This window comes from Rhinolophus ferrumequinum, chromosome 7 (genome assembly GCF_004115265.2).
Source record: "Rhinolophus ferrumequinum isolate MPI-CBG mRhiFer1 chromosome 7, mRhiFer1_v1.p, whole genome shotgun sequence".
In the NCBI taxonomy this organism is placed as follows: Eukaryota; Metazoa; Chordata; class Mammalia; order Chiroptera; family Rhinolophidae; genus Rhinolophus; species Rhinolophus ferrumequinum.
Genome location: NC_046290.1, coordinates 12821940 through 13355000, shown reverse-complemented (window position 1 = coordinate 13355000; position 533061 = coordinate 12821940). Strand labels below are relative to the sequence as shown.

Genomic DNA, 533061 nt, shown 5'->3' with positions numbered 1-533061 from the left:
ATGTTTCAACAGGATCTCTTCTCTTGATGTCTTAAAATTTATGCATGTCAATACTCCTGACTTTCTGTCCAGTTCTGTTCTCTTTATCCTGCTTGCTTTTAGTAATTTGCAAGCTATAGCTTTCCTATTACAATGTTCATGTTGATAACATTTCTATTTTGTCCTGAATAAAGTTGAATGTATGGTTTATAAAGGTATAGTTAAAATCCACTGAGATCTGTTAGTATGACTATAAAATGTTCACATGGAGAAAAAAGTAGACATGTGTTGCTCAAAGGAGATTCTTCTTAGGTCAACATGGAATGCATTGCTATTTTTTCAACTTTATTGCTTATTCTAAAATTTGCTGTATTTTAGCATTTCTTGATTTTGTGTGTGTGTGTGTTTGAATCATTTATTTTTTATTTTTTGTAAGGCTTTTTGGTGGTTCTTAGTATTTCTTATTACCATATTATCTTGTTAAGACTCTAGGGCAACTTGAAAGAGCATTAGTCTATAATGCCCTTATTTTCAGCATGCGCTTCAGGACAAAACTCTGTGGTATTTTGTGACTGCCTTTTAGCTACCTCTTTCATTTTATTTCATCTTTTTCCCCCTTATACTATAGCTGTCACTTAGTATTTATATGCAGTTAATAATGATCAGCTCATAGTACAGGTACAATGAAATAATAAATACAGTTTTCAAACAAATACTTTTTGTCGCAAATAAACTGTTTGAATTATGTTTTCTTTAAAACAATATCAATGCATTGAAAAAGGTAGAAATTGCAGGCAATATTTTATTTTGAAATCAATTATGCTTTGAAATTTTGTTCTAGTGGTATCCATGTTGTATTTAAAAAGTATCTAGTGAAAAAGAAAATGAAATATATACAACTGTAATAAAGAACTTGCAAGAGCATAAACATGCCACCATTTATGTAGAGGGAGTTGGTCAGTATTTTAAGGTAATAAATCAGAAAATTTATTTAACTTCCATAGACTGAGCAATAGCAAGGTTGGATATTGTGATTCTGGATATTCCTTATGAACTCATCACCTGAAAGTAACCAACGGAATTTTTGTAAAAAAAAGAGCCAATTGAAGTTCAGATCCTATCTCAGTCTTTTAATTATCCCCTGGAAGTTCTTGCCAAGTCAGTTTAAAAACTATCTGAGACTTAGATCACACTTCTGCAAAATGGGTGTAATGATATCTATATTTTTAGCGCGTATTGAAATCTAAATGTGGTAAGACTTGTAAATGGTCTATCTAATAAAAGGGTTGGTACATACTAGTAGGAACTCAACATTTATACTGAATATTGTTGTTACATACAGAGCATAGTTTCTATTTTCTATTATCACACCAAACATTTTTTTCAAATCCTAGGCATTTTAGGAGGCAGCATTCCTCAGACTGGTTTTATAATATACTAAATCATATGCAACAGCTTTGAGTCCATCAAGAAAGTATTAATTCATTTGACTTGTCTGTTCTTCAACAACTTATATGATAAAAATAAAGCACAGTTCCAAATGCTGAAAGAAATATAGATTTATACCTTCTTGTTCATTTTTATCACACCCAATTACATCAACCTACTTTTTAAAAAATAAGTAAAAATTTAATAAAACTTCATATTACAATTTCTTGATAATGACTGAAAAACATTAAAATTATGCGGAATTCCTTTTAATAGTAAAAATAATTCACATATAAGCTTTGACTGTCTATAGTGCTGAAAATTGTTTCATAAATTATGCACGGAAATCACTTAATATTGAAAAGGACTCTCAAACAAAGTCTTCCTAAAATTCTTAGTTAGTTTTACATAATTAGTGCCCTAAACTGCATATAATGACTTTTTAAAGCTAAAATAAATGATATGGTGCTGCTGTATAAAGAGAATCAAAGATTTAATAGAATACTTAGGAAGTCGTTTAAATTCAATTAGAACTATATGTGGAAATGGGACTTTTCACATCTGTAAGGTTGACAGTAAATATTTATTTTCTGAGTGATACTTGCTAATACTCTGCTTCCTAATTGTTTTTTCTGTATTGCAGAGCAGACTCAAATCAGTTTGAAAAGATTGCACTTTACAAACTTTAACAATAGATGCTCGAAAAGCAAACATTTGCTCACTTGAGTGTTACAGTTCTAAGTTACTTTAAATTTGCGTTAATAAGACTGCAAACCTTTGTTTCCAGTGTTTTCCAGTTAACTGCAATTTAAAAGCGTACTATTTCTCTTGCCTCTTTCAAGGATTCCCAACTCTCTCTCAACTATAGTATTTTCTATTTAATAATGAAAATAGTGGTAAGGTGGTTTAAAGTTCAAATAATAATTTTACATGTAGTATCCATTAGCTATTTATCATTTGCTATGGAAAACACATATTTTTCCTCAATTGCTTTTCTTAAAGGATTATAGACATTCCTCAGATAATTTTTACCACAAAATCTACCAGCATATATGCAGTCATATATATGCCCTTTGCCATTTTTTTTGTTTGATTGTTTCATTGGTAGAACACAGTCCTATCTAATTCCAAGCTCTTCCTACATTGGTTCTCCTTGCATTTTTTTCACTTTGCCTGTCTAATAGATTATTCTCATCAAATTTAAACATGCTGACATATCTGGCATATCTACCATTTTGAAACTCTTTCATTCTTCCATATCCTGCTACCCACTGCTCCATTTTCCTCCTACTCTTTCTTATAGCAAAATTCATTGAAAGAGTCATTCCTCATTGTCATCTATTTTTATTTTCTCCAATTCATTCTTGAAAAAACAACACTCAGTTTTCTTTCCCAGAAATATTCCAAAATGGCTCTTGAACAGCACAGTGAAATCCAACATTCAGGTCTGCATCATTGCAGTCTTTGATCTATTAACAGCATTTGGCATACGTGTTGCTTCCGCATCCTTGATATTTTTTGTTTGACCTCTGGCACATTCTCCTCTCACCTTACTGGCTAATTCTGTCAGTCCTTATATACCTTCTTTGAGATCCATCTTTATAGTTGTTTGGTTTGTATGGTGATGTGTATCTCTGACCCAAATATCTCTTCTAACTACGGAGTTGTATGCACCAATGATCTTAGAGATCTCCACAGGGAGGTCAAAATTAATACATCCAAAACTTAATTCTTTTTTGCATCCATGCCTGAAAGCCTTCTCCCATAGTGTTCCTCACTCCAGCGAATGCAGTAGATTTATAACAATATGTTTTTAGAAATACATTGTTAGAAGTATGATGTTAAGAATATTTACAGTAGTAGCTGGGGTAATTCTAATAGGGAAAAAATCTATTCTTCCAGTTACTAAAGCCAAACTGTAGCGTTATCATGAACTTCTGCATTTCTTTTAACCCTCATGTTAATCTATCAACAAATCCCATGGGCTCTATCTTCAAAAGATTTTCAGATTCTGACTACTTCTTATTATCACCACAGCTATTTCCTACGTTTAAGTCACTACAATTTCTACCCTGGACTTTTATGAAAATGAAATCCTCATGTTTCTACCTTATCTACTCTCTCTCTTAAATCGTCTGTGATCCATATAGTAGCTAGAGTGACCCTTTTAAAATTTAAATAAATGTGTGTCCCTTCCTGTTCAGGACCGTCAAAATCCTTCCCATTTTACACATCAAATTCAACGTCCTTAAATGGGCTTTAAGGGCCTACAACCTTCCCTCTGTCTTGTACTCTCACTGCTCAGCATATACCGACTCCATTCTCATGGCTTCCTTGATTTTCCATGAAGATATTAAGGATGTCTCCACCTCAGAACCTTACATTCTCTGATAAGTCTGACTAAATCGTTCTTTCCCTCATGACTTGTTCCTTCACTTTTTATAGGTCTGTGTTTGTATATCCTCTCTTCAGGTTAGATATTCTGGACAATACTATCTAAAAATCACCATCGTCTGCTAGATAACTCACTCTGTTTCCTTATCCTGCCTTTACTTTTTTCATATTATGTCTACAGTATAATATCTTTCTTCATAGCATAGGGATACACACACACACACACACACACACACACACACAGTGCCAAAAAATGTATACATGTTTTAAGAAAGGAAAAAAAAACAGTATTAAAATTGTAATACTCAATATATACCAATAACAAAAAATGGATATAAGTCATGTGTATAGATTTTTTTGGCACCCCCGGGGTGTGTGTGTGTGTGTGTGTGTGTGTGTGTGTGTGTGTGTGTGTATTCATGTCTTGTTCCTCTCGCCATACTAGAAAATGAGCTATGTATTACTGAGACTATCTCAGTAATTATCTGTTTACAAAAAACAACTTCTCCAACAACAGCGGGGGATTGTACCCTGAACTGTGGGCAGACACACTGTGACTCCTTTGAGTTTCAGCAGAGTGTTTTATGAAAGTCCTTCTTAGATCACTTGTAAAATCTTATCACCTTAACACAAATTAACCTGCTGCTTAATAAGACAATGACAGAACAGAGAAAAAGGATTATATTGATGAATGATGTTAAGAAAGTTTATAGCAGGGGTTTGGGGGGTAATTCTGCCCTAGTGGGCAGCCCCCACTAGGTTCTTGGGTAACCACTGAACTCTTGGGTAGATTAATAAGAAGGAAGGATATTTGCAATAAGAGAGTGAGCAAATATTAAAACTTATGTCGTTGTATTAAGTCAGTTCATAGCTAGAGCATATTATAAAAGTAGAGGAGGGAATATCTAGAGTATATTAATCTGTCAGTATCTACTCATGACCTTGGGAGGGCAGGATTATGAGTCAAAGGAAGGAAGAGAAGTATGCCTGGAATGTAGCAAGATAAGATGGAATGTAGAGTCAGATACCATGACATGAATTCTGACTACGTGTGAACTGCTTACACGAATCTAGCTAAGTGATTTACCTTTTTCTAAAACACAGTTTCTTCTTCTGTTAAACAGGGATCATAATATTTTCCATACCTGAGTGATTGCTTTGTGGGTAAATGATATAAAACATTAATGATACAAAAAACACCACCGGTGCTGGCTCATACAGAGAAAGGCAATTCAGAAAGATTCAGTGAATTTAAAATGTTCTCTTTGTCATCATCATTTGGCAGCTTTCTCAAAACCTTTCTATTCGCTTTATCTATAAGATGGGGCTTATATTATACGTGTTGAAGGATTTCAAGGTGCTGGAACTCACTTGGCTGAGACAAAAGTTCCACAATTAATATCTATTATTAATAAATATTTAGGCTTTATGAATCTATTGCACTCATAGGTGTTTTCTCAATATTTTCAAACCAGTCATTTGGGTCCCTAAGAAAAGGCATATACATAGACATGCACTGAGATCCTTTTCCATGACCTGTGTACTTCCCCAACTTGAGGGAAAGGTTTAGAGTCCTATGGCAAAGAAAATGTCTAGAATTTGAATTTTTTCTTCACCAGATTCCTGCTTTTTTATCACTAGCCTAGTCAAACTGCCTGTATTACTTATAATGCCACATAACTTGAAATAACCAAGAAACTCCCCTTTTAAGCAGAATCTTTCTCTCAAGCAAAATGGTGCAGCGGGAATCAGTCCAGGGCTGATACCAGGCTCCCAAGTGTCATTGAGCTGGTTCACATTCTCAGCACACAGCTTTCCCCCGGCCGAGGAATTTAGAAGTTACAGGCCAGCAGGAGTTGAGTATGTTCCAGCCCTCTCTTCTAGCCAGGCTGAAAGAGAAGTGTTTAAGGGGAGATACTACACTGTCTCCCCTAGGACAGCTGCTACATGTTGAACATACTATGTACATTGAAAAATCACTTTCCAGGAATGTTCACATGGCTACACCCAGGTTTAGGACTATGGAGAATATAATCGGTATTCCTTGGAGCCATCTATTAGTTAATGAACAAAACAAGAAAAGAAAAACAAAGTGAACACTGGCCAGAAGGAGACAACAGGCAGTCTGGCAATGTCTACACCCTAACTTTTTATTTAAAAAAAAAACCTGTCTAGGCAATTTTTTTAAATTTCTTTTATCTGTAATAGTATAGAAAGTGCCTTGATTTGATGAGTTTGCCAATATCTGAACATTTCAGATAAAAGGAAATTTGCTGCTATCATACTTAATTTCCGCAAAAATTATAGAAGGGAGAAGAAGACATGTTCAATTGTCTTACAGGGATAGAGACATAACTCCAATCAGAGGTTTTCTTCTGATTCAATCATGAGCGTTTTCAAGGCAAAGGAAACAGAGCATCTCCATCACAACATAACTTCAAGAAGACTTTTTGTATTTTTAGAAAGGTTTAACAAGTGATTGTGATGCTTAAATGCTTTATTTCTCTTTGGTTAAATTAATTTTCTCACTTCTGTTTTGGCATAATGAGCATACAAGAATGAAAGACATGGGTGAACAGTGAGTAATTAGGACAGTCACACTTACAGTGTTTATAGCAGGTGAAAAAGATGTCCATACTATTCATGTCTACTATAATTATTCACAGGGCATATCTTAATAAAGGAACTTCTCCAACTAGCCTTATTTTATTACTATAATTATTTCTATAAATCCCACTCTGCATTTCAAAAACTCCTACAAGTGGAAATCACGTCTTGACCTCCTGTGTGGTCACCATCACACCTGATATATTAACTTGCATCTAAGTAGGCACTTAATGTGTTACTCTGTTTTGTTTTTTTTTTTGCTTTTTTTTTTTTTTAAAAGACAGTGAGACAGAATCTTAGGTTACAAAAATCATCTCTAAAATACAAATGATTGTGAAAGTATACAATTAATACATTTGGATGAATTAATATATTTATTAAGTAACACTAATTATATGAAGGAATAAGAATCTATGTGTCACTCCCTCTATTGGCTAACTGACATTTCTGCAAATATGGTGTCAGAGAATATATGCTTTCACATGTGGAGAATAAGCATGAGGTAACTTCAGGTAACTTCTGTAAATATAAGTTTTAGGGCATTAAAAATGGATATATATATCCATATATATGCAGTGGAGATATATATATATAGATAGATAGATAGATAGATAGATAGATAGATAGATAGATAGAGATAGATAGAGATATAGATATAGGTATATATCTATATATATATGACATTTTGACTTAAAATATTTTTTATCTAACTGGATCAGAGGAAAGAAAATCAGCTGTCTTTCTGTTTCATCTCTACATTTGAAACTGTGCAGCATGGATTCCTGCTACCAGATCTCAAAATTCAAGAGATTACCATTCAGAACCATTCAGAGATTACAATTGATTTATGGGAAAATTGACATTTGAAGACTGTCTTGGGAACACAGCCACACACTATTATGTTGTCACTATGGGTACATTAATTTCTGATTTCTACACAATCTATTTACAAATGGCCTGTTATTATAAACAGAGATGGAGGGAAGTTTGCACAGTCAGTGCACCGCATGGGCTGTGCCTTGTCCAGTTGGTGAACAATGGTGGAAATCCAGTTTCCCTTCCCTCCCCAATAGCTCTGTGTGCTTGTGTGGGGCCACCATAGCAGGAAGAAGAGGAGCTACTGTGTACAGATAGCGCATTTTTTTTCTGTAATTGCCCTAAAGATAACTAAATGAGAGTTCAATTGTAAAGGAGGCAAAAGAAATAAGGAGGAAGCTCAATGGGAAAAAGACAAAAGGAAAAGCTCAGCTCTCATGAGGAAATGCAGGTACAGACTTTGGTGGCCTTAAATCAGTGGTTCTCAGCCACAGAGGATTTCACCCTCACAGGACATTTGGCAATGTCTGCAGACGTTATGAGTGTCATGACAGAAGGGCTGCTACTGGCATCTTCTGAGTAAAGGCCAGGAGTGCCGCTGAATATCTGCGAACGCACAAGGCAACTTCTCACATTAAAGAATTAACAAAGCCACAATGGCAATAGTGCTAAGGGCAAAATCCATACTCTAAACGAACACATCCGGTATTTAAAAAGAGTAAAATGTTAGGAAGGAATGAAGGTTTGCTAAAAGGATGTTGGATCATCAATTTTGGCCTGGTATACTATTTTTCCTGAAAATTAAATATGTTTTATTAATGCAGCCAGTTTCATGCTATACAATTAGCTGTCATGTAATGTTATTTTGGTGTTTTTGTGTGTGTGTGTCTGTATTTCTTTTTTTTTTTTTCTGGGGGGTCACAGGGGTGGGGGAGAATGCATGTCTCCTGGTTCCAAACCTTCCCTTTCTTAAAAAGTAACAGATTTTATCTGACCTGAAGTATGCTACTTTCTAAGATGTCTGTGTGAATCATAAATCTAAATCTCAGGAGAACTTTCCCCTTGATATCTTGATCCATTCATTTTTTATATAGAATTGTTACAGAAAACTCTTGACTGAATTTCTGAAGTTCAAAATATGGAATCTGAGTTTGGTGTCTAGATGTATTCAGTCTACTATATAAACACAATAAAGGTTAAGATAAAAATCATGTGGGAAATAAGTTTAATTATTTCAATTTGATTCCAAACTGAGTCAAAGTTACTATTTATTCCTAGTAAGAGGATAGACCTCATTCTGCATCACTAAGCAAACAAGGAAATCTTGGCCAGAGGAAGCATCATTTTGTTTTAGAACAGGGAACTATGGGAAGTGCTCCTGTGCCTTGAACTCTGGCTGGCACTGCTCACAACTGTAAATGCAGATGATCCATCCATAAATGTGCACTCCAGGTAGTTCTTAGCATCTGTACTGTATCTCCATAAAGTGTATTATGTATCTTGCTGTTTAAATAACAATGATCCATGGTATCACAGATTTATAATCCTCAATTCTAAGTAATACAAATGATCCGTTACCAATGATTATGCCGCTTACTTGGTTGTGTTCAACGGAATTATTATACTGCCTCTTTTCACCTGCAGAATGCTATTTAATGTCCTGGCACTGAACTGCTAACGCATCAGAAAGGATATGATAGCATTATGCCAGCAGTTAACAAAGATTTGCCATTTAAAACAAAATAATTAGTTCCTTCAAATTTTTGAAATGCATTTGAACAGTACAAAAGTGCCAAGATCATCACTGGGACTAACTAGCCATCACTCTCACCCTCTCACTTACGCTTTTCGTGGGAACATTGTCTAGAGTGTCTCATCACAGAAGCTAAGAAACTTGAATGTATTTTTTCTCAGAAAGGGGAAAGAAAACCACCTCCTGTCGTGTTTAGCCATTTCAAACAGCAAATTTTACATCGCTGAGTCATTTAATTAGAGGAGAGAAACGGAGTGTGACATGTCAGCAGTCTGTGAGACACAACTGATACCATTTAAAAGAAAGTGTCCTCGGCACTAGGTCTGATTTGTAAATGAAGTTTTCATACTTAGGTTTCTTAAAGATGAAAAGAACCACATTAAAATAACAAGAACTAAGAGACACTGAATCAAAAGCATGCAGTATGTCCTGATGACATATCACAATGATGACTCAATAATAAAACATAGTATCATTGCATTCTGATACTACGGGAAATGAAGGCAGCATGAGAAACACTACAAAGTTTATATAGTCTTTGCAGTTTACAAGGAACAGAATTGGAAAACCCCCATTCTTAGACTCTCAGTGTTATACAGCCTCCATTTAGTAGCTTGTGGTTGTATGGACACTATTTCACTTCTCTATACCTCACTTTCTTCATGTTTTTTAAAAGGATAGTAGTCCCTTTCCCATAAGTTAGATGAGGTGATGACTAGATAACACCAGCTTGCAGTGCCGTATTCAGAGTAAATGCTGAATAAATACTGGAAGAATCTGTGAGGAATGTTGAACAGAGATATGACGTTATTTCATAGTCTGAAGGTTCCTTAAAGATCATCTGGCCAGTCTCGCTGTGGATAATGATCTCTCTTTTGGGTCTCACAAGAGGACATAACAGCATGTGCCGAACCTGCATTTGACAAGGATTTACCACTCCAGGAAGCAACATATTTCATGATCACTATTTCCTTGGATTCCATTTAGATAACTCTAACATTTAAGAAATGTTTCCTTTGTTCAATAAACACTACTCTTTAAACGGTTTCTTTACAGAAGCTAAAAACAGAGCCTTTTCTTCAGGATCCCTTTCATATACCGAAAGATGACATTCACGCCCATCCTGAAGCTTGTCTTCATTTTGAAATGAAATGCCTCTGATCCCTTTTTCATGACAAATTCCAAAAGGCTTTGCACCTGCTTGCTTTCTGATTCAAAGCCCACTTCAACTGCAACATGCTTTAGTAGGTGGTATTTTGGTTGTTCTGTGAGAATCCCAACGTAAGCGCCTTTTGTTTTCCTGCCTCTGGGACTGTTTATTGCTTTCAGCCTGCATCCATTTAATTCTTGTTTTCATTTGGTTTGGTTATATTTTTTTTATGTTTATTTGTTATCTGAGCCACGTACTCCTTTTGATCCCTGTTAAGCTGAATACCTAGAGGAATGTGTATGTGTGTTTTTTTGTTTGTTTGTTTGTTTTTTATTGCATATGTGCACATTTGTGAATTGTGTAAAAATAATGTGCCACACTTTAAGGGTTCTGTCTAGTCACTTGAACGCTTTGAATAAGGCAATTGTAAAGATAGACCTTCCTCCTTCTCTTCCACCTTTTTTACTCTTCTCCCTTCTTCTTTCTAAGTTATTATTTTAAAAATTATTGAAGATATATTACCTGCCAGGTAGAATAATTTAACTACATTATCTTATTTAATCCTTACAACCAGTAGACAGGGAAGTTACAGTTTTTCATTGTGCAAACAGGTTGTCACTTGTCTCAGTCCCGGCTGTTTTCCGCTAAGCTCATGCACTTCACCAGGTAGAAATTGTGGACCAGCAACTTTGGGACATTCCTTTGTGAACAATTGTGCATTTAATTTATTGCACTTTTTGTAGTCTACATTCCTTCGCTATATTCATAACAATTTTGTGAATGACTTTGTCAAATGCCTTAATGATTTCCAATATTCTGTCTTGAAGGTCAAGTGACTGAATACTCTCTCTCACAAACCTCAACAAAAAATAACTGCAGCCACAACAATAAACAGAACAGAGGAAACACATTCCACCACAAAACTCTTTTATAAAGTGAAACCAGGAGCAAGAGAAAAAACAGCAAATGATAGTTATTAGGGAAAATCAGAAAGGGCATTCAATAAACCTGAGTGTAGTGTCCAGCTTTGTCACCTTCAATAAGTTAATTAGTATTTCTGACACCCATTTGCTTAACACAAAATGCAAACAAACAAACAAAAAAAACTATTGTGTTCTAGCATCTGCAAAGCTCTTAAAAATACAGTGCATGGCTCATCATGATTAAAGTAAACATTAATAAAATGCAGCACATAAGAGATTGTGCAGGCATGGTAGGAATGTAGCAGTCAGCATGGGCTAGTCTATACACTGGTAAAAAAATATCCCCTATTCAGGGGCTAACGCTATGCAAGTGTATGTCTCTGACTTGCCCTGTGTGTCCAGTGTTTGCTGGCAGGGGAATTTTAGTCACTGTAATCAGTGAAGAACTCAGGATCACAGAGGCTCACCCTATATCCCTGCCCATTTGCTAAGACAGAAAAAAGAAAAGAGCAATGGCCAATCATGCGATGGATTTTAAAATTTCTATATGCACTTATGGGTGATTCCAATCAATCTGGTATGCCTTACATCAATTACTACAGAGTCCCTAGAAGGAGGAGGGAGCACAGAAATACTCGTTCAACTCTTAGTCAATGTTCTCCAGGGAAACAGAACCAGTAGGATGTGAGGATGTGTGTGTGTGTGTGTGTGTGTGTGTGTGTGTGTGTGTGTGTATCCCTCCCTATGTGTAGGTAAACAGTTCATTATAAGAAATTGGATTATGTGATTATGGATGCAGAGAAATCCAGACCCAAGATAGCTGATGATACAGGTCCAGTCCAAGTCCAAGTCTAAAGCTGGGAAAACACCGATATCCCAGCTCAGAGACAATCAGGCAGAGAGAAAGAAAGCATTCTTTCTTCTTTCTTACTCAGTCTTATATTCTATTTAGACCTTCAGTGGTTTGGATGAGGCCCACCCACATTGGGGAGGGAAATCTGCTTTACCCAGTTGACCAGTTCAAATGTTCACCTCATCTAGAAACATCCTCATGGACACATCCAGAAATAATGTTTAAGCCATTATCGGGGTGCCCTATGGCCCCGTCAAGTTTAATACATAAAATTAACCATCACAGACTGTGACTCCAAAATACTATAAATTTGGAATATATGTGGGAATTTGGGGAACAATAATCCAGAAAATAACATGATTTTAAATAAACAGGAAAAGGAAAGATATTACAATGGATTTTTTTTTTTTAATCGTTTAAAAAAGAGAAATCTTCCTCCTTTGAATTGTAGTTAGGAAAGTACTGGAAGATAAATACATCTGTGGCTCTTATGTTTAATCTCATGGTAGAAAAGCCAGAATTCCATCAATTTCTTATTTTCTTGTACAGTCAAAATTCTTTCCCCCTACACACTCCATATTCACATCCACATATGTGTCTAACTCACTTCAGAAATGATACCACACAGCTGCTTTTGTAGCCATCTGTTTTATTGTAAGTCCTTCTTTTCAATTTTATGTAATTCTGAGAATTGTGTCATTCTTGTATGAAGTTCCTCTTTCATCGTGCCACTCTAGGATCAGAGGATTTTAAATAAATATACATAAAATTTTATGCTGCATTTATGTTTATATTTTCACTAGAATAACATCTAATTACCATGAAGCGCTTAGAATTCCATAGCCAATAATTGACGTTTATTCGTAGAAAACCATGTTTATAAACCATGGACAACCTATACAACTACATTTCAATTGTCGGAGCATGATTAACATTAGTGGAATAGATTTGTCTTTATGTGAACTAAAACACTCATGTAGATGGTTTGCAAATGGCATGGCAGAATATAAAGAACCCAGTTGTCGGTGGAAATAGATATGTTGCAAAAAAAGTTTTTTGTTTTTTTTTTTTCTTTCTGACTTGATATTTGGCTCCACCATTCCAAAATGAGGGATTTCACTTTTCAAATCAGGAGAAAGAAGCACTGTAGCCCATTAGGCGTAATCTAGAACCCAAGTGTTGAAGTCATTTTATTCCAAAGGGTGAAACACTGAGATTATGGATTTCAGACAGTCTGTTTTTTTCCTGATAAGCTGTTCATTCCGTCTCATTTGATCACCCCAAATCTGTTTTGTGGTGCTCTAGATATTTTGGTACAGCTAAAGTAGTGTATATGCCTCTATGTATATATAATCACAGATATACCTGTCTTTCAGATGTTTCCATGTTCTCTGATAGGTGTGGCCCAAACTACAAAGACATTTTAGGTGACAAAAAAAAGTTTTAGAAATTACCTAGCTTAACCTTATCATTTTGTAAAAGAGGAAACACTTTTATAAAACAGACAGATGCAGCTTCTGTCACTAGCAGAAGTATCATTAATTGCTTCCTCTTTCTGAACTTCTTACTGAGCATTTCCTTGCATGTAAAATGAAGGCTGCGTTAGAGCTGTGGAAAGGTGACAGGTTTGTTCAGCAAGGTCTTATGCAAGAAAAATATCAAGGGAAAATGTCATCGTGTTCCCTTTCTCTCCTAACCTCTCAACCTTGGCACTTTCCAGAGATCTAACTTTATTTGGTAGATGTCAACACACTGATACCACAAAATTAAGAGAACACCAAAGGATGATTCAGGAACACTGGTTGTTTTACAGAGTTGCTACTAACGTGTTATTTGACCCGGGACACATTAATCTAGCTATTTTCTATTCATATGATACAGTAAAATGTGTTGTAGCAGATTTTAAAGTAATTTTTGAAACACAGACGTCTTTTAAGATTCTGGTGAAATGAGAAAGAACACTTTTACAGAGAAAGGAACATCGCTCAAGTTTTGTATATCAAATTTAAAAGTGTAATTCCCTCAAAGGGAACACTCAGCCTCTGACAACAAATGAATCGTATGTTGCTGGAAATTGTATAACTCTAAACACCCAGATCATTGAAATAGCTAATGCATTCAGTTAAAAGCAGTAAGGCAACAAAATGTTAAGATTGGAGACACACACCTAGGTGTAAATATTTACTTAGAACCCTAAGATCATTAACTATCCCAATCTTGATTCTGTATCTACTATTTCCACCTGGCTGGGCTGGTGTGGCGGTAAGCAATTACATCTGTAAGCAAATGATAACAGCAATGTGCTGTCAACATAAACATTCAATTTTTTAACTGGGAAATTAGGATATGGACGTTTTGGGGAGGTGTTTATTCTATTTACCACACTAACCGTTTTTTTGATGTTTGCTTGTTGAACTTCCCTATACTCTCTAAGGCTAGTTTTATCACCACCTTCTCTGTAAAATCAATCTTATGCATTCCTACTGAAAAATGCCTTGCTTTTTTGAGATCTTCATAGGACTTATCATTTGGGTCCTTCATTGATGACTTCTGAGATTTTATTTGTTACTATATTCACATTTCTTTTCCCTAAGGATGCAGAAGGGACAGTTTTCAAAATTAATTAATTAATAATAAATCTCCAAAAGGGGAATGGGTTTATATTCCCAGGCTAGCACTTAGGAAAATGGTTTCCATTGTGTGGATTGATAGGTTGGTTTTGCCCCTGTCTTTCTTTCTGGCTCTCAATATCAACTGCTAACACTCCCCAGATGTTATCTTTCCTTATTACAGATACTGGGCCCTCTATTTGCTTTGAAATGAATGAATGCTCTTGTCTAGTTTATTAGTGAAAAGTGAATTTACTCCACCTCTCTTAACATATGCTTCCATATGTTTTCAAGTGTCAATTGCTTCTATGCAATGATGTTTGTGGATTTTGCCATATGAACTATCTATTTTCTGCCTTAAATAATTATCCTAATCTTATTTCAGCACAAACATCAAGAAAAGGTTAAAGATTCTCAAGAATCAGTGCTCTGGGTTTTTATTGTTTCATTTTGTTATTAAAACAAAACAAAACAAACAAACAAAAAAACAGAGATGTATGAGCATCTTGGATTTCCTCCACATCCAGTGTCACTGCCTGACTTTGCAATTAAAGAAAATAGAAACAGGAGCAGAGAAATCAGCGGGGGTGAAACAGAGGTCTCTCTTTATGAGGTGTAAGTGAGGTAGTTAGCCAACTTCCTAGTGCTCTCAGAAATTGCATGAGGTCACTGGGGAATTCTTACCTCTTTTGTTATCTGCCACTTTAGATTTGCCAATCTGCTCTGCCTGGTACCATACACAGACATCTGCGATGACATGAGTCCCTTCTAAAGCGTGTTAATACACAAACATTTTAAACCATTCATTTTCCATGTCCTTTTCTTCCCACTATAGGTTAAGGAATCCTAGGTCTTTATGATCACTGCCATCATTGTAATTCAACTATAGCAACATTTCTTTTACAGATAAAATTAAGTCCAACACATAAACCAGAATGAGTTAAGATCAGAGCAGCTTACAGATTTGCAGAACTATTTCATCTATAAATCTCCTTTGAACAAACTCCAGCAGTTCATGCACAGGTAGCAGTAATGACATAGTTGAGGTTTCTTCATGACTCTCTTGGGCTTCTGTGATTTTTAAAGAAATTAAGTGAAATGTACAGACACTTATGTGCTCTGCATTAAGGAGATGGATGACCCGAGTGTCAGTTTTGAAATTTTCCATTTTAATATTTCTTCCCACTGCCAGCAAAATACCTTCTGACAGAGAAAACATGATTGTAATAGGTCAGCCCCATCATTTCACAGCATTGTCATAGCCTCACAACTCTACTTTTCCATGTGTTTATGCAGATATAGCTGGTACATAAAAGCCACATTTGTTTAGCTTGTTTAGGATAGTTTCGTAGGGTTCATTTCCTAATTCCTAATACTAGGCAACTTTCACTAGGATGTGAATAATTACCTATATCTTTTTTTATTGAGCAATCACATCTCAGTATGTCCAAATTACTTACCTCCTTAACCGGTATCCGTTACGTACATGTTTGCACAACGTAACTCAACTTTTTTTTTTTTTTTTGATCCTGTATTGCTTCTCATTTTCTTCACAATATAACATGGCCCATCATTGCAGTGTGTCTTCCATAAACTACAATGATGATTTTTGGTTCATTCTGAAGTAAATAATTACTGGTACACACTAGAAAAACTACAGAAATCAGCTATATGTATCTTTTGATCATATCACTGTCCTGACAGACATAACGTTTTTATCCATTTTCTTCTATAAAGATCGACTTAGGGTGAACACTGGACATGGAAGTTAGATTCTTTGTTCTACGTGTACGACACAGACTGAGATGTCCTCTCAGAACTCTTTTCAGAGAGTGGGGTTAGCTAAAGCCTCCAGCTATTAACAATAAAAGACTCCATTTCATCTTTTGAGCTGAAGTCAGACCCTCTTGGATGGCCTTCAGCCAATGACAGAGCAAGGTAGTGATACAAGGGCCTACCCATTTCTTACCAACTCTGGACTTCTTTAATGACCAATCTTTGTCTGCAGCTCCTTGAAGAGCTGAAACTGACTAAAAAACTGACTGAAAGTTTCATCATAGCCTCTGTTAAAGTAAGGGCTTACTAAGTCAGGGAATAAGCAGAGTTCTTAAAGAAAAACAAACACATAAATACGATTGTTTAAAGAAACAAATATCCTTATGTCTTTGTTCCTAGAATCATACCTATTCTTAGAGGGGAAAAATTACCAGAGTGGAAACAATAGACACAGTTGTTTTTTTGTCTGTTTGTTTTATTTTCATTCAAATATTCAGTTACAAGACAAAATATTTTGTTTTTGTTATCATTTTAAATTATCTGCTTCTTTTTCATGGTGATTCAAAATTCACATAAAGGTATAAGTGGAACAAAAACATGTTATCTCCATTTGAAATTTTCAGAATTCCAAAACCGATGCATTTTGTGAATGATTCATACTATTTTTATCTTTAAAAAGACATCATTATGAACCTCATTGTTGAGAATCTGTAGAATTTGAAGGCTCCAGAAGCTCTATGACTCACTCTCTGAGGTAGGATTCTGAGATGCCCGCTAAGATTTCTATCCCTTTGTGGTACTGGTGCGATGTATTACCTGGGACTGTAGAAATGATGGATTGTATTCCCGTGATTAGGTTACTTTTGAAGGCACAGTTGATCTTAATATAGGGAAGTTATCCAGGTGGGCCTGACCTAATTACATGAGCTTTTTAAAAGTAAAGAGCTTTCTTTAGCTGGGGACAGAAGAGGAAGTCACAGATTTGAATCAAGCGAATGATTCAACGCACCATTGTTGGCTTGAAGATGGAGAAGGCCATACGGCAAAAAAAATGGAGGCAGCTTCTAGGAGCTAGGAGTGGCCCGCAGCTGACGTCAATCCTGTAACTACATGGAAATAACTTCTGACAATGACCAGAATGATCTTGGGACCATATTTTCCCCACAGCATGCAGATGAAAAGTTAGACCAACAGATACTTTGATTTCAGCCTTGTGATACTTTGAGCAGAGATATCAGCCATGTGATGAATTTGCTTCTTATCTACAGAACTATGTTGTTTTATAGCCCTCAGTTTGTGCTGACCTATTACATAGTGATAGAAACTAATACAGTTATATTCTTTCATGTTTTGGAAATAGTACAATTAGAAAAAAATGCCCCTCTTAAACGCTCCAAATAATAAACTTTAAAATTCATTCTGCTATTTCATAGAAAAGTAGATTTGAAAATTTGTCATTAATCATTTGCCAGGAAATAATTAGCACTAATAATCTCATTACCACATGGAAATATTCTTGTTTAAAGCGTTGATAGAATAAATTCAATAATTATGTCATAAACTTTGAAATTTTAACGTGAGTGAAAAATAAGACGTGTATAGACAGGAATTTTTCTGAAAGGATAGCTAAGCATTTTATATGTTCTAATCAGAGTGTTACAGAGAAAGGTTTATTTATGGAATTTTAATAATGCCCAGTTATCCAATTCTTAAGACGTAGTTTGACATTCCTGACCCTTTAAAGGTAGGCTTTTCTTTAAGTATAGACTCCTGGTAGGCATCTAGCTGCTTCTGACCATGAAGATTCTCTTTTCAACAATCACTTCCTATAAACAGTAGTAATATACACTGATACACACATATTGTTTATACCACAATGTTATTTTTTCCCTTTGGACAACCTACTCTATTAGTAATAATTGAGGAGTTCAAAAAGTTATTGATGAGAGTTTTGGAAATTCAATATATATTCTACAAACTAGAATTTAGGGTAAACAAATGACTATTATTTTTGGTTCAACAAATATTTTTTTGAAAAGGAATGGTGTACAAAAGTACATTTAGTTTGTGTAAAAGTATGCAATAGAAAAACCAGCAATATTTTAGAATAATTTATTCTTTAACCACCTATTCTGAGAGAAATGATTCAAAACTAAGCTTTGTTTTAGACTTGGCAGTTGATAGATATTTAATACAATATATTTTTAGCAGAAGTTATTACTTCCATAATAATCAAAGGAATATGTAAAAAGTTATGACATAAAAAAAATTGCTGGGTGGCTACCTTAGAAAACAGACTTGAACATTATAATTCTGAATTGGTATTGACAACAGGGAATGTCTAAACTGAATAAAGGAAAATCAAGCCTAGAGCAACAAAACTGATTAAGAGGAAATTTTAGTAGTTAATGACAATGAGGGCTTTCAACAGACATTACTCTATTGAAAGGAAAAGAGAATCATATTTGGGAAACACAAACTAGTCATGTTTGGCTAAAGATTAACCTTTAGACAATGATTAATTATGAGATTTTGGCAGAAGAATAGTAGTTGAATGATGAAATTATTAGTAGTTTATTATAAATATAATTTGTTTACAATATGTGATGGATGTTGTGAATTCATTTGTTGAGCACTTACTCTTACTAGTACCCCTCCTTATACTTCCTTGGTTGGAAAATTCAAAACTGCATTTCCCAGACTGCATTGCAACAAGAGTTCCAGGTGGGATTGATGTTTCTCTAATCAATGCATTAACAGGGAGATTGTACAGAATTGTGTGGGTGAGGGAGTGCGGCACAGTATTTTGTTTTAGATCACAGGCAATATGATTCTCCAGGGCTTTCCTGTCATGGTCATGGGTCAAATTTCTCATTTGGTGGCCCCATTTCTGTGGTGGAGTTTTGGGAATTTTTCTTGGAAGCTTGGCCTGCTATTGTTTTCGTCTCATTAAAGATTCTGTGAGTTATCTATATAACTTAAAAAAACCTCTTTCTTTAGGTAGAACGGATCACTTTTTCTATTACTAAGGACACTGGCCAATGAACAGTATGAACAATTTAATGAGAGTAGCGGAGAAAGGGGACAGCAGGTACAGTTACCACGCAGTTTAGACTTGATGAGTGCCTTGCAAAGAGAAAGCTGAGGCCTGTGGGTATTAGATGGTGGGGTTTGATTTAAGAGGCATTTCTAAAGTAGAGATACCCTAAGACTTACAAATTAATTGAATGTGGAAGGAGGATGTAAGAGATAGATGTAATATCAGAATGTCACTGATATAGAAAGGAATTCAGAGAAAGCAGGTATGTGGAGAAAATGTATTCTATTAGTTTGGGCATATTTTAAAGATAAAAAATCAAGAAGAAATGAGTTGCAGATATTAAGGATAGATTCTGTTGAAGAGAAGTTGAATATTCCTACAAAGGTTGAAATACACCTTTCACCTGTCTGATGTAAAGTTATAACTACAAATATCACTACAGTGCAAGCTCTATGAAACATGCTAAAAGATAGTGATTTTATACACCTGAGTAGAAATACAGACAATTGAAAAATCAAGTCAATTATACTTATATGAATTTTTTTCATTTATAATTTCAAAATAAACATGTACAGAGTTACCTTAAATTAACAAACTATATAAAACATATGCAACATAAATTATCTCTGATATAAAGCTTTGGGGTTATTTGATTTTTATTCTTAAATTTCTTTTTTCAACATTTTTCTTTCAGGATTTTCTTAAATTATTATAACTCTGAAGTGAAAATGTACTTTTAAGAAATAAAATCATTTTAAGGAAAATATTTGGAAGGGGTCAGCTAGCTAATCGACCCTTTATAATACAGACATTAATCTTGTTAAAATACACATATGTAGTATAAATATCTTTTTGTGTTTGTCCTATGCCTATAGTCGAGTCTTATATATGTAAACACCTTGATTAAACACTTAAAAAAAAAAGAATCCTAGAGTCCCCTCAAGAGCAGGTGGTGATACTATTTATCTAAACATTGGAGTAGAAACGGAATCATTTCTTTTTTAGATTTTATAGATCAATGTATTGTATAATTCGTACACTAGCAAACTGGCTGCCAAGTCTTACCCATGATTTAATTGTTATTATATTCATTGAATCATTTCATTAAAACCACCACATGAAAACCATATAGCATCCGAGAAACAAGAGGTCCTTGCTAAATATGATATCAGTGAAGTATTCGGTATTCAGCGTGTTTCACGATTAAGTCATGAAACAGTAATGTTTTCAGGGGAACACACACTACTAGTGAGTAGTGGAGAAAGATGTGAATAATAAAAATAGAATAACATTTGCCTTGGCATTACTCCTTTGCAAAACAGAATCTTCTTTCATGTAATCTGTTGAAAACTCAGTTGCTTTGTGATACCCATAAAGTGGTTATTTTCTGGGAATAAAATCCCCTTAGCTACACTATTTTTATTAAGCAATTATTTATCAACTGCTGCTTTCATGGTTTCTGCTTATTGAAAAAAAATGTGTATTTGTTCCCAAATACCTGTGAATAGTAGTTGTTAGTCTCCAATATTTTTAATCAATTAAAATTCTTACAGAGTATGGACTATTGTATAATGACTCTGTATTACTATTATGTATTGCTAGTTTTAAAAAAAATATGTAAACTTCATTAATTTAGTAGTCATTTTTGTGTCACTTTTAAGCCAACATTTCTTACCTTTAACTTCTCTACTTTCTACTTCAAATGGAATAATCATTCTTATTTTATTTTCTAGATATAAACAGTAAAATAATCACTCCTTGTTTAGTGACATTTTCTTGGAGCGTAATACCATGAAATACCTCCTCAAGTTCATTAACAATGCCTATCCTGAGATGACTCAGTTAATGATCTTGTATCTAATGTGCCAAAACTTTGTTTTTGCCTCATCTGAATGTTCTAGTTACTCATTTTCATTCCATGGACGAAAACTCTCAGTTCTTCTTACTTTTTGTGCCTTATTAATTGTATCCAGAACCTCAGTATTTCTTCAGGAAACCTATAAAAAATTTAATGTATCATAAATAATTCATCACTTTTATTTTCTTAAAATCCCTCACACCTAAATATTCAACACCGTTTATGATATAAAATGTTTTACTTTATGTACATAAATTATATCATACCTATTTATAAACAAAGCTCAATAAGCAAAAATTCTCCAAGTTGTAATGCTTTGCATGTTTATTCTATTCTGGATTACAGAATCTGGTTTCACAAAGGCATGTCTTACAGCTTAAAAGCTCCTGATTTCTATTGTATAATGGGGCCAACTTCACTTACAATTGTCCTTGTATCCCTAGATCTACTTAAAACTATCTCTACCTATATCATTTTAACGCGTTCCCAGCAGAAGAGTGTTTAAATAAGTAAGTTCTGGATAGAGAATGCTTGAACTGGCCACTTGTGCCCACATCTCTGTGACATTGGCAAGTTACTTAACCTCCCAGTGCCTCAATTCTAACCGTGAAAAATAAGGAAAATCATAGTAACCTTGTTGTTATTAAAACCAAATGCTAAATACTCTAAAGTGTTTAGGAGTATTCTGACACATACTGAGTACATATACATATATATGTATGATATGTATATATACTGTGTGTGTACATATATATATATATATATATATATATATATATTTGTGTGTTGTCTGTTAAATCTCTCTTCTTCCCACTGTCCCCCAATTTTTCTCCTTCTCTTTTGCTGTAGAATAAATTCTGTCAAGATATTGTTACTAATGTAGAATGCATACAGTGTGTAGAGACCTATACATTTATTGACTGTATATACTCTTATATAACTGACCCTAAAGGACAAGGCATGGAGCCCAGTTTTATTCACTATGAGGAGTAATAATTGAAATCCTAACAGTGTGGCTAAGAAAAAGTTTCAATCCACTAAGTATTCTATTCTGCTCTATTTTTTCTCTTACTTGCATCATAAGTCCTGTCAAGAGATGCCTGTTTTTTGCTTCAAGACTGAAGAATGTTAAGCTTTGATTGTTTTTGCTTCTTTCCCCAAACTACATTTCTGAAGTATGGTATCTTCACCAATCTGTTTCTATAGAAAGAATTAGTGACTCTAATATGCTGTACCAATTGCTGGTCACGGATGTGATACTACAATTCTCTCTCTACAGCTGTCAGATGATTTTAAAATAATTCAGCCACTCAAAAATGTGATATGGGGAAGTTCAATTATATACGTGTGTGTGTGTGTATGTGTGTGTGTGTATGTGTGTGTGTGTATAACTTTTTAATTCTAAAGAACATTTTATTGCTTATACTATGAGAGTTTACCAATGTTCATTTTTAAAATAATTTTTATTACATCAATTGAGGTGATATTGGTTAGGAAAATTATATAGGTTTCAAGTGTACAATTCTATAATACATCACCTGTATTTTGCATTGTATGTTCACCACCCAGAGGCGGTTCTCCTTCCATTGCCATATATTCGAGCCCCTTTTCCCCCTTCTACCACAACCCCCCACCCCTTACCCTACGGTAATCACTAAATTGTCATCTGTATCTATGAGTTTTTGTTTTTTTGTTTGTCTTGTTCATTTGTTGCTTTCAGTTTTATATGCTACATATTAGTGAAGTCATATGGTTCTTGACTTTTTCAGTCTGATTTATTTCTGTTAGAACAATAATCTCAAGATCCAGTGTTTGTTTTTTCTTTCTACCGATGAAATTTACCTTTTAATGATTTTGCTAATAGTTTGTTGAAACATCAGTCCAATATTATATATGAAAATAACATTTATTTTCCCAATGGCAAAAGGAAGGGAATCAGGATATCTAACCGAAGAAATTTGACATTCATTTTTCTGGATGAGAAAATGTCCTTATAAATAGAATTTGGAGAGGACTTTTATTTTCCTCCCTGACTGGCAATATAAAGACCCAAATTTAAGAAGAAGATGCCTCTTAATTAGTCAAAGCCAATTTTCTAAGGAAAAGACTTCTTTAAATATTTGAGAGCTTTCCAGTACATATGTACGCCTTCAGAAGTAAACATAGTGAGAATACTAGTTGAAAAATGACTTCTTATTTTAAATGAGACTTTTATTTAAAAAAAAAAATCTTCATGTACTTTCACCAAGGAATTTTGACAGTGCATTTTTAAAATGTTTGACAATGGTGAAAATTTTCTTTTGATAATGCCATTTATGTAGAGGAAAAGAAAAAAAGACAATGAGATATATATATAAAAAGATAATCAAATGGAAGGCGTTAATATTAAGAATGTTACATTTATAATACCCATGAAGTATTATTTGTTTTCTCTTTACCAGTGGGCAAGTCTAAGTTGATGTGAAAACTACAAATGACTGGCCCTTAGGCCAAGGTCTTCAGAGGAGGACCTGCAATTTATATATATGAGTAGAGCTCATGAATTAAAGTAGAAGCCTGCAGCCTATGCCTAAAGATTTATTAAAAAGTCAGAGATTAAAAATAATTTAATACATTTCTACTGGCACAAAGGCTCAATACTATTCTGTTAACTTAAATTTGGAAGGAAATCTCTGTCTCTACATTTCTTTTCATGTCTCTGTCACACCGCACTCTGACTGACTGCAACTATGTAATATTGAGCTTCTGATGATGCAAAGAATTTCCAGTTCTGGAAAATCACAATTGACTGGGTAGAGTTCACTATCTTCTCTTTATACATCTACCACTGTTGGCCTTTCCTCATTTCCATCTTCCCCAAACGCTCAGTCCCTTGATGTAATCATTTCTCCTCTATCAGTACTCTGTCCCCATGGAGTGAAAACCTCTTTCATTTATAATTTTATCAATGCCAGCTTCTTTGTTCTCTATCTTTTTAGCACACCAAATGGGCAAAACACTACATGTTGATTAGTCAAACTGTTTACCATTCGGCTGGTGGAATACAAACTCATTGTCTCCAGGGCATACTGGTCACACTCAATAATCCCTAGCAACCTTTCATGATTTCTCTATTCAGTTGTTTCATTATCCATTCAGCTCTCTATCCTGTTCTCTATAACAGAATGGTAGCTGATATGCGAATGTTCTTAGATATAATTCAGTAAGTATGCAAAAATAAGCATTCACATATTAGATACCACTCTGAAGTGGTAACTTAATTTAACTCTAAATTTTCATTTTTTGCCACATGAGTAAACATAACATGAATCTTTTTACCTTAGCCTACATCATGCACCCTTATAGTTTACCAGGTTCTGCTTTGACTCTCATACATGACTACCGCTCTGAGATGTAGCTGGTACACTATTGATCCTTAGTATGTACTGTTAGGTGCACATCTTTCTGATAGGCGGTTTATGCCTAATCACTCCAACATCTGGGAGACATGCCAGCTCGTTTTCTCTCTTAATTGTCTAGTTCAGGGCACAGAGTAAATATTGAATAATGCTTTATATCAGTCTGGGACCTATGGGAAACTTGACCCAGGAAAGCCATTCCATTGTTTTACAGCTTAATATGTGCTATCTCCATTTCTGAGCCAGAGTTTGTAATCAATATGAAGTGAAAATCTATTATTCACAAAGATTCTTAGAAATTGCATCAAAAACCTTGGTTCACCCTACTACTGTTCCCACTTTACAAGATGCTATACGTATTTCTGTAGATTCTTTTGATCCCTGATTTATGTATTCTTCCCTTTCATCTCATCTACAACTTTAGAAAAGTCCAGAATTCCTTCTTCCATGTTAGAGGAATACATGTATCCTGGGTTGTTAAAGGATAATCTCTACGTGAAAAGGGGACATCAGAGATCAAATTTCTCTCCTGACCAAATGATTAACAGTTTAATAGTTTACTGTCACCAAATACGTCTCCATTTGGCAAGAAAAAAGATGATATGATACTTACATGTACGCCTCCCCATAGCTCATTGGCACTCTTTCTGAATGGTGCTTACTCAGACTGAGACTCCAACTTTCTGAATTCACTCCTACTCCTACTCCACTTCCCTCTCCATAACATTTTTAATCTTGTCTAATGTTAGAGAAAAATGACTCTGTAAGATGACTCAGTCTTATATACTTATGCTTAGCCTTTATCTTTGCAGCTACATATACAAGGATTTGTATCTTTTGCTTTCTTATTATACAGCTAAAAACTTAAATGTAGTTGATTGCCTTGGAAGGTTCTGGCTATCTCATGCACTTATCATGTGATTATTTCTTATCCACCCTTCAGGTATCAGCATAGTACATCTTCTCTGGGAATGTTTTTCTATTGCTCACAGACTAGTTTAGATGCCATTTTTGGAAAAGTTCTTATCCCTATATAGCAATTTTATCCCTATATAGCAATACTTTTCACACAGCTAGCATTAAACCTCTACTGTTTTCCCTCTCTCTTCTCCAAAACACTAGAGATGGCTTACAAGCAGGAACTATGGATTTTTCTTCCTTGCATCCTATAATTAGAGGCAGGACTTAGCACAGAGCCTTCCCTTGTAAACATTTTGAAATACATATTGAACATTCACTATTGGACTTGACTAATCTCATCGACTCAGGAAGTATGGTAGCTCTACGCCTATCTGGCATATGTGGACAACCTCTACTCTTACCATCTCTAAGTGTCAGAGATATGTTGTGAATGTTCTGTTATTAGCGTTTTTGTATAACCACAGTGGTATGCATTCTCTAAAATGGAACATTAAACAGCAGTGTATCTACTGACTTAAATAAGTAATCTAAAAATATTTTGGATCTCACCACAAACAACTTTCCTTACTGTTAACAGCATTTGGGGAAAGCACATCACAAATACACTTGGCTGTGTAAAACCAAGTGACAGTCTAATTTTAAGTCTCAGGATGCAGTTATAATAATGTACTTACAAAGAAATGTTTCGTTCCCTTAAGGATTTGTATGTAAAAATAATTTGATAGGTGTGAATTTAAATATCCATGTTGTACCCTAAGGCTTATTTGTAATATCTATGTTGAAAATGTGTAAATCTAAATTGAGGAAATGATGAAATAGAAGACTTAATTATTTTTGATGTGGATGGTATCTATAAATAAAATTACAACCAAGATATTAGCCAATCAATATAAATATATAAATAAACAGAATTAGATACTAAAAGGCATTGAAAATAGTCTTTCCCTTCCCTAATGTCCTAGACAAAAAAAAAAAATGTTCAAAGACATTCTAAATTAGTTTGACATCAATCAAAAATGCTAAGTCTTATTTGTGATCTGCAATGCAGAACTTACCAGGGTCATAACTCAGTGTATTAATATTAAGCTGTCCTTGGCACTACAGAGAAAGCCCAGTAAGACAGAGACTCAGTGAGAGAGGAGCCCAGTGAAATGTGGGCCCAGTAACAGCATTTTCCACGGTGAAGCAGGCACCCTAATGACATTATTCTTCTGCATTTGAACTGTCAGTGTGTGTCACACACACACACCCTATGTAGATTATCTTTGCGATAAGAGCAGTATTATACTTCACAAATTACAAGTTCATGTACGTATAACAGATAAACACTTATAAGTAAGGATGAACATGTGAAAGTTGACAAATTATTAAAGTTTTCCATTTTTAGATGAATTTATTTAAAAAAAAGATGATGACTTGCTATAAGAAGCAAATATTAATAAAGTTCTAGCATTATTCCAAAATGTTGAGATCATACTTTTTTCTTTTTCCAAAGCCTATTTGGCATCCGTAATGCTATCGTTCAGATAAAAGATATTTAAAAAATCCATGAATACTATGGAAGTAGTTCCAAATGATTATCATTTACTAGTTATGGAAAACATATTCAGTTCATGAAAAAAATCTTTATGGGGAAAAACATAAATAGCATTGACAATAAATGGTCATTTTGAGAATGAGTTGACTAATTTCACATATTCATTCATTGAGATAATGAGGGTGATCTAAGGTGATTCCTCAGTATTATTTAATACCTCCAAATAATACATATCAACTCCTTATTAAGCACTTATAAATAACTAACGAAACACACATGCACACACATTGGAGAAGTATGTCTTTCATGAGGGTGTCAAGGATTAGTAGTTTTTAAATAACGTTGGTTCCAGTGAATTTATTTTAAATTTTTATTATCTCCAGACTTTTACGTAATTCAGAATCAGTTTCAATTGTCCTTGTACCTTTTTAGGGAAGTCGAGCCTTAACTTCTAAAAATAAAGAGCAGAATGTGAATAATACTAAAAATCTTTTTCAAATCAGTTTTTTCTCCAAGTATGAATGGTGTCTGAAATGTTGAAATTTCAGTAAGTGTCTTAAATACACATTCAATTTTTATGAGAATCACAATTTGTTTTTTATCTCTTGAGATATCACTTCACTTACATAAGCAAGAAATACAGAATGTACTTAATGCAGCACACATATTTTTAGACTGTAGGATATTTCTTACAACCATCAGAGATAAAATATTTAGTTATCATTTTGACATTGTCTTAGTCAAGTATTTACTCAAGTATTTTTATCTAATAAGTAACATAACAGTTATTATAGATATTCCTACATGAGAATATACAAATTGAAAGTTCAGAATTGATTTTAGTCTCCCTCGGAATCTTTTTGATTTGCCCTCAAAAGAAGAGAATGAAGTAAAGGTTTTTTATTTTGCCCACTTTACTGGAATCTAAATCAATGACTACAGAGGAGTTTTGTTATATTGCTACAAAGCAGAAAAAAAAATGCTTTAGGGAGAGTGCTTTGGTGACAAGCATGAAAATAGTAGATAAGAACCCTAGAGATGTGACTTTTCAGGTATCATGCCCAGGTTGGATCCCTCTTAGTCCAAACAAAACATTTTACAATGCTAACTGTACTTTTGTTCATGCCCCCCTTTCGACTAAAATGTCCTCTCTAACTTCTTTTCATAACAAAATTCTTATCCTTCCTATGCCAACTTTTCTATGAGTCATTTTAGATTCCATTTTTTATAACTAAATACCCCATCATTGTAGCTACAACATATCATGTATTCAGGTGGCATGTTATTAAGACAGATTTTTATGTTTGTTGAACAATTATAAATAATTATTCAACTCTTATTGTTCTGGACACATTTCAGAGTCTTAACAAGCAATAACTAAATGATGAGACTTGGCCTTGAATGGCAAAGTAAGGACTTCCCTCTTTATTCTAAAAACAGTTGAATCAATCAGGATGTTAATGAGGTGATAAAGAAGCATCAGGCTTATATTTAAAAACAACTCTGATAGTGAGTAGAATGGTTTGGATAGACATAATGGTTAATGTGCAGAAACAAACTAAGAAGGTATTTCTATAATTTAGATGATGCTAAATTGGACATGAAACATGCCTGTTGGAAGAGAAGGCAGTAAATGGAATTAAAATGCTACTTGTGAAGTAAAATGCTAGTGTATGATGGTACATGAGATGTTTGTGGGGGTGGAGATGAGGTAGAAATAAAAGGTGATTCCTAGTTTCTAGAAATATCTGACTAGATCAATTATTATGTCATTCATTGAAGTAACAAATTACAGGGGAAGGCCAGATTTGGTTTTAAAATCATTATTTTAGTTCTGGAATGCTAGGGTTTTGGTGCCTTAGAGATATCCAAGGAGAAATTCAAGTAGACAGTTGGATGTAAAAGTCAGAACAGAGGCATTGGGAGACATAACACATGTGAGAGTCATTGAAATAAGGCAATTTTGTGAAGACCTGGTCTCTGACAAGATTGCATAGCTTTGAGTACTGGGTGAGAAACAAAGGAGAGAGACATGAAAAATTGCAACATTTAAGCATAGAAAAAAATAAGTCTTCAAAGGAGTTTGAGAAGAAGCAACTGGAGAGATGGGAGTAAACATAGAAATAAATGCACTTTGTCTCAAAACTTAAGGAAAATTATTTTTGTTTTGCTAAAGAAGAGGTATTTTTGTTTGTTTTTGGCATGGTCAGTGTTACTGAAAATTCAAATAAGATAAGAGTTAAATACGTTGATTGGAATGAATGATAAACAAATTTTTGTAAGGGATTCATTTTAGAGGACTGAGGGTAGCAAAAGCCTAATAAGAAAAATCTAAAGAAATGTTAGAAAGATTTTTTTTAAAAAAAGTGTACAGAACTTTCCAAAACATGTGGTTAAATGGAGGATATAGACCTTTCCATTATTTATTTATGTAAGTGCATGGAGGTTCTGTTGACATATCCCGAAGGAAGAAGATAGAATAACTCTCAGTCCAGCAAAATATAACTTTAACCATACTACATTTATTAAATTTTAAAAATAAAGATTGTATCTTTTAGAATGGTGTATTTACCAGGCACAGAAACAAAGAATAAAAAGCAAATATTACCATTATCTCTCCATGAAAGATTCACCCTGGCCAGAGGTTACCGTACTTTGAAGAAACCTGAATTAGGTCATCTTAGTTTGATGCCATTAAATTTTCGAATATTAACTTCCCTCTCTCTCCTGTTCTGGCAAAGCTATCTTTACATCATGTTTGATTTCTTCCTTTCTTGAGAGAGAGGGAATACATTCCTGTAAGAACTCAATATTTTAGTTTCCTTCACTGTTACAGTTCTCTTCATAGACCAACTCATCACCATTTTGATTTCATACATCACTCTTGTGAGCTTCGTTAATGACAGTTTGGTCTTGAGCAATGAACTTGTTCATAGTTCATAGCTGAATTAGATTTCTGCGTATGCAGACCTAAGGACAGATTCTGAAATCCAGTTAATATACTGAGGTATGCCTCCCACCACCTCACCTCACTAAGGTGTATTGATGAGTGAAAACCGTTCTATGACATACACTGCTCTACATTAACATCTCTCATTAGATATAAGGTTTTCTCATTAGATATAAGGTTTTCTGAAAATTCAAATAAAATAAGAGTTAAATACATTGATTGGAATGAATGATAAACAAATCTTTGTAAGGGATTCATTTAGAGGACTGAGGGTAGCAAGATATAAGGTTTTCCTTATTTCCATTTTCACATATACAGGTTTGTAGCTCATCTACCTTTATAAGTATTTTGTGGGCAGATATCATTTATTTTCCATAGCACGTAGCAAATTGCTCTAGACATATAGACTACTGAAAATAAAATAAAAATTTTAAGTATTTGTATAATTTTATAGATATGAATTTGACCATAGGAGAGTATTATTTGCTTGGCAGCAAACTCTGTATTTCATATACACTATCTATTTACTTACTGAATTCTCTTGTTCTCGAAATTAAAACCCTAAGGGGCAGGGTATTATTGTGAATATGATATACTTTCAAAATCTGGGGCTTTAACTGATAGATAATAGCTAAAGAGGAAAAAGTTATGCACTGTAGTTGGACATTTTCGCAGAATTAACATTCTTCTGAGGCATGATAGCTATGTACCCTCAAAAAACAGATTGCCCATAACATGCTCTATTTGTGATGGAATATTAAAAACCAGCTCTTATAATTTTTCACTCCACACCACATTTATAGATTTGTTTCTGCTGACAGAATACTGGAAATGTAATTAAATGTTTAATTAAAATGGAAAATAAAGCCTTGTTCTCTGAAATTCAGTATGGCCCAAAATATAGCAAATGTGAGTGATTATGTATCTCAAAAGCATGTACACTGATTTTCTACATGTATATATTTTTCTAATACTCAACTATAGTTACACTTGTATATTGCAAAATCCCCAAAGCAAACTGCGCATGGTCATCACAAAAAAAGATGACACATCCAGAGTTCATATAAAGTTTAGACTAATATTTATATATGAAAAGTGGTGAAGATTTAGCTATTGATGGGATGTGATATTGATCGAAATGCCCACAAAAGATATGCCTACACAAGGCTTCAGTCCATTTTTTATTTTTCATAAAGGACCAAATAGTAAATATTTTCAGCCTAAAGAGCCATGTGATCTTTGTCAAACTGCCCTATTCTATTGTTGTATCATGAAAACAGCCATCAATTATTATCAAATGGGGGTGAATGTGTTCAAATACATCTTTATTTATAAACAGTGAAGTTTGAATTTCATATCCAATTTTGCTAGTTTTCTTACTTGAATTTTTCTTTACCATTTAAAAAAATCATTTGAAAAAAAAATTCTTAGCTCACATGCCCTACTAAACAGGTGACAGGCCTAATATGCCCAGACAGCCTTAGTTCTCGGATCAATGGTCTCTATACACAATCACCCACATGCATGCACAGGCACTTGCGAACACCACAAACACACCATTATTCCACTTAGGTTACACTTCAATCTAGTCAATAAACTTCTTTGATCTTAGCTCCTGCTATTCTCTGCCTTGCTCGTTCTTATCTATTTACACTTGTTCATTCTGGTGTTTTGTTTTGTTTTATTCCTCTTCCATGAACACTCTGTTGTATCTGTATTTTGAATCATGCTTAAAAATCCCTTCCACATTCAAAGATGTCATAGACATTTAACTAATTTTTTCTCAGAATTTTTAGGTGTTCTTTTTTATTATTATTATTATTCAATAAATTTGTCATGGATAAATCAACTCAGTGCTGTGTTTTTATGAAAAGATGTCTAATCACCCTAATCTTTTAAGCATTTGCTCCTGGAATGTGTTGTCATATGTGTCAGATCAGAATCAAGATTTATTTTTTGTTGCAAATGGTTAGTCAGTTGACTATCTGCTGTTAATTGAATAATCCATTCTTCCCTTTTCTAATTTTCAGAGTCACTTTGTGACATATTAAATATTGCTGTCTTCTTATATCTGTTTCTACATTGGTTTCCATTGCATTGAATCATTTCTTTACTTATATATAAATTATAGTTTACAATTTATATTCAAAATCTATTTGAAGTTTATAGATCAATCCAGTATGACTTCCCTGTTTCAAAATTGTCTTTGTACCTCCAGGGAATCAATCTTGAAATAAAATTGACATCATCTGCCAACTTTAAAACATTCTATTCAAATTTTGGTTGTAGTTTTATAAAGTTCTTAACTTATTTACCTGAGAATTGACATATTTAATGTATCATCAAAAGAAGAAAACATATCTTTCTTTTCGTTTCTTTCAAAAAATTTCTAATGCTTTCTTATGAATAGAACACATTTCTTTTTAAATTACAAAATATATTTGTTGAGATTTTGAAGAGGAACTGTTTGATACATTATATTATTTTTGTATTAGTAGCATATCATATTGATGATTTTTTATTTATGCAACAATTTTATCATGTATAGAGTAACTAAGTATTGTGTTTCATGGAGTATATGTAAACCAAAACTATATCTTAAAACCATCGTAATAACTAACCAAGCATTATATAGATTTATTTTTTTATAAATGAACAAACAAAATAGAAACAAAGTCATAGATACCAATAACAAACTGATAGTTGCCAGACAGGAGGAGGGTTAGGGGGCTGGGTGAAAAAGGGGAAGGGATTAAGAAGTACCAACAGGTAGTTACAAAAGAGTCACCAGTATAGGGAATACAGTCAACAATATTGTAAGAACTATGTAAGGTACCAGGTGTGTATTAGAGTTATCAGGGATGCACTTCGTACATTACATAAATGTCTAACCACTATGCTGTACACTGGAAACTAATATAAAATAATATTGAATCCCAGTGGCGATTGAAAAGAATTTTTTAAAGTTAATTTTTTAATTATAAAATACTATTTGTCGATTGAGGAGTACATAAAAACAGTGAAGTCGAAAGAGAATAAATTCATATTTTAGCAATCTGAGTATTATACTTAATGTCTTCCAATGTTAATTTTAATGGATATTTCAGTTGTTTTATTATGGAAAATATAGATATTTTCATGGTTAAACATTTTCAACAACTCACAATGTTTAAATAAGAAGAAAAGTTTTTCCTCTGAATCCTCTTCCCGAAGGAATTCCTATTTTTAATTATTCTGGTTGATAATATCATTGTAAATATATTTCTGTTCTCACAACTTACGAGTATATTTTTAACTATCAACTGTCCCCCATTAAAATATAAGGAATTTAATACACTTAAACCATTGATTTCCTCCTGGCCCCTTCCACTCATCACCTTTGGTTCTTTTCGCCAATGCCTTCATGGCTTAAATGAATTAAATATATATTTATATTTTGATTTCCCAAATCTATTTGCTACCTGTTGATGACTTGCCCTTTATGAAGATAAAGATCTATATATTTATCCACCTTCTATCTTGCCTCTCCAATTCTGTTAGTTATATTATTATTTTGTGTTATAAATTATTTGGTATTACACTAACTTAGTATCTAATTATTTTCCTATGCTTTGTAAATTTATTGAAAAAGAAAAATCACTAAATAGTTTCAGTCCATTTGTGGAACACTGTATTGTTGGAATTGTTGCTCAAAAACAATCTTCCAAGTGTCAGTTCAAACTTGTTTAGTCATAAGAATAAATTAAATGAAGGTTTTTAAATATCCATATTTCTAGGCACCTACACTGCAGAATCTGATTTAACTGGTCTAGGGAGACCCAAAAGTAGTCTTACAATGAGGAAAGATCAACTTAATGATTTCTTTGTCTGGATCGACTCTGTGGCCAATATTTCTTAATTTCTTGTGTCAGTTTCTTCCTTTTGTTTATTCATCGATTTTTCATTCTTTCTCATTTCGTTATAGTATGATCTCAAACTACTTTAATGAATATGTAATTTTACGTTTTGAATATATTTATATAAACATATATGTTAATATACACATAAAACACAGGCATATACAAAATTTCTGCAGTTTTTCTCATGTTTAAATATATTTAACTTGCCATTATCTTCGATTGATAATATGGCGCCATACATAATGCTAGATTCAAGCATCTGTTCATATTAAGCTTTATGTCTTCTAGTATTTACTGCTGGTGAGAAGAAATCTAATGTCACTCCTGTTTTCATTCCTTAATAGATACTCTCCTTCTTTTCTATTTGGAAGTACTTAAATATTCTATTTAGTTCTGGCATTTTAAAATCTCACCAGAAAAAGAAATATATATATATATATGTATATATATATTTGCACTTAACATTTAGTGGGCTATTTCAACTTAAAGATTTATATTTTTCCTGAATCACGGGGTAATTTCATTTATTTTATTCACCTTTCAAATTTATTTTTAATTTCTATGTTTTTTTGGCATTTCTAGTTAGATAACAGAATTTTATATCTTTCTATTCATATGGTCTGTCTCTTTATAGTCACTTCTTTAATGTAATAAAGTTTCAGGCTGTTTCTTCTAGATGAACAATATGGGTTTTGGTTTTTGGTTTTTATTTGTTTGTTGGTTTGGTATGGCTAGTCTATTATCTTGCCCATCTATTGGATTTATGTGTGTGTGTGTGTGTGTGTGTGTGTGTGTGTGTGTGTGTATAAATGCATTCTATCTCAGAGTGAAAGAAGGTGTAATTTTTTTAGATCTTCCTTTAGTTTCCGTGTACAGGCATATTTACATGACTTCTGTGGTCTTGGCAGCACCTTCTCCACTTTCTTTTCATGTACAGAAACCAAGAAGATGGGTCAGGGACTTGTTCAATTGTCAAAATACAAGTTTTATATTCAGATGCAATAGGCACTACACTTTTATTATTATTATTATTATTATTTTTTGTGTGTGAGAAACAAACGACACCTTTGGAGGCTGTTGCTGGAGTCTGATGAGAGAGGATGTTGGCTTGGACCAGTGAAGATAGTGAAAAGCAGGTCAGTCCGATTCAGAACACATTGTGGACTTGCTGATGCATTAGAAGATTAAAAGTGAGGAATCAAGGACAATAAATAGCATATTGGATCAAGAGCAAGAGAGAAATGTTTGGCTTTAGATACAGTAGACCTATCATTGTAATATGAAGAAAGATTGAGAATATGAGTATAACATATTAGATGCAAGTAATTTGATAAAGTTTCTGAGAAGACAGAAATAGTTATTTTGTGGTTTTTTCTGTTTTGGTTCTGGAATTGTATAAGGTCACTCATTGACAGTAAGAAGAGAAAACAATGCTGTAGGATAGAATAGAGACAAGCATTAGAGAAACAGTTATCTTGGAAAATTTAGTTGGGAAATACGGTACAATTATTAGGAAAAGCCATTTGTCTGTTTGCGATGTCTGTTTTAAACACAGAACAATTTCTAAAGTAGTGTGATATTTCTCTAGGAACCTAAAACTGTAATTGAAATAGTTTATTTTCATCTTCCATGTGGAACCCTCTAATACAAACACACAGTGATATTTGTGTTGTAATTTTCATAAAAGTTTACATGACTTCTGTGGTCTTTGCTGCAGCACTTTCTCAACTTTTTTTTAATTTTTAATTAAAGTTTATTAGGGTGACAATTGTTAGTAAAGTTACTTAGGTGTACAATTCTATAATACATCCTCTATATAGTATATCACATTGAGTGTTCACCACCCAGAATCAGTTATCTTTCCATCACCATATATTTGATCAACTTTCTGAAAATGGGGAAATATTGTTTGATTCCTTTAAAATGGTGTTCATGCATATTCATCTTTCTTTCTACATCCTAACATACAGGTGCTCTGATTTCATATAAAATCAGTCAAAATTTGGTAGAAGCAACACTGAAAATGTCCTAAAATGATCAAGTTCACAAAAATGAATTTAAATGTAAAAAAGTGACAATGTTGCAGGAAAAACACCGAACAGATGAATGGCTTATTTTTGCTTGGGTATCCTTTCTGACTTTTTCTCTGTTTCACATACTCACTGTTGTGCTTGACAGGTTCTGTGATTGGCAAACCAATCCCCTTTATCTCTGGGCTCTGATTTTTGTTCTCTGGTACTCTGAGATAGAGAAAATTTATATCTTCTCTGAACAGATTGTGGATGGAAGCAGATCCCTTCGTTAGTCCTGTCTTTCACTTCAAAGAAGTAGGTAATCGCAATGGCACAAGGTGTCAACAAATGAACCATATTGTTATCTCCCCAAATCTAACCCTGCTTTTGTTTTGCAATATGTTCTCTTCTTTAGTGCACTAACATTTACTTTAGTAACATTTAGGAAGAGGCCATTTATATGCATATATTTTGGTAAAATCATAATAGGAAGTGAGAAGTTGTGTCAATTTTTATCACTGCTATTTACTGAGTGTATATAGTGCACCAGATACCGTAATGGGTGAATTACATCTTCTTCAATATATATAATCACCACAACTTCAACACCAGAAATGTGCAATTATATCACCAAAGATGAGCAAACTGAGAGTCAGTGCTTATCAACGTCAACACACCAAATAAGTGGCAAAGCCCAAACTGGACCCAAATTGGTCTCTAGTCAAAGTCTATGTATTTTTCGATTTCTCTGGGGGTCGGGTGATAGCATAAGCTTTTACAGTAAAGATCTCTGTTGTACAATACATTCAATGAAGTTCTAAGGGAAATTCAGAAATCAGTAACTAAACAGGTTCACCTTTTTTTTAATACAAAAGTTATATCATTGTATTCCTGTTTTGTGAGGAGTGAAATTTAAAATGTAATAGAAATGCACTACAAAGATTGATGGGACCTTAAAAAGAAAAGATTCTGGCTTAAAGAATGTAATGAGAAAATCATCAATGTCAGTAATGACTAGTTAGTAATGATGGGCAGAACATATGGTTCAGGACAATATGTATAAAAGTGCCAAGTATGATATGTGAATATTGGATGCTTGAGGAATTTTTAAATAGGCAAACCAGGGTGACAACAGTTCTTTTCTGACAATGCTTGAGGCCTAAATATATGTTTCAGTAGGACTGAGTATTCTGAGTATAACCTAACCCTCCATATAGTGTAATGTTGCCACTCTGAGGGCCAAATGCTGAGCAGGGCAATGAATTTAAAGCCTGAAATTTCACTGTTCTCCTGAGCCCGTCATGAAATTCTTACACTCTGTGGTGACTAAAAGGACTGGACTTAATACAATGCAACAGCCCTGCAGAAAAATTATTTCAGCCCACCATACACAATTGACTTACAGTAAGAAAAAAAAGGAAAAGAAAAGTAACACAAAACATCTTAAGATATAGGTAAATGAAATCCCTTTTGATCTAACCAATCTTCCTAGAATCCCAAATTAATACTGGCACTATGAAATTTATTTTGAGCACACCTTTTAGATAATACATGAGACACTGTTCTCTTTTTAGCTTGTCCTGTTCTTGATGGGGTTCACGGCCCCTATAATTTTTTCTTTGAGTTAAACATAATCAGGCTTGATGTGATGATCCAAGTTTTCTTTCAGGTTAGCAGTAAAAATAACGTTTAATATATAACAGCTCCCTTTACTATTGTGCATTCAAACACATATACACCCACATTCAGTGTATGAGAAAGCGATAGAGTTTACATTTCAATTTCTTTCTCTCAATACAGTCTTTAATTTCCTTCATGAATAATTATACATCCGAGAAATTTAGAAATCCTTTTATAAAGCAACTCTGAGTAAGCCAGGAAATAGTAGAGTATAGCTAATCACACATTCTTGAATGAAAATAAAGCTTCTCAGACATTAAAATTAAAAAAAATAAGTATAAGTTTTCACTCGTAAATTTGCATGCTATAGAATATGCAAATTTCTAGTATAATAATACTTAATTTGACCTGCTTTAGGTTTTTTTTTCCCATTGTGACAAAAGTTATTGAGTTTCCATAATTTTATATTGCCAACTTGTGCAACTATGAGAAAAGTTCTATTTACTAATCAGTAATACAAAGTTCGGATTACTAAAATGACCTTTTAAAATCATATAAAATTAAGATTTACTAGTGTTTCCATTCATCTCTTCTGATTTATTTTAAGTATCATCTCTCCCCTTTCACGTCCCATCTGTTCCTGTCTCTCTCTTTCACTCTCTAGTCCCCTAGTATGTCTTTATCATTCATCCTATAGAAATGGTTTTCTCTTGCGCTTTACAGGCAGTAATGGCTTCTATAATTAGTATTACTGTCTGTGGATGACTCATGAAATTATGTCTCCCACCCAAAACTATTTCCCAAACTGCAGTCTCATCTTGCTCGGTGACTCCTGTATAATTTGTCGTGATCTCTAGCTAACACCACAGTATCAGCATATTCCAATCCGAATCTACTAGGTTTCCTAACCAGATATTACTCGTTCATTTCCTCCTTCTACTAATGACAATGACATTTCCCCCACAAGGACCACACTTAGAAACTGATTCATTCTAAGCTCCATTATATTATGGTTCATTATTTCTCTAAGTATCTACAATAAGGGTACCTTTCCTTTTTCCATTCTTATATCAAGTTAAACGCATTTGTTATGTATTTCTTGATTTTAACTATAACATTGCCACTGCTTTTTCATCCTGTAATTCATCTTGCAGCGTGATCACCATGATGTTGTCAATATATTTTGGTTATCTATTAAGTCTTATAAAGTGTGGACTGTGCCCCAACCAGACCAGCTTCTTCCTTATAGTGGGCTTGTGTTGTGATTTCTCTGTTCCTTTTCCATGAAGCACAAAAACTTTTAAAATGTCCCCTACCACCTCTCACCTTCTCACAATATAGTTTAGTAGCATCACAATAACATGAAGTTTTAGCATGTTTAAACTTAAACATGAAGTTTAAGTTTAATATGTTACTTGCCAGTCATCCTACCTGCCTAATTAGCAAAAACTCAGACAAGCAAATGATGGTGGAATGTTGTAGCCTATAAGAAGGTGGAAGAATTTGAGATAGAGCTTAATGGATGATTCGAGGATTACCAATAAAGAAAGCTGAGTTGACTCTGATTTATTGGACTGATAGTACTGGTGAGTAGGCCTGCTTCATGAGGATGCAGCCTGCATTCTCTCACAAGGTGCCACATTCAGAAAGGACCCATTCTGCTTTAAAGTTTGCTGTGATAATCTCGAAATTTTTAATAATTTTTGAACATGAGTCCCCGTGTTTTCATTGTTCACCCTTCATTTAGTTGTACAGGGGCCCTAGTGGCGAGGACAAGAAAAACATCAAGGCTAATGCCAGGATATTTTTTGAACAATTGTGTGTATGTGCACGTATGCATGTTTTATCAACTCCATTCTCCACCTCATCTCAAACAAGGTGCTATTAAAAGTAATTTATCAAATATTTAATATATTAAAACGTTGTCCATATATAGTTTATAAAGTTCGTGGTGTTTCATTGCATTTTAGTGATTTGTTTCTAGTTTTTATTTTAGCTTAAAGCCAGAGGATCTGCCTTACTGTTCTTTACATCCCTCAATAGAACCTATTTCTTTGCTTTCTATATGATCTCTGTATTTTCAGCAAACATATATAGTGTATATTTGCATTCATCTATATATACATATAGACATGTGCACGTGTTAATGTATATACATATATAAGGGGTTTGTATGTAAACATGGATATATAAATTATACACATACAAAGCTATAAGCATATGTATAAACACAACATTTTTAGCTAAATATCAGAAAGAAAGAAATATTGAAATTTGACGAACTCAATTTTCTAAATGTTTTCCAACTGAGCATTAAAACAATTTAAGTCCATTATATTTCTCAATTAGCAATAAAATACTAGGGGGATGGATACAGACAGAAAATTATGGGAGAAAAACAAGGACAGTCAATAATCATTTAGTAATCACATGAATAGAAAGTAAAACAATGAGATGATAATTTTCAGCTATTGAATAAATTGAAAAAGAAATGTTCTTGCTCAGGAAGAGTTAGGAACCAACTAAGCTTTTACTCCTCTCTAATGGTGTTGAGGAGCATTAAGGTTATCATGTGTTCTGAAAAATGTTCATATGTTTTACCTAGTAGTTCTGCTTCCAGGAGTCTACCCAAGTGCAATAGTCAGACATCCAAGAAGAGACTTATAAACAAAGATGTCCATAGAAGCATTATTTATAATATCAAACACTTAGAAACAACATTAATATTCAGTGATAAAAAGATTAAATAAATTATGTATATGTGTATATATATTTATATATGTGTGTGTGTATATACACACACATATATGATTTATATATATGTGTGTGTATATATATATGTGTGTGTGTGTATATATATATATACACACACACACATATATATATACACACACATATATATATATACATATATATATATACACACACACACACACACATATATGTATATATATGCTGTACAATATAATGCAGGTATTTTGTGGAAATGTTGGAGAAGCACATTTAATTGCGTAGAAATATCTGATATATTAAAATTTAAAAGACAAGATATATTCATCAGTTTTCAACATGTCTCATAAGTTGTTCTTAGGGGAAACATTAATATTAGTAAGTTTAAGAATGACTGTATACTACTGACCTCTCTAGGATGACATTCGCAAATTAAATATGGTTCTGAAAATAGGTCAACCAGAAGTTCGTATTAATTGAACATTAATGAAATAACCCTTGTTTTATAAACTGAGGTTATAAAAAGTGATTTTAAGCATCTGTCTCTTTTCTGGTATTATAAATATTAGATATTGTGAGCAATATAATATTCAATGATGGTTAAGAATCCTTACAATACTTTAGGGTTTTCAAAATGTCTATATTCATTTTATAGCACCAAAGAGGTAAATGCAGATAAATATGGGAGGCTGAACTGAGTGAGTGCTGTACTCAGGACATTCAATGGAAGCTATATTTTTTCTTTTAATATGAAGATCCCAAGTAAGAGTTTATTTGTGATTTTCCTTTTTCTGCTACAAAATGGAACACAGAAGCAAATATGATTTATTTAATGAAACTTACTAAGCACTTACAATTAGGATTCAACTAACCTTTATTCAAAGCTTTTTATATACAAAGGACTGTGCAAGACCCTTTTACATGTAAATGTCAAGGATTGTGACAGCTCTGTAAAGCATGGTTTCCCATATTAAAAGTCAGGTAGCATGTTCAGAGAGGAAAACAACCTGGTGAAGCAAATCTGTATGTGATATGAGTGGTAGACATGAGACTTGATCCTGTGTCTTCCAATTCCAAAGTATAGTTATCTACACTACACCAAGCTGCATTTAGACAAACCATGTACCAGGTGCTCATTAGTAGCTGCCATTTAATTAGAGATGTAAACATATAATATGCAAAAATATATATATATATATATATATATATATATATATATATATAAATGTGTGTATAATGATAAAGGAAGCAAATTTATATACAAGGTACTATATACCTAGTAGTTTTCTTAGCATGTTATATATTTTAACATATTCAGCCCTCCTAGAGAGCCTAAGAGGTCTATCATATTGCTATGAAAATTTTCCCGGAAAAGCAACTAAGCACATATAATTAAGCACATATAACTTCCAAAGTTTGTGTGCTTCTGGATTCTGGGTTCTAGCTACTATGCCATATTGCTTCTAACTACAACACAATTTATTAAAATTAGATGATGGCAGACGTTTAAAAGTATTTTGTGGCCTCAAAAAATATAGGGACTAGAGAAACCTGTTGCAGCAAGTGTCTTTCTCAGAAGAGATGACCTTTTTTCTTACCTCTGAAGGATGGATAAGGCTAAGGGACAATAGGGAAAGAAGGGAACGGTAGTCATCCCATGGCTGAGGGAGAAAGGAGCTAGAGATGATATTAACTTTGTCAACTAAATGAATCACGATGTGGCTAACAAAAATGTAAATTCATTTAAAAGAATGAGAATTAACTATAGTCTTCAGAAAAATGCCACATTCCAGGTCAATTTTCAATAGTTTAGAGTTGAGTAAGATCCTCACCACCTGCATTTTGATGCTTGGCTTTTATTAATAATAATAATATTTATCATTATTATTACATTTTTGATGACTGTCACGGAATTGATTTACACTGAAATTATTGTTGGTATAAACCTCCAAGTCTTAGACTTCCCCCCACTGCCATATATTTAATACGTTCATGTGTCAGGACTCAGCTGTAGTATTTCTTCTTTGTTAGATCTGATAAAACCCTCAAGTTTTCCAAGACCCTTAAAAATTTTCACATTCTCCATTCAAATATACAGTCCTTCTTGTAATGTACGAAATTTTTATGGATAACTTCCTTGTTCAAAGTTTTGATAAAAGCAATGATCAGAGGAGGTGTGCAGCCTGAGTTCTGAAGCTTCCTGCTAGAAACTTTCCCCCAGATAAACACGGTGAGGTTTCTAAACATGTGTGTATGGTGCTTTAACCAGTTGTTACACCAAATAGTTTTACTAAAATTTCTACATATGGGCTATAATGAAATCATGAGAGATATAATGATGACATACAGAAAGATCATGTCGTATAGACTTCCCATATTTCTTGTCTAGTATGTCTGTCATTGAAGCTATGGGGTTGTTCTAAATTACTTTTATGTGAACATCTGATACAGACTCAGATGACCCCACTATTTTCTTCTCTTACTGGTCTGCTCATTCCTTTAATAAATCACCTTGTCATGTTGCCAGGTTTCACATTTCTATTATTTTTTATTTATGCACGCCATGTTCAATCAAGTTTGAAAGTTGTGAACATGTTTGCTTGTCTTTAGTCTCACTGCACTATTTTATTCTCACCATATCGTCAAAGTTTACTGACAGTATTTCAAGTATATTTTTCAAATTCTAGTATGTACTTTGTGTAAACTTTGTCCAGAAATTAATTATTTAAAAATAGGGTCCATCTATTAGTAATTTTTCACTTATCTTAATACCCAGTATCCTCATTCTATCACTTATAGTACAATAAGTACCGATGTTACAGATGTAAAATGTATATACAATAGAAGTTGAAGGGCTTAACTTTTTCTTTTGTCTGTTATCAATACTGCCTATTAGATCCAAACAAGTATGTTGGTTCTTTGATATCTTATAAGCACTGAGGAAAACTTAAAAAAAACAAAGGAAAATTTCATTTATTAATCTAATTATTATTACTAGTGAGGAAATAAGTACTTTTAAAAAGTTAATTGCACATATGGTTAACTCAAATATTTTTGAACTCTCTTCTTTATTGCCCTGCACCAATATTTTCCAGTACTCTGCAATTCTTAATCCGAAGTGTGATAGCAGAGTGAGTAAAGGTGAAATTTATTAGGTCATCTTTAATCATACAGTTAGAGATAATAGTTTTATGAATGTAAGTGTTCACTTTTGATACACACACAAACACACACAGAGGGTGACAAAAAATGAATACACATTTTAAGAAATGAAAACTGTATTAAAATTATACTGATGGTAACCACTCTGAGCACCTCTTGTAACTGCAGAAGTCGAATGTCACTTGTATTCATCCTTTGTTATCAGTATATATTGCGTAATACAATTTTTTCCTTTTTTAAAATGTATATACATTTTTGTCACCCTTTGGGGATATAGATAAAGATTTAAATATAGAAATATCTGGTAGTACTTATTACCTAAGCACATAAAATAAATAGCTATAAAGGAAATTATATAGTGCTTCATGTTTTCACCAGTTATTTCTCTTTACATAAAAAAAAAATCAGATCATTTTTAATGTTAGTATTATAATTTCAATAATCATTTCAGTTAAAAATCCACCAAGGTATCACATTTGTGTGGTTGACCATCCTAAATGCTGAATTATTACCAAGGCTATCCCTACATTTCCTTTACATCTCTTCTTTATTTAGTTTTGAAAACGTTGCATATCCTCCTGAATTTCCAGGGTAAAATTGAGCCTGAAATGTCGTCTGAAGAGACAATTTCCTGAGTCAGTCTGTTAGGGAACAATCACAGTTTAGCGTTACAATTTTATCTTTCTAGGTCCTGTAGTCTGACCAGCATCAATCGTATGCTGGATGCTTCTCTGTCACCAACGAAAATGATTCTTATAACTCTTCCAAGGTAACATAAGTGGGTACTCAGGATCAGAAATGTCCATACTTTAAGTTTCAAATATTATCTCTGTAATAAATTCTGCTGACTGATACATTGTCCAGTGTTTTGAAGTAATCTGACATAAGGAGAAAATAAAAACCTGTCTACCACCTGGCATTTCCCAAGCAGCACGTTCCACATTGGTTCACTTTCTTCTTTTTACGCTGAAAATACTAGAGATGTACTAAGTGGCTGACAGTGTCATCTTTCTATATCTAGGGGAAATTGGTGTGGTTTCAGAATAGCAAACTTCAGAAGCCAGTTAAATCCAGTGCGCATTGCATCATCGGGTTTGCGGAGAATCTAGAGCCTTTAGTCTGAGTACAGTCTCATAGATACAAATACCCCTTGGTGAATGACTTCTTTTTCTAGAAATGGGTTGTATTTCTTGGTGATTCTGACAGATCCCTCTGCATGATCATTCCACTCAGGAGCAAGTGCCTGTTGACTTCCATTATGACTATCCACTGGATAAACTTATTATGGTCTTATCCAGGGAAAACCACCAAGAAAGGCTAGCAGACACACATTTTGTTTTCAAGGGTGTCCCCAGGATGCTCGTTACTGTTGTGACAGCAAAAGCTTTAGTAGCAAGCTGGAAAACATTTTATACATTTTATTTCATTCAACTAGAAGAAGCCAAAAATGGTTAGGCTTCTCTAGAAAAATGTCATGACGTCAAAAATTTAAAATTAAATTACATGGTCTCATACAGACCAAAAGTGCTGTATATCCCCTTTACTTTTTCATAACTGTTCTTTCCTTTGTGCTCCCAGGACTTCATCAACACAGGCATATTCAAAATGGATTATTTTCAATGATCAAAAATGAATATGACTTATATCTGGAACTATGCAAGAAAAATCTCATATAAATCAGAAGCTGCATGAGAAAGGATATACAAAACATAAGACAGCATTGGCTTCTTATCCTGATGCTGTTGTTTCTGTTCCACTTTTTCCCTGAGAGTTTCGATTCTGGATGTTTCCAAATTCTAACTGACTTCTAACATCTTCCTTAGGAGTAACTACACATTTAACTGCACAATTCTTTCACAATGAGAAACAATCCAATTGGAGTGCTTCTTTCATTGTTTCTGTTGTTTAGTTTAATCATACCAAAACCCCCCAAAAATTAAATCCCTACACATTTCACATCGCTCAAGCTAAATAAAGACAGTCAAACATAACTCTACTATACTCAGAACATTTCCTCCCGGGTCCTTTACATTTCTTTCAAGTACCACATACCTGATCTTTTCAGTCTCTTTGACTATTCTTCAGGCAAGAGAAAAGAGAGAGATGATTAGAAATTAACAAACCTTTATTAAAAGTTTAGCACAGTTGTACAGATTTTCATTAACCCTCACAGAGACTTCCTGTGTGAGAATTACCTTCTAGATTTTAGACACAAGCCTCCTGAGGGGTCAGAGAAGGGACACGGGTGTTATACAGGTTCAGGTATGGAGGAAAGTTCTAGGCAGGATTTGAGTCCTTGTCTTCTTACAGAAAGAGTACCTGTTCCCTCCAGCATACTATCCCTAAGCTTACGTCGTTTTGTTCCTTTGAATCTGAATCTGGGCATTTATGGTATCAACTAACCAGAGCAAGGAAAGCTGCTCTCTTAGTGGTTGCAGTAATTGAGGGTCTTATATAATTCTAAGTATATCTGCCAGGTGATCCTTGGAAGAGCCATTCAATTTAGATAAACACCTACACTTGTTTACCACTACTGTAAATGGGGATGCCCGATGTTAATGAGTGAGTGTGGCATAACTTTGTGTGTCGGGAGAAAGTGCTAAAGTTATTCCAGCTGTTCACATCGATTATGAATACAGTCAATCAGCCCCGCAATCCCTGCTATCAAAAGCTCTGTACATTACAAATCATTTTAATTTATTCTAGATTAATAAGAGGGAGAAGTGTGTGTGTGTGTGTGTGTGTGTTTGCGTTTTCCTGGCACAAGCAAAGAGGGGTAGGAAAGGCATTGCAGTTCCTATTCATCTTCACAAATGCAATGCTGACCTCCAAGGGAAAGCTCTAGCTCATATAAACCCTCCATGTCTCGAACACTTTGGGGCAAAGCCATAAAGGGCATCACTCAGGCTAAATCTCATGGCTACCACCGGACTAGGGATCACTGATGAATGAGGCAGCCGTTGAATGTTTAGCAGGCTGTGACGACTTTGCACAGAAACAGGGAGATTTATTACCAGCCTGCCACATCAGTGCCTGCCCTGCCTGCTTTCCCTCTCCTTCCCTCCCGGTGTCTTCGCCCACTCCATCTGACAGTCAAACCCCGTCTAGCTCCCCAGTGTTCCCTCCCCAGCAGAGAAGGACAGTGTAAACTGTCACGGAGTCCTGATCATCACATTTAAAGAGCGGGGGTACTAAAATGATGCCTTTGGTCCAGCGTTTATCTTTTTATTATTATTTTGTTATTGTTATTAATGGCATTGGTTTCCACATGACCTTGCTCAGGGAGTCAAAGGATGTTCGTTCTGCGTGCTGTAGAATTTGTGCATCCCCCGAAAGTACGCGCGATGGAGAGAAAAAAAAGAAGGCGGCAGTGGGAAAGGCAGCGGACGGGAGAGCCAGGGAGGAGAGGAAGGAGGAGAGACAGGGAGAGAAGAGGATCAGGCGGGCAGGCTCTGCCAGCCAATCAGAGGCGCGCTCAGGAGCTGCAGAAGACGGAGCCGGGAGCCCGGGGCTCGCAGGAGCGCGGAGGCGACTCTGGGGCTCTCCGAGGACGGGAGCAGCGTGCCCTGAGCTCTGGCAAAGTCCCCTCTTTGCTTCTCATACATTAAGTTCCTTTCCACCAGTTAGGGCAAGTCAGCCAAGGTAAGGCTTCAATAAATGGCACTTTACTCTGTAGTGACATTAATAATTTTTGTACAACGGGGCTGCTGATCCAGTTCTGAGTCGAAACAATATTTGGTGAAATTTTCCTCTCGGATGGATTTCACAGTATCTGGTGCAGATGGGAAAGTTGGAGCTAATGCTTCGTAAGCCTTATTGCTAGAAATCGTTTTTTTGTTTGTTTTTTTTTGGTTGTTTGTTTGTTGTTTTTTTTTTTTTTAATTTCTTATCCAGGAATGTTGCTATAGCCTATGGAATGCGAGTCTAATAATCCGGCTGGTCTCTGTTTATGTTTATCTGTGGATGTGCTGTTATCTGCCCTGCCCCTGAGAAGTTGGAAAGATACTCTGCAAGGTACATCGAATAATGATGGCATCGAAATAAGCTGTCATGTCTGTCTGTCTGTAAAAGTGAGGGGAAGCACTGTCAGAATAGAAACATGGATGTTGAAATTCAAATTTTGATAGTGCTTTTTAATTATTGCCTTTCCAGTATCCTCTAAAATTACATGCTCTTTGAGCACTGAGGCTGCAGCAAAGCAAGGCTCATTTTCTCTTTTCTTCTTTCATTCTTTCTTTTTCCCCCCATGAGTCACTCCCATAAATGCTTATTAAAGCTAAAGATGAAACTTTTACTTTTAAAGGGCACTATAAATGATGCATGAAAAAGAATTAGGTAGGCTCCTGTGATCAGCAACATACTTTATTTAGTATATGCCCTGTAATGTCTGTTAACTCTGATTCATTCCCCGTTCTTAACTTCCTAAACATGATTTGTTTGAGTGTGGAAATAATTATTTGGTCAGCATTTTCATGTCTTACAACAAAGTAAAATTATGTTGTGTGCATGTTGATATGCCTCTGTGTGTGTGTATGTGTGTGTGTGTGTGTGTGTGTGTGTTGTGTGTATAGACATGAGACTAGGAAAACCTGTCATATGTAACAGGTGAAAAAATAGAATTTTATTAGCTAGTTATTAAAGCATTTCCTGTATCAGTCCCTTTGTATTTCATTAAATATTAGATAAATCAATAGTAAATGCCCTTGCTGCTTCCCTGCTGGAAATGAAGAAAACTAAAAGAAAAACCTTAGCTAAAATTATTATGGTCTTCCATTTGCTCAGGTGATGGCATCAGTGTTTTGAGCTGAGAGAGATAAATCAGAAAAAGATTGTATCATGCAACCAAAAAAAAAAAAGCCAAAACAACAACAACAAAAAACAACAACAACAGCAAAAACAACAAAAACAACTATAGGCTCTGTTTTGGAACCTTTATTTTCCACTCCAGGATCACACATAGATTTTTCAAAATGTGGTCTTTTCTTCTCCAGTGTTTGTTCTCTTTTTAGTGGATCTGTCTTTTCAGAGAAAATATTTAACTTGAAATCAAGAGTTAGCGGTCCAGACTACATATCATATGCACCTTGTTGGATGTGGGAGGAGGAAAGAGGATGGATGTGATACTAGTACAGAATTTGTTCTGTAGTCTTAACAGTCTGGTCCAAGCACAAATTACCATTTCAGTCTCTTTCAAGCTTCCTGTTATGTATGTAAGTTCAGATTTCCTGATAATAAATTAACCTAGTGTAGGTCAAGCCATTTATTTACTTAATAAGACATTCATTTAGTGGGCCTTGGTGATAAGTATTTTATAAGCCATACTGTTGATGCTTTTTCACAGGAGTAGCTAACTTAAGAGGAGAGGGAAACATAAATTTATACTAATGGTCAAGTTTGATCCCCTATCCTGATCACAGTGGGAGGTAGAAAATGAGGATTTGCTATTTTAAATGCAACAGAAATGTCCAAAATGAAAATAACCCTATAGCAAAGGAGAACATAACAGTAAAATGAAGGTAAATGAAAAGAAACTCTAGCTGTAACTCTCTATCCAGTGAATATTGAATATAATTAGGTATAGCAGTTGCAAGCATGACCAATAGCAACTAGTGCTTGAATAAAGTCTATACATTGAGCAAATATTCCTCCTGATAACTGTATCAAATGGATATAGTGAAATCCCGAGAATAAATACTGACTTAGTCCAGGTTTACAAATTCTTATTATGAAGGATGCTATATATAGTGAATATAAAGTAATGTTTCCATTTGGCTTATATAAATACTATTCTTATGATTTTTGTTGATTTTTTGTGGACTGTTGAATATAAGTGTCATGTTTACAAGTTTCTCATGTATTTCGATTGCTGATGATTAGAAGACTACAGTATCCCTTATATATTCACACCCTGATATAATTGCCCCTTAGAATCTAAACATGCATGTGCACTTCAACAGCTACAGGATAAAAATCTGTTGAATGATGGACCTGGAAAAATGTTCTATTCTTGAATGAATACGTAAGCTGCCCTGGAGTTGAGTGAAAAGTGAGAAAGAGATTGAGAGATTAAAGATAGAAAGTGTGCAAGGTATTCTTTTGCCAATTTTATTTTATTTTATTTTATTTTATTTTATTTTATTTTATTTTTTGTAAGTAAAGGACTTCAAACTCTTTAATTTACTCTTGATTTTATTTTCCTGTAGTTGCATTATACATGTCTATAGAACTGTATTTTACGTTAGAGCCTCTTAACCTTGCTGCCATTGATATTTGGGTCTGTATAAGTCTCATGATGGGGGTGAGGATGTTTCGTGCTTTGTAGGATACCTAGCAGCATCCATGTTTTCTACCCACTAGATGACAGTAGTAGCACCTCCATATTGTGACAACCAAAAATATCTCAAGACATTGTGAACTCTTCCTTGTGGAGGGATGCAAAATTGTGCCCCTGTTCTATTGAAAACCAGTACTCTAGGAAAACCCAAACGATGTGTACAGAAAATAGTCATGCAACACATGTCATGTTTGAGTAGGCAACTGCCAGTAACACTGTTGCTTGGGTACTCTATGATAATTCGCCTTCTCTTGATTAAATGGATTTCATTAGGTTCCTGACACAGAACTTTGGAAGAGCTAATCAGTACTTGTTTGTTTGTTTTTTCCTGTAACCTGAGAGACTGAGTTGTATATTATCACATACCATATCTGATTATAGAGTATATGTAGTATACTATGTATGACCATATAATATATAGTATATGATCATATACTAACATGTATGAGAATAAGATGAAATAAAAACTGAGAAAAGGAAAATGCAGATGTTGAAGCTGAAGACAAATTTCAGGTCCACTTTTTCTTTTTTAGGTGAGCCTTTATTATAAATAATACATCAAAGATACTGATTCTCTTTACAATCGCTTTCTCTAATTTTTGGAGTATGTCCAAGGGGATGTTGATGCTATTAGTTCCGTATGCTTGGAGTAGTTATGATGTTCAAAGGCTCCAGAAGTAAAAGGAAAACATTTGGTTTAAAAAGCATAGTTCTGAACTGGTGGTGATGGAAAAAAGGACAAAAAAACAAAACAAAACAAAACGACAACAACAACAAAAACAAGCTAAATGATTTGAAAAAATGGTAGAACTTGGATCCCGCCATGGATTACTCGTGTCACGTCACTTGTATCATAGTCAATTTTTCTTCATCTGCAAAGGATATAAGGATAGGCATTAGGACCAACTACTACAAGGTGTTGAAATGTGTTGCACTTTATAAAGATCTACACCAATGTTGGTAAATTATCACAGATTCAATGTTTTTGATGATTTATTTGATGAGAAGTGACTCAACATGGTAAATCTTCCAGCTGTTCTAGCTAGGGTGGTTGAAAATCATCTGCCACTTCTTAGTGGCAGTATTAACTCAAAATGTTGTTTCACTCATGAACTAGTACATCTTCATTTTGAAATATGTGATTTAAATTATGAATAAATCCCAATTTCCTCTCTTATTTCAATCCTTCCCCATAATACACACTTTTACAACTGGTTTAAAAATACAGAAATGTAAAACATAGAATGTACTTTGTATTTCACTCGTCAAAAATAACAATTACTACCAATTTGGTCTGCATCTTAAGTGATTAAGAAAAAAAAGTTTAATATGGTATCTACATCCTTATAAAATGAATATAGTTTTAAAGTTAAAGATAGTTATATAGAGATGCATACATTCACATAACATATGTATACCAACATATTTAGTTAAACACATTTTGATATGATAGCCAACGAATCTTATAGCATGTTCACTCTTCTGTGTTATTATATAGAGAATTCATGAATATTTAACAAAAATCCAGTATGCTGTTACACACAAAACTGATATTTAACTCTTGTTCAATGTGAAGGACACACATTTGTTTACAGCTCTTCTCATTAGGTCAGGGTAATCTCAGAATGATTGATGCCCTTGCCATATTGAATGTGATGCATTTTGACTATTGCATATTTTTGTATAGATATACTATCCTTCATTTAAGTAATCGCCTGTGTTTTTTTTAAATGAAGTGTGGAAAGAAGGCAAACAAATTAAATAATTTATTATCTGTTATTGCTGATAGTGTTTTGACATGTAAGTGCAGTACAGTTTCCAGAAAAAGATTTCCAGGAAAATAAATGGACAGTGGGGAATTGTAGAAGCTGGTATAAGAGGAACACTTGTTCTAGTGTATATTGACATACCTAATGTTATGTAGATACCAGAAATGTTCTGTAATGTTCTGTAGATACCAGAAAATCCTGATATGGAAACTTCTGCATTACCGAGCTACGTCAATTTAGAAACTTCTAGGTAATCTGAGAATAACATGAACAAAGTTTGGTCCCTAAAAGTATTTGAGCAACATATTTAATAAAGCAAATATTTAACTTACCTGAGCTTGGGAGGACTATGTCTTATTTAATATTTTATACGCACTGCATGGGATACGGAAGATAAATGTCCAATAAAATAAATTTGGGTTTTGCAGATGCCTCCACTGAAAAAAGGAATTGAACTCTCATTTCCATTTCAGTTTATGGTCAGATGACTATAAGGATCTTCAAGTAGATATTTATTGTCGTTATATTTGGGCCTTTCAGGTCAATGTATGATTTATACATAACTATGCATAATCCGATGTGACTGGCAATTTTACTTAATCCCATTATTTTCTGTTAGTCTAACTGATACCAACAGTTTTTGTTTGTTTCTTTTTTTTTAAATAAAATATCTCTCTGGGTTAAACTCACAGTTATCAATGAGACTTAAATGAAGACAGGCTGCCATTGAATCTCTTCAATGGAAAACCTATTGAGTTATTATATTACAAAGAATTTTTGGAACCATATTGGTATTGGCAAAAATGTGATAAAACTCTTCTTGATAGTTATTCCTGGTGGAAGAGAAAATTAGTATACCAGTTTTGCAATCCATTGCCAGAGACAGGAAAAGGCAGATTCTCTTATGTGCAACTTCTGGTAATAAATCACTAGGAAATAATCCAAAGTCTGAAAAATGAAGAACTCAGTCAAGAAATTAAAATTAATTTAAGAATTTTAATCAATCTAAATAATGATAATTTTATGGAAGTTGAATCTAATATATTAAACTTGATACAAAAATTTATATGTACTGTGATTTTAAAAAAAAGATTTCAAAGAATTCCATTTAGTTGGATAATGTTTTGAGACAAGAATGTTTGTCCTCACTGACTTTTCTGTATTGTTTATATTATCTATATTTTTAAATATGTGGAAAAAATACCTTCTAGCTTCAATGTGTGATATGATTTAAATGAGGCACAAAAATATAAACAGAAAATATTTATCTATGCAGTTTTGTGGCTTTTATGGAGAACTTGCTTATTGGCCGATTGTTTCAATCTATCTTAGCAATAGATGAGGAAGCCCTGTATTGTTGATTGAAAAGTAAACCTGTTCCACAGATCTATGTGTTTCCCTGAAAATAAGAGCTAACTGGAAAATAAGCCCGAGTATGATTTTTCTGGATGATATCCCCTGAACATAAGCCCTAATGCGTCTTTTGGAGCAAACATTAATATAAGACCCGGTCTTGTTTTCCAGGAAACATGGTATTCAGTAAGATTTTCAATTTTGGTGATTTAAATTCAGTTGGGAGGGGTGAGAATTCCCCCTTTTGCCCTTCTTTAGCTGTTATGGCTGGACTAATGAAATTGATACAAGACTATATTAACGGGGGGAGGGGGTGAAGAGGGGATAATTTAACACTTGCACCAGGAGAGAATCACGATATGATATTCAGATCATAAAATGAGGCTCAAATAGTGATTAAATTAGGCACCTTTTTATGCTGTTTAGACAAAGAAACAACAAATTTGTGAGAAATTGACAAGACAAAGAAAATTAGTAAGCTGATTAGAGAGGAGTCTAAGCAAGGTTTGGGCTTGGGTAATAAATTAGGGAGGCATTTGGAGGTTTGTTTATACAGATTTTGTTCCACTCTGGCTTTCATAACTCTTGTGATAAGGTTGTCTTTCAGCTTTCAGAAGCAGGAAGGGCACCTATCACTTGGGATATTTATCTCTGGCTTTTAGGGGGTAAAGGAGAGAGTCCTCCTCCCACTCCTGCTGCTTCTCAGGTGATTTTAATAAGAAATAACTCATATGACATTGTGGGATGTCTTGGGGAAGCCTGCCTTGGGCCCTCGCACTATTTTTAGAAGATACATTTTTAAAACAAAAATAAAATCAAATTAATTATTTGGTTTTATTTTGCTACATTAAATATTAAATTCACTTGTGAAGATGGTATTGTATTTGGGAAGAGAGATGGTAAATAAGGGAAATAATGTATATTACATGTAAAAAAATGAAAATAGTTAAGGGTCTAAGTTAAAGATGGGATGTGGACAAACGTTTTGAAGACATGGGTGTGGTTTGCTATTTTAGCTATTATGGTCCAGAGACCCTCACTGAGAAGGTTACTTTGAATAAAGCCATGGCGGAAGTATACATTATGAACATTGTTAATGTCTGAGAAACCATATTCCAGGGAGAGTGAAAAGCAAGAGTGAGAGTCCTTGGGAGGCACATGCCTGGCCTATTAGAAGAACTGAAACAAGATCATTGTTAGAGTGAAGTAACAGAAATGGAGCATCAGAGAAGATACTGTTAAGAGACAGTGGGAGCCAGATCAGATCTTACAGATTAGTGTAAGGACTTTTTGGATTTTTCCTTGGAGAATTGAGGTGGCACTGGATATTTCTGAGCAGAAAAGTGACATTATGATCTGATTTATATTTCAACAAGAAATTATGGACACTGTGTTGCAGTTACCCTAAAGAGAGGCCAATTACAGAGCTATTCAATAATTCTGAGAGGAGACGGCAACTTGCAGCAGAGTGAAGGCGATAGAAATAGAGAGAGAAATGATTGGATTCTATATTTATTTTGAAAATACTGCTGACAAGACTTGATGTTGTATAGGACATAGGAGTGGTGGGGGAAAGTGAGGGTAAAGGATGCATTTTGTTTGCTGTATCCTAGAAGGATAGAGTTGCTACCCCCTGAGAAGGAAAAGAATTGGGAATAAGCAAGTTTGGTACATAGGAGGAGGACAGACAGTAGATAGGAAGACGTGAGTTTCCTATATTTTTAAATTGAGATATCCTAGGAGGAATGACATGGAATCAGTTAAATATATAAGTGTAGAGTTCAGCGGAGAGCTATTTACTGGAGGTAGAACATCAAAAGTCAACTGCATAAACTGCAGTTTAAGCAAAGAGATTTGTGAATGAAATAATGAAAATCAAAAGGGTCAGGACCGTGAGCAACTATAGGTTGGAAAAATGAAGGAAAAAATAAACACAATCAGGTGAGAAGCAGTAGCTGTTGAGGGAGGAAGAAACCCCACTAGTGAAGTATCTTGAAAGCCAGGGAAAGATGGATTTCAAGGAAGACATTGTTTCAAAAAACATTTAAATTATTGAAATGGATACTCCCAAACACATATTCAACATATACATTCTGGACATCTTTATTTTAGGTAGAAAAAATTAATTTATATAATTAAAAAAGTTCATCTTTATAGTACCTTATATATTATATAGTTGCTTACTTTTTTCAGACTTACCTATTTATGGCAATCATTTTCTAGTCAATATACACCAGAGAACAGAAACAACTGGAAAGTTTCTTGATGTAAGAAAAGCAAATATTGACACAAAATTATTGGCTTAATCATCTGTGGATTTTATTTATTAATAGTGTTTTGTCTTCTAATGATTTTTATTAGCTTTACCTAAAGTTTGATGTTACAGTTATTGCTTTTCACATCAGACAAGTTAGCAACATAAAATATATCTCATTTACTAATAACTGAACGTTTTCCTTCTTGCCAGCACAAAAATTATTCTGTAAATCATATTCTGTAAAAAATTTACCAATTAAGGGATGGTATGCTTTACTTCACCATCCTACAAGTAATTTATGTCCAGCCTTTGAAGTGCAGGAGAAATACATCAAGAATCAAAATATAATTTTATCTGCAGTATGAGGTTACTATAAAGTTGTTAAACTGATCTGTAAGCAAATATGCAAGGTTACTACACTGCGGATTATTTCAGTGATGCTCACACCAATTAGAGAGTTTTTTCATACAACTATTTCAGAACACACACACACACACACACACACACACACACACACACACAAAATCTATGACTGTAATTACGTTCTCTTTCTTAATGTAAGTGGACAATGACGAGCTAGACTGAATAGTGCTTTATCAATCAACATGTACTTAAAATATTTATAATCTCAGATAAACTAAGTGATGTTACTACTGAAATTCAGTTTTATGAGAGAAGTCACAACAATACCTTGAACAATTTAAATAATATATAAGTGCTGTATGTAGTGACATTGAAGGTTAATGTGGTAGGCAAAATAATGGCCCTTAAAGATGCCAAAATCCTAAGTCCTGTACCTCTAAACTGTGAATATATTATGTTCCATGGCAAAGGAAGATTAAGAATGGAGAAGGAATTAAGATTGCTAATCAGCTAACCTAAATAGGGGGGTGGAAGTGGGAGACAGAAAAGAAAAAATGTGGATCAAATTTCAAAAGTATAGAAAAATAAAAGAATGGAGTAAGGCAAATCTCTAATGATGTTTGGCTAATTACAATTCTAATTCAGTCTTTAAAATGTCCTGTGGATATTGTTTGCTCATACCTGACTACTGAAACTCTAGTTAACACATGTTCCTAGGAATGGCAGTATGACTTGCCCACCTGCTCAGGAGCCAATCTAGGTTGGGAAGCAGAACCTGAATGAGTAATACAGACCAGTCTTCGCTACTTGGGCATATTGGTATCATTGGAGGCCCTGGAACAAATTGTCCATCGGAGTTTTATATTCTTGATTAGAATGCCATGATCTAATTCCGCAGGCCCCGGCTGGGCACCCAGAGGCAGGTCTGATGCTGAGTCACATGTCCACTCTTCATATATGGTTAAGTGCTTTTTTATTTTCTTCTCGTGTGTTTGGCTTTTCTGATTTATTGTATCCATTCTATTAATTCCGTAAATGGTAGGTGTGCAGTGTAACAAGCCAAATGACAAGAAAGATTAATACCCGCCATTTCCCATTCTTCAATCCTTACTCAGCTGAAATCTCCAAAAAATATAATTTTTATCCAACTATATCTTTCTCTATACACCTATAAAACATGTATATGTAAACATATCTATATCTATATATATATATATATATATACACATACACACACATACATATAGATAGAAGTATATGTCCATATAAATTTTTTCAACTTTTTAAGATAAATGTGTTATTTTATTCACATTACAACACATTTTTACATCTTATTAGATCCTTAAAATCTCTACAGATCAATATATCCATCTGATTTTTCTGTGTCTTTATTTTTTGTCTAAGTTGTTTTTAGCCTTGTTTCTGTCTTTATGTCCTGCCACACTGCATCTCTTTTGTCAGTCTTCCATCTTATCTTTCCTAATTTGCATGTGTTCCTGTATTAGTCAGCTCAGGCAGGCATAAAAAATATTGGACTGGGTCCCTTACACAACAGGAATTTATTTCGCACAGTCCTAGAGTCAGGAAAATCTAAGATTAAGGTGCGGGCCAATTTTGTTCTCTGGTGAAAGCTCTTTACCTGACTCACAGATATCTACCCTCTCCCTGTGTCTCACATAGCAGAGAGCCAGCTCCTTGGTATCTGTTCTTATAAGGGCACTAACCCCACCACGAGGGTCCTGCCCTCATGACATTATCTCAACCAAGTTATCTTACTAAGGCCCATTTGCAAACACTATCGCAGTGGGGGTTAGGGTCTCAACCTAAGCATTTGGGGGAGGCACAATCTATCCATAGCCATTCCTATTTCTTTTTTCCTATATTCTAATTATTATTATTATTGTTATATTTATAAACATCGTATTTTTTTCCTACTGCCATTTGTGATTCTAATTAGCATTCTAATCTCTTCATTCCCCTCCAGTCTTTATTCATGTCTTTCTCCAAAGGCATTTCATGTGAGTCCTAAGAACATACCTGAATAGTATAGTCATCTGTTCTTCTGAAACACTTCAATAATAAATACTGAATCCACACTCCTTCTCTGGAATGTTTCAGGTAGCAATCATCAATTAGACCCTTCTTCGAGTTAATTTAAAGGTCATGAATATGGCTTGACTACTTTGCTCACTCTATAGTTTAAAGCATTGTCTATTCACTCCTCTTTCCTATACTTATATACATTGCCAAAATCCGTGACATTTTGTATTTTCTATGATATTTAAAGATCTTTTTTTTTTTCTTCTGGGCTTAGTGGATGTAGTATGTCAAGTAAATTTTAAAATTGTCTAGGAGATTTTAAACAGCATTTCTGGAAGTTTCACTAAGAAAAATTTACTTTGAGCCGTTTGGCACTCACTTGAGTGATAAAAGGAAAAATGTATGAAATGACCAGGATCAATAGTATATGACTATCCCGGGTTCGAGATTGCCAAGGCATGAATCATCCTTTCAGATGAGTTGCTCACAGGGACTTCAAAGGCAGCTCTTGTATGACTCAGAAGATGTAACAGTTAGGAAGAGCTTGTTTCTGTGATAAAGCCTCCCACTCCATTTCCAGTCCAATGCTAAGGAGGATTTCATGTGTATGCAAAAAGGTATTTTTAACGCAAATTTGCTATTGGCATGCTGGAAGTGCTGACTCCTCCAGAGTGTAAAATTGTGGCTTTCAGAAAGAAGTAAACTAGGACACTCTGTCAGCATCCTGGAAAGGATACTTATTCTTTTACTAAGGAAATGCCAAACATTTAAAATGAAAAAGTAACACATTAACTCAATGAAAAGGCTAGATTGCTCTAATCGATAAACTCCACAAGCATAGTTTATTCTTGGCTAATACATGTTTATGTCTCCAATTTATTAACTACCAAAAAAAGCATTCTTTGTAAAACTTTGATTTTCTAAGAGACATACATATTTAAAATAACAATTGCTTCAAATCAGATTGTGTTTAATTGTTATTGATCTTTCTTCTCTAAATGCTCAACGTAGAAAATGTCCTTCCAGTTGTTCATCAAAGTATACATTTCCCCTACAAATACCAGTTTACTTTTATGCATACTAAGTTTCCATGGAATGCCAGTACATTTTCTCCAATGTGTTGCTGTACACTCTAAAATACTACAGAAGGATATAACAATTTTATGAAAACAAAGGTAGCACATTTTGGCAAAATGCATTTCAGTGGACAAAGAAAAGATTTCAGTATAATTTTTATAGATTATGGAGACTTGGCATATAGAAAAATTTCAGGGAAATTATCTGATGCATACTTTGAACTCAGATTCTGATTAACTTATTGATTTATTTCAATTATAGTTATATATTTTATTAATTGTATATGTATAGTTAGGCTTGTTAACTAGAAGCCCTTTCTGGAACCTCTGAGGTTGGGCAGGTGTTACTAACTCCATTTTGTATAATAATAAGCTGAAGTCATAGACGTTCATAGACTTGCCCAGAGGAGCCTACATCAAAGAGGCTGACTCAAAATGGAGCTTCCCTGTCCTCTTCCGTCTCTCATGCCTCTCCACAACCCAGATCCCACAGCCCTTTGATGCTGGATCTCATCTAATGGCCATCTAATGGTATAATTGTCTCACATTACAATTATACAATTTCTAAAATCAGTGGAACAATTACTGTCTCGTATCACCAGCACCAGATCTGTACATGAAATGGTACCCATTCTCCAATCCCTTGTCTCTTCTCAGATTATAGTAAAGGAAGATCCCTGCTATTGTTCATTGTGTTCTCAGGGTACCCTCCTAAGATCCTCCCTAAATCCTCCCCTTAATTAGCTGCATCATCAAGTCATCTTTCCCTAATGAATCATTCCCTTAAGTATGCTCTAGGAACTCCCATCTTTAAAAAAAAAAAAAAGTCTTAGGACCCCACTACTTATTTAACATAGTTCAGTCTTTTCTGAAAATTACACCACCATTTTCACAAACCACAAAACTAAGAGGTATCCTTTATGCCTTCCTCACCCTTGTTCCTCACTTAAGTATCAAGTCCTATATTTTCTACCCCTAAATATATATTTAAACTATGTTCACTACTTCCATCTCTGCAGCCACCACACTAGTTCAAGTCATCATGATCTGTTCTATGATGGTTTATTTTAGTCTACTTGGATCAGCAAATACCCTCCTCAAAGCATTTACCGTATGAGATGTGATCAAACCATATGGTATATGTTTAAATTAAAAAAACATATATATTATATAATATATTATATAATATATATTATTTATATTATATATAATATATATTATATATAATATATATAATATATATTACTGTAATAATATATATATATATATATATATATTACAGTAAAAGACACATTACCATTAATCCCCCTCAAAATACTAACTCCTCAATTTGAACACACTTACCCCATCATTCTTGCCACTTTCTGAAGCAGTTCTGGAAGTCCTCTTTTGTGAGTGTCTTTAGTTGTGCTGTCATGGCTGCCTGGATGTCCTGAATCATTTTGACTTTGGGGAAGAGCCAGAAGCCACATGGTGCCAGAGCCAGTGAATAAGGTGGATGTGGACACAGAGTGATGTTTTATTTGACAGGATTGCTGTACTAGAAGTTATGTGTGACAGAGCATTGTCATGACAGAGTGTGAAACCATTTGCCCATTTTGTGTCAATGTATTGTTCATGATCCATGATTTAAGGCACACTTTGACACGCACTTATCTCAACCATAGCGCACACGCAACTGACTGCACCAACAAGTTGAAACTTGCCACACGCTGTTACTAAAGTTTGATTTGCAGCTTCCCATATGGAAGATCCCTGGCAGCAGGATTCACCGATTTTTTTTATCACACCTCATATACCAACCAGCAGAAACTTCTTAAGATATAAGTCAGTAGATGTTGTTCTTCTCTTTCAAAACCCTTCAATGAATCCCAATTTTATGTGTGATATACTTGTATAATAAAAGACTAAGTTCTTGTCATAGCCTCTAAAATCCTATATAACCTCACCCAGCCTCCTTCTCCAACTTGATACCCACATATACCTACCAAGCTACTTTTTTAATGTTTTATCTTCAAATATCCCAAGCTTTCCTGGGGCATTTGAACTAATTTGCTCTTCCTTTTGTCTGAAATGCTCTTTCCTCATATTTTTCTATGGTTAGCTCTTTTACCTTCAGCTCTTTTAATCTCATCCTATTAAAATAATGCCATCTTCCCTAAGGTAGCTCTCTATCATACCGGCTTATTTTTTCATGCTCTTCATTGATACTCTTTAGTTGTTAGTTCACTCATTTACTTTTTTTCTCACCTCCAAGGAGAAAGTAACCCTACTTGAGCCAGGATCGTGGATGTTTATTTATCTTTGGATCCCCAGTGTTAAAAATATTGCCTGAAATACAGCCTGGGATATAATTCAGGAAATGTAAGAAAAATATATTCATAGACTAAAATGGAAACAATACAGTCTTTCTATAAATAAACTTTTATTATTCAATTTATTGGGGTGACATTGGTTAATAAAATTATATAGGTTTCAAGTGTGTATTTCTATAATACATCACCATATATATTTGATCCCCATTTTCTCTCTTCTACCACTCCTGCCCCTTTACCCCTGGTAACTACTAAAGTGTTGTCTGTGTCTATGAGTCTTTGTTTCTTTGTTTGTCTTGTTCCTTTGTTGCTTTCAGTTTTATATTCTATATATGAGTGAAGTCATGTGGTTTTTCACTTTCTCTTATTTTGCTTAGCATAATAATCTCAAGATCCTTTCCATGTTGTCGGAAATGGCAGTCTTTCATCTTTTCCTATGGTCAAGTAGTATTCCATTGTGTATATGTACCACTTCTTTTTTATCTAATCATCTATTATTGAAGGACACTGGTTGTTTCCATGTCTTGGCCACTGTGAATAATGTTGCAATGAACATTGGGGTACATATATCTTTAGGATAAATGTTCAGATATTTTGGGTAGATATCCAGAAGAAGGATTGGTGGGTCATAATGTAATTCTATTCGTAATTTTTTGAGGAACCTCCATACAGTTTTCCATAGAGGCTATACCAATTTACATTCTCACCAACAGTGTATAAGGGTTCCTTTTTCTCCACAACCTCTCTAACATTTGTTATTATTTGTTTTGTTGATAGTCATCTAACAGGTGTGAGGTGATATCTCATTGTGGTTTTGATTTGCGTTTCCTTAATTGCTAGTGAAGTTGAGCATTTTTTCATATATCTGTTGGCCATTTATTTGTATGTCTTCTTGGGAGAAGTGTCTGTTCAGGTCCCATGCTCATTTTTTAATCGCATTATTTTTTGTTTTTGAGTTGTATGAGTTCTTTATGTATTTTGGATATTAGCTACTTATTGGATGTGTTGTTTGCAAATATCTTCTCCCATTCAGTTGGTTGCCTTTTTTTTTTTTTTTGCTGTGCACAAGCTTAAAATCAAAAAGCAAACTTAAAAAAAAAAAAGGAGAATACCACATATATAAATAGTGCACAAATCCTTAGTGTAAAGATGAATAACTACAACAGATTGAACATACCCAGGTAGCCACCACTGCATAAAATAGAAGATTCCCTGCATTCCAAAAGCCTTCCGTATTGTCTTCACAGTCCTTTCCCCTTCCTTAGCTATAACCTTTTTCCTGACTTCTTACAATGTAGATTATTTGTGTGTTGTATTTTATATAAATAGACTCATACAATATTATTCCATTGTCTTTGGCTTCTCATCATTACTTTTGTAAAATTCATCCAATTTGTTGAGTGAATAAATTGTTTATTTATTTTATTGCTGTTGATTATTCCATTGTATGAATGTACTACAAGTTATCCATTCTGTAATACTATTGAAGGACATCTGGGCTGTTTCAGTCACTAATTATTATAGATAATAAAACTATGAACATTCTTGTGTTTGAATTCTGGAGAGCATATGTGCCTTTTGATTGTGTATATACTGGGTAGAATGTTGTGTGTAGGGTATGCATATGTTCAGCATTAACAGATATAGCCAAATAGTTTTCTAAAATGGCTGTACTAATCTACACGCCCACATCATTGTATTAGAGTTACTCTTGTTATTGTCAGTCTTGTTAATTTCAGTCATCCTGGCAGGTATATAGGAATATCTCATTGCATTCTTCCCTGATAATATTTTCAATCTTCAAAGCAGAGTAAAATTAAAAGAATAATGCAGTTACCATTTGTGCCCTACAACTGGATTCATCAATTGTTTTTATTTGCCACATTTACCATACTAATAACTAGCCATCTTTATTTTTCTGAATATGTGCAAACAATTTTTAGACATTAAATTCAGACTTTCAATTATTGGAAATTGAAAACTTTCTGAATTTATAGATTTGGCAATTTTGACAGTCACTGAAAATTTTTCTTGATTTAGTTTAACAGTTGTCCAAGTAGAAAGGCACGATGCAATATTAATACATGTTCTAAGTATATTTATTTCAAGTGCTAGAGAAACAAATTATTTTTTACAACTTAAAAGGATAACATATAGATGAGAAAAACAAAGGCCATGCTATAAATAAACAAGCTCATTCATTTTGTTCATCCATTTAAAACATGAATCAGGCTTGAAACACCATTTGGCGATTATGCCACTATAAGGACAACAAAAGAATCGTCTTTTCTTTGTATTATCACTTTCTAATTAGTACAAAGATAGTTTTTGACCACCAAACTATGGTAGTTTGGACTCCAGGAAGCAAATGTTTGCGTTTTTTAAAAACGTACAACTTTCTCTTTTATGTAACGCTTTTGGCATAATGGGGATAACCAAATTGTTGTACCACGCTATCTTATGAAGGAAACTCTGATAACATAGTTAAACTCCGCATCCAACAACCTTTTCTAGGTGCATTCGATTTTTTTGCTTCCCCTGTTTATGTTTATCATAATGTATATAATTTATTCTTTTACACCAGCTCTAGAATGAATGAGAAACTACAAACCATTTTTGTGAAATACTGGTTTAGCTATTGTTGCATTAGGAAAAATTTGTTTTTAAGATATATACTTATAAATAAACATTTTCTATGTTGGCTGTATTATATATACAACCAACATACAAAAATTTTACTTTATTTTTGTCTCATAGATTTGCATTTACTAATAAGCATGCTTTGTTTTAATTTGACATGTTATCTTAAAATCTTCCTGTTAAAAGGTATTTATTTAAGGTATTTATAAAATCCTAAACTAAGAAAGACGTATGCTTTAAGAGTTAGAGATGAGATGACAGCATTGCACAAACTTTAATAAACTATTTTGTCTTCCTGTAAATAAATCACACCATTTTCAATATGCGTAATTTTGTATTATAAAAATTTATCTACATTACTTGTGTATATCAACACATTCACTAGAAATTCTAATTAGATTGTTTTCACTACTATTTAAAATACTCAAATTGGTCTTATATGGAGACACAAGTTATCTTTTTAATATGCTAGTAGTCACTTCAAGATTAAACATGATTTTTAAAGGGTAAAGAAATGTATTAAAATTATTTTCCCAGCTAAGAATCTTTAAAAAATATTTTTATGAACTATATCTCATGAGTCTAGTGAGCTTAGTATTTCAATTTTTATTCAGTTAGATGTTTTACAGTTGGCATAATTTTACTTACAAAACTACTTAGACTTTTAAAAGAGAAAGGAATATGATATTACTTTCAAACACGAGATAATGAGTTTGAGGGTTCCCTATACTATTTACCAATTTACCTAATTATTTGTATTTAACATTTTTATTTTATTTTCATATGTGATATAAAAAATAAAAAAAAAATAAAAACATGGTTATGTAAAAGTATAAAATGCTTAATGTATATCTGGGAAGCAAAGGTTATGCTACCATATTGATAAATCTAATTTCAAATATCCAAAGGTGTAATATTTATTATTAATTTATTCTAAATAGAAAGACTACTACGCCATAGCAGTATCAATACTTTTTAGGAAAAACAATCTTTCGTTTTTGTTTTCTTGCTATGTATTTATAATATATACTGTAATTTATTATTTGTTTATCCATTGATTTGCTTCTTCCTGTATGTCTCATTCTTGAGTCCCTTTTATTCTTGCCACCTTGGATCTATAAGTGTTCCCCAAGGCTCTTTTACTGACAATTTCCTTCTCTCTCTCTCTCTCTATATATATATATATATTCTCACTCTCTTGTTCAGCTCATCGACTTTCATGGTTATCAGTCATGTGATTCATGACTCTATGTATCTAACACTGTCCTTTAACCTCTGCTGTGTTCTTTTATTTCCAGTAATGAGCAGACCTTCTCCAGTGGGGTTATCCCACTTTTCTCTTAAATTTATTAGGTATAAAACACTCTTAGAATTTAAATACTTAAAATTCTCCAATTCTCTCTCTCTCTCACTCTCTCTCTTGTGTAGTTTATTAAATATTTAAAACACCTCTTTTGTGATCTAAAAATATTGATTTGTTTTTATAGTTTAAATGTGGTTTGACTTACAAATTTTTGACTTTACAGTGGTGCAAAGTGATAACACATTCAGCAGAAACCATACTTCATACTTTCATTTCTGGTATTTTCTCTGGCCAGTGATATGCCATGTGATACTCGTATGATGCTGGGCAGAGGCACTGAGTTACAGCTGTCCATCAGCCATGTGATTAAACAAAGGATACTCTGCAGTGTATCCATTGTGTTGGGTGATTTTGCCCAACTGTAGGCTAATGCAGGCGTTCTCAGCACCTTAGGTTTAGCTAAGTTATCATGTCTCATAGGTTAGGTGCATTAAATGCATTTTCAACCCAATGATATTTTCAACTGATGATGGGTTTATTGGGACACAATCCCATTGTAAGTACAGGAGTGTTTGTAAGTAAAACATGCTCTAACTTCCTTGATTTCTCTGAGACCAACAGGATGTACTATAAAGAATATGAACTTTAGAATTAGTCAGAAAAACTTTTTGAAGCTTGATCGTATTAATATGGTCATCACCGCAGGCACATTATTTAATTCTGTATTTATAAAATATACACAAGCCTAACTGAAATATTAAATGTTATTTTTCTAGTACACAGCACAGTGTCGAGCATAGAGACGATATTCAGTAAAACATGGTCCTCATGATTTCTAGTTCAGCATTTTAATTAATCTTCTGATTTTTGTTTATAACCTTAGCAGCACTGTGATTCCATTAATGTCAAGCTTCTAAAATAATAGTTGAATATTCATTCTCCGATCTGTTCCTTATTCTGTCACTTTTGTTGTTAATGAATCTATTAGATCACCAAATTTTCTGTATTTCAATGGCTATCACTGGTCATTATTCTTTTTTGGTTCACAATAGCTATTATTGCATTTCTTCTATTTTTCTTTTAATATTATTGTTTTTTCTTACATATGTTTATTTTGTGTTTTTTTTTTTTTCTTTTGCAACATAAGTGTTCTACAAGGCAAGAACAATTTGCCTTGTTCTTCAGGGCAAATATCACATCATTAATTTATCTTGTCTGTTGTATTGGCCTGGTAGTGACTATGTTATGTGGATAACACAAATTTTAATTGGTTGGTTTGGAATTAGTATACCTAATTCCATTTTGAAATTTAGGTTTGATGCATACTGGATATATTACGTTCTTTATTACCCAACCATTTTTTATGATTTTTAATTGACTTTAAAATTGCTCACCAGCACCATGGTGACTTTAAATTGCTCACCAGAACCGTGGATTAAATACATTTCCTTCATTATTTATTATGTGAATAAGTATGTGTATAACTCTTGAGAATGATAATATGCAGTTTTCTAATGGAAAAGGAAGTTTATACAAAAAAGCCAGTCATTGTTTGAGTTCATGTCAATGAATAAAATGTTCAATAGTTTGAATCTCTTTATTTAAAAAAGAAGAGGAATTGTTTTTCCTTTTGAATGATGTAGCAATTTTGCTACTTATTTTCAGATCTTTTGTTTAATATAGATTTGCTAAATATATCATGTTCCATTCTTCAGGTATAATATAGAGACAGATGATAAATCTATAATATCTGATTGGAATATAAAGTTATGTGTATAACTAATGTAATACTAAAACATGATAAACTTTTCCCTTTTTTAATCTAGATTTATGAGCTCTTAATCTTTTCTTGGGCTTCCATATTTTTTTAGATATTACAGATTAGAAGTCCAATTAATATCCATAAAATTATGACATTTTTTGCTTTCTGAGCAAGAGCATTATTGAATATGTTCTGTATGTGTCATCATAATTGAATTAAATGATATGAACAGAACAGCTGCCCATAAATAAGAATACAGTATGTTTTCATGATCAGTAAGCTCCACTTATGTACCATGTATTAAGTGTTCTTTCTGTTGTCTTCCATTTTATATATAAATCAAATTAGAATGTGTAGCAGTTAGTTAAAACTTACAATATGAATTTTTTTTCCTGAAAACACATCACTTTTTTATGATAGCCGCATACCATCTATTCAGTATTTACTATAGGTTGTTGTCATTGTATAAAAAGAAAACAAAATCCTGTGCTCCATTGTACTGCATACACACTTCTATCATGTAAGTGTAGCTGAGATAGATTTAGCTGTTTATTGACATGGTGGGACAATACATCAGGAAACTCTGTTCTGCCTACTAACACTCTCTCCCCCACAACGACCCTCTCTTTCTAGTGTTTTTCCCTCCCTCTCTCTTTAAACCTAACCACATTGGAAAATACAACCACATGGTGATATCCTGTACAGTTTTTGACTACCCCCACTAATCAGTAGAATAAAAAATATACAAAGAAGTCAATCCCTTAATTCTACTTCACCCATTCAACATCGGTAAGTATTTTGCTAATATATAACGCTATTTGTTTCATCGTCTTATTAACATTATTTTGATTGTGTTCATCTTTATCAGGAGTTTGCTACAAAATTTTTAAATTATACTAAAATCAGACACATTTCATCCAAAAGCATCAAACCATTTAAACAAATTGTGTATCCACATGGTTCAGATTTAGAGTTTCTGAAATGTTTGGTAGAATTCTCCAGTGAAGCCTTTTGGTCCAGTTTTCTGTTTGGAAGCTTTTGTTTACCAATTCATTATTTTTACTTGTTAATGGTCATTTCAGATTTCTGTTTCTTCCTGATTCAGTCTTAGAAAACTGTCTCTGGAAATCTTTTCATTTCTTCTAGTATGTGCAATTATTTGTTGGCATATAATTTTTCATATTAGTTTCTTATAATCCCATGTATTTCTGCACGATCAGCTGTAATGTCTTTCATTTCTAATTATTTTTATTTTAGTCTTTGTTCTTTTCTTCTTAGTCTTGATAAAATTTTCTCAATTGTGTCTTTAAAAAAACAACAGTTTATCAAATATATGGTGATGGAAAGGGAACTGACTCTGGGTGGTGAAAACACAATGTGACATATAGATAATGTATTACAGAATTATACACCTGAAATCTATGTCACTTTACTAACAATTGTCACCCCAATAAACTTTAATAAACAACAACAACAACAACAGCAACAACAGTTTAGTTTTATTGATCCTTTCTATTGTTTTTAGTTTTTTCCTGGTCTTTATTTTATTTATTTTTTCTCTGATCTTTATTATTTCCTTTCTTCTTTAAAAGTTGTGCTCAGTTTGCTCTTCTCCGTCTAGTTCCTTGAGTTGTAAAGTTATGTTGTTTATTTGAGATATTTCTAATTTCTTAATGAGTTACTCATGCTTGTCAGAATTGTGGAGAAAATCTGTTATGTTGCACTCCTCTACTTACAGTCTCACATAGAGAGATATTGTTATACTTATTCACTTATATTCAAATAGGACTTATTATTCATTGTAAATTTCTAGAGAATTGAAGTTTTGATTTTTATAAAATGGCTTATAGCATTGTTACAGCATTTCTTTAATTTTATAGAACTCTATGTAAAGCAATACAGATTTATTTTTTAAATGTGGTGTTGAATATTCATAAAGTATAAAATAAAGACCCCTATACCCCCCCCACTCAAAGATAATCTCTGCAAACACTGTGAATATTCTCCAAAGCACATGTAAGTAGGATCAGTTTATTCTTTTGAACACATATTGCTCAGATAATGTGTTTTAAATATTTTCTACCAAGTAATACACAATTGAATGTCCCAATAGCCTTGGATATTTCAATATAATTTAATTTAATGTCTTTATCTATTGAATGTATATATCAAATGCATTTATCCAAACCATTATGTTTGCCTCTTTAGTTTATTTCTTTTGCTACTGCCAACATTTCTATAGTCATTTTTGTTCATACATTTATGCATTTCTAGTTATTTTTCATAATGGGATTCCCTAAAACACATGAATATTCTTTCAGGTTCTAAATATATAGTTCCGTGTTATACTTCAAAACACTTGAAAATTCTTAGCACTACTTTTTGTCTTTGTCTTTCACACTAGGATCATCACTGTCTAACAGCATCTTTTATACCCGTAAGTTAAAATTTAGATTGGAATGAAAACCACTTAATTTCATTCTTTAAGAAGTTTGGGAAAATGCATAAAATAATCTGTGGAAATATACTGTGATACTTCAAGAAGCAAACTAGGTTTTTAAAAAGTCTTTATGAACGGAAATAGTGTAAAGTCACGATTTTATGAAAGGAACAGTGTGATCTAAATCAATGAACGTATTGACTTGTCCATGTGAGATATGCTTATTAAGGCTTGTTGCTGATGTTTCTGGTTTTGTTTTACATTCAGATCTCTTAAAAGCAATAATCTGGGTCAATTTTAAATTTGATAGCAAAACATAAAATTTAAAAATCTAGCATCTAAGGAAAGGCTACGTCTTCCTTTGTCGTTATATAGTGTCAGTGAGTCATAGAAGAGAGATAATAATAAGCTCAATAATATATTTCCTGCCTTGGTGAGTTAGATAAAAAGTGGTATAATTTTAAATGGATTATATATAATGAATGCTTTAAATAATATTCTCTGAGACTTAAGCATTACACAGAATCTCTTTTAAATTTTCCTGGGAAATATAGGATAATATGATCTGACATGGAGTTTGATACCAGACTTAAATATGTCAAATAATCTAAAAGGAAATTAATTTTCTGATTCTTCTAGCTTATGGATTTATCACTTTGTAAATTTATTAGTTATGGATAATTAATTTATCCATTAAATATGATTTTATTACTGGATCCATATTATATCATCTTTTCAATTTATAAGTGTTTGTAAATAATAAATCTGACTTGCAAATATATTTTTCATCATTTAAAACTAGAACCTGACACTGAAGTAAGTAGTATGAGACACAAATCAAGGTAACAGAATATTCCATAAATAAATAATTTTACACATAAGCATTTAAAATACAATTACGGAGACATTACACTCAATGTTAAAGAAGAGACCATACAATGAATTATGACAATATTGGAGAAATCAGTTAAAATCTTACATCCTTAAACAAAGTAATAACATACAGTGAATCAATTATAAGAAGTAAAATTAAAGAACAGAAAAAAAGAAGTAACCATAATAGAATACTTATAATACCTGTGATAGGGCAGAATAATATAAACTTGAAAATTTTAGAAAAACATTGCAGAGGAAAAAATGGTTATGTTTAAAAATTATAAATTTAAAACTCTAAGGAATAAAACAAGAAAACTAAATGAGGCTAATAATATATTTAGTACAATCTTGATAAAGCAATACATTTTTTATGTTCTGTAATTATGATCTGTGACTATGATTATAAAATAACATTATCATATAAATAATGCATAGAAACATTAAAATAATCAAAGAAAATAGGCTACAGGTAAAACAAGAGAATGTAATTACAAATCATGTAACCACTATAAATCCCAGCTTTACATGTAATTAATATTATTAAAATTATTCCAAGATATCACTTTTCCAAGATTAAATTTGAAAGAAATAGAAAGTACAGTACTAGTGTTAAAAAGGCCACACTCCCACATTGCCAAAGATATTCTTAAGTTTGCTTTAACCATTTGGAAGGCAATTTAACAACTGATATTGAAAGCAATACAATGCATAAATACTTTTGCTCACCCTTTCCACTTTCAGAAATCCGTCTCCAAGAAACAGCCCTAAATATGAAAAACATATGTTTAAGACATGTGTACTTATAGTCATGAAACAGAGGAAATAATCTAAGTGCTTAACAAAGTTTAACATCGTTTAAATCAATGTTAGATAAAATGTTATAATCACTTGGAAAAGGCTTAACAAGTAGGAAGTAATTAAATACAAGTTTTAAATACAGCATAATTATGACTATATAAAATGTATAGGAAAAATACCTATTTAATGTCAGTATCCTATTTTACTTGCATTTTTAAAATTTTTCATTAGTATAATAAATAAATGATATCAATATAACTCTTAAGAATGAATGTTTAATAAAATCTTAGAAAAAAAGAAAAATATTTTAAGTAAAGACAATATTTTCAAAAATTATATTACACACACTCACACTTACGCTTTCACACACACACACATTCTGTAGAGAAGGTGTGTGAACATCAGTCTTGAAAAAATGATTTCCTACTTTTGGCCTCTCTTTCTTCCCTTCTTTACTCCACATTTTTATTCTTTGCTGTGTTCCTTCATTCACTTTTCTCTCCCTCCTTCCTGTTTTGCCTTCCCTATTTCACTCTGTCTCATCCATACCTTTCTCTTTTTCTCCTGCATAACCACTGTGTTGAATAAATATCAGTAGTAGCTTCACAACAGCAAAAATAATAGATGCAGACATTATTGAGTTAATCAATCAAAGGTAAATTATTTCGTGGTCCAGGAGAAGGTCATGGCAGTCAGGACACATAGCAGAATGGTCAGCAACATTCTTCAAGGGCACCCTTGACAATGACCTGACAAAGTGATGCCATGTCACAGAGCTATTGAAGTTTAAACATTCTCCATAAAATGTAACAACAGAATATGGTTCAATACAGCTCATCACACGAGTCATGTCTCATTTGTTACTCCCAACCTTCCAAAACTTACACAAAGTGGCTCAAATAAACTCCATTTAAGTTGAAAGGATGAGTGTCTTTTACCTGAGGAAACCTAGGTCATCCCAACAGTCTCTTAGTATGTTACAGGAATTATTTTACATTTCCTTTTCCTTTTTAACATTTTTGTCTTGTTATGTATTTGTTCAGCCAGTACTGCTTGGTATCTGTCATGTTCCTGGCATGTGCTAGGAACAAGGGTCATAGCAGTAAGATTTAAAACCTAACCCCTGGCCTCAGTTAGCTTAGAGTCTGTCTTAGAAGCCTACCAGTGGTAGGTCATAAGTCTTAGGTGTAGCTATCGGCAGTCTTTATTGAACAGCCGACATGGTTCCAGGTCACTGGTTGAGGGTGTTTGTTCTACTCCACTCATTAGGGATTGAGAGTACCTGAAGCTCTGCCACAGTCAATATATAGCTTCATTTGTCTTGGATGTCATTATGTAGTCAGCTGAAGGGGAAATAGCATTAAAGATCCCAAGAGAAAAACTTAATGGGCAGGCCAGTCATCATATGGCCATTCCAAAATGCAAGGAGAATGACAAACATATTGTAGTTGTGAGCTCACAGAGAAGAGAAAAGAACTTATTTCAAAAAGAGGTTTTTTTTAAAAGAGACTTATGTAATCTGTGCTTTGTCTTAAAATGGACTCATCAGGGAGATGTTTAAGCAACATCATTATTGATAGTTTTTCCCCACTTTCATTTATCTATAGATTACAAAAATGTCCTTGATAAAATAAATATTTTATTTTCTCAGACAAGTCCTTTAACTCTGAAAACAAATAGTCCTCTCTTTATATCAGCTCACAATTATAATATATGATGGAAGAAAAAGAAAATGTGTGCAGTCCTTCAGTAATTAATGCCTATATCGCCTCTTAAATAACTTACAGAAAACGTTTGTAATGTAAAAATAAAATACTCTATTGGAGATTTGTTGACAATTTCTTTCTGTATTTAGCCTTTTATACCTAAGACATAAATGATAACTAAAACAAGTCCACATATCTAAAGAGAAACACTTACATTATAGCTGGCTGCAATGCACATCTTAATTTAAAACTTACAAAAGGGTAATCAAAGATTGTGTAGATATTTTTAAATAAGCCCTTACATGTAAATCACATATATATGTAAATCCTGTAGGCAATAGATGAACTGTTCTATACTTGTTAAAATATTTTCATATATGTTTCATATAGAGAGGATACCAAAAATATATACACATTTTAAGAAAGGAAAATAAATTATTAGAATTGTAATAATATATACCGATAGCAAAAGATGAATACAAGTCATGTGTATACATTTTTTGATACCCCTGTGTGTGTGTGTATACACAGAGGGTGCCAGAAAAAGTGTATACACATTTTAAGAAAGGAAAAAACTGCATTAAAATTATGCTGATAGTAACCATTTTGAGCACCTCTTGTAATTGCAGAAGTCAAACGTGACTTGTATTCATCTTTTGTTATCAGTATGTATTGAGTATTATAAATTTAATACACATTTTTATTTTCTTAAAATGTATATACTTTTTTGGCACCCTCTGTGTGTGTGTATATATACATATATACATATATATATAAATGTTAATTATAAATAAATCAGATATATATATATATGTGTATATATATATATACACATATATATATACACCATTACTAGTTGAGATCTTACAAAAATATTCTTAGTTCACAGTTTTGTGCTCTTGAGATTCTTCTATGAATTATTTATGACAACTGAAAACAAGAAGAGTTGAAGTGTAAAAATCTCTGAGAAGGATTAACACCCACAAATAGTGTAAGGATAAAGCTGCATTCAATTCTCTACTCTACATCAATATTTATATTTTTTAAGGTTATGAAACTTTATGATATTTAATGACAAATGAGCTTCATTTCAAAATATAGTAGGTATATGGGAAAGTGTCCTGATATCTTGTCAGTGCTGGTCTCTGTTGCATTGGAAATGAAATATAAGGGACCAACATCAGGAAGTTTCAAACAGAGACTCATCTACCTGTGGCCAGAGGTTAGGTCTCAAATCTTACTCTTGTCCCCTTAATGATTACTTCATGCCAGGAACTTGATAGGCATCAAACAATAGTGGCCGAATGAATACATGAAAGACAAAAATGTAAAAAAGAAAAAGGACATAATAGAGTCCCTGTGACTAAGTGCCTGTTTGTATGACATTACTGATCCCCAGGTAAAAGACATTCATCCTTTCAACTTTCAATGGGGTTTTCTTGAGCCAGTTTGCATAACTTTGGGGAGACAGGGGGTCACAAATAAGATGTGAACTCATGGATGATGTTCTGTTTGCATAGTATTCTGTTATATTTTGTGGAGAATGTTTAAACTTTGAAAACACTGTGACATGGCATTACTTTGTCACGTCACTGGCAACAGTGCCCTTGAAGAATGCTGCTGACCATTCTGCTATGACCTTCTCCTGGACCATGAACTACTTGACCTTTTTTGATTAACTCAATAATGCCTGCATCTGATTTTTCTGTTATTCTGAAGCTCTATTGACAATTTTTCAATACCTTGGTTATGCAAAAGAAATATGTAAATGTATATACATTTTATTCTATCTTGACATCATAAATATCCCACTATAAGAAATTAAAATATACCATATGCTAAACACTAAACGTTAGAGAGTAATTCTTCCTATTGCAAAAACGATTGTTAGAGATATTGTTAACTATTTGATACAGAGTTCAAATGGAGAATAATTTAATACCAAGTGATATCTTAGTAGTTATAATTTTAAAGCCAACTTTGAATATAAACTATCATTAAATACTGCAAGATATTTTTACTGGCAGTCTGGTGCAGAGATTTACAGGGAGGGTCACTATAGTATTAAACAATAAGTTTACTACTATCAAACATATTTAACACTAATTGCTGATAATTAAAAATTATCATGACCTGCTTTTCTAGCCAAGGGAATATAATCGAAGTTTACTGTTAGGAATCACTAGATAAATTACTATTTAAACTACAAAAATGAAAGTGAGCATATGTTCGTTTCATTATACAAATGCATTTTATTGCAAGAGAGGATAGAGAGTATGGTAAGAGTTAACTAAGGTTCATTTGTTTTACAACTAAATTACATGTAGGATTGGCTTTCAATTAAAGAAAGAAAACTTACATCTCTAATGACATCTTTTGATGTTTCCCTTAAGTTAAATAAAACTTAGTTCATAAAAGTTTCTTTTTCATGGCAAGTATTCCAGAGTCATGAAAATAAAGACATTATATAACTAGTTTTTAACTAATTATGATGGAATTAGCATACTGCTCTGAGGTGAGCTATTTTTTAAATTATAAAAATGTTCTTTAGTATGTTTAGAATTGGGAATTTTGAGAAAAATCATAAAGCAGTATATCTATGCTTAGATATTTGAAACTTTATATTTAAATTTGCTTCTTGTGATGAAATGTTTCCTAAATATACCTTGTTTCCCTGAAAATAAGATCTAACCAGAAAATAAACCCTAGTATGATTTTTCAGGATGACATCCCCTGAACATAAGCCCTAATGCATCTTTTGGAGCAAAAATTAGTATAAGAGCTGATCTTATTTTCAGGAAAACACTATATATATAATGTATTTACAGTTGTCATATTTTCTGGGACAGAGTCTCATCCTGGTCAGCAAGTTCATTTACTAGGTCCGTAAGCCTGTGTGTAAACCGTTATGCTGCTCACTGGGGACTTGGAGACCTTTGTAACTTATTATTTTTCCTGTTCATTCTTAAATTTTCTCTCACTCCACCCTAATTTTCTCAGCTTTCATTCTGCTACCTGTATATTGCATTACATTCTTGAGCAACTGGTAGCAATCATTATAGTCTATAAAATTTGTTTAACTGCTTCCCTTCTCTTCAAGCTTTCCTGGACACTCCGTCATATTTAAAATTAAGGGGAGGACACTCTCTTTACCCATCCCCTTAGGATATTTTTAATAGTATAAAATCAATGCCAGCACAGGTTACAATAAATTTCAGTTCAGAGGAGGATAAAATTTAAATCAATTATCTTACCACCTTCGCCCAATGATGAAATTGTTAAAATTGATTTAAAAATGTTAAAATAGATACCTTTTGCATTTTTGTTCTTTGTTGCTTATTTCCATAATGCTGCAATCAATTTGATTGCCATCTTGACACTGTCATGAAATGATGAGCACCTGAGCTCACTGTCCCCCTGCGGTTTAGTTCTCTGCATTTTACAGTAGGATCTTTAATTCCTAAGAACTCCTTTTTCTGAGATTACTATTTTTTAAATAATAGATTCTTCTTGTTTTGGTTGATGTAGTTTTCAAGTGTCTGTGTTTGAAAACGAAAGATTTGAAAAAAATATACATATTTAGAATATATATGTATATTCTATTAGCTTTATAGAAATCTGTTCAGATCGATGATCTTAGTCTCTTCTTTCTGCTCTGTGTTTTCTCTAAATGTGTCGTGATTTTTGTTGTTCAAACATATTTATGAATTACGTACATGCTTGCTACAGTCTCTGCAGGGTTTTATCAGTAGTTGGGCTGGGCTGCTTCCCAAATACGACAGCCAATCTGCATAATTTTTCATTGTATTAAATGAGAACTTTGTAATCTTGCAGCTATGGATTATATGTCTAGCTTTTCTCTCAATTTTCATATTGCATATACTTTTATAGGACTTAAATATTCTTTATTAAATTCATTGGGGTGACATTGGTTAGTAAAGTTTAAAGGTTTCAAGTGTGAGGACTTAAATCTTAATTGTTGCTTCTTGTAACAGCTTTAATGTACTCATCTCTAAAACTAAACTAAATAATCAATTTAATATGGTTTTCAGCGTTTTTCACCTTTGATTTTCTTCAAGTTAAATTGATTATATTAACAAATATCAATATGCAGTTAATAAGTAATATCTTTTTGAAAAGCAATATATATTCATACACAACAATTCAGAATTATAAATGATCCAAAAGCTAGATTTAGGTGGTATTTTTAGAATGTTTTTTAAGTGCAGATAATATGAGAGTGCCTGAAATGAGTGCAAAGTCATGGCAGAATCAACTTCAGTGAATTTATTAATTATGGTTTCCTAAAAATAGGTACTTTAAAGTGATAGCTTTGATTTTAATTCTTTTGAACATCTTCAACTCCTTTGTTTAAAAGATTTCCCTTTTCCTAGAAACAATTAGAACTCCATAACAAAATTGGTTGAATTATTTCCATGTAGCTCCCCACCCACATTTACCTAAATACTCCTAACACACAAATATCAAAACAATCAAAAGTTCCCATATTTTGAGTAGGTTCTAATGCTCCAATTCTGCTTTGGTAGCAAGACAGAAAGCTATGCCGGGATGATATAAAGCGACATACTGATTTTCCGTGCTGTTTTGTAGTCTGCAAAATAATCTATACCATTAAATCTCCTTCAGGAAACACACTATATATCACCATGTCAAAGCTAAAGATGAACAGCAAAGGGGATTCATTTTACTGGCAGTGAAGAATATGTGTGATGTTCATTATTAATAGTGTCATCTGTAATATTTTGAAAGCTCTAATCATTTGATTTTTTATTTAGATGGAACTGTGTGCCTATCAACAAGGCCTATCAATGAACTATAATAAAAAATCACAACTATAATTGACAAACTGGAGAAATGTAAGGATTACTTATCGTGTTTATCCATTGCATTGAACCAAAATAATGCAAACCAATAGCAAAACTATAAACTGTATGCCGACTAATTCATTAATTTTTTTCTTGTTGTGGGTGTTAAACTCCTGTATTCTTTTATCTTAGCATACTTAATATTGATTATATGCACAGACTGCATGTATTTTTATTTTTAACCATGCTCTCTAAATAATGTATAGGATATTCATAAACATGTTTTCAATCATAGATATTCTAAGAGTTTAGATTTCACCTCCTTTCAAAGTAATCTATGAGTATTGTACATACCTTTCTGCTTTGGAAAAATAGATATTTGTGACTCAATTCAAATGGTAAAATTTTTATAGATTTATTTTCTGTTTTAGAGCTTCTAGTTTCAAGCAATTGAACAACCTTAAAATTAAATTTCATGGTTGGAATGGATCTTCATTTTTCTGTGTCAGAATTCCACCCCACACACGCATTACTCCCATGTAGGTAAACATATTAATGGCGTTTGCACATATATTGAATATTTGAAGCTATGGGAATGATAACATTGCTATATAGTGGCCAGTGTATTGCAAAAATGCTGACATGAAATACTCTAAAACCAGTGAAATACAATTCACAAGTTACACTAAAATACTTTTTATTTTGAAGTATATTAATGTTTGCCTATTCTGTGAAATAAACCAAAGAGATAAGATGTGCTAGTAATGAATGAGGAATGTTATGGAGAGAGTCACATAATATACTGGCTGAATTTGTGTTTGTGCATTTAATATATATTTTGGCTTCATATTCTCAGAGTGCAGTGGAGACAGAGAAACAGATCAGTAAATCAGGAGAAGTCTTGGAACACTAACCCTGCAGGTAGAGTTATTAGGTTACAGTTTAGCCTCTGTTGCAGTTTGAAATTGGCATATAATAATGAGAATGATCATACAGGAAAATAACTAAGAATCTTTCAGATTAATATGTATATTTTTCACATATTTTTTCATATTTTGTATATGTTTGTGTATCTATATCTATGTATATACATACATACAAAAATGTATATATAATTTAAGAAAGGAAAAAACATATTAAAATTGTAATACTCGATGTATACCAATGACAAAATATGAATTCAAGACATGTTCATACATTTTTTGGCACCACTGTGTGTGTGTGTGTGTTTGTGTGTGTGTGTGTGTGTCTGTGTGTGTGTGTGTGTGTGTGTGTATGATAGATAGATAGATGGATAGATAGATAAATAGATAGATGATAGATACATAAATAATAGAGATTCTGTGGTTCTTGGTTTTCAAATAAGTGAGTTGAGAATTAGTGAGTTACTTTGTACTTATAATCAACAGATTCCATGCCTCCGAAATACCTCAGATTCCTAAATATTTATAACCATCTGGATACCTCTCAATGGCTAGAAGTCAAAAACAAAGTAGGAAAATGATAACAAACAGCTGGAAGCTTTCCTCAGACTCCCCCACCCCACTACTTAATTGAAAAACAGTGAGTATCTTAAGATGCAAATGTGTATTCTTTTGCAAACTGTCAAAATGTCATCACAATGTAATAATTTTAGCACATAAAAAGACATATATGTATTGATCCAGAGCTCTATGCTCTATAAAATAAAGTGCCATAATTAAATCCGTTTTATATCAGATCCCCAGTGAACTCTGTTTAGGTTTCTCAAGGCACAACATACGCAAGCTCCAAATTAGACTGCTTCCCAACACTTTCTAAACGCTTTTTTTTTTTTAATTAAAGTTTATTGGGTGACAATTGTTAGCAAAGTGACATAGATTTCAGGTGTACAATTCTGTAATACATCATATATATATGTGTATGTGTATATATATAGTATATATGTGTGTGTGTGTGTGTGTGTGTGTGTATATATATATATATATATATATATATATATATATATATATATATCACATTGTGTGTTCACCACCCAGGGTCAGTTCTCCTTCCATGACCATATATTTGATCCTCCTTACCCTCATCTACCACCCCCTCCCCCCTTACCCTCTGGTAACCACTAACCTATTGTCTGTGTCTGAATTTTTGTTTCTTCATTTGTTTGTCTTGTTCTTTTGTTTTTACTTTTATATACCACATATCAGTGAAATCATATATTTCGTTTAGCATAATAATCTCAAGATCCATCCGTGTCGTCGTAAATGCTACTATTTCATCTTTTCTTATGGCAGAATAGTATTCCATTGTGTATATATACCACAACTTCTTTATCCGTTCATCTATCGAAGGACACTTTGGTTGTTTCCATGTCTTGGCCATCTAAAGTCTTGAGGGTAATACTTAACGGAAAGTAGCTCGTTTCAAATAAGTGTTGTCAATTAGTAATATATTTTAAAAGAAAAAATGAATAACTAGTAGAAAAAGTGAAAAGACTGAAGCTTGTGAAGTGACAGTCCTTTAAACTATGCACTTGTATCCAGTTTTATGGTTTCTCCTTTTAAGTACAATGAAGTTTACCTTGTCTCACATTACAAACTTTCATCCTCATTTATATTTATGGCATTTGAATGTCTCACCCAAAGAGAAAAAAATAGCTAGGATGCCATGACACACTGGGTCTCACATGTGAAAGACACCTCTCACCTCCGGCACTGAACCTAGAATCTCTTCTCAAAATGACGCTCAAGGCTGCCACAGCTAATGGAATAGAGCAGACACCTATTCACCTCAGATCTAATAAAAAATACTTGGTGCATTAGCAAGAGTTAAACGGACTCATCTTTAAGATAGCCAATCACTGTCACTGAACCAAAGCAATAAATAACCTGATCCTAGTTAAGGAAAAGCATCCTGCTCATTTTACTTAGTATATCTAATAAGATTTTAATAGAGAACTGTTGGTTTAAAAATATTTGTAGGCTGACACACTCAATACTTTTAAACTTTATAGTAAAAGTAAGATTTACTTTCCATTTACTAATATTTGTATGCAATATAAAATAATGCATTCAGTATCAAATATTTTCGGTAGCTATTTGCAGTAGGGTTCTTAATTGAATGATTAAAAGCACTGAATTGTTTCCTGATATCAATGTCTGGTTTATTTCATAACTTAAATTCCAGACAATAATTAACAGAGATTATTGGTTGGTAAGGACAGAAATTTTGGTCACAAAATATTTTCACAGTTGTAGTTAATATTTTCCACATGTCATGACACTGAATTATCTTGGTGGTAAGTTTTTGAAAAATATTATAAACATAGATTTTTTTTTTCTGCCTTTTCTCTAATTGGATAATTTTGTTTGTTTACTGTTGACACTTGGGCATCCTTTCTGTGTTATAGACATCAGCTCTTTGGGAGATGTGTGGTTTGAAAATCTTTTCTCACAGTCTGTGATTTTTCCTTCCAGTCTGCTAAAAGGAATTACTGAAAAGCAGTAGTTTTTTATTTTAATGAGTTCAAATGTATCAGTTTTTCCTGTTATAAATCATGCTTTTGTGGTTAAGTCTAAGAACTCTTTAGATATCCGCAATGTGTTTTTTTTCCTACAAGTGTGTAGATTTATATTCAAACTTAAGCCTTCATTAATTGTGAGTAGTTTTATGTAAGGTATAAAGTAGGCCATTTCCAGTATGTATATCTTTAATTTCTTTTCTTGCCTTATTGCCCTGGGTAGAACATCCAGTACTATGTCGAATAAGAGTGATGAGAACAAACATCCTTGTCCTTTTCCTGATCTTATCTTAAGGTGAAATCATTTCGCCTTACACCATTAAGTATAATGTGCGCTGTATTTTTTTTTTTTTTAACGTGCTTTATCTAGCAGAGAAAGTGTCCTCTAATTCTAGATTCCTAAGTGTTTTAAAATGGATGAGTTTTGGATATTGTCGAATGCTTTTTCTGTAACAGTTGATATGATCATAATGACTTTTTTCTAAATTCTGTTAATATGATGGTTACACTGTTTGAATTTTTACTGTTGAACCAGCCTTGTGTATCTTGAATAAATCCCAGAATAAATTATTTTGTATCATTTGTTTTAAACATTCCCGGATACAATGTCGTAATATTTTGTTGAAGATTTTTACGTCTAAGTTCATGAGAGATATTGGCCTATAATTATCTTGTTTTGTTCTGTCTTGTTTTTTGGTATCAGAACAGTATTGGTCTTAAAAGATATCTCTGGAAGTGTTACCTCCCCTTTAATTTTCTGAAACATCTTGTGTAAAACGGCTGTTAATTCTTCTGTAAATATTTAGTAAATTCCCTAGTGAAGCCATCTTGGCTTGAAGATATATTTTATGGCAGCAAGTGAGTTAGTAATTCATTTTCTTTACTGGGTATAGGACTATTCAGCTTTTTTATTTCATCTTGGTCAAGTTTAGCTTTTTACCCTCCCATTTTGAAAATATAGCTGTCTGAAATATTTCATTTGCATACATTTAACAGTATCAATACATTAACAGTAACACCACATCAGATGGGGTTATTATTTTGATTCAGCAAAGAAATATAGTTTTAAAAATTTATGAGGAAGATATATATTGCATATGCCTGTGTTCACCCAGTCTATTATTTTGCTGTTTTTTTTTTTCCATTAACATTTTCTTTTTGTTCAGAGAACTTTCTTTCACCATGAATTATGGGTGGTTCACTGACAACAAAGTGTCTCTTAGTTTACTTCTCTGAAAATACGTTTATTCCCGCTTTATTCTGGAAAGATAGTTCCTCTGAATTTTGAATTCTCACTTAACTTTTTCTTTTATTTTAGCCTTTGAAAAATAGTTTTCTATTTTTTTCACCCCTGTGTGGTTTCAGGTGAGATATCTGCTATTATTAAAATTTGTGTTCTCTATAGGGAATTAGTCATTTTTCTCTGGTGACTTTTAAGATATTTATCCTTGTCTTTGCATTTTAGTTGTTTAATTTTGATGTCTTGTTATGGATTTTTTTGGGGTTATCTTATGTGGGCTTAAATGAGTTTCTTCAGTCTGTAGGTTTACTTATTACATCTTTGGTGAGTTTTCAGCATTATCTATTCAAGTAATTTTTGAGTTACATGCTCTTTCTCCTGTCTTTTGCAACTGCAATGCCATTAATAGGAGATGTCTTCTTATCCCACAGATCCTGGAGGCATGTTGTTGTCATTGTTCCTATTTAGTCTGTTTTCTCTGTGTTGATCATTGACTAAATTATTTTGACCTTAAAGTTCAGTGATTCTACCTTCTGTCATTTCCACCCTACTACTGAGACCATCTAACATGTTCTTTTGTTGCTGTTATTGTGGTTTTGAGTTCTATAATTTTTGCTTGGTATTTTTTAATAACTGTTATTTATTTGCTGAGATTTTGTATCTTTTCATTTCTTTCAAGAGAATACATTATTGATTCTAGAAACATTTTTTTATGATGGCTGCTTTAAAATCGTGTCATGTAATTCCAAGCTCTGATTCATGTCAGTATTGGTGTTGGTTGATTGGGTTTTTTCTTGTTCTTCTTATCATCAAATTGCAAATATCTTCATTCTTGGTATGATGAGAGATTTTGGATTTTATCCTGGATATTTTGAATATTATTTTAGGAGACTTGATCCTATTTAAATCTACTTTTACAGCCATTGTTCTTTTAGGTTTATGTGTATGTTCTGGCCTTTTTTGTGGTCATGGTTCCAATTTAATATTCAGATCTCTTGCCATATTTTCTTATCTGCTTCCTTTTTTCTGGTGCTGCTGGGTCTCTGGCTTGATCGCTGATGGTGTTGCCTGAAGTCATATAGTATTTTCCTGTTATACATTGTGCGGGTGCGGAAGAGTATGTGGGGAGAAACCACCAATCTTGGTTTGTATTCTTTCACTGGTGGGGAGCTGGCAGATGCTGGGCTTGAGTCTCCTCATACCTCTAGGTGGAATCCTGGCGACTGCCAGGCTTTGCTGCCACTGTGAAAAATAAGCCCCATCACCAGCCTGGATGTTGAATGGAGGTGCATTCCCCTCACTTAGTGACTGTTAGGCTTCTCCTTTTTTTGGTCATTTGGTCAGAGGCAAGCTCTTCTAGTTTTGTTGTTGATGGTTCCAGGCCATAGGCCTTTCTGGGGCCCAAGACAAGATCAATGGTAAATAAAAGAAACTCAGGGAATTCACTATGATGCTATTCCTTAAGTGCTGAAGTCCCTAGCCAGTCACCCTTTGTCTTTATAGTTTTCGGAGTCTGTTTATTATTCTCTTTTGGAGTATGTCTAAGATATTTCATTGTATTTAGATGGCAAGAATAGGGCATTTTATCTGGGTAGGTATAATACATATTGAGGAAATAGATATAGCTTGCATGTATCCAGATCAGTAAACATACCAGCTTAACATACGGCTGTTAATTAGGCAGTCAGTTCATTTTCAACACAGATATTGAGTGAAATAGTAAAGGACAGAAAGATGACCTCTACAAACAAAAGCTACCATCATAAAGCACCATGTATTTTCCAGGTGTGCACAAGATTAAAAGAGCTTGAGTATTCATATATTTGTATCTTTTAAACTAGTCTTACTAATCAGTCATCACCAAAAGTAGAATCTTAGTATTATAAATGATGAATCTATCACCTTTATTAAATTACATACAGACTTTAGGGACTCAGCTTTTTCTGAAATTTATACGTTCTCTATTGAGCACAGAGTTTTGCTTTGCTTTATGTTTTGTTGTTTCCAATCCTAAAGTTGAATAGGTGGACGTTAGCCTTTTTCTATTTCTAGTCAAATACTGTTCTATGAAATGACATAGGACAGTTAAACTTGTAGGTGAAAACAAAACGAAAGTTCGATAACAAATATGTTATTGGAAATTCCATTACTCATTAAGAGATTTACAGCATTACCAGAAAAATCATCTGGAGATCATAAGAAATACATTAAAGTAGAAAAGGGGAAGAAAAAAAAAAAGATGTCAAGAGGTACTTTCATTCCCACTTGTTCCTCTCACATAGCTCTATAAATTTAAAGTGAGTATCATTTTGCTTAATTTTTTTTGGTTGAAATAGTTAACCAGATTTTTATGATAGTGGTAGAGGAATTTGCAATTTTTGAAGTTAGAATTAATACAAATAACGACTGCTTTTGTTAATAGTATACAATAACTGTTGAAAAAAGAAAACCCTCTCATTTCTTGTAGTTTGACTATAAATCAACAAATATTAAGATTGCCATAAATAGAACATTGAATATTTGTCATTAAGGGAAATGGTTAAATACCTGTTTTGCTAGTTTTTTCATGTTAATATTTAATTACAAATAGAATATTGCCATGCTCTAAGTGGTCAGGCATCTGGAAATAAAAATGTTTTTAAAACTATTCACTGGAAAATTTACTTCCTGATTCTCACAGGTTCATAGAACATTATGTGATTTTTGTATGTTAGCATGAAAAAAGGGTTAACTTGTTTGTTTTCATTTTTTTCTAAAATTAGATCTTAATATTTATGACAGATGATAGATCAGAGGACTGTTATTCAAATATGACATTTAAATTACATCTCAGTTTAGAGCTTGGAATAGCTTTCATGTCTTGACAAGATTGGTTATTTACAACCTGTGCTCTATCTCAGGACTCGTATGATTGGATTCATTCTATATCTCCTTGAAATATTACAGTTAGCCTTCATGTTTCCTTTCAATTCACTTTAAGAACTGAATTACTTAGACTGATATGATGTAGTGGAATGAAAATGGCAGTTGGATTCAAGAGACCACCTTTAAATTCAAACTTCACCACATTGCAAATGTATATATGCTTGCCAAAGCTTTTAACCTCTCTGAGTCTTACATTCCTTACTGAATAAATGAGGATTGCAATAATTTCTGCCCTGTAGACTTTATGGTCTTATTGTGAGGCTCAAGATGAAATGACATGATGTAAGCACGCTGTATAAATGATTGTATTATTATCATTGTTTGTAAAATTGTCACTTTTCAATGAACTCATGGTTATCTAAAACTAAGCTTAAAGAGGCAGTGTCCATCCTTTAGGCATGAGGGCCAGCCAGCACAGAGTATGTCAAAAGACAGTCTTACCATCTGTGACATGGGCCACTCATTCCCGTCTCCAAATCCTGAATTTGGTGTGTGCCAGTGATCAACCTATCAGTGGCAAGAATGCCAGTCAAACTGCTGCCCTGACTGCTTCTCTCTGTGGGTCAGGGCAATCGTTGACATGGGCTACGCAAGCTTCTGCTTTGACCTCCATATTTTGAATCACCTTTGTCCTGGCTTTTGTCCTGATATCAAATCAAAGCCTCATGCCTTAATCTGTCTCCAGCAAGCATCCAAGGGGGCAGGTCAAAAAGAGGCAAAAAGGGTGACATCTATCAGCCTAGTGGATTCCACTTGGAAAAGGACTCAGCCTGTGGTTGACTTGTTTCAGGAAAATATTCGTAAAATGGCAGATTGAAACCAGAAATCAAGGATCAAATTACCCTTCTGGAGTTTTTCAGAATGAACATATTTCCCTAATGCAAATTTCAATACTTTATGGAAATATAGCCCCCCTGAAAAAATAAAGATAGATTTCATATTTGTATATGAATCAAGGACCAGAGAATCACTTTTCAATGGCAGCATTCTTTATTCAGCTGTCAGTATTCAGTGGCTGAAGTAAAACGCACTTGTTTTCAAGGGCCAGGGCTTTAAACAGTTTGAGCCTGATTTAGCTTACTCTAGGTAAGGATGAGAATCTGTTGAAGGGAAATCGTGTCTGACTCACTTCAGGAGAAATGGTCTAACTGAAGTCTGCAAATCCTTCTTCCGAAAGGGGATCTATATCCTCCTGGAATTTCAGTCTCTTTGGGCATGAGAGCTCTGGCAGTGTCCCAGATCTTGAAAGTCTTGATCCCTGGCTTAATATTACATCTTGATGCTGAACTATTATTTAACTGTATTCTATGTCTGGTTACCCATCTAAAATCCACTTTTCCTTATCATGTCTTCATACCGTTATCCTAACCTCAGCTGCCATCTCTGAGCTCACATGAAACTGCAGGAGTTCAGAGTGAAAGGAAACAGTAGAGTGTAATGAAATGAGCATGATTGGGAAGACAACATATTCATATCAGTCAGTTTCTCAACAACCTTTATAGACGTTCTTAGGCAAATAAGTCAGTGATGAATCCTCTTTCCTCACTTATAAAACAAAAAAGTTAGACAGGATGGTTGAGGAAGTTCTTAAATATAATTAGAGGACAGTCCCAAGCAGGTATTCAGATCAATGATATTGACGTCAAACCACCTGTGTTCACTCTTGTCTCAACTATACAAAATTCTTAGTGTATGACTTTGTCAAGTTGTTGACGCTCTCTAAACCTTTTTTTTATACCCACTTTTTATTATGTGGATGACAGAGGAGAATATATGGAATCCTTCAATAGGCATTTGGAATAGAAAAGTAAACAAGAAAAGTATAGCCCCTGCATTCTGGAACTTGCATTCTACTTGGGGAAAGTAAGCAAGCAAACGACATAAAGTAATTGGATAATAGTTTTGTTGGTGTCGTTAGTAAATGCTATGGAGGGAATATACAGGAGCTTTGAGAAAATGTGCTGTGGGAGTGGCCTTATTTTAAGCAGGGTTGGAGAACTCTTCTATGAGGCAACACTTTTGAAGGGCACCATGAAAGCTGAGAAGGAAATAGGGAAAGAATTCTCTAGAACAGTAAGTAAGGCCAGTAAGCGCAGATTTCATTGTGGATCTTGATCAGTTGGAACAAATGAAAAAAAAAAGTTCATGAACAAGCTGAAAAATTAAGAAACAAAGTTGTTATACAGGAGTTGGGTTATGCAGAGCTATGAAAGCCTAATAATGAATTTGATTTTTTTTTCTAAATTCAGGCCCATGCCAAGAGTGTGATGCCATCAGATACACACTTTTAAAATAGTGATCTGGTTGGTGTACAGTGTGGTGACAATGTCAGAAGACTGAAGTTCTTTAGTTAGGACAATAGTGCAATGAATTAGGACAGAGATCATTCCAGTTTAGACTAGGAAGGTGGCAGAGGAGATGGGGACATGTGTGAGCTGTATGTTCACAGTACTTAGCACCTATATGACTTAATGAAAAATACATTTTTGTATTATTGCTACAAACATTATGATTCATGAAGTAAACATCTCTATCATTTATGAAATTCAATTAAAATATGTAACTTTCTTAAAATTGCAAACAACCTATAAAGCCAGTGTAGCATATAATTACCTTCTAAGTATTTGATTTGTACAAATATATCTATTTTCTTAGATTATAACCTAGATTCATTTAGCTGCAAACCTGACTACCCCTGATTGATGAAAAATGTCTTTTTAAAATTAGCACTAAGTATACTGAAAGCGGAGACTTAATTTTTGGTACAGTTTTCACCCTAATTATATATATAATCATGTATGCATTAATAATGAATTAAAACATAATGCTATTAAAAAAAATGCTGAAACTGTCTTATTTTTCAAGGCCATGATATTTCAAATAAATAGTTTAATTCTTCCCGCCTCCCCTTTAAAAAAACAAAATACAGTAGAATAGAATGGGTAAGAAATGCTCATGGCCCAGTGGGGACAGGTATTGTTTGGTTATACTTTCTTGAAGTTTTATGTGTGTATTTCTGGGTGTGTGTATGTAAGTCTGTGTGCCTGTATGCATTTGTACGTTTATGCATGTTGGTTTGCTATATCAAACACACTTGCAAACAAAAATGGAAAAACAATATTCCAATGTGTATTTATCTTCTACCTATTTTCTTCAGGTTCTCTAGTTCCTTTATTGGCATTCAGTTAACCCTGTTCAGCCTGTATGACTCTCACACAGAGGTCCTTTGGTAAATCGCATATTCACTACCCCCCTTAATACCTTTATGCATAGTGAATATGCGATTTGTTAAGAATGCCAGTTCCTATTGCATGGCCATTGAGCAAAAGAAATTATCACACAGAATGAAATACTAATGAAAGCCCAAGCGAATGAATAGGTGATAAATATCCAGAATTGGCCCTTTCTTGTAACTATGATTTTATTGTAACAGTAGGACCTTTCTAACTTCAATTTTTCAAATTTATCCCTCTCAAACAACTAACAATAGACATTTAGAACCTTGATACTGATATTTTTTTAAACTTCTATGATGGTTTAAACTTATCATGTAGTTAATCTAAAATTTATTATTTTAATATTTTTCAAAGAATCATTGATCCATTTATAGTAATATTACATCAGTATATGTAATTGCTTGAAAATAACATACATAGTCATATTGATACTTAGTGATATCATTACCCTACAAAGTATATTTGAAGCTAAATCACAATAATCACAATCTCTGTATACAATTATTACCACATCTCTATTTATGAATGAGGTACTTTAACTGACATATTGGACAGCTTTTATGTTTTTAAATCTTTTATCATAAAGGAATTTTATATTCACATGCTAAGTAAAGTCAAAATGTATTTGTGGAGATTTCAGCAGGAGAGTGTCTTAAATATTGCTTTAGTGCTATCTTACTTAAAATTTCAAGAAATGCCTTAAGAATCTACAATTTTACCAAAAATGCCAACATTTCCATTATTTTAGATCCTCAATTTTTGTTTATTCTTTAAAAATAAAACATATCCAAGAAGGAAAATTGTGGCATATTAATATTAATTTCATTATACTGAAAGCATTAGAGAAGCTGTTTGACCATAATTTTTACAGAAGTGCAAAGCACATTACTTTTAATCATTTTTGTATTGCTTTCAAACTTTAAAATACAGGGTATGTAATGTTTACAGACAAAATTCAGAGAAGTTCGGCTTAAAGAACTTCTTGTATGAACATTCCCGTTGTTTTTTTCTGCATTTTGTACAAATTTTAAGCCAGAGAAACAAACCTCATTCATAATTCATTTGTTTAAAAATAAATGTCCTTTAATTTTCACTTGGGCATTATTTCTTGTTGAAAAACAAAGCTAAAACAAAGAGATTTATTGCTCTTTTGATAGCTAAGGGGAAATGTTTAACACTAGCAGGCAACATATGACAGATGTAGATATAGATAGATATATATCAACATATATCAATATATATCTATAATTTTGAAGTAACTGCCTGACATGAAGAATAAAGGCAACATTTTGTTTTACGTAGAGTAACAGAATTAGAATTGAAAGTGTCATGGTTTACACGTAGATACACTATGTGGTATCACATTGAATACCTATGGATGGTCTAGACATGAGTTTCTGTCACTATGGTTATGTAGTATATCTTATATGCTATCTACAGAAACTGGAAAATAATACCCATTCCAATTCTACCATTTAAAACAACAGTTCTAACAGATCAAATAAGACCAATCAGGAGGAAAAAAAATTATCACTAGAAACAAGCATTGATTGGGAAGACATCCAGAAAAAGAGAGAGAGAGAGAGAGAGAAACAGAGATCCTGAGTGTCCTTAAAATGTAACTCAGTGTTTATGAATGATAGATACATTAAAATTCTCCCTTTTCCTTAGTAGAAAATTCTTTCAATAATTCAAGTAGCCTAGCCTACTTAATAATTCCCATAAAAAAAGACAGCAAAGTATACTAACAACAGGCAAGCCACTGCCTACTAATAGTCATCTTCCAGGCTGCGATAAGTAAATGTGATGTTGCCCTTGAGATGCAATAAGCTGGTTGTTACAAGTGTTGTTGTCCAATGAACTGTGACAGCCCTCAACGTTTCTAGGAAGGCCTCCCTACCTTCTGAAGGTGCATGACAAAATGCAAACAATAAATGGACACTCCCTGGACTAACAACTTAATTTCTGCTTCCCCATTTCTGAATTAGAGAGGATGTTTGAAGATAAGGGCGTAGTCATAGGGCAAGAAAACAACTCAAACTGTGTCTCTGACCTGTCTGTTGTTGTTGTTGTTACTATGTTTCAGGTTTCACTGTTAGCATGAATTCTTTAGGGAACCACTTGTTTACAAGTGGCCTTCGCTTACCTGTTAGAAAGTGAAGCTGGTACATGAAATATCAAAACACTTAGAAAAGGTGGAACAGGAACCCATTGGATTGTCTTCAACCCTAACAGAGGAATGTTTAGTTCTTGGAATCTGTAGTGCATAACTGTGATATATATAGAAACTCAGGCTTACCTATTCCACCATCATAAAGGATGCAAAAATAGACCAAGACATCAGACTCTTTACAAATCTAACGTCCCTGAAATCATTCATTCATTCACTCATTCATTTTTTTTTTCATTTATCACATTAATTAAAAACCTATTTGTACCAGTTGTTATGAGATAGGATATAACAGAGGCGGAAATAGTCCAAGCTCTCACTGAATTTATATCTATTGGAATTAGATGTTTAAAACTTATTACTTAGAGGAAGAATTCAAGAGAAGCAGTCTTGAGAGGTAGGTTGAGGAATATCAAAATATAAGATGCTATTAGATATGCAAGTGGAGATGATACGTTAGAAATTGAACATTTTCGAATAGTTCAGGGGATAGATCCACACTAGAGATACAAATTGATGGGGCAATAATATATGTTTGTTATTTAAAACCATGAGAATACACATGATTCCTTTCCTAGATGATTAAAAAAAAATAATACAGAGATCCCAAAACTGGCCCTTTTCAAAATTTTGAGGATCAGGACAGGTGTCAGAAAAGGTGACTAAGAAGAGGTTTCAGTAAGGTAGGAGTAGCTCTAGGGACTCTAATGTCATATAAGCACAAAGGAGAAATTTGAAGTGAGAAAGAGACATCAACTCTTTAAATACTTCTGTTGTGTCATGGAATAATACACTGACTATTGAATGTAGAGAGATGGGCAATAGCTGGAAAGGGAACTCAGCTCAATATCGGATGTATTTATATACTGGTAGAAATAGCTAAAGAAAAGGGATACGTAATGATGGAAGAGCAAGAAGGAAAGACCGATGGGATGCTTCCCTTGAGAATGTTAGAGAAATTAAATCTGATGCACAGGTAGATTACTTGCAACTTGATGGGAGCACAGATGTTTATTGATAATAAAAAATTAAAAAAAAGAAGGCAGGTAATGTGGTAATAGATGTAAGTAGGTGGGGAAGTGTGATGGAAACTTATCAAACACATCTTGTAGTTATTTCGTATCTTTGCTGAGTAAGAAGTATGATAATCATTTGTGTGTAAGGATGGGGAAGCAGTGATGGAGGTTTAAGATAGAAGAAAGTGTGAAAGTGCCAGCTAGTAGAGAAGGATATTGAATGAAGCAGATTGTAAAGTTTCCACAGTATTGGCAGCCCATTTTAAGACAAGGATCAAAGTTCATGAGAAACCAGTATGGATGACTATGTGCGATTTTTTTTTTCCAGTCATTTTCAGTTGCATGGACACAGTCATGTTGCTGACAAAGAGTTAAATTTTACCAGTGTTACAATTTAGTCAGATGATTCATTTAACTATTTGAAGAAGAAACAATTAAGCAACTGATTTGAGCATGCATGTAAGGCAATACTCTTAATAACTGTACATGGATTATAGAGAAAAGTGCATGTATGATGGCTTTGAGGTATTATGAAAAGATGATAGGATTATAGGACTATAGTTTCAGGCACGAACAAAGAATTTTTAAATTGGGATAATAAAGTGAATGAGCTGCAAAGCTTGAAGATGATAGAGAAGGAGTGATGCCTGCAAATTGAAATAGTTGAGATTATTATTAAGACAAGGTCTCCTGGATGATCATTGTAAAGAGGGGTTGAAGTAGGGTGCAATTCAATACCTTTGGAGAAGAGGAAGTCAAGAAATTGAGAAGCCCATGGTATTGAAAGGGCCATCTATATAGATTTATGATAGAATTGTTGCAGAGAATGAGTGAGCCAGGATTTTCTTAAAGGAGGAGGTAGGTAATATACATTCTTTTATAAATAGAGATTTTATGCTAAAAATGTCTGCAAATGGGTCTGACACAGAGCTTTTCCTATGTCAATATTCATTTGACTGTGAAGAGCTTGATGTATTCCCAGCAGTCAAGGCTTATGTGCTTAGTGCTTTCTCATCCTTACAGGTTGTCAGAGAATCAACAGTCCCAAATATGGGAAGTGCGGTGCGTCCTTATTGGTTTGCAAAGTGATACACTCTAGTCCTTTTAGTTCATAAATTTGAATCCATAAATTCAATTCCCAACAACAACAAAAAAATGAACTTTGATATTGTGAAAGACAGACTGGGTAGAGAATAAAATGAGGAATTTGGAGTTATCTATGTTTCAAAAGGACGAGGTATGGCATTGGATAGAGGGTAGATTGAGAGAAAAGGAAGGAAATAAAAGTGAGACAAGACAGTATAGAAGTGAGTTGAGAAATAAGCATTCAAAAAGCCAGTCTGAGAGGTACACAGGCCAAGAAAAAGATGGATATAAGAGTTAATACAAAAAAAGTGAGGCATATAAAAGACTTGGAGACAGAGATAAAGAGATTTTGAACAAAATCTTCTTATTTTATTCTGTGTTAAGCAATAAATATTAGTCATGTGGCATTTTCACATTTCTAGTCCTGAAAAGCGTACCAAGTCTCAGGCACTTGCCCCATAAACAAATACTAAAAATATGACTTTTGTGTCTGATCTGGAGTCAAATACCACTGACAAATTTTAGATTTTCGACTTTAGAGCACTGTGTCTCTGCAAAGTTATGGAACCCAGTGCCAGTATTCAAAGCCAAAAATCGTCATTAGGGAGTAGCATCAATAACCCTAATAACTAGGTCTCTATTTTACTCATATCTGTAGGGAAATATTCATCACAATTTTTAAAGCGCATGTTAATTTCAGAGGAAAATGAAGTTTTGTTTTCAGAGTCAGAAATATACATGTATTTTATACAGAATATGTATTTTATACAGAATGAATATACAGAAATATTCATTTAAGACCTGTAAAACTGAGAGAGGAAAATATTAGCTGTAGACATGTGTTAGCATTTTAACTAAGTTGAAGTTATTTTGACAGAAGGAATCAGAACTGAGATTAGATTGGGAAAACAGATTAGTCATTAAAGAATTATGTATCAGAACTAACAGGAATTATTTTATTAATCAAATATTTGAAGGATTATGATGTTCTTAGATACAAGGTTTGGCAATTGAGAACTGTTGCAATGATGTTGCTAACCTTTTTTGATATAGAGAGCTTATTCATTATGAATTTGTACCAACTGGAGAAACAGTTAACCAAGTTTACTATTTGGATATGCTGAAAAGGATGCATGAAAAAGTTAGACAACCCAAACTTTCACCAACAATTCATGGCTCTTGCATCACTACAGTGCACCAGCTCACAGGGCACTGTGTGTGAGGGAGTCTTTAGCTAGTAAACAACCGTATTGGGACACCATCCCTACTCACCTGATCTGGCCCCCAATGACTTCTTTCTTTACCTGAAGATAAAGGAAATATTGAAAGGAAGACATTTTGATGACATTCAGGACATGAAGGGTAATATGACAACAGCTCTGATGGGTATTCCAGAAAAAGAGTTCCAAAATTGCTTTGAAGTGTGGACTAGGCATTGGCGTCGGTGCATGGTTTTCCAAGGGGAGTACTTCAAAGGTGACCGTAGTGATATTCAGCAATGAGGTGTGTAGCACTTTTTCTAGTATGAGTTCGTGAATGTAACTGTCAGACCTCGTATGACAAAATTAGCAGAGCAATTTAGATAAATGCTATACCTCATGTGAGTTTATTGACATTGTATGCATGGTACCATTTGTCAACTTCAATCTTTCAATATTTGAGTACCTAATGAAGCAATCTGTGACTACAGATATATTTAAATTATATCTCTCAAGATATGACACATGATAAAGCCTTGATCACTTTTGCATTCTCAGATTTATTTTCTGTTCTTGGATTTATTTTCTTTCTCAGATTTTTATTTTTCCCATTTATGTTTTTTCTCTATTAAGTTTCAGAAACATCTTAGGGTATGGATATTTTTATTTACTTTAATTTTGAATTTTTTTAGGTTGCAAACAATAATGGAAATGATCTTCTTTAACTGTGTGATGGATCTTATATAAAACAAGCAAGGCCTGTTGTATAAGCTTAGCTGTGGAGTCATGGTTGGCTTCATTCAGCTTGTTCACTTAGCAGCACACTAGGCTTCTTGTTATCGAACCACTAGGAACTCTTTGCACTGAATACCTTACATTTTTTATTTATCTTTTCATACACCAGTGTCCCTTGGGGCTTTAATGAGCTCCTGATAACCACCTGGTAACCACCTGATCAATATTTCCTCCTTGATTGATAAAATTATAGAACACAGCATGCTACAGTGGAAAAGGTAGGAGAGCCTTCCCTATCAGTTTTCACTTTTCTTATATGGGAGGATTTTTTACGTTTAATACAGGTTAGCCCCCAAAAATGTATTTTCCTCCTCTTTTCACCTTTCCTTTACATGTTGTAACTCTGCATCTTCAGTGTATATGTATGTGTGTTCCTCCTTTCTTGCTCTACATTTAGCTTTTTTCTTAAGAGAAAATAACCAAATTTCATGACATACATATGCGTGGGAACCTCACATACGGGGAAAGGGGGGAATCAGAGACCCCACATACATGAGAGGTTCTGAGACAGAAAGAGAAAATGAGCATCAATGTAAGAATGTTCAAACCTGTAGAGAAGTTTTATAAAATTTATTTCAACAGAAAAGAGATACACCTCGCAGCAAGATCTCAATAAACGAGATAAATGCTCTTTACATTTAGCTTTCTAACACATCTCGTAGGTGATAGTTGACAGTAATGAAGAATGCCCACTTCAGCACTAGGTTCCCTAAGTTGGAATCCCAGCATTACTTATTATCAGGGGGGTGCTTAGGTGATTTTATAAGTCACTTAGCCTCTCTGTGTTCCATTTTTAGTATTCATATGCCGGGCATAATACCATTAGGATGTAACCCTTAAGTCTCTTTTAAGACTAAATGAACTAATGTTTACAAAGCTCTTTGAATGTTGTCTGGCATACACTATGAACCTCTTCTAGCTGGGTGTGTTACTCGCCGTTCTTGCCTTCTACTCTGCCCCTGCCATTATGCTTCTGAAATTATTTCTCCCATTTAACTTTCTACTTCAGGCACTACTCACAGTGAAAAAGGAGCATAACCAGCATTATTCCTGCCACAGAAAGCCATCTTTGCTTTCATTTGCAGTCAATCACTGGAAATATGGGAATCCTGAGATAAACATTAATGGCGATAATATGAAAATGCAACCTACGTAAATAAGTTGAGATGATTCCAAACTTAAACAGTGCAAATAAGAGGTAGGTTGTCTGCTACAAAATTAGGCTTACAGTAGTCACAGGAGGACACCAATGTGTCTGTCTCTGATACCTTAGGTTCTTTCTTGATTTCAATGCCCTTGTAAATTACACAGTAAATACCATGCTGAGGATTCCCTGTTTCTGGGTTTCAGAATCCGAGGACAACGATGCTGAGAACTAATCAAGACATTGGTTTATTAATTCATTCATCTATTTATTCAGTCAGTAAGTAACCAGTGCATACCTACTCTAAGGGATTTAGAAAATCAGATAACTCAGAAGCGTATGCATACTTATAGAGACTTAACATATATGCACCAAACTTAAAAATTGATTGGCAAAGCAAATTATAAGTACATGAAAATGCTTAAATAATATCCATAATGTCTCCTGGCTACTCTAGGCGTGCCACCTGAGTATTCACCTTTACTCCAAATACCTCTTGTGTACTGGTTCCCCTAGGATCCCTTTTATACCAATATTTCTTCCTTCTTAATGGCTTAATCTCATTTCGCACAGAAAATGTTTGAGCCAATCTTGTGTTAGTCTCTTTCCTGATGCATGTCGCATCTAAGTGTATGGTAGCATTCTTCCATTGCTATGTAGCTTGGAGCATTTAGGTGACATCAATAGCTATGTCTGATACCAAACTAAACCTAACTAATTAAAGACTTTGATTCAAAGGTCTATATTTTGAGTTGTCTGGTACTGATGAGAAGGAAGAATCGGTGACTCATCGCTATAAGAGTTTTTGTCACAAAGAGAGTCAAGGCCTTTTTCTTACCCATTGGTCATAGAAAATATAAACAGATGTGTACTTTCCTGGCTTGGAGAATCCCACTGATTATAAAAAGTAAGAAAACATATTTTGTAGGATTGAATAACATTCCAAGGAATTTTATGGATGATTAGTTCCACCATGCAATTAAGGATGGAAACCACCTGCATAGAAAAAAATGTCATCGGTCTCTTTGAACCCCGTTTCTGGAATTGCCTCTGAATACATTTCTTCAGATGTAAAATGGGCTAATAGTCCCCAGGTACAAGGCTGTGGTGAGGATGAAACAGGGAACATAGGAAAAGAGCTTAGACCATGACACTCAGTGAGCAGCCAGCAAGTTTAGTAACAGATCCTGAGATTCAAGGTTTGCTTTCAGCAGACAGATCATTCATTGCAGTACTAGCTTTAGGCTCTTCTCTTCCCAGTACCACTCACGCCTCTCTTCCTAGCGCTTTGCCCTCTTCTTCTATTCTTAGTCATTATTTATTGATTTTATTAAAAGTGTTCTATTGCTTTCATATAAGTATTGTGTACCTGGGCATACTAAATTCTGTGTTCTATAGAACATTTAGGAAAAAACATAGTTCATTTTTCCCATGTGAAATTCATACAATGCTTGGCGATGTCTAAGCCAAAAACAAAAGTAAAGAGTCTTGACCGTGTCTAGAGTTCCCATCGTTTATTTTGTTTAACAAACTTGTATATAGGTTTTACATAAAGCTTTCCATGCCAGGCCCTGTTCTGTGTGCTTAGAAACATTAATTCATTTATATCAATAATTTCTGGTACCAAAAAAAATAAAAATAATTATACATTGGTGAGCAGCATATTTAGTAGAATCCTGTTTCAAAACACTCTCTCTCTCTTTTTTTTTTCTTTAATATTTGGATGCAATTTAATTTGGTTTAAGTATCTTTGGACTGCAGCCACTGAAAGTCATGGGGGTTCTTTGCAGGTAATCTGGGGAAGCTTTTGTCCTCCACACAGTGTAGCTGGAGCTTCTCCATGGCGATAAATCATGCAGCTTACAGCCTGGTGTGCAGTGTTTTTAGGAGCTCTACATGATCAAAGAGCAAGTTGTGTAAATAAATAGATTTATCTCAAATAACCACAATAAAATAGAATAAATTTAATAGAAATGAAATCTCTTGTAGGCTCAGTGGCCAAATTCTCTGTTGAAAGGCTCAGAATTACAATCAAGCAGAATTTACAAAAGCCATGCTATCTCCTGGGTCAGAGACTGAGCACAGACTTGCAATTTATTTGCAAGCTCAATAAATGCATGTGTACCTTATATAACTTGTGTACTAGTCCACGGATAAATTGAGACTCATTTTCCTACACATTTCCTTATCACTGTCAAATCTGTAATTTCCCCCCTCAAATATATATATTTCTTTTTAATGCATAGTTTTGACAATATTTCATTCCTTCATTAGAAAGCAGCTAAACTGCAGTGGCAGTCATCAAAATGTGATTTTCCTAAGAAAATATGTATCACAATAATTTTTCTCATCTATATTTTCATATTTTGTTTTCTAATCATGTATCTTGAATATTAAAGGAAGTATTATATGTTATTATTGCTCAGGTAGCTTCTACATTTATACGTTTAAAGAGTCAATATAGTATAATGATTTAGAGTTTAGTATTTAAAGTAAGAAACTTCCTGGGTTCAACTTTGGACTTTAGCAAGCTATTTATCCTCTTCTGTAAAGTTAGTACAAACTTCAAAACTACTTCATTGAGTCTTGTGAGGATGAACTGAGATATTGCATGTAAACCATTCAGTATGCTACGTGGAAGATGTTTGGGGAGAGAATTCTCTAGGAGTCACTCGTGTCGGTGCACATCTTCTGAGCGAGAGGCATTGATATCCTTATATAAACCATAGGTCAGATACAGAGTAGAGATAGATAGAACCATAGATCATAGAGATCGAATCTTCCTTCAGAGAAGAGAGATTTATTTCCTGACCAGTATAATAAAGATAATGTCTCTATCTTTTGAAAGATTGAGCTTATCTGCTTGGAGCTAGCTTTATAAGACCCGAGTTTTCTAAACATGCGTTTCCTTAGCATGCATATACATGTGCAGCATACACATGAGCTCTTTCGCATGTTCCCAGTGACACTTGTGAGGCAATGAGAACTAATGTGAACATGAAACTCGCGCTGCCTGCTGTGTCCTAAGTAACGGTATCTTTTGTCTCTGAGTCACGAATCGCATGTTATACGCCACCATTTAGAAAACCTTGTAAGCAGGTGAACTTAGCTTACAAGCAGGATAAAATCTTAAAACCTTCAGTTATTGATTACATGATTAGCAATCAATAAACATTCACTATGATAATAATAATATTATTATTAGTTATATAACCTAAGAAGTCACAACACAAGAAGTAGTCAATGTAACATTCCCAACACTATCAAGACCAGGAGTTTACCAGTTGACTAAAACAGTCCTGCAGCAATCTATTTAATTTTGGTTTGCTTTTTTTTTTTTTTTTTTTATAAATGACACAATGTTTAGGTGAATCAGACTATGGCCTATCTATTTGGCTTCTTCATTTAAATAAGGCGTTGTGCAGGTATTTTCAGTATTGAAAATGAAAGTTATATTATTTTTTAAAGATTAATTCATTTGATATCTATCCATGAAATTCTGAGATCTCTAGGCGTACCATCTCCTAAAGAAAAAAAAAAACAAAACAGAAATAAATAATTAATTAAATTTGGAAATTGGATCACTGGTTTTCATTTTGGTAGCAAAAGAAAACTTCATGCTATACCAAATCTTCTGTAAACTCTTTATATAGATAATAAATAAAAGCAGTAAAATCATACTTAATAATTAATTTTACAACCTACAATTCGTATGCAGTAATTTAATTAAAAATGACACTTGCAATTGACATAAAAGTTGAAAACTGGGGCTTATGAATAAAAATGTTAGTTTTATATTAACTTCAGTTTCAAAAGTATTTTTTTTTTTACTTTTTTCATTCTTTCTATTATCAGAATGAGAAAAATCTTGGTTACTAAAAATAAATAATTACATGTAGTCAGTGTTTTAAGATCACACTTAGCAAACTCAGGATACTCTTCAATTAAATAGGGATCCTTGAAGAAGCTTCATTCTGAGGTCAGTACAAAAGTGAGTTAATTGAAATTAACTTATAGTCAACTAATGGTTGCCCATGTGTTCAAACATGCATAACATTTTATTTTTATTATAGGTTTAAAAATTATGTTTAAAATATTTTTAAAATCATTTTAAAATTATTGTAAATAATAAAATTACCTTACATATGAAATTAGAAGCAAAGATTTATTGGGTCTCTAAAGCTTCTCCAAATTTCAGCAGAATATATTTTAAAAGTCACTGTGCTTTGCAAATAGACCGAGTATGTGTAGTATTCAAGTTGTATTTACTTGAGAAGTTGTTGGCTATACATGCGTTTCGATTGTCCATGAGCTCCCATTCTATTGAGACTCCTCTCTGTACTCTTAGGCTCACTCAGCTGTCTTCATCTAATTACTTCTTTGTTTCCATATACTTAGCTGAATTTTAACCTGGTATTGGGTGATTCCAGATATCCTATCAAAATTTGAAGTGCTATAATTTTAAGATTTTGAAAAAAAGAAAAGAAAAATAGAAAATAATGCAACAAGATATTTTTAAAATAGAGAGTAAACCTGAGTAGTGGAGGAAAGAAGAAAATATATACGGGAATTCTGGTTTAGGGAAAATAATCCAGTGTCTAAAGAGTATACCTCTGGAAGCTTACCTCTCATATATATATATATATATATATATATATATATATATACACACACACACACACACACATATATATATTTGATATATAATATATATAACATATGTGTAATATGTAATATATGTAATATATTATATATGTATAACATATAACATATATAAGATATATGATATATATGTATGCATATGTATATATATTCAACTAAAGATAATATGTATATATTATTGTTAATAAGTGTCTGTTAAAAGTTAATTATTAAAAAAAACACTGTATCTATAGCTTTTCTCAGTGTAGGAAGTTATATTGAATAGGATAAAATATAAACCATCCATGGCAATGCCCCTAAGAAAATAATGATGTGTTAGTTTCACTATAAAACACACTCTTCTTGCCTGTTCGGCACATAACAGAACTCAGAACGATTGTCTCACTGGGGGCTGGTGTGCCACTTGATCTGCAGCCATTTTTTCACAAGAGGTGAACAGAGCTTTAGGCAGTTGTGAGAATTTCTGCCGTCTGAACATGAATCTTTCTGAAGCTATTCTTTTGAGAAACGTGTGGTATGATATAAAAGGAAATCCTTTAAGTACAGTTTCAGAATTTCAAAGGGTTTTGAGCATTATATTAACTGCATTGTCAGTTTATATACTTTCCAGTTCAGTCCCTTGGCCTAAATTAGAGAAATAGGGATAAGAAGTGTAGGGATCTGAGACTATCTAGCTTGTTCATAACTACTCTTTGAGAATATATTCTTATATTTTCATTACAGTCCAGAGCCTAGAATTATAGGCTCTGCATTTTTCTGCTACTGTGTGAGGTTGGAGGTGCAGTAACAAAGGGCAAACAAAGTGAATCCATACATAGTGACCACAATATTTAAGAGAAATAATATCTTCCTAATATCTACTGATGTGTAACAAAACAACTTACTGCTATACTACATACTTACTGCTAGAGAGTAGCAAGCTTTGTTTTTGTGCTCACAGTTTCTATGGATGGGGGAATCAGTGAATGCAGGGTATGACTTGTCTCTTCTGTGCATATTTCTGGAGGCTCATAAGGGAAGACTTGAAAGGCTTTGGGTCACCTAACTAATTGGCTGCTGAGATCATCTAAAGGCTTCTGCACTCACAGATCTGGGGTTGAGGTTGAGACAACTTCAAGGCTGGGCTCCTCTAGACCTGTCAATCAGAGCCCAATACATGACCTCTCCATGTGACTTGGACTTCCTTCCAACATGGCAGTCTGAGGATTTCCATGGTGGCTCAGGGCTCAAAGAGCAGAAACGAAGTTGCAGAGCCTTCTAAGACTGAGCTTTGCCAATCATAGAGTGTCACTTCTGCTGTACCCTATTACTTAGAGCAACCACAAGTCTACATAGATCCAAGTGAGAGCACACAGATGCCACTTTACTATTGGAGAACTGTTACAGAGTTCATATTAAAACTGCCATCAAATCTAAACAACAACAACAACAACAACAACAACAAAAAACAACCAACCAAACAAACAAACAAAAACAAAAAGGGATATCTTACCAGTCAGTTTAAAATATTGCAATCTATTATTAATTTGGAGGTGAGTCAATTTTTGCCTCTTTCTCTGAAATTACTCACAATGCAAGAACATTTTTAATGTTACCAGGAAGGTGTATAATGCTTTTTCGGTCCAATTTTTGGATTCTTTAATATTTGTTCATGGATTCTTCAGGAGAATAGTGGGGAAATAAACATTTCAAAGGCTAGTATAATTAAACACAGAATGTTTAAATGGATTTCCAAAGAAGGAAGAACAATCCAGGGGTAGAGAAGTAAGATTAAAAGTAAATTCACTAAAGTACATGATTTCACATTTTTCTGTCACAAGTGGACAAGGATCTTGTTAACAGAGGGAGGAGGTTTGGGTTGATTTTTATGTCAAAACATGGATTTGACAGGACCAAAGATATAATATTAAGCTGCATTATATCATTTGAGGCTTATATGACAGGATTGATCTCCTGTAATATCTACAAAATACTTTAACTGAAGAAAGTTTGATGTTTCTATATTTAGCATTTGTGAACATTTCAATCCTTTTTTAAAAGCACCATTTTGTAGTAATTTCAAGCTCATTTAACCATAGGACAACCTGATGAAGGGAAGTATTAATACTGCTTCAGTTGACCAATCTAAAGCAGACTGCATGTGAAACATGAATAGAATAAAAAATGTTTTCTGTGGTTTTTTTTTTTTACATGCCTCTATTAAACTATTTCCGTGGCACTTTATTTTATATCAGCAGGATGGTATTAATTACTCTGAATAGTGGAAAAAACAAAAACAAAACAAAAAAAACCTCTCTCCTTGCAAACCGCGATTACTAGTTGTGACAATTCACTGAGACAAAAAGAGTTTATCTGTGAAACTGTTAATTCAGGGATGCTCTCCAACTTCTAACCCTACTGCCTCACCATCCTAAAAATGATCTCACATTGGTATTACCTGTCTCCTTAACAAAAAACGAAGATGACTTTGATAGATATTTATTATACCCAGTGGTTTTCAAATATTCTGGTTTCAGAACCGTTTTAGACTTTTAAAAATTATTGACGACTCTAAAATCCCATTCTTATATGGTCTTTATTGATACTTATTTTATTAAAAATTAAAACTGAGGCATTTTATTGGGAATTTCTCTCTTCATACTTGAACACCAACACAGTTTTTAGAAATTTGTGCCAGTCAGTAAGTGAAAAATATCATGCAATTTTAATTTCAAATTTTTATACTTATGACTGAGGTTGTATGTTTCTTCATAAGATTTTACTTTTTCTGTGATAAAAATCTACATATTGTACAATTTTATATTGAATTTTGAATTTTTTCTTTTTTTTCAAGAATTTGTATGTTTCAAAATAATAATTTGTCCATGAGACAATTATGAATGTTTCTCCAGTTGGTTTTTGACTTTGACTTTATGCAATTGCTTTTTATGGGTATTTATTTATTTTTTTATTTATATACTTGGATTTATCAGTATTTTCATTTATGTTTTCTAGTTTATAATTACAGTATTCTTCTGACTTCACATCACAAAAGTTTCTATTGGTTTTTTAAGTGCGTTTTTTGTTTATATCTAAATTCTTTATGTCTCCAGAATTTATTTTTGAATCATCTTTGTGGTAGTGATATAATTTTATTTTTTTCTAGATGACTAACCTATTGTTACAATATCATTTTGAAATAATTTTCCCTGTTGCTTTGAAATGATATTTTTATCATGCACTAACCCCCTGTGTTTTTTGTGTCTATGTGTGTGTGTTTACCTGGTTCTCTGCCCCTTAATTTCAGAGTTGTAAAAAGTAAGTTTATATATCTTATATATATTATTTGATAAAGAGCCATTTGTGAATATACTCTGGACAGAAGATGGTATAAGAGGAGGCGATGGTAGTGACAACAATGGTATTAGCTGGACAGCTGTGACCAAAACCACTGCCTCTTCATATCTGATCTAAAGCCATACTTGTGTAGTACATCACACTCAATGAATCGTCATCTATTTTATTGTTGCTAGTTCAAAATACTTAAATGATTATTTTGCTTAAAATTTCTTGATATCTTATCTAATGAAAATCAAAGGCAAAATAGGATTGTCTATAGGATATCATAAATTGTAACTTTCAAGTTTCAAAAATAACAAGATTTTAACCAGAGTTTTACTATGATACTGAAAGTATTATGTTACAGAAAATAGTATTTTCTAATGTTTGTCTGCAGTTATTTTAAAATGGCCTTTGAGAGATAAAATAGAACCATAAAGTAATCTACTTTGCAGAATTTTCCATTTATTTAGGCCTCATTTTCCTCTTATAGTATAGAAATGGCTGTTCTCTGAATGCAATGGAAAAGGGAAAATAATTAACGTAAATAGAGACACTTTAATATGCTTAGTTTTTATAGGCTTATTCTTCTTTCCCTTTTTTGTTTCTTTCCATTTGTGTATAGGAAAACATAACCCAGAAAACCTGTTGTAAGTCCATACTTTGTAATATCTTCTCATCTCATCATTCATATTTTTTTTTTTTTGCTCATATTAGTTTGGAACTTAAATCATATACTCAAAGTAGAAACAACTATCCTTTCTTTCATCAAACTGTTTGACATCTGTAAAAATTTAAATAGGTTAACTGATCGACCACCATAGTCAAAACTGTAATTTTAACTTTATTTACATGGTGACTTTGAGATCTTCTTGTGTTTTTTCCAAGGAATGCTCTAATTTTGATAAAGTAATCATAAAAACCTCTCACTTCATTTACTATTAAATAATAAATATTAAAATCTCTCACCTCATTTATTTAATCATGCAATTTGTTTATTCATTATCTACTCTATTTTTTATACTTGATTTTTGTTGGAGGACATATATAGTGCAGCTACTAAAGCACTACTGAACAAAGAAATGTGATGTTTGTGTAAATCTCCATTGATGAGTCTTGGTACATTAGGGCAAGACCTAAGCACATGTCATGATGGATTATGTTTACTGACTCACAGGGAAACAATCATGGCATATTGTATTTTGCCTGAATTTTCACCAAGATTTTACATAAAACCGTTTTAAAGCCTTATTTTCTCATACATGAAAATTCTGATGACAGAGTGCTATAAAATCAAATCAGTAAATCCTAAATCATTTTTAGAGGTAAATGTGAGTCCGCATTACCTTGGAGTGCATCAAATTTCTACAAATTGTCATATTGGAAGTTATTTATTTTCTGAAATCATCCCATTTAAAATCAGAGATTCAGGCTGACACTGACCTATTTTGACAGAGTATATTTGTACCCTAGTACATGTACAAGTTCTCATCAGTACATAAGGTTCTCCTTATTTAAAATATGATACTAGAACACTGAGGTGTCGCCAGAGGCTCATGGGGATGTCCAAGAGAGGATTCAACCCTGAGCAGCAGTAACCAGGTTCTAGAATTCAAGAGTGATTTATTAAACGTCAAAGTACACACTTGAGAGGAAAATGTGGAGGAACTCACATTTGAGTTCACGTGGAGGAAATCCTGATCCGAGTTCTTTATCTCTCCTGGGGTGGGAATTGATGATGCCCCACTGAAATGGTTCGTTCATCTCCTGCCCCTGGACAGGACCCTGTATTTCCAGCGTTTTCCCCCACTTGGTTCCTCCTGAACTGTCATGTCAGATGTATGATGAGAGTTGTAGTAACCACGATGCAACTGACATTACAGTGACATTAAAATTAGCTAAAGTTCAGGTCCCCATCAGAGGAATAGGCTTTGCTGGATGAAACTGGTTCTTGTTTTTCTCCAGCTGCAGGTGCTGGATAGTCACCTGTTATTTGTGTATCCAGTGAGGCACCGCATGTTATATGCTTGGAGGGGGTTGTCAATTTCCTAAGCTGTTTCCTTCCTCAAAGGCACATATCATTTTAGAGAATCACAATACTGCTCACTTTCCTATAGAATGATGAGCTCCGAAAGACAGGATTTCCTTTACTAGTCTCTTTCTTCCACATCTCCTTTCTCTCTTTCACTACCAGGAGGCCTAATACCTATTATTACTTGCCCCTCATAGAGGCTTTACTCAATTTTTTTGAGTTGCACCAAAGAGCTAAATAATAAAAATAGATTTTTGACCATATTATGTAATGTACTATAGTTCAGTGCTTATTTTAGAATATCAACCTATACACTCTTCTAGGTATTAAGGAAATGTAACAACAAATAATGTGCTGCCCTTCATTCAAAGAGTTTGCAATAAGTTCTTGCCTTAATATGATACGTATTAATGTGTGTCTGCTTCCATTAGTTCTTGTTGACTCATGAGCGGTAAACTGAATGAGTATCACTTACTGCTTTCATGTAGAAGACGTTGCACCTCAGAGACATTTTCTAAATCTCAGGAGCATAATTGCGACACAAGAATGCAAAACCAGGCTTTTGAAATCTTTACCTAAAGTCTTTTCTATTGTTCTAGACTAGCTCACAGCTGGGAAGCTGAGCCTTTCAGTTGCTTAAAGTAGTTTAAATCTTCAGGACCATGATTTTAAAAGAACATGCAAATATGATTTTTTCAATCCTCATTGCCTGAAAAAAAATGTGTTATTTTTTAAATACGGAAGAATGAAAAAAAAAGCCCAGAATATATTTGACACAAAAGATTCCCCATTTTTTAAAGCATATAAAAAAATAGATTCTAATCACTGTATATCAATAGTTTTTTTGTGTTTTTTTAATCCATAATTAACGTGAATTCTTTAAAAAAGGCAATGATAATTTTTGATGTCACCATTATTCAATTGTATCAAACTGAAATAAAATTTTTATCTTGGACATATAAATTGAAGTTAAAATGTGAACATGATATATGTTGATATATGTCATGTAGCTGACAAATTTTCTCAAGATAGGTTGGGAGCATTTTAGGAAATGAACATTGCACTGATTTTCAATGTATACTATTTTAATAGAATAGTCATTAAAAATTGCTTATCGTAATAGTGCCATTTTGATTAGCATGTGTATTATGTGCAGCTCAATACTTGGCCTTACTTATGAGAAACAGAATATTTAGCAGCAAATTCTGTTGAACCCATGTATATAAAATATCCAAGTTGACCAAATGTTTATCGTACATGTTGGATGACAAGAAAAAAAAAAAAAGAAAAAAATTAAATGCCCCTCACAGATTTTCAATGAGTGTAAAACCTTAAAAATAAAATCATATGAGAGTAACTGTACAATCCTGATTCAAAAACAAACAAACAAACACACGAGTGTGTCTACTAAGCTTCTGGTACTATATCATGGACTTGAATTACATCAGTGACTTATAGGGATAACTCCTCCTGCATTCATGAATCCTGGCTCTGACAGTCTAGCGGGGAGACAGGAAATAAAGCAAATCACACAGTATGTTGATGGTGATAGACATGTGCATGGGGAAAATGTAGAGAAGAGGACGGCAGGCAGCGATTAGTCCAAGGGTGACTGGAGCTACAGGCTGTAGTAATAAGTAGCAGTGTCAAGAGTTGTCTTACTGAGTAAGAACTTGGATAAGAAGTGGGAATGATTCATGCGGATATCGGAAAGAACAGTTTTCCAGCAGGGGAATACCAAGAGTGGTGCCTACGAACAGTACCTGCTGAGTCCCAGGATGTGCAAGGAGGAGAAGGCATGTATTATGGGTATGGAGTATATGAGGGGGGTTGTAGTAAAATAGGAGATCCAAGAGGTAACCAGAGGTCACATCCGATGGCACCCTGTGAGCCAACATAAAGGACTTAGCTTTTGATGATTTTCTGCTGAGAAGTGGTATGAACTGATTTCTAATTTAAAAGGATCTCTGTGGCCACTGTATTAAGATGAGACAGTAGAAAGGGACATGGTGGAAGCAGGAAAATTAGGAAGCTACTGCTGGATGTGAGAGATTGGAGTCAGGGCTCCGTCCCATAATAATGGCCTGAGCAACTTGAAGTATTGAACATGACTAATCCACAAATCATTCCGAAATGTAAAATAAGGGAAAGAGTCATTTCTGGAGAAAAATCAAGCAATTTTACTACTTGCAAGCTTAATAGAGAAAGTGAAAACCAAAATATTTATTAATAGAAGAAATAACGAATAGATGTTTAGTGTGCTCTAACTGCAAACCAGCCATTGGACCACATACTTAATAAATATGATATCCTGTGGTAAAAATATATCCAATGAGAAAATTCAAAGAAAAGAGCCAAAAAATTAAATTAAAAGAACTTAAATATGTGTGTGTGTGTGTGTGTGTGTATACTGGGGATGCCAAAAAATGTATACACATGACTTGTATTCATTTTTTGTTATTGGTATATATTGAGTATTATAATTTTAATGTTTTTTTCCTTTCTTAAAATGTGTATACATTTTTTGGCAGCGTGTGTGTGTGTGTGTGTGTGTGTGTGTGTATTAGATAATTAACTGTTACATATAGACATGCTATCTTAAAACAATTGAAATACTACCATTTCAATTAAAAAAATAATTTCTCTCAACTGGTGGGATTTATAAAAAATGGATCTGCAATATATATAAATAGTGCTGTCCCAATGGGAAAGGCCCAGGCTGCTTTAGGAAATAGTGAAAATTTGAAGTGCCCCATCAAATATTAAAGCCACTCTCAAGGATGTTATAAGAGAATAATTCACCTGAGAGGGAGTTTGTTCTGTGTGTCTATGGTGTCTTCCATCACCAGTGTTCAATTATTTGTATATTTTGTAACAATAAGAATTTAGAAAATAATGTGACAACTCATGGCCAAGTTTTTTCAAATGACCAGTGAATTCTGTGCAGCACACAGATAAACATCAGTCCCCTGTCTGCCATTGGCACAAGTTAGCCAGCTTCTGCCTAAGGTCAAAGGCTGAGATCCTCCCATGTCCCACTATGAAATTCACTTTACCATTGACGACCACCAGCTGAAATGTGAAACGTTCTCTTTGTGAGTTTCCCAAGGAAACAACCTATGGATAAGAAAGACCAAAAGTTCCAACTCCAGTTCTAACAAATTGTGTCTCATTTTTAAAAGATTGCAGTATATGCTATTTGAGAGTTCTAGAAACCAAGATTGGGGAACAAAAAGAGCAGGGAATAAGGATAATGTTTTGGGCAATTTGAGCTTCAGAAAAGATGAAGTTTAATTGATAAAAAGAAAAGAGGACAACTGAAGTAGATCATGTGTGCAGAAAATAAAGTGAAGCCGTCTGAGGTCTCAAACTCTACAAGAGGAAGACATAATTTAAAATGCTAATAAGGGAGAGACAAAAGAGACAGGTGAAAAATAAACTGGGAAAGACCAGTGAAAGAAACATTATTTTTGCAAATGAAACTTAATAAAGGAGTCTCTAAAGGGAGTAGGAACTCAAAGGCAGACTTGGGTTAAAAAAATGCCGATTTCAATTTTTTTCCTTAAAAAAAAGCAATATGCTTTAGTGCAACATCACAGCTCCCCCATACCACTGATTGTCTAAGAGGGTGTTTACGTCCTTCTACTAAGCAGAAATGCCTCTTTCCTTATGTGACTGCATTACATAGGTTATATAAGGGATTTTTATTAGTTCCTTCAAAGGAAAAAAATCAACTAAGACTACAGTAGGGACAAAACAAATTTCAACAGTATCACCATGAAAAAAAATTTAAGTGTTCAAAGCTGGTCACTTCTACTACCATATTATTTATTTTTGGCCCAAAATGTAGTTGTGATTGTGTACATGAATATTTCTTTCCAGAGGTGTCGATGTCAGCAATTATGAAATATTAACCTGGTATTGTGTTTTCTTTCTTGTGGCAAAAATGATTCCAGAACCCTGAAGTATCCAGTATTGCTAAACGTTCAAATAGGTGTAACATCCTAATTGTTTTTATTATTTCTGACATCCTCTACTATGTTACTAGCTATCCATTCACATGTTTAACTACTTTTTCCAACAACAATCACACACAAAAACGCTACACTATTTAGTAGTGTGTGTAGATATATTTCGATAGATGGATGTATCTAAATATGAAAATAAGCAGACCCATTGATTACCTGACTTATCAATGCCTGTTTATTGCATTTTCTAACAGGGAACCTGGGAGTCACATGACTGGGCAGAGTGTGTAACTTTGTATGGGGCCCAGACATTTTACATTACTGGAAAACTGATTTAATGGGATGATTTTCTTTCTTTTTTTTTTTTCCCCAAAGTAAAAGATCCTGAAGGTTATGGTATTTTTGCCCTGCAGGGCATTATCAGATTTTGTTTCTAACATAACAAATGTATCATAGCATTCCTTTCTTCTTTTTTGACAGACATATTTAATCTATGTATAAATACCTCTGGAGACTCAGTTTTTAATCTTACACGTTCCTACTCATCCTCATATCTTCCGAACAGCCTCATATCTTCTTGCACTGTCATTGATACATACCAATCCTCTAATTTCAGATCCAGGTTGCAACCGTGATAGAAAACAACTTGTGTCTGTTTGTTTTATGACGAAATGTCTAGGCAAAGTCAAGGTCATTGAAAATTCAGAACCAAGTATTCAGCATTTTCAGTGTAAGTCTATTTCTAATTATTTCCTGGTACAAGTATAAAATCTCTTCCTACCGCCCTCTCTCCCTCTCTTGCTCTTGATTCCTTCTCAGAAACTATTATTTCAATAGATGCATTTCTATCTTTTCTCTTTCTAGAATCAGAAATTTCATAAGAAAAGGAATGACAAGCATTACTACGTCCTTTAATTTATCTCACTTAAATTATTCATATTTCTGATACCCTTGTACTAGTGACTAATATAATGAGATCCTGATTCATTTCTAGTAACAAATATAAAAGTATCTTGTGCATACACTCCATACATCAATTTCTGCTTTCAAAAAATCAGCACCTCTTTCCTCTCATTTTTCTTGATTCCTTCTTTCTTTTCACAGTAGTGGGCAAAGGGATTGATTTTCTTCAAAAGACTTATATTTTTTCTGCCACTTTCCTGACCAAATGTTTCAAAGGCTCCTCACTATCTCTAAGAAATGTTGAAAACCCTTGGCTGGCTTTGAAGCTACTTGAGAATCACCCAGACCCAGCTTCTCCCTTAGGCTCTGTGTCCAGCCTTCCCTTGGAGATGCCCTCCTGGCCCATTGACATCTCACTGTTGGAAACCTCTACTCTCCTATCATTGTGACTCATGACCCTGAGCACTTTCAGTCTTGCCTCTTACCCACTGCATTACACACGGTGCCATTCATTATTCAGATGAAGCTCAAACCAATCTCTGTGTTTATGCAGTGTTTCATCATTTTTTCATGAATACATTATCCTTTCCATAGCATGTGCCGCTGATGAATTCCTAACACAGAATAGGTTACTAGAAAATAATTCAACTCTTCTTTCCTCACTTGCCAGCAGAATAACCTTTTCAGAATGAAGGAAGGGAAGGAAGCATTGGCATAGAGGAACTAGAAGATAATCTCTAAAATTAGCTTCAGTCAGAACATTGCTTGATTTGATTCTCTAAATGTGATACTATTCCCAGCCCACTGCAGTCTAGTATCTGGCCTCATTCTGCACTGCAGTGATTCTGTGCCAGGTGACCACGTTCTCCAGGTAACTGAGTCCACGGGCACTCTTCAGTTTTCATCGTCCTTAATCTCTCAGGGGCCCAGACATTGATTTATTTGTCTGCCTTCTTTAAAAAAACTTCACGTGAAGTCAATGAACGCACATCCTCCTTTGCCGCTTCCTCTGTGGCTGCTCTGTTTCAATGGGCTTTGCTTTTACCATGCTTTTAAAGTTGTAAGTTGTTAATCGACAAACTGCGATCTCTTTTTTCTCACTTTATGCTCTCTTCCTAAGCACTCTCCCACATGCCTCTAATTATTTTCTAGAATTGATGACTCCCAAAGAGTATCCCCAACCCACACGCCTTCTTTGATTCCCAGAACTGCTAGCTGACACCTTTGCAATCTTAAAACTGCAAAGACAGCTCCGGTTCCAGGACATCTGAATGTGTGGTTACAGACCCAAAGCCGCCGACCTAAATACATATAGGCTGTTCCATAGGTCCTTTTCTCTATGGTATCTATTGCTCAAGTAAGTTATCTAAAAATAACCCTTGGCAACCCACTCTTTACTTCTATATTCAGTTCTTGTCTTCTGTGGCATTGTTTTCATCAGCTCAGATCACTACAACAAAATGCTGTAGACTAGGTGGCTTACAGAGCACACATTTATTTCTCACAGTCCTGGAGGCTGTGAATTCCACAGTCAAAGTGCCAGCGAATGATGTTCTGGTGAGTGTCCTCTTCCTGTCTTCATTGTGTCTTCTCATGGTAAGAAAGAGAGAGAGAGAGAGAGACAGCGTGGTCTAATATTTCTTCCTCTTATAGCTAATCTCATTGTGGGGTCCCCATCCATATGACCTCATGTAAGGTCCCAAAGGTCCCATTTCCAAATACTGTCATTGGAGGTTAGTGCCTCAGTGTACGAATTAGGGGTCACACGAACATTTAGTGCATAAGAGATCTTATTTCCTAGTAATCTCTGAGATCTGTCCCTTTCTCTGTATCTTCACCATCAGCACTTTCTTTCATATCACCATCCTGTTTTTATCTAGACTAAAAACCTCTCTATTCCTTCCTACACTAGAAAAAAAAGAGACATTTTTAATAAGAATGTGAATCAAATCGTGACACTGAACTACAAAATACCCATGGCTTCCCACTGTTTGGGGGATAAGAACATAATCTGAAAGATAACCTGGACCTGGCACCAACTTAGATCTCCAGCTTCTAGCCCCAATCAACTCCCCTCTCCCCAAGCCCTTGCTCTTTCAAGAGGCAGCCACAGTAGCCTTTTTTCAGTTCATTAATACTTGCAGGTATTTGACGATGCTCTACTTTCTACCTGTAGTTTTCTCCCTGCTTCCAATCTGTCACTTCTGCTTCTGGGTGGCTGCTTTCCCCAGGCAAGAGTAAATCCCCCTTCATATGTTTTTATTATACATTTCTTTCCCACAATTCGGAATATTTTAAGATGATAATTGTTTACATGGTTATTGGTTAATATCTATCTCCACACCACCACCCAGTCTGTAACATCCTAAAGAACAGGGTCTTTCTCTAGTTGGCGCACCTTTCACCCCCAATTCCTAGAACACAGAGTGGGCCTTACTTGAATACCTTTGAATAGATACTTATATCTTGTATTGCTTTCCAACATCCATATTTTTATTTGAATTTTGTGATACAGTACAATCTTAGAATACTTATTTTGTCCCCCAGTTTCCTTCCCGCCACGCCTATAAAGTTTATTAATTATTAATGCAAGTAAAGAAGTGGTGATTGATTGCCTAGAAAGATCTTCGACCATATCCATTTGTGAATCCACACGAAGTAAACTTACATGCAAGAATACAACAGCGATAGTCAAATTCGGAAGCCAGGGAAAAGCAAATAAATCCCCACAACGTCAGTTTGTAATACCGAGCTTAATGGAGCCCAGGCCACCGCTGCTGTGTGTCCTTAAGGAAAATGTGCTTGCTTACACTCTGGGGTAATCAAAACCTGTATAGAGTTGTTTTTATTTAGGTGCCTGAGACACTTTAAAAGAATGATCATGGTGTTGCTGACTAATTTGGGCTCCAGTTCACTAGGATATGTTTCATAGTATATTGTGTTTCCTCAGTAAATGTAAATAATACCAATTTGCCAGCAGCACTTTTTACATTTCCTTCTTATTACATCCCATTTTGGCCACAGTTATTGAGCAACATTGGGACAGATTTATTTCCTGAGAAGAACATAAACTATCCACGTTTTGGAGGTTAACTGATGCATTAGCAGAAGAGAAAATCTATTTAGTGGACCCCTAGAGGATGTTTGCCACAGCAAGACTGAACCTGCAGACTGAAACGAAGTCAGTCAGTGTTCCTGTGTAAAAGAGAAGAGGGACATGGCATACAAGTCAGCTCACATCTTTGGAGTTTCAAAGTGTAGCAATTATTCCTGAAAGAAAAACAAAAGAGGGTACCAGGTATCCTCACCCCGTACTTACATGCATTACTGAATCCATTATATATTTACCGTCATATAATATGAGGGGAAGCATGTGTATCTGTCTGCTAGAGGTTGTAGACTAATGATAGAGGGAGATGATGTTCCTCTTCTGTTACAATGATCTTTGAAGCGAAGGCAAATTCAAAACATACACCAAATAGGTTAACATGTTTTTATTAATATAATTTGCTGTAAACTTGAAGTAAACGATAATGCAAGACAAGAATAACTACCACAGGCAGATATCAACATGTGAACTGTTCTTCCATTTCACCTACTGGATATCTTTGACATCAGATTTCTAATGAAAAAATAATTAGTAAAATAATAATAACATTCACTAACCAGTTCCAATTAAACAGAAATGTAGGAAACCACTTCACTTGCATTGTTTTGTTTCATTTATCTTCACAACTAATAGAGTTTTTATTTAGGTGGCTGAGACACTTTGAAAAAAAGATTGTGGTGTTGCTGACTAATTCGGGTTCCAGTTCACTAGGATAGATGTCATCACATGTTGTATTTTCTCAATAAATGAAGGAAACGCCGATTTCTCTTCTCTGCACTATTATGATTCTCATTTTGTAGTTAATAATGCTGATCTTTCTGAGGTGAGGAGACGTGCCCAAAATAACAACGTGGAGCTAATACGTGGCTGAGTCAGGCTATGGAACTCAGTCTGTGGAACTAAGGCGATGGAACTAAGTCTCACCAAGGGACACCAGAGACTCTGCTCTTACCCACTGCGCAGAACTGCCGCTCAGCATAAATATTCAACCTAATCACCAGACATTAATATTTCGGTTCCATTTTGGAGTTAGGGAAACCAGCTCTCTAGCAAGCAGATTTCAATATTAGATTTTGTATTAGCATTCAGACCTGATAAAATATAATTAAATTTACCACTGTAAATCAGTGTTCTTATACCACTGCTTTCTTGGAAGAAATGGAAATCTCAGCTCATATGAAAATTGGTCACACGATTCACCACTGGTAACCAATGTCTTTGTGATGCATGGACAGCACGCTCTATCAGGAAGAGATGTCAGCAGCCTGGGCAGATGTGAATAAATTCTAGATTTTTATTTTTTAATTTTTTTACATTGCACTATCCTGGAACTGCCAGAAAGGAAAATTTCTAAAATCAGACAAGTTCTTTTTAGAAGAATAAAATTTTACTGTAGCCAATATTAATTACTTTAGATTCAACTTTTACTACATTATATATTTATAATATATATAATATATATAATGTAGTGAAAGTTGAATCAAAAGTATATATATATATATATACATATACACACACACACATATATATGTATATGTGTGTGTGTGTGTATATATATATACACATACACACACATACTGGGGATGCCAAAAAATGTGTACAAGTAGACACTTTGGTCAACGTTGCTCAAGCAGTAGTTTGCTGTAATCAGAAGTGTCTGGACGCTGATGGTAACCACTTTGAGCACCTCTCATAATTGCAGAAGTCAAACATAACTTGTATTCATCTTTTGATATCGGTATGTATTGAGTACTACAATTTTAATACATTTTTCCTTTCTTAAAATGTGTATACATTTTTTGGCACCCCCTGTGTGTGTGTGTGTGTGTGTGTGTGTGTGTGTGTGTGTGTGTGGGTGGGTGTGGGTGTGGGTGTGGGTGTGTGTATGTAAAATATATCTTTTTCTCAATGAACATATGTACATTTAGGTTAAGATTATGGAAGATGTTCATACCATAAAAAAATTAAAGTAAAATAAATGAAATTAAGGTTTTCCACTGTATGTCTAAATAAGAAACATTGTCATTACCAGTATTAGGACTCATTAAATTAATCTTGCTTTTAAATGTATGAGTACTTGAATTTCCCTTTATATTGAACATTTAATCATATTAGTTCTGTTGGCTTTTTTCCCCATCAAAAAAAGTTAAGTGAGCGATCAGGTATTTCTGACAATTTTCATAATGATAGTAAATAAGCCTTCTGAGACAGGACTTTTATTTCCTTATCAAGAGCAGAATGCAAAGACTAGTCTTTCATCGTTGCTAGGATTCATTATTGAGAAATAGTAGAGGAAAATTATACATTAGCCAGATATTTCTGATTAATTCTTCCATATCTATATTCAGACTTTAAAGCACACGTTATAGGTTCCTAATTATAAGACGTTATTTCATTTTGAGTCAAAAATTCTAAATATCGCTTCTAAATATTGATTCAGTAGTTCGCTGGAAAAATATGTTATTTTTAAAGTTCAAGAAAGTAATCCAGGCTTTGAGCTTGGTAAATTCACTATATACATTAACTAAGGCTAAGTACAATGATATAATTTTATACCAATTCATTTTGTAAATATGCTTTTCCTATTTTTTTTAGATCATGTGTGTGTGGTTAAGAAACAAAGAAAATTATCAGAATTGTAGGAGAGAAAAAATCTGTAAAAATACATTTATCCTGATAATTTTTTTAGCTTTATAAACTACATAACTTTTTATGATACTATATTTCTAACCAAATACAGAGTTTATTGTTTGTTAATCTACAGAAGTGGCTTTAGTAGGCAGCATTACTCAGACACACATAACCATAGTTGTTTTTAGTTTTGTTTCCTTTTTTAATGGAGATGTTTTGTCTTGCTGTACTGGTATTTGTGGTATTTTAAGAGTCTATTGAGGGAAAGTCACCACAAAACCAAACATAAAATAAGAATATTTATTTTGAATTAGTGGACAATTTTAAGTAATCATCATGTTCTCTTTAAATTTTAGGCATGTGATAGCAGGCAATCCACTGTTATTTTTATCATTAATCACTAAACATTGGAAATCCCCTTTCTCACTGATATTTATCAATAAAGTGATCTGTCACTAAGTCCACTCTGACATTTGCTGTATATGATAGCTTGGAGAGAAAGAGAGATGGACAGACTTAGGCAGACATTTATTTTATTTTGATTAGTTGTTGGTTTAATTCATTTGCCATTCCCTTGGTCCCATTGTGGATAGATTTATATTCTCAAACAATCAGTCTTTAATAATTAATTGATCTTAGAATGATGCGGTGCTGACCTTATTTTCTGTTTACACTGTACCAATACTATTTTGAATAGGTACATGGGCTGGGACGCTTTTTTTGAGTATGTTTCTCAGAACTACACAAGTTTAAATAGCACTTCAGAACTATCTTGCCCAAAGTCTTGGAATCCTGGATACTGTGGGTGATTCATTTCGATACTAAACTTTGCAATAAAAAGAAGGCTAGAATAAAGGTTGGAATGAATATGTTGTCAAGATATAGAACTTCTCACTGGTAATATTGTTCTGTTTAAACAATTGCTAATGAAAAATATTTTTAACATGGTAAACTATTCTATATATTTTCTCTATGCAGGTATAGATGTAGATATAAATATATTCAGTTTAATCAATTGTACATTTTTATTAGGTATGCTGCATGAAGCTTTATACTGTTAACATATATCACACATTTAAACTTAATGGGAAGTATCAAAGGTAGACAATATTTATTTGAAAGGTTTTTTTTTTTAATTATGAGAACAATATCATCAATGCCTATGGATTACATTTTTTTCGTCCTATGGAATACCTAATGTCATATAATTTGTACCAACTTTCATTATTTTGTTTTTTACGTCTCTCACTAGATGTGAGAACTGTTGACACCTGGTTTTCATTTTTCAGATCATTGGCTTTCATTAATTAATGAATTGTTTTTCTACTATATTTAGGGACTATTAAATTGAGGTTTATTTTCTGAAAATATACATTGCTGAAGAGTATGTTAATGGCTAGAGGAAGAAAATATAGTTTGTTAATTTTTATAAAGTGTACTAGCTTCAGAAAGTAATTGTTTAAGAAAGCACAAGAGGTATTATTATCGATGACTAGTTTCAGTGCTTATATCTAGAAGTTTTCCCCAACTGGGTAATTTTTAAAAAATAATACCAATTGCAGTAAACAATATATAAATCTAACTGCTACTTGTCAGGTTTTTTTTTCTGAATTCTCTGCCAGTCTTCATTTTTAATACTTCACAAGTCCTGTTTTTTAAATACAGTTGTTCAATGGCCTGAGCCCTAACCGGTCTATGTTAAGTTAGCCCAACTGGCAGTTTCCATCACCTACTAAATTTTTTAAAACATTAAAAACAAGTATATGCTATAGTTCTAAAAGTAATGTGACTAATTCTTTGTTCCATTTCCAATATTTTAAATAAGCTATTAATAAAAATAAAGAATTGCTAGTTATTCCCAAATTGCAAGCAGGTTGTGCTCTGTAAGTTCATTTGTAAGCCACTGTTGGAATTTGGAATATATTTCCTCATAAAACCTGCGTGATGAATGTGGTTAGGATGCAAAGCCAACCCAAAAGATTCTACCTAAATCAAAATGTAATTAAAATGTAGTGCTGGTGTTATTATAGAATCTGGTCATTATTTATCTTGCTGCTTCTTTGGGAAACAGTTTCCAATTTCTAACTTCGAAATTGGAACACTTGAATTTCATCTTTCTTCTTCACATCTCCAATTATTGCAAAATTCTCCCTCCTTTTCTCCAGCCCCACCTTTCAGGTGCTCCCACTTCAGTAATATAAATTGAGGTACTTTATCAGAATGGAGAAACATCTCTCAGCAAGAAACCGTTTGCTGTTACAGGCTCTTCATAAATCCTATGGTTATCTCTCAGACTTGCTTCTAAGACTGTATTCTGTTTTGTGGTCATTTTTATATGTCTGTGTTGTTTTAAGAAAGCAGGTCCACAATTGCTATCATATCTCAAAAGAATTCAAAACTTCTTTCCCCACAATACAAAGATTTTTTAATATAAATTTAGAAAAGTAGTACATAACATAGCTATTGTGTTTCCCCAAAAATAAGACCTAGCTGGACCATCAGCTCTAATACATCTTTTGGAGCAAAAATTAATATAAGACCTGGTTTTATATTATACAAGACTGGGTCTTATAGTAAAATAACACCTGTATTATATCACATCATATTATTATATTATATTGTATTGTATTGTATTATATTATATTGTATTATATTATATTATATTATATTATATTATATTATATTATATTATATTATATTATAATCCAGGTATTGTATTATATTATATTCCCAGTCTTATATTAAAATAAGACCAGGTCTTTTTTTTTTTTTTGGTCCAAAACGCTTCAGAGCTGATGGTTCAGCAATGTGTTATTTTCAGGGAAACGCGGTAGATCACAATCAAATTACTCTATATCAACATATGATATAATTGATCATAAGAAGATGCTTCAAGATCATAAATCCAGCACTTGTTTTTTCAGATGAGAAAAGCAAAAGCCAAAAGTGTACTCATTTAACCAAGCTTATGTCTCTATATAATTTAAACAGCTAAGTTTCAACACAGAGCAGTGATGTTGTATGATATTACCAGAAATGTATACAGAGCTCTGTGGGATTTGTTCTCTGATGATATTCTGTTAAGGTAGATGTATATAAGGTTGACCCTCTAATAACGCAGGGGTTAGGGGCACCAACTCCCCATTCCCCACAGTTGAAATTCCACATATAACTTTTGATTCCTCCAAAATTTAATTTGTCCCTCAGTATCTGTAAGGGATTGGTTCGGGGTTCTCATGGATACCAGAATCTGTGGGTGCTACTCTATATAAAATGGCACAGATCAATATATGCAGGCAGCCCTCCCAACCTTGGATGGAAAACAGTACAGGTATTTGTTGAAAAAAAAAATTGCATGTAAGTGGAGCTGCCCAGTTTAAATCCATATGTTGTTCAAGGGTCAGCTGTACATTTATATTTTATCCCCTCAAGTGCTTCTCCAGATTCTCAATCCTAACAAGTTTTGACAACTTGTGGTCACATATAAATTCACTTCTTTCTTAGATTGTATTTTTATGGGATATTCCTCTTATAAACTGGAACCATTAAATTATCTAGCCCAAAAGAATCTGAGTATCATGCATTTCAATTGTCTCGTTCAGCAAATGACAAAAAGGTTTTTAGGAAGATTGTGACATTTGTCCAGAGCACAGCGCATTCTGTCACCATTCACTTTGGAGGGAACGCACTCTCTCCTCTGAAGTAGTAGGAGGGATGGGACGTTCTTTGTTTCTCCCTTACAGAAAAGCAGAATCTTCTTCAGATGCTTGACTGAGTTCAGTCTTCATAATGCAAACTTCTGTTCAGATGATTTCAATGCACAGTCCTTCAGAAAAACAAAACAAAACAAAATCAACTTGCATTACTGAAGAAAAAAAAAAAAACTAGAATGAGAGCTGAAGTTCATGATTGCATCTTTAAAAATTTTCCTGAGGTGTCATTATTTTGAGTAGTAACTACCAAAATCGTATTATATGTTGCTGTGTTCACAGGACATGTGACCATTCCTCCCCCACGTCCCCAATCTCTCAGAAGCTAGGAGATAACAAAGCACACTCTCTTCTCTGCATTATTGGGAAGGGAGACGAGAGAGAGAGTGGGATTCCAAGCGGTAAGGTGAATTACTTACAAAATAAAAATCTAACCCGCTGCTGTTAGAAACTCTGAAGCTAGAAATGGTATAACAACATTTCCCTTTTACTTTTCAACTTGAAAATATCTAATACTTTATTGTGATGTGGAGATGTATTACATTCTATAACTGGCTTGTCAAAATTTTGTACAGGATTGGACGATATATGAAAATTGTCCAAGCCACCCCCTGGTGGAGAAAGTTATTGTCTCGAGGTTTAAGGAGTTATTTCAATCACATTCTTTATTTCTCCTGTTTTGAATGGTTTAACATAAAAGGAAAATATTTGAAAAAATAATAGTCAATAACAAAAATACTAAAATCATATACCATTTATTGATGACGTTTCATATGCCCATTTGCTTGATAAAATACTGGATGCTTGATGAGAGTTAAACATCAGGATTACTCTGCAAGATACTGATAAAAGAGAATGAGAAACAAAGTTCTAAGAGATGAAGTAGTATCTAAACCATGGCACCTGTGCATCTGAACAAAGTTATGTCAACAAATTATGTATTTTTCCTACCTGCAGTAGTTTCCCCCAAACATAGCAGCTTAAAACAAAATTTATTATCTCACACGATTTCTGAGGGTTTGGAATCTGGGAGTGGCTTAAGCTGTATAGTTCTTGCTGTTGGTTTCTCACAAGAGTGCAGTTGCCTGCACTCATCTCAAGGCTTCCTTAGGACCAGAGAATCCACTTCCACGCTCTTGTGTAGTTGCTTGCAGGTTCAGTTCCTTGATGGTTGTTTGACTGAGGTTCCCAGCACTTTGTCCCTTGGGCTTCTCTGTAAGGCAGCAGCTGACGTCTCCACAAATGAGTGATCCAAGAATGAGAGAAGGAGAAAGGGAGAGAGATATCCAAGATGAAAGCTGTAGTCTTCTTGTGACAATGTCAGAAGTGATACATGATTATTTCTGCCACATCTGTTATAGAAATCAGCCACTAAGTCCAGCACATAATCAGGAGTGGAGAATGAATCTCTCCTACATTGATGGGGAAAGGACTAGGAAATCAGTGCTTTTATTTTTAAGACCACATGCTGCTCTCTCTTATAGAGTGCTTCCATATCTATGTTTTGTCATGTGTAATGTACCATATTTTTTCATTTAGGATTATGAACATGTTCAACCTGCAATCAGGATTGCCCTAATATTTTCATACGGACTAGAAATGAATTAACACTGCAATAGCTTACTGTTTATGTTTTTATTGAATGAAGAAAAGTAGGGCTACAATGAGTAAGGCAATGATACTTGTGGTAAATATTTATTTAGAGTATCATGATGTTCTTCTGAGACAGAGACTAATCATTTCTTTATAATAAAATAATTCACGTTACTTATTTGGCTTTTGATTGAATTATTGGGATCGATACCTCAATCGTTGTATGCGTTAAACATCATACATGAAAAAATATTTATTCAGTGATTGAGTGATACTGGCCAGTTGCTATTTGTGTCACACAATGCCATGATATTAGCAACAGAAAATGTCAATATCAACTTTCTTTTTGAGCTAACATGTTATTAATAAGGTATCCACATCTAATATTTCAAATTCTACCAGGCAATGCCCTGAGTTTACGTTTCATGGATATGTTAATCCTTTTAAGGGGAATATTTATTTTCTAAATAATATTAAATATACTTAAACACATACCACATCATACCTGCATATTTATTTGTTTGAAATTCAGTGAGAAATCCAGACCTTCTTAAACTTGGAATTATCCATAGCAGATTTAAGACTTATTCTTCAAAGCTCATTTTACTTCCAATGCAATTAATGTAAGGGATTCAAATGTAAGTAGGTAAATTGAAGGATAGTTTGGCTCATTTTAAGATGAAGAAAGATTTCTTGGAAACAGTCAATAAAAAAGATAATAAACATGAAAATGCATAATTACATATTTTCTTCCCTATAACTATTACATTTTTAAAATTATTGAATGTTTCTTTCTTAAGTGAGAAAAGGAATTCAAAAGTATTATGTAAAACTGAAGTAAAATATCTACTTAGAAATCATATCTATTAGAAATTATATCTATTAGAATTATATCTATTAGAATATCTATTAGAAATACAATATGTTGATTTGTAATTAGAGAAAGTGCTCATAATGTATCAAAGCATGATTCCCAAAGGGTAATATCATAAAATACTTTCAAATATTTAAAATTTATCCAAATGACACGATAATAAACCAATCAAATCTCATTTGAATATTTTCCAAATTTTGTAGAGGAGGGTATAAAGTCTCACAGAAACTAAATAAATTTCCCAAGGCACTAGGTCATAAGCACCAAGCCAAGATTTTAACCTTATCTGCTTGATTCTAGAGTCTAGTTTCAATTCTGTCACTTGCTTAGATGATATATTGAGAAGACCCATCTTAAACAAAAGCTTTATTAATATTTTTAAAAACACATGTATTATTCTCAAAGAGGAAGATATGGCAGATTTGTGCTTAAAATGTAACAGCTTGCAGAATCTTGGTACCAAAGTAAAGTTTACTTTTGAAAGTCAGGAGAATGGATAATCGAAAAGAATAAAACCAAAGTATCACAACCACAAAACTCATATATTACCATTGCCATTTATTAGTATTTATCCATTCAGGATTTTTTTAAGTTTATTGGGGTGACAATTGTTAATAAAGTTGCATAGGTTTCAAGTGTACAATTCTGTAATACATCATCTATATATCATGTTGTGTGTTCATCACACAGAGTCACTTCTCCTTCCATCACCATATATTTGATCCCTTTTACTCTCATCCACCATCACCTTCCCCCCTTACCCTCTGGTAACCTCTAAACTATTGTCTGTGTCTATCATTTTTGTTTTCTCATTTGTTTGTCTTTGCTTGTTCTTTGTTGTTTTCAGTTTTATATACCACATCAGTGAAATCATATAGTTCTCAACTTTTTCTGTCTGACTTATTTCGCTTAGCATAATAATCTCAAGATCCATCCATGTTGTCACAGATGGCACTTTTCATCGTTCCTTATGGCAGAATAGTATTCCATTGTGTATATATGCCACATCTTCTTTGTCCAATCTTCTATGAAAGGATTCTTTGGTTGTTTCCATGTCTTGGCCACTGTAAATGAAGCTGCAATGAACATCAGAGCACGTATATCTTTATGGATAAATGTTTTCAGAAGTTTTGGATAGATACCCAGGAGAGGGATTGCTGGGTCATATGGTAATTCTATTCGTAATTTTTTTGAGGAACCTCCACACTGCCTTCCGTAGCGGCTGCACCAATCTGCATTCCCACCACCAGTGTATGAGGGTTCCTTTTTCTCCACAGCCTCTCCAATGCTTGTTACTATTTGTCTTGTTGATGGTAGTCATTTTAACTTGTGTGAGATGATATCTCATTGTACTTTTTATTTGCATTTCTCTGATGATTAGGGATGTTGAGCATTTTTTCATATGTTCATTGGCCATCTGTATATCCTCTTTGGAGATATGTCTCTTCAGGACCTCTGCCCATTTTTTAATTGGATTGTTTGGTTTTTGTTGTTGTTGTTTTTGTTGTTGAGTTGTATGACTTCCTTATATATTTTGGATATTAGCCCCTTATCAGAGGCATTGTTTGCAACAATCTTCTCCCATTTGGTTGTTTGCCTTTTTATTTTGTCAATGGTTTCTTTTGCTGTGCAGAAACTTTTTAGTTTGATATAGTCCCGTTCATTTATTTCAGCTTTTACTTCCCTTGCCTTTAAAGTCAAATTCATAAAATCCTCTTTGAACCCAAGGTTCATAAGTTTAGTACCAATGTTTTCTTCTGCACAGTTTATTGTTTCTGGTCTTATGTTTAGATCTTTGATCCATTTTGAGTTAATTTTGCTACACAGTGACAGACAGCAGTTGAGTTTCATTCTTTTGCAGGTGGCTTTCCAATTATCCCAGCACCATTTATTGAAGAGGCTGTCTTTCTCCATTGTATGTTTTTGACTTCTTTGTCAAAAATTATCTGTCCATATTTATGTGGGTTTGTTTTTTTCAATTATGTATATTTAAGTGGACTCAATTGATACATTTGTTATGTTTCACTTAGCAATATTTATCTTCATTTGCCACATAATTAAGTGTTCATATACCACATCATTTTTATTGACTCATTATTCTTTTACTTGGTTATATCCATATTATTGGAGCAACATTTTATTAGTAATAGTTTTTCCGAAATTTTCAATACACACCACTGGGATGAATTTCCATAAAGCTCTGTATTTAAACACATCCTCAATTACTTTTATGGAAAGCATTTGGAAATTTGTGATATATTTTCTCCATGTCTTTATTCACCAGTTAGAAAATACAATAAATTGAAGGGTTTCTTTTACAATAGCAATGGTGATTGATATACAAGTGAAATAAAGAAAATCATGGGACCAAAAATTTGCATGACCTATATAAAAAAGGAAAAGAGAGCCTAGAAAACTTTTCTGAAGGTAATAAACACCGAACAAGTGCAAAGATATAGCGTGTTCTTAGACATTATAATACAAAATAACAAGGACAAAAATAATTCCCAACTCTGTAGATTAAATGCAATCCTTTCTGTATATTTTCTGGAACTAGCGTTCATCTTGAAGATTAAGTACAGAAAAATCACATGTTCTTTTTTAATTGAAATGTGAAATATATACCACGGGTGCCAAAATAAAAAGGTATACAAGTGGAAACTGTGGTCCACGTTGCTCAAGCATTAGTGTGTCGTAATCAGAAGTGTCTGGATAGTGATGGTAACCACTCTGAGCACCTCTTGTAATTGCAGAAGTCAAACGTGACTTGTATTCATCTTTTGTTTTCAGTATATATTATTACAATTTCAATACAGTTTACCTTTCTTAAAATGTGTATACATTTTTTGAGCACCCTTTGTGTGTGTGTGTGTGTGTGTGTGTGTGTGTTTGTGTGTGTGTGTACAAATGATAAGTGCACAGCTCATTGAATTTTCCTGGGTTAAACTCACCCATATTCCCTTCACCCAGATTAAAAAAAAACAAAACCACCAGAATTGCATCAATCTATCAAAATAATGCACTCCTTGCTAATCACTGCCTACCCCCTGCACGGTAACCAGTTCTTAATTACTAGTCCTGTAGCTTAATTTACTCTATTTTGAACTTCATATAAATAGACATATTTACTATGTACTATAGTCTGTGTGCTCCTCACCTGTTTCTTTAACCTTATTTTTGAATGATTCATCTACATTGACATATATATTTGTAACTATTTCATCATTATTGCTCTATAATATCATTGTATATGAGTACGAGAATGTTTAATAATTCAAACATAGAACATTTGGGTATGTTTCCAATTTGGTATTGTTGTAAATGTAAGCATATGTTGATGTGTCTTTTGGAAAATATATGTATTCATTTCTGTTGGATATGTATGTATGAGTGGACTTACTATATCATACAGTATGTGTATATTCAACTTTATTAGATACAGCAAAACGATTTTGTAAAAAATGGAGTTATGTATTTAAACTCATGAACGATGTAAGAAAACTTTAATTTGTCCACAACTTGACTAGTACGTGGTATTTTCTTCTTTTTAATGGTAACCATTTTGTTGCAAATACAGTGGTTACACAGTGTTTTCTTTTAATTATTAATTACATTTCCTTGATGATTAATTAATTGAATCATTTTATTTGGTTGTTGATGATTTGGATTTGCTCTCTTGTGAAGACATTTTGTTTAAATTTTTTGCCTGTTTCTTTTTTCATAGTTGTTTTGTAGGAAGTCTTTATATATGAATAATTCATCACACACTTAAATGGAAAATATTCTCCCACACTGTGGATTCCTTTTAATTCTCTTAATGGTGGTGTTTTTTTTTTTGTTTTTTTTTGTTTTTGGAATTACATTTCTTAATTTTAACATATTTTAATTTACTATATTTCCTTATGATTAACATGTTTTTGTGTTGTATTTGAGATATCTTTGCATACCCTATTGTCATGAAAATAGATTCCTGTTTCTTTTCTAATCGTTCTTAGTGAAATAACTCTATCACTTTTTGAATTAATTTTAATTTTAAGATATGTGTAGATTCACATACAAGAGGGAGATAATACAAATTTCATGTACCCTGTAACCAGTTTTCCTCAAGGGTAACAACTTGTAAAATGATACTACAGTATCAATAGCAGAAAATTGATAAAGCTATAACCTACCAATCTTAATCAGATTGCCACAAAATTACATATAGTCATTTATTTTCTCATAGGTGTAGTATGTTAGTTTCCTATGGCTGTTGTAACAAATTACCACTAATTCAGTGGCTTAAAACAAGAGACATTTAGTTCTCACAGTTCGGGAGACCAGAAGTCAAAATTAGTGTTATTGGGCCAAAGTCAAGGTGTCTGCAAGGCTGTGATCCTCTGGACTCCCTAGGAGAGAAACTTTTTTGGCTCTTCCTGTTTCCAGAGGCTGGCATCATTCCTGGATCTGTGGTAGTATTACTCCAATCTCTGCCTCCTTGGTCATATTGCCTTCTCTTCTTCTCTGTGTGTAATCTCACCCTACTTCTCCTTTATATGGATACTTGTGATGGTATGTATTTAGGGTCCACTCGAATAATCCAGGATAATTACTTCATTTTAATGTCTTTAATCTGATGACATCTTAATTTAAAGAGGCTTTGTTGCAAATGAGGCAACATTTACAGGTTCCAGGGTTGGGGCATAGATATCTTTTGGAGTCCATTTGTCAGTCGACAGCATGTGGGATTGTGTACTCACCATCACAGACAGGGTACTGAACAATTTCTTATGATGTGGGTTCCTCTGTTGCCTTTTCATAGCAATACTCACCTCCATTGCTTGCCTCTCCCTAACTTAAACGGCAACCACTCTTCTGCTCTCCACCTCTATATTTTTGTCATTTTGGTAATCTATATGTGGAATCATATATAACCTTTAGGGATTGTCATTTTTTATTCAGGTTCCCTGGAGATTTATCCAGGTGTTGTGTTTATCAATGCTCCATCTTTCTTATTGCTAAGTAATTTTCCATGGTATGGATGTACCACAATTTGTGTAGCTCTTCACCTGTTGATGGCTATCCGTTGTTTCTAGTTCTAGGCTATAACACATAATTCAGCTATTAACATTTGTTTACAAGTATTTGTGTGAACATAAGTTTTCATTTTTCTGGAATCCATGCCTAGGAGCAAAATTACTGGGTTATTTGGAACCACTGGAGGGTCAGAATTCTGTCTTTTTTTTTTTAATCTTGGGCATCTTTTTCTTTAACACAGAGTTTTGGAGCAGAATGAAATTCAAGTACGTCTAAGTATGTGCTTTCTTCAAATAAACTACTCATATTTAAATGATAGTTTTAATGAGATCAAGCTCAGCAACTGTGGCTTTTTCTTCAAGATGGCTCCTTAGGCTCCCTGCAAACAGACATTTATTGGGGTACATATCAGTTTGCAAGATAGTTGATGGAAAAATCTTCCCATTGTAACTAAAAAAAATCTGCCCATTGTAACTAAAATAGAATTGGGAGAATCTCAGTTCTATTGTCCCATTAGGAACAAAGATCCCTAAGTACATCTTTAGCAAAGACTGAATTATCTGTGTACATCAAAGATAAAAATTCACCTTCAGGGATTTTTCAGGGCTTAAAAACTAACATCATTCTTCTTGAGCCCCTTAGAAATTCTTCAGGCAAGTGTGACATAATGATAAATTACTTTTCATGTTCACTACTATTGGACAAGTCTGAGAAAAAATAGAAATGTTTAAAGGTCAAATGTTACTGACTTTCTAGCCCCCAAATATTGTACGAACAGTTGTGAAGATAAATGGGAATCCATTTGGAAAAATTGGACAACAGTCCCTCAAAATTTTCCAATTTTTCTACAGCTGACAATGCATATATGATTTTTTCATCTTATAATGGAACATAGCTCCATAGAAAACATAAGGAATAACATACCATACTGGGAATTTAAACATGTGTGTTTTAATAATTAAAAAGCTCAAGTTACAAATTTTGAAATCTTCTTTCCTCTGTTTTTTGCTTTTTTGTTTTTTCGTATGTGGCGGGCCATTTAATTAATACTAGAAACCTAATTATTTGTCTTTTTCTAAATATGTCACTTATTTAACCTATATTTCTCATGTTAAATAGATAAGTAGAACACTAAATAGACATAAAACATGTCTACATTGTATTTGAAACTTATTAAAGTGCCCTGAATTATACAGGAAAACCTATATTCATATAAAAATATCAGTTTAACATTCGCATCAAAATATTTAAGTAGTCGCTGATTTATATTTTTATATGCATAAAAAAAGTAAATGAAATAGGTCCGATTTGAAAATATCAGTGGATTTTCTTCCAGTGATTCCTGATTCTTGTGTTTTAGAATGATTAGAAATTAGAGAAGGCTTGCATCTCTCCTTTTATTAAAAAAAAAAAAGTGAAGATAAAATATCAGTCTAGAAATCATTCCCTACCAAATTGCAAAATGAATAACTCCGTATACATGAATTAGCCAAGCAAAAGAAACCACCAACTTGTGCAGAAGGGTCACCATAACTTCAACAAAACTTCCTTAAGTTGTCTCTTCCATTTTCTAAATATATTAAGCAAGACTGAAGTTTCTTTACAGTTGTCTCCTTACTCATTTTTTCCTTGAACCTACTATAATGTAAAGCTTAAATAATTCTGTGTGTGTGTGTGTGTGTGTGTGTGTGTGTGCACGGGCGTGTGCACCACCTCTGCTTATAAATTAGGAATACTTTGTAAAGTCATTATTAAATTGTGTCACTTTGTGTGTCTCTGAATGTAAATTTGACCCTTTCTTTTTAAAGTCCCCTTGTGAGTTTCAGGAATTTACTCTGTCTAGGAATAGTGTGACTACTTGCAAAGACAATTTGGGAAGAATTTTCTCACTATGGTACTGATTCAGTGAGCTGATTAACAATTTGCATAATTATTTGACTATTTACACAAATACAGTTTATATTGTATCAGTGACCTGTCACTGCATATCCACTCCAAAACTCAACAGCTTTAACAGCAATCAATACTCAATATCGCACATAATTTTTGTGTGCAAGAAATCAGGAGCACCTAAATTGGGTGGTTTAGACTCAGGTTGTCTTACAGAGTCACCTGCAAGAAGTGTTGGCAGGGCCTTCCATATTCTGAAATCTTGATTGGGTCTGAAAGACACACTTACCTACCTTCTGCTGGTGGTTGTCAGGAGGCCTCTCTTCCTTCCTATCTGAGTGTCCACATGATGTGGTTGCTGGCTGCCCCCAAAGTGAACAATGCAAGAGAACTCAGGGTAGAAACCTTCTTGCAAGTTGCGCATCATAACGTCTACAGTATCCTTATTGACTATGCAGATTGATCCTAATTGATGTCAGAGGAGACTAGAGTGGTACACAAATGCCAGGAGGCAAGACTCATGAGGGTCACATATCCTCGGTAACTTTATCTTCGCTGAAATGCCTGTTTCTAGTGTTAAGAATATTAGACAATATAATTGACGATTAGAGGGGTAATAACATCACAGAGACTGTGCCCTACATGAATGCTTGCTTCCAACTCCTTCTTCATCCTGAAAGAGTAAAATTAAATTTTGTTATTATTTTAATATGTCTGAAAGTAATGGGAAGTATATATCACAACATTAATTTTTCCTACTAAAGATAAAGTAATATTAACTACAGACCTTAAAGATAACCTTGTGCTTTGTATACTAAGCAAGTAGCATTCTAGCTCTATGGTTATTTTAGCTAAGTCAGGCAGTGTCTTCTAATTTTTTTTGTTTTGATTAGGGTTAATTCCTTATTCCTAATACCAATTATTGTTTCAAATGTGCAAATTAAATCTAGTTTTTATTTTTTTTCTTATCCTCTCTGATATCTACCCAATTGTGCATTTACTACTCGTCTTCATATCCATATCCCACAGAGTGCTAGCATTAAGAGAACAGAGAAGTTAGTGGAAAACACAGCCAATTAAAATGTTGGCAAGACAATGCCCTTGAAGGCATTTCATCTGCGGTAGCTCTTCATTTTATCTTTCTTTCCTTTTGTGAACAGTCCCTCTCTACTACTTTGATCCTGGGAAACACTTTTTAGAATGAAATATGTAATTACACTCCATTCTCTTGGTGAATGTGTGAGTCAGATAGAAAGCAAATTTATATATAACAGGGAGATCAGATCTACCCAGGCTAGAGTTTGTATCTTTTCCAAAACTGATGCTTCTATTCTGAAAACAGAGCATCTCAGCTTTGGGAGAAATTCAAAGATTAGAGGGACCTCACATAAATCTGATGCTGAAATCTTCTCTGTTATCCTTCTGCCAAATATAATTAAGTTAATGTTCGAGGCCATTTAATCACAGGGAACTCAATTATCTCCTGAGGGGAGCTTGGTCAATTTGGGGCTAGTATAAGTTGTTTTGTGAGTTCTTCTTTATACTGAGCCAAAAATTTATAATGTTTCCAGTGTGACCATTTTTCATTTATGTGCATAACATATCTGTAAATCAATGCCCATCCATTTAATGTCTCTGGTTACCACAGTTGTTTTTCATAAGCAGTCAGGATCATGCTCAAGGTCATGAACCTTTGACTTAAGATCAATTCCTGCTTGCAGTTCAGCCCCCCCCCCAACCCCCAGCTAAGAATTTTTAAATAAATGAAATATTGCCATTAGAAAGTACAATTATAACATCAGCACATTTCATAGTAGAGATGTTTGGTGATTTTCATGAGATAGAAGTGCTCTCATGCTAGTAGGTATAAGTGTATTGGGTACGATCCTTTAGAAGAGGGACTGGTAAAATAGAATGATACAGAGAGCAGGCCCCAAAGCAAGTTTACTAGTGCTCATGTTAGAAATTCACAAAGAACCTTCAATAATAAACTATGAATACGCTGGTCCTTTTTAGGGATATTATCCATTGTTGATGACAGTGGGTGTATCCCTGTACGGTTTTCCATTTATAGTAAAGCATTCTATTATGTAACTAAATATTTTTTCTCCTTCCATACTCAGAAACTCTGCTGCATTTTTTAAAGTTTATTTTTATTCAATTAATTGGGGTGACATTGGTTAATAAAATTGTATAGGTTTCAAGTGTACAGTTCTATAATACATCATCTGTATATTGCATTTTGTGTTCACTTCCCAGAGTTAAACCTTCAATCACCATATATTGGACCCCCTTTACGCTTTGGTATGCTGTGTAGGTCCATCTATGAGAAATGACGGTAGTACTTTTTCTGGAAAAAAAGTATTGCAATTTATTTGATATTTTAAGTATATAAATTGGTATGTACTCCTCATATCTGATACCACACATAATTATTTTCTGAAACAAACCCAGCATGCTAGACATAGTCTGACATCTCACATTTCTTTTTTATTAGCTTCTATGTTTTACGTGTGCATTTTGAAATCACACCTGTTTTCTTGGTGGCCACATGATTTGTTAAAGCATTGTAAAAATCACCCTAAATTGCTATATCTCCATATACTTAGGGATCCTTTGACTTTAAAAGTCTGATACCATTAAAATCTTTCCCTAAAGAAACCCTAGGCCTATTGATGTCAACTGTGCATTCTTCTACATATATAAATTTGAAATAACAGCATTGTAAGGTAAGTTTTCATTAGAAAATAGGAAAATAAGAAAGGTTTAATTGAGACCAACTAATGATACTACAACAAAAGAAAAACATGAGCCAGTTTCTCCTATAAACATAAATGCAAAAATCCTGAAAATAGTAGCTCAATTAATCAAGCAACATATCAAAATAGCAAAGTTGAGTTTGTTTCAGAAATGCATGGTTGATTTAAGTTTGAAACACAATACATTTCAAAATTTTGATAGAATAGGAGAAAATGTTCATGTTTTTCTCAATAGATAAGAAAAACTATTCAATAAAATTTAACACTAAATCATAATAAAATTCTTAGCAAACTCCACTGATAAGAGCATTTCCTTTAACAGATTGAGTACTTGAACTAAACAACATATTTATTAGTAAAGTAATAAAAACATCCCTGTATAAGTCAGAGTTCTCCAGAAAAACATGTTATCTCCATTCCTGCATAATTTTGGTGCTTGTGCGTGATCTGTGGGTTTGGTTCACCATGTCAACAATGCTATATCATACACTAGGTGAATTTTCCTTTTAAGTACTTGCGGTCATCTAATGTACTTGGTCAATCAGAATCTAAATTTTAGGTTCCCAGGGCAGAATGTGATTAGCCAGCTTGATTCAGAGGCCTATCTTGATGAAGACTGAATAGTGTAATAATTAGAAATACCTTAACCCATTGTGTGGGTTGAGCAGTTTTGGTGTTCTTTTTTTGTTTGTTTGTTTTTGTTTTTCTTTTAAGAAGAAACATATGGTTGGGAAGAACTAATTAAAATATCAGTTTCACTTGCTATCTGTATGGGTGATTGAAATAAAATGGCATAGTACAGTGGTTCTGAAATCTTTTGTTCTCACACACTCTTAAAATTATAGAGATTTTGCTTATGTGGATTAAATGTATCAGTATTTTCCATACAAGAAGTTAAAAGTAAGAAATTATAAAAATTATTTATTTTAATTCTATAAAATAATTTGTTGTACATTATCATAAGTCACCTGTTTTATGAAAAATAACTACATTTTCCAAAACAAAAGTATAGTAACGAGTGACATTGTTGTACATTTTAGCAAATCTCTTTAATGTCTGACTTGATAGATGGTAACTCATGATATATCTTTCTGTGCTTTTAATCTGTTCCAATACCCCATGTCTCATGGTCTCCAGAAGACTCTACTGTACACTCAAGAGGGAATGAACATGAAAAAGTAATACAACATCTCAGTAGAGTTATGAAAATAGTTTGATCTCCCATACCCCTTAAATGCTTTTCTAGCCTCCCATGATTCCCTGAAAAACCCTGAGATATGGTGATGTAATGTGGGGCCAAATATACTTGAGTTATAATTCCAGTTGAATCAGTTATGGTTTGTTTCTCAGAACCATATTTCCATCATCTGCTAAGTGATTCTGCTAATACCTCACAAAATTATTGACAAATGATTGTGAAGATGACATGAGAAAGCATATGAAATTATTAGGTTAGTGCAAAAGTAATTATGGTTTTGCATTTATTTTTAACCTTTTAAATCACAATTACTTTTGCATCAACCTAATATGTACCACTACTACTAATAACACTAACACTAATAATAGAGTTTCTTTTTCATTGAACCTTCACTGCACTTCCAGCTTTGTTTTATTTGCTTTTCATTAATTAACTCATAACAGGTCTAGGAGTTAAGCTATATCTTGAGTTCCATTTTGTAGATAGAGACACTGAGCAAAAACATTACTTGCTTAAGATAACACAGCTAGTCAGGAAAGAATAGGATATGAATTTGGATATTCTAATGTAGAGTTCTTGTTCTTAGCTGTGATATGCTATCTTTGCTTGGCAGTTAAGATGTAAACAATGAAGTAGCACATTTTCTTAACTGACATGTTTTACTCATATAAAAACTAAAAGTTATTCTTGTTTAATCTAGTTAAGGTCAATAATGATTCCAGTTTTACGTTGTTCTTGGACTCATATGAAAGCACATTGCTACAGATTTACTGGTCCTCATGCCATATGCAGTTCTGATTAGCTTGTTAATAACTAATACTCGAATAGTGCTTAAAATGACTGGGGTGCCATTCTAACGTAATGCTTTCAACAACCTTCCAAAGTACATGCTATTTTATATACATTTTACCAGTGAGAAAAAGGAATTGGACACTAAGCTCCTTGTCCTCCCCCAGAGAGGTAGTTAAGGAGAGAGCTAGAATTTAAGGTCAGTTATTCTAGCTCTGGAGTTCATTCGGTTAACCAATGAGTTATAACCTCCAAATCTCCATTTACCTATAATATTGTAGAGAGCACGTAGGAAAAAGAGGCAGAAATGTGATATAAATCTGTAGCTCTTTAGGGATACTTTATTATTTTATTCAAACCACTATCACAAACATCAAAATTACACACAGAAATACATAATGTCTTGATACTGTGGAGTATCAATTGCAAATTATCCCTTTGCCCAGTTTGCTTTCAGTGGTCAGTTGTCTATAAATGATGTTATTCAGTGAAGTTGTTGTATTGTGGTACGTTTGGTTATATTGAGCTGCTTTAGTGGTTAAAAAAAAATATCATAGAGAGGGAAGAAAGAGAGAGAGAAGAAAGGTTGATTCTTAGAAGAAAAAAAGTTTGAAATTTCTTACTGAAAGTTGTTAGGAATAATTCTTGGCTTTCAGTTGGCAATAAGTTGATACAAGAACACAGAAGGTCTGTGTTGGAGGGCCCATAACTGATGTAATAAATTAAGAACATGCAGATTGTGACGTGCTGAGTGAGGAAGCACAAGCCACACACGGGGTCTACAGGTAGCTCCCTCAGCATTTGAACTCCCACTTTGGAGGCGTGAAAGCCCCAGGATCATTTTAATGGAAGACAGAAGAAAGGGCAGTTCTCCATCCCAGGTCAAGATAGAGAGCAGGGTAGCAAGCACTTATTACTGTGTTTCCTCAAAAATAAGACCTAGCCGGACAATCAACTCTAAAGTGTCTTTTGGAGCAAAAATGAATATAAGACCCAGTCTAATATAATATGATATGATATGATATGATATGATATGATATGATATGATATGATATAATATGATATAATACCAAGTCTTATATTTATTTTTGCTCCGAAAGACGCATTAGAGCTGATTGTCCAGCTAGGTCTTATTTTTGGGGAAACACGGTATTTAGGTGGTTGGGGCTTAGGTCATGAATTCTGGGAGAGCTCAACTCTAAGTAGTTATTTTAAAAGGTACCCAGGAAAAACAAAGTGACAACTTGTGAGAATCTTAAACTCAGGTCCTTATCTAAATGTCTAGACTCTGGGGTGAGTAGGGGTGCCGCACTGTAAAAAAACCTAGGTGGCAACTTAAATATGTGTTTTCTCATCACAAGGTCGCCCACATGGATACTATTTTATTAAACACAAAGTTGTCATAGGTGTTTTTAAAATTGTGGGACTAATTTAGAGTATGTATAGTATTTATTTCACATATTTCGTTTTTGATCATATGCGTCATTATTGTCCATATACTGAGTACTGATGTGCAATATATTCACGCCTCTTTGGATGATTTATTTCTATTTTTATGATTTTAATATTTTATATAGGAATTCCTATTAGTGAAAAACAAAAGATAGATTTCAAGTTAAAATAGGAACTAGCCTCAAGACGGAAAAGATGTGTTAGGGAGTATGTAATATCTTTTCCACATTTCTGACGTAGGACTGTTTAGTTCTCCTTTCATTGTTCTCACTTTGTTCCATCAATAGGTCTTAACTTTACCTCAGTGGCTAAACTGACAAAAATCATCAAGCGTTCACTGAAAACAATTTTGTTAACAGTCTTTTGAAACAAGGGATAATCTGAAGCAGGCAACCTTTATTTTCAGACTTTTAAGTAGAACGTAGGCTCCAACTACAGCTGTAATTTTAACTTCCCATTGACTGTTTGTTGAAAATAGAAAAAAAAAAAGTGCTATTTGTAGAATTCTTCATTAAAGGTTTAAAGATTATACATTTCAACATATTCAACTGGCAACTCCTGCTTTACTGCATATAAAAATAATCACACATTGAAAAGATATAAACAATTTATGAACTGTAAAACACAAAATAAATTGTATACCTTAAGTCATGTTTCAGAAAGTCAAATGAAATTTAAACAGATAGCATAATCACTTAATATTGTATATTATAATGACATAGTATAATAGTAAGCAATAGAATTATTTAACATGTTAAAGAGTAAGCATATTTCCTTAGTAAACTCATCGATCTATTCTTATATATTTACAAATTGAGACGTATTTTTGAATTTAGAAGTAAAATTTCAACTACAATCCACATTTGGCCTTAAAAACTAAATGAACATTAAAACCCTTTATTTTTCAGATTCCAGTTTATGATATTTTGAAATTCTGGTTAATGTTCAAAATGTAATATTTTTATATATAAGATATGACATTGAATATATAAAAGGTAATTACTTTTTTAGAACTATGTGTGGAATTGTGAAACACACAAAAATTAATGATCTCCAAACAATAATTTAAATAAAATGGTAACCTAGATGTTAGTAATGGTAACCTCAGTATGTATAAACTATGCCTTTTGTTAGTAAATATAAATTCCCATAATTCTAAAAGAAGAAACAGATAATTTTGAAAATATAATACTGGAAAAAACAGTTATGATTCTTTCTCTAAATCATTAGAAATGTAAGTGCAAAATTCATGCTTACAAAAATCACAAATACCTATAAAGGAAAAAATCCAGGGCGTCGTTGATGTAGTAAGTGATTAGTGGGTAGTCTTTGTGTGGGTACAAAATGCTCATGACTTAGTTTCAGAGTACAAACTGCCTGTTACTGTTTTTAGAGTTCCTTGAATACTTCAATGATGTTGCAGAGCCTTCCACAATTTGATCGCAACCCTAGTTTCAAGTAATTGTTTATTCCATTCCTCAAGAAAAACAACTCCAAACAGTCATCTCCAAACATTCGTAAGAACCCTCCCTCAAAATAACTTGTTTAAAATGCTGTTTGTAGCCAATTCCCAAAGATTATGACTCTGGAAGTCAAGGTTGAAGGTCCAAAATTTGCATTTGGGGCCATCTGAAGCATGTGGTAAGCAGAGTACGTTTACAAGTTATTATTTGTAAGGGTTAAACTACATTGAAAAGCCAAAACACACATTTTCTTTTATAGAATTAAATGTATTCAGTAGCATGTGAGCATTCTAGGCATATAAATACAATTACAGTTTTATAAAGATAAAATGCATCTACTGACATCTTTATAACTGACAAAATACAATTAATTTTCACATGTCTCCTTTTTTTCCCTTTATTAGGGAAGGCTTATATATAGTTAAATATACTCCAGAATGATGCATATGCATCTTCTGTTCTGGTTGTCCTAGGACATTATTTATAAGATAGAAGAGATCACATATTAATGAAAATTTTGTTGTTGTTTCTTTCCAAGTTTTGGTATCTTCACTCATATCACAATGAGTATATATTTATGCCATACTCTCACAGTGTTAGTACTTCAGAGAGTTTAGATACAAACTATTTTTTTTAGACTAAAGTGAAACAGTGCTATGAATCTTTGTGTTTTGTATTTTTAATTTCTACTTCCACCATTTATAGCAATAATCTAACCGATTATTCTAGTTCACAAAGTACACAAAATATTTACAATTTTAAAAAATATGTATGATTTCTTTTTATATATATAATTAATTTTATTTCATTATCTTGAAAAAAATTTAAATTTTTGATGTAACTTTAAAAATAAAAGAAATCTGCCAGAGTATTTCGTTTATAGTTTATGCACATATTTTGTAATAAACATGCATTTATTACTAAATTACATCTATCCCAATGTTATATACTGTTAAATGACAAAAATTCAACTAATTTTTTAAGTTTTTTTTTTAACTTTCAATTACAGTTGGCATACAATGTCATATTAGTTTCAGATGTTACAACATAGTGATTAGACATTCATATAACTTATGAAGTGATGACTCCAATAAATCTAGTACCTACACCTGACACCATATATATTACCATATTATTGACTGTATTGTCTATGTTATACTTTACATCTCTGTGACTATTTTGTAACTGCCAATTTGTATTAATATTTCTTAATCCTTTCTTGTTTTTCACCCACTACCCAAACATTCTCCCAGCTGGCAATTATCAAAATATTCTCTGTATCTATAAGTCTGTTTCTGTTTTGTTTGTACATTTATTTTGTTTTTTAGATTCCACATATAAGTGAAATCTTATGGCATTTGTATTTCTTGGTCTGACTCACTCCACTCAGCACAGTACTCTCTGGGTCCATCCATGTTGTTTTAGATGGCACGATTGCATTCTTTTTAGCTGAGTCATATTCCATTGTATTCCATCCATTCATCCATTGATGGACACCCAGGTGGCCTCCATATCTTGGCTGTTGTAAATAATGCTGCAGTGTCCCTTTGAAGTAGTGTTTTTTTGTTTGTTTATATATAAATACCTAGAAGAGAAATTTGTGGGTCTGTCTTTGTCTCTTCTTATATGTTCATTTGTTTGTGTTTAGTTTGTTTTTCTTTTTGTTTTGTTTACTTTCAGGTGTACAAAACAATGTAATAGACATTTCACCCCTCACAAAGTGATAAAACCCCTCCCCCAATCCGTTGTCCTCTGACATCCTATAGATCTATTATAATCCATTGACTCTATTCCCTATGCTGTACTCCATATCCCATGACTATATATATATATTAAATTATAGTTCAATATTATTCAGCTTCAGCTTCGAGTGTACAGTGCAGTGGTCAAGCATCTACACAGTCCATGAAGTGGTCTCTCTAATAAGACACGTACCCATCTTATATACCTAATATGAAATCTATCATGTCTGTATAAGTATTGCTACGCTAGCTTTTATTTTTTTCATTTCCATTTCAATGAAATATCTTTTTCCATCCCTCTAATTTCAGTCTGTGTGTGTCGTTTGATTTGAAGTGAGTCTCTTGTATGCAGCATATGGAGGGTCTTGCTGTTTTATCAATTCAGCCACCTTATGTCTTTTGACTGCAGCATTTAATCCATTTACAAATTGTTGATAGGTATGTAATTAATTCCAATTTATTATATTTTTGATATTTTCTTTTTTCTTCTTCTTAAAAAAGTCCCTTTAACATTTCTTGTAATACTGATTTGGTGATGAATTCCTCTAGCTTTTTCTTATCTGGGAAGCTGTTTATCTGTCCCTAGATTCTAAATGATAGCTTCACTGATAGAGTAATCTTGTTTATAGGTCCTTACTTTTCATCACTTTCAATATTTTGTAGCAGTCCCTTCTGGTCTGCAGAGTTTCTGTTGAGAAATCAACTGATAGTCTTACAGGTGCTCCCTTGTAAGTAGCTAACTGCTTTTCTCTTGCTGCTTTTAAGATTCCCTGTCTTTAACCTTTGCCATTTTAATTATGTTGTCTCTTGGTGTGGACCTCTTTGAGTTCATCTTGTTTGAGACTCTGTGCATCCTGGGTTTGTATGTCTATTTCTTTTATAGGTTAGGGGATTTTTCCATCATCGTTTCTTCAAATAGGTTTTCAATACCTTGTTTTCTCTCTTCCTCTCTGGATATCCCTGTAATGTGAATATTGGTATGTTTGATGTTGTCCTAGAGGCTCCTTAACATACCCTTATATTTTTTTAATTATTTTTTTCTACGTGATGTTCTGACTGGATTATTTTCTGCTACCTTATTTTCCAAATCACTTGTTCGAGCATGTACTTCATCTAATCTTCTGTTGATTCCCTCTAATGTATTCTTTATTTCAGTGATAGTATGCTTTATTTCTTATTGGTTCTTTTTTATGTTTTCTATCTCCATTTTTATGTTTTCTATCTCTTTGCTGATATTCTCCCTGAAATCATTGAACATCCTTTTAACCAGTGTTTTGAATCTGTCAGGTAGGTTGCTTGTCTCCATTTTGTGCAGTTCTTTTTCTGGAGTTTTGTTCTCTTGTTTCAGTTGGGACATTATTTCTTTATCTCCCCATTTTGGCTGCCGCCCTATTTATTTCTATGTAGTAGGTAGGGCTGTAATGTCTCCTGGTATTGGTAGAGTGGGCTTATGTAGTACGTGTCTCGTGGGCCCAGTAGCACAGTCTCCCTTGTCATCTGACCTGGATGCTCCAAGTGTGTTCCTTGAGTGTGTTCTGTGTGCCCTCCTGTTGTAGGTGAGCCTTTGTTGATGTTTGCATGTCAGTGGGAGGGATTGACCCTCATGCTAATTGGTTGCAAGGTCTGGCTAGGATTACAATGGAGGAGCTCTTGTGCAGATGCTTACCCTATGGAGAAAGATTCACTTTAGCAGGACTCTGGTGACTGCTCAGTCTGCTCTTTGGGTGTGTTATTTGTGGAGGTGGTTGGGTTGTGATCTAGTATGTTCTGAAGCTCGCCACTGGGTGTATTGGTTTGGGGGCCTCTTGGGAAGGATTCTGTTGCAGACCATATTCAGTCACTGCCTGTGCCCTCTGTGGGGCCACTTGGTATAAGCTACAAAGTGATCTGCAGATGGTTGCCACTTGTGCTGGGCTTAGAGTTGCCTGGGAGAGGATAAACTGTGAACCAAGGCCAGCTGCCACCAATGTCGGGCTTAGAGCTGTTTAGTAAGTTGTACAGGGAATGCCCAGGACAGATGCTGCTTTTGGGGGGTTCATGAACCTTTGAGAGATTTTAGAAAAGTCTGCAGCATGAACCAAGATAAGTCATTTGTATGGAAATTCAGAGGAAGAGACTTGGGTGTGCCAGCAATTTGGGTTGGGTGGGGTCTCAGGGAATCACCTGGGCAGGACAGATGAATGGTGTTAGCCAGCTTGATGGTGATTCAGCTATGATGCCTGCCTAAGTCTGCATGCTGGGAGTGGACAAGGGCTCAACAAAGGAACAGTGGCCTCTATCAGCACTTCTGTCTGGGTGAAAGCTATCCCTCCTCTCACCCTGAGGCCAGACACTTCAGTTCCTTCCCCTATGTCCCTGGCACCTTTGAAGCTGCTGCCCCAGCACTGGAGCTCAGAATGAGTTAGCCCATCAGTGAGTAAGTCCATTTTTGGGCACTTTAAGAGGAACTCCTGGGACTGCAGCTACCCTCCATCTCACTCAGCCTCAATCTCCATAGTTGTCACAGTCAGAAGTTGTGGGGACTTCTCTTTCTGGCACTGGGTCTCTGGGTTAGGGAGCCTAGTGTGGGGCTGGGACCCCTCTCTCCTCAGGAGGGATCTCCACAGCCAAGATATCCCTCAATTTTTAACTTCAACATGTGGGTGTGGGACCAGCCCGTTCTGTGTCTTCACTCCTTCTATCAATCCCAACATGGCTTCTTCTGTATGTGCTTTATTATAGGACTTCTCTTCAACTAGACTTTAGGTGATTTGTGATGATGGTTGTTCTGTTAGTTGTAATTTTTGTGTGGTCACAATAGGAGGAGAGCACAGAGTTTACCTACTCTGCCATCTTGATTGAAAGCCTCAACTGAGTAAAGATCAATTTGCTGTATTCAACAATTTATGAATAAGATAGTATCCCATCTAGCAAATAGAAAGGAGCTCTGTCGATCTACAGAAAAGGAAACTTTTATAAAGGCAGAAAGGGGATAGGAAAAAGAAACTATAAATGAAAAATGTGTTGTTTCAGGCAAGGTTGCCCTCCTAAAGGGAACAGAAGAGGCCTATGGAATGGATTATCTTTCTAGTGCTGACCAGGTAATTCCAGATTGACTGGTTAAAGGTTACATTCCTGGGAAGCTGAAACTGCAATAGGTTAAGTATTAAATCTTGGTTTGCTGGGATGGGGCTTGGTACAAGTGACTCCATTTTGTGCCTGTTTCTCTCTCTCTCACTCTCTCTCTCTCTCTCTCTCTCCAATCTCCCCACTTTTGATCAGACTCCCAGCTTAACTGAGAGTTGTGATAAAAATTTAAGGCATTAGCAGCACTTTCAGCTAACACTCTGTAATTCTCGCAGCTTTACAAATTTTGTTGATTCTTTCTCTGGTATTCATAGCCTGTGATGTTTTGTTGCTATTGTGGTTGTTTTTTTAATCCCTGTGTCTTTGTTGGTCATGGCTTCAATTTTTCATTTCTTAAGTTGGTCATTCCCTTTATTCTTTTTCTGACATACCAGTCTTAGGGAGATCATTTGCTTGGTGGTTAGAGGCTGTGGACATGCATTTAAAGATTTTGAGAGGATACAACACATTTCACACTGTGATAATTATAAACAGGATTATTCCCAAAGTATGGAGTGTACTTTGGAAGCATAGTTCCCAAGACCCAAACCAATCATAGGCCAACAAATGAAAGAAAGACCCCCTCTGAAGGAGTCAGCTTTTTAAGCTAAATGGTTTGCCAGTGATCTTATGTAACCAAGTTTCAACTTCTCCAGAAGTGTTAATCCAGGTACAGCAGGTGCCACAGCACAGACACCTCTTTGTTCAGCTAAAAGATAATCTAGGGCTCCCCTATTATGAAGAACATCTTTGGCCAGAGAGTCTAAGGATCTTTGTTGGGCAGCTAGTGTCCTAGCAATATTGTCAAGAGTTAAGGAGAGGTTTCTGATCATGGATGCATTTATATTTTCTCCTAAACACAAAAATGTGGCCCTGCTAGAGGAAGCAAATTCTAAATCACGATTGCCTCCTGTTAGGTCCTTTCTAAGGTGATGCTGTAAGTCCATGGGAGTGGACTAATGAGCTACCTTACTTCATTTGTGGAAAGTTAGAGGTAAGATAGATAACCTAAAAGGCATGGCATGACTGTGCCCTAGTTATCTAAGCATTCATAGGAGCAAGAAGAACGATAACTACCACAGATAAAGACAAACGCTCTCAGGGCACAAACTATTCCTGTTAAGTAAGTGTTGTTAATGGGTTCATTTGCAGGAATTACTGTGTTTACTCTTCTAGCTAGAGGTCAGTCAGGTTTTTAGCACATAGAGAAAGAAAAGTTGCTAGCCTGAAATGAAGGAATTGTTGTAAATACCTTGCAAACATGGGTGCTACTGGTGAGATTTCTTGGTGAATGGGGAGAGATCTGAGCAGGTGATCATGAGAATGTCGCGGTGCACGTGTTCTCAGGCTTGCCTAAGTATTTGTGTTTAATTGGGCACGTACTGTTATAATCAGAGAAAGGTGAAAACGATGCACAGAATGTTCTGGTGGTAAAAGGTGAATTCTGTAAGAGCTTGTAAGGGGGGTGAATCATAATTTGCAGTGACCTTGGTCACAAGGGGGATCAAGGGGTCTCTCATATCATGGATGGATCAGAATGTCTGAAGGGTTAGCAATGCTCTGAGAGATACGGATGCGGGTGCAATCTTTCCAGTCCAATGGCAGAGTAAAAGAGAGAAAGAGAAGAAGAAAGGGTTTCATGTTTAGTTAAAGTATAAAATCTTGATCCAGTGTCTTGATTGAAAGTAGACTACCTTGATGTCAGTGGTGTTTCTTCCTCCTCAATTTGATTTTGATATGTCCAACGCTGTATCAGACCAGATGTCAGGTGGAACCTTCTTTAGTTATGAGATATGTATCCGAGGTGCAATGCCTTCTATTTTTGCAGCAGTGTCAGTGTCCAGAAGCACTTATAAGTTTTCTTCCAACAGGGCTCGAGAGCTGTTTTCCCCTGATGACATTTCCAGAATACCCTGTTACCAGGGTCTAGACTATGGCCAACAGGATCCTTTGAATCTGGATCCAGGAAAGCTTCCTTAACTTCTTAACACTAGGCTTTAGCTTACGACATTAAAGACTCAGAGCAGGTGGTTATACTAGCATGACACAACAAAGGATCAGCAGATAGTTTTATATCAGTGTACATCAGTCTACTAGTGACTATTTCATGCGGAGTGAGTTTATGTTTCCCAAAGAGGATACGGTGAGAGTCAGTAAGACCTGAGGCAAAGGCTTAGGCCAAGGGAATCCAGTAGTTTCAGAAGTTTAGAGATTTTAAGATTGTGAATCCCAGTAGTTCTCTCAATCTTACCTGATGATTGAGGGTGATAGTGATGGTGATAATCCCAAGAGCTTTGCAAAGCCTTCATTAAGTCTTGAATGATTTGCCCAGTGAGTTGGGTGCCTTGATCACTGGAGGTTATATCCCATGTGGGTGTCAGCTTTGCGGCAGGGGAAGGCTTCAACCAATTCGGAAAGCATACATACCTCCACTAGTGTGAACACACTGATAACCCTATTACATGGCAGTTGAATGAAGTCCAGCTGGAGGTGCTCACAAGAACCAACGAAAGGAGGCGTGAGGCCTCTGGGAACAAAAGTCATTTTTCAGGATTATGGACTTGACGGGTCAGACATTGATGATGAACAGTTTTCACAGTTTTTTACAATTCTCCCCACCAGGGTCATTTCATAAGTTAAATCATTTTAAATGTACCATGGTGGGTACCAAGGAATGAAAAAAAAACACAAAAAACCGAAAAATGGAGTTTGCCATGGAGATTGGGAGAAGCAACTGGCTGTCCAAGGTTTTCCATAGCCCTGATTATTTAATTTACAAACACTGTTTGCCCGTCTTAATTTCTCTGATTCAGGAGCAGACTGTTGACATGTTACAAGGACATCATGATGGCAAAAGTCTTGTAAGAAGAGGGTCGTTATTTTTGTAGAAGCAGACTGAACTTCCTGGGTATATGTCAAAACCAGCACAGATTATTTTGGCTGCTGCCTTTGCGTAAGAGTCAGCCAGGGCATTTCCCTGAGACTCAGCTTCAGTCTTTTTAATGTGGGCCTCAATATGGATGGCAGCAATTTCAGAAGATGACAGAATAGCAATAAGACAGTAGTTTAGTCGTCCATTTTTGGTTGGGGTCTCAGTGGACGTAAGAAAACCTCTTTGTTTACATATCATCCCCAAATCATGGATGACCCCAGAGATTTATGGGCTATTGATGTAAATCTCAACGATCTGCCCTTTTGATAATTAGCACGCTCTAGTAATGACATAGAGCTCTGCTCGTTGGGCTGATTTATCTTGCGGGACATTTCCCCTCGCAGGTACTTTATGTTTGGTTTTAACAGTGAAATCAGGTTAAAAATTTTGTGTCTCATCTCTACAACATGACCCATCAACAAACAAAATTAGAACAGGATTATTCTAAGGGGTATCTCTTCAGGTAGGACAGAGTGTCATGAAATGGGCCATTATTACCTCTCAGTGAAAGCTCTTACCTTTCTCAGGCCAAGGTAGTAACTAGTAGTGATAAGAATGTTGTAACAATGTTTAAAATCCAGATTACGTGATGGGTCTAGAAAGATCTCATACGAGGTTAGTTTACTTGCAGAGAAATGTTGCATCGTTTCACAATGTACACGATGTAAGGCAGAGCATGGCCTTCGTAAATACATGTCATTGTGTACTGTTAAATCTGCTGAGGCTTCTACTAACTTTGCAGCTGCAACGGTGGCCTTAATACGTTTAGTATAGGCTTGGGCGATCAAATCCAGCTGTACGCTGCAATAGGCAATAGGCCTATGTTCACTGCCATGGTCTTGCATGAGCACCTAGAACTTGGTTATCTCTTTCATGTCCAAATAAGGGCAGACGTTGTGAACAGTTAGGTGGCACGAGGGCAGGCAGTGCTTGCACTGTTTGTTTTAGTCTTAAAGGCCTGCTCATGTTTATCTTCCCAAGGATGGGACTCAGGGATTGAAATTTGAGTAGTTCATAGAGTGAGAAAGCCAATAGAGAAAAACTAGGAACACATAGTCTGCAATAGACATCTTGGTCTAGCGACCCGCAAAGCTGCCTTTTAGTTGTGGGCCTAGGAAATTCTTGGATTAGCTTAATTATTTTTGGAGCTAGCTGGATTCCTTCAGTGCTTAGATTATGACCTACGTAATAAACCGTAACTAGAAATAATTATAATTTCTCCTTAGAGAATTTATGTCCATTTTTTAATTTAATTGTTGCAATAAATCCATGGAATTCTTTAAGCACACCTCTTTGGCAACTGAGTATAGCAAGAGATGACCTACAGATTGCAAAAGGGTTGATTTCCTGGGGACCTGGAATGTGTATACTTCAGTCCTGATGGAGCACTTGGGAGAAATGGGAAGGGGTCTCAGTAAACCCTCAGGGCATAATTGTTTCAGTATATATTTGATTATTACAAGTAAAGGCACAATAGATATTGACTATTGGGTCTACAGGGATGCCAAAAAGGCTGGACAAAGGGCTATGACCAAGTGGGAAATGGGAATAACTGTCTTGTTCATAGCTCTCAAGTCCTGGACAAATTACCATATGTGCCCATTACATTTCTGGACAGGCAAAATCCCGTGTTAAAAGGGCTGCTACAGAGACTGATTAACCCCACTGCAAGAAAGTCTTCTGTTATTGGCGTGAGGCCTTGTATAGCCTCAGGCTTGAATTTTTATACACTGCACTTTTGATTCTCCCAAGGTCAGTATTAGATGTAGCATGGTCTTTTAGGCATCTCTGTTAAATTAGAGGACCTTTGTTGGAATTCTTTCTTTTCTATATCAAAGGCATATTGAAAAGAACATAAAAGATCAAGTTTGGGTTAATCAGGAAATTCTAAGGTGAGGTCTCCATTGGAGGCAAAACATATTAGCTCTTTTAATTTAGAAAGACAATCTCTACCTAATAGATTACCTGGGGCTGTATCACATAGCATAAAAGAATATTTTTCAGTAAAAAGTCCCAAAGTGGGATGCATGGTCCCAGTGTCTACCTAAATTCTGCAAGGTTTTCCATTAATTTTAGTTTCCCTTTGGCTGTTTAAGTTTATTCCTAGTTGTAGTTTATGAGAAGATCCCTACGAATCCCAAGAGTATGGTGAGGAATTCATATGGGGGCTTCCCTTGGGTGAATTGAGGAATTTGCATAGGACCTTTGAGGACAATTTTTTCTCCTGTGCCCCTATTGATTATGAATGAGACATTGGCCCAAGGCCAGCCTTTTGATGATAAGCCCTTAGAGGGGTGTGATGTGGGAGGCCCAGTTATTATCTGCGGTCTCTGGCCTTTGGAGCTGCTGTAGCTGTAAAGCTAATGGTGTGTCACACCGGTGTTTATGATCTTTTCCCAAACTCCTTTCAAAGTGCTTGGTCACCAGTTCAGTCAGACTAGTGGCCTTCCATTCTATCTACTTTCTGCTTTTTTATTAATCTGCTAATCTCAGGAGATAATCCATTTAGAGGTAGTGCAGCTAGAACAAGTTGGGAATACAGAATACCATAAGAAGAGTGCTTCCAAATGGGCTTTCAAGTCTGCCATGGGTTCATCTTCCTTTTGTTTCCATGTTTGAATAATAGACCACCCAGTGCATTGCAGGGATAACTCTAAGTAAGGCTTTTAAGGGATCCATTCCTGTGCTGTGAGCTTTTCCTGGTCCATAGAAGACCATGTTGGAGATCAGAGGTCTGGAGTATCATCATAGGGATTACTTTCTTCTGCTTCGTACATCCACTTTTGGGCTTCACTAGATCCTACAAACATATGCATGAGCTGAAAGATCTGGCAGCCTGGGGTCACAGGCCCTGATGAGGATTCCAAGCTCTTCAACAACATCAGTAACTACAATTTGCGGTGATCCTACTTGGGTTTAGAAATATCTTTCACTGTGTCCTTTAATTTCATCTTTGATCAAGGAGTGAATGATATTTGAGGAGGATCTCCTCAACTTCAGGTGGTTTTATTTCAAAACATAACTGCTTAATAGTTTCTTCACAGTAGAAAGTCAGTTCAGACAGAAAATGAGTAGAACGCGAGTCCCCACTTAAAGAAGGACAGAGAGAAACAGTAGGAGTCACGTCAGGCTTATTGTCCTCTGTTTCACCTCTGATGTCATTATTTTTTCATTAGCCTTCTGTAATGAATCTTTTAATGAAGCTACTTTGGAATCTTTGAAGCCTTTTGGAAGCTTCTGCCTACTAATTAAAATAGACATTTTATTTGTTAAATTCTGGAGCTCTTAATTTCAAGTGTATGTCTTCAATGAATGATTTTTTCTAATTGGAATGTCCCTACGATGGCTATTATAAATCTAGGTTGTTTTTGGCAAGATTGTGCCATTTTTGTGGATATTTATAGCTTCTGGAACCATTGCTTTTATAGATAAAGTAAGCAGGTATGCTGGAAGTTGGTGCACTTCCCTCGTTAAAATTTAAGGGTATATTAGCTGAATCTTTGGGTTTCTTAGCATCAAACTAATCACCTGAAAGGGATGAGCCATTGGCTTGGGGATTGTGCAATGTTTCGGTGTCTCTCACTTCACAGAAATTTTTTTGAGTTTGGCAGTTTAACTATTGTCTATCTAACCCTCTCTGTGATCATCGTATTCTATCACAGGAGTCTTGAGGTGGCACATGTTTCTAACAGCCTTTAAATGCTCACTTTGTGCCCAGCAACCTGTAGGGTGTTTTGGCCTCCCAGATCCCGATTTTCAATAGCCTTTATCTCCACACAACAAAAGACAAGCAAACTTGTGTACTTTGTCATACCATCAGTAACCAAAACAGGTTATTTCTGACTGGCTGTGAGGAGGCCATGCATACGACCAGCTATGCCCAGTATTGACTAGACCAGCAGGTGTTAGTAAGTGGGACTGCATACGGAAGCTGAGGGAAGGGGTTCCAAAGAACTGGGGAACTGCGGGTTGAAGCCAGGGTTTGGGACTTGGGTTCTGACTGTAACCATCTGCCAACTCAAGTTGTCCCATTAAGCTTTAGGCTGGAAAGCCAATTAGATCAGAAGCTCAACACAGACAGTGGAGTTCAGAACGAACTTACTCACAGCCCTCAGAAATGGTAGGGAAGACAGTGAACTCAAAGAGTTTGTGGGTACCACGCCTATGTTTCTTCTTGTCCTAGAAGCTGTAAGACGACATCTTCGGGTCTGAGGCTGCCACCAAATCTGTTAAATAACAGAAATCAACTGACTAAATTTAAAAGATCAAATTGGCTTTCATCAATGATTCATGAATCTTATCTAGCAAATAAAAAGAAGCTTCACTGAGCTATAGAAAAGGGAAGGTTTTTAAAGGCAGAAAGGGGGAGGGAAAAGGAAATTATTAAAAATGGATATGCTGTTTTGTGCAAGGTTGCCATCCTAAGCGGAACACAAGGGGCTTATGGGGAGGATTACCTCTCTAGTGCTGACCAGGTAATTGCATGTTGACTGGTTAAAGGTTAAATTCCTGGGAAGCTGAAACTGCAATTAGGTTAAGTATTCAATTTGGGTTTGCTGACCTGGGCTTGGGATATTTTGGCCTGTTGTCTCTTTTTTAACAATACAATGGAGAATGGAAAATAATGGGCTATTCTTATAATATTTTCAAGATGAAATAATGAGACTTAGATTCTAAAGAACAGAAAAATAAATAGTAAGTATTGCTTTCGAGTGTGCAGTTATCTTCTCAAAGGCACACATATGCCTTTTGAACATATGCACTAATGGAAGTAGATCAAACATGGGTAATCACCATGAGGATGTTATTAATAATTTTATATTCATGTTAGAATACAGTATCACCTAAATTCAGATAGTCAACATGTATTACAAATAGTAAAGGTACATCATGAAGTTTAGGTTAAAAAATACAAAAAAATTAGTCACTTGCACCTACTCTCCAGTGTACAGTACACCATGAGTATCATATAGTACATAATGAGCGTCTATAAAATTTGTTTAAACTCATCAGTAAAGGATACAACAGAATATTAAAGGTGATTCAAAGAGCACTTGAAGATTTTGGTATTTATCAGCATTTAAAAATTAAATGTTGGACTAAAATAAGGTTGCTTGGTTAAATATGAAACTGACTGATATGAAAACATAACCTTTGATGTTATCTTTTCTAATAGAACCATTTGCATTAGACCTGACAAAAAGTCTACAAGTACTCAAGTAACTTTACAGAGTATTGACCTTTAATGAATAGAGATAGCGCATTAAGACAAAGAGATATTCTTCTAGATATTTAGATAATCTTTGAGCACTATTAAAATAAGACTTTGAAAAGACGTTATCTTCCCATTGTCTTATTTCCAATTCTAGATTTTTTTGCCTTAACAACATTTCTTCTGACCTCTCCTTTTAAACACATCCCTTCTATAATATTATTGTCTAGTTTATGACAGTATTTTATAAACTCTTTCCCGTTTCCTTTTGCCAGAATAACACTTCCCCAGAGAGAAGGAAGTAATTAAGTGTGTGAATTCCAAGGGGCTTCCTGCAGGGCTATAGGCATCCTGCTAAGTAGGAGTAAATAAAAATTGTTTGAGATGTCAACAATTGGAGCACACATAGTCAATAAGAATTGAGAGGTAAAGTTAGAAATAGATAAGCCACTAAATAGGAATTATTCCTTTTGAGAGTTAATGGAATTTTTATTTGGAAAGTTCTAAGATGCTTCGTGTTTCTCTATGAGCATCCAAATGTTTCACACAGATCTTTCATTCTAATTTTAGATATTTTGGATGTTGCATTAAAATTTCTTCATGTTTTGAACAGATATAATTAAATGCTATTTAATGTGCCTTTCAAAATGAGACACTTCAATAATTTACTGTACTTCATTCCATGGTACTTAAGTCCAGAGGAATGATTACACCAAATTGATCTCTTGACATTTTCACAGCACTTCATTTTCAAAGTAGTTGGTCTTGTATACATGCATATCAACCAAGAATATTGCAATTCAGAGGAGCTCTTCAACAAACTGTCAAACAAATCTATTCTTCAATGTTTAATTCACTTGAAAGCTAAATCCTATGGATTTGATGGTTACCTTAAATGAGTGTAATTACTCCTCATTTCAGGGTTTCGGAAAATGTGTCTTCTTGTTTAGAATTACTCAATTTGCATTCACCTCAGTATGTGTGGGTGGTATTTGTTGTTTGGAAGCCTAATTTAAATAAAAGCTAATTTATTGCATTTAAATGCTTAATAGCTAAAGCTCTGCTTGGGATAGCATGGTCTTTTTTGTTTTGTTTTGTTCCCATAATTTTTTAATTATTTCGTCTGTTTCCACCCAATGGAGATTAAGTGTCTGGTTCATGGGGCATTAGAGAGTAGACATGAAAGATAGATAGAAATATACATAGAGATTAATGTGAATAGGACAACCAGTTTGTTCCTTTTCTGAAAACGGGATCTTTGCTCATGCTACATCATGGGAAAATATTTCTGCTATATCAAGTATATGAATCCATTTAATGCTCCAAAAAAACAATGTGTTAGGATTTGGCTTTGTGTACATTTTCTTTAACTCACCTGGAAGAACATAATGAGGTTCCAAGGGAAGGGTTTATTTTTACCTTTAAAAGGTGTAAGTCTTTGTTTAAGTAGTTAAAATGTAAATAGGCAGGAAGTCAAAGGAAATGTGAAGAGACCAACACAGAATATTTCAAACAAGTTAGACCCAAACTAGGACACACAAAGAACTATGTTTTTGTAAGAAACAAGTCAACAAATCAAATGTATGACTTAAATATCTGTGATCTTTCTGATGCCTACTTTATAAAAAGTTTAATATTTTGGTATTTCTAAACACTTCAACTAACATTTACCGTGTTACAAAGAATATTTGATATCTGCTGTATTAGTTATATTCACAATGATCCTAATTGTTACACTCACAGTATTTTGGATTTATATTTATATCACACCTGAAGAAATAATAAAGCGGGCATTTCGGGAAATTTACCCAACGTCACACAAGTAATAAATGGCAGAACTGAGTTTTGAACCATAACCTGGAAATTTTAGGTCCCGATTTTTTTCTATTACATCATTTCCTTTACATAAACAGGAATTGTTTTAAGGTCAGTGATTGTTGTACCTTTTCTTACCCCTTTACACTAGGGGTAAGAAAAATAAGCAGTTACTTTGCACAAATGCTTAAAGAGTTACAAGTTTTCTTATTCACTTGAACAATTAACACAATTTTTTAATTCACTTAGGGCATTCTTACCACCCTATAAAAATCTCTTTATCAACATTACTCTGACTTTTTTTTTTTTTTTTTTTTTTTGTTAAGTTAACTCTGCTTACATTAAAGCACTAAATGTACCGGGACGGTTAAGCTTATTTTGGTTAAAAGAAGACTAGGTTAGAATATCATTCACTGGGCCTGAAAACAGTTGTAATATTATTGTCAAGTTTGTATTTCTTTTGTTTATCAAAATGGGAATACATATAATGGTGGAGATATGAATGCATGAACAAATGAAGAATTAATAGTAATAAGCTGGAGATGCAAATTATTCTTTTTAGCTGATCTTTTTGGATAGTACTGATTGTTTAAAATTTTAGAAAATTTGAAAATTGATTCTAAGTGACAATTATTAATAGCTTTTTTTTAATAAAAATTGAAATTCTTACTCTGTGCCACAAAAAAAAGCTTTTCATAAAATTTATTTTAGGTATGTGGCAACATTTATCATAGACCCTTAAACAAAATAAGCTCTTATTGTGTTTTATTATACTCACTATGCCACTTATAAGGGATATAAAGCTAGGTAAGTTTCTTAAAGTTTCTGAGCCTTGATTTTTTTCCCATGAATAAAATGAATATCTGTTATACCTTCCTCTTTGAATACTTGCAAAGCTATATGAGAAAATAGATATAAATTGTCTAATACAGTGCCTGGCACCTGATATTAACTCAGTCTATGTTGGTCTGTTAACTCTTTGATTCCCATCAGCTATAGAAATAATTTGAGAGATGTGACAATATCCATAAGCTCTTTCCTCTACAGATAGAACCATTGTACAAGCCAGCATGAAAAGTCATGTTGCCTGAGGTCTTAGTAATATTTTTATATGCCCTATTTTTATGTGGTAACATTTTAACAAAGCATAATGAGTTCATAATATCAGTACCTCTAATTAGTATATTTTAGAATTATGGTTGAAGCACTGCCATTTCATGTGTTTTAAGCATATGAGATGTATAAAAGTTAGTAATCTAATAGCAATGTTGCAATATTTAGTTATTTTTCCTCTCACTCAATAATGTTGGCAATTATCAAAACTTAAAACAATTAAAATGATAAAGAATAAGTTGGAATACCCCCAAATCCCCATGCCCAAAGGGGAAAATATCTTGGAAAATTTCCCTTTATGCATCTTATCCACCTGTTTTTACAAAGGAAAATGTACTGTTCATGCAGCTCTATAGCTGCCTTTACACCTACCAAATTAGTGTATAGTCCTTTCCACATCAATAATGACAGAGATCATTAATCCTCATAATAACGGTAACAGCCTTTCTGAACTTCTAATCTATGCCAGGTACCATGTGAAACACTTCACAGATATTACGCTATATAACATTCAAAACAATTTTGAGACTAGCGGTTACTTCCCAGTCAAGCACCTTGTCTCAGATTTCAGGTGAAGTAGGTAGCAGAGCTTTTTTTCAAACTCTTGCCTCTTAGGACCACAGAACAGGCTCCTTATTTCCTACATTGGAGACTTCATATGTCAGGTACGTTTCCTGATGTGATAATGAACATAATTCTATTGATTTGATCTAGGTCTTGCTTCCAAGCTAAAGTGTTCCAAAAGGAAAGACACAACATCTATTTTTTTCAGTCAATGTTACTACAAACATGTGTCCTCACACGTAGACAGCTTTGGACAACTCAATACCAAAAACAAACAAACACACAAACCATATGGTTTTAGTAGCTTCATTTTATTCATTTATGTGTACATGCCGTATAGTATTTAGCTAACCCCCTTCGATTTACACTTTTGGGCCCTAATAATTTTTTATTATTAATATCCTTGTGTTTACAATTGTATTGCCCAATTGTTTAAATTTGTCTTCTTCAGAAAAATTCCCATAGTTGCAATTACTCAATCACAGCACACACCCATTTTAAATTCAGAGGCATACTGTATAGTACTCTTACCTAGAAAGACTTTTCCAGTATTGTTTCCACAGTAGTGAATAAGAGTGTCTATTTCCCCCCGTTAACCACATGCAATGCTATGGGGTTTTTGCACTCAAAAGTTATTAGCCAAAATTAAATCCTACCAAAAATTATAGAACACTTGCTTTGTAGTAGTAAACTTCAAATCTCAGTGGCTTAACACAAGTGATTTTATTTCTTATTCACCTGTAATCTTTGAGAGCAGTGAAGGCCTCTGCTCCCATAGTCATTCAGGGATTAGTTCCACCCCTCTTGTGGAACTAAGCCTTCCACTAAGGCCTCAATGGTTTCTCTGGGTTGAGCAAATGGAGTGTTGATTATGAGGGAGGATTTTATGGGCCATGCCTAGAAGTGAGTTATTCATTTCCTTCTGGACTCCATTCTCTAGAACTGAGTCATGAGGCCACCTTTAACTCCAAAAGAGGCTGGGAAGTTATTGTAACTGTATGCCCAGGAAAACTGGAGCATACACTTAGTAAGCACTGAGTCAGTCCCTACCAGTTATCGCTTCTCATCACCAAATATCTGTTTCAGTCTTCATCTTTCACATAAAACGTATTCATCCCATCCCAAAGAAAACAATCTTGCATTCTATCTATAAAATGCCCAAGATCCATCGGTGATAGTCTTCTCCAAAAATCAAGGTCTAAAAGATAATCCCAACCACCCACCCCCTATACACACTCAAAGTCAAGCGCAGAGCCAAGACTGGATAATCTCAATAAAAAATTCCCTCCTGGGGAAAGAAAAAAAAAAAGAAAGGGAGACAAGCAGAAGTTTCCTCCACGTTAACTTTGAAATACTCCTGGGGATGAGACTCAGATTCTGCCAAATGAGAGGATTCACTGGTCCATTATTCTATATATTGCCTCTAAGCTTTACTTTTTACAATGTATTTTCTTCTCTTTTTCATTCCATTGCTAAATCTAAGCTAGGCACTGGTGAATGTTTCTCAGAACCTGAGGCATGCCTCTCACAACCTGCTACGTGTATGTGCAAGCCTCAGGATCTAAAGTCTGATTTGAGTCTCAATGTGACAGCACTTTTTTTAGTCTATGTTCCTTCATAGTTTATCAATAAATAAGCTTTGCCCAAAAATCTGGTAGGCTTCTGCTTGAAATATTGCTCAATTTGTAAACACAAAGTTATTATCTAGACCATGTTTAAGAGTTTCTTTATTTCCTTACATCTCACCTCTATGTCCCTTCCTCTCTCAAATTAATACTGGCTATGTTGAGGTGATCTGAAACAAAAGAGTTGATTATGGAGGTAAAATTCTTAAACTAAACACATAAAACCTTATCATTCCGTCCAATTGACATGTCTTAACAAGGCATTTTTTTTGTTGTTGTTCAAAGATATTTTCAAACCTACCTTTTGGTTATTGGGTCCATAGTACAGTCAGTTTTTACAAACTTCTAAGGTTCTAGACTCTCTCTATTTCTATTGACCTCTACTTAAATAGTATAAAGAATTACTCACCAAACTTGTGTTTTCATAATACTTTGTGCAGGCAGCCATTAATAGTCATCACAGTCTTACTGACTCTTGGCAGTAAATTCCTGTTGATGCAGAATGTTGGTCAGCATGTTTTTTGCCTTCTAAACACTCTGCAAGTGATAATCTTTCCCAAATTTACTACTTTTTAACATGGTGGCAGGGCTACCCTACGGGGTACTAGCAGCTTTGTCAGACAAACCACACAATCTTAGTAGTTTAACACAATAGAACTTTATTTCCAGCTCAAATAAAGAGTAAGGGCTAATTGGAACTATGAGTAATTATGCTTCATGTTGTTATTCAGAAACCAGGCTTCTTTGATCTCAAGTGTGTACCTTATTCCAAGGGTGCAGGCTCCTGTGGCAGTCTTTCATTGGCCAAGCCTGGATATAGATTTTACCACTTCCAGACATATTCCTTTGGCAAGAACTTAGTCAAACTAACCACATCTGCAAGAAAGGGGAGAAAGTGTAACACAACTGGATGTCCAATAGAAGAGACTCTATTTTGGTAAACATGGGCGAGTTGTTGCAATAACTGTTGGGGGAAAAAAAAATAACTCCACTTTAAATTATAACTTTTGGTTAATTTTATCTGCCTGTTGAAGTTAGGATATAGTCGGTATATAAAGAAAGATAAAGGTACAATTTTGTTCTTTTTTAAAAATTCCTTTTACCAAGGATTAAAATGAAAAATGAATAGAAAAAATATTTCTCCATGAATTCTTTTTGTCAATGAAAATGATTAAACTATCAATTGACTATAAAATTGCAAAAACACAAGAAGTTCAAATATGTTTACATATAGTATACCAATAGATATTATGGAAAAGTTAAACATATTCTTCCTCTTAATTTAACAATTTGGTGGATCCAATTCTATTTTGGTTACTGGCATTTAAAAAGAGAGACAAATATGATTATGTACACAGATTCCATGAAAGAAAAAGCAAAATGTATTCTCAAGTACAAAACTGGGATTTCCCAATCATGGAAGAGAAAGGGAGGAACGACAGGTGAAATCAAGCACTTTATTTTAAGTAGTGGAAGCTCCTGTTCACTGGGACCTCATCAAATCCTATTAGCTAAATATTATTATGTCACATGTCAAACCCTTAATTCTTGTGACAGTTATGTATTAAGTATCTCCCATATGTGAGAAACACTGTAATCTAATGGGAATTCAAGAATAAATAAGACGCACGTTTACCCGTAGGATTATGGGTGGGTGCGGTGGTAATAGATGGCATTTCTGACATGAGAATCAGCATCATCTGTGAATTCATTAGATAAGCAAAGTGTCAGACTCCATCAGCAATCTGTTTTTAACAAGCCTTCTGGGTAATTCTGATGCAAGCTAAAGGTTGACTATTGCTAGTCTACTGAGATTCTTTAGAGGCAGTTATGATGTGTGAAAGAATATACTTAACCCACCACCTCATCCTGAGCATTTTTCTAAATTACAGGTGTATACAGTAGAATGTGTAAGAACTGAGCTTCATTACTCTTTTGTTTCATTTACCTGCATTATGTCCTATACACATGATAAAAAAATATATATATATATATGCCTATAAATAAGTTACTGCAGATAAGGTCTTGTGGGTATTTATTACAGAGATACAGAAAAATATTATAATAACATTCATTTTAGCAAGCATGTTTTTACTTCCTGTTATTTATATTAAATCTGGATTATTTTTTTCCAAAACGGATTAAAGGCATGTTCTACCAAAAGTTTGTCAATATATAGTTAATAAGGAACAGATTGAAAATACAGATCAAGACAGTCAAAGGAAGAACATATGTCTATGGTGAATATAGATTATGGGATTGAGAATTAGATTTCATCCTTATCTTTTTTTGAGCTAAGATTAAAAGGAAAGCATGATTAGTTACATTAGGATTGTTACTATAGAAACATATAATGGGCTGTATTTTCTTAAAGATGTTGTGAAAGATATAATTAAAGATATTACACTGGAAGCAGGCACTGCTTTACTGAGTTTCTGCTCAGGGCCTCACAAGGCTAAAATCAAGTTCCCAGACTGACTGCATTCTTATTCTGAAGCTTGAGTGGGGAAGAATTTGCTTTCAAGCTGATTCCATTTTTTTTTTTTTTTTTTCTGGTTATAGAGCTCATGGTGGCTTCTCCGTCAAAGCCAATGGGAGAGTTTGTCAGTTCTCATTGAGGGCTCAGGTCCCTCCTTTTACTTGAGTTAAGACAAACCCACACAGGGTAACCTCCCTTTTGACAACCTTGATTCAACTAATTTGGGACCTCATATAAATTTGCAAAATCTTTTCTGTCATTTTTACCATGTAATTGAACTTTTGCCATAATGGACTGACGGGAAGCAAGTCACAGATTCTGTTTGCAGTTAAGGAGGAAGGTTATACATGATTCATTGAAATCACCTTAGTGTGTGTGTGCCACAGGCTGCTCCCGTACTCTCCCTGAATAAGCTTTAGTACAGGTGATGACTGTCTTCACCTGTCAAAGAACGTTAGTAGCAGCCTGTTAAGCAGCAATGACGTATCGTTTTATGGATGTTTGAACAAGACACTTGAACACATTATGGTAAAGTATTGGAATTAAATAAGTAGTGAACGACTCAATTACAAATTCTAAGAAAACAGGAATGAAACAGTTTCCATTGAATGGGAGGACTTGGCTCAGCAGTTTCCCATGGGAGCAAGATTTCTCTAACACACACCTTATCGCATTTTACTTTTACAAAACCAGTAAAGTAGCTTCTCATATTAGTAAAAGTAAAACGTTACAAAACAAGCACATGTTTAGGAATGTGATGTGTCCTAGAAAGGAGTTTGGAATTCAAGTTTACCTTTTCTGGAGTCTACTCTCAACCATTAAGCTCTGTTTCATTTCCTTGCACTCAATTGTCTTTGCAGTGAAGAAACTGAAGAGGTCGTGAATAGAGGCTTATAGACATTAAAAATAATGTGATAACTTTATAAACAGATAGAAATAGACTTTAGAGTATTATACAAATTGAACTACAGAATTGTTAAGCTACTATACGCACAGGACAAGCTCTTGATTTCTTATTTTGATATTTACAGAGTGCTGTTCAGTGCCAGGCAGCGCTTTAGGCTCTAAGAATACAAAGATGATAGATACCCTTCTTACCATTGTTCAGTGTTTAAAAAAGCAGCATAGGAGCTCGGATTTTGAATTTTGGGGCCACATGCTCCTAGGCTAGAACGACAGTTCTTCTACTTACACATGTCAGAGCTTCGGCATGTTACTTTCACCTTTCCACGTCTCTGCATAAAATATCAGTACTCATCTCATTGGATTATTAAAACAATAAATAATATAGGGCATGCATTTGGTGTCCTGCATATCATATTGTGATTAATAAATGTCAGCTAAAGATGGCGATGTTGATTTTAATAATAATAATAATAAACTCAAAATCTGAAATTTAGTGTTGTGTGATAGAAGCATGCAAAGGAAAGCTGACTAAAAAGTGTAATGTTTACAAATTGGTGGGGCATAGGGGTAAATCTGGCCCACAGATGTATACTGTTGCACTAATAAAATTCCCACATTTATGCAGAGTAACAATGGGCTGAACCCTTGGACTATACATCCAGCTTTCCACAGTGCACATTCACATTGCTTAGTTTTACTATATCTGCCTGGACTTTTAAGCATTCTGTGTTATTACCTTTGAAGTAGAAGTGATTCATGTATTTTACTAGTGGCTAGATTTCTAGCACAATCAAAATATAAACTTGCCCAGGGGAAGGTATGGCTCTAATTGAAGAAATGTTATTCAATGCAAGCATTGGAAGAAATTTCAGAATACTCACATTGGAACACTTCATAACTGAGCTAACAGAATAACATAATAAAATCAAGATTTATCCTGGCTAAAAATCTTATACTATTAAAAGAAGATATTGAAGGCACTCATAAAAATGTATTATGGAGCAAATAAATGAGTCAACCTCTCATTTTAGAATATCTAGGAAAACTCTCTTTTCTCTCCAAATTTTACTGGGATAGCACAAAGTAGACCAAGTTTAGAGCAACAAAGTATACCCACAGCCATCTACAACTCATAACATCTACTTAGGTGGTGGAAAATCTTCTGGCTGGCTTTTTTAACAGGAGCTCTATGACATCTAAGGGACTAAAATGATGTTGACATTATTCAGAGTTATGAAAGCAACTCACAGTTAAGGCATGGTGTGTATGGATTGTCAAAAAGAGCTATGAATTAACTCATCCCTCCTTCCTACTTATGATTTCACATGCTTATACAGATGAGACACATTTTTTGTGTTATCAGTATAAGTATGTTAATTTGCTTTATCAAATGGCTTATAGGAACCTATACATTAAGAATGCCGCAGTTCAATGTTAAAATATTTTATGTGCTGCTTAAAATGTCAAGAATGACTTTCTTGCATGAAAAATTCTAAGTAAATAGCGTTAACGATTGTTATAACTGAAATTACAATGTTAATACATTCCTTCTTCTAGCAATGCATTCCTTTCTCACAGGAACCATGTCAATGGCTATGAAAAGTGGCCAGAAATTTGCCCTTTAAAACTTGAGGAGATGGTGTAACAGGATTATCTATAAATGTGCATATAAACGGAACAGCCCCAAAACAAACCCAGATAACTTAGTCAAGATAATGTAAACGTAGTATTGTCTAATAACAGAATGAGTAAAATTACAACTGCTGTATATTTGTATGTAAACTTCCTGTGTAGTTTATGGAATGGATGATTTCATTTATTCCTGATAGCCCGCTATACAGACAAGTCATAAAGTGATATTGAAAGATTTATTGGGGAAATTCTGGATAGAGTTATTATCATTAAAATGAGAACAAATATATATCTTACAAAGGAAAATGGTTAGTTTTTTGTTGTTGTTGTTTTCATTTTGTAAAGAAAACTATTCATTGTGCATTGTATTTATAATCAAAAGATGCCCATAATACTCATTTGGTGGATAATCCCAGCAGGTGAAATTGTAAGACGTTCATGAGTAGCCGTTGTTAATTTTATGTAGAGTAAAATTAACACTAAGTTGTCTGGGGTGGTGCCTGCTACAATTTTATTGGGTAAAGTATTAACGAAAGAGAAAGGGACCCAAGACACATCTTGTTATTTTAACTCAGGTTATTTTTTGAAAACTAACATTATGATTCATGTGCTTACTCCTTATAAATAGGGAGACAATAATTTTAATGCATGTGCTTAATTAATTTCCTATTTTCAAAAAAGTACTTAGGATGCCTACTTATATGTATATGGCATGTTACATTAAAATGAACAAAATGATTTTGTTTTATTTTCTCTATACATTGACTTCACAATTGCTGTGTTCTAACTTTCTTGTCCCTTAAATAATATTTTGGTCATATATCATAAATTTCCTGGCCACTTTCAGTTATAAAATCTTTTTTTTAAGTCGAATATAAAAAGAAAATTAAACTAAAAATCGAATTGAATCTATTTCTGTCTTTACCCCAGCCTCGGTTCTCCTATTTCTTCTCTTTCCCTGCCCACATTCTCCACACCTGCTGTGTAGTCATGAACTGGGACCCTCATTCCTTAACTGAATGGTCTTTTATCCCCTTTTCTGGATGCTGTGACATCCAGTATTGCATAATGGGGACGGAGGGTGGTGACCATGGAGCTACGGTTCATTTATGTTGAAACTTATGTCATGGGCATATATTTATGTTGGAGAATATCCCTAAATTTGTTGTGTTCATCTGATGACTCTAAGGATGTGGTGGTCCCTATTCATATGACATGCATGAAATTCATGAGATAATGAATTTCCACATGATATTACACACTGATGTGTTTTTAAATCAATTGTACTATGGGTAAGTGCTGTAACCCCAGGACATAATACAAGAAAATCTGTTTAAATAGTATGTGTACATGTCTGATGCAGGATGCATGTGTCAGAGGGTCTGGATTGTACCAGAATTTTATAATATATCTCTGGATGGCAATTCTCCTCTCTTTAAAATATTAATGCTGGCTTTTCGGGTTCTCACCACTTGGGTCACTGCCCAGGTCATCATAAATAAAGTCCAAGTGCTGGATATCTATAGCGATAAGAGTTGGTGGTGAATCAAGGGAAAGGGATGGAGGAAAAAATATTCATAATCATTCATTATTAATTTTTGTCCCAGTGATTCATACTAATATTATTACATTTCACTTAAAACTTAATATTTTTATCTATATCGATAAAATAATTAAAACGACATGCTACAGCTCTACATATATATTTAGATTATTTGCAATCAGTAAGTATGTGTAGAATATGTCATTTATATGTATATCGCATTTAATGTTTGATATTCTAAGACTCCTTCTAATTAAGTTACGTGGATAGAGCAATATGCCAGTCATAAAATAAACAAGTAACCATCATAGAATAGCCTGTATTCCAGGCTTTTGCTTGACACAAACCTTTGAGGTACATTGGAAGTGCCACATATTCTATAAAGCTTCCAAAATATTTTAAAAAGTGATGGGTAAATAAATATTAATGTACATATTAAATCTTTTCCTCTCACTTCATGTGCATTCCTTTACTTTCTAATTATATCTGTATATTTAATTCCATTCAATTCAACAAAATTTAGCCTCAGATACAGCCCTGGCATGGTCAGATTATGAAAGCAAGATTATTTAGTCCCTCCTAACTAGTCCCACATATTATAAAAAAACAAACAAACAAAAAAAAAACAAACGACAAAATAACTGTCAGTAAGTGACACAAAGTAAAATAATTATCTGATTATTTCCATGATATCAATTTTAATAGTCTTTTGATATTATTAAATATCAAACTATATCATGAAAATATTTTCTTTGAGATGATGAATGGGTGTTGGTTGAGAGTGCATGTTTTACATGCTAAGTACATGCCTGGATTGCCTATTGAGTAGAATGACTCTAATTAATTGTCCAAATCCAGACACTTTTAAGTGTGAAAAGAGATTTTATTGATCACCATGTCAGGGCTACAGGGATAAAATGAGACTGTCCCCAGCAGATTGGGATATGGGTACTGTACAGAGAAATCCTGTACCAAAAATAGGATGTTCTTTCCTGTACCTTTCCCTGGCACCGTAAATGCTGCCCTGCTTATTTGATACCAGGTAGGTTCTCCACACATCTGTGCTTTACTCGTCTTTGCACCTGGTATGCTCTCCTCCTTGCCTTCACTATTGGACGAAACTTACTTGAGTGCCCTCTTTCTTTCCCCATGAGGCCCTTTCCCTCCCGGTGCCCTCTGGCAGAAGACTGCCTTTCTTCTGCATCCAAGCTGAGTTGGACAGCCACTAAATGCCTCCTGGGTTTTCCTAGATGCTGGGTTCTATAAGGACACATTTCCTTCTTGACAGGGTAATAATTTGATTATACTGATTATGTGTGTTTCATGCACAAGCCCCATTCCAGGCTGATTGCTCTCAGATTTTATTATAGAAACGCCTCAAGGCATAGTTTCGTAAACAGAAAATGCCTTATGCATTTTAAGAAACTTGGTTTTTGTTTTCAAGGGTAATACTGGAGAAATCTAATCCACAAGTTTATGCCTCAAACAGTGAGGTTTTTTGTCTTTGATTTTGTTTTCTCTACACACCAGGATTTGAAAATGATACCTCTGGCGATGGAGGGGACCCCAAAGAGAAAAAAAGGAAGCATACAGTTAGAAACTGGTGGGGTATCTGAAAAACTGGCATGATGCCTGTTATCCCTGAACACGGTCTCAGAAAAAAGAGGGGGGCACATCAGTGATTCAAAGGCAGAGGGCACTTAATCTGTTTCCTAGTTGGATCCTGGGGAAATAAATTCTGCCCATTAAATACCAACATTCGATGGTGGCAGTAGAATATAAATGGCAGTATTGCATAAACAGCAAAGAAGGTGGAAGTCAAATCCGCTGTCCCCCGAGTCAACTGCTGCCCAGAGAGCTGTGAGCGATAAGCCAAATTCCCCATACCCCGGAAAGGAAGGAGGCATTAGCCCACAGACAGTGGTGAGCGTTGAGAGATATTGAGGACGTGGGAACAGACAGGTCCAGAGCCTGAGGCGATCGGATTCTCCTGAGGAACAAACCGGGATGGTTGCCTCTGCCTGGGGAAGAGATGACACTCTGAGTGCCTCACACTAGGTACTCCGTTGTCTCCATCTGTCACCTTGAGAAGGATAAAACCCAGAAAAGACTATTTTAACTTAATGGACAGAATTTACCAGGGTTTGGTTAAATTAAATGTTGAAACAGAAACAAAGTTGTAGTTTGCTTGTTTTTTGTTTTTAACGTATCAAAAGCTACCTATTCTGTACATCTGTCTGTAGATTCCACATCAAGCAGCTTTTCAGGTTGAGAGAGAAGGGATCAAAACTCAAAGGCGCTACAGAACTGTCATTTGCCAGGTCCTGTGTTTGGTATTTTACATATGTTATCTCATTTATCTTTCAAAATAACTTATGCATTTAGAGTCTTATTCAGAATCCCCTCTCCCAAACCCCGACCAAAAAAATAAATAAATAAAAAATGCAAAAAAAGAAAAAGGAATATGGCTTTTTTCAAAAGGCTTGCGTACAGATCGTTTATTTTGTGAAGCTGTTCTACTGAGCATGCGCAGGTGATGGGTCGCATGATTCAGGGTGGGAAAGAAAGCCATTCCGAGGGTACTTATGGGCTGGTCACTGGACAGCCGCAGCTTCATCCTGCAGGGGCGCTGAGAGATTGTGAAGAGAGTACCTCAGACCTGTCTGCCCAGGGTCCCGAAAAAAGGACTATTTATTTGTTCGTCAGCTGACATTTCCTCATTGGTTCTGCACTCCTTTGCTATTCTAAGTGTGTGCATGTGAAAGAATGGGTGAGTTATTTTGGTCATTTGGGATCCTATGTATGTATTAACAGAAGACCCCTCTTTGACTTAACCTGCACCAGAGATTTCGGGGGACTAAATTTAAAGGAACCGGAAACATTCATCCAGTTTCCCTGTTTTATGGGCATAAATGGCACATTTATGGTAATCACATACTAGAAAAGACTTTCGAGATATTTGACAAAAGCTTTTTCTCAGTACCTACAAAAGTATCTATTTTAAGCATTTGATTATTTTGAATGATTCTATCTTGTCTTTGTTTCATTTTAAATTCACAGTAATAATTGACTCTCAAATAGTCAGACTGATAACAGCATTTTAGACAGTGACTGCCCCCTCCTCCATGGGGCGTGCTCTTTGCTGGGTCTCTAGGCTGCCTTATTCTACACATTTTTTTACCTCACTGCTAGCATGTCCTCCTCAAGCTTCTTTGATGGCACTGCCCCATTCCCCGTTCATTTACATTTTGAAGGATCCGAGGGCTTGGTCTTTGACCCACTTTTCCACTGATGATTTTTATCCTGCTTCAAAGAGTCGAATATTGTCTTCATTGTGATAACTCACAAATTTATATTTCCAGCCCAGAACTCTTTCTGAAATCTTGGCTTGAATATCTTTCTCCTCACTCATCATTTTCAATAGCTGATCAAATACTAGTACAGTTTTAACATGTACAAAACTGAACGCTTAATACTTCCTTTCACACACCATAAAAACCCTGCCTCCTTAGAAACTTTTCAGTAAATGGGAACATTTAGCAAATGGGAACACACTTTTCCCAGTTTCTTAGCTCAAAAGAATTGGATTCATCTTAGAGTTATTCTCCCCCGACCCTCCCCCCTTTTTTTTCACTCTCCATATTGAACAACAAATTTTATCTGCTTGACCTTCAAAATATATCCAAAATCTGACCCCATTTTCACTCTCTCAAGTCCAAGGTAGCTTTATCTCCTCCCTTACCACTGATCACCATACTTCTGCCTTGGCCCCTCTTCTGTCTGGTCTCAATAGAGCCCCTGAAGATTCCTTGAGGAGGAACAAATCATATCACTAGCGGCTTGAACTTACCTCCTTCAGATTCAAAGCCAAGTTTTTACTGGGATCCTTAAGTTACCTGCCCCTCTCTTACCTCCCCGACTTTATCACGTTTACTGATCTTTTTCTGGTTTTCCCACCCAAGCCACTTCGGTGCTCCTGGAAACGTGTCTCAGAGCCAGGAGTCAAGGCTAGTCCTTACTTTGATTCTCTTCCCTCAGCTATCCCTACAATATGGATTCTCATCTTCTGCGGCCCCTAGGTTGATGTCAAAAGGGAACCTTAAGCTCAGTCTCTCTACAGTCTCTCTCTCCAAAGGGAGATAATTTTGACTGCTTGCAAGCTGATAAATAAGTGTATGAGGCACTGAGACTCTCAGTTGCTAAGAATCTAGGTTCTCTCTGTGGAAAGATTTAATGACATTCTGTAGAATAGTATATTTTTCTTTCTTTTGAAAATAATGAAATAATGATGTTCCTTATTATTTTAGTTATTTATACCCATGCATTGATGAAATATAAAGTCTTAGTCCTCATCCTCATTTCAGTTTGAATAAGATTTTGATTTTCATCCAGAGTTACTAGCCAACCTGAGAGGTGCTTAAAAAGAAAATTATGAGCTATGAATAGAGAAGCAAATACTTTATGAAATATTTTTTTTTCATTCGTATTATACTCAGGTTATTAAGAGATGTTTAGAAGGGTATTCTGTATTATGTGTACTTAGGCTCACTTTTTCTTAGTATCTATGTCCACATGGACCATGTTCAATGGCAATCATTTTTATAAGTAAGCTAATTTCTTCCTAAAGTACAATGGGCTTTTTTTGGTAACTTCGGCTCATATGATACTATTACTCATAAGTTTTTGCAAATATTTCCTGCTCAGAAACTGAGGAACAGAGCCTTAAGCATAAAGTACACCACATACCTTAAAATATCCTATACAGTTGGAAAAACAGTCAAACCAACATAAATATGATATATTTATTGAAAAGCAAATGATATGAACTAGAATAAAATTATCAGCAAATATGTAGAAAATACCCCAAAATGCTAAAAAAGTTTAAAAGAAAAAGAGGTCAATGAGAAATAATTGGGGAATGCAATTTGAGGTAATAGGACTTGGCATAATTCTTTGAAGGAGTTGAATATGTAGAATGAACAGATGAGGACAACACATGCGTAATTATGTGACAGTGGAGGTGATCGAAGCTCACCTTACCAGTATTGAATGTAAAGGACCAAGCAGAGCAAAGGATCTGGTTGAGAAATATTAGAAAATAAAGGCATTCTTTGGTGTGTCATATTGTGGAGATTCCTGAATCCAGGCAGGAAATTTTAAATTGCTAATGTTTGGAGACATTTAAATTATTGAACAGATAGTAACCAACATTATTATAAAGTTTCATTAAAAAGTAAAATATGAGAAACTCCTAATCTAGCAAATTTATCCTAGAGAACATCTAACAAATAATGAGATATTTCTCATTCTGTGCTATTGCAAGAATCTTTTGCTTTAGTCCAGGGATTGTCAAAACTGCCGCCCACGGGCCAACTTCGGTCCGCAATCCATTGTTAATTGGCCCGCAGCAAATTCCAAAAATATATTTAGTTTACTTAAATAAACCAGGTAAGACAATATGTACTTCACCTCGAGTGAGTGGCCCGGCTGTTTGTGTATGTTACCGCATATGGCCCTTGGCGAAAACCATTGAAAAAAGTTTGGACACTCCTGCTTTAGTCAGTGTAGATGTTGTAGTTTGGTTTGAGGTGAAATTTCTAAATGTGACACGTTCTAAAAACAGATTTCTAATTTTTGTACAATTTATTGCATATGACGTTTAAGTTGTTTTAATGTTTGCATTATTTCTCCTTTGTAATTTCATTTGTGAGTCAAGCAAAATGAGAGGTCTGTTTCTAGGCTTAGTTAGGCAACAATAATGGTTTGATTTAATGTAATTAAAAACAGGACCAATTAATTCTGAAAAGTTCATCAAACTCCACTTCCTCACAGCATAGACTACATCATTTATGTAAATCTGCTTGTTTCTGACAACCTGATGTTTCTAATACAACTATGAGAAAAAAATAAAAAGAATAGTCTATACGTGTTATATGATCTCATCTGCATTGATATTGAACATCTACCCAGCATTACTACTTAATTATTCAGAAAGGTCCCTAGTAAAGTGTATGACAAACTTAAATGTCCTACCTGTTCCAGTGAGTACTTTACATTTCAGTGAACATTATTAGGCACTGGAAATGGAAAATCATGGAGAATTATGCAAAGAACTGTTAATTTGCTGCAGGTTTTGAAATGTCACCAGCAACAAATCCTGTGATACTATTGTACTAAGACAAATATTGTACCACTTAATATTAGATAGATTTTTAAATGTATATATTTCTACTCTCCAACTGAATTATTCAAAATTAAAAAAAAATAATTTCAGACTGGAAAGTATATCCCTTAAACTGAGAAAATGAAAGTTTTTCTCATATAGAATTTTTATTTCCTTAAATTAAGATATAAAATGTATCATTCCTTAAGGAGTCTGAATCTCTTGAGGTTGCTTTAGAGACATGGGCAGGTATTTTAAAACTTGCCTTACTAGCAAAGATTCTAATCTATTCAGATGAGTTAGTTCAGCTGACCAGATATTTCATTTATGCCTGATGTTTACCATGAAGAAAACCATGATTGACAATGAAATGTTATTTAAAAATCTAAATGCTGGGTGTTCCTTCCCTAGTACCTTGACTTACATTTGTCATAATGGTTGAACAGGCAAACATAGGTATGAGCGTTTTTGAGCATGCCTGTGTCCCAGACATTATGCCACGTGCTTTAAAACAATTATATTCTTGATGTTGACAACATTATGTCAGTTACGCATCATCATATTACAATGAAGAAACTACTAAGACTCCAATAAATTAATTGGTTAGCCTAAATTCCCATCAGTCATAAGTGGTAGGTTGGTGTCACAAATAATAATCTACCACTTACGACTGATGGGAATTTAAAATTTAAACCAGGTGGTTTAAATTTTATTTCTGCTTTCAGTTGTGAACAGTGACAGAATTAACTACCTGAACTTCCTAATCTTGGACTACTTTCAGGAGGAAAAGTTTAAGTTGATGGTTATATTGGTTTTGTAGGGATGCCGTATCAGAATACCTGGACTAGATAACTTAAACAGCATACATTTATTTTCTCATATTTCTAGAAGCTGAAAGTCCAAGTCAAGGTTCTGACAGGGGTTTCTTTCTCCTGAGGCCTCTCTCCTTTTGTTGAAGATGGCTACCCTCTTGCTAACTCTTCACAAGTAAAACAAATTTCCTCTTTTAGAAAGGATATCAGTCGTTTGGATTAGGGCCCACTCTAAGAACCCCATTTTAACCAATCATCTCTTGAAAGATCTTATCTACAAAGAAAGTTACATTCTGAGGTACTGGGGGTTGTGAATTCAGCATGTAAATTTGGGGAGGACAAAAATTCAGCCCATGACATTGTTTTTTTAATAAACTTTGTGTCCATCACTCTAACTTTGGACCAAAATGATTCAGAAGTATCTGGTATTGGGAAGACGTACAATCAGTCATAATCATTAGAAATAGTGGTTCAATTTACACGTGTCCAGTTTTGTTATATTTTCTTTTTTTTTAAATTAAAGTTTATTAGGGTGACAATGGTTAGTAAAGTAATATAGATTTCACGTGTACAATGCTGTAATACATCATCTGTATATCACATTGTGTGTTCACCACCCAGAGTCAGTTCTCCTTCCAACACCATATATTTGATCCCGTTTACCCTCATCTACCACCTCCCTCCCCCCTTACCCTCTGGTAACCACTAAACTATTGTCTGTGTCTATGAGTTTTTGTTTCTTCATTTGTTTGTTTTGTTCTTTTGTTGTTTTCAGTTTTATATACCACATATCAGTGAAATCATATGGTTCTTGACTTTGTTCTGTCTGACTTATATCACTTAGCGTAATAATCTCAAGATCCATCCATGTTGTCACAAATGGCACTATTTCATCTTTTCTTATGGCAGAATAGTATTCCATTGTGTATATATACCACATCTTCTATATCCAATCATCTATTGAAAGATGCTTTGGTTGGACATCTGAGCACATATATCTTTACGGATAAATGTTTTCAGATTTTTTGGGGTAGATACCCAAGAGAGGGATTCCTGGGTCATATGGTATTTCTGTTGTTAATTTTATGAGGAACCTCCACACTGCCTTCCATAGCAGCTGCACCAATCTTCATTCCCACCAACAGTGGATGAGGCTTCCTTTTTCTCCACACCCTCTCCCACACTTGTTATTATTTGTCTTGTTAATGATTTCCTCATAGGAAGATTGATAATTATTTTCCAACATCAGTAGATAGAATACACTGTCATTTCAGGTGTAAAATATTTGGGGGCAGTTCTTCTTAAATAATAGTGAATATCAGAATCACTTGCTGAAACACAGACTCCAGGCTCCATCTCCAGAGATTTATGCGATCTGGAGTGGGACCTGGGAATTTGCATTTCTAATCAGCTCCTAATTTAAGCTAGTGCTGCTTTTAAGTAGCACAATTCTAAGACATGCACGCTAACACAAGTTATTTTTCCTTACTTTTTCTTGGGCCTTTCATAAATTCGTTTAGCATGTTTATTGAAACAAAGTGAAACCTTCAGACAATTATTAGGAAAAGTCTTTTGCTGCAATATTCCTTTGGCTTTAACTAAGCAAATGAAAGTCTTCTCAATAAAGAAAATAACATCTTTGCTTTCCCAACCATTACCTCTAAATCCTGCTCTTTGTCTAAAACCACCTTGTGCATTTCTTAAATAGGTTATCAGTTTGAAAGAGACTTTTTTTCCTTTTCTTTTTACAATCTGGCTTCCTAAATATAGTAACTTCTTAATCTATACGGTAGTCGATATACTCTTATTTGTTTAGTGGCATTAAATCAGCGTATGATTTTATCTATTGTAGTTAAAAAAAGGATGGTAGTTATTACAACATTACTCCTGGAAAACATACTGTGTTTTGAGGATCTAGCACGGCTGGTATCTGTGCACTACCTCAGCACCAGATGCTCCAGCTGCTGTCACAAGTTTATAATTATTTACACACATGGATGGGTGAGCACACGGGTGGGGAGGCACCAAGCATTCTTTTTGTCTCAAAATCTGTTAAATTTTTGTAGGTAATACATTTACATGGCTTAAAATAATAGATAATGGAAAAATAAAACATATACAGGAAAATATCTTCTTTTATTCAATACGCTTCACTCGGTTTCCACTCTTTTCGAAACAGGTGATACAGTTCATTTATTATATATTCTTTTGAAGATGTTTTTGCATAAAGAAGCATATATTGTCCCACTTTTTAAAACCACTTAGAGGCACACTAAATACAGTATTCTGAAACGTATCTTCTTTTAACAATATATCTTGAAGATCTTTCCTTATCCGTACATAAATTTCTATCTAGTGTTATAATGCCTTCAACCAGTCATCTGTAGATAAACAGTAACAGTTAAACAGTAACAGGTAAACTCTGCTGTAACGGGACAACTCCATTTAACATGGTGTTAAACACTGCATAAATTTCCCACAGATACTTTCTTATGTATGTGATTAAATCTTAAACAACATGTTCCTTGTATGACATGAGAAAACTAAGTTGCCTACATTTTATTTTTTTTTGTTTTCAATTTTGAATGATATAGTTTAAAAATCTATAAGGACAATTTCTAGAGTAGAATTTACTCGTCAAGAAATATACGGTTTATAATTTTGGCAGAAATTGTCAAATTATCCTCAAAGGGATTGGCCAATTTTGCGTAGCAATAAGCAGTGTGTAAGAGTGTACACCTCTCTCCACAGCCTTGCTAAATGAGTTAGCAAACCTTTGGATTTTTAACAACCTATTGAGTGAGAGGTTGGATGCCAGTGTAATTTTAATTCCCATGTCTCTTATTATGAGTGAGGTTGATGGTTTCCTTAATATGTTTAAAAGCCTTTTTAAATGTTTTCTTCCCTGTGAATTGTCCATTAAGTACGTCACCCGATTTAGGGGCGTGGGGTTGTGGAGCAATTTGCCTGCCCTGCTTATCGTGTTCGTGCAGACATTTTCAGTTTTTATAAACTGTTTTTTTATCAGTCTGTTCTTTTATGATTTCATGAGTTTCACAAAGAAAGATAAAGGTCTCCCACATTTAAGCTGGACACATTTGTGGGGCTGGCACTATAGTTATCCAGGTTACTTATGTGAGACCCTTTATTTCCTGCTGGAGACAGATTACTTGCAGGAAATTTGCCCTTTGTGTGATTCTGGGTGCAGTCTTGCCTCCTCTGTTTTGCTGAACCATATTGGGTCCAAGAGGGTCTTCTGTCTACCTGACACCTTTCTCCCACCATAGGTCCCTTTTCAGATATGGTTTTACTCCGGGTGCTCACCATAACCCTCAGAAAGTTTATTTTTGCTGAGATTCACTCGCATTGACTACATTAGCTTCTGAGATCTCTTTCAGTGGTTCCTTACCTCCATTCCCTTCTATGTAGCACCTGAAAAGTACTTTGGTTCATTCCTGTAGTTTTTGAAAGACCTTTAATATAATCTAGTTTCTAGAAATTGCGTGTTGTCAGGGACTGAGAGTTAGCATCCCCCCCAAATGCTTGTGTTGAAGACCTAATCTCCTAGTGTGGCTGCATTTGGAGATGCAGCCTCTAAGGAAATAATTAAGATTAAATGATGTCATAAGGGTAGTGATCCTATGAGATCACTGTCCTTACAAAACGAGACCCCAGAGAGTTGTTCCTCTCCTTTTCTCCCTCTCTCCTTATTTGCATGAAAACAAGGAACACACACAGAATGGTTGAATCCTAAGAGAGATAATGGGAAATAGCGAATATATGAGTTTCAGTATTACTGTTAGAGCACATGTGAAACAAAAGAGCTTTGGGATTGTCTGACCCTCCTTTTTGGATGTATGTTCTCACATGTACATTCACATTGTCCAGCACTGCAGGCAGCTGTTTCACAACGCTTTGGTGGCTCTCTTCAAAGGAAAACAATAGAATGGTCATTGTTTTACTGGTGATAATGAGAATAATATCACTAATTACACTTGAGAACTTTATATAGTCCAGGTTCTTGGAGATAGCGTCTCATGTAATAATTTTATCATTCATACTGAACACTCATTATACTTAGGCATGTGAACTCAGAGTCTAGCAGAAGTTCGGCTTGCCTAGATAACACAATTTACTGATGATGAGTGGTGAAGCTAGGACCCAAACTCAGATCAGTCTGACTTCGAAGCTCTTGTTTTTCAGGTCTGTCACGTGGCTAAGCCAGATAGTTTCTCTAAGGACAGATTATATAATGAAGAATTCACTCTATGTTTTGATAATTTACAAAGGTAACATGATGTGGGTGAAATAGCGTGTGAACAATCCCTTTTTCCTATTTAACCGCATCTTAAATGAGTTTATTTATCTACATGTACAAAGCCATGCTAATAAAGACACATTGCGTGCACAGATTGCTTTTTCCCCCTTATCGTGTAACAGATATTCTATCAGCTAATAAAATTCTGGTTTTCATTTGTGTTTAAACTTACAGATTTTAAATTAATCTTTTGAAACAAAAGAGGACTGCTGTCTATTGATGTGAAAGAGTATGTGCTTTTCAAGGATACAGAGTTTATTTGTTCATGCATGAGATATTGATTATTTAAGTTACTGTACATTCGTACAATTGTGTGATATGCGGTAGTTAAAAATAACGTTAGATCTGTGGTAAACACACAATGTATTTACTATTATGGCAAAAATCAATTACAAAATGCTAATATAACATGACTCTTGGTGTAAAAAGGTATCAATTAAGTTTACTTTCTTTGTTTATTCTCTGATACAGTTAATAATTAATGACAATTAATTATTAATATTCAGAACTACATATGCATGTTTTTATATATACTTGTATATATGAAAAGTAGAACTTAGAGGCAAGGGAAGAAAGGGAGAGGGGTTTTTGTTTTGTTTTTTGCTTTTCCCTTTATACCTAATTGTATTTTTGTTTTGTTTTGTTTTATATCTTACCATGAGCAGGTAACACTTTCATAATAAGAGTAAATAATAAAACCATCATAATCATGTCTTTAAGATAAAATATAGACCTAGAGAATATACGTTTAATTATTTGGAAAGTGAATACAAACATCTCCTAAATATTCCCAGTAAAGACATACCAGATGAAAAGTCTTTATTTTTATAGCCCCACAAGTTAGCCATTATATTAACAACGTGGCTAATCCCCCATGTAAACCTATCAGCGTGTAATCTAATAATGCCCTGGAGGGCATAGCTCAGTTTTGTTGCTTTGTTTTCACCATGATTCAACAAAGTTATAGGTGGGCAGCCAATAAGAATGAACTGGAACATCCACAGGGACTTGATTACAACCAGGAGAGCCTTCCTTATATTCAGTCTTTTGAATGATTATATTAGGTGAACATATTACCTACTTTAGTCTCTAATTGCTAAAAGCTATAAAATAGCAGAAACAGGATAATGCAATAACTGGAAATATGAACATCAAATTGCAAATAAAAACAATGAGTTTTCAGGTAGTAAAAGTAAAACCCTTTATTTTCTAAGCTGCCTCAAAAAGTTAGATATTTTATGAGTCTCATTCTATTAATATGCCAAAATTTAGTAACACCTTGAAAAGGTTAAGGGTGAATTTTCTTTTATGGGTTTCAAAACTGATAACAAAATAGTTTCTCCTCTTCAATTTCCCTATGTCCTTTGTATTTACATAAATCAACATCTCAAAAGAAAAATCCCCTGCTATTTAAATAACCCACCTTGTAGAGGTGATTCCTAGAGCTTATCCTACTTTGCAAGACTAGATAATTTGACTCATTTAAACCATAAGCTCCTTATCTTATTGATGCTATTAGAATACATTTACATATGTATGACTCATTTTTCTGAACTGGCAGAAACGTAGGTAATGATAACATGGAAGAAAAAAATTATATTTATCTTAAATATTTGTATAGGTTATCATAGTGCACAATCTTATTATCATAGTGCACAATCTTACTTTTTAATTTTAGGATAGTACACTAGAAATAATAAAAAAAATCCTCATCTTTATCTTTAATTTTGTGGACAGAAAAAAGTAACATAAAAATAAATATGAATCAATTGCTGAAATGGAATATCTATATACCAACACTTAATATTACTTATTAACACATTGCAAGGGTTTATTATGAGTATGAATTAAAAAGAGGTTCTCAAATATTTTTGTTTTTGGCTCATATAATACTAAACTGCAATTCATGGGGTGGGTTACTACTATCATACTCATTCAATATCCAGGAAACAGAAACTTTAAGATGTCAAATAACTTATACATCTCAAGGACCAATGACAAGGAGACATAAGCATAATTGAAACCTATATCTATTCAAATCCAATGTGAGAGAAAGATATTGAACTCAAATAGAACTGGCTTTAAATCTCATCTCTAAGGACAGCTATTTCAGTGCTGTGAAACTTAGTCTTTTCAGGTAGAAAATGATCATGAAATAGTTTAAATAAGATAATGGCTTTAAGCATATAGTCCATTATATGGCATGTAGTATATATGTTTGAAGTGCTAATTTCTGTTACCTCACTCTATAAACAAATATTAACATGAATTCAGTGTAAAAGATGGTTGGTAGTTTCTGGGTCTTGCCTGAATAAAGACACTGACTTAACTAGCAGTGCGATATTTTTTTTTTTCTCTCATAAAATACTTTGTTCTCTAGGCTTGTATGATACCCACCTTCCCCCACCCCCACCCTGCCCCTCCACCACACTGCGTATTTCTTCTATGTCTCCTGATCCTCTGCTTTTTAACTCTAAATATTGAATGCCCAGTACTGAGCCCTATCCCCTACCCCCCTTCTCTACTTCAGTCTCTTCCAACATGATTCTATTCCTCCATGGCTTTTCCTTACCTCAGCATCCTGCTGTTTCTCTGGTGACACCAGTGCATACATCTGTTGGACTGTCTTCATCATGCACATAGCATATAATGGGATAGCCTTAGGGTTCAAGTGTTGCCAAGTAGATATAACAGGCTTACAATGTGATATTAGAGTCAACTCTACTGGAAAGAGTTAGACTGGAATGGTGGAAGGTAAATTGGAACCTGAATAGAAATATAAAGTCCTATCAATCATCAGATAATTTGTACATAATATTTTACGTATATGCATAAGAATACTATACATACTTTGTTTTCTGTTTGGAACATTTTGTCAAATTTTCTCATTCATTAAATTTCAGAAGTACAATATCTCAGAGTTAAACTATGGCTCCTGTAGATTTATATTTTCTATTGAAAACTAATAATTTTATATTCTAAGTTGGTTTGACTCCATATGTTACCTGAAACCTTGGCATATATATGACATGCTAAAAATTTAACACTTAATTTTCTTACAAATAATAATCAAGATGCTATATATTTTAACTAAGGCAACAAACTTCTATATAAATTAAAGAAACTAAAATACCCCCTAAAAAGGGAGAATCGTATTCCTAGTGTTTATAGAAGATAAGCCGGTTAACTGTAGAAATGGTTGAAGAAAACACACTAGAGAAAAGCGAATGTCTTTTTTTTTTTTCAATTCCTTTGTAGGTTTATTATACCCACCACTATCTTTTTGTATCCTATCTTTATGTATCCATTTGAGGTATTTATGTAGTTGCTTTCTAAAAATGGGTGTTTTCAAAACATATGGGAAACATTTATTTAACTAGACATAAACCGTACATTATAGGGATAGAAAACCAGAGCTCTAAGAAAAGGCACACAAGTCTTAAATATTCATTATGAAGACATTATGCAAATACTCTCTTAACATTTAGCTTTAATTTCTTTTCAGGAAATCTAAAATTTAAATTATAGTTAAGTCGTTTTCTTATATGCAGGTCATGGGAAGTAATTCATTAGAATTGTACATGATGCATACATAATTCATACATGCACACGATGCATATAACATAATACTTCATGTAAAGAGAGTGCTGTTCTTACTTTTAAGAGACATAGATTGATTTTTATTTTCCCAGCAATCATGGTAGATTTTGACTGAGTCATCCAGGTACGACTGACTTTGTCCATAATGTTTATTCATTCTCCTAGAGATGTCATCAGGTTATTAGACCTTTTACATATGAGAAAATGTGGCTAAGGTCACATGACTAATAAATGGGACCCTCAAAACTGACACAAACTTGGTTTTGTTTGTTCACTCAAGTGAGTCTTGACTGTGAGCACAAGGTTATGTTAATCATTAAGAATATGGAGATTAAAGTGAAATTCTGGCAGGAGGTTACAGGTTAGTTTGGAAAACAGACACAGAAATGTATAAATCATGAGATAAATGTGACTATAGGGGAGGAGGAATTTTTTGTTTTTTTCTTTTCTGAGTTCTTTACTGGGGTTCCTGTAATATGACAGCAAGAGAGAAGCGTACACATTTATTGAACATCGGTTTTATGTGACATAGCAGTTCTCATAAGGAAATGAAAACCCAAAGAAGCAGTTTAAGTCAAACACTTATACACTGAGTTATAACTTATACACTGAGTTATACACTGAGTTGGAGAAAGAGTAGTAAATTCTCCAAAAGTACTAGGCAAAGGGGCTTGGGCTAGGTAGTTAATGGGTAGAGAAGTAACTAGAAGGAGAAGAGTTTATCAATGTTTCTTCGTAGAGATTTCTCTTATCTCCAACTTCCCACCCTTGGTAATAAACATGTATCTTTCCTTCTAATATAAGGAAGGCGTTTTTTTATATGGAATTTGTATCTACTTTTAGGAAGGCCAGCATGCCCCTTTCTTATCTGGTGTTTTTCAGATGCCTTTAGCTAAAAATATATTAAATGCCAAAGTGGCACATTTTGAGGTGGAATATTCTGAACTTCTTCCTTCATGAGGAAATAGGGGACCTACGTGACAGTGGATGGGCCGCAAGCACTGGCTTAGGGGAGTGGTGATTCACTGATCATTAAAACAGAGAAAAGCGTTTTTCATTTAGAAGAAACGGCTTATACAGAGGCATAAAGGTTAGAAAGAGCAGAGCACAGTCAGGAGTGAGTGAGCATGGTAAAATATGGGTGGGTCGTGGTGTTTCCTGGGTAGACACTAAAGGTGACAAAGAAAGAGGAAAAGTGCCAAATATTGAAATGCTATGAATTTCATGTGAAAGTTTTTTGAGTCTGTCTTGGGAGTGGTGTAAAGACATAAAAAATTTTCAAGAAGAGGGGTTAGGAGATTATACATAGCTAGAGGACATATTTCAAAGGGAAAGGCATTAAGGGAGCTCTTTGGACAAGTATCACTCCTTCCTTTGAATTTCATAGTGCTGTGTTACGCAGATGATACAGACAGAAGATATGTCTTCTGACTTCAGAGAAAAGCAAGATCTGCACATTTTGGTATTTGTGATAAAAGTTGCATAGAAGACTATCCCGGAAAATAAGTTCTCTGGAACTTAGAATGGAGGGTTTTCCATCATCTCTCTGTGTTTTTTTCATTCCAATTTTCCTTTCCTTTCTTTCTTTCCTCTGTATGTACTTTGTTTCACTCACCTACCCAAAATCCAAAGCTGTGGAGACTATACTATTTCAGCTCCATGGTTGTTAAATTAGGGTTAAGGTCAGCTCTGAGTAACAGAAACACAAAATAACTGTGGCTTTAAAAAAACTGAAATAGTCTCTCTCTTAACTGAGCTCAGAGGAAAGCACCCCAGGTCTCACGTGCAGCTCCTCTCTGTGGTGAAAGGTGCTTGGTTCTCCGCTGCCAGGCTGTGCTACTCATTCTCATGGTCCAAAAGGGAGCTCTAGCCACACATTCAGCATCCATGTGGCAAAAATAGAGGAAGGAGAAAGAATAGATAAGATACATGTCAACAGTCTTCTAGGGAAATTTCCTGGAAAGTTGTCAGACAATACTTCTGCTTATATGTCATTGACTACAATTTACCATAGTAGTTATTAATACTCAGCTGCACCTGAGGCTAGGAAATGTAGTTTTTATTCTGGGGAAGTGAAGTATAGGGACTTATGCTTGGCAAAACATATGGATGTTCAGTCATGGAAACCAGACAGTGAGGCCATTAGCAGTCTCTGCACCAGTAGGATCCCTTTAATTTTATATATATATATATATATATATATATATATATATATATATATATATATATATATATATATATTTAAATCAAATCAAATAACCACTTTAAAATTTATTTCATAAAATTCTATATGTGAAATGAATATATGTGTGCATATTTTTTCAGTGAGAATGTAATAAAGCATAACATAGTGTGACACATGGAAATATTTTTGAAAGATTTGAAGAAATTCAAAATATTTTTCACTCTGACAGATACGAGATGTGATAAAAAAATACGGTAAGTGTTTCAATAAAACAGTTTATTACAGTACAAGACACATTGCCATTAATCCCTCTCAAAATACCCTCCCTCACTTTGAACACACTTAACTGATCATTCTTGCCACTTTCTGAAGCAGTTCTGGAAGTCGTCTTTTGTGAGTGTCTTTACTTCATCCTCCTCTATGTCACACATCACTTCTGGTATATGGAAATTTCTGTCAAGTAAAAACATGATGGTGTGTCCTCATCCATTTTATTCACCGGATCTGCCACCATGTGACTTCTGGCTCTTTCCAAAGTCAAAATGACCATGAAAGGTAACCGTTTTGAATCAATTCAGGACATTGAGGCAGCCATGACAGCACAACTAAAGACACTCACAGAAGAGGACTTCCAGAACTGCTTCAGAAAGTGGCAAGAATGATGAGAGAAGTGTGTTCAAAGTGAGGAGGAGTATTTTGAGTGGGATTAATGGTAATGTGTCTTTTACTGTAATACTTTTTTTTTTTTTTTAATTTAAACATTTACCATGTCTTTTGATCACACCTCGTACAGATAAATAAGGAAACATTGCATTTGGCACCATAATTTTCTTTTTCTATTTTTTCTTCTAATTTTTGAATGATGTCTACTAGACATTTAAAGATTGAAATCAGCAACATGAAAATTGGAAGTAATTCTACGATATTAGCTATTCAAGTCAAATTGATCAATATTGAAAATATCATCTTATATTTGCCTGTGCTTTCAAGACATTGTTTTTCCTACTTAGCTGTATAATTTCAGGAATACATAAAACATTAAAATAATACTCAGCTCTATATAAATCTGTTTGCATTAATCTAACGATAATGAAGTGTATCTTGAGACAGAAGAGTAGTGACCATATGTATGGTTGAATTTATTGTCAAAATGTTGTATATTTTTTAATCAACATAGGAATGTTCATACACATATGTTCCACTGTATATAGTGAATAAGATATTAATCATAAAGGCATAAAAATTATGCCATTGTAAAGTTTACTAATGCACATTTGAATCATTATTTAAATGGCTTCCTTAATTTCCTCTGTGTTACAAGGACCTTAGTTTTCTGTTTGTTTGTTTCTTTATCTGTTACACAGACAACAGTTTAGTGGTTACCAGAGGTTAAGGGGGAGGATGGTAGAAGAGGGTAAAAAGGGTCTACTATATGGTGATGCAAGGAGAACTGACTCTGGGTGGTGAGCACACAATGTGATATATAGATGATGCATGATAGAATTGTATGCTTGAAACCTGTGTAATTTTTCTAACTATTGTCACCCCAATATACTTAATTAAAAAAGAAATAAACACATATGCTATGAAATAATTGTAAAAAAGAAAAATTCCCTTATCCTTGAATTGAATTTATAAAAGTTAATTAAAATATCACTATACACATTAAAAAAGAAAGGAAGGAGGGAAGGAAGGAAGGAAGGAAGGAAGGAAGGAAGGAAGGAAGGAAGGAAGGAAGGAAGAAAGGATTTTAGTGAGAAAGTAGGATTTTATTGATAAAATTTGACTTTGTTGTCCAGTACTTATGTTTCTTTGATTGTAGCAGGCTTTTAAGTGAAAAACAAAGTATAAAGAAACTAAATCAAAGAATACTTTAAAAAAGTTTTTCTGTAACATGATCTTACATTTAAATATTCCAAATCGAAACTTCTTATTTTAACACCACTCTTGTTTCAGCAACCCTGAATAATTGGTTTATTTCCCATTTAGTTATTCCTTCATTCAACAAATGTTTAGTTTGTGACTCCAATATGAAAGGTACTTCAATTGCCAATACAGGAGATGGAAAATACATAGATATAGTGCGAGAACTTTAAGAAAATATGACACAAAGAAAACATTAAATAACCCCACATAAATAATTAGAAAGCTGGTCTGCAATGTTTAGAAGGGATAACATAAATGCTGTGGTAGTTTAGAGGAGCAAGCATTTCCATTAAACTATGATACAGAATCTTGCAAGTGAAGGATTTGCGATTTTGCCCTACTTTCAAGCTAATAAGTTAGGCTACCCACAGTTTTACAGATGCTGGCAGAGCATATGAGATTTTAGATCAGAGACAAAGAGTTTTTACCCAAAGCATGTTAGGCAGCCTAAGTTCCTCTTGCTCTTCCCATCCCATGGCATGTCATAGAACAACCACACACAGAATATATGGATCACAGCTAAGGAACACTGGATTTTGGAATTCCCAGTCTTATATGGGGTCTGCTGACACACTTCCACAGTCTTTTTCCTAGAAGAAGACAGTATCCAGTCAGAAAACAAATCTGCCCTCTGCCCTCAAGAGAGGTTCTGTCTTTCTTCCAAGGTTGTTTTCTATACAAATATCCTTGAAATTATAACATGAAACAAAGCTGTCAATCCCTCTTTCTTAGATATGAAGAAACACAAAAGACCCAAAAAGAATTGTCTCCCAAAACAGAAATCTTTGTGGAGAAATACCCTTTAGTCAGAGTATCAGAGAATAGGTTTTATTAAATGAAGTTTGGAGAGTAAATCTTTTATGGTAAAGGGAACTGAATGAGCCATGTCAGGGAGTCATACCTGTAAGTATGTATGTAGTGTTTTCATCACTGTCTCCATGAAAGTGTAGTGAATAATTCCAACAGAAAACATGCATATGCAAAAGTCAATGATTCCTAAATTATTTATGTTTTCATTTAGATATTTCATTATATTTTAGAGAGAGCTACATTTGTGTGTGTGTGTGTGTGTAAGTGTGTATAATTTAAGCAAAAGCAATTTATCACATCCAAAGCTTAGGACTATGGTAATATCCTGAAATGGTCAGATTGAAAGTGGAAATACTGATTGGGAATAATATTGCAACAAATTTAGATGAAGCTCTCTACAACTCCATATGGTTCATCAGTATTTGGATTTTGACTGTAAGCAAGAGCTATTTAATTCAATTGACACCAATGGAGAAGAATATAATTAATTATTAAACAGATACATTATCAGTTAAGAGAAAAGAAAACACCAAAGTTGTGGAGAAAAGAGTAAAAGTGTATGGTAAAGGACAGGAAGGTTGAACAAAAATTCAGAAGTCAGTATAATTGGAAATTGAACAAGAACTAGACTTAGAACAAGAAAATGATACTGATATTGTTATTGGATCTGAAAATGGTGGAAACCATAGATCCAGACATACACCTGAGAATGCATCTTGCATTTAATGAACATCCCAAAGGATAATTTTAACATTTTAGAACACGACATCCTCACGATAAGTAAATACATATATATGTACATGCATACATAGCATATACATACATACGCTCATAGTGCTAGATCATAAATAATTATTTATTAAACTGAAAAATTGGTTATTATCCTGAATTTGTATCTTTCACCTCATATAAGTACCCTAGAATTCAAACACAATATAAGTTTCCTTACATTTAAATCTGCCTGACAGGATGATGGGTTTTAATAATTTATTGTGGAAAATGTAAATTTCATTATTGTCAAGAGGAGTCAGCCTCTCCTGAAGCACAGCCTTCTCATCTGATGGATTTACAGGTTTGACAGGTGTGCATTGAGCAGCAAGAAGCTCCCAGTGACATGCACTTCCTCAACAAGATGCCCTTTTATGTCTCACAATGAAAGTAATTACAAAAAAATATGGACTTTCCATCACACTTTGTCCTTGTTTGACATTTACTATTTAAACTAAGCTTGCTCTATGCAAAGTGCGATGAATTCCTACCAATAATATGTAATGTTAGAGTTGAAAAGTTGATGGTAATCATAACTCTAGGCTTTTTGAATATATAAAATACATTACTTCACCCCACACATATGAAGGATGGAATGATACATTCATGAAATAAAAGTATTTTTAACAAAGACATTTTGAAAAAAAGATGAGCAAAGGAAACTCCCTTCCCCTCGTCCCCAAACATTAAGCATTCTCTAAACCTCTTTGAAGTCTCAGGTGTTTAAATTAAGAATGAATTGGTAAGAAAATCCAGTCAAAGGCCCCTGTTACAAGCAATAGCATTTGGGGATAAATGTGAAAATCCTTTTCTTGAGAGTGGTGTTTCTTCAAAGTTCTCTGAGGGAATGAGTGTTCTGAACAGTTATAAATGGCTAATGTTTAATCTTGTGTGATGTGATTAACTCAGTGTAAGAAAAGTCATTTGTAAATGATGCAGTTATTAAATCATACATTCAAACAATTAGCTGAACATGCTTAAAGATACTTCAAAAAAATCTTTATTCATAAATGGGAAATGTGAAGCTCAGAGAATAAAATCCTCATAAAAATGTGCTAGTTTTCTACAAAATGAACATTGGAGGTCATGTCTCTTAACTAAATAGAGTGTTACTAATTCTACTACTGAAGAGGGAATAATTACAACAGCAAGAGGACTAGTCTCTGAAGCAAATTTGGATCACTTAGATTAAGTACTGAGCAGAGGAGAGAGGTCTCTATTACGCATTATAGCATGCAATGCTTTATTTGGAAACTACTTCTTTGGAGTATTGTTTCAGTAATGCTTTGTATCAGAGAAGGTTCTTGTTTTCAAACCACAATAGTCAACCTGACCATAGAAAGCAGCAGATACATTTATTGAAATAATATTGTGTAGCCATCAAAAATTAATGAGAGGCCTTAAGAATCTGGTTTGGCAAGAAGTAGGAACCAATATAAGTTAGGCAGTTAGAAACAATGTCAAGTATTTGATACTGAAACTGTGTAGCTAGAATGTCACTTAATTCGTGCAGCTCCCATTGGACTCTGTCTGTCATAGCTTCTGGACCTTGAGAACCTTAACAGTGCTGTGAAATATTTCTCAACTTTCTCGACATCCATTCATTCTTTGTTCCAGGGTGTTGGATCACATAATTAACAAGTGTATGTCACTAGTGCAAATTAGAAGAAGAAAGACAAATTATCTTCTTCTAACTTGCACTGGTTCATAGATGTTCAGAGGTGAAAGGGCTCTGGACATCAGAATTCATATTGGAGTGTTCATGAAAGCAGGGGTGGTGTTTAAATGCTGCTTCGTCAAAAAATGACAAATGTCTACAGTGTATTTCTATTGTGTTAATCTCAATCAGTGTATTATTTTATTGCTGTTTGTATTTTAATCCTTTCTACCCTGTGAATGGGTGGATTTCCTAGAGTAGAACAGAAAATGTTCATATTTGGAGTCTGGATATAATAAATGAAATTACTTTCAAAAGTACAGCAGTAATGTTTACATTTGTTCTTTCATTCCACAGAGTCTCATTTATCACTCTTCGTAACTGTCATAATAGAGATTCATAAACATATAATGAATATGTGGAGTAAAATACATTTGTATATTTTTAGAAAGCCACACAAGATGACTGTAAAGAAAACACTCATTCTACATATCTGTAATACATTACAAAAACCACTTTCCTCACCTTCTACTCATGAATTATGCTTTGTTAAACAACTTTGCATAAAGGGCAAAGATGTTAATTTCATTAAAAAAAATCACACCAATGGTGTGAAAGTATTACAGTAACACCTTTTATATATTCATCAACTTGACTTCTAAGAAGAAAGATTAAAGTGTCTTATTTTGAAATTTGTGACTTAAAAGTTAAGAATATTTTGATGGTTAAGAAATGAAATTATAATGTAAAACAATCCAAATAATTTATTAAATAGACTGGAAAGAATATTAGAAGTACAGTAGTGATGTTTACATTTATTCTTTCATTCCTACTTACATTCCAAACATAACTACTGTATTTTTAATACTTAAGCCACAAATTTTAGTAAATGAGAAAATTGAGACTTGAAGAAATTAGATGATTCACATAAGTATGTATGGTAAGCAAATTCTCAAAAAAACAAAACAAAACAAAACAAAGCTGTGCTTTCTTTTCAGTGCTCTTACTATGTTGGAACTAGAAAGGCATGTCTCTCTTTTTTTTACATGTTAGGAGTTATTGAGTGATTTTAATTTAAATAACTGAAAATATATCTTTGCTTTCAAAAACTATTACAAACTTTAATTTATATTTGCCAGATGATTAAAATGAAATCCCAGTTCTCATCCAATACAATACTTACACAGCTGGTTCAGTAAACATTATTATTAACCCAAATTTATGGGGAAAGATACTGATGGAGAAAAGAACTTTGCTCTTGTTCTCATGTTATTATCTTTTCATTTGCTGCTCAGTGTAAACTTTTTAATCAGTTGTATAAAATAATTATGCTATACTGATTATTTATATTCAGTTTTTTAAAAAAATAATTTATATTGTCACGTCTGCCATCTTGTGAATCATTTAGATCCCCATTTCAATTTTTACCAATTTACAGGGCGTGAATTTTATGAAATGAGAAAATGATTTGTCTAATATTTTTTACTTTATGGCATAGCTATAATCTTGAATCAATATAATTTTTCTAAACAAACATTGAAACACACATATATAAAAATACAGCAAAACTTGCTACGCAGTTTTATGTTCTCAATAAGTTAATAATTTCAGAGTCAACCTTTTCTCTCCCAAATCCTGTTTTTTGTTTTCCAAAAATCTTGCTCAAGTTTTATTTTGTTGTCTAATTTTGCTAAAACCTAAGTCCAAGTCTGCAACATTTCTTGTTTGAAAATCAGAGCATTTTCCCTTCTGTTCTTTTTGCCACCATTTCTTTCAAATTTACTCCTTTCTTTACATAGATATTAGAATTATGTGTAGAGTTATTTAAAGCTTGAATAGCTATCTTTCCTATATGCGAAGAGTATCCTAGAGTATTATCTGCTTACCAATCAAAATCCATGCAAGCTATTATTGAGCCATTTGATATTCTCACTCATATTTGATTGTGCCAATGTGATCCCAAGTGTGAAATAACTTTCAATTTCATACATTTTTTTCTGCCATCTTTCCTGGGTGTTTTTTTTTTTTTTTTTCTGTGTGTGTGTGTGTGTGTGTGTGTGTGTGTGTGTTTCATACTAAGCAACTTAAGTACCTATTCGATTGCTGGGATGGTCTGTGACAACTTTTCAACCTTAGGAAGTATTTTGTTGAAGTTCAGTGAGTCACATGTAATAGGTAATCTATTTGTAGCATGTGTAGTAAATTTTTATCACATCTAACAAAAAACAAACAAATAAAATGAAAACAAGAAATCTGCACTTAGTATGGAGTCCCTTAAGAGATCACATATTGTAAGCATTCATACTGCACTCAGGCACGTGCAGATACTCATGGTCAGTTTTTGAGCATTTCAGTACTCATTAGGGCTGCATTTTGTTGATATATATATATATATATATCTGTATATATATTCAGGGTATGTGTATATTGAGGATATATAAACATATGTATGTATATGTATATATACATATACCTGTATATGTATATATACGTATATATACACATATACATATATGTATACATATATACGTATATATATGTGTGTGTGTATACATACACATATATATGTACATATACGTATATATGTGTATATATATCTTCAATATACATATACCCTGAATATACAGAATTGAAAATTAGCAGTGCAGAGAGGGAGATCCATGTAAAAATGCATGCAATGTGCAGGCTCATGCATGACTGTGTGTGTGTACTTCTGTATGTATTTTCAAAAGGATTTGTACACATTCTTTGCCTATCAGTATCACATTGCAAAATAGTATAATTTGCATTCAGAGCAAATACTTCACTAGCCTATTTTGTAATGTATATAATTTTCTTTTTCCATTAGATAGAAAATGATTTCCTGTGTGCACCTACTGTGAAGACTTACAATCAGACAACTACAGCTTTGATTCTCCAGGTGTTCCAGGATGTAAATGCAGTCTGATCTTTCCCTGACGGACTGTTAAACCATGGACACGCCAAACAATTTACTTTGGACTGCCCTTCTGAAAGATGCTTCAGCTTCTCTCTTGAATGCTCACTAAGCGTTTGTAGCTGACAAGGACAAGGAGGAAAACTGTGAACCGGAAAGTTATCTTACAATGAAAATTACGAGCACATCTTGCATCTGTCCAGTCCTAGTGTGTCTCTGTTTTGTGCAGAGGTGTTATGGAACTGCTCACCACAGCTCCATCAAGGTGACCAGAAACCAAACCAAACACATTGAAGGTGAAACCGAAGTCCACCATCGTCCCAAAAGGGGATGGGTTTGGAATCAGTTCTTTGTTTTAGAAGAACACATGGGACCAGATCCACAATATGTTGGAAAGGTAAGTTTTTGTTTCTTGGTTTGTTTTTTCCTTTTGAGAAATTGTGGGGTGAGATGAGGCTGAAGATAGATTTGAATTTGAAGAGACATAGAACATTAAGTGTATTATGTGATAGAATGCTATTACTTATACTAAACAATTCAAAATAACGATTGTAAAATGTGAACTTTGTTAATCATGTCACATGTCCCTAAACATTGGTCCTTACAAACTAGACCAAATGTTCTTTACCAAGATATTGTTCTTCCTGTTCTCTCGTGTAAAATGAAAACACTTAATGAAACACACAATCAAGTGACTGTGTCTTTATTACCAAAGGTATGTTGGAATTCACAATGTTGTTTATTGGTACATTAATATTTACATTTTTAATCTATTGCTAATGTACATGAAGCTAAAAAGAAGATACTATATCATGACATTTAATATATTTCTAGTAATTGTTACCGAGATTGTATTTGAATTTGTTAGCCTTCAAAAGCTTATTTCACTTAGCATAATGTTCTTATATGTATATTTCTGCTTTCCTTATGTACCAACTTCTTTTAACCTTGATTTTTTTCTATAATCACTTTTGAGAAAGAACTCATGTGGTCTTTTCCTGTTTGTTTTAATTAGTTAATGATACTTCACATTTCTGGCTGTCGTTTTTAATGTACAGATGAATTGGGTTTTAAAAATATATTTTTCTGTATATATATATATATATATATATACACACACATATATATACATACATACACATATATATTTTATATATATATGTGTGTGTGTGTGTGTGTATATATATATATATATATATATATATATATATATATATATATATACATATATATATGGCCTATGGGTATTTTTCTAATCCCCCAAATTAATTTCCATGAAAATGTTGATATATTTTAAATATAGAGTAAATATACCTTGGATATACAGGTTGTGTTAAAATTCCAAAACAGTGAGGTAGATAAAATGATCAGTAACTTCAGACCTACTTTATTTTCTCTCAAAACCAAAGACAAGACAGCCTAATGGCTTATCAAACCCTTTAGGAAATTGCGTGCTCAGTAAAAAGGGACAGTTTAAGTATGTGTCGTCTAGGCTTTAGAGTAAAGAATAGAGTGGGAAGTGGAGAGGCCTTCTTCTGATGAATTACTGATCGATTCTTGGAAGCAGCCATACTTAGGCTTATTCAGCACCTATGAGAGAAATAGAAAGCACAGTGGTAGAGTATCTGAGACTGCCGACTAAGTGAATTCCATGTCCTGCTTGACTGTTTATTTTCACTTTAGCAGTGCTAGTACTAAAAAAACACAAAAAACAAAAAAAGCAACAACAACAAAAAAACAGTACTCCAAGCCATGGTGCTTCCCTAATGTGTAGGCAGTACAGGATCACCAGCCATCTGTTCCATCCCTCATCCAACGGGGACTGGGTTACAGCTGTATTTTCCATACAAGGCAGGAGCTGTGGAGTCAGAATATGGACAACACAAAAAAAAATATGAAACAATTCTATCGTTTTTATATGTATATTAAAACGAGACCAAAAAAAAAAAATCCAGAAAAACAAAAACTCGTCTTTATTCTACACTTTTTTCCTCTATAAATTACTCCATGAGGTAAATGGAAGCATGTATAAAATACGAAAAGGATATATTGAATTATTAGAAAGTTATTTTTGTTATAAACTTCAAGGTCTTTTTTTTTCTATAATCCTTTCAATCCTTGAAAAGGAGAAAAAAAGAACGGAAAATGTTATTTTCCTTTAGGAGTACACCAAAAGGGACAATATTTTATGGAAAATATTTTGTTATGCATATTTCTTACCATTCTAATTTAACTACGAAACAAAATTTGCTAGAAAGGGAAAGGGAAAGATCAGACAACTTCTCATTTCCTCTTGAGTCACGTAGTTTTAGTAAAGGATGAAGCGTCAGTCGGTAGGTCAATCGAAACCATCTTTCTGGGCTTGGGTGCCAGTGAACATACGGTGAGAGCTTGTTACCCATCAGGAAGCAGTGGAGGTCTGTGAAACCATTCACATTTCGAGGATGAGTAGAAATTGGTATCTGTTCCATTGCTTGTAGTACTGACAGATACAAACAGTCGCAAGGGTGGGATCTGCATATTTCCTGTCCATCCTGGGTCCCCTCACTCATTGTCTTTCTATTCTATTTTAACTGAATTGTACAGATGCTTTCCCTTCACCTGTCACCCTCCAACATACATACATATGTGCATACATATGTACAACTGAGACAATTCAAAACACCCCACAAAGCTCAACAATCCATATGTGCTTAAAATAATGTCTTCCTGTCCCATTATTTTTATTTAATAAGTTAATTTATATCTCATAAATACATTTATAATGAGTCAACCATATGTTTGTAAAATGCTCTTAAATAAAAGATGATATTATTAAAATTACTATCAGCATGAGAAAAGACACCTTCAGAGAACTAAAATCTGCCTCCTTTACCCTTTACACAGAAATGCCAGCAGAAATTTTGTCAACAGAAACAAAAAATAATAATCATATAATGCAGTTCTGGTATTAAAATAATATTTTTTTCTGGATGCATTATATGTTTATTTCAAATTATCCTTGAGTTCTTGATTATAATTCTGTATATGTATAGTTATACTTCACATTATAAAACATTTACTGGACTTTTGATAAGAATTCAAGCCTGTTTTCATACATACCAAGTTACCTTATATTTCTTATGATAATTTTCTTAGACTTTTCTTGGTCAATGATTGTATTTATTATGAGGGAATTTATTCTGTTGACATTGGTCAATATATATTATTCATTACTAAGACATTTATATGTGCCTAAGGCCACGATCATAAGGCTGTTTCTAATTGTAAAGAATATAACTACATATATGTGTATAATATATGAACAAATTATACATGTATAATTATATATATATGAATGTATAATTGATAATCTGTATTTTCCCATAATATAATGGCCATGAGAGTTCAAATGCCAAAACTAGAATATGAATATATCTCATGGATTTTGTCTCATGGACTTGTTAAATATATCTTTAAATAATTGAAGGGTTAGCTTAAGGAAAACATAATAGCACATGTATTAGAAAATAAGCCCTTTCCTCCTGAAACAAATTGTATGGTAATGTTATTATAATTTTAAAATGAAAGTGTGCCCTCTTTTGCAAAAACCATGGAAGAACAACATAGACCTTGCATTTTTTATTTTTCGAAAGTTGAACGGTGCTGAATAACTCCCGTCATAAATAAGAATATAATTTATTGTGAGATGTCATACACATCATAAAATGCATGCCATACCTCACCTATCACTGGAGTAGACACATTGATTTCATGAGAATAATGATTAGTGAGTAAAGAGCGGGGTTTGAGTTGTAGCTTCTCTGCTTATTATCACAACTGGCAAGTCTGTTTATTTTCCCGCATATCTTTTTCCTTACATGTAAAACTGAGAAATATTGTTTGACATTTTTATGACTTATTCAAGTATATAATAAAGTTTGGTATATGGTTCAGATCATAGGTCATTTAAACTACAGCTTGTAAACCAAATTCAGCCAGTTGCATGTTTTGATATTACCTGCATACTAAAGAAGTTTTTTTTTTTCATTTGTAAAACGTGGAAATCATTTTTAAAAGCAATAGTTTGTGACACTCAGAAATTATATGAAACCCAATTTCAGTTTGCATAAGTAATGTTTTATTGGAATACAGCCACTCTTGTGCATTCTTGCATTGTATATGGCTGTTTTCAAGCTGGTAGCATTGAGTAGTGGCAAGCGAGAGTAAGGCACCCAAAGTCTAAAATATTTACCAATGGCCATTTATTTACAGGAAATGGTTAGGAGCCTCTGGTTACACTGGGAATGCTTTTGAAGCAGGTTCTGGGACTCTTTCAGCTTTATTCACACAGCATCTGTCTCCGTGCTGATTGTAGTGATCAAATGTGATAATTCACTGGGAAGTACTCCATCAATTATAACCATTTGTAGTGATGTTAATGGTTGTTATAATTATTTGAAATTATTGGGACAAAAACCTCTTTCATTAATCATTGCTTTTATGGAGGAGGTACTTTTTGAAGGTCTTTACATCACCAGTTTCACTGTAGGACCTTCCGCCAACCTCCATAGTCATTTTAATGAACATTAACTCTGGTGTTTTTGTTGTTGCTGTTTTGTTGCATTACCTGCATTAGTGTAACAAATGTCCTAGTATACACATCAGTTAGCACACCTATAGGTATATCTGTGGGAGAGATATACAAGTGGGATTATGATTCAAAGATAAATAAACCTTTAATTTTGGTACATGTTACTAGATGCTCTTCCATAGTGGTGCAGTGCTTTGCACCTCTCTCAGTTGTACAAAACTGATTATTTCTCTACAGCAATGCCAACGGATGGGATTGTAAAACTTGGAATTTCGCAAATATAATTAGTGAAAAATTGCATCTCTGTGTACTTTTCATTTACATTTCTGTTATTATGAGTGAAATTTATTATCTTTTCATACGTTGGGAGATATGAGTGTTTCTTTTTTTTGGTAACTGACTCTTCATGGCCTTTGATTTTATATTATTTTGTTAGTCTCTTTAACTTATCAATACTAATGATTCATTAGATATATAGGTAGATATAGATATATATTAGATGTAATAATTCTTTGCCGATAATGTAAGTCACCAAACTTTTTTTCACAGTTTTATTTGTGTTTTGACTTTATGATTTTTGCTGTAGAGAAATTTAATAGTAATCTTTAGCATTCTTTTGTCTGAAACTATTAATATATTTTTATTTGGTTTGGAGTCTTCTGAAATCTGAGGATATTGGTTCAGAATTAGGGGCAGTGGATAAAAATGCATTCCTGGGACCTGAATATCTACAGTTCATCACATATATTAGAAAATATTCTTGAATAAAAAGAATGGTATAAACATGGAGTTGCTTGTGTTAGAGACCACATATTATAATCTGGACTTATTTTTAGCCACTAGCTATTGGCCGTACTGCATATATGTCTCATATTTACCAATAGAATATATCTTCCATGTGCAGGTTGTAGCTGCAAAGTGTAGAATCTTCCGAGTATATATTAGGAAGATTTAGTCTTATGTAACAGGTAGTATCTAACAAAGTATATACATTGCAAACAATGTCTGTTAACACACAACTGCTAGAAATAAGCTTCATATATTTTAAGTGGTAAATGTGATTGGAAAAATGTTGTGTGCCATAAATACATATTATTTTTATTTTAAAAAACATTATAGGTGACTTTAACTGGTGAAGCATTCTTGCATAAGAAGTAATGGAAACTCTTTGTTTATTGCAAGATATCTGTAAGTGGATATTATCCATAAAGCATTATTTGATAATTAAAGACAATGGAATAAATAATAATAAACAAGAGATAAGAGATCAAGAAGTGTGTTTTATGTCAAGATACCTAACCTAGTAACAATATTATGTTAGGTTTTGGTCTGCATTGACATTAACTATATTTGATGATAAAAGTTAATAAGAACTTTAAAATTTTCAGAATGAACAAAATGAATTACATTCTCCATCTTCACTTTTCTGCATTTATAGTGTATCTGCTTGTAACTGTTACATGTACATCTGTTAAGAATTCAGTTTACTAAAATTCTACCCCGCTTACTCCTCTCTCCAACCACATCCGATATGTATGAGTAGATAAGTGAAGACTCTAGAAAGTTATTTACAACTTGCTTTATTAAAAAAACACCAACAACCAAGCATGTAGAGAGTAAGCAAGGCATGGTATAATAGCAGTATAAAGGAACTAAGAAATCATCTTGCCGAATCTTTCTAGTAATAAAAAGCAACGATGTTCCAAGGAGTTAAATGACGTCTTTATGGGAAAAGGGATTAGTTATGACACTACCGAAGAATAAATTGTAAGATATCAGATTCTTTAATGAACATTAGTTTCTAGTAGGTAGTGCATGAAATCCCCCTTTCATCATCACTGTTATTGCCATTATTCTATATTCTTTCTTTCAAAGAGAACTTTCACATCTCTATATGAAGTACTATTGTTTCAAATTAAATATGTGATGTTGAGGTTAAAGAGAGAATACATTATGTAAAAAGGAATGGGAATGTTCAGGCTTTTCAGGAAAAAAAAATATGTGATAGCTTTAATGCCATCATGAACTCTGAATTGAAAATTAATTGCATAATAAGGAAAGGTCCCGATTGTCATTTAATATTCTCAAGATGATAATTTTATAAACTTTTTTTTATCATAACTTCCTTGAAATGGAAAACTTCCTATATCGAAACATGACATCTGAATTTTATAAAATGACAATGTGATGACATGATGTCAGGTGAAATTAATTATGGCCGTCAGTTTGATATGGACATAATTTTCTTCTCAGTAGTCATTATAAAAATGTAACTGTTTACATCCAGGTCTACAAGAAATTGAATGCATGAAAGAGAAATTTGATTTGGCATATATTTCATTTAATTTGTAGTGATTTAGAATTGTTTTTTAAGAAATCATATTTCATTAAGTTTAATTCTATTTTTAGAGAATAAGTGACATTTTATTTGAATAAGTTTAAAAGTATTTAATGAACAGCTTTGGCATTCACTCATATAGAGCATTTCTTAATGCTAACTGACACATTTTAAAAAGGTCATTAATGAAAAAAATACATATGCTATGGAACATTATATATATTTATTCATATTTCTTACTATACAAATGTGCCCACCTGTGTTTGTGTGTGTGTGTGTATCAACAGTGAGAAACCAGAGGTGACTTTTACCCCCGGGATATTTGGCCATGTCTGGACACATTTTTGACCCCAGCTAAATTGTCTATTAATTACAGTTGGTATTATCACTAGTGTCAAAGATGCTTAAAGGGTCCAGGAAAATGTTAATGCATTTTCAAATGAGAATAAAATACTGGCATCCTTCCTTATGTTTCTCTTGGTCAAAATGTGTTTGAATATTTTGTCCATACTGTATATCACTATAATGATATTTTACATGTGTCTTTTATAATAAACATACAGATAAGTTTTAACTTTTAGTTTGTTTATACATTCTGACAATTTATTTTTGTAAGTGATGATTTTATTCCATTGTTTATTGTGATTTCTAATATACATGGACTTATTACTTCCAATTTATTTTGTATTTATGTGTACTATGTTTTTCTTTGTTGTTTTGTTGTTTTTGTCTGTTTGTTCTACCAAATGACTTCTATTGGGATTTCCTCTACTAATTTGGAGGTTTATGTTGTATTTATGTGTACACACACACACACATATATACACACATATATATATATGTGTGTGTGTGTGTATATATGTATATATATATTTATGTGTATATGAATATATATGTGTATTTATTTGTATATATATATAAAATTAAGCGCAAGCACAAATTTTGTGCTTGCGCTTAATTTTTTTTATGCATTCTTGACATTACCAGTCAAAATTTCGTATATCTATCTACCTGCTGTACAACAAGTACATACAATGGTCAAAATTTTACTACATTATTGTGTTTTCTACCTTTTACATGCCTATTATGCCAAATTGTTTTAAGCTACATAATCACACATTATTCCTGTTACTGTTATTATTGTTATTATAATAGCATCAATGTATAAAGTGTATACTTATTTATAGGTCTAGTATACATAACGACTTTTTACTCCCCTTCACTTCTATGTCAAACTTTTTGGGTTCAGTTTACTTAATGAAATGTGACTGTGCCCTATTTCTTTTCAATAGATACTTTATGGAGCTTAAAATTGATAACTCTATAGTTATTCTAAATGATAGATCGCTTAGGATGTTTAAACACTAATCACTTTCTCCTTTTGCATGTTATATTTGTCTAGCATCTTGTTTCCTTATTTAAAAAAAAAAAGTATTTTCCAGATATTTGTTACTATTAAAGTTATTTCAACATTCTGTCTTTCATAGATTTACCCACACTTGCCAATATCTTTTTTTCATTGCTTCTATCCCTGTTCTTTCTCTTGGTTTGATTTTCTTATTGCCTGTATGCAGCCTTTGTTTATTTATTTTTTAATTCACCCTGGGAACAGTAAAAGCTCTCTTTCTTTTCTAATTGAATCATTATTTTTTGTGTATAGGATTCTAGGATGAGTTTTTCCATTATTGTTTTTATTAAAGACATATTGTGTTCTGGACTCTAATTTTGAAAATGAGAAGTCTACCGAAATTCCGTTTTAAATTTCCTCTGTTTCTTTTTGATTGGTATCATGATTATCATTGTGTCCTTTGTGGTTTGTGGAATCACTGATGTGTCTAGGCTATGGAGTTTTCCTGTTTTTTTTTTTTTTTTTTTTTTTTTTTTTGGGCTTTCAATTTGTGTTGGTCTAGGTATTAATTAGCTAGAGCTACCATAACAAAGTGTTATAAACTTACTGACTAAAACAAGGTAAATTCATTGTCTGACAGTTCTAGAGGCTAGAAATCTGAAATCAAGAAGTAGTCAGTATTGGTTGCTTCAGCGGTTTCTGGGGGATGAAGTTTTTTCCAAGCCTCTCTTCTTGGTTTATGAATGGCTCTCTTCATGTTAACACAGTGTTCTTGCTACATGAGCATCTGTGTCCAAATTTCCCCCTTACTTAAGGACATCAGTCATTTTGGATTAGAAGTCACCTTAATGATCTCATTTTAACTTGATGACCTCTATCATTTGAACTTTTGAACTTGATGATCCTATCTCCAAATAGGATACTGTGGCTGAGAACTTGAACATATGAATTTTATTCATACAAAATTCAACCCAACAATTGAAATCAGTTTTTTTTTTTTTTTGGACAATTATCAGGATTTGTATACTTTATACAAATATAGCATCCATCTTTTTTTTCTTCTTTCTCATTTACTGTTATATAGCTTTCATGTAATTTCTGTTAGATTTATTTCTAGCATTCTAATGCTCTCTTCAACTAAGTTGAACAATTAAGTATGCTCTTTGACTTAAATATGAGTACAGTGACTATATTTTTAATTTTTTAGTTATTTTAGTTCATTTCCTCATTTTTATATAGTAATACATCCTTTCATTTTGACCTCCCTTTTCTTATGATTTTAATTATTGCAACCATCTGTTTAACAATCTTGTTCAACTTTTCTAATTTTGTTTCCTGTGCTTGATGCGTGTTTCTTTTGTCTATTCACCATCGGTCATGCAGATTTGATTCTGCTGATATAGGGATCGGGTCCCCCAAATGATAAGGATTCTGGTGTCTGGTGCCCGGAGATCTTGGTCTCATGTACCCAAAGAATGAGAATGCAGACTTGGAAGGAGAGGTAGAGGAGCAAAGATTTTTATTAAAGCGAAAATACAACTCTCTTGCAAGAGGGGGTAACCAAAATTGGGATGCCCACTGGCTAAGGCAAAAGGCTCTTACTTTTATACTTTCTCTTGCATGTTTGGGGAAGGGAGTTGGTGCCTTCTGATTTTTGTCTATCAGATTCACTGTTTGTCCAGCTTGAAGGTATTTACGAAATAACCCATTCATCCCCAGAGCACAATTACATTGTTGCCCTGAAGCAAATGAGTCATTTCAGAACCTGGAGTTCCAAAACATGGCTGCCTTTGTTTATTATATCAGGGACTTCCCTGTTTATCTAACAACATGCTAGCTAACCTGTCTCAGTTGTGTGTCTTTTACTATGTCATTTTTACTTATTTTCAATAGTGTGTGTTGAGTGACAATGGGGATTTTGGTGAGAGTCCTCCAAAACAAAGCTTGAGAAATAGCCACAGAGAGCCACTTAACTTTTTTTTTCAGTGGGCAACCAACTGGTTTCAGAAATCTGTATAAATATTAACTTTTAATTTTAACTATTCATTCCCATCCATACATTTTACGTAAACAGCAACAACAAGAACAACAACAATGCTAAAAAATAAAACTTATATACCTTTCATCTAGGCTGCAAGGTTGGGTTTTAATTTATTGCAGGAAACTTTTTCTCTACCAAGAACTGCTAACAGACTGCAAGCTTTCTTGCTACTTTTTTAAGCTAGTAAGTAGTCTACTTTTCATGTCATAGAGTTGTTTTCAAGTCGTCTTATTTTCTTCAGATATATCCATTTTTAGTTTTAAGCCTAGAGTAGTCATGATTTCTAATCTTCAGGGTAAAAACCAAATTTTTGGTATCCAGGCCTGTATCCAGTTTAAATTCCCCAAAGATATCAGTCTGGAAAGGGCCTCACGGGTACTAAGCCCTTTCTTCCTTTCTTGTCCACAGTGAATGATATTTCACTGTTTCTAACTCAGTTGTATTGACTTTAAATTTTAATTTTATTCACCATTTTAATTGTTTATAGCAAGAAACATGTCTTTATTACCTTTGTCTGCCATTTTTGTGGTCACATCTTGCTTCAGGTTTTTCTTTGCACAAAAATAATATGTGGCTTAGATAATCTTAATATCTTTTCTAAATATTAATAATACTACATTTTACTATGGTTCACACAGAATTAAAGATGAAAATCCAAATGTTACCAATATATGCAAGAGTAGAAATATGCATTTCAAAAATTCTTTTGCACTTTATAACTAATTATAGAGTGATTTATTTCAATATGTATTTGCCCTGAGGAAATGAATAATTTTCAACATAGGTATTAGATTATTCACAGGAAATCTGTTTCATTATTTTATTGATTTTTTTCAATGAGTATTTGAACATTTAATTGCACTGGACCTCACATAACAAAGGCATTTAATTGAAAATTGAGCCTAAAGGGTCTTCAAATACATCCGTTTTTTTTTTAAGTTTCACAAAGAAAATACCAGGCATTCATTATAAGAATTACAGAGTAAAATGTAATAGATTCTTTTCTTCTAGGATTATTTATGTTTCCTATATATGATTTGTCACCATATTTATTGACATTAGAACAATATACTCGTTTGGTGTGAAATTATTTTCTACACTAAAAAATAAAATAATAATATAACAAATAAAATACTAATGTACAATATAAAAAATAAAAATACACTAACAATCATACTCTTTGGTTTACATTATTTTGCACTATAGTTTGATTACAGTTCAGTTTATTTTGACAAAAGTTGAATACTATTTAGATTACGTTCTTCCATTCAAAATGTATTAAGCCCCTCCTCAGTTCTGGTCACTAGCAGAAAGATAAAAATAGGTCTGCATAAAGAGTTTGAAAATGTAATTCTACAGAGGAAGTAGAAACAGTAGAACAGAAGTACCATCACAGTAGATAAGGAAGGAGAACAATCTCGAGGAGGAGAAAATTGACAATAAAGCTTGAATGAGAATAAAACACTACTGTATTATATAATTTCTAAGAAGACAGAACTTATGTTAAGTGTTCTTATCACTAATAGTAATAATAATAATAATAATAATAGGGCAGAAAGACATTTTTGGAGGTGATAGATTGGACATTTATGGCATGGATTGTGGTGATGGTTTCATGGGTTTTATACTCTCATCAAACTCATCAAGCTGCATACATTAAATATGTATAGCATTTTGCATGTTAATCATATGTCAGTAAAACAAAATCAAAGATAACAATGAAGCCTTTAAGAATTAGGGATTGTATCTTTCACAGTTAGTTTTCTACCTTGGAAGTTATTTTCTCCTGAACAGCCTTACTATGTCCAGGGGGCTGACTGACATTCAAGAGGATTAGTAGTAATAGAGAAAAGCTATAAATTTATGTGAATCCATGGATTATTTGTAATAAACCTATTCATCTTCAGCTCTCTCAATTGTTGTCCTCTAGCCATTAATAATCCAGAGCATGTAAAAACGTGCTACTTCATCATGCTACTTATCTGAACTCTTCTTATCTGCTTTAATGATAGACTCAATGTTTGTATTGGTTAGTAATATCCTGCTGCATTTTGAAGAAAACTATCTCAAACTAGTTTAATAATGGGAAGCGATTTACTAACTTGCATACCCGAAGAGCAAAACAGGCTCCAGGTGCAGGTAGAATAAAAGATACGAATGATTCTATTGGGATTTTAAGTGTTTTCCTAAAGCTGCAAAGTCACAAGTTTTATGTGAGGTCCCTATCCCAAGATTTGCAGGCAACAGTTCAGTCAGTTCCTGTGCTCTGTTACAAAGAAAACAAAAAGATTTCCTTACTGCCCGCTAGGTATAGAGGGATTGTCAATGCCCAAATATTTGTCAATTCCACATGTTAGGGTCTGTCTTGTAAAACCTTCCATTTCTAGGTACTAGTTTCTCTCTCATTCGAGTCCATAGATTGGAAACAGTCTCCATTGATTAACAAGGAAAAGGTCAAGATAAAATATAAAAACATAAAACAATATAAATTAATTTTGCGGACTAGGCATGCATCCTTGCTTGAGCCTTCTTGGTCGACTGTTCAAGCACCATTATGGACTAATGACAGTCAACCTGTGACAAATAACTTCAGTCCAGAATTTCTGATTTGAACTTTGGGAAGGTCGCATTACAATAATGTGCTCAGACCAGTGCTGTCCAACAGAACTTCTGCAATTATGGCCCCAATTTATATCTGCACTGTCCCTTATGGTAGCTACCGGCCTCATGTGATTATTGAACAATTGAAATATGGCTAGAAAACTAAGGGACTGAATTTTACATTTTATTAATTTAAATTCAAATAGCTACCTGTAGTATTGGATAGTGCCAGCTTAAACTGCTCAGGAAGGAAACCTAACCTCATATGCAAAATATGAGTCTATGAGTTCAAAAGTGTGAGTCTATGAAGGTCACATAAAACCACTGGTATACACAACATGATTAAACACTATGGATCTAAAAGCCTAATGTTAATATGTAAAAATGTTATAAATACTGGGAGGCTCAAGCCTGACTCTCTATTCCTTGGTTTCAAATTATTGTTTCAGTTATTGTCCAATGTATTTACATGTGTGGGGGTGTATGGACTTGTATACAAACTATGATGTCATAGATCATCTTGACAGCAACAGAATCTGACTCTGAGTAATTAAGCATGCAAGTAACTTTCCAAATGGATATTGGATAGCTCAAGAATTAGCATGAAAGGCAGTGAATCACTGTTGAAATAAAGCAGGAACCAAGGGAAACTGAGTGGCTGTACATGCAGCCAAGGTGATTCCAAGGAACAACTGAATCAGAACAAAAGCTTTTCCACTGACACGTCTGCCTATGAACTTGCGCTGCTCCTGTCACTGTCTTTTTCATAACAGACATGAATAATATCTGCTCTGCCCCTTAATCTTTGTGTCCCTTGGTCCAGATTCAGAGTTCCAGACAAAACTATGTGTTGGCCCAGCCTAAGTCATGTGTGTGGTCTGGCTGCTCCAAGAAGGGTAGGTGCAGAGTCTCGCTCCTGTCAGTTCCATAATTGAGACAGAACTCTCTCTTCTACCAAAAGTCTCACAATAGGGTGCTGATTTTTCCAAAATCAGATGGCGAAGTTTATAAAAGACACACTTATACACACTGACACACACGCACATACATACATACACACATGCACACGCACAGCATGCAGTTTAAAATACTTTCCCAATTGCATGGGAACGTTTAATATATTTGACTTTTATTTCAGTTCATTATTTAATTTTATTGATCGTATCTCTATGATATAGTCAATATCATTCATCTTATTTTGAAATAAATAGGAACTCAGAATAATTAGACGCCAGTTTCTTTCTTTTTGAACTCACTTCAATGCCCACCAACTTTTTTTGAAGAAAGGGATTATTCCTATATGTGTATCCGTGCATACTTACACAATGATTGATAAACTTGTTCTGGAACATCTCATCTGCTCGATAATTGCTTGCTCACTTCATTAGCTACTTGCATGCCTGGCTTCTCTCTGTTATTATATCAAAATTATGAGAAATATTAAACATGTCTATAGTATTCAAGGCAATATAAACTACTTTTAATATAAACTACTGTTAATTAAAATAAGAGGCCACTACACAGAAAGGAAATGCTATAAGACAGATCATATATATATATATATATATATACACACACACACATATATACATATATATATACATATATATAATTATGTGTGTGTATATATATATAAAGTTATATAGATATATAAAATTTGGAATCATATTCCCTTTTTATATATGACTTAAGAGTTTATGCTGCTTTTTCTTCTTCTAGCATTGCCATCATTGTTACTCTTGTTCTTTGGACCCTGTCATGATTGTTTCATTGAATTAAGTTGACTATGAGGAGTTTTGAGTTTTGTTACTGTTTTCGTAAACATTTAGATGCAGAATCAAATTATTGGCACAAACAGCATTAAGTAAATATTTATGTTTCTAGAGGGAGGAGCGTAGTATGCAGTGCAGCTGTGCAAGACTAAAGGCACCTTCTGGAGAGCTGTTAATTTGCATATAAGTAGTTCCTATTATACGCTTTGCAGCTGTGCTTTTCCTGGTGTCTATAAGAAAAGTTGAAAATAACAAGGAGATAAGTATATGCTACATTAGGTTAATGTGTTAACAACACATTATCTGGTATCTAGTACTGTGGGACAAATATTGATGAGGTATATAAATAGCTGTACTTTCCATCCCTGTTTAGATATTAGAACCAGGTGAGCAGTTGTAAAAATCCTCAAGTTCAGACTGCACATCAGCTCAATTAAGTCAGGAAATCTGAAAATAGGACCTGATATCAGTATTTTTAAAACTACCTAAATTATCCTGAATTAGTATCTTTCAGAACCACAGGTTTTTAGGCTCAGTTTACTAGTAATATATAAGGATACCTTGAGTAAAATGAAAAGAATCTTTAGTAGTGCTGGAAATCACTACTTTTTTTTAATAACTATAAAAAATAGTGATCATTTAATGGAACATATATATGCTTAATCTTTTTACATTGTCTTGCATTATGCTGACACTTCTAAATGAAAGTATCTTCCTCTTTTTTTAAAAATGCATTGTTAAACGAGACTGAGTATTTGTCCTCTACATACCTGTCTTCATGTTACCTCTATTACTTTATTATGTTTATTTTCATTTTTATTTATGTAATACATGTACGTAGGGGAAAAAGACAAATTAGTATAAAAGCAGCTATAAGAAAGTTGATATGCCTCTTCTTTTCTACCATTCCCATTTCGTAGCCCTTCTTTACAGTTAAAAAATTCTGAAATATTTTAGTTCTTTTATTTTAGCATGAGTAGACTTTATCTTCCTGCTATGTCAAATAAAGGTCTACTGGTTGGTTTCCTAATCCTATCTCTTTTTCCCTTTTTCCCATATTATTTTATAATTAATTTTATAGTTCTTTCCTTGGTTGTCATTTTAACATATGTACAATCCTGACATGTTTATTCCTGCTCCTTTAACTATAGATAGGGTACAATTGCTTTCTCCTTTTTTGGGATAAGAATGTAGAAAATCTTATCTTGGCTTCAGAAAGCATTGAGATTGGTAATGGGAATTTGGGATACCTTTATCACTAGCACCCACAGTTACTTCTCCCTGACATTTTTTGTTACATTTATTTGAATGCTGTTGATTCATAAAATTATATATAAAACATCATGGCATTGTGTATCTACCACCCAAAGTCAAATCTTCCATCACCATATATTTGACCCCTTTTACACTTTCCTACCTCCCCACCCCCTCTTTACCTCTGGTAACCACTATACTGTTGTCTGTGGCTATGAGGTTTTGTTTCTCTCTTTGTCTCATTCATTTGTTGCTTTCAGTTTTATATCCCACAAATGAGTGAAATGTCCTTCAATAGATGATTGGATAAAAAAGTTGTGGTACATATATACAATGGAATATTACTCAATAAGAAAAGATGAAATAGTGCCATTTGTGACAACATGGATGGATCTTGGGAATATCATGTTAAGTGAAATAAGTCAGAATGAAAAATCAAGAACCATTTGATTTATCTCCCAGATATATTAATTCAAATTTTTCTTTAAAAAATGTACACGCAATTTTTCTAAGAATATGCACTGTTGTTGATAGAGGTTTGTGACTAGCTGCTGAGTGTCTGCTTAGATATATCAAGTACTTTTTCCTATAATTTTTCTATTATGTTTTAGAACTACATCTCACCCCACCCTCCATTATATTTGGCATTTTTTACTCCTAACATTTTCAGGAAATATATTTACAGGCCTAAGTCCTATACACCAGAGCCTTTCTAGACATTTTTGAGGCAATGTACTTCTATTAATATATCAACTATTGTTATTTCATTTGCAATTTGTCTTTGAGGAACTTATTAAAATGTCTTTTGTGTTGAGAACAAACCTTACAAACTTTACTTTGTAAAGTTTTTAAATCTTTTAAATACCTCTTATAGTTTAATGAGGCTTCAAGGAGAAAAAGCAATAAAAAGTTTGTGCGCAGTCACCCATCTTGAGCTGAAACACTTCAGGGAAACTCACATAAAGGAAAATGTGTGCTGTTTATGTTATAATGTTTCTTGAAATGATAGGTGGTTCGCCAACTTTACATGTGTAAAATGATCCTTTGGTTCTCTTTGTATAGGTTTTCATGAAGTAATTTTTTTTTTTTTTTAATTTCAATAAGGCCTAGTTCATTAAGTTTTCCTTTTATGCATCATTATTTTGGTGCCGAGTATAAGAACTCTCCTCCTTGTGCTAGTTACCAAGACTTTCTCCTCCTTTTATTCTCCACACATTGTATAGTTTTAAATTTTATGTTTATGCCTACAATGCAGTTTGAAATCACTTTTGTGTACAGTGTAAGGTTAGGGCAAGGCTGATTTTTCTTTCTTTCTTTTTTTTTTTTGCTTATGGATATCAAGTTGATACAGCATAATTTATTGACAAGGCTATCTTTCCTCTGAATTGGTTTTGTACCTTTGTGAAAATTCAGTGGAGCGTATTTGTGTGAGTCTATTTCTGAGTCATCTATTCTGTTGCATTGATCTATACGTCTCTTCTCTCTCAACTAATACCACGCCTTCTTGGTTACAGTGGCTCTAATACTCTCATTAATATCCAATATGACAATTTTTCTTCTTTGTCAAAATTGTTTTAACTAATGCAGGGCCTGTGGCTTCCCATAGAAATTCTAGAATAAGCTTGTATATGAAATATATTTCTGAAATATTGATAGGCATTGAACCCATGGATCAGTTTGGGAAGTGCTGACATTTTCCTGGGTTGAGCGAGCCTTTCAGTTCATGAACATGCTGTCTTCACTTATTTAGTCTTTGAATTCTTTCATCAGCATTTTGCAATTTTCAGTGTACGGTGCATAAAATATCTTGTGCACATTTTATTACTGTGCCATTTGTTAAGTGTGTATGATTTCCTTTAGAGTAACTGTAAATGGTGTTGTGTTTTAATTTTAATTTCTGCATGTTCCTCATTACTGTTGATTTCTGTTTGTTCATCTTCTATCCTGCAAATTTGCTGAACTCACTTATTCTGGGAATTTTTGTTTTACGGTTCATTTTGTAGATTTTCTACATATTTAATGATGTCCTCTGCAAACAGGGAGAATTTTAATTCAACTGTTTGATCAGTATACATTTTTATATTCTTTCCTTGCTTTATTATTGCTCTGGCTAGAACACACAGTCCTGTGGTAACCATGAGAGGTGACAGATTAGATTTCCTCCATGTTCCTAATTGTAGGGGCAAAACATTCAGTTCTTCACTGTTAGGTATGATGTTACTTGTAGATTTATTTCGGATATTCTTTATCAAGTTAAGTTAATTCCTCTCACTTCTACCTTACTGAGAGTCTTTCTCATGAATGGATATTGGGGTTTGTCAAATGGTTTTCTGCATCAATCGATAGGACCATACATTTTTTTTCTTCCTTATCTTATGGTTATAGTGGATTACACTGATTGTGTTTCAAAAGTTGAACCAAGCTTTGCGTACCTGGACTAAACCACATTCCATCATCTTATACACTGATGATTCAGTTTGTTAATATTTGTTAAGGATTACTGCATTCAATTTCATGAGAGATATTAAATAGGTATGGTTTTTTGTTTGTTTTTTATTGTCTTTCATTTCGATCTCAAGGTAATATTGGCTCATTAAATTACTTAGGAACTGTTTCTTCTTATATTTTCTTGAAGACATTTTGTAAAATTGATATTAATCGTGTTTTAAATCTTTGGAGGCATTGTCCAGTGAAACTGTCCAATGTACAATTACCATCTGGAGTTTTTCAATTATGAATACAGTTTTTTGTGTGTGTTTTTGTTTGTTTTGTTTTGTGTTTGATGGTTACCGGTGAGTCAGATCATCGGTTTTATTGTTATTGTTTGTGATTTTCAAGGAATTGATTAATTTTCTCTGAAGTTTTCAAATACATGAACATAAAGGTTTTCATATTATCCCTTTATTATCTTTTTAAAGGTTGCAGTATCCATAGCATTATTCCATATTTTTTTCTGAATTAGTGATTTTTATCTAACCCTTTTAATTTTTTTTTTAGTCTTCCTAGAGGTTTATCAATTTAATTGATTTTTTGAAGAATCACATTCTATTTTATTGATTTTCTATCATGTTTTCTTGTTTTGAATTTTATTGACTTCTACTCTTTATTGTCTCCTGTCTTCTACTTACTTCAGTTTATATTTCATTCTTTTTTTAGTTCTTGAAGTAAAAACTCAAGTTATTGATATGGGACATCTGATTTCTAATGTAAGCATTTACATTATAAATGTAAGCATTTATCTATAAATTTCCTTCTCAGCACTGCTTTGGGTGCATTCCAGATATTTTGATATGTATGTTTTGTTTTCATTTAGTTATAAATATTTTTATTTCCTTTGGGACTTTCTTTTTGACCTATGAATAATTTGTAAATGTCTTTTTAAATTTCCATGTATTTAGAGGCGTTTTTTGTTTTTTTTTTCTGTTATCTTACTGTGGTATTTAGAGGTGTTTTTTTTTTTGTCTTAATATGGTTCATTTCTAATTTGATTACATTAAAGTCAGATAACACACTCGGTAAAATTTCAGTATTTAAATTTTTTTTGAGTTTTGTTGTATATCTTGGTGAATGTTTCATGGGTACTTAAAAAAATATATATCATATATACACATACACATATATACACATATATACACATACATACACATACTATGGGTGCCAAAAAGATGTATACAAGTGGAAACTTTAGTCAACATTATTCAAGCAGTAGTTCCCCATAATCAGAAGTGTCTGGATGCTGATGGGACCACTTTGAGCACCTCTTGTAATTGCAGAAGTCAAATGTGACTTGTATTCATATTTTGTTATCAGTATATATTGAGCATTATAATTTTAATGCAGTTTTTTCCTTTCGTAAAATGTGTATACATTTTGTTGGCACCCTCTGTAGTTGTTGTAGAAATTGTAATCGTTTATTGATTGTCAAGAGCCAGACTCTAGAATGGTCGGATGGTTTTCTTGTTCTGAATTCCATGTAGTAACGGCTATTAAACTAGCAGTGAAATAAATTGCAAGTATCGTATTTGCAATCTGATATATGCACAAGTGTGTCTTTGCATAGATGTTTAAATGACTTGCTCTTCTGTTAAAGTAGAAGTACAGTTTCTACTACAGTTATTCCATCCCTTTGGAAGAAGACAAAACATATTTGTTCACATTAAGGTATATATTTTTGTATGTTACATTTAAATCTATAGTCTAATAAGTCTGTTGTCATACTTTTTGTAGGTATTTAATAAAATTATACTTCGTCACGCAATTTTGACCCAGCTTGGCTTGGTTCAGTGACAATATTTCTTTAAAAACCTGTGACAGAAAACTATCTTTAGATTTAATCAATTAAAATTCAGGCACCAAATAATCCTTGACATATAACTTTACCTATCAAATGTGATTTAAAAGAAATATACACATTTTAAGTTCTTTAGTATTCCTCCAAAACTAGTCTGTTGTGGAACACTAGAAAATAAAGTGAATATAGAACAATAGCTGTGGAAAAATGAGAAACGTCTGGCTGAATTTTTCAGAGTATGGACTCTGCTTCAGCTAGTATAAATGAGTGAGTAAGTAAATCTATTTCTTTTCCTCCTGTTCCTGTCATACTTCTTGTGAAAATCTTATTCACATTCAGAGTTTGAAATGGAAAATAAAACTAGAGCTCTGTTTGGTGTCTGCTGTGTCAGATAATTACTTTCAAAATTCTGTAAGTGAAAGCCAATTGGGATTGGAACTGAGTTTTTGTTTCTGTGAAACAGAAATTCTGTCATGTGCCACTACAGGATTTGACTGATACTGATAGAAGTTACCTTTCTATTTAGAAAGCATGAGTAACTAGCGTATCCAGTTATAAATGATGAGAAAGCTGTTCAGGGAAAGACAATTCTAGAAAGGTAACGTGTTTTCACATAGTATAAATATTCTATATGTGATACATTTCTCATTTTGAATCTAAAGAACAAAGCATACACCTTTTATTAAACAAATATTTCCTTTCTGCTCCTACTAATATACGTTAACAGTATATGTGTGTGGGGGAGCAGACTGGAATGTCATTAGGTTCACACATCTAATGTCTGTGCCCACTGTAATATGTCTGGCATTTTATACATACTCATGTTTACTATCACACTGAGTGCCACCCTCATTTTCAAATGAGGAAACAAACTTGTATACATGGTCTGTCTTATGATGTTTTAGAGACTTCTATTTCTAACCCAAACCTCTCTTCAGACTCCCATAGGTAATATAAATTTCATGTATATGCTTCGAGGCTTTGTTGCCATCTCAAAATTAACCTGTTCAAAACTGAACTCTTAAGTCTTTCTCCTCACTTCAGCTCATGCCTGGTTTCCTTGAAGAATCCTCTTTTCAGAAATTACACCTCCATCCACTCAAGTGTTCGAGCAACATACTTGAGAATCACTCTTGACACCTTTTTCACACTCACCTCTCAGGTGAACCCAGTCTGTCGGTGAGTGCTGTCAGCTCTTCATCTCAAATGGATCTCATAGCTGTCTAGTTCTCTTCATTTCAACCCTCTCCACTCTGTTCTGCTGGTATCTCTCACCTTAAAGACTGTGACAGCATTCTAATTGATATTCCACTTCTCTTGCACCATTTACACTCTTCCTTGTCTGGGAGCCAAATGGATCCTTATAAATGGAAACCTAGCTCCATCATTTCAGGATTTAAAATTCTTCTGTGCTTCCAACTGCATTTGGATTAAATTCCAAATCCGTCACACAGCCTAAACGGCACCGCCCAGTCTCTGGATGAATTCCCAGCCTCGTCTGTTGTGGTTCCTTCTTTAAGTTCTCTCAGCTCCACCTGCTTTTTATCTCCTCTCATAGCAACTTCTATTGTTCGTTTATAGAACCTACCAAATTAGAATGTTTCCATTATCTGTAGATGTTAGCAGCTGGATTCCTCTCCAGATTCTAAACTTCTTCAGGGCAGATATGATATATCCTTTGTTGACCATGTGCTTCTGGATAGTCAGCTGATAGCCAAGGACTGGCACACAATAGACAGTCCATAATCGTTGGGGAAAAGAAGGAAGGAGGGAGGGGGAGGAAAGATGGAAAGATAATTTCAGAATTTACACACATTGGCAAAGGATGAACCAGAATTGAAACACAGACCACCAGGTTTCCACTTTTTCTGGTTTTATCCCTTTTGGTATACTGATTAGAAACGTTTAAGATTAGGTTTTTGAAAAATTAGTGGTGTTTAGGGAGAAGTAAAAAAGACTCAAGGGCTAGCAGAGGTATTCTGTTTGTAAATTCAGCCCATGAGAAAGCATGGGATAGAGTTGAAATAAAAATCAATTGCAGTGTGCCTGGTTATATTGACATTATAGTATGTGTGTAATAAACAAATAGAAGAGTAAGAATAATATTGCAATTATGTACATATATATATATACATATATATATATACATATATATATATATAGTTGTATGAATTATTTTCATCTATTGAGATGATTGTGTGATTTTTATCCTTCATCCTGTAATGTACTGTATCACATTGATTGATTTGCGTATGTCGAACCATCTTTTCATCCAAAACTCTTTTTATGAGGCTAGCATCAACCTGATACCAATACTAACAAAGACACCACAAAAAAAGAAAGTTACAAACCAATATCCCTGATGAACATAGATGCAAAAGTCCTCAACATAATATTAGCCAACAGAATTCAATGGTATATTAAAAGGACATATACCATGAGTAACATCTTTTTTATTACGGTAAAAAATAGAGCAACAGTTAAGAATCTGAATATGTGTTTTGCATAGAAGATATAGCAAAGTTGTTTTGAATTTTTTTATTCCCCTTGGAATTTGCTTTCTAATTGACTACTGAGTTGAGTACTCTCTAACCTCCTAACTGACTACTGACATAAACTAAAATTATAAATGTATTATTATTAATAATCACTACAATTATGATGCCAATATTTATTAAGCAATTATTAATGCTAGGCATTGTTCTAAATACTTTATATGTATCAACTCATATCCACCTCATTGCAACACTTTGAAAAAGTTAGTAATGTTATTTTCACTTTACAGATAAAATAACTGAAACCCAATGAGGTTTAGTAAAAGGCCCAAGATCATATAATCAGCAAATGGAACAGTTAGCATTTCCAGGTATACTCTGGCTTCAGAATCCTGAGACATTAATATTTGTAAAGGAATAGCCTTATGAGAATTAGGGGAAAGGAACTATCGTTTTAATTTGGGAGCAGTACAGGCTGCTTCCTTAGATGCTTGAACTCACTCAGAACACAGGGAGTTGGAGAAGATGACAGATGTGGCTCAGATGTGGGCGGGCCTTCCCCCAAATGCAAGTCGTTTACCCTTGATTCAAATTTATTGACACTCTCACAAGTACATAGTCCCTATCATTAGCCCAGCCAGCAAAAATCAGCTAACACCCCAGGTGGGGGAGACAAGAGGGAAAGACCTTGGTGAATGATGATGATGATGTAAAGATTATATATATAATTAATTAAAGTTTATTGGGGTGACAATTGTTAGTAAAGTTACATAGATTTCAGGTGTACAATTCTGTAATACATCATCTATATATCACATTGTGTGTTCACCACCCAGAGTCAGTTCTCCTTCCATCACCATATATTTCATCCCTTTTACCCTCATCTATCACCCACACAGACAATAGTTTGTGGTTACCAGAGGGTATAAATATATTTTTTAAATCAGTCTCAAAGAGTTCAAACGTCTCCATTAATAGCAAATCACTATTTCAAATTGTGACTAAAGTAGTATATTGAAAGTTAGAGTCATTACTACAAATGGAGTACATGATCCTTTATTCCATTAAATAGTTTTGATAACTTTATTATACAAAATTGTATGTCTTATGTCACTTTAGTACTGGACATTGACCTTGTCAATGAGAAAGCACATATATATATATATATATATATATATATATATATATATATATATATATATATATATGATATCTGGTAAGAAGCTGTTTTACTAAAGCCAATGCAGCAAGGTGAGATGGCTCCCATAAGTGGAGATGGGAAGTATAAGTTTGAATGGATACAAATTATCGTAAGTTAGCAACATCCGTTTCACAGTCAAGTGTAAAAACTATCCCCAGAACATATTCTTAGATTAAAATGTTTTAAGAATAACACATTCAACCAGTTATATGTATTTAAGTTCCTTCCCCCTTAAACACTAGAAATTAAGATTTTTATTTTTATTATAATCTGATGATAGAAATGAATTAAGTAACACAAATTTCAACAATATTTTTCAAGAATGAATTCTCCCTTTCTATCTCAAGTCATCTCAGTTATGACTTTTTGGCAAAGTCTATCTGTGTGTCTCCAAAGTAAACAAATTCCAGGCTCAGCAGCAGTTGCTTGGTTACCAGTTCTTGGCACCCAGAACATAGAATATGTTGAAGATCTGAAAATAACAGAGGTTCAATTAATCCACTACTTACTCCATACCTTATTATAAGCAAAATGGTATGCACAATCTGACAGATTTTTTCCATTGGTATCAGTTAGTGGTCGGCAATGAGTGGTAGAAATTCAGTAAGTATGAGAAAGTAAGAAAGAGAGATTAAGAGATCCCACAAAATGGTAAATATTAATAGGTGCTTTATCCAATAAAAATAAGTATTACTCATCTGACATAACTTTTGAAATAATTATTTTATATTTGTTTTGATTTTTTTTTCTTAATGGAGGTTACTGCTCTTCATTGGGCAATTGTTAAAAGTGCCTTTAAATTGATTTAATTTCTGTTGCTCTACGTTGAACTTTTATCTGATTTTGCCAGTTTCGCTTGTTCTAGTGTTCTGTCTGTCTGTCTGTCTGTCTGTCTCTCTCTTTCTCTGTCTCTCTTGGTCTCATGAGAGAATTGTTTCTTTTCTGTTTGGTTGTGTGGTATTAGATCCTAGCTTAGGTCACACTTTGCTTTGTCTCTGGTCTCTTAACTTTCTTTCACTCTTGGAGACATTGTCATTCTGCAGTGGTGGCATCATTCTGTCATTCGTGAAAAGCTGCTGTAAATAATAACCACAAGAAGAGCAGAAAGTTTACTGATGGAATAGAGATTAACGCTAATGTACAGTGTCACAGAATGGATATATTTTTACTTTTAAATGTTAACAATATGTATGAAAGTTATCGATACCGATGTTTTTGTATGTATTACATTTTCATTTTTAACTGTAATAAAATGATGGATGATGATATTCTAGAGACCTAAGATATTTTTTAAATGTGCCGTTATTTCTTCATATCTATAATTTTAATGTTTGAAAATATTAGATTTATTGCATCAATGAGTGTGAAATCATAGTTCAGAAAATATAGTGTATTTCAATTCTCTGACAACATATGTATTGGAATTTTTATCTAATATAATATCTGATGTGCAACGTATGGCTGTGTGGCATGCTGAGTGTTTGTGTAGTTTGCAGTGAGGACCTGGAAAGTGAGAGTTTAAATATGTGATATCAGGAGCATGGAGGGGTTATTTCAGGACTGGCAGAAGCCTATAATATGCTATCCTCTTGCCCTCACTTTTGTTTCATTGTAGGTTATTTTATTTTTCATTTTTTTAGGGTTAGAATCAGTATATTCAAGGAGACTGGCGAAAATAGGTCACAACAGAAATTATTACTTTCATTTTAATAAAGCTGCATTTAAAACTGTAGGTGAAGCAGTTATTCTATTTCTGTAAAATCAAACACAAAGTAAACTAATGCATTATAGAACTATGGGGGACTGAAAAATTACTACGTGCATACTAAGAAGTCTGCCATGTTGACATTTTCATATCAGAGACCACAGAGCGAGGCCACCTTAATTTAGAAAGACTTGAAGGCCTTTTAACTTATGTTTAGCATATTTTATTGACTTCTTTTTTGTTTGTTTTTCTTAATTGATTATTCCAATCTAATACAGACTTAAAAGTGTACCATAAAGAGAAAACTGGAGCCTAAAGATTTTTTTCTTATTTTTCTTGTTTTCTTCTTACTTAAAAACAAACAACCATCCAAAAAAAAACAAAAAAAAAAAAACCCTGAATTGAATGTTCATTATTGCTCCGTTCCTGAACTTTAATGAAAAAGATAACAGTACATATGTAAGGACTACGGAATTATGTTAGTTGTGGCATGTTATGATATAATTATTATAAATACACATTATTCATTTTTATTTTGCAAGTAATGAATGTGTTCAGTGTAAGAACATTGAAAAGTGCACAGAAAAGTAATGAAAAAATTTTAACTCACTATTTGTACTACATTTCAAAATATTTCCCATTAACTTTTTGCTATGTCACTGTAGAGCTTTTTCTGTGTTTACATACATATTTATGTTGAAAAATCGGACAATTTCTGACCGAATTATTTCTATTTTTTTTACATTTGAAAATGTATATAATGATATTTTCATTAATAAATATATTGATACAATTGCATTTTCAGTTGTCAGATAACATTCCATGTTCAAATATACCTAATTTCTCTAAGTAGTTATTTGTTGCTTAACATTTTGTTTGTTTTCAATGGTTCATTGCTATATAGAATATTGCAATACATCTCATCATACCTCCAATATTGTATCCCAACTTTGGCTTAATTATTATTATTTTTTCTTCGTTTGACACTTCTAATATGACAGGATTGTATTATGACTTGGGACAAGTGTTGTTGATTATCAGAGTGCCGATTCAGGAGTCATGTCTCCTACACATGAACTATTTACTAGTAGCTGTATGACCTCTGACAAGTTATTTAACATTTTGTCTCTGTTAATTTATCTCTGTAATGTGTAGCGATACCTTTTTTTTTTTTTTTAGGAGTGTTGAAAAGATTACATGGTTTAGTGCAGATCAAGTACTTCAAAGTCTTTGGCTTTAGATTTTGTAGTTAGTGTAGAAAGTGTAGTTAATGCTTTTTCAAAATTAATGAAGTAAAAGAAAGAGTAATAAGAATGAATATGGTAGTACAGTGCCTCCAGGAAGTGGAAAATGTTGAAAAGAGACAAGGTAGAAACTGGAGACACAAACCACACAATAGACAGGATTGCAGTTAAGTCAGGGACAGATTTTAAGGTCCAAAGTCAATGAGGCAGGTAGAAATATATATGGTTATTTTCAAAATGACAAAAAAGACAAGGATGTGGTCTCCTAGAGTGGAGGCAAGCATGTTTTTGTGCAACAATTCTTGAAATGATTTTGTGAAAGTAAAATTCCTGACTTAAGAGCTGTGCATGGATTGATGGTTGTTTTCTACCTGTTGTCAAGTATATAAACCTTGAAGATGGACTTACTCATGTACACCCTGACCAAATACAAAATTGTATATGTCTTTCCTTTTTTCTTTATGACCTGGCCATTTAATCTTTTTTTTTTAATTAAAGTTTATTGGGGTGACAATTGTTAGTAAAGTTACCTGGCTTTCAGGTGTACAATCCTATAATACATCATCTATATATCACATTGTGTATTTACCACCCAGAGTCAGTTCTCTTTCCATCACAATATGTTTTATCCCTTTTACCCTCATCAAGACAAACAAATGAAGAAACAAAAACTCATAGACACAGACAATAGTTTAGTCATTTAATCTTTCTTATTTTGGTATAATTGACATATAATATTAGTTTCAGGTATTCAGTTTAGTGATTCAGTATTTATATATATTGTGAAATGATCACCACAATAAGTCTATTTAATATAAGTCACCAAACATAGTTACAAGTTATTTTTATGTATAATGAAAAGTGTTAAGCTCTAACCACTTAGCAACTTTCAAATATGCAATACAGTATTAACTACAGTCACCATGCTATAGTATTACATCACCATGATTTATTTTTGATTATTATTATTTGTAATTTTTTGTATTGATTCTTCGTGAATTTTCTACCACTTTTTTTTTATAGGTTTATATATCTTTTTTTTCTTTTAAAATTCTTAAATCTATGTATAAGTCCACCATTAAGTGGTAAAATATTTTGCTTTTTGCTCAGTTTATTATGTTTTCACTCTTTGAGTAATAATTTGGAATCAATATTAATCTTTCCTTTGTTGTTTTCTTTAGAGACACAAATTGTTTTTACGACCAATTCCAAACCAATAATATTTCTTCTAGGTCTTTAATATTTATTTTATATTTAAAGTTTTAATCCAGTGGGAGTCATGGTGGGTATCTTGTGAAGAATTTCAAGTTTACTTTTGCCAAGGAAGAAATACTTATTTTGGTACCAATTTTAACCAATTATATCATTACTTTTTCTCACTGATTTGAGATTTCATCTTCATTGTAGTTTAAATTATCTCTCATATATATATCTCATTGTATATAAAGCTTTATTCTATTCTGATATATACTTTTCCTTCTACTCTTTCAATAATACCAAACATTGCAGTATTTTATCCACTTATTGATAATTAATACATAATTTATATATAATATTCACACATTTGAGAATACAGGTCAATGAATTTTGATGGGTGCTTACACCCTAGTAACCACTTCCTAGGTCAATATATAGGACTGCCGTGTTCCACACTGTTGCAAGTCTCTACTGAGCAGTGTGAATGTTGCTAGTTCATATTGATATTTTCTGTAGTGAAAAAGGGCTATCAGATTTTGAAGACATTGTGAAAAATATAATGTAATATATCTCATTAATAATGTTTTAAATTTTGATTACAGGAAGAGATGATATTTGAGATATAATGGGTTAGTGTACTATTAAAATGAAGTTCTCTTGTTTCTTTTTTACACTTTTTAAATGTAGCTGATAGAAAAATTTAAATTGCATATGAGGGTTCTATTTCTTTTCATTTGGCCAGCACTGATAGAGAGCATCTCTACCTCCCCCGATATTGCAATTTCGTCCTTCCCCTGAGAAACACAGACCTAATTTCTGTTACTATAGCTGTTACTATAGTTTTGCCTATTTTTACAATTTCTTATAAATGAAATTATACTATGTTTACTCTTTCGTAGCTGGGTTATTTTGCTGTTTATCTTCAGTTTTTCTTCCTCTTGTTACTTGTATCCATTTGTGAGTATAGCACCTTTGTTTATCTGTTCACCTGCTCATGAGTTTTGGGGTTGATTCCAGGTTTGAGCTCATATGAATTAAACAGCTATTTCCATACATAAATGTCTCTACAAACATATGATTTCCTTTCTTTTGGGTAAACTGAAATTTCTAGGTTGTATGTTAAGTGTCTTTATAAGTAAGTATATGTTTTTAACCTTATAACAAACTGCCAAACTATTTTCTAAAAGAGTTGTAGACTTCATATTCTTACAATAATCTGTAATTATTCCTATTGTTACGCATCCTCACTTAGAATTGCAATCTTTTATGTTAATTACGTTAATGTGTGTGAAGATGTATATCTCTGTGGTTTCAGGTTCTCTGCTGACATCTCTTCAGCTACATACCATGTATATATCTTCTCTTATGAGTGTTCACATATTTTGCATATTTGGGGGGGAGGTTTTTCTTCTTATTATTGAACTACAAGAATCCTTTATATATTCTGGATATAAGATCTTTGTAAGATGTATGTGTTAAAAATATTTTCTTACACAGTGTTGCTTGCATTTTCATTTTCTTGATGCATCTGTAGATAAGTTTTTAAGTTTGATAAACTTAAACAATTTATGTGTTTCTTATGTGGTTAATGTTTTTTTTTTTTCTTTTGCCCTGTGTCAGTATTATTTGACTCTATAAGATCCTCAAAATTGGCCTTTATGTTTTCTTTAAGATGTGCTTTTGATATTTTACCTTTTGGATTTAAGTCTGTGATTGATTTTGAATTTATTTTTGTAGCAGGTTTTGTTCATTTGTTTTCTGTATGTATATCGAGTTGTACCATTTCTTTTTTTAATAACCTTTCCAATAACTTTTTCTATATTAAGTAACTATATATGAGGTGTGATCTATCAATACGGTGTATGTTTAAATAATAATAAAAAAAAGTATTACAGTAAAAGACACATTGCCATTAATCCCCCTCAAAATACTCCCCCTTACTGCAAACACATTTATCCCATCATTCTTTCCACTTTCTCAAGCAGTTCTGGAAGTCCTCTTTTGTGAGTGTCTTTAGTTGTGCTGTGGTGGCTGCCTCAATGTCTTGTATCAATTTGACTTTGGAGAAGATCCAGAAGTCACTTAGTGCCAGATCCAGTGAATATGGTGGATGAGGATGAACTGTAATGTTTTTATTTAACAGAAATTGCATATACCAGAAGTGATGTATCACACGGGGTGTTGTCATGATGGAGGATGATTTATGACACTCTTTAAAACACATCTTTTCTCAATCGTAGCTCACACCTGACTTATTGCACCAAACAGGCTGAAACTTGTCACACACTGTTATTAAGGTTCGATGTGCCGCTTCCCATATTGAAGATCCCTGCCTTTCCATTGGAAGGCACTCAGCAGCAGCATTCACCATATTTTGTGATCACAACGGAAAGGATCCATGTCACACATCACTACTGGTATATGGCAATTTCTGTCAAATAAAAACTTACGGTGTGTCCTCATTCACCTTATTCACTGGATCTGGCACTATGTGACTTCTGGCTCTTCCCCAGAGTCAAAATAACCATGAAAGGTAAACATTTTAAATCAATTCAGGACATAGAGGCAGACATGACAGCGCAACTAAAGACACTCATGAAAGAGGACTCCAGAACTGCTTCCAGATAGTGGCAAGAATGATGGGTTAAGTGTGTTGGAAGTGAGGGGGAGTATTTTGAGGGAGATTAATGGCAATGTGTCTTTTACTTTATTAATTTTTTCGTTTAAACATTCACCATATTTTTTGATCACACCTTGTACATGCATGTCCCTTTCAGAATTCGCTTATTGTATTTCATTGACATATACTTAATTACTGTAGTTTAATACTAGTCTTAAAGTCAGGTAATTCTCATTTCAAACTTCCGCTAATTTGTTCTTTTGTTTTGCTCAAAATATTTTGGCTAACCTAGATCTTTGCATTTTCATATGAAAATCAGGGTTTTTCATTTTGATTTATAAATCCATCAGTCAATCATTTTGAAGATAAAGGACATTTTACCAGTGTTGAGTCCTCAAATATATTAATGTGACAAAATGCTTAATTTACTTGGATCTTCTATAATTAATTTCTCTCAGTGATATTTTATAGTTTTCAGTGTAGAGGTCTTGCATATTTTTCATTAAATTTACTTATGCTGCTTTCTTGAAACTATTATAAATAGTATTGTGTTCTTTAATGTGGTTTTATAATTTTTGTTGGAGGATAGAAATGTGCTTCTTAAAATATTAATTATTATTCTGTTACTTTGCTCAATGTACTTAATTTTGGCTTTTTTTGTAGACCTTTAGAATTTTCTAAATAGACCCTTGTGTTTCCTGTGAATACTGCCAGTGCTGTTTTAAATAGAAAACATTGAACATTCTTATCTTTCTTCTTAACTTAAGGAGAAAGCATTCTTTTTTTTTTTTTTTTATCATTTACTATACTCTTAACTGTCTGTTTTTAGTAAAAACTCATTGTCATGGTGAGATATTTCTGTTTCTTTTTATTTTTTGACAGTTTTATCATGTGTGTGTCTTGAATTTCTTCAAATCCTTTTTCCTTCACTTATTATTTATAGAATTTTTCCTCTTAATTCGATTAACGGGATGATCTTTGTTTTTGAGTTTCAAGCATTAAACTAATATTCCGTTCCTGGGATAACCTACTTAACCTATGGGTTATCCTTTCATTTAGTGCTGGATTATTATTGAGAATATTAATGGGGCATATTTGTCTATGATTTTATTTTATTTTATTATATCTTTCTTTGTTAGATTTTGGGAACAAAGAAATATGATGTGAAATTGTATATGGTAATATCAATTTTTCCTTGAATGAATGGGATAACTCCTCAGTGAAAACCTTTGGGTCTGGTGATTACTTGTGGTAAAGATTTTTGTATTCAAATCAATTTATTTTGATTTTTTTTCTTTTCTTGAAGTAGGTTTGATATATTTTCATGGTTTATTTAATTTGTTGAGTATTGGCATAAAACTCTTCTGTTTATATCTTTATTATTTTTAAACCTCTTTACTGAGGTGTGATTGATATGCAAAAAAATGCATGTTTAATGAATATATATGATTGAAAAAGTTTGGAGATATATATACCTCTGTGAAACAACCAGCACAATCAATCCCATAAACATATCCATCAACTCCAGAAGTTTCTTCTAGAGCACTTTTTAAAATTTATGTTTGTATTCGATAAGAGTGCTTAATGTAAGATTTATCCTCTTCACAAATTTTTAAATCTAAAATACAATATTGTTAGCTATATACACTATGCTGAATATTCACAGCAGATCTCTAGGATTTAATCATCTTTCAGAACTAAATCTTTGTATCCTTTGATCAACACCTTTTCATTTTTTCTTCGTCCCAACCTCTGGTAACCACCATTCTGTCTGCTTCTGTGAATTTGACAATTTTAGATTCCTCATCTAAATGAAATTATGTAGTATGTGTTCTGTATCTGGCTTATTTCACTTAACTGCAATGACTTAGGACAAAAATAAAAAAAGTCACTTGGATCAAAAAATGTGACTATAAAGAATGACACTCCTCGTTTTTGACATTTCCGGTTATTTTCCATTCTAACATTTATTTTAATAATTATACTGGGAAAGTTCAGGTAAGATTTTCTTGCACACTGTTCTCCCCATGAACTCTCAATTTCAGACACATTGGCTGCTTCTTTATGTTTCCATACAATATATATGATTATAATATATATTATGCATTGTAATTGTAGATACATGTACAGTTAGTTATATATGCTTACATATATAGTTGCAATGAATAGTTTCTACCTGCATTGCAGAAAGAAATAATACAAGTGGAAGAGAGAGATTTGGTCATTAAGGATGTATACAGGATCCTTCCTAGAGATCTAAAATTATTCAAAGTATGTTTTATAAGGTGTTAGTTCTGTGACATACTATATATATATACACAAACACACACACACACGCAGGATGAGGATTATGACAAATCATTGAGAAAAATATGACATTGTATTTTATCCTTTTGATTCTCAAAAAACACACACAAATTTGTTATATGTCCTCTATCTTGTCAAAATCATGTGAATCCACTCTGTCACCCAAAATTCAAACATTCATTTATTTATAAACATTTTATCATTACATACTCTATGCCAAACATTTAGCTCCTTAAAAGGTGTTAACTTTATGTAACCCATTTTCCTCAACTAATTGATCAAAGGACTTTTTTTTCTTTAACACTCTTATCTAAAAATAATTTAATCCTAATTTAATCCTCGTTTAACTTCAATTAAATAAAATGTGGTCATAAAATGCTAAACTATAAAATATTTTAAATTGGCACTATATATTTATGTCTTTATTAAGGCTGAATAATTCTGAGATATCACCACGTCCACAATGTCCATCAATTACAACCCACATGATTCCCTAAATATCTGAATTTTTATTGCACATCTATTTGGGCACACATGAGTTCCCTCATCAGATCACTGTAAGAAGAATTCTTGGCTTGTAGAGAATGAAAATCAATTACTTTTCTTGATGTTTCCTAGTTATTCTTTGTACTATGAAACATGGACATATTCTGATACTTTTTGAATTTTACACTCGTTTAAGTTTAGTTTTTAATGTATACTTTTTCTTTATTTAACTATATTGTTATCTTTAGAAAATATAGGGTATGGATGTTTTAAAAAACAAATGTGCTCCAAAAATAACTTGCACAATGTTATCCACATGGCACATAATTAAAATTTATTCATGACCATTGAATGAATAAATCAATGAAATTTTGAATACAAAATCTATAAATGTTTTATTCACCTATCAAATGAAGAAAATAATGGCTACCTGTATGATTTTTGTATATAAAGAAAACAGGATTTATCTGGCAAAGAATGCCCACTCAAATAATGCAGAGTATTTTAATGTTAGCAGCCTATACATAACTTAAAATGCATGAAAGACGCATCACTGCAAAGAAATCTTATCAATCTCAATTTGCTCTAATGAATGTGTTCTTATAAAATTCAAGTGAGGTTTCATTGTTTGTACTCAATGTCATGACATTATATTAATGTGCCCAGGTAATCATAACACATGGAGATAATAGTAAACAGTTCATAACAGGATCTAACAAATGAAACAACTTTTCCTAAAAACAAATGGACAGTGGCAGATTGGGGAGCAGAAATGACAGAACTGTAAGGAGCCCCACCTGGTAATTGAGCTTTTGTTGACAGAAGACCTGTTTGGCTTTATCATCTAGGAATTCCTTGTTGAAACGGTATTAACTTTGGAATGTAAGAGCAAAAAGTTAGTGGACACGGGTTACCGTGAGATGTGGTTATTTAAAACCTAGTCACATTTTTCTGTTTCTTTCCCTCTTGCCGCTTTGAAGGTTGGAAACACCTAATACATTAATATGTATATACGAACATGAGTTTTTTGAGTGGTAATTTATGTCTTTCATGATTTTATTTTGTCTGATCAATTCTTTTCATGTCCATAGCTCTGTACAGAACTCATTGCAGAGAGGTTAAGAGACTTATCTAAATGTGCCTTGTTAATAAATGGTGGAATGAGGATGCGAAGAGAAGCCTATCAGACTCTCAATTTCATGTTTTGTCTACTGCATCCTGCCTTTGTGTTACATGTAGGAGAGCAACAGATTAATTTATATTTCTGATGAGTAAACCAGCAAAACCTTTCAAAAGGATTTTATTAGGATATGTCCCTATTAATTAGGCAGACACAAAGCTAATGCAGCTTAGAACAGCAAAGAACTTTCATTCAAATACATTTTACACTTGTGAACCCGATGCCACATTTAAATGTCTTGGACTATACACAATACTAAACTGTTTCTAAAAGCAGAGAGGCATTTAGTGAAATGAAATACTTTATATCAACAAATGTTTGTATATTATTGCTACATGTAGGCAACACAAAAGAAAAACTTAGTTCTCAGAAGCTGTCCTCATAAATGGAATAAGGTCTGAAGTTATAGGAAAGTTTGGGATGCCTCCTCCATGCAGAGGTTTTATCAAAATTAAACTAAAAGTTACTTACATAGGAATGAAGTTTGACATCGTATCCCTGTAAGATTGGGAGAATTGTTATCATCCTTATTTTGCAGTGGAGGAAACTGAGTCACAGGAAACTTAAGTAACTTATTCCAGCTCTCAGAGCAAGTGAGTGTAAGTCTGTTCATGAAAATTCAAAAATTCTGCAACCAGAATGAAGCTCTTAACTGTCATTCTGCTTTGTTGCCTCTGCTGTAGATAATGTGTCCTTGCATACACGGTGTTTTCTTACATATATTTAGATTTGCTTCTCTCTGCATCACAAATCACTAACCCAGAGTACACCACATGAAAGTCGTTTGTTTTCAGCATCACCCTGGGAAGGTGTGTCTTTTTATTTTCATTACTACACCCCATGCTAATCTAATACCTGAAATAAAAATAGATTTTTAGGTTAGAATGTACATTCCCTTGCAGGTAAAAATTTAACTGATTATAAACATGGAGAGAAAATGTGTTTCTAGATAGTGGAGATATGGTATATTTGTATATTAATAAAGTTTGCCTTAGATGAATCAAAAAATGCAGAAAGTAGTAAAACATTACAGATGTGAACATTTAATGCCTTCTCTTCCTTTTCATTTAAAATGAGGGATTGGCACCATCCTTTTTTTCTCTGCTCCCATTGTGTTTCCATTTTCACCTACAAATCTCTCTGAACATAGGGTTTTTCTTTTCTTTTTTCTGTGTCTTCCAGTGTTTAATTCATATACTGGAAACAAATGTCAAGAAAAATATGTGATAAGATCAAATCTTTAATAATAACTCTTTATTCTGTAAGACATCTTAAAGTGGTTTCAGTAAAACCTCGTATTAAATAAACAAAAGATAAATAATCTAATAACTAGTTAAATGTATTCATCCATCCCTTTGGCACTTACCTAGCGTAAGTGTTACAGAATTTTGGTATTGCTTACATTATCTGTCTTTTTATTATTTTGTTTTCTATGATGACTATAATTATTTCTTCAGGAATTTTCTAGGTCGTACATATATTTCTGTTTTCCAATATCTTCTTTAGTGTGAATTGTACCTGTTTTTGCTGTCATATGTAAATTTTAAATGATTTTTTAATGAAATAAATAGAACAAAAAACATTTTTCTGAATGTGACTTGGAATAGCACATTTATTTGTGAGGTTATTTTTCTTATAAAGGCATTGTAGATCTTTAACTTGCTCAATTTAATTTTATATAATTCAACAACAAAAACCCTCAGTAGGCTTGATTTGATCACTTGTAGCATTATTCGCTGCTAGGAAATATACGCTCCTTACCTTATGCCGCAGCAGTTCCCATAGCCAAACCTTTTCCCAAAGCTAGTAAAATATGTGACTTGAAAGTATTATAACCCATGTTTAAATTTGGCAAACATTACGAACAATCTAGAATTTGTAGCCATACAGAAAACACCAAAGAAAGAAAGTGATTACAGTAAAGCTAGAAAAACACGTAAATTTTGTGTCCAGTGAATTTGCAGCTGGTGATAGAAAATCATTTTCCTCTTCAGGGAAGTTACTGGAGCTGAAGTGAAAAAAAGAGTCAACATGAGCCAGGCTCCTGTTCTGCTATCCAGTAGATTAGATAACCAAGAAAAAAAAATAACAACAAACAAAGAACAACAAAAAAACTCCTGATCTAGAAACAGTATAAAGGGTTTCTAAGATAAAGATTTTTCTTCATTCTTAAAATAAACTAAGCAGATATATTTAGATAAGGTATGTTGTGAAAAATAATGTAACAGATAGTGACAGCAAAATTGAATATGTTGATAAAATCAGAATACAAGTAACTCTTGAAAATGAGATAGTCCTGATTTACAAGGAATGGGAAGATTGTGTCAGGAAAAATACTGGCATAATAAGGATTCCTTGTTACTTTTTATTCGGAAGAAAACACATAGATATTTGTTTTATAAAATGAAGCTCAAGTCGTAATACAGCAGGTGAGTTTGGTTTCTGTGACTATATTCAGTGAAATGACGAACACCATCTGTATTTGTGAAAGTGGGTATGGATAACGTCAATCAATGGTCGCTAAAACCCTACAGGTATGTACTGATATTTGGGCAATAGGTTCTTATCGTTGTCTTTATTTTTTGAACCAGCAGGAATTTGCAGTCTGTGTTCCTCCTCATCTCGTTGACCTTCCTAGCTTGGTAATTATACAAGTGGCTTTAGCTGATTTCCACTGGTTTCCATTTCCACTATACAGGCGCACACGTTTCCCGTCTCTGGGAAGAGAGGACTTAGAGGAAACCTAAGGGTTTCTGGTTAAGGCAGGGAGGGAAAGGAGAACCTAACCTTCTGATCTTGCTTTCGAATGTCAAAGGCCCAGTTCCAAAGTTCCTGTATGGAGGGAGATCAGTTTATAGAACTAAATAGACTCTACTGGAGTCCCATCCTCCAAGTTGATACCTACGTAGCTAAGGTCACATTTAAGGATATATTAAGCTAAGAAGTTCATGTAAGAAGAGACATCAACAGTTCCCTCCTACATATTTACCAAGAATGCCTGAGTTCTTGGTACTATATTTAATTCATAAGTCACCGCTCATGGAAGCATCTAGATGGTGATGTGTCATTCAGAAAGAAATGGACTAGACTTTTTAGTCTATGCCATAGTGTGAGGCAAAAAAAGAACTTTGGTTTTGAAATCAGACAAAGCATTCAATTCTATGAGCCACACATTACTGGTTATGTGATTATGAGTATAACCTGCTAGCTGTACACCAATAACTAATCCTCGTCTGTACATGTTAGTGATAGAAACACCCCCTTATGTGTTCGCCAGCTGAGGGATACCTTATCCAGCATTCTTTGTAGCATGTGTGAGCATGATTGAGTTTTAGCAAGTTGAATGTTAGTAACATGCACAGCTTTCATACAGGCCCCTAAGAAGGAAACTGCCTGGATGCTTTCCAGTTTCTGTTACTCTCCCCGCCACGCCTCCCGCCCCTTTAGCTGGGACATGGCAGAAGCAGGAATGAAAATCTGGACCCAAACATGGAAGCCATGAATAAAGGATTGCAGAACTTGCCTTGCTAGCAATAGATGGCCTCTGGATTCAATGAGAGAATGAATTTGGCTTATATTGTATTTTACCCCTATCTATTTGTCACAGTGATTTATTCTCTACTTAAAGCAATGGCCTTAAGCAAGTTTCTTAATCTCTCTGATATTAGTTTTACTCATTAGGAAAAAAAAAAAAAGAAAAAAAGAAGGAAAAATCAAATTTGCAGTGGTGTGATAATTAAATAACCGAAGGCTGTATTCAAGTTACATTTAGTGATCTTATCCTATAAAAGTCAAGATTTTGATGTTGTAGAATCCTTAGCTATTGATATGCTGTCCTAACCATCTCAGATTAATTTTCTGTAGCCTTACTTTCTCTTCTATTAAAGGCGTAGTCCTTCTTGTTAAACTGATTAATTGTTAAAGTTTGCCTTTATATATTAGAAAATTTACTGTACCATATGGAAACTTTATTTTATTCCTAGCTATAGGGAGAACATCTTTTGTGTATGTGGAGACAAAATTTGCTTCCTGGCCAGTAGAAGACAGCTTAGGTCCAATGGAAGTAGGAGAGATATTTGTAGAACGCAAGTAGAAAAGAAAGAGGAACTGGGCTGTTTCCTCACACCCATTTGACCAGCAATGAGAAGCCAGTAAGGCAGGCCAAGCACCTTTTCTCTATATAGTTCCCAAGGACAGGGAAACAGATTGTTTTGTTTTTATGTTTTGTGATGCCCTCTCTGCCTTTTGGGGTTCCATCCGAAATCACTTGTAATTTTTTCTTTGTACACTAATGGGAGGCTATTCTCAAGTTCCCTGTGCCCAGCTTTAAGGCCGGCACAGTGTATTAATACAATCAGAGGTTATCCCTGCACAGTCTCATATGGGAACAACTATTAATAACAATGACTTCATAATACTTACTGCAGATGACTCAGCAGTTACTCAAAAATACTTGCTAGTTATGTACTAAGATGATGTTTATCCTTAAGTACGAAGCTTATGAAAATCTGGATTTTGCCTCTTTTGTTCTAGTCTGTATGCTTAGAACATAGATGGCTGCAAAGTGAGCCCTCAATACTGTGTTTGAGTGAATTAATAATTAACTAATTAAATAAATGAGTGAAAACTGAGCGAATTATTAAATGAGATGATTCAACAAATGCAAGAGTGGGTGAATGATGACTACTTAGATGAGTGGATGTTTATGCAGGTGTAAGCTATATCATGCCTTGACTATGAGAAATGTATGGCCTCAGGGAACTGTTTGTTTGTGCTTTGTCAAGTTATAATTGAATATAATAAACTGCACATATTTAAAAGTTGAGATTTTATAAAATTTGTCATATGTACACAAGATCAAGATATCCACCACCACCAAAATTTTCCTCACGCCCCTTGGGAGCCCTTTCCATCTGCTTCTCAACCCTCATCACTTTGGAAACCATTCATTTGCTTGTTCCTGCTATAGATATGTTGCATTTTTTAATGTTTGTTATAAATGGCATCATGTAATCAGCACTCTATTTTATCAGGCTTCTTTTAATCAGAATAATTATTTTGAGACGTGTTCATGCCGTAACATCGATAAATGGTTGTGTTTTGTATTTGTTTTTTCTGAGTACTCATCCATAGTGTGTATATACCACAGTGTTTGTATCAGTCCACCAGTTAATGGAAAGAGATACGGGCTGTTTCATGTTTTGCGCTATAACAAATGAATTGCTTGGAACATTTGTGGACAACTCTGTATGTAGACACATGTTTTCCTTTCTCTTGGGAAAAAAGTACCTAGGCGTGTCAAGGCTGAAACATACGGCAGTTGTATGTTTATCTTTCTTAATGGGCACTGGTCCATTTTACATTCCCACAAAGTGCATGTGAGTTCCGTTTTCCTTCACATCCTTGCCAACATTTGGGATAGTCGGTCTTCATAACTATAAAGGTTTCCAGTGGTGGCCTTAACTGAATTTCCCTAATGACTAATAATCTTGAGCATTTTTCCTTGTGCTTATATTCATCTTATCTGGTGAATTGTTTGGTCAAATATTTTACCCACTTATGTATTGGGTGGTTTTCTTATTATTGATTTAGTTTCTTATGTATTCTGGACACAACTCGTTCATGACCTATATAACTTGCAGTTAATTTCATCCAGTATACCACTTATCTTTTCATTTTCTTAACAGTGTTATCCAAAGAGCATATTTTTAAAATTTTGATGGAGTCAAATTTATCAATATATTGCTGTATGGATCATGCTTTTGGTATTATGTTACATTTTTTTTTTTTTAACCTAACCTAAGGTCACACAAGTTTTATGTTTTCTTTCCCAATTTTACAGTTTTGGTTTCATTATTAGTTCTGTAGTCCATTTTGAGTTCATTTCTTTATGTATGTGAGCTATGGATGGACATTTACTTAATTATGTATGTATATTGATAGTTCCTACTTTATTTTTTTGAAAAAAACAACAACTATCAATGCTCTTCTGTACTGTCTTTTCACATTTGTTGAAAATCATTTGGCCATATATGCATGGGTCAAATTAGAAACGCACTATTGTTTTTCATTAATGTATTTGTCTGTCTTTATGTAATACCACACTGTCATGATTACTATACATTTATAATTAGTTTTGAAATCCTCACATATTTTTGTGTGTTTTGTTTTCCAAAAAATAAAGAATAGTACTTGGAGTGTTCTTGGTATTTTTGCAATACCTTTTGAAATCCGGAATCAGCTTGTTGAATTGTAGGAAAAAAGCGTACTGGGAGTTTGATTCGGATTATGTTAAACTGTGTATCAATTTTGGATAATAAACATTGTAAAAATATTTAGTCCTCTAACTCGTGTATATATATATATGTCTGTATATATATATATACAGACATATATATATATAGTAGTTATGTCTCCCTATAAATAGGTTTTCTTTAATTTTTCTTAACCATGTATAGATCCTTCATATTTTTCAACACTTGTTCCTAATTATGTAATAGTTTGATACTATTTTAAATAATATATTTTGATTTCAATTTGTTGATTACTAGTGTGCAAAGATAAAATTATTTTTTTTTCTATTTTGATCTTCTATCTTTACATCTAGCTAAACTGACTTACAAGTTCTAAAAGCATTTTTGTGGATTAGATAGGATTTTTACATAGATAATAATATCATCTCTGAATTCACATAGTTTTACTTCTTCCTTTCCAAACCAGAGACTTTTTTATTTATCTTTTTGTCTTATTTCCTTGGCTAAAACTTCCAGTAAAATGTCATGTGGTAATAGCATACACCTTCGTCCTGTTCCTTGTATTAGGGGAAAACATTCTGTCTTTTATATTTAATCATGAAGCGAGATGTAAGTTTTTCATAGACAATCTTTATCAGGTTGAATGTGCTTCCTTCTGTTTTTACTTTGTTGATGGTTTTTATCAGAAACGGATGTTGGATTTTGGCAAATGCTTTATGTATGTCCATTGAAATGTTTGCATTTTTTTGGTTGTTTTTAGTTTGTTAATAAGGTGAATTACTTTTGATTTTTAAATGTTAAATTCACATTGCATTCCTGTGATAATTTCAACTTGGCCATGATGTATTAGATTTTTATATATTACTGAATTTTATTTGCTTATATTCCTTTAGAATTTATTTATGTTCATGAGTGATATTTGCCAGTACTTCTATAGTAATATCTTTGTCTTATTTTGGTATCAGAATAATGGATGAATTACAAAATGAGTTGGAAAGTATTTTTTACATCTTCTTTAATTTTCTGGAAGAATTTGGATAGAATTGTTTTTATTCATTTTTTAAAAATATTTTATTGGGTTTACTAGTTAGGTCTAAAGGAGTTTTTGTTTGTTTGATGGGTTGATTGTATTTTGGGAAAGTTTAAACTACAAATTCATATTTTAAATAGGTACAGGGCTATTTGTATTATCTCTCTTCTTGAGTAAGGTTTGGCAATTTGTATCTTCAAGGAATTTGTTAATTTCATTTAAGTTGTTGAACTGATTGAAATAAAATTCTTCATATTATTTTCTCATTCTCTTTTCACTATTTGTAGAATTTAAATGATGTCCTCTCATCCCTAATATTGACATTGGTTGTTCTCTCATTTACTTCATCAGTCTTGCTGAAGTTTTATTAATTTTAGTAGTTTAAATTATATTCTTAATGTTTATAAAAGGGCTCAAGCGTTTTGAAAACCAAACTGCAAATATAAACATACTAAAGAAACTAAAGATTAGTCTTCATGACAACTTAAAACTGCAAGATGTTTATTTGGTGATTCTCTATTTCTTCTTTAATTAATCAAGGAGGAATACAACTTTCATCTCAATATTTCATTCTAATTCATCTGCAGTAATTCCAACGATTAACACCCTAATATGTCTTTTAAACATGATGCTTGATTATTCATCCCATATATTTTAGATGTTCTGGATAAGCACACAGAGGTCCATGCCAACCCATATGACCCTTCCATTGTTTGTCTCAGGTTATTTAGATACCATCTGTCCCAGCATAGCTGTGCACTTGAGCTCTATTTATCATGGTTAACCTACTCAAATTGCATTGCTATTTAGCTGTGAACCTGTATCACCTTTAAAATACATTATGTAGAAAGAGAAAAAAACAAAACAAAAACACAGATATCCATAAATCTGTTTTGGCTTTACATTTGCATTGTCTTTTTCAAAACTTATGTAAAAACGTGAGTATTTAAGTATTATGTTTTAGTATTTTATTACTAACATCTACTTTTGAAATACTTGTTTTTTTGTTGCTGAGCATTATAAGAAGCGCTTTACTGGCATCTCATGACTATCCCTATGACTATTTTAATTATGAATTTTTATTATTTACGCTTTTCAAATGAGAAAGTAGAAATGTAGGATATTTACATCGTTCATTACTACAAAGATATCAAACTCCAAAACACCCACACATATAGTTATATTTTAATATGGTATCACTCAATTAAGAAAAAAATAGCATCTTGTCATTACATAAGAAAAGAGTCAGCGGGCCTACTTTGTATAAATATAACCCAACTGTTTAGTCTATATTATCATAAGTCCCTGCGTGAATTTCTCCCCTTTCTTCCTCCCATCACTCTTCCTCTCTAAACCCATTCCTCTCTCCACCCGCCATTTTTTTCCCTTCAATATAGAGTACCTATGAATAGACTATTTAAATACATAAGAAATAAACAATGTCCAAGGCTTTGCACCTCTCTCAATTTCTACTCTAGCTAATGACCCCTCCTTCTCTGCATGAGTAATAAGTCTCCTCGAATCTGATACATAATGCTGTGCCTGTAGTGATTGCCAAAAATAAAGATACATTTGGGAGGTAGAAAAGAAAACTCACTTTTCCAACCACTTTGATACCACTCATTACACACTTATCTTTCAATTCATTCTTATTTTCTCTACTGTGTCAAAACCACTGTTTAATTCATCCACTAAAACTTTTTTCGTATAACATTTGTCACTTCCAGATGGTAATTTTTCGACTGTTTGCTTATTCTTGATGGTTTCTTGTTATTCAAGCATCTTTGTAACTGCATCTTTTTTTCCCTCAAATCATGTTTTGTATGCATATAATTTTTCTGTAGTCTGTGCATCTGCAGTTTTCGATCATTAACAAATCAGTTGTTTCTAACTTTGATTCTCACTTATGATGGTCTGCCTTTTCATGTATTTCATGTTTTTGGTTGTGAAGGCATGCTTGGTTTTTCTGAATCGTATTCCTGTGGGCCCCACTTGGTGAAACGTTCTTCTATAGAGTATGTACGTCTATTTCAGCTAGTAAGAGGGGAATGCCCCTCTTCCTGGACTGCTTCAACTCAACACTCTTATAATTTTGTCAGAGTTAGTGTAGTAACCATTAAACATCTTCATCTTCACAGCCTGGTTGTCATGGTAATCCACTTGTTATTCCAGTCTGGTTTCTTGCCACTTCTGGCTACTGGCTTCTCCCATTCACTGCTGCTCCTGCCCTGCTTCCTGGCATCGGCTATGTTGCCTCTAGGTGCCACTGCGATGCCCAAATATTCCTCTACAGGGCTCCAAGGATGTTGAGCCCTAGCTACTGGGCTCTGAAATCCAGGCAATGTTTTTTTTGTTTTTTTCTGCTTTAGCTTCTCATCACCTTTCCACTATCCCAAACTCATATTGCTTTGGAGGAATTCTTTTTTCTTTGTAGTTGAATTTATTAGGTTGAAATGATGAGTAAAATTATATAGGTTTCAAGTGTACAGTTCTATAATACATCATTGATATATTGCATTGTTTTCACAGCCAAAGTCAAATCTTTATCCATCACCATATATTTGACTCCCTTTACCTTCTTCTGCCAACCTCCCACCACTTACCCTCTGGTAACCACTAAACTGTTGTCTGTGTCTATGAGTTTTTGTTTCTTTGTTTGTCTTTGTTGCTTTCAGTTTTACGTCCCACATATGAGTAAAATCACATGGTTTTCAACTTTTGTTATCTGACTTATTTTGCTTAGCGCGATAATCTCAAGATCTATCCATGTTATCACAAGTGGCAGTATTTCACCTTTTCGTATGATGGAGTAGTATTCCATTGTGTATATATACACCACATATTTTTTATCCAATCATCTATCAAAGGACACTTCGATTGTTTCCATACCTTGGCCATGGTGAATAATGCTGCAATAAATATAGGGGCACATGTATCATTACAGATAAATGTTTTCAGATTTTTGGGGTAGATACCCAGGAGAGGGATTCCTGGGTCATATGGTAATTCCATTCTTAATATTTTGAGGAATCCCCACACTGCCTTCCATAGTGGCTGCAACAAACTACATTCCCACCAACAGTGTATGAGGGTTCCTTTTTCTCTACAGCCTCTCCAACACTTGTTATTATTTGTCTTGTTGATGATAGCCATTCTAACTGGGGTGAGATGGTATCTCATTGTGTTTTTGATTTGCATTTCCCTAATGCCTAGTGAAGTTGAATATCTTTTCATGTATCTGTTGGCTATTTGTATGTCTTCTTGGGTGAAGTATCTGTTGGTCGTCTGTCCATTTTTTAATTGGATTGCTTGTTTTTTTGTTGTTGTTGATCTTTGTGAGTTCTTTATATATTTTGGATAGCCCCCTATCGGAGGTTTTTTTGTTTGCAAATACTTTCTCCTATTTGGTTGGTCGCCTCTTTCTTTTGTTGATGGTTTCTTTTGTTGTACAGAAGCTTTTTAGTTTGATATAGTCCCGTTCATTAGTTTTCACTTTTGCTTCCTTTGCCTTTGAAGTCAGAATCCTAAAATTCTCTCTAAACCCAAGGTCCATAAATTTAGTACCTTTGATTTCTTCTATGCAATTTATTTTTTCAGGTCTTATGTTAAGGTCGTCCATATATTTTGAGTTAATTTTGGTATATGATGACAGATAGTAATCTAGTTTCATCCTTTTGCACGTGGCTTTCCAATTTCCCCAGCACCACTTATTAAAAAGGCTTTTATTTTCTCCACTGTAGGTTTTTGATTTCTTTGTCAAAAATCATTTGCCCATATATATGTGAGTTTATTTCTGGGTTCTCAATTTTATTCCATTGGTCTGTGTATCTGTTGTTCTGCTTTGATTATTGTCACTCTGTAGTCTAATTTGAAGTCAGGGAGTGTGATACTTCTATCTTTGTTCTTTTTTTTCTCAGGATCACTTCTTCTATTAGGGTCTTTTGTGATTCCATACAAATTTAATGATTTATTTTTTTTTAATGTCATTGAGATTTTGATGGGGATTGCATTAAGTCTGTATATTGTTTTGGGTAATGTGGCCATTTTAATTATTTTGATTCTTCCAACCCATGAACGTGGAATATCTTTCCATTTCTTTGTGTCTTTTTCATTGTTTTTTTTGTTTTTTGTTTTTGTTTGTTTGTTTGTTTTAATAATGTCTAGTAGATTTCAGTGTGTAGGTCCTTTACATCCTTTGTTAAGTTTTTTCGTAGATAGTTTATTCTTTTGTTGCAATTGCAAAAGGATTTTTTTTTCATTTTCTGAAATTTCATTGTTTATATTTAAGAAGGCAACGGATTTTTGTACACTGATTTGTATCTTGCAACTTTACTGTATTCATTTATTGTTTCTAATAGCTTTTTGGTGGAGTCTTTAGGGCTTTTTATATAAAGAATCATGTCATCTATAAAAAGTGACAATTTTACTTCATTCCCAGTTTGGATGCTTTTTATTTCTCTCTCTTGCCTGATTGTCCTGGCTCGGACTTCCAATATTTCTTTGAATAACAGTGGCGAGATTGGGCTTTGTTGACATCTTCCTGGTCTTAGAGGAAAAGCTTTCACTTTTTCACCAGAGAGTATGCTATTAGCTAAGGATTTTTCATATATGACTTCTATTAATATTATGCTGAGGTGCTTCTATATAAATTTTATTAAGTGTTTTAATCATAAATAGATATTGTATCTTGTGAAATGCTTTTCCTGCCTCTATTGATATGATTATATGATTTGTCTCCTTTTTTTGTTGATGAGGTATATCACATTGTTTGATTTGTGTATGTTGAAACATCCTTGCATCCCTGGAATGAACCTTACTTTATTGTGATCTATAATCTTTGTAATGTGTTGCTGTATTCAATTTGCTAATATTTTGTTTAGGATTTTTGTGTCTGTATTCATAAGAGATATTGGGCTGTCGTTTTCCTTTTGTGTGTGTTATTCTTACCAGGTTTTGGTATCAGGGTAACGTTAGCCTCATAAAATTAGTTAGATAAGCAGTATCTCCAAGTGATTACTACCCTGGATCTTGTTGTATAGAAAAAGGGTACTAAATAACTCTCCAGAAAGTTATTTTTTTCCTCCTTTTTTTAAATATGTGTATATATGTGTGCATGTTTATCTGTTATTTCCTTAAAAGTTTATGGTTCCGAGTTTTTAAAAGTGTTCTTGGTTTTCTTACTTGTTTTGTGGCTACAACTACCATCTATGAAACCTTTTAGATTTAAGTCGTATCTTTTATATTTTGATATCCCAACAATTTTCAACTGCACAGATCCTGTTATGAGTTTATAGATAGCTGAAAACTCAGTTTTTGTCAGTTATCATATTTATATAATCTGCTATTGTAAAACTCTCACTGACATTTTAGTGTCTGCTATTTACTTTTAATCTGTAGAAGGCATGACTTTCTCACCAGTTCCCAGCTACCAGGCAAGTTGCCATCCTTGACTCTACTTTTCCTCTTTCTTATCTCTTAAAATCTATACATTGCTAAGTTTTTAATATAATGCTTATTTACTATCTTTCTAATGTGTCCCATCTCAAACTTTTTTTTTCAATGCAGCATCTTGTCGGGTTTTCTATAGACTTACTCCTTCTAAGTTAAATTCTACATTGCTTTATATTTCTATAATTCAATTCTGCATCTGTCATTTGCTTTTCCTCTCTCTCTCTCCCCCTGCCTCCCCTTTTCAAAGTCAAAATAATTGCACACTTCTTTTTTTCTTTTTTCAATAAAAACTTTAAACTCCTTTACCTGCCATTCAAGGACCTGAGCCTTCCCTAACTCTTCAGACTTCTCCTGATCTGATTTTGTCCTGTAGGCTCTAGAACTTTAGCACAAATGCCATTGGATTTGTCCTTGAATTTGCACTTGTTTTTATATTACCGGGCCTTAGTAGTTGTTCAAGTTAATTGGTGCTTAGCAAATATTTAATATGTAGTTGCTGAAATATGAAACAGACACATGAATTCCTTATTTATAACCTGTGATTTTATATATAAATATATATATATATATATGTACATATATAAGTTATACATACTTATGAACATAAGTATAAGAGGAAAAATATAATAGACATATTGTATAACATTTCATCAGCCTTCAATTGCTAACATTTGTTTAAGAGGAGACACATAACTAATAATAAACATGTTTGGTGATTTGATGTATGGCTGTTGCAGAAGATGTGAAAATGTAGCTACAGTTTTGTACATTTCAACTTTTCAGTAACTATGTTTGTATATCTGTGGTAATGTAATTTGGCTAAAGTATAAATCCAGGCTCTAAAGTTAAATTTAGAGGGATTCAAACCCCACTTTTCTTACTTAATAGATTTGTAACCTTGGGCAAATTAGCTAACATCATTCAATGTGTTCATTTAAAAAAAATATATGGGGATAATAAAATATCTGCCTCATAGAATTACTATAAAAAACTGTATTTTAATCCTTTAGGAAGATATGATATATGCAAGTATATCATTCTCCTAATGCTACTGTAATAAATTATCATACACTTTGTGACTTAAATAACACAAATTTATTACCTTACAGTTCTGGAGTTAATACATCCTGAAATCAAGGTGTCAACATGGTTACATTCGTTTTGGAGGTTCTAGTGGAGGAGAATTATGGGTTTTTGGTTTTTGATTTTTGTTTGTTTGTTTTGTTTTTCCCCAAGTTTCTAGAAGCTACCTGCTTTTCTTGGTTTGTAGACAGTTCTTCAATCTTTAAGGTTTAAAACCTTCAAATCAAATCAATCAAATCCTCTCTCTTTCTCTTTTTCCCTCTCTACCTCCCTCTCTTCCTGTTTTTCTTCTTCTATAGTTATATATTTTCTCTGACTCACCTACCTTCCTTTTTCTCTTACAAGGACACTTGTGATTACATGGGCATAATGGGATAATCCTGAATGATTTTCACTTAATTTATTCATATCAGCAACATCCATTTTTTCCATGTAAAATAAAATTAATAGATTTTGTGGATTAGGACATGGACATTTGTGAGGCATATCGTAAGTGCAAAATGAATGTGTTTTTTTTTTCTTTTCATTTTTTTTGGTTTGTTTTTGTGTAGCAAAATATATGACAATTAGGTCCTATCACTCAAAAGTGGACTTTTCATTGTCAAATGTAAAGTTCGAAGTCCTACAAGGGAATTTTAAAGAATTCATTGTTTTTACTGAATATCTAAGTTCTCTATTTTTAACATCCTGAATATAATTGGAAAAACATGTCTGAGTACAAGTAAAACATTCTTTGGATCATGTTCAAAGCCTTATTAACATTGTACTAGAAATGATGGGTCATTTTGACTCACTCATTTGCCAAAATATCCATTTCTAAGGACATTTTAAGGTATGCTTACAGCATTCTTCTTGTATTTCATTTTAGATTGTGAGGTCAGTGGGATACGCTATTGGTAATTATGTTTTTATATAGCAGCCTTTGCAGTATACTTTGATGCTTAATAAATGTTCATAATTATTAACACTAAAAAACAGGTACACTTCACACGATATACATCGAGCACATAATAAGTACGTATTGTAAGGACATTAGAAAACTCTCTAAACCATCCTGATCAAGATAAAAATATTGCAGGCAATCACTTGCACCCCGATCCTAACAACTACTGGTTTAATTTCTCTAACTATAGCTTGCATTTCCTGGTCTGTACATTTGTACAAATGGAATAAAAATATATGTGCTTTTTGATGTTTGTCTTATGTCATTTAGCATATTGTTTTGAGAGACCTCCTTAGGCGTCACTAGTGGATTAATTATCCCCCAAACACTCCGTGGCTTAAAACAACAGTATGATTTCATAGTTTCTGTGGGTCAGGAATTCAGACTTGACTCCCCTGGGTGTCTTTGAATCAGAATATCTCACGAGGCAATGGTCAAGTTGTCTGCTGGGGCTGTAATCATCTCAAGTCTAAATTTTGCAGAAAATTCACATCCAAATTTACTTACATATTCATTAGCAGGCCTCAGGTCTACACTGGATATTGGCTTGGAGACATCAGTTTCTTGCCATGTGAGCTCCTCCACATTCTCTCACGCATGACAGATTGATTCCTTCGGGACTCTGAGAAAGAAAGAGAGAGCGCCAGAGAGTTATAGTAGAATAGACAAACATGACTAAAGCCAACATTTTAAGCTGTTTTTGAAAATGACAGCCCATCACTTTTATCTAATTAGAGTTACTAGGTCCTACACTAACTTAAGAAGGGGGACATGCATGTGTAAATAGCAATAGACAGTAATTATTATGGGTAATTCCAATCAAAGTCTATCCTCCTACACCCCAGTGATTCATATTCCTCTGATCAATTACACCCAAGGTCCCTGCAGTGTGATCCCACTATACTGTTAGTTCAAAGTCCAAAGTCTCATCATTTAATTCATGTCTAGGTGTGGATGAGGCTCTTTGGGTATAGATCCTTAAGCATATGATTTGTGATCAAAAGATATGGTGAATGTTTAAAAGAAAAAAAATAATAAAAGACACATTGACATTAATCGCCCTCAAAATACTCCCACTTGCTTTGAATACACTGATCCCAACATTTTTGCCACTTTCTGAAGTAGTACTGAAAGTCCTCTTCCGTGAGGGTCTTTAGGTGCGCTGCCGTGGCTTCCTCCATGTCCTGAATCATTTTGAATTTGGGGAAAAGCCAGAAGCCCCATGGTGCCAGATCCAGTGAATAAGGTGAATGAGAACACACTTAATATTTTTATTTGACAGAAATCGCCATACCAGAAGCAATGTGTGACACGGAGCATTGTCATGATGGAGGATGATTTAGGGCCTACTTTAAAACACAACCTTCTCTCAACCATACCTCACACCTGACTGACTACACTGAACAAGTTGAAACTTGTCACACATTGTTACTAAGTTTTGACGCGCCACTTTCCATTTTGAAAATCCCTGCCTTTCCATTGGATAGCACTCGACAGTAGCATTCATCATATGTTGTGATCATACCTCATACTTATAGTTTAAACAAAATATAACACATTCTGCAATGAAAAATACACAATAAGTTTCAATAAGATATCTTTCCTATGTTCCTCACATTTCTGTCACGTTACATCGATTATTGTATTTCACCTGTTGGAGAAAGTGTTGATAGTGAGATTACTATATAATATTTCTGACTTTATTTCTGGATTTTACTGTAATATGGTAAACATAATATGGTAAACATAACATAAATATGGTAAAACATTTCCTACTCATAAAATGTACATAAATTATGTAGTCCAAATACAATTTTAAGTCTGTGACCTATCTTTTTAGCATAGGTTGAGTGTTAACTAAAAGCAACTTTTGAAATTAATTGCTCTGCCACCATCTTCTTAACCTCTTAAACTTTTAAAGTTATTCTTCCCCAAGGGATAGTATATTCTCTTTGTGAGGAATTCTGTAATAGAGTGAAAGTCATAAATTTTTGGGTCCTGATCTTAATGTGGTCCAGGGTGAACAAATCGTTTTCTACGGAAAATTCCTGCATCACATTAGTTTTCTAAGTGCCATAGGTTACTACTTAACACCAAAGTCCATTTATTAAATTGATGCCAGAGAAATACTCATTTTGCTTTACTTTGGTAACTACATTTTCTTTTCTCTCTATCTTCATTCACTTCGCTTTTCTGTTCTCTAAAGAACAATTAATTAACCCTACTGTGTGCTCAGATACACAAGGATTACCTCTTTTTCCTTTATAGCATTTTGTCCTTCAGCATTGAAATATCACTCATTTTGTAAAATCTTGTGATGGTAAAAGTATATTCCCACCGATGTGTGTTACGATAAGACCCTGCTACTGGTCACTGGGTGGTATTTCTAATCTGTTAAAAAAGAGTACATTGTATGACTAAAATCAACTTTATCTTTCATACAGTTTTACATATGTCAATATAAAAATGATAAAAATCTCTCTTAAATGATATAGTACCTAAACTTACAATGCGATATTTTACTAATTACTAAATAGTACCATGTGCATATCCAGAGAATTTCTACTTTATGCGCTCTACTCCCAATCCCTTTCATTTGGTAACTTATTGCTGCCTCCAATCAAACATAACATGTTTCTATTGTGATTATTTGTATCCAAAAGCTTTGTCTCTGTTTTAAGAGTTCTATCTCTAATATTGCCATTACTCCTTACCCATTTCATTCATTCATTCATTTGTTTATTCATTCATTCACTCACTCAGTCGTTATTTCTTCCCTTCAAAACCTAATACAAAACATGTGATCTTCAAGGATCTTAAAACACAGTTAGTAAGCAAACAAGACAATACAACCAATGTTTCTGTCAGGCTCCACCTCTGTTGCAGATTGAATTTTGAAAAAATAACTGAATCTGAGAAAACAGGTGTGGTATAGAATAGGTAATCTGAGAGTATATCACTTTTTTGTTTCATAAGGAGTCACTGTTATAATCATATAAACTATTAATGAATTGACTAAATACAACTGTGATGGTTTCCCATTAGTGTTACGTGGAACTAATCATTTCAAGTTTCAACCCGGCCAGCTGAGAGATTAAATAATCCATTAATTAAATGATGCTCTACATTATTTAAATACTCAAACTGAGTATTATTAACAGCTAATGTAATCCAAATACATTTTGTAATATTTTGATGTAACTTTTCTTGTTATGCAACAATATATATACTTCTAAATTGCAGTTAATTGATTGTATTGCACATCTATTTTCAAATCAGACATAACTTCTGAAACATTTAGACTAAGTGATTTATTAATTCTAAAAATGTTATGAACGTGCAACCAGATCCAAGTCTAAAAAAACCAAAAAACAAAAAACATACAAACAAACAAAAAAACTGGAATTTTTCTTTTTACTTGAATTATTTGACAGAATGTATATAAATAGAGTGTATAATATTTTAATAGATACTTTAGATTGACAACTTTACTATTTATTTTACTTTTTTGCTGGTCTACATGGAAAAAGCCCTTTCTTCTTTAAATATAAAAAACTCTTTGTATTATGAACTTTGAATTCAAAACTAAATAATATCAGGTTAACCTCACTAAAAACATAGAAGAGTATAATGGATCGATCCTGAAGATGAGAGTCAGTTGTAGCCATTTTTATGTCTTTCTCATTTTAGTCGTTAGAAACCATACTTTTCCCCGAAAGTGTTTTTAATTAGTTATAGCTACATTATATAGATTTATAATTTACATATATTATATGCAATAGCTAATAAAACTATGTCATCTCTTATTAGCTTAATAACAACAGTGTTCCAGAAAAGGTGCTAAAACATTTGTTCAAATTGTTGCTTTACTGTGCTGTGTTTGGGTAATGGATGATGCAAATTTGGAGACTATGGAGCAGGCTGCCTATAGATATTTTATAAGTGTGTGCTTCATAAATGATAAATCTTTTCTTCTAGGTGCTAACATGATATGTCAAGAGACATAAAGAAACAAATACATTTTCACACATTCATAAAACTGTCTCCACACAACTCATTATACTTTCTTTTTTAATAGTTAGTTTACTAATGAAGTGTGTCTGAAAGCTAAGTTTTCATATTTTGCTAATGCATTTTTACTTCTTTTATATAAAAGCCCCCCAAAAGCAGTTTTGAAATAACTTGTTAAATCTTGCTGAGTGATTCTCATCAAAATTGTGTCCCTGTTTTTGTCCTATGTGTTTTCAAGAAAGAAGTGAATTTATTTCTGATGTTCTATAGTTTATGTTCAAGTCACCTTCATTTTCCTATAAAAACAGTCCTTTCTTCATATTGTTATGTATTTTTCTATAGTTTATCTTTAAAACAAATGTCTTCTAAGAGTTCAGAAACTAAAATAAACCTTGAAACATTTCACTTTACTATGGCAAGAAACCAGGTTATATTTTTTCAATGTTTCCAAATGTCAGAAATGACCAAAAGGTGGGTAGTGGAGGTTATGTGACTAAAAAAAGTTTTCATATAAAGGATAACTGTTCATATCTCTTGGAGACATAATTTATCAAATATATGGTTGTGATTTGAGAAAATACTATAGTTGTCTTAGCTAAAAATATAGCAGTGACACTTATGGAAATGTTTAATGGAATTTTGATCTTATAAGTTACAGTAGAATATTAAGTATGAACTCTACATAGTTTAAAAGCATTTAATGATGCATAAATGACAAAAAAGTACTTTAAAATTTCATTAATGTTATTTATCATTCTTATTAAAGACCTCTTCTCTACTGAAATGTTACTCTCTATATCTGTTTAAAGAATATTCAATCATTTTAATTTACAAAGTGAAAATTTACTAATGTATCTCAATTAATTAAAAATCAGTGTCTACCTATTAAATCTTCACTGCTTTTTACATTTTGAGTTAAAATTTTTCATTATCTTTAAAGAAAGGACATAGGTGACTATGAGTGTTTTTTGTTTTTTTAATTCTAAATCTAACAATTTATCTAGAAAAAAACTTTTTCAAGTTATAAAAGCAATGCCTCTATGACAAACAAGCAGCTCTTTAGTGGAAATTTTAAGTATTAATTTGTATCTCAGTTTGTCTTGCTGCATTTTCTTTTCTAATTTTAACGTTAAAATAGAATGCCAAACTATTAAATTAAAAAACAAAATTTCTTTTAAGTATAGAAACAGTATTCCTACAAGTGATTTACTGGTAATTTATTTTCCCAATTTTATTCCTTTTAGTTAGTAAATGTTCATTTAGTAGAATGACAGCAAGGGATATTGTTTTTCTTTTAATGAGTATTACTAAATTCTCATAAATCAGTAATTGGAGTACTCTTACAGATCGTAATACAAATATCAATATTAACAGCAAGTGGAGGAACACTTCAGAAAAATAAATGATTGTGGTAACACATGGGACACTGTGGAGAGAAAAGTCATAATCAAACCAAGTATTAAATTACAGATAGACAATTTTCGGAGAATACCATGTAGGGTTGGAATATAATGCATGTGAAATTATTCCATTTGTATTTTATAGCTGCACTCCAATTCTGACAAAGGTGATGGGTCTGTCAAGTACATCCTTACTGGAGAAGGTGCCGGGACTATATTTATCATTGATGATACCACGGGTGACATCCACTCAACGAAAAGCCTAGACAGAGAGCAGAAGACCCACTATGTGCTTCATGCCCAGGCTATTGACAGACGGACAAACAAGCCTCTTGAACCCGAGTCCGAGTTCATCATCAAAGTACAAGACATCAATGACAATGCTCCAAAGTTCACAGATGGACCATACATCGTTACTGTGCCTGAAATGTCAGATATGGGTAAGAAACATCATTTTTATGCTTTGACTTAGTATATTCTGAGGATCCAGAAATCATCTTTTGAAGACCAGTTTTTAATTTAGTGTGTGTGTGTGTGTGTGTGTGTGTGTGTGTGTGTGTAGATATTTGAAGAATTCCCAATTATTTTTAATAATTTACTCTGCCCTAAATTATTAAAGACTAGAGATTCTACACATATAATATTTATTAAAATTAATTTCTGAACATATACGTGTAAATAATGGTTTGATCTCAAGGAAAGACCATCATAAATCAGAAAAGATGGAAAATTCTTGCTCTGTTAACATGTTTTTTTTTTAACCACGTAAATATTTCATGGATATTGTTAAGAACATACCAACACATTCAAAGTGACAATTTGCATAGATAATGAAAGACAATGTAATGTCGGAAATCTTTCGCTACGTCTTTTAAGCTTACAGTTTATGACCAAATTACAGTAACATTAATAACATAAGCAATGGCTACATTAATCAATTAAACTTCTCACATAATCCTAAGCATTGACATATGTCACTTATTTTTAAATATACAGCAACCCTGTGAAGTATGTAGAATACCACTTTACAGATGTACAAACTGGCACACAGTACTTAAGTAACTTTCCCCAGTTCACATATGAGTTTGTAGAAAACAGCCAAGAACAAATTGACTCCAGGTTCTCCTGAATGTAAAGCTGACACTACAGTTAATAAATTGTAATCTAGGTTTCTACTCATCCTTATGATCTGGGACTTTCCCACTGCTCACAAAGAGCTGTGGTCTAGCTGTTATATTTTGTTTCTGTCTCATAGGATGGATTTCCTAGCTGTAATTATAAGAAAATTCAGCTATCCTAATAATTTTTTTTACTATTTTTTGAGTCTTCAAGCTTAGATTTACAACACATTTTTTGAGCAAAGATTTTAATATTTAAGTTGCTGCATACGTATCACTATTATTTTAAATTAAGGCCATTATCATCATTAATTAAATCACTGTGTATGAGATGTATAATTTTTAATTTGGAATAATTTTACAGTTTTATTGAGGTATAATTGACATCTAGCACTGTATAACTTTAAGGTGTAATGACTTACATATGTTGTGAAATGATTACCACAGTAAATTTAGTTAACAACCTCCTTCTCATATATATAGAGAGAGTTTTCTTTAATGGAAGTTTGTAGTTTTGTCCCTTCCCAACTCCAGCCCATCTTAGGTCTCCTGAGCCAGGCAGATAGTTCCTGTAGCTGCTGGGGAAGCAGGTTGGACAGAGAGGCTAAGTTCTCCTTCTTGAGCAGAGTCTCAGGGGAGAAAGGTGTTGCCAAACTGGCTCCCTTTGGACCTGAGTAGAACACAGCAGCCAGCCTTAGAGAGGCTGGGGGAGGCCCAGAAGTCACTTAGGATCATTGTTCTCTAAGGACAACTGAAGGGAAACTGAAAGTCTCAACACTGTTAACCCTGGCAGCTGAGAGATTCCATGGAAACTTTAAACAGAAGTCCCCTTAGCTCTTTGTCAAGGGACTGACAGCTCTTGACAAGCTCCTTCTGTCTGACAAAAGCAAAGGACTCTATGACTCTACCACTTGTGAGATTGCCATGGTAAGTTACTTCCAGGGTCTACTTAAGACCCCCAAGGAACACGAGAAACAACCATAACCATAGAGGACAAAGCACTGGACAGAAAAAACTAGGCAGAGCAGTCATTACCAAGACTGACGGTTTATCTAAGAGTAATAATAAGAGCACTAGTGTTTTAGGGACACTACAAAGGGATGTCTGTAACACAAAGTCACATTTTCTATAAATAAGTAAACAACAAAAAAATTTAATATATGGATCGAGGCATGGATGGTCACTGATCAGGCCAAAATTTTTGTTCTGGAACTTAAGATGGGAAGAAGTAGCTAAAAATCAGAGAGCAAAAGTACAAAATATGGTAATTTGGGGAAAAAGATGACACTTGCAGGGTATTTTTGTAAGACTTATCGTATAATTAACATATATTCCCAGGGAGTAAAATAGAGGAGCTAAAGGAGAGGAGCCATAATATTATTTTCCTGAGGTAAAGAATATAATAAATTTACAAGTTTAATAGATTTTTATGAGTTCCAGGAAGGGTTAATATGTAAATCCTGGCAAAGTTCCTAAAACCTGAGTAAAAGAGAAATTTTATAAATTTTAAGGTTTTTAAAAATTTCCTACTAAGAAACAATATATTTGGCATCATCATATTTATCACTTGAAAGACTGGACTCTGGTCAGCAATTGGATACTATTCTATTTACAGCCTTTGTAAGAAAATGATTCATCTGTGAGGGTGACAGAAATCTTTGAAGAAGGATCCAGAAAGTATATCATTCTCTTATTTTATGCATAAAATATATTTGAGAAAATAATTAAAATTGAAAATAGTGGAAATGAATCAAAAGAGAGATCAAAAAGTCATGGGAAATGACGAGAGGAAAAAAATATCAGCAATGTACTCTGAAATATATATGTAAGTGAGTGTGTGTGTGTGTGTGTGTGTGTGTCTGTGTGTACACAGAGTTAAATCTAAATGAGTACATTTGAGGGTGCTAATGGATATTGTACCATGAAGCATCAAGGAATTATTACAGTGAAGGAATTATTACAAGGAATTATTATTGAGGATTTGAGAACAAGACAAGATATTTCAAAATCCTCAGAGCAGGCTAGGAGAAGATAGGAATGGGAAACAGCTAGAATTTTTAAGTTCTTTTACTGAGATAAGTGTGGTTGGCGGAGAAATATTTAATATCTGAAAGTAATAGAGAAAAAGAATGTAACAGTGTGTTTTTAGGCGTTATACTACAGTGGTTCTAGGCCTGAGTCTATTGAAAGAGTATGGCAAGCAATAGGCTGAACATTGGAAATTATATTGTTTGTGCATCCTTGTGTGTGTGTGTGTGTGTGTGTGTGTGTGTGTGTGTGTGTGTAAACTCATTATGGTGGAAAAACAAATACATAAAAATCATTATGTTAGCATCCTATGCACATTGGAGCATGAATGTTATAGGAGGTGATGCGAAAGTTAGTGGAGAGAGATGCTCGCTTTACATTGGTGCTTCAGAAGAGGTGACATTTGCATTGATTTGGATTTTAGAAATAAAAAGCTGTTGTAGAGCAGGGAGCAGCACATTTTGGCAGGGGAAACAGATTCAGTCTGCTTTTGTTTTTATAAGTAATGTTTTACTAGAACACAAACGCCCCCGTTCATGTACATATGGCTTGTGGTAGTTTGGGCACTGAGGTGGAAGAGTTGAGTGAAGACTTACAAAGCCTTAGACTCACAAAGCCTGAAATATTTCCCATGTTGCTTTTTACAGAAAAGTGTGCCAACTTCCATCATAAGGGATTTCAGGGCTGAGAGCAGAAGCAGGGCGATTAGGAGAGGAAAGGGTTATGGTCCTGATATACAAGGCATCTGCTGATCTAGGCCAGTTAGTGTCCTGCCACCCCTGCTGAATATGCACATATACACAAAAATATGGCATGCGTTACAAATAACGGGATCATGCGTCTTCCCTTTAGGTAGACACTGTAAATTATCCAACTATTGTCTCCCTTTTGGTAGTACTAAGAAAACTCAGTTTTGTTCAGGCTGACCCTATACAAAGTTAAATATTCACCTCCCCTCACTCCCTTTCATCAATGAGTGGCCATGTGACAATGGAATGGAGACAATGGAATGGAGCTTCCAGGAAAGATACAGGTTTCCTGACAAAAAGATATTGCTGGTACACATATTTCACACCCATCACCACATTCCTTCTTGCTGCCTATAATGAAAATGTGGTACAGAAATGCAGCTGCCCCTTGCAACCAAGGAATGAAAGACTGTTGCTCAGTGAGATAGAGCAGCAAAGATGAAGCGCCTGGAAGAATGATGCTTCTACAGCACTGAGACTCCAGCCCTGGCCTGCCAATCCCAAAACCTTTCTTAAGAAAGCAAACCCTTTCTATTTAATCTCTTTAGTTCAATCTCAGATACATGCAGCTACGGTGAATCAGAATTGGTACTTGGTCAAATCTGAGATTTTAACATGGACCTAATAAGCAAAGAATTGAATCTAATACTGAATCCAAAGGACTAGTGAGAAAGGTTTCAACATCAGATAAGAAACAGTGATGTCATTTTCCATTAGGTGCCTTGATTTGGGGACAATACATGAAATCATCACTCTTCCCCTTCCACTGTGGAGCTATGATGCGAGTTGATCTTGCGATGGCGGAAATGTTCCTTTCCGCCTGTGGCAGAGCTAACAGTTGATTTCAGATATCTAATCTTGTTTGCCATTAACTGTAGATTCAATTGTGCCCATACAAGTACTGATCAGTGGATAAAAGGAGATTGGACATTTTGAATGTGGACTTTGAATGCTGTAGAAAATCTAAATTGATCGCCACAAAATAACCAGTTTTACTGGAGTCTGCAACTGTAGGTTGCCACAGCAGTTGTGATAGTGATCACGAAAACAGCTCCAAGGGATATGTTTTGAGCACTTACTACGTGCCAGGAGTTGTGTGCCATTTGCAATAATTTCATGCTTGTGTTATCATGAGGACAGCGTTAAAATGATTCTAGTTTTATAGAGGATGAAACTGGTACAATTAAGTAATGTACCCAAGATCACATAGTTAGTAAAAAGTGCAACTGGAAACTATTTCTAATCTAGGCAGAACGTCACCTTTTGAGTTCCACTTTCTAATGCAGTTTTTTAAAATTAAATCTAGATCAAGTTATTTGTGGAATAATAATAACAAAAATTTGAATGTTCCAGAATCCATCCAGTTTACTGAGGCAGAGGTGGGAGTCTCCTTGAACCATTAGAATAGATTTGATGTTAGATAATGTTCCTTGTGTTTAAGACATAGGATTTGGGGATGGCCAGATACCACAAGGAGGAAAATTTATCCTGAATTGCCTGGAAGTAAGGGAATAGCCTTTTATTTATACTACACTTGAATCCCTGGGGAGTGCAACAGGACATGCTTTTGAAAAAAAAATCTCTCTGAAAACCCAAAATATGTACCTTAGACACTGTGTAGATAAATATTGGACAGGTTCCAGATAGGTATGTTTACCAAAAGCTGAACAAAGTTTGTGACATGGATGAGGTGGACACTGAGGCACTTTCTAGAGTAGAAATTAGCTTCATTCACTGAGCTAAGGAGTGGAGTTCAGGTGGAGGAACAGGTGTGCTCATGACATTGGGACAATATGAAGTACTGTATTTCTCCCCATGCTTAAGGACAAAATAAATGGTAAGTAAATTCATGATTATACACATTGAAACTTTCAATCTGCTAATAAAAACATAATCACTAAAAAACAAAACAATCAAATGTGATGACAGACTTTAATGTAACATATGAATCCAATAACCAAAAAGAAATGACATGAATTTTAAGTGAATTTGAAATAATACATTTCAAATATTGATGTTAAACCTAATAAGATGAAAGGTTAACTGAAATATGCGTAAACATCATACATGGCAGAGAAAGACTTATTCCTATTATGTAAGGGGCTTTTTGTTTGTTGTTGTTTTTAGTGAGATGTCATTGGTTAATAACATTATACCCGTTTCAGGTGTACATCATTGCAATTCACTACCTGTATACACTCTAGCATGCTTATAACCAAAAATCTAGTTTCCATCTATCACCATATATTTGATGCCCTTTACCCTCCCTCTACCCCCTTTCTATCTAGTAACCACCATTTTGCTACCTGTATCTATGAGTTTTTTATGTTTTATTTTATTAGTTTTTTTGTTTGTTTGTTTTAGATTCCATTTATGAGTGAAATCAAATGATTTTTGCCCTGTTTTGTCTGACTTATTTCACAGAGCATAATACCATCAAGATCCATTCTTGTCGCAAATGGCAATATTTTATCTTTTTTTATGGCAGAGTAGTATTTCTTTATATATGTCACATCTTCTTTATCCATTCATCTGCTGATGGACACTTAGATTGTTTCCATATCTTGGCTATTGCAAATAATACTGCAGTCAACATAGGAGTATATGTATCTTTTCGAATTAGTGTTCTCATAATCTTTGGATAAATACTCAAAAGTGGGATTACAGGATAATAAAGTAGTTCTATTTTTAATTATTTGAAGAACCTCCATATTGTTTCCCATAGTGACTACACCAATTGACAATCGCACCAAAGTGTCTAAGGGTTCGATAAGGGCTTTCTTAATAATAAGAAAAAATATATACTACAACCAAATTAAAATGGGGAAATAACATTAGCAGAAGATTTACAGAAAAATTAAACACATGTTCATTATTCCCATAAAATTCTCAAATTTTATTAGTAATTTGAGAAATCACAAAGTAGAAGGAGATATCCAGGTTTACCTACCAAGTATGAAGTTTGATATTTCAGAAATTTATTAATGTGCAGATATGTTAGCAGACAGGTAAATTCCCATAGTTTTTTGAAGGGGAATTTGACAATATCTACTGATATTTCAAAGAGAACATACTCATTTGTCGAACAGTCTCCATTGTAGTGAACTATTCTGTAGGTATGCTCACATGGACATGCAAAGATAGATGTAAAAGGGTGCCCAGTGCAGTGTTGTTCGTAATAATCAACAATAGAAAACACATTTACGGAACACTGATAAGGAAGCTTTCAGATAAAGTACTCTGCACACATATGAGAATACCCTATGCAGCCTTAGCATGAATTAATCTGTATGTCTATGCACACATATGAAGATCTATATTATTTTAGTAAGAAAAATGTTTTCAGAAATGTTTGTGGAATAGTCTCCTGTTTATTTTAGAAAATAAGGATGTGTTGCAGAATATGTGTGATATACACAGAAATATGTGAAGAAAACACACATACAGGTGAAAGCGATTTCTTCTAAAAATGGTTCATGGCTTCATCTGGTATGACAGAATTATTCTTTATTAAAAAACTATATTTATATTATTTATAAGATGATAAACAGTAAAACGTAGATTTGTCATAAAAATAATAAATTTTAAAGTACATTAATACTTAGTTTAAACATGTACCAGTTTCTAATACTAATAAAAGCTAACAGTGTAGATTGGTGACAAAATTTCTTCTCAGCATATGGTACCTTATAATACCAGTGTTTTTATCATATTCTCATTAATTGAGTTTTGAACCATCAAGTCATTAAAAAGTTTTTTCTCTCCTTATACCCCTCCTATTCTTTCTGAAGAGAGGGAGGGACATTGAAAGCATGTGATACGCTGAGAACTGTTATAGTGTGGAGTAACAAAATGATAAACAAAACAAGGACTCTAAATTCTAGCAGCCTATAGACATATAAACACAAAATTTCTGTAGAGATGACAGAGTCCAGTTTGCTGACTAGTGAAGAGGTCCTCTATTAATCTTATAATGCATAGGACTTTGTCAGTTGAACAAGAAAGAAAAAGGGCATGTCACATAGACAGTACAGTGATGAAAAAGACTCCTCTCTTGCCTGTGAGTCTGTAGTCTACTTAGGGTGTGTGTGTGTGTGTGTGTGTGTGTGTGTGTGTGTGTGTGTGTGTGTGTGTGTGTGTGTGTGTGTGTGTGTGTTGTGTTGAGAGGGAATAAACAGGATCATCATGCCAATGATGAATTCCTTTTTATAGCCTAGCAAAATATACTTTGAGAATACAGAGAAGATAGCACCAGGGTCTTCCTGGGTTTGTAAGTTTTTATCAGATAATTGTTTCTTGTGTATCTGTAGTGCTAAATACTGGTCATGGAGCCCTCCAAGTAATTGCTGTGTGCTGGCTGTATTGCCAGTGAGAAAAGCATAATGTGGTTACATATTCCTTGTCAGTGGGTAATAGCAAGCAGGCGAAGTCTGTGGGAATCTCGATAGTTTAATAAAGAAAGATACACAATAAACGGAAGCAGTTTTCAATGCATGTTTTAATACAGTTTTTCTTTATCTCTTTGATTTACATCATGTAATTTCAACCACTGTCTAGGCAATTATATCCCCCTAAGGCAGAGTTTTTCAGCCTTGCTCTTGTTGACATTTTGGACTGGCTGTCCTGTGCATTTTAAGATGTTTAGCAGCTTCCCTGAACTCCACCTGCTAAATGCCAGTAGCATCCTTCCCCCTACTGCCATATTGTGATGTCTTCAGACATTGCCAAACATCCTCTGGGGGGCAAAATTGCTTTCAGTTGAGAACCACTGCCTTAGGGAAAATGCAAGATAGAAGAATCAAAACATTGCAAAGTGGAAGAAACATGAATTGGAGAATATGGTGTTTGTTAAATTTATAGTCACTTTCAAAGAGAATCCCATAATGTTAGAAAGTTCATGCTATATATTTAATGAATAAAAACTATTCTATCTGCCCAGCAACTTTGATGTTTAAATATTAATTGCCATATTTAACTGCACAATATAATAAAAACAAAGTAGAGATTTAAATAAAGATAGGTTATTTGTGCTCACTGAAAGAAGAGTGATGGCATGGCTACTGGAAAGTCATTACAGCTCTCATGTGTTTTTTCTCTTTTAATTTTAAATTGACCTGTTTTATAGTATTGATTTATAAAAGGACCATTTGAATTGTGATAGGTGTCTAGTAAGATACTGTCTGTCATACGGCTCTTTTCTTTTATTACTTATGTAAAACTATGATCAAATTCAATAAAGTGGACATATAAGGCCAGAATGACATAATGTTATGGAGGACCAATGTATCTTAAACAGGCACATGAAGAGACTTGTACACATTTTATCAATGCACATTTAATGTTTTTTGGGGTTCTTTTGTGTTTTTTTTTTTTTGTAATATACAGTACATGGTGACTTTACCACCTCTTTCTAGTTATTCTGTAGAAGTAGTTCTTTATTTTTGTTTTATGTAATTTTAATAAATGTCTAAATTTTTCAGAACTGAGACTTAAGAATTTAAAACGAAAAGTTAATATTAATTGTCATGGCACAAAGAGGAAAAGAACCATGAGATAAAATTATACCTGCTCTTGGAGTCAGCTTTCAAGTGCATGTGTACATTTTAGAAAGGAAGATAGAACAAATAAAATTATATTTGTAAACAGTATTGCCATTTTCAGATTAAAAAGGTATTATTCGTGTCTTAAGACATTTGACAGTCTTACAGTGACATACATTATTATAATAAAAAAATCTGGCAAAGGTTTTTTTATTTTATTTTATAGATAAATCTCTTTTTTTCATAACAGTATGAGTAATTTTTGTCTCTTATATTTGTATATAAGCATACCCAATTTTCTGCAATTACAGTCTTTCTTTCACATTAGAATAGGGAGTTTTTAATACAAATTTGTATTTGGTGGTATTGCAGTCACTTTAAATTTTTTAAAATACCCTGATTTATATCTAGAAATTATTTCAAAGAAAACCATACCAGAGCACAATCCAGTCTGTCTGAAAATAAATGTCATATCATCTTAATTTTTTACAGAAACATTTATAAGGAAATATAAAAATTTCTATCTACTCTCTTCTGTGTATTACTACAGTATGCCTATAATTAAACATTATCAAAAGCATTTCAAATTATAACAGATTATATGAACCATGGTTTTTCATTTATTATAGAGAGAACAAAATATTATATTGAATGAAAATAATGAGTATAAAATTCAAAAACTTTAACTTCAGTGGAATACTGAAACTTAGTTTTGTACATAAAGAAAAAATATGAAGTTTTATTGCATGAGCCTGTAATTCTTATCTTTGAAGATGCAAGTTTCCGTGTCTTTGGAGATATACTAACACATCCTACTTATTTTCACATCTTCTTTGTTCTCCTCTCTAATCTTACACCCTCAGGCCCTTTTCCATTTGAAGCTGTGTTCTGTGTTGCACAGCAACAAGGAGAGAAACCAGCTGTGCTTACTTATTGCACTGCTTGTAGGGGGACTGATTTAGTTCTGCCCAAACATCTTGGGAGCTGCACCCTGGATATCTTCCAGGATTCTAGTAGCCATTTTAAAAGCATTACCCTGGGGCATAATCTTCAAAATGAGTTCATTTCAATAAAGTGAGGCTGACACTGCAGTTGCACATGGCAAATTGGAGTGCAACTGAAGAGGCACACCTGACAAATGATAAACCATAATTTGAACAAAAATGTCTGTTTCATACTTTTTTCTACTCGTTTTCAACTTATAACACTTTGTGTCAGTTAGCTATTATTTTGTAACAAACCAACTCAAAACTTAGCAGCCAAAACATCATCCATTTTACAATTATCAGAAAGAGATGTTAAGAAAATCCTATTTACTGTACCTTCAAAAACAATAAAATATTCAGGAATAAATTTAACCAATGATGTGAAAAATCTATGAGGTAAAAAATTGTAAAAAATACACATAAATGGAAAGATATTCCATGATCATGGATTAGAATTAATTTGTAAAATGTCCATACTACCCCAAGCAATCTGCAGATTCAATGCAAATGGTATTATTCAAAATCCCAATGGCATTTTTCAAAGAAATAGAAAAATCAATACTAAAATCTATATGGTACCACCCAAGACCCCAAACTGAAGAAATCTTGAGAAAGAAGAACAAAGATGGAGGAATCACACATTCTGATTTCAAGCTATATTACAAAGCTATATTAATCAAATCAGCATGGTGTCAGAATAAAAACAAACACGCAGATCAATGGAACAGAGTAGAGAGCCCAGAAATAACCCCACACATATATGTTTAGTTAATTGTTGACAGAGGAGCCAATAATATATAGTGGGGAAAGAATAGTGTCTTCAGTAAATAAATCTTGTGAAAACTGGACAACAATATGCAAAAGAATGAAACTGGACTCCTATCTTATACCTTACACAAAAATCAATTCAAAGTGGATTAAAAACTTGAATATAAAACCAGAAACCATAAAACTCCTAGAAGAAAACATAGATGGATGCTCCTTGACATCGGTTTTGACAATGATTTTTTTTGGATTTGACACCAAAAGTAAAAGAAACAAAAGGAAAAATAAACACATGGGACTACATCAAACTAAAAGGTTTTGCACAGGAAAGGAAACCATCAATGAACTGAAAACGCAACCTGTGGAATGGGAGAAAAATATTTCTTCTGCAATCTTATGGAAGGATTTCAAGAGTGTGAGAGCAGAATCTTCTAGTGTTTTTTGAAGAGACTCAGATTCTACTACTTTATTTTTTCTCTATCCTATTATTCTAACCATATCACTTAAACTGGTGATCTGTAAATATTTATTGAATAATTACATGTTCACCCTTTCCATCTACAATTTTGTTTGGGAGAAAGATTTTGTAGAAATAGACTCTCTTAATTTTTTAAACATAATTGTTCGGATATATGGGAAAATTCATTATTGTTTCATGGGGTAATAACTTTATTTTCCTATATTTGATTAAATTTGTTATTGTAAATGCATGAAAAACTCAAGCCAAACGCGTTTTTTACTTTTATTTAATGATTGATGTGATCCACCAGATTACATTTAATGCTACTGCTGATTCCTAAGTTTCTCCATATAGTTTTATAAAAGCAGACAACATTTGGAATTCCCCCAACGAAATTGATCAATTTATAATAGAAATTTCTTCACTTGGATAAATTATTTAACCATAAGTTGGATCCAATTCATAAAAATTAAATCTGCACATCATGGTTTAGAAAATATATCTAAAGAATGGTTTGCATGTGTATACCCCTTAGTGTAGGAAAATAGAATATTAAGCAAACCAATCATAGATTTGGACATTTTGATGCAAGCTCTCTACATGTAATTGTGAAAAATATAATAGATGAAATTTCCATAATTATCCAGTGGAATATACTGGCATATAAGTTGCCTTAGAACTTCACACTTCTCTTGACTGAGATAATGTCTTTTTTAAAAAATTAATACAACTTAAAATTCTTGCTACAAGTGACTTTTGAGCATTCTGTGCTTACTATTTTATCACTTACCATCTTGTATTATACCTTATTTTGAACTTGTCTGACATTTTACTGTCTGTACGTCCCTTAATTTTTTCTTTTATTTCCATGTCATGTACACCTAATAAAGTATCGCAATCCTAATATACAATAAATAAAATAAATATAAAATAAAGAGTATATTTACTTTTCATAGAGACAGAGAGCTGTTATCCCAAGTGATATTTTCCCATATTTTTGTCATATAAATTCATAGATATAATATTTTCTTATCAACATCATTTTTATTATTCACAAAACTTTACTAGCATTTTATATAAACTCATCCTAATAGTGACCACTTTTGTTGTTGTTTATTTGTTTCTTACAGGAGAAATAGACCAAATAAAAAATGTTTATAATAGACAGTTGCTATTACTCAGTTGTCATTGATAACATTACAGTCTATGCCATCACCCCTGTATTTTAACAGAAGTTCACCAATTGAAGTTATTGTGAAATGCTATAAATTTAAAAATACTTTTAAGTGTGAAATCATTGTATTAGAGCATATGCTGCTGAAATTCCATTCTAAAAATTTAGATGTGCAGTAAATTCAACCTTTTAGTTGAATTTGGCTTCTAATTGTATTTTGAAGTTTGACTTCTCTTTTGAAACACTACTGTAGATACTTTTCTCCATTCTCTAAGAGTCAGATAACAGAGAGAGAGGAAGGGACAGTAATGAGGTATGGAGTGAAGGCAAAACAATAGGGATGGGATGAATCCGTGAATCTCAGGAAGAGAGAGATGACACAGTGAGGAAGAGGAGTGTCAGTGTCATAAATTCCTGCTGCCATCAACCAGATGTGATTGTTTCTCTCAGCTAAATTTCATTTCCCACCTTAGGAAATGGGAAATATATCCTCACTCCCACACACTGGTAGGGCGAGGGACCTGTGAAGTTCAATCTAGACTGTTTTTGGTCTCAAAAGTTAAAAGGCCTATGCATACCTCACACTTCTGTATCACGCTGAAACACCATGGAATATTGGAGAAGTGGCACTCCTACAACAGTGGCCACTGCTTTGGGAGTTTATCACAGTATTGCATGAATTTAGCAAGAACCAAACAAACACACATTGTGTAAGTATATATGATGGCTTTTGTTTCACCCAAATGTTTGTGGTAATTTGAAATAGCAACAAAAAGTAACCCTACTGGAAAAATCTAAATCTGCATCAATAAGCAATGTGGAATGCGACATAGTTATTAAAGTTATGTCTACCAGGTTGGCATGGAAATACCTATGGCATATCGTTAGGGACAGAAAAAGCTGTATAGTGTTCTCTTTAGTACAGACATAACTACATATTAGACATTTGAATGAAAGAAGATGGAGTTATGGAAAGGCATACAAACACTATTAAGATCACTTTTCTTAAGCAAAATCACATTGGAATTGTCTTTATATTTCTAAGATTATGTTTTACTTCTCTAATTTAACTTACCCAGTAAGATAAGTACAATAAGCAAAACGGGATTGAATGGGAGTGTTTCTCTATTGTTCTTATAGCAAAGACATGTAAGAGCAGCAGCCTTGCAATTGCTTTGTAACACATGTTATACTCTGGTATGGAGTTTGTGTAATTAAAGCACTTCCTGAGTCTGCAAGTGACAAAGATACTGAGAACTCAGTGATCCAAGGAACAGTTCAAATACCTGTCTTACCAGATTTAATTTTCAGTCATAAAAAAAGAAAATTTTATATATATATATATATACACACACACACACACATATGTATATATACATATATAATTATATACATATAATTATATGTAATTATATATACTGTACTATAATATATATAATATATAATATATAATAATATATAATATATTACAATATATAGTTATATATTATAACATATATTACATATTATAATATATATTATAATACGTAATTATATATTATAATATATAACATATAATGTATATAATTATATATAAATTATATATCTATATATATAAAGAGAGCTATAGATATATAGATATATGTATAGCAATATATAGATATAGCTATAGATATATATAGTATATAGATATGTAGGTGTTTTCCATATCTTGGTTATTATAAATATTGCTGCACATATATTATTTGTATACAATATAATCAGCCTAGTGAGCCAATTAGACTACTGTCTATATTTGATTTATCTGATTTGTTGCTTTGCAAACAAAGCACCTATATGTACAGAATGAGACTAGAATACATATATATTTATGTTCACAGTAGTTTAAATGCTCTCAATCATATGTTTAAATAATTTGATTTCAGTTTAGAATTAGTTTTGGTATTCATCAAGAGAGGAAACAGGAAGAAACAGCACATGTAAATGAGCCAAAAAACAAGAACTACAAACATAAACAATTTTTTACATAACTTTTCATTAAGGCCATTATCGCAGAACATTTTGTAATATTGTCAATACAAGAAAACGATTGTCAACAAATAAATACCAAATTATTGTGGAGGGTGGAGACTCAGCAGCTTGTGTCACTGAGGGAAAGGGATTTGCTGCAAAGTAACACCAGCCCAGCCTTAACGTTCAATGTGAGTGAGAAGTCAACTTTTATTGTTTAAAGCCTCTAAAATTTAAGAATTCTTTATTACTGTGGCATAAATTGACTTGCTCTTTCTTTCTTTGGCATGTCAGAGAGGATATTCCAAAATGAAAACAAGAATATTTAAAAAAGAAACAATAATAACAAATTAGGGTACCAATAGTGGATCAGAGATTCTGAAACTTCCTGGAGTATTGAAAACACTGAAAGCTCAATTAATGGAAGAAAGAAGACAAGTCACATTTATAACCCTAAACGTTAAAAGTGCAAATTTTTCTGCCAAAGAAAGGCCTTGTAAATACAAGCACACAGAGAAGGACCTGGGAAGTCACCCGGACAACTTACTGAATTAAAGCTCATAAAGGAAGATCGTTCAATTTGATCTGTGCATACAAGCAAAATATGTTTTTGTTCTACCATAGAGGTATTGATGATTTTTTTTTTCCTAAGGATGACTCCCATAGGGGTATTGGGACACAAGAAAGAAGCAGAATATGGCTTTCATAAACCAAACATCCACATCAGAGGGAAACAAAAAAGAGTAAAATAGCTTTACCAGTAGGCAAATATCACAAAGTCCTGTCCTCTGACACAATCAGTCCTCACAGGGGGAACACAAGAGTCTACCTGCCTGGCAAGTGTATCAACCCATCCAGACGCATTTATTAAGATGTTGCATTCCCATTTAAAGGGGGAAAAAATCAACTCTATTTTATTTATTTGTTTGTTTGTTTTTATATTTAGTTTTCATTTTTCAGCTTTATTGAGATATAGTTGACAAATAGAAATTGTATGTACTTAAGATGTTTTCGTATACTGTATGCATTTGGAACTCATCACCATTATCAAGCTGATTAACATAACCATCACATCACAGTTGTCATCCTCAGTCTCTCCCTCTTCCCCCATCTCTCTCTCTTTCTCTCTCTTTTTTCTTTTTTTGTGGTGAGAACACTTAAGATCTACCCTTTTTATAAATTTCAAGCATACAGTATAACATTAACAATTGTCACCATGCTCTCCGTTAAATCCACAGAATGTATTCATCTTGCATAACCGAAATTGTGTACCCTTTCACCAGCATTTCCCCATTTTCCCCTCCTCCTGGAAACTATCATTCTACTCTTTGCTTTATGAATCTGAATATTTTAGATTTCACATATAATTAAATAATGTAGTATTTGTCTTTTTGCTGGCTATTTTCCTTAGTAGAATGTTTTCCAGTGTCATCTATGTTGTTGCAAATGTCAGGATTTCCTTTTTTTTAAGGCTGAAAAATATTCCATTGTGTGTATATTGAACACATTTTCTTTATCACTTCATCTGTCCATGAACATTCATGTTGTTTCTATGTCTTGTCTATTGTGAGTAATGCTCCAATACATGGGAGTGCACATATCTCTTTGGTATAGTGATTTCATTTTATTTGGATATAGACACACAGAAGAAGGATAACTGGATCATAGGGCAGTTATTTTTTTATTTTTTGAAGAATATTCATACTCTGGGTCTATGATAATGGCTATTATCAAAATGATAAATCATAAGAAGGATAGGCGAGGATGTGGAGAAAAGGGAATCCTTGTTCACTGTGGGTGGGAATGTAAATCGGTACAGCCGTTATAATAGCCATTCTAATAGGTGCGCAGTGATATCTTCTTATGGTTTTGATCTGCATTTCCCTAATGACTAGTAATGGTAAGCACTTTTTTATGTACCCGTTGGTCATTTGTATGTCTTCTTTTGAGCAATTCAAAGGACCTTCTCAGGTACTTTGCCCATTTTTAATCAAATTAATCAAATTATTTGTATTTTTGCTATTGTGTTATATGAACGCCTGTTATATTTTGGGTATTAAATCCTAATGAAATATAAGGTTTGCAAACATTTTCTTCCATTTATAGGTTTCCTTTTATTCTGTTGATATAGATATACTTTTTTTTTTTTTTTAACACCTTGTGCAGAAGGCTTTTAGTATGATGCAATCCTATTTGTCTATCTTTGCTTTTGTTTTCTGTGTTTTTGGTGACATATCCAAAACTTGACTCATTTCCAACACTGTTGTCAATAATATTTCTCTACATTTTCTTCAAGTAATTTTACAGTTTCAGATCTTAAATTTATGTCTTTAACATATTCTAAGCGCTCTCTCTCTCTCTCTCTCTCTCTCTCTCTCTCTCTCTCTCTCTCTCCCTCCCTCTTCCCTCTCACGCTCTTATCTCATTTTTAATCTGTGAGGTAAGGATATAATTGCATTCTTCTATATGCAGATATCTAGTTTTCCCAATACCGTTCATTCAAGAAAGTATCCTTTTCTTTGTGTATGATCTTTGCTCCTTTGTTGAAGATTAGTTGACCATAAATTTGTTGATTTATTTCTGGGCTCTCTTTTCTGATCCACTATTTTATGTATCTGTTTTTATGCCAGTGCCATACTCTTTTGATTACTATTGTTTTCTACTGTATTTTGATATCAGAAAGTGTGATCCCCTAGTTTCGTTCTTGTTGCTTAAGTTTTCTTTGGCTATTCAGGGTCTTTTGTATTTACATATGAATTTAGGGATTTTTATAGGTATTGCAGTAAATTTGTACATCACTTTAGGTGGTGTGAATATTTAAAAATGTTAGTTAAACTCAATTTCTAAAAGACAGTATTGTTTGTCTTTCAGTCAGCCTACTGCTTCATGATTTATTTTATTTATTTATTTATTTATTTTGAGATAAAGGGATACTGAATAAGACAGGGATTTAAATGAACAAATAAAATGATCATGTGCTTCAGAAAAAGAAAATTCAGATAAAATAGAATAATTTGCATTAAAACTACTTTGTTTACCCTGTTAAATATGGCATTTTATTGCTTTCATTAAGCAAGAGCAGGTAGAAATAAAGGGAAAGTTTTCAGGAAACAAAAAATACATTTTTAAAATAAAAGATAAGATGTTGAAATAAAAATAAATAAAAATCAGTGGACTGAATAAAGTGATGGACACAGCTGAAGACTAAGTTGGTGACCTAGCAAGTAAATCCAGGAACATGTTGCATCGTGTAGAACAAAATGGCCAAAGCAGAAAAACATTTAAAATCTATTAACAGATGTGGATGATCAACTGAAAAGAGCTTCCTTTTGTTGTGAAGGTATTGAACATAATAAAACCTGAATTTTCAACTTGAAGAAACCTAAATAAACACCATGCAGGAAAAAAATAATTAAGTTGGAAACACACATCTAGAATGTCCTTGGATAATGAGGAAATTCTAAAACATAAAAATAAGAGAAGATTTTAAGGACAAACATTTTTCTTTATTATACTTTTCATGAGCAAAGACAGAAATGAGAAGACATAGAAAACTACAGAAAAGTTCTACTTTAATTCCAGCAGCAAGGTGATCAAATATTAGAAAATATTGTTTTGTTCAGATATGAATGAACTCAGAAAATTTTGGATATGAAAAGAAAAGGAAAATTGAATAACCTCTTCTAGTGCACAAATGCACTAGAAGTATTTATTATTATGAAAATCAGCAAAATAGTAAGCTGTACAGTATTTCTAGAAGAAAGAATATATTGGATATAGAAAATAATGAGTAGAAAATGTGTCATATGCATTAAAACATTCTGAAAAATCATTTGATTCTGACATTTTGAACAGTCTGATTTCATTCACAAAAGCTGAGAAATACAGTCGTCTGCATCTTTTCAAATTATTCAAGTCACGTTCATGGGTTTTAGAGAGAATAATTTTTTGTGTAATCAAATAATGCATATTCCTGAATTTTTATAATCTATGGAAATAAATGAAGACCAACCAAATGCAAACAAGCAAGGCTATTTATTTCAAAGTTTGCTATAGCCAGAGAGTTAATCATTATTTGCATTTTGTCAGAGACTCAAAGGCAGGCAGAGGAGTGGGAAAGCTTTATAGGGGACAAAATAAAAAGCTTTGAGTATGCCATGAATGATAGGAGAAATGAAAAGCCAAATCGTGGATTGTGAGGCAACCAATAAAGGAGTTTAGCATCCTTAAATACGGCTACAAGAGAATTATTATCTGACTCCAGGAGCTGGGCTTTGTTACGTGGACCATGGAAGAGGGCAGCTGAGAGGGAACTGGAACCACGGAAGAAATGGCACTGCCAGAGACACCCCCCAATGCAGAAAAAGGGTGTAAGATATACAGGAAGGGAGGGAGTAGCAGGAGGAGAGAAAAAAGGGGAACTCCTTTTTTCTGTTTTCCCATTTCCCTCTAGCACCTCCCATTATTCAGTTGATAAGGAAGCTCAATTCATATCAGTGGGTTCCTGCAAACAGTGCAGAAAAGGGTAGGAAATTAATCTGAGAGCAGCATGCAAATTTATTTAGAAGATATCTAAGATGCAAGGGCATATGATCAGTCCAGTCCTTTTTTACTGCACCATTCACTCTGCACGGCAAGCAGGAGAATTGTGCAAAATCTATAAGCCTAACAGAAGAGCATAAAGGTGTTGTCAGCACCTGGGGATTGTTCCCCCTAAGTGTTCTTTCATTTAACAAAATACATATTTATTGACTTGGTGAAATATAATGTCACCTCTCCCCAAGCAGATGCATCTAGACTGTCATGACATACCTTCAAGGGAGCAAACAAGTAAAAAGCAGGAGATAATTAACCAAGATTCAATTGATCATGACTAAGTGGAGCAAGAGAATATATGGGAAGAAGGTCACATATCAAAACAGATAAGGCCAGGCTTGAATTCTGCCTTCTCCAATTGTCAATTACATAACCTTTTGGAACTTCGGTACCCACATGTAAAATGGCATTAAATGTAATTTTCTTAGTAGTTTGATCTCATCGTTTAATTAAATGTCATATTGCAGAGGGCTTCCCATATCGTTGGCACTAAATACATATTATTTCCTTAATTATTTTTACTCCATTTAAGGAATGTAAACATACATTTTAGTTGAGCAATATGAAATTTAACATTAGATGTTCGCATAAAAAGGATCAGATGGGAAAATACATAGAAATTAGCAATAGCCATAGTTTAAAATATAGTTAGGATAGTGACTTTTGTTTCGGTACCCAGATGTTTCATAAGTGTTCTTTCAGGAAGATTTTTTTTTTTAGTCCAATGACTCTTGAGTGAATACTCAAAGCTTTATTGAATTACACAATGACTGAAATTCTGTGTTATTGCTCTGTTTGGTGAAATTACAGTCCTCCTGAGTAGAATGAAATTTAAGTTGTAGTTTGATGACTATTGCTTTTCACAGTCCCTGGAACAGTCTTCTGAGAATTAAGCCTTAAGAGATTTCTTCAGAGAGATACTCTCAGCCTTCATAAATCTTCAGCTTATTTTCACTCAAAGTTCTTGCTCAACATTGATTCACTTGAGATTTTAACAGAGCTGTGAACCCTGACAAGTCATGAATAATGATTTGTAATCTCAGGGAATATTTGCTTGGTATTAAAATGCGTTATTAAATATTTCAAATTGGTCTTTAGAGACGTTCAAGAAAGTCCACTCTTTCTGCTTCTTATTGATGTGTAACTACAAAATGTGTGCTATTTATAAAGCTGTAGTACAAAAAGAAAAAGAAAAAAAGAAAGAAACAGGGCAATCCTCAAAGGAAACAAGAGTTAAGTTTTATAGCAAAGATAACTTGAAAACTGTTTTTATGTACATAAATCTTTTTCACATTTGTATAAAACATTAGCTGGGGAAGCTGATCCGTACCATGGGAGCAGCTAAGTGTGTGCCACAGGAAATCTTTACCATGAAAATATCGTACACTAAATAGCTAACAAAACTTTAAAATGCAATGTTTCTGTGTTTATTGTTTTTAATGGAAACAATGGTATTAATTAAGAAAGCTTATATAGCACTATTAAAAGTTTTCTTTGATGAAAACCCATTATATAAAGAAGGGGCTGTTGGTTTAATATCTGCTAACAAAATCCATATAATAATTTCCAGAGAATTAGATTCTCATTTTAATATTCTAGTGGAATAATGGACTCTTAGGCAACATTGTATGTATATTTTTTATTTGTAATTCTAGCATAGTAAAATATAATAATTAGCTCTTTTCTACTGTGTATGCAGTTAGGGCACATAATGATTAAAGGAATTGAATGGTCCAATGTGGGAAACTTTTCTCAGACATACTAGATATATAAGTGCGGATGGATTTTTTTCACTTGAACTTTTAACCAGGAATAAACATTATCATTAAAATGACCACTATAGCTCATTAATTTACTTAAAAAATGTCTACAAGTAGATGACTAGTAGTGCCTAATGTTAAAAAAAAATCATTAATTTTTACCTACTTTAATTTTGCTGCTTGTGAGATTACCTTCTGATGATATATCACTTATAAATGATATGTATGTGGTACCAAATAGCATAGGAAATCATCCATCTTTTTTTTTTTTTAATTCACTTGTAACTTCAGACTCTTGCCCAAATTCAATTAAAGAACAACTGCAAATTCTGAGCCGAAATGTCATTTCTTCCCATGGCAACTGTAATGCTCTGTGTTAATTTGCTAGGACTGCTGTACCAAAGTACCACAAACTGGATGGCTTAAACAACAGAAAGTTATGGTCTCACTGTTGTGGAAACTAGATGTCTGAGGTCAAGGTGTCAGCAGGGCCATGACCCCCCTTGAAGCACAGAGGAAGGGTCTGTTCCAAGCCTCCCCTCTAGCTTCTTGTGGTTTCCTGGAAATTTTGGACTTTGACTTTTCTTGACTTATGGAAGTTATCACGTCAATCTCTGCCTCAGTCTTCACATAAAGTTTTGTGCGTGTGTGTGTGTGTGTGTGTGTGTGTATACACATGTGTGAGTGCCTGTCTTCAACTTTGCCGTTTTTATAAGGACACCAATCATATTGAATTAGGGGCCCCACTCTGCTCCAGAATGGCCTCCTCTAAACTAATGACATCTACAATGACCCTATGTACAAATAGGATCACCCCTGAGGTACTGGAGTGTAGAACTTGAACATAGGAATTTTCTTGGAAAACATTCTACTCATAACACACGTATTGAAAAGTTCTAATTTCTTTTGATTATTTATATATTTTTGTGAAGGAAAAAAAAAGCCATTTTTACTTTAATGTAAAAGAACTTTCAAATGCACCAGTAAGTTTGTACAATTTCCCATGTGGACCACAAATAAATTAGAAAGTATGTATTGTTTCCTTAGAGTCTGAAACTCCCTTACCAGGTCTCCTTGGTAAGAAATCCTTGAATGCTTGAGCAAGGGATTTGTTTTCTGTCCCTGCCATTTATCTCTCCCCCTGCTGTAATCTGGGACAGGCTGACTTTTGGTTGGGCTGTACTGTGCATGTAGCTGTGTTCCCTTCACCCAGCAATCTGTGTACTCCAAGTGGCAGCTGGATACCTTCAGACAGTGACAGAGGTAATTTGCTGTTCCTTGTTTCACACACAAATTGAATTGCCCAGTACCTGTGAGACCTACAACACAAAGCCGTGTGTAGTTGTTAATGATTGTACTTTTGGACCAGGGTACAGAGCTATGACATTTTTGTTTCGTCCCCTGACACCCTTTTCTGCTCTGTTTACTTCCCTCTGTTACTTTAAACCATCGTTTAGTCAATACCACAACCTTCCTTTCTTTTTGTTCTCCTTTTCTCCTTGCTCTTTCCCTCACTTGTCACTCCATCACACTTCTCAGCTAACACTAATGAGACTGGACTTCACAGCCACCTCAGGCCAACCCCAGCACCCTTTCTCCTTCACGTGGTGGTCTCGCCTGTCACCGTTAATGAGTCCCGTCATCCCGGACTGTTTGTCATTAGGCTTTCTCCACGGGATGGTTGCTAGGGGACTGCTTTAAGACATTAAAAACTATTTAGACTGAAATCACTATTTCAAGACCAGAGCAAATTTCAGAACATTAAGATTTTATAAGTGTGGTTTCTTAATGCTCGTTATTTTACAGCTTTAAAGACTGTTTTCTGAATCCTAGTCATCCCAATATGCCCAGTACTGTCGGCATTTCCCCATCAGATCCAAGATTTGACTGATATAATTTTATATAATTTTATCCACACTATGGGCTTTTTACACTTTTATAACCTAAACTACTACAGATTTTAGTTTTTTTCAATGAGGTATCAATGAAAATGCCTCATAAACCATTTTTTATCTGTATATATATCTACCTACTGGTATTCTCTGAACCAGTTGGAAAGATGAATATTGGGCATGAAACAAGTGTTGTGACATTAAAGAACGAGTCCTTAATATTCTGTAATAATGAAAAGTATATTTCGTAATGGAAGAGATGGTTTTCATGTGACTAGCTGTGAAAAGTTTAAAGAAGCCGGAAGATGTGGTGCTATAATGTGAAAATTCACGGTACACACAAGCTCAAATAAGGCTAAGAATGGACAAGCATGGAGGCAATAAGACTTTTTTTTTAACTTTTAATTTTGAGATCCTCGATCCACATAAAGTTTTGAGAAATGATATGGAGAGATTCCTTGTACCCTTTATCCAATTTTCCCCGATGGTAACATACTGCAAAACGGTAAAACTGTATCTTAATCAGGATATTGAAATAATTTAATCTGTCCATCTTATTTGGATGTCTATTTTTACTGGTGTGTGTATGTGTGTTTTAGTTCTATGTGTTCTGTCACTTGCGTATGTTTGTGTACCCACCACCATGATCAAATCACTGAATATTTCAACATCACGAGAATCCATCATGCGTCCTTTTTATCCCTAACCCACCTCTCTGAACTTCCTCTCCTCTCACCTCTGGCAACTGCTAATCTGTTATCCATTTCTAAAATTTCATCATTTTATGAATGTTAAATACATGATATACATTTTTCTAAGTTTGGGAATTGGCCTTTTCCCAATTGGTATAATGTCCTGAGGATTCATTTAAGTTGTCGCAAATATCCACAGTCTATTTATTTTTATTTCTGTGTAGTACTCCATAGCATGAGTGTACCCCAGTTTGTTTAATCATTTTCCCACTGAAGGACATTTGGGTTGTTTCCATTTGGGAGCTACCACAAATAATATTGCTATGAATATTTGTAAACAGGGTTTTATGTGAACATACATTTTCAGTATTTTAGTACGAATGCTCAAGAGTACAATTAGCTGGGTTTCATGGGAAATGTATGTTTGGTTTTACAAGATTCTGCTAAACTTACATTTCCAGCAGCAGTGCGTGTATGAGTGACCTAGTTTCTCAGCATTCCTGCCAGGATTTGGTGTTGCTATTATGTTTTTATTACCCGTAATTAGAGATTTTTTTTTACATATAATACAGTCAGTCTTCCCTTTGGAGTATGCATAATTATTAATCATATTTCTGCTTAGAATCTCAGTGAACAAATACAACTCAGAGGCCAGAACCATAGTGTATTATTAAAAGTCAGTATACATTTATGATCTGTTAACAGAAATTGTCAGGTTTCTAATTCTATTAAGTTTTCTGGGGTCCCTTGAATGTAAAGAGGAAGCTTTGCTTAAAGTTGTGCCCGCATTTCAACATGGAAGTAAAAACTATGTGGTCGAATACTAGCTATTAGACCCTTAATAGGTGTGTCATACCTAAAACCTGAAGTAATTAGTAAAATCTAAGAATGAAAATGGTCAGTTCTTCCATTGTCAGGTACCAAAATTAATGCAGAATTTTATACAGGCTCGCTTCATTTTGGAAATATTTTTGTTTGATACATAATCCGAATTAGTAGGTAGAATTTTCCTCGTTAGGCAGAATAAAATATCAAGTATATACTATTAGATTATTCACAAGTATGTGTTATGAATAGACGAGAGCTCTTACCCACTGATTCTACAATGATGTTGCATAGCCCATAATATATGGTTGTCATGTTACATTTACATCTATTTTTATTTGGGAATTAACTGAAATATGAGATAGATGATTCTTGCGATGCAAATAGTGTTTAAAAGGTGTAATCATAAATCACCAGCATAATAGATCCATCATTTTAATACCTCAAATATAGCATTTTAAAGTTTATAAATTATTTTAAAGTACAATTTTAATCTTCAAAAATCCAGTGAGGGTAGGAATATTCTGATACCCAATGTAGAAAGAAAATCATCATATTGATATTGTGTAGAGAGACTAATGTCACGGAATCAAACCTTGAGAACCAGTTAGGAAATTCATTAATTGTCCATGTAAGAAATAAAAAGGGCATGGATGATGGAAATGACTTCAGTGGGCTGTTTTGATGTCATTATTAACTTAATGTTAACAATGTCAACTCACTCACCTTCCCAACTAATCACAAACCACAAAGCACGGCTGGTTTTCTGAATAGTCACTTAGCATGCAATATACAACCTCACCATACCTTTGACTTTGCCCCACAGTTAACACTGATTTAATTCTTGACCATCAGTCCACCCCAGCACTGATTATGCAAAGGTCAAAAGAGGACCATATTAATGTTATCAGCACACGGAGAGTCATACTAAAATATCTGAGATGAAATAATTGACTTCGGGCTCTCATTTAGTACAGTTGATAGCAGGACAAAAAGCAAGGAATATGTCTGACAGATAAATCTAAGAATTGAATTTAGTAGGACACAGCCATTATAGATCTCCATAGGTATTTCAGCATAACCTTTATCTATGTACAAATTACTCATGTGCTAAATGCCTTCACGCACTAAAATTTGTTTTCTGAATACACAGGTACCTCTGTTCTACAGGTGACGGCTACTGATGCAGATGACCCCACCTATGGAAACAGTGCTCGAGTGGTTTACAGTATTCTCCAAGGACAACCCTACTTCTCCGTAGATCCTAAAACAGGTTAGTGCATGTATGTATAGTTTGTGTGCAAGTATATGCTACACTAAAAGAAAGCATTGTTTTTTACAATTGACTCTTTACAATGGGTTTGAAATGCGTGAGTCTGCTTGTATGCAACTTATTTTCAATAAATACATACAGTACTGGAAATGTATTTTCACTTCCTCACAATTTCTTGCTAACATTTTCTGTCCTCTAGCTTGCCTTTATTATAAGAATACAGTATAGAATAAATATAACATACACACTATGTGTTAGCAACCATTTAATGTTATTGGTAAGGCTTCTGGTCAACAGTAGGCTATCAGTAGTTAAGTTTGTGGGGGTGTCAAAAGTTATGCACAGATTTTCGACTGTGTAGGGTGTCAGCACCCTTAACCCCTGCGTGTGTTCAAGGGCCAATGGTATTTTGTGTACTCTTCTATTATATATCAGACATTATTTTAGCATATTTAAAAATGCCTCACTTTTCTAAAATAATGTGATTGAAAAATTGAAGATAAATTAACTACTTTCCTTAATATTTTGACTATCCATTATTTGTACTTATGCCATTATATCATTAGATTGCTAGGAGTGTTGTCATGATCATGTTTACAAGAAGAACCAGTCAGGTCATTTGTCTACTTTCCTTTCCTTCGTATGCTCCAACCATAAATACACTGCAAAAACTAGATCTCAGGCTTACTGCTTAACTCCAAAATGCTCATAACTTATGAATAAAATAATGAAGAATAGATACAGTATGTAAATAAAGAATATACACACAGACATGTTCACATATTATATGCATTAAATTATAGAATAAATTAAGTAAAAAGAGAAATCGGGATGTAATAAAATGAATAATATAATATGTCCTAAAATGAAAATGAGATGTAGAAGTTCTTTAAGTACCAAGATATTACTAAATATTTAGAAATAAAAATGTTTTATTCACCTGATAGTAAAATATCTGGGACAAAAATATACATATGTCTGTGTATATATTGTTTCTCTCGTAGGAGGATTTAAAATTAGTTGAAAAACTTTGTTTCATTGAAATATATCTAATGTATAATGTGTAAATTTAAGGTGTTCAACAGACGGATTTGATACATTTGCGTATTGTAGTATTGTAGTGATAGAAAATCTTAAAACCACTCATTGCTTGATGTTAGTGTCGCTCATTTGGTTTTATCTCCCAACATCATGGTCGTTTTATATATGAAAGAAGTATATTTCTTAACTTAAATATGCTTCTCCTTATAGGAAGGAAACAGCAAGATTGTGTTCCAGTTACCTTGTTTAGTATCTCTCTCTCTCTTCTCTCCTCTCTCTTCTCTCCTCTCTCTCTCTCTCTCTCTCTCTCTCTCTCTCTCTCTCTCTCTTCTCTCTCTCTCTCTCTCTCTCTCTCACACCAAAATGTGTGCATGCATGCACACACATGCACAAATGTGCAAACACATACTTGACTTTAGCCTCATTAACTGTCCCTATACATAGCCAAATGTTTATTTATAAATAAATTTTATAGTTACTTAAAAGCATATTGCTAAGATATGGATATCCTATGTGAATTTTGAAAAATTTCCATGTACTTCTTGAAGTTGTTAAACAATGAATACCAATCCTTTGTGTGTATATGCATGTTGAATGTCTGAATATGTGACATGTGTTTTTGTGAGTAAATCTGTGTGTGTGTGTGTTGTGTTGTGTGTGTGTGTGTACATTGAATGGATAAAGCAGGCCACTGAGTACAAGATTTGACTATTGTTGTACTCTGCTGTAGTTTGTGCTTTAGTGACGCAAATATATCACTATACAATATTCAAATAAAAATTGCATTAGGTTACACATATTTATTATAGGTTAATTATGTACTTCATCATTAAACAAAAATATCTGAAACTTACATAAGTTGTTACTCAAATACTGCTCTATGAAATCATCTTCGCTCTTAACAATTTTTTTCCCTTTTCTTTAAGCAAAATGATTTATTGAGTGAAATTTACATATCTCCATGTTTATATGTTTAAATTCAATGTTATATTGGCTGAGGGAGGCATCATGAAAATCTATGGATATGTGTCCTACTATAAAGATTCTTTAAACATGCAAATGTCTTAGACAATTTTCTGTGCTAATAGAGATTATAAAACAAAATGCTGATTATTTGTTTCAAAGCTAAGAATTTTTTTTTTTGTAATTTAAGTTTAAAATACCTATTAGTATGCAATTAAACATCCTCAGAACTAATGAATTTAGTAGAAATTGTGCTTAAAATGACTGGAATAAAATAGAAACATATAAAAACTGAGAATAGGTTGCTATAGAAGGGATGTTATATAAGAAGTGTTTGGAGAGTAGTTACTTATATATGTACATTTTAATAATAACATGTTTATTCTATCCTCTCATTTGTCATGACTATATTTCACCATGTTCCCAATTACTTTCAGTGAAGACGAATTATAATAAAACAGAACTTTTTCTCCCATATAGACTTGTGGATGCTTAACTTCAGGACTTTGTTTTGTCCATTTTGCATTATGTAAAAATCCTGGTGATACTCACCAGGGTTTTCCAATGAGGAGCAGCCAATGAGGACTTACTTCCAACTTTATAAACTATGAATCATTGCATAGGGAGAATTGAACTGTGTGGCTTTTGATATACTATCCATAATTGGTTTGATAACTTCTGTATTTTACACTGAAATCTATTAATCAGTATGACGAAACAGATTATGTGAGTAATTTATTGTTTTAAATAAGTTTTATTGAGATAACTTTTTTATGATGTTTGCTTAATGTATAACAACGAAAGAGGAGTTAGCATTAAAAAGTGATATTTTAACATTACCATTTGATTACCATTTGAAAGATGCAGAAGACTATGGAAGAATAAAATAGTAGATAACAACAAAATATGAAAGACATGTAGTATTTCTGGACAGATTTAGGTAAAAATCATATTAATGAGGGTTTAATAGGGGTAATTCTATTTGAATATATTGATTTTAATTCATCAAGGACAAGCTTTAGAGTTATCAAAAGAAGGAGCCATTGTAAAGTATGTGAAAATTAACCTTAAGCAAGGCATTTTGAGGAAGGCTGCTGAGTGAGAAAGCACACAATAGTGGTAAAGATCCAGTCAAGAGATATTTGAGCTGATAGGTGTTTATTAGCACGGCTCAAATCTCAGTCCTAGTCCAGTTAATATAGGGCCAACTGCATTAAAAATAATCAATATACTCAAGGTCTCTATGCCTCTTTACAAACTATGGAATTTCTGTCAGGTGGTGACAGTAGACGTTGGAATGATTCAGTTGCTACAGGAAGGAACTACTTTCCCTGACTTAGGTCAAAGACAAAACCAGAAATATACCAAGTATCTTTCCAGGGTTTTAAGAACAGAATGGGTGATGCACAGTGGGCAGGTGGTGTGCAGTTTTCAATTGAGAATGCAAATCTGTTTGTGTCATGACATTTATAGCCATTTAATGACTGTTTCATGGTCAACAACTTATGAATTACTGCATGTAATTTTAGTTAGTGCATATATGTTAAGTTTGCCTGTTTCACACAGATATGTTGAATCTTCCTGATGGTCAACTCAGGAAACCTGAAAACCTGGATTAATACCTGATATCAGGGACAACAGACAGATATGCTGCTTTACAACATCCTAGTTTTATTTACAGTTGTTTAGGATGCTAACAGTGGTAATACCAGCTGTTTTGACCATAATAATATGAAACATGTAAATCAGGTATAGTGGGGGTAATGGAGTCAAGATGTCTGCATAAATGGTACTCGTGGTGGTTTTTAGCCACTCACTCAATAAAGACTGTTAAGAGATTTCAGTATAGATGAACTTATATTTTCACTTATGAATCACTTTTATAGAATCTTTATATATTTTTACTCATTAAGAATGAATAATTAATTGGAAGATACAGCAGCTGAAAACAATTCTACTGGTAAAGTCTATCGTTAGTATTCATGTACAGAAAAATAATAAGACAAGAAAGGCTACTTTTAATTATATGCAAAGATCATACCAGATTTTTTTTTCAACACCCCTAATTCATTTTAGCAGTTGAATCGTTTCTGCTATATTATGTTAAAAAAAGGTAGACATTAGGTTTCAGATATTTTGTCAGTCAAACCCTTAGACACTAACAGCATCTATTCCACAAAGCAGGACACATGACATCAAATAAAACGCACCGCACCTAGTGATGCCTCTTGGTTCTGATGGCACAAGTAGTAATATAACTTATTTTTCAGGGCTATATTGTAAATATAATAAAGTGTTTAATAGACCTTCCTATGAAATAATTTAGAGATATAGGCAGGTTACAATTTAATTAGCATCACGTAATAATTCATATTTAATTTTCAAAATACTATTTTTTTCCCAAAATTACTTGGATGCACTTCATGGTCAATCCCTAAAATGTACTTGGTATCACAGTGAATTAATTAAGTTACTAATACCTTCTCTCCTGTTTCCTTGCATATAAATTTAGAATGGTAACACGTATTTCAATGAAGAAAGTAATGCAATGCCCTTCACCTGTTTTCCTTGGAAAAGATAGGTACTCAGTAAGTTCTATTGTTTTCCTATTTTTCCTTTGAGCTTGTAAAGAATTTATGAAACTACTACATAGTATACCATAACAAGAGTTTGAAATAGTCTTATCTAATATAGAAAAAATAATTTTGTGTGTAAGGAGTTTTAGTCCAAAAACTATACAAATTTATTTTAAAAAGTGAGAACTGCACTATGAACTTTTATTTAGTTAAATTTATTTTCAGACCTTCCAAAGAAAGTTTTGTGCAAATGTTACATATAAGTAAATATACTTTTAGAAAATGTAGATGTTGATTTAAAAGGAAATGTTAGATGAATAAACTTAAGTAGCCTTTTATCTTCAGAATTGACTCTCCCAACTCAGAACAGTATCTCTAGATGAGGTATAGGGCCTGCTGTGTGGGAAACACTGTCATTAATGCATAGGTCTTGACCAACAATAGCTTTAATTCTTTGAAAATGACCTTTCTTTAGCATCTCCTATCAGAAATCAATCAGCTATAAAAATGCGCTCAGCGGAAGGCCTCAGTGAGTGTCTTAGGATGTAATTGAAAACAAGGTTTTCAACATTCTTTCTTCACTTTGCATTATGTAATTGAATTTATCAACAATTTTACTTCCATTTAATCTCTTCAATTAATTCAATTTCAAAGATGAACAAAAAATCATTTGTGAAGATTGCCTTGTATGTCTGGATAAAGGAAGTAAAGCATCTTTTAAAGTTTTATGGATTTGATATTAATTTTGAACAATTCCATATGAAAATCTACTGGAAAATAGTTTTATTTTCCCCAAAGCAATATGTTACATTTATGAATAACTAAGAACTTAATAGTAAAGAATTAAATATGAAAGATGGACAGTGAAGAAGACTGATATGAAAATAAAAACTAGATTCATTTGAAAAATGGCATTAGAGGAAAGCTCTGAGAATACCCTGGGCCACCAGGAAGATGAATGGGTGGGTCCTAGAGCAAATTATGCCTGAAACATCCATGGATATAAAAATGACAAAACTGAAGCTATCCTACTTTAGGCACATCATGAGAAGGCAGGATTCTTTGGAAAAGACAATCATGTGGGGGAAAATAAAAGGCAGCAGGAAAAGAAGACCAAATGTAATATGAATTGACTTCATACAAGAAGCCACAGGCATGAGTCTGCAGGAGCTGAGCAGGGCTGTGAGGATAAGACATTGTGGACGTCACTCATTCATTGGGTTGCCAGGTGTGAGAGCTGACTCAATGGCATGGGACACACAAGAAGTTAAAATGCTTAAATTATAGTCCGTAAGATCTGCAGGGTATTGCGCAGTAGAATTTGTTTTGTCAATTTTTCTCCTTTATAGTCCATCCCTAACTGATATAATGACAATAATAGTATAATAATTGCATGCACAAATAACCGTAGATGCATTTTTCAATAATTTTCCTTCACTTGACTGCATTTTAGAAAAAAATAGTTAATTAGTAACTGCAATGCTAAATAATTTGCTTCTCTTAGAGAAAAATGGAAGGCATGAATTCCAAACTATGTCATATCATCAATTTACTTAAAGAAATATTTTCATACTCTGTTTTATTTAAGGAAGAATCTAAATAGGTCTTGAATTGCAGCAAAGTGCATGAGAATTAACAACATAAGAAAAAATCCGTTTATATAGCACTTAAGAAATAAAGAATCAATGAACTATAATAGACCCTAGTAATTGTCCACTCAATATCAATTTCTCGTTTTGCTGATTCTATCAGAAGTCTGATTTTGCTCAGTGTAGCAACATACTCAGTTAGAAAGCTAAATTTCTCAGCCTCCCTGTAGCTACTATGACACAGTTCAGTCAGTGACAAATTAGGAAAGACCACTGGGGATCTCTAGGAAACTTTTGGTAATCTCTATGTAGGTGCCAGTTGCTTCCTCCCTTGGTCTTCCATCTTCTAGATTTAGACACAAATGCAGTCATCAGAGGACAGCCTCTCTTGTGATCATGTGACAACGAGCAAACAAGATGAAAGTCACAAGCAAAAGATCACTGAACAAAAGGCTAGCAGTGAAGTAACTCGGGTTAGGTTATTTTTGCGTGCAGCTGTCCCATATAATGCTGGTACCTGGATCTTTGTGAATTTGCTTTGCAGACAGATAAATCACCTTCACAGCACAATACACTGCACAGGCAGGTTTAGAACAGGCTCTCTAGACCTCTTTTATTCATTCCCCTCAACCCCAAATCCATGATTCAGAAAGAGCACACTGATTCTGTGTATGACGAGCCATTTTTACACATCTAGTGCCAATACTACACTGAAAAAGGAATTTTTTTGACACTGACTTAAATCAAATATTATAAGTGATATTAATTGTGGATATTTAGGGGATCAGAAATGAAATCAAAGGCAACTTACTTAGACTCCATTGAGAATGCATATCTGAAAAAAAATTACTATCGTCAAGAAGTAGCAAAGTACCCTTATAAGCACTAACATCATGCAACTCTTCTACTCGGTAGCAAGGAAATCATCGTGTCCTGTTGACATGAACAGAATTGTTAATAGCTATTGAATTTAATTGCTATAGGTATAGCTCTAATGAAACAAAATTATAGATTAGTGTTCTGTGTTAGTTTAATTGAACTATTTGTTGCAGCCTTAGATGGATTTTCATGTAATTGACTTAGTTTTGAACTGGAGAATTAGGTGAATTTTATGTATGTAAGTTAAACTTAAATAAAGCTATTAAACAAGCACTAAAAAAATGAACCCAACTAAATCCACTTTTTTATAAATATCAATTTCTTGTAACACAATTGACCAGCTATAACTAGGAAGGAGACAAAAAATAAATCTCAGTGATTCTAAAAAAGTCATGAGACAGGAAATGGTAGGAATTGATGTACAACATTAGGTTTGTAAAGTTTGGTAGTAAAAAATGACTTATTCTCATTGAAAAAAAATTTTTATTATAATTGTAATAAGTTTTTTTATCACTTCTTCCTGTTAAAAACAAAAAAGATTTATTTTTCTTTTCTTTGTAACTTCATTCTTTATATATTACAACTATATTGTTAAGAAAGTGTCAGGAATTAATACATTTGTGTCTCGAATTGTAGCCTATGGCTTGGTACATATATTAGCTGAGTAATGATTATTATCAAATGTTGAAAAGATGGATGATAGGAAATATTGCAATTGTCTGGTTAGTCTTTAAACCTGATTAAACATCATCTATGGACTGTAATCACCAAGCAATTCAAAACTTCACCATCGCTTGAAATTTATTCCCCTACCCTAAGATGAAATGTATTGCAATTCTATCAACTTCCTAGGTTTTTTCCTAATCCAATATCTTAGATATTTAAAATAAAATCTAGAGTGTCCTAAGATAATATTCATTAGCATTATCTATCTATCTATCTATTTATCTATTTATCTATTTATCTATCTATCTATCTATCTATCTATCTATCTATCTATCTATCTATCTATCTGTCATCTATCATCTCCCCACCAACCTCTGTACTTCAGCCAAGCATGACTTGTGCCTTATTTTTCCACTTAGGCAATTACTGTGCCCTGGTTGGTCCTTCCCAGGCAACCTCTACCTCTATCGTTGGTTTCCCTGTAATCTTTAGTCAGAACTAGTATCTCTGATCTTCAAGCTCTTTTTCTGTGCCAGGGATGCCAAAAAAAAAATGTATATACATGACTTGTATTCATCTTTCGTTATCAGTATATATTATTACAATTTTAATACAGTTTTTTTTATTTCTTAAAATGTGTGTACATTTTTTTAGAAAGGAAAAAACTGCATTAAAATTGTAATAGTCAATATATACCGATAAGAAAAGATGAATACAAATCATGTTTGACTTCTGCAATTACAAGTCGTGCTCAAAGTGGTTACCATCAGCGTAATTTTAATACAGTTATTTTTTCCTTTCTTAAAATGTGTATACATTTTTTGGCACCCTCTGTATACCTCATAAGACATAGCAAGTGTTTCTTTTTCTCACATGATATTTCCTCCCTGCTCTGAGCTCCGTTAGGCCTGAACAGGAACATGTTTTCATTGTGCTCTGCGTTGGGTCCTCGATAGCACCTTACACATGAAGTCCTGTTCCTAATTATCTTGATTGAAGGGATATTTTATCAAAATATGCAAGATTAAGTTTGTAAAAGTTTGGTAGGAAAAAATGACTTATTTTCATTGAAGATTTTGGTTTGTGTTATAATTAGTGCTATTTTATTATACTGTATGAAATATGCTTCATCTTTGTCTTCTATGAACTTTTAAAAATATCTATTTCTTCTGTCAATCTTATAATCTAATTTAGGATCTTTCTTAAGTAATTGCTAGAAAATTAATATGTAACTGCTGTTAAAATACTATTTGGGGTATGTCATACAAAAGACGCATTAGTGAGTTTCGATGTCACAGAGAAAATTATTCCTGAGAACCAAAACGTTACACACACACACACACACACACACACACACACAAACACAACAATCAAAAATGAATTCCTAGAATGAAAACTCCTTGAGAACCTCCATTAGTCATTTTTGTATCTTCCAAAGTGATCAGTGAATTGTGTGACATATAGAAGACAACACTATTTATTTTTAGAGAAATAAAATATGATTTTGGTAGAATGGTTTCCAAAATTACATCTGTTTCTAATATTTCTCTTTTATGTTATTACCATAATTAGTTCAGTTTTCAAAAAATCTCCTGTCTTTCACATATTGTATCTAGGCAGGTTGAACATCTGAATCAAAAAAATAATAATAATAATAATAATAATTACATTGTGGTTTAAGAATTTTTTTTTTCCTGTCTCTGCCGCTTTCTTTATTCTTTGGTCTAATGTGCCCTACCTTTTCCAACTTTTTGGGGGTAAGCCTCCCCTTTTAAATCCAAATAAATGGCTCAAGTTCCCATCACATTAAGCATAGGAAGAAAAGTGCTTTCCCAGTTTACTGAAAGTTTCTGTTGTGGAAGAAGAACAGTGAAGAAGCTTCTTCTCTGCTTGCCATGTCGTCACTCCCTATTTTCTCTCTACAGTCTACTTTTCTCTCTCCTTCTGCTGGAGAGCAGAGTACCCACTCCTTCATGCCCAAAACGCTGCTAACACAAACACAGGATTCTGGAGGAACTGGGATTTTCTGAAGATTGCGGAAATGTGGAAGATAATTATAATCCATGCAAAATGAATCAACTTGAAGCAGACAAATATTCCAAATTATTCGTTAATCTGTGTCATAGGATATTTAAATTGCCATTTTATTTCAAAAGGGCCCTATCTCCCTCACTCTTTGGGCTACTTTTTTTGTTCCCATTATTTCAATCTTCTCAAACGCCTACCGAAACTTGATACTGTGAAGAGAAATCCGAACCTTCTTTACCTCACTTTTGTTCCACTGAGACATCTAAGGGGCTTCACCTTTTCAAAGCAACAATATGAGTGAGAATTGTTTTCTCCTAAAAGTAATTGTCCTTCCTTCATAGGCCTAGCTGTGTCCTTCCTTCCCACAGATATCTGTTAGCTGTCTTTTAAAACACATGCATTTCTCCTGCTAACTAAATATTTGCCCAAATAAGCATGGCTTAAACATTTCAATATTTTAGCTATATTTCTCATCCTTTCAGTATCTTTATTGCCACTTATCATTTTTATTTATAATAATTTACTCACCACAATCACTATTTGTTCTCTTTGCATTTCTTAATCCTTATTTTCTTTATCTTCAACTTTTTCTCTTTTCTCATCCTGTTTCCAAACTTATTTCACACAAATTTCTTACGCTTTTCTAAGAAAAAAAAATATTTCCTAATTTGTCCTCTAAATCTGAGGATGACTAAGGAATTTCACAGGATGAGAATTGTAAAGAAACTGTTATGAGAGCAACAAGGCCCATGGGTTATCCTTGTGAGAAAAAATAAAAGCCCTTCCTACTGGGCATGGCCGGGTAGCAGGTATGCAAAGACATGCACAGGCCTGGGAGCCCATCGAAATGTGCTGACAGACAGGCTTTGCCATCGGCACAACCGTGCTTGCAAGAGACCCATGGGAGACTGTCATTCTTAGTTTGTGAAGCATTCATCCGAAGCAGAAATAATTTAAGTATTAAGAGATGAGGGCTTTATGGTTCCAATCTTTCCCTGTGCAGAAAACGTACATACAAACCTTAGAAAATTAAAGTACCTGCAAATATATCCTATAAACAGCTTTGAAAAGCTTATATGTGTATTTCAATTATAAGTTCTATTTATGTATTATTTATATTTCATAGGTATGTCAGTGTCATATACAGTTATGGTCCACAATGGACATTGTTCCACATTCATTCTCTATGTATTTATGCTTTCATTATGTGAATAAATATTTATGATGCCTTATATATGGCATTGCCTCTGCTAGCTGAGCATTTATGGTTTTACTGATGGCTTTACTGACATGGCCTCTATGCACTCAAAATGCTCTGTTCCCTCTAATATCATCACTTGAAAACAAATCGAGAAACAGTGTTATGCTTGTCAAAATGGCTCATCGTTGTTCACATCTCCTCAGCGCTGCAAACACTGGTGAGGAGCTCTCTCCAGATGATTGTCCGATTGGCTCCTAGATGTAGCTGACTGATAGGGGTGGCAAACCCAAAGAACAGTCTTTTGTGTAAAGCCCTTGACGGCTATGCATGAATCCAGTCAATAATATTAACATCTCTGACTTCTCTAAGTCTACTGAGGAGCCAGGCAGTTTGAACTCCTCATAGAAACCGAGCAGATTTTCAGAATTAAGTATTCTCTATCAAGCATACCTTAAGTATGTAGCATTTTATGTATAGCTGAAGTTCTCAATCTTTGTGTTGCCTCAGCATTTTTCTGGTTTCGTATTTGTAACACATTCTATTCAGAGATGTTAAAAATGGTGATTCTCAATGGGCCTAAGGGAAAAAAGTATTGGAGAGTGAAGCAGGAGAATAGAACACTCAGAAATGAAATAACTTAATAAAATGTGGAGGCTAAAGCTTTTATTTTTATTTTTTCAATTGATCTTGTCATCTATTTCGCAATAAATGATTTGGATACATTATTTATAGGCTACCTCAATGAAATCATGTCTTGCAATAACTATATTTATATAACGACTAACCATGGTTTAGTGGAAAGAGTTAATGGTTATGACTTCAGAAATGTAATTTATTCTGTCTGAGTCTCTATTTCATCATCTGTACAATGGGAAAACCAGTGAGTACATTACATGATTATTTTGAGGATTAATGATAATATATTCAAGATACCCAGGATAGCTCCTAACATTTGCCTGGCGGTCATTATTTATATGCCCATTTTGACTAGCATAGTCATTATTTATATTCCCATAATACATATTACTACATAATATACAACAAACTATATTAGAATGGAGAAGACACATGTGGATTTTTTCCACACCTCCTAGCATACAGCATTGTATTAGGATGAGTGAGGAAAAAATGTCTGATGCTATTATTCTGTTATGTGTATTTTACCAAAATTAAAATTAATTGAAAATAAACCTATGTCTGTGGCCTTAACATCTCCTTAACAGTTTTCTTTCCTGTGACATGATTTTCATTTGTTTTAGGCATGTGCCATCTAAAATAGTGGTATTGTTTGTTCCAGCATGAGCATGGGTATTCTTAGCAAACAGCTGGAATTTGATTTGAAACTTTTGTTCGTAAGATAAGTTGTGCAGAATCTTATACACTCAGAAGCTAAATAATTTTGATGGGGCATAGAATAATGATGCAAACAACTGAAATTTTCCTTTTCACAAGGTAAAATCGGACAGGGATATTTCCAGGAAACATGTTGTAAGTGTACATTAAATCATATCTCAAATGTATTGAATATACACAACACTTTTAGTATAAAGTCGTATCTTCAAAATATGGACCGTGTTCCTTACTAGAAAGAACACTGGACTTGGAGTCTGCACACTATGGTCTGGATCCTGATTTAACATGTTTTAACATGTTTTGAAGTATAATCTGAAAGCATTATTTAGCCTTCAAAGATCTGTTGTAGGATATTTGGGAGCATTGAATAAGACCGCATGGATAATGGTACAGAACCCAATGCAAATTATGACTGTGATAATAGATTAATGCTGGGCACATAATCAGTGAGTCTGCCTGTGCGTGCATCTGTACTGAACAAATGCTGAATAAACCTATTAAGTAAAATCCCTAATTACTGAAATGTTTTTATATTAGGAAGAAAAACGCAAAAATAAGTATCAATTGGAACACAACTTGAGTAATATTTCAGGACAGTAACTAATTATGGTCTAGCTAGTATTCTACTCTGCTATTATTGGAAAGGAGAGGGCCTCAGTTAGGTTTGGGGCCCTGTACATCACACGAAGGCAGGGTTCTTCAGAAAAGACAATACTGCTGGGAAAACAGCATGCAGCAGGAAAAGAGGAAGACCAGATATGAGATGGATTGACTCCATAAGAGAAGCCACAGCCATGAGTCTGCAGGAGCTGAGCAGGGCTGTGAGGACGGGACATTGTGGACGTCACTCATCCATAGCAGCTCCAGGAGTCATAGCTGAATTAAAGGCACATAAAAACGACAAAAGAAGAGAACTCAATTATGTCTGGGACCCCATAGAAAAGAATAGCAGACTGACATGTCTATCCTAAGTAATATTTCTGAAGGAAACTCCCATTACATCCTATGCTTCCGGCATACAATTTCAAGTTATGATTTGCTAGAAGCGATCAAACAAATAATAATAATAAAAAAAAAAACCCACACATATATAAACAGACATAGATAGAATATGTCTGAGATTGAGAAGCTGCAGCACTTACAGTATTTAAAAATGTTTACACTTGCCAGGGACAGAAGGAAGATTCCAGTTGGATTTCCATAAGGCATCATTCTTGACTAAGAGACCTGGAGCAGGCAAGTCTAGAAACTGCTTCTTTAGCCAGGGCCCATGTTCATCTGAGGAAGACAGAGATGGATCATTGAACAGGCACCATAAAGATTCATATGGATTGATTACTGTCTGTCTCTAGGAGCTCATGGAACACACCCAAGGCTGTCTACTTGGCTTTTTAGTTTTGTTTTGTGTTCTAATCTTGATAAAGCTTCTTTTAAAAATTAATTAATTAATTAATTTATTTATTTATTTATTTATTTATTTATTTATTGCCATGCCCAATTGTGAGGGTCATTAGAGTGAAGTATTTATAATTTTTCTTGTTGGGACCTGAATAGTATTATCCTCTTTCATTCTAGAATTATTGAACATTCCTCCTTATATTTTATTTCTTTGTTCAAAAGCTAGGAGCTCTTTTCAAGAATGTTTAATCATACCGCTGTGTCAAATTTTCTTCTGATGATTTTTCTGTAGTATAATGAGAAGATTATCAGATTTAAAACAAAAACAAAAACAAAAAAAAAATAGCACCTTGAATAAAATCCACACTTTACAGTTTGCTAGTGCCCTGACTAGTAAAATGGAATTCTTTAAGTCATACATTAAGGATTCACATATAAACCACTTATGATAACCAAAATGCCTGCAGTCATAATGAATACACAATTAACATACAATTTTGCATGTAAAAATAGAATTTAAATGATGCATCAGTTTTATATAGTTAGTTCCACTAACATGAATTATGTGAAATATGTAACTGAGATTGAGCTGTAGCTAATTATTTTTAATCCAAGTAGACCGTGATTAAATGTCCTTTTGTACTTGAAAAGTCAGAGAATCACCTGCAGCAACTCCTAAGTATTGGGATATATGTGGGAGGAGGGGTATTTTTCGAACATTAAACAGATAATATTTTCTTCTTCCCTGGACGTTTTCTTTTCTTTCTTTCTTTTTTTCTAACAGGCATTACATTATGTTTCAGCTGGAGCTTCCAGTTATTTCTATAACTCAGATAAAAGCAAAATTGTTCATTATAAGGTTCATTTCAAATGATTCATTCATTTTCCTTATTTATTGCTTGCCCTATATGTGCAAGACTATGTCAAATGTTAAGTTTTGTTCCATTAATGGAATAAAATCAGGGTCTACATTGCTGACAACATCTTCCTTCTCAGATTTTAAAAAAAATTACCAGGAAACAAAAAAAAAAAATTTTCAAATCAGCCCTCACAGTTATTCAAATGAACAATGTCCATCACCTTTTCTCAGAACAAGATAAATATGTTTGATTTTATTTGAAACCACTTTTATAAATAGTAAATTTGTCTGGTCTTATTTAGAACAACTAGATAGCTCCTGTGATCTTTTTATCGATGATAAATTATATTAAAACAGTATTTAACTGCAAAATGGTGTCAGTGGTGAGAGTATTTAGGCATATTCAGCCTTCTCTGTCACTAAAGCTTATGATGATTATGCAATATCCCTACGTCCTCTGTAGCATATCTTTGCAAATAAAGTATACTGACACTTACAATTTGTTCTAGCTTGCTCATGAATATATTTTAAGCTCCAAATCAGGATACAAATATTAAAAAGAGTTTTTTGAAGAATTTATTTGTATGACAGCTTTGGAGAGTGAATAAAATCTATACTTAAGTTAATAGTCTTTATTAAAAAATAATTAAATTCCATAAAAAATGTGACTACCAGATCCTATTAAACCATTTTTAGATCAGAACAAAACAATGAGACTTACTTGTCCCATAATATATTTATGTTACAAGGAATGTGGTTACCCCAAGAATGAGTAATTTATTACGGTTATTTGAAACACTCATAAATGATCTATGTTAACCTGATTTTTGAAATCTATGAAATTAAGCAACTGATTTGCTTTTAGTAATTAGTCTTTTTCATGAGGATATGTAAAATTACATTGGTTAGCAAAACTCCCTCAAATTCTGACAAAAATTCAAGGTTCAAATTTTCTTCAAAGTCTCCAATTTAAAGTACAGTTACATGAATAAGATGTGATACTAGCATTTTCTTTGAAGTCCTGACCCAGTCTGGACAAGGAAAAAAAAAAAAAAACGTCATGGGTGAGCTCTGGGAAGCAGAAGTTTACGAAGGAGAATATACCAGACCCAGATTTAGTTGTTAGAGTCGCATTTCTGTTCCACCATATATTCCCCATGTGGCCCAATTAAATCAACAGATGACCCTGAGCTTCAGTTTTCTTCCCTATAAAATGGGGATAAAAATGTCTGCCCTAATTTCCTGTCGGGAGTGTTATGACTATTAAAAAATTTACACATGCACACACTCTCAAAGACACACATATATAAAACTCTATACATCGCAAGGAATGATCATTATGATATAATTTATTTGTAGTAATGTTGCAATGTATACTAAAATTAAAAGTCCAAATATATAATCTTATTTTACAGTATAAATAGAGTAGTGTAATCAACCGTATTTTGACTTATTTTTTGAAGTTATATTCCAGCTTTTGCTGGCTCATGTTAAAAATGGACTTATTTCTGGAATTTATTTATGTTCTTCACATGCATAAGGAAATTGAACATTGGTTATAGTTGCAGTCAAAATTTGCTATACCTGCTGCTTTGCAATAAATTCTGATTTGGACTCCTAGAGTTGTAGTCATCCAAGTGTCAACTCTCAGAGCCCTAACCGATTCCTGATTGCAACCCCTAGGATGCTGATTGCATTGTGGAAACCTGTGTAAGGAACAAACCCATGTGTCATTGTCAGTGAACTTGGGAATAATAATTGCAGTTTTATGACTATTTTTAACTGATTGTATGCCAGGCCCAAAATAAAAAAAATCTCATACATTTTTAGGCTTCCAATGTGTTCTAAATTTTACAGGGAGTAGAATATAGAATAGCTATTTCTGTTGTATTAGCAGATCACTAATGATTCATTTGGTCTCTTTCTGTCTGGAAAGATGATGTTTAATATTCTAAAGCCCTGCATCCTTCGGTAACACTACAATGATATTTAGAAATTATCCATTGTAGCAAAAATATAACATAACCACAATGTATGCCCCTAATGTGTACTTGTTCAATAAACAAATCATAAATTTAAAGACAGAAGGTCAATGCAGAAAAATAAAATAATTATGAGTGTCTCCTTCCAGCAAATTGCTGCATTGTTTTCCATGCACTTACACAGACCTGGAGCTATAATTCTATCCCCCCCCTCTCAAACATGAGTGCACAAATATGTACACACAATCACACACCAGGAAAGAGGTATTGTTTTGTGCTACAGGCAATCAAGTGGAATAAAAGGACAATGCATTTCAACACTAATTACCTGAGCCCACACTGTTTCAGGCACTGTTCCAGGTGCTGTCATGCACTGTTTCCAAGCTGTAGCAAGATCTCCTTTCCTCTTTTTTATTATTTATGTTTTTTTTTTAAATTTACTGGGGTGACAATTGTTAGTAAAATTACATAGATTTCAGGTGTACAATTCTGTATTACATCATCTATAAATCCCATTGTGTGTTCACCACCCAGAGTCAGTTCTCCTTCCATCACCATATATTTGATCCCCCTTACCCTCATCTACCACCCCCCACCCCCCTTACTTTTTGGTAACCACTAAACTATTGTCTGTGTCTATGAGTTTTTGTTTCTCATTTGTTTGTCTTGTTCTTTTGTTGTTTTTGGTTTATATACCACATATCAGTGAAATCATATGGTTCTCTGCTTTTTCTGTCTGATTTATTTCGCTTAGCATCATACTCTCAAGGTCCATCCATGTTGTCACAAATGTTCCTATATCATCTTTTCTTACCGCCGAATAGTATTCCATTGTGTATATATACCACAACTTCTTTATCCATTCATCTATCGAAGGACATTTTGGTTGTTTCCATGTCTTGGCCACCGTAAACAAAGCTGCAATGAACATTGCAGCACACGTGTCTTTATGTATAAATGTTTTTCAGATTTTTTGGGTAGATACCCAGGAGAGGGATTGCTGGGTCATATGGTAATTCTACTTGTAATTTTTTCAGGAACCTCCACACTGCCTTTCATAGCGGCTGCACCAGTCTGCATTCCCACCAACAGTGTATGAGGGTTCCTTTTTCTCCACAGCCTCTCCAACACTTGTTACTCTTTGTCTTGTTGATGATAGCCATTCTAACTGAGGTTGAGATGGTATCTCATTGTGGTTTTTATTTGCATTTCTCTGATGATTAGTGATGTTGAGCATTTTTCATATGTCTATTTGCCATTTGAATGTCCTCTTTGGAGAAATATCTCTTCAGGTCCTCTGCCCATTTTTCAACAGGGTTGTTTCTTTTTTCGTTGTTGAGTTTCATGAGTTCCTTGTATATTTTGGATATTAGCCCCTTATTGGAGGCACTGTTTGCAAAAATCTTCTCCCATTCAGTTGGTTGACTCTTTATTTTGTTGATGGTTTCTTTTGCTGTACAGAAGCTTTTAAGTTTCATTTAGTCCCATTCATTTATGTTAGCTTTTACTTCCCTTGCCTTTGGAGTCAAATTCATAAAATGCTCTTTGAAACCAAGGTCCGTAAGTTTAGTACCTATGTTTTCTTCTATGCAGTTTATTGTGTCAGGTCTTATGCTTAAGTCTTTGGTCCATTTTGAATTAATTTTGGTACATGGTGACAGATAGCAGTCCAGTTTCATTCTTTTGCATGTAGCTATCCAGTGTTCCCAGCACCATTTATTGAAGAGGCTGTCTTTTCTCCATTGTATGTTTTCATCTTTGTCAAAATTATCTGTCCGTATTTATGTGGTTTTATTTCTGGGTTCTCAATTCTATTCCATTAGTCTATCTGTCTGTTTTTCTGTCAACACCATGCTGTTTTGATTATTGTAGCCGTGTAGTACAAGCTAAAGTCAGGAGTGTGATACCTCCAGCATTGTTCTTTTTTCTTAAGATTGCTTTGGCTATTCGGGGTCTTTTGTGGTTCCAAACAAATCTGATGACTTTTTGTTCTATTGCTTTAAAAAATGTCATTGGGATTTTGATGGGGATTGCATTAAATCTGTATATTGCTTTGGGTAATATGGCCATTTTAACTATGTTGATTCTTCCACTCCATGAGCAGGGAATGTCTTTCCATTTCTTTGTGTCTTCTTCAATTTCTTTAAAAAAAGTCTTATAGTTTTCAGCATATACGTCTTTCACATCCTTGGTTAAGTTTATTCCTAGGTATTTTATTTTTTGTGCTGCCATTGCAAAAGGAATTGTTTTTTGTATTTCTTTTTCTGAGATTTCATTGTTAGTATATAGGAATGTAATGGACTTTTGTACGTTGATTTTGTAGGCAGCAACTTTACTGTATTCGTTGATTGTTTCTAATAGCTTTTTGGTGGAGTCTTTAGGGTTTTGTATATATAGCATCATGTCATCTGCAAAGAGTGACAATTTAACTTCTTCATTTCCAATTTGGATGCCTGTTATTTCTTTCTCTTGCCTGATTGCTCTGGCAAGGACTTCCAACACTATGGTGAAAAGCAGAGATGATAGGGGACAGCACTGTCATGTTCCTGAACGTAGAGCAAAGGGCTTCAGTTTTTCACCATTAATTATGAGATTAGCTGAGGGTTTGTCATATATGGCCTTTATTATGTTAAGGTATTTTCCTTCTATACCTATTTTATTAAGTGTTTTAATCATAAATGGATGTTGTATCTTGTCAAATGCTTTTTCTGCATCAATTGATATAATCATATGATTTTTGCCCTTTATTTTGTTTATGTGATGTATCACCTTGATGGATTTCTAATGTTGAACCATATTTGTGCCCCGGGGATGAACCCCACTTGGTCTTGATGGATAATCTTTTCAATGCATTGTGGTATTCGATTTGCTAGAATTTTATTTAGGATTTTTGCATCTGTATTCATCAGAGATACTGGTTTGTAGTTTTCTTTTTTGTGTTGTCCTTACCAGGTTTTGGTATCAGGGTAATGTTGGCCTCATAAAATGAGTTAGGGAGTACTGTCTGTTCTTCCATGTTTTGGAAGAGTTTGAGCAGTATTGGTATTAGATCCTCTTTGAAGGTTTGGTAGAATTCACTAGTGAAGCCATCTGGTCCAGGACTTTTGCTTTTGGGAAGGTTTTGGATGACTGATTCAATTTCGTTACTGGTGATCAGTCTGTTTAGATTTTCTAGTTCTTCATGGTTCAGCCTAGGAAGGCTATATGTTTCTAAGAACGTGTCCATTTCTTCTAGGTTACTGAATTTGGTGGCATATAGTCCTTCATAGTATTCTTGGATGATACTTTGTATTTCTGTGGTGTCCGTGATCACTTCTCTTTTTTCATTTCTGATTTCGTTTGTTATTGTCTTCTCTCTTTTTATCTTAGTGAGTCTAATCCAAGGGTTTGTCAATCTTGTTAATCTTTTCAAAGAACCAGTTCTTTGTCACATTAATTTTTTCTATTGCCTATTTGTTCTCTATTTCATATAGTTCTGCTCTGATTTTTGTTATTTCCTTTCTTCTGCTGAACTTGGGTTTCATTTGTTCTTCTTTTTCTAGTTCTCTAAGGTGTAACATGAGGTTATTTATTTGTGATTTTTCTTGTTTCTTGAGATAGGCCTGTAATGATATAAATTTCCCTCTTAAAACTGCTTTCGCTGCATCACCAAAATTATTGTAGGATGTATTTTCATTGTCATTTGTTTCTATGAATATTTTGATCTCTCCTCTAAGTTTTTTCTTTGACCTGGTCATTCTTTAAAAGTATGTTGTTTAATCTCCATGTATTTGTGTTTTTTCCTGCTTTCTTTTTGCAGTTGATATGCAATATCAAAGCCTTGTGATGAGAGAATATGCTTGGTATGATTTCAATCTTTTTAAATTTGCTGAGGCTGATTTTATGTTCCAGTATATGGTCTATCCTTGATAATGTTCCATGTACACTAGAAAAAAAATGTATAGTCTGATATTTTAGGATGAAGCACTCAATATATGTCAATTATGTCCATTTCATCTAATGTGTCATTTAGGACTGCTATTTCATTATTTATTTTCTGTTTGGATGATCTATCCATAGCTGTCAATGATGTATTTAAGTCTCCTAGTATAATTGTGTTTTGGTCAATTTTTCCCTTTAGTTCTGTTAGTAGTTGCTTGGTATATTTCGGTGCTCCCTGATTGGGGGCATAAATATTGATGACTGTTATGTCTTTCTGTTGTATAGTCCGCTTTATGAATATGAAATGTTCATCTTTGTCTCTTGTTACATTTTTCACCCTGAAGTCTGTTTCATCTGATATTAGTATGGCTACATCTGATTTTCTCTGGATACCGTTTGCTTGGAGTGTCAGTTTTCACCCTTTCACTTTGAGTCTATGCTTGTCCTTGTAGCTATGTCTCTTGGAAACAGCATATGGTTGGGTTTAGTTTTTTGATTCAATCTGCTACTCTTTGCCTTTTTATTGGTGAGTTCAGCCCATTTACATTTAGGGTGATAATTGATATGTGAGGATTTCCTATCATTCTATCTTTAGTTTTCTGGTAAGTCTGTGTCTCCATTGTTTCTTTGCCTTTTTGTTGTTGTCTGTTATTTCTTTGTGGTGGTATTCTATGATGTTTCCCTCTGTTTCTTCTTTTATTACAGCATATATTTCAGTTCTGGATTTTTTTTTTGAGTGGTTACCCTTACGTTTATGTAAAAGAAAGTTTAATATTTAGAGTATTCCATTTTCTTTAGCACACTTACTTTCTCCATTCCCATATTCTGGTTCAGGCCTTTACTCTCCCCTTTTTTACATTTTGGTTGCCACAGATTGTATTCTGTTGATGGTGGTCAGATAGCCTCCTTTAGTATTTCTTGTAGTGCAGGTCGTGTATTAGAAAATTCCCTCAGCTTCTGTATGTCTGGAAAGGTCTTTATTCCTCCTTCACATCTAAAGGATATCTTTGCTGGATATATTATTCTTGGCTCATAATTTCTCTCTTTTAATAGTTTGAATATTTGGTTCCACTCCCTCCTGGCTTGTAGAGTTTCTGCTGAAAAATCTGATGATAACCTAATGGGCTTTCCTTTGTAGGTTACCGTCTTTTTTCCCTGGCTGCCTTGAGGATTCTTTCTTTGTTGTTGATTTTAGACAGCTTCAATACAATGTGGCTTGGAGAAGGCCTGTTGGGATTGAGGTAATTAGGTGTTCTATTTGCTTCTTGGATTCGAGGATCCAGTTCTGTCCATAAGTTTGTCTCATCAACAATTTGTTTGAATATATTCTCTGTTCCCTTCTCTCTTTCTTCTCCTTCTGGTATGCCCATTATTCTTATATTGCTTTTTCTAATGGAGTCAGAAAGTTCTTGTAGAGTTCTTTCATTTCTTTTAAGTCTCAAGTCTCTTTCTTCTTCCATCCGTGTCATTTCCAGGTTTCTATCTTCGATATCACTGATTCTTTCCTCCATCTGGGCAACTCTACTACCTAAGCTGGCTGTTTCATTCTTAATTTCTTCTACTGAGTTCTTTATCTCCAGAAATTTTATTTAGTTCTTTTTTTAAAATTTCAGTCTCTTTTGTAAAATGCTCATGTTGTTCTTTGATTGTGTTTCTGAGTTCATTAAATTGCCTTTCTATGTTTTCTTGCATCTTGTTGAGATTTTTCCGAACTGCAATCTTGAATTCTCTGTCATTTAAGTCACATATTTCCATATCTTTAAGTTCCTTTCTGGAGACTTTTCACTTTCTTTCTGAGCTGTCTCATTGCCATGATTATTCATATACTGATTTATTATTTCTCTTCCTAGACATCTACAGGAGTGGCTTTTGCAATAGGTTGATAGAAAGATGTCTTTCTTTTGTTTTCCAATACTAGTTTGTAGAATATTTTATTTTCTCTCTGACTGCATCCTTTTTATCTCTCTCACATGGTAGTGCTATGTTTTCTCTGCACTATTCCAGCTTCTCACACAATGGGGAGATTCCCTGGGAGATGGGCTTGTCCTCTGTTAACAGTTCGCCTGGGTCACAGGGCACAGTGTCCTTGTGGGTATGTGGAGAGCTTTTGAAGTTCCAAACTCTTCCTGCACCAGATTCAGAGCCCGTATTGTTCAGCAGTTGTGTTTACTCCTGCAGGGATCCGCCCAGATAGGTGGGGCCAGGGGTGCGGTGAGTTGTGAGAGGTGGCCCAGAGCAATGGCAGCGACCACCACCACAGCCGGTCCTGCTTCCATAGCTCCCTTCCCTTTGCCGGAACTAGTTGGGCTGAGAATCTGTGTCTGTGGTCCACAGTTCTCAGAACAGCAAATATTCTGTTCTTTTGATCTGACACTGCTACTGTTCCGCTTCTAGCACCGGCCAGGTGGGGGCGGGGCGAGCTCTGGGAGGGTGGGGAGGGGGCGGCCAGTCTCAGTGCCCAAGGCTTCCATTCTCTGCTCGGCAGTGAGGGCTTCAACCACCGTTTTCAGCCTTCTTCCCTCAGTCTTTTCTCCGAGGTCTCTGCCGTGAGCCTTGGGTTCAGCCGTGTTATATGCTGCCCCCTCAGCCCTGTGGGCCATAAGCGGAGCCCTAGCAGTCCGAGTTCTTCCCTCTCCCGCAGCTGCAGTAGTTCCAGGATGCACCAAGCTCGGAGCACTGAGCCAGGTCTGTGTCCTGCACCCTCGTAGCTCCGTCTCTGCACTTCTCCTTACCCTCCACCCCTGCTGGCACGATTCTCCCACCTTTAGATGAATTCAGTAGTGGGCCACTTCATTTTGCCTGTCTGCTGTGCAGGGAGTCCTTTGTGGATTTATAGTTCTTCGATTAGTTGTAAATTCCAGGGGAGATTTACAGAGGCTCACCTCACGCCACCATTTTGATGACGTCTCCCTCCTTTCCTTTTCACATCATTTTCCTTTGAGGCATCCTTCTTGAAGTGTCACCTCAGACTTACTTTATTATATCATGTCATCCATCATACATAGTTGCACTGGCCACTCCTGTATCAATAAATATTCATTAAAATCAATAAATATCATTAACATTCTACTAGACAACAGAGATAAAAGATAGAAATTAACACACACACGCGCGCACACACACACACAGACCCACACACACACACACACACAGATAAATTATGAATTAACCTGAAAAGTTATGTACCAGGGACCGCAATAATATAATTGTTAAGCTAGTAAAATATGGACTCAAGAATACTAAATATCTATTAATATCTATCAAAGTTTATATTTTACTTTCTTTAAGACTTTGTAAGTCTGCTTTAGAATATATCCAAATTATTTTCCTAATTTTGGGATTTCAGATAATTTACAAATCCAAAATATATGGGGATATGGAGAAAACTACGCAGTTATTTTTTCCCGTTAGTTTTCATTAAAATGTGTATTCAGTTTCCTAACTCGGGTTTTGGTTAACTCTTCTGTATTTTTCTGTCACCATTGCTGAGAACATACACTAAAATGATGTAGAGTTGTGGGGCGAATGTACATCTTGAGAAAGTAGCCTGATAAAATAAATATACCTTTGTACTATCCATTGAGAAGATTAGACCTGTTGATGTGGTAGAAATTGTTTCTTATCCCTCAAGGCTGGGTTTGTGTTTGTATGACAGATTTTGTACATGTGTGTGCATGCACATGATATGGATGTAAATTACATAAAATGGGAAGTAGATGACTGTCTTCTCACTGAGATGGATTGGATAAAATTTGTAATGAAACTTGACCCAAATTGCTCATCTTCAACTTTCCTGGTATACTTCCTGGAGCTTCATCCAAATATTTTAATTCCTTATAATCTGTTTTTATTTTATTAAATTTATTGGAGTGACAATGGTTAGTAAAGTTACGTAGGTTTCATGTGTACATGTTTTATAATATATCATCTATATATTGCATTGTGTGCTCCCCACCCAGTCAGTTCTCCTTCCATCACCATATATTTGATCTCCTTTCCCTCTTCTATCCTCTCACTCCTCTCCCCTTCCCCTCAGGTAACCACTAAACTCTTGTCTGTGTCTATGAGTTTTTGTTTCTTTGTATTATTCCTTTGTTGTTTTCAGTGTTACATCCCACATATGAGTGAAGTCATATTGTTCTCAACTTTTTCTGTCTGACTTATTTTGCTTAGCAGAATAGTCTCAAGATCCACCCACATTGTTGCAAATGGCAGTATTTCATCTTTTCTTATGGCCGAGTAGTATTCCATTGTGTATATATACCACATCTTTATCCAATCATCTATTGAAGGACACTTTGGTTGTTTCCATGTCTTGGCCACTGGGAATAATGCTGCAATGAACATTGGGCTACGTAATCTTACAGATAAAAGTTTTCAGATTTTTGGGGTAAATACCTAGGAGAGGGATTGCGGGGCCATATGGTAATTCTATTCTTAATTTTTCCAGGAACCTCCATACTGTTTTCCATAGTGACTGTACCAATTGACATTTCCACCAACAGAGTATGTGGGTTCCCTTTTACTCCACAGCCTCTTCAACACTTGTATTATTTGTATTGTTGATGATAGCCATTCTATCAGTTGAGAGGTGATATCTTGTGGTTTTGATTTGCATTTCCCTAATAACTAGTGAAGTTGAGGATTTTTTCTTGTATCAATTGCCTATTTGTTTGTCTTCTTGGGAGAAGTGTCTGTTCAGGTCCTTTGTACAATCTTTATTTTATAAGGAAATTATAAGTACAGTTTAGGAAAGATTAAAATAAATGCCTAAGTGAAATACCAAGAATCTTTAGGAATGGATATGGAGAAAAGTACACATTACTAATTATATAGAAATAGCAAAATCCTTCCTAATTAAAAATTCTCAAGAAAGATGCATTTTAATTATTTTATATAGTTTTAATAGTTTTAACATACTTTTTAAACTTTTTTAAAACATTAAGTTGATTTCAATTCTTCAACACGCTTTCAAAGAGCATTTATTGCTTGAAACTGAAAAGAAAAGGTTACCATTTACTCATTGTAAAAGTGGGAGGGAGGGAGAAAGTAAATAACAGAAAGAGAATTGCTGTTAAAATAATGATATGCTTTGAATCTTAATTTTAATAAGTGTGCCTTATAAGCACCCTCTAAACTTCAAACATAGTTCAAATGTTATATTACAATGCCTTCTTTTTTTCTGAATGATCTTTGTACTTTCAGAGTTTTATATAAATGCTGAGTAAAGCTCTCTGTAGCTCAGGAATCTAGATATAAATTTAGAGTTTATAATACTTAGGATCATATAATCAATTCCTCCTTCAATATTACAGATATAATGTTTTCTCTTAACCAAATCATAATTAAAATACATTTTTATGGCTACTGTTGTGAATACTGAATCACTTTTTTTCATCTTAGGTCACTGCCCTTGATGTGTTGAAATAGGCAAGACTTTCATTTTTTTCTAATAAATTAAAATTATTACAAAGTTATCACTAACTTATTTGAATTACATGTATGACAACAGCTATTAAAATCACACAAATTACTAGGTAGTAAAACTATACAATTTATTTTCCTTCATTATAATGTTTTTTAATCCCCCACACAATTTGCCTCCACAAATTTTCATCACTAGCCGGAGGTGATCCTTGTAGGTGATTATGATTGGAAGATTTTTGTGGTATCTCTAGTTGCAATTATAACTTCCTTGTTTCTCTGTGACAATGTGAGAAGTATTGTTATTTTAGTGAATTCGTGAATTTGAAATACAGTGAGTTCTGCTATAAAGCTTGTTTTGTAAACACAAATGTGTTCCACAGTGATCGATATATTAAGGAACAATTTTTGCTTAATGGATATTTTGCATTTGTTTATACACTATTTCATCCATGAAAAACACTGAGTGAAAACAAAACACACAACTGCATCCACTGAATACAAAAATTGTGCACACACACACACACTCTTCAAACACGCATGTGTAACAAGCCATCCTTACCCACATCAGGCATTACAATTTTCCATCCAATTTCAGAGAAACTACCTTCCATCATTTGACCATAATTCAAGCTGCAACACTCACTTTCACAAGCAAAAATCACGATGTTTATTGTATTATTAATGTATTTCGTAATCATTTTTAAGCGAAACTTTTTTTCACTAGGTACCTAATTTTTGTTTTCTTTATTATGCTGCTGACAAAGTTTTTGAGTATCGAACCCCTGACTCAACTGGTGACCCATATAGTTAATATAGTTTAAGTTAAGACATATACATATAAATGATGAAAACCTCCATCTGAAGCAACATTTTTGAAGAAAAAAATCTGAAACCCTTTCTAAAGTAAAATAATAAAGATAAACAGTTTCTCATGGAAACCTAACTTTTAGACAAATCATGGATGACCGCCTACGGTTTTCATTCTTTGTTATCCCCAATTTGGACTTATGTTTGCAATAATATTTTATTTTTTGCATTAAATCCTTAAGTTTAAAATCAGCTTTTACACTGTTCCTTTATTTTGCATCGTTCCTTTATTAAAAGTCAACTCTTAATTATGCTGAACTTTTATGTTTGCATATCCTTCTAAAGAACATTTTTTAAAAGTTTTTCTTCCCATTTAGTTGAACCTTCTATCCTTCACCAGATTTACTGTGATGTAAACTTTTGAGTTTAGTATGTCTCTACTGCTGTCATCTTAGAAAAAAATAGAAACCGCAGTATAGAAAATCCTTCCTTTTTCCTCTTCATTTTCTGTTCACTGTGTAAGGAGCCTGTGAAATTCAATTTGCTTAAATGAGTTTCTTTGTTAAAGGTGTCATTTGTATAATGATTCTGAGGTCAGACTGCCTGGATCCTCTTGTTACTTTCTGGCTATGTGAATTTGGGCAAGTAATTTAAACTGTCAAAAGATAAATTTTTCCATCTGAAATGGAGAGTTATAATAGCAGGTCTCTCAGAGCTTCATTGTTGAGAGTTACATGTGTTTATAATTAGAGAGTTTGTTGCTTAGAAAGCTATAGTGTTTCAAACATTATTCTGATTACAAGAGTTAATATATGCTTATGAAATTTAAACAATGAAACAGTAGAATACAGAAAGTTGATTGTAATTTATTTGAGTTAATTAAAAGAAACACTTTAGTAAATCATTTTACAAAGATTTTTGGATTCGGCATCCAAAGAAACAACCACAAGGAGTATCTGGTATTTTATTTCTTCGCACAGTTCTGACTAAATTTAGTTTATACATGAGCTAAGAAAGGCTTAAAATTGTCAAAATTATGGCTATAAAACAGAACTACAACATTTCTAAATTATAATCATTTAGTCTTATCAAGAAAATATAGATTTAATTGCTACAATAAATAGCTAGAAATATTTTTGGCTTTTTAAATATACTTCATAAAGCTATAAGCTATTACTCCTTAGTAAGTAACTTAGTTTCTAATGATATTTGCACTAATGACACTTAACCTGACAGTTCATAGTAACTCCTAGCAGTCTAGGAAGAGGCTGAACACAATATATGGATTCAGCCTAAGTGCCCATAATAGATGATTAGAGAAGATGTGGTACATACATACAATGGACTATTATTTGGCTATAAAAAAGAAGGAAATCTTACCATTTGTGATAACATGGGTGGTCTTAGAAGGTATTATTCTAAGTGAAATAAGTCAGACTGAGAAAGCCAAATACCATATGATCTCACTTATATGTGGATTGTAAAGAACAAAATAAATGAACAAACAAAAAAGGAACAGACTCATAGATACAGAGAACAAACTGATGGTTGCCAGAGGCGGGGAGTTGGGAAGCTGGGAGAAAAAAGGGTGAAGGCATTAAGAAGTACAAATTGGTAGTTACAAAACAGTCATGGGGATGTAAAGTACAGCATAGAAAATATAGTCAATAATGTGGCAACAACTATATATAGTGACTGGTGGGTATTACACTAATGGGGGATCACTGCATAAATTATATAAATGTCTAACCTCTATGCTATACACCTCAAACTAATATAAAATGATACAGAATTTCAATTGTAATTGAAAAATCATATATATATATGATTAGTTTGATATATATATCATATATATTTTAATATACATATCATATGTATATATGATTATATGATATATATGTGTATATATATACATATATGGGTATATATGTATATGTATATGTATACATATATACATATATATACCGTATATGTATACATATATGTGTGTGTGTGTGTGTATATATATATATATTTCCTCAAAATAAGACCTAGCCAGATCATCAGCTCTAATGTGTCTTTTGGAGAAAAATTAATATACTGCCTGGTCTTATTTTACTATAATATAAGACTGGGTCTTATATAATATCATATAAGCTCGTGTCTTATATTAATTTTTGCTCCAAAAATTGCATTAGAGCTATGGTCTGGCTAGGTCTTATTTTCGGGGAAATAGGGTATATACATGTATATACGTGTGTGTATATATACATATACACACACGTATATACATGTATTTGAGGCTCTAAAGAAATCTAGTCCAGTCATTTTTTTCACTATGCTTATGGCTAAACAAAGAGAAAAGAGTAAAGCATAGTGAAAAAATGACTGGACTAGATTTCTTTAGAGATTCAAATGGGAAAAAAAATCATTAATGTAGTACAATATAATTTGCTGTTAAACTAAATAAATCATTATTTGTTCTTGGCTGAATGCAGCTGGACATCATCTAAAAAATTTTCTCATTTAATTATATCCCAAACAATATGTGTTTTAAGAAAAGCCACTTTGGAAAATAACTGTGTTGAGTATGCTTTATTTTATTATTGTCTACAATAATAGGTTTCTAGTCTAAAAATCTTGGTATTTAAAATACCTCTGATCAGATTAAAAACAGATATTTTCATCAAATATTATCATTGACAATACCCCCATTCCCAATAAAGTTATGCTTTTTTTTAATACAGATGTTAACCCAATACTTCTTATCTTTATGTCAGATAGATTCTATATTATTATGATATTGCTTTTTTTTACCCACATCATTATTTCTATGGCACTAGCCTTTCGTAAGTTTTACTTAATAAGAAAAAAGAACAGAAACTTTAAGGGGATTCACACTACCAACCAGTAAAGAAAAGTGTACCAAATCACTTGGTCCTGCATTGATATTTCTGATAATTAAAATGCCTATGGGAATCATCTAGAGAAAAATTGTGAACACAGATACGTTTATTTCAGAGAAAATGAAGAGTCCCGACTAGTCTTCTGATGAGGACCTTCTCGATACCAAAAGCATCAGTAGGATACCATGGAATGAGTTGTCCAATCCCATGAGTACAAAAGTTCCTTTTTGAATTACTAAGCACTCTTCTTCCAAATGTTTTCATTTAGCTCCCACACCAGCTCTATAATGTTCCAATATTGTTATAGAGATTTTATTGATCGGGTAAACCAGAACACAAGGAAGTGAAAATTCTTACCCAAGGTCATGCGGGTAATCAGTAGTAGATACGCGGTTCGAATTATGCAAGTTGGCCCTTGACCACGAGGTAATGGTGCTGTTCTGTCAGCCTACCTGTTGTTCTCTATCTGGATGCAGCTGTGCAATCAGATTCTTACAGTGGCTTTGTTGAACATAGATACTCCAACCCCTGAGGTCTTAACAAATACTTCCTGCTCCTCAGTCTTTCCCAAAACAATATATTGTTTAGCTTTGTGGGGTGAGGAAATGTAGGTCTATACCATGTACTGATAATACATTATCTGAATATGTTTGAGTGTAAAATATCCAGGAATTGTTCCTATATGGAGGCATTCCTTTCTCTATGATTGGTGGTGAATGTCTTTTGATTAAAAAGAAAAGCAAGAAAACATTGTGCATAGTGCATGAATGTCTACTCAAGTCATGCCCTTTGCCTGCCTTCTGAATTGAGCTGAATACATATCTGTTTCCGTTTATATACAGTAAAGTACCAAAATTAGGTTTCTCCATCGTACACATGACTCTCTTGCCTTTACTCTCTTCCACAGTTTACAGTCCTTATCTGTTTTCATGATCCAGCTTATCCATTGTCTACTTTTCCATTTTAAAACCAACATAAATCTAGAAATCAAGTAACTTAAATTTAAATTTATTTGCTTTTAAAATATTCTACTTAAAAGTTCTTATATCAGAATTATGTAATCTGACACTAAGAATGTAAGACTAAGCAATTTTCTCAGGCAAACTTTGTCCACTTTCATAACTCTGAAATAGAGCTACAGAGAAGTCAGATGTGGAAAACAAGCTTATTTGATGTCAATTAAAGACTACTTTATTCTAACTCAAATAAAACATTAGAAAGTTAAAAGGGATCTGCTAAGTAAATAAACAAGGTAACTGTCGCTGGTATGTTTATTTGAAATATTTTAAAGCAATACATTTACCCAATATAACTTGTGCTAATTTTTTCTTACTTTCTACTCTGACTGGAAGAGTTCGTTCTAGTCAACCAAGCATAGATTTGATGAAACAGACGCTCAGAATGTTGTGACCTGAGAGCACATAAATTCTCATCAGTTTTCTCTTTAACTGACTGCTCAGTCCCTGCACTGTACCTGCTTCTTTCATTGATAAATTACCTGAATAGTATAATTTACTCTTATTTTTTAGCAACACCTTATCTGTTGCCTATAAACTTCTAATGAATCCCGAACTTCTAATGAATTTTTAATGTATCTAAGTACTTGTCAGATATTTCTGCCTAGATATATACCAGTATAGCAAACTATGACATGCACTAAACTGAACTAAGAAACAAGAGATTCATAGTGTTCCATTTCCTTTGTTTATTTATTTTCTCATCACTCATGCATTTGGCTTAGCCAGATAGTAACCTAGATTCTTCTAGACTTTAACTTTTACTTCCCCCTCTTTCAGGTAGTCTATTAGAATGGAATATTGATGTATTCTCTGCAAGCATTTTGATTCTGCTAACTCTTCTTTATTCTCATTAATAATACATTAATCGTCATTGGTCACTGTACTCAAAAGTACTGCAAAGTCCTCCAACTGGTCTCCTGTTTCCCAGATTGGGTTCCTTGGATTCTCTCAAAGCTGTTGAGCAGAGGTCCTGGAATGGGCTTAAAAAGGTATATACAAACCTCTAAATGCTTTTTTGTAAATATTGGTATTTCCACCCCAAAATCATGGCCTTCTTCAGTTTCACAAAGAGACAGAATGAGCTTTTACATGTATATTTTATCCTGTTATGTGCTTACTTACAGTTCTTCAATATTCCACAATCCTTAGAGATAGAAGTTGAATTTGACCTAAACATCATGGAGGCTCCTGCTTCTCCAGATATTTGCTTCAGTCTCTAGCCACACATCTAACGACCCTTTGTTACAGTAACGCAAACTGTTGGCTTCCATTTTTTGCTCTCATAACAAGTATTTATCTTCCTTAGAATCCAGGAAGATACACAGGCGATTTAATCTTTCCTCTTCTCACTAACAAAATTTGTTATTACTTAAAATTTCTATATCGAAAGCATAAATCATTTGCTCTATTTCTTTAGTTACTTGAAGCCATTAAATGATTTCCATAGTTTATCTGAAAACAACTTTTAGCAATTTTTAATGAAAGGCATTATCTTCATTGCGTTTATCAACAGGATCGTTCTGTCTTTCCCTACTAGGATTTTGCACAGAATTCTCTCTATGAGTATGGTTCCCTGGACCTATAGGGAAAGCTACCCCACCCCTCTTTGCCTAGTTCACTCCCGCTCATTTTTCAGACCTCATTTCAAATATGATTTCCACATGTACTCAGTTCCCATTTCGTTATGCCCCAAAATGCTGGACCCATGGACCCGCGGCATCAACATTGCCTAAGAAATGGTTAGACATGCAAATTATCAAGCCCCACTCAGATCCCCACATATGCCTAGACACTAAGATCCAGAAGATAGAAAGTGATTCTGATTGGTTTTGTTTGTTTTTACTGTAGTGGTTGTTTCAAATTATGATATTTACTGTACTTGAATGAAGCCTTGTATAACGTAGGCACTCTAGATATAGTTGTTCAATAATGAATACACAGGTGAATTATTTGTTTGTTTCCTTACCCTTATTATTCTATAAGCATATTGCTCAGATATATATACATATACACACATTATTAAAATATAATGAATTTTTCAGTAGTACATTACTTTTCTCAGGTAAAGTGACCATTAGGAAGATTGCACAAGCCAAGCTTGATGTAATATTTTGAAATTTTAGTTTTACTGTATGAATAGCTATCTAAAGATAGAGTGAGAAAGTGCCTGAGTGCAAAAGGATTTATAATTAATATTTCAGTTTTGAGTTTATTATTGTATTCCTTACTTAATATAGCCTCACAAACAATTATGGTTAAATACAGCAAAATTCACTAGTTTGAAACTCATGGATATTACTAACATAGTTGTTTATATACATTCATTGTTAACACAGTGAATGAATGTTTATACTGGTATGAATGCTTTGTGGCTGAGATGTCATACATCAGGGAACATATGATAATGTACCTTGCTGTCACCTTCACTTCTTAATTTTGACAATTAATTAAGAAACATCATTCATTACAAGACAATTTTTAATTATTAAAAAAACCCTTCCATTCACACATCTTTTAAACCACACTGAGCTCTTTGACTTTCATTTATTTTAATTCAAAACTGAGCTAAGCTGATAAGTCTTCTTATTTTATATAATACTGATGATAATTCTCTGCAGCCAGTCTTTATAGACAGTTATCTCTTGTTAATTAAATGGATAAATTTACGTTTTAATTTACTATAATAGGTCTTTTGATGATAGTGGTTTAATGCCCTAGAAGAATACAGAAACATTTAAAATAAGTGGAAGGTCGTTAATATCTTAATTGTTTTATCAAAGCTAATGAGAATCATAAAAAACTAATGGAATATTAATGAGGACTTTATGTCAATTTAAAAGTCTAGGTAAAAATATTAGAACTATATATATATATATATATATTAAAATGCTTTAACAAATGCTTTCAAAGACCACAAATTTACAGAGAATATCCTAGTTTGTTTCATTCAAAGTGAACAGTAAAAATAAAACATAATTGTGTATAAAGGTTTTTAATTTATAATTACCCAGGCATTCATTTCTAATAAGTTGTTCCATTGTAAGTATTGAAATTTGTGTTTTTACATTGAGCAAGTCCTTGTTGTTATCCCAAAGAAGTCAATAAACCTACCTTAATTTTGAAAGAAAATGAAAAAGTAATTTGTATTTTTGGTTAGCTTTATTATTATTAATAAAATTGAATATCCAAAAATGTTTTTAAACTTATTTTTTTAATTGTTCATGTCATATGGCTAATTAGGAGTAAGAAATGCAACTAAAATGGTGCTTTAGCATAGTAAGTAAATAAATGGCATGTGCAAAGGTGCCTGTTTGTTATATCAACACCATTAAAGTGATAACAATTATCAATTGGATTTTAATACAAGGTTAAAATAATCCATCATTATGAGGATATTCAAATATATAAAGCTTTGTAAAACAGAATATTCTGGTACAAAGAGATATAGATCCTTTAATAAAATATAAATATATGCATAGCTTTATCTGTTATTTAAGCTGTCAAATAATATTATATATATTATTCATAAAAATAATATTTAAATAGTCTAATAACTTTAAATATTATTCTTGTGTTTGTGTAACTCAGGATGAACAAACTAGTTTATGTATCTATGTGTATGGGTGTGTGCATATATGTACATATACACATATGTGCATGCATTATGGTTAGAAATCTCATGAAAAGTATTAGATTTTGAAATCTTGAAAGATGCTCTTGGTTTTAGTTTAACAACAATACATAATCATTTTAATAATTGATTAAATATTAAATTTATTCACAAATACAAAACAATCTTGACAAAATATTGAAAGTTTAATTAATTAAACTGTTATTTTATACAGTAAGATATATTTTCCTTGATTTTGTACAGACAAAATATTATGAAATATTTGAATCATTATAAATACATATTCTTAGTAATACTACACTTATAATTTGACTTGTGTATGATTGTATTTCTTTAATTCTATTACTTACCAATTTAGTTTTTTGGGATAAAATTAATTTCTCAGTAAAATAACAATTGCTAATTTAAAAATGAAAGCATATTTTATTTTAACATAAGAGATTAGAGAATGAGGATTTAATTCAAAACTTTAATGAAATTGATGATTACAACATTTAAAAAAATACCTGTTCAAATGCGTGTTTGTACCATCATTTTAATTAATGATTTACTTGAGACTGAATTAACTTTTCTTTTATATATGTCTCCCTCTTTTTGCATATCTTCCTTATCCTCTAACTGAAATTTAGACAAGGCACACATAACTCTTTCATTAAATGTAATGGCCTATATAAACTCTTAATCTTCTTCATCTTTTCCAGTTCTGTGCCCTTATTTCTTGTATCTCTTCCCCCGTCCCTGTTAGTTTTTGTGACATTGCCATATTCTAGTTCTCTTTGGACACAAAGACATTTTGGCAAAAATCAATTTGCTTTTGGAAGATTGGTTTGAATCAAATTGATTTTTGGAAAATTGACCTAGAGCTATTTCTATCTGCTTACAAAACAACTTTTTTAAATGTTTTATCAGTGCCTACAACAGCCAAAACTTCCTCTTGAAATAATTTTCAGTCATGTGTTCTTCATTGGCGTGTGTTGTAATATTTTAGCTACTCTTGCAGAGCAGACGTTGAGAGATGTATTTGATTATTCCCTTCCATTGGTCACCTAGGATGAGTCATTAAAACGTATTTTTCTTGTAAAATATGTGATGGATATTTTTGTTTGTTTGTTTTAGTTCCGTTCAATGTCATTATTATATAACCCTTAGTTTTTTCAGTAATCTAAATAAGATTAAGTTGAATTTTGACTCCTTTTTCTCAAGTCATCCTGCATAACAGTAAAATGTTTTACACCCTAAATCACTGCTCTGTGTATCACATACTGTGTCACAATACCTTATTGCTGGATATTTAAAAATTTCATATTATCCAGGAGTCTCTTAAACTCTCATCACCATAATAATGATCTTTCCCATTGTATAATCACACGTTTCTCATAGGTCAAGTTCCTCATTTCCTTAGCCATACCCATTTCCATGTGCAAATGCTTTCTATTTTCAGAAGAATACCCTTTTTCATGTTAATCTCCTATTTTTTCCCTCTTTCATTTGTAATTTGCATATTTCCTAAACTTGGAAAATCTGAAAATCAAAACAACTTGCCTTTTTTAAATGAAAACCTGTGGTAACCTATAATGACCTAATCAGTAGTACAGAATTCTATTCATGCATGCCACTGTTGCCTCACTAACATAACTGAAAACTTCTGATAGGAAGAAGCATTTATGAAACTACCAGGTGTCTTTTACTTTTCCAACCTACAACTAATATTGAGCTCGTAGATACTGTATGACTGACTATATGACTACTATATGACTAATCAACAATTTTAAAATTAAACACCTTTTTAGCCAATAAAGTATAAATATATTTAGGTTATTTGAAAATTTATTCCCCAGTTTGTTACATACATAAAAAATAATTTTTACTACAGAAAAAAAAGTGAATCTAAAAATTAAAGGTATCTAGAGAATTTTTTATTTATTTTTGAGATAGTTCATGTACTTTTGTAATGTGTTAGCTCATGCTTCATAACATGAAATAGATAATACCATAACACAATAATTATACATAAATTATTTCTACAACATTCCTGATTGGGGATAATATAGTTTTAATGTTTTCTTTTTCTTTTTTCATGTTTATCTTTATAAATATGTTCAGAATCATTTTATGGAAAATTTCTACCAAATATCATGATTGTCATCTATGTTGTGGAAGACTTCTTGCTCATGTCTAGATTTTCTCAACCATTCATTCTTTCAAACTTATTTATCAGTACTCAACTCTATGTCAAACATTGTTCTGTATGTTGATATACAATGATAAAATTAAAACTGAAACGTTCATTTTCCTGAAAGAAAATTATAGAAATTCTTTACATCTTAGTTTCAAAAGCTCTAAAATGGCAATAATGGTACCAACCTCAGGTTTGTTTTGAGAATTAACTGATTTAATTCAGTGAAGAGCATAACCTTGTGTCGTATGCATCAGATACATTCAAAAACTGTTCACTTATTTCAGTGCAACCTAAGATGGCATCAGTATTTTTGATGGCACATCATACAGAAGAGACTCACTTTGAACATATGTTTGTTTAAAAATTTTAAATATCTTTGCATAGTCATTGGGGCCATTTTGAAGTATATGCAGTTGATTTCTTTACACCTAGGTTTGGAATTTCACATTATTTTTTATTCTTTCAGACACAGTTAGTTTTTCCTACTGAGATTGGGATTTCATGAACCTGGAATTTCTCTCAATTTTTCATAATATACATATTTGATCAGTTTTTCACCTATGCCAGCATATTAATTACAAACACAATAATAATCTTGACAGGACTAATTAATCATCTAAAACCCATATAAATGCTGCTAGAAACTTATTTTGTGTTTCACACTTGATTTCCCCATAAGGAAAGTTGATCATGGAAGATCAATTTTGGATATTTTGAGTGTCCCTAAATATTATTTTCTCTGAAACAAAATTATCTATTTTCTTAAAAAGGCTATTATGAAAAATCATGTCAAATATATTATGAAAATCAAGATCACTACATGTTTTAAGATTCCATGATATATTGCAATTAGATTAGCATGCCATGACTTGTTGCTAATGAAACAGAGATAAAGGCAGTTCTTCAAAATTCTTCCACACTTTTACTTCGCGATTTATTCCACTGTGTTATATAGACTCATGTCATGTTCAGCATTCATTTGGTAACATCAACCTCAGAAATTAAATTTGTCAACATACTGATTATAAGTATTATATTTTTAAATTTTAAATGTCTTTTATTTTGCAACAAATCCATACAGTATATGCAAAAGTTAAGGGACTGGAGTATTTTTTTTAACTTTTTTTTTTTTTTTAAGTTTCTCTTATTCAAAGCTAATGAAAATTTTCCTGAGAAAGACTTCCATTCTGTAACATGGACTGTCATTTCTCAAAACATTTCATGTGAATTATTAACAAATTAATTGAAAATGAATAAAATAAAAACAATTTCACCGATCAAATAATTTGAAAATTGGAGTTAAACAAAGTTAAACATATTTGTGGAGTGCAGGGATTATCACTGCCTTTTGAATGTAATGCAAAGTGAAAAAGGGCAGAGGGAGATCTGGTAGCTTCCATTTTCTTACTCATTGAACATTACTCATTATAACAATGATCTCCTTTACTTTCCTACAGAGATTGATTCTTAGGATTTGTTTTCTCCCCAGTGCACTTTGAAAATTCTGATTTACGACAGTCTTAACTTCCAGTTGCTCTCTAGCCCACTCATATAGGCTAAGAATTTTAACATAGAGGTGTAGAAGCATTTAAAATCAAATGACTCCTCAGTCATTTTCCGTGTACTTAGAAGGCTCATATTTGATCATACTTATGAAACTTGAAGGTGTAGGACATGATCAGGTTCATACTAATTTATAAATACCAGTTAGCATCAATGTACATTTTTTATATTGTGAAGGACTGCAGAAAATAAAAGATAAAACTGTAAATTATAATTTTGCAGGGGAGGAGAACCATTTTCCTCTTATAACTCTGTCATCATTTGAAAGGTTCCAAAAATGCCTAAAGCCTATTAGCAACATAAATGGAAACATTGTTGAAAGCATTAATTTTGTTAGCTTTAATGCAGTTGCATTATTATAATATTTAGCTGTCTATAAAAAATGCTAGGTGAGTACTTTGTAATTTCCAGCTTCTCTGAGTTTTAGATTATTTTTTCTCATCTATGTTACAAGATAGGGAATAAAAGTGGATCCCTTCATTCCTCTAATTTTTTTTTAAATAATTTGCCCAAGTCCTCTAGGCTCATTTCTCATTATTTCTAAAATTATACCAGCAAAATAAGCCTATGTACTGATTATTCTCATATACATAGTATTTAATTCGTTATGGAAAGGAAAGCATCAGAGTAATATGAGGTCATTGTACAATGAGGTTCATGAACTCATCCTAGAAAAAGTGCTACATACCTCATTGCTGAATATCACTGTGGTCACCTTTGAAGTACTCCCCATGGGAAGCTATGCACCGACACCAGCACCTAGTCCGCCCTTCAAAGCAATTTTGGAACTCTTTTTCTGGACTGGCCATCAGAGCTGTTGTCGTATTAAACTTGATGTCCTGAATGTCATCAAAATGTCTTCCTTTCAATATTTTCTTTATCTTTGGGTAAAGAGAAAAGTCATTGGGGGCCAGATCAGGTGAGTAGGGAGGGTGTTCCGATACAGTTATTTGTTTACTGGCTAAAGACTCCCTCACACACAGTGCCTTGTGAGCTGGTGCATTGTCGTGATGCAAGAGCCATGAATTGTTGGTGAAAAGTTCAGGTCATCTAACTTTTTTACTCAGCTTTTTCAGTACATCCAAGCAGTCAACTTGGTTAACTTTTTGTCCAGTTGGTACAAATTCATAATGAATAGCCCCTCTGATATCAAAAAAGGTTACCAACATCAGACCTCGTATGTTATAATTTTAATACAGCTATACACTAAATACAGTTATACTCTGCACATTTTTACATGAATTTCATACATGGGACATGTCATGGGTAAAATAATAGTTCATCATTAATTTATGGATCAAGAAAAATAGGACAGATACAGTGGTATGTGGTTTATAGCTCATCACACTGTTATGCATTGTATAGGAAAGGTATAATAGATAGTTAATAGAAAAGAGATCTTAAGTATTTTATCAAACAGGATTGGGGACCTGAAGCTGCTAGAGCTGAAATGTGGCGATAATACAAGCTGTGCAATTATGTTATTTTCAGGTGATAAACTACATATCTATGGCATTGAAGCATAAAGTCACAGCAAGGATTCTTATATGGTGATATTTACCTCTGTTAAGCACAGTAAGAAACAGCACTCTGGAAGACTGGATGACCCATTTGTTCTTCTTTTTCTCTTAAAATATCTATGAGCAATGTCATCAGTACCATACCACTGTTCACATGGGTATAATATGCTTGCTTGAAATAAATGCGAGCATATTCAGATAAATCCTAAAGACATAATAATAGTCAGCATCTTACACATTCCAGGTAAGTGCTCATATTTTCATGTGTAAAACAATGATTCATTTTGAAAAGAATCTGCATCCTTGTATGTGTTTTAAAACATCGGCAAATATGTGAGATATATATAATCAAAACATCAAAAAAATGTAAAAGGAGAAAAAAAAACAATCATTTGAAAAGTAAGTCAAGGTGGTGACTGCATTTTATTAGATCCCATGTATTTCCAGTCATCCGTTGGGCCTGGGAGTCTCTCCAGAGATGAATTTAAATTTAAGCTGAGAAATGCTTGTTATGAATTATTTTGTTCTGATGTGAAGTAAATAAAAGAGCCTACTTATATCATCTCCTCTGGGATTGGGCTTCTCACAATCCCCCAGTCTAGCTCCAGCTTCTGAAAGTGGGGTCTAGTATTAGGTGCTCCACAAACTTAAGGACTGGTAGTAGAGGGTAAATCCATTACATTTTCTCTGAACCTCAGTGTACCTGAGATAAGCTCTTAGAAGGATCTCATTTTTCCCTGCAGAATCTTTCCTGTCTGTATGATATGGCATTACATTTGATTTAATCTTTTTCTTTCAAGCCCTATTGTACAGGTCCTTCTGTGTATTTTATTGTATTTTCGCTTTATTTTATAATGTATTTTCAAAAATGTAATACCAACTTGAGACTTTGCATTTGAACTTCATTTTACTAATTAACCTTTTTGAATCTATCCTCTAACTAGTTTTGTTAAAAGGGAAGTACCTGGAAAAAAAAAAAAGAAAAAGAAACTGAAATATCTGAAATATCTTCTAGTCTACCAACTACCTTTTAAAATGTAACATATTGAATTTCTTTTCTATTTTCAAGCATAGTAAGGGGTGTTAAATGCTATCACTTGTACTCTGTCTTTTCACAAAAGTACTTTAAGATATAGAATTTGTCCAAGAACTTCAATACTTTTATGATGTTAAAATAAGTTATATATAACCTATTTTGGATATTTAATTGGAAAGGGAAAAGTAAAATAAATGAAAAGGATTAGAAAATAAGTAATGTTCAAATTAAATACCTATGCATGAATTAATAGTAACTTTCCTTTGAAAACCTAAAGTGTAATTGTGTAGTCAATATGCTGGTCACAATTTCTACTGGTTTGATTTTCGGTTTATTTGCCCTCTTACTGGAAATGGGTTTTAAATCCTCAGTCTTCTCTTTCTTTTCACCATTACGATCTTACTATTAATTTTCTATTGCTGCTAAACAAGTACACAAACTAAGAGGCAATAATGTATTATATCACAGTTCTGACAGAACTTGAACGGGGCTACACTTGGTTTTCTGTTTAGAGTCTCACAAAACTGTAGTCAAGATGTCACCTGGAGGGACTCTTATTGGAAGGCTCTGGCAGGAGCTCATTCAGGTTGTTGGCAGAGTCCAGTTCCAGGCAGTTGTAGGACGCAGGCCCCTGTTTCCTTGCTATCTATGAGCTAGAGGTCAGCTGTTAGAGGAAGCTTGCAAGTCCCTTCCACTTGAAGATACCCTTTCCCTCTTCAAATCCAGCTACAAAATACCTCTTTTGTCAAATTCTTCTCAACTGCAAAACTCTGTTTTGACTACAACCCAGCTACCAGCCAAAGAAAAGTCTGTGTTTGAAGGGATCAGGTAGGTTAGCTCCCTATCAGAAGGCCCATTGCTTCCTAACCTTAATGACAACCTGAAAATCTCTTTACAATGTATTATGTTGGTGCAAAAGTAATTTCGTTTTTTGCAATTTTCAACATTTTAAACCGCAATTACTTTTGCACCAACCTAATAAAATAATCTAATCACAGGACTAACACCAGGTAGCTAAGATCATGTTACCAACTTAGATAAACAGTTACTTTTCAAGTCCTACACTTGAAGAAACTTGAACTCTTTTGTCCCTGACCTGTTCCTTTCTCCTCAAATCCAAATGTGTGTAATATATACATGTTTAATTTATTTAAAGAAGAATGAGTTACAGAGCAATTGTTTATGGAATCACACTCTGAGAAAATATGCAGGGGAATATATATATATATATATATATATATATATATATATATATGTCAAAGTTTATTAATTCTTAACAAACATTTAAAATATTAAGATTACTCAAGATTTATAACTGGATATCAATGTATTTTTTCTCCTTAAAAAAAATCAGTCATTTTATATTTAATATCCCAGTACATACCAGGGATATTTACATGCCATAAAATGTTTTTATGGTGATATATTTGACATAGTTGAACTACATTAAATTAAATTCCATAAACAGTATTCTGGTAATTTGGTGGGCTTCTATGACTAGCTTAAAATATAAAAAAAAAAAAAAAAATTGTAGAATTTCAAGATAGTTCAGAATTCAGCACCAGTGATTTTTTCTTTTTGTATGAAAGAACAGATTAATACATTTATTGCACATTATTTCACTTATTTATTAGGGAATTCTTCTAACAATATTGATCCACGATTTTTTAATTGGCTTCTTTAATTTAACCAAAATAAACATGTTATAATTTATAACATGTCCTTGGGGAAATGTAAATTACAACAATGAGATACCAGTACGAATTATCAGAATGGATAAAATCTAGAACACTAATGACACAAAATGCTAGCGAGGATGTGAAGCAACAGGAACTTTTTTTTCATTGCTAGTGACAATACAAAACGGTACAGCCACATGGGATACAGTTTGGCAGTTTCTTACAAAACCAAACATACTTTTACCATCTAACCAAGCAATTGCATTCGTTGGTATTACCCAAAGGGGTTGAAAATGTATGTCCACGGAAAAATTTGTACATGGATGTTTATAATGGCTTTATTCATAATTGTCAAAACTTGGAAACAACCAAGATGTCGTTCCGTAGGTGAATGGATAAACTGTGATACATTTTGACGATGGAATATTATTTAGCACTAACAAGAAATGATCTGTCAATCTGTGAAAAGACATGGAGGAAACTAAAATGCATGTTACTAACTGAAAGAAGCTAATCTGAAAAGTCTATGTACTGTATGATTCCAACTATATGCCCTTCTGGAAAAGGAGAAACTATGATACAATAAAAAAGATCAGTTGTTTCTCAGGTTGGGGGTGGGAAGACAGATGAGTAGGTAGAGCACAGGGTGTTAGGGCAGTGAAACTACTTTGTATGATACTATAATAATGGATACATGACACTTTACATTTGTCCCACCCCATACAATTTACAAAACCAAGATTGTACCCTAGTGTAAACAATGGGCGGTGAGTGATAATGATACACCAGTGTGGGTTCGTTGGTTGTAACTTGAGTGATAATGATACACCAGTGTGGGTTCGTTGGTTGTAACAAATTTACCACATTAGTGCAGAATATACACAGTGGGGGAGGCTATTCATGAGTGGGGGCAGGGGATACATGGGAAATCTCTGTGCCTTCCACTCAATTTTGCTGTGAACCTAAAACAGCTCTAAAAATAGTCTACTGAAATAATAAAGTAAAATAATAAAATTTAAATATATGGTCTGAAATTGGATGACCATATATTTTAAAAATTGGGAAAAAAATTTCAAACAGCAGATATTGTTAATATTGATGGAGTACATTTTATTACTATATTTTGTGTTATATCATATTAACATATCATTATATTTTTGGTGTTGTATCTATATTTTTTTCCCTAACTGAATCTGAAATATATTTTCTTCCTTGTATTCTGTTGAAATTTTATAGCTTTATGCTTTAGCTATAGGTCTATGACCTAATGATTTCCTTCTATTCCTAGTTTGGTAACAGTTTTTTTCATTATTAACTGGTGTTGAATTTTGTCAAATGCTATTTCTTCACCTATTGTGAGGACCACGTTTATTTTCGTTAGCTTATTGATCCAGTGATGCACATTCATTAATTTTAAAATGTTGAATCAGCTTCACTTTCTCGGTTAAAACTACTTGGTTGAGATATATTATCCTTTTATACAGTGTTCTCTATGCTTTCCTAATATTTGGTGTATACTTCTGTGTTAATGTGAAAAATTTGTCTCTAGTTTGTTTTCTTGTATTTAATTTCATTTTATATCACTATTTTTTTCTTAGTAAAATGGTTTGGAAAGCATTTCTCACTTTCCTGGAAGAGTTAGTGTAGACATATTATTATGTATTTCTTAAATTTTAATGGAATTTTTCAGAGAATCTGTTTTGGCTTGGAGTTTCATTGTTGAAAGACATATTACACATTAAATTCATTTTAATAGAATAGTGAGTATTAAGATCATGTGCCATCTTATTTATCACTGGTAGTTCATGTTGTTTAGCAACATTTTTATTTTATTTGAATTTTTGAAAATTTTGGCCTAAAGTCTTTTCACTTATTTTCATATTATACTTTTAATTTCTAAAAAATCTGGACTGATGTCCATATTTTATTTATTACATTGGTAATTCATATCTTCTCTTTTTCATGGCTACTTTTGCTATAGGTTTATTGTTTTTATCAATCTTCGTAAAGTCAGCCTTTTGTTTCCTTGATGTTATCTATTTTTATTTTTAAAATTTCATTAATTATGCTCTTTATTACTTCTTTCTTTCTGCTTTATTTTAGGTTTGCTTTATTCTTCTTGTATCAAGATGACATCTTAGGCATTAATTTGAACTGTTCTTTTCTTTATAATATATCTGTTTATTGCTATAACTTTCTATTTATTGTTGTAGTTGCATTACCCAAATTTTGAAATATTTTGTTTAATTTTAACTCAATTCAAACTGTTGTTTAATTTCTCTTGTGGCCACTTCTTTGATCCCTGGTTATTTAAAAACATGTTCTTCAATTTCCAAATACTTTTGACTATTTCAGATATTTTTGGTTATTGTTTTATAATTTAATGTTGTTTATGCAAGATAGTACTTTGTGTGATTTCAGTTCTTGTAAATGTGTTAATATTTGATTTATGTTCCTGCAATATGGTGTACCTTGTTGAATATTCTATGTGCACTTGATAAGAATGTGTATTTTTTGTTCCTGGTGGCATTTTTCTATAAAAATAATGTAGCTCAAGCTGGTTGATAGAATTGTTTAGATCTTCTGAATGTTCCGTGATGTTCCACTCCAATCTTGAGTTCTAGCTCGTAGTTTGCCTTTCAACCGCATGTCTCTGAAGAGGTCAAAAAAAGTTATTCATTTTTTTTGATAAGCAAACCTTTGTTGTTTTTGGTACTGTTGTTTAGTGACAGCAATGTGGCACCTAACTTTCTATATACTAAGTAGAAGCCAGAAAACTCAAGTATAGCTTTAAAGAAAAATAGAAAGCAGTTGTCAGTTCTGCTGTCTGTTCTTCAGCAATGGGGCATGTGCTGCATTTTGGGAATCCTTACTCATCTGCTGTCCGTATTTCACTGTAAAAGGCGAGAAATGCTCATAATGAGGTAAAAAATATTTTATTTACATTTGAAAGCTACTTATCAGAAATGCAATACATTAGTACATATGATCTTAGAATTCTCGTGAAAAGTGTGATAATATGAAACCATGTAGAAATTTGAAAATGTGTTTATATCTATCCATATTGACAAGGGTAAGAGGTGAAATGGTACCATTTTAAAAATTATTTAATTAAATGTATTTGGATAGCACCGATTAATAACATTATAGCTGTTTCAGGTATACAATTCTGTAATACACATCTGTGTATTACATTGTGTGAGCCCCATTGTTTAGTCGCCTTCTATCACCATATATTTGACCCCCTTTATCCTTGAACACTTCCTCCCACCCCCTTTCCCTCTGGTAACCAACGTACTGTTGTCTTTGTCTATGAGTTTGTTTGTTTTTTGTTGTTGTTGCTTTCTGTTTGATATAATTTTAATTTGTGATTTTGTCATAAGATTCTCAAGTGCTGCTAACATGATATTAACATATCAACAGCTTAAGAAGTAGCAATTTTGATAAGGAACCAGTGTGTGTATGGTACTGGACTGTTACAACAATGTTTACAATATTTGGAATGTTCCAACTGCCAAATGTTTTAGAGTTTCCTCATTCACTATTTACTTAATATGAGATCCACAAAATATAACTATTTTGATAGTTGTTTGCTTCGAAGAGTTTTTTGATTCAAGCTGTGCCATAAAAATCCAGAAATATCTTACTGTAAGAAAATTTAACGAGGCACTGAGATAAGGCACTCCTAAGTTTTTCCCCGAGTACTGTGATTATGTTGATAGTCACTCTTATTTAACTATAGAATTTGGAAGGATGATTTTATTTGACTTGAAAATGTTAGCTTCCTGTTTGAAAGACAGATGTTAGAATATATCAGAAGCTCCTAATTATCAAAGAGATGCTCTGAGCAAAAGAAATGTACTCAAACTTGGTACTGTTTATTATCAGCAATTGTATAATTAAAAGTATTAATAACTACCAACATGGGTGCCTTCTATATTTCAAATAGTTTCATAGACAGTTTGGATATATTATATAAATCATATTGCTGAATTTTTAGAAAGTGAATATTGTAACTCCCCTTTTAGAGTTTGGGAAACAGTCTTAAGAAACTTGCCCAGAGTCACAGAAGTAACAAGTCCAGTCTAGTTTTTGCCCCGTTTTACTCAAGAGCTGGTGTTGCAATAAATCACCTCCTTGACAAACCATAAGTGGCAGTACAGAGCATGTCATGTGTGGACATGACATGTATATGACGTTATTCCTTGCTGAGAAGAACATAATCTTTTAAGCTCCTATACTACATGTGAAAATGATATTATACATGTGATGTTTCCGTATGTAAAACAAATGCAAATGTAGATGCTAAATTTCAGTACAGAAAAACTGATTAAAGTACCAGCAAAAGAAATAGCTTTGATGCAGAAGAATAATCATACGTGAGTTTAGAAATATCTGCAGCAGTAGCTTCAATTTTGAATGAAGAAATGTTCTAGTGATCAGATAGACTAATTTCCAATGCAAAGCATCCTTAGTTTTCTCTAGTGCCGTTCATTCCTGGATAGGGCTCTTACACAAGTGGTAAGAGTTGTACACGGTAAGAGGCCCTTCTGCTCCATATTTCAGCTGCCTGGCACACAGTCCCTTCAGGCAAACTGCAAACTTTCTGATAAGAATTTGAAAGGACAAACTCCTGCAGGGGAAACTGCTGTTCCTCATCAAGTTCAAAAAACATGAGCTTTCCAGAGTCAGGAGAATAGGTAATGATTTTTCAGGTTGTTTCAAAGCACATTTCTCTTAAACATACGGAAGATATTTTATTGAAAGGAATGATACTTTGTTTTTCAGTTGGAAAATGTCTTCAAACTTGATTCAACAAACCTAAAAATATGTCTTTTAGATTAATGATTTGCAACTTCACAATATTTAAAAGAAAGGAAACCTGTAAATTTCTTCAGAGACCATGGCTTACCATTAATATCAAATCACTAAACATTCATTAAAAGTAATTGCTAAATTGTTCTATTATAAATTTCAAACTGCATTTCAAATAGGCTTAAAAACAGTATTATTTTCTAAGAGTATGAATTCCTCATAAGACTTTTATGTGAAGGCACTGACAATACCAATACCAATATCAATATTTATTTCTCAAAGTTTTATTTGGAGAGTTAATGTTATTGGATAACTGGTATCTCTTTTCTTTCTTTTGCACATAGTACAGATTGATTTACTTTAAAGTGTATGCTATGAAGTGATTATTTTTAATGACAAGTTATAGATTTTCCTTGTTCAGGATGTTGCCTCCAAAGTAAAAAGCTCACGTACAAACAGATTTTGATCTCATTAGGTAGTAAATTGAATATGAATGGTAGAAGAGATGTTGGTTAATTAAGTAAATTCTGATCTAGCTTTTATACATTACATAAAACAATGACCATTGCTGTTTTAACCTTGACTTCTAATATGTTACATGTTCTTCTAGATCCAAGATGTCAATATATATATATATATATATATATATATATATATATATATATATATATATATATATAATTGTCCTGCATGTTTGTTCCAATACTATGCTGTTTGTATTTCTATTATCATAATCATCTTAGGCCTACTTGTTACTATGTAGTTGTATGAATAAACAGTTACTTTCTATCAACACACACACACACACACACACACACACAGAGAGAGAGAGAGAAAGAGAGAGAGAGACTAAATTAGCATTTATCTTTTTTCAAGCTTTACTGAAATATACAGATTTAATGCAATCCCTATCAAAATCCCAATGGCATTTTTTAAAGAAATAGAACCAAAAAAAAAAAAAATCATCAGATTTGTATAGAACAACAAAAGACCCCAAAAAGCCAAAGTGATCATAAGAAAAAAGAAGTGCTGGAGGTATCACATTCCCTGACTTCAGCTTATACTACAGGGCAACAATAATAAAAACAATATGGTATTGGCAGCAAAAACACAGACCAATAGAATAGAATTAAGAACACAGAAATAAACCCACATAAATATGGACAGATAATTTTTGACAAAGAAGCCAAAAACATACAATGGATAAAAGACAGTCTCTTCAATAAATGGTGCTTTGGGAATTGGAAAGCCACAGGCAAAAGAATGAAACTAGACTGCTATCTGTCACCATGTACCAAAATTAATTAAAAATGGATCAAAGAGCTAAACATAAGACCTGAAACAATAAGAAAGCATAGGTACTAAACTTATGGACCTTGGGTTCAAAGAGAGTTTTATGAATTTGACTCCAAAGACAAGGGGAGTAAAAGCTAAAAAAAATGAATGGGGCTATACAAACTAAAAAGCTTCTGCACAGCAAAAGAAACCAACAACAAAATAAAGAGGCAACCAACTGAATGGAAGAAGATTTTTGCAAATAAAGCTTTTGATAAGGGGCTAATATCCAAAATATACAAGAAACTCATACAACTCAACAACAAAAAAACAATCTAATTAAAAAATGGGCAGAGGACCTGAAGAGACATTTCTCCAAAGAGGACATACAAATGGCAAATAGACATATGAAAAAATGCTCAACATCAGTGACCATCAGCAAAATGCAAATAAAAACCACAAAGATATATCACCTCGCCCCAGTTAGAATGGCTATCATTAACAAGACAAATAATACCAAGTGTTGGAGAGGCTGTGGAGAAAAAGGAACCCTCATACACTGTTGGTGGGAATGCAGATTTGTGCAGCTGCTATGGAAGGCAGTGTGGAGGTTCCTCAAAAAATTAAGAATAGAATTACCATATGACCCAGCAACCCCTTTCCTTGGTATCTACCCAAAAAATCAGAAAACATTTATCCATAAAGACAAGTGTTCTCCAGTGTTCATTCCAGCTTTATTTACGGTGGCCAAGACATGGAAACAACCAAAGTGTCCTTCAATGGATGATTGGATAAAGAAGTTGTGGCATATGTATACACAATGGAATACTGTTCGGCCATAAGAAAGGATAAAATAGTACCATTTGCAACAACATGGATGGATCTTGAGATTATAATGCTGAGTGAAATAAGTCAGACAGAAAAGTAGAGAACCATATGATTTCACTGATATGTGGTATATAAAACTGAAAAAAAAAAACACACAAAAGAACAAGACAAACAAATAAAGAAACAAAAACTCATAGACACAGACAATAGTTTCGTGGTTACCAGAGGATAAAGGGGGGGGGTGGTAGATGAGGGTAAATGGGGTCAAATATATGGTGATGGAAAGAGAACTGACTCTGGGTGGTGAACACATAATGGGATATATAGATGATGTATTACAGAATTGTACACTGAAATCTATGTAACTTTACTAACAATTATCACCCCAATAGACCTTAATTAAAACAAAGAAATGTAATTGACATATAATAGTGTGTAAGTTTACACAGTGTGTATGTTAAGCATAATAATGTGGTACACACATATATTGATAAATTATTACCATGACAGGAATATTTAAAACCTCCATCACCGCACACAATTACTGTGTGTGTGTATGTGTATGTGTGTGTGTTGAGAATATTCAAGATATATTCTTAGCAACATTCAAGTAGATAATACAGTATTGTTAACTATAGTCACCAAGCTATACATTAGATCCCTAGATTTATTCATCTTATAAATAGAAGTTGTGCTCTTTGACCAACATCTCCCCATCTCCCCACGTCCCGTCTTCTGGCCACCATTATTCTATTCTTTCTTTCTATGCGTTTAGCTCTTTTAGATTCCACAAGTGATATAACCATTCATCTATAGATTGACATACGTTGTTGTGAAATCTTGGCTATTGTGAATAATACTGTAATGAACATGGGACTGCAGATAACTCTGTTAGATTCTGGTTTGATTTCCTTTGGATATATACCCAGAAGTGAGACTGCTGGGTCGAATTTTAGATCTACTTATAATTTTTGAGGATGCTCCATACTGTTTTCCACAGTAGCTATACATTAATATCAACAGCGAACAAGGGTTTCCTTTCTCCACATTCTTTTCCACACTTGTTATCCATTGTCTTTTGGAAATAGCCATTCTAACAGAGGTGAGGTGATATGTCATTGGTTTTGATTTGCATTTCTGATAATTAGGGATGTTGAGCATCTTTTCATGTACCTGAAAGCTATTTGTATGTCTTCTTTGAGAAAATGTCTTTTTAGTTCCTCTAGGCATTTTTGAATAGGATATTGTTTTTTTGGGTATTGTTTTGTTTTGTTTTGTTGCTATTGGTTTATATGTGTTCTTTAATACTTTGAATATTAACTTCTTATCAAATATATGATTTGCAAATACAGTAGTCCCCCATTATTAGTTGCTTTGCTTTCCATTGTTTCAGATACCTGTGATCAAACATGGTTCAAAATATATAATGGAAAATTCCAGAAATAAAGAATTCCTAAGTTTTAAAATTGTGCAGCATTCTAAGTAGTGTGATGAAATCTCATGCTGTCTTTGTCTATCCTGCCTGTGAATCATACTTTGTCTTGTGTATCCACACTGTGTATGCTATCTGCCCATGAGACACTTAGTAGTCGTCTTGGTTATCAGATTGACTGTTGCAGTGCTTATGTTCTAGTAACCCTTGTTTTACTTAATAATGACCCCAAAGCACAAGATTAGTGAAGCTGGCAATTTTGATGTGCCAAAAAGAAGCCATAAAGTGCTTCCTTTAAGTGGAAAGATGAAAGTTCTCAACTTAATAAAGGAAAAAAAAAATCATACCGAGTTTGGTAAGATATATGATAAAGAACGAATGTTCTATCCATGAAATTGTCTTATTTACAAATTAAATTTAATATAGGTATGTATGTATGTATGTATACATGTATGTATGTATGAGGAAAAACAGTACATGTATATGTAAGGTTCATTTCTATTCATGGTTTCAAGCAACCACTGGGAGTTGGGACATATCCCTCTTGGATAAGGGGGGACACTGTATTTTTTCCATTTTGCAGGTTGCGTTTTCATTTTGTTGATTGTTTTTTTCACTGTGTGGAAACGTTTTAGTTTGATGCATTTCTGCTCATTACTTTCTGCATATGTTGCTTGTGTTTTTGGAATCATATCCCAAAATTTGTTACCAAGATCAATGTCAAAGAGCTTTATCCCTGTATTTTCTTCTAAGAGTTTTATAATTTTCGGCCTTATGTTTAAGTCTTTAATCCATTGACTTCTGTAAATTATTAGAGTGCCTAGTGCCAGGTTAGCTTCCAAATACAACACTAATTGTCTACATTGAAGATAGATGCTGAGGTGACATCAACAACATGGCTGAATAAGACATCACTCATAGGGTATCTTACAAACAGCAAGGGTTTGACATCCATCCATGGACAACAGTGCCTTTATGAAAGCTTGGGGATCCAGAATTATATATCAAGGCTTCATGAGGCGTCTCGCCAATCCCTGTGTAATAGCCACACAGACCTCAGTCACCATTGTGGACCCTGCACTGGACCACACACTGGCTTCCACCACTCTCAGTCATGACCTGGGACTCCTTGACAACACAGTCTTAAACAATCATGCACAGATGGAAGAGTCTTTGTGGAAGTCCAGGTTTCCAGTGTTGAAGATCTAGCACACAATTGGACCCTCCAAAATATGACTTTGGACACATTAGAAAGGTTAACAGGGAAAGTTTGACTTGATCCAAGTGATCCCTCCCACAAGGCGACACAGTTTAGTGCCAAGTGAGACCTTCTAGGCCTCTGATTTCCCCATGGGAGAAAGTGAGCGTATGTGAGTTAGTGCCTGCTTGCCACAGCTGAGTGAGACATTTCCCAAGAGGCCCATTTCTCTCTCGTCCCATCCAGAGTACTGAGTTATGACCTACATGACCATGGGGCAGAGACCGGCTGAGAGAGCAGGTAGGACGGTCGAAGCACATTAAAAGGATGTAGATCCTAAGCAGAGCGCCACAGACTCCATCAACACGTCCGTCCATGAGCTGCGAGAGATGCCTCACCTGCTGATTCCTCCAAGTAGCCCACAGGCTCCCCCAGGACTAGGCATGCTTACCCGCTACACAGCCCACCCTGTGGTTGGCTCTCTGTGTGTCCTCACAAGGTGGCAAGAGCCAATTTTGACAAATGGCTAGGGAGCGCACACAGAAAGCCAGCCTAAACCCATGGGCCAGAAAGAGACCACGAACTTGAGCTTCAGCTCGCCTTTAGGAAAGCTAAAGGGAGCTTGTCCAGGTGCATTGCAGGATCAAGAGAAGGCATACATATTTAATACATCTTCCAGAAAAAAGTGCAAGAAGCACAAAGCAGGCACATGCACAGAAGGTCTGAGAAAAGTCAGAATCCCTACCAGGACTGACAGAAGGTATTTCTCTCCAGAAGCCAGTCAGTAAAAACTTCAGGAGGTAACTAACATTGAAAATGCAACATCACAGACAAACGTTTCGCTTAGCTGTGATTGTCATGGCGCTGAGAGAGATACATTTCTGCGTCTGTCTTTCTCCAGGTCATTAGAAATGTTTCTGTGTCTGATATAGGCCCATCTCAAATTTTATTAGTGGCCTTGCTTTCAGTGAAGAAGATCCTTTAACAGCTTCCATCACTTTGGTCTTGTTCTTTGAGACTGTAGCTATGGTGAAATTGGTGTAATTGGACATGCCTGACCAGCGAGGAATAACCATCACTGATTTTTTCCTCTGTGGAGTCCTTAATCACTTTCATTTGTTTTCCCTGGTCAGTCACTCAACACGGCCTCTTACTGACAACATTAGTAGTGGATTTTGTACACTTAGGGGCCATGATAGACAAAACAAGTGCTATGTGTTGTACGTAATTGTACAAATGGCAGAGGAGTGGTCAGGATACATGTACATATTTGTCAACAGAAATTTAGAGTTTTCTATAATACTTCATCAGTTTCTATTTTTGCTTGGGTGTTTTTTCTTCTGTTCTTTGGTAACATTTGTCATTCTCACCTGACATTTTATATAGTTATGTACCTTTAGCAAATTTTTATTCAGTTGAAATAATTAATCTTAAATCCATCTGTGTATTTATACTGTCCAAAAAGAGGAAGGAAATATATTCCTATGTCCATACTTTCCTTATAGTCAGTCTCAATAGAATTTGTTTAAACAGAAGCATAATCCATCTATAGCTGTTTGTGAATGGTCGTAGTTTAATTTCATAGTATCTTCTCTATTAAGAAAGTATATTTTAAGAAAAAGTTTATTAAAAGATTTTAAGTGCTAATTATGAATTTGTTCAGTTCAGTTAACAAAAAAAAACGAAAAATGAGATTATTACTAGATTTTAGAAGATACCTTAAAATCAAATTAATTTGATATCCTGGCAATAATTCTAGTTAAAGTGTTGAAAGAGTTGCATTATGTTTTTAATGTGCTCAGAAATAAATGTCCTGCCTACTTGCAAAGAAAGTAACTCTAAGGGAAATTGCATTAATGTTTGTTATGGCTGACTATATTTCAAAACCATAAGTTCAATTCTAAGGACGTTTCATTAGTGAGCCAGGAAAAATCTGTCAGTAAAAAGAAAAAGAAAAAAAGTGAGTAGTCTAAAAGTATCTCTTCTCTCAAGCTTCCTCTATGTATGGAAAGAATCAATTTGCTTTCATCCTAATCCCAAATAGAAGGAGCAATTGACTCTGGGGAAATCCTGTAAAATGTATTGCGGACAGCATGTGAGAGAGTACTTTCTAAGGATGACAGAACACATGAATTGATTTTGCTCCCAGTGACACTGGAATAACTGATTCTCTCAATCACACACATAGTATAGCTCTGAGGTTTGTTGTCACTTTTCCCTGAAGTTTGAAAGGTTTATATAAAATATGTGGAAGGGCAATTTGAGAGAAGTTATCCAATTTGGTACTTAATTATTATGATGCATCCAACTGCCACTGACTGTACATAGATAACATACAAAGAATTAGTGTATTAAATAGATGAGAAAGGAAATGTTGACTTTTATATAACAGCAGAATTTAAACACTAACCAATATTTTAATGAACAAAATAATATATTCCACAGATAAAATTGAAATCAACTTTAAGAAAGAAATAGTTTATATATAAATTATATATAATTTATTACATAAATATACATATATTACAATAATTACATAAATTATATATAATTTATATATAATATATATACATCTGTATATATACCAACATCTGTACTATACCAACCATATAATTATCAAATACAGTTGTTGATTTTGAAAGATAATTTTAAATGGAATTCTTCTGAATAAATAATATTGATGTCTTGTCACCTACATGGATGTGTGTGCATAGATACATGGGTATATACATATACACATATGCACAGTATGGTGTGTGTGTGTGTGTATATACATATACACACATATGTATATAGTTTGTGTATGTACATATTAGTATACATGTAATCCTTTGTACATATACATATATATTTAAATCTATTCACATAGAAATACAATCTATTTTGTATATTCATATATAATTTACATATTGTAAAGTACGTTCAAATACATATGATATAAGTAGGACTTTTTTTTTCAGCCAACTAATATAAGAAAAGAAACAATATTGTAGATGCTTTGTCACTTCTTTCCTTCACCCACTCAGAACCCGTCCTCTCCCCCTCCCACCCAAACTCACAGGAATCAAAACCAGGATCAAAATGCCTACATTCTATCTTTAAAGGCTTCAGAAACAGATTGTAGGTAAGCCTCATTCTAGTGTCTCAAAATTTCTGCAGAGGACTCTAAAGAATGGCTGAGAATAAAAACAAAAAAACAAAAAACCAGCAGTTTCCTGTTTCCCCTTCCTCTGATAAGAAGGAAGAGTTGTCTTCACATTATTTCCAGAAGGAATGAATCAAGTGTCCTTTGATACACGTGAACCAGTCACACACCTGCCTCCTCTTTGAGAGGATCTTATTAGAGAACATCAGCAGTATACTGCCCAACAATCACTTCTTCCAAACCTTTCTTAAACAAAGGCAAGAAATGCTTCCCTTCACCTAAAGCCAATGAATACGATCCCAAGTCAGTCGCAGCAAGGCTGTGTCATATGTTCACTGGACTTTGAGGACTGTACAAGCTGGTAGCAGAGGTTACACAAGCAGAGGCTAAGGTAGCCAAGCCTTTAGTTCCAGCAAGATGAATGTGCTCTCTTAACAACAAAATGGGAGGACCTTGGGAATTCTGCTCAGGAGGTCTACCTAGCAGGTTAACCCTCCATGAGGAGAGTGTTAGGTTCCCTTGACCCAAAGGACGAAGGAAAAGTGTGCTTAGTGAGACGTTTTGGACATTGTCTGCATCAAGGTGACTGCCATTGCAGGTTCATAGTGGAGAATGTCAGAATCCACAGAAATGGTCCTTGAAAAAGATCAAGCAAGGGTGCATCAGTGATGGAGAGGGTGCCAACCCCAATTTACAGCTAATTCTGCCATGTATGACTATGTTGCTTTTAGCAAACCCCCCCCCCCCTCCTCTGGGTCAGATTCTGGAAGAATTAAAAGTAGCAGCTAACTGGAGAGCAGAGAACCAAGTGTATAGCAAAAAGAAACCAACTAGTTTATGTCCCATTTGAGACGTACAAGCTTTGAATAGATCTAAGCTTGGGGTCTGCTATTCTGGACCAGATAGTTGTTATGTAATGAATATCCAGGTCTGGAATTTTTAATGCCTAAGCAAATAACTATTTATAACATATAATATAGTAGAGAATACCCAAAAAGTTTGGGGTTTATCTGAGATTTTTATCCAGAAGCATCAAAAAAGGATTAACCCACAGAGCAGATGTAAAGGGATGATGGGAGTAAAATTAGTTTGGTTTACGGTTACAAGCCAAATCTAGGTAATTTAAATGTCCAAAGGATTTTAAACTGCAATGTGATGCCATTTCAACATCTAGCTACTCTTCCTGTTAAGAAATGCATTCTTTTATCTTAACCTAATGTGCATGTGTGTGTATATATATATATATATACACGATATATATGTAGTGTGAAATAAAAAGTTATCAGGAGTGGCAAAAAGGGGCAAACTATGGTTATAATTTCTACCTATAACTGGGTCTACCTTAATTATAACCATAGTTTGCCCCTTTTCGCCACTCCTGATAACTTTTTATTTTATACTATCATATCTCCATGATCCGTCTGAATGATTTTTGTCCCTGTGGTCTCATAATTGTAAATCTATACTCCACTGTCTCCAGATTGGCAATTTCAAAAACTCAGAATGCAATAATTTTAACTTCTGTTTCATAAACTCCAATCTTCACATTCCCCCTTCTCAACATTTTTGGAATAAAAGCCAAACTTCTTCACAGCACATATCAAGCCCTTTTGTGGTCTATTTACCTTTTAGCAATCATGTTTCCCATCCCTATATAAAAACTTTATTGCTCCAATTTCCTCAAAAATATAAAGTTTGTACTCTCTTTGTAAAATGGCAGCTCCACTGTCTGACTCCTTCTGTCATTTTCTTTACCTGGCTAATGTCTACTTTTCCATCAAAATTGGTCTCACAGGCACTTCTACTGGTGAATTCCTTGGAAGCTTTCCCTAAAATTTTTCAACTATTACTCTGAGCTAAACCTTCCCACTCTGCTTTGTTAACCTTTGGGAAATTTCTGTCATAACTGGGTCTGTCATAAGGAAGTGATACGTTAAATAGTGCTAATAACTGTGCTAATAATAGTGCTAATAACTATTTAATACATTAAATAGTGCTAAAATTTGCCAGTAAAATAAAACTTTAAATAGAATCACATTTTAATTATTTGGCTTCACCAACATGTGAATATCATAGAAACATTAAAAAGTTGAAATAAAATTAATTGCAAATCCTAACTATCAAATGGCCAGATTCCTTTACTGTATGAAATGTTAACAGTAACATGAATAGTGTTGATAGCTATGGCTTATTAAGTGCTTTCTTAATCCCAGACAAGTTTTATAACCTCAAAAAAAAATTATGTAAGTTGATTTAATCAAACCTCAACAAATTGTATCTTATTTTTTATTTTTCCATCCTCTAAATTTGGAAATGGCTGTTCTGAGAGCTTAAGTACATTCACAGCTACCAAAAGAGCAGGACGGAGTTATCACCCTATTTCTGTCTAATTCTGAAGTTCTTGCAATTAACTTCTAGGTTTCACAAAGTCATCCTTATGACCCACAATTCTTGGTTTTATTATTTCTGTGTATTCTAGACTTTTATCCATTCAAATAAAAACAGAAATGTATGTTGATACTTTTAACTTAGTTCCTAATTGTGTTCAAAGGGCTCTTCATCACAGATTAGGAAAGCAGGAAAAAGTTTTATAATTTTTATGAGACTCACAGAAAATTACCTGTTTGAAGAGCCTTTTAGATAAAACCCTGTCTCTGGGTAAAGTTTCCTTACTCTTCTCTAACACCTTACTTGACAGAACTTGAGTTCTCGTGCTGCTGCCACTGATGGGGTGTGCTGACCTCTAAATGGTTATGATTCTGATGCTGACAGTCAGTTTTTTGAATTAATGTCTTGATATTGTAAATATTTTTTTCAAGCTACATAAAAATAGCTGTGAAAAAATATCTTGGGCAAGCAATTCTCATGGATAGGTTGTTGGTTTTGAATCCAGAGATATTTTCTGGCAACTTTATTAACTTTGTTCCTATAATATTTTCTGGAAAATATTTTCTTCATTTATTTATTCTTCCCACATTGATTTAGAAAGCATATACTATTGGGGTAAAGTAAAAAGGGTGGTCAATACATACAGTGTTAATTTTCAGTTAATTTTAGTTTGAAGGTTTTTTTGTTTTGTTTTGTTTTGTTTTGTTTTACAATTAAAAATATATTGGGAAGCAAAGGCCTTTTTTTATGTAGATATCCAAAGATTCCTAAGGAGCTGGTTTAATATCAGTATTTATTATGTGGACTTTTTAAATGTACAGGCCAAATGAGTGGTTTACAGATTTTTATGCCATGTGTTGAATCTTCCTGCCTTAATTGAAAACTCTTGAGGAAATGTGTAGATAGAGGAAATAGCTGAGTGAAAAGTAATTCACTATGAATTCTTGATTTAGCTTCTTCCTTAAAATTATTCCTGCTGGAAGAGTAAGTAAAATATGAAAGCACACCAAGATTGCATAACTAGTTTTACAAAATAAGGCAAACATTTTTATTGCATTTAAATGTATCTATTCATAAGTTAAATTTAAAAAACGCTCCATATATAAAATTCAATGTATTGTGAAGAATGAGAGAGAAGGAGGATATTTGGAGTAATAAAACTTAAAGTGTTAAAATGTTAGTCCCAAACTACATGTTTTTCTTTAATTAATTATTAAAATGACTAAGAAAAATTGACACCTGACTATAAAATAATTCATCATCTAAGATAACGAGATTTCTTGTACAAAATCACATGAACATCAATAGACTTGCTAAGGGGTGGGGCACAAAAGAGGAAAACATAATTAAGCAGAATCTGGAATTTGGTTCAAGAATTGAATCTGAAAACAAACATTACAGGATGTCAAATCTGACCCCTTTCCTCTATAATTAAGACATTAAATGTTCAAGGCATGTCACTGAGATATATTCAGATCTGGTTCTAGAATACAAAACTTTATACCAATAGGCAGTTGATAGATAGTTCTGTTGTCAATCATCTTTAAAACATATTACATCATCTTTTTCTGCCTGCATAGCTCCATTTTCGAGTATTTCTAGGGTTTAGATATTTCCAATTACAAATGAACACCTAAACTGTCTAAAAAGAAGAGTTTATTGATTTTTCTCAATTTCCTTATACTGATAAGTGAAAGTAGCATTTGCAGAAATGGTGGAAGCACACCTCTCCCTCAGTCTCTTCTATGGCGTATCACCATCCATGCAAAACTGGTAAAAGAAGACAGCAACGGAGCAAGTGGTAACTGATCAACCTGTGGCTTGGCTGAGCTACTGCAGGTTTTCAGGCACAGCGATCCGCTAATTTATTGGCTCTGTTCCCTGTGTTAGTAACGCTGCTTCTAAATTGGCTCTGCCTGCTTGGGGCTGGCCTCTGGGACCCACTACAAAAGCCATCCTTAAATTGCATCAATCTCTAATGACCTAAGGATACCAAATGTTTGCATTTCTTGCCCTTAAGTTAGGAATGTCAGTTGAAAACCATAACTCCTCTAACTTTATCATGTCAGACCACCCTTCTTTCCTGGGAGATGGCTGTAAACCTGCCAAACTTTGCAATTGAACTTGAAATTACACACACTCAGTCACACCCAAGCCTGCATCAAAGTGTTTCAATCCCAGCCCCTTTTAGTATAGGTCTCACTCTTAACTAAGAGCATTTTTTATTAAATTTATTGGAGTGACAATAGGAAAATTATACAGGTTTAAAGTATACTTTTTTTTATAATACGTCATCTGTATATTGCATTGTGTGTTCACCACTCAGAGTCACAATATTTTTTACCTGCAAACCCATTCTCTTTCAGTCAGAAAGTTTCCTCCTTCCTCTTATCCTTACCCCTCTTTTCCTGCTCTTCCCCTCTTCTATCCTTGAGAATTGCATGTTATATGTTATCATTTGTAAAGACTTTGCTGTCTCTTATAAGGTACTGAATTCTGTCCCCTATATCAGTTTTTCTCTATTATCCTCTGCTATTTTTCACTATTCTCTATGAGAATATTTCAATATGTTTTCTACATTTATTTGATTTGAATTTTTTCATTATGGATAATTAGTTTATTGCTGGTAAATTTTAAATTTAATTTAAATTTCATAATTAATTTTGTGCTTTTAAAAATGTATTAATTTTGTCTCACATAGGCTATATTTTCATTTATATTCCAGTCTTCCCATGTCAGAAATTCTCAATTCCCTTCTTCTAGTTCCTCAGGCCAAAATAAACAAACAAATAAACACAAAGTCATTCTGATTTTTTTTCCTATTTTTCATCTCTCACAACCAATCCACCAGCAAATCTTATGAACTCTATCTTTGTTATATATCCTTAATCAAATCACTTTATCTCACCTCTCTTTCTTATATCATAGAGACTATCACTTTACATAGAATATATCAATATCATCTTATCCCACATCTCCAATTCTATTCTTCCATATATTACATTCTTCACAAAACAACAAATCAGCATCATTATAAAACTCAAACAATCATGTTAACTGTGATAAATAGTATTATAGCTTACATTCATCTGCTCCTTCTTTTTCTTAAGGTGTATACGCTTCCACACCTGTTACTTTGAGATTTTAGGTGAAAGAGTTCATGTCCTGACCTTATCGAGAGGCTTGGCATACTTGTTGAGTAATGAGATGTGAATGACAGCTTTATGGGCCAGACCCCAGCAGAAGTGCCCCCATCTCTCTTGTTCTACCCTTTTCCCTGGTCTTTCAACATGGGTCCCACAGCAAAAGGATGTGGAGCAGAGCTACAACTGGCCTATATCTATGGGTGTGTGACATGAGCAAGAAGTACATGGGTACTGATTACGTCAGAGTTCAGCCTGTCCAGGCTAAGGCTGTCTCTATTTTCTCTATCAGAAACCACCTAATGTTTCCCACAAAATAAAAGCCGGTACTTATTTGAGAGCCTACAGTGCCTTCCATGCTTTTGTCCTTTCTATTCCTCCATTCTCCTTTTATGACCCCTCTGTATTCTGCTCCAGTACGTTGAGTCCAAGTGTTCTTGGACTCCTTCAGCTCCCTATATCTTTGGATAGTTTGCATTTATATTGACTTCTGCTGCAAGGCTCTTCTTAGATAAGCCCATGGTTCATTTCCTTCACTCTCAGACCAAATATTACCTTTCATAAAGGTCTTTCCTACCACTCCAAGTAATAATTAAAACTGAGCCAGCTTCTTGTCTCATACCCTGTTTCATTTGTCTTCATATAACCTATTACTTACATCTTTCAAACCAACAGTAATAATAGAGAGCATTAATTGAGTAGTTAACAGATGCAAACACTGTTCTAAGTATTTTCTAGGTTTCGTTTTATTTCATCCTTTTAATAATACTAGGGAGAAGTCACTGCTAATTGTCTTATTTTATAGATCAGAAAACTGAAGGTCAAAGAAATCAAGTAATTTAACCAAGTTCCCAAAAGATTAATTGAAAGAGCCTAATAAAAACCCGGGCATTCTCATTTCAGCAAAGCACTTCTTAGGCAGTTTGCTGAGCCAGCCTGGAATGGTCTCAGGTGTATGTGTGACCTCTCCTTCGGACTGCACACTATTCACCTAAAAGCTGTTGAAATTCTTTGCCAAGATCACAAGTTGGAAGCTGGTTTGATGTAACCTGGCACTACTATTTCAGAGAGGTACTAGCTTTAGAAAAGCCAAGATACTATTGGGGCCACAGCAAACCCCAGCAAATGGAACGGATATCATGTTCATTTTTTTCCTGATGTTTACATCTATGTTTTATTTTGTAATGTTTTTGAAGGATACACATACAGATTATCTTCCTTTCAATATCTGGTTTATCACGACTCCCATGGGATAATTATATCAAAACTTCTTCCTAGCTATGACCCACAATGTCAGAGAAGAGCCCTGGACTCTACACTGTTCACGGAGAGGGAATAGAGATTCTAATGAGTTATCTCCTTTTCTGATTATTGCCTCTTTGCCAGCTCTAGGCTTCTAAACATACTGCAGGTGATTTGGAATGATTTAGAAAAACAGCACAAGAAACAGGTTTAGAACATATTACTTTCATCCATCTTATAGCTCCCACGCATTAGGATTTTTTTTTGTAAAATAAAGCTGAAATGCTGTTTTGTGTTTCCTGTGACATACAAGTATGCCACGTTATTGGAAACGTGTTACACTTCATCCCTAAGAATTTTCTTATCATTTGGTTTTCTAACTTCATTAAAGATTGATCACTGGAAGTTTATGTCCCTTGGATGACACTTTTACAGTGTTGAGTTGATTTCCCCATTAGAACATTTCTTTGATCAATAAATTTGGATCTAAGTGAGTGGATTCATCGATTTACCTTTTTTTCCCAAAAGCCACAGCAAGTCATCACTTATTCAAAATAAAATTTAGACCTAAATAAAGACGATTCAGAATCATCTCTTACCACTCAAGTAAGAAGGAAGGCACTGTTTTAACTTGCATAGTTCATGAAAAATATTTAGTAAATACATAAATGCACTAAAGAAATGTTTTAATACATACATTTAGCATTTACTATAATATTGACGGGAGAGACGACGGGGAGGAATTTCTTCCTATAGTACATGGCAAAAAAGGATACACTAACAAAAGGGTTCATATGTGTTGCAAAACAGGAGAAACAGTGACTTCTATTCAATTACATGCAGTTAAGGCGGTGGGGGGGGCTTCTAAAAATAAAATTGGAGATTCAAAGTTGGCAGGTCTGAGTCTGCATTTCGGCAAGTTCCTAGGAGATACTGATTCTGTGAGTTCACGCAACCACACTTAGAATCTCAAAGATCTAAGAACACTGAGAGAAACTTTGGTGCTTCCGTTTATTATTGTTTATGCAACACTTAGGACCATCTTGCCATTTATTCAGTTATTCATCTTGTCATTTAACAGTTATTTACTGACAACTTGTTATATGACAAGCCTTTGTCTGAGGTGTTTGTAATATGTCAACAAACAAAAGAAACTCCTATCTATGACTACCTGGCTTATAGTTATCAGGGTGGTGAAGAAAAGACAGACAATAAACAATAAAAACAATAAAAATAAAATGACATGCAATGTTAGGAGGTGGTGATTGCTATGGAATAAAAAAGAGGAATAAAAACAAGGCATAGAGATCAGGAGTGTGGGGACTTGTTCAAACAAGGTTTGATATTAAATAAGGGGTCAGAACTGGTATATAAGCAGTGATATTAGTATGTCCAATCTAAACAAATATAAACAGTCTACCTATAATTTGCAGATTTCCAAAAGCTCTACTTTAATTTTCCCTAGATTTTAAAAACTCCAGTAAGAGAAGAGGCACAGATGATTATTATTCAGTATTTTCTCTCAGTTTTGCTTTAAAAGAAATGGTATTTATTCTATAATTTCTGGCTAAAAGAGAAGAATCACATTGCCTATAAAAAGTAAATCCATATGTAAATAAGACATGAAATAAAACTTATGCTTGCAAAATGCAATTAGGAGTAGATCTGCTAAGAATATACATCATCATGATTTCAGCTTTTTCTTTTCTTAGTATCCAAATGATATTCTATTAATTTGTGCGTAACTGTGAACATAACATGAGAAAATTTTGTCAAAAGATAAAAGACATAATGCATAAAGAGCTGCTTTTTTAGTAACTATGATAATTCCAAAATTTTGTATAAAATTTTATCTTTATAAATAAAAATACTTTGAATTTAATTTATATTACTATGTTATGGAGATTAGAGGTAGCTTTTTAAAGGTAAATAATGAAAATATAAATTGTAAATGAATTTCCTTAAACTCATAAGATAAATCATGTGAACTGAACACTTACAAAACATAGAAAATAAAGTAAAACACTTTTACCATAAGATCATTCAATAAAAATATGTATCTTTGGTTGGTAAAAATTCGATGCATGTTTTTTGAACCATTAAAGAAGTGATTAATATTTATTAAGTAAGGTCTAGAACTAGGTGTACTTATAAACCCACAGCTTATAATCTTTTTCTGTAGTGTTTACTGTTCTAAGTGAATCAGACTATATAAAAAGCAGGGGAGGGCTTTTTAACTCAGTAATTGAAAATCATTGATTGAGTCAGGTCTATTTCAGCAAATAGTGATCTTATAGGTGATATTTCACAATTCATTGGCACTTTAATAAGAGAAAAAAATTCCTCTTTACCTTTAGAAAAATTATCTTCACTGCCATTACCTATAATAAAAATACAATTTAACTAAAAATTACATAGAATGTCTATTTTTCTTCTGCCAAAGTGCATAAAATGATTGTAAATCTTCAGGGTAATTACTTTGGAGAGTTATATTCTATACAATCATGATAAGCTTGTTAGCGTATCTCTGAACTCCCCTTTCAAAATCATACTCAGAGACAGTTTGTGATACAAAACAAAAATAATAAAATAGATGAATGATAGGTAGATAGATAGATAGATAGATAAGATGATAGATTTACACATGCATATACATAAATATAGTCTGCTTTCTGAGAATTTATACTCTTTTTTGGGGGTCCCAAACACATCATAATCATTTATTTTAATCACGTATTAATTAGATTTAGATTCAAATTGCTGTATATACAGAGGGTGCCAAAAACTGTATACACATTTTAAGAAAGGAAAAAAAAAACTGTATTAAAATTGTAATGCTCAATATATACTGATAACAAAAGAATACAAGTCATGTGTATACACTTTTTTGGCACCCCCGGTATGTCTAACCATCAAATGCAACTTCCAAAGATGAAAGTACTTATGACCAAGAGTTTATAAAGCTATCATCTCTCTTTTCTTCTGTCTTCCAGCAGTGGTTCTGAAAAAAAAAAAAATATAGCACAATAACAACGTTTTTGACTTGAGAATTAAAACAAGAGAAGATGATTTTTAGAGTCCCCATATGTATTTTCATATGCAAATTTTGTTTTTATGTAATTTAAAAAGAATCACCTAGTGATCAAACTTAAGTAAGGATGTCTGATTTACTTATGTCAAAATAGTAAACATATTAATCTATGGAAATACTATGTTACATTTCTTCGTTTGCTCTGGAAAAATGAATTTGGCATCAGTGGTCTGTAGAAACTCATTAAACACTTATTGGTTAATCTAGATGGGTGAGTTGATATTTAGTTCTTTTGTACTCATCAATAAATTAGAAACAATTTTTAAATATTCTGTCACCTCACGGGACTATTCTGAGTTGAAAATTAGATTGTTACAAAAATCGGTAAACTTTGAAACACTATAGAAAGTGTCCACCAAACCACCTAACTTTTGTTTGCGAGAATATTTCCCTCTAAGGTGATTACATTATCTGGTCATCCTGACACATGGTTATGTAATGAAGATAATAAGAGATAACTTTTGCTTATGATTTTGCTATGCTTTTCTAGGCAGTGTCTAGTGCTTTGCACATGCTATTGTTATTTATTCATTGCAATAGCCTATGGCAAGATGAGAACTCATGACCACATTTTCTAAAAAAAGAAACTGAGTCATAGAACACTAACTTCCTTAAGACTTGAGTGTTAACCAGTGAGACTAGGATTTGGACTCAGTCAGTCTGTCTGCAGAGCCCATGTTCTTAATCTATACACTATTTTCAATACTGCTTCAGTCTAGTGTGAAAATGGAAAAAAAACATCGTCTTGCTTTATTAAATAGCAGTACTGTTTTTCTGCAGAAGTAGCTTAATATGATATTAGATGAGGAAAAAAAAACACAGGGTCTTTTCCTTTAACTTAAATTCCTAAATGCCATTGCAAACACACTGTAGGGAAAGAGGACTTGTCTTGAAATTGACCAGTGTTTCTAAAGTACAAGTAAGAAGTTACTGGAGCATTATTATTATACCCAAGGTCTTCTCACTTAGTTTTACCAGGACCTAAACGATTTGGTAGCCAGAAAAATAATTTCTATTTTAATTAGCTATCCTGCTCTCCAATACCTCATTCTCTTAAAAAAAATGTTTGAAATAATCCAGATTGAATTAACATGATCATGTAATGTTAAGAAAAAAAAAAAAAAAGCACTATTTAACCTGTGAGCACATCTGTTTTGGGACTGTGTTCTGTACCCCTTTGTATTCTGGGCACTTAGATGATAATGAAATCAAGACTCACTGAATTAATTACATCATTGCATGAAGTAATTGAAGATTTTTGGTGATTTTGAATTTGTCAGAATTCTTTTTGTTTTGTTTTAACGTGCAAATGCCATTGGGAGATATAGGCTGTGCTTAATATGTTGACATATAGAAATTGGGCTATCTTTGCTTCTTATTAACTTTGTTTGATGGCACAGCTGCAATGTACAATCTGAAGGCAATATATAACAAATATACTATAAAGAAATGAAACATCACAGGGACCAGCATACACAGTAATTGTATTACCTTTTTATGTATAGAGAGGAGTTCAGTAAGCCAACTGGAGGCCACTTAACACAGTGTGAATGAATACATTACATTCTCCACTACTTATGACATCATGCTGGGCTCTCTACTTAGTGGCCTCCAATAGTCAGAGCAATCTTTGAAGCCCTCTCTGAAGCAGGGAGAGACAGCCGTCAATGGGAGAAGGCGTGCAAAGGCATGAGTGCATAGCTTCAATAGAGGGCACACACCTACAAAACGCAGGGTGCTTGGACATAGACACTAAATCTCATCATCTTCAGCTAAGCAGCAGTGCCCCCATTAAAGAGAAATGACAAGGAAAACAGTAGCCTTTGAAGTGTTTTATAAACCCAAGTTTTGATCATTAAGAACCTGGATTACCAACTGATTGTGTGAAATAGCATGCATGGCACATAGAAGGGATTTTCAATTACGCAGATACACATATACCTAGAGAGAAGTGAGACACAAGATAGTGTGTATTACAGGCTTGCTAATGTAGTTGAGATTGCAGGAAACTTTAAAGAAAAGAGACAGCCCTGAGTTTCGGAGCAGCACAAAGTCTTTAAAATTCGCGAGAAGAAAATCAGAAAGAATGAAGGGAAAATAATTGTATATTTGGATGGGAAAAGTTCAGTGGTAGAAATACATTTCTAATTAGAATTGAAACAAAAAAGAAATACAAACTTCTAGGGCTATAGTTTGAGACATCACCAATGCTGAGGCAAACAAAACAAATAGCTCAGTATTCTAAATTCAGTAGGGGAAAAATACAAACCAGAGAACAGTACAGGATTTGTGAAGTTTCTGACTTGCATATTTGCTTTGGAAAAAATTTTCCGTTTTTGAACAGAACTGAAAAGCAGAAATGCATTTTTTTTAAAGCAGATGATAAGTATATTGAGCACTTAACGTTATGTGCACTGTCTAAATGTTTTCATGAATTAACTAATGGAGTTTCACAATAATCAAATAAAATATGTAGTATCGCTGTTTCCGTTTTAGAGCTGAGGACAGTTAGATAAGGAAATGACACCTGGCTCTAAACCTCTAGACCCTCAACCATGCCATATGGCCCAAGTATGTTATTTTTGCAAGTTAGTCTACAAATGTAGCTAAGAGAAAATCCCAGTGGCTAATACATGAAATTAATAACCAAAAAGTGGACTTAAAATGGAAGAAGAGTGAATCCTTTAAAATATGAAATAGGAGATATTTTAAGCAGTTCATTACAAATATAAAATTTTAATGATATTAATAGCATGTGGTACTACACGTGAATGATTATAAATGTAGTATCGGATGTTGGTTATCTGTGTCTCTCAGTATTTCAAAAAGACAATATTATCTTGTCTTCAACTACTATAAATAAAATATGAGTAAGTTTTCTAAAGGCACTTCATAAGCCCTTCCACGAAGCTCTGAATGTTTTTGTGGTAAATTGTACAATATCTTGACCCAGCCTATCACTTGAAAAATAGCCTCAGAGTTTGAGAAATGGCTGGTCCAGTGACCCTGCGAAAGTTATAGGAGAGATTAAGAAGTAGAATTGTATATATATACATATACATATATATATATATATATATATATATATGTATATATATATACACACACACACACACACATATATACACACACATATATATATACACAAATGTTTTTTTTTTAATTAAGAGCTTGAATAAACAAATTTCTGTTACAAAGTAATTTGTCAATTGAGAATAAGTTTGGATCTCAAATGACATAAGGAACAAAATGGAAGAAAAGTTCTATTCATGTATATTGTGCTTGTGCTTGTAAGTTAATCGGGAATATTTAAAAATTCACACTTGATACGCCTTCTCAATTATCCATATGTATGAGATATTTCAGGTTTATGGTTTACTAATTCTCACATTTGATGCTCTCTCTTTAGTAACTTCATTTTAGAATCATTTCTGAAAGGGAAATACCACGGAGCAAGATCCCTAAACTCTTGTCTAGTGAGCTTATGCAATAATTTTGATAAATGGTGCTTGAATCAGTAGAAAGACATTTATAGGTTCTCTGGAACCCTAAGAGTGAGCGGTGTTAAAATAAGCAGTGAAAGGTGCTAAATCAAGAAAAGCTATATGATTTCTGGGTTTATTTTCATAGAAAGAGCTTCTAAATAACTCAGTCAATGCCTCATTTAGTCTTTCTTCCTCAGCCATTATTTGCCATGTTAATTCCCTTCCTCATTCAATCCTTGTTCCATACTCCTGTCTGATTATACTCTTGTTTTCCAGTATAACTCAGTTTTCAAATTTTAACTCTATACAATGAATTCCCAAATATTTCTAAGGAAATCTCTTCAGCCTGCGTTACATTCATTACTGCAGTAATTATTTTATTTGCTCCATAGGCTGCCTTGTGTTCCTAGCTCTGTTTCTGCCTGACCCAACCCACCACTAAGAAACAAAATGAAAAAATATTGAATGGCAAGGGAGTGCGTAAGAAACATCTCGGTTTGAGAATTAGAAAGTAGGCACCCCCAAACTCTAGGGTCGTGGTTCACCTCACAAAATACAAGTATTCATAGCAGCAAAACCAAAATAAAACATACAATCACACACACACACACACACACACACACACACACACACACACGTACACAATAAACAAACATAAAAACAGTGGATTCTTACTGATCCCATATACTACTTCAGGGAATGCAGAAACATTAAAAATACAAAGCTATAATAGGGCAGAATTTACTTATGATCTTATTTCTAGTTGGCAGATATCTTATAGTGTATACTCATAGCTTGACAAAGGAGGGGCCACATTGATAACTAATAAAAGAGTGGCAGAAGTGGTACATGGACAGACAGTTTAAATCAATAATTGAAGAAATGTAAACCCCCACCCCCTTAAATTATTTTTTCCCCACATTTTTTTGGTTCCACTTTTGAAACATGTCATCTGCTTTTCTAAGTATCTCTAAATGATTTCTATATTGTGCTGAAACAATCCTTCAAAATTGGTTGAGGAAAATTCAGTGCAGATGAGCCATTACCATATTTTCTGATTAAACCTAAATTATACCTTGCTAATGTAAAGAAATAATACAGCTGATTTTGTTTATCCAATAGTCATATTTATAGGAGAAACGCAGTAATGTTAAGTTTAGTTAAAATAGTCTTCTAGTGTTTTTTTGTTCATTAAGGTTATGTACATTGATTTTATCTCACTTGACTTTTTAAAATAAATCTTTTCTGTCCTGATTGCTAATGTTTAGTATACAATACAAGGAATGAAGATTCAATAGAGGCCAGTTAATTGTAGTAAGTGGCAGTTTCTTCATCATGTTGGGCAAGAAGGAGCTTCTATCTATCTATCTCTTTATAGCTGTCATTATCCTGACTACCTGACCTGGAACTTTCTGCTGAACACCATGTGTTCAACTACCCATCAGTCTTTTTCACATAGATAGCTGTTAAGCACATAAAAGCCAGTATCGCCATGAATGAACAATGTCTCCACTCATCTTTATCTTATACTTGTAATCTCGTAGGGGGATTCCCTACTGACCCAAGTCCTTAAGCTAAATGTCTGAGTGCCATTTCCTCACTCTTTTTCTCTCTACCCCACTTCCAATCAGTTGTCTTGTCCTTAAAAAGGTACTCCAAAATGCCTTCCACATCCTTTTCTTCATTTCATATCTTCTGCTAAGTTTCGATGTGGCTGCCACATTTCCCATCATGATGTCCCTGAATTCAATTTATTTTGTGCATTTAGCCATAGCATTTGTCACACTTTCTTTATCCTGAAATACTTTTCCAGGTTTCCATACACTCTTGGTTTTCTTCCTTTCTCAGTGATCACTTGATATGTGTTGCTTTGCTCCCAAATTCACTGACATGTTGTAGTGTTCAATGCTTGAGTCTTTTTTATACACTCATTCCTTTGCTAATCTCATCAAGCTTATTGGCTTTAGGTATTTTCCTAAGGCAGGGCCCATACTGCTACTCTGGAGCTCCTGTAAACACCAACATACTGAATGATATGGGTTCTCTGCCTGGACCCATATCACAAGAGTATGTGCAAAATCAAATTCCTGAACTCCGACCACCTCCTCAAAAACAGTTCTTCTCATAGTCTTCTGTATCTCAGTCCTTGTATCATACTCTATTCCTGTTTTTCTTTCATATGACACATCTATTCCGTGAGCAAACACTGTCTTCAAGGCATACCCCGTGTCTGACCGCATCTTCTCAGTTCTGTATTAACTAACTTTATTATAATTATCTCTTAAGCTATGTCCTCATTCCACCCTTGTGCTACACAGTCTGTTCTCTACGCAGCAGCCAAAGCAATCATACTAACAGATATCAGATCACGCCACTCCTTTGCTCAAAACCTGCCAATGGCTTTCTACCTTATTTATGGTAGCATTCTAGTAATTCTGTGGCCTGGGGATGATCTGGCCTGTCACATTGTTCTGATCTCAACCCCGCTTCTTGTTCATTTTGCTTTAGAGATGTTAGCCTCACAGATTTCACTCAAAGAAGCTAGAAAGCTCCGATATTAGAGCATTTGAACCGATGGCTTTTTTTGTCTGGAACTCTTTACTCTCACTTCTTTCAAATCTGCTTATCCTTAGCTGTCAGTGGAATGCTAATACACATTTAACACCCAGAAATTCGGATGCCTGTATATAAGTTATACACGTCTATTATAAATTTTACTGATGTAAAAGATACTTAACACCCAATTTACAATTATAAAATATGCATTACTCTTTATTGTAAAGTCCACATAGCTTATTGATTCTTACAGAATACTTGCATTGATTGTTGCCTAATTCTTGCATTCACATGCAACCTGTTGTTGCAATCCAATGAATATTGACACAATCCTACCCCAAATAAATGCTTGATTACTATCTGATTTAGCAAAGAAATTGCTCAGGTCATTGAGTTTAGCTCTGGCTTGGGTATTAATTCATTGTTGTTGTTTACATTAACATGTAGATAAAAGAAGTTGTACAAACTTTATTTTTTCATTAGCTGTCTGAGCTACTTTTTTTCCTGCTATGTTGAACAACAGTTTTAGTTACAAGAATATTCTACCACTTTTTGTGTTATTCACAATATAATGGCTACACATTTAAGTTAATATGCTTTATGTGTACTTTCTCCTTTACTTTCTCAAGTCTAAACAAGAACTAAATTATTAAATTAAGCTTTGCTTTAGTAACATTTGCTGACTTCCATGGTGATAATACCTGCACTGCCAATGATTTTTCAAGTTACCAAGATGGCACCAACGAACATGAAGTGGGGAAAGAATGAGCAGTAGCTCATCATTCTATAGTATTTCTACCACATTGAAGAGTGAAAATGAAGAGTTTTCAGTGTTTGTTATTTTTTAAATATGTTGAATTGTAAATTTATATAATTTAATTTTGAGCAATGGCCATATTTATAATCCAACTGTCCAAATTCTTAAAATCATAACATCTCTCATGAATTGTACTAGCTAACTCCAACACACCATTATTACAGTCCTAGGTAAAACGGAAGCACAAAGCAAATGATTCATTTCCCCGTAGCAATTAACATCACCTAACCTGATATATGTAATGTAGATTATCGTGGTTTTTGTTGTTGTTGTTTTTTTATTTTATTTATTTATTTATTTATTTATTTATTTATTTATTTATATTTTCCTCATCTGCCCTCTCTAGAATGTAAGCTTTATGAGGGCAGTGATTTTGTGAGTCTCTAAAACAGTACCTGTGTTCTAGTGGTCTCTCTATCACTATTACTGTGTTTCCCTGAAAATAAGACCTAGCCAGACTATCAGCTCTAATAGTGTTTTGGAGCAAAAATTAATATAAGACACGGTCTTATTTTTCTATAATATAATACCATGTCCTAATATAGTATAATGTAATGTAATGTAATATAATGTAATGTAACGTAACATAACGTAATGTAACGTAACGTAAGGTAACATAACATAACATAACAAATATAATATAATACTGGGTCTTATATTAATTTTTGCTCCAAAAGACACATTAGAGCTGATGGACTGGCTAAGCCTTATTTTTGGGGAAACTCGGTAGTTGAATAAATGAATAACTCCTTATAGCTCATGGGATAAAGCAATTCAAAACCACTTTTCATGATCATAAACTTGTATAATCTCGATCCATAGATCCTCAGGCTGCCCACATAAAGGTCTTTCTTAATCTTCATCCTTCCTTGACATTGTGTTCCTTCACATATTTTGGGCGTATCCTGTGATTTTTTTCTTAAGATGTCTTCACCAGTCCCTTTTTGGTCAAACTAACTCTTATGATTTTCCTTAAAGAATTTCACTAATATAGGCCTCAAGGACAGGCTTACACAATAAATATTTTTCTTTTTTCTAGAAGCAATTCATTTTTTTTGCTTAGTGTCATAGTCTGAATCCCCTTCCCAATGTATATGTTGAATCCTAGCCCCTAGTACCTCGAATGTGACTTTATTTGGAGATATGGTCTTTAGAGAGGTAATCAAGTTAAGGTGACGCCATGGGGTGGGCCATAATACAATATCACTAGGGCCCTTATAAAAAGGAGAAATTGAACAAAGAGGTGCTCACAGAGGGAAGATGATTTGAAGATACTGGAAGAATGCCATGTGAACATGAAAATGGCCATCTGCAAGCCAAAGAGAGAGGCCTGGAACAGATCCATCCCTCATGGCTTCAGAAGGAAAGGACGCTGCCAATACCTTGATTTCAGGCTCTTACCTTCCCAAAATCTGAGACAATAAATTTTTGTTTTTAAGCTGCCCAGTCCGTGGTATTTGAGCAACCCCAGAAAGCTAATACAGTTCATATCCAAGGGAAATAAATTTAGTAACTTTATTTGTTTTATGTCCATTCTAGTTTTATTCTAAACCCCAAACTTGATGCTATAATGCGTTTCTGTGGGTTTTGTAGCACTCCATTCATCCAGCAAATATTCAATGACGACAACTGTGGATTGGGGATTGTTTTAGGTAAGGAGATCACAGCAATGAAAACCCAGAAAAACAAAAAATTTTGACGTTGTGGTACTTCCCTTCTAGTAAGAAAGGACAAAGTGTTGTCAAAATTAATAAGTAAATTAGTATAATAACAATAAGTAAATTAGTGTGATGGCAAAACAAAACACGAGAATAAAATTGAGAGAATAAGAAAATGAAGTAATTGGGAAGGGTGGGAATAGCACACAGTGGCCAGTTTGCTGATGGTGAGATAAGAGACATGCTACAGTGGATTTGACAACAGAACTAATAAAGGCAAGATCATGTGAGCATTTTCAGTGTAGTATACAGCTTCAGTCAGGACTGGAGGGGCTTAAACTGAAAATTAGGGGAAACTCAGTGGGATTACTGTGTGGCAGACACAGACACGTGGCTCTCTGCCCCCTTTAAGGATTGGCTTGCAGTCTAGCACCGGGAATGCGTTCGGCAGCCGGTTCCCAGAAGTCAGCTTTTTCAAGATCAATCTCAGGTACCGAAAGACACCTTGCTAAAGTCATGTGATTTCCTGGAAAACCCTCCACCAGTGACTGAGTGTGCTGGTGTATGTAAAGGCCGGCTATTTTGGCCCAAGGCTGGGCTCTTAGACAGACAACATAACCTGGCTGCATTACTTAAACTTTGTTAAATCTGCATCCCATACTAATATATCCCTCATCCATTCATGCTCTCCTCCACAGCTGATCTCTAATAAACGTCCTGTACCCAAATCTCCACCTTTCCATGTTTCCCTGAAAATAAAACCTAACCAGACAATCAGCTTTAATGTATCTTTTGGAGCAAAAATTAATATTAGACCTGGTATTATATTACATTACATTATATTATATTATATTATATTATATTATATTATATTATATTATATTATATACCTGGTCTTATATTATAGTAAAATAAGACTGGGTCTTATATTAATTTTTGCTCTAAAAGATGCATTAGAGCTGATTGTCCGGCTAGGTCTTATTTTCGGGGAAACCCGGTAGCAGCTGTTGCATACCACATATAGACAACTCTTTCCAGAGATTTGGCTACAAGCATTACAGAAATTCCCAGACTGTTTACCTTTCATTTTTTAGGTGACAGGTATTGGAGCATGTGTTATGCAAAAAATGAAGAGGCGTTTATGTTAGTCACAATACATACAGAGGGAGATCTAAGAATTCCTGTGCCTGTTAGCTTTCACAAATCTACCAGTGTGTGATCTAATATGATCACTGGAGAAAATACGTCAAAGTTAACATTTGGCTGAAATTATCTGTTTTCTATTTGGTGGTTCACATCTCTCCTCGATATACACAAGATGATAATTTTCAAATTTTTCCTAGCATGGAGTAGATTCTCAATAAATCTCTTTTATTCTTTAACACAAATTCGTTTTTGAGCAACACGTTAAATTATTCAGTATTCTCAGTAATCAACAGAATGACATATTTAACAGTTTCCAAACATTCTTTCCTTTGCCATGGTTGCAGTTTAACCCATCAAACAGCATATTGTGAATCCAAATATGAGAGAAGCAAGGTAAAATTGGATGGCCTGGTAAAATAAAACTGCTCTTCAGTGCTTGCCCATTAGCTACTTTTTTCTTTCGTAGACATTCTTTCCTACAAAAATATCCCTTCACTGATTAAAAGCTCCACTCTACAGCTCCTGCAAGAATAATCCTTCCAGACTCAACTTTCAAGTTTTAAGGGCTTTCACTCTTTTCAGGACCAAAAATCTGTTCATATATTGATGTATTCAACTCCCATGCCTCAGGTTATCAATTAATAATGAATTTTATGTCATTCCTTTATCACACAGTAAAAACAGCAGCATTTTGTGTTTACATAACTCAACAAGCCCTCACATGTTTTGTGAATATCATTTAAACTAGAATATAGTACACATCTATATTGTACATTCTATTATTACCATTAGGCTACTAGATAAATAGGGTACCAGACTATTAAATAACTTACTGCATCGGTTACATCTATCTGGTGCTAAAAATGTCTCCAAGTTTCTTTATTTCTCACTTAAACCATTCAAGACTGTGAATGAATAAGGCTTTAACACATAAGGAAAACTTTTACATAAAAGAGACTTTTTCTATAAAACTGTCATGGTGTTTTTGACATGTTTAATGTTCTCTTACTTTCTGTGACCTGCATCTGTGCTGGTAAGGGATATTCATATCTTGTTTTCTTGTTCACATGATCTCACCATATTACATCTCAGTGATATGGAGCCATAATTGGTACTTATATTTATTAATTCATAATGATTTCATGTATAAGTTAATGACAATCAGATATCTAAAACTGAATTGTTTCTTGGTGAAGTATACACGATCAGTATAGTATTTTCCCCAAGTACTGTCAAATACGTTTATCGCTTATCATTTTTAAAGTTTCTAGGAAAATAAATATAGTGTCATGGTTAAATGATGAACTTTGTTATTTTCATGTTACACTTATATTTAAAAGATCAAAGGCAGTAAGAATGAACCAGCATTCTTGAAAGCCTAGGGATTACTTTTCTGCATTTTTCAATTATGTTTGCAATTTTCTTGTGTTGCACCTTAAATATACTGTAACCATCCTGGTTACATTCTAATTCTTATTCTCAAAAACTTAATGGGTATTTGACTTCTCCACAAGTATGTTAAGGATTCAATGTTAAATTCTGTAACAAAGAAAGTACAACATATACATATATATATGTATGCCCTTGAAATCTTAAAGATACTTTTAGGGATTGGATATATAAGTTTGCTTCAGTACTTCATATCTGTTATATGTGACATATATTATGTGTATATCATATAAATGCATACATACAGGTTCGTATATATAGCATGCATAATGTGATAAATAGTTTATTGAAAATGGTAATATCTTTTTAGATTATTAGAGTATTATATAATGTATTATAAAATAAAATCATATTCCAAAAAGAAACTAATTTCCTTTTAAAAATCAAGAAAGTACATGAAACAATACATTGTCTGATATTACAGAAGTTGTCAATTTTCAGTTACTTATGGGTCTATGTTATCAGTTATACCATTACTAATTGAACTGTACAATCATTGGTATATGTATTCTTTTATAAAGCAGTGTGTTAGTATTTTTTCTTAATTATATGGCTTTAAATATAGTTGTCTCAACAACAATTATCCTAAATGTTTTTGATATAGTCATAGTAAGTACCCTTTGTTAAACAGTAACTGAAACCAAAAAAAAAAAAATCCTGCATAATACATTTTACCTTTTTAAATTCATTTTAACCATCATACACTAAAACTAAAAAGAATAAAATAAATTGTAGAAAAAATAAGCAGAATAATAGAAAAAAATACCAACGTTTAAACAAGATGTGTCTACATGATAAAGTTAATATTTCTTACTTTTGTTTGCATTTTGAGCCCATCAATTTTTTTATAAATATGAACAAGCTATTTAGGGAAAGCCATAGTTAACTACTAGATTTTTAGATTTCCTTTTCCTTATTATTTCAAGAAAACATATTTCTATATAGAGTGTTTCTGCCATCATTCAATATTTAGTAATAAAATGTTTAATATTTTAAAATTTTGAATTCCCACATATGAGTGAAGTCATGTGGTTCTTGTCGTTTTCTGTCTGACTTATTTATCTTAACATAATAATCTCAAGATCCATCCATGTAGTCACAAATGGCACTATTTCATCTTTTCTTATGGCAGAATAGTATTCCATTGTGTATATATACAACATCTTCTCTATCCGATGATCTATCGAAGGACACTTTGATTGTTTCCATGTCATGGCCACCGTAAATAATGCTGTAATGAACATTGGAGTACATATATCTTTACGAATAAATGTCTTCATCATTTTGGTGTATATGACAGGTAGAAGGATTGCTGGGTCGTATGGTAATTCTATTCTTAATTTTTTAAGGAACCTCCACATTGCCTTCCATAGTGGCTGCACCAATCTACATTCCAAACACCAACAGTGTACTGAGTTTCCTTTTTCTCACAGCCTCTCCAATACTTGCTATTATTTGTCTGGTTGATGATAGCCATTCTAACAAGTGCGAGGTAATATCTCATTGTAATTTTGATTTGCATTTCTTTAATAGGTAGTGAAGTTGAGGATGGCTCTTGAGATTGTTATGCTATGCGAAATAAATCAGAGAGAAGAAGTCAAGAACCATAAGACTTCACTCATATGTAGAATAGAAAACTGAAAGCAACAAAGGAACAAGACAAACAAATGACTAAACAAAATCTCGTAGACACAGACAACAGTTTAGTGGTTACCAGAGGGTAAGGGAGGAGGTTGGTAGTAGATGAGGGTAAAAGGGATCCAATATATGGTGATGGAAAAAGAACTGACTCTGGGTGGTGAACACACAATGTGACATAGATGATGAATTATAGACTTGTACACGTGAAATCTATGTAACTTTACTAACATTTGTCTCCCCAATCCATTTAATTTAAAAATGTTTAAAAATTTAATTTAATTTTAATTCTCTTTTAATTCTCTTAATTATAAAGATCCATAAATATTACAATTTCATTACTCCCCATAAGTGCAAATTTCCAAATGATAAGAACCTTAATAATTTTATTACTTACAGAAGTTGTATTCCACTGCACATGAATTATATGGAGGTCAGTTTCATTTTTCATCTTGTCTTTATCCTTCAAATATTCTGTTTACCTAGACTCATATATTTAGATGTACCATAGCTGAAATATTTGAGAGAGTGTGTTTCTGTATATGTGTGTATATATGTACTCCAACTCTGGAGAGAAGGATGAGTGGGTAGGGGAGAGAGCGAGAAAGAGACAGAAAAGAGAGAAGAAGAGAGATGAGAATATTTAGGAAATATATATTTTTGATTTAATAGTGTTAGGAGTAGACCTAGAAAGTCAACTATCATTTATTTTCCTATGAGGAATAAATGTGGGTAAACCATGTTTCCCCGAAAATAAGACCTAGCCAAACAATCAGCTCTAATGCGTCCTTTGGAGCAAAAATTAATATAAGTCCCAGTAGTATATTATATTATATTATATTATATTATATTATATTATATTATATTAATTATATTAAGACCCGGTCTTATATTATAGTAAAATAAGACCAGGTCGTATATTAATTTTTTTTGCTCCAAAGACGCATTAGAGCTGATTGTCCTGCTAAGCCTTATTTTCGGGGAAACATGATTTGTATGTATGGTATGCATGTGTATATGTTTGTGTATATATGTATATGTATATATATTCTAATTTTAGTCGCTGTGTAGCAAACTACCTCAAAAGTCAGAGCTTTCAAAACAGTGATTTTGAGAGTCAACTAGTTGAGCAGGGATTATACGGGCAATTTCTTGATCCATGTTCCATTGACTCAATTACTTGATAGCATTCAGCCGACACCTGGATTCATGTGGAGGATCAGAGATGAATATACTCATGTCCCCAGGAACTCAGTGGGAAGAGCTGGGGGACTCGGTACAGATGGATCCCTGGCCCTTTACATCTCAGGGCCTCTCTGTGTGATCTCTGTGGAAGGGTAGCTTGACTACTCACACGACAACTCAGGGCTCATATAGACCAAGGGAGAAGATTTCAGTCCTCTTAAGTCCAGGGCAGAAATTGCCATATCACTTCCAGTGTACTCTATTAGTCACAGCAGTCATAGACCAGCGCAGATAAGTGGTATTGGTGTTTAATTTCCTGAAGAAAAATAAAATAAATAAAAAAATAAAAGACCATAAGCAGCTAATGGCCTCATGGAACAAGATGAATCTTCAGTTTCTAAGTCTCTCACTCTTTATATTGTTTTACCAAAGATTGAAACCTCATCTTTTGGAGTCAGATCTTTCACTTACCTAGGATTACATGCCATCTTTATGACATCTCCCTAATTATACTCAGAACTTTGGTTCCAATGCTATTAGAACCCAACTTGACCATGAGAACCAGATATTGCTTCTGAAAGCACATTTACCAACATGCAGACATCCTTCCAAAAATCCATTGCAGGCTTGTTTGCAATATTTTCCCCAATTTATTCACAGGGAATCTGAAACTCAGAGGGCTGTTACTGTGACAGAAGACTGAATTCTAGTTGCGTGGGTTGAATACTGGCTCTATCACACTTATCTGCCTTTGGACAATTAGCTTTTCTGTTCGTACAATCCCGTTTTGATAAAAAGGGGAATAATATGAATATGAACTTTCCTTAGGCAGTTGACATGAGGATTTAGTTTAATGATCAACATAAGGCATTCTTCATATTCTTAATAAGTACTTAATAAATGTTTGTACTTCCACTATTGTTATCATTATCACTATTGGAATTTATTCCCAAATAAGCCATTTTTGAAGTTTATAGTTATACTCTTTCATACAGTGCTGTCTCATTACATTTTTGCTGAGCGGAGTAGTTATGCTAAAAGCCTAAAACTCTATAGAATGTTAGGCCTCCAGAAATGCCCTGGCATCCCTATGATGTTATTGGTATGGTTATTAAATATATGAACCAAAAAGATCTTTTGAAATTATAGATCACATTAGAAGCCTAAAAACAGATAAAAAATAAATAAAATGCAAAAAGGAAAAAAAATGAAAATAAAACATTCTGTCAGAAGTGTCTTTAATGGTGTGTCAATACAACTACGTTCGCTTTGAATCTATCTGAATTATGCTCCAAAAATACAGAGAAGTTAATTCATACTTTTAGGGTGATGTTCCTCTCTTCATCCCCCCCCATTCTCTCTCTCCCTCTCTCCCTCTCTCTCTCTCCACCCTGCTCCCTCCCTCCCCGCCCCCCCCATTTTTTTCTTTCAAAATAGCCAAGGCTCTTCTATAGCCCCCACAAGGTTCTAGGGCTTAATTACTTGTGCTAATGCAACTGTGGCATTAAGATTTTAATGTCAGGAAATCTTGAATTGTATTTTAGCTTTTGCAAATTTATGGTTGGGAGAGAGTTACTAGAACTTTGAGATTTCACTCTCATGGAGTATATGGGAAAAATATATGAGGTATCTACCTAAAGGAAGTGCCTGAGACACAAACCATACTCAAGACGTGTGAATCTGTTTCCTTTTCTCCTCAGTAGGAATAAAATGCTTCACCATCAATTTTAATGGTAGAAAGATAAAACTTGAGAGAAGGGAAAATAGAATCTTCATACTACAGTATAAAAATGTCTACCTTCGTGAATTTATGATTAATTTCATGAGTCATAGCTTGAAGCTAAATATGTTGTTTTTTTTTGTTTGTTTTGTTTTATTTTTAAATTCTAGGATACCAGTGTCATATAATATCTTCCATGTTTTTCTTTAAAATAAAATAAACTTACAGGAAAGATGTAAAAAGAAATCTAAAGTTTATCCCATTGAAACTTTAAAGTTTCTAATATGCTAAATGTTAACTGTGTAGATAACGATGCATTTGCTCATCCTCAGCTGGTAACAACTGACAAGTAGTAAAGTTTAGTCAGTCTTGACTTCCACAGGGCCAGCAACAGAGCTAGTCTAAACTTCAGTCACTTGAGGAACAAAACATAGAAAATTTACAGAGTATTTTTATTCTCACTGGTTGCCTAATCCACTATTCTCCTACAATGATTTTCCAATGAAATGGATTTTGTCTGTACAGCAGTGCATACTCCAGACTCACGCCTTAGTTTATGTCAGATCCCCTTTACACAAATACTGTTTCTCCATCCATCCTTCCATATCTCTCAAGCATGGCATTCTCCCATAGAGTACTCTTTGGTCATGCTTATCCACTCTGGTAACTGTGACCGCTAAAGTCTGGGTTTTGTTTGTCATTTAACAAATTATATTGTCTGTATTACTTAACTTTCCAAATTTGCATATCTATTTCCCTATCAGTAAACACTCTGATCATAACATTTAAATGTCATAAACTCTGTCCCAGATGTCAGAAACACATTCAACATGTGTTGAATTGGTGATGAATGCAGAAAAGAGATTTCTGGAACTGTGTTGCTAATGTATACATGTATATTTAATGTCTACATGTTTTTGCTGTCTTTATGGGAGCCACTTTATGGGACCTGTATTTATGGGAGCCACATTATCTTTCCAAAGTCAGGCAAAATTCAGAATGTATGCAGAATAGATATAGTATATAATAAATATACTAAATGTTAAAACAAATAATATTTAAATAGCTGACATAAAGAATCTCCCAGGTACCTAGCTCAGCACAATCAGGCAGTGGAAAATAAAGTATTACTGCCTAGATGTTAAGTGTCACCACGTAGAAAATGGTTAATGAAACTCCTAAACATTTCTAATTCTCTCAGTGTTCCTATTAATTATTTTAAATAAATAGATCCTGCATTGAAATTTGAGCACCTAGAGGCCAGGTATTACATATTCTCAACTCTAGGTGGATATCTCAAATTTGACCATTAATGAGAGTCAGAAAAGGAGCTTGTCACAAATACTGATGCTTGGGGCCAGTCTCCCATATTCTGATTCGGTAGTTCTAAGATGGCATCCTTTAAGTTACATGATAATTAACACTCCACTTGGTTCTGTTATTAAGTGGCTCTTATGCCCCATTAGAGAAACACTAGAAGTCCAGAACATTTCACTACACATCACATAATGACATAATAGTCTTTGAGTGAATGAACAATTGAGCAAATGAAGAAGCAAAATAAGCAACTGAGCCAAAGTGCGTGTTTGTAGTTCAGTCACGAAAGGAACCTTAGCAGTTTGTCTTATAAATGCATATGTACACCTTGGAGGTTTCTGTAGGAATTTGAATGTGCATGCTTGTTTATTTGTTCTGTCTTTTTAGGGATTTTATTCTGCAGTCTACTGTGGTATTAGCTAATGAACCCAGTTTGTACATTTCAATCTTAAATTCTGTTCAGTGGGTAAAAATGCAAGAAAACATTTTGGAGGGTCTATTGCTGTATATGAATCTCATGATTCAGGGAAAATAAACATATGGTAGGCCAGTGAGTCGGATTCAATGAGCAGTGTTTGTAACCACAGATGAGTTTTCAATGTTATAAATGTGTATTCAGCAGAGAGTAATTCCCAGCACAAGTCCACACATATCAAGGTGACTGGGGAGCAGTAGTCAAAAGGTAATTTACAGGCAGTGGGGCACCTACAATCCTTTATCAGGAAAGTAATAAGAAACAAAACAAAATAATACAAAGGTAATCACATCCTTTGTGATTCAACCCAGCATCACAGGAGACTAAATGGCAACAATTTCTTCTAAAAACTTTAAAGTAAATGTTGATAGTGAAACAGATCCTACATTCAGAAGGTGCTATTATCAGTTGTACCTAAGATGTATTGTAAACAGGAGAGTTTTCTTTATTTTCAAACCATTGAAAAATGCAGTAATTTACGGTAATTAATTTAGCTGCTCTGTATTTTGTTTTCTTTACAAATTTACTTACTGAAAAGGTCATGTGGTATGTCTTTATTAAGTTTATTTGGAATAGAAAAGTAAGTTATATTACAAAACTGTGTGGATGGATTAGTGGCAGAAAAACCCAAACAAACACACAAAACATTTCTTACTTGGAATGTGTAAACAGAGTTTAACTTTGTACATGAGTTTAGGCTTCACAGTTTTGAAAAATTTATATTAGCATTGCATTTTATTTGTTGTCTGTGTATTTGTGTATATTTTCATACATATATACATTTATTGGAGATAAAGTGAAGATAAAAAGTGAAGATAAAGATGGAGATAAAAAGTGAAAAAATACATACTGGTAGAATTGGTCTTTCTAATCATGGCTTTTCAAAGTATAAACTTAGCCCATGTGTGCTGAAATCACCTGTGATAGTTGTTATGGATGGTGGGGGAGGTCACAGAGAGATCATGACCACCAGTTGACCCTGAAGCTGTACCCCAGCTATCAGAGGCTCCTTAGTCCTCCCGGTCCTTGGTATATACCTTACTCCCATAGTTGCCATAGTGGAAGCCATTTTCAATCACACAGCCTTGAGAGAGCAATGTGACTGAGACCATTTAGATGGTGTACGTGAGCGAACCCAGTGAAGATCTCTATATAAACTCTTAAGATTCTAGAGTGCTTGTGCAGAGATTTACTCATCTTTCAGCCACCTAAGACAAGCCTCGTATGTAAGTTCTCTTGCTTATTTAAACTGCCACCTACTAATCTGGAGTAGTTTGCCTTTCTTGATCTCTGTGTATGGGTGACGGGTACTTTGCAAACAACCAATGGACTGAATATATTTGTGCTCCCAAAATTCATATGTTGAAACTCTAACTCCCAATATGATGATATTTTGAGATGGACCCTTTGGAAATTCTTTAAGGTAAGATTAGGTCACGCGGGTGGAGCCCACTTGGGTAGGATTAGTGGACGTATAAGAAGAGGAAGAAAGAGACCCCCAAATGAGACAGGTTATGTAAAGACATTGTGAGAAGGCAGCTGCCTGCAAAACAAGAAAAGAGCAGTCACCAGGAAATAAATCGGCTAAAGTCTTGATCCCCCTAGCCTCCAATCCTGTGAGAAATAGACTTCTACTGTTTGAGACACCAAGTCTATGGTATTTTGTTATGGCAGCCTGAGCAGATTAATACAATAGTCAATTGGATTTGTAAGTAGGCTAAACACATTCAAATTACTAAATCAGAGTCTCTGGGGGCTGGGTCTAAGGATTTGCTCCTTAAGGAAATTTCAAAGTCATGTTCAAGCATGGTCAAGTTTGGAAACCACTAGAAATACTGTAAAAATTAGGCTGACTGACTAATAGATCATCCAAACCGGTACACTGTTTAGAATGAAAAGGAGTGTTTTAATAGTTAAGCAAAAACAGGCGTAATTTGAAAATGTCCTGGGAAAAATCGTCAAGTCATTTTGCCTAGATAGCTTTGCATTTAACTCATGTTTGATATTTAAAAATTTGTTTTGCTTAATATTATCTCTCTTTTCAAATGTAGCAGTATAGATAAAATGGGGGGGGGAATCAGTGTGTGTGTGTGTGTGTGTGTGTGTGTGTGTGTGTGTGTGTATGTGTGTATTCACATGTGCATGCATGAACTTATTCAAAAATATATGTTTAATTCTGTAAAAAGCCAGATATTATCCTAAGCATTGAGAATGGAAAGTAGGTTGTGAATTATTCTTTAACTTAATGTTTTTGTCTTTGTATCTTTATCAAAATATTGAGAAGGTATAAATGTTTGCCATTTTTTTCCTAACTTCTGTCAATATTGTTCACATTTCTGATAAATTTATCAAATTGAAATATTTATAGAAATAATTAATAATAATTAAATATTTATATAAACGGTCACCAACATGGATAGAGGATTCTTTATCCATGATGGTAAAATTACCCACTCAATAGATTGGCAGAGCAAGATGAGTTCTGATAACTCTGGCCACGTGGACCATAGACAGTCTTCTGAAGTGTGAGAGGGAACAAGGGACAGCAACATTCAGAAAAGTGTTGTGATTTTGGATAAGGGATGTTAAGCTTTGCTATTACCCATCGTTCCCCATCTGCTGCAAGTACTAAGGTAATATATTAGTACTTTAAACTGTAACATTGGAAAGTACTTTATATTTGTAATCTTATAATCAGTTCAAATAGAATTCACATGCGTGAACTAAACGTACTTAAACAATTCATTCAGTGCACCATGTGTCATTCCCTGTTGAAAATTCCACAAACTGCACCAGGAAAGACATTCTTCTTTAAAAGTGCTAAGGATTTCTTCTCATAAAAAAGTACATTCCTAGTTTTAAAATGTTATTGAGCAGCAAACTAAGAATAGACGAAAACGTCCTCAACTTGATCAAGACTATCTACCAAAACAAAGAAACAAACAAAAAAAACTACAGCTAACATCAAACTTAATGGTGAGAAATTCAAAGCTTTCCCACTAAGATCAGGGACAAGGTGAGGATATCCCCTGTCACGACTCCTTTAAAATATGGCAGTGGAAGTTCTAGCTAATACAGTAAAACACTTATTGGGAAACAAATTTATAGAGATTAGGAAAGGAAAAAGAAAAAACTATCGTTGTTCACAGATGACATATTGTCTCCATAGAAAAGCTGAAGGAATCAATAACAAACCTCTGGAAGCAATAAACATTATAGCAAAGATTCAGGATACAAAGTTAATAGTTAGGGGTTGCTGGTTAGCTCAGTTGGTTAGAGTGTCCTGCTAATAACACCAAGGTTGACAGTTTGATCCCCACATGTGCCACTGTAAGCTGCGCACTCCTTAAAAAATACAAAACAAAATAAAAAAAAGAAACAGGAAAAATAAGCCAGTTACTTGTCTATATGCCAGCAATGAACAAGTGGAATTTGATTTAAAAACAAAATACCACTTAGGTTAGCAACCGCAAAGGAAATGCTTAGGTATAAATCTAACAAAAAAAGGTAAAACATCTATATGAGGAAAACTGCAAAATTCTCATGAAAGAAACAAAGAAGAAATAAATAAATGTATAAATATTGTATGTTCATGGTCAGGAAGACTCAATATTGTCAATATGTCAATTCTACCCTACTTTATATTTAGAATCAATGGAATACTAATCAAAATCTCAGGATTATTTTGTGAATATTTCCAAATTGAATCTAAAGTTTATATATAGAAGCAAAAGACACAGAATTACCAACATAACCTTAAAGGAGAAGAACAAAGTTGGAAGACTGACACTACCCAACTTCTAGATTTACTATAAATCTATACTAATCAAGACAGTGTGACATTGATGAAATAACAGGCAAATATATCAATGGAACAGAATAGAAATACTCCCAGAAATACTCTCATACATATTGTCAAGTAATCTTTGACAAAGGAGCAAACATAATAAATGGAGAAAAGGTAGTATTTTCAACAAATGGGACTGAAACAAATGGGTCCACTTGCAAAAAAATGACATAAACATCATATTCTAAAAAAAGGTAACTCAAAATGTATTACAGATCTAAAGTGCAAAAATATAAAATTCCTAAAATATAACATAGAAGTAAATAAGATGACTTTTAGTATTGCCATAGCTTTTTAGATACAACACAAAAATCATGATTCATGAAAGAAATAATTAATGAACTGGACTTTGAAACACTTAAAAACATCTACACTGTAAAAGACATTGTGAAGAGAAGAAGACATGGCCTTGGAGACTATATTTGGAAAAGACATATCTGATGAAACATTGCTATCAAAAATATACAAAGAACTCTTAAAACTCAATAATATAAAAACAAACAATCCACTTAAAAATGCAGAAAAGACTGCACTGACTCCTCGCCAAAGACATACAGATGGCAAATAAGCATATGGAAAGATATTCAACATCATATGCCATTAGAGAAATGCAAATTAAAGCAACAATGAAATACCTCTACATACCTAACAATGACCAAAAATCTGGAACACTGACACCACTAAATGTTGACGAGGATGTGAAACAATAGGGATTCTGATTCATTTCTGGTGGGAATGCAAATAGGACAACCATTTCAGAAAACAGTTTGTAGACTTCTTACACAGTTAAACAGACTCTTACCATAAGATCCAGCAACCATACTCCTTGATATTTACTCAAAGAAGTTGAAAATTTATGTCCATGCAAACACCTAGACACAGATTTGTATAACAATTTTATTCATAATTGCCAAAACTTAGAAGCAACCAAAATGTCCTTCAGTAGGTGACTGTATGAACAAACTATCATGTTTCCCTGAAAATAAGACCTACCCTGAAAATAAGCCCCAGTTAAGATCGTCAGCCAGATGGGCGCATTTACTATGTTATGACAATGTTCCAGAAGAAGATGACATGACTGTATTTGAATAAATGTAGATTGTTGTACGGGAAGAAAATGTGACATCCCCTGAAAATACACCCTAACGCATCTTTTGAATCAAAAATTTACATAAGACCCAGTCTTATTTTCGGGCAAATACTGTATAAGACCTGGTCTTATTTTGGGGGAAACACAGTATGTTACATCCAGACAATACAGTATTATTAAGCACTAAAATGAAATAAGCTATCAAGCTATGTAAAGACATCAAGGATCCTTAAATGCCTAGAACTAAGTGAGCAAGCCAATCTGAAAAGGCTACACACTGTATGATTTCAAATAAGTGACATTCTGGAAAAGGCAAAACTATGGAGACAGTAAAAAGATCAGTGATTGCCAAAGATTGATGGGAGGGAGGGATGACTAGGTGGAGTGGAATGACTTTTTAGGTCAGTTAAACTATTCTGTGTAACACCATAATGGTGGATACATGTTATTATACATTTGTCCAAACCTATATAAGGCAGAACATGAAGAGGGAACCTTAATATAACCTACGGACTTTGGATCAATAAGATGTGTCAAGGCAGGTTCATCAGTTGGAATTAATGAACCATTCTGATGCAGTGTTGCTAATAGGGGAGGTTGTATGTATGTAGGGAGATGGTGATACCTGGTAACTCTCTACTTTCCTCTCAGTTTTGCTGTGGGCCTAAAACTGCTCTAAAATATAGTCTATTTAAAAGAAAAAACTGCTCTAAAATATAATATTATATATATCTATAGATATATATATATAGATATATATATAGATATATAGATATAGATATATATATATAGATATATATATATATATAGATATAGATATATATAGATATCTATCTATATATATATAGAAAGAGAGAGACAGAGAGAGAGAGAGAGAGAGAGAGAGAGAGAGAGACAGCGCGAGAGAGATATAGATATATCTCAATTATGTTCTAGGCCATGCCATTTAAATGCATCCAGCTACAGGTTAGGGGGGAACTATTGTTTACTGGCATCATATTGCTGTGGCAATTTGACTGTAACACTCCAAGTTACCTATGTATGTGCCTTCAGGAGAGGGCATAGCTATGCACATGAAGCCGGTCCTGTCCCAGGACATTTGTGAGTTTAAATGGATTCCTAGATAATAATTTCTGAGAAGTATGTGTCAATTCTGGATATGCTCTTTTCATTCCATATCCAAATCTGGCAGACATGTTTCATCCCATTTTGTGTAGGAGGAGATAATGGCAATGCAGTGAAATAACTGACGTCCCACAGTATAAAAGAAAGGTTTGTGCTGATTTTACTAATCTTCTTAAATGAATAATATTCAAATTGCATAAAAGAGATTATTTATCATTCATTTTGTGATGATTTATTTTAATTTTATGTATTTACATTCTTCAAAATGCTATTCTACTAATTTTATTGTAAAACATTATTTTGGACAATAATCTCATACTTCTTCACACCAGAGCCAAGTCACATTTATAATGCATTCATTTTAGAATGGCATCTGTGTTGCCTCCAAATATTAGAAAATATATATTTTTTGATAAAATATTTTCACAAATTCTTAGCTCATTCATTTCTGCATTAATTCAATTCCTTCCTATGTAATTATATGTGATAAAATATTGTTCTTTTTAATAAGGATGCTTCAGGCTCTTATGCATAAAATAGATGAATCATTTATTAACATATTATTATAATTTCTTTTGATAAGAACAAATTTCATTTCTATTTAGCTTCAGGAAACTTTTGTTGAACTCTTCAATTATATATTCACAAATTTTGAAAGTCGTGGGATTTCTTTTCTTGGTGCCCGAGGCTCTCCTCTCAAGGTGATTACACATGCAATCCATTCAGTGTAAAAAAAAAAAAAAAAAAATGCAGTTCTTAACTGTTCTATATTAAAAACAATCTATTGCCTATTTCATTCCACTTTTAAAAGACTATTTTTAACTTCAGTGTACAACCCCATGTTCTCTCATTATATCAAGAGATTGTCTGAAGATGTGGTTGTTAAACTCTATAGTTAGTTATTATAATTGGCATCATGCTATGAATAACACTGCTAACTAATCAAGTGTGTGATTGAAGCCACTGGTGTCTTTCTCAAAAGTGGTATGCTTCAAATATTTTTAATAAATGTTGAGTAATCTTCGGAGTAGCAAATTATATATAATATATATATATATACATATACTTATACATATACATATACTTATTTATAAATTTATAATCTGGCACATCTACATGAGGACAGTTTTATATTTTATGACATATTTAATCGTCCATGGGTAAACTTAACCATCTGGAAAATGTGTTCCAGTTTTAAAATGTATAGCTCTATTGACAAAGCTATCTAATTTGCATGTGGGCGTGGGTGTGAGTGTACCTACGAATAATTACAAATGGATGTATAACATTTTTAGCTTTTTACTGGATCCAAGTGTCAATTCGTGAAAAAGACAATTCAATGACTCCTTTGGCACCGTAAGATAAAGAATTTGACTTTTACATGTGAGTTTTGGAATCATTCTTGTCACGTTTTTTATTTTGCTATTGTAGTCAGATCTAGTTCTTATTGTAGTTCTTATTTCATGGCAAAAATAGTGAGTTTGTTAATCTTGATAAATGTTAAAAACCTCACACCTATAAGGTTTGTCCATATCCACATTCCTAAATTGTTTCCCATCCATGACTTTAACAACTGTCAAGAAAGTGTAAATTGTTCTATAAAGTGGATAATTAATCTCTCCTCAAATCATCTCACCTGACACGTGTGAGGAGCACAGGTTGTGAAATGTTCAACACACCAGCAGAAGGAACAAGCTTGGACTACGGAGCTGACCTGTAGGACCTGTCCAACCCAAGGAATGCAGAGATGGGACTCTTAATTTGCCACCTAAGAATGGTTTGGGACATGTGGTTGTAATCAATGTTTCATTGAGATAGTTTTAGTAACATTGTGAAGGTACTGGTGTCTCAGAAGTCTGCCTTTTCTCTTAAAAGTATTTCATTTAGAAATATATTTCTTAAAACAGAAAAAAAAAATAGATTATTTATGGGTTTCTCATTTAATGCAATCCATACTGTTTTTTCTACGTATTGTAGGAGTTATTAGAACTGCCTTACATAACATGGACAGAGAAGCCAGAGAACACTACTCTGTGGTCATTCAAGCCAAAGACATGGCTGGGCAAGTCGGAGGGCTGTCAGGATCCACAACGGTCAACATCACCCTGACCGACGTCAACGACAACCCCCCACGCTTTCCTCAAAGTATGTAGTTGTTTTGCATTTATCAGATTTGCATTTACAGTTATTCATTTATGCAAAACAAAATGAAGTATGTGAATATCTAATGTCATGTTACTGTTATCTAAAATGGAAATATTTGTGTGTGTGTGTGTGTGTGTGTGTGTGTGCGCGCGCGCTATATGGTCTCCATCTATACACAAGACTGAAGAAATCATTCTACCTATTGTCTCCTGAACCTGGTAGGTATTTGCCACTGTGTTAAATATATGTATTTCATTTGGCTTCACAGTTAAATACTTAAAATGATGTACTGGTAGTAAGTATATCCTGCATTTTCTGAAGTAATAATGGATTTCTAAGATTTTCATAGAAATATTCAAAATACATTTTGGTATGGACATTCTACTCATGAAAAATGATTGCATGTGTACCTTCTGTTACTGAAATTTAAAAGAAAATTATTTATGTTATGAATGAAAGCTCTTCACACACACACATGCACATGCATGCACACACACACGCGTGCACACACACACACCATCCAACAGGACGGTACAACAAATATAATATGGTAGAATCTCAATGTGTAATTTGGGTCTTAAGGAATGGAGAGCACAAACTAGCAAGACACTGAGGGGAAAAAAGTATTATTTCTCTGAGTTTGGAAGAAAATGGTGTTTATGACATCTTCAGAATGGGAAATAAATATATATTGATTATTTTTAATGTGGCAGAACTGTGGATGACATTTTATAGAATAATCTTTAATTATCATAAAAATTCTATAGGGTATCTGTCCCATAGGTCCTTCCAAAACATGATGTTTGAAAACTATATATATATATATATATACATATATATATATATATATGTATATATATATATATATAATAAAAACTATATATATAGATATAAACTATATCTATATATATAAAGATATAGTTTATATATATATATATATATATATATATATGGTCACAGGACGTAAAGTACAGCATAGGGAATATAGTCAATGGATTTGTAACAGTTATATACGATGTCAGATGGATAGTAGACTTGGAGGGGTTATCACTTTGTGAGGCGTATAAATGTCTAATCATTATGTTGTTTTGTACACCTCAAACTAATATAATAAAAGAAAAACAAAATATTAAGGGGGACAAAGAGTAGATGGGGACATAGACAAAAAAAGAAAAATCTTAAATTTTTAATTACTAAAGCTTGATGATTGTCACTGGAGAGTCATTAAATTCTCTATTTACTAAATTTTATATGTTTGAGATTTCCAAAAAAATTTAAAAAATCCTACTAAAATATATAATGTGATATATCAGTACCAGCTCTTCACAAGTCAGTGCTAAATGTCTTTTATCACCTTCATCTCTTAATATTGCTCTGAGTACACCTAGGCCTAGCCAGAGTAGAATACTGCCTGTTCTGAAAACATAGTAACACTTTGCATATCCTTAACTCAATTCAGAGTTCTCCACATTCACATTCCTTTGTTTAAAAGCACTGTTATAAATTTCTTTGAACTCTGTTACAGAATTAGCAGAGATAACCAATCCTTATTTACTGTTAAATAGCACTTCCCCATACACTTTTCTATTTATTTCCATAGGTTCACATCTCCTTGACTACTATGAGTCCCTCTAAGAAAGAATATTGCTTGAATTGTCTTTGTGACTTTAAATGTTCAGATCAGTGCCCAGATCTTGAAAAATGATTACTAATGAGTCAGTGAATGAGTCAAACTTAAACACTCTGTCAAACTGCCATTGTTAAAAGACCGTTGTTAGAATATGTGCAAGTCAAGTTCATAGTTAGGTAGAACCACTTTAAAATATTGGTTTTACCAATAAGGTTATGACCTGGTTCACTGGCCTCCACTCTATGAAGTATGTTTGAAACAAAATTATAAATCACAGATAAGTTCACATTACAGTAATCTATAACATATTAGTAAAATTTTGTAAAATTAGTAATCTATATTAGTAAAATTTTGTAAAATGACTTTGTAAGTCATTTTACAAAGTACATGTACTTTTGCATTTAGTTAATCATTTAGTCCAATATGCATATACACATTTATCACTTTCAGACAAGTGCTGTTATTTCATAGGATGAGAAAACTGAAGTTCAAAAATATTTAAAACGATAATGAATGGTAAAGCTAAACTGAACTGAATACAAAATGTATTATAATTTACAATAGCAACTTGTCTACCTGATTTTCAAGTAGATTCTACCGCCACTATTTTTAAGATGTATATTAATATAATAGTTCTTAATCAAGTGAAAAATCCAGTGATACACAATAAGGGTTAAATAAATGGTGGGTCATGATACAAATAGCATCTCCCACTCTCTCTCTCCATCCTTCTCCGCATAAACTATTTTTTTTAATTTACAAGTCCAATAAAATTAATTTTAGAATTCAACATAAACTTGTAATAGTGATGAATATAGACAAATTAATTCCTAATTTTATTTTGAATTAATAACATTATTATTGTTGAAACATCAGTCCATGGTGAAAACAATCATTTTGCCAGACAAGGAAACAGAATAAATGTATGCTGTCTGTGTGAGCTCATTACATCAAATTGGATTTTATTTAGTTAGTAGCAGTCCATGCAGAATGACTGACATGTCATTCCTGCCATATTGTGAGATGCACTTAGTTTTAGAACAGAGACAGTACACATTTTGACTTGTTTAAAAGGTATTTTATTTTGCTTTCATATTACACTAACACACTGCTACTTTGAGAATCATTTAGTGTCACTATGACAAGAGGAACTTGCAGTAAAGTTTTTTTTGTTGTTTTATTTTATTTTTTTTCCATTTACCCATATGTGTTACAACTCATCAAATGGCTACTTACATAATGGGAAACTTTGTAAACTGCTTAGAGGAAAAAATGATATAGTATGAGAACTGGTATTCATGAATCACCATAAAATGCACAAATCCATATGTAACCAAGGTATCCAGTCATCCAGTGGATCCAGTAGTCTAATTGTTTATCTTCAGGTGTGATGTTTTTACAGTTCTCCTGACTTTCTTTCTTTACCTGTCTGAGACAGCCATCTTGCTTACACTATTACTGTGACTGATTCTAGTATAAATATCTGGCACACAATACTTTGCCAATATATTACATCAAATTGTTTTTATTTCTTTTTCTTCCTTCTGCCAATCTACCACAGACTGAGAGGGTGAGTCATCTTATATCTTATATCTTCATTTAAAGCGATCACTGTATTTTAATATAAAGTAAGCTTTGATTAAGAGTTTGAGAGCTAGAGGGAATTAGGCTAATAGTTTACAAAGTCTCGAGGGAGTCACAAATTCAATGGCCTAGGGCACAAGGCAAGGTCCACCCTGCCTGTCAATGTCAGGAAAGCTATCAGGGAGAACAGAGACTGTACAGGGCACACCCAGATTGGAGGACAGCCATTACCCAATTTCCAGGAACGCCCAACGGTGGGCGGGGCAGTTAGAAAAGGGAGCTTCTTATATGACTCACAGTGGAAGAGAAGAAATCAGCTCATCTAAGGCTTAAATCCTTATACAATGGACAACAGGATGCCCAGTTCTCCTTCAGAGAAAAAACATCCCCAGATGTAAAATTCCTAAAATCAGTCCTTATATTGAAAAGAATCTATTCTACTTAAGATTCTTGATGTTTCCTTTTCTTTAAAAAAAAAAGATTTTTATTAAAAATATAGTTTGCGTACAATATTGTATTAGTTTCAGGTGTACACCATAGTTATTCAAAATGTATGTACCTAAAGAAGCAATCACCATGATAAGACCCGCAACCATCTGACACCGTACAACACCATGGAGATATAATGTACAGCTTGGGGAATATAGTCCATAATATTGTAATAGCGATGTTTCCTTTTCTGGTTTTAACTATGTTATAGTTATATTATAGTTATTGCTTAATTTATTCTTTGGTAGGCAAAAAAAATCACTGACAATTATTCATCTGTATACAGAATAGGCACGTAAAGTTCAATACCTTAATGAAAGTTCATAAAGCAAACTTTCTGTATCCTAAATGGAAGGAGCTGTATTTTGAGAATGGCCCTTGAAGAGTAAATAAACAAGTTTGGGAAAGAAGAATAACACATGTCAAATAATCACAATGAAACAGTAGAAATTGTTTCTACATCCCCAAAACTTCCCCAAGAGGTGAAAATTATTGCAAAATTGTAAGTCACCCAACAAAATAAGCCCATTTATGACTAGTGGATAAAATACAATGTAATATTGGAAGGATCAAGTCATTAAAGTTCAATAGATGGCAGTATTTCCCATAATACTAAGAATTACACATGTTTAACTGATTTGGGTAAGTTTAATGTTAAGTGAAAAAGAAAATATCATTGATAAAGATATGGATATTGATGTGCTTCATTGACAACAAAATATTTTGGATGAAGGACCATAATTTTTAGCTTATTGAAAATTATGTGAAAACAAATCAAAATGTATATAACACATTGAGCATTAATATCTTATTTGGAAGAGGAAATAAAAGAAAAAAAGGTTCTTCTTTGACCCATCAAAATATGAACCATATGTTTTAATTGCTAACCATGTTTTCCCGAAAATAAGACCTAGCTGGACCATCAGTTCAAATGTGTCTTTTGGAGCAAAAATTAACATAAGATTATATTAAAATAAGACCGGGTCTTATATAATGTAATGTAATATAATATAATGCAATGCAACGCAATACAATACAGTGCAATGCAATAAAAAACAATATAATATAATACCGGGTCTTCTATTAATTTTGCTCCAAAAGATGCATTAGAGCTGATAGTCCAGCTAGGTCTTATTTTCGGTGAACATGGTAGCAAGTTGAAGTTTCTGTAGTGTAATTATAAAAATGACATCTACTTTATTTTATTATGGTTACAGACATATTTTAAAAGATTTTTATTAAAATATAATTAACATATAATACCACATTGGTTTCAGGGATATACCATAGTTACTCAACATTTATATACCTAAAGAAGTGATCACCATGATAAGTCCAACAACAATCTGACTCAGTACAAGGCTATCACAATATTATTGACTATATTCCTTATATTATATATTATACTGCATTTTGGTGAGCTATTCACTGTTGAAGGAAATTGGGATGATTCCACCTTTTGGATATTGTAATTAATGCTGCTATGAAAATTGGTGTACAAATGTATATTCAAGCTCATGCTTGCATTGCTTTTGGATGTGTATCCAGAAGCAGGATTGTTAGGTCTTATGATAATTTTATGTTGGATTGTTTTAAAGAAACACTATATTGTTTCCCATGGAGAATTCACTATTTTACATCCTCAACTGAAATGCACAAGCATTCTGATTTCTCCACATGCTTGTTAATACTTATTTTCCTTTTCTTTTTTTGATAATAACCATCATAATTTCTTTATAATTCAGTTTTTATAGCTTGTGTGTTTCTAAGAATTTGTCAGTTTTGTATGAGTTGTCCATCTTGTTGACATACAATTTTTCATAGTACTATCTTGCAATCCTTTTCTTTCTATAAAATCTGCCATTGTGTTTCTGCTTTGTTTCTACTTTTAGTCATTTGAATCTTCTCTCATTTATTATTAGTCAGTGTTGCTGAAGTTTTGTCATCTTTGGTGATCTCTTCATTGAGAGAATTAGGACTGAGCTGTTGTCTCCTACAGACCAAGATCTCTCTGAACTGAGACAGGGTGGAGATAGAGCAAGTAAAAACATCATAAATCCTTACAGTTTTCAAAGCATTTTTTTTCTTAATTGAGCATTTGCTTGGTTGCCATAGACCTTTGACTGTTTTCCATAGCTCCTATAACATTTGTTAAGCCTTCTTCTGTTTTTAATGTTCATACAGGATAACAAAGCTTATAGCTTCCTAACCTTCCATTTTGCTACTGTCAGTCACATTATTATTTTTAAGGCATTTAAATCACAATTGTTCTAATATATTTAGCTTTTCCAAATAAGAAAAAAATTCTACTTTAAAATAATTTAAGATATCAAAAATGCTATAAATTATGTAGTAAACATTTCCCAGACATTTCATTCTGAGAAAAAAAAATTCTCTCTACACAGTATCTAATGTTTCCACAAAAATATCTAATGATCACCAAGAGTGATACAACCTTCATGACAATTTAAAAAAAAAAAAAGAAAAAGAAAAAAGAAAATAAAAGAAATTTAGGTTTATAAAACATCTATATGTTTGCTTTGACAAAAATTAGGTATATAATATGGGAAAGGAACATAAATTTACAAGAATGAGGAGAGAAACTCTATGTTATAGTGGACCTGTACATTGATTTCAGTAGTTTATCAAGCAAGAGGCTGAGAAGATCTGAGTTATTTCCAGGTCCAGCTCCAGAACTACAAAAGCTTCTTCTTTCTATCAGAATCATTTCTTCAGCTAGAAAGTTTCCATTGTTTCATATCTGTCTTCCTGACCCTGTAAATGTAGAGAACATTCCTTTCTCCTGGAGCTCTATTACACAGCCCCATGAAGCCTAAGGGTCATAGATGGGGAACATCATACATTCAGGGGATCATGTGGTGTTGCTACTGATATAATTAAGTTATTTTCCAATAGACTTTAATATATAGTTTCATGTGGTTGTAGTGGTGTGAGTGCACCTGCGCAAGTAGCACGTTGGCAAGCTGACATTGCAGAAGCCCAGGAGTATAAGGCAGGATGCAGGTGTCAGGAGCTGACATCTTATTGTCTCAGCCCTGGGAAAGGGAAGAGGTGTATAATTACAGGAATTTATTAGGAATGTTACTACAGCTGGGTGTCTAAAATGAAGCCAGGGCTCAGGAATAGAAAGTGAAAAAGCTTTACTCATCGATTAACAGAAACTACAATGTAAACATTGACATGAGGAACTCAAACAAACTTGGTAAACAGGAGATCAGATGCAACTGGATACAGAGTAAATTAACTGGAAGACAAGTATGAGGACATCATTGTTTCAAGCAATGTGGTTTGACAAATAGATCCACTGGACTTTCTAGAACAGCTAGGAACAGACCCATGTATACATGGAATGTGTCTGAGTTGGAGTTACACATAAAAATGTATTAGGAAATGAAAAGCAGTGGTACTATTGGCCAACCATGTGAAACTAGATAAATTGACATTATGAAGATTTATCAAATTGATTAAAGACTTATATGCTATGTATGCTTTAAAAGAAAATACAAAATTATTTTATGACATTTGAAGAAAGATTAAATCAAGAAATTAAATGTGAATTGATTGATCAATATTATCACATAAACATTCAATTTCTTTTTGCAAAAGATATAAACATAGGGAAAAGGCAAAAGATCTGGTATTTACAATAATAATAATAATAATAATAGCTATATATGATTAATGAGATTAGAAGATTATAAAAACCTTTTGTTTCACAAAATTTAAAAAGTTACATTTGTAAAAAATTACTGTAATGAAAAAGAATATAATCCTACAGATATCCAGAAATCTGGAGATAAAACAACTACAGGCACCAAATTTTCTCTTTAGAAAACTAATTGTCCTTTTTAATAGAATAAGAACATAAATGGCTTCCGTATAATATGAAAAGAAAACATGAAGTTTCTGATATACATACATTTTTTCTTTAAATAATAATAATAATAATATAATAATAATAATAATAATAATAAAAAACAGACACTGTGATCATGTGAAACAAATATAAAAAATAAATTAGGAGTTCTGGAAAACTGAAAAAAAAGGTAAAGGTGGGTCATAGAAGCAATAACAATCAAAAGAAATAATATAAAAACAATGTCATAAGGGTGGCTTGGTTAGCTCAATTGGTTAGAGCATGGTTCTAATAACACCAAGGTTGCCCATTCCATCCCTACATGGGCCACTGTGAGTTGCACCCTCCTTAAAATAAATTAATGAATGAATGAACAAATGAATGAATAAATAAATAAATTCTCAAAAGAAAAAATCAAATAAATAAAAACTCATTTAAAAAACAAATATATAACAATAAAAACAATGATATAAAAAATTAAAGTAGAGAAGAGGAAAATTTCTATACAGTAAGCAAGCTAATAGTTTATATATGGGAGTGGTCAGAGAGGAAAACTGAAATGTAAATATCCCTTCAAAAAGAAAAACAAAAACAAAAAATAAAAAATAAAACATTTTCAAAGAAAGCTTTCACGACTGAAAAAAAAAGAATATTCAGAACTCACACTACATATTTTAAAATGAAAACACCATCCAAAGCTAAAAACATCATGTGATATTTGTTTATTATTAAAAAAATAAAAAAAATAAATACTAAACTTATGGCTGCAGAATAAAAGCCTACCTGACAGCATCAATCAGCTAGCTAAGTTCAGTTGTCTCCTCTGCCAAAACGTATCCTCATCTCACAATATATCGTGGTGCAAATATGAACACTTTGGTTGGTTTGGGGGAAGTCTTTTTATCACATCATTTTATATCAGGTCCTTACCTACTTCAGTCTTTAACAAACAATTTGTTTTACCATGAAGGATTTTTTTTCAGTGATTCTTCACTACTACATTATTCAGATAGAAAACCCTTCCATAGTCGATGACTATGAAAACAATAACTGTTCTCTCTAATAAATGCTCTAAAAAAAGGGAGGGAGCCGAGAAAACTCTCCTCTTAATTACAAAAGGGAGAATTAAGAATTAAGTTTCTTTAACAGTTTAGGGGTTACCTGAGGATGGGAGGGGCAGTGGTAGAAGAGAGTAAAGGGAGTCAAATATATGGTGATGGAAGGACAACTGACTGTAGGTGGTGAACACACGATGAGCTATATAGATGAGGTATTATAGAAATGTACATTTGAAACCTATGTAATTTTACTAACCAATGGCACTCCCATAAATGTAATATTAATTAAAACATTGAAGAAATCACAATAAAAATGAAAAATAACAAAAACTAAATAAAAAATCCTTTATATGTATATTTCTAATTTAGATCATATTAAAATACATAAATTTTAGGGTTAAAAACTGGAATATAGGTATAAAGGTATAGCTTTAAATAAAAAGTGAACCGAAAGAATTAAGTCTCTTGTTTTAAATTTGAGTTTACCCTTGCAAACCCAATTATAAAATTAATTTCAAAGAATTGAATACACGATGTCTATCTTCCTATTTCTCTTTCTCAAGCAAATACATAATTGGAGATACAATATATCACACACATATAATGTGTGTTTGTATAGATAGTGGCTGTGGGTATTCATGTTTATGTGTGTGTGTTTATATGTGTGTGTGTGAAATTGCAGTCTCCGTGTTTTTTTCTTTTTCTTTTTAAATCCTGTTAAACCTCTTGAAAATGGGATAGCACTCTTACAATACATAACCTTTTTGTGAACTCCAGCAGAGTTCTCTCAGGGACTCTTTTGGCAACACAGACATGCTGACTGGATTATAAACTTATTCAAGATGAGTGTTTTGTTTGTTTTTTCAGAGAGTAATTACAGAGGGAAAATATTACGGAAAGGCAAAAGAAAACATCATTCACCATGTATACCAAGGTTCTATGAGTCATGACTTCCATTAATCTTATTTAGATAAAAGTGTATTTTTTTTCTGAATAATGGACTAACAATATGATTGAATTATATCATGAATAGCAATGCAAAACTTCAGGCTGTTAGTCAAAGATTTCTAAATACATTTAGATCATGCCCTTTAAAATATCTCCAGAGTGATCTTTATTCCCATAAAGAATACCAATTTTCATAAAATAATAGGTAAATGAAGGTTTATGTATTATCATTATTTAAAGATGATAACACCTAATTATTTATAGAGTGTTGGTTCTGTTATCAGAATTTTTAAAGGTAATTATTTACATGTCTTTATGAAAAAAAACTGGCATATTTTTTGTTAGAATTAGTATTTAGAGTAAGTTTGTCTGATATGGTTTGTTATTTTAGGATAATGTTAAATATTTCCATCCACGTTTAATCACATATTACTAAAAATGTGATAAGACATTAAAGAATTATATTGAGGATTAAGTTTACAAAGGTGCATGTGAATGTTATATCTGTGTCAAACACAAATGTTAAAAAAATATTTAAGCATTAAATTCATACTATCCTCTTTACAACATGCTTTCTACTCTAGAACATCAGTCACAAAGATCTTGGTTTCTTTGAAGTTAATTCTTAGCAACTGTATTTTTTATATTTTTAGTAATGTTTATTATCAGAGACACCCTAAGTTCATTGAATCCATCTACATTTATAATGGTATTTCTGTTTTGTTTTTTTCAAATTTCCTCTTCTATCAATCCTATAATCCTTTCACTAGAATATCCCCTTTGCACCATATAATTTGTGTACGTGTGTGTGTGCGCATACATACACACTCAGGCATTTTATTTTACAAATTGCTGGCATTTTTATCTTATTAGAGAGGGTCTTTATTCAATATTTTTATTCATTTATCTATCGAGAATACTTGGATTGTTTCTATATCTTGGCCATTGTGAATAATGCTGTAATAAATGTGGGAATACAGAGATCCATTTGAGATCTTAATTTCAATTATTTGGGATATACCCAGAAGTGGTATTGCTGGGTCATATGGTAATTCTATATTTAATTTTTGGAGGGACCTCCATGGTGCTTTTCCATAGCGGCTGAACCAATTTACATTCCCACCAGCAGTGCACAGGGTCTCCTTTTCTCTATATCTTGTCAATAGTTATTTTCTTTGTCTTTTGGGTGATATGCTTTCTAACAGATGTGAGATATCTCATTGTTACTCTGATTTTCATTTCCCTGATGATTAGTGATGTTGAGCATATTTTCATGTATCTATGGCTATTTGGATGTCTTCTTTTGAAAAATATGCGTTCAGTTTCTCTGCCTATTTTTAAATCAGATTGTTCATTTATTGTTGTTGTTGAGTTTTATAAATTCCTTATCAGATTTGTGATTTGCAAATATATTTTTTCCCATTGTATAGGTTGCCTTTTCATTGTGTTAATTGTCTCCTTTATAGAAATTTTTATTTTTTCATTTATTTTCTTTTAGGTTGATATAGTCCTACTCATCTATTTTTTTTTCAAGTTTTCAAAATAACATTTATTTTTTAAAAGTTAACATGTGCATGTAATAAGAAACTCAAAAACACAAGAACAAAGTCATAATCACAAGCAGTTTAATTTGTTGTATCCTTCTAGATCCTCTGTATATATCTACGCAACTAAGCTTCCATTTTTATGTAATTAAGATTGTGCAATTAAGATTGTACAAGATTGTATGAAGCTTTTTCACACATAATGAATATTTGCCATTTCAAAATCCCAAAGCTATATGAATATTTTGATAACCAATAACACACTATACCGACTCAATCTGGGAGGAAAAAATGTATAATCCTGCCTTTCTTTTTGTCAAAAATTCCATAAAGGACAAAAATGGCACCAGGCCTCTATGATAGACATTAGCAGAGTTACAATTAAAATACTGCATCCCCTTCATGTTCAATTAAAAATGAGACATAAAGCAACAGAGTACACATTTATTTTGCTTTTGTTTCCTATACTTTTGGTGTCATATCCAAAAAATCATCAGCAAGGCAAATGTCAAGAAAAAATTTCCCTATGATTTCTTCTAGGAATTTGACATTTTCAGGTCTCAATTTAAGCTGTTAATTCATTTTGAGTTGATTTTTTTTTTTTTTTTTGTATAATGTAAAGTAGAGGTCCAATTTCATCTCTTGCATATGTAAAATCTACCATTTGAGGAAGAAATCATCCTTTTCCCATTATTTGCTCTTGTCACCCTTTGTCAAAGATCAGCTGTCCTTATATGCTTGGGTTTACTTCTGCACTCCCTGTTCCATTTCTCTAGCCTGTATGTGTATCTTTATGCTGGTGCCATACTGTTTTAATTACTGTAGCTTTTTATTATATTTTGAAGTCAGGAAGTATGAAGCCTTCAGCTTTATTCTTCTTTCTCAATACTTTTTGCTTTGTCTATTCTGGGTCTTTTGTAGTTCCATACACATTTTAAGATATTCCTATTTCTGTGAAATAAAATACCAGTGAGTGGTAATTACTATAGCATTGTGTTGAATCTGTAGATTGTTTTGCGTAGTATGCACTTTTTAACAATATTGAGTTTTCCAATCCAAATGGAAACACAGATGTCTTTCCATTTATTCACGTCTCCTTTAATTGTTTTCATCAGTGTTTTATAGTTTCCAGTACGGAGTGATTATGCCTCCCAGCTCAGTTTATTCATACATATTTTATTCTTTTTTATGCTATTGGAAATGGGACTGTTTTCTGAATTTCCGTTTTAGATGGCATGTTGTTATAGTGTATTAAAAAACACAACTGATTTCTTCATGTTGATTTTGTATTCTGCAAGTTTGCCAAATTTGATTGTTCATTCTAACAGGTTTGTTATGTTTTGTTTGTATAGTATTTAGGGTTTTCTACTTGTTAGTTCATGTCATCTGAAAACAGATGTAATTTTACTTCTCTCTTTCTGATCGGATTCCTTTTATTTTTTCTACCCAATTTCTCTGGCTAAAATTTCTGGTACCATGTTGAATAGAAATGGCAAGAATGGGTATTCTTGCCTCCTTCCAGATCTTAGAGGAAAACGTTTCAATTTCTCAACATTTAATATGATGTTAGCTGTGAGCTTATCATCTATGGCCTTTATTATGTTGAGGTATTTTCTTTCTATACCTAGTTTGTTTGTGTATATACATATATACATACAATGGAATGTTACTCAACCTACAAAAACAAAAACAAAAACAAAGAATTCTGCCATATGTGACGTGGATGAAACTGAAGGATATGATGCTAAAAAAATAAGTCAGTTATAGAAGGACAAATATCTGCGTGATTTCACTTAGATAAGGTACCTAAAATAGTCAAACTTACAAAAGTATAGGGTTCAATAGTGGTCGTCAAGGGCAGGATGTATGGGGAAAATGTGGATTTGTTCAAGGGATATAAAATTTTGGTCATGCTAAATAAATAAGTTCTAGAGATCTGCTATACTGCATAGTGCCAATAGTTAAAACACAGTGTTGTATGCTTCAAAATTTATTAATAGGGTAGATCTCATGTTAAGTGTTCTTATCACACACAGACACACACACACAGACACACACACACAGACACACACACACACACACACAAGAAACACAAGGAAACTTTGAGGGGTGTTGGATATGATGATATCACCAGTGTTTGCATATATCCAAACTCATGAAACTACACACTAAATATGTACAGTCCGTGTTTCCCTGAAAATAAGACTTAAACAGACAGTCAGCTCTAATGCATCTTTTGGAGCAAAAATTAATATATAAAAATTAATAATATAAATAATATATAAATAATATAAAATATAATATAAATATATTATAAATATATAATATAAATATAATATAAATATAAATATAAATAATATAAAAATTAATAATATAATATAATATAATATAATACCCGGTCTTATATAATATGAGACCAGTCTTATATTAATTTTTGCTCCAAAAGATGCATTAGAGCTGATTGTCTGCCTAGGTCTTATTTTTGGGAAAACACAGGTTTCTTATATATCAAGTGTACCTCAATAAAACTTTTTTTTTTATTTTTTTAAGGAGGTCACCAAATTTATTCTACTTGAATTCAGAGTATTTTTTTTAAACTATCTGGCTATTCATCAGGCCTTAGAAGTTCTATAAAAATATCATATACTTCTTTTGATTTATAAATAAATTGTGTCTATCTGCTATTTTCTGATGATTAGGAGACATTTTGAATACTTTGGTTGTATACATTTATCAGTTTGAATAATTTTTGGCATTGTATTGTATTTATTATACACTTTTTAGAATATTCACTGTACATAGAATTTTTCTTTTGACTTGTATCATAGCATCTTCATTTTTATGTCTAATTACTATTTGCATGAATATTCCTTTTAAGACTTTATTTCTTAGAACAGTTGTACATTGACAACAAAATCGAGAGGGAACTAAAAGGATTTCCCATATATCCTCTGCCTCTATACATACATAGCCTTCCCTGTACCAACATCAGTCACCAGAACTGTGCATTGATTTGTTTTAACCAAGGATGAACTTACATTGACACACAATAATCACCCAAAGGCATAGTTTAATTTAGTCTAGACTCTCGGTATTTTATATTTTATGGGTTTGGACAAATGTATAATGTATAATAACCACCATTACAGTATTACACAGAGTATTTTCAATGTCCTAAAAATCCTCTATATTCTCACTATTCATCTCTCCCCACCCCATCTCTGGCAGCCACTGATCTTTTTACTGTCTCAACAGTTTTGCTTTTCAGAATGTCATATATTTGGATTTATGCAGTAGGTAGCTATTTCAAATTGGCTTCTTTCATTTACTAATAGGTGTTTAAGTGTCTTCTATGTGTTTTCATGGCTTGATAGCTCATTTCTTTTTAGCACTCAATATTCCATTGTCTAGATGTAGAATAGTTTATTTATTCATTCACCTCTTGAGGGACATCTTGGTGTCTACAAAGATTTGGTCATGAATTACAAAGCTGCTATAAATATCCATGTGCAGGCTTTTATGTAGACAGATTTTCAACTCCTTTGTGTAAATACCAAGAAGCATGATTACTGGATGGGAAGGTATCGTCTGGGAGGATGAACTGAGAATTTGGTTATGGAAAATGGTTCACCTTGGGTATCAGTTGTGATGACAATATTTTATTTCTTTATAAAAGAATATATGGAGATTAGGAGACATTTTGAATACTTTATCCTAAGAATAAATGTGGTATCATGTTTTTAATTACTCGTTAGAATTTTTGTTTTGTTTTGGTTTTATTTTTCTCAAACGTTATACATTGTACCACAGGATGACTAGAACAAAAAGGGTCCACTGGATTCGGCAATTAACTGACAACTACAATAGAACTGTATGTGAACGATCTGTTACTATATACCAAACCAGTCCAAATTTAACAGCTTAAAACAACCAACATTTATTATCTAATAATTTCAATATATCATGAATCTCAGTTTCACTTAGCTAGGTGCCTCAGGTTCCGGTTCATGGGATATCAGTATAGCTGGCAGGAGAGTATGTGGTCTTACCCAAAGATGCATCTGAGAGCGAGGGCAGGATGGTTTCTACTTTTAGCTTACTAACGTGATTGTTGTCAGATATTAGTCACTTACCATTTGATCCACTCTGGGCTTCAGTACAATATGGTGTCTGGATTTCCCCAGAGGAGCAATCTAAGAGAAAGGAGAGAACACCCATGATAGAAAGCACAGTCTTTTTGTAACATAATCTTGGAAATGGCATCCCATTAATTTTGCTGAATTTAATTCATCAGAAATGAGTTACCATATCCAGCCAATATTTGACAGAGTAGATTACTTAAAGGCATAGATATCAGGAGGTGGGGAATATCAGAGACCACCTTAGAAGCTGCCTACTAAAAGTTGATTTACAATTTATAATTTGTAAATTCTCAACTATATGAAAAGTACATCGAATGTTAAAATATTGATCTTAATATACTCTATTTTGTCTAATGGAGCATTGTAAATGGGGAAGATTTAGTATGTTTGCAATTCTTAGAATGTATCAACAAGTGTGAATTCTTGCTCTAAACATGATCTTCCTTTTACAGGGGTATGCTTCCACTTGTAAGACTCAGCCGAAATGTTTTCTGACCTATGATTACTCTCTTATTACTCACTTGTACAGTTTTTTGGAACTTTCTTTGAAAAACATTTTTTTTAAGTAAAATTCTTTTTAAGGAGTACCATCATAATAATTCTTTGATTTACTTATTAACCTATGTGTACTAAGACGTTTTTTGTTTTCAGGTATCATCATCCCAGTCTTAACTAAAAGTTTTTGAGAGGCTTACAGAGTTGAGGGAAGTCATGGTTTAACTGTAATATTGAGAAAAGAGCAACCAGAAAATTGACATCCTAGCCTCTATCTCAGAAAAAAAAAATAACACACACACACACAAAAAACCATATATTCTAATTTATTTTGTAACTTGCTCATTTACATATATTTTTGAACAGTATAATGTCCTTTTTCATATGTAACTGCCTAGGACATCTCTGTTTTCATAGATTCTAAACATTATTATGGCTTCTTTCTGATGCTGAATTCATGCCTTAGATTAGGTCTTCACCATAGATATTGAAAAAATAGTTATTGTCCGATGCTCCTTCCAATATTTCATAGCCTTGCCACCAAAGAGAAACTGAAGTTCTTTCCTGGTTCTAGTTCTAACATTTCCGGAGTATGCTGTCTTTGGATCTTTGTGAATGAGCTCCCTACCTGTTCACCATTCACCTTTGAGAAGAAAGATGGAGTCCTATAAAATTTGGGTCTCATGCTCTTCCCAGATCAATGAACGATATTAAGATAGATAGAATCTTTAACAATATGGCAGATCCTGGTAAAACATGATTAAGATCAGGGGATAATATATTTCACAGAAGAGGGTGTTCTACCTGGGAAATGTTATGTTCGTGAGGACTGCTGAACTAAACAATAATATTTAACTTCAGGTAGTATCTCAAATATTTATAGAAGAGAACTGGTAATATCTATGTTGAATAGTAAATAAACAGACACACACACAAATCAATTTGTAATACCTACATATAGCACTTTATATCACACAAATGTATCTTTAGAAGCAAGTTAGAATATTTCATACACTTGCCAGATACATTAACCTAAAAAAAGTTAACATATCACAGCTAACAAAATAATGGCTCACGGAAATTATTTTCATATGGGCTCTGCATTCACTTATCTATATTGTCTAATTATATCCATGTATAATATTAAATCACCATTAATTTAGTCTTGGCTGAAACCTTTTTATAAAATTCTACATCCATTAGATTCCTGTTATTTCCATTACTATTTGATATCTGCTATAATAAATGTCTTTAATAGATAAGTGTCTAACTTGTCCATAGAACAATTGATAATGACATGTTCACTATGTGTCCTAATATCTAATTCGTAAGTTCCTATATGGAAAGGTCTATGAATTTAGAATCAGGACATATTTTGAAAATTTTGCATTTTTCAGTGTAAGCATTTAGAGAAAGGACATACTGAAAAATATATTTCTGCATATAGGTAATGAGATGTATAGAATCAATAGTGTTTTAATATCGTTAATTAGAGGATATATAGTGTCCAAATTAATGTTAATCACAAATACTACATTATCTTATGTCGTCATTATATTTACTTTCCCAGGCTTTAACTTGGTGATTATTTATTTATTTATTAATTTTAATAGCCTTATTTATATTTTACTTTAGATAAAACCACTTAAAATTATTTTTAGAAGCTGACAGGGAATACATGGTAAATAAATGTATAAATACATTTACTGTCTCTCTTTTCATGGCTTATGTAGTTCAATATAAGCTGTTGATCAAAGTAAAACTCACATTCACAGTTAAGCTATATTATTTTTCCTGTTTTCACTTTGAATTCAAAGCTCTCACACTTTTATATTTTAACATCACACGCTATGTGGAGCAAGATTTAGAAATTACACTAATACTTGACTAAGCATTATGTTCATTTTTTGCTCAACATAAGAATGCAAACTTGACCTCCCCCATCTATTTTTCTGTTTATGGGTGAAGAGCTATAAAAATATTTTAATTTAAATATCTACACATTCTTTTCATGTAGGTATTTTTCGACATGTTAAAGCTTATATAAATCTAGTATTTCATTACTAGGTAGGATACTAATATTTAAAATTTGAAAATGACTCATTTTATACAATACTTAGTATATTGTTCATTTAAATATGTCGTGTAAATATTGTAATGTATTTTCTTGTAAGATTATTATTTTATGAATATTGTCATTATCAAACATTTATTGTTTTTCAGAGCACTATCAGCTGTATGTTCCTGAGTCAGCTCAAGTTGGTTCTGCTGTTGGGAAAATCAAGGCAAATGACGCAGACACTGGTTCAAACGCTGACATGACTTACTCCATCATTAATGGGGATGGTATTGGGATATTCTCCATCTCCACCGACAAAGAGACCAGAGAAGGGATCCTTTCCTTAAAGAAGGTAAAATAAACATAATGTTAGTGATTTAGGCAAGTCACCCTTTTTTCCATGAATGGAAATTTGGCAGAGATATGAATAATCCATAGTCAGGTCATTTGAATGCTAAAATATTTCCTGTTTAAGACGTATTTATATTTTAATTATGGCTGTGTCTGATTCTTGGGATACTGTCTTAGGAATTATATTTTGCTATGTTGGGAAGATCTTAGGTAGAATACATCATGAATTAGCCCCCTTATCTTTGTTTTCAGATCATAGATATATCATCAAAGTCAGTTCTATTAATGCCATTACTCCATGTTTTAATAATCTAGTAACACTAAGAGACTCCTAAATAGTGTAAAATTTTTCACCGTGTTAGCTAACCCTCTTTGGGAGACAGGTTTTTGCTTGATAATCTCCGATCCATCAAGACAGTTTTCGTGAAACCATTCTTTATCCCCTATTCTTCCTTATTCCTAAGAATTTGTCATTTGACTGAATCTATCACTTTTGGTTTTTAAGAGCACATAATACTCATTGTAAAAATAAAGTGGAACTCACAAAATTACCAAAGAATGATTTAAATGTAACTCATAATGCAGTATTCTTGGTCTTTAAATGTTTCATGATTTCAGCTTGAAAATCTACTAATTTTCCGATCCCTAGGTCCTACTGTCACGTAGTTTGATTCAGAAACACTGGAGTTGGGCTGAGGAGCTGGCCTTTTTCACAAATACTCCAGATTATTCTACTGTAGAACATGCTCAGAACACAGGCTGAGACATTGTACCCTAATGTGCTACTGTAGATTTTGAAGTGAACCTGCCCATCTATCTATCTATCTATCTATCTATCTATCTATCTATCTATCTATCTATCTATCTTTCATCTATTTTGTATATACTTTTCTATTTACACTGTATAAAATCTCCCTCATTCTTCTAACAATCATTGTTTTATTTTGATATAAATTTGATGATTAACTTGTCTCCTGGATGCTACACAGGGGGCCTGCAAAGTAGAACTTAAAATTTGTAAATACTTACAGAGCATCAGTCATCATTGGTCTATGAAAAACATTCATATCTTCCCCTAAAATATCTTTTCTTTTTATTATTTCATTCCTGACGTTGTCAGACCTGGGTCAAAAATATGATGACAAAAAGAATCAATTTTCCTATCTTTATTTAACAAATATATGTATTTTGAGTACCTCTTATGTGTCGATTACTATGCAAGGGTGAGCAGAGTTAGACTTCATCTGTGTCTGCACAGAGCTTCCAATTTATGGAAGTGGGCAGACATCAATATCACATACATTCCTAGATCGAAAATAAAAATGTTTCTTTGAAGGGGAGTTATACAAAGCTATTGGGGAAGAAAATCTAGAATGTGTGAGCCTGTCTGATATTCAGCATGGATAAACAGAGAATTGAAAGAAACTTAAGAGTTATAGGAAGAGATATAAGGATGAGCATTCCAGAAGGAGGAAAGAAAACGCACCAAGAGTCTGAGGTGGGTGGAACATGGCTCATTAAGGAATCGAATGATATTGTTGATTCTGGAGCAGAGAGAGCGAAGGATTAAGTCAGTGGGTACAAGGTATATGGGGCCCTCTAATTTTTACCCAATGGAAAGCCATTGAAGGTACCTAAGCAGTCACTGACTAGGTCTCGTTTTATGTCAATACCGGGGATTGCCAAAAAAACGTACACACATTTTCAGAAATTTTATCTATGTATTACTTTTTGAAGTTGAATTGAATTACATACTAGCAATGTGTAGTATGACATTCACTCAAAAGATGGTGTTAATCAAATGAATGCTAGCGTCATTCACTGTATTACAATTTTAATACAATTTTTTTCTTTCTTAAAATGTATACTTTTTTTGGCACCCCCGATAGTCTTTGCTACAATGAGGAGAACAAATTCAGCATGGTGGAGAGAAAATGTGAATCAAGGTCATGAAGAAAAAAGGAGAAACACACCATCCTCTTTGGGAAGGTTGGCAGGAAAGTGAGAAAGAAAGGTTATGAAGCAGATAAATGAGAACAGGATGAAATGCAGATTTTAATTGTAAGCTGGAAGACTGCACATGTGTTTCTATGCAGATAGGTAAAAGGTCAATAGAAACAAGAAACTGAGGATAATAAAGAGAAGGTAATTGATTTTAAAAGATGCACTAAGATAGAAGTGGCCATGTATAGGATCTTGATCACAGGTGGAAAGAAACAACCCATGATAGTATGCCTCCTTCCAGGAGATAATCAAGCAGGAGGGCGAAGAAAATGGGTGCAGATAAGTATGCAGTGATATACCCTGAGTGTGCATGTGTGTGAGTGTAGCGGTGCCCTTGCCTACTGACAATTATTGTCTTTATAGAGCAGGAAGTAACATGATATTTCCAAAAAATGAGGGTGACAGTGAGTGGTTTGAATATACACATGATCTGAAATACAAATATATATTGTGGGATTAAGGACAATGAGGTTTTTACAACCCTGCTTGGCTTCAATTAATTTGATGTTTTTTAATAAAAAAATGACAGGAAATTAATACATGTATATGTTTGTGCACACATAAAATTAATTAAAATTATTCATTCTATATTGCACACATATACAAAATAGGTGTTTTCAAGATAAATATCGTTTTAATTGTGTAAAGGGCAGTGATGCTATACTAAAAATAATCTTGATAATTGAGTTCAAATTCTCATTCACTTTTTTCCCTGAATGTGTTTGTTTGTTTGGTTGTTTATTTAAGAGTTTTATTAAAATATAGCCAACACTCAATATTGTATTAGTTTCAGGTTTATACCATAGTTATTTAACATTTGTATACCTAAAACAGTGATCACCATGATAAGTCCAGCAACCATCTGACACTGTACCAGGCTATCACAATATTGACTATATCCCCTGTGTTGTACATTACATCCCGACGACTTACTTGTTTTATACCTGGAAATTTGAACTTCTTATTCCCCTTCACCTTTCCCCCATTTTTTAATTTTTTTTTTCAATTACAGGTGACATTCAGTATTATTTTATATTAATTTCAGGCGTATAACATAGTAGTTAGACATTCGTATAATTTATGAAGTGATTCCCCGACTAGTCTAGTACCCACCTGGCACAATGCATAGTTATGACTATATTATTGACTGTATTTCCTATACTTTACTTTACATCCCAGGGACTATTTTGTAATTATCAATTTGTGCTTTTTTCCCCCAACATTTTTTTATTACTTTCAGGTGTACAAAACAATGTAATAGTTAAACGTTTACAATTTATGTCCCTCACACAGCGATAACCCTCCTCCCCCCATCTACTACCCCTTTGACATCGCACACAGCCATTACATTTCCACTGCCTCTATTCCTAATGCTGTATTCCACTTCTTCTAACTATACACACACACACACACACACACACACACACATATATATGCGTATATATATATATGTAACTATATATTTAACTATATATATATATGTAACTATATATTTAACTATATATATATATATATATATATATATATATATATATATATATATATATATAAAATTGTAGTTGACATTCATTGTTGTTCAGCTTCAGGTGTACAGTGCAGTGATCAGGTATCTACATCATCCCTGGGGTGATCTCCCTAATGAAACAAGTGTCCATTGGATACCCTACAAAATTTGTACTTCTTAACCACTTCACTTCTTAACCACTTCACCTTTTTCACCCTACTCCCCAGCCCCCTCCCATCTATCACCCAAATAAGTCTAATACCCTTCTGACACCATACATAGTTACTGCTGTATTATCGACTCTATTCCTCAAGGTATATCCTACATCCCATGACTACTGTGTCACAACCAATTTGTACTCTTAAGCCCTTCCCCTTTTCTCACCCACACACCAAAAGCCACTCCCATCTGGCAACCACCAAAATGTTCTCTGTATCTATGAGTTTGTTTCTTTGTTTGTTTTGTTCTTCAGATTCCACATATAAGCAAGGTCACATTGCATCTGTCTTGCACTGTCTGATACTCCACTCAGCACAATACCCTCCAGGTCCATCCATGCTGCGCAGATGCCTGAATTCCTTTTTAATGCAGACTAGACTTCTGCTAAAATGCATTGATGATTGAATTTGTCTAATTTTTTGATTCTTCAGATTAAGATTATCAATCTCAGAGTTACTTCATCGCTATATGTTTTATGTGGTAAATGATAGCAACTTAAAAACTGAACTGTATGACTCAGTGGGTTTTAACCTTTAAGAGGTACTGATTCACATGGCAGGAAATGGATAAAAGTCCTTTAAAACCCGTTCCTCATTTCATCTCTAAAGCAGCTTACTTTAGCCAGCAAGGCGGAACAGCTAATCTTCCCAAAGATCAAAATCATCCGTGCTCCGTAAATCAGCTTGCAGGAGCGTCTGCACATCGCTGCCCGTATCATTCCTTCATCAGAAAATTGCCAAGTTAAATTTACCGGTCCATGGTATGGTACCTTGTAAATACACTTTGATAACTTTCATTCATTGTTTAATGGAGTCTGGCTGGGTGGAAAGGGGAAAACAGATAAGGATGCATGCAAGTGGATGCACTCTTTCTTCTGATAGAAACCTCTGGCGAGGGATGTGCTTCTTTTACAGCAGTCTTTCTTAGAATCTCTTTTTGTGGTCTCAATATCAATTTGTGTTCTCTTGAACAGTTGTTCCATTTTTTTTTTCTTTTAATTCAAGGCTCCAACGCTATTTGCTTTCCTGATTTTCGGCAATGTCCTTCGTAGTATAACTTTTCTTTTTCATGCCTATTTAAGTACATATACAATGCCTATTAAGTTAAGCCCCCCGCCCCCCAAAAATCTTTAACTTATCTTCAAATCATGAAGGGTAGTAGAAAACATAATATTTGCTGTCAGTTGAAGTATAAAATTTGGTCATGCGGTTTAAGTGTTCTATCACCTTATCTCAAGGCTTAAGCTTCAGTTTTCTTATTTAAGTACTTTATAAGGTGGTTATTAAAAATAAAATAAGCTGAAAATAGTGCTCTGAACTGTGTTTGGCTAATTAAAATAATGCCTCAATATCCACTTTTCTGTTTTTCTTCCTTTCTTCCTCTATTTACACCGAATTTTAATTATACTTTCCATACCATTCTATGTGGTGATTTTGCCGTCCTCCTTTATTCCATGTTAATCAATTTACACAAAGAATGAAGTATCCTCTGTACATTATATTACAGCACGTGTTGTTTTATTGCAGCCTCCTTCCCCTTCCTTCTTCTGTAAACTATTTTTTTTTTCAAAGTTCAAGTTTAATATTGTCTTTGTAGTGCAACATTTTCAGGTATATTTCAGTCACAAATATTTTTCTTTGGATTATCTGTTATGCTTCACATACCATAGAAGGCATTTCACCAATTTCTTACTATAGAAAATACAGCAATTCCTTATCTCTCTTTATTTTGCTAGGTCTGACAGAGGAGGAAGACCTTATTCTGAGTAACAAACTATGAGTGCACTAGGAATTCCCATGAATGTGTATCTCTGGGTGCTACAAATGTACCTATGCCCATAATACCGTGTTTCCCGAAAATAAGACATAGCCGGACCATCAGCTCTAATGCGCCTTTTGAAAGAAAAAAAAAAATATATATATATATATATATATATATACACACACACACATTATAATTTAGTGCACTAATTGGAAATTAATGATGTGTTGAAACATCCTCTTGAGTTAAGCTATACATATTTGTGTCTATTGGTAATTTTTCATATGTGTGGGTATATATAAATACACACACATATGTATATGTGCTTGCATTTAGTTATACATAATATGTAATATAATAAATATACTTTACGTATATGTTTCACTTGATCTTAGCCAAAAGGCCAAGAAGCGATACATATATGTTTGTATCTGTTATTTGAAGTAAAATTCATTTATTTCCCCAGTATTCAAATGACAGTAAGCAAACAGATAATATTTATTTGTATCAATGTCCTTGGAATTATACATATTGAGTTAAATTATACCCTTTTGCATAGACAAATTTATACTATGAATGCTTATACATATATTCCAGTCTCCACAGATTGTCATCCAGGAAAAGCCTCTGTCTGACAAGGACCACAAATCATGATGACATAATAAGAAAGCCAAGCTGAAGCAACATATTCAAATTCATGCCATTTTTCTTAAGATTTTGCAAAATGCCATCATTTAACATACGTGTCCTATTCAAGAAACAAAAATTAACAGTAATGTTAGTCACTATTCTAGGATTTGGCCTTTTTTTTTTTTTTGGCATGGCTAAAGTTACATTTTTCATATTCAAATATTGCTAGCCACTCCGTTATTGTCCTCTCATTCTTGCAATTGAAAACCTAGATGATGATGCAATATAGAAATCGAACCAAATATAGGTCAAAAGGAGTCTCTTCTTTTTATTTTTTAGGAAAGCAGAATTTTAGGACCTTCTTGAACTTCAAGAAGAATTGAATCATTGACCAATTTGGCTTAATGCTGTTTTCAGTATCCTTCTATTTACGATGGTTTTATAGTTCCAGAAAAGGAATATACTAGTATGATTTAATTAATAGTAGCAGTGATTAATGAGAAACAATTAAAAAGTCCCAAATATGTAGAGCTGGCTGGAAAATGATTGATGGGCAAGAAGATAACTATCTACAGTAATATTCAATGTGTTAATAGTCAAGAGGGGAAAGTATTACTTTATAAGCCAGAAAGAGCAATGATATGTAAAAGTAATTACTAGGAGTAATAGGATGAATTAAGAAACTAAAGTTTGAGATGAAAATCGGAGTCAACTCATTGACAGTGAATTGCGTTTAGGATCTTGAGCAGTTTCTAAGAAAGGAAGAGAAGCCCCACTGCCTGGGGAAGTTAAAATTACACCAGAATTAGAACTTCATGAAGGGACAGAGTGGATAAAGGATTTTGCATAAAAAGCATGTCAGTGTCTTAGTTCTGTGAATCTGTGAATTAAGGACATTATATAGATACTCAGAGTACTGGTAGCCAGAATTAATGAACTTAGAATTAATGAAGTTACCGGTTCATTTTCAATGTTGTCAACACTTGGATAGATGATGCATGAATGCATCTTTTAATAGTGAGAACATGATGTTTCGCTAAAAATATGTTCATCTTATTCATCAAATATGAATATTATGATAGGCTGTGTATGTGCTAATTAGATTTTAGGCAGTATACCATAGTACTGAAAGGCACTACCTATAGATTCTCCCTGCCAATCCCAAGGACACTGCTTCCAAGCTGGTTGCCTGTAGGCAAGTGTGTTAACTTTTTTGTGCCTTGATTTCCTCATTGGTAAATGGGAAACCATTATATCTCACAGCAGTGTTGTGATTAAATGAGTTAACATATGTTCATTGTTTTGGTCACACTTTGGTATTAACTATTCATATTTTTAAAATAATATAGAATTTTCCATCTTTCAAACGTAAACCATGTCAGAGCACTTTTCTCTACTCTCAACACAGCTATATTTGAGATTAAGGAGGAAATATTAATCACCCACCATATAGAAGGAATTATGCCAGATACCTGTAATATGAAGATGGATTAGATAACATTCTTTCTCTTAGGGAAAACTGTAGACATGAACCATTGTTATAATACAAGATGTCAAGTGCTAATAGTATAGGTTAAGTTACCATTAAGTAAATGGAAGAAGGTCATGGAAAACTTTGCCTGGGAGATTACTGTTAAGCATGCATGGAGCTGTGTAATCGAGATACTCACAAAAATAAATGTGAGTTAAGGGCTTTATGTCCAATTACATTGTCCTTCAAGTATGGAGATGACTGGCAAGCTATTTGGAACTTAAATATGAGGAAACATTGTCTTGAGGATTATATCAGCAAACCAAAATAGCTGTGGGTACTAAAAGAAAATGACAACCAGAACACTGAGTACAATAAACGTCAGGACCAGGGTGATGGATCAGAATATAAAGAATATATGTCCTAAAAATGTAGAAACATTTTCAGTTCTGTGAATCTGTGAATTCCTCTTATTATAAGAAATGAAGATTACAAATAAAATAACCTCATGGATTGCTTAATTAGTACTAGCTAGAAATCAAAGAATAGGTCAGAGCCAAAAATTCAAATATTAGATCTATAAGCATACTTAAAAGTGCAAAGATCAAAATAATGCTATTAATATATAAGGGAAGCAAGAAAAAATAGAAACACTTTTTAATCACTGCTTTATGGAAGGTACTAATACTTATTGTTAAAGGAAATACAGATTAAGTATATTACCTTAATTTGAAAGCTTTAAAGGTAGTCACCAGAACAAAAATATAAACCTTTTTAAATAGCAAAAGTAAAAGAACTTAAAAGAATAAGTAATACTTATTATTTATTCTTAAAAGAAAAGAATAAAAGAATAGCAAAATAAATAAAAAGGAAACTAAGAAATTAATGCCTACTAGAATCCAAATCAAAAGCATAAAAAGACAAGAGAGATTTTCTAATTCACAATGCATATACAAAAAGGGTAAATATTTATGTCGCACATTAGATAGCAACAACATTTACAAAATAATATACAGATATTTTAATACACAAATATTGCATTACACAAATGTATTAAAATATATACAAGGATCTATGCATAGAACCAAACAAGTAGAAGATTATATTATGCCTATTTCAGTCCATGACAAATAAAGTGTTATAAAAATTGGAATAATTCAACAACAATTTATAAGGAGGTTGATCTATATTAATCTCTGTATTCTGAAGATATATCTTTTATTTACAGTTCCATAGAACATTAGCAATATTAATATAGTATATATATGTATATATAGTTATATAGTTATATATGTGTATTTAATATATATATAGTTAATATAGCCTTCTAAAACTCTCTCCATTTTTTAATACCCAATAGCCAAAATAGTACAGACAAAATGCTCTCATTCAAAATGAAATATAACTAAAAATTAATGAAAACTACCAAGTAAATAAAACGATTTCCTCAACTTGGACACTTACCAACAATAATAACAGCAACCTTTTCTTCAATAACATGCAAATCAAAGAAAAAAATGCAAAACAAAATTATAGAGTTTTTAGACAAAAAATGATAATGAAAAGAATGTATGTGGAAATTATAGGATACTGAATAAGTACTTCTGAGAGTATATTCATAATCCTAAATATATTAAAGACAGGAAATAAAAGAATAAAATTAGATAAATTTATAAATATAACTAAAAGTACAAAGGAAGAATAAAAGCAGAGAAAATTAATAAAGACAAAAGGACATTAGAAATTAGAAATATAATTTATTAAATTTGAGTAACTTATTTTTTGGGGGGAAAAACAATACGATAAACAACAAAACAATAAAACAATAAAAATAAGCCTTAACGAATCTTATTAAGGAACATGGAAAGAATAATGAAAAGTAAATAGCTAGAAAAAAATGGAAAAAGGTATAATATATTTTCATAATTATACACAAGTAAATTTCACGTAATTTTTTGTAAAAGTTGCTAAAAAGCAACTTCAAAGAAATACAAGATACATATAAACTGGTTTTATATAAGAAAATGGGAAACGTAAAGGAACTACCTCTGCAAATACTTCAGAGTCAATGGTTCACTAAGGAAATTCTATCAAACCTTAAGGAGCAAATGATTACAATACTATTTAAACCTTCTAGCACACTACAAAGAAAGAAAACATTTCTCTGTGTTTGTATATGAAGCAAGTAAGTCTGTATTGGTTTCCTAGGGCTGCTGTAACAAATTACAACGAATCGGGTGGCTTAAAACAACATTATCTCACAGTTCTGAAGGCCAGAAGTTTGAAATCAAGTTAGGTATTGGCTAGGCTGCACTTTCTCCAAACATTCTAGGGGATAACCCATTCCTTGCTTCTTCCAGTTTCTGATAGCTCCACAGATTCCTTCGTTTGTGGCAACATCACTCCAAGCTCTGCAGAAATGTTCAAACTGGAATTGATAACCCAGACTTGTAGTTTTCCAAGAAGACAAATTTGGCATAGTTCTGAAATTTTGTTAAATGGGACAAACTATATTCCCATTATCAATCCCCCAACCCTACACCAAATACCTTGATAAGGCAACATTTCTGGGGTCAATAATGGTGAACAAATGATCAAGAGTGGAGACTATGTACCTATTCTTTCTAAGTGTTATCTTGTAGCTCTGAAAAGAAGCACTCTCCCTGATTTTTTTTTTTTTTTAACCTAAGTGCTTTGATCAGCTGTTCAATGTTATGATCATTGTCAGGATCCCGCCAGAAAGATTTAAAAGCATGGGGAGTTGGCATTGCTATATACAGTTGGACAGACTCTTTCTTACACACATGAACACTTTCTGATTCTACAACTACACTGATCATTTCATATTATGTCTCATGTTTATGAAATTATTTTCTATTTTTTTTTTGTTTAATTTTAAGGCTAAAAAAAGAATGTTGTGTCTTTTATAAACTCCCAGACAGACATTTCATGTTTTTGTTTTTTGTTGTACCTCAGTAACTTTGGTAAAAACTTGGTAATTTTTTTTTCCCCAAAATTTTCCCTCTATAATCCTCGGATAAAAATCAGGTATTAAATGAATAGCTTACATCATTTCTGGTATTCTGTATTTGATAAACTATTTTTAAGTTAAAAAAAAAAAGTCTACTGGTAACTAGGAAGGTGAAATCCACAGATAGAGTTCTAAATAGTTTCAAAAAAAAAGTCTACTGGTAACTAGGAAGGTGAAATCCACAGATAGAGTTCTAAATAGTTTCCCAGGAACAAAAGATTACTAGGAAATTATTGAAAGATTTATTTAAAAATGTGTGGATGACGAGTATTTGGACAGGTTTGCCAGGATTACAGTATTATGAAAATAATTATAATCCTAATCCAATCTCTATATTCTATTATAGTTGTAATACAAAACAAAGAATTAACATCCATTATGTTATATACATAATCCTGCAATCTCTAACAATAAATGGATATAATTTCCTTTTAGTTTTTCTATACCTATAATTCAGCACTGCCATATCATTTTCATAAGTGAGGTTGTTAAAATATTTCCATTCGCATTGATTTATCTGATTCTAAATTTCTGTCCCAACCTGAAATAATCCTGTCACTCCTTAGCGGCTCCAGATGTCCATCCATCTGCCAGTCCTGGCAAGCAATTCCCTCAAAATGATTGGCCCTGCCTTAATGTAGTTAAATATATGTTAGATAATCATAAACATGAAATTATGTGTCCACACAAACAGCCTGCTGCATGGCAGTAGGGAGGGTCCTGTTAAGACGAATGGCATCTAATTTACTGAGGGACCTGCTGAAAAATGAAAAAAATGATTCCTGTCATATTGGATGCACAGCTTGATAATAATACCTGATGGGGAAGAAGTGACCAAAATACCTCCACAAATGTCACTGAGAATTAGAAAGATATAAGAGCCTAGACTGCATAAGTGGAGATGTTTGTTTTAAAACCCTGTGTTATCATGAAAAAAAAGAATGTTAACATCCCTACTAAAGTAAACAAATCCTATCTTTTTGGCTTTAAGGTGTCAGATACTCAAGTTCAAAGAGAAGAACCTTAGTCATTATAAAGTCTACCAGATGCAGCAGGTTAACTCTAAAAAATTACATTGATATTAAATGAATAGTAAGCCTGTGAGAGAAGGCTGCTTTCCAAAAGCAACATACCTGGATTCTGACAATCCATGCTCTGAGCCAAGGGGGCCATATCCATCCACACAATTTCTAATAGGAAGAAAGTGTGTACCATTTCTAGGACAAGTTATTTAAATTTGGACGAGATTTCTTGGATTAGTCAAAGACAAATTCTCATTCATTAATACAAAGGAGAGAGGAGTCAAGGAAGGAAAAAGTGCAATCAATCTGTGAGTCCAACTAGGAGTTATCTGGCCTCCCAAACATGATGGATGCTAGTTACTTTCACAGTTAATTTCTACTTGAAATTCTCTCAGAAGGAAATGGCTCCCAATTGGTGGCTCATAAACTACAAAATCTATTAACACTTCTTTAAAATATGTAAATCTAACATACATAATTTTATTATATATATTATATACATAATCCTGCAATCTCTAACAATAATTATATGCATAATTAATAATAATTATATTATACACTAAGTATATTATAATTATATTATATACATAATTTATATATATATATATATATATATATATATATATATATATTCTATAAATGGTCCACTTTTGAGAATTTGAGTTTTTAAGATTTTTCAAAATTTATTTTGTCTTATAAAACTTGTAAAATATTGTAGTAGCCCAGTCTCATTCATATCCCCATGACCCAAGTATGTTCTTTGGTTCTAGGTTCTTAATATCTAGTTTGGAACTTAAACGGATTTTTTTGTTTTTAGTTTTTTGTTTTCTTCTATGCAATCACCATTTTCTGGAAAGGCCCCATTTTCCAAGGCCATTCCGAAGAGAGATGGGAAATAATCATGAGTAGGATTGTTCTTTCTATTTGTAAAGTCCCTTGAGGACACTCTGTCTAATCAAAATCTTTTTGTCCCTTAGTGTGAAGGAAAATATATAAGTTCCTCTATAGGGAACGATCATTCTCTGATCCAGCCAAGAATATAAAACTTCAAGATTGAGGCAAGTTAGTGCAAAACCAGTGGTTGAAATAAGTATGAAAAACTATCTCTTCTGCTTGTTCTCATAGACATAAATAAGGAAGACCAGCATCAGTGGATACTTCACCAGGCTCAAATTAAAAGGCAGGTCTCTGGATCACCTGCGCGAACATCAGCATGGACAGTTTTGACATGGAGCTCAATTTTCTAACCTTATACAACTGAGCTCATTCTTGGTCACAGAGCCTATTAAGTGTATCATATTTAACATTTTCCAAACATTCTTATCTCAAAATGTACTTCCTCTTGGAAACATCACCTAGCTGCTTGAATGCATGTAGGTTTGTATCCTTATTATTAATTCCCATAATACACAGCTTTATGGCACTAAATATACACCATGTACAAGTCTCTTTGCTATTTTATATCTTATATTAGACCATGTATTCCATGGGATAAATTACCACACTGGTCCTATTTGTTACTATATGCTAAATCCAAACAAAAAGACTATTAATTTAAAAAGCAAAGTTAATTACACCACAATATAATAAATCAGAAAATAATACAAATACATGAAATGCTACTACCAGCAAAACAGAAGATAAATAATACAACTAAAACAACAAATGTGAAATTCAGAAGTCTGTATAATTTTTTGCTAAAATTCCAAGGAAATATCCACTGAATTGAAAACTTAAAAAATTATGAGGTTTTTAAATATGATACAAAGTTGAAAACGAGCTAGGTAAAAACAAGATGATGATAGAGAAAAATCAGTGATATGAGATAAATTGTTTAAATGCAAAATAAATAAATAAACCTACCTTATTTTTTTAAATTTAACTAATTAGTAGCAATTATTTTTAAGATTAATAGTGCAGGTTGACAAGGAGATGAAAAGAGTTTCTACAGGAGAGTAAGAATGAGACTCTCTAAAAAGCAGTATTTGATTACCTATGGGGAAAATCATTTTGTACCTAGTTATCATCATATTTATGACTGTGAAAAAATCAAAATTGATTCAAACTTGAGTTTCCATAATTTCTGCTTTAGCTAGTATGAAGAAAAACTCCATCGTTTGTTTTTAAAAGAAAATGTATTGCCTGTCTATTCATATTTGCTTGTTTCAAAAATGGGGAAAAAATGCTTGTTTGAAAGTGATGGCAGTCATAATGTTGGAAATTTTGTTTTTCCCCACAGCCACTGAACTATGAGAAAAAGAAGTCCTATACCCTCAACATAGAAGGAGCAAATACACATCTTGATTTTCGCTTTTCTCACTTGGGTCCTTTTAAAGATGCCACTATGCTGAAGATCATTGTTGGAGATGTAGATGAACCTCCACTGTTTTCCATGCCTTCCTATATCATGGAAGTCTATGAAAATGCCAAAATCGGAACCGTGGTTGGCACCGTTTTGGCACAAGATCCCGACAGTGCTAACAGCATAGTAAGGTATGGTATTCTTCAATCTTCTCTACATGTCAAGATAGTGGTTGCCTCACCATTATTTACAATTTATAACAAAAATGCTTAAACTATTTTATTTTTGTCTATTTTTCTATTAATATAATGAAATTATAATATTAACTGATCCTTTAATCAAGTGATGTAACAGATGGGTTTCTGTCAAATTAAGAATATATATTGCATTGATGCAGAAGTAATTGCAGTTAAAAAGGTTAAAAATAATTGCAAAAACTTCAATTAAATTTTGCACCAACCTAATACATATATATATGTATATATACATATACATATATATATGTATATAATCTCCATGAATATATCGTTGACCACACAGATTAGTTTTTCCCATTTGACTTAAGAGATGTTAGAGTAATTGACTGGGAAAATATTGTAGGAATATTTAATCACAAACTAGAGAATCTTTGGTCCCTTAGTGATAGCGACAAAATGCTTATCTCTGATTCCTCCTGTGTGACTTTAGGAAATCATCTACCCTTATTTGTAAAATAAGAAAAGTACTATCTATCTCTCAGTTCCTGTGAGAGACGATAAAGCATTGTGGAAAAACTGCTCTAGAAGTGGTCTGCACCTAGTAATCACTCAGCAAATGTTAATTAGTCTGAGGCTGCCTGGAGCACTGAGTTACAGACTGGATTCTGAAGATAGGAAGACCAGTGTGGGAATTCCGGAGTCGTCACTTACTAACTGTGTGATCTTGCACAGTCATGCAACCTTGGAATTTAAATGCCAAATATATGAACAAGGAATAATGATGTTGTACAACTATGTTGATCGAATTAAATTTGGTTGATAAAACTGCTTAGCACCCACGTACCCACTCCCAGCAGAAGTGGCAGCTTGAAGCCCAGTGGAGAGATCAACTTGAAAATAAATATGCATCCTTTAATAAGCGTGACAAAATATGATGAAGGTGTGCATGATAAAAGGACGCCCAGTATCTTCTAGAAGGAATGAGTTGAGGAAGATGGAATTGAGGCTCCAAACCCAGGTTCAGGATTCGACAAGTGAAGGATAGAGAAAGGAACTGTAGTTTTTTGTGCATTTGAGGAGCTTAGGTTACCTGTGTGAGAATGACAAGTATTAAGGTTGTACAGAGAAGCTGAACAGAGAGCACGAAAAGGTTTGCACTGACATCTTTGAAATTTATCCTGCTAACAATGTTAAGGAGAGAGAGAAGAAAGAGGAGACATGCATGGGGCAATTATAATCAAAGCAATGATTTGCATTTCAAAATAAATAATAATGAATTGTCAAAGTGCTATGAAGAGAGACATATGTGTGCCAAAAAGATAGACCAAAGAAGGACAAATTGAGGTCAGGGACAGACTTCTTTCAGTGTTGCGCTATGTATCTCAACATACATGAAATCATCCATTCCGCATAAAACAGAGGGTCTCACCCAAAGACAAAACCCTTGCCACCAGTGGACATTTGACAATGTCTGTAGACACATTTGGTTTTCACAAATGGAGAAGGAATGCCAGCTACCATCGCCTAGCAGTGGAAGACTCAGATACAGCTCACAACAAAGAATTCTCTTGTCTAAAATATCAAGAGTGCTGAGGTTAAGAAAGTCTTATACAGAATAAACCAAACTGGATAGGACATAGACAAAACTAGAGAGCTAATTATACTCATTGAAATAAATTGTTTTGGGTTTTTTATTATTGGGGTGACACTGGTTAATAAAATTATATAGGTTTCAAGTGTATAATCCTGTAATACATCATCTGCATATTGCATTATGTTCACCACTCAGTCAGATCTCCTTCCCTCACCATATGTTTAACCCTCTTTACCCTCTTCTACCATCCTTTTCCTGGCTTTCCTTCTGCTAATCACTATACTGTTGTCTGTGTCAATGAGATTTTGTTTGTCTTGTTTGTTTGTTGCTTTCAGTTTCATATTCCACACCTAAATATAAGACCTGAAACAAGGGAATACATAGAAGAAATTTTGAAAAGATATTTTTAGGAAATGCAAACCAGTATATGGGTTTCACATACTTGTGTAGTCATGTAAACATTTCAACCTATAAATTTTATTTAATAAAGGAAATTATTTACATAGAATTAATTGTCCCATGATATTAATTACCTCAGTATTTGCTCCATATTATTGGGAGCATTAATTGAACACCCTTTATGTTAAATACATTCTCCCAGTTGTTGCAATGCAAAGATGATTGGTATATTGTCATCTCCAAATGTTAATATTGAGAAGCACAGATCCATTAGCATATGCATTATTCTTTCCTCTTTGTTTTGATTAGACTACTCAAATGAATCCTTCTAAAGCTACCTTAAAATAATTTGACTCCATAGCTGCTGTTTCTGGGTATAATTTAAATAATATTTATTCTTGATTTCAATAAAAATATGTCATTCACATGGGCCTCTAGGTGCAAACAGTGAATAAGAAACAGAAAATGTTAACAAACATAAAAGCAAGCCTTATACTTCCACCTTTCTCAGGGACTAATCATTTGTACTAATTAAGGAAAAGCACTTTGAAAAGAGATACCTTGCAAAGTGCCTTGAAATGCAATTAACTCCAAGTCTGTGGAATTGATAATGAAAAGGAGTTGGAGTCTTACAGACATTTGTGAAGAGCTTCCTGACTTCAGTCTTTTGTATTTCAATTTTCTAAATGATTAGTAAGACTCTTCAGATTTCTAAGAGCATATCAAGTCTAGCTTTTGTCTCTTTCAACTCAAAACAAGACTGTGCAATTTGCAGCAATATAATCACCACCTTTTTAAAAAGTAAAATCAGAACCAGGTTATTTACCAGCAGCGAAGAAACCCTTGATTCAAATAGGCTCAGCTCACTTGCTGTTAAACTGCGAATAGAATTTGGGAATTTCCTGAGTAGCTACTGAGAGGTAAGCATCCTTATGTTGAACATGGGAAGCTAAAGAGCTCTTTGGAAATGTGATCTTATGCCATGTGACTCTAAAAAATAGTGACCATTCATGGCTTGCTATCTGTGGGCAAAGGGCTTTATATAGCACAGCCAAAACATTTTTAATAACCTTAGGAGTCTATATTATCATTCCCATTCTACAGGTGAAGAAACTAAGGCTCAGAAAGTTAAGTAATTTGGCCAACTTTATATAGTGATAAAGTGGCAGATCCATAATTTGAATCCAGTTTTGCTTTATTCCAAAAACCCTGTTTGTTTGTCGTTTGTTTTTAAAGCCACAATACCCTGCTTCTTATGTACTTTAACGACTATTTCTACTACTAAATCATATGCAATTGCATTTATAGAAGTCAAGTATCACAAAGTAGGAAACCAATGGATGTTTTACATGGTCAGAAAAACACTGATTAATGCCAGTACCTGGGGGCTACAATCTGTGTGGATGATTTCATAAACTGGAAAAAAGAGATGATGAAAAGTGTCAAGAATTATTTTACAGTATACTCCTACATAGGGTAATGTACACTACTGCTAACACGTACACTACTATACTTCTTTCCACTCTAGATTTATCTACATATTTACTTATTGTTAATTTTCATGCTTTCTTTGTATAATAACTTTAAAGGAATCAGAAGGAAATAAATATTGTGCTTTATTGTTTCAAAGGCTCATGTGGACACTATTTAGGAAGCAGCCACCCATTTATATGCTAACGTAAGAAATAAAATAAATTGTGATCAGATTTGGAAATATTTTCCAAATTAAAAAATATTTCTAAAACACAAAATATCTATCTATATATCTATTTATCTATGTATATATTTTTAAAGAATAGTTATAGAAAATTAGAAATGTTTACTCAGCGTATTTTAAGTTTAATTGTAGCCTCAGTGAACAAATGCCCCTGTATACTCAGTGAATCCTTACTGGTGTGTCTGTTTTTCTTATGAATCTCTGAAATTTTCACCTAGCTCATGATGAGATGGCAGTTAGAAATACCGCATTAATTTTGAATGTTATAACAGCAAAAAATAAGAGATGTTTCAAAATAAAAACAAGGTAATATACCATATCCGAAAAGGTGAATATAAAACGTTGATTAAGAAGGTATAGAGACCACAGGATGGCCACGGGGTTTGAAAATTAATCTGGGGAACCTAATTTAGCGGTTACCAGAGGGTAAAGGGGTTGGGGGTGGGAGATGAGGGTAAGGGGATCAAATATACGGTGATGGAAGGAGAACTGACTCTGGGTGGTGAACACACAATGTAATTTATAGATGATGTGATATAGAATTGCACACCTGAAATCTATGTAATTTTAATAACAATTGTCACCCCAATAAATTAAAAAAAAAAAAAAGTAAAGTCAAAAAAAAAAAGAAGGTATAGAGAAGGAGGGAGGAGGTGATAGATGAGGGTAAAAGGGATCAAATATATGGAGATGGAAGGAGAAGTGACTCTGGGTGGTGAACACACAGTGTGATATATAGATGATGTATTACAGAATTGTACACTTGAAACCTATGTAACCTTACTAACCATTGTCACCCCAATAAATTTAATTAAAAAAAAAGTGTGAATGCAGGATTCAAAATTTCTAAAAGAAAGGCAAAGAATAACCAGAAACTGTTTCAAAATATATTCATGTTAAAGAAAGCACCTGATATATATTGAGTTGTAGTCTGTAAACCAGATTTACTTAAAAACATTAAGCGTATTTAATATCAAGAATATCATAAATGACCCTTAATGGCAAGCTTTAATGTACTCTCATTAAAACTGTCATTGTCTTCTGATACAAAGGAAACAACCTAAGGATATTTAATGCAAATCAGGTAGAGATAGAAAGAAAGCAGGCTTCTACTTAAAACCAGAAATCTTTGTCTATAACCTGTGTTTTGTAATTGTGTAGCATTCCATGTAGACAAGTTAGCATATTTAGATTGACTAAGAACATTACTGCTAAATGTCATGTGACTGTCACATTTGAGAATGTAAAGGGACCTAAATATGACTGAGCCAACCCTATTCCTACATAGATGAAAATTCCTGTAAACTAAGAAGGCTGAATGACTGACTCCAAATCATACAGCTAACTAATAATAGAGATTATATATGTGGTCACTTTTACCATGCTCAAATAAAGATATAAAGACTCCTAAATTTTTACCCCCATTTTTTGGCACTAATTTCTCTAACAGCCTAACATTTGGTGGTAACCACCCCAAATCACAGTCCTGAACCGAAGAGGAGAATCTGTTTCTGGGCAGGCACGAGTAACTCATCTAACCCTGGAATGAATACCTACACCCTGGCTTAGTGATGCTAACTCTGCTGATTGGAGACTAAACATCTTTATAGCTTTCATGGGAATATTTCAAAGAAATAAAAAGTGTTTAACATGGTTTTATAGCATTACTAGGACATAGGATTGTTGGAATTTATAATATTTTAGTAACTTAGAGGCATAAATAACAGAGGGAAACAGAATTTCTTGTCCAGGGGTTTTACTTCTTTTGATACTTTAAGTTTCATTGGATCAAGGTTTTGGTTCAGAAAATTAAAAAGCTTTCCAAAATATCTATGCTGCATGTGTTGTCCATTCTATGAAACACACTACACTGTTTTTTAAAAGACAAGATCCTCATATTTATTTTTCAAAGATTATTTTCTGGATGCATGACTTGTGGGATAAATTGCATCCCCAAAGTAAACAAAGGGAACCTTTAATTTTTTTAATGAACCTGAGCTAAACTGCACATATGACTTTTAGTTAAAGACAAGGCCAAGCTGCTGGACTATTCCACAGCGTATATATTTATTAAACTTGATCTCAACTATTGGTCATAGTTAAGTTTACAGAAACAGCTGTTTGAGAGGCAAAATCTCAATTAAATGAGCTTTACCACTCACATTCTGGATCTTCAAGTATCTAATGTGTGACAACTGAAAGAAATCTCCTATACTTTAAGCCAACTGATGTTTCTTCAAATAAGTCACTGTAAAAATGGTTTTCTACTTCATAAGTTTTCAATTAATTTCTTATGGTGAAATGGACAAACTATAATGAAAATAGTAAGTGACTCTCAAGACTGAAATTTTGTTATTGAAATGAGGAAGAATTCATCCAGTGCATTTTAACATGACTAACAATTATTTTAAGTCTATGCCTTCATAAAGGGAAATGCAAAACCGAATGGTGAACTGGGTAATTTGTTTAAAGTAGCTTCCCTTGAAGAAAATACTAAATAAATGTACCCATTATTCACAGTGACTGTATGCTACTGCCACAACTTGTCTGCCTGTTTGTTGGCCCATGAATTCTAATATGAATAGTGAATTTTGTATATTCTTTCAATATAATGCATATTCTTTTCACTTTTCTCATTGTATTAATGTAAACATATTTACTTTCTGAGCATCAATCATATTAGTTTGCAAATACTTTCTCTTCTTTTTCTTTTTGGCAACCTTGTTTTCCTAACTAAATCATACATCCAAGTAAGTCACAGGCCTTGCCATTTTTCTTTTTTTAATATGTATTGACCCTTCTACTCCAAATAAATATTTTTGAATGAATGTATTAAGCCTCAAATATTGTCTCCTTTTTCAAAAATGAGCTTATAAATATTACTTAATAAACCTAGATTATATTTTAATCTCTTGCACTAACTAGCTCCTTGATATTGGGTAAATTTCTCTATCACTCTGTGCCTCAGTTTCCTTCTTTGTAAAAAGGGGCTATTAATGGTAATTATCTCTTGCAGTTCTTTTGAGTATATAATGAACTACTATTTAGAAAACATTTAAAACATTTAAAGTAGTACAATGTAAATCTGCCATAAACATTAGCATTTATTATCTCTTACTACATTGCTTTTGTAAATAACTCATATATGTTTATAAACGTTTCCTCCCAGTCTCACAATAACATTCCTATGTAGTAGGAAAGTAGAATTTGAAGAATATCTTTAAACATTTTGAACAGTTATATATACTGAGTTTACACTGGTTTATTTTTTTTTATCAATGGACTAGAATATAAAATAAAAAAAATTCTCAAAATTTGAATTTTTCAGGTTTTATCATTAATCCCAATTAGGACCTATATCAAATGGTTGCTTGATATTATACTTGCTGATATCCTCAAAATATTAAATTAACATTAGCATTTTCAAAACAATTCTAAATATATTAATGTATAAGTTCATAAAGTATTAAGACGTTCTGTTTAGTTTTTGAAGGTTTGTAAAAGGAAATAAATAAATTTTATTGTGAAAATTATTTGAAAAGTTACCTACTGAGAGAATATTTTCATGGTTTTTTGTTTGTTTGATAAACAGTTTGTGGAGCCATGTCACTCCTTAATTTTAAATTGTTAGCATTGAATGATTTGATATTCAATCTGCTAATAATACTTCTGAACAGTTTCTTTCTTCTCACATTTCTGTCTTCCATTTTTAAAATTTTTTCCTCCCTATGGCTAGGCAAAAATCCAAATGTAGTTAAGCATAACTATTTAGTTCTACTTGAGTTGAAATTCAATTACAATTCAATGAATAAGACTCTTTGGATCCAAGCATACCCGATATCTAGCCCTTATTTTGTAGCTTTCCAGAGTTACATTACACAGAAAACTAAGAATTAAATATATGAGTCTGAGGACACATGCCTAGACCTTTTTAAATTATGCTTACCATTTTTTAAAATTATGTAAATATAGGTTTTATTTTTCGAATTCAAATAAAATTTACATTTCTAAAACTATTCAGTCACTAATAGTAGCACTTCCATTAGAAAGCTCTGTGTAAAATGTCTAAAAGAGAGGGCATTGCTCTGATAAAGAGAATACACATTTTCAGATTCTTAGTTTAGCTTACAAACAGAAGAAACCCCCATTTTCTTTCAGACTGACAGTTCTGAAGTGTTCAGATTTCTAACATGGTGCATATTTCATAGGGGTGCATCGACAGCAATGTACTCTAGGCTTTGCTGGTTGTTTCTGCGGGAACTTTTGCGTTTGAATAGCAAGTTTCAACTTTAGGTCCAACTTTCAATACAGAAACCATTGTTATCTAGAGTACCCACCAATTGGAAAGTTTCTTGAAGGCAGGTTAATGATAACTGATCTTAGATAAAATAATAACCAGATTGCCAACTGATTACATTTTAAAGGATGTTATCCTTTCCATGTAACAAAACTTCTTCCATCTCACAGTTCAGCCTTCCACATTAGGCCTCTCTGAGTTAGGGACATTAGGAGAAATTTTTGTGATATGAACTCAAGTCAAAGAAAATAAATCAGTTTCAGTGCACCATGGCCTAATGCTTTGAAAAGCCCAATGGCGTATCTTTCCCACTATTCTGTAGTGTCTGAATCTAGTGACTCTTCTCTGAATCATATTTGCTTTATACCTGTACTTCTTGTTTAAATTGCTTTTTCATGTTGAACTTCCTTCAATTAACATGTAGGTATTATTAGAAAAATCAATGCACAAAAGTCAATTCCTTATTTTGATCACATAGTTAAGTGCTATATCCCATCCCTTTTTAGGTGTTATTTTCACTAAATGAACTCCTAGACTTTGGGGGATGCTCTGTAGTCTCAATTTGCATGGTAATATTAATGTATTCTGCCATGTCTGGGCATGTGTATCCACAGGTTTTATAAAGCTCCATACCTTGACGATATGTTCTACATATCTTGTTAACATGTCGTGCTTATGAGAGGCATGGGGTTGTATTTCAATTATACTTGTAGTCTATTCCAGAAAGTAGGATGAATTTTATAATATTCCCAGCACCACAATTAATCATTCTATATAGTTACCCAACTTCTGAGATTTCCCTCATGCTAATATGGAAGTGTCTCTGTTGCTTTCGATGGAAATCCTTATATCTGTGCTCTGGAACCCAATTCTACTCAACCTTTGCATGAATTTTGCCTTTTTAGATATTTCACTTTTTCAAAATGGCCATTCCCTTCAAGAAAGACAGTGCTTTATATTTCCCTTATTAGGAAAAAATAATTTGTTGAACCCACTTCTCTGATGACATAAAGCACCATTTTTCTGATCTCTATGTCAGGTAGTGATATCCAACAAAGTGTCATGACGCATGCGTTTCATATACTCACATGCAATATACTCTTGAATAGACAGTAATAAAACCATGTTTTCATATTTTATTAAAACTGCTCTTTTCAGTTTTCCTCCAACCTTGGGTTGTTCCTTTCATTTTGCTAGCACCTTCTTTTATATACAGCTGTGGCTGTAGACTCAAAAGTTTGGATGCCATACTGCTTGATCTTTCAGTTCCTTTCCTCTTAAGCTTGTCTCCCAAATTAGATTATACTGTCCCCATTACCTTAAATTTAGACTACTATATCTCAAAGTTATATTTCCTATTCAAAAAGCACACTTGAACTACACACCCATATCCAATTCTCTGCTTTATGATTACACATGCTTATCTAATTGACATCTAAGGAATAATATGTCCAAATGATTGATTTCTCCCAAATTGTTTTTCTCCCAGAGTGCTTTTTCCTTAAGTCTTTATCAATTATATGGTAGACCAAACAAACACACAAAACACACAAATGGAGTCGTTGGTAATTTTTCCCGTTTATTAATACCATTTCAACAAAAATTTCTATAGGTGGTATCTGCTATATAGCATTGTTTTATATACTTGTTTTCATGCCTTTCTTTTTTCCACCTTGATGCAAGATGACTTAATTTCTTTTCTGAATTGTTTTTAAATTTCTACAATCCAAGATTTAAAGTAGTCACCGTGATTTTTCCAGAAGGTAAATTTTTAAAAATTGTTCCCATTCCTTTGTTTAAAAAAGTAAATCCTCTTTATCCTGTGCTACAGGACCCCCTTATCCTACCTCGGACCATCTACTTCATTCATTCTGTGTGCCACGTTAAAACATACATTTGTTTTCAAGACAAATCAGGCTTCATCTTTAATTAGAACCTTTGCACTTTGATTTTTTACATTTAAATTCATCCCTGGCACTTTTCATGTAATAATTCTCTCTCTCTCTTTTTTTTTAATTCACGTCTATATATTATAGTTAAAAATGTTACTAAAGTTGAGACTAACAAAAAGGGAAGAAGTATTAGAGATTTAAGGGGAAAACAGTTCTCTCCTTAAATAGTTCTAGAAATGGTTTTGAATATTTGTAGAACATACGATTATTTATTATTTATTAATATTTACATTAATTAACTGTTGCTGGATAATGTAAAAGCCCCAAACTCAGGGATAGAGAAAGAAGTGACTTAGAACGATAGTGCATACAACTGTGAGTCAGCTGAGGGTCTGCTGAACTACACTGGCTTTTGTGTATTGGCTCTGCTTGTCTCCAGTGCATTCAATCGTGCATCTGCTTACTTACTAGGTAACTCTAGGCTGAAGAACCTGAGCTGGGACAACTCTGCCAATGTCTCTCATCTTCTTTCTTCATGGGTTAGCTCTAGCATGTACTTCTTAAGGCAGTGGCAAAACATTAGAGGGAAAAATACCAAGTCTAATGAAACGTAGGCCCAAATGTGGCATAGGACACCCTTACTTTCGGCTTATTCTATTGCCAAAGAAAGCTAGAGGCCAAATCTGATATGGGAGAGCCCTACCAAATTGCATGCATTACAGAGGGAAGAAGATTCATGGCCAGTAATGCAATCTATCACCCATTTATTTCATTTCTCATGCTTTGACTAAAAATGGGATTTAGGTTCTGGAAATATACTGTATTGTGCCATGTATAATGTGCTCCTGTGTATAAGTATAATGTGTACCCATGTTTTTGGCCCACACTTTCAGGGGAAAAAATCTCGTTTTAATTTTTTAATTCAAATTTTTATTTCTTTACATTTAGGTACTTTATTGTATTATAAAGGAATTTTAGCATTTATTTTTTAACATATTATGGTACAAGAAATTTTATGCAACAAATAATTACAAAACACAAGAACAGATACAAGGTACAAGAAATTGTATGTACCAGTAACAAATTTACGATATTTATGCGTCATAGAAAGCCAAGTACTGTTCGTCGTTGCAAGTTCATAGTACGTCCAGTATAACTATTATCATATTCCAGGGTATTATTTTGCATATGAATATCATTAGTGATTTCTAGAGTTACATTTTTAACTGATAAGCATAAATAAAATAATTAAAAACATTTATATAGATATGGAATTAGTACTACCCATGTATAATGCACATCCTTATTTTCCCCTCACAACTTTGAAAGGCAAAAAGTGCACAGAATACATGGCAAAATACGGTAATGGTAAATAAATTAAAATGTTTTGTTTTCATTCCATATCTATCGTATAACCTCAACCATAATGCAACTCTAAGGTAAATTAATCTCTGACATCTATTATCCTAAATTGTTGGTTCATATAGCAACAGAAGTTTCATTATACATTATTTTTTTTCTCCCAATGTATGAAGGACTTCCTAAAGGTGATTTTTTTGTTTGTTTGTTCTCCCTTATCAATCACTGTGTTTTTACTGTTTACCATTTTATTCATGAAACTTGGTTAAGGTTTTTTTTTTTTTTTTTTTTTAATTAGTATTGAACGAAGCATAGCATTAAGGACCAAGAGAGATATAAAAATAATTGTCAGTTCTATGCAAAAATAAAGTTGCCAGGCAAATATTAAGAGCTAAACATAGAAATTAAATATATACATTTAAATATTTGAACATATTTTATTTAATACTTCCCTTGGTCAGTTTTATTTTCTTTATTGTAACATCATGTAAAAAGATTTATCTATTTTGTTCTCTAGATACTTCATTGACTACAATGTTGAAGATGACAGATTTTTCAATATTGATGCCAATACTGGAACTATTAAGACTACACAGGTTCTTGATAGAGAAGAAACTCCGTGGTACAACATCACAGTTGCTGCTTCAGAAAATGGTAAGCTATTTACCTTGTGTATTATAGGAAAACATGTCACTTGTACATGAAGATTTATACTGAGATTTTCTCGTAAGCAGGGCTCTCACAGTTTTTTGTTTTGTTTTTGATGCCAGGATATAGCAGAGCACACAGAATGTGTCTGATACAATTTTACTCATTGTCAGATGAAGTGAATAAATCATATACCTCTTCCTTTACTTTAATCCTGGCATAGTGGAGGAAAATTGGCATCATACATACTTCGTTCTCATGCCTGTGTCAAAGTATTTAGTTCTCCTTCTAATTTTGACACTTGTTCTGTCTTGTGCTTATGCCTTACTTAAAATTAAGCCATCAGGTATTGGAAGAATGGTTCTTCATCAGTTTAGAAGAAGAATAAATGAAATCCATCATTGTTCTTGAATAATTTTACCAACATAACATCCTCCTCAAGCTTCTGTCAACATTTAGAGAACTTACAGTAAAAGAATAACTCTTGGAATTTCAACAGGCAGATTTAATCCTCTTTGAGAAAAGTATATGAGATATAGCTAAAGAGACTCTTGTTTCTTCCCTTCCAGAATATTGGGTTGTGGTGAATACCTAAGATTTAAAAAAAAGAAAAAAGAAAAAAAGAAAAAAGCATAAATATCAATAATTGTATGTGAATTTAAAAAGGTGATTATGGCTGTGTTCAAATTAGAATAAAACTCTAGAAAATGTGCCTGCTATAATAACAATGAAGTTTTCCTTTACATATTGAGAGATGAACTGAAGTTTCCAATTACCACAAGTCCAGAATTTTATGCAGAAATTATGTCTGCATTTAGAAAAAAATTTCTATGTATTCATGATAGAACCATAAATATATTAGAAATTAGTAATGCTTCACATTAGAAAAGAATGCTATGTAAAACAAAATTATGCTTTCTCTTTCAGAAGTATGAGACATTAAGAGCTTCATTTAGAAATTATTCACATACCATAAAATTCACCTTTTTAAAGAGTTCAGTTCAGTGGATTTTAGTGTATTCACAGATTATGCATTCATCAGCACAAGCAATTTTAGAATATCTTCAGTACTCCACAAAAAAATCCTGTCCCCTTAGTCATAATCCTCCAGCCCCCCTCCTTGTACCCCTACCCAGGAAGCCACTAATCTAGATTCTGCTTTGATAGATGTCTTAGTCTGTTAAGGCTACTATGACAAACTACCATAAACTGGGTGCCTTAAACAACAAACATTTATTTCTTGTAGTTCTGGAGGCTGGAAAGGCCAAAATCAAGGTGCTTGCACATTCAGTGTCTGATGATGTCCTGTTTCCTGTTTCTCCAATACCTGTCTTCTGATGGTGTCCTCTGGTGTCCCCCTTTATAAGGGCACTAATCTCATTCATGAGACCTCCACCATTATTACCTAATCACTTCCCAAAGGCCCCTCCTGCTAATCATCAATTGGGGGTTGTTTTAACGTGAATTTTAGGGGGACTTAAACATTGAACTACACCCTTTTCATCTGTGTAGGGTGATAACTCATTGTGGTTTATGCACTTTGATAATGTCCTTTGAAACAATTGACAAGTATACTACTTTAGTCTTTTCTATTCTACCTGAATTTTCCAAGATTTTACATCTGCAAAGTTAGCTCAAATAGCTTTCGTTTAATTTTTTTAACATGACATTCTCTTTGAAAATAAGCATTCACTAATTGCTTTTAAATGGCTGTAGTAAGGAATACATGTGAGTTCATTTGTGATCATTCTGGTTAATTTTAATTTTCAAAATAATCAGAATAGGTATAGAATTACATGTTCTTAGTCACCGGAGGACAATTTAATAACTGTCAAATGATAAGAGCTCATTGAAAATTAGTTGAAAAAATAAAGAAATGAATGGATTAATATATTCAAGAAAAGTGATGAGGACATATAAAAGAGCCAGAAAACATTATGTAGTTCTTTGGGAATAGTCTCTGTATATAGAATATGGAAGGGAAGAATCCCTGAAGAGAGTATTATTTGTTTTTCAGAACCTATAGAAATTTACTTTAAAATAACTTCAACTCTAGAGGTGTTTTGATCAGAAACTATACCTTTGATTGCTATAAATGTCCCCTCAGCCAAATAATATTTGTATCAAGTAGAAATTAATTTATGACTATACATGAATTCATGTATGTCATGAAAATTATATTATGTGCAATCATTACCAAAGGAAATGCCCGTTTTTACTAAGGGAATGCCTTAAATATACACTCATATATATATATATATATATATATATATATATATATATATATATATATATAATGTATTATATGTATGTATAATGTATTATATGTATTATATACACACATATATAAGTGTATTATATATATATAATTTACTTCATCTGAGAAATGAGTTAATACATATATAGTAAGTAAAACAGTATAGTAAATTATAATATCCTGAATTTTATGGATAGTAATAAAAAAGCCTTAGAGACACCTCAATGAGCAACACTAAATGTAATTTAATCCTAATCATAAGCATGCATAATGAAAGAATGAGCTCTTGTTAAGGTTTTTATAACCATATTGCAGGACTGTGTTCAGAAAAGTATCCATTCATGCACTGCTTACTTGACCTAAGTGCCTGTTAGATATTGTTGGGAATTCTTCCATGTACAGTTGCTTGTAAGTGTTACTCTCAACATTATCAGTCTTTTCTAGTATATTCTGTTTGGGAAATGCAGTTGACAATTTTTCTTTTTTTTCAGACCACCGTTTTTTTTTTTTTTAAGGCTTATATTTAATCAGTTTTAGGTTCGCAGCATAATTAAGAGGTACATAGATTTCCCATATACTTTTTACACATGGTTAGCAGCCTCCATAATCAACATTCCCCCACCTCAGGAAGATGCATTTGTTATAACTGGAAACCTAAATGGACACACCATAATCACCCAAAGTCTATAGTTTAACTTAGTGTTGACTCTTAGTGTTCTATGGGTTTGGATGAATGTCTCATTGACTGCATTCACATTATAGCACCAAGCAGGGTATTTCTACTGCACTAAAAATCCTCTGTGATCTACCTATTTATCTCTCTCCACCCCAACCGCTCGTGACCACTGAGATTTTGATTGGTTCCCTAGTTTTTCCTTTTCCAAAAGATCGTGTAGTTAGAATAATACAGTATGTAGCCTTTCCAGATAGGTTTCTTTCACTTAGACACATGCATTTTTTAAGTTTCCTCCATGTCTTTGCCTGACTCGGGAGCTCATTTCTTTTTACCATTCCATAATATTCCCTTGTCTGGATGTTCCAGTTTATTTATTCATTTACCTACTGAAGGACATCTTGGTAGCTTCTGAGTTTTGGTAATGATAATAAAGCTGTGGAAAACATCCATGTATAGGTTTCTGTGTGGAAAGAAGTTTTCACCTCCTTTCCCACTCCTTCATACCAAGCAGTACCGTGGCGGGATCATATGGGAAGAGTTTGCTTAGTTTTGTAAGAAACTGAAAAACGGTCTTCCAAAGTGGCTGCACCATTTTGCATTCCCACCAGCAATGGATGAGAGTTCCTGTTGTTCCACATCCTTGCTAGCATTTGGTGTCGTCAGTGTTGTTGACAACATGGGGACTCTAAGAGGGGCCACGTTAATAGGTGTGTAGTTGTATTTCAATGTGCATTTCCCTGATGATTCGTATGTGGAACGTCTTTTCATATTCTTGTTGCCATTTATGTTTTCTTTGAGGAGGCCCATTCACATTACAGAGAACAATCTTCTCTATTCAGTCTATCAATAAATGTTAATCTTATTCAAAAACACCTTCACGGAAACACAGAGAATAATGTTTGATAAAATATCTGAACACCCCCAAATTAGACACTGGTTGAGACCCATTATTCTACCGTTTATCAGCCCGTCTAGGTGATTCTCATGCACGCCAAAGTTTGAGAACCACTGCCCTATGTAATTCTAATGTGAATTCAGTTTAAGGAACATTGTTTCTGATCACAATTTGATTTATGTCATAGCATTCTTTAGTACTAATCTTATGGGCATGCACAAGCATGCAAGTGTGCATATGTACACACACATATGCATACACACGCATGCACACATATGCGTACACTCACACAACATCCCGATTGCCTAAAAAATGAACTCCGTCCACAATGGACTTTTGTGGCTTTTGTTTATAGGCCTTGGCCCTCTCTATTCTCAGCTTAACCCTCTGAAAAATGTGTGTCACATTTTGGTCACAAATCCTCAAACAGGCCATGTTAGTTTCAATAACTTTGTAATCTTTTTATGTCTCAATACCCTCTTCTAATTTTGTTCTACTTTACAAACAGCTATTTCCTTTTAAGTACTTTTCCAAATCTCACATTTCTGCAATATTCCGCAATTTCTCAGGCAAATTTTAAATCTCCTTCCCTTCTATCCTCTAACTTTATACATGCCTTAAATATAGTACTTATCATTATTAATCTTAAATACAATACCTGTTGCATTTTATTATGATGTCTTTTACCTCTGTTAAATTGTGAAAATCTCAAGTCTAGGAATCAGGTCTATTTTATCTTTGGTTGTCACAGTATTCCCAAATACCTAGTAATTTTCCTGACACATGGAATTTGGTTAATAAAACTCTGTTAAACACCTGGATATTTTTTGCCCCTCATTTCTCCACATAACTGCCCAACAAACTTATCTCTCACTCCACAATTCAATGATCACTAAATCATATATTTCTTATTTTCCTTCAAATATCCTATTTCTTCTGTTGTGTGCACTAAATGAGAGAATGTTTTCCACCTGATCCATGCAGCACAGTGAGACTGTATCACTCATTACTGTATGACAGTTGTACTTTCAAGAGAATCAAAGTCTGGAGATGCTACTTTATTTATACTTCTAATGAGTCTAAAAGATTCTGCTGTCACTAGACCTCACAAAATAAACAACAGCCGCATGTTGTTGCATTGATATAAATATTTGCCTCAGCTCTCTGCTTCATTTTTTCTATATATAGATTATGTACGTAACTCAGTCCAGACATTGATGTTTACATATTCTTTTGTAAACATACTCTTTATTCATTGATTTTTTTTTCTTTTCTTTTTTTTTCCTCCGTCCACATTCAAATACATTAAAAAATTAGGATACACAGATTTCAATTCAGTCCAATTATTAACTTCAGATAGTGGATGTTAAATTTAGATTTTATGAACTCATTCCTTGTTGCCTTTTAATTTGAAATAAATTTTTGTTCGCAGCTGTGTCTAAAGATACAAAGCATATTACTGAAGAGTGGGTGGTTTTAAGTCCCTTCAGATTCCATACATTATTTTGCTATTGTCAACATGCTTATTTTGATACATGAAACTTGTCTTCCACAATATGTTCATATTAGCAAGCAGAAGCATCCTAATTGGCACTTTTGCTGTGGTACACAAAGGAAATAGCACACAAAGAAATTGGTTTTGCTTTAACAAGTGATCAACAATAATAAAATAAAATACCCTCTGATATGTTTATTTATACATGTATTTATCAGTGTATTAGTTACCTGTCATGTAACAGATTAATAGAAAATGATGTCCAAAAATAATTTAATTTGTTCTAAAATTTACAAGGAATCTATTGACCTGTGTACTTGAAAAGTTCATAGGTAAGTTAGGCTTCAGGCTCGATTTGATCATGTCTCTATCTCCATTTCTGTGTGATTTATCCTTTTCTGCATTGCTTTTTATCTCATCTTTTGCTTTCGTGTTGCTATATTATAGTAACAAGCAATAAGTACTACGTTAACTTGTAATATATTAACAGGATGGATGCCACCTTAAACTTAGCATATATTCATTCACTTTCAAGGTGCAATAAATTGTCATTTTGAATAACCATTAAAAATGTTGCTCCAATCAGTTCATTTTTTAAGCTACCCTCCATTTGCTGTCTTTAAAAATTGTATTTAATACATGAAATGTACCCATAATTGGATTTATTATTATGGCAAAGGTGTGGGTTTTCCACTTTGACTCAGGACAATCAAAACCCATCCTTTTTATCTTCATCTGCAGTCAATTCCATTCAAACCCCTTGGGTTCTTCACATGGGGAGGAGTTCAGTGTGGCTATTACAGTATCTATTACGTTCTATTATTATATTTTTGCTCATATAATACGTGGATACATTTGTCAGCTTTACACAGGCACTGTGCCTACCTTAGTATCAAACTCTAGATGAATTAGAACAAATATGTTTATTCAAAAAACAAACTTTAATAACGAAAGCAATTATATACATCACTGCTAGATAGTTATAGTTTAGTTTTCCTCTCTCCTCAAATTTTACATACCTCTTCCAATATCCTTACATGTGTCAGGTAATCTTGCTTCTCTCATGACTTATAAAATAAGAACAATCAGAAAAGGGTTTCTACCGTTTCCTGCCACCATATTTACCAACCTAACCAGTATTGTCCCCATATATCTGCCTTCCTGGTTCCTGTGAATCAGTCCTCCACACCCTGTTTATACCTCCTCTCTATGTGTGCGCTCAACCCTGTCTTTCCTTGCTCACTGAGACATTGCACCGTCAATTATTTTCGTCTTTCCTATATTTTCCTTTTCCTCTATCTGATACATAATCCCCTGTCCTCATTAAATATGCTTTATTTCTTATCTGAAAATAAAAATTGACACAAGCAAACAAAAACTGAAAACCTACCTTGATCTAGTGTTTTCCCCCTGATATAACTCTATTATTCTGTTCCTTTGGCTGAACAATTCCTTGAAAGAGTTACCTATACAGGCATGCATAGCTTATGATGGGGCTACATTCTAACAAATGTGTTGTTAGTCTATTTTGTTGTTGTGCGAACATTAGAGTGCACTTACACAGCCCTGATGGTATAGCCTACTCCAAACCTATGCTATAACAGGGGTGCAAAAAATGTATACTCATAACTTCTATTCATCTTTTCTTACCAGTATATGTTGAGTATTACAATTTTAATACAGTATTTTTCCCTTTCTTTCTTAAAATGTGTGTACATTTTTTTTTTGGCACCCTCTGTATTTATAGCCTGTTGCTCTGTAGAGGAAAAAAATAATTTTCCCTTCTGGGTTCATGGCTGAGAAATCCCTGTAATAAAAGATTAATAGAAGAAAAAACAAATAGAAGTTTACTAGCGTGTATACCTCCTGTATACATGGGAGAGACCCGGGAAAACTGAGTAACTCACCAAAATGGCTAAAGCCACCAAGTGAAATACCATCTTCTGCTGAAAGACAAAAGATGTTAGGGGTTCGGGGAGTCACTTACTGCAGGTTACCAGGAAAAGCACAGTAAAGGAGGGTAAGGTTATTGTGTAGATTTCAGTAATTAAGGTTATTATGTAGATGTCAGTAATTGTCTTCTCCACTGATAAGAGTTTCTAGAAATATGGTCATCACCCCACTTCCTGTCTTGTACAGCAAAGGAGACACCATTACAAATGAATGTTTCCATTACAAATGTTAATATCTTTTGTAAAGGGTAACATCTACTTGGTTTTCGGAGATTCTCCCATGTCTATTGTTTCTTAAAATTAACCAGCTTAAAATAATGCTTGTGACAAATAGGCATATTTTGGGGTGACAGATTCTGTTCCCCTATAGCCCCTAGGCTATAAAGCAATAGGACATGTTACATTACTGAATACTGTAGGCAATTGTTATACAACAGTATTTGTATTGTAATGCATTGTACTATGATGTTAGTACAGCTAAGATGTCACTAGATAATAGAGATTTTTCAGCTCTATCATAATCTTGTAAGACCACCATCTTATATGTGGTCTTGCTGAAGTGTTGCCATGTAATGCACCACTGTATTCACAGCCAGTACTCTCTCCCTATGCTCTTTAAAATCCACTCTAAAAAGACTCTTGTCTTCATTCCTTCACCAAAATTACTTTTGTCCTCCATATTGCAAAATCTAACATAATTTAATTCTCCCATTTGCTCAACAGAGCAGCAATATTTGGCACAATTGACAATTTCAAGAAACAATTTCTTTCTTTGGCTTAAGGACACAACATTCTCTAGATTCTTTTTATCTCTCACTCATTCTTCAATCTCATATGATGCTTAATTCTTCTCCATTTCTCTGATCTTTGAATTTCCTCATTTTCAGACCTCAGACTGGTCTGGAGTAATTGTCCAAGTAATTCCATCCAGTTTAATGGGTTTCTATAGTACCTACCTCTAGATAACTCTCAAATTTAAATACACAGAAGTTTGCTTACTCTTTTCCTGAAGTGCATATTAGCCACCCTAATAGCGCCTCTTGGAGGTTTCAAACTCAAAATGCCCCAAATAAACTATTTTCCTTAAAATCCAATTTTTCTATCACTCTGCTCCTTCAGAGCTTTTATCCATGTCAGTAGTGGTGGCTATAGTCTTCAGATTGCTCATGTAAATCATTCAGAGTCATATTTGGATCCTCTTCTCTCGTGCTCCACATGCAATTTATCAGAAACTTCTGTAAGCTATGCTTTTAAAATTAGCCATAAATCAACCAGTTCATACCATTTCCATCACTCCCACCCCTGTCCAAACAACCATGACCTCCACCTGCAGTTTCTCAGTAGCTTCCTAAATAGTTTTTGGACTTAACTGTAGCCTCTTTTTATCTATTATCCCAAGGACTGCTAGAATGTTCCTTTTAAATCGTAAGTAATTCCATGTAGTGCTCTTTTAAGATAAACTACTCCCAAATAAATTAAGGTGATAAAATATAACACTCATAATGGGTGGGTGCACCAAGATACACACACACACACACACACACACACACGTGCGCACACCCTGCCAAACAAAGGGTGAAGGTAAGAAATATCTTGTTTTCTCTTTAATTCTTGCATATGAATCTGAACACAATTTAGAGATTTATTTTCATATAAATGTAGACTGTTCTGACATTTTTATTGTTTTCATTATATACACTTCTCCATTTTTATTTCTATGCTCATAAAATGTATTGGTTTATATCTAATTATCATTATATTATCAATAAAGTCCTTATGTTATCTTAGTAGGAAGTAATGCATAATATTTTAAAATCGGGAGTAAGACAGATTCTATTTAAATTCTGTTTCTGTTTGTTATAAGCAGCTGGAACTTGATCAAGATATTTAACAAAATATTACATATTTTCTTATCTTTAACAATGGATTTCACTGAGGATTAAATGAAGTATCTTAACCCAGTGTCTGGCACATGGTGACATAATAAATGTCAGCTCTTATCATTATCAAAAATATGGCTAAAATATATGCTAAATCAATTTTGGTAATTACTTGATACATCTTCACAGGGCTTAAAGAAAAAAATACACTTTGGAAACCGTTAGAAAATAGCATACTGATGAAAAAGTTAGAAACAAAATTTTGTATATAATTACAAAATCTTCCAGCACCTCTATAAAACACATAAAGAAAATGTTTTTACAATTGAACTAGTGTTAAAATGCATGATTAAGCTCACTCTCTTAGCTATGATTTTTTTCATGGAAAACTTAATTGATGCCCATAAACAACTAACCATATGCTAATAAATAATAGGATCCTTTTTAAAATGTGTGAATGTTTTATTCTCCTTGAATAACTGAGTTTTTTTTAATAGGTAATATTGACAAGTACTGAAATGTACAAATCTTGTACATTTCAATGGGTTTTACAAATGTGCACTCCGTGTGTAATCACATCCCGATCCAAGTCTAGTACGTTCCCATAGCCTTGGAGAGGTTCTCCAGTACAGTCAATCCCCTCACCCGTCACTACTCAGAGGTGGCAATATTGTGACTTATTTCACCTTAATTGTTGACACTGCTAGAATTTCATATAAATGGAATCACAAGGTAGATATGATTTGAGGCATACAGTATATATACTCTGGCTGCTTTTGAACATTGTTAAATGTTTATATTTATCCATATTCTCACTAACAGTAGTTTATTTTTATATATAAATAATGTTAATAATGTTGCATTGTGAATATAGCATAATGTATTTACATGTTTCCCTGTTGATGAGCATTTGATTTATTTCCTGTTTAGGGCTATTATTTGTAAAACTGTTATACATACTTGTAAACAAGTATTTATATATATATTTTTTTTTTCATTTTTCTGGATAAATGCTTACCAATTGAATGTTTCCAACAAGATAACCACATGTTTAACTTTATGAGAAACAGGTCAGACTGATTTTCCAATGTAGTTGTAACATTTTATAAAAATGTGAGAAATCTGGTTTCTGTAGCTCATCAGTTGGAGTTGATAACCTCTTTAATTTTAGCCATTCATTTGAGAGTACAGTAGAATTGCATTGTGATTTTAATTTACACATCTTTAATGACAAAAGATGCTAAGTACTTTTTCATATTCAAATTACTCATCTGTATATATTCCTCTGTCATCTTACTTGGCCACTTTGTTTAGAGTTTATTTCTTATAATTAAATATTATAAATTTTACATATTTAGACATGCATTTTTATAAATTTGCACATACATTCTTTGAGATATAGTTCTATATCTATATTTATAAATATATATATTCCTGTTCAGAGACTCACTATTTTGTTTATTTAACTGTATTTTTGACGGACATTTTTATCATAAATAAGTTGAAATTATCTATTTTTATTTTATAATGAGTGATCCCTGTGTCTTGCTTATAAAATCTTTCCCTACCCAGATTGTGATTGTTTTCTAATAGCTTTGTATTTTTCATTCTTAAGATTAGGTTTAACCCCCATCTGGAATTGTTGCTTGTGTCTGAGTGACATATGGATGAAAGTACATAATTTTCCCATATAGACATCATTTTTGTTTCAAAACATTCTCATTCTTGTTTGAATTGTTTTTGCAAACTAGTCGAAAATCAATTGGCCATATTTACCTGTTACAACTTTTTTGACACTCTTTCATGTTTCATTGATTTACTTGTCTACATTTATTCCAATGGCACATTATCTTCATTAATATAACTTTATAGAGAATTTTGAAATCAGGTAGAAAAAGATGTGCAGCCATGGTCATCTTTTTCACAATTGACTTAGAATTCTTGATTTGTTTGCATTTCCTTATAAATTTTAGAAACAGCTTGCCAATTTCTATTCTTAAAAAAATGTATTGAGATTTGGATTGAAATCTATAGATTATTTTAGGGAGAACTGGCATTTTAACAAGGTCTAATCTTTCAATCCATGAATATGGTACACTCTCCATTTATTTAATTATCCCTTGATTTCTCTCAGAAATATATTGCAGTTTTCATGTAGAAGTGTTATACATCTTTTTGTAATATTTATCTCTATATGTTTTGTGAATTTTTAGTCCATTATACATGATTATTTTTCAGTTTTATACCAATAACTCTTAACTAAAGCTTTATTTTGATCATGTTTTACTTTTTTTAATCTAATGTCATTATTTACATTACAATTAATGTGTAAACCAAGTGATACTATTTCCTGGCTCCTAATTAATAATCTTAGAATACATCACTTTTTTTTTTAAGTCAGATTTATTAAGGAATAATTTACATTGTAAAATCACCATTTGTTAAGTGTAAATTTTGATAAATTTTGCAGAGGCATTTGATCACAGAAGCACTGTCGCTATCATGATATAGCCTAATTCTATCACCTAAGAATGTCCTTTTTGAAATGATTTCCCTTCTACTGCTAATTCCTAGAAACTACTGGTCTGATTTCTGAGCCTATAGTTTTGTCTTTTCTAGATGTAATGAAAATGGAAGGTAGATATCTAGATTCTTTTGACAGGCACTTTTCATGTAGTGTATGTTTTGATATCTGTCAATGCCATTATATTAATGAGTAATTACTCGTTTTCAATCCCTTTTATGTATGTATACCACATTTTGTTAAATCAGTTGATGGAAATATGGCTCGTTTCTATTTTTTATCTATGCTAAATAAAGCTTCCATTAATATTTGCAATCAAGTTTTATGAGGATATGGGTTTTAATTTAATTTATTTTGGGCAAATAGGCAAGGATGGTAAATACTAAGAAGTTTCTATTATTTATTATTGTATCCTTTTTTTCGGCTTAAAAATTAAAAACTCAGTTTCATATACAAGATTTTAAAATACAAGTAAAATTAGAAAAACTAACAGTACTTCAAAATAAATATATTGTGTGGAAAGTTTGTTTCATTTATCACTTATTTGCAAAACTTATTTCTATATATTTATTTAAGTAAATAGTTGAAACCTTTTCATTAATAAACAAAATATTAGTCAAGCATTTAAAATGTTCTAGCTTCTGTCCACAATAACTATTGACAAGAATGTGGACTGATTTGGTTTGTAAATATTTGCCTGTAATGAAATCTTTACGTAGAAATCAAAGAAACATATACTCCAAAATACAATTTATAATCACATTCTTATATATATGGGTATTTATTGAACTTAGATGACTATAAATAAGATTATTTTATTAAATTTATAACCACTGAAATTTAATATTAAATTCATAACCACTGCAAAACTACTGCATTCTAAAGGAAAAGAATGAAACCACATTTCGAGTAAAATAATCTACATTTTATGTGCAATAAAATTTAATCTATGTATATGCAAATAAATTACACTAATCTATGTATATAAATTAGATTACACTAATCTATGTATAATTATTTAATACCAGCATTAGAATATGAATATTTAGATGACAATCCTAGAGAAATCCATACTAAACTGTAATACATATACTAATGAACATGATTTAGATTTTTAGGATGGCACACATTTATATAATAAGGGTTTTGGGGTCAAGTTAAATTAAACATATAAGTCATGATTAAAATAACATATTAAAAAAAATCTTAACATATAGCTTGTTGCTCCATTTTATATCGATAGTGAGAAACCTACAGGAGTGACATATGTTATTGTCCTATGTTCTCTAGAGCCCATCACAGTGGCATGCACATATCAGACTTTTCAAATGAACTCATTGGATAAAACGGATTGGTTCTCAAGTATAGAGAACCCTCTAAATATCGTATCATCAAGCTTGTGTTTGCTCTGGAATACCACTTTCACTTCATCCCCATCTCCATTGGGGCGCTCTACTGATGTGAGCTCCTGTTGCATTGCTATTGTGTAAAACATGGATGATTTTTTATATAGTAGAGTTTGTGCTGGAAATTACATGTATAGGACTGTCAGAATGACATAGATTTGTTTTTATTTTCAAAACGGGTTAAAATGTGTATGCGGCTCTCTCCCAGGATCTATTTTTAAAGCTTACAGAGATTTCTTAATTGTTTCTCAAAAACACAGTTTGGCAAATGGAATAATTCATATGCCATCGTACAGGTTAAATAATTAAGACATAGAAATAACAAGTAACTTTCCAAATTTCAGGTTCCAAAACAGTTCTGGAAAGGGGCTCATAAAAAGCTTGTCTGATTCCATTTTATTTGATTTTCTTTGCCATTGAAAGGACTGAAAACTGATTTCGTAGAAAGGAATAATGAAAATAAAAATAATCATAACAATTAAAGAAACATTGCATTAAGAATTTCAAGGACATTGTCTAAATTTTGCCATAGCAAAATGCTTCTCACACACATGGATATGTTCATATTTTACAGATAAAGTGATTGGCATTCAAAGGGTAAAATACAAGCCCAAGTACTATGATAAATAATAAATAGAAACCCAAAGGAACTTGCCAAGCTGATTTTATTATTAAGTGGATAACAGTAGAACACACGCAGTTAGGCTACAAGTATCTGTAAAGTTATTGTGGGTTTTTTGCTCTAATCATCTGGATTAAAGCTAGTTCTTATGCATCATCCTACTGTTAGTACATAGACAACTGTTATTTCAGTTTGCATCAATCATAACACTAAGCTTACTCTGACATTCTGTACTTCGTAACTCTTTATCAGTACCTCCAGTGGTTGCCCCAACAGTGCCTGGCATACAGATTGCCAGCTGCACCCACAGTACAGTTAGATTCAGTTCAGTTCCAACAAGGAACACATAATGGTAGTTAAGTCTACTGACCAATTGTTATTTGTCTGATCCCAAATGCTGTTCTTTTAATCATTAAGTGATGGAATAGTGACTATACATTGAGGTGTAAACAATATTGGATCAACATTAAGCGGGATCTGTTTCCATCAAGAAGGATTGAGTTTCCTGTACACCCAACTATGGTATATGTGTAAGGTCATTCCAGTTCCAGAGAACAACCTGAGCAAGACAGAGGTGGGACAGTGAAGAGGTGATGGTTCAAACAGTCAGGTACTTAGTTGTTCTTAGTTGTTGTTTTTAGAAAAAAGTTGTTCTTTTTTCTAGCCGTTCCTATAGATGTAGTCTTTCCAGAATCCCCTCCTACAAAACATTATTTTTCTTTTTTTTTCTGATACACTAAGGTTGCTTCCAGACCTGCCTGCTCAGGAAAAGAGCAGAGAACTGTTTACTCAGGGACAGTTAAGGCTGATGATACCAATGATTAGAGTTAATAAAATTATTCTTGCCTCAGATTTCTAGAATAGATTGCCTTTGACTGCTCTGGAAAGGTGAGTAAACACCTGGTTTAGAAGTATAAGAATACATGAAAAAAATCACGTACAATTGTTATAATAGGAGAGATATATTTATATAGTGGCAATAGTAAGGCACGCGAAGGTAATCATAAACCTGGCTTTGCCAATATAAGTAATTTAAATTGGGTCAATATCAATTTTTTTTAATTTATAAAATGGGAATTAAGACTAAAAAATATTATTGTTGTATTAAAATATAAAATATCAAGTAATAATCAGTATTAGCTTGAGAAATCATTATTGCATAAATAAGCAAATAAATCAGCATTTAACTAAGTTTAATACAATGAATATGTTTATCTTTATAATATAAAATTGTTTAACATAATGTATAGGCATCACATCTTTCATTCTATGTAAGCAAAAATAGTAGTTAATATCAATAATAATTAGTATAAATGATGCTATTAACAGAAAATATTGCTTTCAAGATGTATTTATACCTTTTTTCTATGTTAAAATAGTATTCAGCATTTTTATAACTTTTTAATTCAATATTTTTATAAAGTTTTCTGTATATTTAATGTATTTGTATAACTTATTTTATATATTTAATGTAGCATTCAGTATTCAGTATAAAGATATTGCAAAGCTTAATAAACAAATTTTAAACTTTGGTATACTTAAGAGGAAGTGTTACTGAGAACATTGTCCTCAGTAACATATTATTCAGTTTTGCAATAAATTGTTTAGTTTTACGTGTTTTTTGTTTTTCATCTTTACAAAATTTACTATACTTAAATAATGTCTTCTGAGGCATTTCTAAAAAATATGTTTTTATCAACATTTTGTTTCTAAAATTGATCTACACTATGGTTATGCTATTATTTACATATTTTCTTTATGGTATAAATACACCACAGTTATTGTGTTTATTCAGCCATTGTTGGACATTTGTATTTTTCTGTTGCTGTTTTTATAAATTGTACTGGTAGCATATGTGTTCAAGAGTTTTCCTAAAGGTATAAGCTAGGGAAATTGCTAGATCTTGGGCACAAGAATATAGAACTGAGCAAGCAAGGATGGAAAGACATGTGAATTACTTCAATTTATAAGCATCCCTATTGGTCTATATCTGATCCAGCATTTGGAGAAATCTTGTCCAATTTCTTAATATTGTATCAATCTGGTTGGTGCTAACTGGTAACTTATTTAGATTAACTTGCATTTCTTTAAATACTAATGATATTGAAAACTTTTTCATGTGTTGATTTGCCATTTGTATTATTTATTCTATTAAATATTTATAATTAATTTTACCCATTATTGCGCTCGTTATTTTTTTCTTTTTGATTTAATACATTGTGTTATATATCACAGGTACAGAACCCTTGCCAGCAAATATATTCACTCATTTTGTGACTTTTTTTTCCCTCTTTGTGGCATATTTGGAAGAACTAAAGTTGTATTTGAATGTATCAAATTTATCAGTGCTTCCTTTGTAGTTAGTGCATTTTGTGTTTTGAAATATTTCGTGTACCTTATTATATTATATATAAATATTTTTCCAATGTATGTGTAGTTTTGCCTCAGCTATTTCCATCCTTAATTATTTCAAATGGATGTTTGTATATAGTGTAATGTGTGGCCCATTTTATTAACGATGCTTATGAAGTAGATAACAAGTTTTACTGAAACCATTTCTTCATCAATCCGTACGTTCCTTGCTGATCTGCAGTAGCACCCTTACCATAAAATAAATATTCATTATAGTGGATCTATGACTGGTTCTGTTTTATGTTTCTGTTTGTCTATCCCTTTAACACTGTCACGTTGTCTTAAATTCTAACAGCATATAACAAGACTTGACAAATGGTAAAGCAAGTATCCTTTTTCATGCTCCTTCATAGAAGTCTGAATAATCTTTGTATTTATAAATCGTAGAGTTAGCTTTCAATTTATTTGAACAATTCTCATTGAATTTGTATTAGATTACATTGAGTATATTCATCAATTTTGGGAGGCTGGCTTATTTATGATATTTTGTCTTCAAACAATATAGGTGACATAGTTCAATTTTTTCAGACCTTCTTTAATGAAATTCAAAAAGTATTCTGCATATAAGTCCTTCACCTACTCTGTTATAACAGATTTATTTCTAGGTTTCTTTCCTTCTTTCCCTCTTTTCTTCCTTTCTTCCTTTAATGCTGAACTAAATGAGCATTCCTGAAACTAAATTGATGAAGATAGATTATTTTACATATCAGTAGAGTAAGTTTGCTATTATTGTTTTAGGCTATTGATATCTAATATCTTTCATGAGTGGGAGTGTCTGATATTGATACAAAAGTTTTATAGAGCACAGAAAACAAGTTGTAGAGTATTTTCTTCTGCCTATTTTCTAGGGAAAGGATGTGTAAGAATGAAAATAATTCTTTAAGTAAAATCATCTAGGCCTGAATTTTTTCTCTTTGGAATTACTATTTTAACCTAAATATTGATTTTCTTTTGTTATAGTGCTACTCAGATTTTTCATTTCTTTTAGAGTCACCTATGACATTTTTTAATCCATCAATTTTCTTACTATTTTCAGTATCTTCTATGTATGTATTTATACACCTTTCCTTTTATAAGGTTAGTTTTTGCCTTCTTACCTTCTGCTTTGATCAATTAATAAATTTGGCTTGATTTTGTCTTTTTTATTAGTCCATTTTAAAGGTATTAGTCTGTTGTTTTAATTTTGGATTTATTTAGATAATGACAGGAACATCAGCAATAAAAAAACGAGATCTAACTTTTCCATTAAGAATCTGAATTTATAGCTTTAACATATAAAATAAACCAAATATTTGCCTTTTTGTTATATCTCAGAATTAATAAATTTACTAATAAAATAGGAAGACAGTGTTTAAAACATATTTTAAAGTATTAACTATAATATTCTGATATTTACCGGTTATGTGTGAATTCCATTCTAAGTTCTATTTTGAGTTATTCGTTTTTCCTAAGTGTGATATCACACACTGCATATATTCTCCCATAAGAAGGAAATGAGCGTTGTGTAAAGAATTTTCCTTTTCATGTTCTCCAAGTTTATTTAGATTTGAAACCTTGAAGTTTTTAACAATTATGTTATTTTATTTTACCAACTGCTGTGCTTTTCTTAGGTTAATGATGCCACCAGTTGTTCATCCCTTAGACTCTGACAGCATACAATGAATTCTGACAACTTTCTCTCACTCCAGTTCCCGAATAACATGTAATTTCCTTGAGATGACGGAAATATCATTTTAGCATTCATGTCATGCTTTGGTGTTCATTTTTCATTTTTCTGTAAGTTAATGAGTTTAGCAAAGATTGCCTTCATCAAGTTGTATTTTGCCAAAAGTCCTGCTGTAGCATATGGAGCTAGTAACAAACTGTAGTGTTACGGAGATTTCTTTTAAACCAAGCCTTGAAAGTGTGCATGGAAATACTAAGTACCTCCCTGCGTGTTTTGCAGACAATCCTGGTTTGCTGAGCCATGTCACAGTGGGCATTAGAGTTCTGGATGTCAATGACAATCCACCCGAACTTGCCAGGGAATATGATATTGTTGTCTGTGAAAATTCTAAGCCTGGCCAGGTAAGTTCATTGCCGTCATCGTCTTTTTTAATGGAAAGCACACACACACACACACACACACACACACACACACACACACACACACAAAACGCAAAACAAGCAGCTCTATTTCTATTATTCTTAGATATTATCCTCAAAATCCCCAGTTGCTTTGGTTCTCAGTAAAACTAAAGCTTTATTTTAAGTACCAAATAGATTTTTTTTGAGAACCATAGAAAATAAGTTTTCTTCAGATCCCAAATGTAATTCAAAAACTAACTCAGCCATGCATGCATTCATCATACCAATAAAGTTATATTGAATGTTTTGTGTGCAGCCCTGTAGTAAATGAAGAGGAAACAGTGAACTTTCCTGTCCTACTGGAACTTTAAGATTAGATTGGGGAGTAGAGACTGGTTCATCTATTTCGGAGGGCCTGAGGGAATGACATGTGACATGAGTAATGACCGAGTGATCCTGGAACTAAAACATGATTAGGTTTCAATAATGTGAAGCATGCTTATGTATTAAGGCAGTGGGGAGAGTGAAGGGAGGAGAGAAGAACTTGAAAATTAGACATGAATCTGGCTGTATCATGGCAGCTAGTTGAAGGAGCATGGACATTCTGAAGGAAGGCCAGTGAGGCTTAGGCGCAGAAAACAAGAGGGAACTTGGAAGGGAAGAGCATTTATCATCTCTGCTATATAACAAATTACACAAATTTAGTAGCTTCAAACAACACTTACCATTTTACAGTTTCTGTGGGTCAGATATCTGTTCATGGCTGAGCTGGGTCTTTGGAGAGGTCTCTGAAGACTATACTCAAGGTATCAGTCAGGGCTGTGTTCTTACCTGGGGTATGGGGATCTCTTCCACGCTCACATGGTGCTGGCAGAATTCCTTCACTTTCATCTGTAGTTCTGAGAGCTTTAGGATTTTCCTCAGCTCTTCAAGGTTCCCCCCATAGTTCTGAGATGCCACTCACAGTTGGGTTCTCCCATTGTGGACCCTTACTTCACCAAACAAGTAAGAATGTCTCTCTGGTAAGTCAGCTAGTACACAATTTTATAACATGTAATGCAATCACATGTGTGATGTATCAATAATTTTGCCATATTCTATCGATCAGCAGCAAGACACAAGTGACATCTACACTTAACAGGAAGAGCTTACATCAAGTCATGCTTTCCATGACGGTCACCTCAAAGTCTGTCTGTGACAGATGAATCTAGAGATGTAAAAATGGTCTAGGTCCAGCTGTGTGAGATAGTCCCTTTCACTTTCTGGTAAACCAGAATGAAGATATCATCCCAAATCACTTTGAAACACTTTGAAGAAGCTTGTGGTGACATTATACTCCTAAGAAACTTTGCCTTGTATATTCCTGTATGAGGAACAATCAATAGTGGCTTACTAGTGTAATAATTGCTTATGTGTTTTAAATACAACTAGCAGAGGTATTTATGTGTACATAAATGGAGGGTATTTTTTACATGAAATTTTCTCATGTTCATTGTCCACAAGAAAAATAGAAAACATGAATAAGGGCAAAGTTGATGAAAATTATATATTTAAGTAGTTACAGGTTATATGTTTTATTCTCTTATCAACATGTTAAGGTAATCACTTCAGGTACTTAAGAATTTTCCTATATCACCAATTTAAAAGCAGTAAAGAATTTTATGGTACAGATATATAATGATTTACTTACCAAATCCTCTTTCAAGTCTTACAGAAATGGATGCAGACAATCCCAAATTTTTTTCTTAACATACATTATAAAAGTACAATTGGTGAAAAAATGTTAAAAATTCAAATTTAAATTTAGATTTTTAAAAATACAGCAGCTGAATGTGGGATCTCAATTCTTAGTAATGATAGCAGATTAGATATAGCTAAAGAGAAAATATGTGAATCACAAAATAGATCAGAATAATATATCCACATTGAAGCCTGGAAAAAGAAAAAGTATGAATAAAAATATGGAAGTCATATGGACATGAAGGTCTAACATACAAGTTATTCAATTCTTAAAGGGATATCAAAGAAGAGTTTGGCAGAAGTAATATTTGAGGACATGATATTTGATTTTTTTTTTCAAACTGATGGTAAGCATCAAGTCACATATTTAATAAGAATAGAGAATGCATAAACAAAAAACTGCGTGACTGAGTACAAAGATAATTTCAACTAGATGCCTTGAAATAAAATTTCAGAACTAAAATCAGATGACTAAAACAGCAAGAGAAAAAACACGTTTAGGAAAAAAATGGATCTAGCATGAGTCAAAGATTTCCTAGACTTGATATCAAAAGCATGATCAATAAAAGAAAAGAAAAAAGGTGAATTCAACTTGATCAAAACCAAAAATTTTTGTTTTGTGAAAGACCCTGTTAAGAAGATGAGAAGACAAACCACAAAGTGGGAGAAGATATTTGCAAACCCAAATCATATATCCAATAAAAGGTTAGTATCTAGAATATAAAAAAAAATATTCAAAACTCAACATTGAAAAAACCAACAATTAAAAATTGGCAAAACACATGAGCAGACATGGCATTGGGAGATCAAAAGTAAGGAAGGAAACGAATGAAGTAAAATATTAGAATTTTGATTTTGAGGATTTAGATAAACTCTTTATAATAGATGCAATGTGTTAAGAATCATGCTGGAATTTTTACTTTAATAGAAGTTGTACAAGTCCATGCAACTAATTAATTAACATTTGAATTGACACTTAATTCTAAAGAAGTTGGGGTTTAAATTTCTATTTCTTTAATTTTTTTACCTTAATTGTGTGTTATCAAAATGTTCTTTCACTTTAAAATAATTCACACACAGTATTGTAGTGTGTGATTTTATTCTGCTGTATTATCATTTATGGTACAGAAACAAAGGGAATAAAAAATGTTTTATATAGGACCGATCTTCAAGGATTCTAGAACTGCACATTGAAAACTAAAATATAATCCTGATAAAATATGAAATTTATAACTAGTATAGTAGTTCCAAAATAATCCAGAAAGTTGCGTGAAATTTTAAAGCTTATAATTAGATGAGGGTAAATGGGATCAATATATGGTGATGGAAGTAGAACTGATTCAGGGTGATGAATACACAATGTGATATATAGATGATGTATTACAGAATTGTACACCTAAAACCTACGTAACTTTACTAACCATTGTCACCCCAATAAACTTTAAAAAAAAATAGAATGACAAAGTTTTGCATTTGATGTTGAAATATAGTTTTTTCTTTCAACACAAAATAGGCATAATAACATAAAAATTTTAGAACACAAAATTATATTATGTAGGTAGAGGGCACAGTATTTTTTAAATCAAGAAATAATATAAAAGCAAATATAAAAAGTGGTAAAATAGCAAGCAAGGGAATAAAATAATGTAAATTTAAATAAGTACATATTAATATTTATGTTAAAATCACCTAAATACTGAAATTAAAAAACTATTGTGAAAATGGATTAAAAATTAAACAACTAAGCATTGTTTGTAAGAGGTATATCACACATATAATAAAGAAAAATAGTTTGAAAGAAACATTTGGAAAACTATACCAAACAATTACTTGAATAATTACTTTATATAAAGTCACCCAATTACACTCACACACAAACTTTATCCAAGAGAACATTACTAGCTATAAACAGGCCCATTAATTGTGGTAAAAAAAAATCAGTGCACCAGGTAGAAGTTACAATTTTAAATTTACATGTAGTAATTAACATTGTCTCAAAATGAACAAAGCAAAAAATAGATAGAAATATAAAGAAAAATAGACTAGCCCCCTACTGGAGTTTTATATATGCTTTTACCATAAAATGATAGAATAATCACTTACAATTTTAGTAAGGATACTGAAAATTGAACACTTTAATTATGGTGCTAATTAACAACTTCACAGTTTAACACACAGGAGGTGTGATAAAAAACTACGGTAAATGTTTAAATTAAAAAATATATACAGTATATTTATATTGTATATATAAGTATATATAAAAAATATATTACAGTAAAAGACACATTGCCATCAGTCTCCCTTAAAATACACCCCCTCATTTCGAACACACTTATTCCATAATTCTTGCCTCTTTCTGAACCTGTTCTTGAAGTCCTCTTCTTTGAGTGTCTTTACTTCATCCGCCATCATGACAACGCTCTGTGTCACATATCACTTCTGGTACAGCAATTCCTGTCAAATGAAAACATTATAGTGTGTCCTCATCCACCTTATTCACTGGATCTGGCACGATATGACTTCTGGCTCTTCCCCAAAGTCAAAATGATTCAGAACATCGAGGCAGACATGACAGCGCAACTAAAGACACTCACAAAAGAGAACTTCCAGAACTGCTTCAAAAAGAGGCAAGAACAATGGGATAAGTGTATCTGAAGTGAGGGGGAATATTTTGAGGGGGATTAATGGCAATGTGTCTTTTACTGTAATGTTTTTCTTAATTTAAACCATAATTTTTTTTTTTTTTGATCGCACCTCACATGTGTGACACATTTCAGGTGTTTTTCTTCAATTTTAGATACAATAAATGAGTATATTCTTATAGAAAGTATTCAAAGTGCATTTCACAGACATTTCTTAAGAAGTATTATGCATTCTTTCAAAATTAACACAAAACATTGACAAAGAATTTACTTTATGAAGGGCCACAAAGTAAGTTTTAATACTTTTCAAAGAATTGCCCTCATTATTTTTGTTCTGTGACAACTAAATAAAACTAAATATTAATTCAAAAATATTGCTAGAAAAAGAAATACATTAAAAATGAAGAAAGACACTTCTAAATAACCTGAGTCAATGCAATAATACAAATTTAAAATATTCAAATATAATGAGAATGAAAATACACTGTATCAAAAAAAAGGAGGTATCATTTTCCTACTCATTTGATGATAAAACAAAACTTTAATATCAAAACCTGACAAGGATATAATTTTAATTACCAATGTCCTCTCTTAAACATAGATAGATCTATCATAACTGAAATATTGTCAAAGAGAAATCCAGCAAAACTAGTACTTCAAAATGCAAAGGAGAAAAATTTAAATTCATTTTGATAGGTGAAACCAAAACTTTTGATAGTGTTCAAAATCCATTAATAATAATAATATTAATATTAATAATATCAGTAATAATACTACTATACACTGGTAGATTTGTGGATGAAATTAATACTTTTCCTAATTTTAAGGTCAATATAAATGGCATAAATGTATTTCTTATATTTATTTATATCACAAACAATTAGAAATAAAACTTAAACCCTCTCTCATTTAATGTTACATTAAGAGAATGAAATAGCTAGAATTAAATGTTACCTTTTTTATGTATCAGTTACCTGATCTATAAATAATAGCCATTAGTCAACATAGGTCCTTTTCCTATCCCTCACTCAATCTGTTTCTTTGGTTTATAAGTTATTCAGAAAACTCAAAATTTGAAATATGATATGAAGAATAAAAAAATCCAAAAATAAGTTAATGATTGCATCAGCAATTTTTAGATCTTTTAAAGATACTTTATTTCTTTTTATAAATTTTATATAAATAAATACATTTATTCTTACTTTAAAATAATTTGAAAACTTCAGGGATAAATTGTGATCTTATATTAGGAATACTGTACACTTGCTAGTCCATAGCCACCTTTGTTAGGTGAAATCACTGAAAATCTGGGCAAATGATTCTCAGCCCTTGCTCTTGCATCAATTAATATTTCTCCTATTGATGTGAATGTCGACTCCCAAATCTAGATTGCTGGTTTCAGTTTTCTGGATTGAACTCGCTTCATATTGGCCTGTGACCTTGACTTTCTGTTGACCTCTCATATTGTCCACTTCTTGCTCATGTGAACATTCATTCAGACATTCTCCAGGCCATGCCATCCTCTCAAGATCACAATGCTGGCTTGGTACCTTTTTTTTACCGTCTGCATTGACCGCCTACATTCTGTAGCATTTCTAAGAAATGATTTTTGTGACACTGACAAGTGTTTTTTTCATCTCTAAAATGAATTAAATTATCAGAATTTCAGGATCCTTCCAAACCTGAGATTTTTATGAGTATGTGACTAGATAAATATCAAATTCCTTTAAATATGGGTTATCTTATTCTCCTCATATTAAAAGCCATTCCATTTTTTTAGAGAGTTCTAAATTAGTGAAAAACCATTTATTTTATTTTCCTGTGGTTCCCATTCACCATTTATATATTCTTTCTCTTTTCTTCATATAAGTGTTACTGTTTTCATAAAGTAATCACTAGACTTAGCATTCCTAAGTTCCAATGTACTTTGATTAAGTTACAGTTACTTCCCTTTATCCTTTAAAAATAATTCATATTTAGCATCACTGTGGTCTTTTAATATTGTTTGATTTTAGTTGTTGTCACTATGAGATAATTGGATTCTTTATGTTGCTCAAACATTTGTTTCCAACCTTTCACCAAAATAAATTTAGACTTTTACATTGAAGGAATAAAAACATCATTTTTCAAGTATTATTTATTGCACTCATATTTAAACAAATCATTGCCAATCTGTGTGGTCAATTGTAGGGGAAAAATGGTCTGAACCTTTCTGTTATTTAACTTTGTAGTATTTGGCCTATTCAAACTTACGTTTATAGCACTTCTGGGGAAACCTTGTGTATTATGATGCAGAGTGAGAATAGAGAACTCTTTAAATAATGAGATGTGAAATAGGTTTTCTGAAGCGTATTTGTATTGCCCAGCCTGGCACTTGCTTTTGGAATTACAGACATTTCTATTATGGATTCTGTGCATCTAAGTATAACAGAATGTGGCTGTGGCAAAGACACTGGTCTTTTATGAAAGCGGAGGTTTAAACCACGTATAACAGCAGAGTTCAGGTCAATTCAGGTATCAATATAAAATGCAACAATATATTTCTCTGAGTTAATATACTTTCTTGTTCTGGAAAAAAAATCTTTTAATACCTTGCATGAAAAAATATTTAGAAGGAAATCATGCATGCATGAAATTTGAAGTCAGTTCCCACAATACAGTGAATTCAAAATAATCGAGATGTGCCTGCATCTAGAACTTTAAAAAATAAATGTAGGGAGTTCTTTCTATCTTATTCATATGTACATTTCCGTGTGTGTGTGTGTGTGTGTGTGTGTGTGTGTGTGTGTGGTTGTTTCCGTTGGAAGTCAAATTAGGAAATAAAACATATTAAAAAAAAACACATTTTATTACCTAACACCAGACTTTGCCCCAATCACATCCAAATAGTAATAATACGACTTTATATGAAAAAAATAAACTAGATCAGTAGAGTTTTGACACAGTCAAGGATCAAGCTCATTTAATTTACAAAAGTTCATGTTATTATCAAATAAAGTTATGATCCTATTTGAGATTATTTTATAAAGCAAACTTTTGATTACTTTAAAACAGAGATGATGTGTTCTATGGAATGTTCTTTATAATTTAAAAGTTTAGTTTGGGCTATCTCAGTTACCTAATAGAAGATTATGTTATTTGTCTAAATTTGTTACACTAGTTTTTTCCTAATAAAGTATTCCAGAATTAGTAGACTACGGAAAACACATTTAAACAAGGAGATACACTTATTTGCTAAAATATATCTGAATTGGTTCTTTTTAGATTGTGCCCAAAGTAAATACTTATTCTTGGGCATTATAAAAATTATCCTGGTAAATATTTATAAATACCAACCATTATCTATCTGGATTTTTTTCCCCTTTGGTAAACTCAATCTATGACTGTGTTTCTCTCAGTTCTTTCAAAATAATCAAACATTATATGTACTAACTACGTAATGTATAAATAGTAGAGACCATCCAAGTTTAATTAGAAACAATAAGAGTCAGAATGTAGTTATGAAATGTACATCATCAATCAATTGCCGAAACAGAGCACAGGGAGCACAGTGTACATAAATCATAGCTCTGATAAAAGTGTAGAAAATACTGATGTTGGAGACATGGCGATTATCTAGACATACACCAGAAGTTTAAATCTTCTGAGAATCATAAACATTAATATCTTCGGTATGTTTCCTAGTAGAAGTATGAGGAAACAATAAATGGAAATCCTATTTCCTAATGAAAGAGAAACGATAATTAATAAAACAGAAAAAAGATGAATATCCCACCTCAGATCCAAAGACTATCTCTGAGTTCTAGGTAAAAACGGACCAACATTCCAGCTTTTTGGAAAATTTTTCTACAAAATAGTGTAAATTGATGACCAACAATTCTATAAGAGTTCAAGATGACTGGTTCACTCTGAAACAAAAGGAATGGTAATCAATTCATCATTTGCTATGTAAACTAGACTGAGAACTCTTTCTTAAAAAGACTAATTTACCATAAGTGAGCTTTTTTAATAAGTTCAGATTTCAAATTACCCATATAAAAATGGAAAAAATAGTTTACTAACAATAAAAGAAAACCAATAAACACAATATAATATGAATTATATAAGAGAGTAAAAAATAGAGTAAGTTCATGTTTGTAAAAATATCAAGAACATTTAAAAGGACAAATTGACTTTGAAATGAGAAGAAAATAATTGTCCCAAAGCAGTAAAAACAGAAAACATAAAATAGCTCACTTGATTTAAATTAATTGTTCTTTACCAATCCGCTTCAAAAGTACAGCTAGAATAAGAAGGGAACTTGCAAATGTTTCAATATGTTACGAGATATCATTGGGAAAACAGGATTGCAAATTGGAGAATCAAAATGAATGAAGCATAGGGGTGAGTCAGAGATACAGAGAACTAGCGGATGGTTGCTAGATGGGAGGGGGGCGGGGAATGGGGGGAAGGTGAAGAGATTAGAAAGTACAAATTGGTAGTCACAAAATAGTCACGGGGATATTAAATACAGTATGGACGATATAATCAGTAATATTGTAAAGATTATGTAGGGTGCCAGGTGGGTACTTGACTTCTCAGGGAGATCACTGCATAGATTGTGTAGATGCCTGACCACTGTGCTGTACACCTGAAGCTGAAGTAGAATAATATTGAATGTGAACTACCGTGTTTCCCCAAAAATATGGCCAAACCGGAAAATAAGCCCTAGCATGATTATTCAGGATGACATCCCCTGAACATAAACCCTAATGCGTCTTTTGGAGCAAAAATTAAATAAGACCTGGTCTTATGTTCGGGGAAACATGGTATAATTATATACATATATATATACACACACTATTATATATAGTGTATATATAATAGTGAATATATATAGTGTATATATATATATATATACATACATATATTATATATATATATATATATATTCACAAGATGTAAAGTACAGCATAGGGACTATAGTCAATGGTATTCTAAAGAATCATTACAATGTCAGAGAGGTAGTAGATTGGGGGGGTTATCACTTTGTGAGGGGTGTAAATGTCTATTATGCTGTTTTATACACCTGAAACTAATACTTTTTTTTTTTAAAGTTGGGGTGAGAGCACATTTATTTGCCATAAGAAAAACATATTTATGTTATTTAACCCTGAAAACAACTTTGAAAATTCAGTACTATTGTTTAAATTTATATTAAGTAACTGATGTGTAGAGAATGTAGTTTCGCTCATCAGATTATGCACACAGCTGAACTCTATAGAGTTTTTCATGAACTTGAGAAAAATCTTCAGATGGCTTCTGATTATCCATCAATTTATCCTCTCCTCATCTTAAGAGACAATTATCAGGGTAAAAAAGATCTAAGCAGAGACTAGCTATACTTTACATTAAAAAGAAACCAAACAGTAAACAAGTATGTAACAATTCAGTTAACGAATAATAATATGGAGAAAAATAAAGAGAAAGATAGAGACTTCTTGGAAGATGTGTGTGGGGGCGGGGATCTTTTACCTAGATCTCTTGCTTAGAAAGTCAATCAAAAGAACCCAAGAGAGTGAGCCATGTGAATATATGGAGGGAATTGATCACTTATATATCCTGAAGCACTTTCTTCACTTTCACTTCATGGAAAACACATGCTTGTGTGGTCCAGCTCTCACTGACCACTCATTCTTAGTGCTTTTGGATTCTTCTCACTGCCTGACCAACTAATGGGCTCGGCATAAAGAGGAATTTAGGTTTTAACTGTGCTATGTTTTGATGATCATTTCATTTGCGAAATGGTGAAATCGGGTCAAATTGAGTCAATATGGTCAAATTCTTAGAAATCATATCAATTTTTGAAATGGACGTTCTATATTTCACATGTAGGAAATACTGTATTTATTTCTCTGTCTCTCTGTCTCTCTGTCTCTCTCTCTCTTTCTCTCTCTCTCTCTCAAATTTACCTGAGAAAAGGCTGGAAAGAGGACATTTAAGCATTAGTATACTAATTTTTTTTTTTAAAGAGGGAAATATTATCTTGCTTACTTGTTCGGAAATTAATTTTTTAAGAGTGTAATGCCTATAACTATTGGAATGTGTATTCTGCTCTTAGACCACCCAGGATATGTTATTTACAATCCTAACTTTCTCTGCTCTTTAATTTGCATGAGGTCCAAATTTTGGAATTGTTTTCTCTCAACCATGAGAGATGAGAAATATTCTGTAAAGCTCTGAGTGGTCTGGTTTTGCCTCTGTCACAATTTTACTCTTTAGATTTGAGGCACGTGCCACCCTTCTGGGGACTCAGGATCCTCATGTCTAAAATACGGGAGCTGCTTCATGATCTCAGAGGTCCACTGAAATGGGAAAAAATTATGACTCCAGTGCTTTTGCATTTCCTGATTGAGATTCACACAGACTGCAGGGCTGTTCCACATCAACACTGGGATATTTATATTTATACAAATAATATTTCTCGTCTCCCCAAACAGGTGTTCATGCAAAACCTTACAAGTAGTTGGCCCCAAGCTACCATGGGTGATAAAGGAAAAAGACAATTAAAATGTTCCTACCATGCTAGAAAAGAAAGTGTGAATGATTATAAGTTGTGCCATAATGTTTCCTGAAATTCGATGCAAGTAAGATCAAGTGAATTGGTACTTTTACTAGGAATTTTATAACACTCAAGTGGATAAAGAGGTCTTTTACAAATCCTTCTCTGTTAACAACGGAAAATGTTAAAATATAATTCAAGTCAAGGGAATAAGCTGAGTTAAATTGACTATTGAATGTTTGTTTTTTCTTTAGGTCATTCATACCATCAGTGCCATTGATAAAGATGATTTTGCCAACGGACCAAGGTTTAACTTCTTTCTTGATGAACACCTGTCTATAAACCCAAACTTCACCCTGAAGGACAATGAAGGTGAACATGAATACATACATTTTGGTCTATATGATATCAGCTTTGATTTGATATGGAATAGGCCTGAGCAGTTTTACTATATTCTTATATACCCACCAACAGCTTGCAAATCAGCATTCAAAGTCAGTTTGATGTTAATGTGTTATGATCTGTGAAGAGCTTGTATTTAAAATTGAGCCATATGTACAAATAACTTTCATTGAATTTATTCAGAAGCATCCCTTTAAATAAGAAATGTACATGTAATGTGCTCTTGGGCAAATTTTGAGAGGAATTTTAGCTGACAAACATGTTTACGAGAGCTGCTGAAACTGCCAGGGGTAGAACAAATTTAAATTAGGAAAAATGAAAAATATGTCCTAGGGACAGTTCAGAAATGAACTGCAATGTGTGAAATCATCTTGCATTGGCAAGGCTACCAAGATGTGCTGTGCAAATTATATATCCTCTTGTTTTTAGGAATATTTTCCAAAATATGGGCAGGTAAATATGAATAATTGCAGGGTATTGTGGAAATTCTTAAATTATTTTCAAATTATTTTGTATTGTATGTGGGGGGAATAACACCATAATTTACTAACCAGAGATTCATCATGATTTAGATTCCCTATTTGGTAGATACCTCAAGGTTGTGTAAAAGTCACACTTTTACACATTATGTCATTCAGTATGTACAGTGTTCAGATTAGCATCAACTACCATTTTACCCAAATTGTCTTTGACCACGTTTATCTGAATATGATGTTATTTGGGATTTAACACTTGCCTCAGAAATACATGAAAGAAACATTGGCACATACATTTTGGAGTCATCATTTCATTCTTCTTTTGTACCCTTCGTGGGGAAGCCTTTTCAAACACAAGGTAAAATAATATCACTAAATGACAATCCACTAAAACATTTGTCCCATTATCCCTAAGAGACTTTAAATTATCATGACAAGGATTCCAAATTATGCATTTTTCCATACAAGGTTTATATGAAAATATAAAGCTTGTGTGTTTCTCTCCTTTTAACTAGTCCTATGGTCAGCTCTACTTATACTAATACATATTTGTGTATGACACATTGTATTTAACTGACTACTGTACATATATTTACATTTGAAATCTCATCCTACAATCCCAAATACATTTAATGTAATAATCTACACTAAATATGTAAAAAAGTCAATACATATGTCCCCATATTTCAAATAATTGCATGATTTGGGGAACATTCAACTTTCTGTCTTAAGAGGTTGATATCATGTCTAGAAACCCATGATTATGTTTCAGCTGGAGCTGTTGTTGAAACTCCCATTAGTGACTAATTGTCTTTAATACAAGATTATTATATCTGGAATTTGTGAATTTAATTAGCGAATATATTCAAAAGGTCTTAATACAGTGTTTAGATAACATCATCAGTGCTGGGAATTCACATCTAAGGAATTCTTGCTAAAATATATATCTACAATTTTAAAAGGGTTTATAATGCTGAAGTGTTTTAACATGTATTTTAACCATACATACGAATGCTCTCAGCTACACCATTTGACATATAAGAGAACTGTGGAAAGTTGTGTAGGTATAAAAATGTTTGAATTTATTTGTAAGACTATTTTTTAGAAATTTTGAAAGTTGATGAAATTATAAATAACAAAAATAATTTTAGGTAGAAAAACTTAGCAATTTTCTTTAAAAAAGTTGCTAGTGCATAGCTGAAAACTTTTGCCTGAGTAAACAGACTTGGTTATACTAGGTAACACAAGCCACTAACCTCTCTGTGCCTTAGATTTGTACATCCATAAATTGAGGTTAAAAGTATCTACTTTGTAGCTTTGGGATAATTAATGATGCCATGTTTAATTGTATTAGAGTCCCGGTGATCTTTTCTCCAAAAACAAAGCAGTCGTGGATCATACTAAATAGATCCAATTGGAATAGCTATACCCAAATGAATGCATACATACTCACATGCATTCATTTATGTGTACACAAATACTTCTCTAGACAAAAACTAGAGCAAGCCCACAAAGGAATAATACTCAGCAAACCCAGGTCCGCTGGATGTGGGTAGCTTGGGCATTGCATTATATGGATTAGTAAACATTTATATGTCCCCAGAAAATAAAGAAAGAAATCTACAAAAAAAATTAAAGCCATTTTTTTCTGTGCCCCCTGCTTACACAAAAGTGCATATTCAGGGAATAATAGAAATAAACATCTGACAGAGCCTCCAAGCCAGGATAAGTGATGAGGAAGTAACTGGTTTACCGGTACCTCTAAAACTGATGTATGGTAAAAATGGAAAGGAAAAGATATTTCCAAAATAAGAGAGAGAGAAATTCATATTGTTATTTATTATAAACCTGGAAATCAAAAATTTGGTAGGAAATAAAGCAGAAAATGAACGTACTCTGAATAATATAAAATACATAAACAAACAGAAAAATACTTTAATATAAGTATTTGTTAATATATTTCTCAAAATTAAAAAAACTTAGCCAAAAAATAATAAGTGATTAAATGAAATGAAACAACAATGAAAAAACAACTTTGTATGAAAATAACTTAAAACTCCTTACTAAAATAAAACTAATTTTTTATGCATAGAAAAGTACAGAACTATATGAGAAATATGTAGTAATTTAGTTTGACATGCATAAGGATATAAAACATATATCCAGAAATTAAAATTTAAAATATAATTATATATATACCTGTATATGAATATATAACATATGTGTACAAATCATATATATATGTGTGTGTATATATATATATATATATAAAACAATAATTATTGAATAGATAGAAAAGCATATAGGACTATACAGAGAAATATATAGAGATGTACTTACATATGTAGAACTATGTAGATATAAATGTATATCCATACATTTAACATTTAATTATATGTATATATAAGCATGCAATGCATATATATAGTATATATATATACACATACATACACATAGATGCAGAGAGATGACAATAAAAATTAATAGACAGTATTACCTCTAGACTGTACAAAAACAGAGATCTAACAAGTCAAATGTAAAATTCATTAATTGATATGTCAGTTTAAAACTTCCTATGTTAAAGATAGAGAGAAAAAATTAACTATCAAAAAGAAAGAAAAGGAAAAATAGTTTTAAAAAAACAAAAAACTGTGATAATTAGGTCTAAAGTAGATCCCTGGTCCTAAATAAATAAATAAATAAATAAATAAATAAATAAATAAATAAATAAGATGACAGTTGATAAAAATTATAAGCTCAAAGTACTGCAGGAAAATAATTTCTAGTTGCCAAGCTTCTCTATATTTAGTTAAAAATGATGTTAAACTTTTAGCTATTAATATAACTGTTATTAAAGACTTTTTTCCAATGTATAAGAAGCTTTTTATTTTTAGCTATTGACATTTGGCCAAATATTCTATTAATGTTTGTCTTCTGGGCTTCTGAAAAAATAATAGACAATAAAAATAACTTAAAATTAATATTTCATTTCATGTGTTAAAACTTAAACAGTTAAAACTCAATTAATAGAATACGAGTCTATAATTTCCAAAGAAAGGAAGATTTTTTTAAAAGTGTAATAATAAAGCTTATTTTATCAATAGAACACAAGGTCAGAAAGCAGAATAAAAAAGATGCAAATTAGAAGCATAGAAAATGAAAAAAAGTAGAAACATGTTCAAAAGACATCAGATTAAATACCATTCTTAAAAATATCTCATTATATTTTAAAAATATATCATTTTACACTAGTGAATCAGGATGCTCAAATTTTCATATTATTCTGTAACAAACAATTTTAATAATAAACTGAATTTAAGAATCGTTTAACAAAATGAAATGATAAAGGATTGAGAAAAGCAAGAATTTTTGAAAATGATCTAGGAGGTGTATAGTTAGAAGAAAGAGAAGAAAAGAGGCATATCCTAACAGATATCAAGATGTTATAAAAATGACTGTAATGTGAGACTGTAGTTGTTTTGTTTTTGTGACACAAGTGCCTGACTTAAGCTTTGATTGCAAGGCATCCACCTCAAGGATGGCTGTCTGGAATAAACCATTGCCAGCCGTAGGACTGGATAAAGTTCCAGGCCTCCTCCCCTTCACCCCACCTTTGTTCTAGATATCTTGCTTAATTTTGATAACTGACTATTTGGGCTGCCTTTTTAAACTCTTCCCATACTTTAAGTTCCCACTCTTGCATTTTAAATTCACCAATAAAGGGTGAGCCCGCAAAACCCTAGGTCCCTACCCTCATCCACAATCAAAGCAGAACCCCAGGCCCATGTGTACATTCTCCCTCTCTCTCTCTCTCTACTTGGGACTTCGCTGTGTGGCCCCAGGTGTGACACGTAATTTTCAGGACGTGTAAATGATAATACTTGTTTTCCAAGTTTCCTGATAGTTATTGCTGAGGGTATCTTGCAATTAGAATTAGAATCACAAGGGCCGGTCCAGCCCCATTATGGGTTATTGACCGTCTGAGGTGGGCATACAACAGTGCAGTTCTCCTTAAACATGGAAGTAGTACAAGTGCAGATAAATAGATGAGGAGAATAAATGGAGAGGGCTAAAATAACATGATTGGATATATGTGTGTGTGTGTGTGTGTGTGTGTGTGTGTGTGTGTGTGTGTGTGTATATATATATATATATATATATATACTGGACAGACGGCAAAGGTAGCATGTTTTACCTTTAGCATGTTTAACATGGAAGTGGTACAAGTGCAGATAAATAGATGAGGAGAATAAATGGAGAGGGCTAAAATAACATGATTGGATATATATACATATATATATGTGTGTGTGTGTGTATATATATATATATATATATATATATATATACTGGACAGACGGCAAAGGTAGCATGTTTAGCCCTTGTGGAAAGGGTAATCCAAAAAATACCTTTTGAAGGAGACCAACTGGCTATAAATCTAGAGAAACTAACATTAGAATCCCTCATACACATGCACACAAATAAATTATACATTGATTGAATAACTACTTACAAAATTTTAGAGAAATTTTGAGGAAAATGTAGTGGACTAATTTTATGTAATTGGGGTGGAAGAGGATTTCTTATAAAGGACAAATATCACATGCATAATATATTGACAAATGTGATAATATTAAAATTATTTTATTTCTGCATCAAATTACTGCCAAACAAAATGTGAAAACAGGTCATAACCTGGGATAAGATATAGATATACATATCTTATCATATATAGTATCATTATAAGTAAAGATTGGTGTCATGAATGTATTTAAAACATCTCACAAAATAAATAAATATTCCAAATAGAAAACAAAACAGTTAAAGGACAGGAAAGAATAAGCAATGAACACAAGAGGAATACCAAAATAGTAAATTAACATGTGAATGTTTGCTCAGAACTATTAATGATGTTAAACATAAAAGAGAAAAGATAATAATATATTACTCAGATGTACCCCCTTAGCCAAAAATAAAAACAAAAATAAAAGCAACAATCACATAGTTATTGAAGACATGTGAGAGTAGAATTCACACCCGGATGTTGAGAATATACCCTACTTACATTCTCACCAGTTATGATATTTTGATGCAATTGCATGGGTGCTGGCAGAAGGCTTGATACTCCTGGTCGGAAATAAATTATTCAATTTCTCATGGCATGGATAACAGTATGAATTTCATGCTTTCCCTCATCCCCTTTCCCCAAAGTCTCAAGGGAGTGAAATGGAGTGGCCCAAGGGCATACTGTGTGTGCACTGGGTTTGAGTCAGAGAAATGGACCCTAAAAATAGGGAATCCTGATATTCTACAATTCAAGAAAATCAGGTTGAATTGTGTCCCAGAGGTAGTCGTTATGTTTATTGTATGGGACGATAAGCAAACTGGCCTTCCACTCTGGACAGAGACACTCTCTCTGCTGTCTAAGACCGGTCTGAATGAGAGCTCATGCTGCATTCTGGGACATGAGTAATAACGTACTTTGTGTCTCACTCCTGAGCCTTATATCTTCTACCACCATCCGTAAAATCATAGCAGTCTAACTTGTTAGCATGTGACAATGGTCAATTCTCAATTCCTTTAGAATTTTTCACACTTCATTGGACTAATTCCTACTAGAAGCAATTATTTTAAAAACACCTTTTTATGTATTATAAGATGTTCATATAGGTATACTTAGCTAACACTAGAGACAAATACCTTAGTAATATTTATGCCTGGAATCATATAAGCTGGTAATGTCCTCAGAACAACCAAGATCTTTCTCCATCCGGATAATATTCCCCATTTACAACCCAGATCTGCTTGCTAAATAATTGAGTTTAATACCATATTCCATGTTTTTCCAGATCTTTACTATCTTCAATAGATCTTTTCTGCCATCTGTTTCATCTTTCATTAATTTGGAATCTGCTAATTTATCTGAGCTTTGGAGAACACATACTTCTTGATTGTTTCCCCCTATTTATATAAAGGTTTTTGTTTATTTTTATTTTTTGTTTAGTGCCTATTTTTTTTTATAATTCATTATGACATGTTCTGGGAATATATTGGTAGAAAACACCAGCATACATTTAATAGTTCTTTCTAGGAAACAAGAGTCTTATCAAAGCAAATACATCCATTCAAAGAAAACATAATCCAAACAAATATTCTCTGCTTTGTTTGATAGCCATTTCTTCCTTTTATAGAAGTGCAAATCTCTGGTGCAATTCTCTATCTTTTTTTATGTTTTTTTGTTTTTAATCTTTTCCTGTATTTACTTATACATATTAATCTTAATGATTTTGCAATCATTGTCAGCTATTATAATTCTATTATCTCAATAGAGTGGCACTTTTTTTTGTTTTGTTTTGTTTTGTTTTGTTTTTCATGGGTACTGGAGAGCCAAGACTGGGACTTATGGTCTTATCTCTTGTGTCTAGTAATTTTTTCATATATATGTATATTTCATATAATACATAATGCATATTTCATATAATATATAAACCTAGAAGATTTTCAAATAATTGATATATTTCTTCAGAAAGTATTCACAATTTTCTCTGATAAGCAATTAGAGAGGAGGATTATTACTTTCATCCAATCAGAGTTGAACTAAGTCAAAGTTGATTTGCATTTAGTTGCCTTTAGAGTAGTCTCTGATTTGTCTCTGTTCCGACGGCACGGTCTTCTGGGGCTTTCAACAGAGTGCCTGTTTATGCACTGGGGACACCCAAGCTGGTCCCTAACTTAAGTCATTGTTCAACAGTAAATAAGAGATGGCAAAACAAACAAAGAAAGCCCTTTCCAGGGCTTTTCAGCTTAGAGTTTTACCTTCCTGATGAACCTCTAATTTAAACTTTCAATTTTCTTTAGAGAAAATCAGCCATGTACTTGATGGCTCTCAATTTTCTAACTGTAGTCCCTGGGTACTTACATAAAAAAATTCTCGTTTCTCTGTTCTTGGGTTGGAATTCCAACCTCTTGTTCCTACCATGTTTCCCGGAAAATAAGACCTAGCCAGACAATCAGTTCTAATGTGTTCTTTTGGAGCAAAATTAATATAAGACCTAGTATATATTATATTATATTATATTATATTATATTATATTATATTATATTATATTATATTATATTATATTATAGACTGGGTCTTATAGTAAAATAAGAGCAGGTCTTATATTAATTTTTGCTCCAAAAGACGCATTAGTGCTGATTGTTTGTCTAGGTCTTATTTTCGGGGAAACACGGTATAAGAAGATTGTAATCAACAGTTCACCTCTCCACAGCTTTCTCCTCTGGAATGTTATTTCTAGTTGTTTTGCTTTAGCAGTTCCTTAGTGCCATCAAACAGATAATTTCTTGAAAAATGCAGGCTTTTTCTTTGTTATCAGGGAGTATTGGTCAGCCAAAAACTACTGTTTTACTAAGACCTACATCTTATAAAGCAAGAGTCATTTGGGAACAATCTCATTAAGTAGTTGGGATATAAACTAGGCTTGGAAGAAAGGACATTGTTCAATAGTAATCTAATTATCATTGAGCTGCTGGCTGCCTGTGTGTTCACTGATATGCTCGTTATTTGTTCTTTAAAGTTTAATTCAACTTGGTTCAGAACCCCATCCTATGTATTGAGCAAACCCGAGATCCTCTCCAAAATGTCTGTGGATTAGAGTGTGGTATACGATATTGTCACTCTTTGTGCCAGCTACCATTTCCACCATCTTTTCCCTTTTTCTCTGCCTCTTGTTTCCCGTTACCCTTCCATGCCTACTACAGTCTTTCTCCCCAAAGTACCATATATTCAAAGCTCAAACTATTCAGTTTAAAACTCAATAATGCTGAAAGTTATGGGTGAACAGAATATAGCGAAAAAGCAGCCCAGTTTATCACATATCTGGAAGAAATAACAGATTAAAGAAATTATAGCCTCAGAAATGATTTCTAACGAATTCTTCTAAATCATTACTGGGATAACATGTCCAACTAAATAAAAGTGGCCTAAGCATGCATCCTGAAAGTCAGTTCCAAAACAGAGTGGTGTTGAAATCCGCAAGAAAATATTTAGGCACTGGCTCCAGTCCAAGAGGCCCTCTGTCTCTAGGAATCAAAATTCAAAGAACCTCCCTAATTGGAAGAGCAAAGGACATTGCAGAGGTCAAGTAAGTTAAGATACATAGGCAGTTAGCATTATAGGGGTATACTTAATATTAGAAAGAAAAATGTACTTACACATCGAACTAAATTTTTAAGCTAAAATATTGCTGATTTAAAAATTATGGTAAGATGACAAAATTCAAACTGATACTGCTGAAAATGGAACTAGTGATCAGAAAGATCAAACAGGAACAGAATTGCCCCAAAGAATAATGCTTCTCCACACCTTCTCAAGCTGACAGGGACGTGGGGTACCTTTCCACTCCATGTTGCTACGTCTGCTGTTCCTATCATCTACCAACCTCCAGTCACTTTCCCCTTTTCATTCAAGTTTTGGCTGCACTGTGTCCGTCCACTTGGAATCATAACTGGAAAAGGTCCATTCCCATACCAGCCAGTGGGCCAGCACCTCAACCACCCAACACTTGGATCCCATCTTCAACCAGAGCATATCAATTCTTTTTTAAATGACAAATGTGGTTACATGATAACCTCCACTCCCTAATCACAGCACTTATTACACTGTGGGCTCTGTCACCATTTAGACTGTAAGCTCCATGAGGACAGAGTTTTGTGTCTGACTTATTTACTGTTGTATTCCTTACTCCTACCACAGTACTTGACACAAGAAATTTGAATAAATATTTGTTAAATGAAATTTAAAAAGCGGAGGGAAATAATATCATTGAGGAATGTTTCAGAGTTAGACTTTAGAAATAGGTTACCTCTCTTTGAAACCTGATTTCTCTGGTTTTGTGTGTGTGACAATGGCCAAGTCCTTACTCTCAGTGTCTCTCAGTTTCCTATTTGTGAAATGGAGATATGGTGAAAATTATTATTATTTTATGTTGATGAAGAGAGATCAAAATATAAAGAATTTGAAATCACACACAAAGCGCTACAACTTATAAAGGGTACATTGAAGATCGTGTTTATTTAAATGAATAAGTAGATGGAAAAACAATAATGAATATATGAAATTGCCAAGTAAAGGGAATATTAGGGTTTAAGAAGAAAGAATATGCATGTATCCCAATGAAATCCCCTAACTTGACAGATGAGGAAATCATTGTACAGATTTCCAGACAGTGAATTTAAATTGTAAAGAGAATGAGTGGAGATGAAGTACAGATTTTAGAATTATAAGCAAATAGTCAGTGGGTGGTTTTGAAGTAACATTTAAGAAAAAGAACTACAGTAAAAGACTTATCTTTCTACCTAAGATAATACTCATGTGTCAATCAGGGAAGGATATTTTAAAACACTGAATGTCTCAGAAAACATAAAAACTATGTATCCGTTACAAGAAAATACCATTGACAAAATATTTGGAGCTATAGCAGCTAAATAAAAATAAGATAAAATAAAAGTAAATCTTTTAAAAGGTAAAGGCAAAATATAAAAAAAAAGTATGATTATACATTGAACAGAAACAATGATTTGAATGTAGAGTATAATCACTTATAAAAGTAATAATGACAATATGATAGAAAGCGTAATACTTTTTTAGGAAATGTCTGTGAAATGCACTTTTAGTATTTTCAATAAGAATATATTAATTTATTGTATCTAAAAATGTAGAAAAACACCTGAAATAGACACACAAATGTGTGCTAGCGGACACACACACACACACACACACACACCCCTATTTCCTCACTTGACATTTTACACTGGCTGCCCAACGTGTTTTACTCCAGCCTCATTCTATATTACTATTCGCCACCACACTTTTTCTTTCTTAGAATGCTTTTATTTTTTTTCTCTAAAAGAAATTCTGTAGTCAGCTCTTAAGTAAACATTGTTTTCCTCCTGCCACTTAATCTTTAAGGCGATATGCACTGTGTCCTCTGTCTAGAAGGCATCAGTCTGAGCTCGCCAGAATATAAGGAATTAAAACGCACAGCTCCTGCATTCGAGAAACTGACCACCTAATTGAGGAAATAAGGATGATACAAAATGTAACTTGCAATTGAAGGCAGTGAAATGTGAATTACTTTACAGAGATCACTGGAAGTTGTAGTCTTAGAAGAGGTGGAACATGATGTGATTTTAAAGGACAGAGTATTCTACCAGGTACAGCAAATCAAAGAATACTCTTTAGTTAGGTGGGAAATGAAGACAGCAAAGAGGTGACAGAATGCAACATCAGTTATGTCAGTTAGAAGAATCTAGCCAAGGAGATGTGACTAAGCAGAGACACAGACATTTTAATTCGCTATTAAATACACTTATTATTGAGCACTAAGCTGTATCCCATGCTCCAAAAATAAGATATTCTGCCATGAACCCTTCAGCTGCTCTGGTACAAATTGTGGTGGATAGAAAAATGGTACCAAATAATAGTCTTCAATATTTATCTGGCAAGTTATGACCCCTTACTTACCTATTAACTACTAAAGACAGATTTGGAAAATAACCAAATGAAGGATTTATTTTCTTCTTTTGGTATATATCTATATAGATATATTAATTATGAATATCTCTGTATTCACAATTCACAGCTCTGTATATTGTGTGTGTGTGTGTGTATATATGTATATATGTATATATATATATATATATGTATATATATAAAACCTTATTTTTATCATTAACCGATAGTATATTAATAATGAAACAATTATACTTAAGATTAAAAGCCAGAGTTCAGAAAATAATTTTAAGTTGCATTATTCTTAAACCGTATTACTCTAAAACAACAAAAACAGCAGGAAATGTTTTGGGATTAAAATATAGTTTTCCCTAGTATCACTTTCTCTTTAAATTGTGATAGGTAAGATTTTAATTTTAGCATTAAAAATCCATTGTATAATTTTGACTGCTTAACCAAATATCTATAGCAAATGAACTGTAGCCATAATGTGTCAAAGTCTATGAATATAGGCTTACACCAGGGGTCAGTGCCTGTAATTACTTTTTCATTCATTTTGTAATATAAAATATAACCTAATTGCCCACCATAAAACCATCATTAGTCTACAAGGTAAATCTGTTGTGCTTCATGATCTTGATGCTGCCTCTTAAAGGACTAGGTTTTATTTGGGGCAAGGAGATTGCCAGCCTAATTCGCAGGCATAATTCCAATTGTCAAGTGAATTTATAAACCTTACAGATTTTAGTAGGGGAAAAGGTAATGTATAACTACTATACCCGTGTATCTCTGTTTTCAGGGTTCTAAATAATATTTAATGTGCTTTTCCAATATGAAAACCCTTATTATAATTTTGTTGGTAAGTTGCTATCAAGAATATCTGCTACTCATATTTGTATTTCTTTTTGTCTGTGTTTTCCAGTTTTGCAGACACTTCTATTCTTCAAAAATAAATGACTCCAAATAGCACATTCTTTTAAAAATAATGAAAGAACTGCACTGAAAATGACCATTTTTCATCATATTAAACAAAAGATTCTGTAGACTGTCATTTTCACCTTGCTGCAGCATTCTGAAGATTTTCTTTTTTCCTTGGGTTCATTATTTTTCTTTATTTCTTTGCAATATTCATTTCTACTTCCAAAAATGAGATCATATTATTTACAAATCTTTTATAATTTTTAACAGAAGACTAAAAGGCCACATAGGAAAATACTGTTTTATTTTATGGATATTTGGGTTTGGGGGAAGAATAACTTTGATATACATTGTGTTGAGTTGAAGATCAGGGATGTTTTCCAATTTGACTATGGAGCTGTTGAAAAAATGTCTTTTTCTTTCAAATTTCAGAGTCCTCTAGTAATTAAATGAGTTTGATATACATTGGAAACCATGGGAGATTTTATGTTTATTTTGTACTTCTTTGGCATTGTCAGATTCATAGTAATCAATATTGCCATAGTTTATTTCTGTCCTTCAAGCCAGAACTCCCAGCTGGTGTAATAATATGAATAATTTCTCTACAGATTATAACCATTTAAAATTCTGTTTTTGTCCACAGGGCTTCAAAAGACCATTTAACGTTGCGTCCATTTCCAAATAAAATAGCACACATAGCCTGTCCTGAGAATATAGTTGCAAACGGAGCCTCAGACGTCCTCTAGTGGATGTGGGAGCAGCTGGGCCTGCTAACTCGCCTACTGCCAGTGATGAGGCCCTTTCAGTTCTGCTATGAATCCTTTCTCTTCCCAATCAAATCTCGTTCTTCACTTATGATGTTTATCCAGTCACATCTGACAGAGTCACACTGTCCTTTATGTGAAGGTAGAACCCAAAGCTTGACTAGTCATAAGGCAGTTTGTATGTACTTAAATAGGAACGTGTGACTTGCAAATGTAGTGATATGATTTGTTTTAGTGGGTCTTTTGCTCTAGATACAAAAAAATGTGTTAATACGCTTTTTTTTCTCTCCTTAGTTTAACCTCTGTGGGTTTTGTTTGTTTGTTTGTTTTTAACCTTTTATATATTTTTTGCTAATGGGTTTGCCAGCCCACACCTCCTGTCATCTTCTTATACTATATATACTCCCACAGTGACAGCAAAAGGACAGCTGCCTCAGTCACTAAGCAAAACAATAAAAGTAGAAAAATAAAACAAAAATGTAGCTAATTTTACCATTCTGTGCCACTTCATTTTGCTTTCCTTTTGTGAAAATGCAGGTTATACTCTTTTGCCTTATTCCTTGCTCAGAACCACATACCACTGCAAGAGTCATCTTCTCCACTCTCTGCTTTCAGGCAGGGGGAACTTGAAGCACTTTTTTAAAAAGCATTACATGTTAGCTTTATAAAAGCTCTCTAAGGGTTTGCAATTTTCTTCAATATTTATAAATTGAATTACACTATACATACTTTCTTCTACTTTGACTCATCCATTCCCTACTAAAAATTGTAGTATTTGTTAAAGGTATGTGATAAATAATGGGAAGAGGGTTTTTCTCTCTGTTTTGTTTGTTTGCTTGTTTGTTTGTTTGTTTCGTTTTGTTTGTAAACTGCTACTCTTATCTCTATTTCTGTAATTATTATGGTGCTATGATTACGAGTTGTTTTGCAAATGGGGTTGGCTTTCTATTTTTAAAATTTCCCTTTTTATTCTTTATCACCTTCTCCACCTAAATTAATACTTTTATGTAAATGCATGTGTTATTCATGAAATTTGCTTACTTTCCTCAAGATTCATATTTTTGTTTCCTATGTACTTATATTCTTTCTAAAAAGTCTCTAATATACATAGTCGTGTATACAGAGATAGACATAATTAACATCAAGAAAGGAATGAGAAGTTCCAGATGCAATTTAAAAATGTTGATAATAGATGGTAGTTTCTTTTCAAACAGAGGTGTTTTCCTGCTGTGGGTTAGGGAATAGGGCTCACAAGAAATGGCAAAATCAACTTAGAATACCTAAGTATGGCATCTGATGAAGGAAAAAAACAAAAATTACTAGATTGATTACTAATCTCCTCTGAGAGCATAGTCTAAGTTTCTCTGTATAATTGGTGAAGTCATTTAGGATGGTTGTAACTATTTTACCAGCATTTTTTATGAATCTGAAAGCTGAAACCTGAGGCATTGGATGGCTGTGTTTATCTAGGATTTAAAGATTATCAAGGAGTGTGGCAGATGGTCAAAGGGATGACATTCCAGGGTACAAATAAGAACCTAATGACATATCAGATCATACCTTAGTGGTTTGGCAGAAACACAAGTGAGACCAAGAGGATATTTACAAACTTAAATAAACAGACAGAATCCAGAGTCTGAAAAGCCAGATTAGGGTAATTCTAAAATTCAAAGAAGGGGATGTCAGGAAACATGAGAGAAAGAATAAACGTCAGTAGGGAGAGTGAGGAGATCATGCTGCCAAAGTATTACAAGATACATTAGATCATTTTGGTTTTAATTTCTTAATACATGTCAAACATAATAAGGACAATGTAACAGAAGACAAGTTCCTACTGAGTGCAATTCAAATCATGATTTATCACCTATTATGTGAAAGGAGCTTTTCAGGAAAGCAAAAGAGCACTGTTTCATGCATGGGCTGTGATAATAATTAAATTATAAATGGATTTTTCTGCTGCTGGAAGACCATGCCAAAAAAAAAAAAAAAGAAAGAAAGAAAGAAAGAAAGAAAATAATATGAAGCCACGCATATTTATCTGTCTGGTGGAAGTATTTCCTACTTTCTCTTCAGACACATTAAAAAGGAAGATCCACATATGAGGATCTCATGTTTCTGCATTCTGATAGATTGGGAACTATTATTTTAATAGTCTGCTAGGCTATGGTTGAGATAAAATATATGTTTATGCCTGTATTATCAAATAACAAATCTGTTGAAATGACAGGGAATGAATGGGTAGCTAATAAGTAAAGAGTTTAGAAGAACACATAATTCTAATACTTTCCAAGACCTAAGATAATATTGGACTTTAATATAGGATTTTGTGTGTGTGTGTGTGTGTGTGTGCGCACGCGCTTCAGGGAATATTTTAAAAGAATGCCTTCTTTTAACTTAAACTGTATTGCAGTTTACGAAAGTATCACAGAGATTTTAATCTTTCAAGATCTGTCAGAATACTGACCAAAAAATATACATGTACTGCTAGTTCATGAAAATTTGGTCTGAATTCCAGAACCAGTATACAAGTTGTATTAGACTATCATGATCTGTAGCCTTCTTGCCTGTAGAAATATAGATGTTGAAAGTGTACCTATCAAACCAACAATATATTTTAGTATAAATATTTTTGTGAAAGGTCCCCACAAATTTATTAGTCAATTGTAAAATTCCTACAATTCTTCCAGCTACAAAAATAAATTTTATTGAAATTGCTTTTCAAAAGACTCCAAATTTTAATTATTTTATAGTCTTCACAATATGTCTACATGAGTCAAATATTATGTATCTTATAGCAGTCTCCCTCATTTCTCCTATATGTGCCTATATCCTTTTCTGGACAAGAAATGGGATATGTAAGAAAATAAATAATGCATCGTCATCTACTTTGAAAGTTTAAACATCTTTAAGCCTATTTCTGCACACACTGAAGATACAGTTGCTTGTAATATCAAGACTATATTGATTATATCCATAAAGATATTAATTACTAAGAAAGTTTGCCAAGATTTTCTAGACATTTTCTGAGACCCTTTGGTCACCTAAATCTGTATGTGACATGTAGAATTATCACACACTGTTATTTCAAAGATCTTTCATATGATAAATGTTTCCAACTCTTTTACCATCCCAGTCAAGTTGTTGTAAATACAGTCCATTGGGTTAAAGCATCACTTTTAAGGTAGGAAACCCAAAAGTAAGCACAGCATTCCAATGAATTCTTCTCAATAAAGAGATGCATAGAAACCATATACCTTTATCGAATGCTTCTGAGACTGTTTTAACTTAATGCCATCTCTCTCAGATGAAAATTTTCCAAGTTTACAATCTAACATGCATTTGTACGTCCTCTTATTAGTTAAAGACCTTGTGCTGGTTGTTCAAACTCCCCATGAATCCCAATCCAATATCTTAGCTATATTAAACTGCATTCCAAATGTTCTGTAAGCTTCTGTCTTCATCTGAACTACTGAGAGTTAGAATGAAGAACCAAGCTTGTGTATGCATTACTAGAGATTGCCCTTAATTTTACATGGATAATTAGCACTTATCCGCAGATTTTCCATTCCAGACTGCTATGGGGTTGCTTTATTCAGCTCATATTATTTTTTTTTAAGTTCATTTGGTAGTCATACAAGACTTTCTGTAATACTTATTTTTTAAAACATGTTTAAAGCTAGTGACTTATTGTGGCTATTGTCTAAATTGAAGCTTCAGCTAGACCAATTTTGTTTTCTGCATATATATATATATATATATATATATATATATATATATATATATATATATATTCTTTTTATCCATTTCATTTTAGATCAAAATTTTCTTTTTCAAGTTCAGAGAGCTTTCTGCCAAGTACATTTTTTGTAGTTCTGGTGAGGTACACAGTATCCCTTGTCAAGAACTCATTATTCTGCTGTGCTAAGCTTTTCTAGGTGGGTAGCTCTTTGCTTTTTAAATCCTCTTTTCTTTTCATAAGTCAGACCTTCAGCTGGAGAAAAGAAAGTACATTTTTATGCCTCCATGTCTGAGAGTTTTGTGTTTAAGAACTTAAAGTATACTACAAATAGACTTTTGCTTTTTTCTTGTTTCTGATTGCATGTCCAATAATTATTCTGAAAGAGGACATGCTTCCAAATTAAAAATGTAAAGTGTACGCTGGACCAGAGCCATAAAAGGAAGTCCCCGGCTAGCACTGCATGTTATCATGTCATTCCGCACGTCATTATTCATGTTTATTGAGATCAGTGACCAGTGCCTTACATCTCCTCTTCAGAGGGCCAGCAGTGAGATTCTCAAACATGTTTGTGCCTGGGAATCCTTAGTTCATAGGTTTTCCTTAGACTAAGGAACTGTGCATGTACATAGGTTTATATTAATCATAATGGAACATCTCACAGATAATGTATGGGCTTCCTCAAAGCTGAGGTTTTCTGTGAAAGTAACTGTGACTGTTATACAACATGTATGATGCAGTTTCTCCTCTTTTCCTTTCTCTATTCTGAAACCTACTTCACAATAGACAATTTATACATTTCTTATTCCTCTTCTATCAGATAAGAAAATCATCTTTAATTCTTTACCAAATTATTCATTTATGCTCTAGAACAAACCTTCAACAACATATTTATATATATGTGTGTGTGTGTGTGTGTGTATGTATATGTACATATATATGCATATATACATATATGTATATATATACATATATACATGTATGTACATACACACACACACACATCAGGGGTGCCAAAAAACTATGTACACATGACTTGTATTCATCTTTTGTTATTGGTGTACACTGAGTATTACAATATTAATACAGTATTTCCTTTCTTAAAATGTGTATACAATTTTTTGGCACCCTCTGTATGTATATTTGTATGTATACAGAGATATATAAAGATATTTAATACATACATAAAATTTATATATACATACAGAATATGTATATAACACAGATATATAGATGTAGATATAGACATAGATATATAATTCATAGATGTATAATTTACATATATACAGAGAGAGATACATATATGATATATATCTATATATAAAATTTATATATGCATACAGAATGTATAGAACTCATGTGTTTTATTGCATGACATTTAATATTTGAAAAATTTATTGTCTTTCTATTGCATTAATTTGGCAATGGGCAATCAAGAAAATATATCTGTAGGGTACTGTATCGTGATGATCATTAGCATACTTATATGTAATAGAATTCCAATTTTCAAAATAAATTTATATGAGAGGAAGAATCTCTAAATAGAATTATCTAATGATTCATTAACTTTTTAGTGAGAAGTAATTACCTCATAAGTGTAGTTGCAGGTTGGGTTCTCTGGGAAGTTGACTCTGACTTGGAGTTCAGAGGATGTGATGTTTTCTGCAGTGTACCTGTGGAATCAACATCTGTGGACCCCACAGGGAGGAAGAAGGTTTGGGCAGAGTGAGAAACCGAGTTGCCATGATATTGTAATGCCTCCACACTGAGCCCATGAGAAAGCCTGGGAATTAAATCTGCCCTTTAGTACTTTCTGCATTCTGAGAAAATGGCTTGACCTTTATAACCTTGTAGCAATGAGTCATTGATGATGCACTCCTCCTGAAGGGTATGACCTTGAGCAAGCCAGCAATCTACAGCTAGGGCCCGGAGTCTTTCCAAGTAGAGATCTGAGCAGCACATCCAAGTGTGTAGCAGGAGGATCTTTAAGCTAGCAGACACAGAATGACAAATAACAATGCTAAGAGAATCATGTACTATATATACCTGAGGCCATCAATACCAACTGGAAGTGAGTTGGTGGAGAAGAGGCAGTTTGACATTGTACTTTTGAGCAGAGTTCTAGAATATATCGTGACTGTATTCTGATCATTCATTAGCTCTGTGGTTTTGGCCAACGTATCCTCTGGGACTCAGCTTATTTATTTTCTAATTATTATTTATAGCAAAAATAATTTCCCCTAAAATGTAACAAATTTAACATCCTGTCCTTTATAAGGTTGGGTGGATTAATCAAAATATATCATGTGAGAATTTGCTATATAGTATATAGCATGTAAAAAGCGTATAAAAATAGAATTAAATGTTGTATTCATCATTAACTTTCCCATGATGTACCCAGTATAACAAGAGTGCTTCAAATCAAAAAAGTTTATAAATTTATCTGGTGTCTCCATAATTATATTATCTATACCAGTGGCTCTTAAACTTTTTTGTACATGAGCATCGCCTGAATGGTTTGCTAAAAATGTAGATGGAGGTTCCTATTTCATTTATTCAGAGTCATCAGGTTTGGGGTAGGGACCACTGGCTCACCCAAAAGTTTAGGATCTACTGACTTTAAGTTATCTGCATCCTGTTAAGTCATTTGGCTATTAGGTTCATGCCCAAAATGTTTATTACGTTCTCCCTCCTTGCCTTCCACCATTCTCCCCACCCACCCCCTTTAGTTTGAACTCTATTAATTTTTCAAATAGGTTTCTCGATTTGAGAACCAATGTTAGTTACTCTTTAATAATAGCCCCTTCATTACCCCCTTGTCCATTTCATAAACAAACAAACAAACAAATCCCACATACTCATTTTATCCACTAAAGGAAATGTGACTCTTTCATGGCGGCTTTACTAAGTACATTTTGTTTTGCTTATGTCTGTCATAGATAACACAGCCAGCATTCTGACAAGGCGGAGGAGATTTAGTCGAACTATTCAGGATGTGTATTATCTCCCCATTATGATCTCTGATGGTGGAATCCCCTCTCTCACCAGCAGCAGCACCCTCACCATCAGGGTTTGTGCATGCGACAGAGATGGGCGCGTGCGGACCTGCCATGCAGAAGCCTTCCTGTCCTCGGCTGGTTTGAGTACAGGAGCCTTAATCGCTATCCTTCTGTGTGTTGTCATCCTCCTAGGTAAGTCATCCGAAATCCTAATGCCATATGATGGCACTTCTGAATGTACTCCAATGGCCAGTAATGCATTAGAGAAGAGAGAGAGATGGAGAGAGAGAGAGAGAGAGAGAGAGAGAGAGAGAGAGAGAGAGAGAGAGAGAGAGAGAGAGAGAGAGAGAGAGAGAGAACTTCTAAGTGGTTGTATATTTATTTTTCCAGCATGTGCTCTCCCTTCTACCTACATGCAACCTTATCTTTTACTCTTTTCTTGGTACTGTACATACATTAAAATAAACAAAACTATATGTTTTGGTGAGACAGAGATATTCTTGTAAGAAATGTTTCTTGCTTTGTTTCTGGGGTAGAAGACAAATTACTTGTACAGAGGGAGTGGAGAGCAAGGTGCACTGTAGTAAGGCTGAGAAGTAGAATGGAAATTTAGGCAGGGGTGAGATAGTTGGGGGTTTCCTGGGGCATGGTAAACATGGTGGGCTTTGTTCTACAAGTGTAAAGAGGGGTTTACAGTAACAGAGTCCTGTCGTAAAATTTGCATTTTGAAAAAAGATGACTGTGAATGAAGTAGAGAACAGATTTCATGTTGCCAAGAGAGCACTTAGGCAAAATGAGAAGGCAATGCATGTCTTGCTCAGACAGCGTAGTTGGGATGAGCATACTGTGAGTGAAGAAAGGTGGGTAATATCAGGACGTTTTAATTGAAATCAAAAGTGATCTTGGATACTATGATGCAGAACGCTAGATAATAATATTTATCAAAATTTTAGCAGAAATTTTATCGAAAAGTACCTGAGATTCCTTTTGAAAACTGTGATGTTAATCATTTCATGTCAGTGAACAAATATCTAATGTTTATGACATAGTACCATAAACTTGTTTCTTGACATAAGTTTCCAAGGGCTATATGTAAAATAGCCAAAAAAGTTCTTTTTTTTCTTTTTTTTTTAATGATCTGAGATAAATTAGTATGTGGGAAGTCAGTATATAAAGTATTCAAATGCAAATTTTTGGCAGTTTATGTTATAAAAACTCAAAACCTCTTAGAATTCAAACCACTGGAATGATTAAATAAATAAATAAATAAATAAATAAATAAATAAATAACAAGTAGAAAAATGTTTACCCAAATTCAAATTCCTTTTTGAATAAAATCAATTAATAGAATTTAATAAATTCATTTTAACTTCCTTAAATTAAAAAATAATAATAATCAAGTGGATTTAAAATCCTGGCCAAGCTGAAAGATAAAATAAGTGAAGAAAAAGAAGTACTACCCAAAAATAAAATATTCATTAAAATAAGGACCTCTCAAAAGTAATAGTTTATTCATGTTTCAACCCAGATTCTATAACCAAACTTCAAAATACCATAAATCGTTTATAATTTTGAATGTAGAAGGACAAGCTCTGTATCTCCTATGTCTTTTACAACACCATGACTCTACCATATACTTTTTCCCCAGATGACCCACTGGAAGGAGTTATAACTTGTTTCACATGTATGGTTTGATAGACTGGTGAGGGGGTATCATTTGAATATATTCATTTGACCACCAGTTTTTGAATAATGATTTAATTCTCAAATCTGTGTGTATAATTATTATCTTCAGTTGTTCTCTTGAAATAAGTTCGGTCTTGGGATTTTTAGGTAACATTTAATTTGGTTTTCAAACATTTTCTTTTATTAAGCTTATTGGGGTGACATATGTTAATAAAATTCTGTAGGTTTCAAGTGTACAGTTCTATAATACTTCATCTGTATATCGCATTGTGTGTTCACCATTAAAATAATGTTTTCAAGTAAAATTATGTGTTTGGTATTGTTAATAACCATAAGTTGATTTATATATATATATGTGTGTGTATATATATATATGTACACATATATATATTTAAAACATTTTCTTACTGAGGCATTACTATTCATGAAGCTTCTCTTACCACAATGTCACATTTACACTTTCACAGATATGATTCTTTTGTTCCACCACACAAGAACTGTTTATGTAGTCTGTATTGTGTGCCATCTGCTCCAGAAACACCTACTGAACAAGCATGAATATAAAGCAGTTCATTAAGAGCACATCTTCTCATCCATGTTTCCACATTTTCTCTGAGTTTATCTGAATTTGCCTTTGACTAGTGGGACCATATGTCCATATTTGTCCTGATGTCCTGGTGTAATTATAAACAACATCCCCTTTCACCTTTAAAAGTGTCTCAGATTGTATGATTAATTATATTTTGATCCTTATATTCAGTAGGTATGTAACAAAGCAAGCGATATTGGACACTGGAAAATAACTATCTATGCCTGGAAAAGGGACAGATTGTAAAAGCTCAAAATTCAAACTTAACTCTTATCTATATTTTGAATCAAAATATATCAAGAATATTTCCTTAAATTTTGGGGAATAAGCAAATATAAACTATCATACTAATAAAACCCAGCATTACCCTCTATGTTTCATTAGGCAATTATGGCTCAACTATTGGTGAAGAAAACAAATAACCTCAATACTTTGACAATATGTAGTATTGATCACATTCTCCTGTTATACATGAACAAAAATTCCCTTGACATCAATCACCAAGCATTTCAACATAAAGGAAAATAACTTGATTTATTGGCAAAAGTAAGAAAATTTACTCAAATAAATATAGAAATAGATATTTTAATCTAGTACAGCCTCCTCACTAAATCATACAGATGAGCAGAAATATAAAGTGGATAATAAATCTAAACCGCTGAATAGAATGATTTGCTTGAGGATGCAACTTGGGGCATTGTATTTGAAAGCCCTAGACTGGATTTACACTAAAATACAGTGAAGTATTAAATGCAGATTTACTACATTCAGTGAAAATCTCTTTTTTTCCCAAAGATAAAGTGATATATTAGAAAATGTCTTTGCAGTATAAGCAACATGTATGGAAACTGATTCTACAGCAGAGTGCTTTGTGAAGCAGGACCATGTTGTAGCATCAGCATTTCATTTTTAGCTCACTGTAATTACACCATTCCAAAAACACAGCTTCCCCGTGCTTCCTCATGCCTGCCACCATCTCCCCCATTACATTTCCCCATTATTTGTCCGTATCCTTTTATTTCATGATTTTCCAGATCATTCTCTGATTCTGTCTAAAAATGTTTTGTCTTTTTTTTCCCCCCCATCGTCCTCTTGGGCTCCCACTTGCCTTTTCTCTGCAAAATTAGATCCCTCCCGGTGCACTGTGACCATCTCTTTCCACATATCGTAGTAGACTTCTCTCATAATTATCCTTTCTACTTCTGGCTTGGAAATCTTCCTCTTCCTCTCCATATTTTCAAGTCTTAAGCACAAGCATACTATGGTATCTAGTTCAAATACAGACAGAGCTTATCTATATTGCTTAAGGGTACCCATAAAAAGAGGTTAAACCCGTAAAGAGAATCAAGAAAACAATAAAAGTAAGAACAGAAGTTACTTTTTAGAGGTAAGGGGTGAAAGGATAATTTGTAGCTTGCCAGATATGATCTTTATCAAAGGAGAGCTAACCAGGTGTTTGTTTGCTTTACAACCATTTGTCAAAGCTCACATATAATCAGGGTTTCCAAGATAAAATACAGCATACAGACATAAATAGATAGACAAAATACAGTATAGAAACATGAATTTCAGGTTAAAATATATATCTGTAAGTGTATTATGTGATAGACACTCCTTTCTTTTATACAGAAACTTGAAACATCCTGCCTTTAGTGCATCTCCTAGGAGGATTAAGTATCTGTAGATAGAACCACACACACCATTCTTTTTCCAGTCAAAATTTCCTATGACTTTTCCATTATCAGTTTCCCTCAGTGTACCTGTACACTGAGTAGTTATACTTCAACGTGAATCAAATACCCTGAATACATAAGCCTGGCAAATGAGAATATTCTGGGCTTCTAGAAAAGATCGGTAATTCCCAATGTTTTGTAGATATAATCATTTTTTTTTTTTTTTTACATTCTTTGAGATCTCAAAAAACCTTGAAGTGTTAGCGAGTGCAGAAATCAAGTGTTACAATGCAAGCCTAAGTGCAGTGTCGTTGATGACAGGGGTTGAAAATTGATGATGTCACATCTCCAAAAATGTCTTTGTCTTTCTAACTCTTCATCCTCTTTCAATTTTCCCTCAGCAATTGTAGTCCTTTTTATCACCCTGAGACGCAGCAAAAAAGAGCCCCTGATCATTTCAGAGGAGGATGTGCGGGAGAATGTGGTCACCTATGACGACGAGGGGGGCGGGGAGGAAGACACGGAGGCCTTTGACATCACAGCCTTGAGGAATCCATCTGCTGCTGAGGAACTCAAGTACCGGAGGGATATCAGACCGGAAGTGAAACTCACCCCCAGACACCAGACATTGTCCACCCTGGATAGTATAGATGTCCAGGAATTTCTTAAACAAAGACTGGCAGAAGCTGACCTAGATCCCAGCGTTCCCCCTTATGACTCTCTGCAGACGTACGCCTATGAGGGTCAGAGATCGGAAGCTGGTTCCATCAGCTCGCTGGACTCAGCTACGACACAATCTGACCAGGATTATCACTACCTTGGAGACTGGGGGCCAGAGTTTAAAAAGTTAGCTGAACTCTATGGAGAAATAGAATCTGAAAGAACAACTTAGGGGGTCGATTCTTGAAACATTCTAGAATTTGCTTCCTGAGCAAGTGCAGATATAACCTCAGCCATGACAAGGAAGAAGCGTGGAAACAGTACTTGGAACTGAGCAAGTCGTACACAGCCACTGTAGAAACAAGTGCCCTTTTCATGATCGAAATTGGGTTATTTAATCGGAAGAAAGTCAATAAAAAAAAAATGGAAAACCTACGAAGAAAAAGCTATTGTTCCTTGTGTATATTTTCAATTGCTCAATAAAGTCTGTGGTACTGTTTAATTAAGAATACCTGAATTAAGCCAAACAATGTTATTTGTTTCAATATTTTGTGATTTTTTTTTTTTTTTTCCGAAAGCAAAACTAAATGGAAAGGTTCAAAATCATATATGACTCTGATTTCTAGGGGTGACACACTGAAGAATGAAACTTGTGAAGGTAATCATGACCTGTTTTTTCACTTTTCTGGGTGGACTCTTGAGACCCACACTCTTATTGTGATAAATCTCATTAGCTTTGTCTTGTGTTTAAGTGACATGAGGTATAGCCAATAGACCAGGCCACTCTGTCATGGACTTGTACGTATGTACGATTTTCCTTTGCCCTCCCCACTTCTTTTCTCCATACAAAATTGATGGAGCTTGGGGTTTGCTGCTTGCACTATAATGTATGCAACTTCTGTGCACTAACTGTGCACTTCTCTGAAGCAAGGAGACCACTGTCTCTGTCCAGCCTGCCCTCTTTTATCTTAACAGGAAAATCCTCTTTATTTTAATGAATAAAATTAATGATGTAAGGTGTATACTCAGATAATCTGATCAGGGAAAGATTTAATCTAAAAATAGCTGCAAACCTCATCCTGTACAAAACATTGGGGAACTCTTTTTTTGTTCCTTCCACACTTATTGATTTAAGTATGTTTAAATCAGCAGATTTGATCATTCCTATAACTAAAATTAGTTGTGAAAAAGTTTGTGATTGGTTTGTACTTCAGTCCAATTTGCTTACTTGTAACATGGCAGTCATGGAAACTACATATCTCACAAGATAAGAATGTAGTCTGAAAAGATTATCTTCCAAATTTACACAAACTTCGTAGATTTTTGATTGATTTACTTTTATTCCACACACAGGTTCAAACTTTCCCCATCTCACTGACTGATTAGCCCTTATGTACTTGGGATATACAGGAAAATGTGTAGAACTAGAGGCAACAAAATAGGAGATTTACACTTACTATTCGTGGACACATCCCCAAAGTTTCTGAGCTTCAGAGTTCCATAGAAATGGCAAAGACCCCCCGCCTACCTCACAGGCTTGTGTGAGGATCAATAAGCATCTGTAAAATGCTTTGCCAACTGTAAAGGCTTGCAGATACCATCTAATTTTCTAATCCATTAGCTTATAAATATATATTTACATACATTCTCAATAAAATATATTATCATGGGATAATTTCATAAAACCTTCAACAGTGAAGCAACTGCTAACTACATGAAATATACACAGGTTTAATTAATTTAATATTTTCCTACATAAGCAAATTTTCTTAGAACTTCTTAGGGTTATTTCCCCAAATTGTTTAAATAATGTTTTGCTATTGTTGCTATTGGTCTTGAAATAATAATTCAAAGCATTAATGGTCCTATTCTCTAAAAACAACCCCATTTATGTATTAATTGAAATCCACAATTAAGAATTATTTTAGGGGGAGTTTTGCCTTTGCTCTTTAAATTTGTCATAAACTAGTGTCCTCAAAAGTTATATGGCTCTTTCTGTCTGATTCTACTTATGTGCAAAGTTTTAAATTTTTGCCTGTGTTTGCAACTGCCCTGTGCTATCATATTTCCATTTTGAGGTATGGGAAGTAAGTTTAATTTGAATAATTCTCCATTTGTGTTTCAAGCCTGAGGAATAAAATGTAATTTAATTTTTTACAACATTTTAACTTTCCAGATGCTACTTTATCATTTTGTATATCCTAATAGTGTACATTCCAGTATAAAGCTAAATCAAAAGAGAAACTCAGGGGCTTTGGGGAGTAAACTCCGGAGGCACATAGTCTGATTATGCTAATTTTGGACTACATTTACCCTAAAAGAATGGTTAACTTTTGGAGAAGATCTATGGATTTTGGTGTTTGACTTTCCTATGCAAAGAGAACAAAGAAGATCAGGTTTGGAGAGTCTATCAGGCTTTTGGATTTAGATTTTTTGATAAATTATCCCCAGCTTTTGTTTTGTCTTATATTCTTTTGTTTGTTTTTAATATTCACCTCGTAACTTTACAGATGACAGTTTGCAAGATGAAAATATGTCTGTACATTTACATAAAAGCCAAGGTCCTCTGCATGGTTTTGAATATGAAAATATGTCCATGCTTTTGTAGAAAAAGCAACCAGATCCAGGTAATTTTAATTACACATTATGATGATAATGGATTGCTTCTAAGCCCCTGACATTAAGTCTAATATGGAGGCAAAATGGAGATTCTACAGTATTGAAATATCTGTTTCTGTGATGATGATGATTTATTTTAGAATTTTGTTAATGAAAGCATCCCAAGCATTATTTTTTATATGAACTCTGAAACTAGGCAATTATATTATTATTATAAGTATGGATTGGGTCTCATTTTTTTATTCTGCTACTTTGAGTCAAAAAATAACCAATAATGATATATAAATGCTTTACAAATGGACTGAAGTCATTTAACACTCAATACCTTGCTTTAAAAACTCCAGTTCATCAGGGTTAGAAGAAAATTCTCAAAAAATTTAATGGGCAAAGAGTTGGCACATAAACTCTGAGCATTTACTGGCTACAAATAATCAGCTATGGAATCGTATGTGTCTCAGCACATTTTGTAAGTCATAGTTATATGCACAGATCTAAATAAAATATAACTTTGAAGTCAATTTGCTTCTTTCTAATAAAATATATATTTTGTTTTTTTACAGAGACAGCCAGTACAAAGTTGTGGCTGCTAAATTAGAGGAAATATAAATTATCATGATATTTTTATCCCTGTTATTCCTATGAGAATTTATAAATTCCAAATATTATTTGTGTAAACACTGAGAAATTAATAGATCTTGCAGAAATTACTAAAGATCTATCATCAGAAATTCTTTCTATGACAAATTTGCACACAGATTTGATGAGGAGATGTAAAAGTACCCCTAAAAAAAGGCTCTAAACAAAGTTGTGACTTTTCTATAACATGGTACAAGAAGGAAAATATTCTGAGAGAAATTGCATTTACATAACCAAACACAAACACACACACACACACACACACACACACACACACATCTTCTTGAAGGATATTGTTGAGTAAAAGAATATTTATAATAGTGACTTGAATAATAACATGATCCACATACGTGAAGCATACAAAATGTTAGTACCCAACATATGGAAGATTCAGCTAGAATTTAATGAACATATTTTTGCCTTTATATTGTATACAGCCTCAGCCTAACTTTCTGTGCTGTCAATGATTCACAAAGTGATTCCACTCAGCAGACAAAATGATCCAATAGTAATAAATCATTTAGAAATGATCTAATGGACACAGTATGGCTTTTAAAATACCGTGTTTCCCCGAAAATAAGACGTAGCCGGACTATCAGCTCTAATGTGTCTTCTGGAGCAAAAATTAATATAAGACCAGATATATTATATTATATTATTATATTACATAAGAAGCATTAGAGCTGATGGTCCAGCTAGGTCTTATTTTCGGGGAAACACGGTACTAACAAATGCTTTGACTTAGATACTACAGTCAATAGTGTAGTACTATGACTACAATGTAGTCAGAAGTGTACTACAATGTAGTCAGAAATATGGGTAGAAGGAGGGAGGTGTATGAAGTCCACCATTCTCAGCAATACAGAAAGATGAAATATCAATCAGTCATTGTTTCATTTGTTCGTAACGACTTGCACCCATAAGTGTGATTTGTTGTCTCCTTTCTGGTTTAGTTATATGTATATATATATATAGGGAAAACAAAAAGAAATTCAGATAGACTTATTCATTTCAGCAGTCATCAAAAGTCTCCAGTTACGTGAGCCTGGTAATCGGTACATTGGAGCCTGCATAGATCCTATACCTTTTTGTGGGTAAGTCTTTATCTGCTTATTGGTATGTATAGTTCTTGGTCAGCTATTCAATAAATCAGAACTCTATAGCTGATTATTTTGGAAAGAGGGAAGATCCCCATGTTTCCAACTCAAATTGTACTTAGCGTCAAGTTATGGTAATATTCAATTAACGTACTTGGTTTTCATTTTCAAGAATAAGAACAAATGTCAGGACAGTTCTTGGGAGATATGAGTCAAATTCAGATTCTCTCCCCTTAGGATTAAAGGCAAATTAAATATCATTTGAAGAAAACAAAAGCATTTCCACTTTTATACCTCATCTGCAGAAGGTAAATCTTTTTGCAATATAGGATTAGAAGGCTTATAAACCCTACAACAAAAGTAGTTCACAACCATTTTACTAGCACAACCAGCACAGAACCCATTCACTTTTTCAAATATTCCAAAAACATAATTTTAAAATAAAAATATGAATAGCAATACTTTTAACATATCAAAAGACTTATCCCAGTAAATATGTTCTTTGACTTACACCAATAAAATATGCAGAATAGATGAGAAAAAAATAGAACACATCCTTCTATAAACAATGATGCAAAAAAAAAAAATGCTCTTTAGCTAGTGAGGATTATTTCATTTATCCACTTTGCTGAGTCTATGGAAGTGAAGGATTTTTTTGCCCTTCAATACTACAGAGACATCAAACCTATTCTAGTAATGATGCATTTGTAAAGTCTTATGTGAAAGCAAGTGAAAAAACTAGGCATTCAAGGAATGCCTTGAAATTATATCCTGTGGGGAAGATACACACACACACACACACACACACACACACACACACACACACACACATATACATACATATCACATATATATATGATACAAGTACAGGGAGAAGTAGAAGCAAAGGGAGCAGTTTAAACAAACGTCCAAAGGTGGATTATTTTATATGGACTGAGGATTCATGCATGGAAATAATGTAAGATGTTAAGAGCAGCTGACTTTAGATTTAAGATGATTGAGTGGAACTTAGTCTTTAACCAATGTCGTTGAGTTTATTTCCCCAAAAAATAGAAAAGTGACCGTGGCCAGACTTCTCTTTTAGGAATCTGAATATTTCATTAATATCTATAATTTGCTAAAGAAAGATTCTAGAGTTATGTATACCTGCAGAAGAAATATTAGACTATTTTAATTATTTCCAAATGATAATTACTTATTTTAGGAGTTTATCTTGAGGAAACAAAAATATGTCATAGATAATGTACACTTCAGGTGTCATTGTTGGAGTCACTTAATTGTATCAATTTATTCATCCTAATGAAAACAAACTAAAATGAGGCCAAGAGAGATAATTTTAAGAATAATATTATTCATGTAAATTTATTCTTAGCTGTATAAATGTGTCTATCTTCTATAATCATTGCTCTAAGTATAAATATATTTTTGAAGTGAAAAGAAATAGTATCCAAATACCAAAGACTCAGTTGATGCCTTAACTAAAACTACATCACTTATTTTTTAAAAACCTGTTTTTTAATACTTAACACAAATGATAGCACGTACTTTAATGCTTCATTATATAAACATTTACATTTTAATTTATTTTCAAAAAGTGGCTATCATACACCATGACAGTTCAATGATTTCTTAATGTCACAGGCAGACTTTGCCTGAAATCCCTACTTTTATATATTCTGTTTCTCATTTTTCTTCTTTCATATTTACTTGCCTTTTTTACAACCCTTGACAAGCTATATTTGAGCAATTTCTATACTTAATGTATTTTTCAGAACAAATTCAAGAAAATGTTTTTCAGAAATAGAAAGTAGTTATCATGTTGTTTTCAGGGTTTTGATTTCCAGCGCATTTTCTCCCCCTCTGTCACTAATCATGCTCTTCCTCACAAAAAGTAATAAAAGAAAATTGCATTCCGAAAAATACTCTGTGAAAGTCACTTTCCTGTGAGCTTGAGATTTCACTCTATGATGTAGTTTGGTTTTGCAGCTCTCACAACACGGTGAATTTCCAATCTCCTGGAATTCAACCTGTCTTCCTTCTTCCAAAGATAGCTGGGGGAAAAGTCATTTTTGTTCATGTTAAATTTATTTCAAAAGACTTTGATGATCCATTTTATAAGACATTGAAATTATAAGTGAAATTAAAATAGTGCTTTCTTCTTTACAAAACATTTTAAGTATCATGTTTTTTTTAAAGTTTAAAGGATAATTATAATTTTCAAAAAATAAGTATTACTTTATTGATACCTTTCCTTCACTGAAAAGAGATCTTTGAAAATTGTTTTCAAGAAGGACTATCATTAAATAAATCTGCCAAATTCCATCACCTATGTTTTGTCTTTTCAGTTGCACATAAATTTCATATTGATCACATAATGATAATGAATGGCAATTAGCCTAGCAATAAAATACCACCTTAAAGAGTATTTTAATCGTATGTTTTAGAATGCATAAACTTCATTTAATCTGTATTTCACTAAATTCTCCTCACAATATGATTTCCAAGGCCTGAAAAGATAGCTATTTCTTCCCTTGCTTCCTACCAGTTTTTGTAATTTTTTTTCACTTGCCTAGTCTTAAGTTAGCTGTCTCACCCACTCTTAGCTGTCTCAGTTTCACTTTGATACAGGGAGTAAGACATGAAAGTGAAATGTTTTGTTGGGACAAATAATCTTGATAACACCAGGTCATAACTCAGTTTTCTTGATTCCTAATCAAAGTTTTGACTTAAAATGTGAAATTAGAAAATATTGACAGAGAATATTTATGCTTAAATTAATAGGTGAGAAAAAAAAAAAAAAACCTTAGGTTTAGGAGTCTAGGATTTAGAACATATCAGGAATCTGTGACTTGAACTACTTGTATAAGTTTAAATCAATTAAAACATTTATAAATCTCCTTTTAACCTACAATAGAAATAACAGTATATTTACCTCACAGAGTTGTTATGAATACTAGGTGTGATTTTGTGTGTGAAATACAGAAGTTAGTAAAGTACTTAGCAAACTGATTGTTATTATTATGGTCTCTTTTTTCTTTCCCTTTTTTTTTTTTTTTTTTTTTTTTTTTTGCTTCTTCAAGCACCCCAACCTCTGGCCTCAGAAAAATGTGACTTGGTTATATATTACAGGTATGAAGTGTTTGCAAAGTTTCAACATAGACTAAGAACAGATGTGTATTTTCTATCCAGGCAGACCAAAAAAAAAAAAAAAAAAACATTTTAGTATTAGCTCTTTCGATCCTTCTCACCATGCAGAGGGTGAAGGAAATTATAATTTCTATTCTACTGTGTGTATTGGATTTTCTTTAATACCTTTAGTACATAAAAATCTAAATATAAGATTAGACTACCAAATTAGTACTGTGTTATGAATTATACTTCCTCTCTGTTTCAGAATCTTTTTTTCACAAAAATTAGTTTCTCTTGTTGATATAATTATTTAACACATATGAAACATAATCCTTGTGATTATTTTGAGGAAACATAATTGAAGTGGGTAAGGCAAGATTATTTGGAGGTTTAAAAACTCTTAAAAATCAAGAGAAACAAACTCATTGGCATAGTCATAAGGTATGTTTTGCACGAGAAAGGAAATACAGCTCTGTGATGTCTGAGAGCTCTTGGAGGAATTACAAGGACTCTATCATGTATAATAACAGCATGCTATTATACAACAACTAATAAACACCCAAATATAATAAACACTCAAATATTATTCAGTGCTTGTGAATTCTTAAATAGAATAGATATGATGCAGAATCTAGAAGAAAATGTGGCATCTACTTCAAATTCAAATTTCCCCTCCACTCTACCTACAAACTGGAAGACCCCCAAGTTATTAATTTTTATTTATACATTATTAAACATGATAGAGTTATATATCTAATATAAAATAGAATCTATTCTCCAGTTTCAATAAAAGAAGAATGCTGCCATTTCAGGAGGTATTGAACAATATAAAAATGATTTATTTAAAGAGTAATTTTTCACCTGCCAGGCAAAAAAAAATGTCATACTCCAGAAATAGGAAAAGAAATATTTGTTTTGAGAAAACATAGCTTCCTTTTGAAGAAGTTAATATTAGTGCGTTTTATTAGCACATAGTATTAAGTAGATGCAAAAGTAATTGCGGTTTTTGCAATTTTTTTAAAACCTTTTTAAACTGCAATTACTTTTCCACCAACCTAATAATTTAAAAATATCAAGGCAGTTCTTATTAGAAACAAGAGTACATTTTGAGGAAATTCCTGCTTTCTACTATATCCCAATCATACCCAGACCCTCTGTTAAATGACAACCTAAACTTCTTGTTCATTGAAAAGGTAGAAGTCACTAATTAAGTAAAATAACAGAATTCCACACCTTTCCTTTTATCTTTCCTAAATCTTACTATGTTTCAACAAATTTGACATCTAGGCCTCTCCTAAGTCCTTGTGAAATCTCCTCAGTACCTACTTACTTGTCAGTTAGAGAATAGTTTTCTCAAATTTTCATTTAGCCTTTACTTAAAAAGATCATTGAAGAAGTCCCTGCCTCACACTCCCAAAAAAAGAGATACAGAAAAAAAAAAAAAAAAAAAGAATCAATGTGCTGATGAAATTGTACCGTTGTCTGAGAACGTTACGCCCAGGCACATTTAAACACTGCTTTTTGCCAGTTGTTTCCAAAGAGGAACAGGCAACAGCAGAGCCAGGTTACACTTAAATTTTTGAAGAAAAAAGTAAATAAGAAGCGAAATGAATTTTTAATTCACAAATAAAGGTTATGACAATATTGTTTACTGTAGAGCAGAATCTGACTGTAGGGAATGTGATATAAACAAGGAAGTGTTTTATAATGTGCTAGTAACTATGTCAAGAGGTTAGAATATTTGGAGCTGGAGATTTTTTTTCAGATGGCAATGCACAGACTAAAATTCTTAGACAGCATTATGGAGCATAAAGAAAGGTTTCATTCTGTCAGTCACACTTTTACGTTGGAACATTTGCCTACCACTATGCATAGGGGCTAACAAAAGTCAGGCTGGGAAGTCAAATTTTAAAAAGGGGCACAAAGAAACAAAACAAAAACCTTTGAGAAATGAAAAGGACATACCACCCAAATTATTATAACAAAAGACTGTAGCAAATCAGGACTGACAGCTAATGGCCGTCACTTTCTGCATGACATTTAGATGGGAAAGTCTTGCTAATAAGAATCAGTACTCAGCATGGGTCTCCTTAAGAAAGCCCGCAGTGAGTCAATTTTCATATTGAAATTAGAAGGAAAAATGAAGCTGTCCCGATGTAATATAGGGGAAGAAATTTCAGGATCAAAATCAAATGATTAAAATAGGAATAAGTAATAATTCTGAATATTTGCAGTTTACAGCTTGTCTTAGGTCCACATCAAAACTTGCAATTGATCAGATCTTACAACAAGTACAGTAATAATAACAAAGTTTACCAACTCCTGAAGACTACTGGGATGCATCCCATGGGAGATTGCTGTGAAACATATTGTTTCTGCGTTCCACAAAACATTAAGCTTTTCTAGGAAAAAAAAAAAACAGACAGTTGAAACATGTCAAACCGGAGCCATAAATACCCTGAGATATTTAAAAATAGTTTGAATTAGAAAAACAGCAGTAGAGAAACCTTATTGCAATTAATAATATATGAATAATAATTGAGTCCAGGTGTCCCTGGGTTGTGAGTAGAATGAAGGGAAAATAGAATTTGGCGGAGATGCCAGATTTTCTTTTATATTCTGCATCACATCCATTTTATTTAAGATTTTCAAATAGTGGATGATATTTGAGCTTATTATGTTTGTGGGGTTATTAATTATTTGCATAACACGGTGCTCTGATACTTGATAGAGTCCCTGTAATTGCCCAAAGAGCTCTCAGATGAGTCGGGCTCCCGGAGTTTCCCAGATGCACAGATTGTCACATTATGAAATAGCCCAATACACCAAAGCATGAGTGCTACGGGACCTATTGTCAATGTAATCATTGATTTCCTAACCATTATAGAATATGAAAGAGATTATCTTCAAGAGAAAAAAACGTTGTCATTGATAAGAGTCAGATTTAATAGTCCATGTCTTAATTTTTAGTTATGAAATACGTATATGTAGATGTTATAAATAATTATTTATACATATATGGATAAAGAAAAATTAAAAATATTTAAAGCTCTCTGTGAATATATGTCCACCCATATTATCTTCTGCTCTCCCAGAGGTAAGCACTAACCTGATTTTTGTTTATCCTTATTATTTCAGCAATATGTATTTTTGTATCAAATTACCTTCCTTGTTTCAATCGAATAATACTTTCTTCTGTGATTTTCTCTAGCGAATACATTTTTTGAAGGCTGACGTTTTATCATTGGCCAAAATGACTATCAGTAATCTTAATGGGGTGAGGGTTTCTGGAATATAAACCAGGCCAAAGAATTATCCCTACCTGAAGCTATTGCCCCTGGTGTTCACACTCTAGTATTCATGATTTGCTGCTCACAGAGTTCTCAAGATTTTCCAGAAAGGTGAATCGTCAAACAATGGAAATTCTGCATTAAAAAAAATTCACATCAGCTTGGAATGGTGCAATCACCAATAAAGAGGATCTATCTAGAACATCAGCAGTGTCTACAAGTGTGAGTTCTTCAGTCTGTTAATTGACAGTTTCTTAGTCTTAACAAAACTGAATTTCTAAAAGAGATCCAAGTTATATACAATATTTTTTCTAAAAGTGTATGGAATCAAGTTGCTAATATTTTGACTTGATTTGCTCTGTCTATATTCAAGAACGAAATTTGCGGACTGCTTTAATTTATCATATTGCCTTTTCTAATGATGGCGTCAAAGTTATTCTAACATAAGAACAAATATTAGGGACCGTACCTGTATTTGTGTTATCTGGAATATTTTATATAAATCTGTAGAAAGAAATCTGTTCTTTGAAAACCTGATGGAATTCCTCAGTAAAATTATCTGAGACTACATTGGGGGAGGGAAGAATGGAAGAGTGAGATTTTTAATTCTTGACTCAATTGTTTAATACTTTTTGGAATATTCATATTTTCTAATTTTTTTTGAGTCAGCTTTTGTAAAATGACACTCTTCTAGAAATTATCTATAAAATGTTTTTAAAATTTTAGCACAAGATAGTCATGTTATCTTACTATCTTTCTCATATCTATTGCATCAGCATTTATCTTCTTTTATCCTAAAAGATTTTCTGCTTTTCCTTTTTTATGTTTTATCGAACTTGAAATAATTTTTACCAATTTTATCACTTTTTACTGAATAATATTCAAGTTTCATTTCTTTCTATAGAATATTTTTTAAATTGACTAATTTCTGCTCTTAGCTTCATGACCTTTAAAATTCCTTTCCTTTATTTGGCTTTATTAATCTATCTGTACTAAATCTTTTAAGTCTGAAACTTAACTCATTGAGATTAAGATTTTTTATTTTCTAACATTAGCCTTTCAAGGTATAAATCTCCACCCCCCTCTTATAACTGTTTTTTATCTGCATTTATTAGGGCAATACTATCTGCTAAAACAAAAGAGTCCAAATCTCAGTTATTTAGAAGTTTATTTCTTACTCTGTTTAAGTCTAACTAAATGATCTGGATTTGTAGTTGAGTGTCTCCCAAGCAGCGCTCCATAAATCCAGTCATCTTCTATTTTATATATCTGATATCCTCTAGGTCTTGGAGTCAAATGCTGGATCCTCTGCATCCAGTTGCCTTCATGAAAAAGGCAGACTCATCCACTCAAATTCTATTTGGTGAGAGCTGGTATCATGGCTCACCTAGATGCAATAAAAGGTATGAAACATTACTGGATATGCAGCTGGTTAGAGTTCAGCACCCAAGGTATTCTTTATGGATTGGTCACATATGCATCCTGTGCCTACATATGTCAAAATTCCAGATTCCCAGAGGTAAAGGACATGTCCAAACTAAACCATATGTTTTGCACAGTTTAGGTGCCATAAATAATTCTTAGGTTTTGGTTAGGTAGCAATAGAAAGTCTTCCAAAATCTAAATTCTCAGATGCCATTCAAAGGCCAAATTACAAACAGGCTTTTCTAAGGAAAGCAGTTTTAAGTTTATGTTAATTCTTTTCTGCAAATTTGCGTGCTTTATTGGTGGGGAAGTGTCCAATTTTTCACCATTAAATATGTTAGATTTAGGTTTTTTAATAAATGTTCTTTCTCAAATTGAGGAAGCTCCCACCTATTCTTAGTTTTCCAAGGGTTTGTATCATAAGTGAGTATACTTGTCAGGGTTCTGTATAGAAACAGAACCAGTAGGGTGTGTGTGTGTGTGTGTGTGTGTGTGTGTGTGTACACTCAAGCACTGTATAATGATATTTCAGTCAGTGATGAACTACATATATGACACTGGTCCCATAAGATTATAATGTAGCTGAAAAAATTCCTATCACCTAGTGATATCATAACCATCATACATCATAGCACAAAGCATTACTGACATGTTTGTGGTGATGCCAGTGTAGACAAATCTATGCTTATATAGTTATATAAAAGTATAGCACATACAGATATGTACAGTACATAATACTTGATAACGATAACCGACGATGTCACTGATTTAATTATTTACTGTACTATACTGTTATTTTTTTAGAGTGTGCACTTCCTACTTATAAAATGATGAAACTGTTTCTGTGAAATAGTATGCTGTGTTACACTGGCAGCAGCTTCACACATCTCTTGTTTACCACATCTCTCGATTGCATCATTTTGTGCTTGATTTAATCTCGTGTTGTTTTATACAGTAAATGCTATACAGGCTTGTAGCCTGGGAGCAATAGGCTATACCATACAGCCTAGTTATGTAGTAGGCTATACCATCCATGTCTGTGTAAGTGCACTGTGATGTTGCACAGTGATGAAATTGCCTAACAATGCATTTCTCAGAATGTATCCCTATCCTTAAGAGGTGCATGACTATAGAAGGAGATTTATCATACGTCATTGATTTAAGCAATTTGCAGTGTAGGTAGCAGGTGAAAACTCAGGCGAGCCAGTGGTGCAGAGACAATCCAAAGGCATTCTTCTGGAGATTTCCGTCTTGCTCTAGGTGGCTGCTCTTTTTGTTCTACTTGGGCCTTCAGCTGATTGGATGAGGCTACCCACATTATTGGGGGGACATCTGATTACTCAGAGTTCACCTATTTTAATGTTAGGCTCATCCATAAACACTCTCCATGTTGATGCATAAAACTAGCCATTGAATGAATGTCAGATTTTGTCAAGTGCTTTTTCTGTACCAGTTGATATAAGTAGATGTTTTTGTTTTGTTTTGTTTTGTTTTTAGCCTGTTGTTTGAAGGATTCCATTGAATGATTTGTAAATGTTGAAACAATCTTAGAAACTAGAAATGAATCCCACTGGTCATGATATATATATCGATATATATATATAAAAAATATCATAATAAGGACTGTCTAATCTTTGTCCAATATTCCTGGAATAGAGCTTCTAAACCTTTGGAATTTCCTGAGTGATAGGAACATCTTTATTATTCATGGTGGGCCCAAAGGATCATTCTTTAGTTTATGCTAATAACATAAGTTCTGATGGGTCCCCAAATTGTTTCAGGATGAGTAAAGCTGGAAGCAGACTGGCCATGAAAGAACAACCATGTGATTTTATTACCATAGACAGAAAACATAGGGCCACAGGGAGAGAGGAGGAAGAAGGGAAGGAGGAGGAACTGGGAGACAAAGGAAGGAGGAGATGAGATCATCCTTAAGAAAAAGTGCAGTCACCACAATGACCAGAACTAGATTTTGGTGGCCTAGAGCAGATTGAGGACGCCATCTTGTCCCTCAAGGTGAACTTTAGCTAATTATAATGGATTATAATATTATTAGCATTGTGGTAAGGGAAAATCTCCACCCCTGGGTCACCATGACAGTTCCAACAAGGGCCAAATAAAGACAAAAAGCTCTCCTCCCAGTGGGAAGAAATGGTCAGTGGGGACCTGCCTAGGAATGCCTATAACACCACCCCTAAATTTTGAATATTTTGCACCCTCATTTTAGAAGTAATAAATTCCTAAGCTTCTTTGTTCTTCAGGGAAGTTGCTCTTCTCCAGGCCTGCCCACTCTGCCTTCTTGAGTGTATACAGTTCCTCTCTAAAAAAAATCCATTCTGTTTGCTAGGCTTATTGGGTGCATTCTTGAATTGTTTCCTTTGAGGATACCAAGAGCCCTTTTGCAGACAACAATCTAAGGGATAGATCTTTGAGCCAAGTGTTATTAGTTCAAACTCAGGGGAGTGTATGGGGCTGGAGTTGCTTAGACAATGATTCGACTGATGTTACTTATGTAATGAGAGCCAATAAAAACTCTGGACACAAAACTCCGTTTAGGTTTCTGGTTAGTAAACAGGTCAATGGGTCAGGAGAGTGATATGTTCTTATTCAACAGGGAGAGGACATTATAGCTTCACATTTTGAGAACTCCCTACATTTCTCCCTATAGTTCTCTTCATTTGGCTGAATTTTTGATATTAAATGGTAATTGAAAGCATAGCATGGTGTATATTTTTTTCCTGAGTTCTATGATTTATTCTACTACATTATAAACCTGATGGAGTTATGGGAATCCTAGAATTTGTAGTCATTTGATCAAAACTGCAGATTGTAAGGGGACTCCTGAACTTGTGAGCAGTCTAATTGGGGATTATGCCTTTACCTGTGGAATCTGTGCTAATGCTGGCTAGTCAGTGCCCGAATTATATTACAGCATAGCATATGCCATGAGTTGGATTCAATTTGCTCATTTTTTGTTGAAAATTTGTGCACCTATGTTCATGACAGCTATTAGTCTATAGTTTTCCTTTCTTCCAATATCTTGTTTTGGTATTAAAGTAATGCAGCCTCATAGAATGAGCCCTGAAGTGTTCCCTCTACTTTTATTTTCTGAAGCAGACTGTCAAGAAGTGTTATTATTGATTCCCCCAAGTTTTCAGTACAATTCACCAGTAAAACAATGTGGCTCTGGTTCCTTCTTTTTGGAAGGTTCATAAATATTGAATAAATTTCTTAATAGATATGCCTATTGAAATGATCTATTTCTCATTTTGTCAGTGTGGGGACAGAGCCCCAAAAAGCAGTTTCCAGGCTCTCAGCCTCACATAGAAAGGTGCTGGCTCAGGTAGTAAATGGCCATCGACTGTGATCAAATGGCCATCAGCTGTGGCTAGTTGGCCGTCAGCTGTAACCAGTGAGCCATTAGCCATGAATATAACTGCCGTGGCTAGGCTAGCAGAAAAAAAGGGGGAGCTAGCAAGAAGATGGGGGCTGAGTCTGCAAGCGGCACCGTGAGGGTTGAGAATTGTGTTGCTCCTGGTTCCTGTGTCTCCAACCCAGTTGCCAGTGAGAGTATAGTGGTGTGACTCCCCTACCTATGACTCCGTGGGTGTTCCTGTTTGGCCTCACCATGTCCTGCATTTTTATGTGGGGAGTGGGACCAGAGACCCCACCGGACGCCCCGTACGACAGTCAGTTTCAGTAGTTTATATCTTTTAAGAAATTACTTCATCTAATGTATTGAGTTGTTTATTTCATTTCTGTATTATCCTTGTCATATCCACGGGGTGTCTCAGCTTATATGATCTTTTTCTTGCATGGTGTCTACTTTTCCCGTTAGTACCCATAACATATTGATCAGCATTCTTTTATATTTTAAAACTTTGTCATATCTAAGTCTGATTCTGACCCTCTTTTGATTCTTTCAGATTGTGTTCTTTTCTTGTCTTTCAACATATCTAGTAACTTTTGTTGAAAGCCAGATATGATTAATTGGTCAATAGAAACTCAGGTAAGTAGGCTTTTAGTGGGAGGTTGTATATTAATTTAGCTAGGAGTTGGACACTGTTTAATGTTGTGCTACCTGTGCATGCGAGAGAATTCAAAATCCTCCAGTGTCCTCCGTTTTGTCTTTCCTGTCGTCTTGAACTCCTTCAGCTCTTTTAGCTGTATTCACTATTACATTATAGCCCTGTTGATATGGAAGGGAAGTGTCCTATAATCTCCTGATTAAATCTATGCATTTTAATCATCCTGTGTTTGTCTTAGGTTATGCTTTTCCCTCAAGTGCTTTTTAGCTCCCTCCCTTAGCCTTAGCCTAGAGGTAAATGGAGTTAAGTAAATGTTCTTCCCTTCGATGGAATAATACTCTGATAAAGCCTTTCTCCATTTTTCTCTTCTTATGAAGAATGCTTTGTGTTGATTTCTTAATGGTTGATTTATCTGTCATCTTGCCAGAGCCAGGGGGAAATTTTTCTTGGCTCTTCAATGTAAGAGCCTGATGGAAAAACTCACAAAATTGTGGACTCACCCCCACCCCCACAAGACTAAGTTCCCATGATTTTCTCATGCTCATACTTGTCCAAAAGCAGCCTCTAGCAATGTCAAAATTACCATTCAAGTATCCCTACCAGTTCTTACTCCAATGGCTTCTAGTGCAGGAGAGAAAATCTTGGCTGTTATTCTGTCTTTATGCATGTCTCTCTAGATTTTTGTGTAGCAGCTTGTCCTGAGGTCTCATTGCCTTGATAGTCCAAGAAAACTCATTGATTTTTAGCTCATTCATCTTGTTTCTTCTTGTAAGGAGAGGAGTGATGACTTCCAATATTTTTGCATGTTGGATCTGAAACAAAGAGTAATGGGCCATAATTAATACCCTCATTCTTCTGTCATATAATTAATAAGCCCTTTCATATATTTAAATATATCGATTTGCATCTATTTTCATTAGTATGTTTTAGTTCCTGCATCCTTAGTCTTCTGGTGTTGGAGGTGATCTTGCTGATGTCTGAAGAGCAGAAACAAGCTGTCGCCACAAATATTGCCCCAATTGCAGATTTGTGAGCAAAATAAATGTGTTGTGATTGTAAACGACTCAGTTTAAAGTGATTCATTATACACTCATAAAACACTAGAATGTGTAGATTAAGGGAAGATATCTCTTATCCACTACTTATCCAAAGTTACTATGAACCAGGAACTATCTCAAACTGAATAATCTGTTTGCTGACACTTGTATTTTAGGTCCTTCTAACCTTGTTTTATACCCAGCTTGTGTTTATCATTCTTAGAGGAAGGTTGTTATTGAGCTTCCTTAGTCCATTTAGATTTAGACCAAAACTGTGATGTGCTAGTTTCATTTCTATCTCCTTTTACAGTGATTTTTTTCTCTCTCTTCTCACTTCACTGATGATTCATTTTTCTTGGATTTATGGGGAGGTTTCTAATCTAAATTCCCAACTTGCATGAGCTTTTAAGCTTTCTCTCTTATCTCTTTGTAGTCCTTTAAAAGTTAATTTTTAGGTCCACAGTGAGTGACAGAAACTCATTGGACCACTGCTGATGAGAGGGCTTATTCTCCTTTCTGAATTCTTGCTTTTTCATTGTTTGAAGTCTGTGAAGATGTTCTTTATATAATTGTCGGCTCAGCAGTGCTTTTTCAAAGTATGTCTTTGTATTTTATCAAATTTTGTAGTGTTTTGCACAAGAGGCTGTTTTTGTTTTTTAAGATATCATATTCCCTTATCGCCAGAAAGAGAATTGGTTTGCATTTCTACACTCTTATTTTAAGACACTCATTTAAGAACAATTCTCTACAGGCTTGACCAATCATGCCAGCTATATCTCAAAAGAAAACCAACTGTTATCACTGTATAAAACCTCCAGTTCAAAGAAAATAAAGAAAAGGAAATGGTGAGCCATGCTCAATAATTCTGAGCTTGAGATCGCCATCACTTGCTTTTTTTTCCTTTCCCTTTTTTTTTTTTTTTTTTTTCCTTTTTTGAAACATTCAGATGGATGTAGCAAATAGCCACATCCTTGACTGAGCCTCTTTGGGGGTCATAAAGCAATTTGCATTCACAATACTAGATTACTATCACTTCACAGGAGAAAGTCTTATCACAGCTCATTATCCCTTGGAAGGATTCTCCTTACTTAGAAATCCATGTAGACATTTGCTTTCACAAAAGAAGTGTGAAGGTTCACTTTTGAGCGCCCTCTTATTCACTCAGTTTCTTCATGTGCTGAATATGTTTGTACACACACATGCATACACACAAACGCACAAAATTAGTACTCCCTACAATTTTCAATTACAAATTCCTGCATAATCATACTATAAATAAGCACAGTACTATATTCATCCATTAAAATAACCCATACATTTACCTGGTTATGCATTTTTAAATTCTAAGTATTTAGTACTTTAGGTCACATTTTACTATTATATTCCTAAATTTATTGTATTATGGTCTGGGAATATGACTTTACTTTGTAAACATTATAAGAATTATAGCCAATTGACCTGATAAACATTCTTTTAAAGATCAATGGATATGCATGAAAATCTATTCTGAGTTCAAAAGATGTGATGTTTTATATATTGAAAATTGGCTAGTTATATAATATAAAGAGTATTTTTTTTCTTTTTATTAGCAACCTATATATGGTGGTCTGTTTAAGTCCAGGTTGTCGTATTTAGGTGAGATGTCTGGTACTAAATGGTTTATTCTATTTTTTTTTCATGTTTTCATAATTCGTTGTTTCTCTCTGGCAACTTGTCAGATTTTATTAAATTCAAGATGTTCATAGGAAATGTCTAAGTTTGCATTGTTTTTCACTATTTCCTTCTTTCATACTGAAGGCATTGATATTTCTCCATCTTGTGACCATTGCCTTCCATTATTCAAAACTATTTCTCTCTTCCATCTGCTCCATTTCTTACCATAACAATATTTTTTATTAACATGTAAGATTTATTGAAACACATTCCTTCATAATTCTCTCTCTTTGTATTTTTACTTTGAGTGTTTTAGGTATTTCTTCAGCTTGGTATCAGAGGTCACTGTTCAGGGTTTGATGGTAGCTATTCCTACTGCAATTTGTCTACTTTTGTTGTGGGTTTTGTTCTTGATTTTAAACTCTAGAAGGTCTTTATGCATGCTGCATGAATCTTCTTAAATACTGCCAATAACGTGTATATTAAAATGTAGTCTCTCCCATTTAGTGACTGTTTTAGTTGAGGCATAATATTTATTTCTTCTGCTGGTCTTTGTACTAGTGCTATACAATAAAAATATAATGTGAAATAAAATGTTAGAATAATATGTAAATCTGTACGTATCATACATTTATATAAATATAAACAATGTAGTTTTATTGATTTTTTTTGTTTCCACATTAAAAATAAGTAATAAGAAACAGGTAAAATTAATTTTGATAACGTGTTATTTAGCTCAATATATCAAAATATCAAATTTATCAAAAAGTATCACTTCAATATGCAGTCAATATAAAAATTAATAAGATACTATATTTTCTTTTCATTATATATAAGTTTTAAACTGGCTCTATAATTTATACTTAAAGCTCATCTCTATTCAGTCACCAAATTTTCATCAGTTAACATGAACTGTAGTCTTCAGTCACAGTATTCACATTTCAAGTATTTAATAGCCTTATGTATCTAGTGGCTAAGGTTTTAGACAATTCATTTTGATGTGTTATTATTTAACATCGTTTTCTTGTATTCGGTTCTTGTTTCTAGAAAACACAAAGAATGGAATGTAAAATTTTCCCTTGTACTGTACCAGTATTAAGACAAGGGAGACCTCAGTTGATCCATTTAGTTTCCTTCTCTTCAACATTTTTGAGGCCAGAGATAATAGAGATTATGACACAAGGCCAATACCTTGGGTACGTTTGGGCCAAGCTATGAAAAGATACACATACATGCATGAGCATGATATTCTCAAAAAAGGTATAAGCAGAATTTGATGAACCTTAGCAACCTTTCATGTCAAATACTTTTAGGAAACCAAGAACAGAAGTGATGCACTCAATAAAATTATGTTTACTGAAAATAAAGGTAGAAATGATTATTTTTATTGTGAAATCTATTAGCAACACGAGTAAGACACTCATTATTGAGCCTACTATTCAGTAAATGGAAGATCTGATTTGATAAAATACAGTTTAATGACATGAGTTTCAGGAACAAACAGACTTTATTTGAGGTAATTTGATTGTCGTTGTAGAATATGATAAAATCTAGAAAGAACTTATTAGAAATAAAAAAAGATTAGTAATATTGCTAGATACACATGTGTTGGGGATAAATGAATACCTTTATGAAAATATTTTTAAGTGCAGTGCAAATGAAAGAAGTTATTATTCTAAATAAAAACAATAATCTCAAATAATTTTTAAAATAATTTTTATTACTTGAAATATACATTAGTTTTCTTGCAATTTATATTTAGATCCCACATAAATATGACCTTCAACAAGTAATTACAGTATGTAATTATGTGTGTGCATGTTTGTGTGTGTCACCTAAACAGTTTTTTGCAAAAATATATTTAATGCTGTATCCTTTAGCAATATTTCTATTCTCATTGGGCTTTTGTCAATATTTGGACACTGCTTTGGTGGAAAGAGAACTCTATGCCTCACACTTCTTTACTTGATGGATCAATTAATGTTTTTCCTTCTAATGAATAGTCTCAGATGTTCTATTAACAATACATCACAGTAACCAAAAAAAAAAGAAAAAAACTGTGATAACCTATCTCTGGATACTGTGTCATACATAGTACTGTACAATATAATATCCACTAATAATGAAAACTTCTATAAGCCAAGTTTCTACAGTATGGTAGCCACAAGCTACATATGACCACTGTGCAACTGAGAAACTGAAATTTTAATTTTATTTAAATTTTATTGGTTTAAATTTACATAGTCATGTTCATGGCTAGCGGCTACCATATTAAATAGCAAAGCTATAGATCAGCATGGCCACTAGAAAAAAAATGTGTCACCGCTTAGTGTATTCTGTATTTAAACATCAATACACCACTGTACTCCTGAAATGAAAAACGGAAAAAAAAATATCAATACATCCTTTAAAAATGTGTTCTGTTTTGAACTTTAGGGAGATAATTCTACCATTCATAGATTAAATGGAGAAGGCATTTTCTTTCCAACCCAAAATAGATTGAGCTTTAATACAGTATCTTCAAAGTACTCTTACATAGGTTTACAGAATAAATGAGCCAATAAACTCTTTAAGGACATTTACTGGAAAAGCAGAACCTATTTGGTCTCATTTACAATTGAGGCAGATTGTGTCTTGCTACTGTGTTGCTTGCTATGTATTACCTATAATATAGATGTGGATAATTTCCTAAACCTAAAAATTAGGGAAAATGAGTAAGTACATACTCATCCCTTCCCTTTCTGCAGAGTCGGCATAAGGAATGTGATGCACATGCGACACATTTCTAGGCCTATAAGGTGTCCAGTTTATGCTTATAGCTTCAAATATTCGATGAATTAAAGAATTCATTTGGGTTGAAGCAAAGTGTATACTGTTTTGGTTTTTTTGTTTGTGTTTCCCCAAGCAATAACCATCATGACAATCTTAAAATCACATAGTTTCAAATGGCTACAATTTTTTTTAAAATATTAAAGTGATTGATATTTATTATATAAATTAATTTCAAAAACAATTTCAAATTCATGATGTTGATAACTATAGCTACTTGGTTGAACTGTAAATTTTTTTATCGTACAATTCATTTTGTAAGATTTTTATTAAAATTTAGCTAACATACAATACTATATTAGCTTCATATGTACGCAATAGTTATTCAATATTTACAGACCTAAATAAGTGATCACCATAAGTCCCGCAACCATCTGACACTTACCACACTGTCACAGTATTACTGACTATATTCCTCATGCTGTAAATTACATCCCCATGACTAACTTGTTTTGTACCTGGACATTTGAACCTCTTATTGCCCTTCAGTAATTTTCCCCTTTACAGAAACTTTTCAGTTACAAGTTACAGTTGACATTCAACATCATTTTACATTAATATCAGGTGTACAGCACAGTGGCTAGACATCTATGCAATCTAAGAAGTGTTCCTCCTAACTAGTCCAGTACCCACCTGGCATTACACACAGCCATACCATACTATTAATATATTTCCCATGTTTCACTTCACATCACTGTGACCACTCTGCAGCCACCAAACTGTACTTCTTAATGCCTTCACCTTTTTCACCCTGCCCCCCAAACCCCCTCCCATCTATCACCCCAATAAATCTAGTACAAATTTGACACCATATATAGTAATTATAATATTATTGACTGTACTCCTTATGCTATACCTACATCCCCAGGATTACTGTGTGACAACCAATCTTGTACTTCCCAATAGCTTCCTCTTTTCCACTCATTCCCACTCCACCTCTTGTCTGGCAATCATCAAAATGTCCTCTGTCTCTATGAATTTGATTTTTTCCATCCATTTGCCTACCCTGTTCTCTAGATTCCACACCTAAGCAAAATCACATTGCATTTGTCTTTTGCTCTCTGACATACTTCACTCAGCACAATACACTTTAGATCCATCCACGCCACCGCAGATGGCAAGAACCCATTCCTTTCCATGAGAGAGCAATATTCTATTGTATATATGTACCACCTCCTCTTTATCCATTCCATTGATGGACACCCAGGCAGCCTCCACAACTTGGCCATTGTAAACAATGCTGCAATGAACATATGGATGAGCACATGCCCTCAAAGCAGTGTTTTGTGTTTCTTCAGATAAATAGCCAACAATGGAATTACTGGGTCCTTCTTTGTCACTTGTTATAGATTTTGTTCTTAAGCCTATTTTTGTTTGGAATAAGTATTGCTCCCGCAACATTTTTTTTTTTTCATTTTTATTTTCATGACTATCTTTTTCCCATCCCTTTCAGTCTATGTGTGTCTTTTGATCTGAAGTGAGTCTTTTGAAGGCAGCATATGTAGGGTCTTATTTTCTTATCCATTCAGTCACACTATCTTTTTATTGGAGCATTTAACTCATTTATATTTAAAGTAATTGTTGATATATATGTAGTAATTGCCATTATATATATATATATATATATATATATATATATATATATATATATACACACATATATAATATTTATATATAAATATATAAATTATATTTAATTTATTTATTTTATTTAAAGAAGTCCCTCTAACATTCTTCATAATACTGGTTTGGTAGTGAGAGGACTCCATCAGCTTTTTATTGTCTGGGAAGCTTTTTATCTGTCCTTTGATTTTAAATGATAGCTTTGCTGGGTAGCATAATCTTAGTTGTAGGTCCTTGCTTTTTATCACTTTAAATATTTGTTGCCAATCCGTTCTGGACTGCAAAGTTTCTGTTGAGAAATCAGCTGACAGTCTTATGAGTGCTCCCTTGTAGGTAACTAACTGCTTTTGTCTCACTGCTTTTAAGATTATCTCTTTGTCTTTAACCTTTGGCATTTTAATTATGATGTGTCTTAGTGTTGGCCTCTTTGGGTTCACCTTGTTTGGGACTCTCTTCATTTCCTGGGCTTGTGTATCTATTTTCTTTGCTAGGTTAGGAAAGTTTTCAGTCATTACTTCTTCAAATAGGTTTTCAATTCCTTGCTCTCTCTCTTCTTCTTCTAGTCCCCCTATGATGCAAATATTGGCACATTTGATGTTGTCCCAGATGCTCCTTAAACTTTAAACTCTCTTATTTTTGGATTCTTTCTCCTTTCTGCTGTTTGATTGGGTGTTTTTTGCTACCTTATCTTCTAAATTGCTGATTCAGTCCTTTGCTTCATCTAATCTACTGTTGATTCCCTCTAATGTATTTTTCATTTCAGTTATTGTAGTATTTATATATGGCTGGTTCTTTTTTATGTATTCTCTCTCCATTTTTATGTTTCCTATCTCTTTGTTGAATTCCCCCTGAGGTCACAGAGCATCCTTATTAGTAATATTTGGAACTCTGCATCTGGTAGGTTGTTTGTCTCCATTTTGTTTAGCTTTTTTATGGAGACTTGTTCTGTTCTTTCATTCAGGACATGTTTCTTTGTCCTGTTTTTGCTGCTCCCTGTGTTTGTTTCTACATACGGCTGCTACACCTCCTAGTCTTAGTAGAGTGGTCCAATATAGTAAGGGTCCTATGGGACACAGTGGTGCAGTCTTCCTGGTCACCAAAGCTGGGTGCTGCAAATGTGTTCCTTGTGTGTGTTGTTTGTGCCCTCTTGTAGTTGAGATTTTGTTGCCATTTGAATATCAGTGGGAGGGATTGACCCTCAGGCTGATTGGCTGTGAGGAATGGCTGTGACTACAGTGTAGGAACTGTAGTGCAGAAGCTGAAACTATGGAGCAGGGTTTGCTCTGGTGGGGCTCTGGTGACTGCCCTGTCTGTTCTTTAGGTGTGTCATCCTTGGAGGTGGCTGGGTGATGCTCCATTCCATCCTGAAGCTGGCCACTGCGTCCTGCTGGGGACCTGCTGCAGGCCAAGTTCTGCCACAGTCTGTGACCTACCTGGGGCCATCTGGCATGAGCCACAAAGCAATCCAGAGGTGGCTGTCACCCATGTTCTTCTTGGAAGTGCCTTGAGAGGTCAAGCTGCAAACCAAGGCCCGCTCTTGCTAGTGCCAGGCTTAGGGCTTCTCAGGAGGTATGAGACATGCCAAAGCCAGATGCTGCTTGTTTGGGTTTTGTATAACTTTGAGAGATTTTTAGAAAATTCTACAGCATGAGCCAGGACAGGCCATTTATAGAGAAAAGCCACTGGAAGTCATGTGGGTAGGCCTGAAAGTTGGGTGGGGCATGTTCTCAAGAAATCACAAGGTAGGGCAGATGAAAGGGGATTAGCCAGTTTGATGGAGACTCAGGTGGAAAGTCTGCATGCTGGGAAGGGGGAGGGCTCAACATAGAAACTATGGCTTGCACCAGCTCCCCGACAGGAGAAAGCTGTCCCTCTAGCCCTTGTCCTGAGGCTAGAAAGTTCAGTTTCTCCCTGTAGGTCCCTGTCATCTTTTGAGACACTGCCCCAGTGCTGGAGCTCAGAGAAAGTGAGTCCATTAGCAGGTAAGTCCATGCATGGGTCCTCCAAGAGTAGTGCCTGGGACCGCAGCTGCCCTCTGTCTTACTCAGCCAATCTATGCTGGTTTTCACAGCCAGAAGTTATGGGGACTTTTGTCTTCAGCACTGGAACCCTGGGCTGAGGAGGGGATGGTACCATTCACTCCTCTGGGGGGACCTCAGCAGCCAAGATATCCCTCCCAATTTTTAATGGTCACATACAAGTGTGGGACCAGCCTGTTCCATGTCTCTGCCTTTCCTATCCATCTCAAGGTAACTTCTTCTGCATGTCCTTAGTTGTAGGGTTTCAGTTCAGCAAGATTTTAGGTGATTCTCAATGATAGTTGTTTTGTAGTTTAGTTGTAATTTTGATGTGGTCATGAGAGAAGGTAAGCACAGTATTTACAGACTCTGCCACCTTGACTGGAAATCTCAGTTGAACTATATTTTAAATGAGTTAATTATATGCTATATTTCTGTCTTGTACAAATAGCATTTTTTTCTTTCATATTGCTTGTTGATAACAACAGCTACCTATGTAAAATAATGCTTAGTGATTGGTATATTATGTAACAAAAACAATTAAGCAGTAATAGTTGCCTTTTTTGAGAAACAAAAAAATCTTATGCTAAATTCTTCTTTAGCATGATGTCATATTATAAAAGTCACTGTTAAAGTATCTTTTTAGTTTCATGAGCAAAAAAGCTTTCTAGACATATGCATTTTATAAACTGCTTCATTTGCGAAGATTGATATTGGTTCAATTAATGTTCATAATATACATTTGTTTTTTGTTATTTTTTTATTTTTATTGAAGTGACATTGGTTAATAAAATTATATAGGTTTCAACAGTACAATTCTATAATACATCATTGTGTGTTGCATTGTGTGTTCACCACTCAGTCAAATCTTCTGTCACCATATATTTGACCTTCCTTTAACTTTGTATGCTTCCCCCAACCTGTTTCCTTCTGGTAACCACCATACTGTTATCTATGAGTTTTTGTTTGTTTGTGATATTTGCTCATTTGTTACTTTAAGTTTTATATCCCACACGTAGGTGAAATCATGTGGTTCTTGACTTTTTCCTGTCTGGCTTATTCGCTTAGCATGATATTCTCAAGATACATCCATGTTGCCACAAATGGCAGAATTTCATTTTTTCTTCTGGCCATGTAGCATTCCATTGTATACGTGTACCACATTTTCTTGATCCAATTATCTATTGAAGGACACTTTGATTGTTTCCATGTCTTGGTCACCGTGAATAATGCTGCAATGAACATAGAAGTTCATATATCTTTATGAATAAATGCTTTCAAATTTTTCAAGTAGGTACCCAGAAGAGGGACGGCTGGGTCATATGGTAACTCAATTCTTAATATTTTGCAGAGCCTCCATACTGTTTTCCATAATGGCTGTACCAATTTACATTCTACTAGCAGTGTATGAGGGTTCCTTTTTCTCTACAATCTCTCCAACACTTGTTATTACTTGTGTTACTGATAATAAGCATTCTAACCATTGTGAAGTGGTATCATTGTGGTTTTGATTTGCATTTCCCTAATAGCTAGTGAAGTTGAACATTTTTTAAATATATTTGTTGGCCACTTGTATGTCTTATTAGGAGAAGTGTCTATTCAGGTCCTCTGCACCCCCATCCCCCGCCCACTTTTTTAAGTTTAAAAATTTATTGAAGCATAATTGACATAAAGTTCACACTTTTAAAATGTTTATTTTGATACATTTTGACACATGCACATAACCTTTAAACCACTACCACAATCAAAATGCCAAACACTTCTAGAATTTAATTGCATATTTAACAGAAAAATGAACTGAACTAATTAATAAGTAAGCTATTTTACAATTTTTTATACTACTTTGAAAAGGTAATTAATATCTCCACTACCAAGGGAAAACAATGCCAATAAACAATATCTCCACTGTCATCATTAAGATCCAAGTTTTAGAATAAATAATAAATAACTACACAATGTGGAGGAGATAGAAAATAATCCCTTGTCAACCAATGCTAATTTCATTTAAATGTAGTGACCCATCATAGTTAGTTTATGCTACATAAGCATTTGTAGAATGGAACTCAAGGCACTTAAATTACGACAGAGTAAGAAACTTGACTCCCTGCCCAAAGAAGTCAAACTTACGAGTATATGGGATGTCATTTTATGTGTCCCTTATGAGCTACTGACAAAATTAATCCACAAGGGATGGAATATGGACATTCTAATGGAAAATGTAATCTCATTTTATAAAATGAGAGTGGAAGAGTGCAATGAGCAATTCTACATCACTTGAAAATCTGTAAAGACATAAATAATTCAATTAGTTATTGTTTATTAATACATTGGCTAGGGGTGTGTTAGGACTGCTCTCCATATTCCATAATTCACTTGCCTTTCCAGGAATCCAAGTTATTGGGAAAGCAGACCTATTTGGTCTCATTTTAGAGTACAGACAGATTGAGTCTTGCTACTGTGTTTATTATATCCAGACCTATGAAATGTCATGTAATCATTATAACAAAAATCATTATTGTCAAGAATAACATTTGTCTAGCCTCTTACAACTTGTAAAATATCTTTGATTAATAGCTTTGAGGTAGGCAGAAAGTGTTTTCTTTATTTTTAATTTATAAAAATGTTATGAGAGGGAAGTGAATGTCAGGAATGAAAAAAAAAAGAATCACAAGCTATATACAGTACTGGGCTAGAGAAAAAACTCTCATTCATTCTTTTACCATGGACTCTGTTCTCCACATCACTAATTCAATTAAATTTAACTTAGTTTCCAAATATAAGTAGCAGCCATGTGATGTAAATGGCCAAATGCCTAATGACTGATAGTATCTTGCCAAGTAATCAATGACATAAAAGTAGCCTGATGTAGTGAAAAGAATATCAAACTGAAAACAAGAAACAAGGCTGTATTCCTAGCTCCAGGATGACGACATGCATGCTGTAACATGGCTCTTAATATCACTGTGTGTAGTTTCCTCATCTGTAAAGAGGATGCTCAAAGCACATGATCTCTAAGCTAATGCACACCTTGAAAATTCTATAGTCATTTCAACTTCATTCCCTTATCTGACTTAATTCAATTTAAGGTTTTTTATTGTTCACATTTAATCATCAGTATCATGAAAGAGAGGACATTGCTAAAGATGCACACCTAGAAACTTTAATTCTTTTATCAACATGCTCATTTCTAGATTTTCTGATACTGAAATACCTTGACAACTGCCTTGAAAACACATTGTTTGCAATCCATAGTCAGATGCAGGTATTTGATCTGTGATCTCTACCTGCTAAAACCTGTGAATTATTCCGAAATTTGGACTTGATTTTGCCATAAATTTCTTCAGTATCTGAGTAGTTTTTAGCTTACGACAAAAAATGATTAATTACTCATTGCCATCTGTGCAACTCAATGTTAAGTATAATTCCTTGAAGTAATAAGTGATGCTTACCACTGTTTCAAATTTAACATTTTGAATGTATTATGAGAGCATTAAGAAACTAAACCTTATGAAAAATATATAAGAAAGATGACCTTTAAAGTAAGGTAGAATGAGATGGGTCATAACATAAAGAAGATGGCTCACTCAAAGATATTACGAGAATAATTTACGTACAAAAGATTATTTTAAAGTGTATTCATGTGCACAGGGAAACCCCAAGGCACAGAGAACGCAATAAGGTAGCGTTAATATAATGGAAATTTATCATGTTTAACTGCAAAAGGATAAGGGGAGGGAGAGGTTACTAAAACTTTGAAGGACAAGTTTTGTAGAAAGGGTTGCATTAAGATAAACAGTGACTTTCAGCCAAGGGTTACTTCCAGGCCAAAATGACCTCACAAAGAGGAAGCAAGGTAATTAACACCAGAGCTCAATCTACCCCCTCTCCAACTTATTGTCAGAGCCTTACTTTGACCGTACCCAAGCAGACATCAGAAATAGAACAGCTCGTTGATGTCACTCTGTATGTTAGCTTCCTAAGGAAAGTGATGTGTGTAGAAAGGATGTATAAAAGGACAATCCTAGGAAGCTATATTATGACTGATCAGGTAGTAAAACAACTCCTTTCAAGGTGGCATGAGACCCACGACCACGGATGCTTCTCTGATTGTAAAGTTGAAGACATTAGTCATCTTTCCTGGAGAAATTTATTTCCATTCCCAATGAACGAGTCCAGAATGAGGTGATATTGCTATCCCTCCCTCAGGGAGGGGAACAGCTTCCCTCTCCTATAACACCACCTAGATTTACAATTTTGGGGTCCCTCACCTGGAACCAGTTCTTCCAAACTGGTGTTTGTAAGTCAACGTCTTATCTGGCTCTTATGGTATCACGTACCCCTGGAAAGGGGAAATGTGTGTGTGTGTGACCGCACGCGCGCACATCTGTGTGTGTGTGTGTGTGTGTGTGTGTGTGTGTGTGTGTGTGTGTGTATTGATCATCTGAAGTCCTTCCCCCAGGAGAAGTTTTCACCATTATTGTCTTTCATGGCTTCATCTACCTGGGTTGTTAGTGGAGCACCTTTCCACTTAACAGTATATCATCCAGCTCCAACTGTAACCTTGGTTTGTTCTTTCCTTTCCATTAACTGGTTGAGGAAAACACTCCAAGAGAGAATAGATGTGCATAGAGAGAGGTAGCAAAGCAGTTAAATCAGGTACTAAGAAGTTACACATGACTCCAAACCTATTCAGGATCAACCTTGCATATTTTGCTTCCATTTCAGAGCTAAGAATATCAGGATAATTTCTAGCTGACACCTGACTAGTCATTATGACATAGGGCAAAACAGAGCATGAAGGTCTGTATTTTAGATATTAAATCTTCTTAAAGATGGCGACATAAGTTGTGCTTACAATTAATGCACCAGACCAAGTCAAAAGTCCAAATCTGATGCCTATGAGACATTTTCTTTTTTTCCCTATCTTTACTGTTTCCAAAGGATACCTCTTCTTCCCAAATTAAAGTGCTCAATTCCAGAAACAGAGACTGCCCAAGACTGACTCTTTATCCTATGGTTTCCCAAGTTTCTTCCTTTCAACATGGCAATAGCCAGTTCTTTCATTCATCAGATCTCAGAATTAGTCTCAGAAGCTCCACTCTCAGGGTCTGGAATTCTCCTTCTGGGGATGATAAGAACGTAGTATGTCATTTAATTTTTTATGGATTTTATGGACTTGCAGTGAAGGGGATGTTCTATACATATTGTACTTAGGGAAATGCAATGTGAAATTATATGACAGGAGTAGTGACTATAATTCACGACAGGTTTATGGTTCAAGAAGATATATACAATGATCAGCAGCATAATCGCATAACTTTAGAAAAAGGTGATAAGATTTCTGGTTACATTAATAAAGGCCTAGTGTCCAGAACTAAGAAAAATAATAGAGATGCGTATTCCACGTATCTAAATACTAAGCAATACCTTGGGATCATTTAGAATACAACCCGAGAAAGGTAATGAGAATGGTAACAAACATGAAGTCATCTGAAACAGGATGTAATGCATAGCCTAATGGTACTGAGAATACTTCATGTGAAAGAGAGTTTCCCCACATGGAAAATCCTTATCACGTGGCTGAAAGGAGATGGAGATGTTACTTGAGCTACTGAATGCTAGATTATGAAATATTACCTCATAGGTTTCTTGTAAGTTTAGAGTTTGTGATCTCTAACAGAAAAGCAGTTTGTAAAGGCAACCGTTTTCTTCTTCTAAAACCTCCATTTTTGTTGGCAATATATTCATAGTTTTTCTAAGATAGATACATTTTGAGCCTCTAATATATTGATAAAGACATTAAGGATTGAACAATTTGATGTATGTTTGTGATAAACAATCATGGCAATAAAAATCTAGGGACTCAAGGTATGTTCTGAAGAGCACTGTATTTGTTTTGACAACTATTTAATTAATCCTTGATAATTTTCTCAACTTTCGTGGAACTCAAACACTTCGCTGCAAAAGTAAAAATAATAATATACAACATCCTTAAAGAAAATGATATGCAATTATGTTTCTGCTCCATTCTATAAGTATGATGTATACTTTTTGCTTTGATAGGTAAATGTTGTTACGTTTCTTTTATCTTTGGGTAAGTTAGAGAAAATAGTGAATAAAGAAATAAGAACCATAATTTAAATGAAACAATAACTTTTTAAGAGAAAATTAGCTTAACATTATGAATAGAGCAAGGTGAAACGTGAAATCAATATTGTTTTCTGATGAACTTATGAGGTTAATTTGAAAAGTAGAATGGATCTCAGTACTCATTTACATATCTTTGTAGAGTGAAAAATTAGTACACACTAAAAGCAGAATTCTTTTAAATCAATAATTTTTAAAAGCTTAAATAAAAATTAAAAAAACTACCCTGATATATGGTAGGAGGCTATACAAATGTACTTGGTGACAAAGTCATCTCTAAATTAATATAAAAAAGAAAGAAACTGATATACATTTAATTATTACAGTTGTATAGTGTGGGAAGTAAATGTAATAGTTTGGTTTTCATATTATTTTAAGGGGAAATTAAAAAATTATGTACATTTAAAATTCTCTTTAATGAAAAAATAAAGTTCAAATTAATGGCTAAATTACTTTGCTGGGAGTTAATTTCTTTCTTCTTACATTTTAAACTAACATCGTGTATCATAAATTTCTCAGTGGAAAAGTAAATTGATGGCATGAAATTAATTTCTACTGTTTTTTAATCTACATGGATATACCTCACTGCAACTTGGGGGAGGTTGAAAAATGACTGTATTAACAAAACTTCATGTTAAATATACAAATAAACATCCTCAAAAACTGAATCACCCCTGCATATTTACCCATCATTAGCCATAATCTACTTCAGATGATGATGATAAATGAACCAAGAAACCGGATCCCCGAACAATACCTATTTAATGATAACAAACTACCAAAAACTGAGAAAGTCTCTTCTGCCGTCTTCTCTGGCATCACAGTTTTCTTCTATTATCAGGAATCCCTTTCCCATTATCTCAAAACTTCATTCCCATTTTAACATGAATCTTTTCACGAATGAGGGTGTTGATACACAGTGATTTTTAGCATTTTTTTTTGTATGTGTGTGTTTTTCCATGCAAAACTACCAGTTTGCCAATTTTGAAGGTATTGTAAAATGTATCAAAACTATCTATCCTTCAAGCTTCTAAGCTGTAGCTATAAGATTGAGATTTAACATTTTCATGTTTCTTGCTATGACCAACAAGGCCTAAGATGAACTCTCTTGGGATACTTGGTTCTTGAAAAAGAAGTGCTCTTTGCTTTGTGCCTCTCATTAAGTACAGGTTATACTAGTTTGCAGTTATGAGACCTGACTATATCTGGGTGATTTAAATTGTATTCACAGTTTTTTTTGTGATCACCCTTTCACCTTCCCTGTCTGTGGGCACAAAACTTCCCAGTTTCTCCAACACAAAACTTTTTATTCTCTCGTCTTCTTATTTTGATGAATGGGTTGATGAGACGGATAGATTGCCTTCTGGCCTATTTTTTTAATCTTGACCCACCTTCCAGAAGCACTCTTTTCTCTGGATGTTTATTATATTGTTTATTATACTGTTATTGTTGCCATACATTGTTCTTAAGAAGAGTCCTCCTCTTTCTATACTTCATCAAGAATTCATCACTACCCTTTAATCATGAGCTAAGGAAAGAATTAAACAAGATAAAGGAAATGTATTCTCTTTTCACACCTGAATTTAGAGGGAGTTTTCCTCTATGTGATTTTTCTGAGACAACTCTGTATATTACAGTTACAGATGTAGCACAATACTTTTTACAGCTTTTAAAATATTTTAAAATAAACAGAAACAACTCAGGTCAAAATGGAACTTCAAAAACAAAATGTATCCAGGAAAATAAATTCAAAAGACAAACGGCAAATTGAGAATTGTACTTATATCACAGACAAAATTCTAATGTCCCTATATATATAAAACAAACACAGATAAAAAAATAGCAAATTCATTAACATGTGATATAGTGAATTGATAACACATGCTATGGGAGTTCAGAGACACTTGATGGTGACTTTGGTTAACAAAGAATAGAAGCTGAAAACTGAGCTTAATTTGGAATCAAAGAGGGAAATTTTACTATTGTATTGAAAATGAAAAAAAGTAGAAGTAATGGAGAGAGTTATATATACAGGGAGAAATTAGTCTAGCATTAGTGGTAAATCTTTCAGGTTAAGAACTTCAAAATTTGAGATATAATCAAAGTTTCCTAGACGGGTTGATAGTGCATGATGTTTCAAGAGGTTTGAATAAAATATTAGAATGAAATCTGCGTTCATTCTTTATAGCTGCTATAGCAAATTACCAAAAATCCAGTGGTGTAGAACAATACAAATTTCCAGTCTTGCAGTTCTAGAAGCCAGAAGTCAGAGATGCATTTCATTGGGTAAAATCAAGGTGCCTGCAGAGCTGTTGCACCTGGAGGCTTCAGGGCCCTCAGCTGCGGCCTTGAAAGCTTTACTCCTACACCGGATGGAAGAAAGGTCTGAGTGGATTTCTATTGGGAGCTGCTCTTTCCTTCCTCCAGTTGCCATGGGTTTCTAGGCATGCGCTAGGGCCACACGTTTTGATAATTCACCCTTAGCTGAGTTAACTCAGAAGGTTCTGGTTGGATCTGAGGAAGAGGTTCCTGCGTCAGCACCAGGCCATGACCTGGGAGGACGTGTGCCCAGGTCTCATTCTGCTCTTCCCTGTGAGTATTGGCCATATTCTTAGAAAAAAATTCTGCAAGGGAGTAGATTCTAATATGTCTGATACACACTATGTTTTGCAGTTTCTCAGGAGCTTATACTCAGCTTTAGGAAATTGTTAAAATTTTCTAGCTTTGTCTTACTTATAAAGTTCACCCTTGGACAACACAGGTTTGAACTGCAGGGGTTCTACTTATACGCAACTTTTTTTCAACAAATAAAGTGGGCTCTTCCTATCCATGGGTTCCGCATCTGTGGATTCCACAACCTGGGATTGAAAACAGTATTTTTGCTTTCCCAACTACAGATTCCCAACCGCAAATCAAAATGCTGTTTTGGAATCTGTGGTTCCTTGAATCTGCAGATGCGTAGGGCTGACTTCAGTCAAAAGTCATACAGGGATTTTCCACTACACAGCGGTTGGCACCGCTGACCCCGGCGTTGTTCAAGGGTCAACTGTATATCACTTGGTGATGTCTGTCCCAGGTAAGCAAATGCCCAGGCTCTCTTTCTCCGTATAGTTTTCTATCTCTTTCAGTATTTCTCAGTAGTTTGCTCTGTGACCTCAGTTGTCTGATGGTACCACAAAAAGTAATTATTTGCAGTTTGTTCAGCCGGTTTCTTGTGGCAAGAATAAGAATGATACTCTTTCCAATTCTCCACATTTTTTTATTTTTTTAGATATAAAGGTAGTCAGTGATTCTTCAATGAGGTTTCATGGCTTATATCCTTTAAGGAATTTCCCCCCCCCATTTTATCTATGTTTTCAAATGTATTGTCTTTTGTTCATAATACCCTCTTACTATTCAGTTAATCCGTAAAGTGAGCAATGATATCAACTCTGCCATTTCTGATACTGGAAATTTCCATTCGATTCCTTTTTTTTTTTTTTTTAATTTCCTGATAAATCTGGCCATAAGTGTAGGAAGTCTTATTCTCTCGAGAACTCATTATGGATTACATTGTTTATTGTTTTATGTTTGCCATTCCATTAATGTGTTACTGGGGAATGACGTTTGTGGGGACAGAGCCCCAGAAAGCAGTTTCCAGGCTCTCAGCCTCATGTGGAAAGGTGCTGGCTCAGGTAGTAAATGGCCATCAGCTGTGGCTGGTTGGCCGTCAGCTGTAACCATTGAGCCATTGGCCACTGATATAACTGCCGCGGCTACGGAGGGAAGTCGAGGAGAGAAGAGGAGAGTGAAGGAGACTGAAGGAGAGTGGAGGAGAGTCGGTCGGTTGGTAGCAAAGTGGACAGCAGGTCGCACGTCGTGTAAACCCAGCCTCCAGTGAGACCATAGTGGTATGACTTCCCTACCTATGGCCCCCTGGGTGTTCCTTTTTGGCCTAGCCATATCCTGTATTCTTGTGTGGGGAGTGGGACCAGAGACCCCTCATGCCGCCCCGCAGGCCGCCCCGCATGACAACTGGTCCAGTGAGCAGGATCCCCTGCACTACACGTTTTACTTGATTTTTATATTCTTGAAGGAAAGAATTCAGTCAAGAGACAGAGTTTGTGCCGCATAGGACAGCAAGCAGTTTATTAGTGAAAGTGAGTACAGTCCGAGACATGGAGCAAGCTGACCCAAGAGAGGGGAGCAGCCTCTCCTTACATTGTGAGGGTTTTTATTTCTATGGGTAGAATGGTCTCCCCCTCTCCCTCTCTATTATCTTCCTCTCTCTCTGCTGAGGTGTCCCATCCTCCTTTCTGGTTTCCAAGGTTGCTTCTCCTGGCCTAAGCATGAACCCCTCAATTTCCCATGATTTATTTGAGAAGCTCATTAGAAAGGTCCTGAGAAGCAGGATGTATATTCTGAGAAGCGGATGGTTTCCTTCCCTCTGGCATTTTTCCTTCTTCTAACAGCATATCTTGTTCTCAATATCCTGCTGAGCAAGCCCAGTGTTTGTGCCCCAAGTGAGAGCAGCTGCAGGGGGCCTTGACCCAAGTAGGAGCAGCTGCCAGGAACTACCTAACTGGGGCTAGTTTCCTCCTTCTGCTCATTTCTACTTTTCAACTTACTCTATCAAATCCATGCTCTGTTTTTTATTTCCTTTCCTTTTGCTTACTTTTAGCTTAAATTGCCCTTTTCTAATTTCTGAGGTTAATGATTTGAAACATTTCTCCTTGCTAAATCTCTGTAATTAATACTGGAAATGTCCAGTATTTATAGCTGCATTCTACAAATGTTGAAATGGTGTGTTATTATTTTTCTTAAGAAAAAAATTCTTTCTAATTTCCCTCTTGTTTCTTTGACTCATACATTATTTGGAAATGTATTACTAAGTTTCCACATATTTGAATATTTTCCAGATTATATGTCAGTGATTTCTAGTTAAATTTCAATGTGGTATAAACATCCTTTGTTAGACTTGAATCCTTTTAAATTTATTAAAATTTGTATTAATTATAATAGGGCCTATCTTAGTAAATATTCTTTGTACTTTTAAAGACAATGTGTATACTGCTGTTCTCATATGGTGTATTCTACATGTATCAATTAGGTCAATTTCTTGGCTAATGTTCATGTTTCTTATGTTTTTACTGGTTTTATTTTTATTTTTTCTTTTGATATCAATAGAGTATTATCAGAGTCTCTGACCATAGTTGAAGACATACCTGTTTTTTCTTGCAGTTTTATCAGTTTTGGCTTCATATGTTTTGAAGGTCTGATATTAATTGCCTGGATTCTTAGGATCTTTATGTAATTTTAATAAATTGACATGATTTAATGATTTAGCATTATGAAGTGACCCTCGTAACATTCTTTGCTCAAGAATCTACACCACAATATTAACTTAGTCACTCTAATTTTTTTGATGAGGTATATATTTTTAAATCGTTTTTATTTTAACTTACTTGTGTATTTATTTTTAAAGTGGATTTCTTTTAAGTAATACTGAGGTTTTACCTTACTTAAGTTTGACCTGGCAGGGCAAATGTGGGATCTAGAATAGAGGAACTGCCAGTGAAACAAGTTTATAAACTAAGAAGTAAGCCTGCCAATGTTCCATGGATTATCTAACAGAAGATATGCAACTTCTGGGTCAGAGAAAAATGACTTTAGCAGTAGCAGTTGTGGGACCATCGACATTGTAGTACTGGTTCCCTGAGCACTAAAACTCACAGGCTGACTCAGAGGGAGAGGAACTCAGTGGTGCACTAGAGAAAATGAACCCTGGGCTTAGGGAAACTGCCAGTTTTGTAGCCAGTGTGTGGGGACAGAGCCCCAAAAAGCAGTTTCCAGGCTCTCAGCCTCACATAGAAAGGTGCTGGCTCAGGTAGTAAATGGCCATCGACTGTGATCAAATGGCCATCAGCTTTGGCTAGTTGGCCGTCAGCTGTAACCAGTGAGCCATTGGGCACTAATATAACTGCCGTGGCTACGCTGGCAGCAAATGGGGGCTAGCAAGAAGATGGTGGCTGAACCTGCAAGCGGCACAGTGAGGGTTGAGAATTGTGTGGCTCCTGTTTCCTGTTTCTCCAACCCAGCCGCCAGTGAGAGTATAGTGGTGTGACTCCCCTACCTATGGCTCCGTGGGTGTTCCTTTTTGGCCTAGCTATATCCTGCGTTTTTGTGTGGGGAGTGGGGACCAGAGACCCCGCCGGACGCCCCGCACGACACAGTGGTAAGTAAACTTGTTCCTTATCTGGAGGAAGTTCAAATGTAGTGCAAGACTAAAGCTACACTATCTCATTTTTCAAGATGGCCAGATGCAGAAGTAATCCTGAGAAGTAGCCCAGATGAAAGAATAGTCAAAATCTTAATATTTGAGGATACTCAGTCAGATGGGTTAAAGGTGCTGATTGACCCAAACTCGTCATCTTGGTGTTTTAATTTTTTGACACCATTTACAGCTAATGTGATTATTTACAAGTTTGAGTATAATAGACAAGTTTGCTATTTATGTTCTATTTTTCCCGACTTTTTTTTTGTCCCCTTTCCCTATTTTTTTTTTGCTTCCTTTTGGATTGTGTACTATTTCTTATTACATACATTTTCTTTGTTTATTAGATATAATTGTGTAATTTTAGAGGTTGCCTGAGAGTTATAATTAAGCTATTCAATGCAAGTGATATTATACCTCTTTACACACACTTTACACATATGTATTAAAGAACCTTATAGTGGTATACTTCCATTCTTTTCTTCTAGGACTTTGTGCTTTTTTTTTGTTGTTGTTACAAATTTCACTTCGTTATTTACTATGGACCTCCGAATATATTATTACTCTTTGCTTAAATAATAGTTGATTGTTTCCTGAAGACATTTAAATAATAAGAAAAAAGTTCTTTAATTACCTATGTAGTTACCATTTTCAGTATTCTTCATGAATTTAGATAGATCCAAAATTACATCTGGTATGATTTTCTTTCTGATTTAAGGATTTTCTTTCACTTTCCTTATAGTGCAAATCCTGTTATTGATACATTTCTTTAACTTTGTTTTGTGTGTAAGTCAAGTCTTTATTTCATTTTCACATAGAAAAGCACTTTTTGCTGCGTAAAGAATTCTAGGTTTATAGTGTTGTTTCATTCAGTAGTTTAAAGCAATGGCTCCACTGTCTTCTGGTTTGCATTTTTTTTTTTTGATAAAACATATGTCAACATGTTTATCTTTTTTTGAGCGTATATCATTGTACCTTTTTCTATGGTTTCTTTTTTGTGTTCTCTTTATTACTGTTCTTAAGCAATGTGGTTAACATATTCCTTAGTACAGTTTTCTTATGATTCTTATGCATGGGGTTTATCGAGATTCTTATATAAGTGGGTCTATACAGTCATATGTTGCTTAACGATGGGGTTACATTCTAAGAAATGTGTGTCATTAGGCTATTTCATCACTATGTGAACATCATAGAGTGCACTTACACAAATCTAGATAGTATAGCTTACTACATAGCTAGACTATATGATATAGCCTATTGCTCCTAGCTACAAAGCTGTACATACAGCATGTTATGTACTGATTACTGTAGGCAGTTATAACACAGTGGTAAGTAATTGTGTATCTAAATATACACAAATATAGAAAAGGTATAGTAAAATTACAGTATGCCCTACTTTTATTGTAGCGGACCAGCCGTTACGAGTCGAACAGTTCCTGACAAGGGGAGTGGGAATGAAAAAGAGACACTCACACAATTGATGATGCGGCCGGTCTTCAGTGATCCTGAAGCGCGGAGTTTACTTTCCTTTACCAATTTAAACCACCTGTGTACGTGCAGCTTAACAATCACGAGTGTGCATTACCTCATTGAAAGTAAAATTTGCAACTTTTACATATGAACTACAGACTCACTGAAACTCTCCCAAAGTCATTATCTCAAGGACAAAGCCCACCAATTACCCTGATAATCATCAGTGATCTGTGTCCGGGAACTGGCCGTTCCCACCTCATTCCTTAGCAGCTTGCAAGCACCCTCCAGGTGTAAGCAGAGACAACGCCTTAAGAGCTAAAACTGAGCCAGTCTGCAAGGTTACAGAATAAACAAGAAATCATGGCTCCCCACATTTTATACAACTGGCAGTGCAGATTTGTTTACAGTAGCTTCACCACAAATATGTGAGTAATGCATTGTACTACCATGTTAGGATGGCTATAATGTCACTAGGTGGTAGAAACTTTTCAGCTCCATTATAATCTTATGGGACCACTGTTGTATATCTATCATTGACTCAAACATTGTTATGTGGTATGTGACTATATTTGTTATTAGATATGGAGACAATGTTGAGCATTATTTCCTCAAATATTTTTCTGTATTTCTTTATTTCTTCTTTGGGGCTGTAAATTGCATCTGTATGTGACCACTTGAAGTTTTTTTCATAGCAACATATGACTCTATTATATTTTTTAGCCTTTTTTTAATATATGTGTGTTTCATTTTGTAGTTTCTTTGCTATGCTTTCAAGTTTACACATCTTTTCTTCTGTGTTGCCTATTCAGGTATTTATCTCATCCATTTTATGTTTCATATCAGACATTGAAGATTTTAACTCTAGAAATAAATGTTTTGCATTTTAAAATAAACTCTATATCTCTTCTTAACATTTTAAATATTTCCTCTAGCTTCTTGAATATATGGGGTACAATTGTAATCACTGCTAGTTTGATCATTTACGCCATTTCTGCATCAGTTTTGATTGATGGGCATTCCTTCTTACTATGGGTTTTATTCTCTTTTAATGCCTGGTAATTTTTATTAGATGCCAAATATTTTAAATCCTTCCTGTTGAATCTTGGTTATTTTTGTAAGTAAGTAGTTTTGAGCTTAGTTCTGGGACATAATTATGCTACCTGTAAACTAGTCTTTGAGTCATGCTTTTAAGTTTTTTTAGACAAGGCCACAGCCACATTTGATGTAGAGTTACTTTTCCCCACCTAAATGAAACACCATTCTTCTTAATCTTCTACTCAGTGCTTCATAAGTGATGAGATTTTTCACTCTGATTGTTCAGAACATGCACTGTTCTTTCACATTGTCTTAGTCCATTGTGACAGCTACAACAAATTACCACAAGCAGGTAGCTTATAAACAACAGAGATTTATTTCTCATAGTTTTGGAGGCTAGGGAGACCAAGATCAAAGTGCCTTGGTCCCTTAGCCAAGGGACCAGAACAGCATAGTCTTGTTCTGATGAGGGTGTTCTTTCTGGCTTACAGTATGTACCTGCTTCCAGTATCCCACATGGTGGAAAAGGTTAGGGAATTCTGTGGGATCTCTTTTGTAAGGGCACTCATCTCATTCACCTTGGCTATGCCCTCATGACTTAATTACCTTCCAATGACTTCACCCATCAATACCATCAAAATGGGCATTAGAACTTGAACATACGGATTTTGGATGACACATGCATTCAGACCAAAGCACATGTCGATTCACCTACGTAAGGAAATATGACTAAAAAGAAGGAAAATTGACCTCTCAGCTATGTCGTAATGTGGCATTTTTACAGGCAATTTTTAAAGCAAATGTTTGTATACATTCATGTTTTGTGTTGTATTTTTATAGAAAAAAGAACATAATGAATTTAAAATCAATCATTATTGGAATGACTCAGGAAATAACACTGATATGGGAAAATTGCATATTTAAAAGGGTAGAACTAATTTAAACTTCTTATATCTTCATCTTTTCCTTTTAATGTGAATATTGATTTTGCTTTATTTATGTTTTTAGATTTTAACTCATCCCCCGCCCATACAAGTTATTTCTTAATAGTGAATGAGATTTTTCTCATTAAAAGTAAGTCATTGTAGTTCCAGCTTCATCTAGTACATCTAAACTCTTGGGGGAAATGCAGTAAAATCAGTCGATCATAGTTCTAGGGATTTTTTTTCTTGAATGAAGCAATACTAAACTTTTTGAAAATATTAATAAAAAACCTACACTCAAAATGACACTAAAGCAAAATACTATCTTTTTCAAGGAAAATAAAACTTATAAGTTCTGAATTCAATTAAATTTCTTCTTTTGGAAGAAGAAATTTTATGATTACTTTTGTTATAATTTCAAAACGTTGATGACATTTGAGGGTATTTTAACAATGCAATGCTTATATTAGCATTTGTAACAATGGAATAAATTCATGTTATGACGTTTCTCATGTAGACAGAGTAATATTTTCATGTCTTAAAATGTAACGTACAATATATGAATTATTCACTCATGATTTGCTGTATTAAATTATATTTCATATAGAATTTTAACATTTCTTAATTCTTAATCAAACTAAATTAATAAAAACGAAAGAGTAAAAGAGAAAAGCAAAAAAAATAGATAATAAGAGAAAAGTGAAAAATGGCAGGAAGAAAGGAAGGAAGGAAGAAGTTAAGAAAAGGAGAGAGGATAAAAATAATGGTTGGAGATAGTGAAGGCAGGAGGAAAGGAAGCAAGAAGAAAGCCCTGTTGACCTAAGGATGAAAATTATCTGATGAAAATAATTCGTATATCATGAAATATATATTTAAAAATTACAGTTAAAAATAAATCCTTTATGAATTTACTTATACCAAGTCAATATCCTCACTGTCAAATTTAAAAGAATATATAGAACACTTCAAGTTTAAAATATGTGCCAGGCTTGTCTCTCATTGCACATGTTATATAATTCAGTATTATATTAAAGTTCAAATAAGTAATGGCTGCTTCTATTTTATCAGTTGACTAAGACAGATTTCTACATAGAACATATTTTTGTCTGTGTGTTATATCTGTGTATAACCCTTTTAGTATTCTATATTTGTTCAAATGTAGTATTTTATATGATAGTACTATTTATAAAGCTTCCTACCTTCAATTTCCAGTTCTCCAAAGAATAATCTTCTACGAACAGATCATTGTCTAGGCAATAATTAGTCTTAATCAGATAAGGGGAAAATATATGAGGCATCCTAAAAATAATTGATTTATCTTTAGGGATTAAGAAAATTATGTATGAAGAGACCACATTAGAAGAAAGTACACAGACTTGTCGGGTGGAAAAGATGATCTGTTGCTATGGAGCAATGTGAGCAAACTTTAGCTTTTGCAGTCACTACTACACCGAATTAGTATTGTGCGTGGATTTGTGTAAATTACTCGACCAGGGAGTTGGGTCTCATATGGAAAATAATAAAGCCAAGTGGAGATACTGTCACAAGGTCAGTAAGCCAGTAATCCAGTGAGCATTCTAGCCATTAATTTTTTTTTTTTTAAGAATTGGAAATAAATGAGCATAGATAAACATGAAATAGAATTTAATTAAACAATATTAAATGCGTTCCTTGTATTAGTCAAATGTTTGCAAAAAAAGTTTCTTGTTTTCTTCCAAAATTATAAAAGTATCTTTAAGTATTTTTTGGTAGAACTTAATCCCATTATAAATGTCAGTTAAAATATTACAAGTTAATACATTCAAAATATGGGTGAAGGATTCATTTATCTAATTGAGTATTTTATTTGTATAATGTTTTATAGTTAACATTCACATATATTTACATCATTCAATTTGTTAATAATTTGGCTAATTTAAATTGAGGAAACAGTATTAGACCAGGAAAAGCATATTCTTTCAAACAGGACTGCCTGGATCCAAAGTCGTCGCATATAATCTTGATTGTATCGCTTAGATTATTTTACCTGATACATTTTCCTAATCGGTAAAATGAAAGTTATGAGTTAATTTATGTAATTAATATAAGGAAATCATTTTAAGAGAATGCAAGTTACAGAGCAAGATTTTAGTAAGTGTTGTTTGCTTTTATCATCAACATCATTTTATTCAGTAAATCAGACTGAACTATTTTCTAAGCCAAACATCCTTTAAATGAGAAGGAAAGTAATAATCAGTATTCTCCTATTAAAAAAAATACCTGACTTTCAGATAGATTCTTGTGTGGATTGGAAATCATGGCTAAATAATAACAGTAAAAAATGGTAGATAAAACTGTTATTCATACTATTTAATAAAACAAATTTGAAACTATGCAAAAAAATTAATTTTCTGAAAAGTTAAGATATCTTCTCAAGTTCTTGATATTAATTGCATGAATTTGATATTGAAGCTTGATACAAATTTATTCAAGTAATGTATAGTTATTATTTAGTGTGAAATTTTACATCATGGATCTTTCAACTATAATTTTCAAATGTGAGTTAGTGAATCCAAAAGATCACTCGTCATTAATCATGGATTGACAGCTTTCTTTGGAGTCAGCAGATTTGTCAGTAAGCTAGATATTCAAGTTACTGACTTAAATTCTGTCTTCTTGGTTCGGAACTTCCATGTCCCCAGGTAAAAACATACCTCTTTGATTTTGTGTATGTGTGCGTTTGCACCTTGCACTTATTTTGTTTTTGTTCTTTGATGTTAAATCACACACTATTAGACATTCCTGGAGCAGAGGTGCAGAAAAAAATGAAACTTATTTCCTTCATGATGTAAAAGCGATAGGGATAAAGTTCTCAAAATAGTTTCTCATTCCTTAGTAGAGATGAAAGTGAGGAGGCTGCCAAATTGCTAAATCCACCTCAGAAGCAAACATGTAAGTATGGTAAAAGTAGCGAAATACAAAGAGGGTTAGCATTGTTCTCCTTTTACCTCATTATTTCTACAACACTTTTTAAAAAAATTTACTTTCATGAGAGCTACAAAAGAAAACCATTATAAACTGTTTCCCTTAACTACTGACATGCCTAGAACTCATAATAAATATATTTGGTTTATTATTTCCACTTGAGAGCACTATATTATGAGTATGATCCAAAAAATGGAAAACCATTTTTCAAAAATGAAAATGTTGGACATGCCTTGTCTGACTGGGAAAGAATAAGGATTCTTCCATGGTAGATGATAGATAATAAGGGGAGAAACTATTATCCAATTTAATCTGGTCTCTTCTTCCACAACAATTGAACTGTTAGGTACAATCACGTGATCAAAGGGCCATGAACAGTTGTCCACGTGCTGCTTCTGAATATGAGAATAAAAATGAGAGTTGTCCTTCCCCAGTTCCTTTTTACCTTCTTTCACCCAGTGTGGCAAGGAACCAGCTTTGACCTTGCCGGTGAGTCTGACAGGCTTTCATCTCTTCTTTATGGAATAATTGTTGAGATAGTGAGTTTGCTTTTCAAAAGTTTTAGCTTAGCTCTGTAACCAACAACCCCGTAGTTTCAGAATTCCCCAAATATCTTGAGGGGGAAAATATTATTTTCTGTATATTTGAGCTGCATCCAGAGCTTTTAGGTACCTTTAATAAATTACAGTTGGCTTTTCTAGATGTTCCAAGGGCAAGGTGAACTACTACAAAAGATTCGTTAGTATTTGAAATATGTCTTTTTTGAGTTATACATTCAAATACTTTGCCCATTTTCATGAAATGGTGTGTTTTCTTATTGACTTGAGGAATTCTGTATGAGTTGTAAATATGAATCCTTTTATATTGTACAAATTATACCTATTCTAGTATACCACTTTCTTCAACTTTATTAACTTTGCTTCTTTATAAACATTTACATTTTAATTTAGTCCCAGGATTGATTCACTTCTTTATGTCTTTGTTTTTCATGTCTAGTTTAAAAATATACTTTGAATCCCAATTTCATAAACATATTTCTTAATTCCCATATAATACTTTTTCATTTATATATCAGTTGTATAATTTTTCCTTATTGATACATGTGGGCAAGAGAATGTGCCTCATAGAATCCAGATCTGCGCTCTGAATCCATCACCATGTTTTCATGGAAGCCAACCTTTCCCTTGTCTGCTCCCAGCCCCTGTTGGGGTTGAGTATACAGAAGCTTGTCTAAGGACCTGGGAGAGAGCCCCGATTTAGGATCCCTCTAAGACTTGTAAAGCCTCTTGCTATGACATATTTAGATAGCTGGGAGGCAAAATGCCCTTTGCTTATCATTATAAGTATTAAGTCAGTTATTTTTGTAATGTGTCCTTTACATAAGATTTTCAGAAAATGCTTTTCAAGTCTCATGAAAAATCTCACTAGGGTTTCGGTTATAATTATGTTGAATTTAGGGATTCATTCCATTTCTCCAAAAGCGTATCATACTTGTCTTTTGCTATGTTACTTAGTCAAGTGGCTTTTTTAATATTGGTCATACACTTTTCTATTTATTTGCAGTCATATATGTTTTAAGTATTCTTGCAATTTGAAAATAGGCTAGCTAATACATGTCAATAATGACAGCTTCTATTCACCAGTGTAACTTTTGTAATGAAGGAGGAAAAAATACAACTTTATGAACATAAGCAGGAAGTAAGGCAAATATTTTTTACATAAATTGTATATGGTTTAAAGAGAGGTAATCAAATAAATGTTTGAAGTTATTTTTAAAATGATAAAGTATCTGTCAGATACATATATAACACCAATAGCATTTTTATGGGGTAAGATAAAACACCTTCCTGGTTTCTAAGAGGAAAGATTTTCTCTAAGTACTGTCTGATTCTCAGCTGCCCATTATCTCATCTGCCCCCTGGGGGTGAAGACATAGAGCACCTTGTCTCCTTGGTACAGTGTTTACAAAGACAAAGTAGGCATTTTTACCCTAGCTCTGCCCACTTCCCTTAGTGGGTAAATCCATTCAGAGAGAGAAGTTTTTATTGTCTCCACCCTGGCTGCTGTCTTACCTGTTAGACCTTTCTTACCTACGGGGAAGCTTGTCTGACTAGAAGAATACGTGACTGAACGAGTAAGTCTTATTCTGGGATTAAGACAGAAATTCCATTTCCACTTCATACCAAGTTATGTCCTCCAGCCCCCGGTCTATCATAGTAACATTGGTATTTTTTTGCCTTCTAGCATCATGTATGCTTGGGATGAGGGGAGAGTGAATAGAGAGGAAACATTTGTCTCTTAAGAACGGACGGGGAATGTTTTATTTATGTAAATGTCTGCTATTTTCTAAGAGTCATGAATCTCTAGTGTAATTTTTAAAGCATAAAAATTAAATTTGAAATATAAAGTGCAGACTATAGTATCTGGAGAACAAAAATCCACCTCAACATCTTTTGTTCTTAGGGAAGGCCTTCAGTCTGTGTTCCAAGCAGGTAAGAGGGAAAGAAAAAAGAAAAGGGCAAATGGTCAAAGTCCTAGGTCTTCAATACGCGAAGGCCCGAACGTAAACACCTTCATGCACATTATCGTTAGGCACTGATGCTGCTGCACAAGGAAGTCCCTAGAGTCTAGCTAGGAAAGTGCACTTTAGTTTTTTCCATTGTTAACGTAGAGAAATGGGTTATGAGTGAATCTGCTATAACCAATCTATAGCGCCTGGCATAAGCTAGTTAAGGAGTCTGTAAATTCAGTGAAAAAGTGCCATTAACGTGGGTCCTCTGAAATTTTAAAATAGAGGAGTGAGTTCACAGAGTTCTCCTACTTCTGTTTCTAACCTAGTTTTAATAGCATTTTTTTCTGGAAATTTCAGATCTGAAACTTGATATTGTAAGACTGAAAAAAAGATATCCATGTGAAAATGGGTTGAATACTTCCAACTGTTAGGGTAGAAATCTGGTTATGAACAGGGCAGATAATTTGATTTTAAGGAATTCATATGTTAATTTTGTTCTGCAATGTGTTACTAAGACATCGTGAAAGTCCCTGAGAAGGTGTAAAAGTTTAGAATCTAGATTTAATTTCTAACACATGCAAATTTAGACCTATGCAAGTGAGATTAAGTGTTAGAAAATTTTTAAATTTCTATTTAATTTCATAAATCCTATTCAGATAAAAGTTTCCAGCGATATCTGTGCTTTGATGTTAGCTCCGAGAACAACCTGTTTAAAATACAAGGTTGACTTACGGGCATGTGTTACAGGAAATTGTGAAGGTTATTTGATATTCCTTTGCTGCTTAATATACCACTTCCCGGCTTTCCAATATTCTCAATGTCAAGACTATCCTATTCTCAAAAATAAATGATGAAACTATTTTGTTCCTGGATAATAATTAACAGTTGGAATGATTTTGACAGCAAATAAAAAAAAAAAGAAAACTGGTCTCAAACTTGCTTATAATAAAATGATGTATATTATCTGATATAATAGGACGCACAGATATTAGGCTCAAACATCCTCGGATTCAGTCTCCTGTGTATTGTTTCTTCCATATTGTAGCTTTAACCTAGAAACAGGAACTTTTTTTTTTCCAAGTCTTTCCAGGTTTTACATTCAGACTAAATAATATCCGCAGCATGAGGAGGGATTTTTTTTTTTTTTTTCATTCTTAGATTTGTTGTATAGGATTGGATCAAGGACACTTTTCCCAGAGGAAACACAGATGCCTTTTCATCCTGTCGTGTTAGTCATAATCAGTCATGCATACTCTCAATTCAACAAATGACAATAAAAATATGAGAGTTCTGTGATGGTCTTAGATCACTCAGGATACATCCCTGCAGCCCGATATCACCTTCTGTGTTGGGTGGGTGGACAATAGAACAAAGTCAGCTTCCTACTGGGAAGGAATAAGGCAGTAAATTGATAATGGGCAGGCAGCTTACTGGGGCAGACATCTAACTGAACAGAAGAGAATTGTTTATTGTTTTTAAAGGGCAACAAAATAGTTGTATACATTAATAAAGGTATGAGTTTTGCTATTAATGAGAGACAGACATGGGAGTCAACTTGGGGTATTTTTTTTAGAATCCTTTAGATTACAATATGAAGGAAATCCTGCATTATCCCTGTAGGTAAAGTAATTATTTGTATGTTAAAGATCCATTGCTACTTCATTTAAACAAAAGCACGGTGGACACTTATATTTAAATAATAAAGTTGATATTTTAAGGATACTTTTAAAAGTTTTATTATGCTTAACAATAGAAAATGTTGAGGGTGCTAACAGATTACAGGGATCATCCACATAAATGCTGGAATTGTTTTTTCTTTTAACAATCCATGAATGTTTTGTAAAATTTTGATGCATTGATGACTTTAGTTCAGCAAACCATTTGTTGGATAATGCGAGAAAAGTGGCACCAATGTGGATATGTTTATTCTTTAATACTATTAACTACTCAGAATTTAACAGTGATCATTCCATAACAGGAACTCAAAAATTTATTAGATGTTTGTGTGAATGAACAGTGGCATTCATGGACAACTTCTCAGAGACTTGACAGTTATGTCTTTAATACCAACAACAACACTGCAGGATTTGGGATTATGTTCCTCATTTTACAGATGAGATGATATACATTAAATAATTTTCTCTGAAGACAAATGTCAGCTGATGGCTCATTTTCTTCATGGATTACTTCTGTCTGAGTCAACAAACTAGGTACATATGTTTTTATAAGTGACATCATCAGTGAAAAGATTATTGAAAAGAATGGTTGCAATTAAACACAAGTGTTGCTCAACAGAGAGAGAGAGAACATTTCTTAGTTCACATATAGTATACTCAATAGCTTGGGTAAGAAAAAAGTAACATAACATTTTGTATATTAACGTGACATTAGTGTTTTTGTATGACTAATAATATTTGAAACCTGTAACTATGGCTGAGGCAATGGTGTTACTTCTTCAACTATCACAGAATTTAAGCTACTTTAAGTTATGATACATAGTTTGAGCTCGTTTCATTTTATTTAAAGTTACCTCAATCTGTATAATAGAAGTAGGGCATCCGTTATAAGTGAATTCTTTATGTAAAGCTGTACGGGTGCGTGCTGTGAAATATTTTACTGTTGTAATGTAAAGCCAAATACACTTGAAACAACTTTTGATTTTTTTTATTGAAGTTGCCTGTGATCTATAAAAGTCAAGAAATCTCATTTGAATAGAGTAAAAGGATTAGTTACTGCTCATGCATAGAAACATTTTTAAGAATTCAGCTGTGTCAGTGATGGATAGATAGACCTGAGAAGCCATTTGAGATTTATTTGATTAGGTTAGACAGGTCCCATCTCCTATTAGTGAGTATTGCCTTGTTCTGTTACCAAGAGGAGGCAGCTGTCTTCTTCAGTTTTCCCCTGGTGCTGCCTGCTTTAACTAAGCCTGTAAGATTTTCAACAAGCAAATCAGGAAGGACTTTGCAGACAGATGGTGAAGCTGCCTATGCATTCTCATTTACATGCAACCTGGGTTCCGAACTGTACTTGAGCCATATGCAGGGGTTTTGCATTCCCTTTGGATTGGTTTTAAGTGCTAGACAGACAAGTCAAACCTAACTTGAACCATGTTTTCCTAATGTGATTTAATTCAATGGAGCTATGCAAAGTGTTGCTCAAAAGAACTTTTGAAACTGAAATGTTGGCTGAATGCAAAAATTGACACCAAACACAGTTAGTGAGCAGAGTGCCCTAGGAGACTCACTCGTATGTATATAGAAGATGAAGACTAGGTCATACAATTTTTAAGGTACAATAAATTGAGAACAAACAAACAAAGTCTACTTGGGATTTTGAATTGCCTAAGCCTAATGTCGGTCTATTAAAGTGCCCGTAACTGTTATTGAATCATAAATACACTTAGTCAAATTACGTATTTTCCATTATTTGATGATCTAACAATAACTGGTATTAAAAATATACAAACATTTTTCTAACTTTTGCTTTTAACTTTACATATGCTTTTAATAGTATACCAAATGAATAACAAATCCATTTTGTCAGAGTTGTTTTTTTGTCACAGTAACTAGAAATTTGAGATTCATTATAATAAATAATAACTAATAAGAACATGCAACAAGTATAAATTTTATTTCATTTAAAATAAAAAATTAATGATTAGAGGTGAGGATGAATAGAAAGAACACTTTTTAATGAATCATTTTTTATCTTATGAATCTTAAATTATGACAGAATGCTTAATTGTAGTTCAACATACATTGGTGACAGATCTAGTTCCTATAATTTTGTTACTATGCATCAGTCAAGCTTATAAGAATACTGTAGGCATTATATTTCCATAATAAAAATGTTTTCTCATTGTAAAAATTGAGGATGCAGAATTTTGAAAAGATTCGAAAAAAATTCCATTACCCAGAAACAATTATTAGCATTATACATATTTATTTCTATATATTAAACATAATCGAGATAAATCTGTATAAACAAATTATTGTCATATTTCTAAACTCTTTACCCTATGTATATACCCAACCTAATTCAATTAACTTGAAAAACATTTTTAAAAGCTGTAAACATTAATTTTATGGATGCAGCTCTTCAGCAACAGCCTATTATAGACACCAGTTTTATATCTTTGCAGTGTTATAAATAATTCTGTTGTGAATATTTTGACATATATACTTTAGTTTAAATAATTTCCTTAGGAAAGATTTCTAGATTAAAATTTCATTGACGAGTGAGATTTTTAGACTTATATTACATATTGCCAAATTGTCTTCAGTAAAGTTTATAGTGATTTATTCTATCATCATTAGTGTGTGTATTTATCAAGCACTACTATCTTTATCAGTTAGCATACATCTGGTTGCAAACAATATCTAATATCAATATGATTGCATGAATTTTCTCCTAAGTGATTTAATGGTGGGTCGGAATCATAACTGGTTGATTCTTCGGTGTAACAATGTCTTTGGACCCAGATTAATGTTTTCCGTACTCTATTTATTTCAGTGTTGAATTCATCCGTATGTTGCTGGAATTCTGAGAATTGACAGAAACCTAAATGTCCATGCATCTTTAAACATAATAATATCTACAGGGCAAAAAAAACATGATAAGTCTTTTTATTCCCTTTTATGGTTCTTTCAATGGAGACAGCAAACTTTCCACAGAAATTTGCAGAAGACATTCCCTCATCACTCATGGCTTAGAATTTGGTTAAATTCTTCTAACTCATACAGAATCATAGTTAGAAAGATTTGTCTACCATTAATATATTAGATTATGAAGAAAGAATAGATAATTACAGTAAAACTCCAAACATAAAAGGGACAAATTGGACAAAACAGTTTGTTTGTAGTTAAAATTGTCCAATATTGATATTGGTTCTGCCCTCTGGGAAAAAGTCTTTCTTCACTGTTCATTTTCCTCTGTGGCTGTATTGAAGACTAGTTTCACAACCTTAGTGACCCACTTCTTTAGCTATCCTTTGTGTCTAGAAACCAACTCTCATAAAAGCAAAACAAGTGTCACCAAGATTTTAGTGAGAAAATGTAGCATCTTAACTTCCTCTGGCCCAATCCTACGTTCTCTGAAATTCACATTTCAGCATCTGTTATCTACCATTCTCCATTTTCTGGTGCCAAAATCTATATGAGAATATTTTCAGATAGCAAGAAGCATAACATTCACTCAAACTGGCTTTACAATATAAAGACATATATTATCAGATATAATAGGTAATTTAGAAAAAGAAATCTTCTAAATCAGCTGACTTACTAACTCAAGCTTGCATGTTCATCTCTTTTATCTTCCTAAGTGTCGGTGGTGGCTTTGTCCTCAGTTTGAGGTAGGACGACTGTGGTTGGTCCAAGTACTCTGGTCACAGCAAGAACAAGAAGAGTGTTTCTCTTGTTGTGGATCCTCTAAAGAAAAAACAAAAACAAAAGCAAAAAATGTTTTCCTTTTGGAAACATCTGAATAGGTGCCCCCTTGGTGTCCTATTTGCCATAATCTGTTACATGTCTTTTTATGAAAAAGTAAGTGGCAAGAGTCATAGGATTACCTTAAATCAGAAGTCTTTCTCTGGAAATGAAGGTGAATTCAAGTCCTTCCCAGGAACATGGTCATATAGAAAGGGACTGAATAAGTGATCAAAACTAGCAGTCACATGTAAGGGTGGGTGGAAGTTACAAATGTTTCCTAAGCAAGTGAGTTACTTGACTGATTACGCTGGCTAGAATCTCTAATGTTGCATGGAAGTGATGTGAGCACATTTTCTTGTCTTTTTCCTGATCCTAGGTGAGAATAATTTCTTCTTGCACCATTAAGTATGGCATTGACTACACATTTTTCTAAGATGCCCTTTAGCATCTTGAGGACGTACCATCTATTCCTTGTTAGCTGACATTTTTTTTTTTTTAATATCTGAAGTAATGATAGATTTTGTCAAATATTATTTTTTCTTTGTAGAAATGATCATGTACTTTTTCTTTTGACATTTTAGTAGGGTGAATTACACTGATTGTCAAAAATTATTCTAAACTTATATGACTGGGATAAAACCTACTTGATCATTGTGTAGTATTATTTTTTATGTTGTTGAATTCTATATGCTAAAGATTTGTTTAGAATTTTTGTGCTTATGTTTATGAGGGATACATTTCCTTTTCCCTTGAAGCATCTTTCTCTGTTTTTGGTATAAGTGGAATTGTAATCTCATATAATAAGTTCAGGAGCTATCCCACCTCTGAAATAATTTGGAAGATTATGTATGCAATTGGTGTTTTTTCTTCCTTAAATGTTTAGTTGAATTCACCAATGGGCCTGTCATTTTTGTGAGAAATGTTTAAATTGCAATTCCATTAATTTATTAATTATAGGACTATTCAAGTTATGCCTTTCTTCTCACGTTTGGTAGGTTATGTATTTCATGTGATTTATCCATTTTATCTAAGTTGTAAAATGTACTGGCATAAACTGTTAATATTTCCTTATTATTATTTGACTTCCAGAATAATCTGTGGTAATGTCTTTTCTCTAATTCCTGACATTGGGGACATGTGTCTATTGTATTTTTCTAAACAATCTTGCCATTAGTTTGTCTATTGTCTTGATCTTCTCAAATAACCAGCTTTTAGTTCCATCGATTATCTTTGAAGTCTATTTTTTGCTTCACTGATTATTCCTCTCATCTTTATTCTTTTCTTTCATCTGCTTATTTTAGGCCTACTTCATTCTTTTTTTTTTTTTAATATAGTTTCTTAAGGTGAAAGCTGCGGTGATTGATTTTAGTATCTTTATTATTTTCTAATATAGGCATGTAATGCTATAAATTTCATGTTAAGGGATGTTTTAGCAGTGTACCACAAAATTTTATATGTTGTGATTTCAAATTTATTTGGTTACAGATTCTTTCTAATTTCTTTTGAAATTTTTCTTTTTATCCATGGGCTACTTAGACATTTCTTCCCTATTTTGTTTCTGATTATTTGGATATTTTGAAGAATTTTTTCTACATAGTTCTCCTTTAATTTCATTAAGTACAAGTTTTTGTATGTATTACAATATATTTATTTTATAAATATATTGACATCGATGCTATGATCCAGAATATATTTTGAGAAATGTTATTTATATATATTCAAGAATATAATGTTTATTTTGCTAGTGTTGGTGGAATGTTCTATAAATATCAAGCATGTCAAATTAGTTAAAAGTATCGCTCAAGTCTTCAATATTCTTACTGAATTTATGTCTGCATTTTGCATCCTTTTTTTAGAGAATGTTGACATCTCTGCTGAATCTCTATTTTGTTGAATGTCTATTTTCCCTGCAGTTTTGTCAGATTTGTTCACACATTTTGAAGTCTGTTATTTTTAAATGTTATGACCTCTTCATTAATTTTCCCCTCAGTAATTATGAAATGAATATTTAAACCTACTGATAGTCTTTGCTTTGAAATCTACATTGTCAGATTTGTTACAGTACTCCAGCTTTCTTTCGACTAGTGTTAGCAGAGTGTCCTTTTATTTTTAACATAGCTGTGCCTTTATGTTTAACGTGCATTTCTTCTTGGTAGCCTGTATTTGGGTCTCACTCTTTTATACCCTCTGCCATCTCTGACATTTAAATGCAGGTTTACATCATTTCCACTTAATTGGATTATTTATCTGGTTGGGTTGAAGTCTCACGTCTATTTTCTATTTTATTGTGTGCTTTTTGTGGTGTTTTCTTTTTTTTTTTTTTTACATGTAACGGTTTATGGTTCCATTTTTTCTTTGGTTGGATATTAGGCAGGACTTTGGTATTTTAGTGTTCGGTTTACAGTAAATAGCATGCATCTTTGTATTAGTATAGTCTACCTTCAAATAATGTTATAGCACTTGGATGATGATTTGTGAGTGTAGTGGAAGGCAGGGAAAAGAAGCACTAGACTCTTAGAAAAAGTGCAGTCACTGTTATTAGTCAAAAGTAGCCATGCAGAAAATTATTTTATTTTTTAGTTGAGGAAATCAACACAAGCACATCAATCAGCTAGATTCTAATTCACTAGTTCTCAATTTTCCACTTTGTGATCACTGCTATCGAACAACCCCCTTCCATCTCTTAATTGCTCAACAACTTTTCAGTGGGTAGAAGTCCTGCTCACATGCATGTCATAGAAAGAGAAAGAGCTCTTTAGATGACAAATGCATAAATGCACCTGGGTTGGGGGTCCTGCTTCTATTCCACAAGTAAAAAGGGACACCGTATTTTAACAGCAATAACACAATCATGTTTTTATAGTGTGTATTAAACACTGCCAAAACTGCCAAGTTTCTACTAATGCACTTTACGTATTTCCATTTACTCAGATAAAAATGGTATTTCATGTATATCCATATTGTCACCATGATAGTAGTAAGAGAAATGGGGCATATAGAAGGTAAGTCAAATGTTCAAAATCCCCGCAATGTTCTGTGTTGGTTCACTTTTGCTACCATAAAAAATTGCCACAATTTTAGCCGTTTAAAACAAGACATTTATTCACCAACATTCCTTTTGGTGAGAAGTTCAGGTTACCTAGGCTGGCGTCACTGCTTCAAGTTTTACAAAGCTGAAACCAAAATGCGTTCGGCTGGTTGGGTTCTTACTGTGCGGTTGTGGGAAGAATTTGCATTCCAGTTCAGGTTGTTGGCCTAATGTCGTTCTTTGCAGTTGTAGACATAGGTCTCAGTTTGCTTGCTGGATGTCAGCAGTGGGCTGACCTTTGTTCCTGGAAGCCTCTCAGTGGCCTTTGCACATAGTCCCCTACCTTTCAGACCCAGCATGGGAGATCTTTCTCATGCTTCAAATATCTTTGCATGTTGATTCCTACATATGATTCAGATGTTTCTCACTACCCTTTTGCTATATTCTCTTCCTTCAGTGGAAAAAAATTCTCTGAGGAAGTATTTATATGACTAGATTGGGTCGCTGATATAATCCAGGATGATCTTCCTATTTTAAACTCCATAACTTTAAAAACATCTGCAAATCCCCTTTGTCATGTAATGTAAGGTACTCACAGTTTCCAGGGATTAGGGTATAATAAATACCGACGCCTTTGAAGGACTGTTATTCTGTATACCACATAATCACTGTCTGCTTTGAGACTCAGACAAATATTTAAGTAAATTGCTGCTAATACAAACTATCCTGACATTTTTGGAAGAAATGTTTCAACTATTCCCAAATGTGATTTCTAGTCCATCTAATTAACTAGAAGTTACTAAATGTGTCAGTGATCATTTCACCTCTGCTAAACATGACTGGACGTGGAATTTTTAAAAATGTATTTTCTATAAACTTTGAATAGAAAAGCAGTTGGTGTCTTCAAAAGTGTTACGCAATTCTGAGAGTTACAGACAGAAAGTAAAGTGATACAAAATGAGTAGGACATTTAATATACTGATATAAACTAAACTAATGCCATGCAGGCTATCTAATTCAAGTAACAATTTCCAAATGGAAATACAAATGCTACAACTGTCTAATTTAAGTACTTTTCCTTTCTATGCACCTTTTTGAGGGGGAAAAAACGGCTTACATTCATATCTGTATTTACTTAGTTCTTCATGTTTTACAAATATAATACTTTTGTAAAATTGGTTCAGAGAAAGCAGACCTGTTCCATAAAGTTTTTTGTAAACTGATTTTGGTTGTCATATTTATAATGTATGTGTTAATGCAAATATGTCTAAAACATTAGTATACTACCCCAGATATGTTGTTGAACATATACATATATAAAACATTCATTTTTATTTCAGAATATTTTAAAATTGATTCAAAAGCAACATTTGGAAACTATATACTTAAAATGGTTAAGATGGTAAATTTTATGTCATAATTTTACCATAATAGAAAAGTAATTTTTTGCAGTATGATAAAAAATTATAAAAATGGAAAAATCTAACACATGAAAAAGTACTTATTTAAAAATCAACACACAGAAGAGAATATTTATTAAAATGTCTTGAGTAGAAAAATCAAACAAAGTTACATTTCAGTGTCTATTTAATGAATTATTCCCTTTCTTTAAAAAGTAAAATAACTGAAAAACATTAAAATCTTACCTTACTATGAGAACCATGACCAGAAATTAGCACAATTGCTTAATGGCTTTCATAAGGAAAAAAATTTAAAAAAGTTTTCAAGGGTAATAAAAATAGAATTCCACCAAAATTTTGCATTTTAATTTTCTATCCAGTTACTCAAACTCTACATTTTTCTATATTTTGAACCTTTAAATGGAGGGAAACCTAACGATCATTATCTCGGTGTAAAACTAACCAAGGTTTTAGAGAAAAAGAACTTGACATCTTCAGGAAAAAAAGTTATAAAATACCTACTATTATTATCTTCATTTTAAAGATAAGGAAACTGAGAAACTGAGAAGCTTAATAATTGGCTTGCTCAAGGTTATATAGTAAGAAATGTCAAAGCTCTCGACTTCAGTATGTTCTTAGGTGACAGCTTTTTTTTTTTCAAGTTTAATCTTTGCTCTGTTCCTCATATATAAACAGAGATATAAGCATAACGAGAATGGGAATAGTGAAAGTTATCTATATTTTCTGCTAAAATCTTTGGAATTACTGCATGTGAGCTTTACTGCTAAGCCAAATACTCTAACACTAGGCTCTAGAGTAAAATTGGGTGAGACTAGGCTGGTTTTATAGTGTTAAAAAATGAGAAATAGAAACCTATGTAAGTGGACATCCTATCTCCAGTGGAAAACTATGCAAATTCACAGTAAATACAAACTGTGTAAGTGAAATTAGAGAACATGTTGACAGCTCTTAAAAGGATGAATTTAGATTCCTTTTTCTAAAATTCTTATCAAATAAAGACCTTACAGGAGGAGTAAATGCCAATGACAGTTAATGGGATTGATCATCATCGATAGTAATTTTTGAGTAAAAATTACAATTTAGCATATTCTAGAATTTGTATTTAATTAAATTTATTTAGGTGACATTGGTTAGTAAAATTACGTAAGTTTCACGTGTAAATATTCTATAATACTTCATCTATATATTGCATTATGTGCTCACCACCCAGAGTCAGTTCTCCTTCCATCACCATTTGACCCTCTTTACTCTGTTCTACAATCCCCACCCCACTTCCCTCTGGTAACCACTAAACTGTTGTCTGTGTCTATGAGTTTTCGTTTTCGTTATTTGCTTGTCTTGTTCCTTTGTTGCTTTCAGTTTATATCCCACATATGAATGAAATCACATGGTTCTCGACTTTTTCTCTGACTTATTTTGCTTAGCATAATAACCTCAAGATCCATACGTGTTGTCGCAAGTGGCAGTATTTCATCTTATGGCAGAGTAGTGTCCCACCTTCCTCCTCCTCCTCTTCTTCTCCTTCTTCTTCTCCTTTTTCTCCTCCTCCTCCTCCTCCTCCTCCTTTTTGTTTGTTTCAGGTGTACAAAACAATGTAATAGTTAGACATTTACATCTCTCACAAAGTGATAACCCTCCTCCCACAATCTGCTACTCATCTGACATCATATATAGTCATTACAATTCCATTGACTCTATTTCCTATGTTGTACTCCACATCCCAAGGCTATATATAATTATGCATATGTATTTATATATTTACATTTATATTTATATATTAAATTATAGTTGACATTCAATATTCTTCAGCTTCAGGTGTACAGCGCAGTGGTCAGGCATCTAGATCATCCATGGAGTGGTGTCCGTAATGAGACAAGTGCCTATCTGACACCCTACAAAATCTTTACAATGTTATTGATTATATACCACATCTTCTTTATCCAATCGTCTATTGAAGGACACTTTAGTTGTTTCCATGTCTTAGCCTCCATATTAATGATGGAGTGAACATCGTAGTACAAATATTTTTATGGATAAGTGCTTTGAGATAATTTGGGTAGATAACCAGGAAAAGGATTGCTGGGTCATATGGTAATTCTATTATAAACTTTTTGAGGAACCTCAACACTGCCTTCCATAGTGGCTGCACCAATCTTTTATATTCCCACCAACAGTGTCTGAGGGTTCCTCCTTCTCCGCAGCCTTTCCAACACTTGTTACTATTTGTCTTGATGATAATGAAGTGATATCTTATTGTAGTTTTTGATTTTCATTTCTCTAATAGCTAGTGAAGTTGAAAACTTTTTTGTATATCTGTTGGCCATTTGTATTTCTTGGGAGAAGTGTCTCTTCCTGTCCTCTGCCCATTTTTTAATTGGATTATTTGTCTTTTTGTTTTTGAGTTGTATGAGTTCCTTATACATTTTGGATATTAGCCCCTTACATGAGGTGTTGTTTGTAAAAATCTTCTCCCTTTCGATTGGTTAACTCTTAGTTTTTTTGATGGTTTCTTTTGCTGTGCAGAGCTTTTTAGTTTGATATAGTCCCATTCATTTATTTTAGCTTTTACTTCCCTTGCTTTTGAGGTTAAATTAATAAAATCCTCTTTGAACCCAAGGTCCGTAAGTTTAGTACCTATGCTTTCTTCTATGCAGTTTGTTGTTTCAGGTCTTATGTTTAGGTCTTTGATCCATTTTGTGTTAATTTTAATACATAGTGACAGATAGTAGTCAGTTTTATTCATTTGCAGGTGGTTTTTCAGCTTTCTCAGCACCACTTTTCGAAGAGGCTTTCTTTTCACCATTGTACATTTTGGCTCCGTTGTCAAAAATTATCTGTCCATTTTTATGTGGGTTTATTTCTGAGTTTTCAGTTCTATTCCATTGGTTTGTATGCATGTTTTTCTGTCAATACCATGCTGTTTTGGTTATTGTGGCCCTGTGGTACAAGCTGAATCAGGGATTGTGATACCTCCAGCATTCTTCTTTTTTTTTAGGATTGCTTTGGCTATTTGGGGTCTTTTTTGATTTCATACAAATCTGATAATTTTTTTTTTGTTTTATTTCTTTAAATAATGCCATTGGAATTTTGATGGGGATTACATTAAATCTGTATACTGCTTTGGGTAATATAACCATTTTAACTATGTTGTTTCTTCCATCAATGAACACGGAATGTCTTTCCAATTCTTTGTGACTTCTTCAATTTCTTTTAAAAATATCTTATAGTTTTCAGTGTTTAGGTCCTTTGCATCCTTTAAGTTTATCTCAAGGTATTGTGTTTTGTTGTTGTTGTTGTTGCAATTGCAAAGGGAATTTATTTATTTATTTATTTATTTATTTTTGCTTTACATTTAGGATCAAGACAGGGCTGTTCCCTATCACCACTGTTATTCAACATAGTATTGAAAGTCCTAGCAAGAGCAATCAGACAAAAGAAAGAAATAAGGGGCATCTGAATTGGGAATGAAAAAGTTAAATTGTCACTTTTTGGAGATGTCCTGATTCTTTATATAGAAAACCCTAAAGACTCTATGAAAGAGCTATTAGAAACGCTAAATGAATACAGTCAACTTACCAGCTACAAAATCAATGTACAAAAATTCATTGTATTCCTATATACTAACAATGAAATTTCAGAGAAAGAAAAAAAATCTAGAATTCTTTCAATTTAGAATTGCTGTCATGTAACTTTATCATCTCATACAGATTGATTAGATTAAAAATCAAGAAAATATTCTAAAATGATTCAATATGATTACCTGAACAATACTGACAGGTTCATTTAAAATATGCATGGACAAAATATATTATACATGTTTTATATATAAAATTTGATTTGGTTTATATAGGAAGGAGCAAATGTCCCTATATCCAAAAGCCAATTTGGATTTCAGAGAATTTAAAACAAAAACAACTCTTCCATGATGGCCACTTAATTAAATTTAGCAAAAACCTGATGTGTTAGATGAGTATTTACTTCGTACAATTGTGCTCCACATCTTAGTGTATCCCCTTTAGCAGTTCTTTCTAGCAGGCAACACATGTAAACTGTTTTTTTTTGTTTTGTTTTGTTTTGTGTTTTGTTTTTTTTTACTAAACTTTTATTTTAGAAGAGTTTTTGGCCTACAAATCTAAAGAAAAATTGCAAAGATGGTACAAACGTGAACTTCTGAAGCATAGTCTCTTTTTCTTAGAATGCAGAAATAGATGGCATGGTATGATACACCCCGAAGACATAAACATACCACTGAAATCCCCAAGTAAATTGGACTATTTTGTGGTTTGAAGTCTCAAACAGAAAACCCTTTACTTTCTTTTAATTTGTCCTTAGAGAATATAAACCATGTTGTGATGTCAACCTCATTCTGAGTTTAGATACCCACAGGCAAGTTGTTTGCTCTAATTAAAACAAAATGAATACAAATCTCTTACACGTAAGTCTTTGATGGTGGGAAATGTACTTTAATGTTTCTAAAGTCTCCTCAGCTGTCAAAATCCCTTTCATTCTGATAACTCTACCTTTCACAGCCATCTAAAATAATTGTCAAAACATATTTGACACAACACCAAACTCATTTTGTACTTGTTTTTTATTTTTTAATAATTGGGACTCTTGGGACCTTTTACATTCCACTGCCTTCTAAAGAATCTCTATCAGAAGAAATTGTAGAATTTTTTAGACTAAAAATATGTTTAATTATAAAAAATCATTCAATAAAACTATTAATTCAACAAATTGTATGTTTAATTTTATTAGCTAAAATATGTTTGCTTCCATTTAATAAAGTGGCTAATTTTAAAGTCTCCTGAACACTTGACGTTAATAGGAAGTTGGAGAATGTATAAAATAAATTTAAGGAGAGAATTTAAAATGTTGTTTTTGAAGTATGTAAACTTTAACATAACTCAAAGTTTGCATTTTAAATTTATATTATTACCTATATCTAAGTGTCTTAGTCAATATTCACTGGTTACTGTAAATTACTAACTTTGGAAAAAAAATTTTTTCTGACATCGTATCTTTTTCTTCAGTCAAAAGTGAAATACTTGTGTCCCCTAAAGAGAAAATGCGACCACTTGCATTTTTAATTAAAATAATTTGGAGTCATTTTTGAAAATCGAGGCACATAAAAGGAACTATAGACTCTAAAAATATTGTAGAGATAACCTGTAAAAATAATTAATGTCATTGTTCTCATAATAAATTTACACGTTCCACATGGGAGCAATTCCCTCACTCAGTACTCAAGTTTTTCCTACCCTTCTCCTCAACATTCTCTTCTAGCAAAAACCAATTCTGGTATCCACATGTATGTTGATTTTCTTTGTCAGTCTTCCTGCTTAGCTTAAAATAAAGTTTTTCCTTTGAGTTTAGATTAACAAGGGCACATCCTACTCCATATAGAAAGACATCGAAATGTCTGTTAGAGTGCTATTCCTGTCCCCTTGTTCACTCTTTCCTCAATAGGGGAGTGACTTACATAATTGGTGATATTGGAAGATGGGAATGTACTCGCTTACTTCATATCCTTTCACTTTTTTTTTTTTTTTTCTGTTTATGATGTGCCAGCCTTCAGTGAGCGTGAGTTCTGATCTGACCTCTGCCATATTGTAAATTTAGCAGTAAAGTCCCTGCTCCATATGTGACTTAGTAAGGCTGGTGCCAACTGGGATGCAGTCCCTGTTTCTCAGAACCAAGGCAACAGCTCCAAGAGCTGCAAACTCACGTTTTGATTTCATTACACCTTCCTTCTTTGTTTATCTTGAGTGGTTCAGAATTCAGACAGGGGTGCAAGTTGTTAAAGCTCTTCGTTACAACACATTTTATAAGGTCCTCATCAGTTCTGCAGTGAGTAATGACAAAAAATCCTATGGTAAATTAGAGTCCCTGGATATTTCTCTATGTGTAATCTATATATATCACCAATGTATTTACATCAATGTTTTGCCAAAAGTTATTATCCAAGACATATGTTTAATAATTCATTTTATAATTTTCATCATGCAATTGAATAAATCTCCTTTGAGACCCTTGATAGTGTGATTATATAAACATACCTGCAGTGAGGGATTCTAGTATAAGTATCACAGCTAAGGTGTTGATGTCAAGAATGGAGCAAAGATAATCAAACTTATAAATAACACTCCTTAGAAAATACTTAAAAAAATTTATATTATTGTGCAGCCTTAAAGAATTGACAATGTACATCAAGCAATATATTTGACATGTCATTAACAAGTCAGATATTTATACATTAGGTATAATTTTAGGGAAAATAAATGCTAATGATTAATCTCTATGAGATAAACTGCTTCTATATAAAAACTGCCCCCAAATTGTTCACTGCTCACAAAATTCTTTGGGTGGAAAAATGATGTATGAAGGTGTTTAAAGATCCCTGGTAATTTTTTAAACCACTTCAGACTTTTAAAAATTCTTATTTTAAACACATTTCTCTTTTAGCAGAATATAGAGACAGAATATGATACGTTGATACATAAGAGTAATCTAGAGTTTAAATTCAGTGTAAGTTGTTTATGTATATTCACACATTGAAGTGCCTTTTATTTTTTTCTTAAATTTGGTTATGTGAATTGAAATAAGAAGATAATTTGGTAATAGACTTTTAATATTAGAGTGAATTGAGTTTATGTAAAACTCACATCTACCTTAAACATGTACAAATTTTGTTGTTAAATGAGCAAAATTTTGAATGCCCATGATCTAAAATAACAGAGGGAATAATTCAAGTTTATGAGAAAAATGGAAAGTTAGCATGCTAATATTAATAATGGGCTTTCATAGTATAACTTACTTGGAAATTAGAGCCCAGGTTCAAGCATTGACTTTCCACATAATTGAGTTACTTAGAAAATATAATCGAATCTCAGGTTTTTCCTTTTATTTCTCAACTGTGAGGATTAAATTCTTAAAATTTTCTGTTGCTAACATTTTCTTTGAAAAAGGACATTTACTTAAAAATTATATTTAGAAGAGAAAAAATCTTAGGTAGATAAATACATCAGATTTATTTACACTTAAATACCAGTTTCGGATTTGTATATTCCCAACTGTTTTTAGGTTTTATGGACTACAGAATAACTATTTTCACTGTGGGACTTTTCTTTTCAAATGAATTGAATAATCTATTTATATGATCATTTAATCTACTGTACTTTTCTAAAAAAAAATGTCTTGCTTTAAATAGACCCATTATAAGTATCTTAAAATGAATGAGAATATTTTAGAATGAATACATGGACTTGTGAATAAATGAGGGCAATAATAAAGACACAACTGAAGTAAAGTACAAAAGAATACTTCTGTGCATTCCCAGAACATATTTTAATCTACATTATTTCCCCCGTTTAAATGAGGACTAGATTTTCAATCCATTTTTTAGATATTATTTTTGATATTATTCTTTTATTGGGATTTTTTTTTTGTCCTAAAAGTATTTAGAAATAAAGTTTTGTACCTTCTATCCATATGTAAGAGGCTCAAACATTTTATATAATTTTATCTCTAATACTTTTTTTTGAATAATGATATAAAATTTTCACCATAAAATGAGGGTTAACATACAGCAGATTGATAGAAAACACAATCTAAACGTCACTTGACCCAGATTTCATTTTTGTAGACTATACCGTGGAGTTAAGTGTGACAATTCATTTCCACTCCATTATTCCTGGATTGTTGTGGAGACTGGAGAAACCAGTGTTAACATTGGTCACTGCTTATAGAGTTTCCATCATTCTTTGATGACAAAATATGTTCATGTCCACAGGCCAGAAAATAGGGCAGTAAAGATAGATCATCATACTCACATGAGAAACAAATTGCCCATTTTCCCATTGGTAGGACACAGTCAAACGGACAGATGAAAGTCCCTTATCATAAAAAGTTGTAGTTTGAGCCAAAGAGAACAATATATTAAACAGCTCTTCAAGGACAAAAGTACAGTTGCTTTTATAATTAAAACTATACCATAATTTTATATATATATATATTTTTACCCAGATGGACCACGAGAAAGCAAAATGGTCATTTGATTACCAAAAACAAAAACAAAAGTGATTATTTTCCAATAATGTCCTTTCTGATGCTTAAACTAAAATTTAGAATCCTAAATCTCTAGAATCAACATCACATTTTAGGTAATTTCATGTCCAGTGATATGTTCTTAACATTTTTTGGCTTTTGTTGAAGAGCAGGTGATCAGACTATATGTATTAATATTTATAATACATTAAGTTTATTTTCCTTAAGTAAATCTTATGATTTATGATTAACACTTTAAAACTGAGATTTGGTAGATATTCTTACTGTAAATCTATTCAAAAATATATTTTTGCCTATAAAAATACTGAATAAAAATGCATATCTATCCTGGATGGAACATCAGTAACATTATCTAATGTACACTGAGTATATACTATGTGTAAAGCACATTTATCTCTTGATATGTGTGCTTTCTATTTACATTCCTATTTTATAAAATACTAAATATTTGTTCCTAATAACTTGACACTTTAAAACTTAACAATTAGAAAACAACCCAATGTTTAAAATGGCCAAAAAACATGAGAAAATAAGATATATAGCTAGTGGTTAGCAATTGTTCAACATCGTTAGTCTTCATTTGAGAAAATAAGATATATAGCTAGTGGTTAGCAATTGTTCAACATCGTTAGTCTTCAGGAAAATGAAAATTAAAACCACATACTTCACATTTATTCAAATAGCCAAAAATAAAAATAAAAAATAAGACTGACCATAACAATTGACAAGGAGCAGGGCACCAGAAATCCTCATTCATTGGGAATGCAACAATGATGTTGATACTTTGTAAAACATTTTGAGAGATTATTTTGATTCTAAACATGCATGTACCTTCCATGTACTCAGCAACTCTACTTCTAAGTATTTACTAAACTCAATGGAAAACTTATTTGCACACAAAATCCTACATATGCTTATAGCTGTATAATCATTATCACCAAAAACTTAAAGCTCAAAATTTATTTATACATGTGAATGGATAAACTGTAATACACTCATCCAGTGGAATACTAATACTTAAGAAGACATTATTTTAAGCAAACATTAAAAATAAGTGTTAAAGTGCATTGGAATACCTTATAGAATCTCCAAGAGAATCAGAGAATCAGTCCAGTCTTAGAGTTCAATGGGGGACACCCAAACGGGAATTAAATGCAATCTATAGCACAGGGTGGCTTCAGACAAGACCACTTCTCCCTGCCACTGGGAAATGGTAGGAATATGGAAGGTGGAATGCTGGAAAAGGGACTTGAGTCATCAAACAATGTGGGAAACTTTTTAAGTAATAAAGCAAGAAATAGCAAGGCCTTAAATTATGGAAATGTTAAAGAATTCCTATATCTAAAATTAGTTGCTAACATGATTCAGGTAATCTAATATATAATTTAAATACGTAATATTTTAATGGAACTCATCAACCTGTAGCTAACAGGCAGCTGCTGTTAGATACGTGTAGTGTTTTAAGAATTTTAGTAAGTCATTGCCATTTAAAGATTAGGAATATCAATTAAGCCTTCAGGGGCCCCACCAGGCCAGGACAGGTGCTTTTCTGCCACAAAGTACTAAGAGTTCACCTTATTCATTGATGTTATTTGTGGAGTCTTTTTAACCTAACATAACTGAAATCTTGGAAGAACTTGGATCCTGATCATTACTTTTTCTAAGAGAACCAGAACAATAGCAACTTTCGCAAACAGATTCTTGATATTGATTACATGTTGGAGAATATTTGGATCCTGAACACATCACTGAACATGGGCTAGAGGTTTGATGAAACAAAACTGGGTCTGTTGAAACCAGAGTCCATGAGTTCATTGCTAACTTCTCCACAACATGTCTTACTATTCTTTATATCTGCCCTATTACCCAGGAAAGTCCTGTTGTATACTTAGTTGTGTATGTATTGCTTGCAAATACGATTTTACTAACGGTACCTTTGTTCCCAACTAAATAATGACATACATCAGAAGGTATAGCTCAGCTATCATTTTCACTGAATGTCAAAATATAATAGTTTGTCTACTGAGTTATATATGTTCAGCAGTATGCATTATCACCTGCTATACATATCAATATGTATTGTTTCCCTTTAACTATTCTTTAACACGCAAGTTTCATAAGCAAGCACGTAGGACTTGCTTTTCTTCATGGCTTGGCTAGGCTTTGGTAATTTAGGCAAATGTATATTTTCCCTAAATCACATTTATTTTCTTAAATTCTCAGTTGACTAGATCATTTTTTAAAAATGCAATTCTGGCTACAATCCCCTATGCTTTTCAACTTTTGCTCCAAAGAGAATTAGGAATAGGAGTAAGTGAATTACAACCAAACTGGAAGCCAAAATCATATACTGTGGAATACAGTACAAAGAGAAGTCCCTAAGTCTGTTGAGAGTTATTTAATCCTGAGCTTGACTGTAGAAATGCATGTATCTATAAATGAAACCAAAGTGAATTTGAGTCACAATATCTATGAATTATGGATTAATAAAGATGTGTGATAATGCTGCATGTTCTCTGGATAATGCTACATGTTCTCAGGAGCACACAGGTGTATAATTAGAGCTGGATAACATGAGAATTATTTAATTTTTCAACAAAATCAAAAAATGTGATATAAACTATACCATACAATGGAATTGCATGCCTGGTTTATTTTTCATAGTTCTGAATAACACTCATAAATACTTACCCTCCTGTATTTTCTCTGTGAAATTTAAAATAATGCACAAGTAACATAACTATACTTTATCCCAAAGAGTGGCAAATTTAATCATACAGGTACATTGATCTTATTTTATTTTCCATAGTTTTTTTTAACATCCTATATTGACTACCATTGTGCTTATGCTTTAAAAAAATCTTTAATCTAACATAATCCCAGTTATGTGAAAATATTTCTAAATACACATAAAATTCAGTCTGTAGGGGAATATACCATCGTATTTACAATAGTTACATCTGTCATAATATATGCCCTTAATTTTTCTTTATTATATTTTTCTGAGTGTTCTACCTCATCTGTATTAAAATTATATTACTTTTGATATAGGAAAAAAGGAGTTATAACATTCTCAATATTTTGCACCTTCTATGGGCAATAATTACACTCCAGCCACTTATATACATTGTTACTAATTTGTAAAGCTACTTCTGGGAATACCCTTGCCATGTAATTAATGTGTTTTTGATAATAAAGTTCCTTTTTTGGAGGGTTTTTGTTTACACCACCAACCCAAATTTCAAAGCAGCACCCTGTGAGGTTAGGATTCTTTTCAATATGTCAGCCATGTATTGAGAAAACACTAACACTTCTAGAACATTTTAACAATTTGGTCAGACAGATGGAGGTAATTCGGGGCAGATGGTCTTACTTTACTGTCTATGTTTGATATCTTCCCCAAAGTATGCATCCCCTTACAATTTACACATACCAAAACCTATGATGTAGTTTATAAAATCTATTTATGTTTTGCTTTCATTGCCACTTGAAGACATGATATGCAAATGTTTAGTCCGCTAATATGTTTGTTTCTCCTCAGAAATCTCTACATTCTGAAGAGGATCAAATAGGCACAGCATGAAAACCTTCATGCAGCGACTTCAGAATCTCAAGAACATTACGTATCACCAAATAAGACTCACCTTTTGGGTAGGTGAATGTTGTTTACTATCTACTCTCTCCTGAAGGTATTTCTTTCTAAAAAGTGGTATTTTATGAAAACAGTGTTTTGAGAGTTTGTATTTCATTTTCTAAAAGAAGTAGTTATTGGCATATAATAAATATCCTTGGATATAAAGTCAGAGTGTCAAAGATTCAATTCTGGCTCTTAAATTTATGCTCTTAGGACTGAATCTCTTATCTGAAGGAAGATCTAGTTATGAAAGTAAGAGTACTCTCATTAGTGGATCAAATAATTTATCTATTAAAAGTAGTAGAGGATGACATTTTTATTCACATGGGTACTTATTTACAGGCAGGTATATCAGATGAGAAGTGTATGCAGTATGATTTTTGAAACACACACATGTACATCCGCGTGTGTGTGTGTTCGAAGGTTTACACACATCTTTATCTGTCCTTTATCTGGATTTTGCATGTCACGTATGAGCTTCGTTTAATATTATGTGAATAATATAAATTATGTGAAAATATATGTGTGTATGCATATATTGTAAATATATAACATAAATATTTTAAAACTTAATGAAAATGAATTTATAATGTTATTTGGACTGATAATAATAATAGCAAACTTGTTTTCAGTTTTTCTCTGGGTTTTTAGGTGTCACACAATTTTAATATTTTGACTTTCAATGTTTTCCCGTGGAGAATTTTGCATAGGGTATCGAGCACCCTGTCTCATTTGTTCTAGCTTTCACATGATCCAACAACCAGGCACTTATGTATCACACACTAAGTCCTGTCACTAAGTAACATTGGCTCCAATGTAATGCCACATTATACAATTCTAGAAATTTGCCGATTGTGAAAATCTCAAAATCTACTTCTAGGCATATATGTTGCCTTTTTCAATACCTGTCTCCTTAACAAACTGTCATGGATGGTTGGTTTTTCCTAAGATGTTCCTGATATCACAATGTCAAGATCTGTTCTGGTTTCTTAGATATGTAAATACTACAGTCACACAGGGCCCAGAGAGCAACACACTCTGGGTTTACTTCTCTCTTAATAAGTTAAATTCTTATTAACTTTATTTTTGAATTTGTACTTTTAAAAAAAGATTTGTACTTTCTAAGTGACGTTCACTGCGACAATGGTGCGTGTCCCGAGGTCTTGGAGGTCCAACTCCATCATTGTCACACTTCCCTGTTGCCTCTTCGTCTACCTGGCTAGACTCTCCATCTTGTCCCTCTTTCCTTGGTAAACTGACCCTGCCTGTCCTCTCCCTCCCTGTCCCTGTACTCACCCAGAAACATTTACTTGCTTCTAGTCTCAGTGGTGTGGGAAGGTTCTGGATCAGGTGTTTGCAATGTCCTTGGACGTGGCCCTTGGACGTGGCTTGGGTCAGAGAGTGTGGGGGAAAGGGAGATGTGTGGCCTGACTTCTGTGACCTTAGCTGAAACACAGCCTGTCCGCCCTCATGTCCAAGCTTGTCAGCAGGGCCCCCAGGCACCTATGAGAGCCTACACTCAGCCCCCAAATATCTGCTCAAGGGAACACCCCTTCAGCCTGCTGTGTTCCTACAGAGACCCTCTCTTTCTCTTTCCAACATTTCTATCTAGTGTGTATTTCTCTCCTCTAGACATCGTCTACAGATGAACAAAGAAGTATAAAATACGTGATTTTTGGTAATTCCATATATGAACTAAATGCTCTAGCTTTTGCATTCAGAAGTTATATTGTATTTTACAATATAATGAATGGTAAAATTCATGCTAATAATTTACATTTTGAAGGTTTTTCTTTAGTTAGGACAATATTATGTAACAATTAAAAAAAAAAAGTGACAAATTGTGAATGAGCGAGACCACAGAAGAAAGGAAAAGCTTTTTATTGTACTCGCATTGTGACAAGGGGCCCTGCATTTCCCTATTGTCCTGGGCCTCAAAATACCTGTAGACCCCCTGGTTAGGGTGAAAGTTTGAGTTACTTCTCTTTGTTAATTTGTTTTAAAATTTGATGAATAAGATCAGTTAAACACAAGCTATCATATTTAGTGTTTTATTACCAAAAAAAAAAAAAAAAAGGATGATGAGAAAACATGGATGTATTTGTACCGTATGAAATCTTCACAGCTGAACAGTTTCTGGTACAGGGTAAGTTTTAGATAATGGTAGCTACATTTATCCACAATATTCTATGGGCAGCAAGCAGTAGATTCCAGAGAAAAAGTTTATGTTACATTATGTATCTGCTCTGTTAAAAAGAGTTTTAAATGCAGCAGTGTTTGTATTGTGAACACTTAATAACTTGGTTGAAACAGCATTTTGTATTATTTTCACATCCCTGCCATGCACTGATATTACGAAGGTATTCATATAATGCAAATGGTACATAAGTCGTGGGCTGGCTTAACTTTGGGGAATGGTCAGAGTGGAAAGAAATAGGCCAAGGGAAACTATATTTTCCTATGGACCAGAGTAGTTGTTCATAAGTAGGTTCATGTATTTCAGAACTTTGGAAATGATTTGCTGTCTGTCAGGCATGAATTAGTTTATTAGTAGAATGTACTAACGTTATTTAGCCAAAGCTCCATCTGAAATTATATTTTATATGAATGAGATAATTTATGTTACTGTTTTTATATTCTATGTGCTGTTCTTTAAATGCCTATAACAAAAGCTGATTAAAACAGTGCCTTTCTATCATAAGGACTTTCTCTGATTTCAGTGACATCGGCTTTATTCAGAAAGCAGATATATTTTTAGTCATATGGATCCTAAAATGTAAAATAAATAAATAAAGGTAAAACAATGTTTAAAAATCACCACCGCCACCTACCATAAAAAAGTTGTATTTATTAAATTTGTTTGAAGATAGTAGTAAAAAAAAAAAAAACTTTATATAAATTAATAATGCTTTTAAAGTCTCTGATACAATTAAGGCAATAAATTTATTGCCTTAATTGTTTTTAATTGTTGCCTATCCATATGTTGTCTATCATTTTGTAATAGTTGTTCATAGCATGTTTGGTTATAAAGAAAAGAAAAACATTTTTTCCAAGTTACAATTTATTAAAATTTTTATAAGACCTAAATTTATATTAGTGAACAAAATGGCTGTTTACTTTGATTTGAGTAGTTTCTGTCCACTTGATAACATGATTACATTTCAGAACAAAGACTTACAATAATTTTCACTTACATATTTGCCACAGTACACTATAAATTTTAATGCAAAAGTATAAGATGAAAATGAAGTAATATAAAATAAATATAATTAAGGTAGTATATGCACAGATACAAAGTACAAGTACATGTTCATTGAAGGGGTAAACAGACATTTTGACAATTACTATAATTTGGATTCAAATGCCAACTTTAAACTTCAATTATGTAAAAGGTACATTGTACATTAAAAGAAAAAAGTAAACCAATAAATGTTATTTTTCTGTTGGTAAAATGATTGACTTATCACCACACACACACACACACACACAAACCCACATCCGTTACCATTTACTCTCAATTGCCTCCTCTCCCCAGGTCCTGTCAATGACTAGTTTACTTTTTTTTTTCTATATATATTACTTATTCTGGACATTTTGTATAAGTGGAATCATACTATATTTGTTTTTTTGTATCTTGCGTTTTTCACTTAGCATGATCTTTACAAGGTGCATCCATGTTGTATCATGTATCAGAAGTTTATTCCTTTTTATTACTAAATAGTATTCAATCATATGGCTAAACCACCTATTTTATTTAATTTTCAGATGATCAATATTTTGATGTTTTCACATTTTGGCTATTGTGATTAATACCTTTTACATTTGGATCTGAAGTTTTCCTAGCACCATTTGTGGAAAAAGAAAATGAAATATTCTTGCTCTCATTATATTCTCTTGGCACCGTTAACAAAAATTAATAACCCATACATGTAAGGTTTTGTTTTGAAACTCTCAAGTCCGTTCCAATTATTTATATGGGCATACGTAGGCAAGTACCTAACTATTTTGACTACTGTAGTTTTGTAATCATAATTGGAATCTGTAGTAGACTTCCAATTTCTTTTTTCCAAGATTATTTTTACTATTGTTGCAGGTTTAATTGTGTCCTCCAAAAAATATGTTAAAGCCCTAACCCACATATCACAGGAGCAAATATAACCTTTTTTGGAAATAGTGCTTTGCAGGTGCAATCAAGTTAAGATGAAGTCATATTCTTGTTTGGGTGAGCCCCAGTTCAATATGACTATTGTCGTAATAAGAAAAAATGAAGACACAGATAGGAGAACTCTATGTGAAAAACACACACATAGACACAGAAGAAAAATGGTTATGTTAAAATGGAGGCAATGTATGGAGAGTTTCTGCTAAAAGCCAAGGAATATCTGGGGCTACCAAAAACTGGATGAGGAAGGGAAAGATCATCATCTAGAAGCTTCGGAGGGAGCAATTTACTATTTGTTTTCTATGTCTTAAGGCTTTTGTGCTCATTTGTTTTCCCATCGGTGCCTTCTTCTGTGCTAGATAATTTTTATAGACAATTTTATTTTTTTACTTTTGTAATATATTTTTCATAATTTTCTTAATTATTGCCATTGGGGTTTCAAATACACCTTAACGTAAAGCAATTTAGTTTGAATTTATAAAAACTGAATTTCTATAATATACAAAAATTTTACGCCACTAGATCTCCTTTTCCCTCCTCCCTCTATTTTGCTGAATTGTCACGCAAATTAAATATTCATAGATAGTATGTTTATCAAGATTTATCACTCTTTCTTTATGCAGTTGTTTATTAAGTCCGATAGGAAAAGATGTACAAACAAAAATCCATTTTTATTGTACTTTATATTTACATATTTATTTATCATATCTAATATTCTTGATTTCTTTGTGTGGAAATAAGCTAATATTGAGTATAGTTTCATTTTGATCTGAACAATTTCCTTTAGCATTTTTTATAGGGAAAGTTTGACAGCAAGAAATAATCTCAGTTGTTTATCTAGACATGTTTTAATTTATGCTCTGCTTTTGAAAGATATTTTAATGGATATATAATTCATTGTTGTCGGCTTTGTTGTTTTTCTTGTTTTTTTTTTTTTTTTTTTTTTTAGTACTTTAAATATAACATCCCATTCCTTACTGGCCTTTGTGGTTTCTAACGAGATACCAACTACTAATCTTACTGCAGGTGTGGGGATCCCTGGTACACGATGAGTCTCTTTTTTCCTGTTGCTTTCAAGGTTCTTAGTCTTTGTTTTTGACAGTTTGACTATAACAAGTCTTGGTGTGGATCTCTTTGAGTTTTTTCTACTTGAATTCGTAGAGCTTCTTGTATATTTAGCTTGTTTTTTTTATCAGATTTGGACAATTTCAGCCATTACTTTTTCAAATATTCTTCATGCTTTTTTCTCTACTTTAGAGATCCCCATTATATGTTAGTGCACTTGGTAGTGTTCCACAGTATCTACTTTTCTTCATTCTTTTTTCTTTGGGTTCCTCAGACTAATTTCAATTGAACTATTTTCAAGTTTGTGTATTCTTTCTTCTATTAGTTCAAATCAGATGTTGAGACTATATAGTTAATTTTCCATTTGTTACTGTGTTTTTCAACTCCAGAAGATCTATTTGGTTGGTTTTATATTTCTAGATCTTTACTGATATTCTTCATGTGGTGAAACATTTTTATCATGCTTTCCTTTAGTCCTTTAGGTGTGCTTTTATTTAGTTACTTTAATATATTTATAATTGCTGTTTTAATGTCCTTGTAGAATTAGTTCACAACCCAGGCTCCTTCAGGGACAGTTTCTATTAATTGCTTTTTATTTTTCCTGTGTATGGGCCATACTTTTCTGTTTCTGTGTGTATCTCATGTTTTTGTAGTTGTTGTTGTTGTTGTTTGTTTTTACATTCAAAACTGAACAGTTTAAATAATATACTGTGGGAACTAGGGAAAAATTTTCCCTCCCTAAGGTTAGTTGTTTGTTAGTGATTTTATTGGATTAATTCTCTAAAATCTGTATTTTTAACATTTGTGTTCACTGAAGTGTGTGTTGCACTTAGAGTTCCATACGTGAAAAAACAGAAATTTTCTCAAATGCCTTGAACCCAGCCTTTTCCAGAGGTACTCTATGTGTTTATGTGTCAAGCCTCAATGCTCTGGAGTTTGCAATTCTTTCTTAGCCTTCCTTTTCATGAAGAGCCTCAAGGTCCCCTAGAACCTTTTAAGGTATTTCCCGACCAATTATTGGGCCTCATACCTGTGTCTGGCCTTCCTAATTTTCATTAATGTGTCAGAATTTTTCATGCTCACCCATAAATATCTTATTCCCTGCATTTTCCTTTTACATTTTATGTCTAGCCTCATTTTTGTTATCACCACCTAATAGCTTAATGTTATATAATGTTCTATCACTGTTTTCAACTTCTACTTTGGGAATAGGACTTTTTCCACTGAACAAGGTCTAAGTGTAGTAAAATGAAGACAAGTCCTGTGAATGGCGCTTTTCCAGGGAACTGTCACAGGTCAAATATTAACAATCTTTGAGTAGGAGAATTTGGGGGAACTCCAAACCTGCTCTACTTTCTCTAATGGTTGCTAGGCTATTTGATATGCACAGCTACTCTGATTTTGAGGCTGCTGTTTTCAAGGACACAGTGGAGTAGGGGAGAGAGGAATATGGGGTAGAGTAAGTTAAAACAACAAATCTCACTCTTATAGATACTCATTTTTCTTGAATATATGCTTATTGAATTTTTGCAAGCATTTAATTAATTTTCAGAACTTTGACAAAGTTAATTTTGACAATTTTTGCCAGTGGTCTTGTTCTTTTTATGTGTGGATGGATTTTCAGAAGTCCTTATGCTATCATTATAGATTTGCCCTTGTCTCATTTTTCCCTGATATTGACAGATTTCACTTGTTTTCAGAACATGACCCCAAGCATTCCAACTTCCATGTTCCTCTTCTTCCAAGACTGAGTTGTATTTTTTCCTTTATTTTTGGCTGAAAATTGAAAAAGATTGATAACACTAAATTCGCTTGCGTATTTATTATTTTTACCATTAAGCCCAGTGCTATTCCTAGAGAACCACAGAAGTTTGACTGATCTTAATGGAATTTTATGACCATTTCTGTGTCAGGTAGTTCAGAGATGGGCAGCCATAACAGATTCTGGTGACTAGAGATTGTAAGGCTGTATTGAAAAGAAAAGGGTGAGTGAAATAGACTAAAATGTGAGATTTCCATCATATGGTATTTCTTGTTAGCTCACATACATAGATTTTTCAATCTGTAAAAATCGGTTGTTAATTGAATTGTATCCTCTAAAAAGATATCTTGAAGTTCTCAAACCATGTACCTATGACTGTGACCATATCTGGAAATTCTATCTTTGCAGAAGTAATCAAGTTAAAAAGATTAACTTAGGGTAGGTCATAACCCAATGACTGTTGTCATTACATAAAGAGGGAAATTTGCATATAAAGATGCAGACACACACACAGAGACAGAAGTATGTGAAGACTGTGGTAGGAATTTGGAGTGATATATATCCACGCCAAATAATACTAAGGTTTATCTGAAAGAGGCAAGGAAGGATCCTCCCCTACAGCCTTTGAAGAGAGAATATGATCCTGCCAACACTTTGATTTCTGATTTTTCTAGCATCTAGTATAATGAGAAAATATATTTCCCTTGTTTTAAGTCAACCAGTTTGTTGTCATTTTTTTACAGTAGCTCTAGGAAAACTAATAAAAAAAATCCATAATCATTGCACTTAAAATAAAGTGATCTGTTTCTCATATACTACTCAGAGGAATACAGGAACAATCAGGTACATTTATGACATTCAGCTTTAAATACAGACTGGTTTCTTTCCTCCATTACATGAACAGACTGCTGTATTTGGTATGGCACTTTATAACCCTAAATGAAAATTAAACCTCCGTCAAATAAATATAGTATGCAATGGAAGAAGAAAACAAAAAAAAAGGATAATAAAATTAAAATTTTACATGTAAAAAATGGAAAATGATGAAGCAACATAAAATAACACAAATACAGAAGATAAATTATACTTATATTTTCTTAGAAAGGTCATCTGATTACCTCCGGTTCTGGTCTCAGATTCCAAAGAATGATTTGAGTTGGAAAGTTGGTCTCCTATTGTCTTCCGTAGAAAACTTTTATGGAGGTATTCCAAGTGATTCCTATTTCACATCATTTATTTGTAGTTCAACACTTTGTTGTCGTTGCAGTGCTATGACCAGAGGATCATCTTAGGATTGACCAAGCATAGGCTATTTTTTGTCCTCCTTTAGGTTTCTCTGGCTCTGGAACTGATTTCAAGCCCTGGGTAGTTGCTGATTTGATTTCTGTGACTCTCATCAGGTATTATCACATCAGTGTTAACAACAACAACAACAACAAAATCTTCCTAAATTTATAGTGGACAGGCATGCATGGTTAATAACTGCAGGTCTGACTGAATTTTATATAACCGATCCTAGACACTTTTGAACCAGAGTAATATCAAACCTGCAGTTAATCGCTCATCAAAAAGAGATTACAATCTGCCCATGTATATATTTACATGTATAGCCCTTAATAGTCTGTTGATGGAGATTTGCTGAACTCATTTCTGAGTAATGGGGCTCTCCTTTACCAAGCAACAAATTAAGTCAAGTTTCTTTCTGATCACTTGTAATAATCTTTATTTTCACTTACTAATTGATATCTTATTAAACAGGAACCTGACTTACTTTTTTTTTTTTTTTTTTTCAGTATTTAGCAAGTACATCTTCATGCTTCCAAGAGACTAAGCTTTAATTTCTCAGCTTTACTTTTTGACTAAGAGCAGCTAGAAATAGTAGGCAGGGAGAGTGAACAGGACTAATCTATACCCAGGTTCTAAGCCATAACCTAGGAGGATTTAAAGATTTCACCAAGTTAGTAAAGCAAAGAAAAGGTCATGTGAGTAAGGACTAGACACGCAAAGTTTTTGATTTTCCTGACTCCCCCATGGTACCCTACTAATTTGCTGCTGTGTTTCATAGCTCATGCCTTTGCATTTATGGAGTGCAAAGTATTGTTTATATGAAAAATCTATAGTACATCATGGGGGAAAAAAAAAACAAGTTTGAGAATTAAAAATAAAATTAAATCTGTAAA

At 33.4% G+C, this 533061-nt stretch overlaps 1 protein-coding gene and 1 pseudogene across 4 annotated transcripts; one reads left to right on the top strand and one right to left on the bottom strand.

The window, feature by feature from the left end:
• Positions 1-46909: 46909 nt before the first annotated feature.
• On the top strand, positions 46910-456032 carry CDH18 (cadherin 18). Of its 4 annotated transcripts, XM_033111190.1 has the most exons (13): positions 46910-47057; positions 47310-47429; positions 186706-187189; positions 241763-242057; positions 267345-267464; positions 357709-357876; positions 375867-376054; positions 389935-390188; positions 401970-402106; positions 420165-420286; positions 431464-431581; positions 450955-451206; positions 455364-456032. In XM_033111190.1, exons 3-13 carry the CDS (start codon positions 186962-186964, stop codon positions 455852-455854), a joined length of 2373 nt encoding a protein of 790 aa, XP_032967081.1. In that variant the 5' UTR covers positions 46910-47057; positions 47310-47429; positions 186706-186961; the 3' UTR covers positions 455855-456032. The 4 variants fall into 4 exon arrangements, with proteins under 4 accessions (XP_032967081.1, XP_032967079.1, XP_032967083.1 ...); XM_033111188.1 differs by lacking the exon at positions 47310-47429; XM_033111192.1 differs by lacking the exons at positions 46910-47057; positions 47310-47429 and having other exon boundaries at positions 186962-187189; positions 451067-451206; positions 455364-455497.
• Positions 381820-381956, bottom strand: LOC117025390 (uncharacterized; annotated as a pseudogene).
• Positions 456033-533061: the final 77029 nt, after the last annotated feature.

Bases quoted from the DNA above. Each gene is read 5' to 3' on its own strand.
- CDH18 (XM_033111188.1), top strand. From the start codon at position 186,962: ATGAAAATTACGAGCACATCTTGCATCTGTCCAGTCCTAGTGTGTCTC. The intron at 267,465-357,708 runs GTTAGTGCATGT...TACGTATTGTAG, and splicing joins CTCCGTAGATCCTAAAACAG to GAGTTATTAGAACTGCCTTA. The intron at 420,287-431,463 runs GTAAGTTCATTG...TTTTTTCTTTAG, and splicing joins AAAATTCTAAGCCTGGCCAG to GTCATTCATACCATCAGTGC.